General features: G+C 42.5%; 11 protein-coding genes, 1 non-coding gene and 1 pseudogene across 25 annotated transcripts; 8 read left to right on the plus strand and 5 right to left on the minus strand.

The window, feature by feature from the left end:
* The first annotated feature begins 12,022 nt into the window (after window positions 1–12,022).
* Oaz2 (ornithine decarboxylase antizyme 2) lies at window positions 12,023–25,722 on the plus strand. The gene is given in 6 exon segments (XM_057768592.1): window positions 12,023–12,229; window positions 21,855–21,930; window positions 21,932–22,012; window positions 23,238–23,413; window positions 24,219–24,304; window positions 24,513–25,722. Coding segments are annotated over 6 exon segments (570 nt in total). The 5' UTR covers window positions 12,023–12,209; the 3' UTR covers window positions 24,644–25,722.
* A 1,085-nt stretch (window positions 25,723–26,807) lies between these two features.
* Znf609 (zinc finger protein 609) lies at window positions 26,808–174,259 on the minus strand. 4 transcript variants are annotated; one of them, XM_057768589.1, is made up of 10 exons: window positions 174,163–174,259; window positions 136,862–137,738; window positions 70,214–70,439; window positions 42,161–42,248; window positions 38,890–41,236; window positions 37,152–37,518; window positions 32,813–32,988; window positions 32,349–32,430; window positions 31,515–31,593; window positions 26,808–31,073 (listed from the first exon to the last, which is right to left on the minus strand). In XM_057768589.1, the coding sequence occupies exons 2-9, from the start codon at window positions 137,609–137,611 to the stop codon at window positions 31,520–31,522; spliced, it is 4,110 nt and encodes a 1,369-aa protein (XP_057624572.1). In that variant the 5' UTR covers window positions 137,612–137,738; window positions 174,163–174,259; the 3' UTR covers window positions 26,808–31,073; window positions 31,515–31,519. The 4 variants fall into 4 exon arrangements, with proteins under 4 accessions (XP_057624572.1, XP_057624571.1, XP_057624573.1 ...); XM_057768588.1 differs by having other exon boundaries at window positions 32,349–32,565; XM_057768590.1 differs by lacking the exon at window positions 32,349–32,430.
* Window positions 174,260–182,105: 7,846 nt separating this feature from the next.
* Trip4 (thyroid hormone receptor interactor 4) lies at window positions 182,106–247,397 on the minus strand. 3 transcript variants are annotated; one of them, XM_057767520.1, is made up of 13 exons: window positions 247,278–247,397; window positions 243,399–243,568; window positions 241,320–241,453; window positions 237,112–237,324; window positions 235,027–235,105; window positions 229,909–230,038; window positions 226,338–226,553; window positions 219,621–219,747; window positions 217,719–217,903; window positions 211,936–212,060; window positions 210,500–210,591; window positions 186,657–186,759; window positions 182,106–182,402 (listed from the first exon to the last, which is right to left on the minus strand). In XM_057767520.1, the coding sequence occupies exons 1-13, from the start codon at window positions 247,376–247,378 to the stop codon at window positions 182,335–182,337; spliced, it is 1,743 nt and encodes a 580-aa protein (XP_057623503.1). In that variant the 5' UTR covers window positions 247,379–247,397; the 3' UTR covers window positions 182,106–182,334. The 3 variants fall into 3 exon arrangements, with proteins under 3 accessions (XP_057623503.1, XP_057623504.1, XP_057623505.1); XM_057767521.1 differs by lacking the exon at window positions 186,657–186,759; XM_057767522.1 differs by lacking the exon at window positions 243,399–243,568 and having other exon boundaries at window positions 247,278–247,379.
* On the minus strand, window positions 240,670–240,828 carry LOC130874040 (U1 spliceosomal RNA). Its single transcript, XR_009057085.1, has one exon. It is a non-coding gene; the product is annotated as a U1 spliceosomal RNA (small nuclear RNA).
* A 5,230-nt stretch (window positions 247,398–252,627) lies between the features above and the next one.
* Pclaf (PCNA clamp associated factor) lies at window positions 252,628–264,725 on the plus strand. Its single transcript, XM_057767366.1, has 4 exons — window positions 252,628–252,750; window positions 253,016–253,096; window positions 255,665–255,827; window positions 263,096–264,725. The coding sequence occupies exons 1-4, from the start codon at window positions 252,705–252,707 to the stop codon at window positions 263,139–263,141; spliced, it is 336 nt and encodes a 111-aa protein (XP_057623349.1). The 5' UTR covers window positions 252,628–252,704; the 3' UTR covers window positions 263,142–264,725.
* LOC130873528 (peroxiredoxin-5, mitochondrial-like) lies at window positions 264,438–271,971 on the plus strand (annotated as a pseudogene).
* Window positions 271,841–407,834, plus strand: Csnk1g1 (casein kinase 1 gamma 1). 4 transcript variants are annotated; one of them, XM_057766987.1, is made up of 14 exons: window positions 271,841–271,967; window positions 305,500–305,896; window positions 320,585–320,625; window positions 327,550–327,619; window positions 357,111–357,262; window positions 359,521–359,755; window positions 366,137–366,222; window positions 368,851–368,935; window positions 369,198–369,346; window positions 370,678–370,782; window positions 378,447–378,557; window positions 394,592–394,698; window positions 397,742–397,765; window positions 402,300–407,834. In XM_057766987.1, exons 2-14 carry the CDS (start codon window positions 305,716–305,718, stop codon window positions 402,352–402,354), a joined length of 1,401 nt encoding a protein of 466 aa, XP_057622970.1. In that variant the 5' UTR covers window positions 271,841–271,967; window positions 305,500–305,715; the 3' UTR covers window positions 402,355–407,834. The 4 variants fall into 4 exon arrangements, with proteins under 4 accessions (XP_057622970.1, XP_057622971.1, XP_057622972.1 ...); XM_057766988.1 differs by lacking the exon at window positions 397,742–397,765; XM_057766989.1 differs by lacking the exon at window positions 378,447–378,557.
* An 11,218-nt stretch (window positions 407,835–419,052) lies between these two features.
* LOC130872891 (polyubiquitin-B-like) lies at window positions 419,053–441,824 on the plus strand. 4 transcript variants are annotated; one of them, XM_057767247.1, is made up of 6 exons: window positions 419,053–419,283; window positions 422,507–422,737; window positions 425,917–426,147; window positions 429,257–429,487; window positions 437,920–438,150; window positions 441,438–441,824. In XM_057767247.1, the coding sequence occupies exons 1-6, from the start codon at window positions 419,053–419,055 to the stop codon at window positions 441,822–441,824; spliced, it is 1,542 nt and encodes a 513-aa protein (XP_057623230.1). The 4 variants fall into 4 exon arrangements, with proteins under 4 accessions (XP_057623230.1, XP_057623231.1, XP_057623233.1 ...); XM_057767248.1 differs by having other exon boundaries at window positions 419,053–419,280; window positions 422,507–422,734; window positions 425,917–426,144; window positions 429,257–429,484; window positions 437,920–438,147; XM_057767250.1 differs by lacking the exons at window positions 422,507–422,737; window positions 441,438–441,824 and having other exon boundaries at window positions 419,053–419,280; window positions 425,917–426,144; window positions 429,257–429,484; window positions 437,920–438,306.
* Window positions 432,685–433,716, plus strand: LOC130872609 (E3 ubiquitin-protein ligase RING2-like). The gene has a single exon (XM_057766781.1). It carries the CDS (start codon window positions 432,685–432,687, stop codon window positions 433,714–433,716), a length of 1,032 nt encoding a protein of 343 aa, XP_057622764.1.
* An 852-nt stretch (window positions 441,825–442,676) lies between the features above and the next one.
* On the plus strand, window positions 442,677–448,862 carry Ppib (peptidylprolyl isomerase B). The gene is made up of 5 exons (XM_057768469.1): window positions 442,677–442,901; window positions 444,082–444,195; window positions 445,586–445,679; window positions 447,651–447,835; window positions 448,520–448,862. Exons 1-5 carry the CDS (start codon window positions 442,767–442,769, stop codon window positions 448,640–448,642), a joined length of 651 nt encoding a protein of 216 aa, XP_057624452.1. The 5' UTR covers window positions 442,677–442,766; the 3' UTR covers window positions 448,643–448,862.
* Window positions 448,863–448,937: 75 nt separating this feature from the next.
* Window positions 448,938–451,822, minus strand: Snx22 (sorting nexin 22). 2 transcript variants are annotated; one of them, XM_057768472.1, is made up of 7 exons: window positions 451,696–451,822; window positions 451,276–451,359; window positions 450,799–450,903; window positions 450,230–450,324; window positions 449,922–449,954; window positions 449,679–449,746; window positions 448,938–449,436 (listed from the first exon to the last, which is right to left on the minus strand). In XM_057768472.1, exons 1-7 carry the CDS (start codon window positions 451,768–451,770, stop codon window positions 449,360–449,362), a joined length of 537 nt encoding a protein of 178 aa, XP_057624455.1. In that variant the 5' UTR covers window positions 451,771–451,822; the 3' UTR covers window positions 448,938–449,359. The 2 variants fall into 2 exon arrangements, with proteins under 2 accessions (XP_057624455.1, XP_057624454.1); XM_057768471.1 differs by having other exon boundaries at window positions 451,592–451,713.
* A 21,979-nt stretch (window positions 451,823–473,801) lies between these two features.
* Snx1 (sorting nexin 1) lies at window positions 473,802–506,368 on the minus strand. Of its 2 annotated transcripts, XM_057767143.1 has the most exons (15): window positions 506,102–506,368; window positions 493,794–493,905; window positions 490,215–490,342; window positions 489,672–489,738; window positions 486,423–486,466; window positions 485,808–485,949; window positions 484,194–484,272; window positions 483,546–483,621; window positions 480,939–481,052; window positions 480,676–480,769; window positions 478,942–479,147; window positions 476,290–476,433; window positions 475,169–475,249; window positions 474,776–474,847; window positions 473,802–474,239 (listed from the first exon to the last, which is right to left on the minus strand). In XM_057767143.1, the coding sequence occupies exons 1-15, from the start codon at window positions 506,258–506,260 to the stop codon at window positions 474,189–474,191; spliced, it is 1,569 nt and encodes a 522-aa protein (XP_057623126.1). In that variant the 5' UTR covers window positions 506,261–506,368; the 3' UTR covers window positions 473,802–474,188. The 2 variants fall into 2 exon arrangements, with proteins under 2 accessions (XP_057623126.1, XP_057623127.1); XM_057767144.1 differs by lacking the exon at window positions 476,290–476,433.
* A 1,714-nt stretch (window positions 506,369–508,082) lies between these two features.
* Window positions 508,083–520,591, plus strand: Ciao2a (cytosolic iron-sulfur assembly component 2A). Its single transcript, XM_057767781.1, has 5 exons — window positions 508,083–508,367; window positions 513,094–513,258; window positions 515,696–515,745; window positions 517,905–517,950; window positions 519,980–520,591. Exons 1-5 carry the CDS (start codon window positions 508,244–508,246, stop codon window positions 520,075–520,077), a joined length of 483 nt encoding a protein of 160 aa, XP_057623764.1. The 5' UTR covers window positions 508,083–508,243; the 3' UTR covers window positions 520,078–520,591.
* The last annotated feature ends 24,373 nt before the right edge of the window (window positions 520,592–544,964 follow it).

Consider the following 544,964-nt stretch of genomic DNA (forward strand, 5'->3'; position numbering starts at 1 on the left):
TGTTAGGCCCAAAGGTATTCATTCGGCAACCCCAGCTCATGGGTAGAGGAGCTTCAGCCCTAAGGGGTAGAGAGGTGTGTCCAAGTCCAAGATCGTTCAGCTATGTGGAATTCATACAAAACTCAGATGTTCACAGAACAGGTTGGGTGAGGTATGTAGGTTCATGCCTATAATCCCATCACGTTGGATGCAAAGGCAGAGGGATTATTTCATGATTGAGGCTGCGCTGATTGACGTTGTTAGTACCAAGCCATCTGGGTAACAGATTGAGACCCTGATTCAAAACAACTATAAAAATCAAGTCGGTGATCTCTGTTTCATTTTACTGCATGCATTAGGAATGAGTGACCATGTGCCTCCTCTTCCCAGAGCTGATGTTCCCAGAGCTCATATTTCTTTGTCACAGCTGGCAGACTTTGCACCCACCGGAATGACAGTAGACACCCTGGTAGCTGAAATTTGGTTTGTCCCGCTCCAGCCACCCGTCTGTCACCGCGTCCCTAGGTGTTGTTAGTTTCGTCTTTGCAAACCTTCCTGGCCACTGCCTAGGCCAGAACCTCCTTTAGGTGATGTCGCTGTCCCAGTCAGTGGTACTTGGTAGTACCCAACATATGCCAGCTAGTTGGCTACTTCACTTCTGAGACGTTGTTTAGGCAAGTGTCTTCCCGTCTCTGGGCATGTGTCCTAAGGAGCCCAACTTCTATGGGAGTTCCCGTCCAGCAAAAGCAATGGGAACATTCTAAAGGCACAGCGAGAAGCCCTAGGGCAGTAGCGTTCATGTTTCTGAAGTTTCCAGAGTTAAGTTGGCTGATGTTTAGTGAGGCTGTTCTGAGTCAAGGGCTGGATGTCTAGATGTTTCCCAGTTTGGATGTGTTCTCCGTGAAATTCTAGGTGTGGTCAAGAGTTGGACATGCCAGACCTGTAGAGGCCAGAGATGGGTAAGGCTGAAGGAGGCAATGGGGACTGAATGGAGGGATTCACGCTAAGCTGTTCTCAACCCCAGCTGCTCAGCAGGATGGGGACCTCATACATGTGGTGGTTTGGATGAAAATGGCCCATATGCTTGTAGGAACTGGCGCTGTTGGGAGGTGTGGCCTTGTTGGAGGAAGTGTGTCACTGGGGGGGCTCTGAGGTCTCAGAAGCGCATGTCAGGGCTAGTCGCTCACTGTCTCCTCCTGGTGCCTGCGAATCCAGGTGTGGAACTCTCAGCCACCTGTCCAGTGTCACACCTACCTTCATGCCACCATGCTTCCTGCCATGATGATAACAGACCAAATCTCTGAACGGTAAGCCAGCTCCAGTCAGTCGTGTCACGCACATCAGGCAGATGTCTATGAGTTCGAGGCCAGCCTGGTGAATTCCAGGACAGCCAGGTCTATACAGAAACCTGTGGGGGCAGCGTTTTCCCTTGTAAGAGGAGTTGTCGTGGTCGTGGTGTCTCTTCACAGCAGTAGCACCGTAACTATGACACGTGGCTTAATATTTTTTGTATAGAAAGACTCAGAATTTAATGTGCAAATTCCTAATTTTGGTTGTTGGTAACTAAGTAAACAAACAAAAACCAACAAGACAAAAAAAAAAAAAAAACAACCCTGAAAGCCATTGTGTGGGTTGAACCTGTGCTTGTCACTCTGTACCTGCAGTTCAAAGAGCATTCAGTTTGCGCTCTGTGTGGTGAAGTCTATGGACACAAATCTGTCTTCAAGTGCTAAACCGGCCCCGACCTGTGCTCAACCTCCTGTTTTCCCATGGTGACTATAGCTGGCAAAGTGCCTTGCACAAAGACCACGTTATCTAAGCCCCTACCCACATCAGTGTTGATGTCTGAGGAAGAACCAGACCTGGGAGTCTAAGGAATGTTTTTAAATGTCTTCAGGAGGCCTCCAGGGGCCAGAGGTGGGATGCTGAATATTTACAGGTGAGTACATGTTTGTTTTGTTTCCTGTTTTTTAGGGGCTGGGATTGGGGTAGTTGAAACGCGATTTTACAAGGCCCAGGTTGGCCCTGAACTCACTCTGTAACTGAGGATGCCCCTGAACTCCTGATCCTCCTGCTGTCAGATCTCAGTGCTAGGATTAGAGGCATGGACCGCCATGCCCCTTAAAAAACTGTATTAATGCTGGGCGGTGGTGGCGCACGCCTTTAATCCAAGCACTCGGGAGGCAGAGGCAGGCGGATCTCTGTGAGTTCGAGACCAGCCTGGTCTACAAGAGCTAGTTCCAGGACAGGCTCCAAAACCACAGAGAAACCCTGTCTCGAAAAACCAAAAAAAAAAAAAAAAAAAACCAAACTGTATTACTGAACCAGGTCTGGTCATGCACACCTTTAACCTGGCACGTGGAAGGCAGAGGCAGTTAGATTTCTGAGTTTGAGGTCAGCCTGGTCTACATAGTGGGTTGCAGAACAGTCAGGGCTCTCTAGAGACACTGTCTCGGCAGGGGTGAGGTGGGGTGGATTGTATCACTATCATTTTCTTCACAAAGGTTCTCCAGTCATATCCTGTGCTGGTTAGGAACACAGGACAATCTTTCTTTAGCTTCCCAAGTTACAAGTATGAGCCAACATGTGTGGTCTGGATGGGTGTGTGATTCAAAAAAATTAGGATACAGGGGCTGGAGAGATGGTTCAGTGGTTAAGAGCACTGACTGCTTGCTCTTCCAGAGGCCCTGAGTTCAATTCCCAGCACCACATGGTGGCTCACAGCCATCTATAATGAGACCGGGCGCCCCCTTCTGGCTTGCGGGGACACATGGAAGGAATGCTGTACACATAATAAATTTTTTTTTTTTTTTTTAAATTAGGGCCGGGCGGTGGTGGCTCACGCCTTTAATCCCAGCACTCGGGAGGCAGATGCAGGTGGATCTCTGTGAGTTCGAGACCAGCCTGGTCTACAAGAGCTAGTTCCAGGACAGGCTCCAAAACCACAGAGAAACCCTGTCTCGAAAAACCAAAAAAAAAAAAAAAAAAAAAATTAGGATACACATGAAGCAAATGATCAAGAGACTGTAACTGAAGCTGAATATGACTGTATATGCTTGTAATTTAGGTGACTTGGTAAAGGTCAGAGAGTGGACATCTTACACAGAAGGAAGAAATACTGTATGTGTAGGATAAAACAGGGCATGATGGGAAACCTTTCAGTAGACCAGAGCACCAAAGGCAAGAATTTAAGATAAACTGTGGAATATGTTGTCTTACATCTCTAGGACTAGGCTCTGGCATTTTCGCTTTTTTTTTTCTTAAATTTTTTCTTAGATTTATTATATGCATGAATATTTTGCCTGCATGTTTATATGTACATCAGGTACATGCCTAGTTCCCTTTTGCATCATATCCCATGGAACTGATGTAGAGTTAGAGGCTGTTGTAAGCTGTTTTGTGGGTACTGGGAATTGAACCCTGGTTTGCCACAAAAGCAACATGTGCTCTCAACCGCTGAGACACCTTTCCAGCCCTTAGCTTATTACTTAAATATGCAAGTTATGCACGACTATAATCTCATAAAAACGTAAAGCTGTGTGATAGACTGGGGCCCATCACGGCATTCCCAAAGTTGACCTTGGTCTCTGGGGTATAAGCTCAGCTGCATTCCCTGTGTTCCATGCACTGCTGCAGGCCGTTGCTGGGGATAACAGTTCAGCTAAGGAGTTGCAGCTTGGAGTTAGGGGTCACTGTTCGACTCTTACTCCTTTGGGCATTGCAGCTGGGATTCACTGAGAACATGAGAACTGTGCTGGGTGTAAGGGGATGGATTTGGCACAAGGTCTGACATTGCATTGTGAGGGGTGGTGTTAAGCACTTGCCACTGGATGGTGGGAAGGTACCGTGTCACAGCAAGGTCTGTTTATAGATATGCTGTCTCCAAACAGGAGACTCTCTTGATTTCTTTGGTGTTCTGTGTTTTTTTTTTTTTTTTTTTTTTTAATTACACCTATTTTGAGCCAGTAAGATGGTTCATTGGAGTCCCAAATAGGGAAAGAAAAGAACTGACTCTCAAAGGTCAAAGGTTCTCTGACTTCCACTTGAAGAGTGCACATATGTAGGTCCTGGGGTTGAACTCAGATTGTCAGGCTTGGCAACAGGCATGTTTATCTTATGACCTGTCTTGCTGGCCATGTTTGTTTTTGTTTGTTGTTTTGAAGCAGGTCTCATGTGGCCCAGGTGGGCCTGAAAGTCATTCTGTAGCTGAGGATAACTTTGAACTTGTGATCCCCCTGCCTCCACAGCTCAAGTATTGGGATGGAATGTACCACTACAGCTGGTTTTGTGTCCTAACTTTTTCTTAAAAAACTTTATGTGCATTGGTGTGAAGGTGTCAAGTCTCCTGGAACTGGAGTTACAGACAGCAGCGAACTGCCATGTGGGTGCTGGGAATTGAGCCTGGGTCCTCTGGAAGAGCAACCAGTGCTTTTAACTGCTGAGCTATCTCTGCAGCCCCTTGTGTCCTAACTTTTGACCAAGACAGAGTATAATAATCCTGGCAGTGTAATGAGCAGCAGTAGCTCATACTCAGTTTCAGTGCTGGGGACAATGGAGACTTGGTGTAGACTGTGGCAAAATGGACAGATGGGCAGCCCACACACCTCTGAAAGGAGCAGATATTCATTTATGTTTAAAGATTTATTTTTATGATGTGTATTCATGTGGTCTCTGTGGTTTTGTACAAGTGAGTGCAGGTGCCCATGGAGCCCAGAGGTGTTAGATCTCCCTGGACCTGGAGCTGCAGTTGGGAGTTGCTTGACATGGGTGCTGGAAATCAAACTCTGGTCCTCAAGAGAAGTAAATACTCTTAACCACTGAGCCACTTCTCCAGCCTCAAGAGTAGGTATTTACTACTCAGCCAGATCAACTACTATCTCGGGAGGTGGTTTTTGTTTGTTTTGTATTTTAGAAAAGGTTTTTTGTAGCTCAGGTTAGCCTTAAACTTTCTATGAGGCCAAGGATGACCCTGAACGTCTCTGATCTTCCTGCCTCCATCTCCCCAGTGCTGGGACTACAAGCATTTGCTCGTCACTTGTGCTTTGTCTGCTTGTTGGGAATGAATTGTCTTTGAGCAAAGCAATCATCTTGGGGAGTTCAGCTGTGGCCTCTTTCAAGATTAGCCCAGCTGGACTTTATTCATTTATTTTTGAGGTTTTGAGGGTTATTCTGTGTAGACCAGGGGTCCTTGAACTCAGAGATCTGTCTTTGCCTCACAAGTGCTGGGATCAAAGATGTGCACCACCACATCCAACTTTGTTGGCTGTTTATATCCAGCTGTAGAGTGGCAGGGAGGGTAACAGACCCTCGCTTGAGTACCCAGCTGCTCCCAAATGTCTGGAACTCTGCCTTAATTGTGACCTCTGTGAAAGGCTCAAATGCCATTCTCATCCTGTGGGTCAAAAACCCTTTCCAGGCAGCACTCGGGAGGCAGAGGCAGGCGGATCTCTGTGAGTTCGAGACCAGCCTGGTCTACAGAGCTAGTTCCAGGACAGGCTCCAAAGCCACAGAGAAACCCTGTCTTGAAAAACCAAAAAAAAAAAAAGAGTAACAAGTGCTCATAACCTCTGAGCCATCTCTCTAGCCCCAACATTTTAAAAATTAAAAAAAAAAAAACAAAAACAAAAACAAAAAGAACCCTTTCCAGGGGTCACATATCAGATATTTACATTCTGATTTGTGGCAGTAGTAAAATCATAGTTATGAAGTAGTTATGAAGTAGCCAAGAAATAATGTTATGGTTGGGGTCAGCACAACATGAGGAAGTGTATTAAAGGGTCGCAGCGTTAGGAAGGTTGCGAACCACTGGGCTGGAGTGTATAGGCTGGGGAAGACCAGGGAAGGGGCTCTGTGTGGCTACTCTCCTATAAAGCCTTCCTTCCTCCTTAGTGAACTGTGACAGGAGGAGCACCCGCACCTCCGTAAGTAACCCCTCATCTGTGCTGAGGAAGTCCAAGAGACTTGGCAGATTCCCAGAGTGGACTTTGGTGCAGTCGTACCTGTTTGTCATTGGGACTTCAGGAAGAAAGTTGTTGCTTATGTCTCCCTGGGAAGGAATCTGAACAACACTGATGCTGAGGGCCAGGTGCCGAGCTCCGGGAATGTGTGGGAAGTTCTCTACCAACTGTACTATATCCTCGGCTTCTGGTGTGCTGTGCTCAAATGGGAGGTTTGGTCTCCTGAGACCGGGTTTCTCTGTGTGTAGCTTTGGCTGGCCTAGAACTCATAGAGATCTACTTACCTCTGCCCCCTGAGTGCTGGGATTTAAGGCACACAACCCCACTGTTGGTCTTGAAACAGTGTCTTCTCATGTAGTCCAAGCTCAAACTCAGAATCCTCCTGCTTCAGCCTCCTAAATGCTGCGATCACAAGTACCGTGCCTGGTGGGGGGGGCATATTTTAGCTGTATTTTCATTTTTACTTTATTTTGATTTTTGAGACGGGGTCTCACTATGTAGTCCTGTCTATCCTGGAACTCACCATGTCAACCAGGATGGCCTTCAACTCACAGAGATCTACCTGCCTTTGCCTCCTGAGTGCTAGGATTAAAGGTGTGTGTCCATGTTAACCATATTTATTTTCCATTAGGTTATAGATTATTGTGTGAAATCTCTGTTTTGGCTCAAAAAGTCCTTAAACAGTGGCTTGGTCAAACAAGCTAGGACTGGAGTGATCTTTGGCCTGTGTGCTACTCTTTTGTGGTGTCATTTGAGAGCTTTTTGCTTGAAGGGTGAGCATTGGCCCATTCATGGACTTGTGTGTGGCTCTGCTATCTTGTTGGTTATGAAAGGTTCTAGGCTTCCTCATAGATGCTGTGGAAATGGCTGGCTGATTGGCTCCTGGCCCCCATCAGTTCCCATCTGCTTTTCTCTCTCTTTCTTTCTTTCTTTCTTTCTTTCTTTCTTTCTTTCTTTCTTTCTTTCTTTTCTTTTCTTTTCTTTTCTTTCTTTCTTCCCTTCCCCCCTTCCCCTTTTCCCTTCCCCTTTTTCCCTCCCCTCCCCTCCCCTTCCCTTTTTGGTTTTTTGAGACAGGGTTTTCTCTGTAGTTTTGGAGCCTGTCCTAGAACTAACTCTTATAGACCAGGCTGGCTTCAAAGTCACCTGCCTCTGCCTCCTGAGTGCTAGGATTAAAGGCTTGCGCCACCACTGCCCAGCTATCCCATCTGCTTTTCAACATCCACCTAGTAGTAGAGTTCTGCTGGCAAGCTTGCAAGTTCTACAAGCATCCCTGTTAGTCCAGGGACGTCAGGTGATCTGTATTCGCTAGGAGCCAAGAGATTCCTCAGAGAATTGGTCCTGTGGCTTCCAGTGTCTTTCAGGCTTCGGGACGGGTTTCTAATCCTCTGAGGACAGAGCCCTATGGGAACATGCTGGTATCCAGTTCTCATAGGGCAGTGTTCCATGGCTAAAATGGAAAACGTGCCTGATGCACACTTGGGGACACACACACACTCATAGTTACTGTACTTAGCACTTCCAAGACCTTTTCCCACGAAGTCCCAAAGTCCCAAGTAGCCGGAAGGGCAGCCAGTCATGGGAATGAACTGAGGCCCTTTCCCTGTGGAAGCCCCACCCCACTCTGCTCCAGTTACTCTTGGCTGTACAAGCCCTGCTCCCCCACTGCTCCCCCTCTACTTTCAGAGGAGGAAACTGCTGAACAATGTGGCACATCAGAGAATGGGCACAGTGCCTGGAGCCCAAAGCCAGGACAGGTCTTCAGCAGGCCATGGACTCTGACCTCTGGCTGCCCTGCTATTCCTGGGCGGCCTCATGTCCAGGCCTCTTCATTGCTAGGAGACGTCAATGGGGAACACGTCCTCCTCTTCCTTCAGTTTGTCTCTTCCCTAGGGTATCTTCCTTCCCTCCTACCTTTCTTACTATGTCAAGGTCGAATTCCCTTCTGGACCAAGCCAGCCCTCTCAGCTAGACTCATGGAAATTCTCCCAGGCTCTCAGAGGGACAGACGGTAGTAATCACGTCATTTCCAGCTTCCTTGTGCTGGGAGGGTGGTGGGAACCACTACTTATGCTCTTCCTGTTGGTCTAAAATAGTGTTCTGTCTTTGACCACGAACCCTGCTCTCAAGCCTGACTCCTGGATCATTCCCAGTTTCAGGTTCAGTTCCCTAACATCTCAAAATTTCTGGTTCAAGTCTGGTGTGGTGGCACACACCTCTCATCTTGGTACTTAGGTTGCTGAGCAGGAAGATAAATAGAACTCAAGAGTTCCAGGCACCCGGATTTTATAGTGTGAACCCATCTCAAAGTGAAATAGCCTTCATGGTGGTGCACACATGTAATCTCACACTTGAGAAGTGGGGCAGGTTGATCAAGTTCATTGTTGTCTGCATAACAAGTTTAAGGCTTAGACTCGAGTAAAGATTTTAAAAATGGATTTTAGGGCTGGGGGTGGCTCAGTTGGTAGAATGTTTGCCTGCAAGCATGAAGTCCTGGCTTTAATCCCCAGTATTGCAAAGACCAGCTGCACGCCTGGAATCTTAGGCTTAGAAAGTGGAGGGAAGCAGGAGGGCCAAGAGTTCAAGGTCAAAAGATTTGATTCCTTTTTCTTTTTAAGCTCTTCCCAAAGAGCTTTGTAATCAACAAAGAGCTGATTACAGGTGTGGAGTGCTGGCCTGGGCCCTCGCCATGCAGCCAGCCTTGGTAGAGCAGGCAGAGGGAGTTCAGATGCCAAATGAGTGAACACCTTTGGAAGTCCTGGTTTTGTAAAAATACATTTCTTACCCTTTTCTGCCTTATTCTCTTTTGCACCAATAAGCATTCAAGGACATCCTCCCTCTTTTCTTTCCTCAAGAGCAGTAGGGCTGGTTTAACTTTGTGAGGTATCTTCCAGACGCTGAATCAAGTGCTCACTTACTGTCCTGCTGAGCCCTGGACGCCATTCCCCCTGGTTTTCACACAGGACATAGAAGGGCTTCGTAGGCCTGAGGGGTTTCAAACCACACGGGCAAGTCTGGCACCAGGTCAGTTTCTGTAGCTTTGGTGCCCGTCCTGGAACTAGCTCTTGTAGACCAGGCTGGCCTCGAACTCACAGAGATCCGCCTGCCTCTGCCTCCCGAGTGCTGGGATTAAAGGCGTGCGCCACCACCGCCCGGCCAGCAGGTCAGTATCTTGTCTTACCTTACCATGTTGCTCCATCAGGTATTTTGGTTTGGGGAGGAATCCAACCCAGGGTCTCACACATGCTAGGTCGGCCAGCATTTTACCCAGAGCTATACTACAAACCCTATTTTTATTTTAGTGAATTGAAATTTAAATAGATGGGGCAGTTGTACAGGACAATATTTGTGGTTTCACTGACTGGCCTGGATGCATGAAGATGCTCACTTCCTAAACTCCAAGCTGTGACAGATGCTTCTGACTTTTCCCGTGTAAATCTAGACAACCTTGGATGTGAATTCAAACTTCATCTGATAGCTTTGAAGTCAAGCAAGTAAGTTTCTTGCTGTACATAGGTCCTCAATGAATATTAACAGGCATAGTAATTCTCAATATAAAATAAAAATTAAAAATTAAAATTAGTGCTTTAGAAGCTGGGGAGATGGCTTAGCTAGTAAAGTGCTTGCCTTGCAAGTACCGGGACCTGAGTGTGATTCCCAAAACTTAGAAAAAAAAAAAATTTGCAGCTGGGCGGTGGTGGCATATATGCCTTTAATCCCAGCACTTGGGAGGCAGAGACAGGTGGATCTTTGTGAGTTCGAGGCCAGCCTGGTCTACAAAAACTAGTTCCAGGACAGGCTCTAAAGCTACAGAGAAACCCTGTCTCAAAAAAAACAAAACAAAAAACAACAACAACAACAAAATCCCAAAAAAAAAAAAAAAACAGTACTTGTTTGCTCATGCTGGCAATTCCAGCTCTGTGAAGGTGGGGATCCCAGGGCTTTGTGACCCACCAGCTTAGCTTATTGTGAATTCTGGGTCAATAAAAGGCCCTGTCTCAATAAATAAATGTATCAGCAAATAAATAAGGTAGCTGACACCTGAAGAATATCACCTCGGGTTGGCCTCTGGCCTGAACATGTATGTACACATACCTGAGATGGATCTGCACACATAGAATCATGTCCATACACAACATCTACCTCCACACAAACACACACACAAACACTTAGCAAATAAATGGTCTCGTTTGGTATTATTGGCGTTGTGTGCTCTCACTATTTGCCAGCTGATTAATCAGAAAGTGTCCTTCAGACGGCAGGGCACCTTGCTCAGGATGGACTGGCAAAGCTGAGGCTCTTCTGGGTCCATGTGGGTGGAGCTAGGTTTAATAGTAAATTCTGTTATGTACTAATGTAAGAACTAACCTGACTTGAACTTGAAAGAGTAGGTATGGATAAAAGGTAGAGGATTTTTTTTTTTTCAGGGGGTGGACGGGATTTCTTTATATAGCCCTGGTTGTCCGGGAACTCTCTTGTAGACCAAGTTGGTCTTGAACCCACAGAGATCCATTTTCCTCTGCTTCCCAAAAGCTGAGACTAACGGTGTGCACCACCTGGCAAGGTAGAGAGGAAAAGAACGATTCTGTCTGAGTATCTAATGGTAACCACAGTGGTTCTTTTACCACTTCAGTTTTGTTGGAAAAAAACCTTAGTCTGATAGCTCCATCCTTCCTTCTTTACTCTCTTGGTATGCTCATGATATAAAGATTAAAATTTTGTTTGTGCTGTAGAACCATTGGATCCTGTGAGGGCCCTGTCCCACATGTTATTTTCTCTGCAGTGTCCCTCAGACAGTTCTTACCTCATTTATGATGGCCTCTGTCTCTGACCAGATTGTGACATCCAAGGTAGGTAGAGACGCATTGCCTAGCCCATCATGGAGTATTCCTGAACTCCTATCCATGCCAGAAGCACATAGTGAGTAGCTGCGTACTGCACTTGAACTGAATGGGAGATTGGAGGTGACCTCTGCATGTGGTCTGAGAGTGCCCCTCTTCCCCCTCTCCCTCCCTGCCATTTTCTTCTGTCTCTCTCTTTGAGACAGAGCTTCACTATGTTCCCCTGGCTGGCCTGGAACTTGCTGTATACATACATATCAAGCTGGCCTTCAACTTACAGAGATCCATCTGCCCCTGCCTGCTAGGTGGTAAGATTTAAGGCTTACCCAATCTCTATTGATTGCAGTCTTAAGTTGATGGTGCCCGTGATTTTCCTGTGAGTGTGGCTGGGATTTGAGGGGTGTGTATGTTATTGACTGACCTTTTGGTGCTAATTTGTGACTAGAGGACCAGGAGCCTGGCATGATTGATTGAAGTTGCTTGTATTCATTGTGGCTGGAAGCTGCTGTCACAAGTAAGAGAGGAGACTGTGATCATGGCTTCACATGACAGTGTGCTTGGTCAGTAGCTGGGGGAACTGATTTGAGATTGTCTCCAAAATGGAGAGGGTTTTTTTTTTTTTTTTTTTTTTCTCAACTGACAGTGGGAGCCGTCAAGATGGCTGGGGCCCTAAAGGTGCTTGAAGTTATTTGACAGATTAATTTGCATTATGAATTGAAGGAAAAGGTCTAGGGGATTAGATTCCTACTGGAAATGGTGTTAATACATGAGTAGTATTCTTAGATTTCAGATTTTGTTTTGTTGGAGGAAATACACTCTCCGAGTTTACAAATAGTACGGTCTGGTTTTGTCACACAAAAGCATCCAGTGCCCAGTATGGTGGGGCGCACCTGTAAATCCCAGCACCTGGTGGAAGGTTAGTGAAGGCAAGAGGGTCAAGGACTCAAGGTCATCCTCCCGTGAGTTTGAGGCTAGCCTGAGCTACAAGAAACTATCAAAAAGCAAACAAAAAGCAGAAACGAAGACTGACCCTGCGCGGCTGAACGTGAGCTCCAGGCTCCAGACCCCTCTCCACTCCCTCGCCTTGACTCCCGCCCTTCTTCCCAAGACGTTAGCCTGCCTGGTACGCCTGCGCCTAGGCGGGGCGGCGCTCTGCCCTTTGTTGTGGGCCCCAGTTTCCCAGGACACCAAGCGGCACTGGGGTGGGGTTATGCAGATGAGGCACTCGGGGGCGGGGCGGTTGCGCGGCGGCGGCCGGGGAGGGTCAGTTGGAGGCAGGCGCTCGCTGAGGCAAGAGGAGGGCTCTCGGCCCGCGGCCTGACAGGGACTTAGCCAGCAGAGACCGGCCCACGCGCGCGCGACCCCACACCCACTCACTCGTCCACCTACCCACTCCCCGCGCCGCCTCCTCCCACCCTGAGCAGAGCCACCGAGGATGATAAACACCCAGGACAGGTAACGGCCCGGCGCAGGCTCCCCGCCCCCACCCTCTCCGCAGCTCCAGAGGCCTCCTTCTCCCCCTTCCAGCTGCTAGTCCCCGGCCCCCAGGGGCCTCCATCCGCTCCCTCTGGCTCCTTCACCACCTCTGCCACCCGGCCCCAGCCCTGAAATTGGGCCTCCTTCCGTCCTTTAGCCCCCTTCCTCCAGCCCTGCCCATCCCCCTCATCCGGGCTTCCTTCTCGCCCAAAGCCCTCCCCCCAACAAACCTGGACCCAGTCAGTCAGTAGCTCCTTTTTCTTAAATCCAGCGGAACTGCCCCATACTGGGCTTTCTCCCACATATTCGCCGAATTGGTTCTTACCTTCCCTAAATCTTTCTTACTCCTCCACAAGTCACTTAATCGCTTTTAATCCGTTCTTTAGTGAAAACTGCACCCCAGCCAGACTCCTCTCTCCCTGCTTGCCTCTCCCCAAAGGCAAGCTGTGTCCTGCAGTTATCAACTCGACCTCTTACCCCTGTTCCCACCCTTCTTTGGATGCCCAGTCACCCCTTGGTCCCACTTTCCTTCCCCATCCTTCAGTTAGGCCCCATTTTCCTGTCTGGGAACCCCATTCCTTTTATTTATCAAACACTATGCCTCCATTCCTGCCCTCCATCCTGTTTCCTTATAATGTCCCCAACATTCTTCTTACATACGCCAACCCTTCAAACATCATAAAGTCTTACTTGGAACTCATCTTACCTTGGCATCTTAACCCCCATCTTTAAAATCCTTACATCACACAACTTAGCCTGTCCCCTTTGCTGGGAAGATCTTTAAATTTCTCTCCAGTGCCTTCAGAACATGACTCTGGGTCTTTACCTACTTAAAGGCCCAGTCCCAGTCTCCCCCATGGTTTCAAGAAAGGGGCTGCATGCATATCCTTTGGAAATGGAGTGGATCCGTTTTGTTTTTTGGTTTTGGTTTTTCGAGACAGTGTTTCTCTGTAGTTTTGGAGCTTGCCCTGGAACTAGCTCTGGTAACCCAGGCTGGCCTTGAACACACAGAGATCTGCCTGCCTCTGCCTCCCTAGTGCTGGAGTTCTGGGATTAAAGGTGTGCAATCACCACCGCCCGGCTGGAGTGGATCCTTTAACTTTCATCCTCTACCCTTTCGACCAAAGTAGGTAGAACCCATCCCTCCATTTCCCTTGCTCTTTTCCACTTCCCCCAGACATCCCATATTTCTGCCTCAGATTATCTTCTCCAAAATATTTCATTATTTTCCAACTCGTCGAGATGTTTAACCCCACTAGTATTAGGGTGGCTTCCCTTAGCAGTTCAGACCTGATTTGTCACATCCTCTTCCTCCAGAGGGCTTGTTGCTGACCCCTTCAGAACTCTTTTGAAAGTCATTGAGTCCACATACCGAATCTTCTGTCCTCATATTGGACTTTTATGGCCTCTGACCTTCAGCAAGCAGATCCAGTCCTTAAACTGCCACGCTCTCTCCAACACCAGACAGGACTTCTATTACAAGTATCATCTTCATTGTTGCTGTTCTCCACACAGGGCTGCCACCCATAGTTCCTGTCAAAGCCTGAACTCCTCTTACCCCAAATGATGGTTTTTTGGCAGGGAGGGGGTTCGAGACAGGGTTTCTCAGTAGCTATGGAGCCAGTCCTGGAACTCGGATCTGTAGACCAGACTGGCCTCAAACTCCCAGAGATCCCCCTCCTGAGTACTGGGATTAAAGGCATGTGCCATTACTGCCTGGGAACCTGAAATGATCTTGTGACTTTCCCTTTTCTACTTGTTGAGCAATGCTATCTTTTTTCCTCTAGCCTTTCCCCTCACATTTTATTTCCTTAAACCTAGTTGCACATTAAAAATAAACAAATAAATAAATGCCAGTTACCTGTTCACCCCTTCATGCATCATGCCCTTTGGCCTAGGGTAGAGCCTAGTGTGCATTATTAAAGCTCCAGTTAATTCTCATGTGGAGCCTGGGTTGAAAAATACTGTCGCTTTCACCCTTGCTTAGCCTTTCTTATATTTCTGCAGTGTCCCGTCCTCTACTTACAAGGACTTCAGATCTTTAGAGATTTCTTAGTCTTCCTGTTAAAACTCTGAGCCAGTGGTGGTGGTGACACTCAGGAAGCAGAGGCAGGTGGATCTCTGAGTTTGAGACCAGCCTGGTCTATAGTGAGTTCCAGGACAGTCAGGGCTACAAAGAGAAACCCTGTCTTTCAAAAAAGAAAGAAACTCGTTTTACATCATACCTTTATTGCTCCATTTTTATTTTTAGCCATTTTCTTTTCCCAATTCTCAAACTCTTGTCTAGTCTCCTATCCTCATTTCTTCTCTCCATATAGGAGGGAACTTATTCCTTATTTCCTGGCTTGTTATGGTTGTATTTGAGCCATTATAGCCAACTTAACCAAACCCTCTTTCCTACAGTCTGATCCTGCCTTTTCATTTTCCTTTTCAGAGGCTTTGCATATAGGTCCCCCACTACATTCCATTCTTTGATTCCATTTTCATTAACCCAGCCCTTCACAGCTCAGGAGGCGGAGGTGGGTGTATGTATACTTGGATGATTCAGGATGCAAAAGGTGCTGTTGTGGTCTGGAAATATATATGCTGAGGATGGAGGACAAGGTTGGAGGGTATGTGAGGTGGGTTTTTCTCTGGGGGTTGGAAGTGGGCCATTTCAGCAGTCATTCTCAGGAGTCCTTTGGACCGATTGGGTCTAAGATTCAAGTCTTGCAGCTTGAGTAATTGAGACCAACACTTAAGTTGGGGCCTTCACTAACTGAGGCTTAGCTATCTGAGTTCCAGTTGTGCCTCACTTAGCCAGTGTTCTTATGTGTAAAAAGAAAGGGGTTGAGTTAGCTTAAGGTTCTTGCCAGCTGCCCAAGTGGCAAAACAGGCTCACTTGTCTTCAGGGCCTTTGTTTTAGTGTGTTGGTTGGTAATTTGAGGGGCTTGGCTATGTGAGGCAGGTGGAGGGAGGAGTCAGCTGGCCTGCCATGGCCTGGGCAAGCACTGGTCCTTGGATCAGGCTCATCTCCTTTGGCCTGGGGGTGGGGTGGGGTGTACAGGGTGTCTGGTTTCTTTGCTTTATGGTAATCTTGTTTCCATAGTGTGCTTCCTAGCCTCTTCTGCTGGCCGGTAGTTTTCAGAAAGGAATCCAGTTGGGAGTCCTAACTGGGGGGTTCTGATAAGGGCCGGATGTTCTTCCCAGGCAGTGTTGGTGTTTTGAATGTGCAGTGAAGAGAGCTGGCTGAGAGTTTGGTTCCCATTGGGTGGGGGATGGGCTTTCCAACTTCCCTGGCCTCAGTGAAAAATTCAGGAGAGGGAGGCCTACTTTCCTGGAAGAAATTGTTGCAGAAGAGCTGGCAGTGTTTTGAAAACAAATTCTTCCTTTCTAGCATTCAGATTAATATCTCCAACATGTCAGAATTCCTGATGGTGGGGGAGGGCAGAAGAGCAAGTACAAGACCCCTTTATTATATGTTTTGAACAATTGGTTTAAGTTGAAGAGGAAATCAAATTTTGTGACCTTTCTCTGCCTGATTTGTAGGGGCTGCAGACACTGTGCAGAGCCTGCTTGAGACCGTGTGGCATACACATACAGTGAGATACAGTCAACACTGGCTTGGTTAGCCATATTATAGCCAATCTGTGATGGACTTTAGGGAGAAACATTAGGTTCCATAGGTGGTTTGGGGGAGTAGGGAGGGCCCTTCTAGTAGTAGCCCTTCACTGGATGGTTTCCTCTGTAATAGGATTTCTGTCTCTTCCCAAATAATTTGGTTTTGTTAGTTCCCGTTTCTCAGCAGTTTTGCTTGTTGAGTGTGGGGCAGTAGAGACAGCTAGTATAGTCAGAAACACCCCTACATTGGGTGTAGGCTTTAGAATGCAATGGGGACTAATAATAGCAATTCCCCATTCTGCCAAGAAATCCAAATTTAGCCCTAGAGCTGTGCATATATATGAGAGGAGACTGAAGAGTAGGGCAAAGGTATGCTACAAATGAGCATTTCTGGAAAAAGCCATTCATTCTGTTTTGAACCGGTGTACTATGGTAATTCAGGTTGATGCCATGACTTGGAAGGCTTATTCAAAGTGAAAGGGCTGGGCATGGGGAAATACGCCTTTAATACCAGCACTCAGGAGGCATCCCAGACAGATCTCTCTGTGAGTTTCAAGGCAGCCTGGTCTACATAGTGAGTTCAAGACCTGCCAGGGCTACATGATCAATACTTTGCGAACTACAACAATGAAAAACGCCAGGAAGGAAGTTATAGAGTAGGCTGTAATTAATGGCTCAGTTGATGAACGAGAATTTTGTTATTTGAGCAAGATAGTTTCCTGCTAGCAGCAGCAAATGCCTGGCATAAGAAAAGCTTTAAGAAAATTCCTGGCCCAGCACTCGGGAGGCGGAGGCAGGTGGATCTCTGTGAGTTCGAGACCAGCCTGGTCTACAAGAGCTAGTTCCAGGACAAGCTCCAAAATCACAGAGAAACCCTGTCTCGAAAAACAAAAAACAAAAAACAAAAACAAAAACAAAAAAAAAAAAAAGAAAAAGAAAATTCCTGGGCCTTTGATACTACATAAACAATGATGTAATCCTGCCCTCAGGGGCGGTTGGACTGTGTGAAGAGCTATCAGTATAAACTATACTGAAGAATTTAAAATGTAAAAAATCTTACAGTACAGTTGTTTAGCTATTCATCACCCACAGGTGGCAATAGGTGGTGTCTGCCATTGGCAGATGTACCACCCTTAGCTGTGTGATTAGCAAACATCAGGGTTACAGATTTTCTGGCTGCCATCTGATGTATGTTTCTTGTGAAAAATCAACCAAAATCCAATTTTGCTTTCAGCAATTTTGCTTTCAGAGTGGTGATGTCATTTTCTTATAATCGTGCTAAGTAGGCTCCCTTTGGAACATATGACAGCCCTGGTGAAGTGACTTATGCCTGGCACCAATCACAGCATCTCTCTGATACAGAAAGGAATTGACAGTTGGGAATCAGCCTTTATGGTCACCACAGATTGAAGGTGGCTGACACTTCCTATATTTATTTTTATGTCCTTTTTGCTAAGTTGCTTGTAGCTCTGGATTAGTCTTGGTTTACATAAGGATTACTCATCAGAGATATTCCAAGTCTTAGGGTACAAACAGCCTGGGTGTTGTGTGAAGTAGGGCCTGAGACATGAATGGGTCAGGAGAAGTGGAGGGAATGAATACAGAATACTGGGAATGATTTTTGATACTACCAAGGCTCAGCTGATCCTCTCTGACATGCAGTTGGGATGAATGGGTTGAGGATACCACTGGATTGGAGTGAAAAACTATCAGAGAATTTGAGTTCCAAGTATTTGTTAGAATAGGTTGTGCTTTGTGCAAACTAAAAATAAAAAGCGGAGGGGGCTGACAAAGTCAGCTGGAAGGTTTTTTTTTGTTTTGTTTTGTTTTTAGACAGGGTCTCCACCCCCTTAAATCACTGTAGCTTGGGCTAGCATTGAATTCATCACAGTTTCCTGCTTCAGCCTCCAGAGACCTGGGACTATAAATGTGAGTCACTTGTTGAGTTTTTCCTTTTCCTTGTGGTACTGGGACTGAGGCACATCTCCAGCCCTAGAAGTCCTTTGTCATTATATTTAAGGATAGCTCTGGTGTAGTGGGACATGCCTGTAATTTCAGCACTTGGGAGGTAGAGGCAGAAGGATCAGAAGTTCAAGGTCATCCTCCTGTTCATAGTGAGTTTGAGTCAGGAAAGGCTAAATGAGACCCTCTTTCAAGGCACATACACAGGAAAAAAAATAAGGTTAATTCTTTTAATTAGTAAATGCCATCAAGATCTAAAAATCTGGTAAATGATAGAAATTTGATTTAGCATCAACATTTCTCAGGTATACATCTGCTACATACACTGCCTGTTGGTAGTCATATGAATCATGGCTTGCTAAGGACATTGCAGACAACATTCATAGATCATTGATTGCTGGAGAATTGAACCCAGGGCCCTGTTCTTCCTAGGCAGGCACTCACACTTAGCTTCCTGAATTATGGACAGTAAGTGAACTGTATATGGATGGTACTGGATGATCTGAGGTTTGTTTTCAGGACAGCAGGTCCTTTAAAAACGGAGGAACAGGCACAGTAGCAGTCCTAAGCACCGTGTCTTATGAGCTGCCTTGGATGTGCATACCTAACACCTTCATTTTCAGTATAGTCTATTTTCTCTTCTGTAAAACAAGAGTGGGCCTACTGGGTACAGTATAATACATTTGACTTAAATCTTTTCAGCCTCTGGCCTTAAACTTCTTTAAAAATACTTAAGTTCATTCATCTATTATGTGTGCATGTGAATAGTGTATGGAGGTCAGAGCCTTGTTCATTTTTCCATATGAGATCAGAGTCATCAGGCTTAATGGCCAGTCTTTACTTGTTGAGCCATCTCTCATCTCTTGCAAGAATGAATTTAAATTTAAATCTTTTTTTTTTTTTGGACAGGATTGAGCCATTTCTGCCCCCTAGTGGAGTAACTAAGACCTGTGGAAGTCCTGGCAAAAACTGAAAACAAATAGAATATGCAAAACTTTTGTATCTTGTGTCAAAGACTTGTCTTTAGAAAACCACATTTTTGGGCTGGAGAGATGGCTCAGAGGTTGAGAGCATTGACTGCTCTTCCAGAGGACCCGGGTTCAATTTCCAGCAGCCACATGGCAAGGCCACAGCTGTCTGTAACTCAAGATCTGACACTCTCACACAGACACAGGCAGGCAAAACACCAATTCACATAAAATAAAAATAATTAAAAAAGAAAAAAATAAAAAAAAACAAACTACATTTTCTGGATGGTAGTGGCACATACCTTTGGAGGGCAGAGGCAGGCCGATCTCTGTGAGTTCAAGGCCAGCCTAGTCTACAGAGTGAGTTTCAGGACAGCTAGGGCTACACAGAGAAACCTTGTTTTGAAAATCAAAAGAAAATTCAAATTCTTTTAAATTCCATTAATAATGGGACTGGTGGCTGATTTTGGTATATTGTTTGAACATTAAAGTCAGTATCAGAAGAGAAGATTGTTGCTGGGTAGTTTCATGTTCCAATAATTACTGTGTTCATCTTTCATTCCTTCCCTTCAGAAATGACAACTATTTTAAGAGTATAGTAATCTGCCATTCACTTTGAGTAATCAATGCATTATGGAGAGGGAAGATAATTTTTTATCTTCACATGAACTCATGTATACTCAGTTGTTTCTCTTAGGGAACTGAACCTGGATCCCTGTGTACACACACATGCCTTCTGCAGGCTTTTTACAGAGGAATAGCAGAGTTTATATGTGATAAACTTGTGTGTGGAGGGGAGTGATCTGTTACCAAGGTGTGAATTTAACTGCATTTACATGGAGATGTAAGGAAACCAAAGTATCACAGGTTTATGGATTAGTGTAGGAAAGAGGCAGGCTCCAGAGGTTATTTCTAGGACAACAAAAGGACTGTCTCTCCTCCCCCACGTATTGTGTGTGATCCTTTATGGGGTGGCCTCTGGTTTCTGCCATTTTTGAGTGTGAATTAGGTAAGAGTCAGGATGCTGGTTGGAATGTAGGGCTTAAATTCAGTTCAAGTCATGTAAAATGGAATAATCCCTTACAAGCAGAAGTATGGCAGCAGAATTCTAGAATTACAAGGGCCTTGGTGATCTAGTTGTTTTGTGAACCCAAGCAATTCTAGTATACAAGATACCTTCTTACCTGTCACACAGGGTATTTGATTTGCTCCGTCTCAGGGGTAGCTCTGCCAATCACTGCAGGCTAGCCAGCCAGTCAGCTAGCTTTTCCAGTGGCCCAGTCTTCTGGTACCCTACAGAAGAACCTCAACTAAGAGTTGAGAAGGGAAGCCTCTCAGATGAGGTTTGTCTTTCTATGGGACCTGCATTTTGTTGTTGTTGGTTGCCTGGACGATGCTACTGTGCTACTTAACTACTTTAGAAGGGGGAGTTATTATAACCTTGTATAAAGTAGAAAATAGCTCCTTTATACAGTAGCTGTTGGAAAGGCTAAGAGTTGAAGTATTCCCTGATGATTTCCAGGAGTCAGGAGGTGGATGTAGGTAACCACCTGCAGGAGTGAACTGCACCCCAGAAGCTACATTTCTCAAACATTCATGGATACTTTTAGACCCCCAGTTGGAACCCCTTAGAGCTGAGCCATAATGGGCTTGCACTTCTTGTCTGAACTGGAATGCTGATCCAGGTCAGTTAGTGGTTAAGTGACTAGATGTTCAGTTTTGTTAATTTTCATTTGAATGAACTCCAGCCAGTATGTCCATACCATTTCTGGGCGGAAGAAAGCCCCAATTTCCATCCAGCATATGTTGATTTCTGTAGTGCAGATAAACTACACTTGGCTTGTTCAAGTTGCCAGCATATCGCTAAAAAACAGTTCTGTAGTTAGGTGGTGGTGGTACACGCTTTTGATTCCAGCACTCAGGAGGCAGAGGCAGGCGGATCTCTTAAGATTTTGAGGCCTGCCTGGTCTATAAAGTGAGTTCCAGGACAGCCAGAGATACACAGAGAACCCTGTCTCAAAAAAACAAAAACCCACAGTTGAGTAGAGAGCTGCAATTGTCCGTGCTGGCTGTAGCACTTCCTGCTCATGCTTCTGGTTCCCCTGTGGTAGTGTGTTGTGGCTATAGGACAGGCCTGTTGCTGAGCCATGATGCACTGTTTTCCTCTTTCCCTGCCATTAAATCAGAACCAGAGAGGGCAGTAGAGCAGATCTGGAGCCCCTTTGCATCCACCCGAAGATGAAAAGTGGCTGCCAGATACAGGTGGTAGAAACAGGGCCTGGACATCGTTTACTAAACATGCGTAAGCCATTTGAGCCTTGGCAATTCAATTATTTAGAGCGCAGGAGATACCCCTTTTCTTGTAATTGTGCCTGTTTCGACAGTGTCAACATTACCCATGCTCTCATGCTCTGGTCAATGGGCCTGAGAAAGTGGAAGGCCCAGAATTTGGTGGCAGATCAGGGATGGGCTCTATCATGATACTCTGGAGCATAACTGTAGAACAATTTGGAGGGTTTTTTTTGTTTTGTTTTTGTTTTTTTTTGAGACAGGGTTTCTCTGTGGCTTTGGAGCCTGTCCCGGAACTAGCTCTGTAGACCAGGCTGGTCTCGAACTCACAAGAGATCTGCCTGCCTCTGCCTCCCGAGTGCTGTGATTAAAGGCGTGCACCACCATCGCCCGACTTTTTTTTTTTTAATTGCAGTTCTGTTTTAGAGGTGGAGGATGGAAAAGTGAGTGGCCTTGGTAGTTTCCCAGCCCTGTTGTCACTCCTTCTGAAGCTTAGTGATTGTGCCATATAGGTGACTAAGGCACAGATGATGGTTAAGGAAAGAGACTGGTGGGTAGGCATGAGGCTAGACTTCTGTGTCAGAACATCCAGCAGGGACTCCCGTTGCCTTCTGGGATTCTTTATAAATCTTGACTCAAAAAAGTAGCATTTCTGGAAGCTCAAGTAGAAAGAATTTGGGCAGTGGTGTAGCCTTAGAATACTTGCTTAGGCAGAGGGAGGGCTGAAGGGGTGTGGATTTTATAAATGTCTTGGTGTTTACTTTCTGACCTTCTGTCTCTTGCAGTAGTATTTTGCCTTTGAGTAACTGTCCCCAGCTCCAGTGCTGCAGGCACATTGTTCCAGGGCCTCTGTGGTGCTCCTGATGCCCCTCACCCACTGTCGAAGATCCCCGGTGGGCGAGGGGGCGGCAGGGATCCTTCTCTCTCAGCTCTAATATATAAGGTAAGGAGGATTTTGGTATAGACGCTTGGGTGAAGCCTCGTAGATCCCACTGAGCAGCTGCTCAAATGTTGCAATTTTTCCTTAGTTTTCTCTTAGGCAGAGGTAGTAGGGTGACTGAGGGGAAAAAACAGGAACTGATAACCTTTTTCAACTGAAGCTGCTGTTTGCCTTTTCTGGAATCCTAGAGAGAACATCAGTACTATTCGTTGTCTTTTAATCTGCTGTTGACTGAAGGTCAGGACTTGGTCCAGCTTCTTTCTTAGACTGGGAATGGAAAGTTAACAGGACATCTGAGTTCTGTGTGCAAAAACTTGACTTTTAACTCTTGAGTGCTGGGATTACAGGTGTGTACTGCCATGTGTAGCTATTCATATAAATTTTTTATCAAAGGCAAGGTCTTAGACCACAAATGGTAGCATACGCTTTTAATTTCAACACTCAGGAGCAAAGGCAGGTGGCTCTGTAGGCATTCCAGGCCAGCCAGGGCTATAGAGTGAAATCCTGTCTCAAAAACAAAACTAATAGAAAGACCTTGTGTATTCCAGGCTGGTCTTTAACTTATAATCCTCCTGCCTCAGTCCACAGTGCAGCAATGCTGGAACTGCATTTGTTTTTGATGTTTTCTCTTAGAGAGGGAAAGCCCTGACAGGCTTTCAGGTCAAGGAGACCTGGGTTTTAATCTCAACGGGGCCAGTTACTAAAGTGCTCTTGCTGTGTTACCATATTTAAAGTGGAGATACTAATACATGAATAGTACTTTGCACAGTGCTCAGCACTTGGTTGGTTCTTAGTAAAGATTGCTTTTCCCAACCAAGTGCTGCTTTTTATTTTATTTTGCATTTATTTATTTATTTATTTATTTACTTATTTACTTATTTATTTATTTTTGAGACAGGGATTCTCTGTAGCTTTGGTGCCTGCTCTGGATTAGCTCTTGTAGACCGGATTGGGCACAAACTCACAGAGATCCGCCTGCCTCTGCCTCCTGAGTGCTGGGATTAAAGGCGTGCGCCACCACCGCCTGGCTCCAAGTGCTGCTTTTACCAATAGCAGCCATTCATAGAAATGGTTGCAGTTGGCTAACTGAGAGGTTTGCATTTCTAAAATGCTCATGAGCCATGCTATCCCAAGAATGGTTCAAGGGATGCCAGCACCTCTGGTTTAGGGAGCATAGGATGTAGCTTGTACTAATTATCCTGTCCTCTGCCCTAACTTTCCTTTTCAGGACGAGAAGCTCACTGTAACCCAGGACCTCCCTGTGAACGATGGGAAACCTCACATCGTCCATTTCCAGTATGAGGTCACCGAGGTGAAGGTCTCTTCCTGGGATGCAGTCCTGTCCAGCCAGAGCTTGTTTATAGAAATCCCAGATGGATTATTAGCTGATGGGAGCAAAGAAGGGTAAGGAGACAATGAAGAGAATAGTTATTGGGGATAGCAGCTTTATAGGGGAGTCTATACCTTTTCCCTTAGCTCTAGATGTTCCAGGTAGATAATGCATTGTTATAGGTTATAGGTTATTTTTAGCCAGTAAATCAGGCCTGCTCTAGGTTATAATTAAAGGGAATTGTTTACATATTAACCCATCACTCACCAGTTAATCAGTAAATGTCAGTTTCCCTTGATCTACCATACAGAGGTGCAGTTTCAAAGGCCAGGGAATACAGGTAGAATGGGATTTCATTGGACTGAACATTGTTCTTTAAGTAGCCTATCTGTAAAAACCAGTCCCAGGACAATTCTCTTGACTGACCCCAGTTTTTCTTTTGACATAGGTTTTCACTGCTGGGGCCCTGCTGCCCTGGAACTATGTATGTAGATCATACTGGCCTCAAATTCACAGAGATCCACTTGCCTCTGCCTCTGGAGTGCTAGCAGCAAAGGAGTTAGCCACCACACCTGGACCCATTGTAATACCCACAGTGAACTGGGTTCTGTTGAAGGCCCCACACTGTCCTGCACTGGTTAAGACAGTGTTACTTTCAAGTGAAGAACTCAGTTAAGGATAGAGAGACACCCCCAGTTCCATCTGCGACTTATTTTTCTCTTAATATATGGCTCTAGGTTGGGGTCTTCAAATGGGAACCTTTACCTGGAGATTCTGTATTAACTTTGCTGGCTCTTAGACTCCAAAGGCCCTTTTGTGGGTGGTGTGGAGGTCTGGGGAGGTGGCAGTGGGCCTGAGCAGTGCTCTTTGTTTCTGCAGATTGTTAGCACTGCTAGAGTTTGCTGAGGAGAAGATGAAAGTGAACTACGTCTTCATCTGCTTCAGGAAGGGCCGGGAAGACAGAGGTGAGCAGTCAAAACCGTTTGAGACTCACAGCCCAGCTAGTGGGGCCTGGGGTGGAAGCAGAGGGCTGTGCACTATGCATGCTTGCCTTACAAAGTGGGAGTTGTGGCCACAGGGAAGTACTTAAGGACTTAGTACTTTGTTCCATCTTTGGGATCTTCCCTGGATTTGAGCCTCATAAGAGTCCCTTCTGTGCTTCCTTTGCTGCAGCTCCACTCCTGAAGACATTCAGCTTCTTGGGCTTTGAGATTGTACGTCCAGGTCATCCCTGTGTCCCCTCTCGGCCAGATGTGATGTTCATGGTTTACCCCCTGGACCAGAACTTGTCTGATGAGGACTAATGGTCATAGAGGATGCTTTGCCCAAGAGCCACAGTGGGGGAAGAGGGGAAGTTAGGCAGCCCTGGGACAGATGAGAGTGTTTCTGGCTGTCTAAGGAAGGACATTGAGGGGCTCAGGTTGAGGGTTGCCCATTGTGTTCTCGGAGTTGACTCGTTGAAATTGTTTTCCATAAAGAACAGTATAAGCATATTATTCACATGTAATCACCAATAGTAAATGAAGATGTTTATGAACTGGCATTAGAAGCTTTTTAAACTGCGCTGTGATGTGCTCCATCTAGCCTAGGGGAGAAAATTGACTGGAGGGGGAGACTGCCTGGTCCAGGGGCAGGGGCTGGAGGGCAGCACTGTCAGGCTTGGGTTTCCTTGCAGTTGGGCTTTCTTTTTTTGGTTTTTAAGATTTAGGTATTTTCTTTCTTTGCTTCCTGTTACCCAGGGGCTCCTGAGTATAGGCTTTTTAGCTCCTGGGCAGTGTCCTCGGGTTGTTTTTGACACTCCACCTTGGGCTTCTTGGCATTTTGTGTCTGGCCTGGTATAAGCAGGTCTGACCTTGCTTTCTTTACAGCTTAGTGTTATTCTGGCATTTGGTTAAGCTGGCTTAATCTGTTTAATGTTACCAGTGCATTTTAAATAGGGGCATTGAAACTCACCCCCCACCACTAAGGCTTTTTTTGGGGTGCCTGGGCCTTAAGAAACTAGCCAAACGACATCTCAAGTTACCCCCGGAGTTCTTGCCTCTGTGGTCCAGGCCCCAAGATCTCTTTCCTAGCAAGAGCAGAGAGGAAGCCTAGAAAACTCAGGGCTTAGGATTTGTGGGAGAAGTCTATTCTTAGGGACTGGATGCCTCTGGCTGGCCAAGCATAGTATGGACTGCCTCCCCAACAGGTTCCGAGCAGTGCCCGCTCTACAGGGCCTAGGGGTGTAGGCTGGACTGTAGAAGTGGCCTGCCCTTTACTGCTTTCACTAAACAGCTTGTTCTAAAGGGAAAAGAAGAGAGAGAGAGAGATCTACATTGGGTGTGGGGGTGTCAGGGAGGCAAGTGTGTTGTGTTACTGTGTCAATAAAACTGATTTAAAGTTGTGGTTGGTCTATTCTTTATTCTTGTACCAGGACTAACTTCCCTACCACTGCTAGAGCTTAACATAATACAAATGTGGTATATACTTCCCAGGGAAAGGGCTGCTGGTCTCTGGTGCTGTGTTGACACTGAAATGTGGGGTTGCTAGGGACACACTAAGTGCCCTTGGAGAGAGGTACATTAACACTTTACTGTGTGGCAGCAGCTAACCGAGAATTCCAGTTGTTAATAGAAGGCTGGGGTATAAAACTAGGTTTTAGTTTTTTATGGTATGGCCTAACACTTTATCCCTGAAGCCTTTTTTTTCTCTTTTTTTGATTCAAGGTTACTATAGTTCTGGCCTTAACTTGTGGGCTTATCGTCCTGCCTCAGCCTTTGCAGTGGCTCTAAAGAAACAGCACATTCTTTTCCTTTTTAGTTTCCTCCTTTTGGAGTCCAGTGGTTTTTTGTTGTTGTTGGTTTGTTTTTTGTTTGTTTGGTTTTTTTTTTTTTTTTGAGACAGGGTTTCTCTGTGTAACAGTCCTAGCTGCCCTGGAACTAGCTCTGTGGATCAGGCTGGCCTCGAACTCACAGAGATCCACCTGCGTCTGCCTCCCAAGTGCTGGGATTAAAGGCGTGCACCACCACCAGCTGAGCCCTGTGTTATAAGGCATACCTTCTGGTCCCTTTTGACCACTAGCATCCATCCCTCAGTGGGCCTGGGAGCTAAGCACTCCCATCACCTCACTTCTCAGATTTCTCATGGACACTCAGCATGCATGTTATATCCCTTTCCCTCAAGACAATGTTCTCCTTCCTATGGATTTGCAACTGCCCTATAGTTGACCCTTAGTTTCTTCATAGGCTTGTTTTTCATGGAGCTTACCTGTGTTTTATTTAGCCAAGTCACTAAACTTGGGCTCCACTTGCACATGCTATTCCTTCAAAGTGGGCTTAAGTGAGAATTGGCTTGAAAATACCCTCCATCAGACAGATGACTCCTAGAGGTAGCCTAAAGGCAGTAAGGGAGGTCAAGATTCAAATGTAAAATCTGAGAAATCCATTTTCAAATAAACAGGGGTAACAAAGTAACAAGACTCAGTCCTTTACTTTTCAGATCAACCTTGCAAAGCATTCTGCTGCTGTATGTTGTTTTCCTGTTTATAGCCAAGTAAATGTGCTGACCTGGAAACTATATGCCTACCCAGAGAGCTCCCTGTCACACATATACAAAACTGGGCTGTTGAAGACCACCAATACAGTACATTAATCATAGGAAGCAGGCCGCTGCACTTCATTTGTAAAAGCAACTTAGAAGGTAGAAAATTTGGGGGTGGTGAAGAGGAGCATAGGAGAGGGGGAGATATGTGAAAGGCAAACTTTAGTCTAAATGTAAGAACAGGGACATTAAAAACTTTATTCAATAAATACAACAAATAATTTAAAAATATACTTCAATTCCAAAGCCAATTAAGAAAAGGAAGTAGAGACAAAAGGGGAAAGGAGAAAGGTAAGGAAAAGAGAAAGGCTGAACATGTTTTGGCTGGGCTGTTTCAGAAGATACCACTCTGAGAGTCTCATCAAAAGCTCTTATCAATAAATCCTTAGCCCTTGATCTCATAGGGTAAAGCACAGGAGTCCAGGAGTAATTCACGGACCAGCAGACTTCAGAGGCTAGGATGGGTGGGGGGTTTGTGGGGTGGAGTGCTGGGGGTGATTTTCCCATTTGTTCCTAAAAACCTTCCATTCTAACTCCCAGGCAGGTTTAAGTAGTGCAAAATCTCAGGCAGAGAGTTCCCAGCTGCATAGTTTCATAGATGAATGAATGTCCAAAGCCAGGGTCTCTGAGAGGCAGGTCCCAGAGTACCCAAGGGTCCAAAGCCACTTTGGTGAATGGGATCCAAGGGTAAAAAGAAGAGGCCAGCATACAGGATCAGCCAGTGGCCAAGGCAGAAAAAAATGCTGGGCAGGGAAAGGTAGTCTGCACACTGGACTCAACAGCTTGCTGTCAGCCAGGGAAGGTAAAGCTGAGGGTGCACATGGAGCAGGGCTAGAGAGAGGGAAGCTGAGGGAACAGGACAGCTAGGGGAGGAGGCAGCAGCTCAGCAGCAAACTCCAGGAGAAATAACCAGCAGCCCTCACAGATTTGTGATTGTCTCTTAAAAAGATTTATTTTCTCTTCTTGCCTGAATGTACAAAGGCAAAAAGAGTACAGTTTGTATATATATATATATTTATATATATATATAAAAAACAAGGAACTTGGTAATGTACACTTTACAGAAGGGAGGAATCAGGAAGACTGAAATTAAATCCAACAGAGCAACGCCAATGGAACAAAAGCTATGAACAGCAACACTGCCCCTCCAGCCCGGGCCTCCAGCTTGCCCCAACCTGCTCCCAGTGGGAGGGCTGAGCACCAAGGCAAGCAGGTGGGCTGGGGCAGGAGGGGCTGAGGACAAGGCCTGGGAGGGCCATGGTAGGGAATCACTGCAAAGTTTCCTAGGATGCCCTAGTAATAAATGACAAAGGCCCAGAATTAGGGGCCAGCTAGCTGCCCAGCTGAATCTTGGGTGGGGGAGCATCAGTACACAATGGGATAGTGATAGTGTATATGTGGTAGTAAGTGACGAGGAGGCCTCAAACCTATATCCAATTCTCTAGCCCTTCTGCAGTTTTAACTCCTAGCTCCCTTAAACTAAGCCCTCCCCCCATCTTGGAGCCTGGAGATGCATAAAATGATCATTTCAGAGGGTACCCTCTTACCCTTCTGCATGTGTTTCTTTGACCTTGAGGCATGTGGAGAGAGTAGGCTAAGCGGAGACCACATGTACACTACAGGGAAGAGCTGAAGGGAACTGGCACACCATAAATGAGGAGGAAGCAGACATGAATCCTAGACAGCACCGGTCCAACTATGGCTGCCCTCTTTGGGGTGAGGCCCCTACTTCTCGTAGCTTATCCACATGAGTATCAGAGATTATTTAATACCAAGAACACAGGCAGGGGTGGCTCAGTGAGAGGCTTGGCAGCATGGACGAGATCTTGTCTCTCTGACTAGGTGTCACAGGTAGTTCCTTCCCCCTGTGGAGTGTGAGGTGGACACCCAATCTCTCATCAATAGTCAGATCTCCACAGGGAGAAAACTGGACTCAGACTAGAGACCAGGAGGATCAGACAGTGCCATCTTTCTACTGCTAATCTCATTTCAGGGCAGTGCCTGGTCTTTAAGGGGCACTTGGGTAGAGGGATCAAAGAGCTGACTTTTCAAGGGGGGAAGGGAAGAGAGAGAGAGAGTGCGAGCAAGCGAGCTGTTCCCTTCTGCATAATGTAAAGCTGTCTTGCAAATACAGAAATACCTCCTCTGTTATAAAATGAAGTGGAAAAGGTAGGAATATGGACCATGCCTACCCAATGAAAAAGAAAACTGCTTCAATGGTTTCTTTACAATATGTACAAAGAACATCGCAGGCCAGTGCCACAGATACACACAAAACACACAACAATATTTAAAAAACAAACAGGACCAGATGGGCACCTGGCTCTACTTACTGGAGTTCTGGAGGAGGCATAATCAGGCTGAAAGTCAGTCACCCTCTTAGTAAGGGTAATGGGTTAGGTAGGATGCCACAGCATGTGGCACAGGGAACAATGATGGCAAGGGAAGGGGCTGCTTGGGGTCCTCTCAACAGGTCTAAAACAAAAGGATTTTTCAAGTGCCCAGAACCCAACTTAAACAAAAATAAAGACCTGTAAACAGGAAAGGTTTGTAGGTCAGAGGTACTAACAAGCCTAAGCTTGTCTATGTACAGGGAGGGCTCATGGGTCCTTGGGAACCACCTAGTCCTGGGCTTTGTGCTTACTGTCTCCCACCACCTCATTCTCCCAAAGAAGTCAGAGCCATCTACCTTCCTGCTTTCAAACTGTCATTCTTGTCACAAGCTGTTAGCCAAGGCTGGTATTTGTGGATTTTTCTCTCTCTTGCAGTCCAGAGGGTAAAGACAGAAGGGGAGGGTACAAGGGGATGATACTCTGCAATAGCAGAGAGCTAAAATACATCCTACATCTTGGGAAGAAGTGACTCTAATAAAGCTGTTATCACTTTCCCAGCACACAACTTTGCAGCTCAGGAGAACAGAGAAATGTCTGCACCACAAAGCCTCATCCATCGAATCCACTCTGGCTTGGGTGTATAATGCTTCAATATGCTATTTCAGGGTCTAAGGAGCAAATCACTGCCCTTGGCCAGTGGCCCCTAAAACAAAAACGTGTTACAAACACATGCCTCATATTGGCACACATGGAGTTACAGAGTGAACTACACAATCATGTACTTGTAGACAGAGGAACTGGGCTGTATACAATTGTGACCCTAAATGAGAAAGACAGATGACTGAATGTCTCCAAGAACTGCTGAGTGTTCTTACAGCCTGCCTACAGTTCGTGCCCTAAAGTGATGTGGCAGACTCCAAGGTTACCCGTGCTGGGAGGAAGTCTATTCTGCCTGAGTTGTAAAAGCCAAGCAGTAGAAGAGGTGAGGTCAGTATGGGGATTTCCCCCCCTGGGAAAGGCACCAAGGGGTTAAAAAGAAAGAGAAAGGGCAAGGAGTTGAGAGATGAAAAGCAGCAGGAATTTTGGTGAGGAAGCAGGTTCAATTTCACAGCTCCAGCTCCTCCCAGTATCCCCAGGGAACCCTGTGCTGGTGCTAGAACCACTACCTTCTTCCTAACAGGAGCACAAGGCTCTGGTGGGACAATGCCTTACTCTCCCTTTACAGGTTAGGCTCTGAGCGTTTATCTGTGCTCACATTAGAGGGATGTCTCCATGCTTGAAGACCTTGTCTTCACAATTACAGGGAAAACAGCCCCCAACTTCTTCCTGAGATTCTAATTTCTCCACGTGCTGCCAGTTCCCAGGGTCCAAACCACTGAAGAGATGTGGAATCTTGTTGACGGTGGTAATGACAGTGAGAAGGGGTATGGCTGCTGTGCTGTCTTCAGACCTTACCCCGTGCTTGGGGTCCCTCCCAGGTATGCTTTAAGGTACTGCTCTGGCAGTAGACTAGGGGCTAGGTTAACAGAGCAGTAACTTCTCTGGGATGAGGCTGTGTTCCCTCGGTTGCTCCTATGCCTTCATCTCCACAGATGCCACAACAGTCATAGCTGTGGCTGAGAGAATAAATATTTTTGCAAAGTACCAGTTCTTCAGCTCCTGAGGAAGAGGAAGGGTTGGGGAGGTGAGGCCTTCAGTCACGGTAGGAATGGCAAACAGGATGATCAACACCGTGTAACTGATGGTAAAATGGCACCTCCAGCACCACCTCTAATGAGCCAGTTTGGCCCACGAAGCTGACTTCATCTGGGCACTTGGTGTTCTGCAAAGGAAACATGACAGATCACTGTGGCCTGCCGGTGTCACACCCACAAGATGGCACTCTAAGAAAATGGGCTGAGGCTGGTGAGCCGGTTTGGTGAGTAGGATGCTTGCTGCCGAGACACAGTTGAATTCCATCATCCATCTAGTTAGAGAACTCCCTATAAGTTCTTTGACCTCTGCACATATGCACCACCCCCAACAATAAATAAATAAAGCAAAAACAAACAAACAAAAAAACCCAAGAAAAAGAACTGCAGGAAAAGCCAGCTAATGCTGGTACCTCCACAGGCCCTCAGTGCAACAGGTTTGGCCAACAGGCCCCCTTTTCCAGACTACCAACCTCACACAATTACCCCACAGCTGGGAACTACAGGGATTCTGTGATCCAGATAGCTATACCCTATTTATCTGTTACCCCAAATTAACAAAAGCTACTTACCATTCTCACCTCCTGGGGGGTGGGTAGAGTGAGGGAGTTGAGCCTTGCTGGCTGGCAACAATGGCTGTAGAAGAAAGCCCTGGGCAAGCAGAGAACATACTTAATGTAGCACTCAGGAAATCGCCCTTCACACTTCACCAGCTGGCTGGATATAGGGAGGAATTTTGCCTTAGGTTCCCCTAGCACCAGTGAATTTTTGTGATGCTGACAGAAAACCAACCTGAAACCCGACACTTGGCCAGATGTAGTGGGTGAGGCAGAGAGGGTGATTTGCCTTTCTACTGCTTGTTTCTCTTCAGGAGTGGAAGGGGGGGGGGATAGAGAGGGGGAGAAGGAGAGGGAGGGAGAAAGAGGGAGAGGATGTGTGTTGAACATGTGTGTGGAGGTCATAGGACAACCTTGGGTATCATTCCTCATGCGCCATCCACCGTCCGACACAAGGTCTTTCACTGCCCTGGAACATTGCCAAGTAGCTACGCTAGCGCTAGCTGGACAGCAAGCTTCAGGGATCTGCCTGGTTTTCCTCCCACCTCTCAGCATTGTAGTTACAAGCACACACCACCGCATTTGTTTTTTTTTTTTTTTTTTTTTTTTATATGGGTTTTGAAGACTGACTTCAGGTCCCCACACTTGAAAGGCAAGTGCTTTTACTAAGTCACCTCAGCCTCCTTGAATTTATTTTTATGCTCCTGCTCCTCCCAAGTGGTAGGAATCATCTCAAAATGTAAGTTTGAAGGGAGAAAAAAAAAACAACTTTTGGAGGGAAGGGGCCTTGCTAAGGGACTACTACTGAAACGGAAACAAAACTAGAGGTGATGAGGACAAGAGCCTTACCTGCAGCATAGGGTAGGTTGTACTGTGCTGGGAGCAAGGAGTAGCCCAAGTGATGGTGGTGGTGGTGTGTGGACATCAGGCGCTGGGAAGGGGAAGTGCGGGGCCGGTCGACACTCCTGTCACCACCTCCTGTTCCCCCAACACTGCTACAGCTGCCACCACCCCCAACTACCCCACAGCCTCCCCGATCTCTCTCCTGAGAATTTTTATCACTTATCTGGAAAGGAAAGGAGACACATAAAGGTACTATAATGAGATATATAGACACTAGTGATCTAACCAGGGCCCTACATTATGACTCTTAAAAACGCAGGGTAACAAATAAAGGGGGTGCTCCCATGGGGCCAATGTCAAGACAGCCAAGCTGCACCTTGGTTAGAACCTGAACCTGCCCACTTCTCCCATGCTGTGGATCTTGATTTCTTGCTCTTTGGACAAGGACCTGGGCTGCATGCCCCACTTACCGTGGGAGACTTGCTTTTGTAGTGACTGGCATGTTGTTGCAAGATATCCAGGGCTTTGGACTCTGAGCTGGCTTTACAGCTCACGTTGGGGCTGGCACGTGCCTTGTCAGCATCCTCGCCACCTGAGACCTTGCTGCCATAGGGGGAGAAAGAGTAGCTGGAAGGCAAATAGGAACCTGGGGAAGGAGAAATCAAGCAGTCAAAGAGATGAGGATGGCAGAAGAAACTGCTCTGGTAAGTGTGGTCAGGTGGCGTCACTCTCCTAGGCATCATCTGAGACACTTTCTACCACAGCATCTCTGGGATGACACGCTTGGCTTCTTCCTTCATTAACAAACTCTATAGGAAGAACAGGCAAAAGGATAAAGAATATGGTACTCAGTTTCCCACAGCTGACTTCTCAGATCTCCTAGGGCTGCTGACATCATCTCAGAGTCATATGATAAAGTGGAAAGATCAAAGGATTTAAAGTCAGACAGTCTCCGGCTGGATAACCTTGAATAAAGTGACAGTCTGAGTGTCAAGTTTTTTTTTTTTTTTTTTTTTTTTTTTGGTTTTTCGAGACAGGGTTTCTCTGTGGCTTTGGAGCCTGTCCTGGAACTTGCTCTGTCTCGAACTCACAGAGATCCACCTGCCTCTGCCTCCGGAGTGCTAGGATTAAAGGTGTGTGCCACCATCGCCGGACGAGTGGAAGTTTCTTTATCATCAAAATGAATATATCAGCACACATCTGTAATCCCAATAGTGTGGTGGTTGGGGCAGAGTTAACTGTGAGTTAAATGCCAGCCTAGACTACATAAGATCCTGTCCCCCTCCAAAAACAAAACAAGGGCCACTGTGATGGCTCAATGGGTAAAAACACTTGTAGCCAGGCCTGATGAACTAAGTTTGATCCCATCACACATGAGGGCAGAGGCAGGTAGAGCTATGTGATGAAGCCAGTCTGGTCTATATAAAGTTCCAAGCCAGTCAGGGTTACATAGTGCTTCTTCTTCTTTTTTTTTTAAATATTTATTTATCATGTATACAATATTCTGTCTGTGTGTATGTCTGCAGGCCAGTAGAGGGCACTAGACCCCCATTACAGATGGTTGTGAGCCACCATGTGGTTGCTGGGAATTGAACTCAGGACCTTTGGAAGAGCAGGCAATGCTCTTAACCTCTGAACCATCTCTCCAGCTCCCTTCTTCTTCTTTTTTATTTTTATTTTTCTAGACAAGGTTTCTCTGGAGCCTGCCCTGTAACTAGCTCTTGTAGACCAGGCTGGCCTTGAACTCAGACCTCCTTTTTCTTTAGGCCAGGTGTGGTGATGCATGGTTTTAATTCAGCACTCTTGATCAGAGGCAGACAGATCTCTGTGAGTTCAATACCAGCCTGGTCTATAGAGTGAGTTCCAAGATAGTCAATGCTACAAAGACTGACCCTGTCTTGAAGAACAAAACACAAAACAAAACAAAAAGGGGTGGTGGTAGTAGTGGTGGTGCTGGAGAGGTGGCTCAGTGGTTAAGAACATTCATTCTGCCAGAGGGCTTGGGTTCAGATCCCAGCACCCACATCAGGTGGCTGTCTGTAACTCATCTTCTGGTGTCTGCTGACACTGCTTACATGCACGTATTGCACATACACACACACATCTGCACTATCATAGATCCACACATTTGCACTCTTCCCTGAAAAAATAAATAAAAGAAACCAATACAAAAAGGTAACATGAGCCAAGTACTCTACTCCCAGTACTTAGGAGGCAAAGGTAAGAGGATTGTTTTAAGGCAGCTAGCCTGCACTACACAGTAAATTCTAGTTCAGAGTACACAGCAAAGTCCTTTCACAAATAAGCAATGTGAAACTTCTAGCACTGAGAAGGCTAAGGCAGGAAGGTGAGTTCAAGATCAGTCTGGGTTACGTGGCCAGACTGTCCTAAAAAACAAAGGGGGGCTGGAGAGATGGATCAGTCGTTAAGAATATTTTCTGTTATTGCAAAAGACACAGGTTTCATTTCTAGCACCCACATGGCAGCTCACAGCTGTTTGTAACCCTTGTTCCAGGGGACATAGCAGCTTTTCTGGCCTTCTTGAGTATCAGGCATGTATGTGGCAGGCAAACATTCATACACAAATTTTTTTTTTAAATCTTTAAAAAACAAAACAAGACCCACAGAGGGCTCAGTAGGTAAAGGCACCTGCTACCAAAGCTGACAACCTAAATCTGGTCCTTGACACCAACGCAGTAGAAGGAAAGAACTGCCTCTGGCAAGCTGTTCTGACCTTCACAGATTAATGGTGTGGGCAGGGGACACACGTGAAATAAACATCAAAACAAACAAACAAACAAAAATAAAACAACTGGGGTTAGAGGAGACAGTTCAGTCAGTCTGAAGTGCTTCCAATAGTTCAGTTTGAGGACCAAACTTCAGATCACTAGGACCTACATAAAAACCAGGCACATGTACCTATAACTGTAACCCTGTGAAGGTACACAGGAGAATCCCTGGGGCTCACTGGCAAGTCAGTCTACCATAATCAGGAAGTTCCAGGTTCAATGAGAGGTCCTTGTTTCAAAAACTAAGTTTGAGAGCAATTGAAGAAAGTGATATTGACCTCTGACCTTTACACACATGCATATGCATAAGAATATACAAAAGCTGGGGGTGGTGGCACATGCTTGTAATTTCAGTACTTGGGAGTAGAGGCAAGAAGAAAGAGGAAAGTTGGAGGCTAGCCTACACTACATAGTTAATTATAGGCTTGTCAGGGCTACATAACAAGACCCTGTCTCAACAACAAAAACACCAGAATAAGCAAAAATGTGGATAAATAATTCAAGACAAGAAGAAGAAGAAGAAGGAGAAGAAGAAGAAGAAGAAGAAGAAGAAGAAGAAGAAGAAGAAGAAGAAGAAGAAGAAGAAGAAGAAGAAGAAGAAAGAAAGAAAGAAAGAAAGAAAGAAAGAAAGAAAGAAAGAAAGAAAAAAAATTCAAGACAGTGCTTGAATCAGAGCAAGCCTCAACAGATGGAACGCTTTTATTTTATAGAGATGGTAAGGGGTATCACAAGGGTGAGATGATCTGTATCTGTTTGAAAAGCTTACTTGTATTTAGAGTTTATCTTATAATAAAGCCAGCTGAATGTCAAGACTACAGGCTCTGGGAGGATGGGAGCATAAGAAGTGAGTGCTCAGCAGATCTAAATGGAAAACAGCGATAACCAGAAACTCAGGCGAGGCGGGGCAGGGCAGGGCAGGGCAGGGCAGGTTGGATTACAGATGTCCAAACACAGAGGGCATTAACTCTCTTATACGGCAGCACAGTCAAGTGGCTACAATTCATGAAAACCTATTACATATTCCATGAAGTGCTAGAAGAGAAGACGACAAAGGCTCCAAACGTGGGAAATATCATTCACCCTGATTTGATCAGTGAACTCTGAGTGTGTGTACTTAAAGACTACATCATGCCCAGGCATGATGGCACATGCTCTTGCAATCCCAGCACTGACGAGAGAGGCAGGTAGATCTCTATGAGTTAGAGGCCAGTTGTTTTACACAGTGAGTTCCAGGCCAGCCAGGGCTACAGATTGAAATTCTGTCTTAGGAAAATAAAAATAACAACCCCCCTCCCCAACTTCAAAACACCCTACAAACAAAACAACAACAACAACAACAAAATCTGAAGTTCCCTTCCATCCTGGAGGAATCCTACCTAGCTTTCCAGGCAACAGAAATTAGTGAGCAGAGTTGAATACGAGCATTTTTTTTCTAACAAGTTAAAAAAACATTTAAACCTTGACCCACTGAGAACTCAATTTTTCTCAAGCTGAACCTACTAGACATTCCCCCCAACTGACTTCAAAATGCTATCTGCATACCTGACAGCTTTCTGATCTCACAGCTGAGCACAGCCTCAAAGATGAATACCTGCATTGTTCTGGTTGGAATCTTACTTGTCACATGTATTGCTCCTGCTGTATTAAGCTGTGAAGTTCTTAAGTGGAGGAAACTGGTCTCTTCTATTTCTTTAGTATTCCCCACAGTGCCTTGCATACAGCAGAAATCAGAGTGCATGTCGAAAGAAATTCCAGCAGAGAAAAGCTGGCTGTGGTGCACAGTAGTTTTACCACTAAGACTAGAGAAAAGCTGACAGTAGAGACAACCTTAGCTGGAACAAGGGAGGTGTTTTTTTCTGACTATAATCAGGGTCATTTAAGGTTAGAGTGACAATTTCACAGCATGTACACATTGAAAATAAAAGGACTGTCATCCAAGTCAGAGCAACAAAGCCCTGGATTTGAAAATTGCTTCATCTCCCTTCCCCAAGAACAGCACAGCCAGCACTGGGTACTGTACCTGGGTAGTTCTGCATCATCACAGCAGGCATGCCCCGATAGCTGGGGTGGTTGGGATCATACGACTGGCTGTAAGAGTAACCATGCATGTAAGGGATGTAGGACTGGTGCTGGGTGAGCGGAGAGGATACAGGCACATGGACACTTGGCCGGGGCTCCTTGCTCCCAAGGCGGGACTCCTCAGATGCGGGTAGCTTGCAGTCAGTATTTGTGCTTTCTTTCCCATCTTCTTTGGGAACAGAGTCCTTACTCCGACTCCTTTCCTCCTTTAATTTTCGGTCCCGCTCCTCTTTCCACCGATCATCCTCTGACTTGATGTCTGAGTATTTGGCAGGATAAACATATGTCCACATTCGGGGCTCTGTCTCCTGCAAAAACCACAGAATAAGTGTTGAGTCTCAGAGCTACACAGAGAGCAAGTGCTGAGTGGTGTTACACCCAAAAGATCCTTTTCAGACCCAAGGTCCCAGCAGAAACCCTGGAACAGACTATTACAGCACAAGGCAGAGTGAGATCTTGGCTTCTACCAATTTTGTTTAAAAAACAGTTAGCCGGGCGGTGGTGGCGCACGCCTTTAATCCCAGCACTCGGGAGGCAGAGGCAGGCGGATCTCTGTGAGTTCGAGGCCAGCCTGGTCTACAAGAGCTAGTTCCAGGACAGGCACCAAAGCTACAGAGAAACCCTGTCTCGAAAAACCAAAAAAAAAAAAAAAAAAACAGTTCCAACACTGGGGAGGCAGAGGCGGATAGATCTCTGCAAGTTTGAGGCCAGCCTAGTTTACAAAGAGTTCTAAGACAGCAAGGAATACACAGTGAGACCCTGTCACTACAAAACAAAGCAAAACACCTTCTCAATTCAAAGGAAACAAGATTTGGGAGAGAAAAGGTAGAGCTCCTTCCGTGAGTAAGATTTCTGGGGCAAATGACTCCAGGAATAGAACTTCTGTTTTGCAAAGTTATCACTATGGCTCTTATCAGGAAGAGTAGAACTGACAAAGAGGAAAGGGAAGACATTCTAAGTCTCCTGTGTGAATGTCTGCAACAGGTGTGGGTGGGTACCTGCAGAGACCAGAAGAGAGCATCAGATTCCCTGGAGCTGGAGTCACAGGTTGTAAGCCATCTGATGCTGGTATTAGGAAGTAAAATTGGGTCCTCTGAAGAACAGCAAGTACTCTTAGCCATGGAGCCAGCTCTTTAGTCTCATTGGTTTTAATTTTTAAATGTTATTTATTTATTTATTTAGAGAACAGGGTCTTGCTATGTAGTGCAGGCTGACCTTCAACTTACTATGTAGCTCAGTGTGGCTATAAACTCATGACAATCTGCTTTTAGTCTTTCAAGTACTAAGATTATAGACATGTGCATCATAGTTGACACCATAAAGTCCTTTTAAAGAAACCTGTTAGCTGAATACTATATGCTTTCATCCCAAAGGAATCATACAGTAGAACATTGGGCCAGGAATCAAGATGCCCAAGTTCTTGTCCTGGCTCTGCTAGGGAAGGTTCAACTAATTCTAGACAAAATAAACCGTCTTATTAGTCCTTCTTTCCCATTTAGGGGAAAATACCTTTTAAGCAGGAAAAATACCTAAAAAAAAAAAATTAAAATATACAGAATTCCTAAAATTATACAATTCTCCTGCTAGTCTCAATTCTATGGAACCCTACACAAGACAGTGTTGATCTGTGGGGCCAGAAAGTTTATTAGTGTCTCCACTTGCTTACACACAACAGTTACCTGTCGGTACCAGAGTATTGGATCCACCTCTGCCTGTCGGCCACACTCAGTGCCTGTCTTAGCCTCAGAGGACTCCTTGCCTAGGTGGCTGGCCTCACCCAGCTTCCCTTTAAGGCCTTCAGGGGCCTGGCTGGGGAGTTTTGATGAGTCATCTAATTTGGGAATGATGACAGACTTGGCAGGATCAGCCCCTGGCTCCTTGGCCTTGCCTGGCCCTGACTTCACCAGGTCTGTCAGGCTGGGAGCCTTGGCGAGAGTTGGTGGAATCGATGGCTTTTGCTTCCACTCTTCCTTGAGTGATGTGTCCCGCTCTTTCAGGCCCATCTCTGTCTTCTTGTCCAGTCCCCGCTGCTGCTGCTGCTGCTCCAAGCTCTGGCGCTTCTGCTGTTCTTCATACTGCTGTCGATAAGCTGTGCTGGTGCTCAGGAGGTGGGTGTGGTAGCTCTGGTCGCTGTAGCCATATGGAGGCACGTAGGCATATTGGTTATAGTACAGGGACTGCATGTACATGTTGGGTCTTTGCTGGATGACCGAGGGCTGCTGACTGGAACTGCTCAGCTCAGGTTTCTTTTCCTCACAGACATCATTCTTCACTTTCCCTTCTATGCTCTCGGGCTCCTCATCCTTTTTTGTCTTTAGAGCCTGGCCCTCTATTCCTGACTGGCTGCTTGAGTTGAGAGCCCCTGGGCTGGACTGTGCATAACCTGGAGAATAGTAACTTTCAAAGCCTTGATAATATGGTGAGTCTTTGCTCTGTGGCTGAGGGGGGAAAAGTGTTTTCTTAGCCCCTTCTTTAACCAGCTGTTCAGCGTCCTTAGACTTGACACTGTCTACCTTGCCCTCCCCATCCTCCCCAGCATCAGAGATATCAGAGTAGGCAGGACTATTAGTTTTGACTGAACTGGCTTCAGCACCATTCTGGGTGACTACGTGTAGGGGAGTTAGGGGTTGGGTTGGGGTAGTATTATCTAGGCGGCTGCTGCCTCCAATTGAAGGGCTGGGAGCATTGTCTGTAAAACTGTAAATCTTATCAGCTTCAGCCTTGATGCTTGCTAACCGGCTTTGATGGGAGTCTGAGGAACCATTCAGAAGCCCCTCCATTTTTATTCCATCTCCTGATGATTCTCTGAATGGGCTTTTACCTTCTTCTGCTCGGCACACCTTCCCAGGGGTCAGAGGACTTTCAAGTTCCTTTGATGATTCCTTCTTTTTTTTGTCTTTCTTTTTCTTGTCCTTGGCAGGGGTCAAGGCAGGGTTGACTGTGAAAGGTTCTCCCATAACAGTGGGCTTGGGCTGAATGGGCTTGAGTTGGGGACTGTTGGGCATTGCTTGGACCACTGTGGTGGTCAAACCCGAGGAGGAGCCTGGGCTTGCTGCGGTGAAGGTGGCTGTCTGGAAAGTGTAGATCTGTTGTGGGGGTATAGCAGGGGCAATGGGCCGGGCTGATTTTAAGCTCTTGGATGGAATCTTTTCAGGTTTCAAACTGGAGGTCTTTTTACATTTTTCTTTTTCCATACACTTCCTTTCCAAAGAGTCAAAGGCATCGTTGCTTGTTTCATCCATTACTGAGGGTCCATCGTCAGAGCCATCATTGGATAAGGCCCCAAGGTCTGTGTCTCCCTCCCCACTCATTTTTTTCTTACAGAGGCCTTTTGTGCTGAATTTGCTTGAAGGTGAAGGGCTATGAGGCTCAACAAGTCGAACTTTGGGGGTAGCTGAGCGGGCAGGGGACAAGGATCCTTTCTGTGAAACAGTTGCCCCATTGCAGCTGCTGAGGTCTGCATGGAGGGTGGGCTCTTCTCCGTACTCACTGTCTCCATCAGCTTCTGGTTTGCTGTCATCATCCGTGTGGGCATGAGCTTGGTGGTACTTAAGTCCATTAATGTGCTTGTACTTTTTGTTGCAGTTTGGGTGGGGACAGTCAATCAGGACCGGAGAGGGACAATTTCTGTCCATGACATTGGGCTCCACCTTGGTCCCGGGTAGGGGCCCGGTGGCTGAGCCCATGGAATTTGTGCGAACACGCTTGCTCCCTTTGGAGTCCTCTGAGCTAGAATTTAGCTCCATATCTGAAAGAGGTTTGTTTTTCCGCTTATTAGCTGAGGAAGGGCTGGCCTTGACATCCTCAGAGGTGCTACTGGCAGGTGGGCGATGCTCTGAAGAGGTCTGGCTGCCTCGACGGCCTTTGCTGTTGGCTCCTGCTCGCGTTTTGCTGTTGTTGCTGGTTCCTTTGCTGTCAGAGGCTGTGGCTGTCTCATTGACAGGCGTGTTACTGTTGGGACGCATGCGTTTGCCTCTTCCTCGACCATTACGCATTTCCAAGTCACTGGTGGGAGAGTCACAGAACCTTGGCAAAAGACAAATAGGATAGGATATTAGTAAGGGGGAAACGTATTTGTTTGTGTTTCTGTGAGGCAGGGCCTTCCAGCAAGAGCCACTACACTCAGCTTTGTTTTTTTTTTTTTTCAAGCCCTGGTACGGAACTCACTAAGTAGTCAAAGTTGACCTCCAACTTGCACCAATTCTCCTGTCCAGCTTCCATTTTATTGACTATGGTTACTTTTAGGAACGTGTATGGAAACTATATTGAGTGGTGGCCTCCTAGGTGTCATTTGCATAACAGTTCTGGCCCATTCCACCATATTTTAGGCTTCTCAAGCCCTAATACACTGGGTAATAACATTAGGAATAAGGTATAAAAAGGCATTGAAATATTAGTGGTTTTTATTGTGTTTTTATTTGTGATGCTGTCAAGAGTGAATCTCTAAGTCTCACGCAGTATCTCAACCTCAAAATGTTAATCTTATCACATACATTTTGGAAATAAGGCATGTAGCCTAAGTTAACCTCAAACTCCCTACATAGCTGAAACTGGCTTTGAAATCCTGACCTTCTGTATCCACCAAGGGCTGGGATTACAGATACATAGCACCATGGCTGGCTTGAAATTTTAATTTAAAAATCAAACTGCAACTTGAAAATAAGGCCAGGCAAAGCGACTCAGACAAATACCTGTAATCCTAGCACCTAGAAGGATGAGGTAAGATGCTCACCTCAGATTTGAGGCAGTCTGGCCTACAGAGTGAGTTCCAAGAAAGCCTGGGTTACAAAATGAAGTGGGGGAGGGGGACAGGTGGATATACTCTGTGTGGTGGCTCAGGAAGCTTGAGTTCGAGGCCAATAGGGCCAACTCTAATAAGATGAAGATGTAACAATTCATTAATAATATGGGGATCAGACTAATATAAACTAGATATCTGTACGTGCTCACCTTGGGGGTGCCCAATCATGCCTTGTGCAGTCAAGAAGTGTACCGACGTATGTCTTGTTCCTCCATGTCACATTTACCACCAACATCCCTGAAAAAAAGAAGATAGTATGGATGAGACAAATTTGCTGGTCACTGCAAAGACTTCATCTGAGCAGTTCTCTGACTTTTCCTATGAAAGTTTAGTGGTGCTTTGGTACCAATGGGCACATATGACTGGACTAGAATAGTTCCATGGGAATTGCCTACAGATGGGCAATAGTTCAAAAGATTTTGTAGCCTGATCAAGACTCCCCCCCCCCCCCCCAAGACAGGGTTTCTCTGTAGCTTTGGAGCCTGCCCTGGAACTAGCTCTTGTAAACCAGGCTGGCCTCGAACTCACAGAGATCCACCTGCCTCTGCTTCACGAGTGCTAGGATTAAAGGCGAGCGCCACCACCGCCTGGCTCAAGACATTTTTTGTTTTTTTGAAATAGTATTATGGGTCTTAGGCTATCCTTAAATTTGCTATATAACTGAGGGCGACCTTGAGCTCGAGTCTCCTTCCACTACTTCTGAGTGTTGGGATTACAAGAAGGCCCCTACACACCCAGATTTATGTAGTGCTCAGGACTGAACTTGGGTTTTATTCATATTGGACAAACATTCTACTGACTAAGTTACACTGTCAGTTCTCCCCAGTTTTTGTTAAGACAGTATCTTGCTATATAGTCAGAATTAGCCTCAAACTATCTAGCCAAGGATAGCTTTGAACTCCTGATCCTTCTGCCCCTACTTGGGTTTATATGTATGTGCTACCATGCCTGACTTAATACATTTATTACTTTAACTGAGTTCAAGTATTTCAGTGCATGACTAAACCATAATTTAGACCTTTGGGGGGGTGTACAGCTTAGGTTGTTTGGCTATTTTTTTATTATTTTAAATTATGTTTCTATGAGTGTGTCTGTGCATGTGACTGCAGATGCCTGATGAAGCTATGGGTGTTGGGAACTGAACTTAGTCCTCTAGAAGAACAGTATGTATGTTTTTTTCTCTTAACCACTGAGCTTTCTCTCCAGCCTCACTCTTAAGTGATGTTAAAGTAATTATTTAGACACGTTGTTCATTTTATTAAAAGAAGAACTGAAGGATGGGGCTATGGTTCACTTGGCAGAGTGCTTGTCTAGCACACATAAAACCCTAGCTCAATCTCTAGTACTATATAAAGTTGAGTATTGTGGCAGAAACCTGTAACCAAAGCACTTGAAAGGTAGAATTAGGAGCAATGTAAATTCAAAGTAATCCTCAATTATACAGCTAGCTCAAGGCCAGCTGAGGATACAGGACACCCTGGTCGTCCCCCCCCCACACACACACACAAAAGGGGAAAAAAAGCTTTTGGATATGTGACTTGACAATATTTCTAAATTCAAAAAGAGTATTAAAAATCTGAAAAACACTGAAATCTGGGCATGGAAGTACACACCATGGTACTGACATTTGTGGGGTGGAGACAGGATGGTCAGGGGAGTTCAAGACCAATCTGATTTACAGAGTGAGCTCCAGGACAGCCTGGGCAACACAGAGAAATTATCTTGAAAACCAAAACCAGAGATAGATAGATAGACAGACAGACAGACAGAAGCAAGCACATGTGCACAACGAGCTAGGGATGTAGCTCAATGGGACAGTGCTTCCCTGGTACTAACACAGCCCTGGATATAATTCCTAGTTCTTCCGAAAGGAGAATGATCAAAGACAGAAAGAGAGAAAGTGATTCTCCATGTGCTGATCTGAAAATATTATATACATGAGAGACAGCAGTATGAGAAACAGTGTGATATAGTGGTATCATTTAAGGCAGCATATATATTTTTCATTATATATTATCTATTTGTATATATAGTATATATTTGGAGAGATAAGGGTGCACATGGAGTACATGGAGAGGACTGAGGACAATTTGCAGCAATCAGTTCTCTCATTCTATCATGTAGGTCCCGTGGATTGAGCACAGGTCACCAGGCTTGGTTGCAGGCATCTTTACCCACTGAAAAATCTTGCAGGACTATCCTTGAATATTTCTAAGTAGGGAACTTGAAGGCTAATGAACAATGATAGGAGGGATACTTCATTTTAAACCATTTGTTTATTTGTGTGTGTTTGCATGTGCTAGAGTGTGCATTTGGAAGTCACAGAATAAGTCAAATGAGTTAATTCTCTACTAGGTTCTAAGGATCAAACCTACCCACGCTAACCATGAATTCCCTATCCTCATACCTCTGCCATCTGAGTCCTGAAATTACAATATTTCCTCCCAGTGGCTGCATTCAAGCAGACAAAAAGGTTGTTCCATTCTTCTGTTATTACAAATAAAGAGCAAAGGATATCCTTGAATAAATGATTCAGCTTTGTTTAACACAGGTATGTCTGTAAGGGAAGTAAAATTGCTAATCACAGGGCACGTTTATTGGGAGCTTGGAAGAATACCGCCAAATTGCTTCAGAGAGAACGTACTCATTTGTTATCCCTCAGTAAGACATGGCATGTGTGATGTAACACTTAGGAGCAGGTCCTCTGCAAGAGCAGCCAGTGCTCTTAACAGTTGAGCCCCACTATTCTCTTTCTTAATTGTAACTTTTAATATCCTGGAGTACGACTTATTTCCTCAACAGGTCATTTACTGATGGCAGTTAATGATATGTAGGAATTATTTACTTTTGCATTGTTATGTTTCTTAATAGTTTTGTTTTTGAGACAAGGTCTTAAACTCATACTTGTTTAGTATATAGCCAAGAAGTAAAGGATAACCTTGAATTTATACTCTTGCCTCACCTCCAAGTGTAGAAATTACAGGCATGTGTTACTACAATCCAGTGTTGGAAATCAGAATAAATAAAAATGTAATAAAAAAAAAAAAAAAGAGAAAGCTGGGTGTGACAGTGCATACCTTTAATCTCAGCACTTGAGAGACAGAAACAGGAGGAGCTCTGTGAGTTCTAGGACAGTCAGGACTATTCCCAGCCCCAAAAGTCATAGTAGTAGTTTTGGCTGCTGAGTAAAGGCACTTGCTGTCAAACCTGAGACTCACATGGTGGAAGAAGAAAAACCAACTAGTTCAAACTGTGCTCTGACTTCCACGTGTGAGCTGAGGCAGATACGTGTACACAATAAATAAAAATATAATAAATAAGGTCAAGGTCATTCTCCATTAGAGGAAACAATGCCTACAATAAAACAACAGAAATGAAATCAGAAGTCAAAGTCCAGAAAGGGTAAATAATTCCTTTTTCCCAAAACAGTGTTTCTTTGTGTAGCCCTGGCTGTCCTGGAACTCTCTCTGTAGACCAGGTGGTCCTGGAAGTAACAGAGACAATTCTGTCTCTGGCTCCTGAGTGCTGGGATTAAAGGCATGCACCACCACTGCCTGGCCAGAAAGGGTAAATAATTTATTGAAAGATTAGCAGAAGTCAGATCTTTCGGATTCTAGGCTATCCCTAATGGATTCTTATTCTCACACTATTTTCTTAGACTACCCTTTTATCTCTCCTTCACTTACGATCAATGACATGTAAGTCTGCAAACAGGTGTCCAAAGGGAAGGATTCCTACCCTGTTCCAAGACCCGGGCTTCTTAAGGAAATAGATTACTTTCTAAGAAAGTAATTGAGCTATTTTTTTTTTTTTGTATTAGCAGAGTGTTAGTGATAAACTGCTCTGCATAGTTTAAACAAGAATAGTGCCTGAGGTGATGGTGCACACCTTTAGTCCCTACAGAGGCAAAGGCAGTCAGCTCTCTGAGTTCCAGGACAGCTAGGGCTACATAGGGAGACCCAACAACAATGACAACAACAGACCAGAGACGGGACACATTTATAAAGGTGGACGAGCACAGTTACACAGAGAGAACAGACACAGGAGATGGATGCTATTTCTATTTTTGAAACAGCTGGGTGGAACACATGTTTATAAATATGAGTTCTTCCTCTGTCATACTCGGCAAACTTAGCAGTACTGAATGAGCTAAAGGGAGACAAGAGAGCTGGCAATGGAGAGGGGAAGAGGAACACTTCTAACACGGAAAGACAAAACGGAGGCTTGTTGAAATGTCACAGGAAACACATTTGCTGAAGTGTAACAGTCTTCCTACGAGGTTCTGAGTTGAGACAGCTGGAAAGGAAAGGAAGGAAAGGCAAAAAATAACCCTTTGCAGACCCACTTTCTCCAAAAGGCACACACTTTAGGGCAGTAAAAAGCAAGAAAAATGGGTCTCTGTTTTTGAAGGGCTCCTATTTTTCAGTGTTCACAGACAACAATTCTGTGTTTTCTGTCTCTCCATGCAGTCATCATCACCTTGACTGAGTCAGACACACAGAAGGTGCCAAGGCGCTCACTTCTCTTTTTAGGTATTTTTAAAGATTTTATGTCTTTTGCCTGCATGTATGTGCATTACATACATGTCTGGTGCCCACTGGGTCATCTGGAAGTGAAGTTACAGACAGTTGTGAACCACCATGTAGGTACAGGTTCACAGCAAGAGCAGGAAGAGCTCTTAATCACTAAGCTATCTCTCTAGCTCCTATTCATTTATTTTTTGAGATAGTCTCAATGCACAGCCCTACCTAGCTTGGAGCTCACTATGCAGATCTGGTCATATAGAGATCTACCTGCCTCTGCCTCTTACATACCGAGATTAGAGTTGTGTGCCTCCATGAATGACTTATTCTTATTTTAGTGTGTCTGGGTGGTATATGCACATCTGTATCCACTTGCAGAAGCCAGGAGGTGTCATGTGTCCTGTTCTGTCACTTTACATGTTATTCTTTTGGGGAAGGCTCACTTCCTGAACTTGAAATTGGGTATTTTTCAGTTGTGCAGTTTTCCTATTAAAAGAATTAACTCCTTTCTTCACTCTGCCTCCACCATCTCTTCCTCATCTCCTCCCCCACTTCTGGGGGTATATGTGCAAGGCACCAAATTCAGATTTATTCCCATTGAGCAAACACTGTACACTGAGCCACACCCTTAACTGGCCTGTTACAAGTCCAGCTCCTAAAGAGGAGCAACTGATGATCATGTAAGCTAGAAAGCAGGGAATTTGGGGCTTGACACAGTGGAAATACGGGCTGAAAATAAGGAAAAAGAACGGGATTTCTGCGCTATTTGGGTAAGAGCCAGTCACACTGGCCTATCTACTCTGACACTGTAATTTCTCAATAATGTCTTCTATTCCATCTCTATACAACCATTGGGAGTCAAGCCCTCGTTAACGCACCTAATGACTATTTCAACATCTTTGAATTAGACTGCCTTTACTAAAGATTCCAGGTTTCAGTTCTATTAATATAGTTAGTGAGCTATTGTCAGATTCATCTACTTCAAACACTGCTCTCAAGCAACTAGTCAACATAAGTGATTATTTATGTTTCATCATTGTACCAAGTACTACGTGGAGATTCAAAACACAACACAGATACATGATTACTGAATTGAAATTTTCAAGGTAGAGAATGAAGAAACATAAAATCATTGTTAAGACTGACCAACCAACCATAAAACCCACTGGCTAGATGCAATGTCATGCATTAGTCCCACTGTTAGGAGGCTGCAGCAGAAGTATCATGTAAACCCAGCAGTTCAAGGTCTGCCTATAAAACATACAACAGGATGTTGGCCTTTTTATGAGACAGGGTTTCTCTGTGTAACAGTCCTGGCTGTCCTGGAGCTAACTCTTGTAGACCAGGATGGCCTCGAACTCAAAGAGAAACACCATCTCTGACTCCTGAGTGTTGGGATTAAAGGTGTGCACCACCACCGCCCAGCCAAGGAGGCCTTTATCTAAAACAAAAACTAAAATTAAAACAGTCCCTCAAAACATCAACCCCCGCCTACCCAACTCAAATATGCAAAGGAGTTTGGGTCATAGCTGAGAGCAAGGGTTTAGCATGCACAAGGCCCTGGGCTTTTTATCCTTAATATCAAAATCCTCAAACCAAGTCATGTGCCAGTGGCACACGCCTTTAATCTCAGCATTTGGGAGGCAGAGGCAGGTGAATCTGAGAGAAACCCTGTTTCGAAAAACCAAAACCACAACAAAACCCAAACCATATTTTGTGTATTTTTTTTTTTTTCCGAGACAGGGTTTCTCTGTGATTTTGGAGCCTGTCCTGGAACTAGCTCTGTAGACCAGGCTGGTCTCGAACTCACAGAGATCCGCCTGCCTCTGCCTCCAGAGTGCTGGGATTAAAGGCGTGCGCCACCATCGCCCGGCTCTGTGTATTGTGGTAGTCATGGTCTGTGCAGACCAGGGAAAGAGGAGAGGATTTAGAAAATCCCAAAGGGTGTAAGTGAGACAACAGACAAAAAGAGACCATGTTGTGGTGGGCTGGAGCTGTCAACACAGGGAAGAGGCTCTCTCCAGAGTTTCCTCAAGCACTAACTTTAAACAAATTCTTGTTAGTTGCTACAGATTTGGGGCTGCTGCATTCAGATAAGTCACAGAGAATAAAAACTTGTGTTTTGAGGCAAGGTTTCAGTATGTAGCACTGGCTGGCCTGAACCTCATTACAGACCGGGCAGGCCTTGAATTCAGAGATTCAACTGTCTCTCTAATGCTGGGATTAAAGGTATGCACCATCCTGCCAGGTGATTTGTTTTTATTTTATGTTTAGGAGTGTTTTGCCTACATGCATGTATATGTATTGCATAATTGGTGACCATAAAGTCCAGAAGATCATCCCTGGAATTGGAGTTGTGGACAGTTTAAATTGCCCTGTCGGTGCTAGGAATGAGTCCTTGTTCTCTGCAAGGTCAGTGAGTGAGTCATCTCTTTAGCCCCTAAGATAAAGATTTTGACTTTTGTACTGATGGCTCACAAACAGACCCAAACAGCTGATCCTCAGCCATGTTTTTTTTTTATTTAAAACAAAAAAACAAAAAAACTTTTGTTAATGTTTAAAGATACAGGCTACTTTCAGCTTCTATACTGCATACTCACTTAACCCATGTTCTACAGGCCTCAGATCTCTGCTCTGTAGCTAGCCTTGAGCTTGCTATGTAGCCAAGGCTGGCCTCAAAGTTCCAATCCTTCTGCTCTCATATCCCAAGTATTGTGATTATAGGTTTGTACCATAATGCCTGGATTTCGTGTGTGTGTGTCTGTGTGGTCAGGAGTCAGTTCTCTCCTTCTACTACGTGGGTCCTGGGGACTGAACAATCTATAGTGCTAATTTATATACCTAGTTTGTAATTATCTACAGTCATCATTTAATAATCATTAAGTAATGAGTTTCTAGCCATAGTTTGTGGCTATGGAGGTGTGGTTTGAGAGCTGGTTGAGTAAGAGTGCCTGCTGTTAAGCATGAAGACAAGAGTTTGGATTCCAACACCCACATAAGAAGCCAAGCATGACTATAACACATGCCAGCACTAGGAGGAATGCTAGGGCTTGCTGGCTGTCAGCCCTATTCTAGGTTCAGTGAGGAACCTACTCAAGGTCATAAGGTGTAGACTGAGACAGCAGGACAACTTGATGTTCTCCTTAACCTTCATACGTGTGCACAGGCTGTATTTTTAACGTACAAGGTAAAAACATACTTTCTCAGATCGTAAGAGTTCATTATTGCTTGGTGTCAAACACTACATATTCTGGATTACTGCTGACCTAGTCACCCCCCACCCCAATAGGGGTTTCTCTGTGTAGCTTTGGAACCTGTCCTGGAACTTGCTCTGCAGACCATGCTGGTCTTGAACTCACAGAGATCTGCCCTCCTCTGCCTCCCGAGTGCTGGGATTAAAGGCATGTACCACCACGGCTCAACTTGGATTACAGCTGAGAGAATACAGTTGTGGACTAGCTTGAATAACACCTATTAACATAGGTTTATTTTTGGCAGAGAAGCAGGATACTGATTTTATGTTTGACTCTCTACTAGGAAGAAACAAAACAAACAAAGCAAACAAACAACAGCAATAAGACTGCATATAACTGGCAAAGGCAAGGCTACACAGCAGAAGACACAGGAATAAAAAAAGAAATATTCATTAAGCAAAAGCACATAGAACATAGAAAGAGGAAAAAAGAAGTAGAAAACAGAAACTCTGCAAAGGGAAAAGCTGCAGAGTTATTATTATAAAACATATTGTGTGTTTCTTTGTCTGTGGGGTCCCTATTGATGACATAAGGAACAAAATGCATGGCAAGGGATGGAGCTCATAGGGTAGGATGCTTCCTTAGTATGTATGCATCCTTGGGCTTGATATTGATACTCAATACCAGGTAACCTGTTATCCCAGCACAGGAGGTGAAGATCAGCAGCAGTTCAAGGTTGGCCTCAGTTACATACTGAGTTCAAGGCCAACCTGGGCTATATAAGACTCTTTAAATAAATAAATAAAAATGGGAGGAAACATAAAGTTCAAATTTGAAGTGCTAGAAAACTGTAGATGGTATATTAAAAAAGAAAATAATGCAATAATTAAACCAATCATAATAAATCCTTAACACAGAATGCTATGTGGTTACTTAAAATGTTATCAGAGTCTATTTAACCTTATGAGAAAATGCTCATGGTATATACCTCTAAACAAACAAAGACCTCAAAGCATAGAGAAAAGGATTCCAATCTGCTTAAAAGAAAAATGGATGCATATGGAACAGTGATCATCTCTGGGTGATTCTATTTATTTAGGTTTTTTTTTTCAAGATAGGGTTCACTTTGAACTCATGCACTCTTTCTGCTTCAGCCTTATAAAGGATAGGAGAGCAGGTTAGAGCCACTAAACCTGGCTTGTTTTTTTTTTAACCTCCCCCCCCCCCCCGAGCAAAACAAAGGTAGGTACCCTAGAAAGCTCTATTTGCTTAGCTTGGCTAGAGAAACCCAAACCACTATGTCCAATATTAATGTTACATTAACCATGAGCATTAATACTTGTTGCTGACATTTTTACAATGGTGTCAAATTGTCGTTCAGTACACTCTTGTTCTCTTGAGGTTATAAAAGCCACCAGTTTTGCTTTCCTAGTAAGATACACTCTCCTCTTATACTTATAAATGAGATCCTTCCATCTACAACACAATGATCAAAAACAAACTTATGGTGTTTCTGTTGGTTCAATCCCTTAAAAATGTTTTTTTTCTTTTTAATTTTTTATGTGTATAGGAATACAAGTCTGTCTATGTACCACAAGTGTGTCTGGTGCCCTTGGAGACCAGAAGAGTGGGTCAGACTCTCAGGAACTAGATACTGCCTGTTGTGAGCTGCTATATGGTCGCTGGGAAGTGGACCCAGGTCAGCTGGAAACTATGTTCTTAACTGTTGAGGTATCTCTCCAGCCCCCTCCAATTTCTTTCTAAAAAATCGTCTGCCAATATCTGTCTGCCAATGTCGAGAGATGTGGTAAATAAAAGGAAAAGGTTGTCTAACAAAAACCTCTACTCCCAATCAATACTAGTAACAAATGACCCATGTCTTTAGTCTCAGCACTCGAGTGGCAGAGGCAAATGGATCTCTGTGAGTTCTAGGCCAGCCTGTTCTACAGAGTGAGTCCCAGGACAGCCTGGACTACATAGTTTGAAACCCCATCTCAAAACCCCAAAAACAAGCAAGCAAGGAAGCAAGCAAGCAAACAGGTAGAGGGGGAGATCATCCAGTTTCACAGTCTTGCCTTGGCTTGGAGTAAGGAGTTGTGCAAGGAAACTGGCTAGAACTCAGGAGTCAGATATCTGACTCTGGGTACCACTACTGCAATAGCCGGAATGGGGGAATGTAGGAACTGCTTTACTTTCCATAACTATCTCTGGTATGTTTTAATCTAATATTCAACTTTGATATGTGATTAGAGAATACACAGATTTCTGACCTCATTCATTCGCTCTCCCTGTTCTTCCCTTTTGTGATCTGGTCTAACCCTATCACAGGTTGTAGTGTGAACTTACTCTGTTTATTTAGCTGCCTTAGAATATTTGACAGCCTTCCTGCCTCAACATCTTCAATGCTGGCATTAGAGTTGTGAGCCACTGTGATCAGCTTAAGATTGTACAGACTTCTGGGCACTGTTTCCCAAAATAAAAATTCAAAGAAAAGATATAAAGAAGGGGTAAATATAGCCAGAAATTCACGAGAGAGTAGATTTGAAAAACAGTTTTGCACAAAAGTAATTAACATTCATCATTTTGGAACTGCTGACACACTTATCTGAAACCATACATTAAAAAAACCAACCAAGGGCTGGAGAGATGGCTCAGAGGTTAAGAGCATTGCCTGCTCTTCCAAGGGTCCTGAGTTCAATTCCCAGCAACCACATGGTGGCTCACAACCATCTGTAATGGGGTCTGGTGCCCTCTTCTGGCCTGCAGGCATACACAGACAGAATATTGTATACATAATAAATAAATAATTTAAAAAAAAAAACCAACCAACCAAACAAACAAACAAAAAACATGTCTGCTGGAGAGATGGCTCAGTGGTTAAGAGCATTGCCTGCTCTTCCAAAGGTCCTGAGTTCAATTCCCAGCAACCACATGGTGGCCTACAACTATCTGTAATGAGGTCTGGTGCCTTCTTCTGGCTAGCTGTATACATTAAAAAAAAAAGAGAGAGACAGAAACCACTAACTTTTAGGGCAAACTCTAGTTTCAAATTTAGGGATTTTTTTTTATTATGCTATAAATTCTTTATGTGTAAGTACAGCAAGACTTATTAATGTTTCCTGTGTGTATGTTCATGTGTGTACACATGTGAATAGGGGCCAGAGAACAATCTTGGGTGTTGCGGCTCAGGAGCCACCATGCTGGTTTACATGCACTCATGGTGTCACTTTACTGATGGCACTGTACTCCCCAGGCTGCTAGGCTATAAATTCCTAGACTTTCATCTCATTTATTCTGGCAATCTATCCATTTCAACTCATGACGCTAACTGTGAGAATCAAATATATGGGTTTTCCAAACCTAGAAAAATATAAAAGTATAGGTATGGCTGCTATTCCTTTAGAGAAGACAGCTTTCCAAGAGAACTTTCCACAAGTTCTTTACTAATATCATTAAAGGAAGTCTCCAAGGAGATCCTGGAAGGAACTTGGGACAGTCTTTTACAGAAATGTCTCACCTCATGGAGGGGGAATAACAAAGTTTTCCTGAACAGTGGAAGCACGTGAAGATCTTAGAGACAGTAACACCACCTAAGATCACTCTTACAAGTCTGATTTAGGCTAATTGGGTAAAACTTACATCAGTATTTTAAAATTCCTGCCCCTATATTTTATTTATTTATTTATTTATTTATTTTTTAATTTTTTTACCCTATATTTTAATATACAAAAAAATCTGGGAATACTGCTGTACAAAATGGTAAAGATAGTAGACTTTAACATAGTCTACCTTCAAATTTAGAGTTGACAGAAAACAAAGCCCCTTAGTCCCTATTTCTGGAATCTTCTCAAGTTGGAAAAGGTAAAGAAGGCCCTAAAATACCGAACAGCCACCACTATCTTCACTTGAGCATTTTCGGCTGAAGAACTTTAGAAGCAGAAGAGCTGTTATGGGGAGGTCAGAGCACAACAATCTAAAATCTGTGGGGAATGGAGGAAGAGCCTGGAAGAAGGCTCAAGATCTGAGTGTTCTGCCTTTTATCGGAAGCTCTGCAGAAGTCCAATACAGATCAGTTCACATACCCTTAAACTGCATGTCCTCTAGTTTCTCTTACTGAGGGATAAACATACTCTAGTCATGGCTAGAGGCCATCCTATCAGCTAGAATCTTTCTCTGAAAACCCATAGAGTAAGAAATTTTCAGTGCAACTGCTTTGAGGAAATACATGCCTGGGAAGGAGATGGAATCGCATTGTCCACAGTTTTACTGCTTTATGATCTAGCAGGAGGGCCCAGGGTGACTACATGGCTAGGGCTGGCTTACACAAAGTACTACTTCTTTCTATTGATTTTTTTTTTTTTCCCAGCTAAAGGCTGAGAGGAATAGCCAGCTTCTGAAACCTATTTCTCTTTCTGGTAACTTTTGTGTGGCAGGTTCAGGTTTTTGTTGTTGTTTTTCTGCTTTTTGAGACAGGATTTCTCTGTAGCTTTGGAGCCTGTCCTGGAACTAGCTCTTGTAGATCAGGCTGGCCTCGAACTCAAAGAGATCTGCCAGCCTTTGCCTCCCGCGTTCTGGGATTAAAGGCGTGCGCCACCACCGCACGACGTGGTTCAGGTTTGTTAAGTGGCTTTCAGTGCCAAGGAAGGGAAGCAGCAATGTGCCAAGAGAAAGGTAGTCAATGGCTGGGGTCTGAGGACAGACCATCTGGGGCCTCGGCTTCCCATAGCACACACAGAAGGAAGATGCCACAACTGCAAGGCTCCTGTTATGGACTAAATTGTGCTTTCTCCCCCAAAAAATATTCAATCCAAGGTACCTCAAAATAGTATCTTTGTTGTTTGAGACAGCTTATACAGCCCATGTTGGCCTTTAATTCACTATTTAGCTAAGGGTTACTTTAAATATCTACATGCCCTGCTTCCAATAGTCAAATGCTAGAATTTTAGTAGGACACCACCTTCGTATAAAAAGGGACTCTAGACAGACACAGAAGCAAGACAGCGTATGAATGAGTGATGTCTCCATAGGTTAAAGAACATCATGGATCGCCAAACAGTGTTTCTGATTTCTAATTTCCAAAATGGAAAGCACACTTTACTGCTGTTCTGAGTCAGCTGGTTTTTACTGGTTTGTTTCAGGAGTACTAGAAAACTAATATAGCCTCAAAGGCAGATCAAATGTCAATTAAATCAGTCACATTTCACCTTAACTAGGCCTTACTGCCTCATTAAATTGTAGTTCTAGTGTGGAGGGCATCTACACAGTAAACATAGCCATCATCTTCACCTACTGATTCAGAATACTGGGAGTAGTGGGAAAAGCTTGCTTTCTAACACATGCCTTGCTCCAGTGAAGCTGCCCAAACGCTATCAGTGACTTGCTCTGACAATCAGTCTAGCTGTCTCAGTAACTAACACTGGCTTAAGTACTGAAGAATAAAACTTTGAATCATCTCCACTAACCTGTGGGTTCAATGTAATCTCAACCAAAATCACAGCAGTTTTTTTTCCATTAAAAAAAAAAAAAACACAAGATGACCCTAACATTTATGCAGAAATGCCTAATGCCAAGAACAGCCAGGAAGGTCTTAAGGAAGTATAACCCAGATAGAGAGAGGACTTACATACACTACTAGTGTTAAGATTTATAAAAGTGTAGTTAAGCCAAGAAAGAATGAATAATACAAGGAATACAAAGGAGAGGGTCAAGAAATAACTTCTCAATATTTCCCTACTAAAGGCAAACATGACTCCTCTGTGCAGTGGTGGGCATTTTCTACAAGGTGCAGAATCAATTATATACCCACATGATTAAAAACAACAACCTTAACTCTCAATTCAAACCCTAAATAAAAAAGAAAAAAAAATTACAAAAAATCAAGGACCTCAGAGGAAACTTAGGAGAATATTATCTTGGAGCAGGCAAAATTGTTACACAGAACACAAAAAGATTAATAACAAAAGGAAAGGTAAAGACAAACTAGATTTCATAAAAATGAAGTTTATATGCACGAAAAGATTGACATTAAGAAAAGGCAAAACATAAAGGTTTTTATACCACATTTCTGAGAGCAGACTCACAGCCAGTATACACAAACTATACATGAGCACTAAGACAAATCCTAATACCCAAAACGACAAAAGACTTAAGTCAAACTTCACAGAAAATTTACAAAGATCAATAAACACAAGAAAAGATGCTAGATTTTATTATTCTTCAGGGAACTCCAAAGTAACAATTTACTGAGAAGCTACTATATACACCAACTTGAAGGATTCAATATACAAGGGTTATAGAAAAAGGACAAAGAAATGTTGACTAGGATAAACAGCACCATTCTAGCATGTTAAAAAACACTGGAGAGACAAAGAAGCAAAATACATCAAATGGAAAAAAGAAAGCATATTTAACAAGTGCTGCTGGCATAACTGAATATCAACATGTAGAAGAATGAAAATAGACCCATGCACAAACCTCAAGTCCAAATGGATCAAAGATCTCAACATAAAGCCAGCCACACAAGAGAAAGTGGAAAATACACTTGAATGCATTGGCACTGGAGACCACTTCCTAAACATAACCCCAGCAGCACAGACACTGAGAGAAACAACTAATGAATGAGACCTCCTGAAACTGGAAAGCTTCTGTAAAGCAAAGGTCAACAAGACAAAACAAGAGCCTACAGAATGGGAAAAGATCTTCACTAACCCCACATCAGACAGAGGGCTGATTTCCAAAATATACAAAGAACTCAAGAAATTGGACACCAAAAGATCACATAATCCAATAAAAAAAATGGAGTACAGACCTAAACAGAGAACTCTCAACAGAAGAATCTAAAATGGCTGAAAGACAGACACTTAAGGAAATGTTCAACATCCTTAACCATCAGATAAATGCAAATCAAAACAACTCTGAGATTCCATCTTACACCTGTAAGAATGGCCAAGATCAAAAACACTGATTACAACTTATGCCGGAGAGGTTGTGGGGAAAAGGGAACACTTCTGCATTGCTGGTGGGAATGCAAGCTGGTACCCCTTTGGATGTCAGTGTGGTGATTTCTCAGAAAATTAGGAAACAACCTTCCTCGAGACCCAGCAATACCACTTTTGGGTATATATCCAAAGGATGCTCAATCGTGCCACAAGGACATGTGCTCAACTATGTTCACAGTAGCGTTGTTTGTCATAGTCAGAACCTGAAAACAACCCAAATGCCCCTCGATCAAAGAATGGATAAGGCAAATGTGGTACATTTACACAATGGAGTACTACACAGCAGAAAAAAATAACGACAGCTTGAATTTTGCAGGAAAATGGATGGAGCTAAAAAACATTATTTTGAGTGAGGTAACCCAGATACAGAAAGACAATTATCGCATGTACTCACTCATAGGTGGTTTTTAAACATAAAGCAAAGAAAGCCAGCCTACAAACCACAATCCCAGAGAACTTAGACAACAATGAGGACACTAAGAGAGACTTTACATAGATCTAATCTACATGGGAAGTAGAAAGTAGAAAAAGACAAGATCTCCTGAATAAATTGGGAGCATGGGGACCTTGCAGGAGGGTTGAAGGGGGAAGAGGAGAGGCAGGGAAGGGAGCAGAGAAAAATGTAGAGCTCAATAAAAATCAAAAAAAAAAAAAAAAAAAAAAGGATAAAAAAAAAGGATAAAAAAAAAAAGCACTGGGGAGGCAGAGGCAGGCAGATCTCCAAGCTTGAGGTCAGTCTGGTCTATAAAGTGAGGTCCAGGACAGCCAGAGCAAGTTACACTAAGAAACCTTGTCTTGAAAACCAAAAAAATAAAAAGTTAAAAAAAAAAAGGAAATTGAGTGACTATTTTGGGAAACTGGCAATATAGATTATAGTTAGCTATATGTACACCTTCTGACCCAGGAATTCCATTCCTACGTATATGTAGCCAGGAATATGTACATATATTCCCTAAAAGACATGTACGGGAAAAATAATAGCAACTTTTTTTTTTTTTTTTTTTTTAAAGAAATGGTTTCTCTGTGTAGCTTTTTGGAGTCTGTCCTGGAATTCATTCTGTAGACCAAGCTGGCTTTGAACTTATAGAGATACAATTGCCTCTGCCTCCCAAATGCTGGGATTGAAGGCAGGCACCACCACTGCCCAGCACAACATTTTTTTGCAAATTATTATTATTATTATTTTTTTTTTTTGGAGACAATTTCTCTGTAGCTTTGGAGCCTGTCCTGGAACTAACTCTTGTACACCAGGTTGGTCTCAAACTCAGAGATCCACCTACCTCTGCCTTCCAAGTGCTGGGATAAAGGTTTGTGCTGAAAGACTCTAAATGCATTTGTAAGCCCCCTCAACCCCAAGACATTTTTCTTAAACCTTACACTCACTCTCTCTTGGAAACGGGACAGTTGCCCCCCCCCCCCGCCAATGCTGGACTGCTTATCCTCCTGTGTCCTTGTGAATAATCTTCAAACATAACTCCATTCTGGAAATTGAGGCAAAGACAACCCACAGATGTTGACTCAGTTCCTGTTGTATTGATTTAGTCACTAGAACAAGGTCAGGAAGGCCCGATCACTCAGCTATTCTCCTGCCCTGGAATAGACCAATCACTGCTAGTAACCCTTTGAATATGCCAATCCAGTAAGTTGGAAAACAACCTACAGGTCTCCCCCTTGTGTCTGTGGCTTTTTGCTTTAAAAGATGGACTGTAACAGCTATCGGATGTCCTTCATATCCCGAACCTGAAGGGCCCTGTCATGACAGAATAAAAATCCTCTTGCTTTTGCATCAATTGAGGCTGTGTGAATGGTGTCTGGAGCAACTCCTCCCTAGTCCAACAGTGCCACCACTGCCCAGTGCAACATTGTTTTTTTTAAATAACAAATCCAAATCCAAACTAAAAATAACTCAGCTGTTCATCAACAATAGAACAAGTTTAATTCACATACTGGAACACTCAAATAATGAAAATAAAAAAGTTAATTATAGGTCAGATATGGTGGATCATACCTTTAAACCCAGAACTCGATAGGCAAAAGCAGGTGAATTCAAGGCCAGCCAGGACTGCATAATGAGATCCTGTCTTAAAAATTAACTACATGGAATATGGCTGAGAACTGCTATAATGATGAGCAGCTCAACATCAAAAAGTATATACTACCATGGTTTCATGCATGTAAACTCCAAAATGGGCAACACTAACCTATGACATTAGCAGTCAGACTGATGGGAGGAAACATGAGGTATCTAACGAAACCGTGTTTCTTCATCTAGGATCTGATAACACAGGTATGTTCATTTTGCAAGTTCAATGATCTGTATATATATTCTATTCTTTAGGCAACTGGCCCGACCTGCAGGTCAGAAGAACAACAGTCTAGTATCTGATGCAACAGCACATGGAAGGGGGGTTCAATTTTTCATCCATTCTTTATTCATTTTGATAGCTAATTCAAAAGATTTTAAAATGTAATTATAAGGAGATAGCTAAAAACTGAAAAACAAAGGGAAATTTGGTAAATGATAAAATGCACTATTTCAAGTATTTTAACGTTAAATGGTCTGTGATTTCCTGAGAAGTGGGGTATCTGGGCAAGCTATTCATTCTCTCAGTTACTTTAGTGTCAAACATTAATATGACTATGAGCTCAATAGAAGTAAAAAATTATTTCAAAGGCTTTGAAAAGATATCCTTAAAAGAAAACAGAGAACAACTTGGGGAATGGGAACAGAATGGGGGGGGCTGTCTTACTACTAGCCCTTTTGTCCTGTAAATTGTTGCTATGGAGAAGGCCATGAAGGCAACAACTGAAAGAAATAAAGGATCCGGTAGGAGTAAGCACTGGGACAGTGTATTAAACAAAACTCCGTAAGCAATTAGCAAGACCTAAAAATGACACACTTTCCACGCTTTCCTAATCCTGCCCCTATGAAAGTCCATGGGTCTGCTTCCTCATTATAATTTAACTCAGAACAGAGAGGTCTGAGTGGTCCTAACAAAGCCTAAGCCTTGGCAGACATATCGTAAGGCCATTTAGCAATGCTGTCTCATGCCAGGAGGAATAAGCTACTTACCCACCCTATCCTGGGGAAATTATCTCCAGCTGCCTAAATTATAAAGTTGATGCCCTGTGATTTCTTTGTTCTGTAAAGCCTAAGGGAGAAGGGATAATAGGAATCAGAAGGAAGGAGTGGAGAACTGCCTCTTGTTTTAGACAGGGCATAAGGAAAGGGGGGGAGATGAGAGGGAAACACAGGAAGAAAAGGGGGAGGGAGAGGAAGGAAAGTGAAGAGTGAAAATGCCCCCCCTTCTCAAGCAGCAGGAGCAGCCTTAGTAACATGTAGCAGCAGTATGGGCAGTATGGGAGGAACGCTAGGCCTGAACTGGTTTAAAGCTACTGCCCTGAGAAAGAAGCTAGTTGCCAAGTTTGTTGATAGCTTCTTCCCATCATTGCTATAGCGGCTTTATGAGTGGTGCAGTGCCAAGACCTGTTTTTTGTAGTGTAAGCACTAAGACAAAAGGATTCAACATCTAGATCTCATTACAAAAAAACTGACAGCCGGGTGGTGGTGGCGCACGCCTTTAATCCCAGCACTCGGGAGGCAGAGGCAGGTGGATCTCTGTGAGTTCGAGGCCAGCCTGGTCTAGAAGAGCTAGTTCCAGGACAGGAACCAAAAGCTACGGAGAAACCCTGTCTAAAACTGACAAGGACTATCCCCTCTTCTGTCCTACACAAACTATCACAGAAAATTAAATATTAAGAGCTACAAGGAATATAATATAGTCCAACCTTTTCTCTTTATTTGCAAAGGAAAGTAAGCACAGACTAGTAATATGAACTTATCAGCAGGGCAAGAAAATATCAAGGTCTGACTTTCCAGTTAAGTCAGGGCTAGGCTATGACAGGCCATGTGAGAATTCTATTTACAGTCTCGGCATCACTTACTTGAACACTTAAAACTTCAGGAACTAAATGACTTGTAAAGAATCACATTAGTACAAAGTAGGCCTGTGTTCCACATGATCTAAGGAGAATTTTCTTTTCTTTTTCTTTTTTTTTGGTTTTTCAAGACAGGGTTTCTCTGGTTTTGGAGCCTGTCCTGGAACTAGCTCTGTAGACCAGGCTGGTCTCGAACTCACAGAGATCCGCCTGCCTCTGCCTCCCAAGTGCTGGGATTAAAGGCGTGCGCCACCACCGCCCGGCGAGAATTTTATTTTCAAAATAACTTTACCTATTCACAAGTCCACAGTCTGGTCTCCCTGTACTCTGCTGGTGTGTGCTGGTGCATGTTGGGAGAGGGGTTGTGCGTGTTTGAGTGTGTGTGTTTGAGACAGGCAGGATAAAGGAGTATGTCTCTCACCCTTGAAGCTTAGTGGTCTATGTTGCAATTTGCAATGTGAAACTCAAAAGAGCCTATGACTCAAATTTTCCCTTAGGGCTTCAGGATTTAAATATATGATAGTGGACAGATAACACAATCCACTAGGGTATAGAAACACATCATGTCCTAAATCAGCCCCTGGGAGGAAGCTGTTAAATGGGAAGAATGTGTTGGCTGTCAAATTTTTGGTGGGGGAGGGTGGGAGAAAGTAGGTACTGATTTCCCTAATGTTTCCTTTGTGTGGTTGCTGTTGCCATGAAGATTTGTGGTGCCAGACAACGGCTGCTGGGAATCAAGCCAGTATGCAATAGGCTAAGCAGGTGAGTGCTTCCTGAAGCATGGCTGAAGGGAAAAGACCATTAATTATTGCATGTAAGAAAAACCAGTAGCGAAGTGCTACTTTTCCATGATAAATAATGAATATTCAGTATTTCAGTTTGTACACAAACTCTCTTACACTAGAATCACATGTGTAAACAGACACTAAACAGACACACCCCAAAGCTATAAGCCATTAGCAATACATGGCTACTGAAATTAAATTTTACTTATTTATTTAGTTATTATTCTTTGAGACAGGGTCTTGCTAATTCAGCAGCTTAACTGGCATTGGATTTGCAACCCTTCTTAGTCTTCCCAGTGCTGGACCACAGCATATGCACTATCTATTTCTAGATATCATTAGATTTTTTGTTGTTTTGTTTTTCAACACAGGGTTTTTCTATAGCTTTGGAGCCTGTTCTGGAAACTAGCTCACTTAGACCAGAGCTGGCCTTGAACTCAGAGATCCACCTGCCTCTGCCTCCCTAGCGCTGGGATTAAAGGCATGTGGTATAGTACCTAGGACTCTAATTGCATACATACTTAAAACATTGGTTTTTTTTTATGAATTTTTTAAAAATATTTTTCATTGATATTTATTGAGCTCTACATTTTTCTCTGCTCCCCTCCCTGTCTCTCCCCTCCCCACCATCAATCCTCCACCAAGGTCCCCATGCTCCCAATTTACTCAGGAGATCTTGTCTTTTTCTACTTTCTACTTCCCATGTAGATTAGATCTCTGTAAGTCTCTCCTAGTGTCCTCATTGTTGTCTAAGTTCTCTGGGATTGTGGTTTGTAGGCTGGCTTTCTTTGCTTTATGTTTAAAAACCACCTATGAGCCGGGCGGTGGTGGCGCACGCCTTTAATCCCAGCACTTGGGAGGCAGAGGCAGGCAGATCTCTGTGAGTTCGAGACCAGCCTGGTCTACAAGAGCTAGTTCCAGGACAGGCTCCAAAAACCACAGAGAAACCCTGTCTCGAAAAACAAAAAAAAAACAAAAAAAAAAAAACCACCTATGAGTGAGTACTAGATTAGTCATGGAATATCTTGTTTTGTCCTTCTATGGTGATCAACAGTTTTGCTGGGTATAGTAGTCTGGGCTGGCATCCATGGTCTCTTAATGTCTGCAGAATGCTTGACCGTGACCTGGCTTTCATTGTCTCCAATGAGAAGTCAGGTGTAATTCTGATAGGTCTACCTTTATATGTTACTTAGCCTTTTTTCTTTGCAGCTCTTAATATTATTTCTTTACTCTGTATGTTACTGTTTTGTGTTACTGTTTTGATTATTATGTAGTGAGAGTACTTTTTTTTTTTTTTTGGCTTCGGTCTATTTTCTTGTATCTTCATAGGCATATCTTTCTTTAGGTAGGGAAAGTTTTCTTCTATGATTTTGTTAAATAAATTTTCTGTGCCTTTGAGTTGAACTTCTTCTTCTATACCTATTATTCTAAGATTTGGCCTTTTTATTTTGCCCCATATTTCATGGATATTTTGGGTTAAGCTTTTGTTAGATTTTATGTTTTGTTTAACTGATGAGTCTATTTCCTCTATTTTATCTTCAGTGCTTGAGATTCTCTCTTCCATTTCTTGTATTCTGTTGTTCATGCTTACATTTGTGGTCCCTGATCTTTTTCTCATGATTTCTGTTTTTATAATTCCTTCGGCTTGTGTTTTCTTTATTTTTTCTATCTCAGTTTTCAAGTCCTGAATAGTTTCTTTTATATGAATAGTTTTTTTTTGAGTTCTTTTTCTTGGTTTTCTTTAAGTGATTTGCTGATATCTTCCAATTTTTTGTTTGTTTTTTCCTCCATTTCTTTTTTTAAAAATATATTTATTTATTTATTATGTGTACAATATTCTGTATGCTTGAAGGCCAGAAGAGGACATCAGTCCTCATTACAGATGGTTGTGAGCCACCATGTGGTTGCCGGGAATTGAACTCAGGACCTTTGGAAGAGCAGGCAGTGCTCTTAACCGCTGAGCCATCTCTCCAGACCCCCTTTCCTCCATTTCTTTAAGGTAATTTCTCATTTCATCTTTAAGAATTTCAAACATTCTCTTGAGGTTATTTTTTAGATCATTTTCTTCTGGTTCATCCATATTTGTTTGTTCAGGTCTTGCTTTTGTAGGGACTTTAGGTTTTACTTGTATTGTGTTGCTCTTTGGGGTGCAACATGTGATCTTACCTTTTCTACCCATCTTTTCCTCTAATAGGCGTGGTTGGGGCTGTCTGAGAGTCTGTTGAATAATCTTCTAGGTGCCTGTGAATCCAAAGCTCAGATGGTTGTTCCTCATGGTACAGTCATTGTCACAGTTCTAGTTAACCCCTTGACTATTCCTGTTCCTGAAGGTAGCTCAGTGCTCCTGTGCTTTGGTCTGCTCTCTTGAGTTTGCTGTCTCAGGCCTACTTTGGCTTAGGCTGCTGGCTTTGATCTGTTTCTGTAAATCCTGGTCTGGATCTCCTCCTGCAGAAGTCCCTGGCTTGGAGTTGGACCTGTTCTGGTGGAGATAGCTGGCTCTGGATCTGGTCCCTGGTTAAATCCTGATCTGCCATGTCCCAGGACTGGGCTTGCTCCTGGCTTCTGCTCCTGGTGGAGCTTGTTTCCTCATTCATTTCCACTTCAGTGGAATTTGTTGCCCAAGGTACAGCTCCTTGCCTCAGGGCAACTTTGGCTTAGGTTACTGACTTTGACCTGTGTCTGTAAATCCTGGTCTGGATTCCCTCCTGCAGAAGTCCTTGGGTTGGAGTTGGACCTGGAAAGGTTTCTGGTTCCAGTCTAGTGCCTGGGAGGTTCCAGGCTAGGGTACGCCCGAACCTGCAGAGGACCTGCTTAATTCCTCAGTGGTCTCAGACTGGCGCTCGGACCCGCAGGGGTTCTAGGTTCCTGCCTATTCCCTTTGATGACCCAAACCAAACCCTGAACCCACAAAGGACATGGCTCAGGCCTACTCTCTCTGAGGTCCCAGACTCGCTCCTGGCCCCACCGAGATCTCTGGTTCCTGCCTTTTCCCTTGGAGGACCCAGGTTCACTTACGCCCAGGCTGACAGAGGTCCTGGCTCTGGCCTAGTTCCTGGGAGGTCTCAGACCCACAGGGGTATTGGCTTAGGTCTGCTCTCATGAAGGTCCCGGATTCACGTCTGGACCCTCAGCAGTCTCTGGCTCTCCTCTATTGTTATATAAAAGTGCCACCCCTTGCAGACTGAAAACCACCTGTGTCTTTTGTATGAATTTTTAACCTCCTAAGTGCTAGTTTAAGTGTGCCAGTATGCCTGGCTAAATAAAAATTTAAAAAATTCTGTTTATCAGTTCCTTTGCACACTGCAGGTTCTTACATGTGAAAACAGGCTCTCATTTTGGACAGAATATCTCAGCAATAAAAAAAAAAAAAAAAAACCTCTAGGGGATGGAGAGATGGCTCAGAGGTTAAGAGCATTGCTTGCTCTTCCAAAGGTCCTGAGTTCAATTCCCAGCAACCACATGGTGGCTCACAACCATCTGTAACAGGGTCTGGTGCCCTCTTCTGACCTGCGGTCATACACACAGACAGAATGTTGTATACATAATAAATAAATATTAAAAAAAAAACTCTAATAGAGAGTAAAATCATTTAGTCTAAATCCCTTTCTTTGTAATATTAGAAACAGAAACTAATTTACCCAAGATCAAAGAGCTAGCTAAAGGAAGCATGTGTTCTAGAACATGATTTCCTATAACTCTGGTTCAGAAATGTTTGTACTGTACTACAATACAAATAGAAATTGCTGGGCGGTGGTGGCGCATGCCTTTAATCCCAGCTCTCGGGAGGCAGAGGCAGGCAGATCTCTGTGAGTTTGAGGCCAGCCTGGTCTACAAGAGCTAGTTCTAGGACGGGCACCAAAAGCTACAGAGAAACCCTGTCTCAAAAAACAAAACAAAACAAAACAAAAAAAAACAAATGGAAATTGAATAAACATCAGCAAGTGAGTATTCTACTTTGGAAGTCAGATTAGGATGATCATGTAGATTTTCACCCCACTGACATGCAGAAGAGTTGTACCCTGGCTTCAGAAACATGGCCGTAGGTCATTATAACTTATTATTAATTTTTAAACAATATTGTGGTAAATGAAGACCAGCATAATTCCAAAGGTGTTGTAAGAGTAATTTCGACATGGGAGGATTAATCTAGTTACATGATTATCAAAGCAGATTTTTTTTTTCCCCTTTGGTTTTTCGAGACAGGGTTTCTCTGTGGTTTTGGAGCCTGTCGTGAAACTAGCTCTTGTAGACCAGGCTGGTCTCGAACTCACAGAGATCCGCCTGCCTCTGCCTCCCAAGTGCTGGGATTAAAGGCGTGCGCCATCACCGCCCGGCAGCAGGTTTTTTTTCTAACAGCAAAATTTTTAAATAAAGTCTACCTCTGAGGTTTCTTCATACTCATCTTTCTGAGAATACAGGATCTTTGAAGATATCTGGAGGTTTTGTCATGACATATAAATTCACATGGTTCGTACTGCTAACTAAAATGGCCACAGTGGGTGGTGGAGATATGGCTCAAAGTTAAGAGTACTTGTTGCCCTTGCAGAGAAAACCAAGATTCAGGACCCAGTACCACATGGAGCTTACCATCCTCACAATAGGGAATCTAAAACCCTCTTCTAACCTCCACATGGCATCATGCGTGTAATCCACATACATACACATAAGTACATAAGTACAACACTTATTTTCACAGAATAGCAGTAGGAAGGTCTAAAATTAGCAAATTGGTTCTTCAGACAGAAATGAACAGAGGATGGATTCTTGGAATACCAGTCTGGGTAAAGAATACCAATCTGGGTAAACTTAATAAATTATTCGAGGCTATTTATTTATAGCTATCAGCTGGAAGGTAAAAATTTAAGAATGTGTGATATGGATTAACATTAAGGCTAGGAACTGACAACCTTTCCTAAGAAAAGCATGCTGTAGTTGTTGGGTGAAATGACGAACCACTGGCTCATACTCGCAACACTTGGTCCCTAGCTGGTATGGCTACTTTGGAAGGCTGTAGAACTTTCAGGAGATGGAGTCTTGCTAGAGCTTTGGCATTTCACACCTTAACCCCATTTCCTGTCATACGGTGAACAACTGCCTCATGCTCCTGCCATCATGGCTTCCAGGCTATGACTGACTGTATCCCTTTTTAAAATACATCCCTCCCACCCCTGATCCCTCTCACCCCTAGGTTGCTTCTTATTATCTGGTCACAGCTATGAGAAAAAGTAACTGATACAAAATCAGGGGTCACAACAATAGTGGTAGAAGCATGAAAGTCTCTAAAATGTCACTCTAATGCTTGTTTCACTATATCAACAATTCTTGTGCAAAGTACACATGGCAATGTGAGCCACAACACCTCTGGTTTAAGATTGCTGTCCAAGAAAGGACAATCCGTAGCACCATCTGGAATTCTTACACAGTGTCAGCCTGGCTGTTGTGAAAGTACTTCAGGTGCAAAGAAAACATTCTAGATAGCCAGGCGCATGCCGACACATGCCCAGTGCCAACACCTGAGAGGCAGAGGCAGGAGGATTATGAGCTCTTGGCAGAGCCAGACACAGTGATGTGTACCCGTAATCTCTGCACTTAAGATGTAGTGCAAGGGTGCTGGAGAGATAGCTCAGAGGTTAAGAGCACTGGCTGCTTTTTCAGAGGTCCTGAGTTCAGTTCCCAGCAACCACATGGAGGCTCACAACCGTCTGTAATGAGATCTGGTGCCCTCTCCTGGCCTGCAAGCAGAACACTATAAAGATGATAGTGTACTGGGCTGGAGAGATGGCTCAGAGGTTAAGAGCACTGACTGTTCTTCCAGAGGTCCTGAGTTCAATTCCCAGCAACCACATGATGGCTCACAACCACCTGTAATGAGATCTGGTGCCCTCTTCTGGTGTGTATATACATAATAAAAAAGTAACAAAATTTAAAAAAAAAAAAAAGATGATAATATACTGAGGCATAGCTCTCTCCTGAAAATTGCTTAGTGGTCAATTCCAGGGGACCCCATGTCCTTTTCTGGCCTCCAAGGGCACTGTATATATGTGGTATACAGACATACATGCAGGCAGAATACCTATATGCCCAAAATAAAATTAAAATTAAAAATAAAAATTAAAAAGATGCTGCTGTCCAAACACATTTGTCATTCTAACAAAATATGTCTGCTCAGATATTTGGCCACAGACATCTTTTTATAGTTTATTTTATTTATTGGTATTTGTTCATTTATTTATTTATGGTTTTTTGAGATAGGGTTTCGCTGTAGTTTTAGAGCCTGTCCTAGAACTAGCTCTTGTAGATCACCATGGCCTCGAACTCACAGAGATCCGCTTGTCTCTGCCTCCCAAGTATATTTTATTTATTTTTCAAAGTTTATTTTATATGCATAGACATTTTGCCTTCATATATGTCTGTACTATGTGTGTACCTAGAGCCCAAGGAGGCCAAAATGAGACATGGGGTTTCCTGGGACTGGAGATACAGAATGTTGTCAGCTGCCATGTGGCTATTGGGAATTAAACTCAGGTTCTCTGAGAGCAACCACTACTCTTAACTACTGAGTCATTTTCTCGGTCATACATATTAAAAATTAAACACCTAATTTGTTATTTCCAGAATGTATACTGTAAATACATATCCAGAGTATATCTTTTTTGCATCATTTTCTATATCTTTTATCTGAAATACATTAGCACTGCATACAGAACTTTCAATAATTCTGAATGACAACAAAAATATTGATAACAGGCTGCTGGAAGAAAGACCAGAACGAAATGCAGACTAACAAGTTAGTTCTGTAATAGCAGAGATAATTAGCTGTGTTCCTATGGGTCTCGAAGTGCAGAGTGAAGACTAGTCTGGATGCCGGGCGGTGGTGGTGCACGCCTTTAATCCCAGCACTCGGGAGGCAGAGGCAGGCGGATCTCTGGGAGTTCGAGGCCAGCCTGGTCTACAAGAGCTAGTTCCGGGACGGGCACCAAAGCTAGAGAAACCCTGTCTCGAAAAACCAAAAAGACTAGTCTGGGTACTGGTTTGGAGACACGACGGGACTACTGACACCTACGTTCTCCAATCACTGATGCTTTGAGGAGAACTTGATTCTTTATTAAAGAATCTACTGCACTCAAAGTGCCACTAAATGTTTCAAAGGATCTGAATTAACTGGTTAAGTATCTTTGCACTTCCATTCCTTTCTGTTTAGGTTTGAGAAATTCCAAAACAGAAGAGTTTCTGTTCTCCAGGGCAAATGGAACATACGAGAAGTGTGCATGGCAGCCTTGGGCAGCAGCAGCAGTTTACAGCAAGGCAGCTGCTTAATGAAAGACTCAAATAAGACTACATGAACAGTTCCCTACTGACTGGACCTATAAAAACTGCACATACTAGCTGGGCGGTGGTGGCGCACACCTTTAATCCCTGCACTTCAGGAGGCAGAGGCAGAGTGAGTTCAAGGCCAACCTGGTCTACAAGAGCTAGTTCCAGGACAGGCTCCAAAGTCCAAAAGCTAGAGAAACCCTGTCTGGGGAGGGGAGGGAGCGGGACTGTACACACTAAGGGAAAGAAACATCAAGTGTGTAGGTGGCTGGGCAGTGAGGCAGTCAGTGGGAGAAAGGAGTTGGCTCTACCTCCAGATATTAAAAAAAAGGGGGGGGGGAGAGAACTTGAAATTCATGGTGCCAACATTAAGTCAATTTAAGAGAGTCAGATGTGGTGATGTGCTTCTGCAATCCAACTATTACAAACCGGAGGCAGGAAAATCAAGAATTCAAAGTCACCATTTGCTACATATCAAGTTTGAGGTCAGCATAGGCCAAAATCAAGATCAGCCGGGTGGTGGTGGCACACACCTTTAATCCCAGCATTTAGGAGGCAGAAGCAGGAGTTAGAGGTCAGTCTGGTTTACAGAGTGAGTTCCACAACAGCCAGGTTTGTTACACAGGGAAACCCTGCCTCAAAAGAAAAAGGGGGAAAAATTGGGGTGGGGGATGCTTTTAGTTCCAGCAGAAGCAGAGGCAGGTGCACTACTATGTGTTCAAGGCCAGGCTGGTCTAGGGAGTTCCAGGTCAGCCAGGGCTACACAATGAGACCCTGTCTTTGGGAAGGTGAGGGAGGGAGGAGAAGGCTGAAGAGATGGCTCAGTGGTTAAGAGCAATGGCTATTCTTCTGAGGGCCCAGTTTCAATTCCCAGCAACCACTTGGCAGTTCAAAACTGTTTATAACTCCCGTTCCAGGGGACCTTACACCTGCACGTATGTGCAGTAAAACACCAACACACATTTTAAAAACAAAACAAACAAGTTTGTTTGTTGCTTTGATATCCTCAACTGCCCCTTTATCACTGTTTTTTTTTCTTAAAGTCTGACGGAAACCTCCACCTGTAATCTAAATCCCCATGTAAAACATAAGGGAAGGCATAGAAAGTAGATAGTTTAAATGACACAGCAAACATTCAATGACTATTTACCAGCTATAAAAGGGAAATAATCTAAATAAAAAGCTGACACTAGAGCTAAGGAAATACACAGGGCTACACCATTTGCCTACTTGCAACTGCCAGAACTACAATAAACACATCATCTCTAGGAATGGTAATGTGTGCTAAAAAGTATGCTACTACTGTCTGCGTGGATACTGCCAAGAGGATGCAGACACTGAATACTCTTATAAGTGTGTTTGGCAATGTTTCCATTTGTTTGGCAATATTTCCAACAGTAAGCCTCTATTGGTTTCCTTGAAGAAACAATTGAGAAGGGATGGACTTACCATCTTCTGTTTCCTGCCACACGATGCCTTCAAGGTTGACACTGGTTCCAGGTTCACAGGGGCCTAAGCATTCAGGCTCTGTGGCTAGAGCCACATCACAAGTGTTGACTCCCACTGATCGGGTACGGACCATAATCTGCTCACAGGGAGATGAGATGTCATTATTGACCACTGGCACTAAAAGATGCAGTGGCAACACCGCTGGGGTGGAGACGGGGGACTCCATCTGTGAGAAAAGAGAAAGTACTAGCTGAGATACAGGAACATTATTACAGGACATACTGTTTTCTAATTTAACCTAGTCCACATCTTTTGTTGCCAGAGTGCAGGAGCTCTAAATACAAAACTTGTTTCTTCCTCTCAAGTTCTAGCTCATGATACCATTATAAATCTGTGGTTTAGATGACAACATCTTAGGCTAGAAGCTATATTTTCATCTCATTTATTTACTTATTTTTGTGTGTTTGAAAAAGGATCCAAGCTGGGTGGTGGTGGTGCACTGGAGGCAGAGGCAGGTGGATCTCTGTGAGTTCAAGGCCAGCCTGGTCTACAAGAGCTAGTTCCAGGACACGCTCCAAAGATTCAGAGAAACCCTGTCTCAAATACTCCCCCCCCCCCCCCCCCCCCCGCCGCCACAAAAAAAAGAAAAGAAAAAGAAAAAGGGTCCAATGTGACTCAGGTTACTTCAAACTCCCTATGTTGCTAGCAAACTCCTGAACTTTCTGCCTCGACCTCACAAATAACAGATGTTACAATGTGTTATCATGTCTGGCTTTATTTCCTTTTATTTCAGAGTCTCACTCTGTAGACCAGGCTGGCTTTGAATTCACACTTATCTTCCTGTCTGCATGTGGCCCCCACTGCCCCTACCACCTCACCTATGTAGCCTCGGTTGGCATGGAACTCTCTATGTAGACCAGGATCACCTCAAACTACAAAGATTTGCTTTGCTTCTACCTCCGAGGCAGGTAGATCCTGAGTTCCAGACTGTACTATACAAACAAAACCAAAAACAAAACAAAATGACAAACAGACTTCTGTTTTCCCAGCTTCTGAGGTAAATATTACTGACACCATTATACTTTCTACTAGCACTGGACAGGACAACCTATCAGGTTAAAATCAATGATACTAGGCTAGGGATAAAGAGAATCCAGACTTAAGGATGCTATGATTCCTAATAATCCTAGAGGGTTTGATATAACTTTAAGAGAAAAAGTACAAGTTAGAGGAGGGCTGGAAGCAATCTGATGGGGATTTCTGAACCTCACAGTAGCAGTGGTTGGTTAACAAGTATAGCATCTTTGACTAGGATACTAGGGTGCTAACATCAAATGTGTCTGTAGGACACAGAGGTGCTGTTATCATGCAGAAGCCAGGCCATACATGTGAAGATACAAGTGATTATGCACACACAAATCAGTTGAACACTAATAAATCTACTTTGTAGAAGAGGGTCAGATCTCCTGGAACTGGAGTTATAGATGGTCATGAAGCACCACGTGGTTGCTGGGAACCAAGCTCAAGACCCTGTAAGAGCAGTGAGTGCTCTTAACTGCCCAGCATCTCTCTAGCCTCTTACTTTATTTAATATTTTACCCTCAGAGATTCATACCAAACCCAGGGTCTTGTGCTTGCTAACCATGAGCTTTACTAAGTAAATCCCAAATCCCTGCCTTACTTTAAGTATATGTATGAGTTTGTTTGTGGGTGCTCTTGGAGGACAGAAGAAGGTATCAGATTCTCCTGGAGCTAGAGGTATAGGTAGTTGTAAGCTACTCAACCTGTTCTGGGAAACTAACTCTAGCCCTCTACAAGAGCAGCAGGCACTCTTTACTGAGTCATCTGTCCAGGCCCTCCTTACTGTTTGAATACTAATACATATCGAGTTGACAAATTACCAATGGTGAGTCTATAATGCCCAAATCCTAACTCAGTATTTTGCACATAAAATGTACTTAATACACAGCCTGTTAGTGGTGGTACATGCCTTTAATCCCAGCACTCAGGAAGCAGAGGAAGGCGGATCTCCAAGTCAGAGACCTATCTAGTTTACAGAGTGAGTTCCAGGACAGCCAGGGTTACTTAGAGAAACCCTGTCTCGAAAAACAAAACAATAAAAAAGTACTTAGCATACACATAAACTGATTTCCTTTGAACATATGCCTAGCAAGTCTAGAAAATTAATTATGGATTTCGTTTCTTTCCCTTATGAAAGACTTTCAGCTGACTTAAATCTGGTGGTAAATCCTAATTAAGAGATGAGACTAACATGAATGTTGAATATGGTCTTTGAATAGAGACCTTCAGAGAGAGCCATGCACAGCTCACAATCCAAGCTGCCAGACAGCTCTGTGATGAATTCTGGTTTGGGGATGTGCACGACCACCACTCTGCTTATAAGACTTGAAAAAAAAATCAGTCTTAAAGCTGTTTAGATACTGCCTCCATTTTTTCTTCTTTCTTTTTTTTTTTTGGGGGGGTGGGGTTCTGATTTCTTGGTTTAGAAAGTTATCAGTACTGCAGATCAATAATTTCAGAGTTCAAAGAATGTTCATAAATTGGTTTTGTTTATTTGTTTGTTTATTTATTTATTTTGGTTTTTCGAGACAGGGTTTCTCAGTAGCTATAGAGCCTGTCCTGGAACTAGCTCTTGTAGACCAGGCTGGCCTTGAACTCACAGAGATCTACCTGCCTCTGCCTCCCAAATGCTGGAATTAAAGGCGTGTGCCACCAATGCTTGAATGTTCATACATTGATTCTTTGACTAATTCTGGTCCCTTGAGAACTGCCAAAAACAGCTATTCATATCTTTCTATTCACACACATACTCCAACATTCTTTTTCATAAAATGAAATGGAAGTGCAAGTTGTATGATGAGTCTTCTGCTCTTCTGCTCTGCTCTCTTGGAAAAGTAACAAATTTGTAATTTCTTTTTATGATTTGGTAGGTCCTTGAAAGACCCTTTAACCTCTCCATACAAACCCGGCATGATGATGTTTGCCTGTAATTAATTTCAGTATTGTAGAGGTGGAGGCAGGCAGATCTCTGTGTAAGTTAGGCCTTCACAAGGAGACCTTATCTCAATTAAACAACAGCAAACTTCTTACATAGGGTCTGAGAAGATGGCTCAGTGGGTATGGTGCAAACATGAGGACCCAAGTTCAGATCCCCAGCACAGGGTTTCTCTATGTAACAGCACTGGCAGTTCTGGAACTCAATCTGTAGATCAGAATGGCCTCAAATCCACAGAGATCAGCCTGCCTGGCTAATAATTATTATTATTAACTTTTTATTTGATTCTTTGGTCGTATGAGATAAAGTCTCCCTACAGTCCAGGATGTCACAGCCTTTGCTGTGTAATCCAGGTTGGCCTTGAATTTATCATAATCCACCTGACATAAATAAGCCACCACACCCAGCTTCCAAAGATTTTTTTCCTTTGGAAAATTCTAGTCTAGTCTTGAAATTTATGTGTGTTTGAGGATGACCTTGAACTCCTGATCCTCCTGCCTCTACTTCTTAGTGTTGAGACTGCAGGGAGGTGCCACCATGCCTTCTTTTACGCAGTACTCCAAGAAGTTGGACTATGGGCATGCTTTGCTACATAATGTGTATTATATACATTATATAGTCTATAAAATAAAACATCAAAGGTACCTGTACTTCATCATGATTACCTGCTTTGTAGACAGTACCAGTGTACACAATTATTCAGTATTACCCAATAATAATAGTAATAATAGTATCTTTCTAGTGTTCTTGTGGCACTATGAACTCTTTCAGACATTCAGTGTTTGGACAGCATTGTAGTTATGAGGAGCAGCGGGCTGTGTCCCGCCACCCGGCTAGCTTTACCAGAAATAATTACACGGAAACTGTATTCTTTTAAACACTGCCTGGCCCATTAGTTATAACCTCTTATTGGCTAGCTCTTACATATTGATCTAACCCATTTCTAATATCTGTATTGCCACTTGAGTGTGGCTTACCGGGACGAGTATAACGGGCATCCATCTCGGAAAGGAGAGTCATGGCAACTGACTGACTTGGCTTCTTTCTCCCAGCATTCTGCTCTGTTTACTCTGCCTACCTAATTTTCTGTCCTATTAAAGGCCAAGGAGTTTCTTTATTAACCAATAGACATATGACCCTCCTCTATCACAGCATCTGCAGTGTTTACAGTGGTTCGGGTTTAACTTTAGGATTTTTTTTTCCTACCCCTTCTCCAATTTTTTTAAAAAAATTACATTTGTTTCTTGTGTGGAGGAAGGCATGTGCTTATGGAGGTCAGAGACCAACTTGCAGGAGTCAATTCTCTCCTTCCATCATCCAGGGTTTAAATCCAGATTGTCAGGCTTGATAGTAACGCCTTTATCCAGTAAGCCATCTTGCAGGCTCCTAAATTTTCTTTCTTTATTTTAGACACGGTCTAATGAAGCCCAAGTTGACCTTAAATGGATTATCATCAGGCCTCCATCTTCCTGGTGGTAGGATTACAAGTCTTACAAACAAGCCTGGCTCAGGTTTGACTTCCCTTCTTGTAAGAAGTTTCTCTTTTCTGTAGGAAGTGCATTCCCACGACCACACTCTACTATAGGAACAAGCCCAGATCTACCCTAACTATATGGAATAGATTCTTTTTTCCTTTGGTACCTTGAGATATAAAGACTAATTAAATCTCTAGCTTTCTGAGGTCATTTGTCTGGCATATAAAGAAATCTCTCCTAGACTAAAGGGAAAGAGCACTGGTTGCTCTTGCAGAGAGCTCAGGTTCACTTCCCAGAAACCACATGGCTACTAACAACTAACTATCTGTAACTCTATTTCCAGGGTATCTGATGACCTCTTCTAGCCTCCTCGGGAACCAGTCACACACATGATGCAAAAATACACACACAGGCAAAACACCTATACACTTAAAACTAATAAAAAAACCTTATGGAAAAAGAAAGCTTGCCTGAGGACGAAGCTGGCCCAAGTAAAGCTCATCATTTCTTAGAATGTACAAAATCTTGGTAGTTTAAACTAACCTGAGCCAGTTTCTATCAATATGAAAAAGTTTGTACCACTAGATCATCTACAAGTTTATAGTATTTATTTAAAATGTGTATTTATTATGTATTAATATTCTGTCTACATGTATGCCTACAGGCCAGAAGAGGGCACCAGACCCCATTACAGATGGTTGTGGGCCACCATGTGGTTGCTGGGAATTGAACTCAGGACCTTTGGAAGAAGCAGGCAATGCTCTTAACTGCTGAGCCATCTCTCCAGCCCCTGTAGTATTTTTTAGTTACTGACTTACGTTAGAATAAAAATGTGGAACAAGACTGGTCTAAAGGCATTTTTGTGGGACACCACCTCTATCCTAGCTGACAAACATCTAGTACTCTATAAGGCCTCTGCCCCAATACCTTGATAAAAATCAAGGCACACCAATCCACCCACCTAATACTCTATAGGGAGGGGTAAAAAGAGGTGGAAAGATGAAGGCACCTAGCATGCCTTGCTTAGAACCAAATTTGATTCCTCACCATTCTTTTTCTGGATCCTTCTCTTAGCCAACATTAAATATCTACAATGATATAAGCACTACAGTATAGTAAATGGTGAATGTAGTATGATTATTCCTCTAGGTCATGGGTGACAAAACAAATATGAAAATGAAGTCCCTACACAGTGGGCATAATCACTTGTATGTACCTAAAACAGAGGCAGACAACATTTTAGCTGCATCATTTTAATTTTTTCTTTTTACTTTTGCAGTACTGGGTATTAAATCCAGGACACTGTACTTTCTAGGCAAGCCCTTCTGCTCCATCTTAAGGGACGAGTTCAACAAAAAGCTCAGGAAAATTCAGTTACTTTGGTTGGATACAATACCAAATACATGGTCTCGGAGGAAGCAACAGTAATTTTGTCAGGAGAATGAGAGAGAACACTGGGAAATTTCCAGCAGGTAAAGAGTCATTGCAAGATGATAATCAGGAAAATGAAATGATGCATTAAGTTTTTCAACTTTTACTATGCTAGGGCTGAAGATGCAGTTCAGTGGTAGCACATGTACATCACCCTGGGTTTGGCCTCCACCACAGAAACTTGGTTTTTTTCTTTTTTATCGTATTGTCAAGATGAATGCAAAGCAAGGATACCATTAGAAGGCCACTATGACACTCCAAAGAAGAAACGACCACCTGAACTGAGGCAGAGGTAGTTTTAGTGAAAAGTAATGAATTAGAGGCAGAATAAATATCCAGTGGTTAACCAAATATCCAGGAGGTAAGATACATCTGGGCTGGTTTTAAGCTTTCTGGTGTCATTATCACAAACAGGGCATACAAGAAGACAACAGCAGCAGTAGCACCAACAACAAATTCGTTACTTGGACATAAACAGTAAGGGGACACACACGTGGAAGCATGCAAGCACACACATGCACGCTGGGTTTTTTGAGGCAAGGTTTCTCTGTGTATCCTTGGCTATCCTGGAATTCACTCTATAGGCCTCAAACTCGAGATTTGCCTGCTTCGACCTCCCAAGTGCTGGGATTAAAGTTCTCTGCCATTACTGACTGGCTATGGATATTAATTACACACAGAGAGAACAAAAAACAAGGAAGAGAATAGTAATATTTGAAGGAATAAATCCAGAAAGGAAAAACCACAAGGAAGTCTGAAACTGACAATAACCATGGTGACAAAAGCAAAGTTTACTGCTTATTATGTGTGTATGCCAAACACTTGCGAAACCATTTTACATACATTTCATTTATTCCTTGAAGCCTATGGGAGTTACTTTTAGCCGCTTCCTTCCATCCTTTCTCCTTTTTTTTTGGGCGAGGGGTGTTTCAAGACAGGTTTCTCTGTAGCTTTGGAGCTCGTCCTGGAACTAGCTTTTGTACATCAGGCTGGCCTTGAACCTGCCTGTGCCTACCAAGTGCTGGGATTAAAGGCGAGCAACATTACTGCCCAGCTGTGCCTTTCTTTTTTTAAAGGCTTGATCTCATGTAGTCCAGAATGACCTCAAATTCATTATGTAATAGCTGAAGACAACCTCTAACTTTTGATCCTTGTGCCTCCACTCCTTAGTGCCACTGTGTCTTGATGGAGGAAGGTCATTGGTTAAAAAATAAAGAAACTGCTTGGCCCTCATAGGTTAGAACATAGGTGGGTGGAATAAACAGAACAGAATGCTGGGAGGAAGAGGAAGTGAGCTCAGATTGGATAGCTCTCCTCTCTGGGGTAGATGCGATGAAGCTCCGACCCAGGATGGACGTAGGCTAGAATCTTCCTGGTAAGCGCACCTTGGGGTGCTACACACATTATTAGAAATGGGCTAGTCCAGGTGCGAGAGTTAGCCGAGAAGAGGCTAGATATAATGGGCCAAGCAGTGTTTAAAAGAATACAGTTTGTGTGTGTTGTTATTTCGGGGCATAAGCTAGCCAGGCGACCAGGAGCTGGGGCGGCAGGAACACAGCCCGCAGCTCCTACAACAGTGTCTGGTTTATATGGTGCTAGATACTGAACCTAGGGCCATGTGCATGCTAGGCAAGCACTCTACCAAATGAGCTACACCTCTAGTTCCTGCATCTGCTTTTAAACATGAATATATGTTTAGGCCACATGGAAGAGAGAAGTGAACTAAGTTGCCTCCAACCTCCACATAAACACTGCAAATGAGTACATCTGTACACACGCACGCGCTCACACACACACACACACACACAAACACACACACACACAACATGAATATGCTGAGGCTAGGTGGATTAAGTAGCTGCTAAAAGTCTGACTCCATTTGGAACTATTGGAAAGTGTTGGTGCAAACTGTGAAGTAGATCTTAATGGGAGGTCTTCACACACTGGGAATTATGCTTTCAAAGTTTCCTGTTTTTCACTTTAGGATCATTTGAGCAGCAACCCTCTTCTCTACTCTCTCCACTAGGACGCACTATCTCACTACAGGTTCAAAATCAACTAGTCTGAATGGTCATGCACATAAACAGCTAAAGCAATGTGCCAAAGCAAACTTTTCCTAAGGTGTATGTTTTCTTTTACTCAGGTATATGTTACATCAAGAGGAAGCTAACTAACACAGTAAGGAGAATTATCAAACAATCAAGGTGGGATTCAAATTCAGACAATTTGGTTCCAGAACCCTTTCAGTAATTAAAAAGCTGGGCAGTGATGGTGCACGCCTTTAATCCCATCACTCAGGAGGCAGAGGCTGGAGGATCTCTGTGAGTTTGAGGCCAGCCTGGTCTACAAGAGTTAGTTCCCGGACAGTCAGAACTGTTATACAGAGAAACCCTGTCGAGCACTCCCCCCCCCCACACACACACACCAAAAAAACCCAAAAAGTCCAAAGGGGGAGAAGGAAATAAAATGCTTGTAATAATCGAGTTATTAATTGACAAGGCCAGATTATGAGCCAAAGGATACCTTAATTTTGAGCATATTCTCTTTTCCATTATACCACACTATTCCACAGAAGCCTAGATATGTCCAGGAATGAAAATGTAAACAGCTTACAATCTAGGATCCTACTTCTTGTCACTGTTAACTTTATGGCCTAACATCTGAAAATGTGGACAATTGGCTGACTGCGGTTCTCCGGCACTTTTTCATTTAGTACCTTAGAAAAAAGATTTTGGCCGGGCAGTGGTGGCGCATGCCTTAATCCCAGCACTTGGTGGAGCTCTGTGAGTTTGAGGCCAGCCTGGTCTACAGAGTTCCAGGACAAGTTTCAAAGCTACAGAGAAACCCTGTCTCGAAAAACAAACAAACAAACAAAAGATTTTGAGTGCAAATTCTATATTCTCCACTATGATTAATCTGGACTTAAGAGACTTCAGCTCAATCAAAACTTTAGTCTATTCAAGAGGGCACCTGCTATTCATTACTTCCCTAGTAAAGCAAATTAATCTTCTTTAAAAAGAAATTGAAGAGGCCAGGCAGTAGTGGGGCATGCATTTAATCCCAGCACGTGGGAGGCAGAGGCACGCAGATCCCTGGGAGTTTGAGGCCAGCCTGGTCTACTGAGCAAGTTTCAGGACAGTCAAGGCTACAATGAGAAACCCTGTCTCAAAAACTCAAAAACAAAACAAAAACAAAAGCAGGTATGGCAGTACATGATTGTTACTCCAGCACTTGAGAGGCAAAAACAGGACCAAGGTTCAAAGTCATTCTCCACTATGTAGTGAGTTTCAGGCCAGACTCAACTGTTACATGACACCTAGTCTCAAAAATTAAGCCAAAACAAAATGGATAAATAAATCACTACCACTGCCACCAACAAACCACCATAATCAGGCATGATGGGAAAGGCCTGTAAGCTCAGCACTTAGAAGGCAGAGAGAGGAGGGTCCTGGGTTCAGAGAAAATGGAGTACACAGTGAGATTCTGTCTGAACATGCCTCCCCGCCCCAATCTCCTGTGAGATGACAGGACAGGTACACAAAGATTTATGATACACAAATCATTCCAATGCTGCTTCATTTATTTATTTGGAGGTCACATATAGCCCAATCTGGCCTGGAACTTGCTATGCAGACAAGGATGACTTTAAAATCCTCATGATTCTCTTGCCTCTACCTTCCAGGAGCTGCACCTTCCGGCAATTATGTGTTTTACTACAAGAAAAAGGAACTAAATTAATAAGAAATGTGAAGGCGGGAAAAGAGTGAGAAGACGGAACATACTTAAAAGGGCCAGGTGAGGTGGCACCGGTCTTTAATCCCAGCACGCGGAAGACAGAAGTAGGACAGCATGATAGCCTAGTCTACATAGAGAGATCCAGACCAGCCAGGGTTACATAATGAAACTCCTGTTTTAAAAAACTTAGAATGCCGGGCAGTGGCGGTATACACCTTTAATCCCAGCACTCACAAGGCAGAGGCAGGCGGATCTCTATGAGGCCAGCATGGTCTACAAGTGCTAGTTCCAGGATAGGTAGGGCTGTTACACAGAGAAACCCTGTCTCAAAAAAACAAAACACCCTCAGGGTGTATGTATGCATAAAATGCTGATAAGAGGTTGGAAACTCTAATATCTATTGCATGCCTGCTGGGTGACTGGCTCATAACAGTTGGGTGGCAGGACAGTATCTCAGTGGCCTTTTGATCTATTTGCTGAGACACGGTCTCCCTATATTACCCCGGTTGTCCTGGAACTAACTTACCAAGTAGACCAGGTTGGCCCCGAACTCACAGAGATCTGCATGCCTCTGCCTCCCAAGTGTTGAGATTCAAGGCATGAGCCACAGTGGTCTCCAAAAGGAAATACACACCACACCACACCACACCACACACACACACACACACACACACACACACATAACTTATAACCCAAGGACAACCTACCTAAGTCTGATTCTAGTTGTCTTGAACCAATGGGCATGTTTCACAAATATGCAAATATCCAAAATCTTTATTGAGAAATAAACAGCAATTCTAAACTCCTCTGTGGCAAGCAGAATTCTGCCAGGAACAGTGCCAGAAAAAGCTGTGTTTCTAGCACATCTGAGAAAACGTGGCTGCTGTTTATCGAATTAAAATACAAAGCAGCTCATTCCAGTGTCACTAGGAACTGTCAGAAAGGGATTATGGTTCCCACCCCAAGCATGCAGGTCAGCTACACAATACCCATCTTCCAGTACTGAGGAGGAGAAAGATTAGGCCTGCTTCCAAATAGCAGGCCTGCCTGCTTGTTACCGTGGTAACCTCCTTTCCCTGAGCTGCTCTCATTTGTCTCTTTCTGCCTGACCTTCATGTTGCTCTGACAGTATCTGAGGAGGAAAAGGTGCCTGCCTGCCTGCCAGCTAAGCACTCAAACTGAGGGCACTGAGCAAGAACAAGAGACACTCAAAGTCCCTCTCATTCTAGACTTAAACTGTGACCTTGGAGTGATTAGAGTTCTGAAAGAGATTTCTGGTGGCTCTTGTCATTCCATCTTTCCTCCCTGCTCTCAGGGACACCTCCTTCTCTGACACATCCTTTTAGTGTGAAGAATCTGAGTCAGAGTCAAGTGGGAGGGTGACAAGCCACAGAGGAGAGAAAAATCAAAGCATGATCAGCTGAAGACTAGAGATAATACACTATTAACTTAGAGCTGCCTGAGATCCAGCAGCATTTTAGGTAGGTGCCTCCTCTCTTCATTGCTCGTGCTTGTGTATTGTCAGGAGAGATAAGAGGAGCCCAAACCTCAGCGCTTCTTACTGTTTTTCTTTTCTTTTTTTTTTAAAAAATATTTATTTATTTATTATGTATACAATATTCTGTCTGTGTGTATCAGAAGAGGGCACCAGAACTCATTACAGATGGTTGTGAGCCACCATGTGGTTGGTGGGAATTGAACTCAGGACCTTTGGAAGAGCAGGCAACGCTCTTAACCACTGAGCCAACTCTCTAGCCCCCCTTACTGTTTTTCAAGACCTGGAAATAAAGTGTTTGATCACTGATGAAACAATTATTGAGTTCTTTCTCTGGAAAGCTTTTATATTATGCACTAGAAGACACCAGTAAATACATAGAAATTAGAAACTACCAGAGCTAGTTTCTCGCGACTGTGATTCCAGGACTCAAGATGCTGATGCAGAAGAACTTTGAGTTCCAAGTCAGCTGGGATGATATATATTAAATTACCCAATGTTCAGAGAAAGAAAGGAGAGACAGAGAGAGTGAAGGAGCGAGAGAGCGAGCGAGAGAGAGCGCACTAGTGCATACCTCTGAGGAACCTATGGGCGCCATGTAAGACAGCCAGGGATAGTATTTCTGAAGAGGCAGGATTTAAACTGAGATGCAAGATAAGAAAGTGCCAGTCACATGAAGAACCAAAGGGTAGACAATAGGCAGAGAGAACAGCATATACAAACCTCTAAGACAGGAAAGAACTTAGCATGTATGTCCATATTTCACTTGATATTTGACATACCCAGGGGAAAATGTGTCTGCTGACTCTCAGAAGGCATGGAGAATGAGTAACATTAAAATAATTAGCCATAATGGACATGGAGGCTTGCCTCTGTAATTTTAGTGCTTGGGAGACTAAGGAAGGAGGACTACAAACTCTAAGCTAGTTTGAGAAACAGAGAACCATTCTTTGAGTAGTTATCAGACTTCTCTCTACACATGCACCCACACACACATTTACAAACAAATGTGATAAAACAAACCAACAATGCAGCTAATCAAAGTTATTCACTGAATCCAAGTGACTGTTATTATTTTTAAGCTATAAAAATGCTGTGATGGGGCTGGGAGATGGCTCAGCGGTTAAGAGCACTGGCTGTTCTTCCAGAGGTCCTGAGTTCAATTCCCAGTAACCACATGGTGGCTCACAACTATCTCAATGAGATCTGGTACCCTTTTCCTCTTCTGACCTGCAGGCATACATGCAGACAGAACACCGTATACATAATAAATAAATAAATCTCAAAAAAAGATACGAGCACCCAAATAAAATAAAGAAAATAAAGGATGCAAGCCCTTGAATTTACATTTAAAAAAAAATGCTGTGATGTCTTTATAGATGGTTTGTTTATCCAAGTTCTTAGGAAAATTTGAGCTACTACAATACTAGTGTGGTGGTTTGAAATAAAATGGCCCCTAAAGAGAGCGGCACTATTAGGGTGTGTGACAATGGTCTGTATTCTGTCAATTTTATTTTAAATAAATGCTGATTGGCCAGTAGCCAGGCAGGAAGTATAGGCAGGACAACCAGGCAGGAAGTAGAGGTGGGGTGACCAGAACAGAAGAATTCTGGGAAGAAGAAAGTTTGGTCCGCAGTCCTGTCCCAGCCACAGAAGAAGCAAGATGTGACTGCCCAGCCGAATGAGTTACTGAGCCACATGGCTAACACAGATAAAAATAACGGTCTAATATAAGCTGTAAGAGTTAATAAGAAGCCTGAGCTAATGGGCCAATCAGTTTACAACTAGTGTAGACCTCTGTGTGATTTGGGACTAAACGGCTGTGGGACCTGGTGGGGCAGAAAACCTCGGAAAACAGACATACTCTTCCTAAGACTAAGAGTATCCAAAACATAGATGCATACACATGGAGACTGGTTTGTCTAAACTGGCCCCTCCTCTCATATGAATGACCTATATCACTTCATAGATAATATTTAAACAGGTAAGGCCCTAAAACTTGAATATTGAGCAGAGTCAGGGTCCCTGCAAAGTCAGACCAATGAAAGTCTAGAATTCTTTTTTTTTTTTTTTTTTTTTCGAGACAGGGTTTCTCTGTGGTTTTGGAGCCTGTCCTGGAACTAGCTCTTGTAGACCAGGCTAGTCTCGAACTCACAGAGATCCGCCTGCCTCTGTCTCCCAAGTGCTGGGATTAAAGGTGTGCGCCACCACCGCCCGGCTGAAAGTCTAGAATTCTTTGGACACAAGTAGATTGATCCTTTCTCCAAACTTCCTTTTCTGAGGCAGGGTTATGCTAGACAACCCTGGCTGGCCTGACATTCTCAGCAATCCCCCTATTACAGTCTTCTGACTGTTAAGATTATAGCATAAACTATTATGCCTGTACGGAGTGTATTTTTTGTTTGTTTTTTGAGCAATGGTTTCTCTGTATAGCCCTGTCTGTCCTAGAACTCACTCTGTAGACCAGGATGGCTTCTTAGATATCTGTCTGCCTGTGCCTGCTGGGCAGTGCTGGAATTAAAGGTATAAACCACCACCTCCAGTTCAGTTTGGCATTTTGAAACAGCAAGTAGTTGGCAGCTAGGAAGGATTTAAGTTTGTAAGTTAAATGGGGCCATATGCAGTATTTTCTTTCCCTTTCCAACGTCTCCTGAGATCAGCTGAAACTTAACCCTTCCTCCACTTTCTAGCAAACTAGAAACATGCCACAGCTTACCCTGTTTTTATGTTTCTCATTAAAAAAAAAAAGTGTCAAAGGGTCCTGCTAAGTTGCCCAGGCTGGCCTTGAACTTGTGACATTTCTACTTTGGCTTCCAGAATAGCTAGGATAACAGGCTTGCACAATGAAGCCTGACAGACCACACCTAATTTTATACTAGCACCATCAGTCTCAGTTTTCACTGTCACTTGTCTGTGACACGTAACTGTGAATACCATCAAGAACTTTCTTGAAAGGATAGCTTTTCTTGCCAAATCTCTACAATGTATCTGGGTATGAGTCTATTTTCAATATGAACTTTTAAAAATCATTTTATTTATAAATTTAACCCTATAGAGATGAAAACTTCACACAAAACTATGCTCCTAAAATGTAACACTTCAGAAAAGAGCAGAGAAAATAAATCTGATTGATATTAAAAGAAACTGAGCTGGGCATAGTGGCATATGTCTTTAATCCCAGCACTGGGGAGGCAGAGGCAGGTAAATTTGAGGCAAGCCTGGTCTACATAGGGAAAAAGCTTCGCAGTGAGACCTTGCTTTGAAAAACAAAACAAAGCAGGCAGTGGTGGTGCATGCCTTTAACCCCAGCACTTCAAGGCCAGCCTGGGCTATAGAGTGAGTTCCAGGATGGGTTCCAGAGAAACCCAGTCTCAAAAAACAACAAAAACAAACAAACAAAAAACAAACCAAAAATGGGGGCTGGAGAGCTGGCTCAGCGGTTAAGAGCACTGGCTGCTCTGCCAGAGGACTGGGGTTGGATTCTCAGCACCCACAGGGTAGTTCACAACTGTCTGTAACTGCAGTTCCAAGGGATTTGACACCGTCACACAGACACACCAGGCAAAACACCAATGCATGTAAAATAAAATTGAATAAAATAATTTTAAAAACTTAAATGAAATATATAAAAGGCATTCAGAATTGTTGCTTGGCACATGACTCAGATATCAGCACCAAATTCAGGCTAAGAACAGGTTAGGTGTTAAGATTAATTAATTTTTATATTCTTGCTGAATGCCCCTGGCTGACCTGGAACTCATTAGGTAGACTGGGCTAGTATGGAACTCTCGGCAATCCCCTTGCTCAAGTGTTAAGATTAAAGCATGTGCTACCAGAATGAGAAAGAGTTACATATTTAGAGGCCATGAGTGGGTTCAGTGGTAAAGGCATTTGCTGCCAAGTCTGATGACCTAAGATTGCAGACCAGAACCCACATGGAAGAAGAAAAGAGCTGATTCCTGATCTCTTTGCCTTAATGTCTCATCCAGGCCTAATTTTTAATGGCTAAGCCATTTCTTCAGCCCTGTCTTGGTTTCTTTGTGAGATTCCTGGTGATCTGAGTTTATCCCCGGACTTCATGTAAAGGAAGACAGAAAACAAACTTAATAAAGGTGACCTTTGGCCTCCACACTTACTGTGGGGTTCAGGACTGTAGCACTCGTGCACACAAACACACACACACACACACACACACACTAAGTAAAAGTGAAATAGGAAGCATACATCCATTTTTTACTGCTCTAGCTGTCCTGGAACTCTTTCTGTAGACCAGAAAGACCAAAAAAAAAAAAAAAAAAAAAAAAAAAAAACAACAAAAAAAGAAATTGGACACCAAAAGATCACACAATCCAATAAAAAAAGATGGAGTACAGACCTAAACAGAGAACTCTTAACAGAGGAATCTAAAATGGCTAAAAGACACTTAAGGAAATGTTCAACATCCTTAGTCATCAGAGAAATGCAAATCAAAACAACTCTGAGATTCCATCTTATACCTGTAAGAATGGAGAGATGGCTCAGAGGTTAAGAGCACTGACTGCTCTTCCAGAGGTCCTGAGTTCAATTCCCAGCAACCACATGGTGGCTCACAACCATCTGTAATGAGATCTGGTGCCCTCTTCTGGCCTGAGGGCATACATGGAGGCTGAACACTGTGTACACAATAAATAAATAAATCTTTTTTTTTTTTAAAAAGAGAATGGCCAAGATCAAAACCACTGATGACAGCTTATGCTGGAGAGGTTGTTGAGAAAAGGGAATACTTCTGCATTGCTGGTGGGAATGCAAGCTGGTACAACCCCTTTGGAGGTCTGTGTGGTGATTTCTCAGAAAATTAGGAAACAACCTTCCTGAAGACTCAGTAATACCACTTTTGGGTATATATCCAAAAGATGCTCAATCGTGCCACAAGGACATGTGCTCAGTTATGTTCATAGCAGCTTTGTTTGTCATAGCCAGAACCTGGAAACAACCTAAATGCCCCTCGACTGAAGAATGGATAAGGAAAATGTGGTGCATTTACACAATGGAGTACTACACAGCAGAAAAAAATAACGACAGCTTGAATTTTGCAGGAAAATGGATGGAGCTAGAAAATATTATTTTGAATGAGGTAACCCAGACACCAAAAAACAATTATCACTCATAGGTGGTTTTTAAACATAAAGCAAAGAAAGCCAGCCTACAAACCACAATCCCAGAGAACTTAGACAACAATGAGGACACTAAGAGAGACTTTACATAGATCTAATCTACATGGGAAGTAGAAAGTAGAAAAAGACAAGATCTCCTGAGTAAATTGTGAGCATGGGTACCTTGGGGGAGGATTGAAGTGGGGAGGGGAAAGGCAGGGAGGAGAGCAGAGAAAAATGTAGAGCTGAATAAGTATCAATAAAATAATAAAAAAGAGTCTACAAGGTAATGAAAGGACAAACCAAGTATAGTATAGTGATACAGAACATGAATCATGCAATAAAAAAAAACAGCACAGTCACCTTCTCCATGTCTATGGGGGATTGGTTACAGCTATTTCATCTACTATAAAAATACAAAGATGTTTAAGTCTTCATATAAAACAGCTGTGAGTATGTGCGTATACACATATCTTCCCTTGTACCATTTTGTTTTATTTAAGGCATGATTTCACTGAAGTCCTGGCAGGCCCAAAACTCAAATTTGCAGCAATCTTCCTGCGCCTGAGTACTAGGATTACAAGTATGCCACCAAGCCTGGCTCCTCCTGTACTTCAGATCACTAGTATGAACAAATACAATGCTTACACATCACTTCACATGCATGAATTCAGCAGGAGGACCTAGTATACGACAATTCCATTTTTTGTTCGTTTTTAATTTCTGAACTTCCTACCCCAAATATTTTTTAACTTTGGGTGGTTGGATCCACAAATATGGAGGCCTGAATGTACTGATACAGGCTCTCATGCGGATGAACTGTATGACATTAGGTGCCCAAAGTCAGCCATAGTGACACATATGTGAATTTTAGCGCTCTGGAGGCAAGAAAGAAAATTGGGAGTTTCAGACCGGGAGCTGGAGAAAAGTGATTATGAGCATAATGTGGGGCGGAGTACTAAACTCCGGTCCTCTGCAAGAGTTGTGTACATTCTTTACTCCTGAATCATCTGTCTAGTCCCTCAAACAAAGAGAAATTATAGATATAAATTAATAAGAACAGAGAGTTCACTGCTAGTAAACAAGAAATAAGAAAATGTACTCTTCAGGCTTAAATAAGAAGGCACAAGGGAGTTGATGTGAGAGCACATGGGAAGTACATGAAAGATAACTCCATAGTTGCATACATTTCTATTGCCACTCAAACATATTACTGAAGTCCAGTGGCTTAAAGTCACAAACATTTATTAACATATAGTTCTGGGGCTGGAGGGATGGCTCAGCGGTTAAGAGTACTGCCTGCTCTTCCAAAGGTCCTGAGTTCAATTCCCAGCAACCACATGGTTGGTGGCTCACAACCATTGTAATGAAATCTGGTGCCCTCTTCTGGCCTTCAGACATACATGCTGACAGAATACTGAGAATACTGTATACATAATAAATTAAAAAAAAACATATAGTTCTGGAGTATAGAAGTCTGAAAAGGGGCTGGGAATGTGGCTCTCTTGATAATGCTGCAATTCTAGGAAGGCTCTAAAGGAGAATCTCCTTTTTTCTTTCTGTTTAAGATTAATTTTTAGCTGGGCAGTGGTAGTGCACAGGAGTCAGAGGTAGGTGAATCTCTGTGAGCTTGAGGCCAGCCTGGTCTAGCATTCTCAGCTACCTTTCCAGCACCATGTCTGTCTGCACGCCAGCATGTTCCACCATGATGACAATAGACTGAAGTTCTGAACTTGTAAGTGAGCCACCACAATTAAATGTTTTTCATTATAAGAGTTGCCGTGGGGCTGGGGAGGTGGCTCAGTGGTTAAGAGCATTGCCTGCTCTTCCAAAGGTCCTGAGTTCAATTCCCAGAAACCACATGGTGGCTCACAACCATCTGTAATGAGGTCTGGTTCCCTCTTCTGGCCTGCAGGCATACACACAGACAGAATATTGTATACATAATAAATAAATAAAAATTTTAAAAAAAAAGAGTTGCTATGGTCATGGTGTCTCTTCACAGCAACAGAAACCCTAAGACACTGTATAAAAATGAAAAGCACTTTCTATAACACCAACCGCAACAAGTCAAGCAAGACTCATTTCTATATACTGTGCTGCCAAATACAAGCCCCATTAGGGAATGGCACACAGAGCGAAAGGGGTTGGCTTAGTAAAATGATTAGAGAGTCAAGAGAACTCCAACTCTGCAAGCTGCTGCTTTTAGAGAAATTCATTTAACTGCAGCCTAGGTTTCTCCCCTCTCCTTGCTTCAAAATCAGATGTTCATCCATCCCTAGCAGTAAGAGAGAGGGCACTAACAGCAGACCACAGAGGCTGCAGACACAACTCGTTTTAATTGTACCAGCAACTGCTAAGCAATTAGTGGAAGAGAGAAAGACAGCATTAAGGCAAAGATGAAAGGAACATGTAACCATGTGGAAATTTGTCATCTTCAACCCGATGAGAGCAGGTTATTTATGGCAGGTACACCAAGCAGCAAAACCTTGCATCTGAACTCCCAGGCGACTTCCGAGGAGCAGAGTGACACAGTCTGGCTTTCCACTGGCTTAAAGTTTTTATCTCCCATATTCTTCCCTATGGCCACCAATAAGGTGAGGGAGGCCGGGCGGTGGTGGCGCACTCCTTTAATCCCAGCACTCGGGAGGCAGAGGCAGAGGGATCTCTGTGAGTTCGAGGCCAGCCTGGTCTACAAGAGCTAGTGCCAGGACAGGCTCCAAAGCTACAGAGAAACCCTGTCTCGAAAAACTAAAAAAGAAAAAGAAAAGAAAAAAAAGGTGAGGGAGGCCTACAATAGATGAAGTGTGTGATTTAGTTTTTGAGTCCCTTGTGCAGAATCTGTGCTTGCACAATATTGGGATACGAGCATCTATAAATACTAAATACTAAGATCAGTGATTCATCAGAAGCATACATGACTTAGGAAGTGGTAAGACAGGACCTCTATTAATTAACTTCTGCTGGTTCCTTTCCCAAGTTATATCCTTATTGTATCACAGACAAGAAAGGCAATAATATTAAAAACTAACAACAAAAACCCGAGAAAGTCAATTCTCAAATGTGACCATCGGATGCCAAAGAATTAGCATGAAAGAAAAATAAGAACTACAACACTTAAATGTCATCTCCTTAGTCCTCAGGGAATTTAAAACAGTATGAGTAAACATTGGTGTTTTTGTGAGGACAGAGGATAGAAACCAATGAATGGTTTATTTGCAAATCCCTAAGAAAGATAATGTTCAGCTATCCTCATTTCCCCATATTCACCATTAAGTCACATGTCCAGAAAATCCCAGATTTCCTATAATAGCCTTGACTCTGAGAGTCTGACCGGGTGTGATAGTGAACACCTGTAACCCCAGCACCAGGACTCCTGGGAGGTCGAGAACAGCTTGGGTCATATGAGACTATCTCAAAAACTCAATGATAATAAATAAGTCATTTTATGTATGGGTTTCTCTAAAGCTGCAGCACAGTGCTGTCTACAACACAGGGAAGCAACATACACAGGCAAAATTAAATGCCAAGCCTAAAAGAAAAAGGCAGCTAAAAATTGGGCAGGGGCTGAGGGGAAGAAATCTCAGCAAAATATATCAAGTACAAAAGGATGAAGAAGAAGGCCTTGACAGAGTTGCACGCAGAGGTGTTCCCACCTCTGAAAATCTTTTCCCTGAATAATTAAATTACAAATTACATACCCGCCAGGCAGGGGTGACTCACACATTTATTCTCAGCAATCAGAAGGCAGAGGCAGGAGCATCTTTGTGAGTTTGAGGCCAGCCTGGTCTACATAGTAAGTTCCAGGACAGCAGGAAACCCTGTCTCAGAAACAAACAAAAACAAATTACACAACCAGGGTTGGAGAGATATCTCAGCTGGTAAAGGTGAGGCTCACAATCAAAATAAATCACATACCTAAAGCTTTTTATGACTTCACCTCTATTTTACTTTCTCCATAACACTGTCATTGTCTAATATTCCATGTAATTGTTAAAATTTTATTACATATGGGCGGCGGTGGTGCACACCTTTAATCCCAGCACTTGGGAGGCAGAGGCAGGCGGATCTCTGTGAGTTCGAGGCCAGCCTGGTCTACAAGAGCTAGCTCCAGTATAGGCTCCAAAGCTACAGAGAAACCCTGTCTTGAAAAACAAAACAACAACAACAACAAATTATTACATTTATTTATTTAGAGAGTATGTACACATGTCATGGTCACACAGGAAGGCCAGAAGACAACTTGTAGTTGGTTCTTCCTTCCATTATGTCTCTTCTAGGGACTGAACTCAGGTCTTTAGGCTAAGCCTTAAGAGCCTTCATCCACTGACATCTCTCTGGTCCCATCTAATTTATTTTATGCCAAATTACATATTTATTTTTTCACCTTTCACTCCCAAGTGAGATATATAGGATATATGTTCAATGATTCTGTGCTGAAGTCAGGGCTGTCATCACTCCATGAGGCTTCTTTTAGCAAATTAGAAGTCTCCATTGCACAAGGTTGCAACTCAAAAATAAGAGGGCAGTTAATTAGAAAAGCACGACCTGCATCACAGCTTTATCTTGTAGCTCACTACACAAGACATAATTGAGCAACCATTATGTAACAGTCTTGAATGCAATCATAGTACCTACAACAGTGGAACATAAGGCAGGCATTGGTAAATCTTTGTAGAATGAGAGAATGAAGTTAGAGGAAAAGGTGATTATAAGACAAAAGAGTAGTTAGACAACCAGGCCTACTAAAGTCTAAGGAGTTTGGTTTGCTTTTCTTTTGTCTAAACACCAATAATCTAGTGCGAAGTCCATGGAATACTTTTCACCAAGTCTTTTTTCTTTTGAGGGACACAGGCAGACACACACACACACACACCATCTCTCTCTCTCTCGTTTTTTTTTTCTATTTATTTATTTTGGTTTTTCGAGACAGGGTTTCTCTGTGGCTTTGGAGCCTGTCCTGGAACTAGCTCTGTAGACCAGGCTGGTCTTGAACTCACAGAGATCCGCCTGCCTCTGCCTCCCGAGTGCTGGGATTAAAGGCATGCGCCACCATCGCCCGGCTTTTGTTTGTTTTTTTTCGAGGCAGAGTTTCTCTGTAGCTTTGGAGCCTGTCCTGGAACTAGCTCTATGTAGCCCAGACTGGCCTCGAACTCACAGAGGTTCGCCTGCCTCTGGAGTGCTGGGATTAAAGGCGTGCGCCACCACCGCCCAGCTATACACACCATCTCTCTCTATGTGGCTTGGCTGCCCTTGAATTAACAGCAATGTCTCCCGTGTGCTGTTATCAAAGGCATGCACCACCAAACCCAGCTCATCAAATCATTTTAATAAGTGTTGTAAATAATTTTGCAGCACAATAAATCATTATCCAAGCTAGTAATTCAATACTTTGCAATATTTCAATAGTTTTGGAGTATGCCTTCACAGATCTGCCTTCTCCTATTTCATTCTTAGCTAGCCTAAATGTCACTTTCTCAAAGGGACATTTGCAGCAAAAAAGCTAACATCTCTTGGCATTTCTGACCAAATAAAGACTCAACACCACAGATTTGAATCTTGTCCAATTTCCTGGCTTAACCCCTGTCATTCAGCTTTCCCATCTGTAAAAGGGAGAAAGTACCTAACTTAAGGGATTGCTGTGAAATTATTATGGGAATACTAGAACAACAGTAACAGCTATCACGCTTACCCTGTGCCAGATGTAAAATAAATATGGCAGAGCTATTTCTTCAATCTAGGTCTGAGGTAACGAATTTACTTCTCTCAACTTTTCTGTATGTTTAAAACTGTATGTTAAAAGGTAAGAGGAAGAGGAAGAACAAATCTTATCACAATTACCACACAATGTTTGGAAAACTGTCCTGGTAAAGCTTTTAATTGACTATTAGTCTCTTTAAAGGAGATACCAGTCTACAATAGCCCTATTAAAAGAACAGATAATAAAAGCCTGTTTTAAAAAAATCTTTTTTTTTTTTCTTTTGGTTTTTCGAGACAGGGTTTCTCTGCAGCTTTGGAGCCTGTCCTGGAACTAGCTCTTGCTGGTCTGGAACTCACAAAGATCCACCAGCCTCTGCCTCCCCAGTGCTGGGATTAAAGGCGTGCGCCACCCAGCTGTGTTTTTAAAAATCTTTTAGAAGTGGGGAGGGGAGAGGCAGGAAGGAGAGCAGAAAAAATGTAGAGCTCAATAAATATCAACAATAAAAATCTTTTAAAAGGGGCTGGAGAGATTACGCGACCATTCAGAGCACTCACTAGCTGCTATTCCAGGAATTGGGTTTGATTCCAAGCACCCACATGGGGGCTCGCCACTGTCTCCAGCTATAGTTGCACGGGATCCAATGCCCTCTTCTGGCCTTGTACTGCATCCATGTGGTACACAGACAAACATGCAGACAAAACTCATACACATAAAATAAAAGTTAAAGTATGAAGTGTTTAAAAATATTTATTTAAGGGCTGGAGAGATGGCTCAGTGGTTAAGAGCATTGCCTGCTCTTCCAAAGGTCCTGAGTTCAATTCCCAGCAACCACATGGTGGCTCACAACCATCTGAAATGAGATCTGATGCCCTTTTCTGGCCTGCAGGCAGACACACAGAATATTGTATACATAATAAATAAATAACTATTAAAAAAAGAATTATAATAAAAAAATAAATAAAATAAAATATTTATTTAAAATACATTGTTTACAAATATTTTATCTTTGGCTGGAGAGATGGTTCAACAGTTAAGAGATCTGGCTGCTCTTGCAAAGAACCCAGGTTTGATTCCCACCACCCACCACCCATAACTCTAATTCCAGAATGCACATGATACATAGATGCTGCAAGGAAGACTGCTGGTTTGTCCTGGCCACCCGGCTAGCTTAGCCCCAAAATAACCACACAGAAACTGTATTCATTAAAGCACTGCTTAGCCATTAGTTGTAGTTTCTTATTGGCTAATTCTTACATCTTAATTTAACCCATTCCTATGAATCTGTATATCACCATGTGGCTGTGGCTTACTGCCAAGATTCTAACCAGCATCCCTCACAGGAAGAGGATCCATGGCTTCTCCCTCACTCTACTTTCTTCCTCTCAGCATTCAGTTCTGTTTTTCACACCTACCTATGTTCTGCCCTATCAAAAGGTCAAAGCAGTTTCTTTATTCATTAAGCAATGAAAGCAACAGAAGGACCTCCTACACCATTTCCCTCTTTTGCCCCACATTTGGTGCCAGTAGCCAGGCAGGAAGTATAGGTGGGGACAACCAGACAGGAAGTAGAGGTTCTGGAAAGAGGAAAGCTTTGTCTACAGTCGTGACCCGGCCACAGAAGAAGCAAAATGTGATTGCCTTGCTGAAAAAGGTACCAAGACAAGTGGCTAACATAGATAAGAATAACTGGCTAATTGTAAGTTGTAAGAGTAAATAAAAGCCCTGAGCTAATGGGCCAGTCAGTTTATAACTAATGTAGACCTCTGTGTGATTTCTTTGGGATTTAATGATTTCAGGAACCAGGCAGGACAGAAACCTCAGACAACACATAGACATACATGTGATGCATATGATACATAGACATACATGTGAGCAAAACACTTACACATAAAGTAAATGTCTAAAAATAAAGATAAATCTATTTTTCTTACAACACTACTTAATCAGCTCTTTTCCAGTCCTTTATTTCTTACAAATGTGCAGCAGAAGCTAACATGCCCTAGAGAATTCTGCTTTGTCACTCCTTCTAAGAGTCAAATTCCCTGAAGCTGAGCACTGAAGCCTCTGTTCTGTCCGCTGCATTAGGCTGCTTGTCTTTGAGTGTCACTAAGAAATTAATACCTGAACCTGAAGCTGACTGCAGCCTCCAGCAGAATGGAATTCCATAGACCTAAGTTTTATACTCTGTGAGTGTCTCATAACCTCTTTCCACCAGCTCTAAAAAGCAGTTCAGAATTAGTGTGCTGCAATAAGGACTATCCAAGGTAAAACTGGGAAACACCATCCCCTACTTGTCACTAGTGGCTGAATAGCCTCCTCCCCTTTAGTTTGTGTGTGTTTCCTTCATTCACATTTAATTGTAAGATGTCACTCAAGTAAATAAATAAACTCATTCTACTAAAATATGTTTAATGAACTAGACTTTCAAGATGTAACAAGACGCCACGTGTGGTAGTTCACACTTGCAATTCCAGCATCTGGGAGGCTGGAAGTGGAGGTAGGAAGAGCCAGCTTCAAGGCCAGCTTCCACTACATATGGAGTTTGAAGCTAGCCTGGGCCATGTGAGAAACTGCCCCAAAAGAAAAAGGGAGAAAGGTGTAGTAAAAGTGAGAACAAGAGAGATAGAATTTATCTCTTGCAGTTAGTTGTCTCATCATCATAGCTATCTATTCGGAATACATTTGATATGTATTATACCTATTTTCAACTACTACCTACCTACATAACAAAAAAAAATCTTAGGGCTGAAGAGATGACTCAGTGGGTAAAACACTTGATTTTTTTTTTTTGGTTTTTCGAGACAGGGTTTCTCTGTGGTTTTGGAGCCGATCCTGGAACTAGCTCTTGTAGACCAGGCTGGTCTCGAACTCACAGAGATTCACCTGCCTCCGCCTCCCGAGTGCTGGGATTAAAGGCGTGTGCCACCACCACCCGGCAGGTAAAACACTTGAGATGCAGATGTGAAGACCTGTGTCAAGTACAGTAACAGAGTGTCTGTAATCCCATTTGTGTACATATGACAAGATACGAGGTGGAGATGGGAATCCCTGAACTTTGAAGGACAGCTAACCTGTCTGTCATACAGAGTCAAACAATGGAGACCTTGTCTCAAACAAGGTGGAAGGGGAGGACCTCACCAACATGTGAGGTTGTCCTCTGACATCCACACATGCACCATGGCATGTTCAGGTGCACACACACATACACACACCCCACTCGCCTCTCCACCCCCCTTCGCCCCAGTACTGTAGTAAAGTTTATGCCACTATAGGTCAGGGAGTGGTGGAACACACGTTTAATCCCAGAGGCAGAGGGATCTCTATTAGTTCAAGACCACCCTGGGCTACAGGAATATGAATGTCTAAAAGAGAAACAGCTCACACAAAGGTGATCTCATCACTTGGGATCACAAGCCTTTAATCCCAGCACTAGGGAGGTGGAGACAGAAGTGATATGGCTGGATGGAGAGAGAAATAAAAGGCAGGATGAGACAGGAGCCCAGTACACTCTGAGGATGCACTCTGAAGAAGTCAGTCTGAGGATGCAGTCAGAGGGCGCAGTCTGTGGACAGGATCATCCTTTTGGTCTGAGGATTTGGTAGAGGCAAAAGGTCTCTCTAGTGGCTGGTTGCACTGCTTCTCTGATCTTCAGCATTAACCCCTACATCTGATTCTGTTTTTTTGTTTTGTTTTGTTTTTTGAGACCGTGTTTCTCTGTAGCTTTAGAGTCTGTCTTGGAATGAGCTTTTGTAGACCAGGCTAGCCTCGAACTCAGAGATTCACCTGCCACTGCCTCCCAAGTACTGGGATTAAAGGCGTGCGTCACCACTGCCTGGCTTTGATTCTGGGTTTTTATTAAGAACAATCAGAATTAGTGCTACAGTTCCACATGTATTACACATAACACAAAGTGACTTTTGTAATTACCTCGAGCTAATGCATCACACAAGTACCTTCTCTAAGTAAACACTGTCTCTCCTTAGAGTCAGCAGGACATATTATGAGAATATACATTTGTTTCTTATACTAGTTTGGAATTATCTTCATAACCCTTTAAAAAATAGATTGCTACTCTCTTCCTCAAATAACTAGACATCAAAAGTAAGATTGCTGGGCTGGAGAGATGGCTCAGCAGTTAAGCGCATTGCCTGCACTTCCAAAGGTCCTGAGTTCAATTCCCAGAAACCACATGGTGACTCACAACCATCTGTAATGAGGTCTGGTGCCCTCTTCTGGCCTGCAGGAACACACACAGACAGAATATTGTATACATAATAAATAAATATTTAAAAAAAAAGTAAGATTGCTAATAGCACTATAGTGCAATATTCTCTGTCCCTCTGTACACAGATACACAGACACATGCTACCTGCTTGTTTGACTAGGTTCAGCTTATAAATGTGAAACTGAAGTTACAGTTCAATTATACTGTTTCTTAAATTACTGCAAATAATTTTTGGTGGTGCACATCTTTAATCCTAGCACTCAGGAGGCAGAGGCAGGTAAATCCCTAAATTCAAGGCCAGCCTGGTCTACGAAGAGTTCCAGGATGACGAGGGCACACAGAGAAACCGTATCTTGAAACACACACACACACACACACACACACACACACACACTGCAAACAGACGAAGCCTGTTTTTAAAAAAACATACAACAGCCGGGCGTGGTGGCGCACGCCTTTAATCCCAGCACTCGGGAGGCAGAGGCAGGCGGATCTCTGTGAGTTCGAGACCAGCCTGGTCTACAGAGCTAGTTCCAGGACAGGCTCCAAAGCCACAGAGAAACCTTGGCTCGAAAAACCAAAAAAAAAAAAAAAAAAAAAAAAGCACATAAGATAAAAATAAATAAATTTTTAAAAAAACATACAACAACAAAATTCCTACTTGTCTAGCATCTTAGCAAAATTTGTGAATTTAATCTAATTATCTAGACCTCACTCAGCCAGGAACTCCAAAAATGTGTGTAGCTGTATTATAAGTGCTTAGGAGTAAAACTTGAGTCTCCTGTAGGTTTTACATTAATGCTACCATCACATCTAAATCATAGAGGAAGGCAGCAAGGTGGTAAGATGTGCAGCTTTGGAATGACACAAACCTGGGCGATAATCAACGTTTGCCCCTTCTCTTGTTTTATGTTCTTGAAGATGTCAATGTTTCTAAACCAAAGTCTCTACAAATGTAAATGTCAAGGTTGTTATGAAATCCTCAGCACAGGGATTATAAGCACATGAAACCACACCCAGCTTTTTCATTTCTGGAGAAGGACTTGGGTCCTCATGCTTGTGAAGCAAGTAATTTTATCAAATGAGCTTTCTTCCTAGCTCTAAACATTTTCTATGTGTCATTCTCACTTCCAGATGGATGTATCAGTACTAGGGAGGAGAGTCTAGGCTAAGGAACCAATGGAGGCAAGGCTAGAAAAAAAGTCTATATGGATCGTGCCTAAATAGTAACAGCAGAAAAGAACAATTAAATGAACAGTCACACTCAGATATGCAGGACCTGTGACCTTTGATTAAAAATTTTTAATTTAGTGCTAGAGGTGCAGTTCAGCTGGTAGAGTGCTAGCTTACCATGCACAGAACCCTAGCACTTAGGAGGTTAAAAAATAGAATTTTGATTAGTGGGTTATTAGAGGACTTTTAAATAAAAGCGTCAGTGACACTAGGCCTACATTTACTCTAAAAGTGCTATTTTCCTATTTCAGCTCACAGGTTCATATAAAGCCAAGAAACCTGTCAAATTCCATGAAAAAAAAATATATAAAATTTAATACTCAAAACGGACACTCTGTAGACTTCAGTTATCACTGTGCTATTCACTGTTTCTCTAAATTAATTAGTAAATTATAATGCCCTAAACTGGGGGCTGGAGAGATGGCTCAGAAGTTAAGAGCACTGGTTGCTCTTCCATAAGACCTGAGTTAAATTCCCAGCAACCACATGGTGGCTCACAGCCATCCGTATAAGATCTGGTGCGCTCTTCTGATCTGCAGATATACATGCAGGCAGAATACTATACATAATAAATAAATTGGAAAAAAAAGTCCTAAACTGAATATGGTGGTTCATGCTTGTTAAGGGGCTGAGACAGGAGGAATACTTTTTGAGTTTCAGATTGAACTACACAGTGAGATTCTACTTCAAAACAAAAAACATAATTCATTCTTTATAACATTTTTCCTTCTTCATAATCATTTCTCTCACGCTTTTAAAATGAATTCTTTTTTTTTTTTTTTTTGGTTTTTTTCAAGACAGGGTTTCTCTGTGGTTTTGGAGCCTGTCCTGGAACTAGCTCTTGTAGACCAGGCTGGTCTCGAACTCACAGAGATCCGCCTGTCTCTGCCTCCCGAGTGCTGGGATTAAAGGCGTGCGCCACCACCGCCCGGCTCACGCTTTTAAAATGTGTACAGGAGTTTTGCCTATGTGTATGTCTGTGTACCAAGTGCATGTCTGTTACCTGTGAAGGCCAGAAGAGGACACTGGATCCTACCACAGGAAGCTGGGACTTGAACTTGGATCCTCTGAAAGAGCAGATAGTGCCTCTTAACCACTAACCCATACCTCTATCCCTACCATCCATCATCTCATCTATTTATTTCCTGGCATCCACTGCAAAATCTTTTCCATCTCTGTTCTTTTCCTCCTCTCCTCTAAAACCATGCATAATGTACACAGATGGGCAGAAAATTTAAGAGACAACCTGCTGGAAAGAAGGGACTGCATTTTCCATGTTAGGATCTAAATAATGAGTATAGAAGCATAGTCTGATTTTAGAAGTAGAATATAAGGGTTTCCCTATGTAAAAAAGGAACACGAACAAGAAATAACTCTATTTAAATGGAATGGCATCTGATGCTACAGAAAGCCAAATGATCCTCAGCTAAAAACAAAGAAAAACAAAAGACCTGGGAGACAAGAGGATAGCTAAGTTAAAAGTAGATGATTACTGAACTGTAGAACAGTGCTCGAACTGCAGTTTTGTGTAAGATCTGTTCCCAAAGCTTTAAATGCTCAGAGGCATCTCAAGTCCTGAGTGGGCAATGATGCTCTCCTTTCCTGGCATATTCTCTATGGCTCGGCCAATCTTTCTTACCCATTGTTTATTGTCACTAACCACTTTAAAACTTTAAAGTGTTCCCTCACCTCCATTCTTTGTTGGCTAACCTAAAGGTTATTTTTTTATTTTTCATTATTATTATTATTATTATTTATTCATTTTTTTTTTCTTTTTGGTTTTTCGAGACAGGGTTTCTCTGTGGTTTTGGAGCCTGTCCTGGAACTAGCTCTGTAGACCAGGCTGGTCTCGAACTCACAGAGATCCACCTGCCTCTGCCTCCCAAGTGCTGGGATTAAAGGCATGCGCCACCACTGCCCAGCCCTAAAGGTTATTTTTAGTCTACTTTTTATGTTCAGTTCTTAAATATCACTACCATCACCCCCCTCCCCTGCTTTGTTTTTTCAAGACAGGGGTTCACTATTTAGCTCTGGCTGTCCTGAAACTCAATTTTGTAGACCAGGCTGGCCTCTAACTCACAGAGATCCACTTGCTTCTGAATGCTATGATTAAAGGTGTGTGATACCACTGCCCACCCAACCCATCACCTTTTCTTTTCCTTCCTTCCTTCCTTCTTTTTTTTTTTTTTTTTTTTTGAGACAGGGTTTTTCTATAGCTTTGGAGCCTGTCCTGGAACTAGCTCTTGTAAACTGACCTTGAACTCACGGGGATCCGCCTGCTTCCCGAGTGCTAGGATTAAAGGCGTGCGCTGCCGTCACCACCACCACCACCACCGGGCTTTTAAGCACCCCCACCACACTGAGACAGGGTTTCTCTATGTATAGCCTTGGCTGCCCTGAAACTAGTTCTTGTAGACTAGGCTGGCCTCAAATGCTTGGATTAAAGACGTGCGTCATCACCACCCACTTTTACTTAAATTAAGATTTATTTTTAACTATGTATTTGTGTGTGGGTATGTGCATGTGAATGCAGGTACTCAAAAAGGCAAGAGGTGTGGTATCCCCCTAGAGCAGGAGTTAGGCAGCTGAATTCTCTCTCCAGCTCCCTACCATCATCTTTTCAAACCATCTTTAAATCAAAGGATCTTTTCTTTCAAAACATACAGTCCAATTAAGAAGCACTTACTTGGTCTAAAATGAAAATTTGACAAATTTGAAGTCCCACATTAAAACAGTTCACAGTCTCAGGGAATAAAAGTACTTGCTGAGCAATTCCAAGAACCTCAGTTTGATTTCTGGAATGCATGTAAAACACCAGATGTGGTACTGTAACCCCAGTACTCCTACGGTGATATAAGAATAGAGACAGAACTGGCTGTAAACTCACAGGCCAGCTAGTCTCAAGTATGAAGCACAGCAGCAGAAATAAGAGAGACCTTACCTCATGTAAGATAAAATTTATTCATAAGGTTGTCATCCATACAAATAAAATACAAAATAAAAAATACATTCTATATGTACACATACATACATATATATGTGTGTATATGTCTATATCTATATATAATGAAAAAGAAGATAATGAGGAAAAACAGTTTACAAGGTTAGGGTCTATCCTGATAATCATCTATGCTCTGGTCATTTTTTACATTATACCTAAAGATATTATACAACTGTATATATGAAAATGTTCCTTGGGGCAGGGGATGATAGGATGATCCCTCAGCTCAGTTGATATGATACTTGCCTAGCATGCATTAGGTCCTGGATTGGATGACCACCACAACACACAACTAGGCCTAGTGGTGCATGACTGTAACCCCAGCACTTGGGAGGTGGAGAAAAGATGATCAGAAATTCAAGGGTACCCTAGAATATACAGCAAGTTCAGGGTCAGATGGAGCTACATAAAAAGACACTGTCTCGCTGGGTGGTGTTGGCACACACCTGTAATCCCAGCACTTGAGAGATAGAGGCAGGGAGATCTCTGTGAGCTCAAGGCCAGCCTGGTCTACAGAGTGAGTTCCAGGACAGCCAGAACTGTTTGTTACACGGAGAAACCCTGCCAAAAAAGAAAAGAAAAAGAAAAAGACCATCTTAAAAGAGAGAGAAAAGGGTAGCTTAATAATTATCTAGTACAGCATCAGTTCTAACTTATCTCATGCTCTTGTTCAAGTGTCTAAAGCTGAACTACTCAAACTAACACCTTCCCTCTCTCCCCGTTTCCTTCCTTTTTCCCTTAAACACTCTTAGGTGCTGAGCCAGCTCCCGAAAGTAACACCTTTCCTAGTTCCTTGCATCACTATCTCAAACCATGACAGTGGATAGTTCTAAGTCAGACATTACAATAAGCAAGTTTCTAATTTTATATGCTGTTTTCTATTTTGTTTACAGATGTTGAATAAAATTCAAATGGCTCCCTCTTCTGGACTCCTTGAACACCCCCACACATGCAGGAAACATATATACAGATACATATACAAAAATATTAAAACAATCTTTAAACAAAGACTCAAATTCCAAAACTTGTGCAGTGAGATGGGAGCTGGGGATAAAAATGAAGAATCAGTGTCATTTGTTTGAAACCATTTCTTCTGAAAACTCTTCCTTGCAAATGACTACATACCTCAACCTGATATACTCCTGAACAGAGTATCACTATTAAATTAATAATTATAAATTAACGTGTCTCCCTGTTAGATTTTCTAAGTGTTCTACAGTGGCATCTTCCTTTTTTGGCTCCATTTCCCCTCAGAGCCCTTCTTAAAATGAACAAACGAATAAACAAATGAATAATTTTTTCATGGCTTTGTTGTTTTATTTTATCTTTTTTTTTTTTAACAGGCTATCCAAGAACTTTCTGATCCTTTAACTTCACCTTCCATGTCCTGAGATTACAGGCATGTGACATTAGTCAACACTTACGCTTAAATGTATTATGTATTTTCATACTAGGATATTAACAAAATGGAAACTTCTATGTGTTTAAAGGATGGAACCTGACACAGGCTGTCACACACAGGCATCATGGATTCCGACACTAAGTTATCACCATTTTACATAGTTTTTGAAATGTCTTTAAAAGTTTATTTTCTTTTTAGATTAAAAAATTTTACGTTTAAAAAAATTTTATGTTTGTATGGGCATTTTTCCTGCTTGTATGTCTTGCACCACATGTATACAGTGCCCTCAAAGGCCAGTAAAAGGCATTGGATACCCCTGGGATTGGAGTTATAAAATGTTGTGAGTCTCACTATTGGGTGCTAGGAACTTAAAACTGGGTCTTCTTGAAGAGAGGCCAATGTTCCTAACTGCTGAGCCATCCTACAACCTAAAAGTTTTCTCTTTGAACACATTTCTTTGTCAGCTACAAAGTGCTTTTAGGCACCATTAGATACCATTATCTTGGCATTCATATTTATGTGTGTGTATGTGTATAAAACATTCTATAACCCAGTCTGACCTCAAACACATGATGATCCTTCCACCTAAGCATTATGAGCACTGAGATTATGATGTCAGATCCCCCTCTATATGCTGTCAATATGTTTTATTACCATTGGTTAATAAATAAAACTGTTTCAGCCAATGGCTTAGCGGAGCAAAGCTAGGGGGAAAATCCAAAAAGAGATATAGTAAGTAGGCAGAGTCAAGGAGATCCCATGTAGCCGCAGAAGGAGAAGAAAACATACTAGTAGGCCACAGCCTCGTGGCAATACATTGATTGATAAAAATGGGTTAATTTAAGATGTAAGAGCTAACTAGAAATATGGTAGCGTCACTGACCAAACAGGGTCGTAATTAATAAAGTTTCTGTGTGATTTTTCAGGTCTGCATGGCCAGAAAACGAAAGAGAAGTCTCTGCCTACTAGATTAAAGGATGTTCTATAAAAATTGGGTTTTTAAGTCGGGCGGCGGTGGCGCACGCCTTTAATCCCAACACTCGGGAGGCAGAGGCAGGCGGATCTCTGGGAGTTCGAGGCCAGTCTGGTCTACAAGAGCTAGTTCCAGGACAAGCACCAAAGCTACAGAGAGACCCTGTCTCGAAAAACAAAAAACAAACAAACAAAAAAAAAAAAAATTGGGTTTTTAGCCCGGCGGTGGTGGCACAAGCCTTTAATCATTCGGGAGGCAGAGGAAGGTGGATCTCTGTGAGTTTGAGGCCAGCCTGGGATACAAGAGCTAGTTAGTTCCAGGGCAGGCTCCAAAGCTACAGAGAAACCCTGTCTCAAATAAATAAATTAATTAAATTGGCTTTTTAATTGTTTTCTTCATTGATGTACCTCAGTCACCAAAACTATCTGGTCCCTGTCATAACAGTCCATAAACACTTGTTCAAAGAATGTTACACAAATAGAAAATGACCTCACAAATATATTTTCCTAAGTAACAAGCTTTCAGGAAGCTCTCTTTGTGTGTGTGTGTGTGTGTGTGGGAGAGGGGTTGAAACAGGGTTTCTCTGTGTAGCCCTGGTTACCCTGGAACTCTCTCTAGACCAGGCTGGCCTCAAACTCACAGAGAGACACCTGCCTCTGACTTCTGAGTGCTAAAATTAAAGGCATGTACCACCAGTGCCCTACTTAGAAGTTCTTGGGACCAGAGTCAGATTTCTCTAGCATACCAAGTTTACTTTCTAAAAATAATTTTTGTTTGTTTTTCGAGACAGGGTTTCTCTGTGTTGCTTTCGAGCCAGTCCTGGACCTAGCTCTTGTAGACCAGGCTGGTCTCGAACTCACAGAGATCCACCTGCTTCTGCCCACCGAGTAGTGGGATTAAAGGTGTGTGCCACCACCGCCCAGCTAAAAATAAATTGTTTTAGGAGACAGAGATTTACTATGTAGTTCTGGCTGGTTGAGAATTTGCTATGCTGACAAGGCTTGCATTAAATATTTATTTATTATACTATGTGTATAGCATTCCTTCCACGTGTGCCTGCAAGCCAGAAGGGGGCGCCAGATCTCATTATAGATGGCTGTAAACTACCATGTGGTTGCTGGGAATTGAACTCAGGACCTCTGGAAGAGCAGTCAGTGCTCTTAACCTCTGAGCCATCTCTCCAGCCCCAAGGCTTGCATTAAACACACAGAGATCTGCCTGCCTCTGCCTCCCAAGTGCTGGGATAAAAGGCGTGCAGTATAGCACCCAGCGCTCTAGTTATAGACATACTTAAAACATTGGGTTTTTTTGTATGAATTTTGTAACTCAAATTTAAGGTTCTAGAACATGAACCTTGAAGATCACATCCATGCCAAAATATGAAGAGGCTGGACATGCCTGATGGGTCATATGAAACCTATCCTTATTCCTTGAACTAGAATAAGGTAGATTTAACATCAACACTGTGACTGCACATGAAGAAAATCCTGAAAATCTATAAAAACTTCTAGAAGAACTAATACAGGTTGATGAGAAGATCTACAGAAATCAATTGCCTTTATATATAACAGCAACAAATAAATTAAAAAAATCTATCTAGGAAGCACACTTAAAATATGAAAAATTTAAATCATAATGGGCTACTACCAACTAGGACGGCTATAGTTAAAAAGACTAATATCAATGACAAGGTTTTGTAGTAACTGAAGCTGGCTGGCATATATTTCTACTGGTAAAAAGACAAAACAGGGATTCTTTTTTTTTTTTTTTTGAGAATTTCATACTATGTATTTGATTATATTCACCCCCTACTCTTCATTCTAATTCCTCCCAAATCCACCTCCCACTTCTTCCGTGTCTCCCAATTTAGTTCTATTTTTATTTTCTTTCTTTTTTTTTGGGGGGGGGGGTCAGGGGACAGTTATCTTTGTGTAGTCCTAGCTGTCCTGGAATGAGATCTGTAGACCAGGCAGGCTGGTCTTTTTTTCTTTTTCTTTTTGGTTTTTCGAGACAGGGTTTCTCTGAGGTTTTGGAGCCTGTCCTGGAACTAGCTCTTGTAGACCAGGCTGGTCTCGAACTCACAGAGATCCACCTGCCTCTGCCTCCCAAGTGCTGGGATTAAAGGTGTGCGCTACCACCGCCCGGCGTCAGGCAGGCTGGTCTTGAACTCAGAGATCCATCTGCTTCTACCTCCGGAGTGCTGGCATTAAAGGGAGTGTAGTCACTGGCCCAGCATTTTTGATTTTCTTAAAATTGTCCAAATTCCAATTTGTGCTGACCATATACTCTTGGACATATGGTCATCTCCTGGAGTGTGGTCAACCTATCAGGAGTCACACCCTTAAAAATACGGACTGTTTACCCCAGAAGTGGTCAACTGCCAATACTTCCCTGAGGTGAGACTGTCACATATGTAAAGCTAGCCCCAACTTACAATGTAGTTGAGGATGACCTTCCTTCATCTCTTGAGTGCTGGGATTATGGGCACATGACATTACACCCAAGTTTTCTTTTTCTTTTTAATATTGACAGGGTCTTACTAAATTGGCTTTAAACTTGTAATTGACCTGCCTTGTCTTCCCAAGCAGCTAAGATTATAAGTAGTTTAGGCCTGGTTTTAGTGATTTTTGTTTGTTTTTTGAGACAGGGTTTCTCTGTATAGCCTTGGCTGTCCTGGAACTTGCTCTGTAGACCAGGATGGCCTCAAACTCACAGAGATCTGCCTGTTTCTGTCCCCCAAATGCTGGAATTAAAGGCATGTGACACCACCACCCAACTTGGTTCTTTTTATTTGATAAAAAACCAGAAAATTGAGAACTGAAGCCTAGTAATAAAATGTTTGCCTAGAAAGCTCAAAATCCTGGGGATAGTAGGGATGACAGTTGGGGTACAGAAAGAAGCATAGTAAATAAGGATCAACAGGCAGGGGACATGGTAGCATGCACCTATAATCCCAGTAACTGAGAGGTGGAGGAAGGAAAAACAGGAGTTCAAGGCAAGCCTCAGCTACAGAGTTTAAGGATAGTTTGAGCTATATAAGATTTTATCTAGGAACCGGGTGGTAGTGGCACATGCCTTTAATCCCAGAACTCAGGAGGCAGAGGCAGGGGGATCTCTGTGAGTTCGAGGTCAGCCTGGTCTACAAGTGCTAGTTCCAGGACAGGTTCTAAAACTACAGTGAAACCCTATCTCGGGGAAAAAAAAAACCCACAAAAACAAAACCACTTAAAGCCAAACAAAACAAGGGGGCCAGTTGGTAGCACATGCCTTTAATCCTAGCACTTGGGGGGACAGAGGCACAAAGATCTCTGAATTTGGACCTGCTTGGTCTATAGAGTAACTTCCACGGTTCTGCGACAGCAAGAACTACACAGAGAAATCCTGTCTCAAAACAAAACAAAACAAAACAAAACAAACAAACAAACAAAAAAACCCAGGCGGAAAATATCAATATTTATAAAAACCATGACATGCTTGAGTATCTGTCATATTTTGATAGCACTAAAGTAAAAGTGAAATGGCAGAAGAAGTTAGAAAAAAATGCCAGGCGGTGGTGGTGCACGCCTTTAATCCCAGCACTCGGGAGGCAGGAGGATCTCTGTGAATTCGAGGTTAGCCTGGTCTATAAGAGCTAGTTCCAGGGCAGGCCCCAATGCTACAGAAAAATCCTGTCCAAAAAAAAGCAAAACAAAATAAACAAAAACAAAAACAAAAACAAAAAGAGAGCAGAATTCTGAAGTGTTTTTTATATATAGTGTAGTAGCACAAGCCTTTAATCTCAGCACTCAGGAGGCAGAGGCACACAAAAATTCAGTGAGTTCAAGGCCAGCTTTGTCTATAGAGAGAGTTACAGGACAGTCGCAGCTGTATAGAGACCTGCCTAAAAACAAAAACAATGTGGCTCAATCAAATAAGAAATGGGTATAGGTGAAAAGAATACACTTTGGGGTCATTTCTAAAAATTACTTTTATTTAGCCAGGTGGTGGCAGCACATGCCTTTAATCCCAGTACTCAGGAAGCAGAGGTAGGCAGATCTCTGAAAGTTTGAGGCAGCCTGGTCTACAGAGCCAGTTCCAGAACAGGATCCAAAGCTAAACAGAGAAATCCTGTCCTGAAAAACAAAACAAATAAACAAACAAAAATTTACTTTAACTTATTTGTGTGCATGCATATACAATAAACTAAAATATTTTTAAGGTAAAGAATGATGGAAGAAGACACAGGCACTGATTTCTGGCTTCCATCTGCATACATGTACACAAGTGTGCATATACACATGGTGAGGGAGGAGACTGAAAGAGAGGGAGGGAAAGAGAGAAGAGGGAGAGGAAGGGGAGAGAGAATGAGGGAGGAAGGGAAGGAGGGAGAGGTGAAAGAAAGAAGGGGGAGAGAGGGACGGAGGGAGGGGTGGTGGGGAGAAAGAGATGGGTGAGAGAAGTCCAACCTGTGGTGCACCTATATAGAGTATTGCTCAGCAGTCAATAAAGTAGAGAGAACCAACTCCATAAATTTGTTCTCTGACCTCCACATGTGCCACGGCAATGTGTGTATGCCCCCCCACAAATAATAAATTAAAAATGACTTGGATATACCTCCAGAAAATTATACTAAATTTCCAAAAATTAATACTGTATAATTTCACTCAGATAACTTTTGATACAACAGATATTTAAAAATGGATATGGAGGACAGAATAGTGGTTGCCAGGGATTAGTGATGGGGTAGATGTTTATGTATGCAAGTATCTGTGGGTTGGTACAGTATAAAACTCAAACTAAGGATCATTGTGGTGCTTCAGTGTTCAGATTCTTGACAACCAACTTAAAAAAAACCCAAGTTCAGTTTCCAGTTCCCAATAACGTGCATAAAACCATGCACACACAGTGACATTTAATTGAAAATAATTATTAGAAATCTTTCCAAATAAAAGCAAATGCAATGCAAACAAAACCTAAAAACTTAATTCATCTATCCATGTGATAAAATTATACAGACCTAAATATAAGGTAAATTTAAATAAAACTGGTGGAATTTATCCATATTATAATATTACTGCCTCGTTATAGTTAGCAAAGTGTTACTATTGGGCAGAAAGTGGTGGGGCATGCCTTTAGTTCCAGCACTTGGGAGGTAGAGGCAATAGATTTCTGAGTTTGAGGCCAGCCTGTTCCACATTTCAAGTTCTGGGACAGAGCTACACAGCGAAACTTTGTGTCAAACTAAACAATACCCCCTCCCTCTGAGATACTACTGGGGAAAACTTAAGTGTTGAAATAATTCACTCCAGTATTCTTTTTTTGTTTTGTTTTGTTTTTCAAGACAGGGTTTCTCTGTGGCTTTGGAGCCTGTCCTGGAACTAGCTCTGTAGACCAGGCTGGTCTCGAACTCACAGAGATCTGCCTGCCTCTGCCTCCCGAGTGCTGGGATTAAAGGCGTGAGCCACCATCGCCCGGCTCACTCCAGTATTCTTAAAAGCTTCCTACGATTATTATTATCTCAAAAAATTTGTCAACTACGGGCTGGAGAGATGGCTCAGTGGTTAAGAGCATTACCTACTCTTCCAAAGGTCCTGAGTTCAATTCCCGGTAACCACATTGTGGCTCACAACCATCTGTAATGAGGTCTGGTGCTCTCTTCTGGCCTGCAGACATACACACAAACTATTGTATACATAATAAATAAATAAATAAATAAATAAATATTTAAAAAAATTTGTCAACTAAAATTGGGGGTGGTGGTGCTGGGAATGGGAGTTCAGTGGTAGATGTCTTTACCCTGCAATGTGTGAGGCTCTGAGTTCAATTCCCTTGCTTTATCAAGCAAGGAAAAGGAGAGGGGAGAGAGAGGGAGGGAGGGGGAAGGGGAGGGAGAGAGAAGAGAGGAGAAGAGGAGAGGAGAACCCAGAAAACAAAAGACCGGATAAGAGACTAAGCCATCATGAATCACAGACTCTTTCCCGCAGACCTAAGAATTGGTAGCATCTACTAATTCAAGCTCAGAACTGATGATTTAGAATGAATAAAGCTGATTAAAAGTGAGTAAGAAGCAGTTCTATCCTTAATTTTTCTCACTCAGACATATTCCTCCATTCAAGAGATTAGAGGTTTAATTCTCTCAAGTGGCTCACACAGGATCTCTGGACTAGAGTGCTTCAGGCATGGTAGACAATGCAAATATTATACTTAAAGTAAGGAGATTAAATGTGGACAGAGAATGCTGAATACTAAACGCCAAACCTGTATACCTCTCTCACTTGGCTCAGGAAAATCTGATAGTCTTTACCCTCCAGGAGAATGAGAAGAGGCTTTCTGAAAGAAACTGAGAAACCCATAAGGCAAGACCTAAGGATACTGGTATGGGGGGTTCTCCTACTTAAGGGGCCATCTGGCTATCAAGGTCACCATAAACATGTTCTGTAGATACTCAAGAGCTTCTACTGTACCTTTCAGACACAATTTAAAAAGTCATTTAAAACATGAACAGATACACCAGGGCTCCAAACAGCTCTATTAAAAAAAAAAAGCCTTTAATATGAAAAACAGAGATCAAAAACAGCATTTCATAAACGGATCAACAGAGACACATACCAACTAAAAAGGAGGTTATTTACCACAGTGCACAGTTCATTCACATGGCTGACTAATATTTATTAGACCAGGTACTATTACAGATGTTTTTGAAACAGGACATATATAAAACCAAAACAGAAAACAGAAGCCCTGGTAAAACTTTTCTTCTAGCAGGGAGAGTAAGATGATAAACACAATATACTAGATAGATTAGTGCTTTGAGAAAAAAAAACAATGGGATAGAGTAAAAAAAGGGAGGGAGGTGACTGGACATACATCTCAGGTGTACAAAATTCTTGCCCATCATGCATGAAGCCCTTGGTTTGATCCCCAGAACCACAAACACCAGCACAGTGGCATACAACTTGGTGCCTCCTATACTCCCAGTGAGGAGCTGAGAGCAAGAGCTCATACATAAATTTAGGTCATTCTTCAGTTATACAGTGAGCTTTAGCCCAACCTGGGATACATGACAATGGGTCAGGAGAGGAGTACAGAAATGAGTTGCGCCGGGCAGTGGTGGCGCACGCCTTTAATCCCAGCACTCGGGAGGCAGAGGCAGGCGGATCTCTGTGAGTTCGAGACCAGCCTGGTCTACAAGAGCTAGTTCCAGGATAGGCTCCAAAACCACAGAGAAACCCTGTCTTGAAAAACCCAAAAAAAAAAAAAAAAAAAAAAAAATGAGTTGCAAATTTATAACAGGATGACACTGGAGAAAAGGAGGCAGAAAGATGGAAGAGCTGACAGGTGTTACTAATCTGTGAAAAATGAATTATAATAGAACTTTCAGTGTAAGAACTCAAAGGCAACAAACAGGATCTGATGTTCTTCAATAGTGATGTCAAATATGTCTGGAGGGAAAGAAAAGCAGGAGCTAAAGCTTAAGACAAAGGAATGAGTAAGAGTTCACACAGGCCTTATGAAGCCCTCTGCCACATCTGCGAAGGAAATAAGGAGCCAGTGGCCAGTTCTGAGTACAGTAACACTGGACAAGCTTACAAGATTCATAGTGGCTTGGTGGTGGTGGCATGCCTTTAGTCCCAGCACTTGAAAGGCAGAGGGAAGTAGATCTCAGAATTCATGGCCAGCCTGGTCTCCAGAGTGGGTTCCAGGACAACCAAGGCCATACAAGAGAAACCCTGTCTTGAAAAACAAAAACAAACAAATGAACGAACAAAAAAACCAAGACAACAACAGAAAATCCACAGTAGAGAAGCAGGAGAGATGATCAGCATTTAAGAGCAGTGGCTATTTCAGGAGGACCTGAATTCAATTCCCACACCCATGTGGTGGTGGTCCCCAACCACCTCTAAATCCAGATCCAGGAGATCCAATGTCTTCCTTCTTGCCTCCTCAGGAAGCAAGTATGCACAAGATACACAGACAAACCTGAAGGAAAAACACCCTAACATAAAAATTTTAAAAAGAGTCACAATGGGGATGAGACTATGGAAGCAAGAGGCAGAGCATAAGAGAAACAGAAAAAAAAAAAAACAAAAAAATTGGGGGGGGGCAGGGTTTGAGATAGGTTTTCTCTGTGTGGCCCTGTTTGTGCTGGAACTTGCTCTGTAAACAAGGTCGGCCTGCCTCTGCCTCCCAAATGCTGGGATTAAAGGTGTGTACCACCAAAGACAGCAAGTCTCTCCAAATTTTAGGACAAAGAGGCCTGAAAAATTTTTTTTTCAAATCTTTCAGACAAAAGTTTAAAAAACAAGTGCTGGGCTATGGTGGTGCACGCCTTTAATCCTAGCACTCAGAAGGCAGAGGCAGGTGGATCTCTAAGAGTCTGAGGCCAGCCTGGTCTACAAATACAGAGCTAGTTCTAGGACAGCCGGGACTATGCAAAGAACCCCTATCTTGAAAAAACAAAACAATAAAACAACAAAAAACAAAAACAAAAAGCACCCAAACCCCAATGATACAGTCTGAACTCATTATTTAGCCTATGCTCGCCTCAAACTCATCATCCGCCTCAGCCTCTTGAGTGCTAGGTGTGCACCACCATGCCCAACAGATGATTCACTTGTGTGATCTAATCCTATGGCTGCACAGCAGAACCAATATTCCTAAATAGTGCTCTGGTATGCCCAGAGGAGTGATATTCACTACAAATTAAGAAAAAGAATCAGTAAAGCTGGATATGGTGGCTCGCACCTGTTATTACACCATTTGGGAAGCTAAGACACAAGGCAAGTCCCAGCTACATTGTGAAACCCTGTATCTCCCCCAGCCCCCCAAAAGTTCAGAGGCAAATAGAAAATAGCAATATTTGTTGCCATGTTACTGTGCCTCCTTCCTTTCTTTCATACCCAAATCTTAGCCTGCAAGATTTCTCTCAGATTAGAAAGCAGCTGACAAGCCAACTACTTCCCATACGTGGTTGTTGATAATAGCTGTATTATCTCTCCAGTGTGTATGCTTTAACAGGGACTGTGAAACCTTCAAGTCCCAAAGGAATTGCAGTCAAGTTAGCAGGGAATATTATTCTGAAAAATAACTTCTAGCCATTTCCAAGTCACACTAAATAAATTCATACTCAATAGCTATTTACTGATGACTTACTAGACTGCCAGTCACACAGATTAGACTGACTCTTGCCGTTTAAGTGCCAACTAAGAAGCAACTGGGAGACCCAATGGGTTAAGGAGCTTGCCTCTAAGCTTTGACACCAAGACTGAGGGCTTGCCATATTATTTAAGGGGAGAACTGACACCAGAGAGTTGTCCCACTATAGGGGGAGAACCATGGTCTCTCTCAATCTCTCTCCTCTCCCCCTCATCCACTATCCCCATCTTCCATTCCCTCCTTCCCTCCCTCCCTTCCTTTTTTCAAGACAGAGTTTCTCTATACAGCTTTGGAGCCTATTCTGGAACCCATTCTGTTTTGTAGACTAGGCTTGCCTTGAACTCAGAGATCCGCCTGCCTCTGCCTCCCTAGTGTTGGGATTAAAGGCGTGCGCCACCACTGCCTGACTCCCTCTCCACCTCTTAACAATATGTGCACTAGGTATGGTGATGCTGTGGGACAATGGTCTTGTATCCTGTCACTTGTATTATTTTAATAAAACGCTGATTGGCCAGTAGCCAGGCAGGAAGTAGAGGCGGGGTGACAGGAAAATTCTGAGAAGAGGAAATCACAGTCTGCAGTTGTCATCCAGACACAGAAGAAGCAAGATGAGACTGCCTTGCTGATAAAAGGTACTAAGCCACGTGGCTAACACAGACAAGAATTATGGGCTATTATAAGTTATAAGAGTTAATAAGAAGCCTGAGCTAATAGGCCAACCAGTTTATGATTAATGTAGACCTCTGTATGTTTCTTTGGGATGGAACGGTTGCAGGACCAGGAGGGACAGAAACCTCTGTCAACATGGTGGCACATGCCTTTAATTCCAATACTCAGGAATCACAGATAAGTGGATCTCTGTCTGAGGCCAACCTGATCTACAAGGGGTGTTCAAGGCCAGCCAAGGCTATACAGTAAGACCGCATCTCAAAAGAGGGAGAGAGTATGTCTGGGGATGGTACTGGATGGCTTTAATCCAAACACCCAGGAGTCTGAGGCTGCTTGGTATACACAGCAAATTCCAGATCAGTCAAGGCTGCATGGTAAGACCCTGTCTTAGAAAACAAAAGCAAAAAATTTAAAATGGGAAAGTAAAATAGAATTCTGGATAGCAGTAGTAGTCTCAAGGGAGGAAAAATCCTAGGTAACACTCTTATTAATCTACTAAATTATTCTTGTGTGGAGATTTTTAATAGTATATTTTTATTTTTTGTCCAATGGTAGTTTGCCTGTGTGTATATCTATATAAAGGTGTTGGGTCCCCTGGAACTAGAGTTCCAGGCAGTGGTGAGCTGCCATGTGGATGCTGGGATTGAGACCAGATCCTCTGGAAGAGCAGTCAGTGCTCTTAACCACTGAGCCATCTTCCCAGGCCCATATGTGGAGGTTTTGCCTGCACATGTCTGTGTACTATGGGTGAGCCTGGTGCCCCAGGAAGCCAGAAGAGGGTGTCAGAACCCGTGGAATTGGAGCTACAGATGGTTGTGAGCCACTATGTGGGTGCTAGAAATTAAACTCAGACCCTCTGGGAGGGCAGCCAATGCTCTTAACTGCTGAGCCATCCCTCCAGCCCCTCTTGTCTTATTTTAATATCAAAACAGTACAATAAGTCCAAAACATATGCTCTACTTGAACAAAATGTTTTCTTACCACAAACATATTAAAAGTTAAGCATAAATCTAAACATCTAATAAGCAGAAGCTTGAACCTATAAAGTCACACAAAAAATAATACAAAAAACAAGCGAAATAATTTCTGTGGAGCCTCGATAACTGAAATATTACTATAGAGGTTCCTATGGAGCAGTTTGTCATAATACAATAGGAAAGTCTCTATCTTCTACCATCTCATCAACCCTTCCTGCCCCTGTGTTCCCCCTTCCCTCGCAAACAGTTTCACTATGTAGTTCAAGTTGGACTCTAGCCCAAGCTATGCTCCTGCTGCTTCAGCCTCCCTTGTGCTGGGGTTACAATCATGCCCCATGACAACTGGCAGCCCTTTTTATACAAGAGATCTCAAGACTATTTCCTGACCAGCTCCTCAATGAAAGTAAATGACTAAATTACTAGATATCACAGACACATCCTTCCGAGAAGGAAACATTAAGCATTTTAAAAGAACCACTACTCCTATATTTACTTACCATCCCCAGTTGAAAAAAATAAGCACCCAGATTTCTAAACACAGTTTCGATGAAGATAAAAGCTTTGAGACAAATTATAAAAACATAAATAAAGAAAATGAATTTCAGACTTCAGGGTGAGATCTCATCAAATGTAATAAAATCTAGCCAAGCTAGGCCAAACTAGGTCAGTTCTCTAATGGGAAAATTAAAGATGTTTAAAGAAACAGAATTGAGATTCATGGGGTATAAATCATGCCCAAGCCAGCCCTGAACCAATAGTCTCCACCAGTTCTACTAAATTACAGAAATTCCTTCCAAGATTAAAAACACAACTGGACCAAACATGGAAGCCTGCAATCCCAGTGAGGCAGGAGATTAAAATTCAAGGACTGTCTGGGCTATAGAGGGAGTTCTAGGCTAGCCTGGATAACATAGCAGGATCCTGTTTCAAAGTGAAACATAGAGGTCTGAGGTTACAGGTTAGTGGTAGAGCAGCATAATGCTTGCCAGCTCCCCACTCCCAAAATGGCCCTCATCCCAGCATTATGGAAGCCGTGGAAGGAGGATCAGGTCAGTGCCAGGCTTGGCTATATTTGGAGTTTAAGGTCAGCTTGAGCTTGTGAGACCTTGTCTCAAAAACACAAGCAAACAAAATGATCCAATTAAATGTGATTTTTATTTTCTGCACACTGTAAGGCACAAATTCACTATTTTTGCAATCATTTTTTAATATTTATTTTGTGTACATGTGATAGGCAAGTGCTCTCCAGAGCTATGCCTACAAACAACAGCTGTACCCATTTAAAATTTTGTATTATACTTTATGTGTGTGTATGTTGTCCACAGTATGCATGTGTAGGTTAGAGACAACATTCCACCACTTTGGTACGAGGGACTGAACACAGATCATCAAGACTGGTGAAAGTGCCTTCACTTGCTGAGCCTTATCAAAGAAAGCTTAAAGAAACATCATTAATGATAAGTTTTAGAGCCTGAATGTGGAAATTTCTTTAGTAGAAAATATCAAAGAAACAAAAGAACAGGTTGTTGTTAACTCACAAGTTCAAGGCATCCCCTCTTGCCAAATAGACAGTTGGCCCTTAATATTCTCTCTGACAAAACAGGCTTTTGTCCACAGTGACCAAATGCCTCATAGTTATCCCAGGATCTAGATAACACAGCTAGAGCTTGACACTCCGTGACAGGGATTAAGAATGATCTTCAGGCCACAACACTGTGGAGCAAACTCTGGGGGCTGCCAGGACCAGTAACAGGGATGGAAAGTGGGGAGGGGGTAGCCAGAGTCACCAAACCTGGGGATCAGAGGACCCACATAGTGGAAAAAAGCAGGGGATTGTTTCTGACCTCTAACACTTGGGCCTGTGGTGCTCTGCCCTACATACATGAATGTAATTAAAAAATATAAAAACAGTGGCAGCTGTTGGCTGCAGGACTTGCTCATAGAAGAGCACTAGCCTAGCTTGTGAAAGGCTCTGGGTTCAATCCTCAGCACAGGAAAGTAAAACAAACAAAACAGAGGCACTGGGTCCACAGGCACAGGGGCATTTCTTTCCCACATCAGTGCTGTTCTTCCTTTTCCCTCAGATGACTTACCCTGCTGCCAGCTTGAGGTCTTACTGGTCTTTTGGGCTTAGGTCATAGTGGTCTATCCTCTTAAAAACAACAAGAACCAAAAAAGACCCCAAACCTAACAAGAATGGAATTTTAGGAAAACTTAAATACTTGCAAATTCTTGCTTAGGATATTTCAGAATACTAAAAGGCTGTTCTAGAAAAGTTATAAAACAGTGAATAAAAGGGGGTGGGGACAGGGTTTCCCAGCCTCAGAGACCAGTTCCAAACTCTTCCTACCCCATTTCCAGTCTCTACAGCCAAAGCCACAAACAAACCTTTCACTTAGAGAGCCTGCCACACACTTCTCTTTTCAGTTAACTCTGGATCCAGGATAAGAGACTTTGTTGGCACATGCCAGCTCTTGTTTGAGGGGTTACCACCTCAAAAGCTGCTTGGCGCAAGACCTGCCCTCTCTTTATAGAGCTTTCAAGCATCAAAACAGCGCCTTTTCCTGGATTCCTCTCAAGACGCTGAGGTGACTTCATCCATTACTTTTACTTGGGCCCCATCCAAGAACTTCTCTTAGAAATTATATTCTCCCATATTAAAGGGCTTAGTAGCCATACAAACTGAAGACAAACTTGAGGATTTTATGATAAAACAAACCCTTTCAGAAGTAACTTCAGTAGGTATCAGATGAAAGGGTCATTGATGGCTGAGTGACCTCTCTGGTAACAGCAGGTAAATTGGGAAGGAAGCTACTGCTGTGGACAATACATCTTTATATTCAGAGCTTATTTCTGAACCTTCATTTCAATACCCTAGTGACAGAAGTTGGAAGAAAAAGTGTTTGTTTGTTTGTTTGAGACAGGGTTTCTCTGTGTAGCCCTGGCTGTCCTGGAACTCACTCTGTAAATCAGGTTGATCTCAAACTCACAGAGATTTACCTGCCTCTATCTATCTTTTGAGTGCTGGGATTAAAGGCTTGCATCATCCACCACCAGAGGTTTCTGAAAGTGAAATTCTCAGACTTTTTTCCCTCCCTGCCTTTCCATCCTACAATGAATGTCATGTTTTTAGAAGTTTAGGAAGAATAAAAACCTAGACAGAGCCAGGTGGTGGTGGCACACGCCTTTAATCCCAGCACTTGTGAGGCAGAGGTAGGCAGATCTTTGTGAGTTCGAGGCTAGCCTGGTCTACAAGAGCTAGTTCTAATACAGGTTCCAAAGCTATAAAGAAACCCTGTCTCAAAAAACCAAAACCAAACAAACAAACAAAGACCTAGACAGACTTGATACAGTTATAGCTTACCTGGTTCTATACTGAAAGAATTCTACTTTTCTATGGAAACAGAACATTTACAGCAAAAACTACATAAATCATACACATTCATAATCCGGTCACAGCGGTCTATCTCAAGAAACAGAATACTGCAAGGAACAGGATGCTTCAGCAAACAGTTAACAGACATATATTCAGACAAAACACTCACCAATAATTTTTTGTGCGTGTGAGACAGGGTCTCACTATATAGACCAGGCTGGCCTCAAGCTCATAGAGATCCACCTGCCTCTGCCTCACAAGTGCTGGGACTAAATATGTACACCACTATGTCTGGCTAATAAATATTTAAGACACAAACATTTTGCCGGGTGGTGGTGGTTCCGGCCTTTAATTCTAGCCCCTAGGAGGTAGAGGCTGGTGGATCTCTGTGAGTTCCAGACTAGATCTAGAGAAAGAGTTCCAGGACAGTCAAGGCTGCTTACACATAGAGACCCTGTCTCAGAAAAACAAACAAATTCCACCACCAACAACAAAAAGATAAATATTTTAAATTTTATTTTTATTTATGTATATATGTGTTGCCTGCTTCTCTCTGTGTGTACCATGAGTGTTCAGTGCCAGCAAGGAGGCTAGAAAGGGCACTGTATCTCATATTGGAGCTATAGGTGGTTGTGAGCCCTTGATGTGGGTGGCCAGTACTGTTGCATATGGTGGCAAATACCTGTAATTCTAGTGCTCTGGAAGATGAAGGAGAATCACGAGTCTGAGGCTCTTACATAGCAATACTGTTGGGGACAATTAGTACTTCATTTTATTCTAGTACTGTATTTTAGTCACCACTGTTTGCCATCCTTTAGCTGTTCAGTACCACAGTTCTTCCAAATCCCCTCCCTTTATCCATCTTTTGGGGGAGGGGGGGAAGAAAGAGAAAAAGAAACAAAACAAAAAACCTTCTGGTACAGTTCTGTAGCAGTCTTAGCTATAATGTGAATGCCCTGAGTAAAATATGCATTACCCTTCCCATACCCACACAGAAAAGAAAGCATCTTCATCTTATAAAAGATAAGAAGCAACTACCTGGAGCTTTTCAAATGGATACAATTTGCAGTTCTGGAAACTGTGCTCCATCTAGTCAAACTGCTTTTCCAGAAAATGCAAACTCTGCTCTTATTCCCCCATGTGATATGACATTATGCCACACTGAGAGTAATCACTACTTAGTTCTTCATCAGAAAAAATTTCACCCCTCCAGTCCCACAGGACAGTGGCAATGCCTTGTCTAAAAGCTGCCATCAGTACATTAATAAACATGTATAACAGATACCAAGTCTTCTCATAAGACACAGCATACAGAGTGGCCAACAGCTACTTTGTTAGTACAGTGGTTTCCTTGTGCCCAGAACATGGCAAATGCTTAAGGTAGAACATACAAAAGCAACCACCTTTTCTGGTTAATTACTTTCAGTTGAAAAGGAGGTAAGAGTCCTTCCTAAGTCTATGGAACTGTGGTGGTTTGAATGAGAATGGCCTCCATAGGCTCATACGTTTGAATGTTTGATCCAGAGTTGGTAAAACTATTCAAGAAGGATTAGGAAGTGTGGCAGTGACCTTGTGGAGGAAGTTTGTCACTGGGGAGTGGGCACTGAGGTTTAAAAAGCCCAAGACATTCCCAGTTCTCACTGACTCTCTTGCTGTCTGGTGTTTGTGGATCAGATGTTAGCTTTTAGTTATTGTAGTTCCAGCACCAAGTCTGTCATAATCATGGACTAAATCAAATAAATACATTTTAAAAATAAATAAATAAATAAATAAGATTTTTCCCCCTTTGAAACTGCAAGCAAGTCCCCAATAAACCCTTCTATAAGTTGTCTTAATCATGGTGTCTCTTCAAAGTAAGAAAAAAAGGTATCCATTTAAGAAAGGACCAACATCAGAGCTGATGTATCCCTGGTAACTCCATCACTCTGGAGGTGAAGACAGGAGTATCAAGAGTTTGAGGTCAGCCTTAGCTACAAACTGAGTTTTAGATTAGTATCTGATATGTGAGTTCCTGCCTCAGAGAGACAGGGGCACGAGACCCAAGAGCTGAGAATAAAAGTTCAGAAATAAAAGCATGTTTAGATTTAAAGTCAGAAGGATGGCTGAGGAGGACCTAGAAGAAGCCACCCAAGGTGCTGGCTGGCTTAAGGAGTAAAGAGACTCAGGAATCAATGGTTAGCAGAACAGGTCTGCTGGTCACATCTACAGGATGGTTTTAGCTGTGAAACCTGAGATTATCATAGAAATGGTTTGATTTCTGCAGTGATCGAGGAAACCTAAACAGAAGGAATTTAGGTATTATGAGAGATGTTTCAATTTAGAAGTAAATACTTTTAAAGTCAGTAAGTATTTTATATCACACCAGACTCTATGACTGAATGTTAAATTTCAGCTGAAGAGATCATGTGGATTCCAAGATATTTTTGTATGTGACACCAGTAACTGTACATTTTTTACTTCTTTGAGAGGGAGAGAGAATGGGGAGAGGAATGAGATCAGTCTCCCTAGGTAGTCTACTCTCTGGTTGGGTCTAGGATTTACTAGGTTATCAGGCTGGCTCTGAGCATGCTGTAATGCTCCTGTCCCTGCCTCCCAAGTGCCATTTAACATGATAAAAATGAACTAATGTGTACGTGCTGTCCCCTCTCCCCCCCAAAGGAGAAAGAAAAGAGAAAGGAAGGAAAAAGAAAGGGAGAGGAAAACACAAGTCTGTACTTCTAATACTCAGTATCTAGCAGATGAAGTCAGGAGAAAAAGCAGTTCAAGGCCATCCATTCTATGTAGCAATCTTGAAAACTGGATGTGGTGGCACACTTAATCCCAGCACTTGGAAATAGAAAAAGAAAGATGTTCAAGGGCAACTTGGGATGACTGAGACCCTATCACAAAAGCAAAAACATGGGAAGCTTGAGGCCACTCTGAATTATAAGACTTTGTTTCAAAAAAGGCAAAAAAGAGCAAATGAGCAATTTATACAGTTTGTGCCTTATATTCTAGCCAGTAAGTATACACCCTGGACATAGCCATAGGCAGGAGATCTGAACTGGCTGTTAACCTAATCTGGCTTCTATTCCCCTTGTTTTGTTTTTTAACTTGTGTTTATGGTGTGTGAATGTATTTGTAGGTACATGTGGAAGCCAGTGGTCTTTTTTTTTTTTTTTTGGAGATAGCATTCTTATTAGGACCTGGGCTTGCTGCCGACTAGGCTAGTTAGCCAGTCAACTCCAAGCATCCATATATTCTCTGGCTTCTCAGCATTAGGATAACCACACCCAACTTTCTGCATGGGTGCTTGGAAACAGAACACAGGACTCCGTGCTTACCGGACAAGCACTTTACTGACTATCATCCCAATTCCTATGCACCTATTACGTAAGTATTTTGCTTGGTTTAGGATAAAATCTAGACTTTATTAATGCATATTGTCCACCAATACTGTTCTCAAACACAAAGCCAGCTTTACTGAGACTGAAACCGAAGAAATAATGGTTAGTTTAATGCTAAAGAAAGCTGGTTGTGTATTGTACTTATGGAGTCAGCATGCTAAGCTTTAGCTTGTCATTACCCTAAGTAATTCTAAAGGCAAGTTCCAGACTGAATATATCACACTTCGACTTTTACCACCGGGTATTTTTAAGAGGTGGGAAAGGACAAGAAACACTAGAGAAAAAAAAAATGCCAGCCTCTTTCTGAGATTGTTTGATTTCAAATCCCAACATCCTCAATCCAAGCACATATGTATAAGCAAAAGGAGAAATGCCTTATGGCATGTTTTGTCTAAAACAGACATTCCACCAGATGTTTGGGAGTCTGCAGAGGGTGAAACTGATCTGCTCTAACATGGTGTATACAAATGTGTAGTCACTTTGTGTGATGATTCCCCCACCACATAACTGCCAATCTTCTATCCTCCTACTTAGTGGTATATATGTACTTGAGATACTACAAAATTCTTTTTAAGAACTCATAATATATAAAGAGTACAAATAATACACATGCCAGTGCTAAAAGACATTTTGAATTTCATTGTATAAGGATGTTATCATTCCACAATATTCTAAAATAACTTCACAGTATACTTCTCTGTTAATAATAATTAGACTAGAATCATTCTTCCTCAAATAAGACACTTCAAATCTCAGCAGTGAAGTCAGCCTTGATGATGCATATTTGTAATCTTAGCACTTGTGAGGCAGAGGCAAAAGGATTTGAAGTTCAAGGTCATCTTCCTATATAGACTCTGAGGCCAGGCTGTATTATAGGAGACCCCATGTATAAAACATACACACACACATACACACTAACCCCAAAGCAAGTAAACAAACAATACACTAGTAGAAAATAGTTTATAGCTCAAAACATTTAATTATCTTCTGGATTTCAATGAAATTAAGTTTACTAAAGACAAAACAAATTTAAAAACTAAGACATAAGGGATTTCTGCTATTTCTTAGAGGTAATGGTTTGTCTCCCTAAAACAGCATGTTTAATTTAATTATATCCAAAAGTAGACTCAGGCAGGAATAAAGTCTTCATTCACAGCAGCTTTCTTTTATTTTAGAATGTCAAGCTTTCAGGAAACATCGTTGTCCACAATAAACACAAAAATGTAATCACAAGCTCATTGGGAATAAAAAAAACCCAAACCCTTGCTTTTGTATCTGCAATGTATTATTATTATTATTATTATTATTATTATTATTATTATTATTATTATTGGTTTTTTCGAGACAGGGTTTCTCTGTAGCTTTGGTGCCTGTCCTGGAACTAGCTCTTGTAGACCAACTGGTCTCGAACTCACAGAGATCCACCTGCCTCTGCCTCCTGAGTGCTGGGATTAAAGGCGTGCGCCACCACCGCCCGGCTCTGCAATGTATTTTGATTATCCAAATCTTAATCAATTTAACAGCACAAACAACAAAAATCTAAATTTCCAGACTGTGTAAATAAAGTAGATCTAGTCATAAGAACTTTCTTTAGCTATGTTGATGCATACCTATAATCCCAGTATTAAGTTTGAGGCCAGTCTGGACTGAACAGAGGGCCATGACAAACAATAAAACAATGAATTAACTTCAAATTTGTCTATTTTAAAGTTGACTCAGTAATGCTAATATGGACACTAGGCTTTAAAGGCTTTTAAAATAAACTCTCAGAAATCCAGTGTTTCTCCTAATAATGATGAAACTGCAAACTTGGGTTCAGTATAACTGTAATTCTAAAGGACTGGCCCTGTGCTATAGAACAAGTGCTGAAAAAGGACAGTTGGAGGAGAATTTGGAACATGATATGAGACACCCTGAACAGCAAATGGCATCTAAAGTACAGCAGGTAGCCCCATCTAGAAATGGCAAAGACAACTATAGGAGTTCACTGGGAACTATAAAAGCCAGAGGGTCAAGGGTCAGGGACTCTGCTGTGAGATTGTGTCTTCTAGCTACAACAGAAGCAATACCCATAAAGTCTCACCAATATGACTGCCCAAAAATGAGTTGAACAAGGAGAACACCAACAAACATGCCAAACTGAAGAAGGACAACCCCACAAGGATTCAATCCTCTACAAAGGACTACAGGTAACTGAATAAAGCCAGGAGTAGGCGAGATGGTCCTTCGGGCACACCAACTAGCCGTTCATAACCAAATGGACAGCCCCGAAAACTACATTATATGGACTCAACCGGTGTATTTAGGACTATATATGTATGTACAAATACATAAGTGCATGCAATAAAAAATTGATTTTAAAAAAGAGGTTATGGATTTGAAGGAGAGCAGGGAGGGCTACATGGGAGGGTGGAGAGGGAGGAAAAGGAAGTAAGAAACATTGCAATTAAATTACAATCTCAATTAGACAATATGGTTTTTTGAGAGACATTTTCTCTGTGACAGCCCTGGCTGTCCTGGAACTCACTTTTTAGTCCAGACTGACCTCGAATTCACCTGTCCCTGCCTCCCTAGTGCTAGGTTACAGATGTGCACCACCATACCCGGCAATTTCACACTATAGTAAAGAACCTATATAGAATGTTTCCACAAGAATAATGGGTTTTAACAGAGAGTAACATTAGTCCCACAAACTTAAAAGGCACCAGAAGTGATTTTAATATGTGGCCTAAATTGAGAAGTCTAAGCACTAAGAGACCTTTGTAGCTTGAATAATCTGTCCACGGTAAACATGTGCCACGTGTCTCCTTTCTACAGCATTCCGTAGCATCACTGGCATCTGATTCAGAGGACGTTTAAGTCCCTGAATAATGAAGAAACCATCCAGAAATACCAACTCTGAGCTGAGTGAACTGGGTACCAGTCTATGAAAACCTTTTTTAAAGAGGCTATTACCAAACAAAAATAGAACCCAGAGAGGAAAATTCATCAAAGCATAATCCAGTATTTGTCACTAGGGCCAAAACTCAATTCTCTTAAACTTAAAAGCAATTAGAGAGTTTTCCAGGGACACACATGATGTGGGAGACCCCTCTGTGTGTTGCCTGTATTGGTTAATGAATAAAGAAACTGCCTTGACCTGATAGGGCAGAACTTAGATAGGTGGAGAAGACAGAACTGAATTCTGGGAGGAAGAAAGCAGAGTCAGAGGAACACCATGGATCCGCCACTGGAGACAGACATGCTGGACCTTTGCTGGTAGGCCACAACCTTGTGGTGATACACAGATTAATGGAGATGGGTTAAATTAATATGTAAGAGTTAGCCAATAAGAAGTTAGAGCTAATAGGCCAAGCAGTGTTTTATTTAATATACTTTCTGTGTGATTACTTAGGTTCTGGGTGGCCAGGACAAACAAGCAGATCCTCCCATTCCTTGCAACACACACAATCCAACTGTACTCTCCCAATAGACAAAAAAAAAACAAAAAACAAAAAACGCTTCAAACTGAAGAATGACCTGCAGGTGGTGGCACATGCCTTTAATACCAGCACTTGGGAGGCAGAGACAGTCAGATCTCTGTGCGTTCAAGGCCAGCCTGGTCTACAAGAGCTAGTTCCAGGACAGGCTGGATAGCTATGGTGAAACCCTGTCTTGAAAAAACAAAGAAAAAAAGAAAGCTCAAGGCTAAAGGCACTGGGTGTCCAAGCCTGGTGACTTGAATTTGATCCCTGGAACCAATATGAAGGTAGAAGGAAAAAAATCAACTCCATAAAGTGTCCCTCTTCCTTTCACTGTGGCATATGTAAGCATACATGCACACACCCCAAGTAAATAATTTTTTAAAAAGCTCATGCTAAGTTCATTTCAAACTGAAGGAAGAAATTTCAGGAGTTAGACACACACAAAAAATGAAATGAAATGGCTAAACAAGAGCTATAGTTCCTCCAACTGATCTTTATCAAAGAGTTCAAAACACTGATAGGTGAACTAATCGACCAAATAGCAACCTAAATCTCAATAGCTCTAATGTTCTGGATCCATCTTTCTCTCAAGACTTCTTGGAAATCAGTAGGAGTTACAATATTATACTAGCTATCACAAAACGGTATCTGCTATGTATTTCAGGCAATAAATTTTCAAGGTCTCTAAGGATAGCCTTTCTCCTTAATTTCATAACAATCTTCTATCTCTGTAGCTCACAGCTAGGAATAATACATTAGAAACAGGTCTTTTTGAATAAAAGGTCTTGTTGTGTTGCCCAACTTGGTCATTAACTCCTGGAGCTCAAGTGACTTTCTCACCTCAGATGAAACTCCAGGTTATGACTGTGAGGACAATTTTTGGATATTTAACAATATCTAAGTACTTGAATACTGAAGCGTCCTTATCTGTTTAACTGCCACAGTAATTTTAAGAGGTGAGTGCGTACAATTGAGAAAGGGGAAGCTTGAAAAGGTAAATATTTTGAGTTTTTCTTCTGTTCTCAAGGTTCCAAAATTGGTGATAAAAACCAAATAAAATAAAAGTAAAAAATGTTCTAAGTTCCAAACCCTTAGTTAATCCGTCCAAATTTGAGGCACCTCAATTTGTCAACAAAGAGAAAAGATAATCTGTACAGCAAAGGGGGAAAAAAAACAAACTATGGCCCAGGGCTACTTTTTCTGTGTATGTGGGGATTGGGGGAAGGGGTGGTTAGAGTCAGGGTTTCTCTGTAGCCAGAGCTACAAATCTGGCTGTCCTGGAACTCACTCTGTAGACCAGGCTGGCATTGAACTCATAGAGACCCGTCTGCCTCTGTCTCTACCTCCTGAGTGCTGGGATTACAGGTGTGTGCTGCCACACCCGGTTCCAGGGTTTTATTTTACCCTTTAATGTTTTTGGTAAATTTCATTTTCACTTAAAAGATTTTTAATATTTATTTTCATTCATGTATGGGTATTTTTGCCCATATGTAGGTTTGTGTGGTGTGCGCACACAGAGGTCACGGAGGCCAGAAAATGACACCTGATTCTATGGAATTGGAGTTAGAGGTTGTGAGCCATCATGTGGGTGTTGTAAACTGAACCTATGTCCTCTGCAAGAGGAGCAAGTGCTCTTAACAGATAGGGCATCTCTCTGACCCCTCATTTTCACTTTTAAGAAGGAGACACAGTAATAGTGGATCTGAAACTTGAATATCAGTCAATATAAAACAGCTAATGTTTGGGGGTTTTGTTGTTTCTTTTACAAACAGGTTCTACTACAAAACTACTTACCTTGAATTCTCAAGCTCCAGCTCCATCAGAGTCTCAAGTGTTGGGATTACAAATAGGTACCACAACAGCAGGCAGGAGAGCTAATGTTAAAATGCAAATGGTGGGAAACTGATACCAAGGGTTACCCTGATATCCTGGGCTGAAGTTTGACACTGGAGTCTTTAACCAGGCCACAAAGGCTGCTGATACTGAAGGGCATAGGGCAGCTTTCATTTTCACCTTAGTTACCACTTCACATGAAAACACTTGTCAGGAGTTCGTTTTCTTTCTTTCTTTCTTTCTTTCTTTCTTTCTTTCTTTCTTTCTTTCTTTCTTTCTTCCTTCCTTCCTTCCTTCCTTCCTTCCTTCCTTCCTTCCTTTCTTTTTTTTTGGTTTTTTCGAGACAGGGTTTCTCCGTGGTTTTGGAGCATGTCCTGGAACTAGCTCTTGTAGACCAGGCTGGTCTCGAACTCACAGAGATCCACCTGCCTCTGCCTCCCAAGTGCTGGGATTAAAGGCGTGCACCACCACCGTCCAGCCCTTCAGGAGTACTTTCAAAGGAAAGACATGAAGGGCTTAAAAATACCTCCAGGGTCTAAAACTACAGGATTTCCCTCCTTGCCTCCTTTTTCCTTCCCCCCTTCCCTTTCTGTTCTGAAGCCAAAAATGAAAGGTCCCACTGACATTAGGGCTATGAAGATTCAAGACCAAGAAAAAATTACAGACAGATACATAGAGAATGAGCAAGAACCTTTTTACCATCTCAATATTTTTTCTTCATACTGGAAAAAACAAAACAAAACTGTCCTGTTGGTCTCCTATAGCAAAAGAAAATGGTAAAAGAAAAGAGAGGTCACTTTGTAATACCGATCCCCATAATGGAGATACACTGTTTAAGATTTATTGTATCTTATTATTTATATTTATGTGTGGGTGTCTATATAAATGTCAGATGTGTGTGGTGCCAGCAGAGGCCAGAAGAGGGTGTTAGATCTCTTGCAGCTGAACGTAGGTCCTCTGCAAGAGCAGCAAGTGCTCTTAACTGCTAAGCCATAACTCTAGCCCCCTTAAGTGTAATTTTATCCTATGAATAGAAAATTTCAAAATGTTCTAAATTATCCTCCCTAATTCTCTTCCAGCATTCTTATCTCTATCTTTCATGAACTTTACCTCTTACTGAGAAAGATCTAGAGTCTAAGGCAACATAAACACCGACACCACTATCATCCAGGATGAATAACTCCAGGGGACAGCATTTGATACAAACATCTCCTCAGCCAAAGACATTTCTTATGTGGGTGCTCTCATCCGTGAGTAAACTGTATCAAGAGAAATATACTTTAAAATATTAATATGGACTGGCACCTTCCTAATGCTAATTCTTCCAAGCCCACTCCAATGGTACAACGGGGAAATTAACCGAAGAGGAAAGCAATCTTCCCTCTGCTCTCCACTCTCAGACACTCCTCCTCCAGAGCATTGCCGTGCAGAATCATTCTATACAAATACAGAGATAAAGCATGCTCTCACACACAAATAACTCTCAGCAGGATCCAAAAATCAAAGCCTAACCCCATGGTTTTTAAGTGAGCAAGTCCAATTTCTTTCTTTGTAGCTCCTGACACATGCTGGCAAGAAGCCGTCTGGATTTTTTCTGCCTCGTTCCTGCACCAGAAGGCTCTGCACTGCAGGTCAGAGGATGATAAGGAAATGAACAGTGTAATTTCGAAGGCCTTTGAACACAGCCCTGTCAGCAGCTCTGGAGGCAGGTTACTCAAGCATGCTTGAAGAGTGCGAATCACAGAGAGGAGAGCTCGGGCAGTCAGCAGTGGCAGATCTCAGCTGTGTGTGTTATTGCCACCTCTAGCCTGAATGCACAGGCCCTGCTGCCTCCCTGGATAAGCCCTGCTGGTAAAAGCTCTTGTACCCAAATGGCAAAAATACAAATTCACATCAGGGAAGGGAAATTAAGGACTAGGACTTAGATTCTATTTTTTCTTGCACGCGTATGTAGCAACAAAAGCACTGCTCGTCCATGCTCTGCCACGACTGTATATGGTGGCAGACCCACAGCAACATCCATCCAACATACTCCACACCATTCCAGAGATTTGGCCAAAAAGAAATGCAATTCTCAAAAAAATCTGAAATGCAATTAGGCCACTTCAATACCTCAGAAAATCATTTTTGGTTTGTTGAGCCTGTAGAACAAACATAGCATCAGCCCAGGTTTGGAACTTTTTCTGAACATAGTGCTAAAAATCTTAGCCAATGTTTATCTCTTCCTGATAGGTGTCATGCACAGTGGACCACTGCTATATTTCAGACCATTGTTGCCCAGAACAGACTAATACATACTTCAACATAAATTTTTTCTAAGAATTACTGAATGCTGCCTATTTGTTACATATTCTAAGTGTTTTCTTTGAGTTAACTAATGTAATTTTTTGTTTGGTAAACAAGATTTTGCTGTGTAGTTTTAGCTATCCTAGAACTTCCAATGTGGACCAGGCTGACCTTGAACTCACAGAGATCCACCTGCCTCTGCCTCCTGAGTGCTGGGATTAAAGGTGTGTGCCACCACCGCCTGGTGATTTCTGGGTTCTTACCCCAAAAAACTATGCAGTAGATCTGGTATACGATCAACAATTTACACTTAAAAATAAAACAAAATAAACCTGTTGTGTATGTGTACATGTGATATGATATGTACCTATGACTGTGGGCACATGCCATCTCAGAACAAATACAGAGGTAAAAGGATAACTTTCTGGAGCCAGTTTCTTCCACTGTAGGTTCTGAAGCAGGAGGGGTGGGGGTAGGTTGGTGGGCTTGAACTCAGGTAGTGAGGTTCTCCTGATGATAATTTTGTCGTTGTTGTTCGTTGTTTTTGTTTTTTGTTTTTTCTCGTGACAGGGTTTCTCTGTAGCTTTGGAGCCTATACTGGAGCTAGCTCTTGTAGACCAGGCTGGCCTCGAACTCACAGAGATCCACCTGCCTCTGCCTCCTGAGTGCTGGGATTAAAGGCCTGTGCCACCACTGCCCAACTAAATTGTAATTTTTTTATTTTGAGACAAGGTTTCTCTGTAGCTTTGGTGCCTGTCCTGGAACTAGCTCTTGTAGATCAGACTGGCCTTTTATGTGTATGCTGCTAACTCTAAGAAAGGAGGAACCATCTTTGCTTTACTCTCAGTATATATATTCCATCCCAAGTGTGGTACCTAGAATCTAAGTTATAGTTATTGAATTTAGAATATAGTCATTTAATATACGAAGGAGGGAAACAATGGTATCCAACAGCACATCTTCTCTCTATACAACAGTATTCTTGTCAGGCAGTGGTGGTGCAAACCTTTAATCCTAGCACTTTTATTTAACTCTGAGTTAAATAAAATATCTCTGAGTTCAAGGTCAGCCTGGTCTACAGGAAGCTCAAGAACAGCTAGAACTACATTGAGAAACCCCGTATCAAAAAACAACAACAGTACTTTCTGGGCCAGTGAAGATGGTTCAGCAAGTAAGGAAAACTTTCTGATTTTTAAGCCTGATGACCTGAGTTTGATCCTGGGACCCACATAGTAAAAGGAGAGCATTGACTCCTGTAACTTGTTCTCTGACCTCCATATATGTGCATTCCCCTCCCAAATAAGTAAATAAATATGTAAAAACAAACAATTAATACTCATACTGTCGGGGCTGGAGAGATGGCTCAGTGGTTAAGAGCATTGACTGTTCTTCCAGAGGACCTGAGTTCAATTCCCAGCAACCACATGGTGGCTCACAACCATCTATAATGAGATCTGGCACCCTCTTCTGGTGTGCAGGCATACGTGGAGGCAGAATGTTGTATACAAAATAAATAAACATTAAAAAAAAAATACTCATACTGTCTTTGTCTATCAGTGATATGTTCTGGTAAGCAGCCCTGGACAGGGTCATCTGCTGATGTAACTGCTAAACAGGAAAGGAACTAGCATTAAAGGACTGTTTAGTCACATATAACTCCTGTAGTTACACAGGATAAATAAATCCTAAAGTCTACATAATATAAGATGACTATAGTTTAAAGCACCAGAAGAAAAGAATTTGAAGGTTTCAAACACAAAGAAATGATAAATATTTAAGGAGACAGAAATGCTATTTAACCTTACTTGGTTATTATACATTGTATAAATATATCAAATTAAGACTGTACTCCTTAAGATGTGCAATTGATGTATGTCAATTCACAAAAGGGCCTGGCTGTGCCTCGATGACTTCAGTAAAAATTTGGCTGAAAGAAATACTTTGGGGGCTGGAGAGATGGCTCAGTGGTTAAGAGCACTGTCTGCTCTTCCAAAGGTCCTGAGTTCAATTCCCAGCAACCACATGGTGGCTTGCAACCGTCTGTAATGGGGTCTGGTGCCCTCTTCTGGCCTGCAGGCAGAGTACTGAGAATACTGTATACAAAATAAATAAATCAATCTTTTTTTTTAAAAAAAAATACTTTGGGATATACACATCGAAAGGAATCAAGTTCAAAGAAGCAGTTTAAAAGTAATTATCCCTCTCCTACAAAAGACACATAGGTTCTATCTATGAATGATCCTTCCTTTTTTTTTCTTTTTAATTTGTATATCCAGGTATGTGTGTGCGCAAGAGTGTGGGGACCAGAAGACAACCTTGGTTGTTATCCTCAGGACTGCTGTTCACCTCCTTTAAAACAGGGTTTCTCATTGGCTTGGTGTTCACAAATATGTCTAGACCAGATGGCCAATGAGCCCCACAACTCTGCCTGTCTCCACTTCCTGGCACTGGTATTCCAACTGAGCTCTGCTACCACGCTGACTTTTTACATTGGACTTTGGGGATCAAGTTCAGACCCTTGTGCTTTCAAGGTAAGCATACTAAACAATGGCCACTCCTCTACAATTGCTAACATTTTTGTTTGTTTGTTTGTTTTCCAGACAGGGTTTCTCTGTAGTTTTGGAATCTGTCCTGGAATTTGCTCTGTAGACCAGGCTGGCCTAAAACTCACAGAGATCGGCCTGTCTCTGCCTCCCGAGTGCTGGGATTAAAGGTGTGCATGACCACCACCTGGTTAAATGCTAATTCTGTACTACCAACATCATCACTTATTTAAGAATGCTAAACTAGGCCGGGCAGTGGTGGCGCACGCCTTTAATCCCAGCACTTGGGAGGCAGAGGCAGGCGGATCTCTGTGAGTTCGAGACCAGCCTGGTCTACAAGAGCTAGTTCCAGGACAGGCTCCAAAACCACAGTGAAACCCTGTCTCAAAAAACCAAAAACAAAAAAAACAAAAAAAAAAAGAATGCTAAACTAGTCTGGGTGGTGGTGGTGCACACCATTAATCCCAGCACTCAGGAGGCAGAGACAAGCAGATCTCTGTGAGTTCGAGACCAGCCTGTTCTATGAATCGAGTTCCACACAGCCAAGGTTACACAGAGAAACCCTGTCTTGAAAAACCAAAAAGAAATCTAGTGGCAGAAATCTTTAATTAATAAATAAATAAATAAAAAGAAATCTAGAGAAACACAAGCCATACAAATTTGGTTTTCAAGGGGCTGAAAAGATGTTTCAGCGAGTATAAAAGTGCTAGCTGTAAAAGCATGTGGACCTGACTTGGATCCCAACACCCTTGGGGGGCAGGGAAAAAGTCAGGCAATAAATATATCACAATCAACCTCAGAGATACAGAGTCAAGGAGACAGAAGGACTGAAGAATGGGCTTGTTGACTGTCAGTCTACTTCTAGGTTCACCCTGCTCAAGGGAATAAAGAAGAGTACTAGAGCACGCCCCACCTTCAAGTTCCAGCATGTGTACGTACGTGAACACAGACAGGCAGGCAGACAGACAGACAGACACACGCACACTCGCACAGAAAGAACATGGTGTTAACAACAAAAACAACAACAACAACAAAACTGGCTTTAAGCAAGTGTGACATGATAGCTCACACCTGTAATCCCAGCACTCAGGAGACTGAGGAAGGAGGATTGCTATGGATTTGAAAAAAGCGAATTCAAGGCTTACTAGGCACAAAGATCCAGAGTCAAAGCAAATCAAAACAAAAACAAAAAACCCAACAAAACAAAACAAACAAACAACAACAACAAAAAAAACAGGCAAAATCTCCCACATAAGAATAGAAAGAAAGAAAGAAAGAAAGAAAGAAAGAAAGAAAGAAAGAAAGAAAGAAAGAAAGAAAGAAGAATATAGAGAAAAGAGGAGCTTCCATGTCAGGCTTCATCCCAATCTCTGAGCGCCTGGGAAAAGTCACATGACATCTCAACTCTTAGTTTCCTGTCTTCAAAATGGGGAAATTGGACAAGATAATCTTTCTCTGGACTCTCTCTGAATTACAACACCCATAAGGAAAACAAGAGCTGCTGAATAAAAATAAAATATGCTTGTAGTTAGACAATGCAACTTGAACCCATGTAAGAATCAGCTTTTTATTTTTTTGGTGAAGGAAAATGCTTTAGGACATTTGGCTTCAGGAAACAAGGGTGACTGCTATATTGTCAATAAAAGAAAAGAACAGCAAGTCAGGAGGAATGCATTAGGAAAGCCTTGGATCAGAAAGAATAAGAGACGTGACCTAGGTTGGGCAATGAAGGATTGCAACACAAAACAAATGAGCTGGAAGGCATAAACTGGAGTGGGAAAACAAGGGCAAATGCTCTCTGAAGTCATAAAAGATAGAACCCAGAATTTGAAGGCATAAAAGCTAGGAGCACCCTTAACTATTCTTTGTATTCTGGACTAATGAGGAAAGTGGTAAATAAGCAAAGCATTCTGAAAACAGCAGAAGCTGATTCCCAAACACTGCCAAAGCCTGTGTAAAATCAAAAGCAACTGCTAAGGAAAAGGAAGATAGGGATTGCAAAATTCTAGACCCTAGCCACTAGAGCTGACTTGAAATTTTTTTTTTAAATAAATGCCTCATCTGAAACTCCTGAACATACGCCCTGACAGTCAGCACTGATAGATCACTGCTGTCTTGTTTGTGAATTCCCTTTTACTTGCCTGTCAGATGGTGACAAAAACAGTAAGCTCAGGACATTCAGAGAGACACCCTGCCTTCTCCTCCCCTCCTCTCCTTCCATCCTTAACCTAACAATCTATCAATCAAGCCAAAAGCAAAGAAGCAGGCAGGAGCCAGAGGCCCCATGTGTTTATTCCTCAATATCCTCCCCACCCCCATCTCTTCAGGAGTGTTCAACAATTCAGGGCAACAATGGCTGCTAAGAGCCATCTCAATCTCTCCAGTAAACTCTGCCAGGAAGGTGCGGTGGAGCAAACATTGATTCCCTGAGGGGAAGTACACATCCTAGGCTGACAGAAAATTCCTCAGTCACCATGCCAGACACTTACCATCATAGAGAAAGCTCTAAGGTACTGGTTGAATATTCAATCAGATTAGTTAAAGCTCAGCATGGGTCAGTTCTAACTAGTACCACAAACTCCTCTCCTATTTGGAAAAGGGGGGGGGGACGGACTGGTGAGATGGCTCAGTGGTGACAATCTAGTTTCAGTTCCCAGAACCCACGGGGTGGCTAACAAATTTTAATTCCAGTTCCAGAGAATTCAATACTTCTTCTGGCCTCTCTGGGTGCTGAATATATGTACACAGACATACATTTAAGCGAAACACCCATATACATAAAATAAAATAAATCTTGAAGAAGCAAAAAAAAAAAAGAGGCAGCAGAGGATGTGATGCCTTAGTTAAGCCATCTTCCACAATTTGGGTTTCCCTTCTTCATGATGGCTCCCAGCTTGATTACATCATACATGTTTTGCTGTTTGGGTTCTGTCGATTGTTCCTACAAAAAGTAACATTCCAAACCAGTTATATCAGAGGCAAGCCCATATTTCAGGGGGAAAAAAATCTGGAGGTTTCAAAGACTCTGCTTGCAAATTAAACTACAGCACTGATCAGCACTCCCTGAGCAGTCACTGTACGCAACACCCTAGGGTTCCAAGTTCTCAGAAGCTGATGCTCCCTGTAAAGCTCCTATCTTTTCATTCTTTTTTTTTTTTTTTTTTTTCCGAGACAGGGTTTCTCTGTGGTTTTGGAGCCTGTCCTGGAACTAGCTCTTGTAGACCAGGCTGGTCTCGAACTCACAGAGATCCGCCTGCCTCTGCCTCCCAAGTGCTGGGATTAAAGGCGTGCGCCATCACCGCCCGGCCTATCTTTTCATTCTTATCTACCTCTCCTACCTCTGTGTTCTGGAATAAGACCCAGGCCTTGTGCATTCTGGCCAACAACCACTCTTCCACTGAGCTACAACCCCAGACCCTTTCTTTTCTTTCACTTTGCCTCCTCCCCTCTTTCCATTCCAGAAATGCTTTTTCCTTGCAGAGTGTGTTCATCTCCTAGCAACTTCCAAACATTTACTTAAATATTTTATTAACCAAAAACACCTTTGAGCAAGTGTGCCCAAACAGGGTTCCAGAGTCACAGGTAAGGATTCTTAGAAAACAGACCCGGTCGGGTAGGCAGCTTATGCTGGTCATCTCAGCACTACAGAGGCAGGCGGGAAGACAGGGCCTCAAGTTCTAGCAGACGGTGGTGGTGCACGCCTTTAAATCCACCCAGCACTCTGGAGGCAGAGGCAGGTAGATCTCTTTGAGTTTGTGGCCAGCTTGGTTTACAAAGTGAGTTCAAGGACAACCAGGTCAGGTCAACACAGAGAAACTCTGTCTTGAAAACAAACAAATAAACAAAACCAACTACCCAATCAAAAAAGAATAGCTTGTTCTATGTAGTAAGTTCCAGACAAGCCAAGGTTACATAACAAGATCTATATGAAAAGAAAAATACAACAAAAAAGGTAAACTTGTGCTTATGGTAATACTGGACTGCACAACAAATTGTATGTTTCTCAAAATACTTCCAAGAAATTATTTTCTCCCCAAATATGAAGCACTATCACTCTCTCTTTCATCTGTCATTTGACTGCTCCATTCTTTGTGTACCAGTGAGGTAAAGCTTACAAAGTTACATTAAGGGGTAAAACTTGATAGCACCAAGACATAGTAGCTAAAGGTACAGTATTTTCAGGACATTCAGCTTAAAGATGGCAACCTAATCTAAACACCTATAAGAGAAAACAGAGTCCATTTCTTCATTAAAGAAAATCATGAACACAACACAAAGTTAAGCAATATTAATCCTTTCACCCACAGATTGTAACTGAATTTAGAAGACTCCAACACAAGTACTCTACGTGATAAAAAATGAAGATCACCCTCAGAAGTACCTTTCCACACAGGAAGAACAATGATCGTGAACATGGACTTCCTGAAGCCAGATGTAGGAAGCAATCTAATGGGTCTGGAACAGTAGCAAGAACTCCTGGTATTCCCAGGCCTCCTTAAAACAGCATTATCCATCTGCACCCCAGAGAAAATGACAAATCACAGCCAGCACAGGATGAACCATGCCAATAACCAGCTGGAACTTGACTCTACTGAGGTGGACTACAGCATCTGCCACCCAAACACAGGCAGCCTCTCTGGCAGCTGCCACTGGCAAAAGAGAATCAACCATTGTGTTATATAACTGGAAGAAATTACAGCCCTGTTACCAAAGTACCCAGATGTTGCTAAAAGCTACAGATGTGCCAGAGACAAAGACCAAAATCCCTACAGCAAAAAAAAAACAAAAAAAACAAACATAGCAAACAAATAAACAACAACAACAACAAAAGAAAACCAAAACCAAGCTACCATTAAAATCTAGGCAATAAGAGGGCACCACTACCCAAATACATATATCCAGCCTTTATTTATTAACACTTACATATGGAAATAGGTATTCCCTGCTGCAGCTGATGTAATTACAGAGAAATCAATTTGTGCTGCATCTGCTGCGATCAGCTGAATGCATAGGGTGAGCAGAGCAAAGCAGAAAAATCAAGAGCCAAAGAACAGCTCATCAACAGGCCAGCTGCTTTGTAGGAAACTGTAGGCTGCTCAAGTTTGAGGCAGCCTGAGGTGACCCTAACTGGAAACTATTGTACTATAGCCCTACAAGCTTCATTTCCTGAAACACCAACTAAGATCACTTTCCTGGAGGGAGGGACTCAGTCCTAATGCCTCCCAGGGCTGTAGGCACCTATGCTTCCAAGTCAAGCAGCAGAGGAGGTATCATTACACTATTTGGCAGCAATAAAACCACCAGGAGACTTTGATTTCCAATGGTTGCAGGAGATAACTGGCAGACAGGAATACTTTTAGGGGCCAAAGAATCTTTCTAGGTCAAACTTTCAAAGCTACACAGTAACTCATAAGGCCTGATATGTGTTATATAGTATAGTCAGTACCTCCTGCCCCTTGCTTACTGGACTGGTATCTATATTGATTTTTTTTTTTTTTTGGTAGCTACCAATAGAAAACTTAGCAGATATGCCATGACAATTAACTCTTTGTCCTTTCAGAGACCCAGCAGTACCATTTATCCCATTAAGAAGATCATTCTGGGGGTTGGAGAGACAGCTCACTAGTTAAGAGCACTGACTGCTTTTCCAGGAGGTTCATTCCTAGCACCCACATGGGGGCTCACAACTGTTAACTCCAGTTTCAGGGGATCTGACACCAATGCACATAAAGTTAAAAAAACAAAAACAAAAAAACATCATTCATCTTAAACATGTAACCTAGAGTCTACTACATTTATCAACTATTATGATTCTGATAATGAAATTTCAGCCAAGCAGGAAATACGATGAAGATTAAATACCAACCTATAACAAGTGTCTGACATGTGACAATAACAAGGTGTGAGAAAATTCATTCTACCAAGTAGCTGACCCCCAAACAGAAACTGTATTCCAAGAGGTCTAAGCCTGCTGCAAATGACTCTGTAGGGAATCCTTTAATTTGGAACAAAATCACATTATCATTATCAGCTGCTCTGACCTTGTAATTGGTCATTACCCACAAACTAATGAGCTTCCCACAGAGTGCATACAACAGTTGGCAGTTAGTCCAGGGCAGTTCTGACCGGCAATGGGCAGTCAGATCTAGCCACCTCTTACCTTTTCAGACTTGACTTTCTTTAGAGGCCGACACTCATTCTCCCCTTCCTCTGGCTCCGGCTTAGTTCCCAAAGGATTGAGTGCTGCCCCAGGTTCAATAGCTATACTCCCAAGTGGCTCCACGGTTCCTGTATCCATCCCTGCACTTCCGTCATACTGACCACCACCCCGTCCTCCCAAGGGAACTGGCTGGAGGACCCCAGGATCCTTTTCCGAACAAGTCCCCACTCCTTCGCTTCTCTCCTTCTTGCTCTTAGATGAGCTGTTCTCTTTTTCCTTTTTGGAGCCAGCTACACTGCGTGATGCCTTAGCAGCCTTCTCTGAGCCCTTGGGGCCAATAGCAGCAACCAGGCCTCCTGTACTGGTACCATCTCCCGAGCGACCCTGCACTTCTTTCTTGTTTGTTGCTCCCTCACTTGGAGAGAACAAGGAAGTCCCTGGAGTGGGCTTACTAGTGTCTTTGCCACTCTTATTCCTTTTGGATTTTGATTTGCCTTCCTTCCCTTGAGGACCTGGCACTGGGGTCACAAACTTGATGTTGTCTGGTAGTGTGGCCACAGCGTTGGGAGCTGGTATCCCCACCTCCTTTGAGCCTGACATTTCCAGTTTCTGCTGGTCCTTTTCCAGATCGGCGTCCAGGTCAATGATGAGATTCCCTACTCCAATGTCCCATTCATCCCCACTGTCGTACGTCTCAACCGGGTTTGCATCCACTCCTTTCCCACCGGAGGCTCCACTGCTCAAGGACATCTTAGAGTCAACGTCCCACCTCAAGATTCAAGGCTCTTCCTTGCCCCCAGCTTTCCTATTTTCAGCTTCAGCTATGTTCTCAAACCTGCCTCCTTGGCCAGTACATGTCCAGTGGACAACATCATTGCTGGAAAAAGAAAATTTTAAAAATCCGTTAAAGAAAACAATACAGGCAAGGAGATAGAGTGAAATAAACTCCCATACAAAATGGACCTTCCTGTGTGGCTATCATACCTCAATGGACAAGACAAGCTCAGTTGTATTTCCAACCATGTCACGATGGACCTAGAGAAGGTAATTCCCACTCCATCTCCTCAGGGAAGAATACAGTATTTCTAGGTGCCCAAGATTCTGTGGTGTTAACTAGTAGTCCTTTACAATTAGTTCCCCCTTCCTGAAAGACTTCTGCTACTGCGGCCAGCTGGCAATCCTGTTTGAATCAGTACAGGCCAAAGCACATCACAGATTGAAGTTACAACAACTCTGCTCACACCCCCTTTCTGCTAGCTACTTGAATTATCAGTGACTCAGAACATGATCTAGCAAAAGCCTTAACAGCTCTCTGCTAACAGCCAATCCCTACTAAAAATAGTGTACAGATTCCTTGTCATTCTAGCATTTAAGAAAAATGCCTTACTATGGTTAAGGGAAATAAAACAGAAGGCAGACTAGGAAAAATGCAAATTCAGTGTGTAACTGCAACCAGAGGGAATAATTCTCAGAGGGGACTGAACTTATGACTTAAGCCCAGAGAAATTACAAAGTCCTTATCAAACTCTAGGCTGGAAATCACGTCCACAAAGCAGGGTTCAATACAGCCTCTACTAAAAATAGTGTACAGATTCCTTGTCATTCTAGCATTTAAGAAAAATGCCTTACTATGGTTAAGGGAAATAAAACAGAAGGCAGACTAGGAAAAATGCAAATTCAGTGTGTAACTGCAACCAGAGGGAATAATTCTCAGAGGGGACTGAACTTATGACTTAAGCCCAGAGAAATTACAAAGTCCTTATCAAACTCTAGGCTGGAAATCACGTCCACAAAGCAGGGTTCAATACAGCCTTTCACGCTAAAATATCTACGAAGAAAAATATTTTCCTTGACTCTGCTGAAAGCCTATCTCCCGAAAGTAGAGTGATTCTTTCTTTGATATGGTGAAATTTAAAGAACCAACTGGAAAACACCACAACTTTACCCAACTTAAAGCAGAGACTGGCTTTAAAAGGATAATTTATGTCTCTCCACTGTCTTCAGGCTTAGGAGACCTAGAGGGAAACATCATCTAGAAAACCCAGCAATCAATATGTACCATCCAGCAACTACTTTATGATAAAGCCAAAAGTTTGTTCTTACTTATTCCTTTGTGTACTATCTTTCTGTATCTGTTTAGAAATGATTCACAGAGAACAAGGCAAGACTTTCCACCTATTCTGTCATAAGAGTGTCTACAAAATTAGGGTCCTGGGCTGGAGAGATGGGTCAGTGGTTAAGAGCGTTGCCTGCTCTTCCAAAGGTTCTGAGTTCAATTCCCAGCAACCACATGGTGGCTCACAACCATCTGTAATGAGGTCTGGTGCCCTCTTCTGGCCTGTAGACATACACACAGACAGAATATTGTATACATAATAAATAAATAAACAAACAAAATTAGGGTCCTGAGGCAAAAAAAAAAGTCATTCTAGAACAGGACTGTACTAAGTGAACACACGCAAGTAACTGAGATTTTAAGCAAGAAGTAATACACCTTAATCTTCAGTTTAGCTTTAGATTTGAGAAGCACACCCATTAATTAAGTAGAAAGTTGTCAACAGCAATCAATTACTACTTATTAGCAAATATTAAGTCTACACAAACCTTGCTTTCTATAGAATGAGCTAAAGTAAGGGTGGGAGGATAAGATATAACAACTAAGAGAAGAAAAATTACCCCATTAAAGGCAAAGGAAATATAACCCCTGAAAAGTCAGAGAGATGAGGATTTTCAAAGTGACCTAAGAATTCTAAAGAAATGTTTAGTGAACTATCTAGAATTTTTAATACTCAAGAAGACTTGGGCCAGGCGGTGGTGGCGCACGCCTTTAATCCCAGCACTTGGGAGGCAGAGGCAGATGGATCTCTGTGAGTTCGAGACCAGCCTGGTCTACAAGAGCTAGTTCCAGGACAGGCTCCAAAACCACAGAGAAACCCTGTCTCGAAAACAAAAAACAAAAAACAAAAAAAAAGACTTGGGTAGTAGTAGAACAGATATTTGTTCATTCACCTGATATTCTTAAAACTTGCCAGGTAGTGGTAACACACACCTTTAATTCCAGCACTTGGGAGGCAGAGGCAAGCAAATCTCTGGGTTCGAGGCCAGCCTGGTCTGCAAAAGTTAGTTCTAGGACAGCCAGAGTAACACAGAGAAACCCTGTCTCAAAAAACAAAACAAACCAATCAACCAAACAACAAAAGTGCAGAAATAAAACTTATTCCCTAAGATACACCAAACATTAAACAAATGTTAGGAATATAGCAACAAATCACAGTGAACAAAGCAACAGAATGTGGTATTGGAGACAATTCTATAAGGGCGAAGGGCATTTTTAGGAAAGGGAATGCTAAACTGAATTCCCACTGAAGAGGATTATGACAGCACAGATCTTCGGCAGCTGATAATGCATCAAGTCGACACACTCTTTAACTGTGGCTAGGGTTACTATCTACTCCACATTAAGAGTTTACTCCCCATCTCCAGAGCTACATTATTATCGGTGTGTAATTTAGCCACTCACTAATGACTACATGTAGTTTTATCCTTGAAAAACTACTATAACTTTCCTAACATTCAAGAGAATTTTCTCTATAAAATAGGACGGTAATAAAGAGACTGGAGGAGAGAAAAGGAAAGCATAAACATAAAATGAATGGGACTTGCTAAGAGTTCTTTTTTCACTAAACTGGTTGACGTATATAGGAGATAAAGCATGCCAATAAGGAAGAAAAGCTTTAAAAAGGTAACAGTCTGAAATGAAAAGATATAACTTAGTTGAAACGACAAAAGGACATACCACTAGGGAAGAGAAGAGGGAAGCAGAGGGTAGTAAAGTGCTTGCTTATACACAAAGAAAGGAAGATGCAAATTAAAGCTTAGTGTCAATTAAAACCACAACAATCAAAAAAGCGCAAAGATAAATCTATGCAATGAGATCACATAAAGTTATCTTTCCAGAATGCACAGAGAATGAACAATAAAGACAAAATAATAAAGGAAACAGAGAGGTGCCACTAAAGAGATTAGAAGGGGAGAAAAGCAACCTACCAAAGATAAAATACAGGGATAACACATTGAGGAAAACAAAGACCTTGCATGCAAACTGAAAATGGTCACTAAATGTTCAGCAAATTCATTTGTTTAGAGAGACAGAATCTCAAACAGCCCAAGACGGCTTCAAATGTGCTGTGTAACTGAAGATGGCCTTGAACTTTGACCCTCATCCGCTGACTTGGACAGGACAAGCAGGTACCACACACTTAGCCCTTTTTTTAGACTGGATCCTCTTACGTTGCCAAGATTGGTTTCAAGCTCATGAGTTCAAGTGGGCTTTCTGCCTCAGTCTCCTAACACTTGGGATTACAGGCCATGTGTCATCACACCTGGTTTTGTGAAATCAATGGTTTTTAAACAGGAAAAACAGCCAGGCAGTGGTGTTTCACGCTTTTAATGCTAGACCTCAGGAGGCAGTGGGAGGAGTTGGAGGTCAGCCTGGTCTACAGAGGGAGTTCCAGGAAAACCAAGGTTACACAAAGAAACCCTGTCTTGAAACAGCTCCCACCCCCACACCCCCCAAAAATACAAGCATGGGCTACATTAGATATGATCTTAAAAACAAACAACAAAAAATGAGAAGGGAAAGGGAATCTATAGAATTTTGAATAGAAAATTTGTTAGGTAAGAATCTTTTACTAGAAGCTACAGTAAAATAAACAAACCTCTCTCTATTTTGTTTTTTCAAGACAGGGTTTCTCTGTGTAGCCTTGGCTGTCCTAGAATTTACTTTGTAGACCAGGCTAATCTCAAATTCATAGAGATCTGCCCACCTCTGCCTGGAATTAAAGGGATGCACCAGGCTGTAAATAAATAAATCCTTTTAAAGATCTTATATATACTACTAGGTCTGCTGGCAAGGCTACTTGAGAAAATGAGATAGGAGGCTCACAAGTTTGACAACTGCCTGGACTAGAGTTAAGTTCAAGACCAGTTTGTGCATCCCAGGGAGATTCTGTCTCAAGAGTAAAAAACAAAAAACAAACAAACAAACAAAAATAACAGACATTTTTAAGTGGGAAAAGAATGTTTTTTATTTATTTTATACCCTGACTGAAGTTTTCCCTCCCTTCTCTCCTCCCATCAAAAACATTTTTAGCCAGTAAGTGGTGGCACACTCCTTTAATCCCAACACTAGGGAGGCAGAGGCAGGAAGATCTCTGTGAGTTCAAGGCCAGTCTAGCCAACAAAACTAGTTCCTGGACAGCTAAGGCTGTTTCACAGAGAAACCCTAGACAACCTAGGAGGGTGGGGAGAGATCAGTTGAGCCAAAAGTTCCATGTTCTAGCTTCAATCAAAACAAAAATTATATTAAAGGTTTTAGCTGTTTTTAATGTGGTCAAAACAGTATTTTTTCATTTTTGCAAAGTTTTTAAAAGATTTATTTATGTATATGGGTGTTTTGCCTTTGTGTGTGTGTGTGTGCATGCACATACATGTGCCCACAAAGGCCAGAAGAAGGCATTGGATTTTCTGAAACTGGTGTTATCGATGCTTGTGGGGTATTAAGAACTGAAACCACGCTGGGCGGTGGTGGCGCACGCCTGTAATCCCAGCACTCGGGAGGCAGAGGCAGGCGGATCTCTGTGAGTTCGAGGCCAGCCTAGTCTAGAACAGGAACCAAAAGCTACGGAGAAACCCTGTCTCAAAAATCCAAAAAAAAAAGAAAAGAACTGAAACCAGGTCCTCTGCAAGAGTAGCAAATGTTCTTAACCACTGTGCCTTCTCTAGAACTCTGTTTTCAATTATTTAAGAATACATATATCTTGTCAGAAATTTCATAAAACACTAAAACCAGTTCCATAAATGTAAATAATTCTTGTAAAAACAAATACAATTGTGCAATCTTCAGATGCCATAAATATTAAAAGTTATCATTATTAAAAAGTTATTTTTCTTCTAGAAAACTATCTAGAATTTCTGGATGTCAGGAACATAAAAAAGACATTCCAAGGAATGATTTCTAGTGGTCTTGATGTTCTTTTAGAGAGCTCTTGTCCTATTTCTGACAATAAAGAATTGCATGAGCATTACATTACTTGAAGCAGGTGTCTTTTCAGAAACCCAGCTTTCAAAATTCAGCAGGCTTCATAGTAACTTCGGTGGTACATTTCAAAATACACACTGCAAAATTTCCAAGGATTTCTTTAATTAGCCTTGGTCACAGCAGCCAAAACATTTCCCATCTGTTCCCTACAGTATCACTGGCTTTATAAAGCTAATAATCAGCTCTGACAGGTCATCGAAGAGATGTTTAACCTTAGGAAGTAGGATAACTATCAAGCTAGCTGGAAATGAAAAGCAGTGACCTCTTGCTTCCATAGATGAGAAAGTGCAGGATCAAGACAACCAACTGTTTAAAGAGAGAATGTTTCAAAACACTTATAGTATGCAAGAGCTTCTGTAACTGCTCTCCTTGCTTTTCTTCCCTTCTGTCGAATTGTACTCCATTTCCCTATTTAGGACCCCCACACAACAGACTCTGACATCTTTCGTCCACCATAACTTGTCAATGTCACCTGTGCTGTTTCTGCGGATATCACCAAGAAACTCTTTCTGTATGGCTATGGCTAAAGGACCAACAAGGTCATAAGGATTATTCTTCAATCTCTATATCCACACAAAGTAGTCACATCATAACTGAAGTCCAGATCCCAATTTCCTATTGGAACCCAAATATAGCTCTTGATCTGACAGTCCAGGGATAAATTCATAAACCACACACTTTCAGTTATCAACTACATGTTTTGAGGTTATTTGTCATAGACCATACTACCAAAGGAATAAATCAGACCTCTCTACTAGAAGACTAAGACTGAAAAGAGTAGTTTACTACCCTTGTTCAGAAGGCAAATCAATTACTTAAAGCCAAACTTACATATAAGCACAACAGAAGCACTTCCCTTTCTACCCAGATAGAGCTCTGTAGCCCTAGAAGGCTTTAAACAGAGATTTCTTTTTCTTGTTAACTACTCACAGACAATCCAGTTTAGGCAGAAAATAAAGCATAAAGTGCTACCCTCTCCTCTTTTTAGGGCTTTAGGTAAATTTTTTTTTACAGGCTTTGGCCTGAACGAGTGACAGCTGCATTTAAGTGTACATGGTTTGCTTACAAAACTCATGTCACAAATGAGCAGCAGTCAGGACCATCTGGCTAGGCACTCTTCTCCAAAAATAATGCTATAGCCACTTCTGGTTAACATATTATCATAAAAAAAAATTTAAACTTAGAAGATTTGATTTCAAGGGCTGGAGAGATGGCTCAGCATATTACATACTGTTCTACCAGAGGACCGTGGATTCGATACCCAGTATCCACACTGGGAAGCGCATAAGTAGCTGTAACACAGCTCCAAAAGATCCAAAACCTTCTTTTGGTCTGTGCAGGCCCTCCCACACATGTTGCATACACTATACAAGCACATGCACACATAAATAAATAAAAAAATTAGAGAGAAATTATTTCAGAACTTGAATTTCCAGTTACATTAAGCAAGCTTCATCACTAGATATTAATTTTTCTTATATGAAATGGAAGAAAAATCCACCATTTCTAAGCATGTTCTCAGAACATAAAACTAAAACAGACAACTCAAAACTATCAGTGACTGAAATATCATAAAGTTCTGGTGCCAAACATGCAGAGAGCTATTTTAGGGTTAAACTTCGTTGGTCAACTAACTAGACTAAGTAGTCTCCCCCCTCCCATCCATCCTCCTATCTATCTATCTATCTATCTATCTATCTATCTATCTATCTATCTATCTATCTAATTATTTGGTAAAGAGAGACTCATTGTGCAGTTCAGGCTGGCCTAGAATACAGACTAGGTTTACCTCTGCCTCCCCAGTGCTGGGAAACAAAGGCATGTACCACTATGCCCTACCTTTTTTTTTTTTTTTTTTTGGTTTTTCGAGACAGGGTTTCTCTGTGGCTTTGGAGCCTGTCCTGGAACTAGCTCTGTAGACCAGGCTGGTCTCGAACTCACAGAGATCCGCCTGCCTCTGCCTCCCAAGTGCTGGGATTAAAGGCGTGCGCCACCACTGCCCGGCCTGCCCTACCTTTTTTTTGTTTGGTTTGGTTTTTAAGTATAGACTCTCACTGGGTAGCCTAGGCTTGCCTTGAACTCAAGATCCTCCTGCTTCCTGTGTACTGAGACTATAAGAATGTGCTGCCTCAGCTAGCTATAAATCATCTACAGCATTTAAAAAAGTAAAGAACCGCGCAGTGGCACATGAATTTAATCCCAGCACTCAAAAGGCAGTCAGGTGGATCTCTGTGAGTTTGAAGCACGCTGGTCTACAAAGCAAGCACTATACAGAGAAACACTATCTAGAAAAAAACAAAATAAAGTTTAAAAAGTATAAAGAAAATGTTAAAACAAATTAGATTTCAGATTTTACCAATTAGCCATTGGGGTCCTATGAAGGGAAACGACAATCATTTCTTCTTTTACAGACTGATTTAGGTTCTCCTTTTCAAGGATTCCTACCCAGCTGGGATGTAACTGAGTTATTATTACAGTGCTTGCTTTTAAATCTCAGTAACCTAATGGATAAACCACAGACCTCCAAGAACGCTAGCCTAGCAGGCACAGTTCAATCCCGTAGCACCCATAGAAACACACTTGGGAGGTAGAGGCAGGAAGACCAGAAGTTCAAGACCATCCTCAGGAGGTGGAGAAGGACATTTTCTTCAGTGGTATAGCCACTGATAAGCTGTCCATTCCTCCATAAATAACCCCTAGCCCACATTCACATAAGTAACCCTAATTAAATTCCTTGGTTCACAAATCAAAAGAAGAAAAAAAGACATCAAAGTAAAAGGTGAAATAGGAAAGAAATCAGCAGAAGTGGGAGGGTCAAGAGGTAAGTGGATGTAAATACAGACACATTATATATGAAAATATTTAATATATGCTAATAAAATAACATCCCCTACACTATTTCTACTTTCAGATGTGGCTCAGAAAACCTTATTCTATAATGACTGACAGATTCTATCTTGTTTCAAATCTTTCAAGTCCAGGTTAGGGACGCAGCTCAGTGATAGAGTACTTAACTATTATGCATAGATCTCTGGGTTCAATTTCCAGCACCTCAAAACAAACATCTCTCAGGTTCAATGTACAAAGCTCATATTTTCTTTCACCAAGCTCTTCCAACCCACTAGATTGTTGAGCTGACAAGGCACACCTTCAAATAAAAATGGTATGAAGTTCAATATGGGTATGTGCATAGAGAACTGAAAATAAATCAATGGGATACAACAAAGTTGCTGAGAAGAGTATCATATTATATCATGTTCCCTGAATCCCAATGCTGCCCTTAAATCACATCATCTTAGGTACCCTCCGGTGAGGATAGTACAACATGTAAACCATTCTGAGCTTACTCAGACAGAATAGTAACGTATCTCCCTCTCCACCTGCCACATTTCAAGAGAACTCACTAATCAACTGAATTTCCACCCAGGGCTCCATGAGAAATGCAATCAACTTCCCTTTGGGTTTCTTCCTTACATTAAACTAATTTATTGCATTAATTACTGTAACAAAGGAACTGTGTCATCTCCTCAAGTAACAGCTCTCTGCCATGTAACACCAATGAAGTTAGATTAAAAAAAATTCACTAACTGTATCAATTTGAAAAGACAGATCCAATCAACTGGGCTCATCTGACCATGTGTCACATAAGGACAGCAGAGTAGAATTGTAGCATCTCTGTCTCCAAATCTTTTTAAGCTGCAGCTCATGAATAGTTTTATGGTCCTTACAAGCTTCTATTCTCAGACAAAGATTATGAGGCTTGACCTGTTTCATTTCACATAAGCAACTGACATTTCCAGCAGGACAAAGCTATTCAAGAGAGCTCAGGTATAGACAGATCCTTGGTTGTTTGTCAATATCGTTCTGTGTCAGCAGAAGTATCTCACATAAGATGAACAGCATACTAAACTGTAAATAATTCAGTCTCAATTCTCCAGAGATTTAATTGGTGAAACTGACCCATATAGGAAAGGCTTATCAAGACCTGTATGTAGGCCAAAAAGCAGAAGGTGAAGATGATCTGAAGCAACAACAATAACAACAACAAAAACCTCTGCCACTATGCTCCTGTTGCAATTAAAGGGCTACATATCCCTTTATATTTTCCTCAAAGAGAAAAATACTATTATTATTTTTTGGATGTAGGAAGGAGCTAGACTCAGTGGGAGAGTACTTGTCCCATTGTATGGGGCGTGGATAAAGCCCTGAACTCCAGCTCTAATACCAAGGATGGGGGAGGAAGGCATGATAGCACATGCATAAAATCTAGGCACTCAGATAGCTGAGGTCAGAGGCTCACAAACTGGAAGTCAGCCTGGGTTTCATAACAAATGCCAGGGCGACTGGGACACATGGTAAGATTCTGTCACAAAACAAACAAAACCCACAACAACCAGTTAGGGAAAGATTACAAAACAAAGCAGGCTCCATGTTTCTCAAAATATTTAATTGTCCTTTAGTATTTTGTTAACTTACAGCTTAAGCTATGCATAATTCCTTCTAAAACCAGATGCTCTAAACATAACCAACTCATGTGAAACCCCCTCATGTACAGATAGCTCTTTGACCTACAAGAGGTTATCGCCCAATAAAGTCATCCTAAATTTAAAATGTCATTACCAAAATACATTTAGTATGCTTCATCTACAGACTGAATATGAAGGTTTTGAAAACAGTGCACCATCAAGTATGACTGTTTAGCACCATGACTGAGTGGCTACTGGGAACTGCAGTCCTGGCCCACCCCAACCCCAGCACTCCTGAGAGTAGAAAACTACATACTGCTAGTCCAGATACAGATAAACAGCAAAATCAAACTCTGAAGTATAATTTGCTTTGCTTCTGACTTTTCTTTTCTTTTCTTTTTTTTTTTTTCTGTCTTTTGTTTAACTTTTTTCTCTGTATAACAGCCCTGGTTGTCCTGGAACTTGCTTTGTAGACCACGCTGGTCTTTAACTCTGATCGGCCTGCCTCTGCCTTCTAAATGCTGGGACTAAAGGCATGTGCCACCACTGCCCAGCACTTTCTAACTTTTAAAAAGGGGTCTAGGGCCGGGCGGTGGTGGCGCACGCCTTTAATCCCAGCACTTGGGAGGCAGAGGCAGGCGGATCTCTGTGAGTTCGAGACCAGCCTGGTCTACAGAGCTAGTTCCAGGACAGGCTCCAAAACCACAGAGAAACCCTGTCTCGAAAAACCAATAAATAAATAAATAAATAAATAAATAAATAAATAAATAAATAGGGGTCTAGAATATGGCTCCTATTAAACATGTATAATTTTCTCATAATCATAAAGCCAAAAAGTTCTAGCAACCAATTATAAACTGAAGACTGGCTATGCATACTTAAAAAAATGGTGGAACATAACTGTAATCTCAGAAGCAGGTAATCTCTAAATTCTAGACTAACCTAAACTACAGAAACTAGCCGAGGTTACACAGGAGAACCTGTCGAGAGAGAGAGAGAGAGAGAGAGAGAGAGAGAGAGAGAGAGAGAGAGAGAGAGAGAGAGAGAATATGAATATGGAATTAGAGGATGTACGAGAGATGGCTCAGCAACTCCAGCTCTAGGAGATCCAATGCCTTCTTCTAACCTCTGTGGGCTCCTGCATGTACATGGTGCACATAAACTCATAAAAGCAAACACATATACATAAATCTATTTTTTATAAAGGAAAGAAAAATAAATTTTTAGTATACATAAGAATGGGCACATAAAGCAATAAATATATACTTAAATATACAATAAATATAAAAATTCTATCAGACTTAAAGTATGCTTTTGTCAAACTGGTCATGTCTGGAAGGTCAACACTGAGAGGGAGCATGAGCAAACACTGTAGTGTATTGGGAAAATCCTATACAGGGAACTGATTTGTGGCTATCTGGCTAAACAAAAGATGTATATAAGATCTGTGCATTTGGCAGGCATGGTGATGTTTGTCTTTAATCCAAGCTCTCAGAGAAGCAGAACTCTGAATTCAAGACCAGAACTACATAGTCAGGTTTACATAGCAAGTTCAAACCAACCAGAACTACATAGTGGGACTCTGTTTCAAAAGGATGAACAAGTAAAGATAGACAGATTTGTGCATTTACTTTACTTAACTGTATATACAGTATTCTTCTCCAAACAAAATTAAGGGAGTAAATACAAAAATCCCATGTGATGGCTCAGTGGTTAAGAGCACTGGCTGCTCTTCCAGAGGACCAGGTTCAACTCCCAGCTAACAACTCTCTGTAACTCTAAGATCTGAAACCTCACAGAGACATACACACACACACACAAAAACAACAATGCACATAAAATAAAAATAAATATTTTTCTTCAATTGTTTATTTATTCATTTCTTTATTTGATTTTTCGAGACAGGTTTTCTCTGTAGCTTTGGAGCCTATCTTAGAATTAGCTCTGTAGACCAGGCTGACCTTGAACTCACAGAGCTATATCTGCCTGCCTCTGCCTTCCAAGTGCTGAGACTAAAGGTTTGCACCATTAAACCCAGCCAAAATAAATACTTTTTTAAAAAAATCCTGTATTACTAGATCCTAGCCCTAAAGTAGTAATAATTTATTTATATACTTACATTTACAGTGTTGAGGATGGAACTCAGGACTTATGCAATCTAAATATGTGCTCTACCCTGAGTTATATACCTTTATCCTTATTATGCTGTTTTAAATTTATTAATTTTTACATGTATATCTATTATTAGTATGCGTGTGCATGATGTTCGTGCGGGCACAGATGCAATGGTAAACAATTTTGTGAATTCAGTTCTCTCCTTCCACTTTTACATGGGTTCCAGGGATTGAACCCAGGTTGCTACATTTGTATAGCAAGCACCTTTCCCTGCTAAGTCATCCCATCAGTCTTCACTTGAAGCATTTTTTATGCAAAGGGAACCATGTCATCAAACATCACAAGTTAGGATATTTTCAACAGGAAAAAGAGAAGGAAGAAAAAAGTTAACCAAAGTATAGATTAAATAAAATATAATAAAAATACTAAATACTTAGGTTGCTTTCAGAGAGTAAGTCCTGATATTAAGGGGCACATAATAGTCTAAATTGATTTTTTTTCATTAAAAATTAAAGCACTGTTACACGCACACACGCACACACACACACACACACACACACACACACACACACACATCCTGCTGAAGATCCAGCCCAGGCCCTCACTTGTGCTATATGCTATACATGAGCTGTGTCATTGAACTACATTGGCTTCATTATTTTCTTAAGAAAAGTCAAGAAACAACAACCAAGGCAGTGGTGACGCTTGCCTTTAATCCCAGCACTCAGGAGGCAGAGGCAGGTGGATTTCTGTGAGTTCGAGGCCAGCCTGGTCTACAGAGTAAATTCCAGGACAGTCAGAGCTATATACAGAGAAACGCTATCAAAAAAAAAAAAAAGAAAGAAAGAAAGGAAGGAAGGAAGGAAGGAAGGAAGGAAGGAAGGAAGGAAGGAAGGAAGGAAGGAAGGAAAAGGAAAATCAAGAAACAAAACAAAATCCATTTTAATAAATAGAAATTTCTTATTCAGTTAGTTGTATAAAATAGAATCATATATAGGCCAGGATGACCTCAAACTCACTAGTACCTGTATGAACATCTGATCCTCCTTCCTTCACCTTTCAAGAGCCTGTACAATAATACAAACCTAACAATTTTAATAAAATAGTCCCCAAACATTCCTGGGTACTCTTAGAAGACTATACTGAAGTTTATTTGGGGGCCAGAGAAATGGCTTAATGGTTAAGAGCTCTGCTCTTTCAGAGGACCTAAACTTTGTTTCCAGCACCCACATCAGGCAGCTCACAACCACCTGTAACTCCAGCTCTAAGGGATCAGATAGATGCCCCCTTCTGACTTCTGCACTCATATGGACAAACCCACACAGATACACAACTAAAAAAATAAATCTTTAAGTTTGACATAGTGGAAAAGACCTTTAATACCAGCATTGGGCATGCAGGCAGATCTCTGTGAATTTGAGGCAAGCTTGTTTCTTAGGCTAATAAAGCAAGTTCCAAGACAGACAAGGAGAGACCCTACATAGAGAGACCCTATCTTAAAAATACCACGCGCCCATTTAAAAAAAAAACTTATTATAGGAAATCACAAAACATGCCTCAAGTATTCACTAGTTAAAGACCAGCCCAAGCTACATGCTAAGACTCTATTTAAAAATAAACAGTGCTTGCCAAGCATGCACAAGGCATAAACAAACAAACAAACAAACAAAAGAAAGAATGAATAAATAAGTACAAAACCAAAACAAAGCCAAGCCTGGTAGCACACGTCTGTAATCTACTTACTGGGGAGGCAGAAGTAAGAGGACAGCAAGTTCAAAAGCTACCAAGGCTACATAGCAAGTTCAAGGTAATACCAGGCAACTTTATAAGCCCCTATCTTAAAATTTAGAAGTAAAGCTGGCCATGGTAGTACATACCTTTATTCCAGTGCTTGGAAGTCAGAGGGAGGAAGATCTCAATGAGTTTAAGGTTAGCCTGGTCTATGTAAGAAGTTTCAGGCCAACAAAGGCTATAAAGGGAGACTCTGTCTCCAAAACAAAGAAAGAAATGTCAAAAAATTTGGGTGTGGGTGGGCTGGAGAGATGGTTCAGTGGTTAAGAGTATTGGCTGTTCTTCCAAAGGATCAAGGTTCAATTCCCAGCACCCAATGGCAGCTAACAACTGTCTGTAACTCTAATTCCAATGGATTCAACTCCCTCACAAAGACATACATGCAGGCCAAATACCATACGAATTAAATAAATAAGTAAAAAATTTTTTAAAAATCTGGGAACGTAACTCAGTGATAAGAGTGCTTGCCAGTAAATGTGATATGCTAGTGATAGGGTAGGTGGGGCCCCCAGCAAGTGTGAAGCAGTAGTTGGGGCTCAAAAATCCTGGGTGCAAAGTCAACTGGATCTTCCCAGCAGCAAAACCCCTCAGCTTCCAACATAGGCAAACAGAGCTGCAAACCTGACAGCCAGGTGCCTATGCCAGGTGCCCACTCCCTGCAGCTGCATAAAACATCCTGGCTGGAGTAGAACCCACACAGGATTTCCCACCACCAATGCAGCAGGCTATGCTTGATAGTCTGAAACAACAACTGGATTGCTGTGGGTAGAGTGTGACTGTTGCATGCAGTTGGGAATGAAGGCTCTAGTAGCTGAAAACAAGCCCAAACCTCAGGCACAACAAGCTGTTTTTGCCTCAGATCAACTGGAGCCAATGGGAAAACCATGGTGTTTTCTGGACTTTTGCTTTCTACTTTCCCCACGTGTGCTTTGATATTGAGGGCTGGAGATGAGATGTTAGAGCAGTGGTCCTAAATGAGAACATCCTCTGGTTTTAGCAGGTTTTCTCTTTCCGTCTCTAGGGTTTGACAATTCTTTCCTGATTTGTCCCATTTTACACTTCGTACACATTCAGCCAATCAAGGCACATCGGGCTCTATATAACAATTTGCAGGCTCTAGACACTCTCCCAATTGCTCCATCATTAGAGGTAAAAGAAAAGACTTCAGAGACCATCTCTCAGCTGTCTCCAGCCCTTCAGAGAAAGATTGCTCTCCAGGAAGGAAATTTGCTTGAGTTCTCACTGCTCTAGCTCCAAGAGACACTGCACCTGCTTCCTCTAGAGTAGTGGTTCTCAACCTTCCTAATACTGCAACCCTTTAATACAGTTTCTCATGTTATGGTGACCCCAACCATAAAATTATTATTACTGTAATGTAAATATCTGATATGCAGTATATCTGATACTCAACCCCTGTGAAATGATTGTTCGATCCCCTAAGGGGTGCCAGCCAACTCACAGCCTGAGAATGGTTAGAAGTAATCTGTCCCTGCTCAGCCTTCAAGACCTGCTGCTTAGCTGTGTGTGGTGGCAGACACTTTTAATCCCAGCACTCAGAAGCAGAGGCAAGCATATCTGAGTTAAAAGGTCAGCCTGAAGTTTGATTTACAAAGAGAGTTCCAAGATAGCCTGGGCTACATAGAGACACCCTGTCTCAAAACAAAACAAAAGGCCTGCTGTTCTTGTCAGTGGCCCACTTTCTGTTGACTGGCTCTGCAAGCTGCTCTTGGCCAGTGTTCTAAGAACCCAGAGAGTTTTGTGCTATAACATGTGCTGGCACTCTTGGCTAGCGCCTGAAGCCTGCCAGGGCACAGAGCTGCAACACTTGTGAGCTCACACAGTTGGCATTCTGTTTTCTCTGAGATCCTACTTTCCCTTTTGAATTTTTATTTTAGCATGGCAGATAAAGCTCCCCTGATTTTTCTCTAGAAAGTCTGTCCACTCCATGCTTAGAAGAAGGGAAGACAAATAGGAGAAAACACCATCTCATGAGGTTCAGTCTCCAGTGCTAAACAAAACAACGCAGAACATAGAACGAACACACAAACACACAGGCATTTTTTGTGGAAGATGTGAAGTAGGGACAGCAGAAGGATGGTATATACGGTTACAAAAGACACTATGAGTCCGGCGGCTGTGGCGCATGACTTTAATCCCAGCACTTGGGAAACAGAGGCAGGTGATCTCTGTGAGTTCAGGGCCTGCCTGGTCTACAGAGCTAGTTCCAGGACAGCCTCCAAAGCTACAGAGAAACCCGGTCTCAAAAATAAATAAATAAAAATAATTTTTAAAAGACACTATGAGGAACCTTTATGCTATGGTATTGGGTACACTACTACTTTCCCATGATAAAATGACATAAAACCTATCAGGCATGACGACAGTCACTTGTAATTCTACTATTTGGGAGGTAAAGGTAGGAGTTCAAGGCCACCCTTGGCTACTGAGAGAAACTGAAGTCAACCTGGATTTCATGAGATGTCTTAACAAAGAAAATAATGAGCCAGCAAGTTGGCTCAGCAGGTAAAGATACTTGTTGCTAAACCTGACAACCTGAAGTTTAATCCCTGGGAACCATACAGTAGAAGAGAAACAACTATCAAACGTTGTCCTTTGACTTCCATATGCACAACCCCTCTCCACCATTAAAAGTTTTTTTTTGTTTTTTGTTTTTTGGGTTTTTTTTCGAGACAGAGTTTCTCCGTAGCTTTTGGTTCCTGTCCTGGAACTAGCTCTTGTAGACCAGGCTGGCCTTGAACTCAGAGATCCGCCTGCCTCTGCCTCCCAAGTGCTGGGATTAAAGGCGTGCGCCACCACCGCCCGGCTAAAAGTTTTTTTAAAAAATGGATAGAACCAAGTAAACATACACATAAATACACATTTGTGAATGTGAGTAAAACTGGACAATATTACAGTATTGTACTTTATAGTTTGTAAGGTTCAGAAAGACAAACACCACATGTTCTCTCTCATATATAGAAGCTAATTTTTAATTTTTTAATATATACAGTCATTTAAGTCATATGTAGTCTAAGTTGGCTTCAAACTGAGAGATCCACCTGCCTCTACCACCTCGAATTAAAGGTGTGAGGTGTGTACCACCACACATGCCCTCTAATTCTTTTTTTTTTAAAGATTTATTTATTTATTATGTATACAACATTCTTCCTCCACATATGCTGACACACCAGAAGAGAACGATAAGTGTATTTACATGATAGTGAGTGTGGATAGAGACCATAAAACTAGAAAGTGAAACATGAGAAAGGAAGCGAGGTTTTAAGAAAAGTGGCAAGAAATATAAAACATACATACATGTAAAAAGAAGCATGCTGGGGTAGTATAAAAGGTGGAGAGGTGACAGGGAGACGGGGAGGGCATCAATCAAGATGGAGTATGAATCAAGAGTGGAAGGATGCCTTTAATTCCAACACTAGATTGTCAAGGCCAATCTAGTCCATACACTATTCCAGGCTTGTGAGATCCAGTTCAAAAACCAGAAAAAGGAATGTGTATAAAAATGCTATAAAGAAACCTATTAGTTTGTATAAACAACAACAACAAGTAAAAAAAAAAATCTAACCGGGCAGTGGTGGAACACACCTTTAACCCCAGCAGTCAGGAGGTAGAGACAGGCAGATCTCTGTGAGTTTGAGGTCAGCCAGCTCTACAGCATGAGTTCCAGGACAGGCTCCAAAGCTATAGAGAAATCGTCTCAAAAAAAAAAAAAAAAAAAAAAAAAAAAACCTCCATTTTCTAGTTTTCTGCTTTAAACATTCAAAACCTATAATTCCAGCACTTGGGAAATGGAGGCAGGATTAAGTGAGACCCTGTCTTACCTGAAGCTGGGCGGTGGTGGTGAACACCTTTAATCCCAGCACTTAGGAGGAAGAGGTAGGTAGATCTCTGTGAGTTTCAGGCCAGCCTGGGCTACAAGAGCTAGTTCCAGGACAAGCTCCAAAACTATAGAGAAACCCTGTCTTGAAAAACCAAAAACCAAAACAAAACAAAACCCTTACCTGAAAGTGGTTTAGCATGTAAAATCGCTAGATATAACCTGAGTTTGAACCCCAGAACCAATCTTTAAAAGAGAAAAAAAATGCAGATAGTCTCTTCTGCTCCTTCCATTATATGAGGATATGTAAAGAAAGGATCCTTCTGAAGCACAGAGTGGGCCCTCACCAGAAAGGTCCTATGTTTTAACCTCAGACTCATTCCTGAGACGGCCTGCTCATCTTTGTGGAAGCCAATAATTCCTGGAGATCCAGGAATTCTACAGAGAGAGACTCTGCACTTGACTTTGTTCAATTACAGATCTTAGTCAATCTTTCCCAATACCAGGGTCCTTTTCTGGTCTCCCTTGGGGACAGAGCCACCAAGCTTTGTTCTTCTCCAGGTCTATCAGTTATGGCATAAGTTCTGTGTCAGTGTCATAAGTTGTAGTTCAACAGAGCTACCTGTAAGTTATAAAAAGCATTATACTAGGGCTTCGAGGAAGAACTCTAAGACCACTAACTGCTCTTGTAAAGGACCTGTAACTCCACTTCCAGAGGCTCTCTTCTGACCTCCACAGGCACCAGGCAGGCATGTGGTGCAGACGTCCATAGAAACAAAACATCCAAGCATATTAAATAAACATAAAAATTAAAATTGTGCATGAACCACCTTTCCTAGATAAATGCAACTAACCACCCCTCATGAAAGCCTCTCTTTTCAGCAAATGGAGACCATCACAGGAAACCACAACTGGACATAGGCAGAGATCAACAGATTGTGGGGAGCCCAGACCCACTGGATACATCGACTTCACAGCTCCTGTATCTATGGCTCAGAGAACTTTGCACAAGAGTGGGTGCAAAGATATATAAGATTATAAGAGACAGAACACCAGGATACCAGTTGTGAAACAATCTCTCCTAGAAATGGCTGTATAAACAAGACTGGAACAATAGCAATATCAATAGACAAGTCCCAGCACTTGAGAGAAAGAGGCAGGCAAATATCTGTTGGGTAACGAAGCCAGCCTGGTCTATAAAGTGAGTTCCAGGGCAGCCAGAGCTGTTTCACAGAGAAACTCTGTTTCAAAAAAACCAACAATTGAGAAGATTTTTTTGCATGGGCTCACCCCTAGACAAAGAACTTAAAACAACTGACTGCTAGGAGGAAAAGAGCTAGCCTCTCCTACAGAGGAGCCTCCTTACTGGCAGTTCAATGCAGAACAGTCAGCCTTTGATCCATATAAACAACAACAGAAACAGATTCAGCAAGTTATATGTATATATATTTGTGCCTACACATACATATGTAATAATAATAATCAAAAAAGAGGCTACCAACTTAAGAATATAGGGGGAAGCCGGGCGGTGGTGGTGCACGCCTTTAATCCCAGCACTCGGGAGGCAGAGGCAGGCGGATCTCTGTGAGTTCTAAGCCAGCCTGGTCTACAAGAGCTAGATCCAGGACAGGAACCAAAAGCTACGGAGAAACCCTGTCTCGAAAATTAAAAAAAAAAAAAAAAAAAAAAAAAGAATATAGGGGGAAATATGAAAAGAGCTGGAGGGAAGTTAGCTGAGAGGGGATGGAGGTAGGAAAGGAAAGGGAGAAAACACTGTTATCTCTTTCAATTCATATTTTTTAAAATACAGAAAAAAAAAACAACACAAAAACCTGCATGCAAAGGTATGCATCTGTAATTCCAGCACTCCTACACAGAGATGGGAGGTAGAGACAGGAGAATCAGCTGAACACTCATGGGCTGGCTAGGCTGGGGTAAACTGCACTACAGTAGAAACTGGGGAGTGTGGTTCAGTTGGGCAAGTTATTGCCTAGCATACACCAAGTCCTGGGTTGAATCCCCAGCACCACATAACCAAGTTTGGATATCCCAGCACTAAGAAAGTGAAGATAGGGGGCTGGAGAGATGGCTCAATGGTTAAGAGCATTGCCTGCTCTTCCAAAGGTCCTGAGTTCAATTCTCAGCAACCACATGGTGGCTCACAACCATCTACAATGAGATCTGGTGCCCTCTTCTGGTATGCAGGCATACAGACAGAATATTGTATACATAATAAATAAGTAAAAAAAAAAAAAAAAAAAAGGGAAGGTAGGAGAACCAGTGCAGAGTCACTGCTGGCCATATAGTAAGCTTGAGGCCAGTCAGAGCAATGAGAAACCCTGTCTTTGAATGAATGAATTTTTAAAAGCAAGCAAGCTCTGGGCAATATAGGCAATATAGGCAATATGGGCAATATAGGCAAGCAAAGTATCATAGCACACACAGTTTCAATAGTCAGCAAGATGCAGGAGAAAATAACTTTAAAAGCTGCTAGGGGCTTGAGAGGCTACTCAGTGGTTAGAAACACTTGTGGCTCTTGCAGAGGACCCGGGTTCAATTCCCAGCACCCACATGGCAGTTCACACCCATCTCTAAAACTCTTGTTCCAGGGTATTGGGGAACCTCTTCTGACTTCCATGAACACTGGGTACACAAGATGCGCATAAGACACACATCCATACACATAAAATAAAGACCTTTAATAACCCCCCATGTTGTTATTATTCTTCACATTCTTTGGCTACTAATTCTGAGAAGAATTTGCAACCAGAATAAGACAGTAACACATATTAGAAAAGCCTTAGTTTTATGTAGAGGGAATTTTTTTTTTTTTTAGTTCTGATTCTGTTCCTAATGATGCCCAGTATTTCTCTGGCAGGCAGCACATTGACCCAATTTTTCTAGGAATTGCTTACCAGAGTTTCCAGTTTCATTTGGGAGTTACAATTGTTAGCTAGAAATTACTCATCCTGAGAAAGTACTTGAGGCTTTCTGCTTGTTTTTTAATTCAATTTTTGCACACTGAGGTTCACCAATGTTTCAACTCACTCAAAATATGTTTTCCTGAAATAAAATTTCAAAGGACTTAAAGCTCTTGCCCATTTGATGATGAATTTCTATAATTCTAACATTAAGAAAGTAGAAGCAAGAGGATTAAAAATTCAAGGTCATGCTTCCTGGCTTGTTCATCAGCTCACTAACCCACTTCCATTCTTAGGAATACATTTCCCTTCAGTTAATAAGCTATCTCTATTTCTATTCCATGTCTAACTTAAAAGGCAAGACCTCTTCTCTGTCTTTCTTCCTAGTGACTGCAAGGATTTTTACCTACCCTGTAGTGGTTTTCTTTTAAATGCCAATAAAATAGTTCTTGAGCTGAAAAGAGAGTTCAAGGTCATCTCTGGCTACATAGTGAGTTTCCATTAGCATGAACTACACAAGACCCTGTCTCATTAATAAAAGAAAAAAAGATGGCTCAGCAGTTAGAAATGCTTGCTATGTAAGCATGATCCCATATACTCTTATAACTCAAGCTGACTTGTTCACTGAGTGACACAGAGACAGAATAGAATTGCTTAGGCTCACTAGGTGCCAGTCTACATGAAAACCCTTGCTAGATTCTAGGTTCAGAGAGAGACCCTGAATCAAAGGAATAGGACAAAGTACTTGTGCACATACACAACACATATATCAATCTCCCCCCCAAAAGCTTAATGTCACAGAAAAATTATAATATTGAGAATATTGAGCTTTTATGTGTATGTCTGCATATGTGCTTGAGGATGCAAATATCTTCCTCTGTTACTCTCCACTTTACATTGAAACAGGGATCCACCTATCTCTATACACACCCACCACAGTACTAGGGTTACAGATGTGTGCTACTGCCCAACTTTTACACAGGTGTTAAGTCTCTGAACTATGGTCTTTATGTTTACATGGCAAGCACTTTACCAACTGAACCAGATCTCCAGACCTTTAATATTTCTTTTTTTTTTTTGGTTTTTCGAGACAGGGTTTCTCTGTAGCTTTGGTGCCTGTCCCGGAACTAGCTCTTGTAGACCAGGCTGGCCTCGAACTCACAGAGATCCGCCTGCCTCTGCCTCCCGAGTGCTGGGATTAAAGGCGTGCGCCACCATCGCCCGGCTCCTTTAATATTTCTTTATTTTCCTTTTTTCTCTGTGTAGTCCTGGCTGTCCTGGAACTCACTATGTTGATCAGGCTGGCCTTGAACTCAGATTTGCACACCACTGCCTCCCAAGTGCTGGGATTAAAAGCATGCACAACCACAGCCCAGCTATCAGACCCTTGATATTTCAGTTATGAGAAACATTTATTGGGTTGCCAAGATGGCTTAATGGGTAAAATTCTTGAGCCAATTCCTGGGACAAAAGTACAAGTAGAAAAAAACTAACTCCAAAAACTTGTCCTCTGATCACATGCATGTCATGGAACTAGAGCCCACATACAAACAGCATGAGTGCACACATGCACACACCCATTAAAAATAATAAAAGTATTTATTCAAGTGCTAAACAAGATTGGTGCCATTACTTTAAAGTTTCTTTTTTTTTATTTTATTTTATTATTTATTTATTTATTAAAGATTTCTGCCTCCTCCCCGCCACCGCCTCCCATTTCCCTCCCCCTCCCCCAATCAAGTTCCCCTCCCTCGTCAGCCCGAAGAGCAATCAGGGTTCCCTGCCCTGTGGGAAGTCCAAGGACCCCCCCACCTCCATCCAGGTCTATTAAGTACTTTAAAGTTTCTATACAGAACTTATGGGAAACAAGATGATGTTTAGAGGTAATGTTCTAAAAGAAACAGCATGGTACAAAGAGAAAAATTTAAAAACCCAAAAAAACAGTTTGGCAAGATGGCTCAAGGGATATAGATGTTTGCTGCCAAGCCTAACAACCTGAGTTTGAACCCTAGGACACACATGATGGAAGAAGAGACCCAATTCCCACAAACTGTTTCTCTGTCATAGATATACCATGGCAAGTCAAGTCATCTGCTCTTTTTTGTTGTTGTTGTTGCTTATTGAGACAGGATCTTGCTATTATATGGCCCATATGTTGATTAGGCCAGCTTGATCTACAAAGCAAATTGCAGGACAGCAAGGACTATACAGAGAAAACCTCTCTCAATAAAACTAAGTAAGTAAATAAATAAATGAGCAGCAAGCTTTACCTTCAATTATAGGAGAAATGTCAAATTTGTCTTTCTGCTTTTGATTAATTTCTATATGTACCCAATTGTTTTTTCTGTGATTTTTCAAGATTCCTTTTCTCTCCTCACAGCCTCTAAGCCTATCAAATAACTCTCTTTTTTTCTGTTTGTTTGTTTTTTGTTTGTTTTTTTGAAACACGTTTTCTCTATGTAATCTTGACTGTCCTGGTACATGCTCTGTACACCAGGATGGTCTTGAACTCAGGGATCTGCCTGTCTCTGTCTCCTAAGTGCTAGGACTAAAGACACGTAACATCATGCCCCACTAAATACTGCAGCTTTTAAATTTTTCTTTTTTTTTGAAGATTTATTTATTTAATTTATGTATTAGTGCTCTACCTGCACATATGCCTGCAGGACAGAAGAGGGCACTAAATCACATTACAGATGGCTGTGAGCCACCATGTGGTTGCTGGGAATTGAACTCAGGACCTCTGGAAAAACAGCCAGTGTTCTTAACCTCTAAGCCATCTCTCCAGCCCACTTTTAAACTTTTCTATCTCCACTTAGATATTTCTATGTAGTTCTAGATGACCTGGGACTATCACTTATGCATTCTGAAGATGTGCAGCTTCTTTTAGCATCAGATAGAGCATAACCTCAAAAGGGGGGAAGGCAATGTAAAATCAACCTAGAAACTCACCATCAGGGTCTACAAACTGCCTAAAAGTAACAGATTTTTCTTCTTCTTCTTTTTTTTTTTTTTGGTTTTTTTTTCGAGACAGGGTTTCTCCATAGCTTTTGGTTCCTGTCCTGGAACTAGCTCTTGTAGACCAGGCTGGTCTCGAACTCACAGAGATCCGCCTGCCTCTGCCTCCCGAGTGCTGGGATTAAAGGCGTGCGCCACCACCGCCCGGCGTAACAGATTTTTCTTAGCATGGATCTGAGCAAAAAAAAATTAGGGGCTGGGATCAACAACTCATGGGTAAAGTGCTTGCTGACCCTGTATTTGACCTCCAGAGCCCAAAAATAATGTTACATATTATAAATAACCTATTTTGGAAAAATAACTAATAAGTCATCTAGTACACCATAACTGTATTGCCTGGTGATATACAAATTAAAAATAATAGTCCTAATATTATCTTGCACCTCAGCTGTCATGGTGATTTGAATAAAAATGGTCCCCACAGGTTCATATATTTGAATGCTTAGTCACCAGGAAGTGGAACTGTTTTTTTTTTTGTTTGTTTGTTTGTTTTTTGTTTTGGTTTTTTGAGACAGGGTTTCTCTGTGGCTTTGGAGCCTGTCCTGGAACTAGCTCTGTAGACCAGGCTGGTCTCGAACTCACAGAGATCCGCCTGCCTCTGCCTCCCAAGTGCTGGGATTAAAGGCGTGCGCCACCACTGCCCGGCTGTGGAACTGTTTGAAAGGATTAGGAGGTATGGCTTTGTTGAGTACAAGCATATGTCATAGTTTTTTTTGTTTTTTTTTTTTTGTTTTTTTTTCGAGACAGGGTTTCTCTGTAGTTTTGGTTCCTCTCCTGAACTAGCTCTTGTAGACCAGGCTGGCCTCGAACTCCCAGAGATCCACCTGCCTCTGCCTCCCGAGTGCTGGGATTAAAGGCATACGCCACCACCGCCCAGCTGTGTCATAGTTTTTGTGGACAATTTGCAGCAGTTGGTTCTCTCTCTTTTTTTTGGGGGGGGGGGTTTCGAGACAGGGTTTCTCTGTAGCTTTGGTGCCGGTCCCAGGACTAGCCCAGGCTGGCCTCGAACTCCCAGAGATCCACCTGCCTCTGCCTCCTGAGTGCTGGGATTAAAGGCGTGCGCCACCACCGCCCGGCAGTTGGTTCTCTCTTTACACTGTGTAGGTACTGGAGACTAAAAACAGGTCAGTAGGCGTCTTTACCCCCCGAACCAGTGCACCAGTTTTTGATGCAGGGACTCCCTATGTAACTCAGGCTGGCCTAGAACTCATGATATAGCCAAAGCATACCTCTAATTCATGGTCCTCCTGTCTCCACCTCCCAAATGCTATGATTATAGGCACAGGCTACGATGCCAATCCGTATGCATGTTCTTTGAAAGATTGAAAAACTAAGTCAAATTTGCTGAAGCCTCACTAGAAAGAAGGTCAGATTTTTTTACCTTTCCCCCCTGAGAAAGGAAAAAACTCAGAAGCCTACTTCACCGGTAAATTCAGACACCCAAGGCCTACTCAGCAGCTGGGCAAATCCCACTTTCAGGGAACTGCTCTTATCCCTAGTGTCTTCTAGACACAACTGAGTGCAACTGTCACTGTGATTAACTTCCAGGAATGCCAGCCAACAGAAAAGACCTCAGCAGCTATTTCACCTCAGTCAGCTGGACTCTGGAACAACTGCCTCTTTCTCTCTGCTGGGCAGAAAAACAGCTACCAATCTCAGGAGTCTATAACCATCCAGGAAAATACTAGCATCAACCAGTCTTATTTAAAACAGCTAACCTCCCACTTGATCCATCTAACCCTTCTATATTTTCAGCCATTACCCTGTTCCGTTTCCCTACATCATTTCTCAACCTTTTAATACTATATAATTACTTACTATGTTTATTCTTATCTCCTTTTAAAAGATACAACCTACTGGGTCTGGTGCCTCAAGCCTGTAATTTCAGAACTGCAGAAGGGAAGGCAGGAGTGCTTCAAAGCCAGCCTGGACTACAGAACAAAACCTCTTCACTCACAAAGGTAAAGTCCATCGGTGGCTGTTTTTTTGTCTTGGTCTATTTAATTCAATGACAGATTTTTTTTTTTTTTTTGGTTTGTTTGGTTGGTTTTTTGAGACAGGGCTTCTCTGTAGCTTTGAAGCCTGTCCTGGAACTAGCTCTTGTAGACCAGGCTGGTCTCGAACTCACAGAGATCTGCCTGCCTCTGCCTCCTGAGTGCTGGTATTAAAGGCGTGCGCCACCACTGCCCGGCTCAATGACAGATCTTAAGAAGCTATAACACTATTTCACATATAGCAGGAACTCAATAGAAAGGAACAAACAAAACCTTAAAAAGGTCAACAAGACCCAGAATACCCAATACTATTTCTCTAGCAGAAGCAGACTGGTTCTTGTAAGTGGACCACCTTGCATACACTCCTCCACGTTAGGCTGCACACATGGAATAGGCAATGCTGCAGAGAGTAAGGTAACAAAGCCTGCCCTTGAAACAGAAGTGGTTCTTAAGCCATTCATAGCCTGTCTTGTTTCTAGTTTATTCACTTTGGGATAAAATGCGTTAAATGGAATGTTCTAGTATAAAAGGAGCTTAAAAAAATCATACGAAGTTTCTTTCTTCAAAGTCTAAGCTAATTTAGTTCAGAAAACATTAATTATGCATAGTTATATTCAATGTATTGGGCTAGGAATTATGGGAGACAAAAGAACAGAGGCGACATTGCTGTCCTACAGAACTTAGAATGAGGCAAGAAGAAACTACAGCCGGGCGGTGGTGGCGCACGCCTTTAATCCCAGCATTTGGGAGGCAGAGGTAGGCGGATCTCTGTGAGTTCGAGACCAGCCTGGTCTACAAGAGCTAGTTCCAGGACAGGCTCCAAAACCACAGAGAAACCCTGTCTCGAAAAACCAAAAAAAAAAAAAAAAAAAAAAAAGAAGAAGAAACTACAACCACAAATAATTATAATTTAAGGCAGCATATGATAAATTACTCTAATAGAGATTTTTGTTGTTGTTGTTTTTGTTTTTTCGAGACAAGGTTTCTCTGTAGCTTTGGTGCCTGTCCTGGAACTAGCTCTTGTAGACCAGGCTGGCCTGGAACTCACAGAGATCCGCCTGCCCCTGCCTCCCGAGTGCTGGGAATAAAGGCGTGTGCCACCACTGCCCGGCTCTAATAGAGATCTTAGTCACCACCCCCTCAAAAAAATCCTAAAGAGACATAGGGAAAAATGAAATCAGTTCTGGAGATAGGAGAATGAGATGAAATGTGGGTAAAAAAAGCTTCAGGAAAGAGACTAAGCACTGTACTAGTTTGAATGAAGGGACGGACTGGGGATGCAAATGCCTTGGAAGCAGAGAAGGGCATTCCAACAGAAAAGAGAAAAGAAACAAACTAAAAACATACAGAATAAATCACTGGGATGGCTATAAAAAGGATATGAATAGACTGAAATGTGGAATAAAGCTGAGGAAAGTCAGGTTTAATGAAGACAAAATCTGAAATACGCCTAGAAGCCAGTAAGATAGCTTAGTGGGTAAAGACGCTTGCCCCACAGTCTGGCAAACTGGGTTCAACCTTCAGAACCTATGTAAAGGTGGAAAAGAACCAACTCCACAAAGTTGTCCTCTAATCTTCACATGTCCACCACGGTTTCTACCTACCCACAATCCCCCACACACAATAATTTAAAATTATTACACACACACACATGCACAGTAATTTAAAATAGCTTATTTACTTATTTTGGTTTATTGAGACAGGGTTTCTCTATAGTCCTGGTTGTCTTGGAACTCACTCTGTAGACTAGGCTGGCCTCGAACTCACAGAGATCCACCTGCTTCTGCCTCCCAAGCGCTGGGATTAAAGGTGTGCACCACCACCACCTGGCAAGTAGTTTTTTTTTTTTTTTTTTTTGGTTTTTTCGAGACAGGATTTCTCTGTGGTTTTGGAGCCTATCCTGGAACTAGTTCTGTAGACCAGGCTGGTCTCGAACTCACAGAGATCCGCCTGCCTCTGCCTCCCGAGTGCTGGGATTAAAGGCGTGCGCCACCACCGCCCGGCTTGGCAAGTAGTTTTAAATATTGGCCTATGATAGTGGATTAGTTTTGTTTTTTGTTTTTGTTTTTTTTTTTTTTTTTTTTGAGACAGGGTTTCTCTGTAGCTTTGGAGCCTGTCCTGGAACTAGCTCTTGTAGACCAGGCTGGCCTCGAACTCACAGAGATCCGCCTGCCTCTGCCTCCCGAGTGCGGATTAGTTTTTTTTTTTTTCAGCATGGAAAAAATGTGCCAAATTGTACATTTTAAAAATCTATGCAAGGCTATACAGACCTTTATCCAAGTACTCAGCAAGAAGAGGCAGGCAAATCCCTTTGAGTTTGATCAAAGAGTTCCAGGCCAGCCAGTCAAGGATACACAGTAGTACTTGTCTCAAAAGAAAAAAAAAAAAAAAAAAAAGAAAAGAAAAAAGCAAAGAAAAGCCTGGAGGGCTGGAGAGATGGCTCAGTGGTTAAGAACATGGGACCTGCATTTGATTGCCAGCACATGGCTACTCAATCATTTGAAATTCTAGTTGCAGGGGATCTGAACCCTCTTCTGACCTGTGGGCATCAGCATGCATGTAGTGCTCAGATATACATGCAAGTAAAACATTCATACATATAAAATAAAAATACTTAAAATTTAAAAAAGTGAAATAACCCCCTCTCCAAAATCCATGGTGGATTTCTGTGTTACTTATTCTAGAATCAAATGATTTTCTTTTAGAGCATTTTGATTCATAATTATCTGATTTTTTGATTCATTAGTTCACTATTTAACATTTTGATTCATAATTATATATTCATTAATTGACTATCTCCTCCACTACATTACAGGTCTCAGTAGGACATGGAAGGGACCTACCACAAATAAATAAAAATATAAAGCAGCACCATGTACTAGAAAGAACACTGGCATGAGATTACTGCACATATATACAAAGATGAAAACCTGAGCTAGGTAAGGCAAGAAAAAATGAGGTAAATGGGGCTGGAGAGATGGCTCAGTAGTAAAGAGCACTAGCTGTTCTTCTAGAGAATCTGGGTCTGATTCCCTATAACCTGTAAGTCCATTCCCAAGGGATTTAATTACCCCCCCATGACCTCCATGGGCACTCAATACACATTAAAAAAAAAAAAAAGTGAAGTAAATGGAAAACAGATATTCAGTGAGTAATTAGATGAGATGGGATGTCTGAGTTACAGCAATTGGAAAAACAGTAACAAAAGATGCAAGTTTCAGAAATTCTGAATTAGAAGTACATATTAAGTAGATGCCAAGTAGAGAAATACTGTTTTTCCTATTTACCTCACAGATTTATGCACCTCATTGGGTTTCAAAGTTTCGCTTCTCTTCTACTAGTTTTATTTCTGATACCATTCTATAAGACTCTGCTCTAGAAACAAATCTTGTTCTAGAACAAGGGTAAACATTTAAATTTCTTTTTTTTAAAATTTGTGTTTCTTTTTATTTTATGTGCCTGCATGTATGTGTGCGGGTATCAGATCTTGACATTACAGACATTACAGAGCTGTCATGTGGGTGCTAGGAATTGAACTAAGGTCTTTTGAATGAGCAATCAGTGCTCTTAACCACTGAGCCATCGCTCCAGCCCCCAAACATTTGAATTTCACACCAAACTTCAGGATTTGTAACTGAAGTTTACAGGGTTTAGTTTATTCATTAAAGTCCACTTCAGTTCACATGATGGGATTTCCCCAACTAGATACACAGTGTCATCTAGAAATGTTGCTAGGAACGGTGCTGACAACATACCAAAAACCTGTTAGTTGTCTTTTTAACAGGGTAAAGCAAATACCACTGCCATCCTCTACAAATATTAACCAACTTCCTAAGAAATGACAGGTAACAACATGCACTGTGGTACCAGCACCCAGTGTACCCTAACTATAGGGATCTGGATTCCATGCTGTGGTATGATTAGGTTGTGTGGTGCCTACTATCTGACCATTTGCTAATCCAATTCCCCCTATTCCACATGACATTTAAAACAACAATGCAACTACCTATAGGTACTGGAAAGATGGTTTAGCAGATAAAGGTACTTGCTGCCAAAACTGACAATCTGAGTCCCCTCCCTTATATCAATATAGTGGAAGGAGAAAATCCATTCCTGTAGGTTGTCCTGCCATGACATAAGCACCTACAAAATGAATACATAAATAAAAGTAATTAAAAGAATTAAAGGGGGGCTGGAAAGATAGCTAAATGGTTAGGAGCACACACTGTTATTGAGAGGAGTTTGATTCACAGGAGTCATGTCAGACAGCTCACAACCACCTGTAACTCTAGATCCAGGAGAGCCAATGCCTCTGAACTTGTGTGCACACACTCACAAACAGATCCACACTCATACACATATTCCAAATAAAATAAAATCTTTTTTAAGCTATAAAAAGAAAAAATCTATCTATAAAACTAATTATAGCCAGGCGATGGTGGCACACGCCTTTAATCCCAGCACTCAAGAGGTCCAGGTAGGTGGATCTTTGTGAGTTCGAGGCCAGCCTGGTCTACAGAGTGAGCCACACTGGAGAAGAAGAGAACTGACTCTTACAAGTTCACCATGTACACTGTTGTACACACCACATACCACTCTCAATAAACTGCTAAAATGAAATAATAAGCTGGGCGGTGGTGGCGCACGCCTTTAATCCCAGCACTTGGGAGGCAGAGGCAGGCAGATCTCTGTGAGTTCGAGACCAGCCTGGTCTACAGAGCTAGTTCCAGGACAGGCTCCAAAGCCACAGAGAAACCCTGTCTCGAAAAACCAAAAAAAAAAAAAAAAAAAAAAAAAAAAAGAAATAATAAATAAATGTAATTTCAAGTCAATGAAAAGGACTTTAAAAAATAAAAGCAGGGGCTGGAGAGATGGTTTAGTGGCTAAAGTGCTTACTGCTCTTCCTGAGGATCAGGGTTCAGTTCCCATGACCCACATAGTGGTTCACAACAACCCTGTTCCAGGGAATCCAATGCCCTCTCTGACCTTTGTGGGTAATGGATACACATTACATATAAACAGGCAAACAGTCATCATATACATAAAAATAAAATAAACCTAACAAAAAAAATTTAATAAAAATAAAATTTGTCCTGGGCTTGAGTTGTAGCTAAGTAGTACAACACCTGCACTATATACATACTATCCTGGGTTGGAGTCCCAGACAATTAAGTCAAATAAACTGACAAAATTCATCTCTATAAGGAAGACAAAACTGGGCTTGGTGGCTCAAGTCTGTAATTTCAACACCCGAGAGACTGAGGCAGGGAGTGCACATTGATTTTGAGGCTAACCTGAGATACAGTGTGAGGCTCTGTCTTTAAAAAAAAGGAAAGATGGGATAAAGAGATGGCTCATTGGTTAGGAGCATGGGACCCAGATTCTATCTTCACCACCCACATGAAGGCTAACAACTGTCTGTAATTGCAGTTTTGTTCTCAATATTGTTTGTTATATTTATTATTTGTTATTATTGTATATAGTTGTATTTGGTTTAGTTCTATCTTATTTAGACAAAAGGGGGAGATGTAGGGATATAGCCCCACCCATTGGGGGCGTGTTCGCCTCGGGCTAATGTTTACGGATAAATCTGCCGGGCTTGATCCCAGCAGCCCCTTTTTCTTCTTTTGCTCTGCTGTGCTCCGCGGGAACCTGTGGTCCTGTAAGTCTATTTCCTTATTAAAGCTGTATATATTTATATAATCTGTCTGCATTCATTTGCGCCACCACAAAGAAAAAAACCCAAGGTTGCCCTGAGTGCTCCTACCAAAGATCTAATGGGTATTTGCCATTTCTTATTTCTGGGACTCTGATCCAACGGGGAACAGCAAAGTGAATTATGAAAACTCAGCCTTTTTGGATCTAGATGTGCCTCATTCATTGATCTGGCTGCTCACAAGACTGCAGTTCACCTATTATTGCTAGAGCAAGGGGGCTGGGAAGGAAGACAGGTGAGAGGGAAGGCGGTGGAGGATTTGGGCTGTGACTATAATAGAACAGTAATTAGTGTTTCCACACTGCTGAAGAAGTCTTCAGAGCAAAGAACGAGACGAGTGATAAGCGAGGAAGAACAACACAAGGAATCAAAGTGCTGAGAAAGACAGGAGAGGACATGGTGTTTTATGAACAATCCAAATAAAACAAAGCCCATGATAGTGCTTGCCTCTCCAAGTCTACAACCTGAATTCAATCCCAAGATTCCACAGGATTCCTCTGGCCTACACGTCCTTTCTTTCTCCCACTGGGCTTGGAGAAAGACATCTGGACTTTAAAGCACTTAATACAATTTCTTTCCTTTCACTTAACTACTGACCAATATCCTGTGAATTCTGGTAGGCATACCCACTCCTGGGTATGTGTACTTGATAAGTGAAGGCCCATGCAGCCTGTGACCTAACCACAAAATTATTACAAAATACACACCAAGTTACTTGTTCACAATTTTAGTCTGGGCCAAGGGTGGTGGTGTATGCCTGTAATCCCCGTCTTTGGGAGGTTGAAGAAACTTGAGCAAACAAGAGGATCACAAGTTCATGGTCAGTCCAGGTTACAAAGCAAGACACCATCTCACAGTGACATCAGAGAGCAAATAGCTTCAATGAACATGGAAAAGGAAAATCATATTAATGAAAGATGGTAATAATAATCTAAAGGGAAATCTATAAATTTTCTGAAATCCTCAAAATATAAAGTATTATTGCAAGTCATAGGAAATGCAGTAATTGCTTTTATTTTATAGTTTTTAAAGTAAATATTTAATAGATATAGTTTCCTAATATCATTTGACCCTCTGGTGATAATTTGGTTTTAACAAATGAAATTAGAAAGATCAAGAAAAAAGTTATAAAGGTACTGGGGGGGCTAAAAATTAAAGAATGTAAACTGGAGAAATGCAAACTTCATGGAGGAAATGACATTCGTAAAATAAAAGCATGCAAATTTCTTGGGTAAGGAGCTTCAGGTGAACCTAGCACAGCACAGTCAATCATACCCTTTGCATAAAATCAGCTGTGGATCCTCCCAGTGGGCTACAGCTTTTCATCATCAAGAGAGCAAAGAACTTTCTGTTTCCCATTTCCTTCCAATAAACAAGTCCTAGAAGCAGTGAATTACCACCATTTCCTTCCCTTTCATGGGGCATAAAGCCAGAACGTCCAGAAGTACAATGGTGCCATGTAGGGCCAGAAAAGAATCTCTTTTCTCTATCCCATCTCACTCACAAATCAACAATAGACATTAAGAAACATGGAACAAAGTACAGTTTCACACATGCAAGTGGAGCCTAAGCCACACAGGACTGAGTATTTTCTTGTCACTGTGGCATGTGACTCTTCAGCCACCTGCTCAATAATCCCTCTTCAACTGCACAGCTGCTGCCGATGCCACATGCCTTGCTAGGCAGGTGCTTTGGTGAATTACCTGTTCTCTAGTGAAAAGACTCTTTCACTGACACTTAGTGGACCCAGAACCTGCCAATCAGCATCACCTATCTTCATTTTGCCTGTCACAGTCAACTTTTATCAGAGAAGTAACATGAAAGTATTATTGAACACACTGTGGTTTTTGTATTCCATTCATTTTTCATTGTTGCTCTGTTATTTTTAAAAACGAAAAATTTTTTTTTTAAAAGAAAAAGTCAAAAGAATTAAGTTACTGAAAAGAAAACGTGCCACACAACCAAAGGCTACCTTATTTCAGTGTGGCTTCATGTGCCTGGCATTAGTCCCATCCATGCTGGTTTTTCACAACGAAAACAAGAATTGCTTAGCTGTCCTTGGAGCAGTAAGACGTACTAAGATAAGCAGAGTGGCAACTACTGGAGAATATCCCTGCATGTATGTATCCTCCATGCCTGAGCTCAGGCACAAGTGCTGAGAGTCAAATAATTAAGGAGTGGCACTTCCAGTGAACAGAGCAATCAGACACACCCTCAACAAATTATCTTGTTCCAGACATTTAGTTGCTATAGGCTAACTGCAACATATTACTACCAATAGCCAAGATTATACTTCCATAACCACACACAAGCACTAATGTGTCTAGCTATGAAGACCTCACATTTGGAAATACTTCCTACCAAGAGGTTGGAGGGGAAGAATTCTAAGAGACCTCTAAATGACAGTCATTCAAAATGCTGTCTAAGAAGGAGATGGTCCACACTTAAAAGATTCATGTAAGATTCCTAGTTGCAAGAGTTCAATTCTGAAACTACTAAATCTAATCAAGGCAAATTTAATTTGAAGTACTGCCTTCACTTGCACCCAACAACACTCAGGAACACAACACCAACAGCCCAAGATTCAGGTAAGCTGGGACATACTAAGAAGCCAAGGAACATACACTCAGAAAAAGCCTAAGAGCAGACAACACTTTCAGTAAGGCTTAAAGACCATTCTATTATTTAAAAAAAAAATTAAGTGGAGCCAGGAGGTGGTGGCACAGGTCTTTAATCCCAACACTAGGGAGGTAGAGGCAGGTAAATCTGAGTTGGAGGTCAGCCTAGTCTACAAAGCGAGTTGCAGGACAGTCAAGGCTACACAGAAAAACCCTGTCTCAAAAAACCAAAAATAAATTTTAAAAAAAGTGTCAAAACAACTTGTTTTCTCCTATAAAAGTCCCAACATCTAAGTGAGGTCATCATTATTAAATAAAGGGATGAGGGAGGGAGAGACCACTTAGCACTTACAATCTTTGAAAGACCTTTACCAAAACCAAAGGCTAAAAGTCCCTTACTCAATGATAAACTATGGGTAGCTACTGTGTATACTGCATATCGAATACAACCAGCCTTACAAAGAATCTTATTTCTAATATTTTAAAAGTTTTCTTTAGGCCGGGCGGTGGTGGCGCACGCCTTTAATCCCAGCACTTGGGAGGCAGAGGCAGGCGGATCTCTGTGAGTTCGAGACCAGCCTGGTCTACAGAGCTAGTTCCAGGACAGGCTCCAAAACCACAGAGAAACCCTGTCTCGAAAAACCAAAAAAAAAAAAAAAAAAAAAAAAAAAAAAGTTTTCTTTAAGGTCTTTCATGAAAACCTCTTTTATAGCCACAAATAATGATGTGTGTGTGTGTGTGTATACCTCCTCCAATTGTTACACACACACACACATTGTACCAGAATACTGCTTGGAGACTTTCGACACAATCAAAGATATGATTCTTCTGGAGAAGTTTCTTTCCACCCTTTTCTAATGCCCCTAGATCTAAATATTTTTAATTTACCTCTCTGTGGTAAATTTCTCTCCACAACACAATACCTGATTCATCTTTTTTCATTAAGAATTGAATTATAAAGGGAAAGTGTTGTTTTCAAAGTTTGACTTAGGCAAATTGGGTGGGTTTTTGCTATGTAATTATCGACCAGGAAGTCAGCATCTAAAAAGGTGTTTGGAAGCAGGGCATAGGTGCGTGACTGTAATAAGAAGGCTGAGGCAGAAGGATTTTGCGTTGGGGAGCACTTGGTCCTTGACTTCCAATCTTACTCCTATACTGATATTTAGTGGTTTTTCTAAGAGAACAAACAAAAGTCGCTGCATGAGTGTCCCATTTCCATACAGAAAAATTTAAATGCTGTTTTATGTAAGTATAGAACCTTCTCCTTGCAGTCGTTTTCCTTAAAGGTCTGCCACAAAGCAGGAGGGTGGCGTATCCCAGATGCTATTCCTCCACAACTTAGTTACAGGCTAACCAAAGAGGCAGGCACAACATGGCTGGCATCCTCTATTCTTTTGAAAAATGTGTGCCAGTGAGCTCTGTATTGTTCCTCACTCAAAAAGAAGAGCCTTTCTGTCTGGCCTCCTCCAATGGCAAGCCCCAGTCTGGAAAAGGAAGAAAATGGCACTGAGGAGCCTGGGAGATGGAGCATATCCAAAGCTCTCAGACGAGACTTGAACCTATGACCTTCACTGTGTACACAATAGGCGGGAGAGAGGGACCGGTTTATCTCTGCTGCAACAGTTCTCAGCCCTGGGGGAGCACTCCCGATAAAATGACACGACTATTGTGTGGCAGCGCAGTCATCGCCTCACAACAGCCTAAACCAGCACTCCCTCCCCCAAGACAAAGCAGCAGGGGTGAAATTAACTCAGGGCTGCAGAGCAAAGCCTAATACAGAAAAAAGAGGCCTGTGGGGGCTTAGGGACTCTCCTCAACCCCTGGGGCTCTGGACACATGGCTGGAAACAGGCTTTCCCCCCATCTTTCCCACTCTCATTTAGGTAGGAAGCGGTTTCTGAGAGAATTTAATCATCTGTGATTTGTTCAGAAATATTCCCCCTGAAGGGCTCTGCTCTCTCCACCCTGTGTGAGCCTAATTCCTAGAAGCTGAAATGACTGTTTGCCGCTGCCTGTTTCACAAACACACATTAATTGGTCAGATGTGTCTCCTCCTCCTCAACCCCAGAGGGAGGAAGGAGAATCTGAGCAAAGCACAGAGATGATCCAACCGTAATTACACATAAAGGGAAAGAGGGCAGCATGGGTTTTCCAAACAGGACAGGGTCTCAAACCCTCCGGGGGCACAGGGAGGGCAGTTTAAAGTCCAGGCCCAGAGATCCCACCATCTTGAAGCAAAGAACAGGAGTAAATGTGACCTAAGGCTGGGAAGGGACACACACCCACAACCTACTGACTGCACGCTCTCAGCCACCTTGCTCTCCTTCCCGGGCCGCGCACACGTCCTGCTTTCAACCCTCTGCACCCCACGCTCCACTGAGTCCCTGACGAGCACCAGTCGCCCCAGGCCCCCCTCAGCAGAGCCTCAGAAAACTCTGGCCTGCCCCGACCACCTGGCCAGACCAGAGGCTATGCCGGGCACCGTCACCCTCAGCCCGAACCGCCCCGGCCACGCTTTGAACTTCACCTCAGGCCCCCTCCCCCACCCACGCAACGACCCCGCTTCCCCCTGCACACACCTCCTCGCTCCGCCCCGACCCCCCCAACCCCCCACTTCCTCCGCTCGTCGCCGCTGCTCGGGCGCCCTCTGCGCCCCTCGGCGCCGGGCCTTCCTCAGCGTCGCCTCCCCCCCTCCCGGCCCCGGCTCCACACAAAGCTTAGCACTCACCGCGCGGCCGGTCCCGGGAGCCGCCACCTCCGCCCGCCCGGGGCCCCGGGCCGCAGAGCCGCCACTGCTACGCGTCCCGGGCCGCCATCCGGGCCGCGGCCCCTCCCCCTCCCCGCCCCGGCTCTCCGCCCCTCCCCGTGCCGCTCCGCCCCGCCTGGCCCGGGCCGCTGTGTCCGGGGCCGCGGGTCCCTCAGCCACCGCCGCCGCCACCGCCGCCGCCACCGCCGCCGCCGCGATCCGGGACAACCAGGGCATCCCGGAAGACCCGGACACTGGATTCTCGTGCTCTCGGATCCGGATTCCGTGCTCTGTGGAGTCTGGAGCTGGAGAGTACGCAAGGAAACACGGAACCTGGATGCAGGAGCCAAGTCCTGGGTCTCTAAATCCGCGGCTGCTGGGAGTCTTGAGGAGAGAATACTGGAAAACCCGGCGGGCGAGTTGGAACTAAAATAAGCTCAGAAGCCTAGGCTGGACAGGTTGAACCCAATGCGCCCTCCTCGTGCAAAGAACTCTCTCGCTGGATCAGGCTTCACACTGAGAAGTCTCTGAAGAAGCATTAGCACTTAGAAATAGATGTCCTTCAACCGTGGAAAAAGGAAAGACCACGGGCTCTGATCACGAATATCCATAAAAAATAGAAGACAAGTACACAGCTTTTGATGGTTTCATTCATTTTGCCGCTCACTTCGACAAACTAAAGAAAAATTTTATGGGGGGTGGAGGACGTGTCGTAGCGCACGTATGCAGGTCAGAGGACAATTTGCGGGAGTCGATTGTTTCCTTCCACCGATTGGTTTCGGGGATCAAACTTAGGTCACTAGACTTGGCAGCACGAACCTTTACCAACAGAGCCATCTCAATGGCCCAGAATTTTTTTTAGCCATTGTCAGGGTTGTTGGTTTTTTTTTCTCTTTTACTACTATTTGTTTTCCTCCACATAATACCCATTTTTAAATTCTCCTGTGTCCCTTTCCACCATCCAGTATCAGTAAATCTTACTGCTTTTTATCTTGAGTCCTTTCTGCCCTCCAGCCTACCTTTCTATCTCTGTTGTGACTTTATCTGTTACCCGTCTTAGATTGCCCAGTACACCACCTCCAAAACAGGAGATTGTCCCTGTGTAATTGAGCCCTCCCAGTAGAGATTTCCACAGCATACCATAGCAAGCCAGTTTATCTTAATTCTCAAGAACCCCCAACTTAGACGCCATCATGTGCTTGACTATTTTATTCAGCTGTGCAGTTACCTCTCCTTATTCTCTTATTCTAAGACACCCTTCAATTGTGCCATTCAAAATAGCATGTGACTTAGCGACCGAGTGGGTCATAGTCTCTTTACCCTCCATCTCTAGCATCACAAAAAGGAAAGGAGGTTGGGAGGGCTGACAGCTTATAGACAAACACTAACCTGTCTAGCCTAGGAAAAAATTAGTTCCTTGTTGGTCCATCAATATTTACATTGTTCTTGGACAGAACTGACTCAAAGTGACAGAAGAATTTCCAATCTATGATATTACAAATGAGGGCTTACTTAGCACAGAGAGAAAAAGAAGGGTTTGGTGTTTTATAGTATTAACTAGACTAAAACAGTTGGGGCAGGGGAACAGTTCTACTTAAGCTTTTAGTCAGAAGAAGCTCTCAAACCTGAAAGCTAATGAAAACAGAGGCTCTTAAGTTTTGACTTCTTATATCTGTAAAGCAAGTACTAGCAAATGATGTCTCACAGAACAAGTTAGATTCGCCATCACATTTTGATAAATCCTGTGAGCTAAAAATTAGTTTGTATATTTTTAAATGGTTAAGTAATAAACAAAAGATATTTTACAATGCAAAAATTGTATTTATCTGGGTGCGGTGATACAAACTTCAGCACTTGAGAGCTTGAGGCTGGAGATCTAAAATTCAAGACTAGCCTGGGCTTGAACTGGGCTACACAGAGAGACTGTCTTAAAAAAAAAAAGTGTCTCCAAAAAAATTATGAAACGAGTTTACTGGCTGCAGATAATCAAGCTTACTTAGTCACATTATCTACGGATGTATTTGCAGTACATCAACACAGCTGAATGGTTTATAAAAGCTAAGCCCTTTGCTATCTGACCCTAATTTACAGAATGACTTTGCTAACCCCTGCCCCCTGCTGTTCAGTTCAGAAGTCACTACCCACAGGTAGGCTACTTGGACACTAAAGGTACAGGGCTTGAAGAACTGAATCTTTACTTCAAATTTAATTCAAATTTAAACAGCCTGTGACCAGTGGCAACTGTATTAGACAGCACAACCCTAGAGACTCACGGGCTTCTGCTTCCCAGATGCTGGGATTAAAGGCATGCACCACCATGCCTGGCTATACTCTGAAGTCTTATACATTGACTGCTTTTCTCCTCATGATGTACCATTTTCTCCTGACACATCTCTCTATGGGCTTAGGTAACCCTTCTACACCCCCCCACACACACTTCAGTCTAGAACTTTTTTTACTGGGATTTCTTTCTAGGCTATCCAGTCTTCACAACTGAAATTCAACATCTGACCAGTTTACATCTCATCCCCTAAATGAAGGGCGCCACACTGTATTCACACAGGTAAATGGGCATTTATACAAGTTCTTTTGTGACAGAGGATGGCACTGTGACTATGTTCTTTCTTCTCTGCAGGAACAAAGTAGAAAAGCTCTAGGCAGGATGGATCCCTAGTTGCTGTTGGAGCCTGCAACTTGGATCACCTCCTCCCAACACATTCACAGAAGGCGAGAACAGCAGATGTGTGCTTGCTATTTCCTTGAATCTCAAGGAAAAAAAAATCCTTTATCACTGGACAGTGTTTCCTCTTCCAGGCCAGGAAACTTAAGGTAGCTGATTTCTCTAGTTTCATCGATGAGCTGGCCAATTGAACAGCCCCATGCCATCTAATCTTGGCTAGGCCCTCTAAAACATTAAACAAATATACTACATTAAATGACCACCAAAAGAATGGGCTATTCAGTAATTAAAATGGAAAGAGTATCATAACTCATAGATGCCCATAACTAAAAATATTTATATAAACAATCTTCAAAGTTTCTCACATTTTCAGCTATGGAAAAACATGAGTCTCCAATAAAATTCCAGTTTAAAAAGAAAAGTCGGGGGGCTGGAGAGATGGCTCAGTGGTTAAGAGCATTGCCTGCTCTTCCAAAGGTCCTGAGTTCAATTCCCAGCAACCACATGGTGGCTCACAACCATCTGTAAAGAGGTCTGGTGCCCTCTTCTGGCCTTCAGGCATGCACACAGAAGAATATTGTATACATAATAAATAAATAGGGCTGGAGAGATGGCTCAGTGGTTGGGAGCGTTGCCTGCTCTTCCAAAGGTCCTGAGTTCAATTCCCGGCAACCACATGGTGGCTCACAACCATCTGTAATGAGGTCGGGTGCCGCCTTCTGGCCTACAGACATACACACAGACAGAATATTGTATGCATAATGGATGAATATTTAAAAAAAATAAAAATAAAAATAAATATTTAAAAAAGAAAAGTCAGGACACTTTGTTCTTTATGTTAGCTAAATTAGAAGCAAAAGTAGCCAGGCAATGGTGGCGCATGCTTTTAATCCCAGCACTTGGATGGCAGAGGCAGACGTATCTCTGTGAGTTCGAGGCCAGCCTGGTCTACAGAGAGAGTTCCAGGACAGGCTCTAAAGCAACACAGAGAAACCGTGTCTTGAAAACAACAACTAGAGGCAAAAGTAAAAACCCAAATTCTTTTTCTTTTTTCCTGTGGGAAAGGGTCTTACTATGTAGCTCTGGCTGATCTGGAACTCACAGAGATCCACCTGCTTCAACCTCTGGAGTGCTGGGATTAAAGGTGCACACCACCACACCTGACCAGATTCTTAATCTATTCTATATAGATCCCTAACGATAAGGCCTTACCAAATCTGACAAAGTCCCCAATTTCAAACATACCCTACTCATATAAAGGAAGCTGAGTTCTGTCTGAAAAACAAAAAGAAAAACAAATTCCTTTACTATTCAAATTAATAGCAACTGAATTCATTCATTCAAAAAGGAGTACAGATAGAAGCTGTAACAGAAAAGCAATTCAGAAACTCAAAACTTCCTGAGGCCCAACTGCCCTACAGCTCCAGGGTCAGAGCTAAGTGTCATAAAGCACTAACAGGCTATTCTTGGACAAGTTCGCACTCAGGCTACTAAGAATTTCCATTAGACTTTAAATTACACTATTCATCAGTGAGCAACTGAGGGCCATCTACCCGCAAGCTTCTCCCACACTTCCTCCCTGGTGTCTCAGCAAATAGAAGAGAGACATTATAGCACCACTACCATGGGAACTAAAGACAGACTTTCCCAGCCTAACCATGAAAAGGAGAAGTTTCCAAGTAGCTCTGTCACTTATTCATGTGGTTCTGCCACATACTTTAGAAGCAGATGGGGTTCCTGTAAGCCTGCAAAGCACCATGATGGCCTGATCTACTGAAGCTCCTGATTTGTTTAAGGTGTGCACACAAAGTATCCATACAAAAGTCAATAAAGATTCTTCTGTGTGAAAGATGTCTTCAAATAAAGAAGCAGAGAAACTTTTCTCTCTTTCCGCCTGGCCTCCAACGTCGGGCTATTTTGCCCCCGAAACGGCACAGGGGGGGCGCAAGCTCCATCTTTCCCAGCCTTTGCGAGCAAGTTAGTTACCGGAGCTCAAGAAGTGCGATTGGGCGAGCATAGCCTGCTAGCTTTTACAGCGTGCTCCCTGCTCGCTTTCCCTTCCCCCACTCCAGGCCACGATACAGTCGCAGAGCAGCGACCCCCACGGAGCAGTTAATAGCTCCCCATGTTCCCAAATATGGTTTATAAATGTTCTTTTACATTTAAAGGGGGATATGAGCCGGGCGGTGGTGGCGCACGCCTCTAATCCCAGCACTCGGGAGGCAGAGGCAGGCGGATCTCTGTGAGTTCGAGGCCAGCCTGGTCTACAAGAGCTAGTTCCAGGACAGGAACCAAAAGCTACGGAGAAACCCTGTCTCGAAAAAAAAAAAAAGGCGAATAAAGGGGGATATGATATAGATATGAATAATTTGCATTGGTGTAGATTTGAAGGTCAATTTTGTTATATGTATTTCTGATCTTGATTAAGGTTTTGTGATTGTATAGTTCATTTAAAAGTGTAATGTATATAGGTTAATGGATAATCATCAATAATTGTCAAGCTTTTAGTCATGTTAGATTTTCTAGATGTACATATATATATTTCAGCTAGATAGGCATTCTTCATATCTTTCAAAGACTGCAAAATATGGCATTTAATGTTTTAATAACTTAGGGCTTTTCATGACAATGAGACACGTCTGCTCCTGGCAGCACCAATCTACTTCAAGAGGAAGATGGGAACCGAAGAGGCTCCTTAAGGAGTTTGATAGCCATTTGGGCAAGAAACTGCTCTTGCCTGGACTGTTGCATAAACTGGACACAGAGAACCCACAGAAAGAGGACTGCTGAACTTGCCTAAAGGTGAGATGGTTTTTCAGGGTTCCTGACTCATAAAAGAGTCTGCGAGACATTCTGCAGGACACAGCAAAAAGTGACTAAACTGTCTTTGGAATTTCCTGCTTGATGAAAATGTCTGCTGGATACTATGGGCCTAAAGGCTGAAGATGGATGCCCCAACGGTACAAAAGAACTTTGGGTGACTGTCCAGGCAGTGAGATGTCTCTGTCATTTCTAGAGTTTTGGATCTCTTGTTTGCTTAGGTAATATTATATCCTTCTGGAGTCTTTGATGGAGTTAAAAAATAAATAGATAGTTATAGTTTTCCTTAGTTATGATAAAAGATAAAATAGATATAAATATTGTAACTGTAATTCTTGCTTGATAACTGTTTTGCTATATGTAATCTTACTATGTTAAAGTGAAAGCCTTTCTTTTTTGTTTAAACAGAAAAAAGGGGAAGTGATGGAGGTGGGTCTTGTATTAATCTGTTGCTTTCATTGGTTAATTAATAAACAAACTGCCTAGGCCCATTTGATAGGCCAACCCTTAGGTAGGTGGAGTAAACAGAACAGGATGCTGGGAGAAAGAAGCCGAGTCAGGGAGTCGCCATGATTCTCCCACTCCAGACAGACGCAGGTTAAGATCTTTCCTGGTAAGCCAGCTCGTGGTACTACACAGAATATTAGAAACGGGTTAGATCAATATGTAAGAGCTAGCCAATAAGAGGCTGGAACGACTAGGCCAGGCAGTGTTTAAAAGAATACAGTTTCCGTGTAATTATTTCGGGGCATAAGTTAGCCATGTGGGCAGCCGGGTGCCGGGGACGCAGCCCCGCTGCTCATATTACAACATCTGCCTCCTATCTTTTAGCTTTATTTTGATGTTAAGATTGCCAGACAGGCAGCTGGAGAGACGGCTCAGAGGTAAAGAACATTGGCTACTCTTCCAGAGGTCCTGAGTTCAATTCCCAGCAACCACATGGTGGCTCACAACCATCTGTAATAAGATCTGGTGTCCTCTTCTGTACTGTAGGATACATGCAGGAAGAACTCTGTATACATAAAAATAAAAATCTTTAAAAAAAAAAAAAAAAAAAAAAGATAGCCAGACAACTTCAGCAAGAATTCAAGGTACCACTGCTTGGTAAACTATTAATTGCATAGTGAGCACAGTAATGCCTTCAATAATGGTAGGGTTTGCAAGAGACCAAAAAGACACCCCCACCTGAATAAATGCCATTCACTGTCCTCTTCCACTTTCTCCACAGAGGTCCAACAGAACAAGAGAGAAAACACTACATGTGTGCATCATTGGGACAAGAGTCTGTTCGGTTTTCCCTGGGAAGCCAGAGTGATCAGGCTCTGTAGAACCAATGCTGTGCAACAAGCAGAGTTCACAGTTGAGTGAACATCAATGTGTAATGAGTGGAGGCATTTCAATGCAAATAAATGCTGAATATGAAGGATTAAAGAAAGGCAAATTAATCTTTTTCATAACACAGGGTACTTTCCCCCTTCTCACTCACTCTTTCTTTTTTAAGTCAAGCACACAAACTGCTGGAGGGAGTCCAACATCCCCAGTATAGTATTGGTGTTTTACAAAAAGCAGAGCATACACATTTAAGATCATGAGTTTCCTAGGACCCAGCGACTGAGATTCCCATAGCACTTCAGAAGAGTCTCAACAGGAAGTGCTTCCTGAGAAGGGCTAAAGGGACCAGTGAAAAATCTCACTTGAAACCAACTCTTATTTTTCCAGTCATAGCTTTTTAGGATATTGATAGTATAAAAAGGCTTGCTTTCAACACTAGAGGGTCTTAGTTGTTTTTACTGAGAGGATTGTATTTTCCAATTTTCCTCTAATTGTCCCATCTACATGATGCTTTTGCAACACCAGCAAAATAAACAAAGCAGCTTCAGGCTGCCTTAGTAGGTGGCTTGTTGATTCCCGCTTCCTAATCTAATCTTCTTGTCCTGACCTCTCAAACTAAAGAACAAAAAGAAGTGTGTCTTCATGCTATCTTTTCCAAAAAATAGAATCTGCTAATAATGGTAATTCTAGCTTTTCACTCCGAGTGATGTTGGATTAGAAGCTGGGCACGGTGGCTTTGGTCTGTAAACATGGCACTTAAGGGACTTAGGCAGGATGATTGCTATGAGTTCCAAGCAAGCCTGGGTCACAGTGAGACCCAGTCTCAACATGTCAACAGCAGAACATTTAGTAAGAATATTTTACATCACCATGGGCTTATATTAGACAGAAATTCCTCAGACATCCTAGTATTCTCTATTCTATTATTTTGAGAAAAAATTTTAAATTCAAAGAGTCTCTTGTAAAATTGTTAAGCTAGATTAAGATTTCCCTAACCACAAATACAAATTTCACAAAAGAAAACAATTTCCAATTTGTTCCTTTCTCTTTTAAATTTAGTTTCAAGAAAAATATCAAAGACCTAGAATTTTTAAAATGAGATTTTATAAATAATGTATTCAAAGATTTTGACCCACTACATAAAGAATCCCACCTCCTTGTAAGAAAATATACACAGATTTGTAAGAGTTTAAATTCTCAGAGATTGAAGCCTGGTGTCATGTCAAGCCTTTAGCTTTGTACTGCTTCAATCCCAAAGGACCAGCGGATAGCAATTTAGTATACAAGACTTCACTATGCTGTATAGTTCCTTTTTTCCTGGGTCAGACAGCTTTATTCTGCTTCATTAACCCCTTCTTTGCTCCTTGATGGATCTTGGAATCCAGTTTCCCTGTAAGAAAAAAAAGAAGTCTCACTCATTATTTATTTTTATAATTTGCATTGCAAATCTTTCCTGGCCTCCTAGGTCTTCCAGTTACTGTGTTCCTGTCACATTCAATTATCTTGCTTCAGGATGCTGAACACTTCTAACTTTAGAGTTTTATTTTCTAAGAAAAAAGCGGTGGGAATGCTGTACACACACACACACACACACACACACAGAGGAATATTTATCTAAAGAATATTTCTAATTTTGTACTTTAGAATGTCTGATACTAAGAAAGACAATTCTTTTTAAAAGAATACAGACATGTAGATAAACAGAGATGAAAACAAGAGAAGAAAGAATGGGGGCATGCCACAAAGAAATGCACTTCACACAGTGGGAACCCATTCCACTGACCTGTTAACTAGCTGAGTACAAAGAATGACCCTCCCTCACAGTGGGAAAAGCAGTTCAACTCACCCTTTTGCTGCCTCAGTCTTAACAGGGGGAGTGACCTGAGACAGTGGAGTAGAATCACATAAATGCTTCCCTGACAAAGGGTCCCTATCACCAGCTCAGGGGATAAAGATCATAGATTATATGGCTCTTCTGAGTGTTAAACTTAGAAAACAAGGAAAACCAGCCTGGTGTCATGGTTTATGCTATAATCTGTACTCTGGAGACAGAGGCAGGAGAATCCTGTATATTCTATACCAAATTGGTCTATATAGCAAGTTCTTGGCTGGTCAGAGAGAGCTACATAGAATGCCTCTGCTTCAAAAATAAACAAGCCCTCTCATGTCTCAAGTGATCCAAATGAGAATGCCTCGAATGATGTGATCTTTGAATTGACTCCTCGATCTCCCAGAGTACAGCTAGTTCAGTGCTAGCAGCCTTTGAAAGCATCTATTTCATGACAAAAAAAAATTGTTTGTCTGATCCATGAAAAAAGCTTGCAAATTTCTTTTCTCCCACAAAAGCCTCATTGAAGTCAATGATGATGATGATGCTAAGAATAGAAAATACTTCATTTCAGTTTTAGCACTAAAAATATAAAACAAAGAGTCCTGGATACTGTAGGCACGCACCCAGAACACCACTGCCACTCAGATGTAGTTCTTTTCACTTGTTGAGCAATCCGATGTGAAAGAACTCTCACTCACTAGAAGCTAGTTAATAACCTGTATGAACTCGACAAGTCATTCAGCCTCTCTGGACTTCAATGGCCTCATTTGTCCATTTAAGATAAGGATACAAGTTCTGACCACCGCACAAGGATACTGGGAGAAAACAGCCTCAGTCCGACATGTTTTCTTTAGGCCTCTTGCCCTAGTGTTTCAGGGCTGCATCCGCTTCTAGAATAGCAGTACACTTTTTTTCTGTGCTATCCAAATGCTGCCCATAATAATCCCAACACTGCTGATTTTAAGTTGGGTTTTAGAATATGGGCATTCCCAGTGAGTTTGGAGTTCTTTCATCTTATAGGCTGCCTAGCTGGGAATGTGAACGTGACAGCAAGCTGGCAAAGAGCCCTATTTCAAGACAAATTTTCTTTTGTCTCCCTCATAGTACTTAAGTGACTGTCAATTGGTAGGTGGTCAATAAATACTTTAATCAAATAAATTAAACAGGAGGTGGAAACAGACAAACAGTTCAAGGTCAGAATTTTTTTTTTTTTTTTTTTTTTTTTTTTTTTGGTTTTTCGAGACAGGGTTTCTCTGTGGTTTTTTTGGAGCCTGTCTTGGAACTACCTCTTGTAGACCAAGCTGGTCTCGAACTCACAGAGATCCGCCTGCCTCTGCCTCCCAAGTGCTGGGATTAAAGGCGTGCGCCACCAACGCCCGGCTCAAGGTCAGAATTAAAAAACGAACCTGGATCATGTGACACTTTGTCTCAAAAACAAAACAAGCCAAAAAAAAAAAAAGAGGACAAAAAAACAAAGACAAATAATACAAATTTCAAATCCTCAGTATAATAGATTAACTAAGTAATCCAAACCAGCAGATAAAAAGGGTTAGGGCTGAGGTACGAGTAAGTCTTAAGTCTTCTTCAGGCTTTTAGGACAAGCTATGTGAGAATTTAGAATCTATTGAAGACTTTGATATCCAGTTCTTGGTATTGCCATAGGTTTGAAGACTCGTTGGTTGGTTAGGCTTGTTTCTCAGATTTCCTCCTCTAGTTGTGTAATGATGAGGACGTTACCTCATCATTTCTATCTTCAATTTTTATTCAACTAAAAGAAGTACTACCCACTATAAAGTTCCTTTCCAGGCCGGGCGGTGGTGGCGCACGCCTTTAATCCCAGCACTTGGGAGGCAGAGACAGGCGGATCTCTGTGAGTTCGAGACCAGCCTGGTCTACAAGAGCTAGTTCCAGGACAGGCTCCAAAACCACAGAGAAACCCTGTCTCGAAAAACCAAAAAAAAAAAAAAAATAAAGTTCCTTTCCAGTGCCATGATATTGTGTCCTGAAAATGAACTATAAATTGGAAATCTGTTCCTGAGACAATCCGATAAAGTTTAAGGCACAGAAGAACAATCAAAAAGACAAATAAAATACAATCTGTGAGTTGGGTATGCTGTCTCACACCTACAATCCTCTCAGGAAGAGTGAGGCAAGGCAGCCTTGAGTTCAAGGTCAGTCTAGGTTACACAATGCACCTGAGGTCACCCCAGGCTACACAGTAAGACCCAGAGACCCTATCTCAAAAAATCTAAACCCTTTTATGGCCCATACCACCCCGAACATGCCCAACCTTGTCTGATCTTGGAAGTTAAGCAGGGTCAGACCTGGTTATTACTTGGGTGGGAGACCACCTGGGAATACCTAGTGCTGTAGGCTTAAAATAAACAAACAAACAAAAAACAATCCAAACCCTCACAACTTCCCTAAACCTGCTTACTTATCTGTAAAATCAAAAGCAGATGGAAAAAACCTACTATCTGACAGGGTTGTTAAGATTACTGCTAGGGAGAGATGGAGAGATGGCTCAGTGGTTAAGAGCACTGGCTCTTTATCCAGAGGACTAGAGTTCAATTCCCAGTGCTCACATGGCAGTTCACAATTGTCTGTAACTTCAGTTCCAGGGGACCTGACACCCTCATATAGACATACATGTGATAAAACACCAATGTCCATAAAATAAAAATAAGTAATTAAAAAAAGAATATAGCTAATATGTGCTTTCTGTATACTAGGCACCATGCTAAGAATTTTACATATACTGACTCATTTAATCAACTAATTTAATTTGTCTCTGTATTTGTGGGGTTTTGGCTTTAGGATACTCACAAACATCAAACTCCAAAGATGTTATGTGAATCCCTTATATATAAAGTGTCATACTTAATACAATGTAAATGCTTTATGAATAATTTTGTTTTGTTTTGGGGAATAGCTTTCAAGACAGGGTTTCTCTGTATAGTCCTGGCTATCCTGGAACTTGCTGTAAACCAGGCTGTTCTTGAACTCACAGAGATTCAACTGCCTCTGCTGGGATTAAAAGTGTGCACCACCACCACCACCTAGCACTTCCAGTGCTCTTAGCCACTGATTTCTCTTTCCACCTCCTTTCAGTTTAATTTTTTTTCTTCTGGGTTTTTTTCAAGAGAGGGTTTCTATATGTAAAGCCCTGGCTGTCCTGAACTAGCTTTGTAGACCAGACTGGCCTCCGCCTCTGCCTTCCGAGTGTTGGGATTACAGGCGTGTTCCACCATGCCCAGGAATAAATAGTTAATGTAATGGAGTCCTAAATGAAAAGTTTAGAATGGCTCGCTATCATGCCGATAACTGTCCACTCTGGAAAAGCTAACTATAATAAATATGACTTCAATGTTATTGATAAACATAATCATCTTCCAATGCTAAGGATGGCACTGAACACAGAATAGCATGTTGGGATATTTCTTTACACCATGTGAAGATATTTCACTCTGAGCTGAATGGCCAATAGCTAGACACAAAGAGGTTAGATGGAACTTCCGGGGACAAAGAAGACTAGCGGAAGAAAGGTAGAGTTGCCAGCCAGACTCAGAGGAAGCAGATGGGCAGTATGCAGAAGAGGTAAGGTCACATGACAGAACACAGATTAATACAAATGGGTTAATTTAAGTTATATGAGCTAGTGGGACCAGCCTAAGCTAAGCCTTCATAATTAAGAAATCTCTCCGTCATTATTTTTGGGCTGGCAGCCGACAACAAAGCTTACTACAAGTGTTTTTTCAAATGTAGACAAGTAAGTTGCAAGAGAAAATGAGATCCTAAAAGATGATGACTTACAGATTTTAGGATTTCCTTTAATAGGAAACTTCACAACCATTTCCTGAGGGTTTTTGCAGATGAAAACAAATGGAGAATCAGATTCTTGACTGATGTCCGGGAACTGAAAGATAAAAAATTCAGGCTAGTTGGGACGGATTTGTCACTTTAAAGAGATCAAGGAACAGCCCAGATTTTACCTCAATCCTGATGAGAGTGCTCTCTGGTTCACAGACCAAGAGGGCTATGCTCTACAATAACAGAACTCCAGCTTTCTGAAGGTTTGATATGGTATTACACAGTCTATTGCCTGCCATCTCTGGCTTCTTATAGTGGAATCAGCTTCCTAAACAAAGGATGCCTGACATTCCTCCAGAAGGGTGGGAACTGGCCAGTCTTCTAACACAGGCAGCTGTGAGAGTCTCAGGTCTCTGGAATGTTTAGCAACACCCTAGGTTCAGCTTAATGGACGCCCTGGAAGACTTAGGAAATTCTGTCAGAAACAGCACACACAGCCATCTTCTCACTAAGGAGAAGGAAGATGATTCGTTCTGAAAGGTATGATCATGTAAAGGCTGTTCAGCTGGATACACTACAGAACTGCTTAGGGAGAAAGGTAAGCGGCAGACTTTTTTTCTGAAAAAAGTCATATCACAAAACAAATTTACACGAATACTTAAGAGGTTTTTGTCTTTTTGTTTTGTTTTGTTTTTGAAAATGCATACATGGAACCCAAGACCATGCTAGGGACATAACAACAGGTTAGGAAGCCATCATAGATCAGCAGAAATGTTCTTTAGCAATGCCCAAACAATCTGATGTTTCATTGTTTCCTATCTTAGGATGTCTAACCTATAGCATGTTTGATAAATGACTGATAGGCATGTGATCAGACTTAATAACCAGAGAAGTTCTTTTCCCAGTAATAACTATTAGAAATAGAATGTTAATTTTTACTCTTATTCACCCTTTAAGATCTATTCTCGAGCCGGGCGGTGGTGGCGCACGCCTTTAATCCCAGCACTCGGGAGGCAGAGGCAGGCGGATCTCTGTGAGTTCGAGACCAGCCTGGTCTACAAGAGCTAGTTCCAGGACAGGCTCCAAAGCCACAGAGAAACCCTGTCTCGGAAAAAAAAAAAAAGATCTATTCTCTCATAATCTAAAGGTCTAGATCCAAGAGTCTTGCTGGGCATGGTGGTTTGCACCTGTAGTCGCAACACTTGGTTAATGGAGGTAAGAGGAAGAGGTGGTAAAGGCCAGCCTTGGCTACATAGTGAGTTTCAGACCAGTCTGTGCTGCACGAGATGTGTCAAAAAACAATGACAAAAAACAAAGATCAGGGCTGGGGAACGAGGCATTTTGGCACACATCTTTAATCCCAGTACTTAGAAGGCAAAGACAGGCTGATCTCTGTGAGTCTGAAGCCAATGTGGACTACATAGTGAGTTCTAGGCCAGTCAGGGCTACATAATGAGACTCTGTCTAAACAAAACAAAGCAAGATAAACCCTGGCAGTCCAAATTATACAGCAGTTTCAGAGAAAAGAATAATAAAGAGGTAGAAAATTAAAATGTGTCTATAACTGGTGGAAGCATAAATACTTAAATTTCTTTGTTGAGCACACTATCCAAGGCGTAAGTGGGAAAATTAAAAAGAATTTTCTAAATGTTTGGTCCTGCCTATATACAATGGCCTTCAGTGAGGCAGATGGGGCATGTAGCCTGATTAAAGATAAACTTAATATCAAGTATCAGGCACAGAAGTTATAGCCATGAACAAAGTGAAAATACGCATGGTAGAGGAGCTGAGAGGATGGATCAGCGGGCACTCTGAGGTGAGTGGAGGCAAAGATCCATGCAGCTCACCAACCAACCCAGTTAAACCAATGAGCTCCAGGTTCTGAGAGCAACAACCTCTCAAAAAGGTTAAAGAGGAATTGAAGAAGACAGCCAACATGTGTAGGCCAAGGGACAAATTCCTGGGCGCAGGATCCTGCCTTCTTCCTTGTTTCAGGGACAGGGTCTCTCTTGTTTCTGTGGCTGAGCTGTATTCATAGGTTTCTTCACTCTTCTCACCTTAGCAGTGCTGGAGCTGTGACTGTAGATAGGGCTTTTTATGTGGTGATGGAACAAGATTGTGCCACTAGCCTCTACGCATGGACCACCTCCCTGCCTCTCTCTCTCTCTCTCTCTCTCTCTCTCTCTCTCTCTCTCTCTCTCTCTCTCTCTCCTCCCTCCCTCCCTCCCTCCCTCCCTCCCTCCCTCCCTCTCTCTTTTCCTTTCTCCCTCTCTTTCTTTATTTCTGTTTTTTTTTTTCGAGACAAGGCTCTTTACATAGTCCTGGATGTCCTGGAACTCACTCTACAGACCAGGCTGGTCTCCACCTCGAAAGATTGGTCTGCTTCTCTGAGTGCTAGGATCAAAGGTGTGCACTACAATATGTAACTATTCTTTTGTCTTGGCTGTCCTGGAACTCACTCTGTAAGCCAGGCAGGCTTCAAACTCACAGAGATCTGCCTGCCTCTGCTTCCCCAGTGCTGGGATTAAAGGATAAAGGATTAAATTTCAGGACAGCCAAGGCTACACAGAGAAACCCTGACTTAAAAAATCAAAACAGGGCTGGGCAGTGGTGGCGCATGCCTTTAATCCCAGTACTCGGGAGGCAGAGGAAGGCGGATCTCTGTGAGTTTGAGACCAGTCTGGTCTACAGAGCTAGTTCCAGGACAGCCTGATGAAACCCTGTCTTGAAAAAAACCAAAAAAAAAAAAAAAAAAAAAGAAAAAAGAAAGGTAAAAAACAGAGAATTTAAGAAATAATATATATATATGAATATGTATGTACACATATATATTTAAAGCACACACAAACAAAACAAAAAACCCACAATGAGATACCATGTCATACTCACTAAAATGGCTCCATGTGACAGAAACATGAAACACATAGTAGCAAAGGTATGAAGAAGCTGGAACACTTCTACAGTGCTGGTGTAAATAAAAAGTGGTCCAGCAAAAGTGGAAAATAGTTTGGAGGGTTCTCTAAAGGTTCAGCAGAGAATTATCATTATCCCCAGCAACCAGAAAAGAAGTGAAAAGAATCTCAAATAGGTATTTGATGGAGGTGGGTCTTGTATTAATCTGTTGCTTTCATTGGTTAATTAATAAACAAACTGCCTAGGCCCATTTGATAGGCCAACCCTTAGGTGGGTGGAGTAAACAGAACAGAATGCTGGGAGAAAGAAGCCAAGTCAGGAGTTGACATGATTCTCCCACTCCAGACAGACGCAGGTTAAGATCTTTCCTGGTAAGCCAGCTCGTGGTACTACACAGAATATTAGAAACGGGTTAGATCAATATGTAAGAGGTAGCCAATAAGAGGCTGGAACTAATGGGCCAGGCAGTGTTTAAAATAATACAGTTTCTGTGTAATTATTTCGAGGAATAAGCTAGCCGTGCGGGCGGCCAGGTGCCAGGAACGTAGCCCGCCGCTCCTAATACTACAGGTATTTGTAGACTAATGTTCAAAACAACATTATCTAACAACCTAGTAACAGCTGAAAAAATAATATGAAGAGTATTTTTCAGTCTGAAAAAGGAAGGGAATTCTGAAACATTCTACAACCTGGGCAAACCATGGAAACACGATAAATGAAATAAGCAAGACACAAAAAGACAAATTCTGCATGATTCTACTTAAATAATGTACTTAGAATAGAATAGGCAAATTCCCAGGGATAGAAAGTATAACAGGGGCCAGTTAGGAAAACTGAGAAGGTAAAAGCACTTACCAAGCAACACACAAAGGCAGAAGAAGCTGGGTGTAGTGGCATATACCTTTAATCCCAGCACTTGAAGGCAGAGGAAGATGGATCTTTATAAGTTCTAGGCCTGCTGAATTTACATAAAGAATTGCAGGAAAAGAAAGAAAAGAAGGAAGAGAGATAGAGAGAGAGAGAGAGAGAGAGAGAGAGAGAGAGAGAGAGAGAGAGAGAGAGAGAGAGAAAGGAAAAAGAAGATCTGACAGGGACTAGATGGCCTCTGACTTCCACAAAGATGCCTTCTGACCTCCACACACGTACCATGACCTATGTGCTTGTGCATATGCAAGCACACACGGTAAAAAGAAAGGAAGAAAGAAAAGGAAAGGGGAAGGGAAGGGAAGGAAAGGAAAGAGGAGGGGAGGGGTGGAAGTGGCTGGAGAGATTGAACCCAGGTTTGGTTCCCAGCACCCACAAGGCAGCCCACGAATGCCTGCAACTTCAGTTCCAGGGGATCCAACACCCTCTTTTGACCTTTGTGGGCTCCTGTACCTATGCGGTACACATACATACACTCATTGATACACATACATATAAAATTTTAAAAATAATTTTTAAAATTAAAATAAGTAAAATAGAGGTTACCAGGGACTGAGATGTAGGAGGAAAGAGTAATTACTGAATAGGTAGAGTTGGTGGTTAGGACAATAGGAAAGTTTGGAGATGGGTAGTGATGGTGACTATACACTGTTATGAATATAGTTGATGTCGCAGTACTGTAACACTTAAAAGTGCTTAAAATAGAAAGATCTATCTTATACAAGGTTTATCACAATAAAAATAAAACTTTAACAATTCAGGTTAGGAGCGGGGAGCTGGGTTAGGGGCTAAGAGCACTCCTGCTCTTTCAGAGGACTAGAATCCAGTTCCCAGCACCTTCCTCAGGCAGCTGAACTGCCTGTAACTCCAGCTCCAGGGACTCTGATGCCCTCTTCTGACCCTGGGCACCTAGAGGCATAAGCAAACACACATAAATAAATGAAAAAATAAATTAAATAAACCTTTTGAAAACTTGGGGTGAGTTTCTTTTCCAGGCTTGATGATTGTATGCGGTATTTGTTGGTCTGAAGTGAGAGTTTCATAAATTTGAGGTCAATATGGGGTACATAGTGGAAACTCAAGGAAAAAAAAACAAAAGAAGAAAAGGCGATTCCATCTATCTGTCCATTTATCAGGCCAAGTCATTAAAAAACCCTATCAACGATAGCTACAAAATACATCCAGCACCTATTTTGTCTCACTGTGCTATCCTGGCCTTGAATTCACAATTCCTTGTCAAAGCCTTGCCAGTGTTGAGGTTATAGGCATTGGCCACTATGCCTGATTTCTATGTAATGCTAGAAATTCAAACTCAGGTCCACATGCTTGCACAGCAAGTGCTTTAGCCACTTAGCTAACTAACAATTTTTTATAAGGAACTAGGCAGATGGCTCAGTGGCTAAGAGAGTCTGCTGCTCTTCCATAGGACCTGAGATTGGTTCACAGCACCCTCATTGGGCAGCTTACAACTGCATGCAGCTCCAGCTCCAGGGCATCTGATGCCCCTCTTCTGGTCTCTGTAGGCACCTGCACACACATGACATATACTCACACACACACATATACACATACATATAAATTAAAAAGCCAGGCAGCAGTGGTATACATCTTTAATCCCAGTACTCAGAAGGCAGAAGCAGGCAGATCACTGTGAATTCAATGACAGTTTGGTCTAAACAAGAACAGCCAAGGCTACACAGAGAAACTCTGTCTCAAAAAACAAACAAACAAAAAAGAAACATTAATTTCAAAAAAAAAAAAAAAACTTCTCTAAATATTCTAGGAAACTCAAGACAGCAACTCAGACAAGCACTTTTAAGAATTTACATTCTGGGCTAGAGTGATGGTTCCGTGGTTAATAGCACTGGCTGCTCTTCCAAAGGTTCTGAGTTCAATTCTCAGCACCCACATGATGGCTCTCACCATCTGTAACGAGGTCTAGTGCCCTCTTCTGGCCTGTAAGCATACACGCCAGGCAGAATATTGCATACACAATAAATCTTTTTTTTTCTTTTTTTTAAGAATTAACATTCTAACATAATCCATTCCAAAGATATACTAATTTGTTATTTAGGTACTCAGGAATGATGCTAGGAAAAATTGAAAGGTTTTCATTTCCCACAATTAAATTGTTTCTATAACAGAAGAAAACTTTGTATAAAAGTATAAAAATAATGCAATTCACAACAGTTTGGAGTAGGAGTCAAAAAGACTCAGGCAGCATTGGTTAGCCCTGTGTGTTGTAACAAACACAATGCAAAACTGGACCAAGGCTATGAAGTTATTTGATACGGCATGGGTGAGGTCTACCAGAAAGCTCTATTCACTTGACTTTTAATTAAATATTGGTATTTGCATGTTCAGAAGCTGTGGTGGTTCGAAAGAAAATGGCCCCCACAGGGAGAGGCACTATTAGGAAGTATAGCTTTGATAGAGCAGGGGGTGGCAATATTAGGAAGTGTGGCTTTGTTGGAGTAGGTGTGACCTTCTTGGAGGAAATGTGTCACCATGGGGGTGGGCTTTGAGATCTCCTATGCTCAAGCTATGCTGTATGGAAGGTAGTTCACTTCCTGTTGCCTGCTGGTCAAGATGTAAAACTCTCAGCTCCTTCTCAAGCACCATGTATGTAGGAATGCTGCCATGCTTCCTGCCATGCAAATAACATGCCTGATTGCCATGCCAATCAAATGATTTCCTTACCCAGTGGTGGTAGTAGCGCACACCTTTAATCAGGAGGCAGAGGCAGGCAGATCTCCGTGAGTTCGAGGCCAACCTGGTCTACAAGAGCTAGTTCCAGGACAGGCTCCAAAGCTACAGAAAAAACAAAAAACCAAAACAAAGACAAAAAGCAAACAAACAAAATGCTTTCCTTTATAAGAGTTGCCATGGTTATGGTGTCTCTTCACAGCAAAGAAAACCCTAACTAAGAAAGAAGTTTTTACTATTGCTAAATTTTTCTCAATGCCACATTTGCTTTCATAATCCCACAAGGAGGGGTTGTGACCCATAGTGTCAGAAATTGAGTTTGCTGCCATACCTGGCTTTCTAGAATGATTTTAAGTCCTCATTACATGGCTTCATCTTGCTCTTCCTTCAGGCCTTTTTCTTTTCTTTTCTTTTTTTTTCTTTTTTTTTTTTTTTTTTGGTTTTTCAAGACAGGGTTTCTCTGTGGCTTTGGAGCCTGTCCTGGAACTAGCTCTGTAGACCAGGCTGGTCTCGAACTCACAGAGATCCGCCTGCCTCTGCCTCCCGAGTGCTGGGATTAAAGGCGTGCGCCACCATCGCCCGGCCCTTCAGGCCTTTTTCAAATGTCAACTTTGACATAAATCTCTCCTGATCTCACTATTTAAAAGTTTTTTTTTTTTTTTTTTAATGTATACAGTGTTCTGACTGTATGTGTGCCTGCAGGCCAGAAGAGGGCACCAAATCTCATTACAGATGGTTGTGAGCCACCATGTGGTTGCTGGGAATCAAACTCAGGATCTCTGGAAGAACAGTCCGTGCTCTTAACCTCTGAGCCATCTCTCCAGCGTTTTTTCTTCCCCCCAGAGTTGAGGACCAAACCCAGGGCCCTGCACATAGGCAAGAGCTCTACCACTGACCTAAATCCCCAACACCATGACCCCAGTATTTAAAAGTCAGCTTTAGAATACTTGTCAAGTATGCACAAGGCCCTGGTTCTACAATCAACAAAAGTAAATAAAACAAAATGAAATTACAGCACCAATCACCCTATAAACGTAGCACTTTGAACCCTTTTTCCTATCTTATTTTTTCTCCATAGAACTTACCATTTAACATATAAATTATTTATATTTTTGTTTCAATTTACTAAGATGAAAGCTTCAAATGTGCAGACATTTTCTACAACGCCCCACTCCAGGGGCTGAGAGATGGCTCAGTGGCTAAGAGAATTTGCACTGAAAGTAACATGACTTGCCTACTGAAAGTTTCAAGTTCAGTGGGAGACACCAGATGTCCTCTGCCCCTCCTTCTGCTAGGACCAGACACAGCAAACATTAGGTAATCCATGAATATTTGTTTAATATAGTTGGCAACTGCCTGGTAGCTGAGATCATGGGCCCTTTACCACCACTTCCACTGAACTTCAGAGTGTTCACAAGAGACAGAAATGAGAAATAAAGTAGCACAGAGTTACATCATCATATACACTGAAGAGAAGTCCATTTGGATGAGCCTCATATCTGCCCCCCCCCCCAAAAAAAATCCTTGTCCTTGAAAGCTGAATACTAAGAAACACATTACATATTAAGAAGTATTTAGTTGGCTCTGGTTGTATGGGCCTCTAATCCCAGATACTGGGGAGGTTGAGGCAGAAAAGCACAAGTTCAGAGAGAGTTCAGAGAGAGCCTGGGACACTTACAGAGATTGTGTTAAAATAGAAAGTAAAATCAGGGCTGGGGATATTGTTCAAAGGTGGTTGCTTAGCATGCACAATACCCTTACTTTTGCGGGCAGCGCTATAAAAGAAAAAAAAGGGAGGGATTTGTATCTTTGGTCTGAGATTTACAAAGATGAAAATACAGCAGGCTCAGCAAGAATAAATTTTTTTTAAAGAATTATTTATTTGTTTGTTTGTTTGCTTATTATGTATACAACATTCTGCCTCCAGGTATGCCCACACACCAAAAGAGGGCGCCAGATCTCATTACAGATGGTTGTGAGCCACCATGTGGTTGCTGGGAACTGAACTCACGATCTCTGGAAGAGCAGCCAGTGCACTTAACCACTGAGCCATGTCTCCAGCCCTCAGTAAGAATAAATTAAAGGGGAAATGAAGAACACAAATAAGTTCTAATGTCACATCCACTTGAGTGAAGATGCTAGATTAAATGTCACTGATAGAGCATAATAAACAGGTCAGGAAATATGAGCTTTATTTTTTATTTTTATTTATTTAATTTTTTTGGTTTTTCGAGACAGGGTTTCTCTGTGGTTTTGGAGCCTGTCCTGGAACTAGCTCTTGTAGACCAGGCTGGTCTCGAACTCACAGAGATCTGCCTGCCTCTGCCTCCCAAGTGCTGGGATTAAAGGTGTGCGCCACCATCGCCCGGCTGAAATATGAGCTTTAGAAACAATGCAAATTTGGCCAAAGACTCCGGCAGGTGCCTTTGTTTCACTCTATGGAGACTTTTATCACAAATTCCAGCCTGAGGAGCAGTGGAGGTGTGCCTACTTTTCTTTCATGCCTTATAACTTCCTCAGCTGTCCAATATAACAGGTAATTATCTGTCAAACAGCCATTTCATCTCCTCTCAGGGGAAATTGTTCACCAGTCAGTTAGAAAACGTTTCTTTTGTCATTTTCCTAACAGGGAAGAAAAGGTTAGTACTTTTTGGCAACTACTACTGATTTAGAGACAAATAAAAATTTTTGCTCAATTCTGCAAGCCTCACTTAGTCTTTGTATTAAAAATGATCAATAGCCGGGCGGTGGTGGCGCACGCCTTTAATCACAGCACTCTGGAGGCAGATGCAGGCTGATCTCTGTGAGTTCGAGGCAAGCCTGGTTTACAAAAATGATCAATAGGGGGCTGGAGAGATGGCTCAGAGGTTAAGAGCATTGGCTGCTCTTCCAAAGGTCCTGAGTTCAATTCCCAGCAACCACATGGTGGTTCACAACTATCTGTAATGGGGTTTGGTGCCTTCTTCTGGCCTGCAGGCACACACACAGACAGAATATTGTATACATAATAAATAAATAAATATTTCTTAAAAGAAAACAAACATGATCAATAACTCCTTAATTATGCCACTCTTCCCAATAAATCCCCAAGTGAATTTTTTTGGACTTTTTCGAGGCAGGGTTTCTCTGTAGCTTTTGAGAAACTAAACTCTCTTGAACTAGCTCTTGTAGACCAGGCTGGCCTCACCACCTGGTTCCAAGTGAATTTTATATACATTTCTCTCTCTCTCTCTCTCTCTCTCTCTCTCTCTCTCTCTCTCTCTCTCTCTCTCTCTCTCTCTCTCATGTGTGTATGTGTGTGTGTGTGTATGGTGTCTGAAGTAGGGTCTTGTGCATCCTGACCAAGCACTCTACCACTGAGATACAGCTCTAGTCCATGACTTAGAAATCTTTTGCCCGCCTCCTAAGGACAAACAACAAAAGCCAACAGTCAAGAAACAAATTCACTGACAAGAACACATATTTGTTGTAGGTTTTAACTTTGGGGAAAAGTACATAATATATGAAATTAGGCTCTGAAATCCCGTTTGCTGAAAACTGCCTCCAACACTGAGGTGAGGTCAAACAGAAGCTAAAGGCCACAAGCACAGCAGATCTAAAGTAGCAGCACATCCTGAAAGCAACTGTGCTCTCGGATAAACACTGCAGGTGTTGGGAGCGGCTGCATTCAAGATGGATTTTATATGTGTATGAAACTTAAAGAATAAATAAAAGGCAGTTTTAAAAGTAGCTCTCATTTACATTTCCCTTCAAAGCAACGCAAGGAACCAGGGATGGTAGTATGGGAGCTGGGAGCTGGTAATCCCAAAACTTTAGAGGCTAGCACAGAAATAGCCTGAGCAACACAGCAAGGCCAGGCACAGAAGCAAATGCCACAATCCCAATATTTGAAGGTGCACACATAAGGATAAGAAATTCATGGGCAGGGAAGGCTGGAGAGAAGGCAATTAAGAGCGCTGGCTATTCTTCCAGAGGTCCTGAGTTCGATTCCCAGCAACCACATGGTGGCTCACAGGAGTACATACACACAGAGCACTCATATACATAAAATAAATACATAAAATCTTTAAAAAAAAATTCATGGGCAAGGAACTCAGAACCGCGAGGGGTGCACCCACACAGAGACAATGGGGATGTTCTATCAGGAACTCACCAAGGCCAGCTGGCCTGGGTCTGAAAAAGCATGGGATAAAACCGGACTTGCTGAGCATAATGGACAATGAGGACTACTGAGAACTCAAGAACAATGGCAATGGGTTTTTGATCCTACTGCACGTACTGGCTTTGTGGGAGCCTAGGCAGTTTGGATGCTCACCTTACTAGACCTGGATGGAGGTGGGTGGTCCTTGGACTTCCCACAGGGCAGGGAACCCGGATTACTCCTAGGGATGATGAGGGAGGGGAACTTGATGGGGAAGGGGGAGGGAAATGGGAGGTGGTGGCAGGGAGAAGGCAGAAATCTTTAATAAATAAATAAATAAATAAATAAATAAATTAAAAAAAAATTCATGGGCACCATTGGCTAAATAGCAAATTTGAGGCCAACCTGTCCTACATGAAACCATGCACCCCACCACAAAGGAAAAAAAATCCAACCAACCATCAGGCTACCATCCTGATGGAATGGAACATTATCTTAAAACTATGATCCTTAGTCTTCATTCCATTGCCTGTCATATGACAATTAATAGTTAATTCTTTTCTCTTCGTGCTTTATTAATACTCACTAAATGGTTATATAATATTCTGAGTAATAAAATATGGGAAATCTGTCACTTGGATAACAAAGAAGACCGGATGACAAACCAAGATGACAACTTGAATAGGTTATAAGAAAGTGAGGCCACACTAGGTCAAGCAGCTCATGTTCTCTAAGCCTTGGTTTGTTATCACAGGAAATGTTTGATTCTACCAACAGCAGGCCTATTGCTGTTGCCCTAGCCCAAGTCTACTGGCATTGCTATGAACGAGACCTTTATAAGTCCCAACCTGGACAACAGCAGTCTTTCCGGCTTCAGAGCCTTTCCAACCCATCTTCCACATCGCAGCCAATGAGTTTTCCTCAGGCAGGGCTCCTATCACCCTATTGCTTTCTACACACTCTTCCACGTTTCCCAGTTACTAGAGAAATAGATCTTTCTTCTGTGCTCTATTATCCTGGGCTATCTACTATCTGACCGCAACCTACTTTCCGGGCTTGTCTGTTGCTTCCTCTTCACACTGCCCTGCAGATGGGCTTGCCACATTAGCCACACAGACCCCGACTTCCCACCTGTGCCTTTGCTCCCATTATCTTCTCATTTTGGAATATGCTTTTCTGTCAAATAAGGAAGAAGACTTCAACAGCAAAACCTCGTTTTTTTTTTCATCTTTTTTGCCAACATTATGTAAGTTACTTTAAGTGGGTTTTTTTTTGGGGGGGGGGCTGGTTTTGAGACAGAGTTTTTCTGTGTAACAGTCCTGGCTACCTTAAATTTTCTTTGAAAGAAGGGTAATGATACTTTTTTTGGGAATTGTTTTGTTTTTATTTTATTTTAGGTGTTTGGATGTTTTGCCTGCATGTTTTTCTGTGCATCACTGTTTGCAATACCCAAAGAGGCCAAAAGATGCTGGATCCCCTGAATCAGGAGTTACAGACTCTGTGCATTACCATGTGGTTGCTGGGAACTAAATCTATGTCCTCTGGAAGAACAGTCAGTGCTCTTAACCACTGAACCATTTTTCCAGTATCTTGTTTTTTTTTTTTTTTTTTTTTTTTTTTAAATATTTATTTATTATGTATACAATATTCTGTCTGTGTGTATGCCTGAAGGCCAGAAGAGGGCGCCAGACCTCTTTACAGATGGTTGTGAGCCACCATGTGGTTGCTGGGAATTGAACTCAGGACCTTCGGAAGAGTAGGCAATGCTCTTAACCACTGAGCCATCTCTCCAGCCCTCTTGTTTTGTTTTTGACACAGGGTCTCACTGTGTATCCATGGATGGCATAGAATTTGCTTTGTAGACCAGTATGGCCTTGAACTTACTGAGATCCACCTATTTCTGCCTCTCAAGTACGGGGATTAAATTTATGTGCTACTGTGCCTGTCCTATATTTCTGTGAGGTTTAGAAAACAACATACATATACAGAATGAGTATAGCACATATTTAGTGGTTGAGAGTGATAGTTTTTTATTATTCCCCAAAGTGAAGACAAGGATATGGAATCTCTTCTAACTAAAAATTACATTTCCCTCCTCCAAGTTCTGAAAGATAATCTCTCTCACCACCTTGTTCTCTCCTCCTTCCACCCCTCTCATATTCTCAGGTCTCACAATGCAAAGCAGGCTTGAATTTACAATCCTGTAATCCTCTTTTTTTAAAAAAAAAAATTAATTATTATGTATACAATATTCTATCTGTGTGTATGCCTGCAGGCCAGAAGAGGACACCAGACCCCATTACAGATGGTTGTGAGCCACCATGTGGTTGGTGGGAATTGAACTCAGGACCTTTGGAAGAGCAGGCAATGCTCTAAACCTCTGAGCCAACTCTCCAGCCCTTCCTGTAATCCTCTTGCCTCAGCCTCAAGAATGCTGGTGGTATAGTCAGCTTTGGCTTCTTAAAAGTTACCTTGGGCAGGGGATATATGCAGTGGAACAGTGCTTGTAGAGCATGTTTGATGCTCTGGGTTTAATCCTAGCACCACAGAAAACAAATTCACTTTTTGTTTTTTGTTTTTGGTTTTTCGAGACAGGGTTTCTCTTTAGCTTTGAACCCTTCCTGGAACTCGCTCTGTAGACCAGGCTGACCTAGAACTCAGAGATCCACCTGTCTCTGCCTCCTGAGTGATGGAATTAAAGGCGTGCTCCACGACCTCCCAACCTCACTTTTTGATTGTTAATACAACTCTCTAGTAACCTCTCATGTATCCAAGGGCAGAACCTACACCTGATTTATCATCTTATTTCCTTTAATATCTACAATGGTGTCTCACTTATACTAGGACCCAAATATCTACTCATGGACGGATAATTACACAAGAAAATCTTTTTCCTTTCTATTTTGTTTTTTGGGTTGTTTTGTTTGGTTTTGTTTTTATAAGATAGGATCTCACTATATAGCCCTAGCTGGACTGGAACTCACTATATAGACCACTGCCTCCTGAATGCTGGGACTAAAGGATTATCACTCCTGGCACATAAGAAAATCTTAAGAATTATATGTTATCAAGTAAAAAGCTACTGGGCTAACAAGACGGCTCAGTAGAGAGAGGCTTTTGCTATTAAGCCTGAAGACCTGAGTTCAATCCTCAGGACCCAAGAAGTGGAAGAGAGAACTGACTTCTGGACTTGTCCTCTGAGCTCCACACACATGCACCGAGAGCCTCCTTTTGAAATACAGTTATTATCTATATACATATGTGTATGTATGTTTGTCTGTGTTTGGGTATATGTACATGTGAGCACAGGTGTTCATAGAGGCCATGCTGTATTCCCTGGAGCTAGAGCTGGAGTTATAGGCAGGTTTGGTTTGAATGCTGGGAACCAAACTGGGATCCCCTGGAAAAAAGCAGCAAGTGTTCTAAACTGCTAAGTCATCAAACCAATCACCCAAAAAATCATTAAGGTCTGGAGAAATGGCTCCACAGTTAAGACACCTGCTGCTCCTGCAGTGGTGGACTTTCATTCTTAGCCCTCAAAGGGGAGTTCACCATCAACGCTTCTAGTTCCAGGGGAACACAGTCTTCCAGGATCTCTACAGGCACCAGGCATGCAAGTAGCACACATACATACGATTTAGGCAAAATCCTCAAACATGAAATAAATACAAAAAGAGAAACAAAAATAAATATAAAACATCTTTTTAAAAAGGTTACTATTAAAAAACTACAGGATGGTGGCACATGACTTTAATCCTCGCACTCAGGAGACAGGCAGGCAGATCTCTGAGTTCGAGGTCAGCCTGGTCTACAGAGGGAGTTTCAGGACAGTTGGGGCTACACAAAGAAACCCTGTATCCAAAAAATAAAAAATAAAAAAATTATAGAGGCTAGAGATGGCTGTTCTTCCAGAGGACCCAGGTTTGATTCCCAGCATCCATGTGGTAGTTCTCAACCACCTGTAACTCCAGTGCCAGGGGGTTTGCTAGTCTTTTCTGGCCTCACAGGCACCAAGCAGTACATAGATATACATTGTTATTTATTACACAGAACATTAGAAAAAGTGGCACTGCTAGACATGAAGGTACATGTCTTTAATGACAGCACTTGGTGAACACAAGAGGGCAACACTTTGTGAGTTCCAGCCTAGCCTAGTCTATGTAGTGAGTTCCATGCTATCCACAGGTACAAGTGAGAACCTTTCTCAAAACCAAAATCAAAACCAAAATCCAAAATGGTACTATTCCACATCTTTCTTTAGAACATAAAGTGGAATGTTTTCTTGCATTAAAGCACACGTATGTACGCGCGCACATACACACACACATAGTTATAAATGCACACATATAACAAACACACACACTGTTATTCCTTAAACCATTTTTGTTTTTCATCTTTTTAAGACAGGCTCCCTCTGTAGAACAGGCTGGCCTCAAACTCACGGAAAACCACCTGCCTCTGCCTCCTGAGTGTTGGGATTAAAGGTGTACGCCACCACTGCTGGGCATCCTTAAACCATTTCCTTTTTTAAAAAAATTATTTATTTATTTTAGGTTCACTGATGTTTTGCCTGCCTGTGTGTCTATGTGAGGATGCCAGATCTCCCACAAATGGGATTACAGACAATTGTGTGCTGCCATGTGGGTGCTGGGAATTGAACCCAGGTCCTCTGGAAGAGCAGCCAGTACTCTTTTTTTTTTTTTTTTTGGTTTTTCGAGACAGGCTTTGGAGCCTGTCCTGGAACTAGCTCTGTAGACCAGACTGGTCTCGAACTCACAGAGATCTGCCTGCCTCTGCTTCCCGAGTGGCAGCCAGTGCTCTTAACCACTGAGCCATCTCTCCAGCCCTCTCCTTAAACCATTTTCAAGTGAATACTTGATACCCAAACTTCAAGCAACAATAATAACAGTATGTTCTGACCACTATGAACTCTAATAAATGTTCTAATCTTCTTAAACATTCTGATTGTACATCTTCTATCTCTTTCAAGTGAGTCTTGACCTTAAAGAAGTGCTTGAGGTCAGCTGGCTGTTAATGACATAGTGTTTCCTTTCATGTCGTGTCTTAGACAACAGCCTTATGGTCTCTTGAGAATCTTCTGAGGTATATTATGTGCAGGCAAATTCTGTCAGCAGAACTCACAGACAGATAGGACAGTGTTACTGATAGGACCTTGCACTGATTCATACCCCATCCCCTCGGGCTTTATGCACTTATTTTGGTTATTATGAGACTACAGCCCAGGCAAGTGTAGAATTCAGGGCTCTTCTTGCCTCAGACTCTTTGAGCACTACTAGCATGCACCACCACTCCCTGTTTCCCTCATAGATCTAAAAAGAGAACTAGGGATTTGGCATTTTCAAGGCCTGGTTCAAATGTTGAACATTACTTCCTTCATGTTCTAATTTCTCCCTTTTTAGATCCAGAAGACCCAGTGACAGAAGCTGGTGATTTCCATGCAATGGGAGATCTGCAGTCTTCCAGATACCAAGATGCTTAGATTTTGTTTGTTTTTCGAGAGAGAATGGTTTCTCTGTGTAGCCCTGGCTGTTCTCCAAGTCACAGAGCTCCTGCCTCTGCCTCCTGAGTGCTGGGATTAAAGGTACACTACCACCTCCTGGCACTTAGATAATCTTTAAAAAAAAAAAAAAAATGGAAGAAGTCATATTCTTCTCCTAAGAGGACTGAAATTCTACTCTTGGTGTCAGTTGCTAGATAGAGGGACCCAGTGGAATTGTCTCAGCAATTCCTTGAAGGTAGGCTCTGGTCTCTCACAGAAACCTTAACATCAAATAGACTAACAGAAAGCTGGCAGGAGAAGAATGGGTTCTGTTGGGAAGAAACAGAATAATCAATGACCTTGGAGATTTCAGACAAATCTGAATTTCTTTTGAAGACAAAGATAAAAATAGCACAAACAACACAGACGTGTAAAAACAAAGGCCACCAACTCAACTCAACTTGTTAGGTCTGGAGAACTGCTCACAACCACAGCTGCTAATGGTTATGGATTTGGCAATCAAAATGTCTTTGTTAAAAAAAAAAGTTTGAACTGCCTCACTATTGAGGTTACAAACCACAGCCTTGATGCATTGTTGCAGTCAACATCTTCCCCGCTGTTCCCCGCTGTTTTTTGAGAGTTTACATCTGCTGCTGGCAGATAAAATGCTGGCACACAGCAGGGGCTCCTTCCAAGGGAATACAGGAGAAGCTCTGAGGAGATGGCTCTTATCTACCTATCTCTCCCAGTCAGCCTGCAGCCTTTTCTTTACATTCCTTCCCTGTCTAGGTTCATCCCCTGCCATTACTCAGAGGAGAGTTGAGGGTTTAGTGGGAAGTTTTTTCTTCCTGGTACAACTTAGCCATGCTGGCTAAACTTGCCTTAAGAAGATAAAAGGCCGGGCGGTGGTGGTGCACGCCTTTAATCCCAGCAGAGGCAGGCGGATTTCTGTGAGTTCGAGGCCAGCCTGATCTACAAAGGGAGTTCCAGGACAGGCTCCAAAGCTACAGAGAAACCCTGTAAATAATAACAAACCCTGTCTCGAAAAGCCAAAAAAAAAGAAGATAAAAGTAAGTCTGTTCAGCACACAGTCTTTAAAAGGTCGTTTAGAGTATAGTGCACTAGTGGACTTGACTTTAAAAGAAACAAATCTCTTCTTACTCTTTTTAGAAAACTAAATGATCACACTATGCTAAAAATAGGGAGGCTTAGTATATTTTAATTTATCAGGCAGTCCAAGAATGTGAGGTCAGAAATAAATTACTAAGTTTCTTTGGGGAATGAAAATGCTAGCTGAAGAAAAATGTGGTCTAAGTCACATAGGAAGTTAGTTTCAACCGACATAAAATTTGTTAGTGTCACAGTTTCTCAAGGAAAATTCGACTCAGCTGGTTGATAAGAATTCATGTTGAGATGCAAAAGACACAGAGTAGAAACTGTTTCCTGGACGGTTATTGCTCAATAAGTTGGACTTAAGAGGACAAAGAAAAGCCTAACGTGCATTCTAAATTGTGCATGCTAGGACTACAGCTATGTAGTATGCACACAGACACCGAGTGTATTTGAGGAGGACAGGCAGCATCTCAGTGGTAGAGCATTGCCTAGTATGCGCAAGGTCCCAGGTCTGATTACTAACACCACTTCAGAGAGAAAAATGTTTAGGAACATTGTATTCTATCATCTACCTCTCAGAGAGCCTTAATTTGTACTTGTATATAAAAGCCTCTGAGAAACTCTATGGTAAACAAATTTGTTTAGTTCAAAGATGTTTTCCAGATGTACACTGATTTCATGTAGGTGTTACCTACATGAAGTACTTTGTGAAATCCTAGGATAGGTCTGTTTCCCCAAAATACCAACTCATTTACTTAGAAATAAGATTTAGGCTAAGGATGGTGGAGCACTTGGCTAGAATGAACAAGGCCCTGGGTTTAATCCACAGTACCATAAATCTCACACTGTGATGACTCAATGGTCAAGTACTTGCTGCTAAAGCATGAGGACCCGAGTTTGAGTCCCCAGAGTCATGTAAAGGTAAACACAGAAACATCTGTAAACCCAGATCTTCCACTCGGGGACAGCAACCATTTCTAAAGTGACAAGATCCAATGGAGCAAGAGATGCCTCAGAGGTCGAAAGAGCTTCCTGCTCTTCCAGAGAACGTGTTTGACTTCTAGCACCCAAGTTAGTGGCTCACAACTGCCTGTAACTTCAACTCCTAGGAACTGACTCCTCTGGCTTCATAACTTACATGTGCATGCACATGTGCGCATGCACACATACCTAATTAAAAAATAAGGCAGGAGCCGGGCGGTGGTGGCGCATGCCTTTAATCCCAGCACTCGGGAGGCAGAGGCAGGCGGATCTCTGTGAGTTCGAGACCAGCCTGGTCTACAAGAGCTAGTTCCAGGACAGGCTCCAAAACCACAGAGAAACCCTGTCTCGAAAAACCAAAAATAAATAAATAAATAAGGCAGGGAATGGTGGTGTATGTTTGTAATCCCAGCACTCGGGAGGAGGAAAGAGACATTTCAAAGTCACACAGAAAGCAGTTCACACAGTTGTCCAGGTCAGCCAGAGCTACATAGTGAGGCCCTGTCTCAAATAAAAACAAGCAAATAAGGGGAGAGGAGAAGGGGAGAGAAGGAGGAGAAAGGAGTGGGTGAAGGAGACTTAAGAGAACTGAAGGGTCAAGATGGGGGAATGACAGATGGCAGGCTAGGAAAGAGATATTTTGATTGAGGAAGCCATTTTGGGGCTAGGAAGAAACCTGGCACTAAAGAAATTCCCAGGAGCCGGGCGGTGGTGGCGCACGCCTTTAATCCCAGCACTCGGGAGGCAGAGGCAGGCGGATCTCTGTGAGTTCGAGACCAGCCTGGTCTACAAGAGCTAGTTCCAGGACAGGCTCCAAAACCACAGAGAAACCCTGTCTCGAAAAACCAAAAAAAAAAAAAAAAGAAATTCCCAGGAATCCACACGGAAAACCCCAGCTAAGACCCCAAGCAATAGTGGAGAGGGTGCCATAACTGGCCTTGCCCTATAGTCAGATTGGTGACTATCTTAAAAGTCATCATAGAACCTTCATCTAGCAACTGACGGAAGCAGAGGCAGAGATCCATTGTAGAATACTGGGCCAAGCTCCCAAAGTCCAGTCGAAGAGTAGGAGGAATGAGAAAAGGAGCAAAGAGGTCCAGACCATGATGGGGATACCCACTGAAACAGCTTATCTGAGCTAATGAGAGCCCACCAACTCCAGCCTGACAGCAAGGGAACCAGCACAGGAGCAAACTAGGCCCTCTGAATATGGGTGACAGTTGCATGGCTGGGGCAAACTGTGGGCCACTGGCAGTGAGACTAGGATTTATCAGCACGGCTTGTACTGGCTCTTTGAAACTCATTTTCTTTGGAGGGATACCTTTGTCAACCTAGATACAGTGGGGAGGGCCTTAGTTCTGCCTCAAAGTAATATGCTAGACTGGATGGGTGGATGGGAGTGAGGGGAAGGAGGAAGGAGTGGAGGGGAGGAAAGGGTGTGGGAACTGGGATTGGTATATAAAATGAGAAAAGATAAGTTTTTTTAAAAAAATTAATTAATTAATTTAAAAAAAACAAGCAAACAAAATTAGACTATTATCTACTCTGAACAATATTCATATGATATTCTCAAACACAGAAAGTAAAGGAGAAAACCACAGAAAAGCTGATGACCACAAGAAAGGGGTATGAAATTTCAATGTTCAATGAAATCTACCAACTCCTAGCATTTTGGTATAAATTCACAGCATACCCAAGGATAATTCATAAGGAGAGTTGCCAGGATCTCCATCATGGCACATGTGGGAGGATTCTGGCATTCCTACATATGTCCTCAGCAATTCCAGTACATAACACACAATAAATCCAAGCTCAGGGAGCGGCATCTGCTGACCTGAAGAAAGAGTATCCTCGGGAAAACAAAATTTGTTAACTAGATCTCTAATGATAGCAATACCTGACATTTTAAGATGATAGTTTTCAATGTTATGATTTGAATTTTAAAATGTCCCCTCCAGGCTTATGTGCTTGGGCATGTGGTTCCCTGGCTGTGCTGGTACAATTTTGGGAAGTTGTAGGGTCCTGGATGGTAGAGACGGCTCACTAAAGGGTGGCCTTTGAGGGTTATAGCTCTAATTGTGGTCCTTCTCTCTCTGCTTGATGATCTGCCAAGCTGTGAGAAGCAGCAGGTACAAATTTCCATCACCAAGAACTGGACATTACTTGCCATGCCTTTCCCACTGTGTCCTCTGAAACCACGACCCAAAATTCATCTTCTCTCCTTTAGGGTTGCTCCTGTCAGGTATTGTATTATAACAAAGAGAAAAGAAACTAATATATTTATTTTCATAGCAGAAAGGGAGGGGCATGACATTAAAACAAATATAGGTGGAAAAGAAGCAAAAGTACAGGTACCAGAGCATGGAGATGAAAGCCTTCATGGTCCTATGCCTTGTCTGCGTCTAGATTATATACTAGGGGCAGAGCAAAAGAACGGGAGTCAAATATCACACCTGAATGCATGCAGTGGACATAGAAGTAAACAGAAGAGACAAAGTAGGCAACCCTAAGAAAATCATTGGGGTCATGCCTATAACAACATCACCTGGGAGGCTGAGGCAGGAGGATCAGATAATCTACACCTACAAATGGAGTTTGAGGCCAGTTCAGGCTATGGAAGACCCACGTTCAAAAAAAAAAAAGACAGCAGACATAGCAGAGTTTGGTGGTACTCCCAACATATGAGACTCTGTCTAAAGGAGTGAAGAGAGGAGAGAAAAGGAGAGAAGAAAACAAAACAAGCAAATGAAAATGAAAGCCAGGATATGTATGGTGGTGGCCATCAATTAATCCCAGATCTTGAGGGTGCTGGAGAGATGGTTAAGAACACTGGATGATGCTGGGCAGTGGCAGTGCACACATTTAATCCTAGCACTCGGGATTCAGAGCAGGCAGATCTCTGAGTTCGAGGCTGGCCCAGTCTACAGAGCTAGTTAAAGGACAACTAGGGCTGTTACACAGAGAAACCCTGTCTCAAAAAACAAACAAACACACACACAAAAAAAAGAACACTGGATGCACCTGCCTGGCAGCTCAAAACTGTAGCTCCAATTGCAGTTTGGATCTCTGGATCCGGTGCCCTCTTCTGGTTTCTGTGGGCACTGCCTGTACGTGGTGCACAGACATACAGGCAAGATACCCATACACACCAGGCAGTGGTGGCACATGCCTTTAATCCCAGCACTTGGGAGGATAAGGCAGGCAGGTTTCTGTGAGTTTGAGGCCAGCTTGGTCTACAGAGTGAGTTCCAGAACAGCCAGAGCTACATAGTGAGATGCTCTTTTGAAAAAAAAAAAAAAAAGCCGGGCGGTGGTGGCGCACGCCTTTAATCCCAGCACTCGGGAGGCAGAGGCAGGCGGATCTCTGTGAGTTCGAGACCAGCCTGGTCTACAGAGCTAGTTCCAGGACAGGCTCCAAAACCACAGAGAAACCCTGTCTCGAAAAACCAAAAACCAAAAAAAAAAAAAAGAAAGAAAGACAGACAGGAAGGAAGGAAGGAAGGAAGGAAGGAAGGAAGGAAGGAAGGAAGGAAGGAAGGAAGGAAGGAAGAAAACATTTGGGATCTGCGATATAGCTTAATGTTAGAGTAATTGACTAGAATGCATAAAGCCCTGGGTTCATACGGCACAGCCAGAAAAAAAAAAGAAGGCAAGCATTTGGAAAAATAAATTTAGCTGGGTGATGGTGGTGGCACACACGTTTAATCCCAGCACTTGGGAGGCAGAGGCAGGTGGATCTCTATGAGTTTGAGGCCAGCTTGGTCTACAAATTGAGTTCCAAGACAGTCAAGACTGTTGCGCAGAGAAACCCTGTCTCAAAAAAACAAAAAACAAACAAACAAACAAAAAAGGAATTTACTGAGGGAAAGCTAAATTGAAGCACATTTTCTTTTTTGTGGGGGGAGGGAGGCTGAGACAGGGTTTCTCTGTGTAACAGCCCTATCTGCCTCTGCCTCACAAATGCTGGGATTAAAGTTGTGCAGCACCACCACCACCCAGCATGAAGTACACTTTCTTTTTTTTTCTTTTTTTTTTTTTGTTAAAATTATTTATTTAGGGGCTGGAGAGATGGCTTAGTGGTTAAGAGCATTGCCTGCTCTTCCAAAGGTCCTGAGTTCAATTCCCAGCAACCACATGGTGGCTCACAACCATCTGTAATGAGGTCTGGTGCCCTCTTCTGGCCTGCAGGCATATACAGACACAATATATTGTATACGTAATAAATAAATATTTTTTTTAAAAAAAATTATTTATTTATTTATTTACTTATTTATTTATTTATTATGTATACAATATTCTGTCTGTGTGTACGTCTGCAGACCAGAAGAGGGCACCAGACCCCATTACAGATGGTTGTGAACCACCATGTGGTTGCTGGGAATTGAACTCAGAACCTTTGGAAGAGCAGGCAATGCTCTTAACCTCTGAGCCATCTCTCCAGCCCCTGAAGTACATTTTCTTATGCACAGTGTTAGAAGCACAAATGCTTAAATTAACTGCTCAAAGGACAGGAAAACAACACTGTAAGACTTTCTGCTTAGATTTGGTCATCTTGCCAGTCTGAACCCAAACTCTACATTTGAGGAATTTCCCAATGAAGTTACAGTTCTTTGGTGCCCCGTACTGTTCAAATGTGTTTGAATCATGTCAATTTAATGTTTATAGAGATTTTAAAAATTAAACACATATGTATGTTCACTTGTACACACACACCCCAACATGGCACAAACCAAACCACGTTCAAGCACATTTGCCTATCATGAGTTTAATGGTCTGGAAGAAATGCTTCAGGATACGACAAAATACATTAATCCACATCCACCATCCAATCAAATGAAAAGTGGTATTTTAGAGTTTCTTCATTAAAAGAAATTTTAGCTTTGCTTTTTTTTTTTTTTTTTTTTTTTTGACAAACATCCTCACTCACTCTGTAACCTGGGCTGGTCTGGAACTTACTATAGAGACCAGGCTGGCCTCCAGATGCCTCTGCCTCCCAAGTGCTGGGATAAAGGTGTGTGTCATCTGGCCCAACCTAAAAAACGAAGCTTAAAGAAAGGATGAAGACCTTACACTTCCTTCCCTGGACTGTAATGACAACTGTTTTTCAGAAATGTAGGTCTGCTACTTCCCCATACACTGAAAACTAAGCCATCTCTAAGTGCTTCTATTTCTGACCTATTCCTAGTCTCTCTCCAATGTACATTTACAAAAACATTCTCCTGGAGCTGGGAGTGGTGATTGCATGCTTATAATCTCAGGACTCCAGAAGCAGAGGCAAGAGGATAATCACAAGTGCAAGGGCTCTATGTAAGTTCCAGTTCAGTCTGGGATAGGGCACAAAACAAAACAAACCAGGACATGATACAACAGATGCTTTGGAGGCAGAGAAAGTAGGACCATGAATTTGAAGCCAGCCTAAGTTGTGCCACAAGTCTCTCAAGGCGAGAGACCTTTCTTCTTCTGTCTTGATTGCTAGCACCTTACTGCCTTCAGAACAGCCTGTTAAGAGGATCTAGAACTGTCATGACAGTAAGCAAGTGCCTGCCCACAAGAAGAACTCAACACTCACCTGCTCCTGAAATTGTTTCTGGGATAAGCAATCAATTAGGTCCACACAGCCCAGAAGACAACCTGATGGATAATCATTTGGAAATTCCACATCTGAATGGAAGACAACAAAAGGAGAGGATGACTTTCCTCTTTTGTGACCCTGGAACTCAGGAATATGCTTTCAATTCTGAACATAAATTTTTCCATCATCTATTTGTAGAGGCAAAGTCAAACAGTGAAGTTTTTTATATGGCACAACTGCTTATATTTTAGCAAAAGTCCAACGAGTGACTAGCTTTGCTTACTATTCATGTGCTAAAGTTGGAAGCTTTTGTTTTAGAAAAATCTTCTATATACCATCAAGGTTCAAGGACTCTATAGGTTAATACCAATCAAATTAATTATAATGTACTCACAGTTGGATTGGATTAAAATTTGGTGGTGGGATGGCTAGCTTTAAATTTCAACTCCACGCCAGGCGGTGGTGGCGCATGCCTTTAATCCCAGCACTCGGGAGGAAGAGGCAGGCAGATCTCTGTGAGTTCGAGACCAGCCTGGTCTACAAGAGCTAGTTAGTTCCAGGACAGGCTCCAAAACCACAGAGAAACCTTGTCTCGAAAAACCAAAAAATAAAAATAAAATAAAATAAATAAATTTCAACTCCACATAACTGACAATCATGTAGAAAGAGTCTCAATGAGAGACTGTCAGCGTTGGGTAGGAAGACCCAGCCCACTGCCAATAGCATTATTCTCTAAGAAGAGTCCTGAACTATGTGAGCGTGGAGAAGGGTAACTAAGTACAAGCCAGCTGAGATGTGGCTGTCTGTCCTTCATTGTGGCTATGAGGACAGAATCTGCTTCAAGCTCCTGCCACTGTGGCTTCCTACATTAATGGACTGAAATCTGGGATTATGAGCTAAAGCAAAGCAAACCCTTAAACCCTTCCTCCTCTAAGTTGCTTCGGGTTACAGAATTTTATCACAGCCAAAGAAACAAAACTAGAACAGGAGGTACAATATTTTAGAAAGAAAGAAAAGCAGTTATATGTGATGAGGAAAAGAAAACCATAAAAGTATGATAAAACAAACAGAAGAATAAATGTAAATTTTTTTTCTTTTCTTTGAGACAGGGTTTCCCTACATGCTTTGAACAGCCATTTGTGACTTATAACTCAACACACTAATAAGCTGAGTGTGCAGGCTCATCCCTCTTATCCTACTGTTTGGGGGGCTGAGGTAAGCAACTGCCTTGAGTTTGAATTAGCCTAAATATATGATGAGTTCCAGGGCAGCTGGGCTCTGCTGAGATACCCAGTCTACAAATCAAACTAATAGACAAATGTGAGGTCTTAAGTCTCTTTAACACAAGAAAAAGCCAAAGGAAAAAGGATATAGAAGATAAGCATTCAGGACAAAGGAAGACTGAAAACCGAGCATACATATGCAGCTGTTACCTTTTCCACGAAGAAGACGATAGGTAGCCTGGAGTTCTGAGACCTCTTGAGGGGAAGGTCTTTTGCCTGTAGCTGCAATCCAAAGTCTTCCTCTGTGAGGTGTATACCAGGATCTGCCCTCCACCCTTAAATAAATACAAATTTAATGGGAAGGCTCTAATTCTAGTTTTCTTGAAGAGCCCATAATATACAGCAAATACTACAGCAAATTATTCTATTTCACCAAGAGTTCCAAAGAAGGTATCACATCAAGAGAAATTTTTAAAAATTTATTTATTACGTTTACAGTGTTCTGCCTGCATGTACACCTTTATGTCAGAAAAATGCACCAGATCTCAATACAGACAGTTGTGAGCCACCATGTGGGTGCTGGGAATTGAACTCTGGACCTCTGGAAGAGCATCCAGTGCTCTTAACCTCTGAGCTGTCTCTCCAGCCCCAAGAGAGATAATTTTGTGAGCAATATTTCTCCCATAATATCTTTCCCATGAAGTTGAACTGAACTCTGCCAGCTAACCTGTCCTACCATCACCACCAGTCATTTCTCTCAACTCTTACCTGTCACCTGATCTCGGTAATTCAGATCTGGAACTGTTACTTGTTTTGGGATCTTTTGTTTGTTTGTTTTTCAAGACAGAGTTGCTCTGTAGTTTTGGAGCCTGTCCTGGAACTAGCTCTTGTAGACCAGGCTGGCCTCGAACTCACAGAGATAGGCCTGCCTCTGCCTCCCGAGTGCTGGGATTAAAGGCGTGCGCCGCCACCACCACTGGCCTTGTCTTCGAATTTTTATAACACAAAGTTTATAATAATAAGTTATTACATTTATTTATTTGTAGGGAGGGCACATATGAGACATGGCATTTTTATGGAGGCTAGAGGACAACTTGGAGGAGTTAGTTCTCTCCTTCCATTATATGCGTTCTGGGGATCAAACTTATATTGTCAGGGGCCAGGTGTGGTGGCTCACACCATTAATCCTAGCACTCAAGAGACAGAAGCAGATGGAGCTCTGTGAGTATGAGGCCAGCCTGGTCTACATAGTTAATTCCTGGTCAGGCAGATTTCTAGTGAGACCCTAAACACTTATGTGTATGTCCATATGTCTATATGTGTATATGCCACATTATGTCCTCAGAGACCCAAAAAAGATCAGATCCAACAGAGGGTTCTGAGCCATCTGACATTTGTTCTGGGTCCTCTAGAAGTACAGCAGGACTCTTAACCACTGAACCATCTCTACAGCCCTCTTTTTTTTTTAATTTGTAAAGACACTTATCTATCTATCTATCTATCTATCTATCTATCTATCTATCTATCTATCTATCTATCTATGTACATATATGTATGTGTACATGTACAAATGGAGGTCAGAGGACAACTTCTAGAAGCTGGTTTTCTTCTTCTACCATTTGAGTTATGGGGATCAAATTCAGTTAGGCTTGGTAACAAACACCTTTACCCCAATCTCATTCTTTCTTGGGGAGGTAGGGGTTGGTTTTTCAAGATAGGGTTTCTCCGTGTAACAGCTTTGGCTGTCCTGGAACTAGCTCGGTATACCAGACTGGCCTCGGACTCATTGAGATCTACCTGCATCTGCTTCCTGAGTGCTGGGATTAAAGGTGTGCACCACCACCACCTGGTCCCAATATCATTCTTAAAACAGGAAGTAGGGTTATGAATTTTTCATATTCTTAGTTTTCTAATTTATATGAATTACAAGAGTGCCAGACACACTGTGAGTCATCATTACGGGGAATGAACAAATGTATGCTTTCCCACTGGCCAAATAATCTCAATAGTTGCTAGGAAAATGGTCCCACAAGTGTGAAAGAAGCACCCACGGACTCCCAGAGGGTTAGTGGGCCAGTGATTGTGTGAGAGATGCTGTTCATCCTGTTCTGAGCGAGAAAAGATGAACAACACAGAACCAAACGGGGGGAGAAAAGAAAGCATTCTGACTCCCGAAGCTGAGGAGTGTGTGCTGTCCGTCTCCTACTTTGGAAAAGAAAGAAAGCCAACAGGAAGTGAATGAGAATAGACATCTGAGGGCTTGGCTGTCCTAGAAGAGAAGCTGTCATGTTTCTGGGTGCTAACAGCACTGCACACATGGTCTAACTTGTCAAGTAACAAAGCCAAAGCAAGAAGGCACGACTCCCAGTGGAGGAAGGTGCTTTAGGTACCTCAGTAAATAAAGGAGGAGTGACAGCGGCAAAATCTGTACAAATGACTGTTTATAAATATGTAAACAACTGAAGCATCAACAGTAGAGGGCATGAACACTTTGAAAACCTGAAGTTGGGCTGGAGAGATGGCTCAACGGTTAAGAGCATTACCTGCTCTTCCAAAGGTCCTGAGTTCAATTCCCAGCAACCACATGATGGCTCACAACCATCTGTAATAAGGTCTGTTGCCCTCTTCTGGCCTTCAGGCACACATGTAGACAGAATATTGTATATATAATAAATAAATAATTTTTTTTTTTTTTAAAAGAAAACCTACTTTTGTAATTCAGAGAAATCTAGCTTACCTTTGCCTGCAAAGTACTAGCCTGGGTTTCACAGCTACTCCTTTAGAAACTAAAATTCTATTTTAAAAGGTATATACTAATATATATATTATTATATATAATATTATATATAATATATATATGTATGTGTGTATGTATATATCAGTTATATGTATTTGTATATGTATATATATAGAGACATTACCAGCATATAAAATTTTAGAAGATAAAAGGAAAAATGAACATGTAGTATTAATGATAAATGAAATAAAAAAACCCAAATGGGTGGTGGGGGCGCAAACCTTTAATCCCAGCACTCAGGAGGCAGACGCAGGGAGATCACTGTGAGTTTGAGGCCAGCCTGGTCTACAGAGCGAGTTCCAGGACACCTAGGGCTGTTACTCAGAGAAACCCTGTCTTGAAAAATCAACAAACAAACAAAAAACCCCAAGCAAATTATATAATAAGGTCTTACTAAGTCTTGATTCACATAGGAAAACACAATGTAAATAAATATTACAGGCCTGGCATGGTGGCCCATCCCACTAATCCCTTTAATCCCAGCACTCAAGAGGCAGAAGTAGGCCCGGGAATTCAAGTTTGAGGCCAGTCTGGTCTACACAGTAGTAAATTCCAGGACAACAAAGGCTCCATTGAGAAACCACGTCAAAAGAAAGAAAAAGAAAAAAAAAAAAAGAAAAGAAAAAAAAGCATTCAAAGCACTTACAGCAGCTAATAGCTAGTAACTGTTTCTAGGGAGTGAGATATGCATGACCTCTTTCTAGCTATCTTTCTTCATTTAGTCTTATATTTACATGTACACAAATGAAAAAAAGCAAAGTTTAAATATGAATTAAGAAGAAACACAATATACTAGCTGGTGCCAGTACATGCCTTTAATCCTAGCACTTGGGAGGAAGAGGCAGGTGTGGATCTCTGAGTTTGGGTTTTCCAATAGACTTTCTTCTAAAGATGAAAACACTGGTATTCTAGCTTCTCTGTAAGCATCTTTAGCTCTTCTCTTTTCCTCTTCTGCAGTACTAAAGGTTAATCCAGGGCCTTATGCACATTAGCCAGTCATACTATCACTAATATAGACCCCAGGCCCTGGTTCTACTGTTCATTCTGAGATAGGGTATCACTGGGTTGCCCTCCTCAGATTCATCATCCATCTGCCACAGACTCTTGAATGACCGAGATTATAGGCATGGTCCCCACACTTCCATTTGTTATTTTAAAGCCACTCAGCCAAAAATAAATAAATATTAAAAATTTAAAAATTAATTAAAATAACAAAATGAGCCTTAAAAACCAAACAATAAACCGAAAAAAAAAAAAAAAAAAAAACAAAGAGCCTGTAGAACTTTAAGACAATTCTGAAGCCATTTCTGACAACTCTCAGTACTTCCCCTCCTCCCCTGGGAACCAAGGACATAGCAGCTAAGCATGCCCATGTTACTGAGATGTTGGGAACTTTCCATCTCCCTGAATAGGGGCAAGATAACCCTTAGGTGTTGACTCAGTTACTGATGTTTTGACTTAGTCCCTGGGAAGGGGCAAAGTGACCCTCAGAAGAGTCCCTTTACCTCATCTGATCTGGCAACCACTCTCCAGCCAATTATTGGTAATAGCCCTTTTGAATAAGCCAATCATAATAGTTAAAGAACAATCCCCAGACACCCCTTCTTTCTGTGGTTTTTCCCTTTAAAAATAGCCTGTACCAGACATCCAGGGTCTTCTAGCCTCCCGACTGCTGGAAGACCCTGTCATGGCTGGGCGGTGGTGGCGCACGCCTTTAATCCCAGCACTTGGAGGCAGAGGCAGGCGGATCTCTGGGAGTTCAAGGCCAGACTGGACTACAAGAGCTAGTTCCAGGACAGGCTCCAAAGCTGCGGAGAAACCCTGTCTCGGAAAAAAAAAAAAAAAAAAAAAAAAAAAAAAAAAAAAAGACCCCGTCGTGACAGAATTAATAAAATCCTCATGCTTTTACATCAGCTATGATATGAGAGATGGTCTCTTGGGGCGACTCCTCCTCCTCGGTGACTGGGCGCTAGGGTCCAACAAACCTACCACCAACAATTTTTTTTTTTTTTTTTGGTTTTTCGAGACAGGGTTTCTCTGTAGCTTCGGTGCCTGTCCTGGAACTAGCTCTTGTAGAACAGGCTGGCCTCGAACTACCAGAGATCCGCCTGCCTCTGCCCCCCCCGAGTGCTGGGATTAAAGGCGTGCGGCCACCACCGCCCGGCCCACCAACAATTTTTTAAGATATATTTTACTGTATGTGTGTTTTGGCTACATTATGTATATGTGCCTGGTACCTGCAGAGGCCAGAGAGGGCACTGGATCTCCTAATACTAGGAGTTATAGTTGTAAGCCACAATGTGGGTGCTGGGAACTAAACCCAGGTGCTCTACAAGGGCGAGAAGTGCTCTTAACTGCTGAACCACCTCTCTCTAGCCCCAAGCAAGTTTTTATATACGCTTGTGCATTTTTAATTGTATTTTGTTGGGCTGGAGAGATGGCTCAGCAGTTAAAAGCACTGGCTGCTCTTTCAGAGGTCCTGAGTTCAATTCCCAACACCCACATGGCAGCTCACAACTGTCTGTAACCCCAGTTTCAGGGTATCTGACCCTCACACCAGTGAACATAAAATAATAATAATAAAATAAAAAAAGGTTAATTGTATTTTGTTATTATTGTGTTTAATGTGTGTATGCGAGCACAAAGAAACACAGTCATGGCGCAGGGGTGAAGGTTAGAGGACAACTTTTAGGAGTTAGCTCTCGCCTATTGAACACATGCTATCAGGCTTGTATAGCAAGTGCCTTTGCCAACCAAGCCATCTTTCCAGCTCTTTGTTGAACTAAGTCTTGCTAATGCACAATAGGCTAGACTACAACTCATAATCCTCCTGTCTCTGCCTCTCTGTACTTTGATTACAGTTCTGTGTCACCATACTTTTGTTGTTTTGTTTTGTTGTTTGTTTTTGTTTCTCTGCGTAGCCTTGGCTGTCCTAGAACTTGTAGACCAGGCTGGCCTTGAACTCATAGAGATCCTGCTTCTGCCTCCTGAGTTCTGGAATTAAAGGCGTGAGCCACCACTGCTGAGCTGTGTCACCATATGTAGCACTGTTTATATTTACATGCATTGAACAATATTATAAGTCATCAATAGACAGGTACCAAGGAGCATAAATCCATACTTCTAAATCAAATAAATATCACTCAAAGGCTTTGACTTTCAATTTTATGGAAAAGTTATGATTTGTAATTTTTACCTTTTAATCCCTCTGACAAGCAGAGAGGCCCAGGGCTGATGCATAGAGAGGCACCAGCCACCATCAAAGCCTTCCTGGAATTCCTGGTCCTGGATTCGCAGCTGGTGCTGATGTAAACTGTGCTCTAGTCTCATTCCTGCTGAGAGTGAAGTCTTCTGTGGGACTGAGCCAGTGTTGTCTACCCACTGCATAGGAAAGAACACACAAAACAGAAACAGAGTTTTGCTGAGAAGGGAGGAACTTAGGGAAGATGAACCAAAGTGATGAATGCTGGTAAAAAGGAATCATATGAGTATCACTTTTTTTTTCTTTCTTTAGGCTTGCCTTGAACTTGATATGTGGCAAAGAATGACCTTGAATTCCTGATTCTCTTGTTGCCATCTCGCAAATGCTGGGACGACAGGTTTGTGCCATTGCTCACGGAGCTTTTTTTTTTTTTTTTTTTTTGGTTTTTCCAGACAGGGTTTCTCTGTGGTTTTGGAGCCTGTCCTGGAACTAGCTCTTGTAGACCAGGCTGGTCTTGAATTCACAGAGATCCACCTGCCTCTGCCTCCTGAGTGCTGGGATTAAAGGCGTGCACCACCACTGCCCGGCCTTTTTTTGTTTTTTTTAAAGAAAAATTTATCTCATTTCTAAAACAAGAACAAAAAGTATGGAAATGTTCTAAATTCTTAGGTAAACATGGCGACAATGTGGCATCATTTCGTTGTGTTCAAAGTCAGCCTCTCACTATATCACCCCACCTGACCAGGAACATACTATACAGAGCAGGCTGGCCTTGAACACAGAGATCTGCTAGCCCAAGTGCTAAGACTAAAGGAAGAATCACCACACCCAATTATTGCTTCTTTAGGTGTTTTTTTTTTCAAATTACATTTTATTCATGCATTTTGGGGATGGAGTGGGGCATGCATGCCACAGCACCTATGTAGAAGTCATTAAACAACCTATGAAAGTAGGTGTTCTCAAGTCCTCAGGCTTGGAGCCAAGTACCTTTATCTGCTGAACCACTATCTAGTTCACAAGGTCCCAATTTAAAGAATAAATACAATGTTGAAGTCACTACAATTATACCTTCTTCTAGGAAATATATAACAACAAGACAAAAAGTTGTGATTATTTCCACTTAAACTTATTAACAATCTATGTCTAATTCTTGATATTTTTCCAAGGTGGTTTCAACATTTTCATCCATAATTCTTAAGGCTAAGCAGATGCTGTCTGACTAATGAGTGTATGAAAAATTCTATTACTCTGAAATGAACAACTTGTGCCCTAAAAAACAAGGTTCTCACCTTAAAAGGGGGACAGAGAATTACAGATAATTCAATTAGAGGGTTCATGCAAATTGAAGGAGACTAGCAGGCTGTGGCAGTAAAGAAGGATGGTTAATGCTTCTTTCAAAGCAAGAAGATCAATGGCTCCAAAATCCTTTTCCCTTACCCAGGTGCTAGAGATTAAACTCAGGACCTCATGTACAGCTAAGCATTCTATTACTGAGCTATACTGGCTATACTCCCACATTCATTATGTACTGCCTCAAGATGTAGAGTGAGAAGTGACAGAGCAAAGTACCTAATGTCAGCTTCTGACTTCCACATCCATATACACACATGGGATGCATATACACATCAGTCCTACACATGCAAATATACATACACAGTTGAATATACTATACCTAGAAACAAATAAAAATACATCAGACTCCATAAAAACATTTAAATGATAATATTCAGAAGATAATACAGATAATCTTATCAGAAATGTTTTGAGAAAAATTAGAAAAATATTGGACATGTTGAGAGGAAATTGGTATCTAAAGGCCTATGAAACAAATATACTTGAAAGGCAAACTATTGTTCAAAACTGTCTCATTATCAGTTAGAAAAAACATTCACTTACCTGGGGAGGGCTTTGGTACAGGTTGGGATTTACCAACACTCCCAAAGGCTCTTCAGAGGATCTATTCAATGTGATCAGTGGCTGGTTCAAAGTTCCATTGGCAATGGCCTGTATTGTCTCATCTAGTCTGAGGTAATAAACCAAAAGGAGACAATAATTGGTAATCTTTTATGCTAAGAGTGTCTAAAGTTACCACATGCAACCTTTTAGTAGTAATAACTTGGAAATAAAAGTTTTATTTGTAAAAATGCACAATCTTCCCTGCCTCCAACTCTACCTTCTTTCTCTTTGTACCAAGAATTCTAAGGAAAAAGGTAGGGCACATTACTCATTCATCTATTTAACATGATCAACAACATGTCAAAACTAGAAAAGATGCCTAGCAATAACCTGGCCCAGAGAAGGGGATTCTACAATAACTCATCTAGTAACTGAACCGTAGTTATTCTACCTACTGGAGTCCCCTTTCTACTCCTCCATGCTAATCTGAACACTACCCTTGCTTCAAGACACAAAAGGGTCTGTTTCTGTTTTTTTTTTTTTTAAAGATGTATATATTGCTGGATGTGGTGGCTCACACCTTTATTCTCAGAACTTGGGAGGTAGAGGCAGGTGGAGCTCTGTGAGTTTGAGACCAGCCTGGTCTACATAGCAAGTTTCAGGACAGCCAAAACTACATAGAAGAGACTCTGCCTCAAACAAACAAAACAACCCCGAAACAGTGTATATATTTGTGTGTCTCTGTAAATATGTACTGGTGAATGCCATGTGAAACCAAACACATTGGATTTCCTGGAGCTGGAGTTACAGGTGGTTGTGAGCCACCCAAATAGAGTGCTGAAAACTGAACTTGGATCTTCTGCAACAACACAGGCTCTTATTCACTGAGACATTTCTCTATTTCCAATGCTCAGAAGTTTTAAAGAAACCCCTTACATGTCCAACACACTGCTTACTTCTTTTTCTAAAGTTTTATAGCAAAACTTCACATCTACTGTGTGAATAATCACCACACACAGAGAGACAGAATGAGAGGAGAGACAGACAGAGAGAGGTGCAGAGGGACAGAGACTGTGGAATACTCTGGCTCTTAAGACAGCACACCAGGTCGGGCGTGGTGGCGCACGCCTTTAATCCCAGCACTCGGGAGGCAGAGGCAGGCGGATCTCTGTGAGTTCGAGACCAGCTTGGTCTACAGAGCTAGTTCCAGGACAGGCTCCAAAGCCACAGAGAAACCCTGTCTCGAAAAACCAAAAAAAAAAAACCAAAAAAAAAAAAAAAAAAAAAAAAAGACAGCACACCAGCATACCCTTTCCAGGTATAGCGGCTTACTACTTTGATCCCAGTACTCAGTAGGTGGAGGTAGATGGATCTCTTTGAGTCCAGGTACTGCCTATTTTACATAGTGAGTTCCAGGACAGTCAGGACTACATAGTGAGACCCTGTCTCAAAACAAACAAAACAAAAAGATATCATACCTTTGCAGTCCAGTGGCTTAATAGATAATATACCTAACTATATATCAGAAGAGATCAAACCCTGGAAGGAGCAATAACCTGAACCAGAGAAGAGGGTTTTTATTCCATTCCACTGTCATGCCCTACTTATTATTGCTGCATCCCACAGGCCTGCTGAATGCTTAACAAACATTTTTGAGTGACGGTGATAATTTTGAAGCACCACATAATACAAAGCATCAACTAATAGAAAAGAATGAGCTTAATCATGAATTCAAATAAAAATATATTTGCTAGAAAGTTGTTATATGGGGCTGGAGAAATGGCTTAGCAGTTAAGGGGACTGACTGCTCTTCCAAAGAACCCAGGCTCCTTTTCCTGGTGTTAACTATATGTAGTGGCTAACAACTCTCTAGGAGATCTGACCTTCGTCTAATCTTGAAGTTTCAAAAGTCCATGTGAGGCCTTCTCTCTCTCTCTGCCTGTGAATCAGGATGAAGCTCTGAGCTATTGCTCCAGCACCATGCCTAACTACATGTGGTCATGCCCCCCCATGATAATAATGAACTAAACCTCTGAAACTGTAAGCAAGCCCCCAGTTAAATGCTTTCTTTTATGAGAGTTGCCTTGGTCATGGTGCCTCTTCATAGCAATACTGTTGGACTCTAGCGTCCAAACACCGAGGAGTCACCCCCAGAGACCATCTCATACACCACAGCCGATGCAAAAGCATGAGGATTTTATTAATTCTGTCATGACAGGGTCCCCCGGCATTCGGGAAGCCGAGGGACCCCGAATAGATGGCACAGGCTACTTTTTTTTTTTTTTTTTTTTTTGGTTTTTCGAGACAGGGTTTCTCTGTGGTTTTGGAGCCTGTCCTGGAACTAGCTCTGTAGACCAGGCTGGTCTCGAACTCACAGAGATCCGCCTGCCTCTGCCTCCCAAGTGCTGGGATTAAAGGCGTGCGCCACCACCGCCCGGCCACAGGCTACTTTTAAAGGGGCCACAGAAGCAAGGGGGGTTGTTCTTTGACTATTTTGATTGGCTGCTATTACCAATAATTGACTGGAGAGCTGTTGCCAGATCAGGTGACGTAAGAGGTCATTTTGACCCCGTTTCCCAGGCGACCGAATCAAAACACACGTATATGGGTAATTGTTCAGGAACTAAGTGCGTGCGAGTGTAGCTGTTAGGTCCTTGGTTCCCAGGGGAGGAGGGGAAGCACTAAGGCACAGAGGCTGAGAGGATTCAGAATTGTCAAAATGGCTTCAGAATTGTCTTAAAGTCTTACAATACAACAGTAACTAAGACAGAAGTTGGTACCAGCAGTGGGGTGTTGCTGTGATAGGTCTGACTATACTGTTTGCTGTAGGAATATAGAAGACTTTGTGACTTGGGATGAGAAAATTTGAAAGCTGAATGCTTTAAATGAGGCTTACTGGGCCATCCTAGTAGGAGCAAGAAAGAAGGCGGTGCTGAGAATGATGTAGATTACGACAGCCCGGCTCAAGAGGTTTCAAAGGGGAAAGAATATTATTAAGTACCTAGATATCATTCTAGTGATATTTTGGCAAAGAAAGTGGCCTAGACTTCATGAGATTCTATCACAAACAAACGGAACAAAATAAAAAAAAAAACTAACAAAACACCCCAAACCCAACAAAATAAACAACAAAACCAAAACTGGGCATGGTGTTACACATCTGAAATCTTAGGAAGCTGAGCAAAAGAATCAACATCAATTTGAAGCCAGTCAGAGCTACATAGTAAGGTCCAAGTCAGGCTGAGTTACTTTGTAAAACTCAGTCTCAAAACAACAGCAGGGGATTGACAGATGGCACAGAGGTTAGGAGCACTTTCTGCTATTACACATGACCTGAGTTGGTTCCCAACACCTACATGGAGTTGACAACTGTAACCTCAGTTATAGAGGATCAGATGTCCTCTTCTGACCTCTGCAGACACCAAGTGTGCATGCGGTGCACATAATGCATACAACTGAAAAATAAAAATAATTTTTTTTAAAAGTACAAAACTTGAGGATGGAGAGGTTGTTTTTTTTTTTTTTTTTTGTGGTTTTTCAAGACAGGGTTTCTCTGTGGTTTTGGAGCCTGACCTGAAACTAGCTCTTGTAGACCAGGCTGGTCTCGAACTCACAGAGTTCCGCCTGCCTCTGCCTCCCGAGTGCTAGGATTAAAGGCGTGCGCCACCACCGCCCGGCAAGAGGTTTCGTTTTGTTTTTCAAGACAGGTTTTCTCTGTACAGCCCTGGCTGTTCCAAAATTTGCTCTGTAGACCAGATTGGCATTGAACCCAAAGATTCACCTGCTTATGCCTTCCTAGTGCTGGAATTAAAGGCATATGACACCACCACCTGGCAATGGAGAGATTTCTTAAAGAGCTGGAGAAGAACTTTATAACTTTCAAAACCAGTAATTACACTAGGGTTAATATACCATATTTCATTTTTTTTTTCCTGGGTTTTTCGAGACAGGGTTTCTCTGTGGTTTTGGAGCCTGTCCTGGAACTAGCTCTTGTAGACCAGGCTGGTCTCGAACTCACAGAGATCCGCCTGCCTCTGCCTCCCGAGTGCTGGGATTAAAGGCGTGCGCCACCACCGCCCGGCTAATATACCATATTTCAAAGTGGGAGGAAATTCATTTTTCCAATGTATTAATTTCAAAGTTCAAAGAGGAAAAAAAGAGCAAACTGTTGCATTTCATCAAGACCAAATATTTTCAAATTTTATATTTTATTTCTGGGTATGTGTGTGTGTGTGTCTATGATATATATGTGAAAGTGTTGACACGCGTGCCATGGCAACTTGCAGAGGTCAGAGGATAACTTTTGGGACTCAGTTTTCTCCTTTCACTATTGGTTCTGGATTCTGGAGATTGAACTCAGGTTATCACACCTGAGTGACAAGTGCCATTTCTAGTTAAGCCATCTCACTAGCTCTACCAATTCATCTCATTGCCTCTCCCAATTTTTAAAAAAATCAACCAAATTTGTTAAGCCAACACACACACTTATAAAACAGATTGTGTGTGTGTGTGCTTTCTTCTTCTTCTTCTTCAACAAAGGGTCTTTCTGTAACCCTGGTTGTCCTAAACTCAGAGATCCACGTCCTGGGATTAAAGGTATGTGCTATTACCACTCAATCCTTACTTTTTAAATTTATTTTTTTTTTGTTTGTTTGTTTGGCTTTTTAAGACAGGGTTTCTCTGTATAACAGTCCTAAGTGCCCTGGAATTAGTTCTGTAGACCTGGCCGGCCTCAAACTCACAGAGCTCTACCTGCCTCTGCCTCCTGAGTACTGGGATTAAAGGCATGCGCCACCACCACCCAGCTATTTTTACTTTTGGTGACAGGCTTTACTATGTATCCTGGGCTGGCCTGGTGGGATCCTCCTATTCTACATTCTGAGTGCTGAGATTACAAGTGTTTACTATCATGTCCCACTAAATCCGCTGATTCAGTTTAGCTTACTATTACAGTGTAGTTTGGGAGAGATTTAACCTACAATTTTTCCAAAGTGGTATGAATCATCTCTACATTATATATTAAACCCTTACCTTACAGCTTAAAAAATTAAGCTTAGCTTCATTTTCATTTGTTTAAATTAATTTATTTATTATATATACACATACCAGAAGAGGGCACCAGATCTCATTACAGATGGCTATGAGCCACCATGTGGTTGCTGGGAATTGAACTCAGGACCTTTGGAAGAACAGCCCGTGCTCTTAACTTCTGAGTCATCTCTCTAGCCCCATTATCATTTATTTATTATTATTTCTCTGTGTGCATATAGCTAAGGACTAAATGATGGTATGACATATATTAGGCAAGTAATCTATCATTGAGCTACACTCTCGTTCCAAGTCAATGTTAACTTTAGTCATTATTAACTTCACACACATATCTGCATACACTCAAGCACAAATCCACAAAGTAGACATATTAGTTTCTTTCTGGATCATACATTTCACCAAAATATTCTGTGTGTATATATGTGTGTGTGCCCACCTGGTAATGAGGTCAATGTAGGCTGCTGTCCTCAATTACTCTCCACTTTATTTTTTGAGACAGGGTCTCCCAATGAACTTGGAACCTGCCTATTTGACTAGGTTGACTGGCTAGGGAGCTCAAGGTGTCCCTCCTGTCTCTGCCTACACAGCTCTGGGATTACAGGAGTGCCATCATGCCCAGTTTTTTTATGCAGGTTCTAGGGAACAAACTCAGATCCTTTTCTTTATCAAGCACTTTACCAACTAAGTCATCATTTCTGCATGCCTCACTGATTTATTCTACTGCCATAACTGTACTTTTTTGGGGTTGTTGTTGTTGTTTTAGGTCTTCATTTTATCAGAGTAACATATAGCCAACGATAGATTGATATGGAACTCAGTATGCAGACCAGGCTAGCCTCAGACCATGTATCGTATGCCTTTAGTTTCTCAAGTGCCACAATTTCACGCATATGCTGCCATACAGAACTTCATCATTATGAAATTATTTGTGAAAAAAAAAAAAAAGCCGGGTGGTGCTGGCGCACGCCTTTAATCCCAGCACTAGGGAGGTAGAGGCAGGCGGATCTCTGTGAGTTCGAGACCAGCCTGGTCTACAGAGCTAGTTCCAGGACAGGCTCCAAAACCACAGAGAAACCCTGTCTCGAAAAACCGAAAAAAAAAAAAAAAAAAAAAGAAATTATTTGTGTGTGTAGTACCTGGGTTGATCTATGGCCTTGTGCATGCTAGACACATGTTCTATAACTGAGATATATTTCTAGTCCATTATTATTAGCACGATTTTTTAATTTTATTTTGTGTGTGAGAATGTGTATGCATGCATGTGTCACACATGTGTAGAGACGAGAGGACAACTTGCAGAGCTGGCTTCCTCTTTCTACCATATAGGTCCCAGAGAGCAAATTTAGGTTTTCGGGCTTAGCGAGCAGACGCCTTTACAAGCTGAACTAACTTACTGGCCCTCCATTTTTATTTCTTTCTTTGGTTTTTCGAGACAGGGTTTCTCTGTAGTTTTGAAGCCGGAACTAGCTCTTGTAGAGCAGGCTGGACTTGAACTCACAGAGATCCGCCTGCCTGTCTCCCGAGTGCTGGGATCTTTTGAAGGTGTTTCCACCAATACCAGAGCATCATTATTTTTTTAACTAAACAAAACACTACATCCTTTAGAGGGAAACCCTTCATGGTTGGACTGTCCCTGTTCTCAGACGCCACCAGAGGCCTCCCACTTACCTGTTGTGATACTCAGCTAGTGGATTTTCATCTTCTACAATCTTCCGCCCTGCAAAGTCAATGGTGACTTTTTTAGAGAGTCGAGAGGCATGTCGGAGTTCTCTCAGCTCCTCCTCTCGTTTCTTCAGGGTTTCCCGCTCAACTTTGGACAGCCACTGGTTAGAGTCACTGGCAAAGTAATCTGACTCATCATCAATGACTTGGGTTCTTCGGACACTGAGCAAGAAAAACGAGAAAAGAACACCCAGCAGGGAGGTCATGTGTTAACAAATACAGACTAATTACTGCTTAACTATTGTGGAGGTTCCCGTCTTAACTATGAAAGGCCAGAATGTTCTAAAATCAGATTAAGCTCTTCCTGACTTGAAGCTGCAGTGTGTATCTTACGTCTACTGTAAGGTTCAGTTCCACTCCTAGAACTAATCTCAGTCTCAGGCAATGGAAGATATACCACCATAATCCACTGTCCTCCCTTTCTGACAAGTCCAAAAAATTCACCTACCCCTTCCACTGATCCTTCAGTCCTCCAGGCTGTGGATCACAGCTTGCACCTGATAACTGGGATGTACCCTGGATTTGCCAGATACTAATTGTTATTCTAGTAACTTACTCAATATCCTACCCCGTCTACAATTCACTCGAGTCTGGTTTATTACTGATAAACCCGTCTGTCTGCTGGTATTTAAAAACTTGTCCTGTGGCTTAATAATTAACACAAGATATTTTCTTCATCTACTAATATAACAGTTTCCATATCTCTCTTCTTTACTCCCCAGTTCTTCATTAATACAGGGCCTAAGTCCTAAGATCATCATGACAAGAAATTTGATGGCTCGAAGGAATTCTGACAATTTAACCTTCCTGTCATTCTACAGAAAATAAACCTGGGGGGCTGGAGAGATGGCTCAGTGGTTAAGAGGATTGCCTATTCTTCCAAAGGTCCTGAGTTCAAATCCCAGCAACCACATGGTGGCTCACAACCATCTATAATGAGGTCTGGTGCCCTCTTCTGGCCTGCAGACAGAATATTGTATACATAATAAATAAATAAATATTAAAAAAAAAAGAAAAAGAAAATAAACCTGGGGCTCACAGATATTGATTACACCAAAGCCATAAATCTAGTTAAGACAGTGTTTCTCCATAATTATGAGTTAGTGACACTTAAAAGGATATGGAATACATTTATATTACATTCATATTCAAGGTACAAAATGATTTTGTATTAAAAGTCTTGGTATGGGTCTTGACACAGATGGTCTGATGTGTGTCCATCTCCACTCCCTGACTAATAAAATTTTAAAAAATTGTATTTGCCCTGATAGAGGAAATCTTGTACGGTGACTTAAAGGCTGGCAGTGACTGCCTGAGAGCTGGGCAGCCCTTCTTTAGAGAGTGAGCTTATTGGGGCAAAGGTTCTGTCTGTTGGGCTCCTCCCAGAGCTGGAAATATAAGCTTCAATAAATATTTGCTGAATTCATCAATGAAGTCTCCATGGCTAATTTTTCCCTAGAGTGTTTCAGTGCCTTCCCTAGTACAGGATCCAGGTTCAGTGTTCAAAGAGTGTGTAACTGTTGGCATTGAGGATCGTACTGGAAGCTTCAGGAATCGTCATTGTTCATAAATGTGCTTACAACACTCTGGGGCTCTGGGTTCAGTAGAAAGTATGTAGCTCATGCCTGTCAGGATTTTAATAAGAGACCCTATTCCTTATAAAAATCAAACCTCTGCTAACCAGAAAATTTAAAATACTTAATTGTCTAAAATTTTTGATTTTTTTTTTTCTTGAGACAGGGTCTCACTAAGTAGTCCTGGCTGTCCTGGAACTCACTCTGTAAATGCTAGTGTTAACACACAGAGATCCGCCTGCCTACCTCTGTCTCCCAAGTGCCTGGCTTGGTTTTTGCTTAAACTTTCTTTTATTTTGTTTTTAGCACAAAAGTCTGTGTAGTATTTATACTGTTCTGCAGTATAAAGTGGTTCACTCAACACAGCTGCTCTTTGGTTCAAAACGAAAGTCTTCAGAATTTTTTACCCAACAACCAGATAATTTGTTACTAAATAAATGCGACCTATAAGTCCTTTTTTTTTTTTTAAGATTTGTTTATTCATGGGGCTGGAGAGATGGCTCAGAAGAGCACTGCCTGCTCTTCCAAAGGTCCTAAGTTCAATTCCCAGCAACCACATGGTGGCTCACAACCATCTGTAATGGTGTCTGGTGCTCTCTTCTGGCCTGCAGGCATACACGCAGACAGAATATTGTATACATAATAAAGAAATATTTAAAAAAAAAAAAAAGATAGCCGGGCGGTGGTGGCGCACACCTTTAATCCTAGCACTTGGGAGGCAGAGGCAGGCGGATCTCTGTGAGTTCGAGACCAGTCTGGTCTACAGAGCTAGTTCCAGGACAGGCTCCAAAACCACAGAGAAACCCTGTCTCGAAAAACCAAAAAAAAAAAAAAAAAAAAAGCCGGGCGATGGTGGCGCACGCCTTTAATCCCAGCACTTGGAGGCAGAGGCAGGTGGATCTCTGTGAGTTTGAGACCAGCCTGGTCTACAAGAGCTAGTTCCAGGACAGGCTCCAAAGCCACAGAGAAACCCTGTCTCGAAAAAAAAAAAAAAAAAGATTTGTTTATTCATTATGTATAGTGTTCTGTCTGCATACATACCTGAAGAGGGCACCAGATCTCATTATAGATGGTTGTGAGCCACCATGGGGTTGCTGGGAATTGAACTCAGGACCTCTGGAAGAGCAGTTAGTGCTCTTAATCTCTGAGCCATCTCTCCAGCCCTACCTATAAGTTCTTTTTTTATTTTTAATATTTATTTATTTATTATGTATACAATATTCTGTCTGTGTGTATGCCTGCAGGCCAGAAGAGGGCACCAGACCTCATTACAGATGGTTGTGAGCCACCATGTGGTTGCTGGGATTTGAACTCAGGACCTTTGGAAGAACAGGCAATGCTCTTAACCTCTGAGCCATCTCTCTAGCCCAACCTATAAGTTCTTAGTATGGAATGTTTTTAAAAAAATTTAGAAGAGACAGATGTGGTGGTCTATGCTTTAATCCTAGCACTAGAGAGGCAGAAGCAAGCAGATCTTTGAGTTGGATGTAACGCTGGTCTACAGAATGGAGTTCTAGCCCCGCTGGATCCACATAGTGAAACCCTGCCAAATAAAAACAAAAGCAAACCAAGATACAATAAAACCCCAATACATCCAGCTCTTCTTTGTTATGAATCCTTTCACACTCCACCCTAAGAAGGTATCAAGTGTCAAAGCAATATTTGATTTATTTTATTATTTTATGTATAAGTGTTCTGCCTGCATGTATATGTGTGTACTCTATGTGAGTGAGTGCCTGGTGCCTGTAGAGGTCAGAAGAGGAACTGGAGCTACAAATGATTAAGAGCTGCCACACAAGTGCTCGAACCTGAACCTGGGTCTCTGCAAGAGCAGCAAGTGCTCCTTAATTATGAGCCAGCCTCCCAGCCCCCATACAATGTTTAATAGCTAGACTCTCCGGCTGAGCTTCTGTCTTAGCAATGCTGGTCTAAGCCCACACTACCTAGTTCTGTCGAACTCCAGCAGCTTCTCTTTATGCTTGATGGCCTTCTCCAGACCAGACTTAATCCGAGCCTCTTGATGAGGAAGAAGGTCCTTGGTAGAGATGTCCACCTTTCCAGAATTTTCTGCCCCTGAAATAGCAAATGGGATCAGTCCATAGAATAAAGTTGTTGTATTGTTGTGCAGCAAATGAACAAAATATTTGCAGATTTGGTTCCAGCCTGATGATCTGAAACATTCATTAAAATGGAAACATTTAAGGTCAGGCCCAAACAACATCAAGTGGTATTTGACACTAACAGTATCTCAAAACAAAACAACAACAACAACAATAAAAGAAAAAAACTTTTTTTTTTTAATTTAAAGAAATTTACCTAAGTGGTGGTGGCACACACCTTTAACCCCAACACTAGGGAGGCAGGTGGATTTCTGAGTTCAAGGCTAGCTTGGTCTACAGAGTGAGTTCCAGGACAACTAGGGCTACACAGAGACCCTGTCTTGAAAATCTGAAAGGAAAAAAAAAATGTGTCCCAACAAAGTCAAAAGATTTATTGACAAAGGTCCATTTATGTTATTATTTCTAAGTTGGAAAAGATTCAAATATCCAATAACTAGGAGATAAATTGGAATAAACAGTCAATAGACTATTTTAAAAACATTATTGATTTGTGTATGTGTGCATGAAGGTGCACGTGCCTGGAGGCCAGAAGAAGGAATCTACAAGAAGCCCAGCTTGTTACGTAAAAGTTAGGGTCTGAACTCCAGTCCTTGACATTAGCAGCAGGTGCTCTTCACCACTGAGCCATCTCTCCAGCCCAATAGATTGTCTTTTGATCAACCAAAACAAGTCTGTAGAATATAAAAATCTGGGCATGGTGATACGTATCTGTAATCCCAGCTAATGAGGCAGAATGGCTAGAAATTCAGTCAGCACTGAAAGCTAAAAAGCACGACACAGAAACCAATTATAGAAAATTAACTGAAAAACTGGAAAAGCACTTGCTTTTTATAATTGCTACTTTATAATAGCAACATAGATTTTTATATAAAAAGAAAACAACTATGAACTAGGTATAAGCTAAATATTATTTTGATAGAAATTAATAAGCATGTTGTTCTACATCTTAAAAATGGCTTTAGCTACATGGGTGGTAGTGGTGCATGCCTTTAATCCTAGTACTTGTGAGGCAGAGGCAGCTAGATCCCTGTGAGTTCAAGGCCAACCTGGTTTACAGAGCAAGTTCCAGGACAGGCTCCAAAGCTATACAGAAAAACCCTGTCTCCTTCTGGCAGAATACTGTATACTTAATAAAAATAAATTAAAAATCTAAGAAAGAAAGAAAGAAAGAAAGAAAGAAAGAAAGAAAGAAAGAAAGAAAGAAAGAAAGAAAGAAAGGCTGGAGAGATGGCTCAGAGGTTAAGAGAACTGCTGTTCTTCCAGAGGTCCTGAGTTCAGTTTCCAGCAACCACATGGTGGTTCATAACTATCTATAGGGATATGGTGTCCTCTTCTGGAAGAATACTGTATACTTAATAAAAATAAATTAAAATTCTTAATAAAAAAAAGAAAGAAAGAAAAGAAAAACCCTGTCTCGAAATACCAAAAATAAATAAGTAGTTTTAGCCAGGCATGGTGGATGGCACATGCATATAATCCCAATACCTTAGAAAAGACAGAAGATCCAAGGTTCAAAGTTCTCCTCAGCTACACAGCAAGTTTAAGAGGGCTACATACATGAGATCTTATCTCTCAAAAGAAAAAAAAAGGGCTCTCAAAAAGGCAAAAAAAAAAAAAAAACCACCTTTTAAAACCTTTTAAAAAGTCTTAATTTTATGACATTTTAAAAAAAAGTAGTGTCGGTATGCGTAGTGATATTTCATCTGTATTTTAATAAATAAAGCTTGCCTGAAGATCAGAAAGTAAAACAACCACCCTGGTCAGCCTTACAGACCAGGCAGTGGTGACACACACCTTTAATCCTAGTAGCCACACTAGTTTGTCATAGAAACCATGAGGTAGTGGTGCAGGCCTTTAATCCCAGCACTAGAGAGGAATATAAAACAGAAGGAGACAGCTCTCAGGCACAGTCTCATTCTGAGATTCCTGGAGGCCGGATTGGCATTTTGGACTGAGGTAGAGTAAGAACCAATAGTTGACTGTTTTACTTTTCTGACCTTCAGGTTGAACCACAACATCTGTGTCTGGGTTTTTATTTGTTTATTATTTATTTGGGTTTTTTGTTTTTTCTCAAGATCGGGTTTTTCTGTAGCTTTGGGGCCTGTCCTGGAATTAGCTCTTGTAGACCAGGCTGGCCTTGAACTCACAGAGATCCACCTGCCTCTGCCTCCCAAGTGCTGGGATTAAAGGCGTGCACCACCGCCTGGCTGTCTGGGTGTTTATTAATAGTGCTACAGGTATGTATATGTATACAGGTCACAGTATGCATGTGGAAGTGAAGACACAACTTGCAGGTCATCAGGCTTAACAGTGAGCACCTTTACCTTCTGAACATCTTGCCAGCCTTAAACATTTTTGAGACAGAGTCTCACTACACAAAGCAGGACAGCCTATTTTCAGCTATGTATCCCAGGCTGGTTTCAAACATGCCATGCTCCTTCCAGAGACTCCAGAATGCTGTCATTATAAGATTATTTATACCACCATGCCTAGCTGAACTTTTTTCTTTTTATATCCTATTTGTCAGTGTGGGTGTGCACACACACATGCCATGAAGCACATGTGGAGGGCAGAGACAACATGTGGGAGTCTGTTTTCTCAGCAGAGTGCCTTTACAGGCTGGGTCATCTCACCATCCCAACTTATATTTATAGTCTTGCTTTAGTCTTGTTGTATTATCCAGGATAGTTCTAAACTCCCAAACTCCAACAATCCTCCTGCCTCCGCCTCCCAAATATAGTACTTCGTGTATGTAGCACCCTAACAAAAAGGTCCTTAATAACTTTTGTCAGATGTTCTCAAAACATCTCAAAAATATAAAAGGCTGCCGGGCGGTGGTGGAGCACGCCTTAAATCCCAGCACTCGGGAGGCAGAGGCAGGTGGATCTCTGTGAGTTCGAGACCAGCCTGGTCTACAAGAGCTAGTTCCAGGACAGGCTCCAAAACCACAGAGAAACCCTGTCTCGAAAAAGCAAAAAAAATTAAAAAAAAAAAAAAATATATATATATATAAAAGGCTTAATATTTTTGGAAAAAAGAGTACAATTCCTATATATGTTCACCCCTTGATGTCAGCATCTTCATAAGGATTAAAACTAAGAAAGTGGGGCTGAGAGCCTGGCATGGTGGTGCACGCCTTTAGTCCCAGCACCCAGGAAGCAGAGACAGGCTTATCTCTGGGAGTTCGAGGCTAGCCTGGTCTACAAAGCAAGTTCCAGGACAACCGGGCTACACAGAGAAACCCTGTCTTAAAAAACACCAAATAAACAACAACAACAAAAAAATAGCTTCATCATTTTGGGGGCCAAAGTGATTGCTCAGTGGTTAAGAGCACTGATTGCTCTTACAGAGGACCTGTGTTCAGTTCCCAGCATCCACATGGCAGATCACAGCTGTCTGTAATTTCAGTTTCAGGGGATCCAATTTCCTCTTCCGGCCTCTCAGGGGAACAGGCATTCTCATACAGGCATACATGCAATCAAAACAGCAATGCACATAAAATAAATAAATAATTTTAAAAAAGAAAGCAAAAGGCGGTGGTGGTGTAGGCCTTTAATCTCAGCACTCAGGAGGCAAATGCAGACTTTTTTTTTTTTTTTGGTTTTTTGAGACAGGGTTTCTCTGTGTAACAGTCTTGGCTGTCCTGGAACTTGCTCTGTAGCCCAGGCTGGCCTCAAAATCAATGAGATCCACCTGCCTCTGTCTCCTAAGTGCTGGGATTAAAGACAGGCGCCAGCACTGCCTGGCAAGTCTGTTATCTTAAATTACCACTCCATAATTGTAACATCTTGCTTATAGCAGTTTGAATTGTCATTCTTGCTCTGATGGTGATTTTTCTGTCAGTCCATTTTCTTCTATTTTATTATTCAGTATTCTTCTCTAAGAGTTGTTCTTTTTTTCTCCTGAGACAGGTTTCTCTGTGTAGCCCTAGCTATCCTGGAACTTGATATGTAGACCAGGCTGTCCTCGACCTCACAGAGATCCACCTGCCTCTGCCTCCCGAGTGCTGGGATTAAAGGTGTGCGCCACCACTACCACCTGTCGAGTTGTCTCTTCTTTATTGTTTAATTTGTTACAGAATAAATATGGATATGAATTTTTCTTTGTTATAACCTAATATTATTATTGTTTATTTTGTTGTTCAAAGGTATATGAGCAACATATAACATTACTTTAATAATGATTTTAATAGTAAGCATTTAAAAAGTGCTTGTTGAGGGACTGGAGACATAGCTTAGCATGCGTGAGGCCCTGGTTCAATCACCAGACCCCCGCCCAACCCCACCCCCGCCAAAATATTATTGAGCCAGGCAGTGGTGGTGCACACCTTTAACCCCACCACTTGGAAGCAGATGTGCTGCGGGAGGTCCTTCCGCTCCTCCAGCCAATAGCCGCTGAGATACCAGCCCATTGGGGCGTGGTCTCTCTCCCTTTAAAAAAGCGGCCACTTCCCTCCTCACCCTCTCTTACTTCCTGCTCCGCTTCCGGCGACTAGTCTCCCTTCCTGATTGCGCAGAGGGCTGTTGTCTGGGACGGTGATCTGTAAGTTTTTTCCCCTTTAAATAAATAACCATTCTATTAATCATAATTCCAAACTGGTGTGGGATTGCCTGTGATTTACGCCTTCACCTTCATCTGGCGCCCAACGTGGGGCACTTACCCACGACCCTGGGATTAAGAGTCCCATGCTCTACCGACTGAGCTAGCCGGGCGATCGGGAGCTGGGTGACAGGAATGCAGCCCGCAGCTCCCCTTCAACACAGATGCAAGTCGATCTCTAAGTTTGAGGCCAGTCTGGTCCAGAGAGAGTTCCAGGACAGCCAGGGCTATGATGCACACCTTTAATCCTGGCACAAGTGACTTCCAGTCCAGCCAGGGGTACAATGGGAGGCCCTGTCAAAACAATGAAAAAACAAAGCAAGAAAGAAACCAGGGATTTACCTGACATGAGTTTCTTTAGTAGTTTCTGGCTTTTGTTTGAGTCACGCTGTAAAATGTCCTGTTCTTCATTAGTACATACCTATAAAGTAAAAAAAGAGTTATCATTGAGTAGTTGAATGATATTGCCTGTTTGGCATGTCTCAATAGGTGGTTCTCTGAGTTCAAGGCTAGCCTGGTCTACAGAGTGAGTTCTAGGGCAGCCAGGACTACACAGTGAAACCTTGTCTCAAACAAAACAAAACAAACCCCCCCAAAAAGTTCATTGCTGTAATATTTTTCCTGAATAACTAGATGATCATGTATATTTATATTAGAATAATATATGTATACACATATAGATATATATATACATACTTTTAAAGGAAAAATATTCACTTCTGTTGAGAATGCTAAAAATAGCATGGCACTTTTCAAAAGCCTTTGGTTCTAACCATAAACTCCAAATCGACAATAGAAATTATAAGGAGATAACTTTTATTAGAAAAAAACAGAAGCTTGAAGCTAGAGAGATGGCTCAGCAGTTAAGAGCATTGGCTACTCTTCCAGAGGACCTAGGTTTAATTCTCAGCACCCACATGGTAACTCACACGTGTCTGTAACTTCAGTTCCAGGGCATACAATATCCTCTTATGGCCTCAGAGGGGTTAAGGCACAAATGTGGTACACAGACATATATGCAGGCAAAACATATATACACATAAAATAAGAAAGAATCAGAAGGCAAATATGATAGCCTACATCTGTAATCTCAGTACTTAAGTACTTGAGGTAAGGATACTGCCACAAACTTGAGGCTATTCTGGTTTATATAGGGAGTTCAAAGACAGTTAGTAATGAGTCTGGGCTACACAGGGAGCTTGAGGCAGCCTAATTAGATAGTGACTCACTTTTCCGCCTCGGCCTCCAGAGTGCTGGGATTTCATTAGATATTATAGGAAAGAAATCTCCTAAGAGAAATTACAAATTATTTGAATGGCTGTGATTATTAGCTCAAAGGATAGTGTCTTAGGGCTTCTATTGCTGTGATAAAACACCACGATCAAAAGCAATTTTGGTAGGAGGAAAAGGTTCACTTTTTTGTAATCTTAATTCTTTTTATTGTATGAATGCTTGAATGTTTTGCCTGTATGTATGTCTGCTCACCATATGTATGCCCGGTCTTACAAAGGTCAGAAGTAGGCATCAGATTTGCTGGAACTGGAGTTATAGGCAGCTGTGAGACACCATGGGGCTGCTGGAAATTGAACCCACGTCCTCTGCAAGGGCAGTCAGTACTATTAACCACTGAGCCATCTCTAGCTCCCAAAAGATTTATCTCATTTTGTACTTCTAGGTAATAGTTCATCACTAAGGGTAGTAAGGCAGGAACTCAAGGCATGAACTTGAGACAGGAACTGATAGAGGTAAGGTAGGAATGTTGCTTATTGCCTGTCTTCCTCCCTTTCTTTTCTCCCTTTCTTTCTTTTAAAGACAAGGTCTCAACCCTGTCTCGAAAAACCAGAAAAAAAAGAAAAAGACAAGGTCTCATTCTGTATCTCTAGTTGGCCTGGAACTCACTATAAACCAGGCTGGCTTCAAACTCACAGATATTCTCTTGCTTCTGCCTGCCAAGTGCTGGGCTTACAGGCAAACATCATCACACATTAGTCTGTTTTCTTACATAGTCCAGGACCACCTTCCCAGAAGGGACACCATTCACAGTTGCAGGGCCTTCCCACAGTACTCACTAATTAAGAAAATACTCCACAAGATTACCTACAGGCCAATCTTCTTCTTTTTTTTTTTTTTATGTATACAATATTCTGTGTGTATGCCTGCAGGCCAGAAGAGGGCACCAGATCCCATTACAGATGGCTGTGAGCCACCATGTGTTTGCTGGGAATTGAACTCAGGACCTTTGTAAGAGCAGGCAATGCTCCTAACCTCTGAGCCATCTCTCCAGCCCCCTACAGGCCAATCTTATGAAAACGTTTTCTCAACTGATGTTCCCTCTTCTCAGATAACTCAAGTTGACAAAAATCATCATCATCATCATCATCAACAACAACCAGGACACATAGCAAAAACAAAACAGAAGGACTTTACCAAAGAGCCACAGAATAAGCAGGGGCCAGAACCCTCTTGCTCGCAGACGATCCGCCCACAGACCAGACAGTTATTGATGAGTTTGTGCTTCTGTCCTAGGCAATCACATGGATGACGACCAGGAAGCAGGACTGCAAGTTTGTCCTGTCCCTCTCTTGTGTATAAATTGACAAATTTTGTCTTCTTCTTTACCGAGTTATTGCTTTCTTGAGCCTAATTGTATAAAGACATCACAGGAACACTCATCAATGACAACAAAAATACTCTGGGAGGAAAGTCTGAGTTCTGTTCAGTAACAACTTGCACCTTATCCAAGAACCACCAAAGAAACAGAATACAGATTACTTATAATTAGGGGCCTGATAAAAGCAAGGTAATTGCTTTTCTAACAATTGTTTTATTTGTTAGGTGTAGCACGAATTCTAATTGTTCTTAATAAAAACCTGAAGTCAGATATTAGGGGGTGAAAGCTGAGAGATCAGAGAAACAGAGCGGCCAGCCAGTAGTGAGACTTTTTATCTCTACCGATGCTCAGACCAAAGGGGCGATCCTGTCCTCAGACTGCTTCCTCAGACTGCATCCTTTGACTGTATCTTCAGAATGCAACTTAAAACTGCACTGAGTTCTTGTCTCCTCCTGCCTTACATTCCTGGGTCTGCCCAGTCATATCCCTGCCCATCTCCATACACTTAGTGCTGGGGTTAAAGGCGTGGGACTCACAAGGACTGAAACTTAAGGTGTGAGCCACAACTCCCTGGCCTCTAGTAGCTTAGTTCTACACTCCGATCTTCAGGCAAGCTTTATTTGTTAAACACAAACAAAATATCACAACAATTAGTAGCTCTCAATCACCTAATATACTTAGAGCAAGATAATGTAGCAATTAAGGCAGCAGCTTGATGTGTTTTCAAAAGGAATTTTTACATGTGTAAAAACATGTAAGCGGGGGCTGGAGAGATGGCTCAGTGGTTAAGAGTATTGCCTGCTCTTCCAAAGGTCCTGAGTTCAATTCCCAGCAACTACATGGTGGCTCACAACCATCTGTAATGAGGTCTGGTGCTCTCTTCTGGCCTGCAGGCATACACACAGACAGAATATTGTATACATAATAAGTAAATAAATAAGTAAATTAAAAAAAAAACATGTAAGCGTCTGTACATCCCACAGTATACATGTGGAGGTCAGGGAACAACTTTCAGGTATTAGTTTTCTCCTTCCACCATGTGGCTTCAGAGGACTGAACTCAGGTCATCAATTTTGGTGGCAAGCACTTTTACCTACTGAGTCATATTGCTGTCCCTTGAGATATTTAATATTGTACTTATAGATGTTTTATCATTCAAATGTAGTGAGTTGGGTTCTTTTTGTTTTGAGTAACATTTGGCTTGAACTATTATGTTCAAACTAAAAGATGACATTGATCCTCCTAGCTGTACCTCCTGAGTGCTGAGATAGCACATGTATATAACTAGACTCAATTTACAAGCAATACAGGGGCTGAAACTCTGGGCTTCATACATGCCAGGGAAGCACGCTACCAACCAAGTGAGCTACAACCTTTTTTTCTTTTCTTGTGGTGCAGGCTACTGAACCCATGCCTTTTGTACACTAGATATGTGCTCTGTTATACTCCCAACCCTTGATAAATTAAGCCATAGCTAAAAAATGCCTTTGGGGACTAGTTAGATGGTTTAGCAGGTAAAAATGCTTGCCAAGCCTAAATGACCTAAGGTTTGAAACCCAGGACCACATTATAAAAGAGAACAGATACTCACAAATTGTATGCACAGGCGCATGAGCACATGCATGTACACACACACACACACACACACACACACACGCAAAGAATAGAGAGTTTTTTTAAAAAAAATCTCCAAAAATAGATAACATTCATCTATCTCAAAGCATAGGCAATCAATAAAATGAGAAAAATCAGTAATTTAGAAATTAATAAGAAAGAGACAGTGTTACTGGTGGCATAGCATGTGGTTAGCAAGCATGTGGCTCTACATTCAATCCCTATTACTAGGAGGAAAAACAGATATAAGAAAACAATACCATGATAAAAAAAAGATGGTCATAATATAAAAATAGGAATTTCACAGCAGCAGATATTCAAATTATCAATAGAAACAAGAAAAAGTATAGAACATCTTTAGCCACTAAAATAATGCAACACAGCACTTAGGGGTCACTCAGTGGTTAAAATAGTTAGCATATACAAGTCTGTGGGGAATGGGATTCAAAGTAAAGAATACATAGACATTTCTACAGTTCTTGATGCATGCTGCCAAACACTAATTTTATTTTTAATCATTGACAATCTGATAGGCAATATCTCAGTAATTTAATGTGTATTTATCTGATTAGTATAGATATCTTGGTTTGTTCATGCCTTGGGGCAGAGGCACAATGAGAGACTCTAGGTGATAAAATTGAAAAAGTCTCAAGGCAACTAAGAGTATGAAGAATTGGCCACCTTAGTTTCTAATGAGATCAAATACCTTTATATACTTATTGGTTAGATGTTCTTTGTTCACTTGCAATAATTTTTTTAATATTTATTTATTTATTATGTATACAATATTCTGTCTGTGTGTATGCCTGCAGGCCAGAAGAGGGCACCAGACCTCATTACAGATGGTTGTGAGCCACCATGTGGTTGCGGGAATTGAACTCAGGACCTTTGGAAGAGCAGGCAATGCTCTTAACCACTGAGCCATCTCTCCAGCCCACTTGCGATAATTTTTGTAAATTCCATTCTCCTTGTTTTTGCTTTAGTTTTACTTTTTAGTTTTTTCTGAAAAAATTTCATTCTGAAATCTAGGCTGGCCTTGAATGTGAGGGACTTCTTCAGATTACCTGAGCACTGGGATTACAGTTTGAGGTCACCATGTCCACCTCTCACCCATTTTTCTTTTTTGGTATGGTATCATACTCAGACTCTTTTTATTCCTTCTTAATTAATTTCTTCTTTTGGAAAGTTTAGCTTGTTGAGTTGTGCTGACTATAAATGTTTCAGTTATTCAGGTACAGTGTCTATAACCTGAGAACTTGGAGGAGAATTTTGAGTTCGAAGACAGCTTGGGATACACAGAGAATTCTAGGCCAGCCTGGTTATTAGTGAGTTTTGAGGACTAAATAATGATAATAATTTTTTCATTTGTTTGTTTTCGATACAAGGTTTCTCTGTGTTGCTTTGGAGCCTTTCCTGGAACTAGCTCTTGTAGGCCAGGCTAGGCTCAAACTCACAGAGATCTACTTGCCTCTACCTCCCGAGTACTGGGATTAAAGGCATGTGCCACCTCTGCCTGGCTAAGAGAAAACTTTCAAAACAGGAATACTATTTATGTATCTTTCCCTGATTTTTCTGATAAAGTCTCACTATGTATTCTAGGCTAGCCTAGATTGGCCTGGAACTCTCAATTTTCCTGCCCTGGTCTCTCAGATGCCTAGCAGGTTTTTTTTTGTTTTGCTTTTGTTTCTTGTTTGTTTGGTTGATTTGGGGTTTTGTTTTTGTGGGTTTTTTTTTTTTTATTTTTTTTATTTGTTTTGATGCAGGAATGAGTTCAAACACAATCCCCCACTACCACAAATGATGTAGTTGAATTTCCCACATTTGTGGAAATTGCAGGTGTCATTCAGAGTGCAATGCACAAGCCTCGCCCTGGGAAAACCACCTTTGTGATCATGGTATTTACCCTGTTAGGTATGTAGGCCTGGCAGTTTCAGTAAAAGCAAGAACTATATAATCATTTAGCTTTTACTGCCCTCTCAAATGTTGAAGTTGAAAGTAGGGCGCTTTATTGATTATTATTCATTCAAGCTAGGAATGTACGTAGCAGCAGAGTGCATGTCTAATATGCATGCACAAAGTCCTAAGTTTGATCACTAATATGAAATAAAATAAATCTTGTAATTTGTGGTAAGCGAGTGGCAGCACACGCTTGTAATCTAGAACTTGGAAGGCAGAAATGTGAAAATCAGGAGTTTAAGGCTAACAGCAAGTTAGTGGTCAACCCTACATGCTGCCTTATGGTAAAAGAAAAAAGGTCTCCACACCACAGGGACAGAAGTATGTCAGCACTGTCCGCTTCAGTCCCTACAGTCCACCCACTTGTTAGAATATGCCTTGGTATGTCAGCTTCTGCATGTTGTCTCTGAAACATATTAGTCATTTCTTCTTCACACAGTCAGGAAAAGCTTACCTTGGCCAAATCTAAAGGTGTTTTGACCTCTATAGTCAAGTCAGGTTCAGGAAATGCAGGAACTTCCTGTTTGTTTCTTCCTTTCCTCCTACTCCGCTTTAACTGGTCCACAGATCTCTGTCCATCTAAAATTTCTTTAAAGGATAAAATACAAACAAATAAAAAAAGAGAATGGCAAGGTTTATTATTTAGCTTCTACAGGTAAAATCTGAAGGTAATTCTTAATATTTACAATCAAGATACAATGTCAGGCAGAACTACTCTCGACTCAAAATTAAATCACGTTCATGACTGTGGTCAATGACAAATAGTTCTGAACAGGGTTAGTGGTGGAGAGTTCTTGCCTAGCATGCAAACAGTCCTGGGTTGGATCCCCAGTACTGGAGGAAGAAAAAGGAAAAGGAGAAGTCAAATAATGCTGAGTAGAAGTTCATAATGTAACATTTTACACTGTGTAATAATGACATATTATTTAGCTTGGTGTTCATCTTTTGTGCTATATAAATGGAAACCTCTAAAAATTATTCATAATCAGTCAATACGTTCACTCAGGTATACACATCATTAAAAATATTTATAAAAATAGGGCTAGAGGTGCTAGAGAGATGGCTCAGTGGTTAAGAGCAGTGCCGGCTCTTCCAAAGGTCCTGAGTTCAATTCCTAGCAACTACATGGTGGCTCACAACCATCTGTAAAGAGGTCTGGCGCCCTCTTCTGGCCTTCAGACATACAGACAGAATATTGTATACATAATAAATAAATAAATAAATAAATAAATGAATAAATAAATAAATGAATAAATAAATGACTGTCATAACAATAAAGAAAAAAGAAAAAATAGGCCTAGAGTCAGGCATGGTAGTGCATGACTTTAATCCCAACATGAAGAGGAAGGCAGACCTCTAAGTCTGAGGTCAGTCTAGTTTACAAAGTTAGTTCCAGAACAGCCAGGACTAAACAAAGAAACACTGTTTTGGGAAAAGAAAAAACAAGGAAAACTAAACAAAAACAGGGCTGGAAAGATGGCACAGCAGTTAAAATTACTGGCTAGGCATGGCTTAATTCCAAGTAAAATACATGGCAGTTCATACCATCTGAAACCCTAGTTTCAGGGAATCCAGTTCCATCTTCTGGCCTGCAAGGGCACCAGGGAAGCATGTGGCACAGACATACACTCATACACATAAAATAATGGTGTGGACAATTGTCTGTATTCTGTCAATTATGTTTTAAATAAAAACTGATTGGCCAGTAGCCAGGCAGGAAGTATAGGCAGGACAATCAGACAGGAAGTAGAGGCGGGCCAAGAAGAACAGAAGAATTCTGAGAAGAGGGAAGCTCCCTCTGCAGTCTTGTCCAGACAGAGAAGAAGCAAGATGTAACTGTGCTGCTGAAAAAGGTACTGAGCCATGTGGCTAACACAGATAAGAATAATGGGCTAATATAAGTTATAAGAGTTAATAAGAAGCCTGAGCTAATGGGCCAATCAGTTTATGATTAATGTAGACCTTTGTGTGATTTCTTTGGGACTTAACAACTGCGGGAACCGGGCAGAACAAGGACTAGGCAGGACAGAAACCCTGACAACAAAATAAGTAAATAATTTTAAAAAGAAAAAAATCTTCAATTTTTTATAGTGTTGGGGATTGAACACAGGCTCTCACACATGTTAGGCAAGTGCCTTACTAACTGAGTGAGGACTGAGCCCTTGAAAGATATTTCTTTAATTGATTTGTAACTTTTTGAAATTCTAAAGCCACAACTGTGCCTGGAAACAGATTCTTTTGTGATTTGTTTGTTTGTTTGTTTTTGTAAATTTAAAAACAGTGGCTGGTACCCAGTATGGTGGAACATGCCTATAATCCCAGTACTGGAGATGCAGGGGCAGACAGAAGAGCCAACAGGTTAGAGCAACAGTCATTACTAACTGACAAGATCTAAGCTAAAAATATGCACACGTGTGATTCTGTTTACATTAGTTATGACAAGTAATAATACCTCATGGCAGAAAACACAGAAAGAGCTCTAAAGCCAAGCACTTATCAATACTTCTGTTCTCACTCAACCACATTAACTTACCATCTTTTTTCAAGCACTGCTGAAAAGAATCAGGAATCAACTCTGGATCATTCTTTTGCCATTTAGTTATAAGGTCTTCTATGAATTGACCCTTTTTCCCCTCATTTCCCTGGAGAAGATCTGTCACATATTCTCGTAGCTCTTCAGCGCTCTCAATTGACAAAACATACCTCAGGAGGTAAAGATATAAATAGCTTACTGTATGACTTTCAGAAATCATAACAGGGATGAAAGTATTAAACATCATCAGGGAAGAGGGTAGCTTTGTCATACAGAATATGCCTAGCACACATGAGATTTTAGGTTCAATTCCAGCACTATTCAAAAACACAAACAAACAAAGGCATTCATTAATTTATTAAAAGTGTTTACTTTGGGCCAAGTACTATGCTAGGTGCTAAGGATATAATGCTGACAAGGACAAAGACTCAGACTTTCAAATAGGTCATAATCTAACTTTCATATGTATTTACACATTTACTATTTCTCAGTATTTTGAGAAATTTGTGTGGCTAGAGGAATGGCTCAGCACTTAAGAGCACTTGCTGCTCTCACAGAGAACATGAGTTCAGTTCCCAGCACCCATATGGTGGTTCACAACCACCTGTAACTCCAGTTCCAGATGATCCTACACCTTCTAACCCTGAAGGGCATCAGAAACAAACATGGTTCTCATACCTTCATAGGCAAAGTGCAAGCCGGGCAGTGGTGGCGCACACCTTTAATCCCAGCACTCGAGGCAGAGGCAGGTGGATCTTTGTGAATTTGAGGCCAGCCTGGTCTACAAGAGCTAGTTACAAGACAGGCTCCAAAGCTACAGAGAAACCCTGTCTCAAACCCCTCCCCCCCCAAAAAAAAAATAGGCAAAGTGCTCACACACATGAAATAAATCCATCTTTAAAAAGAGAAGGAATTGTCCCATCACTGATAGCACATGCACGAGAAACATGAGTTGAACCTGCAGCCTATGGGTTCCCTGTACTCCAGGACAGCTACGAATGTAGCTTAGCAGAAAACTTTTGCTCCCCCACTTTGGTAACACTATCACACAATTCTAATGGTGAATTTTGTAGGTGACAGTCTCTCAGAAGGTCAGATATGTGATGATGAGACATCTCAGCAAGCATGTCACCAAGCTTAATGACCTGAGTTTGGTGAATCTAGGCGGGAGAAAAAGAGAGCCGACTCCCACAAGTCGTCCTCTGATCTCACATGTGTCCTCAAATGTGTGTACATAATGCATAATAATGTAATTTTAAATCTTTTAACAGGGTGGATATACTTGTTAGATTCTTGCAGTGTGATGGTAGAAGTTCAGTTATAATCTATAAATAGACAAAATTAATTTAAATAATTTTGTTTGGCTAGTTTTTGCTTTCATTGTTGCACTGGGGATGGAACCTGGGGCCTTGCACATATCAGGTAAGTTCTTTACTATGGAGCTACATTGCAGTCATCAGATTTAACCAATAATAAAAATTAGAGGAGCTGGAAAGATGGATCTATGGGTAAGAGCACTGGAAGCTCTTCCAAAGTATCTGGGTTCAATTCTCTCAGCATGCACATAAAGCTCACAGCTGTAATTCCAGTCCCAGGTGACCTGATGTTCTCGTATGGTCTATGAGAGCACTACACACACAATACACAGACATATATGCAGGTAAACAATCATACACATAAAAAATAAAAATAAAAGCTTAAAAAATTAAAAAATTTAAATACACAATGCCTAATGTATACTTTAATCCCAGAATCTGGGAGGCAGAGGCAGGTGGATTTCTGTGAGTTCAAAGCCAGTATGGTCTACAGAGTGAATTCCAGAACAGCCAGGGATACACAGAGAAACCATGTCTTAAAAGAACAAACAAACAAAAATTACATTAAAAAAAACCAGAAAGGAGGGGTCAGAGGCGAGGCTCAGTGGGGGTCAAAGAGCACTGACCACTCTACTAGCGCCACCCAACTTCTGCCACCCCCTCGTGAGCTCACAATTGTCTGTGATTTCAGTTTCACAGGACCCGACATCCATGGCAACACACCAAGGCACAAAAACTAAAGATAGATAACTTTTACAAAAGCTAGAAAGTTATTCTGGGAAGTGATGGTGCATGCCTTTAATCCCAGAATTTAGGAGACAGAAGCAGGTGGATCTTGTGATTTTGAGGCCAGCCTGGTCTACAAAGTGAGTCCCAGGGCAGCCACGGCTACATAGAGAAATCCTGTCTTGAAAAAAAAATTTTTTTTTAATATTTAGGTCACTTATATAAAATTATTAGCATTCTTACAATATTATATCTGTGTTATTCTCAATTAAATGTCAAACAAAACACAGCAACTGCTTTCATCCTGACATAATAGCTTGTTGCCAACTAGTGAACATTTAATAAGTACTTCAAATAACATTATAGCATGCTTAGCTTGGGTGCTTATGATCAGTACACTTCTTGTACCACTTATAATCTTTTTTTAAATGTAAGCAAGTATTAAGCATACTTATAGTTCATTTTTAAAACAGACAGGCTATAATGTGTGGCACACACCTTTAATTCCAGCACTCGGGAGGCAGAGACAGGCGGATCTCTGTGAGTTTGAGACCAGTCTGGTCTACAAGAGCTAATTCTAGGACAGGCTCCAAAGCTACAGAGAAACCCTGTCTCGAAACCCACCCCCCACCAAAAGCCAGGCTATATTAACTCTTGTTTTTTTTTTAATCTCTCAAACTCAGAACCTGACTGTATTTCTTATAATTCTAGAATAGCAATTTTATTTTCAGCAACGAAGAATCAAATTAAGGAAAAGCCTTGGTTTTTACTTTGTTCCAGTTTCATTGTGTAATCTTCCCCTCCACATGAATACTTAGAACCTCAGCTTGTACTGATTTAGTTGTCAGATGAGAGGCATCTTTTCCAGTACATCTTAAGAGTCTTTTTTTTTTATTTTTTTTTTTTATTTTTTTTTATTTTTTTATTTTTTTCGAGACAGGGTTTCTCTGTGGCTTTGGAGCCTGTCCTGGAACTAGCTCTTGTAGACCAGGCTGGTCTCGAACTCACAGAGATCCGCCTGCCTCTGCCTCCCGAGTGTTGGGATTAAAGGCGTGCGCCACCACCACCCGGCAATCTTAAGAGTCTTGAATAATAATTCTTTATTGAATAGTTTATTCAGTATTGAAAATTTTGTTCTGTGCTCCCAGAAGACCCTCAACTTCCTCACAGAGCAGAACTCTCCGAGTCAGCAAACCCAATTTGTCTATATCATTTCGGCTGTCCCAGAGACTGGTATATAGTAACAGTGCAAGAAATTAAGTTAGTCATTTCAAGCAAATAATAAATAATCGTCATATGTTTCGTTAAGAATTATAAAACACTAAAGGCAAGCTCTCGTCATTATTCAGTTTCTAAATAAAGGCGGGAGGGGTCACAAAGGGGTAAATTAATTTGCTTAAGGTCCCAAAACTGATTAAGTGGCAACAGAAAACCGAAGCTGTGACTCTGCAGTCAGGAACTATTTATACTGTAACATGTCATCCCCATGTAAATTCTAGGACCTGCTTGATACAAACTACAGCGTTCAGAGTAAGGAATTTCTAGAAAATCAGCCTTGACTTGTTCATTCTCTCACAAACTGTAAGCCTACCGGTTCCCGGGACAATCTTACAGGTCTAATTATTACGATGTTGCCACTTTCCTAGAGAAGCGCATGGAGTCTGACATACTTATCTAGGGGCTAAAATGAAAAAGTGGAGGCCAAAATTCAAACACGAAAGTCCGTCGTCAGTCCCGCTTATCATATTTCTTATCAACTTTTTAGTCCTCCCGGCTTTCGCCCTACCGGGTCGTTTCACAAAGCAGCTTCCCGCCTCCGCTCTGGAGCCCATCTTACTGTATGATCTCCTCGCTGACATCCAGGGCGAAAGTTTTCCGCAACTGCTGGGTGCACCACTGTACCAGCGGCTCCCGGGACACCACCCCAGCCACCGCCATCTTCCCCAACCGGAACCAGCTGGGCTGCAAAAGCGTCTCGTCCTGCGCCGGACTAGTCCCCTTCGCAACGGAGACCTCGATGACTAGGGTTCCGCAAGCTTGCCCCGCCCCGCTTGGTCGCGCCGCCTTTGAGGCTGATCCCGCCCACTTGCACCGCCTCTGGCTTCTCTCAGCTTCCGGATGGTCTTAACACGTGTGTTGGGCTTTCGCGTTTGAGTGTTTCTTCGACTTAGAGATGTAACTCCAGAAAGGATATTGTTACTTGTACTAAGACAATATACACACCTCCAGAAGAGCTGCAGTAGGAATAAAAGAAAGTGAGACCCCAAAGGATGGGTACGACTTTTAAATTTTAGTCTGGTCCAGTTGTAGAACATTTGAAACAACTCTAGTCAGGAGGCTAACAAATCCAAAGCCTGCCTGTAGTACGACATGAACTCAAAGCCAGTCTTTGTAACTTAGCGAGGTCCTGTCTCAGAATAAGAAAGAGGTAGGGTAGGGAGGCAGAGGCAGGCGGATCTCTGTGAGTTCGAGACCAGCCTGGTCTACAAGAGCTAGTTCCAGGACAGGCTCCAAAACCACAGAGAGGCCGGGCGGTGGTGGCGCACGCCTTTAATCCCAGCACTTGGGAGGCAGAGGCAGGCGGATCTCTGTGAGTTCGAGACCAGCCTGGTCTACAAGAGGTAGTTCCAGGACAGGCTCCAAAAACCACAGGGAAACCCTGTCTCGAAAAACAAAAAAAAAAAAAAAAAAAAAACCCACAGAGAAACCCTGACTCGAACCCCCCCCCCCAAAAAAAGAAAGAAAGAGGTAGGGTGGAGGAAGACTGGGCATAAAGCTCAGTGGTACCCTGCCTACTGAGCATGTGAAAATCTTGGGGTTCAATCCTCAGTCAGAAAAAACAAAACAAAAACTCCAGCCCTCGGAAGTGATTTTTTTTTATTATTTTATTATTTTTTTATTATTAATATTTATTTATTTATTATGTATGCAATATTCTGTCTGTGTATATGCCTGCTGGCCAGAAGAAGGCACCAGATCTCATTACAGATGGTTGTGAGCCACCATGTGGTTGCTGGGAATTGAACTCAGGACCTTTGGAAGAGCAGGCAATGCTCTTAACCTCTGAGCCATCTCTCCAGGTCCCCTCGGAAGTGATTTGTAATCACTGTAGTAGTTCTGTTCTGATGATGGTGGTGCTTATTTTTTAGTGCCATCTGTAATTGAGACTGCTCTGCTGCACCACTTGAAGGCTAACAACCATCAACGGGAAGTCCTGTTCCAGGGACTCCTAAACCCAGTTCTGGCCTCCACAGGCACCAGGCTTCCATGTGGTGCACACACATGCAAGCACTTACTCATACACAAAAATAAATTACATTAGCTGGGCATGGTGGTACATGCTTTTAACCCCAGCACTGTAGGAGGCAAAGATAGGTGGACCTTTGTGAGTTCAAGGCCAGCCTGGTCTGTGTAGTAAGTTCCAGGCTAGCCACGGTTACTAGTGAGACCCTGTCTTAAAAAGTTGTCATATTAACCGGGCGGTGGTGGCGCACGCCTTTAATCCCAGCACTTGGGAGGCAGAGGCAGGCGGATCTCTGTGAGTTCGAGACCAGCCTGGTCTACAAGAGCTAGTTCCAGGACAGGCTCCAAAACCACAGAGAAACCCTGTCTCGAAAAATCAAAAAAAAAAAAAAAAAAAGTTGTCATATTGGCCCGGGTGGTGGTGGCGCACGCCTTTGTTCCAGGACAGGCTCCAAAACCACAGAGAAACCCTGTCTCAAAAAACAAAAAACAACAACAACAAAAAAAAGTTATCATATTGGGGCTGGAGAGATGGCTCAGCAGTTAAGAGCACTGGCTACTCTTTTATAGGTCCTGAGTTAAATTCCCAGAACACATAAGGCAGCTCACAATTTCTACGCCACAGGATCTATGGGATCTGATGCCTTTTTCTGGTCTGCAGATGTACATGTAAATAAAACATCAATATACATAAAATAAATCTTTAAAATATTATCATATTTTGTATTAGTGTGTTTGTCCATGTTTGTATATGCTGTGGGCTACCACAAATGCACACTGTACAAGTGACAGTTGGAGGTCAACTTGTGGGAGTGAGCTCTTCCTTTCTACCATATGGGTCCTAAGAATTGAACTCAGGTGGTCAGGCTTGACAGCAAGAACCTTTACCTTCTAAACCATTTTGCTGACTCACCAGTTTTTCTAAAAAAGCAAAATACAGTCAATGTCATTAATGGTGAGAATAAATTTAATCTTTTCATAAAAATCTGATGCAAGCCGGGCGGTGGTGGCGCACGCCTTTAATCCCAGCACTTGGGAGGCAGAGGCAGGTGGATCTCTGTGAGTTCGAGACTAGCCTGATCTACAAGAGCTAGTTCCAGGACAGGCTCCAAAACCACAGAGAAACCCTGTCTCAAAAAAAAAAAACCAAAAAAAAAAAAAATCTGATGCATTCATTATTCTAGTATATTCAAATCATCTACCTTTTTCTATATTTATTCATTCCCATAGCTTAGTTGCTCAGTGATAAAGACTCTACTTAACATATGTGAGGCCTTGAATCACATCTTCAGTAGCAAGGTATAAGTTTAGACAGAAATTCCATTAATGCATACATACTACAACTTTTCTGTTCCATTTTTCTTTAAAATGTAACTTTTTCCTTAAGACATTTATTTTGTGATTGGGTGGGTGCTAAGAAATCCATGTAGAATCAGAGGACGACTTTCAGGAGTCAGTTCTTTCTTTCTATCCTGTGGCGCCTGGGAATGGAACTCAAGTTGTCTAGTTTGGTGGCAGGAGTGCTCACCTGCTGAGCCATTTCATCAGCCCTACTACAATTTTTCTTAATGTGTTAGGCCTCAGGTTTTGCCCATTTTCATGTTTAAATCACACAATTCTGTTTTATTTAATTGTAAAAAAAGTACTTTTCCAAAGCAATCTGTTTATTTTGCTTTGTCCTGGAACTCCATGTAGACCCAGGTTGGCCTCAACTCACAGAGATCCTCCTCCTTCTGCCTCAGGCCCAATCATCATCTTCCTCCTCCTCCCCTGGCCTTGAATCCACCCTTGAACTTTTTCTTTTCTTTCTTCCTTTTTCTTTTTTTTTGAACAGGGTTTCTCTGTGTAGTTCTAGCTGGCTGCAAAGTCAGATATCCACCTGCCTCTACTTCCCAAATGCTAGGATTACACTCATGCTCCATCATGCCTATCTTTGCATGGTGCTAGGGAGCAAACTAAGGGTTTTATGCATATTAGGCAAGTGCTGTACCAACTGAGTCACATTCCCAGCTCCCAAAGTAGCCATTTTAATGAAAAACATTTGGAAAGTTTATTCTTTTGTGTGTGTGTGTGTTTTTCTCTAACGTGCATCCCTCACCGATATCATTGGTATTAAAAGAACAAACAAAAAAACAATAACAACTACAACAATATGCATATTGTTCTCGTATGAAGAGGTATATTTGACATTCTTTCTAGTCATTTGGTTGAAATGCAAGAGAAAATACACATCTTCTTGGTCCTCTTTCTCTGTTAGAACTCTGGAATGTGAGTTCAACTATGCAATTCAGACCTGAGTAGAAGGCCTTTAACTGAAAAGGAAACAGTGCCACTTAAGAACCAATGTGCAGGCCGGGCGATGGTGGCGCACGCCTTTAATCCCAGCACTCGGGAGGCAGAGGCAGACGGATCTCTGTGAGTTCGAGACCAGCCTGGTCTACAAAGCTAGTTCCAGGACAGGCTCCAAAGTCACAGAGAAACCCTGTCTCGAAAAACAAAAAAAAAAAAAAAAAAAAAAAAAAGAACCAATGTGCATTTTCGTGAGGCTAAATGACAATAAAGGAATGCTTTTTGATTTTTCTGGTGGGAATTTGACTGTAATCTAACACTCCAGGTTTAAGATAAACTACTATTGCTAATATTATGATGTAAATATGATAACTACCTAAACCTTTCATTATTTTCGTTTTTTCCTTTTATTAATGATTTATTTTTATTTTATGTGCATTAGCATTTCGTCTGCATGTATTTTTGTGTGAGGGTATCAGATCGCCCTGGAATTGGAGTTATAGACATTTGTGAGTAGCCTTGTGGGTGCTGGGAATTGAATCTGTGAATTTGGGAACCTCTGGAAGAGCAACCTCTTAATGGCTGAGCCATCTCTCCTCTACTTTTTGTGGTCTTTCTTTCTTCGTTTCTGTTCTTTTTCTCCTCCCCTCCCCTCCCCTCCCCTCCCTTCTCTTTCCTTTCTTTTCCCTCTCTTCCCTTCCTTTCCTCCTCACTATCCACCTGTCTCTGCCTCCTCAGGGCTGAGATTAAAAAGTGCACTAGGCGGGGCTTTGAAATCTGTAGGTTGTATAACACAATGGATTGTTAATTTGGTTAAGGTCCTAAATCGATTTTGTTGCTATTCAAGCCTAATTCACTGGAGAGAAGTAGCTTTGTACTTACACTCTGAAGGTTGTCCTTCAAAAGACATTCTGCAGCAAGCACGAATGGTCTTGTTACATGCATAACATTCGGAACAAACAAATTCTTAGGAATATTGTACTTTTTGAAGCATAGGGCTAGAAAATATTTATGATCTCTTTATTGTAGCATTATTCTCATGTGGGTTGGAACTGTAGCCTTTTTATGTCTGGCAGATTTTGAGCTATGTAGCCATCTTTATATTTTCATATGCATATGGACAATTTGTCCAATTTTTTAGTCTTGTGTGATCTGAAAACATTTTTAAAAAACACTGTAAAAACCTAAGTTGCATTTTCCTTTCTCCCACCTCAGAAAGTTAGTTAAAACATGGCAGAATTCACCCTTAGGATATTAAACTTTAGCTTTGATTTGCATCGAAAAGTCCACTTAATTTTAATTTTCAGGGTTTAATCACCATGGATTTAACTCTGTGATAACTTTTGAAGAAATATTGCAATTCCTATCTTTACTAGGTTTTATTCTAGAAGCCGACTCACTTGGCTAGTTAGTTCACAACCTACCTCCGCACCCACACTTGGCGCACCCCTGGAGCGTCCTGGCTCCGCCCACCAAGAGTGGGTATGAATCACGACCCTGGGGCTGATGGACTGGCCAGCAAAGCCTGGTCTCGAGGCTGTCATTCGCTGGAAGCTGCCAATTGGTTCAGGGTGAAAGCGCGGAACCAATAAGAGTCACGATTCTCAAGAGCTTAGAGCGCGCGGGAAAGAGACCCTTTTAAACTGTGGCGGGAACGTCATTTTCGGGTTCTTGTTCAGTTAAGACATCCGCAGCTGGGGCATTGGTGCGAATTGTCTCTTGCTGTGTGAACATGGTGCGGACCAAAGCAAACTACGTCCCAGGAGCCTACAGAAAAGGTAAAGGGATGCAGCATGGGGGTTATGGGGTTCCCTAGGCCGCCTGTCCCTAGGATGGAGCCGCCGTGACTATCCACCCCACCCCCACCTCGAGCTAGGAAGCAGGCTCCAGGCCCTCACCTCGAGGAAGCTGCGGGGGCCTGGCAAGACCGTTTTGCTTCTGTGCATCACTCTGCTCTCCGCTAGGCTGGGGCTGGTAGAACAAAGGTCGGGGGTCCGAGCTCTACAGCCTCTTCTGAATGCTCCCCTTTACCTCTCTTTGCAGTGGTGGCTTCTCGAGCCCCCAGGAAGGTGCTTGGCTCCTCCACCTTTGTCACCAGTTCTTCATCGTGTTCGTCGAGAAAAGGTAGGAACTGTCCTGGAAGCTTAGGAAGTAAAATAAAACCCCCGAAAGGAGATCAGGCCTGATATAGCAGTCCCGAATTGTGAGGCCCTGACCTCTGTGAATTCATTTTTATTTAATCTTCCTCTGGAATTTGTTTCCCTTGTCATCCTCACTCCTAAATTTCTTCCTTGCCCTCTAAGGGGGCCTTGGTCTTTCAACAGGCTTGGTTAGGAGTATGAGGGGAGGTTTATTTTTAAACCTATTTTACTTTTGAATGGTGTTTTTCTTAATATTAACCGTTACTATTTTCTTGGAGGCCACTTAAGTGCCTCCTCATTAGATTTAGAGTGACGGTTGACAGTACTGCCACATTATTTGTAGGTGTGTGTGTGTGTGTGTGTGTGTACACGTGTGTACGTACTGCTTGTCTATCCAGCCGTCTATGAACTTTCTGGGAACTGAACCCTGGCCCTTGCCCATGTTGGACAAGTGCTCTACCACTGAGCTACATCTTCAACCACACTGTCCCAATACAATTATCCTTTTGCTTCTGTTTGTATTTCTCCCTTCCTCCCCCTCTGTGCCCCTTTTCTTCCCGCCTGTCCTTCTTCTTTTCCACCCTCCTCCCTTCCCTTCTCCCTCCTTCCCTCCCTCTTCCTTCTTCCAAAATCTCATGTAGCCCAATCTGGCCTCAATCTCTAGTACAGAGAATAACCTTGAACTCCAGATCCTTTGGCCCTCTTTCTGATCCTTCTGCCTCTACCTCCCCAATTCTGGGATGCCAGGTTTATTTTGTGCTGGGGATCTAACCCAGGGCTTTGTGCATGCTAGGCAACTCTACTGAGCCACATCCACAACCTGTTCCCCTCTTCTCTCTCTCCTGATTGCTGGTATGTACAGGTATGTACTACCACAACCTGCTTTTTTTTGTTTTGTTTTGAGATGGGATCCTTGGTTTGTTGCCCAGGCTGCTGTTAAAGCCCTCCCGCTTTAGACTTCTGAGTAAGTAGGATTGCAGGAGTTAGCCACCATACCCAACAATTCATGGTTTTTATGCCAACCCAACCCCTATTCCTCCCCACCACACACCATTATTTATTTGAGATAGGACCTTTATGTGTATTTAGCCAGATTGGCTGTAATTCTCTCCTGCCTCGGTCTCTGGAGTGCTAGGATTACGGGCATGTACTACACCATACTCAGCCCTCAATTTCCACCAAATCTAAAGATCTCATTAGGAAATATTTACTATTTCCACCTCTTCAGATAGTAGACAAAATTTTTTTTTTCTTTTTTTTTTTTTTTTTGGTTTTTTCGAGACAAGGTTTCTCTGTGGTTTTGGAGCCTGTCCTGGAACTAGCTCTTGTAGACCAGGCTGGTCTCGAACTCACAGAGATCCGCCTGCCTCTGCCTCCCGAGTGCTGGGATTAAAGGCGTGCGCCACCACCGCCCGGCTAGACAAAATTTTTGAAAGCAGATAAAATTATTCAGAATGTCTTATATTTTGTACAACTAGGGTAAATTCTTTCAAGGCCACCTCTCATTGTCTGGCCTACTGCTTAATCACTAGGGCTAATTAAATAGGTCCTTAATATGTGTTAGCCTAGCAAAGAGGTGCATGACTCTAATTCTAAGTGCTCTGGAAGTGGGGCAGGACTACCGTATATTCAGAGCCAGCCTGGGCTACCAAGTGAGTACCAGGTGTGCCAGGGATCCTAGCAACACAAAAATAATCAACTAAACAAGAAGTGGCTTGGTATAGTGGCACATGCTTATATATGAAATACTGACTCACCCCACCCGCCAATAAGATAAAAATGGTCATAATTTGTATTTTTAATGTCAAAAATATATGAAAATATAGTATTCTCATTCCAGATTATTTTTTTCTTTTTCTTTCTTTCTTTCTTTCTTTCTTTCTTTCTTTCTTTCTTTCTTTTTTTTTTTTTTTCGAGACAGGGTTTCTCTGTGGCTTTGGTTCCTGTCCTGGAACTAGCTCTGTAGACCAGGCTGGTCTCGAACTCACAGAGATCCGCCTGCCTCTGCCTCCCGAGTGCTGGGATTAAAGACGTGCGCCACCACCGCCCATCTCCAGATTACTTTTATTGTTATTATTTATATTGTTTGTGTGTGTGGGTTCATATATGCACGGATTTGTACACTATTACATACATATGGAACTTGAGGATAATTTGTGGAACTCAGTTCTCTCTAGCCCAAACTCTAGTATTCATTTTTAAAAAATATTTATTCATTATGTATACAATATTCTGTCTGCATGTATGCCTAAAGGTCAGAAGAGGGCACCAGACCTTATTACAGATGGTTGTGAGCTACCATGTGGTTGCTGGGAATTGAACTCAAGACCTTTGGAAGAGCAGGCAACACTCTTAACCACTGAGCCATCTCTCCAGCCCCATTCTAGTATTCTTTACTAGAATACTCTAGGGTTCTTTACCACTGAACATCACTCCAACCTTCATTTTCTAATTCAAGACGGATGTTATATTACTTAATACCTCTAGAAATCTGATACTAAAGAAAGACAATTACATCTAATTTTATTTTAAATCTGTTTCTGTTTTATAGCTGAAAATAAGTATGCAGGAGGGAATCCAGTTTGTGTGCGCCCAACTCCAAAGTGGCAAAAAGGCATTGGAGAATTCTTCAGGCTGTCTCCTAAAGATCCTGAAAAAGAGAACCAGGTTCCTGAGGAAGCAGGATGCAGTGGCTTAGGAACATCGAAAAGAAAGTAAGTATGCTCTGGAAGACAGAAAATATCCCCCTAAAAATAAAAACAAAAGGGATCATGAGTAATTTAAAAGTTTCTTTTCAAGCCAATAAGAAAAGGAAAACTATGCTTTAACTTCTAATAATTTTTATGTCGCCCCAAAATTTCAAATGCCTTTCAAAAATTAATTTTTACTTACTCTAAAGAGTAAGTAAATTTATTATTCCTCTACAGTTTTGATTTGTTTATGCTTTTTTTTTTTTTTTTTTTTTTTGTCTTTAAGACAGGGTTTCTTTGTTTAACAGCCCTGGCTGTCTTGAAACTCACTCTGTAGACCAGGCTAGCCTTGAACTCACAGAGATCCACCTGCCTCTGTCTCCCAAGTGGTGGGATTAAAGGTGTGCACCACCATTACCAGGCTTGTTTTGTTTTTTTGAGACAGTCTCTGTGTGTAGCCCAGGATAGACTTGAAGTTCTTGTAATCCTTCTGCCTCAGCCTGCTAAGTGCTGAGAGGCATGTGCTACCACACTTTATAGTCTGCCTGCCTTCCTCCTTCCCTCTCTTCCCTCATTTTTCTTGCTTTTTTTCTACCTGTTTTTCTTTTCTTTCCAAAAAGAAACTTCTATGTCAGTTCATCTAGTGAATTTCATTAAGCCCCTTATACCCCACAACATTACTACGGTGTATAGCCCAGTGTAAGTCTGGTACTCAGCGTGCACGCAGTGCTAGGCTTAGTCTCCAGTACCAGAACAAGTAGTAATACTATATGTTGAACTTTCACAAGAAATATACAATTAACATAGAGAAAGGAATCAGAAATAACTCTCTATAGAAATATATATATTTAGTTACAACCAATAATATATAGTATATATTTATATATTCTCTATAAATCCTTAAGAATTCTTCTAACTGGGACTGGAGTTTTTAAAATTATTTTTTGGTTTTTTTGAGACAGGGCCTCTTATGTGAGATTGATGCTAGTCTGAACTATCTAAGATCCTGCTCAAAAAAACTAAACAAAAAAAAAGCACTTGGGTGTAGAAAGAGAGGGTGTGGCACCATGACACTGCCATTGTGATGTCTTCATGAAAGTAATACCTGGTTTGAAATCTCCACACCAGCCAAAAGCCTAGAGAACTTCCAGCTCAACAAGCAGCAAACTGGACACTCGGCACCCTGACCATCGAGGGTGAGAGGATGGCAGTCAGACTCTGTTTGGGGCTATTGCTCCTTGTAGTCCTCCCCATGCAGGTTGAGTCATTTCTCCCTGTATCCAGCACAGCAGGCCCTACCTACTATGAAACTGATGGCCCTGATGACTCCACCGTGGAATCCTCCAGCAACTCCCTAAAAGCTATAACCAATCTCCTTGGGGTCTTGCTTACGTTTCTGTGTCTTATCCGTTAAGAGCCTCAGACCAGATCACATTCTAATATTGGACCAAGTGGCACCTGCAAATCCAGTGTTGCAAGGAAAACAACCAGGTCTTCACATCTACTCATCCCACTGGTTTTAGTAAAACAGAAAATCCTGAGAAGCTCAAACTGGACTGCCTTGAAGATCATCTCAAGGGTTAATTAGATGGTGAATACTAATCTTAAATCTCCTGGAGTTTCACATATAACAACAGAGAAAGACAATGCTGAACACTGGTTAATGATTTCATTGCATGTGGTTTATGAAATATGATCATTAAAAATCCACCTTGAAAATAATTTCACTTTGCTCTAGAGAAAAAGTATGCAGTGTGGAATGGAGATTCAGTATTCTTTATGGCTCACTAAACCACAGGGCTTGTAAAGTAATTAGGAAATAAGAAAATATTTCAGATTTTACATGTATTTTGGAAAGAAGTATAAGAAAACTACTGTAAATTCTCTTCTCTCCATTGCCATTCTCTCTGTGCTACAAATTGAACTCTGGAACTTGTAAGCATTAGGCAAGCTCTACCTCTGTACTATAGTCATTTAACTCTGTGTCTTCCTCTCTTTTTCTTTGTGTGTGTGTGTGTGGATGTTTTTGTTTTTGTTTTGAGGCAAGGTTTCTCTTTATAGCCTTGGCTGACCGGGAACTTGCTCTGTAGGCCAGGCTGGCCTGGAACTCAGATATCCTTCTGTCTGGAGTGCTGGGATTAAAAGTCTATGCCACCACTACCCAGCTCTCTTTCTTGCTTTTCTATTTTTCTTTTTTCTTTTTTTTTTTTTTTTTTTGAGATGGTTTCACTCTGCAGTCCAGGCCAACCTTGAACAAGTGGCAACCCTTCTACCTTAACCTGGCTGCTCTCTGGTTATGGGTTAGAAGTGTGAGCCACCATACTTGGTTGCATTTAGCTTTTTGTATAGTAACTGACATTAGGGCAAGGATGGGTTTGAATCTACTTCCTGAGTAATCTCCTCTACGTGGTAACCCACTCTTGCTTTGAAATCACTCTGTAGCTAGAGCCTTGTACTCTATCCTCCTGTCTTGGCCTCTATAATGATGAGATTGTAGCTATGCACTGGGCCTGGAGATGTACCTCAGTGACAGAAGGCTTGTCAGCACAAGGCCCTTGGTTCAACCTCTTACTGCTGCAAAAAAGATAATGTATTGATAGGCATTTTATACCATGTTCAGCTAGTAATTTAAAAAAAAAACATATTTTTATTTCTGCATATATGTATGTGCAGGTACTTATGAAGGCTGGAGGGCACAGATCCCCTGGAACTGGAACTACAGGTGTTTGTGAATCACCTGATATAGGTGCTAAGAAAGGAACTATGTCCTCTTTAAGGATGCAGTAAGTGCTCTTGGTTCCTACACCATCTCTCCACAACTCATCATTCTTACATATATACTCAAAAGCTACACAGGTCAGTCTGGGTTACCTGAGACCCTGTCTCTAAACAAATGAAAACCAGACAAAAAATGACTTTCCATCACATGGAGAGAAATTATATAGTTTCATAGGCAAGTTTAATCTATAGTATAATATAAATCAGCAATAGTCAGGCACATGCTTTCATTACATTGAGACAAATCATGAGTTCAAGCTATCCTAGAGTACGTAGTGAGACTGTCTCAAAAACCCAAAACTAGTGATAGTGATATAATTCTGTGGTAGAGTCCTTGTCTAGCACATATCCCTGGGTTTAGTTCAGAGCAGAGCAACTAAACAAGAAAACTCAAAACAACAAAAGCTAGATTCTACAGGTTGACACTATTTTTAAGCCACTTTTGTAGATCTGCTATTGTTTTAGAGAACTGTGATTATGCCTTTATTGAAACAGTAAATGAATATATCAGAAGGAATGTGAACTTAATTCACATTCTGCTATGGTTATTCCTTATAACCTTGTTTTTGCCCCAAAGCTGGGCAAGCTCCTTTTGCACATATAACTATTTGCATGAATGTTTTTCCCCTTTTAGTCATTTTCTTTTTTTTTTTTTAATATTTATTTATTTATTTACTTATTGTGTATGTAATATTCTGTCTGTGTGTATGCCTGCAGGCCAGCAGAGGGCACCAGACCCCCTTACAGATGGTTGTGAGCCATCATGTGGTTGCTGGGAATTGAACTCAGGACCTTTAGAAGCACAGGCAATGCTCTTAACCTCTGAGCCATCTCTCCAGCCCCCTTTTAGTCATTTTCTAAAGGTTACATTTAGTATGGTGTGTGGGTGTGGGTGTGTGTGGGTGTGTGCACATGCATGCAGGCATGTGCCATGGCACATGTATGGCATCCAGAGGACACTCTGCAGGAGTTGATTTGCTTCTGCCATTGAACTGTGGCAAGCACCTTTACCTGCTGAGCCATCTCCTTGGCCTTCTTTTCTAGGCTTTGACTTCAAATTAGTCACAATGGCTTTGCATTTTCTTTTTCTTTCATTTCTCTAAAATATTTTTTTTTCAAATTTATTTATTATGTATATAGTGTTCTGGGCACCAGATCTCATTATAATGGGTTTGAGCCATCATGTAGTTGCTCGGAATTGAACTCAGGACCTTCAGAACAGCAGTCAGTTCTCTGGGTAAAGGCACTTGGCACCTGACAACCCAATGGTGGAAGGAAAGAACCGACTCCTGAAACTTTTCTCTGGCCTTTGGAGAGGCACAAATGCATCACATACACACACACACACACACACTCACACATTTTAAGTGGGGGAGGGATTGATTTTTATTATTTTTGTTTTTTGTTTTTTGTTTTTTTTTTTTTTGGTTTTTTCGAGACAGGGTTTCTCTGTGGCTTTGAAGCCTGTCCTGGAACTAGCTCTTGTAGACCAGGCTGGTCTCGAACTCACAGAGATCCACCTGCCTCTGCCTCCCACGTGCTGGGATTAAAGGCGTGCGCCACCACCGCCTGGCCTGACTTAACCTTTTTGCACATCCCCTTCCTCTTCCTTGCTTTTGAATTTCATCGCATCTATCTAGTTCCTTTCTCCGCTCTTACACTGTGCCCTCATCTCATAGTCCCTTTTCTATTTTGATGTTCTTCCTACACATACATATGTATGTACAAATATATTTAAATTTAAATTCTGTGTATGAAAGAAAATATTCAGTATTTGTCTTTCAAAGTATTGGTTATTGGATGTAACATGATCTCTAGTTTAATCCATTTTCTTGGAAATAATTTTTTCAAAGATTTTATTAAAAATTTTAAATTTTTATTTATGCATATATGTACATGTGTATGGGTGCCCACAGAGACCAGAAGAGGTCATTAGGATACTCTGTCCTATGTGGTGCTGGATATAAACTCCTGTGCTCTGCAAGAGCAGTAAGTGCTCTTAACCACAGAGTCATCTCTCTGGCCTCTTAAATGTAATTTCATTCTTCTTTATAGCTAAATAAAATTCCATTGTGTATATGTGCCAAGTTTTCTTTATTCATTCATCTATGATGCAGCTGTAGTCTAGTTCTTACCTTGACTTGTGATCAGTACAGCAAGCATAGCCTTGAATTCAGAGATCCACCTGCCTTTGTCTTTCAGGTGCTAGGATTAGAAGCATGTGTTCCATCATTTGAGCCTGGCTTCGAATGTCTTTCTCAATCATCTGGTGCATGCTGATTTGACCTGACTAGACTAGCTGACCAATGAGTCTCAAATCCTCCTGTCTCTGCCTCCCCAGCACTGAGATTGCAGGCATATGGCATTGTGCCCAGCTCTTTAATGTAGATTCTAAAGGGATGGAACTCAGGTCTTTATGTTTGTTTTGCAAGCATTTTACCTATCAAGAAGTCTCTTTAGCCTCGTTTACATAAATCTTTTTTTGTTTTTGTTTTTTCGAGACAGGGTTTCTCTGTAGCTTTGGAGCCTGTCCTGGAACTAGCTCTTGTAGACCAGGCTGGTCTCCAACTCACAAAGATCCTCTTGCCTCTGCCTCCCGAGTGCTGGAATTAAAGGCATGTGCCTCCACCGCCCAGAATAAATCTTGAACATAACTATTATGCCTAATGAAATTCAGACCCCTGCAAAATGGATGTTTGGGTCATGATTTGTTAACTTATCTTGATTTCCAGTAAAACACAGTGAAGACCTTTCCATAATCTATTAGTACATGAAGCAGGGGTAATCTCATACCAACGCTGAATACTTTGTTGTTATAGTTTCCTTCTTTTAGTATCTGGTCTATGACCATTCGGGCTCACTGGATCTCATTTGGAAACAAAGGATTTTAGAGTAGATACTACTAAAGTTTCTCAACTCTAAAATAAAATTGTGGTAAAGTTTTTAATTGACTATAAAAAGAATGATAAGTACAGAATGGCTTTGGATTGATATTAATATACCTTTATTCAAATGTTGTGATTATCATAGCTTACCAAATGATTTGGGGGTTATTTTTAAAGAATATGTCCATGTAGTCCAAAGAATATGGCAATTTGCTTGCTATTTTTTTCTCTACTTAAATGGATTTTTTTTACTTTGTATATCATGAACTTTTATGAACAGGTTATATTCTATTTATCAGTGCACTTAACATTAAAATCAATGCTGTGGAAATGAGATATTTTTAATGAATGTTGACAGTTTTATACATGTATGTGATATTTTTTCAAGATTTATTTTTATGTGCATTGATGTTTTGCCTGCATGTGTGTCTATGTGAGGGTGTCAGATCTTTAAAACGAGCTATAGACAGCTGTGAGCTTTCATGTGGGTGCTGGGAATTGAACTCAGGTCCTCTGGAAGAGCAGCCATCTCTCCAGCCCTTAATCATATTTTTATTTTAAAGATTTAAATTATGTGTATGGGTATGTGCATGTTGAGTTCAGGTACATGGGTAGGCCAGAAGACAGCACTGGCTCACTTGGAACTGAAGTTACAGGCAGTTGTGAACTGTCCAATATGGGTTCACAGCACTAGACTTGGGTACTTTATACGAGCAGCAAGTCTCCTTAACTACTAAGCAATCTCTCCAGCCCCCATTTATTTATTTGTAGAATCTTTCTATATAGCCCAAGCTGTCCCAAAACTCACTATACAATCCAAGCGGGACTTGTAATTTGCAGCAGTCTTTGTACTTCAGCCTCCCAGTGTAGGAGTTACACATCGGAATATGTATTTTTATTTTTTATTACTTTGTAATATTTATTTATTTTGTGTGTGTGTGTGTGTGTGTGTGTAAGGCCCAAAGAAGAGCTGGAGTTACAGGAAGTTGTGAGCTGCCTGTTATATGTGCTGGGAACTAAACTGCTCTCCTATTCAAAAATGGATGAGCTGGATGGTGGTGGTGGCGCACACCTTTAATCCCAGCATTTAGAAGGCAGAGGCAGGCAGATCTCAGTTGAGGCCAGCCTGGTCTACAGTGCAAGTTCCAGGACAACCAGGACTGTTACACAGAGAAACCCTGTCTTGAAAAACAAAAACAACAACAAAAAGAATGGATGAGCCATCTCTCTGGTGTTTCTTATTTTGTTGAGACAGAGTCTTATCACATAGTTCTGGCTGACCTGATACTTGGTATGCAAACCAGAATAGCCTCAAACTATTTTTTTCTTTATTGGCAATCCCACTGCCTCAGCTTCCTGAGGTGCTAGGAGTACAGGTATACACTGCCTACCTGGCTCTTTTTAAGTAAAACTCATAACATGTCCTAAATGAAAAATGCTGATTCCATGAAGCAATAAGGAATAGTGTTAGAAGGTTTCGTTGTGCTAGTTCTTGGAACTGTTTACACTTGCTAATTATTAGAGTTTAATTTTCTCTCATTTCTAGTTACTTGAGCCAGACCTTTATTATTAATGTTCTGATTTTATAAACAGTTGATACTTGAGTGATTTAAATTCTCTTCTTCACAGAGCATGTCCTTTGCAACCTGATCACCCAGATGACGAAAATGAATAGAACTTACTCATCTGAATAATGTCTTCAGTTTACTTAGGTATTCTGGGATGTAAATTTGGGTAGATGTGTTTGTTTATTTGACTTGTTGACTACACATTCATGTAGCCATTCAAAACAACTGGCTGTAAAAAGGGAGGATTTTTATAATTTGTAAATTATAATTGCATACTCGAATTTATAATGTAATAAGATGCTTCTTTTACCTGTTAAGTTTCTTGCTAAAATCAACATTGTATGATGTTTAATTACTAATCTACCATCTTTGATATTTGCTTAGATCTATGTACTAATACCATATTATGGACACTTCATTATTGAAATAGTGCCAAATTGTTATGGCTTGTTTGCTTTAAAAACTCAACTTAGTATTTTTCACATTAAAAAATCAGTATTAACTGAATTTAATCTCTTGCCATTTCTTAAAATGGGGGGGCAAAGATAAAATGTCAGCTGGGTATGGTGGTGCACACCTTTGATCCCAGCACTCGGGAGGCAGAGGCAGGTGAATCTCTTTGAATTGGAGGTAATCCTGATCTACAAATGGAGCTACGGGACAGCCAGTGCAGTTGTACAGAGAAACCCTGTCTCAAAAAACAAAAATAATACCAATAGAATCAGGAACAAAGATTTCTTAGATACATTAAAAGAAGAATTTTTCTTGGATATACATTCAGTTCAGTATCATAAAATATTACCTTTTTTGCATATGTATTTTTTCTTTTTCTCCCCCAAGACAGAGTTTCTCTATGTAGTCCTGGCTGTCCTGGAACTTGCTCTATAGATCAGGCTGATCTTGAACTCAGCGATCCACCTGCCTCTGCCTCCTGAATGCTGTGATTAAAGACTTTGCCACCATGCCCGGTTTTTGCCAATATTTTTAAAGTCGGGAGTAAAAAATTTGACAAATCATGCTATAAATCAAGTTTTATGCCTCAAGTCCTTAGAATTTCCCCTTCATTTCTCTCTCCTCCCCCACACCCCTTTGGTTTTTTCAAGACAGAGTTTCTCTGTGTAGCCCTGGCTGTCCTAGAACTCAGTCTAGACCAGGCTGGCCTCTAACTCACAGAGATCCATCTGCCTCTGGAGTACAGGGATTAAAGGCGTGTGCCACTACTGCCCTCTCCTTCATTTCTCAAGATGATTTGATCATTGAAGAGATAGGTATACTAATTATTTTGAGGCAGCATCTCATTATGTAGCCTCTAAGTGGCCTGAACTCAATATGTAGAGCAAGCTAGCTTTGAACTCACAGATCTGTCTGTTTTGTAAATGCTGGGACCAAAAGTATGTGCCACTATGTTAACTGATGTACTTGATTTTCTCCTTGTGTTTTGTTTAATTACAGGCTATCAATTTTCAAAATTATCCATGTTCTTAGTAGCCATGTTTTTGTGTAATGTTTAAAATAAATGCACAGTTTTACAATACAGTATCCATTTGTGTTTCCTACCATCTATACTATTTTATTTCCAAATACAAATAAATGTATTGGTATTATTTTTAAGTCAATTTACAAATCATTTGAGATCAGCTGATTATAGACTTTTTTATGGTTTGTCTTTTACACTTTAGACACTAAGCAGAACCTCTTAATCCAATTACTTTGAAAATTATGTTTTTTATTTCCTTTTTTGTTTGTGGTTTTAGCATTTTAAATAAAGGTTTAAGTGTTTTGCCTAAATGGACATATGTGTATGTGGAGTGTGTGTGTGTGTGTGGTGCCAGAAGAGGGCCTCAGATCTGCTGTACCTGGAATTAGGATACAGTTGTCAGGTAGGGGCTGGGAACTGAACCTGGGTCTTCTACAAGAGCAGCACTTGGGAGGCAGAGGCAGGCGGATCTCTGTGAGTTCGAGACCAGCCTGGTCTACAAGAGCTAGTTCCAGGACAGGCTCCAAAACCACAGAGAAACCCTGTCTCGAAAAACCAAAAAAAAAAAAAAAAAAAAAAAAGAGCAACAAGTGGTCTTAACCACTGAACCATCTCTCTAGCCACGTTTTAGCTTTAAAGAGGGTCTCACCAAATCCCAGGTTGAACTGAAATTCAACCAGGCCGGTCTTAACCCTGAGACAATCACCCTCCTCATCTTTCCAAGTGCTGGGATTACAGGTATCTGCCAACACAAATGGGTAAGTTTTGTTATTGTTTGTATTTTATTTTTTGAGACAGGGTTTCTCTGTGTAGCCCTGGCTGGCCTAGAACTCCTTTTTAGATCAGGCTAGTCTTGAACTTAAAAGATTCACCTGCCTCTGTCTCCTGAGTGCCGGGATTAAAAAAGCATACACCATCGCTGCCTGATTTTGGTTTGATTTTAAGAAGTAGGTTAAAGTTTATTAATATTTTATGTATGAGAGCTCTGCATGTATAACTGCAGGCCAGAAGAGGGCATCAGATCCTATTATAGATGGTTGCGAATAACCATGTGGTTGCTGGGAATTGAACTCAGGACCCCTGGAAGAGCAGTCAGTACTATGAACCGCTGAGCCATCTCATCTCTCCAGCCTCTAAACCAAATCTTTTAAAGTCAGGTTTTAGTAGCTCTGAAATCTGATTTGCTCTTTCTCACTAGTAGAGCAACTTTATGCTGGTGAGCCTAATGAGCCAAATTTTGATGTGTATAATTGTTTCCAAAATGTAGGATATATTGAATTTATTTAGTTACAGTCTGCAGACATATATATGGGTATGGATGTGTTGAATGTGTGTAAAGGTCAGAGGACAACTTGTGAAAGTCAGCATTTTCCAGTAGGATCAAAGATTCAGGTCTTCAGGCAGGAAGCACCTTTATTTATTCAGCCATCTTCCCAGCCCCTTTCTGCGCTATCCCCCACCAGTCCATTTTGAAACAGGTCTTCCTATAAACAGCTTATAAATCCTACTATAGTTATAATCTTCCAGATAAACTCTTCTAGAAAAACTGAAAGTTTAGAAGGGTCTTGTCCAATCAACATTATCATAATTGGTCCTTTTAAAAAAATAAAATCTTTGGAGACCTAGCGACGGGCGGAGGGCTGCCACAACGGGGCGGGCGTGTTGCAGTCAGGGATACACGATCTGGGCAGCAGAGCCGGTTCGGTGCTCCCTGCAGTGCTCCGTGCAGCGGCTAACTGGGCAAAGCAAGCGGGAAGCAATGGGATGGAAACGTAGCAGGGCCCGCAGCTTCAGCAGCGTCGCGGTGGCTATGGCCCTGATCAAGGTGGGAGATGCCATCCCCTCCGTGGAGGTATTTGAAGGGGAGCCTGGGAAGAAGGTGAACCTCGCAGAGCTGTTCAAGGGCAAAAAGGTGTACTGTTCAGAGTTCCTGGGGCGTTCACCCCTGGCTGTTCAAAGACCCATCTGCCTGGGTTTGTGGAGCAACCTGAGGCTCTGAAGGCCAAGGGAGTGCAGGTGTTGGCATGTCTGGCTGTTAAGGACGTCTTTGTGACAGAAGAGTGGGGTCGAGCCCACCAGGCGAAAGGCAAGGTTTGGCTCCTGGCTGACCCAACTGGGGCCTTTGGGAAGGAGACAGATTTATTACTGGGTGATTCTTTGGTGTCTCTCTTTGGGAACCGCCGGCTGAAGAGGTTCTCCATGGTGGTAGACAATGGCGTAGTGAAGGCGCTGAATGTGGAGCCGGATGGCACAGGCCTCACCTGCAGTCTGGCCTCCAGCGTCCTCTCACGGCTCTGCGACCCGGCCAGATGGAGGTCCTCTGTTGCTCCATCTTTCCTGCCCCTTAAATGGAACCTTGACCATATTTCTGCAATAAACAGTCTGATTTTCGTCTTTGCCTTTGGCAAGGAAAAAAAACATCTTTGAGAATAGTATACAGAAATAGAGGAGACTGTCATCAAATCAGATGGAAAGATTGTTAGAAGTCACAGTAACTCCTCAATAAATGGACTGTTCTATCACTCAACAACTGTAATATGAAAGAATGTTGAGTTTGAGTTGTTTTAACTCCCATCTATTTACGGTCCATTTTTTAAAAAAAAAAAAATCTTTTAAGAATAATTTATTTATTATGTTCTGCCTGCATACCAGAAGAGGGCACCAGATTGCATTACAAGATAGTGGTGAGCCACCATGTAGTTGCTGGGAATTGAACTCAGGACCTCTGGAAGAGCAGCTGTAAGTGTTCTTAACCTCTGAGCCATCTCTACAGAACTGCTCGGCCCATTCTTGAAAGAATGTGCTATTCCACATATCAATTTTCAGTTATTTAAAAATGTTGTATCTTTAGTCTTCATTAGGCTTAATGTTTTACTGTTTGTCACATATCCTGAGTTTCTCTGAATAACTTGTGCATCAATTGATTACTGCTTAGGCACAAAAAAGGTAAATCTGACTAAATTTCTTCTTTCTTGCCCTGAGTAGTCATCATAAACTATTCATTTCTAGTTTGGTGTTATTTTTAATTGTTAATTTTTTCTTATGTACATTGCTGTTTTGTCAGTCTGTCTGTCTGTATGAGGCTGTCAGACCCCCGGGAACTGAAACTACTGGCAGTTGTGAGTCACCACGTGGGTGCTGGGAACTGAACCCTGGTCTTCCGAAGAGCAGTCGGTGCTCTCAACTACTGAGCCATCTCTCCGCTCCCAAGTTTTTGTTTTTTTTTGTTTTTTTTTTTTATGTTTAGAGAAACCAAATGAACTCTAACAGTACATATTTTGTTTTATTGTTTATAACTCAGAGTGGTCTTGAACTTGGTCCCCAATCTGTCTTCTGTGTGCTGGTGAGAATACAGGTGTGTGCTACCTAACTAGCACTCTAACATGTTCAGCACTAGTTACTCTAGAGTACTGAGTTTCCCAAAAAACCATCAAATTTGCTTTATTAAAAAAGGCATTTATTTTATGTGTATGAATATTTTGCCTGTGTGCACATATATGTGCACCACATGCATACCTGGCATCATGGATCCCCTGGAACTGAAGTTTCAGGCAGTTGTGAGCTGCCACATGGGTGCTGAGAATTGAACCAAGGTCCTCTAGAGGAACAGCCAGTGCTTCTAGCCACCGAGCCATCTCTCCACTCCCTTTGCTCTTTTTGTTGTTTAGTCCAGACTGGGTTATAATTCATGTCAATCTTCCTAACTCAGTTCTGAAGTGCTAGAATTACAGGCACCATGCTCAACTTAATTCATTAAGTCATTACAAAGAAAATAAAATTAAAAAGTGAATTTAAAGACAGGAGGCTGGAAGTCCCATATTAATCATATGATACAGGTACTGAACTGGCTTTTTGAAGACAACTAAGATCTAGCCTATAAACATAATATTCTACAGTTCATATTAAGAGTATATCCTAGCCCAGCCAAATAACTCAAAGGGAAGGGCAATTGCTGTTAATAACCAAGCCTGGCAACCTGAGCTCAGTCTCTGGGATCAATCTGGTTGAAGGAGCGAAGGACCTTGAGCATATTCTAATTTCCACATTCATACGCCTACACCAAAATAAATATAATAATAAAAGAATATGGATTCCTGTAACATTATTTACAAAATTACAAAAGTGTAGTTAAACTCACACATGTAGCTTTAGATTAGGACTTTGCTACTTATCTTTCAAGGTCTCCAAGCAATGAGTATTTGAAAATGAAAGAATTACAAAAGCTCATTTGATCATTTAGGACACAACCCAGTTTTTCCAGACACATAGAAAAGTGAATTTAAGCCGGGCGATGGTGGCGCACGCCTTTAATCCCAGCACTCGGGAGGCAGAGGCAGGCTGATCTCTGTGAGTTCGAGACCAGCCTGGTCTACAGAGCTAGTTTCAGGACAGGCTCCAAAGCCACAGAGAAACCCTGTCTCGAAAAACCAAAAAAAAGAAAAAAAAAAGAAAAGTGAATTAAAAAAAAAAAAAACCCAGCTGGGTGGTGGTGGTGCACACCTTTAGTCCCACCCAGCACTCGGGAGGCAGAGGCAGGTAGATCTCTGTGAGTTCAAGACCAGCCTGGTCTATAGACCGAGTTCCAGGACAGGCTCTAAGGCTACACAGAGAAACCCTGTCTCGAGAAAACAAACAAAACAAAACCAAAAAAGCCCCAAAGCAGTAAGGGAAGGAGCTAAACGCTGCTTATAAAGCACTCCAGTAGGGGTTGTGTTCTGCAAAGGTGTGTGTATTGCCAGGAGCTTAAGCTTATAGTTGAATATAATTTAATTTTTTTTTTTCGAGACATGGTTTCTCTGTGGCTTTGGAGCCTGTCCTGGAACTAGCTCTGTAGACCAGGCTGGTCTCGAACTCACAGAGATCCGCCTGCCTCTGCCTCCCGAGTGCTGGGATTAAAGGCGTGCGCCACCATCGCCCGGCTATAGGCCTGGAGGGATGGCTCAGCCGTTAAAGGCTAGGCTCACAACCAAAAATAATTTAATTTTTTTAATGAGGCGGTAATTTCTATAGGCCCCGTTTTTGTTTTAAACCATAACCATGTTATCATTCTTTTTTTTTTTTTTTTTTTTGGTTTTTCGAGACAGGGTTTCTCTGTGGCTTTGGAGCCTGTCCTGGAACTAGCTCTGTAGACCAGGCTGGTCTCGAACTCACAGAGATCCGCCTGCCTCTGCCTCCCAAGTGCTGGGATTAAAGGCGTGCGCCACCATCGCCCGGCCCATGTTATCATTCTTTATTTATTTATTTATTTATTTATTTATTTATTTATTTATTTATTTATTATGATACAATATTTTGTCTGTGTGTATGTCTGCAGGCCAGAAGAGGGGACCAGACCTCATTACAGATAGATGGTTGTGAGCCACCATGTGGTTGCCGGGAATTGAACTCAGGACCTTTGGAAGAGCAGGCAATGCTCTTAACCACTGAGCCATCTCTCCAGCCCCCCATGTTATCATTCTTTAGGTACATTATAAGCTGTTGCTCATTGGGCTCAGATTTGTATTTATTTTAGAAGTTGAGTGATCATGTTTACACCCATTGGCAGTTGAAATAGTAAACTCTGGTAGTGCTTTATCACTCATCACTCGGAGCCAGGTGTGTGTGTGTGTGTGTGTGGTATCAGGCACACATGATAATGGCAGAGGTGGGAATATTTTAGGCTTATTAAACAACCTGCTACTGGTACATCAGAAGCTAAAGTGGTTCTCTAAAGGCGTTACTGAATTGATTACCTAGGATGAATCAATTTAATGTCATCCTATGGGTCTAGGAAATGAAAAGAGTCACCAAACCTAGTTTTCTATCCTAGCTGAGGTGAACAACAATCTACCAGTAATTTTGTGACTGATAAAATTGGGGCCTGCAGCTGCAAATGTCTTCATTGACACGGCGGGAAAAAATTCCAAAGCTAAAGGTAGGAAAGCCAGTCCATCCTGGTGATGCATGGTTCAAATTTCAGCATTCAGGACGTAGAGGCAGGTGGATGGACCTCTTGAGTTCAAGGCCAACATGGTCTACACAGTTCAGCTCAGTCCGGGCTTCATAGTGAGGTCCTGACTCAAAATATAAAGTCTCAAAAAAAAAAAAAAATAAAGTCTCATGATGATTCCCCCCACCCAGGTTTCTCTTAAAATGTAATGACTGTAATTATACGGGTCATTTTATAGAGAGGGTTATTTTGTTGGCTTCTGCTCAACCATCGTTTACCGGATTTTTAAATGTCAGATTGAACCTAGTGCCCGAGGCATGCTAAGGAAAATGTTTTAAAACTGGAACTCCCCATATAGAATGGGCTTTGTACTCCCTATGCTCTCTCCCTCTGGAGTCCAAGCATTACAGGCCCGCTTACCATGCCCGCTTTAAATGAGGTTTCGCTCCCCACCCATGCCCCCCGGCTTTCTTCAGTGCCAGGGATTAGAACTAAGGACCTTGCCCATGCCAGGCAAGTGCTGTACCATAGAACTACATCCCCGGCCTTAATGAGGCTTTTTTATGGACAACGTTCTTGTTCATGGAATAGGTATGATGGTTTATTCTGAAGGATTAGTTGTCTTCTTACTTAAGCTTAGTTACCGGCAATCTTTACTCTTGCTTTGTTGTTTTAGGGAATAATTTTTCCCTGGTCAATTTACATGGAACGCCCACCTCCTTTAGATATAGCTACGCTATTTCCAGGTTACATATAAATACGCTAAACCTTTTTTTAATAAAAGAAAACAAGCTAAGACGAAACTTTTCTTACCCTCTATTCGACTTCTGGGGCCGTTTCAGAACGAAATGCCTGCAAACGTCTGGTTGAAACGACAGGAAATCCACCAGAGGGAGAAGCCTGCTAGCCAAGGAGAAACTCCCGCTAGGGCCCTGAGAGAGGAGCTTTGGGAGGAGCCGCCGGGTTGGCCTAGGATTCGAGAAGAGGCGAGGAGGTGTGTGTAGTTTGGCGCTGGTGTTGGAGAATAGCTGAGGGGACCAGACTACCTGCGGCAGCGAGGCGTTTACTTGGTCTAATACTGCAAATTAAAGGTCTAAGGATATTGCCAAAGGAGAACACGAAGTTCCCGACCCACCGCCCAACAGTCTCAGAAGAAATGGGGGGGGTGGGTATCTTTAAAGGCACTTCCGCTTAGCAACCCCACGCTGTTGCTAAGGAGGGGCTGCAGCATGGACGACCCGGAAGTGGTGATCTGAATTTCTCATTGACTGCTGAGGGCTTGTCCTATCAGGAGAGCCAGGATGCGCTGCGGCTCCTGGAGGTGGGTGGGGCCAGCATTAGTACTTCCGGTTTGGCTCCGGCCGCCCCTCAACTCCTCTCCTCCCCCCCTCCCCTCCGCCTCCTGGTCTCCCTCCCGCTCCTGGGAAAGCGAAGCCGTCGCTTTAAGGGTGGCTGTGAGAATCACTCGGCGTCTCGGGGAGGGGACCGCGCCCGCCCCCTTGGAACCTCGGAGTGCGGCCGATACAGGTAGTTGCTCTGGCTTCGACTGGGTCTGGGAGACCAATCTGAGGAGATATGTGTGTGTGCGTGTGTGTGTGCGTGTGTGAGAAAGAGAGAGAGGGGCTTTGGGAGGGGGGACCCTTCTCCGGGGCGGGGCGGGGGACGCCGGGATCCGGGGTGGGGCACGGGCCTGTCTGTGGCGAGTTGCGGGGGCGGGATGGAGGGACCAGGGACCTTGCGAGCGAAGAGTTGTGGGTGGCCGGTTAGACTCGGTCGCAGGAGGCTGCCTTTCTGAGGCAGAGACTTCGGTCAATGCAAACCGGGAGTTTCCCACCTGGAGTGCCCGCTCCCGCTCCGAAAGGGGAGGGAGGGGGAGCATCATTCAAGGCCGAAATCAGGGTGGTACGGACTTTGCTGGATGGCTGTGGTCATCCCATACTTCACACTGTCCGCGTCCCGGACCCTTTCTGCTGGGGCAGAGCCGGGCTTCGAGGACTTGTAGGGATTTCGTGTCTGCTGGGCATCGCGGAGCCGCCCTTGGCAGAGCTAGGGCAGAAGAGTGGGTAATGAGACCTCCCTCCACCCAACTTCCGTGCGCTTCCCCCGCTTCTTCCTTTATCGCTCCCTCGCCCCGGCGCCCTATAGGAGCGGTTGTCCCCCAAGTGGGCACGCATCACATCATAAAAGAAAAGAGTGTGGAACTGGGTTTGTTGCCCCTGGATGGTATTTCGGATATTTGCAAATGGCCAGAATGGCATATTCTAGCAGTCTCCCGGAGCGATATGTGTGTATCTGGTATGAATTTTCTTAGAAAAGTGGAATACTGGAAAGCATCTATTCAAACGTAGCCTTATAAATGTACATGCTTAAAACACACACACACACAAATCTATGTAAATGGAGGTCTAGATGAGACATGTTGAGGCAAGTATTTTCAGCCTTTTTTCATCTGCCAAACCTGTGGTTTAAACGAATCAGAAATACTCTCTTCATTCTGTTTAGCTGACCGAATTGTAGGTAGTTTAGTGATATATGTCTTAGAACAACAAGTGAACATTTGGAGAGAGTCTGTCTCCGCTGTTGAGCTGTCTCTTAATCTTTTAAGGAGATAATTGTACTCAAGTGGAAATGTTGGCTTTGAGAAAGATAATTCTGGGAATGAATCAGCCTGTGCCTCTTGCGAGTTGTTGACCTTGGTCAAGTCATAGACTATAGCAGTTTCAGTCTCTTCACAAATAGGAGTTAAATTTTAATCAGTGTTATAAGAGAGGTGATTGTTTATATAACTCCATTTAAAACAAGCACCTTTGAATTTCAAGATTGTCATTACGTAGTTAGAGTAGCCCAACTTAGTGGAAGAGGATTTTGAAAAGGGAACTGGATGGTAATGTTCAAAGAGAACATTTTGAAGGGTTTCTTTTTCTTTCTTTCTTTCTTTTTTTTTTTTTTTCGAGACAGGCTTTGGAGCCTGTCCTGGAACTAGCTCTTGTAGACCACGCACAGAGATTCGACTGCCTCTTCCTCCTGAGTGCTGGAGTTAAAGGAGAGAGCCACCACTGCCTAGCTTCAATAGTTTCTTTTCTTTTCGTTTCTTTTTTTTTCTTTGGTTTTTCGGGGCAGGGTTTCTCTGTAGCTTTGGTGCCTGTCCCGGAACTAGCTCTTGTAGACCAGGCTGGCTTCGAACTCACAGAGATCCGCCTGCCTCGGCCTCCCGAGTGCTGGAATTAAAGGCGTGCGCCACCACCTAGTTTCTTAAAGCGTGTAGTACATACTGTATGTTTTTTATCTTGAAATGACCAAAGTACATTTGATAGATATTTTTCATATAAACCACAGTTATATATGGATGGAAGTAAAAAAATATATATATTTAAAAATTATATATTTAAATCTTAACATCATGTCTTCTTAAAGGCTGTTAGACTTGGAACATAAAATAGAAAGTAGTTGTAATTTTAAGATTAAGGTCAACATCACTTGCATGAGTCATCTTAGTTAGATTTAGTTTATAGTATTAGGAAAATTTAATTTAATTCTGTTTTGTTTTTTGAGACAGTCTCAGTATATAACTCAGGCTGACCTTGATCTTGAGACACTCATTTCCTTTAAGAGCTGGGATTACAACTATGCCTCACCTAGAGAATTCTTACATATAAACTGTAAAATAAATGAAAATACAATAAATTTTTCCCTTTAAATCATTAGTCATCAGAATGTAGAAATAACTTAGAAAATGAAATCTTGATATATACTTATTTGCCTTGTGGATTTAAAATAACAGTTCTATGTAACTTATTATGTTGGACTTTTCATTTTCCTTTAGAAAGGGTCTCACTATAGCTTTGGTTGGTTTGGAACGTATTTTGTAGACCAGGCTTACCTGGAACTCACAGAGATCCATCTGCCTCTGCTCCCTGAATGCTGGGACTAAAAGCAGGCACCACCACACCCAGCTTATGTCAGATTTTCAACTAACAGGTTTTCTTTGTGGTTAGTAATTTGAAACATTTCGAATGTACTTTGTACTCAAAAGAGGCTGAATATAAATAACTCCCTTTACTATTTTTGCATAAAAAGTAGGTACGACGCCTTTAATCCCAGCACTCGGGAGGCAGAGACAGGCAGATCTCTGTGAGTTCGAGACCAGCCTGGTCTACAAGAGCTAGTTCCAGGACAGACTCCAAAACCACAGAGAAACCCTGTCTTGAAAAACAAAACAAAACAAAAAAAAAAAAAAAAAAAAAAAAAAAAAAGTAGGTACGAGGTTTTCAATCTGGTTTGACCTTTCAGAGAAGTTTGCACATTTTTTGTAAAATTGAGAGAAATTTTCAATATCTCTGTTTTAAGCCGAGTTGGAATTATATTTTGCTATAGTTGAGGATTTTTGGTAAAATGATTCAAAATTTTAAATGGCCCTTTTTAGAGAGCAGTCTTAAATATAAATCTAAGGTTTTGCTATTTTTTTTTAATTTTTTTTTTAAATTTATTTATTATGTACACAGTGTTCTGCCTCCATGTATGCCCACATGCCAGAAGAGGGCACCAGATCTCATTACAGATGGTTCTGAGCCACCATGTGGTTGCTGGGAATTGAACTCAGGATCTCTGGAAGAGCAGTCAGTGCTCTTAACCTCTGAGCCATCTCTCCAGCCCCCATGTTTTTTGAATTCTTATTTTTCATGACTTTTTGAATCTTAAAGTTGAGATCACATTGTCTTTGCTTTTATCAGTGCCCATTTTTTAACCTGCCTTTTAAATAAAATGTTAATAATCACTTATTTTCATATAAGGAATAGGATAATAGCTGTTGATATGAAAATTCTGCCTAAATTATATTCCATACATGCAAAAAATGTTGGAGATACTTTCTTTGGTGATCTTTTCCACATGAAATATGTGACCAATCCAAAGACCTTTGCAGTTGTCAGTTGTGTAATTTGCTTGTGAGGGAATTTTAAAACTACTGACTCTCCTTTGAGCATGTCTTTGATAGTCTTAGAAATTTAGACATGATAGAGGAGGTATATGTAGGGAAACATACACATGCATATATACATTCATACATGCACACCATATAGTAGAATCATAGAATAAGCAAAGTAGTTAATTGTATTGTGCTGCTGTTAAATTATGAATAAAAGAGTTATTGTGGGAATGTTAAAAGTTATTTTAAGGGGCTGGAGAGATAGCTCGGCAGTGAAGAGCATGGACTGCTCTTTAATTCCCAGCACCCGCATGGCGCTCACAACTGTCTGTAATTCCAGGTCCAGGTGATCTGACACCTTCACACTGATGCACTATAAAAAAATTTTTTTTTTTAAAAAAGTCCAGAAAATACTTTGTTTTTTACTTCAGCCACATGACTGTTCTCTCCTGAGCTTGTTTCTAACAGTATTTTTTTTTTTTTTGGTTTTTCGAGACAGGGTTTCTCTGTGGTTTTGGAGCCTGTCCTGGAACTAGCTCTTGTAGACCAGGCTGGTCTCGAACTCACAGAGATCCGCCTGCCTCTGTCTCCCAAGTGCTGGGATTAAAGGCATGCGCCACCACCGCCTGGCTTCTAACAGTATATTTTAATGAAATAATTAGCTTCTTATCAAGTTAAGTGATCTTTATATTAAGAAAAAAGACAATGTAGCTAGAATTTTTATGATTATTTTTATTTTATTTGCCTTGGTATTTTGTCTGCATGTGTATGTGAGGGGACCAGATCTTGGTCTTACAGACCAGACCGTTGTTAGCTGACATGAGTGCTGGGAATTGATTCCGGTCCTCCGGAAGAACTGAGCCATCTCTCCAGCCCCCATAGTTAGATTTCAGTATGACCAATTTTTGATAAAAAAACTTCTTCAGTGTTTTTACATACATAGTAGACTTTCCTGGAAGAACCTTGAATTTGTAAAATGATAGTTTTTCTCTTAATAGCTAACTCTACCCATTCATGCCTAATATAGAATCTCCGAGAAGCTGGGGAAAAAAAAAGAGTGAATTTAGTTGAGAATTACCATTTTAAGTTTTATAGATTACTTATTTAGAAAGCTAAATTGGATTTTGACATTATTGGGATTGTGTTCAAGATGGACTAAGGGAAAAATTAGATACCATCTGTTTCACATTCCTTCTTTCCTCACCCCTTCCATATTTTATGGCTTTGAATTCATCAGATTATTTTTCAAAAATATAAACCTCCAGTAGATTTGAATTATATAATATCAACTCCTCTAAGCGAATGTGTAACTAAATGACTTGGATTGTTATGTTGCTGTATAGGACAATAGGAGGCATTGCTTTAAGATAATTGTTGAATTATTTAATATTTTCTGTGTGTGAGTTAGCTTCTTGTATCTTTTTTATTATCTTGCTAAATGTTTGCTTGTTTATTAGTCCAAGCTGGCTTCAAACTTGCCATGTAGCCCATCTGGCCCTAAGTTTTTGATCCTGCTGCCGATATCTCACAAGTGTTAAGATTACAGGCTGTGCCACCAGGCCCAGCATTGATAAACCATTTTTCTTGTTCCTGCTTACTATAGTCTAATTTTGGTGAAAGCTGTGTTAAAGAAAGGAGAGTATTAGAATAAATGATACTGTTAGACTAAATCTTTATTCACTTGATAGATCACAGCCAGCAAAAGTCTGCTGAGAATTTTTATTTAGTGACAAAGCCACTTTATAGCACCTTGTAGCAATAGTTTTTCCTTACCTATATACTATAGCTTAGTTTTCATCCAAAATGTATGCCCAGTTCAATTTGGATTATTTTGGCAGGCAGGTTCTAGTCACATTTGAATCTAAATAAACCCCAGGGAGGGGCTATTGGACTTCCACAACTGGAAAAAAAGCATGCTGAGGTTATAGTAGTTGGTACTTAGCATGACCTGAGAGAGCCAGGCATCTTGGATAGGCTGTAAAGGAGAACTAATGTGGTATCCCAGAAATGGCCTGAAGAGAGCCATCTGGACGGAAGAGAGTTGCGCGTTTGTCTCCAGCAGGAATGTTCTGGTGAGGTAGGAAGACAGATGGACTATCTACACCACTGTAGTCTGTCCCTCACTTAGAAGCTTCAAGTGGGCAGTGTAGTTATGTGTGGGCTGGGATGCCAGCGATAGCAATTGTTCTTTCTTTGCCTGTCACAATGGAGGTGTGGACATTCTGGGAAAGGATTTTCTCTTGGCTTTTACAGCATGGCCAGAGAAGGTGGGTGGACAAAATAGCTATTGCCTTTTTCACCAGAGAGGATTTGGTACAGTACCTCTTTTAGTGCTTGTGGAAGTCAGAGTACTACAGTTTGATACCTTAATCAAAATGCTGCATAAATTTTCTAGGAGACGGGGCTGGAGAGATGGCTCAGAGGTTAAGAGCATTGCCTGCTCTTTCAAAGGTCCTGAGTTCAATTCCCAGCAACCACATGGTGGCTCACAACCATCTGTAATGGGGTCTGGTGCCCTCTTCTGGCCTGCAGGCATACATGGAAGGAATGCTCTGTATACATAATAAATAAATATTTAAAAAAATTTTTTTTTTCTAGGAGACATAGCATTGGATCTATGTCCGTTTCTCCTACACATACTAACTCCTTATTCAGTAAAAGGACTTCTGGGCCTTCAAATAAAAGTATCAGAGATTTACATCCTCTTTTTTACTGCTCTGGCTGGCCTGGAACTCACTGAAGAGGTCTGCCTGCCTCTTCCTCCTAAGTGCTGGGATTAAAGACATGTGCCACTACCACTCAGTGATTTGAAAAATGAAATTTATGCCCTGGTAATGCTGAAGAGGATGTAAATCAGCTGGGGGACTGGAGAGATGATGGCTCAGCTGTTAAGAGCACTCCTGTTCTTTCTAAGGTCCTGAGTTCAATTCCCAGCAACCACCTGGTGGTTCACAACCATCTGTAATGAGATCTGGTGCCCTCTTGAGGAAGAGACCTGGTCAGTTGTCCTCATCAACTTAGAACATGAAACCCAATATGGACAAGTTCAACAGAACCATCATTTTATGGGCTGCCCATGCATGCTTATATCCTCTTAATAAATCATGAAATACTTGTGATTGGCAATGAGCAAAGGGGTGTGTGCATGCATTCAGTGTGTACTTGAATGTCTGTGATAATCAGATTACATTTCAGATTCCTACTAGTTTTCCAGTTGAATTTTTGGTCCATTTCCCTATGGTCATTCTGATGAAGATGTGAGTGAACAGAGGCATGATCAATGCCAGGGAAAAGGAGCGGGTATTGGCTTTTTGTTTTTACTTTTCTAGAATTTCTGTAGCCTACAATGATACCATTTGCCATGTATGGCTGTGTATGCCTTACTGTGTTTTTCTTTTTTTATTAATATTTTTACTAGCTTTGACTTACAGAATAATTGAGCAGATAGTACAGAAAGTTCTATTTATGTCTCCTTTTAAAAATAGTTTCACCTATTCATTTCATATTTTACATTAGTACGATGCATTTGTTACAATTAATAAATGTGTGGGTACATTGCTAACTGCAGTCCATAATTTCCTTTAGGATATGTTTTGCCTTGTTTGGTTTTGAAGGCTTGTAGAAATAACTACCTTTACAACACCCTCCCTTCACTTGTGAGACAAAGCCGGTTTTGTGCTGTAGCACTGGCTTGGAATTCACTAGATAGGCTAGCCTGGCCTTGCCTCCTGAGTTCTGGGACTGACGGGCAGCGTCACATTATTTGTTTGTTTGTTTGTTTGTTTTTAGATAAACTCTCACCTTGTATAGACCGCCTTGAACTCCTGATCTTCCTGCCTCCCGCCTCTCAAGTGCTAGTTAATGCTATAAAGCAATACCTGAATTTTGCTTTTATATGATAGTGTATTTATAAAACTAGAATGGCATGTTATGTAAAAATTAAAAGTACAGATTAATATGCATCTGGTGAATTCAGGGCTTGAAGGATGCACATCTGTTGAGAAAACAAATTATACAACTATTCGGGGCTTTAGCGTCTTTAAATGTGTGTGCTTTGATTCTTTAATTGTTTTGAAACATTCTTTAATGGATTTAGAAAAGCCATTTGCTCTAAGGAAGCAACTTAGGAAGCCATTTGGAGACTATTAATTATCGATATTAATATTTTCTCTCCAGTTTATCTAGTAGGAAGGAAGGAGTTAACTGACTCAAAATGAGTTCGTTGTATAACTATATTTAAAAAGGAGAGGATATAATTTCCTGAATTGAATATACTAGAAATATTTTCAAGCTTTGAGTTCCTTTTTTTTGGATTTATTTAATTATGTGTATAGTGTTCTGCCTGCTTGTATCCCTGCAAACCAGAAGCGGGGACCAGATGTCTTTACAGATGGTTGTAAGCCACCATGTGGTTGCTGGGAATTGGACTCCGGACCTTTGGAAGACATGGCTCTTAACTTCTGAGCCATCTCTCCAGCCTGTAGCACAAATAATAAAAACCCAGAGATAGATAATGGGTTTCAAGCTGAAAGATCAGAGAAGCAAAGCAGCCAACCACTAGAGAACTTTTACCTCTAGGAAATCTTCAGGGTGAGTTCCTGTCTCATCCCGCCTTGTTTTCCTTTCTACTGCTGGTATTAAAAGCATGTACCACCACTGCCCAGCCCCTATGGCTAACTACTGTGTATGCTGGGATTAAAGGTGTGTGCCACCACTGCTTGGCCTGCATGGCTGACTAGTGTGGCTAGCTTTGCACTCTGATCTTCAGGCAAGCTTTATTTATTAGATCATAAACAAAATATTACTATATTAGTCCCAGGCTCTGAATTCTAAATTGAATCAATACTAAATGAGGAACTAATGTTGCTACCCTGTATCCGTCACTATACTTGTACTATAGTGATAAAAAACTGAAGACTGGTGTGTACTTTTTTTTTTTTTTTTTTTTTTTTTTTTGGTTTTTCGAGACAGGGTTTCTCTGTGGCTATGGAGCCTGTCCTGGAACTAGCTCTTGTAGACCAGGCTGGTCTCGAACTCACAGAGATCCGCCTACCTCTGCCTCCCAAGTGCTGGGATTAAAGGCGTGCGCCACCACCGCCCGGCTCTGGTGTGTACTTTTATTGATTAAGTTGGAGAAAGACTTCAAAGGTAGAGTAGCAAGTGCAAACTTGATACAATCTCTGAGTACTGCAGGAATATAAAGGGGCGATAATTCTGATGGGAAGGAGAGTCAGGCTAGAGAACTTCATTAAATTTACCAGGGGAAGCTTATTCATCCAGGGGGAAAATACATTCATTCATTCATTCATTCTGGAGACAAAATTTTTATATTTCTTCATGTTTTGGTGTAGCTCATGTTGACCTCAAACTCAATTTTTTTTCTGGTAAGATGGCTTTGAGGGTAAAAGTGCTTGCTGATTTCTATTTAGCCACAAACCTGTGTAAGATGAAAGGAAAGACCCAACTCCACAAAATTGTCCTCTGTCTTGCACATGTGCTCCGGCATGTGCACACACACACATGTCCTTGACAGACAGACAGACAGACACGCCAATAAACAAATGTTTAAAAACCAACGCTTTTCAAATGTTTGTAGTTGGGCAGGCAGTATTGAGAGCCATAGGACTCTCAATGATTTGATTTTGTAAGAAAATGGATTAGAGTAACTAAAGATGAGGATTAATAGGGCACATCCCAAGGTACATTTGATAAAAATCAAAACAACAACAAAAAAACCAAAACTATTCCTAATATAAGGAGAAGTAAATATAAGGTGGCAGAATAGGGTCTGGGTTTGTTTTTGTTTTTTGTTTTGTTGCTGTCGGTGGGGTGAGGGTGGTTTGAGATGAGGGTTCTCTCTTTTGTAGCCTTGGCTATCCTGGAACTCTATTGACTAGAGTGGCCTCAAACTCATAGAGATCTTTCTGCCCCTCCCTCCTGAATGCTGGGATTAAGGATGTGTGTCACAATTTGGCCAGGGTCTGGGCTTTTGGTTTGTTTCTTTAAAGTGGTGCTGGTGGCTTTGCACTTTTCCTTTTATTTCAACCTCCCGAGCGATAATTATCTAATTTTTGTCCTGTGATTTATTCTTGGAATTATAGGCTTTTATGTATTTGCCTTCTTTTTTGTTGCAGCTGAACATATTTGTTTGATTTTTGTTTTGTTTTGTTTCAGACTGAGTTTTGCAGTGTAACCCTGTCTGGCCTGGAACTTGCTATGCAGACCAAACTGGCCTCTAACTCATAAGAGATCCACTATCTCTGTCTCCCAACTGCTCGGACTAAAGACATATGACATCATCCTCTGTAGCTATCATATCTTAACTAGCAGCATCAGCATCAACTGAAAATTTACTATAAGTGCACATTTTTGTTTTTGTTTTTGTTTGAGACAGGGTTTCTCTGTGTAGCCCTGCATGTCCTGGAACTAGCTCTGTAGACTAGGCTAACCTCAGACTCACAGAGATGCACCTGCGTTTGCCTCCCAAATGCTAGGATTAAAAGTGTGCACCACCACCACTGAGTGCACAGAATTATTAACCTCTTAGTCATGAAGACATGAACAGTCAACAGAGTCAACAAAATATACTTATTCCATATCTGCATGGATTCATGATTTGTTGATTTTACGTGGATGAGACTTGCTGTCTAACGTTTGGATGCATGTCTTTGAAATGGTTGAGTAGTTGACCTTTAGTACTGTGGATCTGGGACTCTTCACTTGCTTTAAAAACCCAAGGGTTGGGAGCTAGAGAGATGGCTTAGAGGTTAAGAGCACTGACTGCCCTTCCAGAGGTCCTGAGTTCAATTCCCAGCAACCACATGGTGTGGCTCATAACCATCTATAATGAGATCTGGTGCCCTGTTCTGGTGTACAGGTAGAACACTGTATACATAATAAATAAATCTTTAAAAGAAAACTCCAGGGTTAAATGATTTTTGAGAGTTGGTAGGTCTTTGATAACTGATCTATGGGGCTAGTAAGCTTGGAGAGAGATTGAGGTGGTTAAAATGTGTAAGTCCCGAGAAGTCATTCTGTCTTTTTTTTTCTTAAGATGAGGTCTCAAACATGTATCTCTGGCTGTTCTGGAAATTGCTCTGTAGACCAGGCTGGCCTTGAACTCACAGAGTTCTGCCTGTGTTTGCCTCCCCGCAAGTGCTAGGATTAAAGGCATATGACATCATCTTACCTCAGACTCTTGAGTGCTAATTATTTTCTCCTTGTGATTTCTTCTTGGTATTGTTGGTATTGAATGTGCTTTTTGCCTTTTATATGTTTATGAATTCTCTGTTTTTTGTTTGCTAATTGTCTAATTTCATTCCATTGTGATTATAAAGAATATTTTGTATGGTTTGTCTCTTAAAATAAATTTTAAAATATATTGTGCTTTGTGGCCTAATATCACTCATGGGTACATTGCACATACATTTTTAAAAATGTGAGCCAGGTGGTGGTGGCACTCGCCTTTAATTTCAGCACTTGGGAGGCAGAGGCAGGTGGACCTCTGAGTTTCAGGACAGCCACGACTACACAGAGAAACCCTGTCTTTGACAAAAAATCGTGGGTTAGTGGGAGGGCTCAATAGATAAAGGTATTTGCCCCAAGCCTTGCGACCTGAATTCAATTTCTGGGACCCACATAGTGGAAGGAGAGAACTGATTGTTTCAGGTTGTTCTCTGACCTCCACACGTGTGCTGTGGCATGAATGCACCACATGTGTATACACAAATAAGTGAAGTTTTACAAAACTATGGTTTTTTTTTAGGAAGGACTTTGGCTGTTTAGCTTTTATTTTCTCTCTTTTTATCTTTTTTGTTTGTTTCTGTCTCTTTTTGCAACGTTTTTCCCTGCATTTATATTTTCTACTCATCTCTTCTGGACACTCCCTTCTCCCGTATAGTTATTATATAATTGTTTGTAGAATGTGCTTCCAAAGTATATTTCAAAGTCATTTATTGTATGTGACTATTTAAATCTATTCCATTAGCTTAATAAATACTTATTATTTTGAAATTTTTCCCTTAAATACAGAAAAGAAAAATGGAAAAGTCCTCATTTTCAGAGAGAGAGAGAGAGAGAGAGAGAGAGTATCAGGCTTTTTTCTTTTGGGCCACCAACCAGCTCCCAAACCATGATGTGGAGACTCACTATCAGTTATAATGCTCAGCCTTATCTTAACTCTTATTGTAATCTGTTCTTTTTATCTACATTTGCCTCAGGATTTTTTACCTTTCTCCCTTTCTTTTTCCTTCCTTCCTCCCTCCCTCCTTTTCTTTCTCTGTATATCTTTCCGGCTGTCTCTGGCCCCAGGTGTGTCCCTCTCTCCATCATTCTCCTCTTCTCTGGAGCATAGATTTCTCCTCCTTATTCCCTGCCTCCCCACACATCCCTCTCCTGCCTAGCTACTGGTACTGTTCAGCTTTTTATTAGACCAATCAAGTGCCTTAGTCAGGCAAGGTGAAACAAATATCACACATCTTTACATCATTAAATACAGCATAAACAAATATAACACATTTTCACATAGTTAAAGTAATATTCTGCAGCAGAAACAAATGTAATGCATCTCTACCTAGTTCAAATAATATTCCGCAACAGAAGAGAGAAACAGACAGACACAGAGAAAAACTGCTAGGTTTGGCTGTTTTTCTATTAGGATATTCCCACAGTGCTTAGCCTGGCCATTAACAGCTCTGATTAGCCTTATTTGCTAACGTAGGAGCTGAGTATCTACTCTAGAAATGTGAGATTTGCTCAGTGTAACTAGCATTTAATAAAGCATATCTGCTTTTACTGCATTTTATATAGTTAAAAGTTTTCTTTAGATCTTGACATTTTAGCTTTCTCACAAGCAAGGCTGTGCAATACCCTGAAATTTAGCTTCTTGTTAGGACAGCACCGACAGCATAAATGTCTTTACGCATTCAGCTATGATTAAGCTGAGATTAGTCCTTGAAATACTGCCTTGCAGTTACTAAGCATACTTTCAGTTTAAGTTGCCATACTTACCAGTACTGATTTCAGAACCATTGGTATTTGTGTGTGGAGCAGGTTAGGACAATAAATTTTTTTCACTTTACTTTAAAACAACTTTTTAAAGTTTTTCAAGCATTTTATTACTTATATTTGAATAGTCATGCCAGTTTATGATTAAGAGATATTGATTGGGTTAGGGGCTTACCTCTGTTTAGAATTCAGAATTTTTAGTTCTTAGTTCATCAACATTTCATTCATTTTTATAGAATATTCTTTCTATTCAACTTTGGATTTCTTGAATATTTTTCTTTTCATACTGAAGTATATTAGGATATACTAGAGTATTCAGATTCATCAAATACATTTTTATTTGGGAAGAGCCAAACATCAACTCTCCTTAGTCCTTACCACTTAAAGTATATTCCTTACATTTTTAGGAACTCCCACTTTTAGAATTACCAGTCACAAAAGTGGGAGAATTTCATTGTACTTTAACTGGAGTGACCGAAAGAGAGTTCACACCTCTAGTTGAGATAATTCTATTGTGCTCAATAAAAAAATGACATGTTCCATATCAATAATATAGCCATTAATAGTAAAGGGCTAGTCCTAGAAACAGGGTATCATATGGAACTTAATTTTCCAAAAACTATAGCATATATATATATATATGATTTTTTTATAATATTGAATTTGGTGTAATTTAGTTGTAATGTCAGGGGTATAAAAGATATAGTAGTATTACTTTTGACATAATGTATATTTTTCTTATTATATGTATGTAAAAACACTAATTAAATGTGTTTGTGTGTGTATGTGAGTATGCCTGCCTGTGAGTATATGTGTGTGTGGGTTGCATCCATATATGTGGAGGACATAGGAAGACATCAGGTATCTTCCTCTGTCGTTCTCTACCTTCTGCCTTCAGACAGGTTCTCACTAAACTGGAAGCTTGCTCTTCTGGCAAGGCTGTCTGACCAGGAAGTTGTCAGGATCCACCTTTCTCCGCTGCCCAGTGCTGGGTTTCAGGCAAGCACATTCATTCATGCTTGGCTTTTTTTAGGTGGGTGCTTAGGACTTGAACTCAAGTCCTCATATTTTCATAGTAAGCATTTTTTATTAGCTAACTTGTCTCCCAAGCCTTACTTTTTTTCTTTCCTTTTTTTTTTTTCTTTTTGTTGTTTTTGTTTTGTTTCTTGAAAGAGGGTTTCTCTGTGTAGCCATGGCTATCCTAGAACTCCCTCTATAGCCCAGGCTGGCCTCAAACTCAGAGTGCTGGGATTAAAGTTATGAGCCACCACTACCAGACTACTACTATTTTTTTTTAATGGCAGTAATTTTCATTGAACTCTTGGGTTGTTCCTTTGAAAATATAATTTTAATTTAAGCAGTAACATTCAACTATCATAAACAATAATAACTCTTCAAGACTTTCAACTATTATAGGGTTCTACAAAGTTAAAACATGGCCATTCCTGAAAGCTTCAATGTTTTAAAACTTTATAACAAGGTATAAATATTTCTTAATATTACTGTAGGGAAATTTTAAGTTTGGTATTTTAATATTTTGTGGGTTTGTTTTTCTGTGGAATTTTGTTACTGTTGCTGTTATTTTTGAGACAGAGTTTCAGGTAGCCTATACTGTCTTTGATTTCATTTGTCTGTGGGATTTTGTTACTGTTGCTGTTGATGATTTTCAGAGTTTTACATAGCTTGAACTGTCATTGAACTTACCATGTGCTGATTATTCTGCCTCTATCACACAGATGCATGTGGAGGCAGAGGTGAACCTTGGGTGTCTTTTTGCAGCAGCTTTCCACCATATTTTTTATTATTTAAATTATGTATAGGGGTGTTTGTGTGTGTGCACACATGTGGAAGCCAGAGGTGTTGAATCCCCCTAGAGCTGAGTTACAGTTATGAGCCACCTGATATAGGTGCTCAGGTCTTTGGTACTGAACTCATATCCACTGGAAGAGTAGCAAATGGCTAGGTGGTGGTGGCGCACGCCTTTAATCCCAGTACTCGGGAGGCAGAGGCAGGTGGATCTCTGTGAGTTTGAGACCAGCCTGGTCTACAGAGCTAGTTCCAGAACAAGCTCCAAAGCCACAGAGAAACCCTGTCTCGAAAAACCAAAAAAAAAAAAAGAGTAGCAAATGCTTTTAACTGTAACTGGAGGTTTCTCTCCCGCCTGCCAGTTCCCAAATACCCATTCTGAGGCTTAATATTAATTACAAACTGTTTGGCCTATGACTCAGGCTTATTGCTAACTAGCTCTTACATCTTAAATCAACCTAAAATCAACCTATTTATTTTTCTATGTATTGCCTCATGGCTTTGGCATTACCTCACATCTTGTTTCTCTAGTGACTGCTGGCATCTCCCTGACTCTGCCTTTCTTCTCCCTATGTATCTGTTTGGACTGCCTGGCTCTATTCTGCCTGGCTATTGGCCAAATCAGCTTCTCTATTAACTAGTGATAATAAAACATATTCACAGCATATAGAAGGGCATCCCACATCACCTAACCACTGACCCATGTCTCCAGTCCAAGATTTATTTTTATTTATTTGTGTGTCTATGTGCACATTTGCCCTCAGAGTTCAGAAGAGGATGTCAGCTCCCCTGACGCAGGTGGTACAGGTGGTTGTAAGCTGCCCATTGTGGGTGCTGGGAACTAATCTGCAGTCCTCTGCAAGATGAGTATGTTTGCTTTAGTTATTTATACAGGGTTTTGCTATGTAATCTTGGCTGACCTGGATCTAACTTTATAGATCACACTGGCTTTGAATTCATAGAAATCCATCTACCTCTGTCTTCTAAGTGATGGGATTAAAGGTGTGCACCAAAAGGTTGTTTCTCCTTAATTTTTTTAGACTTATTTATTTGATTTTGTATGTATGTGTATCATATGTGCTCCTGATGCCCATGAAGGTTAGAAGAGATAGTCAGAACCTCTGGAAATGAGGGTTGTGAGGTACCATGTGAGTGCTGGGAATTGAACCTGGGTCCTCTGGAAGAGCAGCTAGTCCTTTTAATGTCTCAGTCATCTCTCTAGCCCAAAGGTTTTGTTTCTTCATTTGAGATAGGGTCTCACTATGTAGTGAAGCTCAGAGACAGAAATTGGGGTTCAACCTGAAGGTCAGAAAAACAAAACAGTCAGCCACTGGCTCTTACCTCAATCTCAGTCCAAAAATAGTGATCCTGCTTCCAGGAAACCTCAGAATGAGACTGAGACCTGTCTCTTCCCATTTTATAATCCTCTCTAGTTCTGGGATTAAGGGCGTGCACACTAACACCTGGTTTCTATGGCAGGCTAGTGTGGCTACTGGGATTTAAGGTGTTTGTCATTGCTGCCTGGTCTGTAAGGGTGGTCAGTATGGCTGTTTTACTTTTCTGATCTTCATTTAAGCTTTATTTATTAAAATACAAATGAAATGCTACTACAATGTAGCCCTGTGGGTCTAGAACCCACTTTATACAGTACAGCAAATTGGCATTGAACTCACAGAGATCCACCTGTCTCTGCCTCCAGACATTGGGCTTAAAGACATGAACTACCACATTCAGATTTTTTTATTTTAAATTTCATGTATGTTTGTGGCATTGTGTACCTGAATGCAGGTGTCCTTGTAGGCCAGAGATGTCAGATTCCCTTATAGTTGAAGTTACAGGCATCTGAGCTGCGTGATGTGGGTTGCTGGTAACTGAACTCAGGTTTTCTGCTCTTAACTGATAAGCCATCTTTCCCCTCTCCCACCTTGATTTTATAGACTATATCTTTCTCTAGGACCGGGGACTTATCACTTAATTGAATTTGCTATCCAATCAACCCTAATTTATGATTCATCTTGTCTGCCTCTGTTTCCCCAGCACTTGAATTATTTTTGTGTGTCATTATGCCTGTCTTTTTACTTGGGTTCCTGAGACTAAACTCAGGCCCTCATACTTCATCACTAAGACTTTATAGACTGAGCCATTTCCACAGCTTCCATCATACTATAATTCTTTGATAAAGAAATTTGGTGAGGGTCATGGAACCCAGTACTTGGGAGGCAGAGGCAGGTGTATTTTTGTGAGTTTGAGGCCAACCTGATCTACAAGGTAGGTTCCAGACCATCCAGGGCTGTTATATAGAGAAACCCTGTATCAGAAACAAACAAACAAACAAACAATTCAGTATAGCATCACAGAAAAGAAGGGAAAAGTTTCTGGTCCTATTATAGTTGTAATGAATAAAGGTAAACTAGCTTTTAAGCCAGAGTGAAGCACACTGGAGTTCTTTTCAGGGTTATCAGTTTAATGTGAATGTGTAAGGCCCAACTCCTTCAGCCCTGTGTGTGGTTCTGAGAAGTGGTCTCTTATTAAGTTATTTTGTATCTAGCTACTTTTATTTAATAAGCTCTGCCTTTTCATAAGCTACCTTGAAGCTGTTTTATAGAATGAACAGGGATAAGGGTAAAGAACTCCTGATGGGTAGTTCCACATCTCTGATTAGATTGGTTTTTGTTCTTTAGAGGTCATTCCTATTCTATCAATAAAGAAATTGAGGCATTTATGCCATATATTCCTGGATTTGAGGCCCATTGCTTTACTATTTCAACCCTTCTGTGAGTCAGTATTTTCTCTACTCTTGACCTTTTTTTGTTGTTGTTGTTGGTTTTTATTTTGTTTTGTTTTTTGAGACAGGGTTTCTCTGTGTAACAGCCCTAGTTGTCCTGGAACTCGCTCTGTAGACCAAGCTGGCCTCGAACCCTACCCTTGATCTTGTTAAACCATACTTACTTCTCTATAGCGGAGATATGCTGAAATAATAATCATTTACTTGTTATTGATTGCAGAGCATTTACTTTTATTAGCACATTGCAGTATTGGGTTTGCATTGGTTTGGGCCATAAAATATATTTCTGAGTCATTTTTGATAGGCCACAAAGAATGAGATATATAAAAAAAAAAAAAAAAAGAATGAGATATATGTAGCTTTAAAATTTTTAAGTTTTCTGTACCAGTAGAAATTGACCCACATGCCGGGCAGTGGTGGCGCACGCCTTTAATCCCAGCACTCGGGAGGCAGAGGCAGGCGGATCTCTGTGAGTTCGAGACCAGCCTGGTCTACAGAGCTAGTTCCAGGACAGGCTCCAAAACCACAGAGAAACCCTGTCTCGAAAAACCAAAAAAAAAAAAAAAAAAAAAAAAAAAAAAAAAAAAAAGAAATTGACCCACATCCTGAAACAGTGACAGGAGAGACTGTATTAAGGATGGCGTTAAGTTGCATATTTGTATGAAAAATTTTTTAACCAAGAGTAGAAAAGAAAGATAGCCAGTTTAAAATTGTAGTGTTGCTCATTTTGCTGCATGAATAATATAATAAAAATAATGAGGAAAATGAGAATTTCACTATTCTAAATCACTTTTCTGTTCTTCAGTATTGTCTATATTTATATCAGGTTAGTATTTTATAATAAAAGGTTTTATAATTTCATAATAAAATTTAGATTTTAGCCGGGTGGTGGTGGTGGTACACACCTTTAATCCCAGCACTCGGGAGGCAGAGGCAGGTGGATCTCTGTGAGTTTGAGGCCAGCCTGGTCTACAAAAGCTAGTTCCAGGACAGGCTCCAAAGGCACAGACAAACCATGTCTCAAAAAACCAAAAAATAAAAATAAAATAAAATTTAGATTTTATTATGAAGGCAAATTTATTGTATAGACAAATTTTCAAAAATCGCATATTGGGAAAGTTGAGGGATCTTATTTTTTTTAAAATATTTATTTATTTATTATGTATACAATATTCTGTCTGTGTGTATGTCTGCAGGCCAGAAGAGGGCACCAGACCTCAATCCAGATGGTTGTGAGCCACCATGTGGTTGCCGGGAATTGAACTCAGGACCTTTGGAAGAGCAGGCAATGCTCTTAACCGCTGAGCCATCTCTCCAGCCCCATGTTGAGGGATCTTAGAAAGGGAAATTAACACTTCATAGTAGTTACTTGGTAAATTAAGAAACATCTTTTTTTAAAAAAAATATTTATTTATTATGTATACAATATTCTGTCTGTGTGTATGTCTGCAGGCCAGAAGAGGGCACCAGACCCCATTATAGATGGTTGTGAGCCACCATGTGGTTGCTGGGAATTGAACTCAGGACCTTTGAAAGAGCAGGCAATGCTCTTAACCTCTGTGCTCTCTCTCCAGCCCTAAAAGCACTTCTTTGGAGGCTGGAGAGACCTTAGCCGTTAAGAATGTTACTGCTCTTGCAGAGGACCTAAGTTTGGTTTCTAGCACCCACATGGTAGCTCACAACTGCTTCTACCTCCAATTCCAGAGGAGTCCAATGTTCTTTTCTAAACTCCAAGGGCTCCTGCATGTATGTGCACATGGTACACATTACCTCAGGCGCGCAAAGACATTAACAGACATAAAACATATGTATAAGCTCCTCTTTTAAGTCCATTGAATGTGGTGCTCTTAGAATTTTTTTTTTTTTTTTTTTTTTTTTTGGTTTTTCGAGACAGGGTTTCTCTGTGGTTTTGGAGCCTGTCCTGGAACTAGCTCTTGTAGACCAGGCTGGTCTCGAACTCACAGAGATCCGCCTGCCTCTGCCTCCCAAGTGCTGGGATTAAAGGCGTGCGCCACCACCGCCCGGCGCTCTTAGAATTTTTTAAAGAGATGGAGTCTCACTATATTGTTTAGGCTAGTTCCAAACTCCTCTTTTTTTTTTTTTTTTTTTTTTTTTTTTTTTTTTAGACCAGCTTTTCTCTGTAGCTTTGGAGCCCTCTTGTTGTTTCTGCTTCTCCTCACGTCCTCTTAAAAAAACGTTCTCTACCTGGCACCTCCCTGCCACTTCTGTCGGTTGCTGACTCAGCCTCCCGAACACAGGTTAATTTTATTTCATCAAACGCATCTTTGCATCATTAAAAAAATGTTCTGGAGCATAAACAAAAGTAATTCACCTTAAAATAATGTTCTACAACATTAACAATGCCCTAAGCATTAAAAAGTAAAATAAAAATCCTGAGTACACATACGTGCACTCCTTTCCTTTTGCTGTTATTGTCTTAAACCACAGTAAAAATGTTGGATGTGATGGCCACACTTTTAATCCCAGCACTTAGGAGGCAGAGATAGGTGAATTTCTGTGAGTTTGAGGCCATCCTGGTCTATATAATGAATCTAGGGCAGCCAGGAGTAGGTAAAGAGACCTTGTCTTAAAAAGCTAACATTGATTAATTAAATAAACCACAGTAAGACCAACAGAATTGAGATACAGAGGTTTTCATTCACATGGAAAGGGCTCAAGATAGGATACAGTATGGAATACATGATGTAAGGTAGGCCCTGTAGAATCCAGCATATTTGAGTTTTGAGTTTTTCTCTGTCATTTTTTAGCCATGTCCTATCTGACAACTTAACCTCTAAACTTTCTGTCATGTGTAAAGTAAGAAAAATTGTACTTCTCTAGAATAGTTTAGTCACACTTTATTGTGTAGTGTCTGATATTCAGTAGGCACTGTTTTTATAAACTAAAAGCTGAGCAATGTGGATTAAATGCTAAGTTTTATAGTAGTTGAAGGTGGTTATAATTATGGAGCTTTCAAACCCATTTTAAAGTAGCTGTCAGTTTGGGGGATGGAACTCAATGGTAGTGTGTTTGTTTAACATGTATGAGGCCTTCCCTGGATTCCATCCCCAGAATTGTCCACAAGTAAAATCGATAATAACAGAACAACTGCATAACTTTTAAAGTAGCTGTGAATCCAGTTATCTATAATTTTAATTTGTTGCAGAAATTAAATTTATTTCTTATGATGCTGGGGCTGCAGAGATTTTTTGGTAAGCCAAAAAGTGTGTGAATGTTACACTTTATGCAGTGTTAAGAGATAGAATATTTTGCTTGGCTTTTAGGTTAGAGCTGCCTTTTTATACCTCCTTCAATTGATATAATACAGAGTGATTTTTACTGAAAAGAATGGAAGTTGCTGATCATACGTATCTGTAAAGGAGAGACCGTGTCTGTGACTGCCTTCCAGAAAGGTGAAATGAGATTTCATCATACTCCATTCTTATTGAAATAAACTTTTATTTTGTTCTGTTACTACTTATTTATAAAAGATAATCACAGAAACAATATTCACTGTTCCTAAGTACCAAAAACTTTGAAAGGTCTTAACAGTCCTTCCTTCAGTTCTGCATTAATTCTCATGGTTCAGATATTTTTTGTGTGCAAAAGTTACCCTCCCAGCAGACACTACAACACAGTGTTCTGCCTGCAACAAACTTTATTTCTGTGTTAATTCAACAGCATTTTATTGACCTGAGGTTCATTTATAATCTTAGATCACAAGAGTTTGTGGTCTTAGGACAATCATACACTTCTCTTTTTACAGCTTTTGATAATCAGTAAAGTGTTTTTAAGGCATAGTTGTAAAAGGAGGCTGTTGAAACAGGCTGTCAGATACCCTTTTCCACATTTATTTTACTTTATTTTTTTATTTTTTATTTTTTTAAGATTTTATTTTGTATACAATGTTCTGCCTGCATGTATGCCTGCAGGCCAGAGGAGGGCACCAGGTGTCATGATGAGATGGTTGCTGGGAATTGAACTCAGGACCTCTGGAAGAGCAGCCGGTGCTCTTAACCTCTGAGCCATCTCTCCAGCCCCCATTTTTTTTATTTTAAAGAAGATATATTTGGTCTCATCCTTGATGTTTTTTCTCTTTCTTTCTTTCTTTCTTTCTTTTTTTTTTTTCTTTTCTTTCTTTCTTTTTTTTTTTTGATACAGAATCTCACTGTGTATCCCAGGCCTCAGGCTTTTAAAGTTCCTACAGGTGTGCAGCACATCAGGCTTTCACCCTTGTTTTGGCTTTAAAAACAACATCTTCCTTTTTAAAAATTTTATTATTTGTGGGCTCTTGGTGGCACATGCCTTTAAATCCTAGCACTTGGGAGGCAGAGCCAGGCAGATCTGATGCCCTCTTCTAGCCTCTGCAAGCACCAGGCATACACACAGTGCACATCCATAACACCAAGGCACATCACTTACTCAAAATAAATATTTTTTCCCCTAAATTTTGTGTATATTGGTGTCTTGCCTACATGTATATCTGCATGAGAGTGTCAGAAGCCCTGGAGCTGGAGTAACAGGTATGAGCTGCCATGTGGGTGTCAAAAATTGGACCTTTGGAAAAACAGCCAGTGCTCTCAACCGCTGAGCCGTCTCTCCAGCCTCCAAATATATATATATATATATATATTTTTTTTTTTGATTTTTCGAGACAAGGTTTCTCTGTAGCTTTGGTGCCTGTCCTGGAACTAGCTCTTGTAGACCAGGCTGGCCTCGAACTCACGGAGATCCACCTGCCTCTGCCTCCCGAGTCAAATATTATTTTTTAAAGCCAAGAGAAAGGAAGAGCAATGCCATCAAATTTTTCCCCAGCCTAAACTTAGAAGATGAGTAAACCAACTAGAAAAACTATTTAAACAAGCAAATCAATTGAAGAACTGGGTAAGGAGGTAAACACCTGTATTTTTAGTATTCAGGAGACTGGCAGGAGGATTGCTGTGAGTTTGAGGTCAGCCTGTACTACATAGTAATTTTTTGTCTGAAAAAGGTAAAAAAGTGATGTGTGGTGGCCCCCACCTCTAATCCTAGCATTTGGGAGGCAGACAGCTCTCTGTGAATTCAAGGCCACATATAGTACAAAGAGGGTTTGAAGACAGCCAAGGGTATGTAGAGAATACACTGTCTCAGGGGGAGAAAAAGCTCAGTGGTACAGTGCTTAACTTGCCTGCACAAAAGTTCTTGGTTCAGCCAGCATTCAGTTCCCGGCTCTTTAACGGGCTGATGAAATGGCTCAGCGGGTAACACCACCTGCCACCCAAGCCTGACAGCCTCAGTTCAATACCCAGAAACAATGTTAAAGTAAATGGAAAGGACCAATTTCATGAAGTTGTCCTGTGACCTCCACACACATGCTATGGGATGGTATCCCACACACATAGGGCATGTACATACATACAGTAATAATTTCAAAAGTAATTTCAAAAAAAGCCTTTTGTACTCACTACAAATGAGCTAAGGTATAGCATACTTGAAATCTCCACATTTGAAAGTTACCTCTGTGCTAGGGATGACATTTATTGTTACTTTTGGGGGTGGTGCATTTTAGAGACAGAATCTCATGAATCCTAGCCTGGACTTTCAACTCACTGTCTCGCTGAGGATAACTGAACTGATTTTCCTACTTCCACCTAGCAAGTGCTGGCATTCCAGGTGTCTGCCACCATACCCACTTTTTATTCAGTTTGTGAACTTGAACAGGATCTCATATGTACTAGGAAAACACTCTAGCTATTGAGCTACACCCTCTCCCCTTGTCCTGTATATAGATGGATCATATAGTATGTGAAATGTTTCTCAACAAGTCATTTTTTTAAAGATAGAAATTTAACCCCATAAAGAAATTTTGCCATAAAAGAAGTATATTTTAAACACACTACTCAAATAATGGGGCATGTTTAATGTGGGAAACAGAAAAAACTAAGTTGCTCAAGGAAGAGGATTAGGTTGTCCAGCAAAATTTTGTGAATGTGTTTTTTAAACACTATATTGGTCAGGTGGTGGTGGCGCACGCCTTTAATCCTAGCACTTGGGAGGCAAAGACAGGTGGATCTCTGTGAGTTCGAGGCTAGCCTGGTCTACAGAGCAAGTTCCAGGACAGGCTTTAAAACTACAGAGAAACCCTGTCTCAAAAAAACAGAAAAAAATACAAATAAATAAATAAAATTAAAATAAAAACACTGTATCTGTATTTGGTTGTTGTTGTTTCAGAAGGACAGGTGGTGTGGGAGAATTGTCTGTATTCTGTCAATCATGTTATAAATAAAGCTGATTGGCCAGGCAGGAAATATAGGCAGAAAAACCAGACGGGAAGTAGAAATAATGTAATGAGAACAGGAGAATTCTGGGAAGGAGGAAGTTGATTCCTCCCACTCCTGCCTAGATCACCGAAGCAGCAGGATGTGATCTGCCCCACTGAAAAAGGTACTGAGCCACATGGCTACCATAGATCAGAATAATGGGTTAATATAAACTACCAGAGCTAATAAGAGGCTAGAGCAAATGGGCCAATCAGCTTTATAATTTATGGAGACCTATGTGTGATTTTCTTTGGGGCTAAACAGTTGTGGGGTACCGGGCAGGACAAAAACCCCAACAACAAGCAGGCCCCTGTTCGTGTTACAGACAGGTGTGAGGCCAGTGTACTGTTGGCTCAGTGGGTCTGAATGGGTGAGTAAGTGGTTGGCAAGAATCCTTTGTTAGTGTAGCAGAAGGAAGAGAGCTCAAGCTTTGGGTTCTTCTGGCTATATTGGACTGGCTGATGCAGCAGTTACCATGTCTTCTCTCTTCCCTATGAAAAGCAATAATTACCTTTTTAGATAGTAGGCACATTAAGGTTGAACTTACTCAAGAGGTGAGTACCCAGAGCTAATCATTTTTAAAGAATCTAAATGCCTCTTACAAGTTGATATCCTTTTAAGTCTATATGTCACTTTCTACTTAAATAACCTCTCACTGCTTTCAGTGACCTTTAAAAAATATTGAATAATGGACTCCTGCTACCTCTTCTCCTTTCTTATGATGATGCCCTCTCTACCTTGTTGATCTTCCTTTACCAAAAGCCTTTCATCCATAGGCTGGTAATGACTGTATCTGGATTCTCTGTCTCTAGCTCACTATCAAAAGTGGTAACTTAGTGGGGCTGAACAAAGTTCTTAGCATCACTACCTGATCCCTAGACCTTGTGCTTGGGATCAGACCCAAGGCTTTGTGCATGCTAGGCAGACCCTCCATACCAACCCATAGTAGTTCCAGCATCTTTCTGAAATTTATTATTCAGACTTAAATTATTTCAGCAATTCATTTAATTTACACCTTGATTTCAGTATTTGTTGTTCTTTTGTGTGCTCATTTGTGATGTCCCTTCTGTATTCTAAGCCATAAGAACAGAACAACTGTAAATGTTGAGTTCACTGGTGCACTAACAGTGACTATCCCAGTTTTAGGTACATAAAAGACACTTTGTAAATATTTGTTTAGTTGAAAATGTTTTGAATAGGGCTCGAGAGATGGCTCAGTGGTTAAGGACACAAACTGCTCTTTCAGAGGACCTGAATTTAGTACCCAGCACCCTTGTAAGGTAGCTCACAAGCAGCTGTAATTCCACCTCCAGGAGATCTAACACCTTCTTTGGCCTCTGCAGGCAATTGGATGCACATGGACAAACTCCTACATGGATATATATTCTCTCTTTTTGGTTTTATGTGACAAGGTTTCTCAGTGCCTGTAGATGAAGATGATAAGACATGTTTTCTAGTATGCTTAAGACCTAGGACTTAATTCTCAAACACTCCAAGAAAGCAAATAAGATAAGAAATAGAAAGTATTCTTGGTTTAGTTTCAAATGTATGTGACTTACTGTGACAGGAGAAAGTTAGTTCGTTTGAGATGAAATGAAAACTGTAGTTATTGAGTGTTGAAGACTGGAATAGAAACAGAGCACTTTGTGTGTGTAGGGCTTGTGGGAAAGAGGACGGTAGATAGGAAATGATGACCAGGAGATGAGTGTTACAGCATGTCTTGTAATGGAAAAGTTCTGAGGAGAGGAAGAAGTTAGTTACAGTGAGAAGGAGTTCAGTAAAGCTTATTAAGTAGTTTGCCTTAGGCTCCTCATTGAGATGAGAAGGTGAATAGTTTTATAGACCTGTTTTACTAGTTTGGTAGTAGAAAATTGGGGAATTTTCATCTTAGAATTAAAAAATGTCTCTGTGTGTGGTGTATGTCCAGGTGGGGCACATGTGTATGTTTGCACTTGTTCCCATGTGTTTGGAGGCATGAGCCTGACATCATGAATCTCCCTTGATTGCTGTCCTCTGAATTCATTGAGACAGGATATCTGAATTGAACCTAGATCTCTCCTTTCTGGCTAGTCTAGGTTATCCAGTTTACACTAAGGTTCCCCATCTTCAGGCTTTCCAAGCATTGGAATTAAAGTGAGCTGCTTATGCACACTTGGCATTTGCGTGTGTGCTGAGAACCAGACTCCTATCTCCATTCTTTCAGGGCAAGCACTTTATCCACTGACCTATCTTCACAGCCTCTTCATCTTAGAATTTGTATTTTATTAACAGATAATTTTTTTTCTTAGCATTCCAGCACTGGGGAGACAGAGGCAGGCAGATCTCTGAATTCAGGACCAGCCTGGTCTACGGAATGAGTACCAGGACAGCCAGGGCTATTACATGGAGAAACCCAGTCTCAAAAAAAAAAAAAAAAAAAAAAAAAAAAAATCAAATTTTTTTTTCTTAAAAATATTTGTGTGTATGCATGCTACACACCAAACATATACGTATGCACACACATATGAGCAGGTGTATGTGGAGGCCAGAAAAGTTTGTTGTATTCCCTAGAACTGGAGTGTTAATTAGTGTGGATGCTGTGAATGAAACTCAGGTCTGTTTAACAGCTGCAAGAGCCCTCAGCCCTGAGCTGTCTCTCCAGCCCAGGACAGACGTTTTCATTGCTGACAGGTCCACCAGGTCCAAGTGGCCCAGGCAGGTGGGTGGGTAGGTAGGTGATGAACAAGTTTTTGGTGGAGAAATGTAAGAGAAGGAGAAGCGAGAGCAATCGTGCACTGTGGGGAGAAGCAGAACTGAATATGCAATGGCAGTGACAAACAGGCTGAGAAGGTTGGCTACGCTGCCACTTGGGGTCATGTCTGGGTCCCTGGCTCTACTACAACCGGGGTCTGTGTTGATGTCCATGGCCCATGTTATCACAGAGGGCCATACAGATGCCCAAGGTCTGGGCCGCCACTTGAGGCCATGCCTGAGGACCATGCCACCACCATCGGAAGACATATAGATCTGAGTGGCCTGCACTGCCACCAAGCACCATGGTGATGTCCAGGCCTGAGCTGTGGCCAAGGGCCATATCGAGGTCCACAGCCCTACTACAGCCAGGGTCAGGGTCCCCAGCGGCTTCAGCACTGGAAAGCTGGTCTGGCGCCTTGTCAGATACCTCAGCAAGAGAGCTGCCACCCCCAGCTGGCCCCAGTGTTGTGGACCTGGGAGAGCTGTCCCCAACTCTTAATGGTTCTGGGAAAACTGAGGCCCAACACCACTGCAGAAGGTAATGCTGGCTCTACACCTCACCATATGTTGGGGAGAGCTGGCCCTTATGGCCTGGGCACAGAAGAGATGGCCCTGACCCTCACCTTGGGGGAGGAGTAGTCCCAGCGGAGGCCTGGACTGGCCAACTCAGCTACTACCCAGGCCCACATTTAGTGCTTTGAATGGGCCCAACCCAACTTCTAACCATCTGTGACCTGCTGGAAATTCTGAAGGAACTGCTCCTGTGGAACCATAGCCCTTGGCTCTCCATGACTAGAGCAACAGCAGGACATCTTCAGTGAGGCAGAGGCCAGAGGCCTCGAACCAGACTCACAGCTCATTGCAATCAGCTTTTGCCAGTCAAGCTGTCTGGGCAAAAGAGTGCACTGCAGGATACTCTGCAGCTCCCAAAGCCACTACAGATAAATATATGATGGAGAGGCAGGAAAGACAGAGGAGTGAAGTGTTGTTATTGTTTTACTTATTTTTTATTTTATTATTCTTGTTTTCTTTTCGGGGAGGGGCTACAGAGGTGGAGGGTGGACATGGAAGGACTAGGAAATGAGTGGGATTGAGGTGCATGATGTGAAATTCCCAAAGAATCAATAAAAAATTATGTTTTCAAAATTATTGCTGAAGTAGTACTGCATGCTTAAGATTATTTATAATGAAGCTAGGGCATGATGACTCACCCTTGTAATCCTAGTACTTGAGAGGCTGAGGGCAGCAGAGTTGCTGTGGGTCCCTGGCCAACCTGTACTATACAGTGAGTTCTAGAGCAGTCTGGGCTACTAATGAGACCTGGTGTCAAAAAATTAAATTTTTTAATTAAAAATTTAACATATTTTAGGTGTATGAGTATTTTGAGTGTATTCATGCCTGGAGACCAGAAGAGGGAGTCTTAGAGAGTTAAGATTTGCAGGAATTGGAGTTACAAATGATTGTGAGCTGCCATATGGGTACTGGGAACTGAACCTGGGCCCTCTGGAAAAATTGTCAATGTCTTAACCATTGAGTCATCTCTCCAGTTCCTATTTTTTTTAATGAAATAAAGCAATTTTTTTTTTTAAATTATAGGAGTGGTGGCACACACCTTTAATCCTAACACTTGGGAGGCAGAGGCAGATCTGAGTTTGAGACCAGTTTGGTCTGCATAATGAGTTCCAAAATAGCTAGAGCTACATAGACCTATCTCAGAAAGAAAACCAATTGTATGCGGGATATTCATGTTTGCACATGTGTAGAGTGTGCATGTGGAGGACAGAGGACAGCGTTAGGTATCCAGTTTGTCACTGAACCTGGAGCTTACATTTTGGCATGCAGGTACTCAGGGTCCTCCTGTCACTGCCCTGCTTTTGCCATGGTTGGGGATCTTACTTCAGGTTCCCATGTTTGCACAACAGGAACTCTACCATGGAGGCAGCTTCCCAGTTGCAAATAGAAAAATTTAGATTCATTCTTTTTCTTGTAACTCTGTTCTTTTACAATCAATTGTTCGTTTTCTGATGTATTCTCTTGAACTTTTTTTTTTTTTTTTTTTTTTGTTTTTCGAGACAGGGTTTCTCTGTGGCTTTGGAGCCTGTCCTGGAACTAGCTCTGTAGACCAGGCTGGTCTCGAACTCACAGAGATCCGCCTGCCTCTGCCTCCCGAGTGCTGGGATTAAAGGCGTGCGCCACCATCGCCCGGCTTCTCTTGAACTTTTAAGAACATGAAGACATTTCCACAGAATGGTGTTTGTAAAAGGATTCAATATTTTTTTGGTTTTGCTTTTTAGTAGGATCATAACTACATTTTACACTTCAGTTTCCAGCACCCACATCAGGTGGCTCAAAACTATCTATAACCCCAGGGGTCTGACAGCCTTTCTGGCCTCTCAGTACATCTACATACAAGGCATTCACTCACACAGACACACGTGTACACATGCAGCTATGTCTGTGATCCATTTTGAGCTGGACTTTTAGGTGTTTTGCTTGGTTGTTTTTGGTATTTTTGACACACAGTGTCTTGCTATGTAGACCCAAGCATGTCTCAAACTCATAGAGATCTACCTACCTCTGCCTCCCAAGTGCTAGGACTAAAAGTATGCAACCCTACCCTTAGCTTGAGTTAAATTTTGAGAAAAGTATATGTCTACATTTAGAATGTGTGTGCCTGTGTGTTTGTATGTGTATATGTGCCTGTGTGAGCATACTCATAGACACATTCATGAATGTGTATGGTTTTCCTAGAATTTCCTTTGCTCTTTTGTGAAAAACCAGTGTGTCCATATTGATATCAGTCTATTTCCAGGCATCTATTTCTTTGATTTGTTTATCTCACCAGTACTATAGTGTCTTGAATACTAAAATTTCAAAATAACCTGTGAAATCTCTGTTTGCTTGAATTCAGGGCCTTGTGCATGTTAGTCAAGCTTTCTACCACTGAGCAACATGCATAGGCCTAGCTGAGTTTGTTTTTTTAATGAAAGGAATTTTTTAAAGGCTTAATTTATTTTTGTGTGGATATGTCTTCGTGAGTGAGTATGCTTGTGCAAAGGCAGAGGCCAGAAGATCCTTTAAAAAAAAAAAAAGAGCTGGGCGGTGGTGGTGCACATCTTTAATCCCTGTACTTGGGAGGCAGAGGCAGGTGAATCTCTGTGTTTGAAACCAGCCTGGTCTACAGAGCACCTCAGAACTAAGTTGCAGACATTTGCAGGATACTGGCTTTTTATGTGGGTGCTGGGAACTGCTCTCTAGTCAGGGTTACACATCAAGCACTCTCTACCTCTGAGCTATCTCCCTAGCTCTGAAAAATGAAGAAATGTGGGAAAATGTAAGAACTGGAAACTAGTATTGTAACAGACTGGTAAGATTTAAGGAGTGAAGATAATGAAAATGGTGACATCAGTTGGAATTTGTGGAAAAGAAAAACAGTAGCACCAGATCCTGTAACATTTCTGTAGAGGCCAGAAGAGGTGGTTGTAAGCCAGCTGCCATGGGCACTGAGAACCAAAGTTGTCCTTAGAAGAGCAATATGTGCTCTTAACTGCTGAGCCATCTCTCTAGTCCCATTTTCTTAGATAGACCTCTTATAAATACATTTTGACTAAAATCAAGCTTGATAACTTCTTAGGTTTATTATGTTCTTACTATATGATTTTCTTTTAGCTGAACTGAGTTATAAGCCTTTTGTTTGTAGTTAAATTGCTATGGAGTATGTTTGTTTGTTTAGATTTTGAGACACCATCTTATGTCACCCAAACAGGCTTCAGACTTTCTGTGTATCAAGACTGGTCTTGATCTACTGATCTTCCACCTCTATCCCCCAAGTACTGGGATTACATATGTGCACCACCAAGCTTGGTTTTAGAATTGGAGTTTCTTAACTAACTTGCTGATGTGACTGTAAAGGTTTAAATAAATGAGTTCACTATAATGTGTAATAAGTTTTATTGAATAATAAATGACTGATGATTTGTTCACTAGGAAAATAGACACCTATTTAATGCATTTATATATTTTCTCTCTCCTCCCTTTTCTTCTGGCAAGAATAAAAGAGTGCAAGTGATACAATAGTAGAAGCATGTGGTTTGTCTTTTTCTGCTTTTCATGGAAGCCTTAAAAAAAAAGAGCTGGGCGGTGGTGGGACACATCTTTAATCTCAGCACTTGGGAAGCAGAGGCAGGTGGATCTCTGTGTTTGAAACCAGCCTGGTCTACAGAGCGAGTTCCAGGACAGCTAGGGCTACACAGAGAAACCCTGTCTCAACACCTCCAACAAAACAAAAAGAAAAACCAAAAGCCCTTGAAATTGAAATTAAGTGTAGGCTCTTGCCCTTTCTAGGTAAGCATTCTATGATTGATTTGTAATCCCCATTCCTGTAGCTCCCTCCCCCTTTAGAAGATTAAAATGTAAAATTTAATGTTCACTTTGTATGTTATCCTCAACCTGATTGTTTTTATATTATCTACTAGTAACCGTGCACAAACCCTTCAAAAACATACTAGTGATGATAATCTGAAGGTAGAGGCATTAGCTGGATGTAGATATGGGCCTTACATTCTATTAGTATCCTGAAACAATGTAATAAAAGGAAAGAAAGTGGAGTTACCAGTCTCTAACGTACACATGCCTTCAACAGTTAAGACATATCTATAGAAATAACATCTTCAATTTTATTTTCCTTTTCTTTCTGCATTGCTGTTTGAGAGATTTGGATAAAAGGCAACTAGAGGACATTGGAAATGAACAGAAATAGGAAGTTGTTTCATATAGGAAATTGACTTATTGATGATTAGTATTCTCATGTTATTTTACAGTTTTAACACAAAACAAATAGAAAACATAATAATATAAAATAAGCTTCTTTTAGGTAATGTTGTGCTATAAGCATGTATCCTTGAATTGTCTATTGTGTATCTATGGTCAGCCTGCAGCTTTGTACCTGTGATTATATTGCTAGGGAATTAGAAATAGAAATCTTCTTTGGAAGCTCATGGTCTAGAAACCTTTGCTCTGTGATATACCAGTGATAACTGTTGTAAGCTGGTAGTTGCCAGTGCATGATGTCACACAACTTTAGTTCCAGCACCGGGGAGGCAGAGGCAAGTGAATCTTTAAGGCCCTGCCTAAAGGGGGAATAGCACATTTTCTTTTTAAAAGCATATTAACAGTTGTTACACCATAATTGTCATACAGAAGACTCTGTCACCCAAAAAGGAATGGAGATTCTCCCACCAACAAGTAAGCAATTCTTTAGAGACAGACATGGCCTTAGTGGGCCTGACACTGTCAATCTTCAGACTGCATCAGATCCTACAGGTTGAGCGCAAGTCCTTAAAATTGTCCTTCCCCGGAGATGAGGTTCCCCTTCTAAATCTGGTTTTGAGCAAAGTGAGCTTCCTTCTCCTTCGCTTCTGGATTTATTTGTTTTGAATATCTCTCATGGAAACATTTTCTGGTTATCAAGGATGTTGTTACAAAGAGTGCAGGCGAAGCGGTACATAGGGGGTGTGTTGTAGGACTACCATGACTTCTCTGAGGAACCTCAGTGTCTACAGGGATCTGGCCCTTTGGTTATTATGGAGACTTTATTGCATAGTCATGATTGAAGGATGTAGAAATATGATTGGACCCAAAGGAGTATGATCTAATGCCAATGGTAAGAAAGCCCCCATGAAGCTTCTTGTTCATTTCCTCTGGACCTCTCTACGGCCTTCAATCTTTCTGGGTAGGAGGCTGCTGTGGTGAATGTGGTATGAAGGGTGGTGGTCTTCTGATCTACCTGAATTTCTTTATGATCATTTTCAAGCCTGGGAAGATAAGAGTATATTTTGATTTGTGTGTCTTAAATTGGGTAGGAGAAATTGTAGTTTTATGGTCTGTTTTGGGGAGGAAAGGGGGAAGATAACAGAATAAAGATAAGATAGAGGCTCTGTTTTTTGTTGTTGTTGTTGTTTGTTTATTTGGGTTTTTTTTTGGTTTGGGGGTTTGTTTTGTTTTTTGTTTTTTTATTTTTGTTTTTTTTTTTTTGAAGCTTATTCTGGTCATTTAGGAAGGAACTATAACTGTGTGAGTAATGAGCCAGGACATTAGACAAGACCCAAAACATTTCATAATATCACAAGTGTATTTACGTGTATTATCAAATACAGCAATAAAATTACCTTATTGACAACTTTTGTGTTATGCTCAGTTTTCACATGAGACACTAGAGAATGTCTAAAAGGGATGCAGGTTAAGATGTTAGTTTTGTGACTTTATTTTTAGTTTGAGCTTCTACTCAAAATAAAAACAAATCTTTTTTTAAATGCAGCATATCAGTCTTTGCCTCTTTCTTTTTTTTCTAGACAAGGTTTCACTATGTAGCTCTGGCTGTCCTGGAACTTGCCTTGTAAACCAGATTGGCCTCAAGCTTATAGAGATCCTCCTGGCTCTGCTTTCTGAGGGCTGGAATTAAAGGTGTGCACAACCACTTACAGCTCACTTCCCTCTATAAAGCCGAGTTGGGGTTTTATGAGATACATTTTAATATCTGCTTAAGTTTAAGAGTTAAGAGAGGCACTTGGGGTGGACAGTGGAGGCGCATGCCTTTAATCCCAGCACTTGTGAGTTCGAGGCCAGCCTAGCCTGGTCTACAGAGCATCAAAACTACACAGAGAAACCCTGTCTCTAAAAACCAAAGCAGGTGGGAGGGAAGAAGGGAAGGAGGTAGGTACTTGGAGAGAAACAGTACCAGAAAGTGTGGGGTTCTCTGAGAGACTGTTGCCAGTTTGTACATTTTGAATTGCGTGACTGCCATTGCTTGGTAAGTGGTGAGTGGAGGAAGGAACAACACTGACTAGCATCATTTTAGTACGTTCTAAACTAATTTTAAGAGGAGAGCTTTGAATTAAATTGTCTATGGTCTGTTTAACTTAGCTTTAACTTCCTGATAAATACCCTGTGACACAGTGATTTAAGAAAACAATTTGAAAAAATATTTTTCTTTTTGGTTATGTGGGCATCATTAAAAGAGATGAGTTTTTTTTTGTTTGTTTGTTTGTTTGTTTTTCGAGACAGGGTTTTTCTGTAGCTTTGGAGCCTGTCCTGGAACTCCCTTTGTAGTAAAAGAGATGTTTAATGTTAAATACTTTTGTGTTTCCTTGACTTTCTGGTTTGCAGTTTCCTTAGCTTGTGTTAACTCATAAGTAACTAATCTAGCTGGCTAACATGTTAAAAGATATAAAACCAAAATTATTTTAGGGAGCTTTGACGATCACTGTGCTTTACTCTGAATAGAGTCCATTCTAATGAATGAGTTTCTCAGTTTACTTTAAAATGTAGTTGGTTGTTTTTGTTTTTATTTTCTGGGCACATGCCTTTAGGCTTAGCACCCAAGAGACAGAGGCAGGCAGATATCTGCAAGTTTAAGGCTAGGACAGTCAGGGCTACACAGAGAAATTTTTGTCTCAAGCTCCCTCTCCCAACTAGTTTTTTAACTGTATTTTTCTGTATTTTATACAGGTTACAAAATGCCCTCCTATGCTTAAAATCTACAGACTAAATGTTCTTCAAGAACTAAGCCGTGGTTTTTCATCTTCTGGAAGTACACATAAGCATAAATATGATGCCAAAACTCATTTTCATCCTCTGAGTGCAGTTGATTCGGACATACTTCTGTGTTGAAGAGAAGTATACACACTCAGGACATTCATTGTTCAGAGACTGTCGTGTAGGATCATGGACCATTCTAACAGGGAGAAAGATGACAGACAACGGACAGCTAAAACCATGGCACAAAGGAATACACACTGTTCCCGACCATCTGGCACCTCAGCATCCTCTGGAGTTCTCATGGTGGGACCCAACTTCAGGGTTGGCAAGAAGATAGGGTGTGGGAACTTCGGAGAGCTCAGATTAGGTGAGATTTTGGTTATTTCTGTCACTTCTAGTAACAACAGCAACAATTGCTACACTCTCTGTTGTGTTTCAAGATAAGCAGGTGATGCTTTAGTGGGAACTTTCTCTTAAGTAGGACTTACTAGCATAAGAAATAAGAATTTTGCAAAGGGAATTATAGTTATTATTAGTCATGGTGCTATTATCCAAGGCTTCCTTTTCTTTATATGTGATAGGATTTTTAATTTTCCATTAAGTTAGACTATGTCTTCATTAATGTTTAAAATGTTTTTAAAGTTTATTTTATGATTATTATTATTATTATAGGTTTTTCAAGACAGGGTTTCCCTGTGTAGCTCTGGCTGTCCTGGAACTCCCTCTTTAAACCCGGCTGTCCTGGAACTCAGAACTTCTGCCTCCCGAGTGCTGGATTAAAGGTGTACACCACCACTGCCTCAGCTTAAATCTTCAAAACAAACAAACAAACAAAAAACTTTAGTTTTATGTATGTGCATTTGTCTATGTGAGTATAGTCTGTGTGCGTGCAGGTACCCAAAGAGGCCAGAAGAGCGCATTAGATCCCATGGAGCTAGAGTTACAGGTAGTTGTGAGCCACCTTATGTGAATGCTGACAAGTAAACTAGCATCCTCTGGAACAGCGTAAGCACTCTTAACTGTTGAGCCATTTCTCCAGCCCCTAAATAATTGTCAAAGCTCTGGATTATTACAAAAATCCATCGTAAGAAGTTTTGACTTTTGGGCCACTATGAGAGTAGGAACATGGGATAATTTTTTTAAACCTCTGCTACTTTTGATGATTCTACAAAAGAAAACAGTTTTTTATGATGATGATTATCTTTTTCTTTTTTAAATAATTTAATTTATTTTATGTACATTGGTGTTTTGCCTGCGTGGATATCAGTGGGAGGGTATTGGGTTCCATAGAACTGGAGTTACAGACAGTTGTGAGCTCCCATGTGGGTGCTGAGAATTGAACCTGAGTCCTCTGGAAGAGGAGCCAATACTCTTAACCACTGAGCCATCTCTCCAGTTCCTGATTATCAATCCTTAGAGAAACATTACTATCCTAGCTGTATATCTCCAGGTACAGAATTGAATCAGAAGAAGCTAGGAATGAATTTATTCTTAATTATAGAAGGCTGGCAACCTGGAATTGAACCGTACCAGGATATAAAAAGGCCTTCATATTTAGAGATATGTTCATGTTTGGGCTAGCTAAGCCACTTGCTGAGAGTAGATGTGTAATTTCACATTATATGCCTTTCTAGCAACTACTCAGTTGCTTCAACAACTAGTGTTGCAAATATCCATTCATTTGGTGACTTAACTGCTTTTGTTAGATATGTTATGGATTAAGCGTCTACAAAATTACCTCTGAAAGGCAGTTTCTAAAGCACAAACTTGTGAATTCTCAGAGCCAGAATGGCTCGATTTCTATGAAGACCAAGAAGTTAGTGTAGTTAGTGGAAGTTTGTCAATGCCCTCTCTGACCTCCTCAGGCACATGTATGCATGTGGTATACATAAACTCACATCTGCACATATGAGTGTGCAGACACATAAGCACATTTTTTTAAAATCTCTGTGCAGGATATGTAGAAATGGCTCAGTTTAGGTAGTAGTTACTGCACTCCTCCTCATTCATACTGGTGCTTTGGTTGGCTTGATCTTATGTAGCTCATAGCGTTCACAGCTGTGTAAGCTGGTGATTGCTTTTCTTCCCCAGCAATGTGTACATAGGTGGGAGGACAGAGTAGAGGAGAGATCGCTAATACTATCTCTTTATATAACAATACTAAAGACCTTTGATAAAGCTATATGAAAACTTAACTACTGTAGAAGCCTCTCTCTCTCTCTCTCTCTCTCTCTCTCTCTCTCTCTCTCTCTCTCTCTCTCTCTCTCTGTGTGTGTGTGTGGTTTAAAACGGTTCTACCCTATAACAATGGACAGTGCCTGTCTCTCCTAGACACCATTGGCTGTCAGTTTTTATAATACCCAGTGCCAGGTATGGGTTACCACTTTTTTTTTTTTTTTTTTTTTTTGAATTTTTGAGACAGGATTTCTCTGAAACTTTGGTTCCTGTCCTGGAACTAGCTCTTGTAGACCAGGCTGGCCTCGAACTCACAGAGATCTGCCTGCCTCTGTCTCCCAAGTGCTGGGATTAAATGCGTGTGCCACCACCGCCCGGCTGGGTTACCACTTTTTAAGTTGTTGGTCAGTGGAACTCCATATTCCAGCCCCCCTCTCCCATTTCCAGAAATTGCCATTGTTCTTGGTTACCCTCTAAAACTTGATAATAAGACCCTATTGCTTGGGGCTGGAGATATGGCTCATCAGTAAGAGCATCTACTCTTCTTGTAGAGAACCTGATTCATTTCCCAGCACCCATGTAATGGCTCACAACTGTCCATAACTCCAGATTCAGGGAATCTAATGCCGTCTTCAGCCCTCCAAGGGCATCAGGACTGCATGTGGTACATAAATATGAGTAAAGCACACATACACAAATCTTTAAAGAGAGACAGACACAAACTGACTGAGACTCTGTTGCTAAAGATACTATCTACTTAGTCATAGGATGTGGAGAAATCAAGTTGTTACCAACCTGGAAGTTTCCTCACTACTGGCTAACTTTCATAGTGCAGGAAAGATTATTTATATAAAAACTTATTTTTTAAAATATTTATTTATTTATTATATATACAATATTCTGTCTGTGTGTCTGCCTGCAGGCCAGAAGAGGGTACCAGACCCCATTACAGATGGTTGTGAGTCACCATGTGGTTGCTGGGAATTGAACTCAGGACCTTTGGAAGAGCAGACAATGCTCTTAACCTCTGAGCCATCTCTCCAGCCCCTAAAAACTTATTTTTATATACCGTTTCCTTAGATAGGGCAAATTTGAAGACTTAGGAGAGAAAGTATCAGTTGGGATGGTTGGTGTTAAATTGTCAGCTTGACAGAAGTTATAATCACCTGGGAGATGAGCTCCTAGGTATATCTCTAGGGGACTATCCTGATAGTGTTAATTTTGGTGAGATCTCCCACCTGCTGGTGGCACCATTCTCTAAGCAGGAAATCCTAGATAGTTTAAAAAAAAAAAAAGTACAGAAAAAAAGCTAGATACTAGGGAACATGCATTACATTTGTTTCTTTTTTATTAAGTTTCTCTCTCTCTCTCTCTCTCTCTCTCTCTCTCTCTCTCTCTCTCTCTCTCTCTCTCTTTCTCTCTCTCTCTCTCTCTCTCTGTGTGTGTGTGTGTAAGTCATAGGACAACTTGTCAGGGTAGTTTCCAGGGATTGAACTCAGATTGTCATGGCAAGTGCCTCACACACCACGAAGTCTGGAAGCCCTGTTTTCTTTACTGCAGATGCAGGTAACTAGCTCCTCAAGGCAAATTCCTGCTGCTGTGATCTCCCCACTGTAATGGATTGTAGCCTGGAACTGTGAGCTCAATAAACCATTTCTCCCTTAAATTAATTTTGTCAAATTGGGTCGTGGTTGCGTACGCATTTAATCCCAGCACTCAAAAGGCAGAGCCAGCCAGGCCTTCTCTGTAAATTTGAGGCCAGTCTGGTGTACAAAAGCTCGTTCCAGGACAGGCTCCAAAGTACAGAGAAATCCTGTCTCGGAAAAATAATAATAATTTTGTCAAGGTATTTTATCACAACAGGAAAAGAAACAAGGATATTAATAAATCAATATTTATTGACAGTCATTGAGATTATTTTGAAGATGTTTTATATTATTTAATGAAATTTTTTCCAAAATAGTAGTGAGAAAGTGAAATAGCCATATTCAGAAATCTAAACATTGAATTCTTAAATAGAAAAATTAGCACAGTAGACTAAAGGATTAAATACAAAACCAAAACTATACAGCTCTTAGAAGAAAACTAAGACAAAGCTAGGCATAATAGTGCACACCTTTAATTCCAGTGCTCAGTTGGCAGAGACCGGTGGATCTCTGGATTTATGCCGAGGTTGGTGTCTGTGTGAAGTTCCAGGCTAGCTAAATTATACAGTCAGACCCTGTCTCAGAAAACAAACAGAAACCCCAAAAACTTAGCAGTAAATTTTACTATTCTTAACCAGGTGATAGGGCTCATACCTTGCCCAGCACTTGGAGGCAGAAGCAGAGTCAGGTGGATCTCTTCTTGAGTTCAAAGAAGTCAGCCTGGTCTACAGAGTGAGTTCCAGGACAGCCAGGGTTACACAGAGAAACCCTGTCTCAAACAAGCAAAAATTTTACTCTTCTTATGTCTGTTTCATGATAGTAATTTTTAAAATGTGATTCCAAAGGCCTAGTAAGTAGAAGAAAATAGATACAGTAGACTTCATAAATATTGAAAAATTTAAAGACAGGATCTCACCATATCACCCTGAATGGCCTGAAACTTGCTATGTAGACCAGGCTGGTCTTGAATTCACAAAGTTCTGCCTGTCTTTGCCTCCTGAGTGCTGCCATGCCTGGCAACAAATAAAACCTTTTGTATTACCTAAACAGAATCGTCAAGGAAGAACAGTATGGCTTGGTCAGTAAAAAGTGTTGTTGCTCGTGCCCGAGTTCAGTCCTTGGGACACATGGTGGAAGAAGAGAACTATTGAGGTTTATTTTGGGGCTAAGCCCATTAAACCTCGGGATCCAGAAAGATTCACTATGGCAGACGAAAACTGGCTGGAGAAAGGGATCTTGGAGTAGAACAAACTGACTGACTCAAGCACAATTCTCCTACAGGTTTCTTTATTTCTTGGGGAAGGGAAGAAGTACATGGCGGAGGGGGGGGCAAGGGGGGATGGGGGGTCATTCTCCACAAAGCTTTCAGTTTATGTAGGCATACCAACAAGTTAGCAATTTCATAGGCGCTAACAGTAGTATCAAGCATGCATTTTCAGAGTAAGAAAAAACAAAACAAAACAAAAAAAATCCGATGGATCTGACAAAGAGGTTGCCTTATATCTCAGAGGGGGTGTGGCTGTGAAGCTCCCTACCAGCAGGGAACACAGCTGTTGGTACCCTTAGTGAACCAAGGGCTTGATTTGCATTAGCGTCTAGCTGTTTGAGTTAAAGGGAATCTCTTTTGAGAACTTTGCTTTTGACTCCAGCAGGGTGCCCAAGTGAGAATTTTCCTCTCTGAAGCTAGTTTTAGCGACTAAGGCATTTTTCCTGTATAAGCAGTTAATTTCCTAGGCTATGAGCTTATGTTAGTTGAAACCATGGTGAAGGGTAAATACAGAATATTAGTAGTTTGTTAAGTTAGAGCAGAAAGGGCCTGGAGAGATGGCTCAGAGGTTAAGAGCATTGCCTGCTCTTCCAAAGGTCCTGAGTTCAATTCCCAGCAACCACATGGTGGCTCACAACCATCTGTAATGGGGTCTGGTGCCCTCTTCTGGCCTGCAGGCATACACATAGACAGAATATTGTATACATAATAAATAAATAAATATTTAAAAAAAGTTAGAGCAAAGATCAGTAGATTCCACCTTCCTGCGTCTGCTGTTAGAGCAGACATGTTGCCTCCTGTTTAGGGCTCTTTTCTTATCAATGAGTTCTGTCAATAAAGAAGGTTGTGGGGGACTAGTTTTATGTAGATTATGGCTATGAGAACAAAGGTTTGACCTAGTGAATGCTTTCACAATAGAACTTCTCTGTGTAGGGAAGGTATCCAGTTGCCCTATAGGAAAAGTCAGGTTTATACAATACTGGGATATTATGGAAGGGAGAAATGCCATGATTTCACAAGATTTCTACAGAATGGACAGTGGCTTGTCCAAAAGACAGGTGTTCCCGCAGCTCTGTTGAAATGGGTTTCTCCTGTGGATTAGTCCAATAGATCTATCAGCTGTGCGTTTACTCTGTAATACTTGTGGGCTCACCACAGAGAACCAGTTCCTGAAAGTTGTTTCTGACTGTCACACAGCACCATGATATGCTTTCTTATTGTTACTATTATTTTAAAAAGAGGAAAGTAAAAAGGCAACTCAAGTAATAGGACAAGAAAAATACTGGCAAATTGAATATTCAGTAAAGGGATTTTTCAGAAACATATAAAGAGCTCTTCTCAAACTCAGCAATAAATAAAAAGATGACCCAGACTAAAAAATAGCAAAGCCAATTGAGCAGCACTTCAGAGCACACCTCCTCCTGTGGACTCGAGTTTCCTGTACCCATTTTGGGTAGCTCATAGCCCCCTGTAACTTCAGCTTCAGGGATCCAATGCCTCTGGTGCTAGCATATGTACATTCACACACACACACACACACACACACACACATAATTAAAAATAAATCTTTTTAAAAGATGAACAAAGAATTTGAATATACTTTTCTCCAGAGAGATTAGAGGATAAGCACACGAAAACTGTTCAGTTTCTTTAGTCATTGGGAAATACAGATGAAAACTGTTTCTTCATACCCACCAACTGTAGTAAGAATTACTGTTTGCTGGGAAGAATATGTAGAAATTGGACCACTTATACAATGATATTGAGAGAGTAAAATGGCACAGCTACTTTGGAAGACAGTCTGATAGTTTCTTAAGAAGTTAAAATAATTCAAGTATCTGACACCTGGTGAGCTATATTAGTTAGATTTCTATTACTATGACAAAATACCTGATATGGATATTTGTGGAAGGAAAGGGAAAAAGGAAAAAAAAAAGACCTTCATTTAGGTCACAGTTTCAGAGACTAAAAGTATAAATAGCATAGTAGAGGTTCGATGCCTCGACCCCCCAACTGCCTCCCGTATGGCAGTGGCTAGAGTTGATGAAGAAGCTAACAGTTTTATGTAACCATCCTTATGAGAACTTCAAGACTCTTGTGTAAACTACTTTCCACAGTTATTCCCTCAATGATCTAAAGATCTCAATAAGTCCTACCTCAGAGATTCTACAACTTCCTCATTAGACACTGGAGGGACAGGGTTAAAGCATATCATAGCATAGGTCAGCAGTTCTCAACCCGTGGATCTCTACCACTTTGGTGAGCTTCTCCCTCCAAAAATATTTACATTACAGTTCATAACAGTAGCAAAATTACAGTTATGATGTAGCAATGAACAAAAATACTTTATGGTTGGGATTACCAGAACACAAGGAACTGTATTAAAGAGTCGTGGCATTAGGAAGGTTGAGAACCTCTAAAATAGGTAAACAAAATTTTGTATTATTTAGCCATTAAACAGAATGAAGAGAAGCTGGGTTTGTAACTCAGTTTTTAGAGTGCTTGCCTTGCATGCCCAGGGCCCCCAGGTTTGAAGCCCCAACATGGGCATGATTGCATACCCCTGTAATCCCAGCACTCTAGGAAAGTCATAGAAACTAGGCTAATCCCCAAGCTGTTTATCTCAAAATGAAGTAATTGTTTTGTTTTTTCAATTTCTTTTTTTAATTGATTTTATTGAGCTATATGTTTTTCTCTGCTCCCCTTCCCTTTAACCCTCTCCCATGATCCTCACACTCCCAATTTACTCAGGAGATTTTGTCTTTTTCTACATCCCGTGTAGATTATATCAATGTATGTCTCTTTTAGGGTCCTCATTGTTGTCTAGGTTCTCTGGGATTGTGAATCGTAGGCTGGTTTTCTTTGCTTTATGTCTAAAAGCCACTTATGAGTGAGTATATATGATATTTGTCTTTCTGGATCTGGGTTACCTAATTCAATATCATGTTTTCTAGATCCATTTATTTGCCTATAATTTTCAAGATGTTATTATTTTTTTTTCTGCTGTGTAGTACTCCATTGTGTAAATGTACACATTTTCCTTATCCATTCTTTGGTCAAGGGACATTTAGGTTGTTTCCAGGTTCTGGCTATTACAAACAATGCTGCTAAGAACATAGTTGAGCACATATTCCTTGTGGTACAATTGAGCATCCTTTGGGTATATACCCCAAAGTGGTATTTCTGGGTCTTGAGGTAGGTTGTTTACTAATTTTCTGAGAAATTGCCATAATGACATCCAAAGGGACTGTACCAGTTTGCACTCCCACCAGCAATGCAGGAGTGTTCACTTTACCCCACATCTCTCCAGCATAAGTTGTCATCAAGTTTTTGATCTTGGCCATTCTTACAGGTGTAAGATGGAATCTCAGAGTTGTTTTGATTTGCATTTCTCTGATGGCTAAGGATATTGAGCATTTCCTTAAGTGTCTTTCAGCCATTTTAGATTCCTCTGTTGAGAGTTCTCTATTTAGTCTGTACCTCATTTTTTTTTATTGGATTATTTGTTCTTTTGATGACCAATTTCTTAAGTTTTTTGTATATTTTGGAGATAAGACCTCTGTCTGATGTGGGGTTAGTGAAGATCTTTTCCCATTCTGTAGGCTGTTGTTTTGTCTTGTCTTCTGTGTCCTTTGCTTTACAGAAGCTTTTCAGTTTCAGGAGGCTACTGATTTTTGAGTTAATCTTTTTTTTTTTTGCTATATTACTGAAAGTGTTTATGAGTTGTAGAAGTTCCTTGGTAGAATTTTTGGGGTTGCTTATGTAAACTATCATATCATCAGCAAACAGTGAGAGTTTGACTTCTTTTCTAATTTGTATCCCCTTGATCTCTTTTTCTAGGTTCTATCATTAATGGCAGAAAAACTGCATTACACAGAGGTCTGGGAGCATTTTTATATCTAAACTCAGCTTTCCAAAGGAGCAGCTTGGATATGATGCTGCCATCAAACATCTGAAGGAAGACTTCCTGTTTCAGTTTAATGATAGAACCTAGAAGAAAAATTAAACCTGTGGAATTTATGTAGCGAATAGTAAATCCTTGATTGAGTGTTAGGGATCATGCCAGCTGATGAGTAGATTTTCAGTCCATCAAACTACTTGTTTTTCTCATAGTTATACATATAGTTTTATGTATATTTTTAGCTGAAGTAGTTATTCATTTTAAATGGACAGGATTTTGACCTTGAGTCTTTGTCATTAAATTCTTCCAGTACAGAATTTCTGACTACCGTATATTTGACTGAGTGACTGAGTTTCTAAATAACTGTGTTTCATATTAGCTTGTACAGGTTTTTTTAAAAATTCCTTTTTTTTTTTTGCCTGTAGGGTAGGGCAGGTTAGGCAGTACCATCTTGTATATATGAAGCTTAAGGGTTTTCATTTTCTCCTTCCACCACATGGTCTCCAGCTATCTAACTCAAATCATCCGGCTTAGCCTTTACCTGATGAACCATCTCACCAGCCCCTGTTCCATTTTTGGTGATGGCTTTGCCCCCGGCAAAGGAATTTATTTGAACAGTGCTTAACCCAGAATAATTACCACATCACCTCCAGTGTACCTTAGCTGTTAGATCAGAGAATGACATTATTCAGTTCTTTTGGTGTTCTTAGAGAAAGTAAAGAAACACAACCCAGTTGGCATTCTGTAATTTCAGCCACCATGCCTGGTGTTAAGCTTATGCTTGTTACATTCTGTCCAAGACGTAAAGAACCATCTGTTCTCCCCAGGTAGGGCACCGAGAGACACAAGACACCTCTTTTAAGGACAGTCTGCTGAATTTATTGAGATTTTTTACAAAAGCATGGATAACTAGAAATTAGCTGAATCTCCAGAAGACCCCACCCTTTTGCAGAGGAGGGCCCGCTTGTTCATCCTGGCCACCGGGCTAGCTTATCCCCGAAATGACCACACAGAAACTGTATTCATTAAATCACTGCTTGGCCCATTAGCTCTAGTTTCTTATTGGCTCATTCTTACATCTTAATTTAACCAATTTCTGTTAATCTGTGTATTGTCACATGGCAGGAGCTTACTGGATAAAATTCCCAACGTCTGTCTCCTGCAGATCCATGGCGTCTCTCTGACTCTGCTTTCTTCCTCCCAGAATTCAGTTCCGTCTTCCCTGCCTACCTAAATTCTGCCCTATCAGGCCAAGGTAGATTCTTTATTCATTAACCAATGAAGGCAAGGCAACACATTGACCGAAGGACTTCCCACATCACCATCCCAGCATGGGGATTATTCACGAGAGCTGTATCTTTGTAGTCTTAACCCCTAGTTAACCTTCTCCCTTTTATATACTTCATCACACACTGTGCCCAAGACCAAACACAGCTGAAGGGAATGAGGAGACTGAGTGGTGACTAGGATCTCAATAGTACCAACTCTGCCCTTCTGCCCAGAAGTGTTAACAGCCCTATTACTGTTGCCATGTATGTAGCTGTCACTGTATTGCTTGCTTTTCTTGTTGTGATGACTGAGGACCAAGGTGTTTTGTAGGTCACACAGTCATCTTCATGATCACAGATGGTCTTGTCATGCCTGCAGAAAATACCTCACTTCAGTACTTAGTATATCTTTTATATAGAAATTTGAAGCTCATGGAGAAAAGCACATTAATTGCTCTTTGCCTTTCTGGTCTCCTCTCACTAAAAACATCTCTCTCCCTCTCCTCCCCCTCTTCCTCTCCTGCTCTCCAGCTCTCTCTCTTCCTTGTCCTTCTTCCCCCCTCTCTTGTTGATTCTTGTTCACCCTCTTTTTCAAGACAAGATCTTATGTAGCCCTTAAACAAATGATCCTCTTGCCTCTACCTTTCAAGCACTAGATGAAAGGGGTGGACTGCCATACCATAGTTGGCATGAGGACATAATTTTTGACCCTTATTTTCTTATCTCCTATTAAATGCAGTATGTAAAGATAGTTTTTCCCCTCTTCAAAATATCTGGCATATAAATTTTATATGTTTTAGTTTTTTTTAAAAGACTCATACTTAAAATAATAATTAAAATAGGATTTATTTAGTACTTCCCAGTTTACAAAGTACTTTCAATGCTCTGTCTCATGTAATCTTTCTAACTACTCTGTGCCACAAATGTGGTTCTTTAAATGCCCTGCTGTGAAAATGTCCTGTTTTTCTCCTAGTTAATCTCTTCTGTTTTATACAGTAAGGCGAAGAAAATACTTTTAAAATACCACTTGATTTTTTTTTCCCCCTGGAATTAGAGTATTGGTGATTCTCAGCAAGCTGAAGAATGGAGCAAAAACTAACCCATATGTCAGTTTCCTATAAAGAGCACACAGGAGAGTTTATCTAGTTCATGGTTCCAGATGCTTCAGTTCTTGATTCCCTGGGTTTGTTGCTATAGGCTGGTGGTGAGGCAAAACATATGAGTAAATGGTATAGTACAGCAGAGCTGTGCACCATTGGGTCTGGAAGAAAGAGAGAGAGAAAAATGATTCCACAAACTAGATAGACCTTTCAAAACTATGTCCTGGTGACTGACTTCCTTTTATCAGGCCCCATATGCTAGTTTTTATTATCTGTCAATAGTGCCATCAAATTATGAATCCACCAGTGAACTAATCTATAGACTGACTACTTTAAGTCAGCCTTTCCTGATCCAATCTCCTCATAGTCATTGGACCCACAAGCTAGGACCAAGTCAATTTGCTTCACTTAAGCAAGCATCTGTTACTCTATGTCAGATACTGCATTAGTTGCTGGGGATATAAGAAGCATTTATGGTTAGGAACGTAGCTTAATGATAGAACATTTACCAAGCCTAACAGATAAGACTCTGAATTTAATCCTCAGTGTGAACACACATGCTTATCTCTCCCTCCCTCTCTCTCCACACACACACACACACAGAGAGAGAGAGAGAGAGAGAGAGAGAGAGAGAGAGAGAGAGAGAGAGAGAGAGAGACTCTAAATATTCTTGTCCTTAGGAAACACACCACTTCCCTAAGATAAAAAGAAATATATATAGCAAACCTGGCATATACCTGTCTCTTTGCTCTTCAGAGACTGAGGCAGGAAGATTGTTATGAATTCAAGCCTGGACTACATTTTGAGAGCCTGTTTCCAAACATGGATGGATGGATGGATGGATGGATGGATGGATGGATGGATGGATGGGATAGATAGATAGATACAGAGGGGTGTGATTGTATATGCCTTTAATCCTACCACTGTTGGGAGGCTAAGACCTATGGATCTTGAGTTGAAGGCCACCCTGGTCTAGATGGCCAGGAAGACTGACAAGGGCTATATAGTGAGATACTGTCTTTAAAAAAAAAAAGAAGAAATGACATTTCACTTTTCTAGAAACTAGATGTTCATTTGTTATTAAACTTCTTGAACCTCATATAAAAAACCAGCTCCAGGCTGCTCAATGCTACATAATGAGACCCTGTGCCTCCCTAAAAAAAATTCTGAAGGAAAAATACATATATTTTTTTCAGGCTGGGGATGTTCAGTACTAGCACAGGGCATGCCCAGCATGTGGAAGACCCTGAATTCTATCCCCAGTATCACAAAATACAGACACACTAAAAACAAGAGGAAATGCCCCTAAATGCAGTCTGGTATTCTGGTTTATTTGTTGATTGTTTGTTTTGTTTTTCAAGACAGGGTTTCTCTGTGACTTTGGAGCCTGTCCTGGAACTAGCTCTTGTAGACCAGGCTGGTCTCGAACTCACAGAGATCCGCCTACCTCTGCCTCCCGAGTGCTGGGATTAAAGGCGTGCACTACCACCGCCCAGCTCAGTCTGGTATTCTGGACTCAAACAACTAGAGAATATGATGCATGAGAAGAAGTGGTAAAAAGCCAGAAAGGTTCATTAGAAACAACCTGTGTGTGTGTGGGGGGGGGGGGGGCTGGAGAGATGGCTCAGTGGTTAAGAGCACCACCTGCTCTTCCAAAGGTTCTGAGTTCAATTCCCAGCAACCACATGGTGGCTCACAACCATCTGTAATGAGATCTGGTGCCCTCTTCTGGCCTGCAGGCAGAGTACTAAGACTACTGTATACATAATAAATAAATAAATCTTTAAAAAAAAAAAGAAAGAAAGAAAAAAGAAACAACCTGTGGATAGCCTTGCATGTGTATTCCTTTTCTGCAGTGCACACACCCAAGAGTATATCATCATAGATCAAGGCCTCTGTTTACTAAGCTGCAGAACAAATAAGACACATTGTTCTTGAAAACTTTTTTTACTTGTAGAGTTAAAGAAATATATTTATATTAAAACAAGTTTATAATATTAAAAACTTTTTAAAAAAAATGTGGGCTTTTTTTTAATGCTTGTGATCAAATGAATTAAAAGTTTTCTTTTTTTTTTTTTGAGATAGGATAGGGTCTTATATAGTTCTACTTGGCCTGGAACTGCTAATATAGACCAAACTGACCTTGAACTCACAGAGATCCACCTGCCTACTGCCTACCCCACTCCTGGGGTTAATGGTTTGTCACCCTATCCAACCTGGATTTTTTTTTTTTTTTTTTTTTTTTTACTTAAATAAAAAAAGTGACCTTTATTCTTCAGGCCACTTTTTGACTCGAAATACTGTTTGTACCCAAATGTACTTTCTCTATTATCCAGACTCTTCTATGTACTCACTCATATTTTTGTCTTAACATCATCGCATTTTATAATTTATTGGCTGAGGTTTTTTTTTTTGTTTGTTTTTTTTTTTTTTTTTTTTTTTTGGTTTTTTGAGACAGGGTTTCTCTGTAGCTTTGGTGCCCATCCCGGAACTAGCTCTTGTAGACCAGGCTGGCCTCGAACTCCCAGAGATCCGCCTGCCTCTGCCTCCCGAGTGCTGGGATTAAAGGCGTGCGCCACCACCGCCCGGCTATTGGCTGAGGTTTTAATCAGAGCTAGGTTATGTTCTCTGAAGTTCAAGAACTGAGTGTGACTTAGTTGAACTGATGATGTCAGTGTATGCTAGCTATTAAGACATTCAGATGCATTCCCTTACTTCTCTCTTGCTTTTCTAGTTAATGTTTATGCCGCTCCATATATAGTCATTCAGAGTCATAGATCTGTTGATGAGATTACTTCCAAATTGTCTCTTTTAAACCTAGAATGGTATTAAACTTTTTCTAATACAGCCAGCCATAGCTTTTCCCAGTTTTTGCTTTCACCGCTCCTTGTCAGTCTTCACCCCTTTCCAATATTCATTAAATAACTTACAGCCCCACACTCTGTACCACTCTCTGCCTTTAGTATCTCCTGCTTTATTTTTGTTTACTTTTGCAGTTTCTTCTTCCTGAAATGATCTTACCCATTCTCCAGCAGCTTGTTCTTTGTGTCTTTTTGGAAGAGGGAGGGCAAAGGGAGAAAATTCAACTCCTGAAACTTCCTTGATTCTTCTGTCATCTACAGTAATTATTTTCTCTTCGTGTTTACAGCTGTATCCAGGTTCATTCCTTGGTTGCACATGATCACCACCTTGGTTCACCCTAAACATTAAATCTTTCATTTCGTCCTACCTCTTAACTATTGATAGAGAGGTCAGGGGAGATTTGAGACGAAAGATCGTGCAGCCCAAACTGGCCTTAAACTCAGTGTGTGGCCAAGGATGACCTTGAATTCCTGATTCTTCTGCCTCCAGCCTCCAAGTTTAAATTTCTATCTTTGAAACTGTGGCGTTTCTTCGTAGCTCACTTTATGCCATAATAACTGAGAAGTAATAAGGTTGCATGTATGTGGGGTGCATAAGGGAGAGAAGAGGAGGTAGATTTGGTTGGTTTTCTCCATTTTAAAACAAACAGTCTCTTGTGTAGCTTACATATTTAGATTCTCAAGCTTTTTTTGTCCTAGTCCTGCTGGTTCTCATTATCTGTTTAGCTTTTCACTTAGCTCTGTCTTCAAATACTGGAGCCCTGTTAGAAAAATCTATCTTTCTCATAACCTTGTAAGCTAATGTCACTAAATGTATACATTCTCTTTTTCCCTTAGGTAAAAATCTCTACACCAATGAATATGTAGCCATTAAACTGGTGAGTAGGATGTGTGTGCTTGTGGTCTTTGTGTATTGATGCTAATATCTTACAGAAAACCATTGTCGGCATTCACATTAATGCTCATGCTATTTTTACTTTGTATATGATGCCAAGTAGTCATTTTTCCTCCATCAGGATGTTATGATGATAAAGCACTATATATTGTTTAATGTCATATAAATGATACTAACTGTAGTGGTAGCAAAGATGAGTCAAATTTAATTGATTGTATTGTGCACACTGTTTGTATACCTGGTGCCATGGAGGCCAGAAGAGAGTGTTCCAGTCCCCTGAAACTGGAACTGGATGCTTGTGTACTAATTTGATGATTCTGGGAATTGAACCTGGGTCATCTTTAAGAACAAGTGCTCTAAACCAGTCAGCATTTCTCTGGAGCCCCTTGACATCTTTTTTTCTTAACTGATTATTTATTTATTGGTCTTTTGAGGCAGGGTTTCTCTGTGTAGCTCTGACTGTCCTGGAACTAGCTCTGTGGACCAGGCTGGCCTTGAACTCACAGAGATTTGCCTGCCTCTGCCTCCTGAGTGCTAGGATTAAAGGCATGCCATTCCACCATTCGGTGACATCTATTTTTTAAATGTATGGCATTTATTGGTCTATTTACCAACAGAAAACCAAGTCTGACCATCTCATTGATGCTTTAAAACAGTGGTTCTCACCCTTCCTAACACTACAACCCTTTAATACAGTTCTCATACTATAGTTACCCCAAGCATAAAATTACTTCCATTACTAATTCATAACTGTAATTTCTCTACTGTTATGAATCATAAATATTTTTTGAAAGGGAGGTTTGCCAAAGGGGTCATGACCCACAGGTTGAGAACCATTGCTTTAAAAACCTATTAAGCCAGGTATGATTCCACATGCTTTTCAGCACATGCTTTTAATTCCACCACTTAAAGCAGGAGGCAAAAGGATCAGGAGGTCAGTGTCATCCTTGGGTTTATATTGAGTTTGAGTTTAAGGCAAAAGCATGTAGATCATTGTAAGTTCAAGGCCAGACTGATCTTCATAGTGAGTTCCAGGTCAGCCAGGGCTACACAGTGAGACCCTGCCTCAACAAAACAAAACAAAACGTTGTCAAACTATTTATAATGCTGCATGCCTGTAATCCCAATAATTTGGGGAGGAGGGGTTGTTGTAGGAGGCCACTTGTTTGTTCCCTGCTCTTCAGCCCTGAAATCATGACACAGAAACCCTATTATTTGCAATACTGTTTGGCCAATAGCTTAAGCATATTTCTGGCTAACTCATATCTTAAATTAACACATCTCTATTAATCAGTGTATTGGCATTAGGCTGTGGCTTACCTTGTAAAATTCCAGTGTCTGTCTCTGTCAGGGCTACTTTGCTTCCTCTGACTCTGCCTTCTTTCTCTCAGCATTCAGTTTAGTTTTCCCCACCTACTTCTTTCTACTAAGCCATTGGCTAAAACAGCTTTTTTATTCACATCATTCAGAGGGGAATCCCACATCAAGGGGTGGCTAAGATATACACCTACTTAGAGGCTATTCTGTGCCTTGAGACCCTATTTCAAGAAACAAACAAAACTCCCACAAAACATTCCCTATAGCCTTACTTAGTCTTTTTATCTTCTTTAGCTTGTCAATTTGTGGGGTTGTTAGCATTCTTTTCTGAAAGAGTAGCAGTTGCCATATTAGTTTTTCTACAAAGGAGAGGACGAGTATCAGGACTTAGGACAAGCGGTGCCTTTGAAACTCTCTGGGCTCTGTTCCCCTTTTTGAGGAGTTTCCTGTAACTCATGCTGGCCTTAAACTCAAACTCAATGTATACCTGAGGTATCCTTTCAAGTGCTGAGACTTCATGTTTGTGCCACTATGTTAGGGTTTGGGGTTATTTTTGTTGTAATAGAGCTTGAACCTAGGACTTCATGTATGCTAGACAAGCACTCTACCACCAACCTATGTCACCAGCACATACATGCCTTTCTTTTTCCTGCTTGATTTTTTTGTTTTGTTCTCAATGGGTAGCCAGACTGATTGTAAATTTTTGGCACCTCTTGTGTTTCAGCACCCTCGGTGCTGGGATTATTTTTTTTTTAAATATTTATTTATTTATTATGTATACTGTGTGTATGCCTGAAGGCCAGAAGAGGGCGCCAGACCTCTTTACAGATGGTTGTGACCCACCATGTGGTTGCTGGGAATTGAACTCAGGACCTTTGGAAGAGCAGGCAATGCTCTTAACCTCTGAGCCATCTCTCCAGCCCCTCGGTGCTGGGATTATTGTGCAACTATACTGGTTTCTTTTTGTCTTTGACTTAGAATTCTTGAAGAAATAGAGCAGGTAATGAATAAAGTAGAATGACCAGGTGGTGGTGGCGCACACCTCTAATCCCAGCACTCGGGAGGCAGAGACAGGTGAATCTCTGTGAGTTCGAGGCCAGCCTGGTCTACAGAGCAAGTTCAAGGACAAGCTGCAAAGCAACAGAAAAACCCTGTCTCAAAAAAACAAAACAAAACAAAACAAAAAAAAAAAAGAAAAGAGAAAGAAAGAAAGAAAGAAAAAAAGAAAGAAAGAAAGAAAGAAAGAACACATGTAGTGATGCAGGTCAAATATCTTTTAAAGATGATCAAGTAAGGGTTTATCTACTTGTTTTTTGTAAAGAAATTTAGTTCTGGGAAGGTATACTCTAGTACATTTGTGGTTTTACTTCTTTTTCACACAGAATAATCTTTAATTATCTGAGGCTACTTGTAGTAAGGAGAGCGGCGGGCTGTGTCCCACCGTCCGGCTAGCTTAACCCCGAAATAATTACACAGAAACTGTATTCATTTAAACACTGCCTGGCCCCTTTAGCACTAGCCTCTTATTGGCTAACTCTTACATCTTGATTAACCCATTTCTATTAATCTGTGTTCACCATGAGGTCATGGCTTACCGGCATGAGTCTAACTAACGTCTGTCTTGGGCAGGAGATGCATGGCGTCCGCCACACTTCCCTTCTTCCCCACATTCTGTTGTGTCTACTCCACCTACCTAAGAGCTGCCCTATTAAAAGGCTAAGGCAATTTCTTTATTTAACCAGTGAAATCAACACAAATACAGAAGGACCTCCTACACCAGCTACTGAACAAGAAGAAGTACTCCTTAAAACACTTAAATTGAAGTGTGTTAGTGGCCCCTGGTAATTCCAGCACTGTCGAAGCGGAGGTAGGAGTATTTTAAGTTTGAGGCCTGCCTGAGCTATATAGTAAGTACAGTGAGACCCTGTTTCAATAAGCTAAAAACAAACAAAATAACATTTGGGGAAAAAAAACCACCCCAAAATAATGTAAAAACTTGCACCTTTAAATTTCTGTTTTACTACTATATTTTTGACATTATTTTTCAAGGCTTCTTTTGAGGCTTTCTGTCTAGATTTCTTCTATCACATTCTTACCACTTTGGTCTATATAGATATGTTTCTATAACATTAGTAATACCATTGACAGACATTTCACTTTTTCTTCAGTTGCCTTTATTAGGCTTTATTCCGCCTTGTGTGGGCAATATAAAAAATAGAATTTGGGATTGGGGTTATATCTCAGTTATAGAGTGCCACAATAATATAGGTGGGGTCCTGGGATCAAAGGAAGGATAGAAGATGGAGGAAGGCAGGAAGGAAAGGCTGAAATGAGAATTCCGGTTTAGAGTATAGCAGTTCTAGCTGTGGGTTTCATCCCTTGCTGTTGATCTTATTCAAGGGACATAGAGCAATAGTAACTGATCTCCTTTCATTGTATAAGACAGCCATCTGCCATTGATCTAGGATTTCAGGCAGGCGTGCATGTTCCAGAATAACTGTGATTCTGGCAGATGGCCAGCTCTCTGTTCATAGGCAATCAACATCTACTACAGAATTGAAGGAAACTTGGTACTGCTGTTTGTTTTTTGTTGTTTGAGACAGGGTCTCTGTGTAGCTCTGGCTGTTCTGGAATTGACTCTGTAGACTGGCCTCAAACCCAGAGATCTGCCTGCTCGTGCCTCCTATGTGCAGGGATTAAAGGCTTGTGCTAACACCTCAATTCTACTTCGTTTGGGTCTTCATTGTAGCTCTTGTTTCTTTAGTTTTTAAGAGCATTTAAAAATTCATAAAGTAAAGCTGTATGCGTATGTATATATGCTTGCCATGAAGTCCTGATAACCTGTGTTCAATACTCAGAAGCTGCATAAATGTGGAAGGTTCCCCAAAGTGTCCTCCAACCTACACACACACACACACACACACACACACACACACACACACACACACTGTGGCACATGTACTCCTGCCCTGTACACACATCATCATCATCATAAATAACTGAAGACTACTTAAAATATGCAAAGTAGGGAGTGCAGATGTTGCTGAACAAACAGTAAAGTTCTTGGAGAGAACTGTAGTTTAGTTTCTAGTACCCATGTCAGGTAACTCACAACTACTTGGAACTCCAGTCTGGGGGGATCCAGCTCCCTCTTCTAACCTTATGTACATGTACATACATACATACGTACAGAGATCAAAACACATACACATAAGTAAAAATAAATCTTAAATATATATACAAAGTAACCAGATGTGATGGTTCCCATTTGTAATTTCAGCCCTTGGGAGGTTATGCAAAAGGATCACTGAAAGTTCTAGGCTAGCTTGGGTTGTAGAATGAGAGATCAAGCTGCCCCCCCCCCAAAAAAAAACAGCAATAACAAAAACCAGTAAGGTGTCTGTCTGTTTCACAGCTGCAGTCCCAGTACTCAGGAGGTATTGGAGGTAGAGAAAGATCTGGAATTCAGGATCATTCTCAGCTACTTAGCAAGTTATTCATCTTGCTGCTTTTCTCTAAACTGCTGTTTGTATGTTTGGCAGACTTTCTGTTCTTCATGCTTCCAGAACAGGTCCTGAAGCCATATTTGCTTGAACAGTTTTCAATCATGTGCTAAGAGACTAGCTGAAGGATTTATCTCTCTGGAGCTGGGCAGTAATTTTCTTGCTCTAATTTCATCTCATTTTGTCCCCTCTGTTTCTCACGAAGTTATTGCTGGTGATTTTGCTATTAAACACATTCTGTAACTGGCTACTTTGTTGGTGATAAAGTAGATGACGTAATCAAATGAAGAGTGGTTCTTCTATCTGAAGAGAGCAGTCAAGTGACTATCAGGTGTTGTGTGCATTTCTCTTAATTAACTATGATAATCATGGGAAACACAAAGCTCAGTAATAGTGATTGTGGAACCCTGTGAGTTTGTCTTTTGTGGAGTTCCTTGAAGATATAAAATACTCAATGTCTGAATTTATTTAGCTTAAACTTTCCTAAAAGCAAAGGGTGGATGAATTAGGTAATTTGAAAGAAGCTTCTGAGTTCTGTGATTTATAGAATCTGTGTCCTAAGAAAAATGTAGACCGGTTGGTTGGTTTGTTTGTTTGTTTGGTTTTTCTTTTTTTTTTTAAAATATGTATTTATTTATTATGTATATAATATTCTGTCTGTGTGTATGTTTGCAGGCCAGAAGAGGGCACCAGACCTCATTACAGATGGTTGTGAGCCGCCATGTGATTGCTGGGAATTGAACTTGGGACATTTGGAAGAGCAGGCAATGCTCTTAACCACTGAGCTATCTCTCCAGCCTGGTTGGTTGGTTTTTCAAGACAGAGTTTCTCTGTATCTTTGGAGCCTGTCCTGGAACTAGCTCTTGTAGACAAGGCTGGCCTCCAACTCACAGAGATCTGCCTGCCTCTGCCTCGTGAGTGCTGGGTTTAAAGGTGTGCACCACCCAGCAATAGACTGTTTGTTTTTGTTTTTTTTTTTTTAGATAACAATAATTTATTGTGTATTCTGAAATAGAAGTTTTCAAATGTTGCTATTACAAAAATATGATAAATGTTTGAAGAGCCGGTGATGGAGGAAGGTCATTGGTTAATTAAAAAAGAAACTGCTTGGCCCTCATAGGTTAGAACATAGGTGGGTGGAGTAAACAGAACAGAATGCTGGGAGGAAGAGGAAGTGAGCTCAGATGCAGGGCAGCTCCTCTCAGAGACAGATGCAATGCAGCTCATCGCCAGGGCAGACGCGATGAAGCTCCGACCCAGGATGGATGTAGGCTAGAATCTTCCCGGTAAGCGCACCTTGGGGTGCTACACACATTATTAGAAATGGGCTAGTCCAGGTGCGAGAGTTAGCCGAGAAGAGGCTAGATATAATGGGCCAAGCAGTGTTTAAAAGAATACAATTTGTGTGTTGTTATTTCGGGGCATAAGCTAGCCAGGCGACCAGGAGCTGGGGCGGCAGGAGCACAGCCCGCAGCTCCCCACAACAAGCTGGGCTGTAACTCAGTTGGTAGAATGCTTACCTAGCATGCATGAAATCCTGACTTTGTTTCTCCTCACCACATAAAACCGTTTGTGGTGGCACATGCTTATGAGCTGTACCCAGAAGTAGAATTGATTGACTACATTTTCTATTGCACCATTCTATTCATTCATCCGTTCATTCATTTTGTTCTCTGAGGTGGGCTGTCATGTAATTTAAACTTTCTTTGAACTTGATATGTAGCCAAGGATAACCTTGCACACCTCACCTTCCTGACTTCATTTCTCCTGTGCTGGAAAAGTGGACATACTGGCAGCTGCACCATTTTCAGTTAAGGCTAGCAACACAGAACGGTTCTAGTTTCTCCATAGTACTAACACTACCCTTCTGCTTTGATAGTAGGCATCCTAGTTGAGTGTACAAGTTCAATGAGTTTTAGTTGTGGTGGTTGTTGTAGTTTGTTTTTTATTAAGGGCCTTATTCTGTCATGTGCAGATCATCTCAGAAACACGAAAGGATCTTAGCCCTGTTCATTCTGAAAAATCTAAGATTGGAAAAAAAGCCCATTTCTTGAAATTTGACCACAGTTTTTCTGTTTGGGTTTCAGGAACCAATAAAATCACGTGCTCCACAACTTCATTTAGAGTACAGGTTTTATAAACAGCTTGGCAGTGCAGGTAAGTCCCTTTATTTCTTCCCATTATTTAACATACTACTTACTTGGATACCTTAATTAAGTTTGTCTGGTTTGCCTCCTTTCCTAGACCATTTATCTCCCTAGTTTTTGGATAGGTGATCTGTGTGACCCACCAAACGTTGCTTGTTCTCTGGTCCTGGAGGTGCAGTTAAGAGGGGATTGTTAGTGTTGTGACCCTGCCACAGGTCAACCTTTAGATGTTTTCACCTGCTTAAAACACACATGCTTTGAGGATTTGAAATTTGTCCCTTTATATACCAGAGGGAAAAGGATTGGTCATTTGCATGTTGTGCTTTAGAGCTTTGATTGAAATAAATCCTAAAATGCAATGCTGGGATTTTACTCATTGTTTTGTTCATTTACAAGAGTCATGTATGGGCTGGAGAGATGGCTCAGCAATAAGAGCACTGGCTGCTCTTCCAGGGGATTTACCCCATTTTGATTTCCAGTACCCACGTGGTGGCTTACAACGATTTGTAACTGCAGTTCCAGGGGATTCCATATCCTCTTCTGGCTTCCTCACGCACCAGGCTCACATATGGTGCACAGACATATGTACCACCCACACACATAAAAATAATAAAGTAGAATTTTTTAAATTCTAACTGGAAACTAAGTTCTCACAATATGTGTTTAACTTAAGACTTGTTTCTCTAGCCTGAGAATAAAGTTGATGGGATTTTGTTGTTTGTTTATAAATAAATATCTGCATATACTATTTTTCCATATATAGCTAGACTATATTCATTGAGAAACATTGTATGTTCACAATAACACTCAAAATTGTAAGTCAGGGCTTCCAAATCATTTCTAGTTATTCCATTGTTTTTCTCCATATGAAATAGTTCTTCCATATGATGACTTATTTGCCAAAAGTGCTTATCTTTAGCTCTTCTCTCTAACTTGAACTATTTCTTCCTGTACTTGATCCTTCTCTGACATTTCTGTATTATTTTGTAATAGAATTACTACATGTGTAACCTCTATAATTGTATGGTTTAAGACTTCATAGAATTTGATGCATACATTGTAAAAAATGAATTATCCTTTGGAATCCATTATAGATTCTCAAAGAACGCTAAGGCTATGTTGGCCGATTGAGACAGGGATTCAAAGCCCAAGCTAGCCAAGATTCCTTCTCCTCCAGTTATCACCTCCTAAGTGCTGGATTATAGGGGTGCACCCCCACACCTGCTTCTCAGTTTTTGCTTTTGGTGTTCTTCCTAGTGTGATAATATTTATCTGGTCTAGTTTGATTTGGTTTGATTGAAATAGGGTTTTACTTTGTCACCACAGCTGACTTGAAACTTACTATGTAGCCCATTTCGGGCTTGAACTCATGGTAGTCCTGCTCTAGCCTCCCAAGTACTAGGATTGCAGGTGGGAGCCTTAATACCTGGCTCATAATATTGTAAGTTTCAAAATTTTCAGGGTGATAACTGTCTTACCCTAGTTATGAAAAAAAAAAACATTTAAACACATCTTACAAATAGCAGACATAGGTTAAAACATGCGTGGTCCAACTTAGCCGATATTTGAGTGGGCATGGGGAAGTGACCAGGCCAATTTCCACTATTTCTTCTATAATTCCTTCCAGACAGAGCCACCACAGCAGGCCAATCTTCTCTTTTTATTATAAAGCTAAGTGATTCACATCTGTAATCCTAGCAGTATTGGAGACTGAGGTAAAAGGGTCACTTGAACCCAACAGTTTGAGACCACATCATCTGAAAATGCAAAAACAGGGCTAGCATATAGGTCAGTGGTGGAGCACCTGATAGGTGCAAGACTCTCTGTTCAACTGTGGAAAAGGTTGTTTACATGAGAATAAAATCTGTGCTGTTGGAGTTACACTCTTTCTAAATAAACACAGAACACTCTAGTCTTGAGGTTTGGACATTCCCTGTAAAGAAACATTACACAAAGAACATTAGAAAAGAGGGGGGGTGCTACAAAAATTGCCTTACAAAATTACAGCAACAACAAAAGAAAGCAGCAAAGAAAAACTAGAAGCCCTGCTTTTGCTATGTCTGTTTGCTGCTAATGGGAATAGGAGGGCTCTGTTCCCTTCAGGCCACTTCTCACTGTCTGGAAGACTCTTGGTTTTTATTCCTGTGTCTTTTCTGGGCAATCATCTAAAAGTTACATCTTCTGCATTTTATTATTATTTGTTTAGCTTTGGTGTATGTAAGCTAGAGTTGATGTTGTGTGTCTTCCTTTATTGCCCTTCACCTATGTAATGAAACTATCTCTCAGTAAACCTCACCATTTTGGTTAGACTAGCTGGCCAGTGAGTTCCCTATCACTAGATTATACACAAGTACTTCACCCACTGAGCCATCTCTGCAGCATCTTCTACGTTTTTTGTGAAATTCAATAGTGTTTTCTGTCTTCTTTTTTTTTTTCACTTTTGAGCTTGCACACTAATTTTTTCTTTTTTTCCTATTCTATTCTTTTTATTTATGTATTTATTTATTGATTGATTTTTCAAGACAGGGTTTCTCTGTGTTATAGTCCTGACTGTCCTAAAACTAACTTTCTAGACCAGGCTGGCCTCTGCCTCCTGAGTGTTAGGATTAAAGGTGTGCACCACCACTGCTCAACAGCTTTTTTCTTTTCAAACATTTATGTCTATGGGTGTTTTGCTTGCATGTATGTTTTATACCTTGTGCGTGCCTGGTACGAGAAGAGGGTGTCAGGTTTACTAGAAGTGAGGTTACTGGCAGTTTGTCAACTGCCCAGTGAGTGCTGGGAATCTAACATGGGTCCTCTGAAAGAGCAGCCAGTACTCTTTACTGCTGAGCCATCTCTCCAGCCCCTTTCTTTCTGTTGTTGTTGGTTGGTTTTGACAGTACCCTAAGCTGACCTTGAGTTTTTCTGTGTACCTCAGGCTATTCTTGAACTTAAAGTCATCTTTGTCTACTTCCTGTGTGTTAGGGTTACAGGTATACAACTCTACTCAGTTTTACCCAGTGCTCTTAAAGTAACTGGAGTTTGTGTTGTTCTCTGCAAATAACAAGTGGCCAGGCTTTTACATGATGAGGAAAACTTTGGGAATGTTTACAATTTACCCTAGTGCAGTGGCTTTCAGCCTTTTTAATGCTGTGACCCTTCCCTCCCTTCTACCCAGACCCATCCCACACATGCATATGGACAAACACAAACATACACAAGGAAGAATTGAGGGGGGACAGTGATTTGGTTGGATCACTAAGACGTAACTAAGGAACTATAGTCACCAGAAATTCCCTTGCCAGCCAACAACAAGCTGCTCTAAGAGAACTGAGGAATGAGATAAACAAACATGGGCTAAGCAGGGACAGAAGAATATAAAGGAGAAAGTCAAGCTAACCCTACTCCCAGCATCCTCCCAACATGACTTCTGACTGGAAGAATAAAGGAAGGTAATCCACAAAGACATAGCCCTTAATTAAAATACTGAAAAACTGAAAGCAAGGATAATAATGCTGGACAGTAAGTTTCCCACCTGTGGGTTGCTTCATCAAGTTCTCTATACCAAGGGTCTACCACTGTAGGGCTTTGGTAGCAAGCCGGCCTGGGATAGCACCCAGATAATATCTTCAGATAACTAAACCAGGCAATAGTTGTCACAAATCACATCAGTTTATAGGTATCTCTTTTAGAACATTAGGATTTCAAGGGTGACAGTTCTTTATAAAGAAACCTATTGAGAAACATTAAGAGTCATGTGTGAGGTTAGGATCTAAATTAGCATAAAAGGTGAAAAGTACAGATAATCTTGAAATTAGTCTTGGAAATCTTAAATTTTTTTAAAGTATGTTCTAAGTGGGTTGTTGCGGGAGGTCCTTCCGCTCCTCCAGCCAATAGCCGCTGAGATACCAGCCCATTGGGGCATGGTCTCTCTCCCTTTAAAAAAGCGGCTACTTCCCTCCTCGCTCTCTCTTTACTTCCTGCTCCGGTTCTGGCGACTAGACTTCTTCCTGATTGTGCAGAGGGCTGTTGTCTGGGACGGTGATCTGTAAGTTTTTACCCCTTTAAATAAATACCACCCTATTAATCATAATTCCAAACTGGTGTGGGATTGTTTATGACTTACGCCTTCATCTGGCACCCAACTTTTGGTTTTAGGACCCCTCCTTACCCCGCTCGGCTGCCTGCCGCCAGTTCGGCGGCGGCCTGTGCCTTGCAGCCTGTGCCTTGTGCGTGGAGCCAGCAGTTTAACATAAATCATCACGCAGTGGGTTTTCTTGCTGCAGTTCTTTATATTTTCCCTTTAGACACCTCAGATTGACTTCAAGTCCCCACGCAGCCTATCGTTTGCCTCCCTACGTGGATTTAAACTCCACAGGCCCGTGTAGTCTCTGCCCACGTGGTCTCTGCCCACGTGGTTTGCTCTTTTCTGAGTCGTTTTCTTTCTTTTTTTTTTTTTTTTTTTGGTTTTTCAAGACAGGGTTTTTCTGTGGTTTTGGAGCCTGTCCTGGAACTAGCTCTTGTAGACCAGGCTGGTCTCGAACTCACAGAGATCCGCCTGCCTCTGCCTCCCGAGTGCTGGGATTAAAGGCGTGTGCCACCACCGCCCGGCATTCTGAGTCGTTTTCAAATCTCCCTTTCAAGCGCAGCTCTTAAGCGGCGCGAACCAGAGCTTGCGGTTACCGGTTGCCGAAAGCTGCAGCCCCTTGGGACAACTCTGTCACGTGGAGGTATACACGGCTTCCGGGTTACTCTTCTCTACCCCTGGATTCTGGGTTTATGGTTCCGTGTACGGAATTGATTTAATTACATTTACTTTGTTGAGCAACTTGCATTTCCCAGTTTTTAACAAATACTAGGCGGACACTGAAACAGGACCCCGTTTTCGTCGTGACTTGGCAACAGCGCCACCTCCTGGAAAATAGGTAATATGGCAGTTTTCGTTTCCAACACGAATTTTACTGTTTTGGTTACCAAAACAATGGGTTATATCATGCAAGGTTTATATGACTATGGGGATAACTTAATTTACTGGTTACTAAGTTTCAGTATTCTTTTGAATATTCTATCATTTAGGAAGAATATGGCACTCCTAAGAACCATACATCTTTACTAGAAACTCAAGCAGGTCAGGAGATTCAGGATTCAAAAGAGACAATAATAAAAAGACTTGAAATGATTGAAGAAATTATTGGAGCTGGTGAACAGAATAAGAAGGCACAAGGACAGAATACAATGCCACCACCAGCTATTAGAACTGGCTTACCCAGGGTTTTAGCGACATACCCTGTAATTTATTCTGACAAAGCGTCAACTTCTAAAGGCTCAAAGGGAGTCAGAGAAGCTAGATGGATGCCAATAGTAATGAATGATCTAAAAGAAATTAAGCAAGCTATTGTTACCTTTGGCTTGCACTCTGCATATGTTAAGGAAATGATAAGGACTTGGGCTTCTAATGCTAGAGCTACCCCCCACGATTTCCATCAGTTAATATCTGCAGTTTTAGATAATGGGCCTTCCTTGATGTTTGGAATCTATTTCAGAGAAGAATCCAAACATATGGAACAGCAAGGAAGAGCAAAAGGTGTGGAGGTTTCCCAAGATCAAATTCTTGGTGCAGGAGAATATGCTGACCCACAGGTCCAAGCTCTTTATGATGATGAAGTACTGTGTCTATGTCACCAAGCAGCTTTAAATGCTTGGAATAGGCTACAAGATCCAGCAAAAAGGGTTGAATCATATACCAGAATTAGGCAGGGACAGAGAGAACCCTTTATTGACTTTTTGCAAAGATTAATTAAGGCTCTTGACATAGGGGTAACAGACCCAGAAGCTAGAAGACTACTTCTTGAATCTCTAGCTTTTGAGAATGCAAACATAGAATGCAAAAAGATAATTGGGCCTTTAAAGTTTAGATCAGCACCTATGGATGAATGGATTCAGCATACAATGAATGTTGAGACATTTAGCTATAATGATGAATCTTGGGTAGGAGAAGCGATTTCCAAAGCAATGAGGAGACATCAAACTGCCAGGTGTTTTAATTGTGGTAAATTAGGACATCTGAAAAGGGATTGCAGGCAAAGGATTTCTAGGAATAATATCCCTTCTGGGAATGACAAAAATAGGAGACCTCGGCCTTCAGGTATATGTAGGAGATGTGGTAAAGGCCGACATTGGTCCAATGAATGTAGGTCAACAACAGACAGACAAGGCAACCCGATACCGTCGGGAAACTCCTTGAGGGGCCTCTCGCAGGCCCCCAAGCCAACAGTGGCCCAGTCATTCCCAGTCACAATGGAGAATGTGCCTCACCAAGAAAATTAAAAGCTCCGATTTCTGCTGTAAAAAATATTACTGGTCTAAATGATGAATTACGCATGGAGGATGAGTCGAAAAACCCAGTAGGACAAAGTAAACGTATATTTTGGCAGACTTCTATTAACGATCAAAGGCCAAAGCTAAGAGTCTGTATAAGTGGCACTTTTATTGAAGGCTTATTAGACACAGGTGCGGATGTAAGTATCATTACTCCAGAATCTTGGCATCCAAATTGGCCTCTTCAAGAGGTAGATGTTCAGTTCCTGGGAATTGGAACCCTATCTCGTGTAAAACAAAGCACAAGATGGGTTGAATGCATAGGGCCTGAAGGGCAAATAGGAAGACTAAGGCCATATAGTGCCAATATTGCAATAAATTTATGGGGCCGTGACCTGCTACAGCAATGGAATACCCAGATTAACATTCCTGTAGTTCCAGGAACTCATAATTCTGGGAAGGATATGATGAGGTATTATGGGAAAAGGTCACCAGCCATTCAGGCTGTACAAGAACATACAGCAAATACCAAACCTTTAAAGGTACCAACAGCCTTACCTTTAAAATGGCTAACTGAGAAGCCAATATGGATCAAACAGTGGCCTCTAGCTGAAGATAAATTACAGGCATTGGAACAGCTGGTGCAAGAGCAACTAGATGCTCACCATATTGAAGAATCAACCAGCCCTTGGAATTCTCCTGTGTTTGTTGTAAAAAAGAAATCCAGTAAATGGAGAATGGTGACAGATTTAAGAGCTGTCAACAAGGTAATTCAACCTATGGGCCCACTACAATCTGGAATTCCTTTGCCTTCTCTATTACCAAAAGGATGGCCTCTTATAGTTATTGATTTGAAAGATTGTTTTTTCACTATACCGTTACAAGAAAAGGATAGAGAAAAATTTGCCTTCACAGTGCCTACTTATAATAATTCTCAGCTTAATAGGAGATATCAATGGACTGTCCTCCCACAGGGTATGCTCAATAGTCCTACATTGTGCCAATATTTTGTAAGTAAGCCATTAGAAATAATTCGTAAACAATTCCCCAAGTCCATAATTTATCATTACATGGATGACATCTTGTTATCTGATTCAAATAAAGATACTTTAGAAAGGATGTTTGAAGAAGTAAAGAAAGTCTTGCCTAGGTGGGGATTACAAATTGCCCCTGAAAAGATTCAAAGAGGAAATTCTATTAATTACCTAGGTTACAGAATAGGGTTAGAGAAAATTAAAACGCAAAAGGCACAAATTAGGAGAGACCGGTTAAAGACTCTTAATGACTTCCAAAGATTGTTAGGAGACATTTCCAGTCTATGACCAGCTGTTGGGATAACACCTGATCTAATAGTTCATTTAAACAAAACCTTAGATGGTGATAAAGATTTGAATAGTCCAAGAAAACTGACAGCTGAAGCAGAAAAGGAACGGACAATGATTGAGGAAAAATTACAGGAGGCACATGTGGATAGGGTGAACCCAAATCTTAGCTGCATCCTAGTCATATTGCCTTCCAGAATTTCTCCTACAGGGATTCTAATGCAGAGGGAAGATATTATTTTAGAGTGTATATTTATACCTAATAAACCAAGTAAAAAATTAAAAACTTATGTGGAAAAAGTCTCTGAATTAATTATAAAAGGTAAGCTGAGACTTCGTCAACTAGCAGGTATAGACCCAGCAGAAATTATAGTGCCTTTTACTACTGAAGAAATTAAAAAGGTATGGGAAGACAATGAACCATGGCAAAGAGCTTGTGCTAATTTTTTGGGAGAAATTAATAGCAACTATCCCAAAAGTGGTAGACTTAACCTCATAAAGAGAACTTCTTGGATTCTTCCTAGAATTGTACGTGATGCTCCAATAACTGGAGCCCGTACGTTCTATACTGATGCAAATAAATCAAGGAAAGCAGGTTATAAGTCAGATGAATTGAGTAAGGTAGAACAAAGCCCTTATAATTCTGTCCAGAAGGCAGAATTATATGCCATTCTTATGGTGCTAAGGGATTTTAAAGAACCTCTTAATATAGTTACAGATTCACAATATGCAGAAAGAGTTATCTTGCATATTGAAACCACTGAATTTATACCAGATGACACAGAGTTGACTTCATTGTTTATCCAGGTACAAGACATAATCAGGAACAGGCTTTGTCCGATGTACATAACACACATCCAGTCCCATACAGGTCTGCCTGGTCCTCTAGTACAAGGCAACGCTGAGATTGATCAATTATTGATTGGAAGCGTGTTGCAGGCCTCAGAATTTCATAAGAAGCATCATGTCAATAGTAAAGGCCTAAAGAAAGAATTTTCCATTACATGGCAACAAGCTAAGGACATTATAAAGAGATGTCCTACTTGTTCTTTCTATAATCAAACACCGTTGCCTGCAGGGAGTAACCCAAAGGGTACTAAGAGAAATGAAATCTGGCAGATGGATGTGTTCCACTTTATGGAATTTGGTAAATTAAAATATGTACACCACACCATAGACACGTATTCAGGTTTTCAATGGCCTACTGCCCTGAGCTCAGAAAAGGCTGATTCAGTAATCACACATCTATTGGAAGTTATGGCCATCATGGGAATACCTGCACAAATAAAGACAGACAATGGTCCAGCATATGTATCTAAGAAAATGAAATGGTTTTTTGCTTATTATAATATAAAACACATTACAGGTATACCACATAATCCCACAGGTCAGGCAGTTATAGAAAGATCAAATCGTACTATAAAGGATATGCTGAACAAACAGAAAGGGACCGAAAATATCCCCAGAAATAGATTACATAATGCTTTATTCACCTTGAATTTTCTTAACGCTAATGAGAAAGGAACGACAGCAGCAGAAAGACATTGGATAATGGAAAAGTCTGCTGAACTAAATCAACCAATTTATTTCAAAGATGTGCTGACCTCTCAATGGAAGCCAGGAGATGTGCTACGTTGGGGAAGGGGTTTTGCTCTTGTTTCCACAGGAGAAGAAAAATTGTGGATACCATCAAAATTAATAAAGGTTCAATTTGAAGAGGAGAAACCTCTTGGAAAGGAGAAATGACAACTCATCCATAATGATGATATTCATACAGGTGGTAAGAATAACATATAGAATGGGAGCAAGGTTCTGTTTTTATCTCCACAGGAAAACACTCATCTTTGAAAAATTCAAGGGACCCTGGATGTTTGGATACTAACAGATGGAAAAATACCTGCCCAATAGGAACTATCAAGAAAACTGAATAAGTTGTATAAGTAAAATATACTAAACCATATTTCTAAATTTATAGAGCTGGTTTTGAAGTTGGACTCTGGCTCAGTCCCTCTCCAATTCCAAGCCTGTTGGTAAGAGAAAAACCCAGAGTTTCTGGAGTTTCTGTCTCATGTCAAGAGCCATGATAGGGGACAGAAAGAAATATGAATTTAGAAAACATCTTTGCTTTTCTTCATATCTATCATACTTTTCATTGAATATATCTATCGTGCCTTTCATTAAATATATATATATATATATATATATATATATGTCTATATGATTAATGTTTAAGTTTTTCACAGTGAACAATGAGTTTTTCCTGAAGTGACATTTGAAGTTTCCAGGAAGAAGATGGGGCCCCATAACAACTCCACCTGGTTGATATGATGTCATGATACTGATAGCACTACTACAAGACCTGTTTGGGTACCAGCTGCACAAGACAGTTCCAACTTGGTTAGCTGAAATGGTACACATCTTATACAACATTCTGGCCAGACCTGCACAAAATACTCAGAGACTATTTGCAATTTTAAAAGACATTGATCTTGAAATTTAACCATCATTTTACTTTCACAGGATCCCCCAGAAAGAACGTCACCCCCATGACAGCTGGAAGTAACTCTAGAGGACGACGTCCCCTCTCCCAGTAAAGTTTGCCCTTGGGTTTAGGGACATCATTTAGGGGTTGATTATAATTGGTATATGGTTGAGGGTTGGGGAAGGAATTTTATAAGCTCAGGGATCATTTAAAAAAAAAAGAGGGATAATGGGATGATGGGATAATAGATTGGTACTTGTTGGTACTTGTGAGTTATTGTTTTGAGACAAATATATTGGTATCGATTCTTATATATTGATACAAAGTGAAATTATATTGACTATTGTATGCATGCATGTTTCTACCTCTGTTTAAAAACGTTTTTTATGTATTGACATATATTGTATTGATATATATACTGTATATATTTACCATATTGCAGTGTACATTTCTACCTTTGATTAAGATACTTACATATTAAAAAAAAAGATACTTACATATTGTTTGTGTATTGATATATATTTACCATACTGCATTGTATATTTGTACATTGTTTATATTTGGAGGTCATTGTCCTCATTTGTTTCACAGTCGTTTATTGTCTTAGTCTTTAAGTTAGATAGGTATTGAGAATTATATAGATCAATAGTATTCTAAGTTTGTCATTTATAATTAGACTAATCAGGTTCTTTAGATACATAGAGATTATACTCAGTATAGATAGATAATCTTCAACCTTTTCAAAGAGCTGTAGAAAATGGCCTTTAATCTAACTCAGAGTTTTGTGATAGTGAGACACAATTGCTCCTGGCAACACTGCTCTGTTCCTGAGAGAATGTTGAGCACCAAAGACACTCCACCTGGAGCCTTTTTCTTGGCTGAACTGGCCTTTGGGCAAAGAAATGCCCATACCTCAACCACTGACAGAAATACAGAGTATCTGTGAATGGAAAAAACAGGACTGTCATATCCTGCCAAGACAGGGTAAGATTGTTTTGACAAGTTTCTTGCCTTTGAAAATGGTATGTCAGTTATGTTAGGCCTTAGCTGAAGTTGGTTGCTTCAACACTGCAAACGTGACCTTGGGTGATTGCCCAGGTACCTAGTTGTCTTTGTGATTTGTTGCATGTTTTGGAAGTTGTTTGATTGCACTTCCTAATTACTCAGGTAACATTATTTCCCTTCTCAGATCTTCGATGGGGTTGAAGACTATATAAATGTAGTTACTTTCCACTCATGACTTGACCAAGCTATTTATTATACAAGATCTAAGCTAGTTAGAATAGGATATTTGTACTTATTGTATATAATTTCATAGTAAGTTTAGAACTCTCTTACTTAAACAAAAGGGAGAGGTGTTGCAGGAGGTCCTTCCGCTCCTCCAGCCAATAGCCGCTGAGATACCAGCCCATTGGGGCATGGTCTCTCTCCCTTTAAAAAAGCGGCTACTTCCCTCCTCGCTCTCTCTTTACTTCCTACTCTGGTTCCAGCGACTAGACTTCTTCCTGATTGCGCAGAGGGCTGTTGTCTGGGACGGTGACCTGTAAGTTTTTTCCCCTTTAAATAAATACCACCCTATTAATCATAATTCCAAACTGGTGTGGGATTGTTTATGACTTACGCCTTCAGTGGGTTTGTATATGTGCTCTTGCTCAATGGATATGTTTAATATGTATATATAATACATCAATATGCAGCTATATTCGCTGTGTATTTTGTGCAGTAGTGCAAAGTTTATATAACAGCCACACTTGCAAAATAACTTGTAGTAGCATTATTTTTGTAAACTTTGCCCAAGCATGCATAATTAAATTTGTTCTTGTTCCTTTCTACATCATGTGTGCCCTTTATTTTGCTAACTCCTCTTCTTTCCTTCCTTCCTTCCTTCCTTCCTTCCTTCCTTCCTTCCTTCCTTCCTTCCTTCCTTCCTTCCTTCCTTCCTTCCTTCCTTCCTTCCTTCCAGTACTGGCAGACTCTGGTGTGTCTTTCCTTCATTTTTTTTCTCTCTCACTCTGTAGGAAAAAGAGCTAGTATAGTGCCTGTCATTCAATGACCTCTTAAGAAACCTTGGGTAAAGAGGAGGCAGATGAGCAGTATATGTGTGGGGTCATCATCATTGTTTTGAGTGCAAGTAATTTAACTATTTAAGTTATGTTAGCCTTACTAGAGGACTGTAGGGACATGTCAGAAAACTAAGAAAGGAAAAATAGCCATATCATAAGGGATTGGAGCATAGAACTCGGAAACCTCTGGAGATAAAAAGAACTACTTTGTCTCTGGCTTTCTATCTAACTCTTCTTGTCACTTGAAGGCGGAGGCGTAAGTCACAAACAATCCCACGCTAGTTTGGAATTATGATTAATATAATGGTTATTTATTTAAAGGGGAAAAAACTTACAGATCACCGTCCCAGACAACAGCCCTCCGTGCAATCAGGAAGGGAGTCCAGTCGCCGGAAGCGGAGCAGGAAGTAAGAGAGAGCGAGGAGGGAAGTAGCCGCTTTTTTAAAGGGAGAGAGACCACACCCCAATGGGCTGGTATCTCAGCGGCTATTGGCTGGAGGAGCGGAAGGACCTCCCGCAACAGGAGTTGGTGGGGAGGGAGCAGAGAGGAGATATTCCAAATTTACCTGTGTTGTGTAGAAAGACAGACGTTCACTCTATCATTCTATTTCTACCCAACCTGAACTTAGTATGTGCCCCAGACTGGCCTCAGACTTCCTATTCCAGTCTCAAGAGTGCTAAGATTATAGCGTATCAACCCAGGAAGAACTGTAAACCGATGTTTAAAGAACATTGATGTGTTTAAGTCCAATCAGTGACTCATGCCCAATGCTGGGTGGGAGTACAGGGAAGAGGGTTGTTTTATTTACTGAGCTTGAAAAGTTATAAATCACTTATTTGGTACTAATTATTTGTTTTTAATGTAATTATTTTTCATGTATATGCCTTTGAGTGTATGTATATGCAGCACGTACATGCAGAAACCTTTTGAGGTTAGGTGAGGTGTCAGATCCTTTAGAACTGAAGTTACAGAAAGCTTAATTGAGGTTATTTCTAAATTAAATACCAGAAAGCTTGCAAGTTGGTTTTGTTGGGTTAAAATAGCCTAAAATGGGACTTGAGAAATGGCTCATTATAGTCTGTTCTTCCAGAGGACCTAAGTTCAGTTCCCAGCACCCATGTCAGGTGACTCCAAACCTTTAATTCCAATCCCAGGAGATCCAATGCCCTTTTCCTGCCTCTAAGGGTACTGCATTATATGATGCACAGGCATGCATGCCAGCAAAACAGCTATCTATGGAAAATCAAATGAGAGAAATTAAAGATGAAAAATGAATTTGGCCATGTGTTGTGGGCACACATCTCGACTCCTAGCTTTGAGGAGTCAGAGACCAGCAGATTTCTATGAGTTAAGGATAAAGTGGTATGTATACATTGTAAACTTCAGACAAACTGAGGATATGTAGTTAAGGTCCTGTCTCATAACAAATAAAATTAATAAAATAAAAATTCATAAGATGGCTATTTCTTGTCAAAAGCTAAGACCTATAGATTTAAAAAAAATGTGGTTCTATGAATTCCCACCTGTCATTCCAGGAATGAAACAACATGACATTACCCTTTATTAACTATCTTAGTTGGCCAAGAAAAGAACTGATATCTGAGACCCAACCCTGTAGGATAAGAATGAATTCTTTGATTGTATATGCCATGCGAGTTGTCAGTCTGGATGCACAGAATAGCTGTAAATGTGGACTAGTTTAAAAATTATAAACTTATTTAAAATATTATGAGGCTGTGGGGAGGATGTAACTAAATTAAGCATCTGTCTGGTATGAGCTGTGTAGGTAACTGTAGGTAACTTTATCATGTCAAAACATGACAAATAGTAGGCACACTGAGAAATTGCTTTCACACTAGGATCTTACTCATTAAGTCTACTATGTAGTCGGATAAAAGCCCAAACAGTTACATATAATGCTGTAAGAGACTTGCTCCTCATTTAGATCCAACCCCAGATGACCCTTCTCTGCACTTTAGTACTCAGACCTGATGACACAGGTCTACGATACCAGGACTCAGGAGGCTACATATTGAAATCCTGTCTCAAAGGAGATAAAATGGGCCAGGAGTGAGGAGCAGAGAGGTCTCAGCAGGTAAAAATTGCTTCCTGTGCAAACCTGACCCCTGAGTTCAGTCTCCATTCTCTAAAGTTGTCCTCTGTCCTCCGTACAAGTATCATTGCAGACACAGATAGATGGATGGATGGATGGATGGATGGATGGATGGATGGATGGATGGATGGATGGATGGATGGATAGACGGATAGATAGATGGATAGATAGAAGATTAAATTTAAAAGGTTTTAAATTGTTTATAAAAAAGGAAGTCATAAAAAGCCACTCATAGTTTTGTAATTTCCAGTACTTGTAAAAGTTGGGAAAAGCTCTCTTGCAAGAGAAAAAAAACACTTATATTTTACACATTTTAGATTGTTAGTTTTTTCAGTTACAATACAATGTTGTGAAATTGTGGCCTGTACATACCTCACAGTGACACAGAGTTTTGACACCCTTGTAGTGTGTTGTTTTTGCAAAGTTCAGATCAGCTGGAGGCATTTGCTCAGTGTGAGGACAGCATTTATTACTTGGAATTTGTGTTTTACATTAAAAACAAGGTAAAATTCTGGAAATAAACCCAATTAGGAAGCCAGTGGTGGCGCATGCTTTAATCCTAGCACTCGGGGAGGGAAGCAGAGGCTAGAGGATCTCTGTGAGTTCAAGGCCAGCCTGGTCTACCAGAGCTAGTTCCAGGACAGGCTCCAAAGCTAAAGAGAAACCCTGTCTTGATGAACAAACAAATAAAAGCTCAATTAGCTTATGCGTAGGTGACTGTATGGAGAATTATGGTCCTAGGCAAAGATTTAGAAGAGTGAGTGGATCACCAGAGCCTGTCAGTGAGGCTCATTTTTCAGATAAGCAAAATGGTTAATGTTACAGTGCCTATTTTTTTTCCCTTTAACACTAAGGTTTACGCTTTGTGTTGTTTTTTCTTAATATTATCTTTCTTAACTGCTGGCCTGTTTTCCTTATTATCAAAGCCAATTTTTGGACATTGAATAGGACATAGTAATTACTTTTAGAGCAGTGTTCTCTACATTTCTAATGCTATGACACTTTGTACAGTTCCTCAATGCTGTGGTGACCCCAGCCATAAAATTATTTTTCTTGCTACTTCATAATTGTAATTTTGCTACTGTTGTTAATTGTAATGTAAGTATCTGTGTTTTCAATGGTCTTAGGTGACCCCTGTGAAAGGGCCATTCAACCCACAAAGCAGTTATCACCCACAGGTTGAGAACCACTGCTTTAGAGGATGCTTGTTTGAAATTGAGACTAGGGAAAGTTTTATTCCAATCTAAAGACTAGAGTAAACTCAGTGATTGTCATAAGTTTCACACAGCCTTCAGACACTCCCCATCCTTATCTTAGTACATCAAGGTTAATCCTTTAGAGGTGGTCAAATATTTAATATCTTAAAAACTATCAAATACGATAGAACAAAAGTCTGTATAATTGGTGAAACAAAATTTTCTTTCCATTCTAGTTAAAGACTATATAAATCAGACATGGTTGTGCACACCTTTAATCCCAACACTCAGGAGGCAAAGGGAGGCAGATCTCTGTGTGTTTGAGACCAGCTTGGTCTTCATAGAGTTCCAGGCCCACCAAAGGAATAGAATGAATCTGTTTGCTTGTTTGTTTTAAAAGATTGAGAAAGATACATATTCCTTGTAACCACTACTCAAATAGCAATTTACTTCCTAAAACCCTCATATATTTTTTAAATTTTTTTATGATTTATTTAACTTTATTTTCTGTGTATTGGTGTGAAGGTGTCAGATCCCCTGCAACTGGATCTTCAGACAGTTGTGAGCTGCCATGTGGGTGCTGAGAATTGAACCTGGGTCCTCTGGAAGAGCAGTCAGTGCTCTCAACCACTGAGCCATCTCTCCAACCCCCCCCCCCCTTATATTTTTAGAATGAAAATTGATAAGCATGCTTTAGAGAAAACAATAGCAGATATATTTTGTTTTTGTTTTTCAAGACAGGGTTTCTCTGTATAACATCACTGACTGCCCCAGAACTCACTCTGTAGACCAGACTGGTCTTGAACTCACAGAGATCCACCTACCTCGGCCTCTGAGATGCTAGACTTAAAGGTGTGGGCCACCACTACCCAGCTCAACAATTTTTTTTTAACGTTGGCAATCAGTTATAGTGTCATTTTCCTTCTGTAATTCTTAAGTAATTTATAGTCCATCCACTAAAATTGTTTGTCAACTCTATGCCTCTGCATTCTTGAACTTTGAACAGCCTAACGTGTTTAACTTTCCATTGCATTTTCCTCTTACTTTTTAGTTCATAATGCTTTAATTCATCATCCCTGACTGAACTATAAAATATGTTTTACCATTTTAGTGAAAAGCCAAGGAAAGTTGGGTTTGGGGGGACTTGCTTGTTTTTTTGTTTTTTGAGACAGGGACTCTCAATGTAGCTCTGGCTGTTCTGGAACTCACGTTGTTGACCAGGCTGGCCTTGAACTCACAGAGATTTGCCTGCCTCTGGCTTCTGAGTGCTGGAATTAAAGGCGTGTATCACCACCACCCAGCTCAAAAGTAATGTTTTCACTAACAAAAATCTACTACTATTTTAACAAATATGTTAAAATAAAAGTATAAGAAAAGGGTTCCAGATACAAAATAAATCAAGGTCCAGAGTCAGATATGGGTCTGTACATTTATTATTTGTTTTTGGTTCTTGAGACTTGATCTCAAAACCCAGGCTGGTCTTAAACCATGGATCCTCCTGTCTTCATCTCCCACATACTGGGCACTAAGATTACACACCTCTACTACCACACCCTGAATGTGTCTACATTTACCGAAGTGGTTTTCACTTAGTATCCTTAAGTGTTGCTCTAGGCTAACTCCTGGGCATGCCATGATATGAAAGGTGGGCACTGCACCAAGTTCTTATAAAGGAGAAACATCCTGTGACTAGCTCCACAGAAGCAGACTTAGGTTTTGAGAGTTGAGAGGAAGGAGAGAGTTATGGGTGCTTGGGCCAAGCTAAATGCTAAGAATAGAACTTCCTTCCTACTCCTTCTCCAGCCTCACTTCTGTCTGTCAGAGCTGAAGTCCTTTAATCTATATGTTAAGTGTAAACTACACAATGAATTTCAAAGATTTTGCCCCCTCCAAGTTTATAATTTAAAAATTGGTTCCATCTTTTGGATTGAATAGCTAGTTCAGAGGTTCAGAGCCCTGGTTGCTCTTTCAAAGGACCCAGGTTCAATCCCCAACATCCACATGGCAGCTCCCAACTATATCTAGCTCTAGTCTCAGCAGGTCTGACTTGCTCTTCTGGCCTGCTCTGGCACTCCATGCATGTAATATACAGATATACATGTAGGCAGAACACCATACATAGAGACTAAAAAATAAAGGTTATGAAATATTAAAAATAAATGGCATGTTAAAACTTTATTTTGGATATTAGATAAGCATAATATATTAATACATTTAATTTCACATATTTTTACTTTTAAAATGTGGCTCCTAGAAAAATCTAAAAGAAAATTCATGGCTCTCATCTGGGTGTGGTGGTTCACATCTGTTATCACAGCTCTTGAGAGGAAGAGGCAGGAGGATCAGAAGTCATGGTTATCCTCAGCTTGTAGGTGAGTTCAAGACCAGTCTGGGCTACATGAAACCCTTGTCTCAAAAAATATTTTTAAAAAATCATGACTGAACAGTTAAGCACTTTATCACAGAGGTGCAGTCCTAACCCTTGAGAATATTCTTTTTTTTTTTAATTTTCTTTTTTTTCTTTTAAGACTAGTCAAGTGCAATAGTGAGAGTGGGGGAAAGTGTAGAACAGGAGTTCAGTCTGTAACCGACTGAACAGTCAGTTGAGGTAACTCACTTACCTTCAGACCAGCCGAGAATATTCTTGATGTAGAAAAGACTGTTTCCTGTGAAAATAGTCTAATGATGTGCTGAGGCAACGTGGGTATGGGGCATTCAGATAAAATCCTGAATCTTCTTATCTTTCTATTTGTTTAGATACTGCTTACCATTTATCAGTTACTACAACCATAACATTTTTCTTTTTTCTTTTTTTTTTTATTTTTGTTTCTTTGTGGGTTTTTTATTTTGTTTTTATTTTGTTTTGTTTGAGATACAATCTCACTATATAGCCTTGACTGGCCCAGAAATCTCTTTGTAGGCCAAACTGTCCTCTAACTCATTGATAACAACCTGCCTCTGCCTCCTCACTGCTGAGGAGTATCCACTAAAGTCATGGTTCACTACACCCAGCTTAAATTATTCTTGTTTCATTTTATGTGTCTGGGTACTTCATATGTAAGTCTTTGTACCACATGCGTGCCTAGTGCCCATGGAGACCAGAAAAGGGCATTAGATCCATTGAAACTATTACAGACAGTTGTGACCCACTGTGTGGGGTCTGGGAAGAGATCCTGGATTCTTTAGAGGAACAACAAGTAGTCTTAACTATTAAGCGATCTCTCCATCCCCAATCTACCATTGTCTTTAAAGAAATTGTTTAATAGGTACTTCAAGGTTAAAGAAAACTCTGAGAGGGGCTGGAGAAGTGGCTCGTTGGTTAAGAGTACTTGTTCCTTTTATAGAGGGTCTGAGTTCAGTTTCCAAAACTACCAGTTTCTGTGAATCCAACACTGTCTTTTGACCTTTAAAGGCACCAGGCACACATGATACACATACATACATGCAGGTGAAACACTCATACATATAATGTTAAAGAAAGAAAAGAAAACTCTAAAAGCAAAACGCTGTGATATTTTCTAGTTTCACCCTGCTTTCAAAGTGAAAACTACCTCAAAAAGAACGGTAGGGAAAAGGAGGGTTGTAAAGAACTAAGAAAGCAGGAAAGTAAATGTATAACCTTTAAAGTGCATACTAACTTTACAAAAACAGTGTACTGGCACAAAGATAAAGGCATAGTGTGTGTGTGTTTAAAAGGGACAGGATTCCTTTGGTTGTGAAAAACTGGTCTTTATTATGAATCTGTTTCACATATAAATTGACTAGAAATGCTGGCTTTAATAAGGAAAACAGTTGACGGAGAACCAAGGAATTAGGACTGTTCTGTTCTTACTGTAATAAAGTGTTTTATAATCACCTTGTTCACGGGTCTCTTGAGAGCTAGAGTACTCAACACCAGCTCAAACTTGTTTGGTGGAGGAAGAAGTAAGGAAAGGCATGAGATGAGTAATAATCCTTAATTTTTAAATCTTAAAAATGGAACTTTTATAGCTTTTCTTTTACATAAACATGCTCACCAAGCCCATTAACTGTTGGACTCTAGCATCCAAACACCGAGGAGGAGTCGCCCCCAGAGACCACCTCACACACCACAGCCGATGCAAAAGCATGAGGATTTTATTAATTCTGTCATGACAGGGTCCCCCAGCATTCGGGAAGCCGAGGGACCCCAAATAGCTGGTACAGTCTACTTTTAAAGGGGCCACAGAAGCAAGGGGGGTTGTTCTTTGACTGTTTTGATTGGCTTATTCAAAAGGACTATTACCAATAATTGATTGGAGAGCTGTTGCCAGATCAGGTGACGTAAGAGGTCATTTTGACCCCGTTTCCCAGGGGACTGAACCAAAACATACGTATATGGGTAATTGTTCAGGAACTGAGTACGTGCGAGTGTAGCTGTTAGGTCCTTGGTTCCCAGGGGAGGAGGGGAAGCACTATGGCACGGAGGCTGAGAGGATTCAGAATTGTCAAAAATGGCTTCAGGATTGTCTTAAAGTCTTACAGAACCTTTGAGCAAGTTTAAATTTTTATTTAAATAAAGGAATCAAAAAAGAAGGCCTGTGATAATAAAACATTTTTTTTTTCAGTAGTAGCTAACACCAAAAACAAACAAACAAAACCTTTTTTGGGGGTGAATGGGAAGTTTGAGACAGGGTCTCCCTATGTAGCCCTGGCTTTCCTGGGAACTCGCTGTGTAGATTAGGCTAGCCTTGAACTCACAGAGATCCACCAGCCTTCATCTCCTTAGCACTGGGATTAAAGGTTTGTACCACCATGCCCAGAAATAATTACATGGAAACTGTATTCTTTTAAACACTGCCTGGGGGCGGTGGTGGCGCATGCCTTTAATCCCAGCACTAGGGAGGCAGAGGCAGGTGGAACTCTGTGAGTTCGAGGCCAGCCTGGTCTACAAGAGCTAGTTCCAGGACAGGAACCAAAAAGCTACGGAGAAACCCTGTCTCGAAAAATCAAAAAAAAAAAAAAAAAAAAATCTGTCCCATCTGTCTGCAAAGATTATCTGAGTGTCTAATATAAAAAAGAAATCTGATTACACCCATCTCTCTCTGCCTTGCCTCTATTCATTTATAGATAAGTACATTCCTTTGCTTCTCTCTATCTTGGTCTTCCATAACTCAAGAAGCTCTTTCCTGTCTCACTGGAATCTCACTCATCCTATGAAGGAAAAAAAAAGCAATTTATTGACAATCCCATTTTACAGATGAGACAGACTCCCCAAGGGACTCTGAAATAATATGACCATGTAATAACGTCAGCAGAACTCATGGAGAGGCTGGAGAGATGGCTCAGTGGTTAAGAGCACCGTCTGCTCTTCCAGAGGTCCTGAGTTCAATTCCCAGCAACCACATGGTGGTTCCAAACCATCTGTAATGAGATCTGGCGCCCTCCTCTGGTGTGTGGGTATACATGGAGGCAGAAAGTTGTATACATAATTAATAAAGAAATCTTTAAAAAAAAAAAAAGAACTCATGGAGATGTTTACAAAAGGACAAAAAGTACAAGTACATATAGCATAGATAAGCTGGACAAAGGAATAGTTCATATGCAGGGCAAGAAAGCCCACAATTTCATCATCCCATTCAAAACAGTATGTAATTTAAAACTGAAGAATTCACTGGGCGGTGGTGGCACACGCCTTTAATCCCAGTACTTGGGAGGCAGAGGCAGGTGGATCTTTGTGAGTTCGAGGCCAACCTGGTTTACAAGAACTAATTCCAGGAGAAGCTCCAAAGCTACAGAGAAATCCTGTCTCGAAAAACAAAAAACAAACAAACAAAAACCTGAAGAATTCACTTCTGGAATTTTTCATGTAATATTTTCAAATAATGGGTACCTGGAAAACTGAGCATTATACTTCTGACTTCTCACTCTTGTGAGAGTCTGATCTGAGTGTGAAACGGGGCTTCTAGCCTTCACAAATGAAAGGTTTCAAACAACATTATACAGTACTGAAAAATTAAAATCCTTACTTTTACTTTTTTTAATTTAATTTTTATTTATGAAGTGCTGGAGAATCAAACCCAGGCCTTTGGTATGCAAGGCTCTGAGCTACAGACCCAGGACTAATTTTGGGGGCATTTATATAAACAAGTCTTGAATGTAAATTCTTGGGAGATTAAAGACAAGTTGAGGAATATACATACTTTAACATTTTACACATGTGTCAGACAGCTTCAAGTCACTGTTGGGAAATGTCTGACAAAAATAACTTAAAAGGGGAAAAGGCTTACTTTGTTTAGAGGTTTTGCTTCAATATTTTTGGGGGTTTTGGCAAGGCAGAAGCATGTTGCTTGTCATGACAACCAGTAAGTGATGACAGGGAAAAGGTAAGTGTCCCAATATCACCTTCAAAATGTGCTGTCTCAAAAGGTTCTGCCACCTCCCCAAACCACCACAAGCTTTTGAAACATAAGCTTTGGTAGAACACTTCAGACCAAATCAACAGAATATAAAGCAAAACTGCTGGACTTCTAAACCCTGTTCTGTCTCTACTCCTGGGCCTACGTTCAACAGTTACTGCTGTGGTCCCGTTACGTGGGGATCTAAGCTGAGGGGTACTTACTGTCCACACACTGGAGTCATCACCTTAAACTCAGTCATGAGTGTTTGAAGGGGTCTTTTCTGCCTTTTATTCAATATATCACTGGTAATTCAAAACCAGGAGAATCTTTCTTGCACAATTTGTTTAATGTCACACTCAGAGAATCTCACTCATAGTATTATATAAGTCTTCTATAAATAATATTTTTAAAGATTTATTTATTAATATATTTCATGTATATGAGTGCTCTATATTCATACACACCAAGGGGAATCTGATCTTAATACAGATGACTGTGAACCACCATGTGGTTGCTGGAAATTGAACTCAGGACTTCTGGAAGAGTAGTCAGTGCTCTTAACCACTGAGCCATCTATCTCTTCAGCCCCTATAAATGTTTTATAGTTTAGATAGGCAAGAGTATTTTTACTCCCTTTTTTTAAAATAGGTAATTGACTTGCTCAGGGTGAGTAGAACCATCAAACTCTTAAAATCCTGAATTCTACCATCCTAGTCTTGGTCTCAAACTTTTTCTGCTACATCACATCTATTTAATCTGTGATCTAAATTTATAGACTTTAAGAGTGGTGGCATGATCTCTGGGTCACATTATCTTGTCAGAACAAAACCTATTTTTTTCACTACCATATAAGTATACAAGCCCCAATGACAGTCAGAAACACTGATGATTAGCTTGATAGATTATTAATGCAAATGACTACAAAAAATATTTTTGTTACAGAAGCACAGCTAAGGTTACAATGCTATAAATACTGTTTTAAAAGTAACACTTTTCAGCTGGATGTAGTGGTTCATGCCTGTAATCTCAGCATACAAATTTCTGTAAATTTTAGGCTAGGCTGGTCTATATGGCAAGTTAAAGGCCAGCCAGGGCTATACAGTGACATCCTGTCTTAAAATCAACCAACCAACCATCCAAATACACAAACAAGTCCTACCAAGAAATCAATTTTCAAATTAAGCCTAAAGGTTAAATACATCATGTAGGACTTAAGAAAACAACTTGGTACATATTTAGAATAATACAGAAAATATAACGGGCGGATAAGAATGTTTCTATTACCTATGAGCCCATATTACAAATTGTTATGAGAAGTGTCCCAACTGGAAAAACAAAACAAGCCTATACTGTAAAGATGTGGCTGTGTCACCAAAGCACATGGTAAAATTTGGGTACAATCAAAAATCACAGTAAAATTTGGTTGTCAGGGCGGCAGTGTTGGAAGTTGGGCTTTTGAGAGAAACTGATGACTGTTTGTATAGAATGTGCGGGGATGAAATATAGTTCCCACAAGAGCTATTTGTTATAAGTATCTGGGTTGAAGAAGTAGCTCAGTAGTAGTGTGCTTACCTAGTCTTTCTGTTTGATGCTCAGGACCACAGAAACAAATACACAGACCTATGATGTACCTTGCTTCCCTGGCCCCTCCTCTCTTTTATAAGCACTTATTTGTCCTGTGCCATGAGTTGTAAGATATCTTCACCAGAAGATGAACAAAAGCTTGTACCCATGCTCTTCTTGAACATCCAGAAATAGGATTTAAACTTTTTTTTTTGGTGTGTGTGGGGGGGTAGTCCAGACAGGGTTTCTCTATGTAACAGCCCTAGTTGTCCTGGAACTAGCTCTTGTAGCCCAGGTTGGCCTCGAACTCAGAGAGATCCACCTGTCTCTGCCTCCCAAGTGCTGGAATTAAAGGTGTGCGCCACCACCACCCGGCTATATTGAAGTTTTAATATAAATTCTAGTTTTATATCTGAATTTTATTATAGATAGAATTTGCTTCACAATTAAACAATATAGTTTTGTTTTGTTTTTAAAGAATTGGCTGGGCAATAGTGGCACACTCCTTTAATCCCAGCAGTTGGGAGGCAGAGGCAGGTGGATCTTTGTGAGTCTGAGGTACGCCTGGTCTACAAAGCGAGTTCCAGGACAACCAAAGCTGTTAGACAGAGAAACCCTGTTTTTTTGGAGGGGGAGGGAATTGGAGTCTTATTATTAGGTAATAATATAAGCAAATTACCAAAAGTTTCAGGTGCTTCTATTTTAGTTTTCATCCTTATATACATTTAAAATATCTCTGCTTAGAATAGTTACTCTTCATAATGCATTATGGGATACTTTTAGATAGCAGCAACTTGAATAGCTTGGATAGTAACTAAGCAATTAATGTTGGTATGGTAGGTTTAACCCAAATTAAATTTGTGATACACTGATAATTAACTGTGGTGTTGTAACCTTACTTCCTGTGCTATACAATTTGATATATTCTTGAGACATATGGCTTACAGGCTTTATAAGAAAATGTTTGCTCAATTTATAGGTTATTTCTGGAAAAATACTCAGTATGATGTGATATATAATCTTGCACTTTGGGTTTGTTGAGGATTTAACCTATGATTAAACTGTTCTTAAACTTTTGACTGATTTAATGAGAGACCTCACTTAAGAATGCACTGTTTCCAGAGCAGATAAAAGATTATAAAATTAGCCTGATGCGATAGTTTTAAACCTGATATCCCACTTCTCAAGAGACAGGAGGATTATTTCAAGTTCAAGGCCAACCTCAACCAGTTTTTTTTAGCCTAGATGACAATGAAACCCTGCACCCCTCCAAGAAAGACAGTGACAGAGAGATTTTAAAACTACCTTAGTTTCTGATATGTTGTGATCAAAGAATCCAGTGCATATTTGCTTTGTTCAACTTTCCTTTCCCATTTCTCTTATAATTTTTCACAGGAATTGCCTTAATTACCATGTATACAGCTTGTATTGCATTGATACTGTCCTTATTCCAGGTCTTATTAAAGAATTTCACAACATAATGTTCTTTTGTTTGTTGGTTTTTTTGTTTTTTCGAGACAAGGTTTCTCTGTGTAGCCCTGGCTGCTCTAGAACTCACTCTGTAGAACAGGCTGACCTTGAACTCTTGAATGCTGGGCTTCATAATGTTAATTTGAATTTAATTAAGCAGTGAATTGTAGATGAGTATACAAAAGAGTGAAAGATTCAGGATTTTCGCTTGTTTCCAACCCAGGGGTGGGTAAGACATTATTGTATGGTAATCTTTAACCAAGAGTAGTGGAGGTCTGTTACTACTCTATGGGTAGCCATGCAAAATACATAGGCACAGAATAGCACTAATACAGGCAACTCTTTGTACAGACAGTTCTTTAAATTATGACTGCATCTCCTGAAGAGAATTTCCTGCTTAGTAGTCCATTTTTTCTAATAACCTATGAAACTTGGCATAGAAAGCTGTCCTCACCTCCAGGAAGTCTTTTAAATAAATAATCTGAAGATTATTTCCTTTGGGAGGTATTGTGTCCAAGCTGAATATGGTGACTCACACCTGCAGCGCCAACAGTCAGGAGGTTACGTCAGGAAGATAGTAAGTTTGAGGCCAATCTGGACTGTATATAGCAAAACACAGTCTCAAATGAATAGACAAGTAAATAAGTTCAGTTGTTCCAATCTGAAAGAACTGTGTAGAAACTGGTTTGGCTGGTTACTACGTTGAGTGCTAGTAACGTATAAGTCATAAAACAATACTCTTTGTTTCTCCGCTCCAGGTGCAGCTTCTAGTTGGGGCTGCCCACCACTTCTAGTTCATCTCCACTCCTAGAAATGCTAGTTCAGAATGTGTGAAGAGAAATCACTTCATCTTTTTTTGTTGTTGTTTTAAGTTTTAGCGATGTTTCAGGCAAATCTTTTTCTAGTTATGTGCCACTGATAGGTTACATTTTAATTGCTACTCCACATGGAATCTAAGTTTAATTCATACTGATTTTGTGACCTTACAAAGATGAACCCAGGAGGTAGCTAGAAGAAAATTATAGTCATAATTTGGATTTAAAAAGGAACTAGTTTAAATTCTTCTGTATTGCAAAGATGAAAAAGCCAGTCTGCAGAAGGAAGCAAAGGAATTTGCTAGAAGTAGTAGCAGAAGCAAATACTAGATACAAAACTCTTTTTTAATTTGTTTATTTTATGTGCATTTGTGTTTTGTTTGCATATATGTCTGTGTGAGGGTGTTGGGTCCCCTGGATCTGGAGTTACAGGCAGTTGTGAGCTGCCATGTTGTTGCTGGGAATTGAACTTAGAACCTGTGGAAGAACAACCAGTGCTCTTAACCGCTGAGCCATCTCTCCAGCCTCAAGATAGACACAAAACTCTTAACTTGAACTCTTTGTGTTCTAGTGTTTTAGAGCTAGTACCTCCCTAGCAATGCTGTGAAGCCACGCAATGGTCTGTATATGGTCTCAGACATCCCAGAGTTCACTAAGGCCTTCTGAAGTTTTAAATGCAACAAACAGGAAGTGCTCATTCTTTTAAGTTTCTTGGCAGATTTTATTATTGGCATTATTGTTAGAAATTATAGACATTACCCCAAAATGCTTTTGTTGAGGTTTTAGTAAATATGGACAAAGGGCTATCTAGGTTTATCCTGAAGGGTGTTGAAAGCAAGCAACTTATTCATCCCATTTTTAAATAAGTAAACCTGACTTGGAACTTTGTTTAAAAAGAGGATAGTGTGCCTAGACTTGGAATTCAGCCAAGTAAAGGAACAATGTATTTAAGAAGGATGATCTTTGGTTTTTCTTTTTTAAATAAAGCATGTAACTGTTGCTCAGTTAGATTAAGAAAAATCTAGAGCCGGGCGGTGGTGGCGCACGCCTTTAATCCCAGCACTTGGGAGGCAGAGGCAGGCGGATCTCTGTGAGTTCGAGACCAGCCTGGTCTACAAGAGCTAGTTCCAGGACAGGCTCCAAAACCACAGAGAAACCCTGTCTCGAAAAACCAAAAAAAAAAAAGAAAGAAAAATCTAGAAACAACTCTAGAGATCTACTTTAGTGATACAATCCCCAGCATCTCAAAACAAAACAGAAAGGATGTGGGTGGATGTAAAGTCCAACTTGGGTGTGACTATTGAACAGACATCAGATCATCGGCTCTCAAGCTCTTTTGGTTGCTACATCTACTCCTGTTATTCTATTATATCTTTAAGGTACTTTGTGATTATCCTTGGCTTCTGGAGTTCCATAAGGTGACCTTCCTATTTATTTATTTATTTATTTATTTATTTATTTATTTATTTATTTATTTATTTTTTGGTTTTTCATGACAGGGTTTCTCTGTAGCTTTGGTGCCTGGCCTGGAACTAGCTCTTGTAGACCAGGCTGGCCTCGAACTCACAGAGATCCACCTGCCTCTGCCTCCCAAGTGCTGGGATTAAAGGCATGCGCCACCACTGCCCGGCCACCTGTCCTCTTTAATCAGCTCTCTTGAAAGGGCTTTTCTAGATAGAACCACCCTGTTCAGAAATTTCTGCTTTCATCTCATTGACCATTCCTATAATAAGTTGCAACTGTGCAGGTTGCTTTTTGCAATGGATGGAAGTTCTGGAGACTGGAGAGATGGCTCAGTCAGTAAATTTAAAACCAAAAGTTGAACACCCCACCTAGGTAAAAAGCCAGGCCCAGTGGTGCACACTTGTATTCTCAGTGCTGGGGAGGCAAAGACAGGAACACCACCTGAGGTTGACTTTAGCATACACACAAATGTATACACACATACAAACACCTCTGCATTGTACACATAAATACACACACACACACACACACACACAAAGTTCTTTTAGTAAGTAGGAAAAAAGAAACAATGAATGTTGGCCAGACAACTAACAGACCCTGCTGCAACTATCTCCGAGGAATATAATACTAATGTTAGGGAAATAAGCTTTTAGAAATATTTTTAAAAATCTATTAAATTGAGGATAAATTTAAAATATCCCCAAACTATCTATCATGTGTTTGATAGATAAAAGCAACTAACCTCTTTGGTAGAATGTTCTGCATTGAATTTCTCAGCAAGACTCCTTGGAAACAGCTGTTACATTTTGTGTGTTTAAAATCTTGAAAAATGACTTTGGAACAACAGGGGGAGAGGGAAAAAGACAATTCAGTTCAAATCCTGTTTCTGTTTGGAGACAGAATAAAAATAACTCGAGAATTGGTAGGCGCAAGAGTACCTTAGTAGACAATATAGACTAGGCATGAACATATTAAAATACTCAAGTTGTTTAGTATACTCAAGAGGAACAAGATATATTAATGCAGTTTATGAAATGCATTGTAGCAGTGAATCACAGTAGCTCCAGATATATAAGGACTTCCCTGGGGAAAAGGATGGTTAGATGTGCATTGCTTCTGCCTGTATTTCATTCATATAAATTAAAAAGAATGACGGCTGGAGAGAGAGCCATGAAGAACTCTTCCTGTATTTCCAGAGGGCTGAAGTTCATTTCCCAACACCCACATCTTTGAACCACCTGCTACTCCAGCTCCATTGGATCAGATGCCCTCTTATAGCCTCCATGGGCACCTATGCATAAATAAAAACCTTTAATTTTTGGTTTTGAGCCTAGCCTTTAACATTGAGCCGTCTCTCAGCCCCCAAAATAATTCTTTTAAAAATAAAAAGATGAAACTAGGCAGCTCACATCTTTAGTCCCTGGCTTGGGAGGCAGAGGCAAGCGTTTCTCTGTGAGTTTGAATAGATTAATATATACATGTGTAGGGTGGAAATGTTGTTGCTAGGTGAGATAATTTTTTGAATGTTTTCAGCTTTCTAAGTATTTACTGTTCTCATGTGGTATCATTTACTGAATATATTGTTTTTATAATCCACTGTAAAGAGGAATTCATTCACAAGTTGCTATTTAGGTGAGAAAATCCAAATTTTTTTAGCTTCACATATCTATAAATTTCAAATTTGGAGATAATGGAGGTTTTGAGATTTTTTTCCCTTTTCCTTTCATAATACTTAACAGCAACCAAATGTTAAGTGTCTGCTGGTTCCTAGCTGAGAGAAAACAAAGCCCTACTGAGATTCTGTGTGAAAATAAAGTCAGTTGTGCTGGCCTAGGGCCAGATGGCACCTCTTTGACCTAGCCTCTTCAATCTGAATTCTCCAGGGGGCAGCAGTTGCAAACAACTCCCTTTGGCTTTAGCTGTAAGCACTGGCCCAGCTAATGAAACCAGCTAATGTAACAAAGTCTGTTAGCCTGGCTTTGAGCTCAGTGAGGCTTCCCTTGAACCTTTTATGATACTGCACTTTCAGTCATCCTTTGGGAAGAATAGTTTACACTCTGAACCAATAATGGAAAGGAACCATTTTCTTTTATATAGTAGTGGAAATGCCCTTGGCACTCTGGTATTAAATAACTGCTTATTTGAACATACAGTGCAGTGACTTAGCCTTTTCCACCAGTAATGGTTCCCATTGAAGCTATTATACTCAGTTTAACTTTTCCAAGAGGAACTGTGAAAGGAAATTGAAATCTCACAGATTACACTTCGTATTATAGTCATTGCTAATGCAGTTGTCTTACATTTTGGTTTTTGTGTCTCCCACTCTATACCCCATTTCCCCCTCTGCTTTCAGGTGAAGGCCTCCCACAGGTATATTACTTTGGACCATGTGGGAAGTACAATGCCATGGTGCTGGAGCTCCTTGGTCCTAGCTTGGAGGACTTATTTGACCTCTGTGACCGAACGTTTACTTTGAAGACGGTGTTAATGATAGCCATCCAGTTGGTGAGTTGATGTGCTATTCCAGAAGATAAATAGATTCCTTGTTCACATCCTTATGGGCCTTTTGCTGATGCATTAGCTATAGTGACATCTTAATTAGTTTTTACAGGCTTGATAGCATTTTAGGAGAATCTGGCAGACTTCTGAAGGGAACTATTAAAACCACTGCTTTAGCTGGTTCCCTTGTATAATTTGGTCACAAAGACTCTTGACCAGTATGTAACATGCAAAACAACTAAGGTAAGTTCTTAATCACACGACTTAGAGGGTTACAAAAGGGCTGAGCAGAGTCACAATGCATCTGCAGTTTACTCTATTTTAAGAATTTGCACCTTGAAGCAGAACCTTTTCTGTAACTGAAGTGGAGGAATATAATTTACATTAGGGAGAAAGGGAGCAAATAGGTGGAGTTGTACACATTCAAGTAATTACTTCAGAATTTTATTTATAGGTCTTAGGCACATAACTGTAAGGTTTTATCATGCCCTCCTTCTCTCACTGTTGAAATCTAGAAAAGATTAAAGGTACTATCCCCTGCACTAATCTTTATTCAAGATCTCGTGATTGAGATGTTTAATTCATTGATGTATTATGTACTTTAGGGCCGGCCAAGAAGCTTTGCAGCCAAATTACATACTAGTTCCAGCTTAAGCACTTAGAATAGTCTCTTTGAGAAGTTCTTTAGACCTTCAAGAGAGAAATTCAAATGTTGGGTTTTGTTTTGTTTTGTTGAGATCCTCTTGCTTTAGCCTCCTGAGCGCTAAAGTGAATGTGTGCCACTGTCAGGTACATCGTCGTTCATTTGAGGTAGTGACGGTCTCACCACACCGTCATCTAATAGCAATTTGGAAACACTTGAAAATTGACCAAACTCTAAATATTTAAGCCTCCCTTTCTACACTAAGTAGAAATGCTTTATAGATATAATTATTTAATGAAATTTGAGACAGTGTTACAGTTGCTTATTTCAAGCTGTGGTCACTATAGCTTAAACGCTGCGTGTCCTCCTTCGGCTGCCAGCCAGCTATCTGATGTTAGGTTAGCATTAATTTCACTCAGCCTCTGTTTTCTTACTTCTGCAATACCAAAATTGGGGTTAGAGAATCCTGAGCAACTGAAGACAGAAAGTGTAGACAAGTCTCAGCACCTTTGCAAGTTACAATATATAAAGTAGTATCATTTTAGCCAAATTTACTGTCTCATTTTTATCTCCTAATCTTAATAGTTGTGATATATTTGTAACTAAAGGTACTAGGGGTGGGGTGTTCTGGAGATAGCAGTTAAGAGCAGTTACTACTCTTGCAGAAAACCTGAATTCAGTTCCTAGCACCCACATCAGACAACTAACATTGGTTATAACTCCAGTTCTAAGCCTCTGGCCTTGTGGGCACACATAAACAACTGGTACATGTAAACTCATGCATACAAATAAATAAAATGACAAACAAACCTTAAAATGCAGTTTCAGTTTATAAATCAGTAAAGTGGGAGATAAATAAGAGACAAATGAATTTTGTTGTTGTTCTTTTATTTTTTGGAGACAGGGTCTTACTATATACCCCTGGCTGACCTCGAACTCTCTTATGTAGACCAAGCTGGCCTTGAACTAATGGAGATCCATCTGGGATTAAAGGCATGCACTACTACACCCAGCCAAGAGATGAGTTTTATTTTAATTTTAGTTTCTGAAACCTTATGCTGAGTCAGGGACAGTGGCATATCTACAGTGCCAGCTACTTAAGAAACGCAGATAGGAAGATTGCTTAAGTTCAAAACTCAAGGGCTAGCTAGACAACAAGTAATACAGAAATCAATGAGAAGGAAAAAGTAAAACTGAAAGAAAATTGGGGGGCCAGTGAAATGGCTCAGCAGGTAAAGGTGCTCGGCACCAAGCCTGACAACCTAAATTCAGTCCCCAGATCCACATGGTAGAAAGAACTGACTTCTTTCTAGAAGTTATCCTCTAACTGCCATAGCATGCCCATGAATGAATGAATGAATGAATGAATGAATGAATGAATAGATAAATCATCATAACTTTAAAAAGAAATATTTTGGGTCAGGCATAGTAGCACATGCCTTTGATCCCAGCCTTGGGAGGCAGAGACAGGCAGAGTTCTGTGGTTCCAGGACAGCCAGAGCTACATAGTGAGAACTTGTCTCAAAAAATAAAAAAATAAAAATAAAAAAGGAGGGCCCAACCCCCCCACCCCTGCGTGCTTATTTCAAGGTATTTCCATTATTTTCTTTCTTTCTTTTAGCTTTCTCGAATGGAGTATGTCCACTCAAAGAATCTCATTTACCGAGATGTGAAACCAGAGAACTTCTTGATTGGCCGACAAGGCAATAAGAAAGAACATGTAATACACATAATAGATTTTGGACTGGCCAAGGAATACATTGATCCTGAAACCAAAAAACACATACCTTACAGAGAGCACAAAAGCTTAACTGGAACTGCACGATACATGTCTATCAACACGCATCTCGGCAAAGGTGTGTTTACAGGGGCAGGTCATATGAACAACTTTGTTTTCCAGTAGCACTTTATTGTGCATTACATTGTGCGTTACAACTTGTACTGTTTGTTGCATCATAAGGTAAGTGACTTTTTTGTACTTAGATTGAGATGGTAAGTTAGTAATGTTTCCAAATACCTTCATACTGATGGATTCTTAATTCTTTCAACTGTTTTCTGATGCTTTGTTCCTCAGCAGTTTAAAAACTTCAGTTATTGCATCAAGGTAGTAGTATTTGAGAGGGTTTGATAATGACACTTGTATTTACACGTTTGACTCTGTATAGGAGCAGACAAAAGGAGAATATCCGGCTTGTGCCTGTGTTAGTGAAGAGGTTTCACTAAAGCATGGATTAGGGGACTGAAGAAGTGGCTCACCAATTAAGAACACTGACTACTCTTATAGAAGACTAGGTTCAGTTCCCAGTACCCACATGGCAGTTCACAAATGTCTGTAACTCCTGTTTCAGGGAATCTGATACTCTGTTCTGACCTCTTTGGCACCAGGAACACACATGGTACACAGACATACATTCAGGCAAAATGTGACTTGAATAAAATGTTTAACCCAGTAGGTCATTCCATGTGGTAGTTATCTTTATTATTCTACAAGGTATGTTTTGAACATCTACCCTCTGTGATAGTAAAGTACTTCATCATCTTGATGTGCTGCCATTGCCACTAGAATTATCTCCAGAAGGGGGTTTCATGAGGTCCAACTGTTCTTCAGGTCAAATCTTAACATGTCGTAACATTTTGTTTATTCTCTCCATTTTGGAAAAGAAAAGAAAACTCTGTGTGTGTGTTTGTATGTATGTGTGTGTGTTTTTTCTTTGGTTTTTTTGTTTGTGTTTGTTTTGTTTTGTTTTGTTTTTGAGACAGAATTTCTTTGTGTAGCCCTGGCTGTTCTGGAACTTGGTTTTAGACCAGACAGACTTGCCTCAAACTCAGAGATCTGCCTGCCTCTGTCTTTAGGGCAGACTTTTCTTTCCTTCCCACCAGTTCCCAAATAACCAACACAGAGACTCAATATTAATTATAAATGCTCAACCAATAGCTCAAGCTTGTTACTAGCTAACTCTTACGTTTTAAATTAACCCATATTTCTTATCTACACTTTGCCATGTGTATTGTGCCTTTTCTCACTTTGGCATGCCCATCTTACTTCTCTCTGCATCTGCTCAAAACTCCAGACTCTGCCCTTCTTCCTCCCAGCATTCTCACTTTGGCTCTCCTGCCTAACCTTATCCTGTCCAGGTTCTGGCCATTCAGCTTCTTCATGCAACCAGTCTCAGCGACATACATTCACACAGTGTAAAGGAACAGTCCACATCTGCCTCTCAAGTTTTTGGGATTAAAAGCATGTAACACCATGCTTGGCAGACATGCTTGTAATTGGGTATGGTAGTGCACTTCTTTAATCTCAACACTCTAGAGGCAAAGGCAGATGGCTCTCTATGAGTTCGAGACCAGCCTCATCTGCAAAGCGAGTTCCGCTTCATAGGAGCTACATAGTAAGACCCTGTCTCAAACAAAACTCACAAACTCTGTCTCAGGTGTCACATCAGAGAAGTTTCCATAGGAGCTCTAATGTTGCTGGTTTTGAAATGTATTATATTTTGTAAGTCGTAATGGGGGAGAAAGACCATGGGAAATGTTTTGTCAAATAACTCAGAGAATTGCTTTTTATTTTGTGGTGGAAATGAGCAAAGCCAAAGGCCTCCTAGCTGACATTACATCACATGAGCCACCTCCCACTGATTAAGAACTGATTGACACAATCCAGTTTGTGCAGTTAGAATTAGAGTGAGAACATTGGGGGCTACATTGTTCTTTTTCTTTGAACGTTTAGTTTAAAATTGGGGTGTTGTGCATTGAAAGCAAGTATATCTTATAAGCTGCACCATGTCGAAGATGTTTGTTTCTTTTTGTTTTGTTTTGTTTTTTGTTATTGTCTTTCAAGACAAGGTTTCTGTATAGCTCTGCCCATCCTGCAACTCAGAAATTGGCCTGTCTCTACCTTACAGGTGCTGGGGTTAAAGGTGTCTGCCATCGCACTACCAAGGCCAGGCTTCTTTTTTGTTTGTTTTTTGTTTTTCTACACAGGGTTTCTTAAAAATTTTAAGACCTAACCAGGTGGGGTGGGTGGTGCATGTCTTTAATCCCAGCACTCAGGAGGCAGAGGCAAGTGAACTTCTGTGAGTTCGAGACCAGCCTAGTCTACAGAGAAAGTTTCAGGACAGTCAGGGATACACAGAGAAACTCTGTCTTAGGGAAAAATAAAAGTAAGACCTAATGATTTAGCGTTGATTATTTTAAAATTTTAGAACTCAAAAATAATTTTTCAAATTATCTAAATGACTACTTTATTTTCATATAGGAAACTGAGGCCCAAAGTAGGTGTCTTGGCTGTGTTTTCCTTTCATTGGACTGAATTAATAGAAATGGTGAGCCCAGACCTAGGTTTCACACCTGACTTAGATTTGTTTTTCTGTTCTTGTTCCATAGCTGTGTTTTTATCCTTCTCTGGACTTAAAAAAAAAAATGAGGGGTTTTCGTGTGTGTGTGTGTGTGTGTGTGTGTGTGTGTGTTTGAAAATCTTTAAGTCTGTGAAGAGCTCGCCCTCTAGTGCTCACTTAACTACAATTCAAGCACTTGCCTAGTGAATTTTCTTTATTATCAAGATGCTTCCTGTAACATACAGGAAACTGATATAAAAATGGAGAGGTGTGATTGAATGGTGGTGCACGCCTCTAATTCCATCACTTGGGAGGTAGAGGCAGGCGGATCTCTGAGTTCGAGGCCACCCTAGTCTACAAAGTGAGTTCCAAGACAGCCAGGCCTGTTACATGGAGAAACCCTGTCTCAAAAACCATACAGCGTGAGAAACTCTCCAGATGTGTTTTCCCTTTCTGCTCTGTTCACATTACAGACTGTTTGAATACTTATTTCTTTTGCCCTGTTAACAAACGTTCATCTGACTCCTTGTTTTCAGTCATGTGTAATATTTTATTGCAAATTTCAGACAGCCTGTGTAAACAAAAGTGTTTGGAAATCTTGCTGTTTTATTTCATTCTTTTAAAAAGGATTCCCCCCCCACACACACACACCCCTTATTCTTTTTGTTCTAGAGATTTTGAATCTAGGCACAGAATTATGTTCCAGTCATGGGTGTCTTCTTTTTCTATGAGTAACTGACTTTCAGAACCCTTCTTGTCAGACTCAGTGGCCCATTCCTGTAATCTCAGTAGTTTATAAGCAAGAGGCAGGAGGATCACCAAAACAAAGTTGCCTTTTCCAGGGAGGTACTCTGAGTTGAAGATGACCTGGGAGGTGCTGGGGGTAGGAAGAGTGTTTGGAAGGCAGATACAAGGTAGTAACAAGGTGCAATGAAATGTACATGTGAAAGAGTATTACTCATTTTTTGTTAAAATATTTCTTATTTATCCAAGTGTGTGTGTGTGTGTGTGTGTGTGTGTGTGTGTATAAAATCTGTCCTTGTCATATTATTCACTCCCAACTCCTCCTGGACCTCCTCCAGCACATGTTGTTCTCACCTTCATCTCCTCCTCCTCTTTTAAGTGACCCTTCGTGAGCATGAGCCATATCCCAGAGATAAAATGACTTCTCTCCTCCTCTAGCAGCCATCAGTTGCCAGTCGCTCCTCGGCTAAGAGTGGAGCCTCCCACGTGTTGGAGTTACTGACTGGCTTGATCCTGTGCAGTTGACTAGCTGCTGGAAATTCATGAGTGCAGTGGCCATTTCATAGCCAAAAGACAGCATTTTCCCCATCCTCCAATCTTTACGTTCTTTCCTCGCCGTCTTCCTTTGTGGCCCTAGAGTCGTACTGGAGGATAGAGATGTCCCAATCAGGGGAAAGCACTCACCAGTCACCTATTCTCAGAACTTTGAAAATTATAAGTCTCTTAGAAACTTCTCTGGCGAAAATTAGGAGCAGCACTTATCTATGGGTGTAGACAAATAATTTAGAAGACAGTTTAGGAGGCTGGAGAGATGGCTCAGAGGTTAAGAGCACTGGCTGCTCTTCCAGAGTTACTGAGTTTAATTACCAGCAACCACATGGTGACTCACAGCCATCTACAGTGAGATCTGGTGCCCTCTTCTGGCCTGCAGGTGTACATGCAGACAGAACACTGTATATATAATAAATAAATTGGAAAGGAAAAAGAAGGCAGTTTGCACTATTCGTTCCTTTTTGCGCAAGTGTCACAGTTACGCATGTTGTGCTGCACTTTTAGCCTAGATGATAATCTTGGGTATTACTTTCGCTCAAAAAATCAGAATCAAGTTGAAGGCAGTACTTAGCAAAGTGGTGTTATGCATTCCTGTAATCCTAACACTCGGGAGGCTGAGGTATAAGGACCATGTATTTTAGGCCAGCCTATCTTAAAAATAAAACAAGTGGGCTCGAGAAATGGCTCAGAGGTTAAGAACACTGGCTGTTCTTCTCAGACGTCCTGAGTTCAATTCCCAGAAACCACATGGTGACTCATAACCATCTATAATGAGATCTGGTACCCTTTTCTGGCATATTATACACAATAAATAAATAAAACAAGTTAAAGGTAGTCTTTTAGTTCTCTTATGTACTTTTCTCTCCTTTTTGAGTCAGGTTCTCACGTAGCCCAAGCTGGCCTTAAACTCAAAGAGATCATCTGCCTCTGCCTCTGTCTCTGTCTCTGTCTCTCCGCCTTTTGAGTAATAGGGTAAAGGTATGCACCATCAAGCCCAACTGTAATCTCTTTTGGTGATGCTCTAAACTCAGCTAAAACAAAAAGTAAACACAAATCCTGCCTGTAATTTTAGTACTTAAGAAGTGGAGGTAGAAGGATCATCCCGAGCTACATAGCCACCTTTTGCTACATGAAACCCAAGTTCTGTAAAACAAGAACAGTAAATAATAAATAAGATGCCTATGATTAGCCATGGGAAATTCAATGTAGATGCATGTACTAGTATTCATTTGACATCCAACATATTTCTGTGAACTTTTCTGTAGTTAGTAGTTTATCTTCCCATTTCAAAGGAGAGAAAAAACTAGCAACTTGTTTTAGTCAAGTTCCAAGAATAGCAACTTGTTTTGTATATCTATAGAAGACACTTTAGTACTAAACTTACTGAGTTGTCCTGGAACTCGCTCTGTAGACTATGCTGGCCTCTAACTCACAAAGATCCACCTGCCTCTGCCTCTACCTCCCAAGTACTGGGATTAAAGGCGTGCGCCACCACTGCCTGGCTTACTTGCTGAGTTTTTTTTTTTTTAATTTATTTTTTATATATACAATATTCTGTCTGTGTGTATGCCTGAAAGCCAGAAGAGGGCACCAGACCTCATTACAGATGGTTGTGAGCCACCATGTGGTGGCTGGGAATTGAACTCAGGACCTTTGGAAGAGCAGGCAATGCTCTTAACCTCTGAGCCATCTCTCCAGCCCCACTTACTGAGTTTTTAAGGTGGTTATGGAATACATGGAGCAAGTGGGAACCAAGAAGTGATTCTTCTCTGCTGACTTGAAACTGAACTGTTAATTTTTTTTTTTTTGGGGTTTTTCGAGACAGGGTTTCTCTGTGGTTTTGGAGCCTGTCCTGGAACTAGCTCTTGTAGACCAGGCTGGTCTCGAACTCACAGAGATCCGCCTGCCTCTGCCTCTTGAGTGCTGGGGTTAAAGGTGTGCGCCACCACCGCCCGGCTTGAACTGTTTATTTTTGTGATGAATTAAAATTGTTAAACTTCTGGAGTAGTGGGGCTATGGTGGCATACACCAGCACTTGGGTGGCAGAGGCAGGTAAATCTCTGTGATTTCAAGGCCAACCTGATCTACAGAATGACAGCAAGGGCTACACAGAGAAACCCTGTCTGGGGTAGAGGCCGGGGATGATAAACATGTGGTTTAGGCATTCTACAGCTTATATCTTTGCAGGCCTAGCCAGTGGGGAACTATTTGAAATTAGCTTCAGCTGCTCGGTCTGCTGCTCACTTTCCCTTATGGTAGCCAAAGGGTAACTGCAGCTCATACGCTACAAGTCCTCATTCATGTATGTATTATTTCATGTTCAGACAGGTAGCAGTGCTGAGTAAGGAGTGGTTTGACTGCCGTCTAGCATCAAGCCTTGATCTTAATTTAGAATTTGCTCTTCACTTACTGTTTACTTGTTTGCAACAAAGGAAGGCCACCCATTGCTTTTCAGTTTTGATCTAAAATATTTCTACTTTGGGTATAACAAAGATTAGTAAGCAGAGCCTTTCAGAGCAGAATGGCTTGGGGGATTACTCAGTTTTAAAGCTCTTTGTGCTTTAATAGCTGCAGACATAATATGTGATCTGTCTTCCCTCTTAGAGCAAAGCCGGCGAGATGATTTGGAAGCCCTAGGCCATATGTTCATGTACTTCCTCCGCGGCAGCCTACCCTGGCAAGGACTCAAGGTATCCTTGAAAGTGCTTTGTCTCTCTCTCTCAGATAACGAAATGGCTGCTGGCTTGGTGTCTCAAAAAGCACAAAGGGGAAGGTTGATTTCAGAGGTGAGAGGTGGGGATTAGTGACATTAGTCACATTTAAGTGTTCACCTGGGCTTCAGGAGCTCCAGTTTGTTCACATTTCTCTTCCTCACCTTCTTACCTTAATCCTACCTCTTTGTATTTGGGTGTTTCATAATCCGTCCCCCCATTCCCTCCCAGCCTTGGCATTGCTGCTTTTCTCTGCATATTGGTGTCCCTCCTCCACTATCATTATATAGCAAGAGTATTCCCAGGGAAATTCTAGAAAAAATTTATAACAGCAGCTGCTACAGTTAACCAAAAAAGCCAGCAAGATTTTTCCAGCTCCTAAGATAAACTGGAAAATATTTATTCATCTTACATAGGCAAAGGTCTCACCTTAACTAAAATAGCAGGAAAAAAAAAATCAGGTTTAACATTGCTGTTCATATACATTATTGAATAAGTAGCTTTTCAAATAATAGCCTTACACACATATAGTTTTAGTCACTTTCTTTAGGTAGATGTTGTACAGTGCCTTTGAGTAAACTATTAATTAACACAATTGATACAGTTATAAGCACTATAATTACTCTGTGACTGTTAACTGGGAAACATAATTTTTTTTTTTTTCCCCTCAAGACAGGGTTTCTCTGTATAGCTCTGGCTGTCCTGGAACTAGCTCTATAGACCAGGCTGGCCTCAAACTCACAGAGATCTGCCTCCCAAATGCTGGGATTAAAGCCATACACCACCACTGCCTGGGTGAAAATTTAAGCTTCTAACTCTCTCCAAGGTCCTTTACATAGTTAGATATAAGGTATATTTTTAGTTGTAATTTATTTCAACATGTTAGTATGAAAGAACCTTAATCTGTAATTTGAGGTATTCCTACACCTTCCTTCATGTAGGCAGATAATTAATTTTCCTGTGTTTTCTAGGATGATTGATCACAGGGCCTTGTACATGCTAAGCAACTGTTCTTTTTCTGAGCTACAGCGAGAACTCCATTCTCTAAAAAATTCTTAAATTATTCTCCTGATACCTCTCATCCATAATCATCCAGTCATGTATGCCTTCCCATTGATAGTGACTTGTTACAGATAGCTACACATCCTACTTGCTGCTCACGTATACAAATAAGTTCATTAGTATGCAGACTTGTTACTTGCTTGGAACTTTTGTGGGCCATGCAACCCCATTTTAGTAGTATTGATGAATTTAGAATCTTTCCAATTTACTTTTGCTCGCTGTTACTTAAATCTGGATGAAGTCGGCTGGCTAGAGCCTAATGAAGAGTCCAGGGTCTGAAGCTTCCTGTGCAGTCCTGAGTATGCCATATTTGAACTGCTTGGACACACTGACACCCACTTCTTTGTTAACAATACCTATTTTTTTTTCCCAAGACAGGTTTTCTCTGTGTAGCTTTGAAACCTGTCCTGGCACTCGCTCTGTAGACCAGTCTGGCGGCAAACTTACAGAGATCCCCTGCCTCAGCCTCCCAAATGCTGGGATTTAAGCTGTGCACCACCAATACCCAGTTTAGCAATGCCTATTCTACAGATAACTTTCATTATGTCTGGAAAAGTTTTGTTTGTTGATTGGTTTCCCCTGTCTCTAAGCTATATCCTCAACCCTGGAAACCTTTAGACGGTTTTTTCACTTCTTGTGCCTCTGTTCTTTTCAGTTTGACTATATATATATAATTTTTCTTTCCTTTGCAGTAGGAAAATAAATTACTAGCTGCAGAAAAGTTCACAAAACTGTATGACTTCATCTGAGAAAATATATTCTTTGGATGTCAACTGGATACTAGTATACACATCTAGTAGAAACTGGAATTGAACATAGAAGGAGAAGGCTGAGCCTGACAGTGGTTGGCACATGCCTTTAATCCCAGCACTAAGGAGGCAGAGGCAGGGGATTTCTGTGAGTTCGAGGCCAGCCTGGTCTACAAGAGCTAGTTCCAGGAAAGGCACCAAAAGCTACAGAGAAACCCTGTCTTGAAAAAAACCCGGATCTAAATGGCCATGGGAGTTTTCTAAGCTGCTATGATTTTTAAAATTCTGCTTCATAATGTTATTGCTTTGTTATCCTCTCTATCCTTCTCATCTGAGATTACTAAACATATTTCAAATGCGACCTTCTTGAACACAGCAGGGGTTTACATATATCTAGACACAGCATGTTTTATTCTTATTCGTTAAAGGGGAATAATATTGAGATCTGCTAACAAATCCTGCCAGTTTGAATGAAAACAACTATTGTGATGGCTAGAGAAATGCCTTAGTGGTTTAAGAGCATGCATTTGCTTTTGTGGAGCACCCAAGTTTCTTCTCTAGCACCCACATCAGCTTACAGCCACCTGTAACCCCAGCTGCAGGGAACTGGTGTTGTTTTCTGGCCTCTTTGGGCACATATTCAACATACACACATACACATAAAATACACGGATATATACACACATAATTGAAAGTAAAATCTTAAAAAGAATATAACTCTAGTATCTGAGAACATATTTGAACTCACTTTCTTAGTATATTTTTCCAGATAATTTTCTTACTTTACTTTCTACAGGCTGATACATTAAAAGAGAGATATCAAAAAATTGGTGATACCAAAAGGAATACTCCCATCGAAGCTCTCTGTGAGAACTTTCCAGGTAGGATGCTAAAAGGATAATACAGCCAGTGTGACTGGTACTTTGAAGTAGGCAATGTCACAGTATCTATAAATACCAAATAGGTATCATTTACATTTCTTTTTATTATTATTCAGTCCACGGAAGGTATCACTTTTATTTGGTCCCTAAAGAAAACATTAGTGTCAAGTAATCTGTAGAGATATCTCTTGTGTGGCCCAGGGCTTAACCTCTGGGGAGACATTCAGCTAACAGGCATGGCTTTTTACCTTTTTTTTAACAGAGGAGATGGCAACCTACCTTCGGTATGTCAGGCGGTTAGATTTCTTTGAAAAACCTGATTATGAGTATTTACGGACCCTCTTCACAGATCTGTTTGAACGGAAAGGCTACACCTTTGACTATGCCTATGATTGGGTTGGAAGGCCTATTGTAAGTATCCTTTAAAAAAATTCTTGCTGGGTGGTGGTGGCTGCAAACTTCTTTAATTCTAACATTAAGGAGGCTGAGGCAAGGCAGAGAGTTCAAGGCCAGCCTGTTCTACAACCGTGTTCCAGGACAGCCTGGGCTGTTACACAGAGAAACCTTGTCTTGGAACCAAACCAAACAAAAAAATCCCAGACCAGTACTGCCCCGTCGTTTTACTTGACAGTCCTTCTACTTAAATCTCTGGGGGGAAATTGCTTGCATTTACCAACCTTTTTCAAGTAACACTATAGGTTCCTGTCGTTAGACCAATGAGTTGTATGTTTTTTGGATTATTGCTTATGGGGGCCAAAGAGATGACTCAGCAGGTAAGAGCACTTGCTGTCCTTACAGAGGACCCAGGTTCAGTTCCCTGAAATTCCAATCTGTAACTCCAGTTCAAGGGGATCCAGTACCCTGCCTTCTTCTGCTCTGTGGGCACCAGGCACATGTAGGGTGTTCCTAGACATATCTAGGCAAACTCTTAACACACATAAAATAAAACAAATCCTCAAAGATTATTATATATATATCCCAAGATACCAAAATTTAAGCCAGTTTTTTATACATTTTTTAAAAACTGATTCACAATTTAGTTCTGTCTGTGCTATTGAGGAACTTGACTTCTGTAGGAATAGAATTCCATAGTCCACAGCATCAGAGACTGTGCTAACAGATAATGTAGTAGAACAGGCGTTCTTTCTAAGGTAGCCTGCCCCCAAATGGATTGTTGAGGACCAGACTACCTTCCCTTCAGCAAATGACCAAATGCAGGAGAGCAAGATAATTTAAAAGAAAAACAGCAGGGTACTGGAAAAATGCCTTAGCAGTTGAGAGCACTGGCTACTCTTCCAGATGACCTGGGTTCAATTCCCAGCACCCACCTGGTACCTCACAACTATTTGTAACTTCAGTTCCAGGAAATCCATCACCCTCTTGTGGCATCCTTGGGCCTGCAAGCACGTAGTGCAGAGACATACATGCAAGGTGAACACCTATCCACATAAAAGTAAATTTAATTTTTTTAAGAAAAGGAAAAGATTGATTCATAAGAATTAACATGCTGCTTCCCTTTGCAGAGCTATTGCATTAAATTTGTTTTCTCCATTTGACCTTTTTGGGTAGCAGTTTTTGAGAAAGGGTCTTATTGTGTAGCTTTGACTATCCTGGAACTCACTCTGTAGACCAAGCTAGCCCCAGACTCACAAAGATCCACCTTACTCTGCCTCTCGAGTGCTGGGATTAAAGGTTTGCACCATCACACCAGTTACTATTTGATGTACCTTTCATTTTTCTAGCCTACTCCAGTAGGATCAGTTCATGTAGATTCTGGTGCATCTGCAATAACTCGAGAAAGTCACACACACAGGGATCGGCCATCACAACAGCCTCTTCGAAATCAGGTATGTGTTAGGTTTTAGTTGTTTTAGTCATTCCCCTTCTTTATGGCTGCTGTTAAACCCAGATTCTTCCCCTTCTATCTGTTAGTGTGTGTGTGGAGTTAAAAACAGCTGGTTTAGGATGACATTGGAGGAACTGTCAGAGCATGTGTAAATGCACTGAAATGAAGCATGCAGCAAAAGAATCTGGGCCTGACCCACCAGCTATGGTGTCTCAGAGTTGGTCTCAGCCTTGGGTCAGGAGCAGACAGAGCTCTTAGTTAGAGGCCAGCTTGATCTACATAGGGCCAGACTGGATAATGAGGCTGTTTCCAAAAAAAAGAAAAAAGAATCTGTGCCTGAGGGAGTACTCCGGTTTTCAGGAGATCTGATCGCTGGCTGTGAGTTAGGATCTAAGGTCCAAAGGACTGTTGGACCTGCAGATGTACCACATGGTATACTTAGGGTCCTATCTGCAATTGAATCTGGAGCTTATACCAGTTATACTCTTCATTTGCTGATAAGACTGGTGATTTGGCTTTTCAACTGACCTAGTATAAACTGCAACCTGTACAGTTGCAATCATATCCAAGTCGATTTGAAAGTTGTGTAAGATGCCCTAAAGATATAGTTCAGGGATATAATATTTGCCTGGCACATATAAGCCATGGGTTCAGGGTCTGGCGGAGCCACAAAAAAAGGAAGAAACATTCATTTATATTTAGAGCTCAGTGTGATGGGGCATATCTTTTAATTACAGTTCTTTTAAGTTGGAAACAGTTAAGATTGCTATGAGTAGAGGCCAGGGTGGGCCACATTGTAGTATTCTTATCTTAAAAAGTAAGTATGGACTGGAGAGATGGCTCAGAGGTTAAGAGCACTGACTGCTCTTCCAGAGGTCCTGAGTTCAATTCCCAGCAACCACATGGTGGCTCACAGCCATCTGTAATGAGATTTGGTGCCCTCTTCTGGCCAGCAAGGATACAGACAGAACACTATATACATAATAAATAAATCTTTTTTTAAAAAAGTAAGTATATAAACAAATCTTCATAATTTCTTATCAAAGGAAGGGAAAGTGAGCAAAGTCATTGAGAAGCGATAGTACAATGAGTCTGTGTGTATGTGTGTGTTTGATTTTGATTTTTTTTTTTTTTTTTTTTTTTTTTGGTTTTTCAAGACAGGGTTTCTCTGTAGCTTTGGAGCTTATTCTGGAACTAGCTCTTGTAGACCAGGCTGGCCTCTAACTCACAGAGATCCCCTGCCTCTGCCTCCCTCCCAAGTGCTGGGATTAAAGGTGTATGCCACTACCACCTGGCTGATAGTACAAAATATTAACAGAAGTAATGTTGTAAATAGAACTCTAAGTGATGTTTTCCTAAAACATTTTCTAATGAAGTTCCAGTTTTATAATAAAAAGATACTTTAAAAGAATATATAAGCCGGGCGGTGGTGGTGCACGCCTTTAATCCCAGCACTCGGGAGGCAGAGGCAGGCGGATCTCTGTGAGTTGGAGGCCAGCCTGGTCTACAAGAGCTAGTTCCAGGACAGGAACCAAAAAGCTACGGAGAAACCCTGTCTCGGAAAATTTAAAAAAAAAAAAAAAAAAGAATGTATAAAGCCAGGCAGTAATGGCGCACACCTTTAGTCCCAGCACTCAGGATGCAGAGGCAGATAGATCTCTGTGAGTTCAAGGCCAACCTAGTCTACAGAGTGAGTTCCAACCAGGGTTCCCCAGAGAAATCCTGTCTGAACAAAAACAAAAGCAAAAAAGAAGAAGAATGTTTAGGAAGAGAAAGGGATAAAAGTGAAACTATACTCATTATAGTTCTGCCCTTGTTTGGGAGTTGGGTGGGTTTCAAGACAAGTTATTTCTGTGTAATCTTGGCTGTCCTAGAACTTGCTCTGTAGAGATGCACCTGCTTCTGCCAAGTGCTGGGATTAGAGACATGAGCCTCCACTGCCCAGCTTTCATAAACACAGGCACACACACACACACACACACACACACACACTTTTAAAAAAAATCGAGATTGTCCATATGAAAGAAAATGAGACAATTTGTCTCCTGCCTCCATTGCCCTATCTTGTCCTCCCTTTGGTAGTCTCATTACTCTTCCCTGCTTTCATATTGCATACTGTCTGTACTAGATATTGACAGGTATAGGCACTTGCTAGCAAACCCAATAACCTCAGTTCAATGCCCAGGACTCACATGATGGAAGGAGAGAGGAATAAATAGGGAGCTCTTATTTCCAAAGATCTGGCAAATAGTCCATGAAACTAGGTAACTATAGCACAAGGTAGAACAGATAAACATTAAAAAGTATTACCACTTGGAATTAGTTTTTGTTTTTGTTTGAAACAAGGTCTCTGTAGACCAGACTGGCCTCTCAAATACACAGATATCCACTGAGTGCTGGGATTAAAGGTGCAGGCCACCATGCCCAGACTCATTTGAAATTCAAAGGAAATGTTTCCCCTAGCCAGAGCATGGCAAATTATTTTATGAGGAGGAAAAACAAATGCTGCATTTGAAATAGTTGCTTTTGAAAGAAGTAGAGATGGACATGACAGTTCAAGCAGAAAGAGTGTGTATGTGCAACAACAATTATGTATCGAATAAAGGAGTCCTCAGAATTAGGTCTAAAAAAGTTAGGAAGCTAGGCTGAAGAATTGTTGGTCCTTAACTTCAATAGGTACTTGAACTAAAAAGCAGAAGACTGATAATGAAGAAATTTGCTTTAAACTTTTTATTTTAAATGTGGCAACTAGTGTGGGGAAAAAGTAAGAATAAATTAAAATATGAGGACCTGAGTTCAGTCCCCAAACTTGATTTTGATCCAGAGCTATTCTTGGTGGCATGCGTTTATAGTCCCAATGCAGGGAAGGTAGAGACAAGGGGATCTCTGTGCTCACTGACTAGCCAGCCTGGTGAATATTGTCAAGCCCCAGGTCCCAATGAGAGACCATGTCTCAAAAAACAAGGTGGCTGGCTCCTGAGGAACATGACCTCAAAGGTTGTTCTTTGATCTCCATGTACACACGTGTACTTGCACTCACATAGGCGTATACCTCTAAACATAAACAGTGCACACAAAGCATTCCTGCACTGATCCATACTTCTGCATCAGTCAGGAGCTTAGGTTCCATCATCCACACAAATGTGAGTGTAAATGAATGTACATTTCAGCCCCTTTCTTTCTTTCTTTCTTTCTTTCTTTCTTTCTTTCTTTCTTTCTTTCTTTCGTTCTTTCGTTCTTTCGTTTTTCTTTTTTTTTTGTGGGGGGGGCGTTCTAGACAGGGTTTCTCTGTGTATCCCTTGCTCTGTAGACCGGACTGGCCTTGAACTCAGAGATCCACCCGCCTCTGCATACCTCTGTATACCTAATGCTGGCATATATTACCACCACCCATCACTTGGCTCTCCTTCATTTTAAATTATTATTTTTTATTTATTTTTGTTCTGGAGATCAGACCATATACAAGTATGCATCTGGTGAGCTACATTCTTAGTTCAAGCCTTTCCCTCCTCCCCCAATTTATGTGACTCAAAACAAATGCAAAAACAACTTTTAGCTGGGCGGTGGTGGCGCACGCCTTTAATCCCAGCACTTGGGAGGCAGAGGCAGGCGGATCTCTGTGAGTTCGAGACCAGCTTGGTCTACAGAGCTAGTTCCAGGACAGGCTCCAAAACCACAGAGAAACCCTGTCTCGAAAAAACAAACAAAAAACTTTTATGGAATGGGGTGGAAGCTCAGTTGGCAAAGTGCTTGCCTTGCAAGCATGAAAACTCGAGTGATATCTGAAGAACATATGTGAAAAAAAGCTGGGTGGGGCCTGGAAAGTTAACTCAGCAGTTAGGAGCACTTGCTACTCTTCAGAAGACCGTAGTTAGTTTCTTAGCACAAAATGTTCCTTAAAAAAAAAAAAAAAAAAAAAAAAAGCTGGGAATGGTGGCAGGTACACACCTATAATTCCAGTAGTATGGAGACTGAGACGGGCTGTTCTCTGGGACTCACTAGCCAGCCAGTCTATTTTACATGATGAGTTCCAGGCCCATGAGAGACCTTCTCTCATAAAATAAATAAATAATAATAATAATAAATGTGGGTGGTTACTGGGAGCAACACTAAGGTTGATCTCTGGCCACATGTGCATATATACACAAATGCTTACACATACACACACCAAAACAAAGAAAAATAAAGGAGAGCAAAACCACCATATATGGGAGAAGTGATTGTTTTATGTACGTACCATAAAACTCTAAAGAATTCTAACTGGTCAGTAAAATGGACTTTTTAATGTTTTATTGGCATATATTGGTTATGTGTGATGATGGGTTCCATTGTGACATCTTCTTGTCACCCTGTCCTTTTCCCTTTTGCTCTCACTAATCCTTTATTCTTCCTAGCTAGTTTCTCTTCTACTTTTTTTTTTTTTTTTGGTTTTTCGAGACAGGGTTTCTTTGTGGTTTTGGAGCCTGTCCTGGAACTAGCTCTTGTAGACCAGGCTGGTCTCGAACTCACAGAGATCCGCCTGCCTCTGCCTCCCAAGTGCTGGGATTAAAGGCGTGCGCCGCCACCGCCCGGCTCTCTTCTACTTTTGTACCTTTTCTTTTTTTAAAGATTTGGTAGCCTTGTCTGTAACTCCTGTTCCAGAGGATCTGACACCCTTACATAGACATACATGTAGGCAAAACACCAGTGTGCATAAAATACAAATAAATTATTTTAAAAAAAATAAAAGCCAGGCAGTGATGGCTCATGCCTTTTATCCTAACACTCGAGAGGCAGAGGCAGGCAGAGCTCTGTGAATTTGAAGCCAGCCTGGTCTACAAAGCTAGTTCCAGGATAGCTAGGGCTATTACACAGAGAAACCCTGTCTTCAAACAAACAAAGATTTACTTACCTTATGTATTCATATATGTGTGTGCTCAAGTATACATAATATATACATATACCATGTATATGTGGATCCCTGAAGAGGTTAGAAGAGGGTGTTAGATCTCCTTGAACTGGAGTTATAGGCAGTTGTAAGTTCCCTAGTGTGAGTTCTAAGACTGAACCCTGTGGTTCCTCTGGAAGAGTCAGCAAGTGCTCTTAACTGCCAAGCCATCCCTCTAATTTCCATATCGTCTTCTGTTTTTTGTGACCATTGAATTTAATTGGTGTTACTTACAGGGGAATGGGCAATTTACCAGTGGCTATGGGGCTGAAGAAAATGTCCCCCAGCAACTATTAACTACCTATAGATCCTCAAATAGGGGCAGGTCTTTGAGAAACCCTTGTCTTACATTTGTTTGTTTGGTCGGTTGGTTGGTGGTTGGTTGGTTGGTGGTTGGTTGGTTGGTTGGTTGGTTGGTTGGTTGGTTGGTTCGTTCGTTCGTTCGTTTTTGGTTTTTCGAAACAGGTTTCTCGGTGTTGCAGCTCTGACTGTCCTGGAACTCATTTGTAGACAAGGCTGACCTCAAACTCTGAGAGATCCACTCTGCCTCCTGAGTGCTGGGTTAAAGGCATACACCACCACTGCTTGACACATTTTTACTTTTTTTAATTTATGTGTATGAGTGTTTTTGTTGGCATGTATGTCTTTGTGTGTTGTGTGTGGCTGATATCCACAGAGGTTAGAAGAGGGCATTGGATCCCCTGGAACTGGAGTTAGGAATGGTTGTGAGCCACCATGTGGACACTGGGGACTGATCTCAGGTTCTCTGCAAAAGCACCAAGTGTTTTATCTGCTGAGCCATCTCTCCAGTCCTTTTAATTCCTTAAGTCTTAGGAGGATGGGCACTGTTATGGCACACACCTGAAGCAGGGGATCATGTGTTTGAATCCAACCTGGGGCTGCATAATGAGATCCTATCTCAAAAAGTAAACAGTTTTATAGTACAGATACTACATAATAGTTTTAGACCTTAAATATTATGCTTAAGTTTTACTAAATTGGTTGTGTATATTCTAACATTAGAAAAACAGATTTAGTCTATTATCTCTAGGCGTCAGACAATGTCCCTAAGTTTATAACATGGTATAATTATGCTGTATAGCATTGGAAAACTTAACATCTGAATATCTTCAACAGAAATTATTGGAAGGGAAGCATCAGGGTAGTTTGTACTCTAATACGAGCTACACAGGTTACTAGTGGGATGATGGTTTGCCAGTTCAAGACTAGTCTGAACAACTTAGCAAAGTTCGATGAGTCTGAGAAGGAAGGAATGTTTATAATAATTTGAACTCTCTTGTGTTGTCCACAAAAAACCCTACCCCACTTTGTAGAAATTACATAGTAAACAAGCTAATACAACTACCTACTCATCTCCACAGGAAACAACAGCAAATATGGCCAGGATCTCTTACAATGCTATTATTATCCATGTAACCTCATTCATAGTCTATTAATAATGATGAGTAAATTGTAGCTTTATAGAAAATATCTTTTAGGTGACTTGCCAGTAAGCTTTAAGCAGTTCCTATCAATGAAATCCTCAGCAGGACATAGCCAATGTGGAGCTTTAAGCTATTACCTTCTCATGCTTCATTTTTCTTATTAATTTTTCAACTTAACATACAAAGTAATAGCCATTATCATAGAAGTTTTATATATATGTGTGTGTGTGTTGTATACATTGTTCTAATTAATTCTCCTTTCCCTGCTCCATTTTTTTCATAAAATACACATTTATAGCTACCAGCATTTCTGAGATTTATAGGTTCCTTACCTAGTGTTCATGTAGAGCAACAGTATTGCACCCCATCCCCTGCTGCTGCTGATTATCAACAGCAATTAAAATTTGATTTACTAATTCCTCATTACTGCCTCGCACACTCCTCATTTTTTAGTTCTTAGAGTCTTAGGACTGTTAGAGCTGTGCAGCATGATTTTAGTACCTCCTCAGCCATCTGGACAGGGCAAGGGGCACCTAGTACAGATTCTTCAGTACGAAAAGTCACACATAAGTGAGATCAGAAGAGTATGATATCTTAAAGAACAGAACAGACAGATAAAGAAGGTATGAAGGCAGCCTAAATGGCAGCAAAAATAGAAACAGAAGGAGGTTTTTTGTTTTTTATTTATTTAGTTTTTCGAGACAGGGTTTCTCTGTAGCTTTGGAGCCTGTCCTGGAACTAGTTCTTGTAGTTCAGACTGGCATCGAACTCACAGAAATCCGCCTGCCTCTGCCTCCTGAGTGCTGGGATTAAAGGTGTGCGCCACCACCGCCTGGCATGGGCATTAATCTTGAATAGGTAGTAGGCTCATTGGCTCAGTTCCTCATGTAAAAAGTTTGATCTGCTCAGTGAAATCATTTATAAGTGTGAAATTTATAATAATGAAATTATTTATGACTGTTTATTTGCTCAACACTCTTAACTTTCTGAATTTAATCCGCTTAGTAGTTGCTGAAACTACACGAATGTGAAAGTCAAAGCGTGATGTCCAGCTTTTGGTTGGCTCCCTCCTTTCCTTTGTTCAGTACAGGTTTTCTTTCAACTGATATGTTGGTTCATTAGTGAAAATAAATACGGTCACAGTACTATTTCTCAGTGCTTTGCAGCAGTTGTTAGTGTCGGTCTCCAAACAGAACCCTGCAGGAGCACTAATGTACTGGATTTTGTTGTTGCTTTCTGTTGCTTTACCTCTCCTTCCATATCTTGCTGTCATGCTTCCTAATGTCTAAGCAGACTGCATCATCAGAGCGCCGAGGAGAGTGGGAAATCCAGCCCAGCCGGCAGACCAATACCTCATACCTGACGTCTCACTTGGCCGCAGACCGCCATGGGGGTTCAGTACAGGTACCTACTGTCTTCCCTGGCCTTCTCAGCCTGTCTAGTAGAATGTTGGTTTGCTCTTGCAGTTTGGGTTCCTTTCAGATGGTTACTTACAGTAGGGGTGAGTTGCTTCTTTTTAACTGTTTATCTCTGTGCTAATTTTCTATGTGGACTGTGGTAAAAGTAATTTTTTGAGGTAATTACTGCCTTTTATCATTGACTTAGAAACATCTGCGTGATTTCTGTTTTGAGTTAATCCAACCTATAATCTTGATCTACTCGTGATCTACAAAATATCATCAAGGTAGAAATGCATTGGTATCTGAATTGTAACTTAAAATTGGAGCCTTGCAGTACTGAAGGTATGCATGTGTAGCTCACCCTGTGATGATAGAGGGTTTAGCACCTGATAGCCTGGGAGTATTGACTGATTAATTTCCTGAGCAGCTATCTAAGAAGTGGAGGTATATTCTGTTTACTTTGGAATAAATTTGGTCTTGAAATTATTTGTTTTTATTTGAGCTAGCCTAAGGTTTTCTTCTCTGTTTGGTACCAGGATATCTTCTATCTCTTCACTTTTCTTGTGTGTAACTTTATTTTTAAATATTTATTTATTATGTATACAATATTTTGTCTGCGTGTATGCCTGAAGGCCAGAAGAAGACACCAGACCTCATTACAGGTGGTTGTGAGCCACCATGTGGTTGCTGGGAATTGAACTCCGGACCTTTGGAAGAGCAGGCAATGCTCTTAACCACTGAACCATCTCTCCAGCCCCGTGTGTAACTTTTAAAATCCTAAAGAAAAGTCAACTGAACATTTTTCTCATACTGATGACTCACTAGTTGAGGTATAAAAATGAACTCCCTGCATGTAAATAAATCTTAATAGACCTGATCTTCTAGAATATGCTTTAATAAGAAATTACTTACTGGAAAGATCTTTTTATTTGTAGGAAGTTGAGACACCTTTAGCCCTATAAAGTACTTCATAGAAACATGAAGTAAAATGATGAGTTGAACACACAGATTTGCTTTTATCTTCTGAAGCAGTGGTAAAGAAATCTTTTTAAACTTCGCATGGTGGTACAGGCCTTTAGTTCCATCATTCAAGGGGCAGAGGTGGATGGATTTCTATGTGTTTAAAGCCATCCTGGTCTACACAGTGTGAATGAACCAGCCAAAGTTACATAGAGAGACCTTGTCTCAAAAAAAAGAAAAGAAAAATAAAAAGAATTGTTTAGAGGTATAGGTCTATAAAAGGTGGAAAAAACAAGTGCAACAAAATGTTGGAAGCTGAATACAACTTAAATAACAAGAGTCCCAGAAAACTGGATCTTAGTTTGTTCACCCTGGAATTTCCAAAAAGGCTCAAGACTTGGTCTTCTTTTAAGTTGAGGAGTGTTAACAGGGCATATAGAAGAGTGGTTGACAGTCTAAGACAACAAAGAACCTTCATGTTCTCTTCTTTCTTCACCAGAGACCACATCCTTATTTGGAGAGGGGAGGTGGGCATCAGTCCTTCCCATCTGATTCTGTGTCCTCCTACATCCCCTACCCCCAGCACAGGCCTCACCTTGTTTCAGGACCTAGACAGCTGTGGGTGAAGACCGCACAGTCAGTGACATACAGCTGGCTGATTTCTTGTTCAACCTGGAAATGCTGAGTAGCTAATACTGAAATGAAAAACGCAGGGACAAAACTGGAGAGATGGCTCAGCAGTTACTTGCACTTGTTCTTGCAAAGGACCCAGGTTTGGTTCCCAGTACCCACATTGAAGCTCACAATCATCTGTAACTCCAGTTTCAGAGGATCTAACACCCTCTTCTGCTTCCATGGGTACCAGGTTTACATGTGTACACCAACATACATGCAAGCAAAATGCCAATACATATAAAAAATTTTAAGGAAGAAATACAAAGGAAAAATTTTGCTGGTAGAACAACATGACAAAATAACATCAAATTAAAGAGAAAACACACATATACACAACAAGTCGAGCAGAATTTTGAGGTGTAGGCAAGTGGATTTCTCTGTGAGTTTGAGGTCTGGCTTACAGAGTGAATTCCAGGATAGCCAGTACTACACAGAGAAACCCTATCTCAAAAAACAAACCAAACAAACAAAACAGAGAAAGCAGTGAAACAGCAACACAACACAAAATGAATTATCCAAAAGTGCACAGATCTCTTATTGTAGAAAAGTAGATGTTCTTTCCTCTTTAGATTTAAAATGAACAGTCGGGCGGTGGTGGCGCACTCCTTTAATCCCAGCACTCGGGAGGCAGAGTTAGGCGGATCTCTGTGAGTTCGAGACCAGCCTGGTCTACAAGAGCTAGTTCCAGGACAGGCTCCAAAACCACAGAGAAACCCTGTCTCGAAAAAACCAAAAAAAAAAAAAAAAAAAAGAATTAAAATGAACAGTGTGCTAACAGTTTATGTATCAATCAGTGTGTGGAGAAATTCCTTGGGGGAGTTATACAACTTCTTTCCTGAAAGTTGAGGATATTTACATATCATATTCAAAATTAAACTAACATATCTGCCGTAAAAAAACAAAGAAACTAAGGTTTGTCTGTTTTTGTTTTAAAGTGGGTCTCTAGACTTAGGAATTGAGGTACACACCAGCCAGAAGGAAAATTGAAAGGTACTAATAGCATTACTCTCCCTAATGAAATGGCATAGCCAAGTCATCCTGAAGTATAATCCAGAGTCGTCAAGACCCAGCTATTCTCATGGTGTCAATTGATATGCACCCTCATATTTTAAACAGTTTTTATTAGGGCCTTGGAGAGATGGCTCACAGTTAAAAGCACATGCTGCTCTTGCAGAGGATCTAAGTTCATTCAGTTCTCAGGACATCAGGCAGCTAACTCCAACTCCAGGGGACCTCACACCTTCTTCTGGTTGCCCTGGGCACCTGCACTCAAATACGCATACCCATTGTCCTAAACTTGCTTTCTTTGATAAGCACCATGACCTGAAACTTGGGGAGGAAAGGCTTTATTTCTTCTTTCCGTTTCAAGTCACTGAGGAAAGGCAGAAACTAAAGTTGAGACCATTAAGAAACATTATATACTGACTGGCTTGCTCAGTCTGTTTTTTCTTTTTTCTTTTCTTTTTTTAAAAGTTTTATTTATTTATTATGTATTCAGTGTTCTGCCTGCATGTGTATGCCTGTAGGCCAGAAGAGGGCACCAGATCTCATTACAGATGGTTGTGAGCCACAATGTGGTTGCTGGGAATTGAACTCAGGACCTTTAGAAGAGCATCCAGTGCTCTTAACTGCTGAGCCATCTCTCCAGCCCCAAACCTGCTTTTTTATATAGCCCAGGGCCACCTGCATTCTATGACCTGGGCCTTCCCACAGCAACCAACAATCAAATTGAAGCTCCCTTCCCAGCTGACCCTTGATTGTGTCAGGTTGACAAAAAATTAATTGGCACACTATACTGGACATACACAAATATAATTAAAAATAAGTCGTTTAGAAACTTATTAGTGCCAGGCGGTGGTGGCGCACGCCTTTAATCCCAGCACTCGGGAGGTAGAAACAGACATATCTTTGTGAGTTCGAGGCCAGCCTGGTCTACAAAAGTTAGTTCCAGGACAGGCTCCAAAGCTACAGAGAAACCCTGTCTCATATCCCAAAAAAAAAAAAAAAAAAAAAAAAAAAAAAAGATTTTATTAGCGTAAGTTATATAGAATTGGCTTCATTATGACATTTTCATACATTATTTAATGTATTTACCACCCATTACCCTCTTTTTCCCTCTCACTCTGCAGACCCCTTCTTTACAGCTACTCTAATGCTGTGTGTGTGTGTATGTGTGTGTGTATACAAACACATGCCAGTAAGTTTAATTCCAACTGTTTACAGGAGCATACTGGTGCCTACAATAGTGAAAGAAATGTCTCTTCCTTCCCACAGTAATCACTGGCTGCCTACTAAACCTCAAGGAGGGGTGGAGACTTCAGCATCCACCACTTCTAATATGAGCAGATAACCCTTGGTTATCAGGCTTCTGAGGGAAACTTTACTACAAAAAAGAAACAAAGCAAACAAACTACAACAGCCGTGTTTTCTTTCTTTCTTTCTTCTTTTTTTTTTTCTTTCGTTTTTTGGTTTTTTGAGACAAGGTTTCTCTATGTAATAGCCCTGGCTGTCCTGGAACTCACTCTGTAGACCAGGATGGCCTCAAACTCACAGAGATCCACCTACCTCTGCCTCCTGAGGACTGGGATTAAAGATGTGCGCCACCGCTGCCTGGCTAAGAGCAGTGTTTTCAAAAGGGCAATCTTTGCCAGGTAGTAGTGGTACCCTTTAATGTCAGCACTCGAGAAACAGAAGTAGGAGGATCTCTGGGAGTTCGAGGTTAGCCTGTTCTACAGAGTGAATTCCAGGACAAGCCTCAAAGTTACAGCGGAAACCCTGTATTGAAAAAACAAAAAAAAGTTAGGAGATTCCCTGGGTGACCCCAACTGCTAGTATAGAAGGGCAGCTTTCACCAAACTGGTAGTCAGGAGTTTGGGGAGCTATTTCAACAAAACGATGAAAATCTAGGATACTCTGATAGTCTTAATATCACTGAATAAACTATTTTGTCATTATAATATCTCAATAAGCTATTTAAGTAAATGATTGCTTGTAGTAGAAGCTGCGGACTGTGTTCCTGCCACCCCAGCTCCTGGTCGCCTGGCTAGCTTATGCCCCGAAATAACAACACACAAACTGTATTCTTTTAAACACTGCTTGGCCCATTATATCTAGCCTCTTCTCGGCTAACTCTCGCACCTGGACTAGCCCATTTCTAATAATGTGTGTAGCACCCCAAGGTGCGCTTACCGGGAAGATTCTAGCCTACATCCATCCTGGGTCGGAGCTTCATCGCATGTGCCCCAGAGAGGAGAGCTATCGAGTCTGAGCTCACTTCCTCTTCCTCCCAGCATTCTCTTCTGTTTACTCTACCCACGTATGTTCTAACCTATGAGGGCCAAACAGTTTCTTTATTTTTTAACCAATGACCTTCCTCCATCATTTCCCCTTTTTCTGTTTAAATAAAAAAAGGAAGGCTTTAACTTTAACATAGCAAAATTACATATAACAAAACAGTTATCAAGTAAAAATTACAATATTTACATCTATTTTATCTTTATCATAACTAAGGAAAACTATAACTATAACTGACTATTCTTCAACTCCATCAAAGACTCCAGAAAGATACAATATTACCTAAGCAAACAAGAAATAAGCAACTTTCAAACTCTAGAAATGACAGAGACATCTCACTGCCTTGACAGTCACCCAAAGTTTCTCTGTACCATTGGGGCATCCATCTTCGGCCTACAGGCCCACAGTATCCAGAGACATTTCCATGAAGCAGGAAATGTCAAAGGCAGTTCAGTCACTATCTGCTGTGTCCTGCAGAATGTCTCACAGACTCTTTCATGAATCAGGAACCCCAAAGAATCATCTCACCTTTAGGCAAGTTCAGCAGTCCTCTCTCTGCGGGTTCTTTGTGTCCAGTTTATGCAACAGTCCAGGCAAGAGCAGTTTCTTGCCCTAATGGCTATCAAACTCCATAAGGATCCTCTTCAATGCCCATCTTCTTCTTGAAGTAGATTGGTGCTGCCAGGAGCAGAGTGTCTCATTGTCATGAAAAGTCCTAAGTTATTAAAACATTAAATAGCATATTCCGTAGTCTTTGAAAGATATGAAGAATGTCTATCTAAAATATATCTATGTACATCTAGAAAATCTAACATGACTACAAACTTGACTATTATAGATAACTATTCATTAACAACTTATATACATAACATTTTTACATGAGCTACACAATCACAATACCTTAATCAATATCAGAAATACATATACATATAACAACAAAATTGACCTTAAATTTAAATCACTAAAGCAAAATCCATATCAATGCAAATTATTCATACCTATATAATATCCCCCTTTAAATGTAAAAGAACATTTATAAACAATATTTGGGAATATGGATGTAGTTATTTCTATCCAAACTGCTTCCTGCTGAATGGGGGCACTGTTAATCAGATATTCAGGGTATAACCTGTGTGCTAGGTTCATCTCAGTCGTCAATTGAGTGAAGTAATTTTTTGAAGGTGTTCACAGCAACCTTTCAGGAGGGTGTGGTCTATCATACCAAATTGGGATGGAAGCAATCTGCAGGGTGTCATCGTCTGTGAAAACAAAAGAATCTCTTTTCCAAAGTATCCTTAGATCCAAATGCTGAAGTCAAGGTATTTTCAAAATATCTATGTTGGATTAGTTCAGCAGCATTTATAAACAAGTATCTTTTAGCAGCTGTTGCTCCTTCCTCAGCACTCAAACAATTCAAACAGAGCATAATAGCATACAGTATCAAAATTCTCTGTATTTTCCATCTTTGTGCACTTTATTTTAACCTCTATTTTGTTTATTTTTACTTTTATTTTTTGCTTTTTGAGACAGGTTCTCTGTATCTTTGACCTGGAATAACTCTGTAGACCAGGCTGTCCTTGACCTCTCAGAGATCCATCTGTCTCTGCCTCCCAGGCATTGGAATTCAAGGTGTGTGCTACCACACCTTGAAGTCACAGAGTTCAACTCCGAGGTCAATCTACCTCTGCCTCCCAAGTGTTGGGATTAAAGGTGTGTACTACCACACCCAACTACTCTCTTTCTTCCTTTTTTTTTTTTGTTTTTTACTTTAAAAACTTTAACTTTTAGTCTGCATATAGTTTTAACGCACTGTAAATCATTTAAAGGTTTTCTTTGTCTTTGAATCTCTCTTTACTGTATATTTCTCTTTTTCTGACCACACGCGCCTTGAAATTACTGAGCAATATGGGTAGGTTTAAAGCTGTGGCTTTGATGGCTGGATCCAGCCCATTCCTTAGCTTTCCAGTCTCATGGCTGAGGTACCGGCTGTAGCCATGTTTATTGCCACAAGTGTATGGCGTTTCAAGGTCCCTGCCAGCAAGCAAGCTGCAGCAGCGTGTGCTTGCAAACCAAAGGAACCACTTGCGTGAAAGCGTCAGAGTTTGCCCTGGCAGGACAGACCAGAACGCCAGAATTTTAAAACAGCACAGCTTTTTTCCTACTACGGCCGAAAACAAACAAGCATGCAGCCAGTTTTTATCAATACCATTTAAGTGTTTTGTGGCAGGACCTCTTAATGAGCTGCAGGGTTTTGTAGCTAGAGCTGAGTCAGGAAGCCTCTCTTAGATGAGAGCACTTTCTTGCCTCTAGCAAGCAGAGCAGACCCAAGAAATTGCTGCTACCAAGAAAACATGCTTTACTCTATTCTTTCCCAAGCTTTCTCAGGCTTTCTGTGGATATAGTTGTCCACACGTTGGGGGCCATTCTGTAATAGGAGCTGCGGACTGTGTTCCTGCCGCCCCAGCTCCTGGTCGCCTGGCTAGCTTATGCCCCGAAATAATAACACACACAAACTGTATTCTTTTAAACACTGCTTGGCCCATTATATCTAGCCTCTTCTCGGCTAACTCTCGCACCTGGACTAGCCCATTTCTAATAATGTGTGTAGCACCCCAAGGTGCGCTTACCGGGAAGATTCTAGCCTACGTCCATCCTGGGTCGGAGCTTCATCGCATGTGCCCCAGAGAGGAGAGCTATCGAATCTGAGCTCACTTCCTCTTCCTCCCAGCATTCTCTTCTGTTTACTCCACCCACGTATGTTCTAATCTATGAGGGCCAAACAGTTTCTTTATTTTTTAACCAATGACCTTCCTCCAACAATTGCTCAGTAAATTCTGCTTGTCTAGCATATACACATCGTTGGGTTCATTCCCTAATACTGTAGTAAATAATAAATAAATAAATACATATACACACACACACACATAAGACTTTGGATAGAACTAATGTTTTACCGTTAGTATATGAAAATTAATATAAAATAATTCTGTTTTAAAATTATTTTTTAAAGTTTGTTTGCATGTATATGTATCACACGTTCAGGTGCTTTGAGAACACAGAAAAGAGCACAAGATTCCCCGGAACCAGAGTTAAATGCAGTTGCAAGCTACTTTATGGGTGAGCGCTGGGAACTGAAATTGGGTCCTCGTGGGGAGCAGCAAGTGCTCTTAACCACTGAGTTATCTCTCCAGACAAACTTTTGGGTTTTTGTGACAAAGGGTCACATAGTCCTGACTGGCCTTGAAATTATTATGCAGCCAAGACTAACTGTGAACTCCTAATCTTCCTGCTTCTGTGACATGAATGGCACAATTATACACTACCACACTTGGCCAAAACTATGCTTTTTGCAAATCAGTACTATTTCTAAAGCAACAGATATCCCTGTGTTTTTTTTTTGTTGTTGTTGTTGTGTTTTGTTTTACTTTTGTTGTTGTTATTACTTGTCTTCCCTTTTTAAAATTTTGTTTGTTTTTTATTCATTTATTTATTTTTAAGGTTTATTTGTTGTATATGCCTGTATGCCAGAAGAGTGTACCAGATCTCATTATAGATGGCTGTGAACCACAATGTGGTTGCTGGGAACTGAACTCAGGACCTCTTAGAATAGCGGTCAATGCTCTTAACCTCTGAGCCATCTCTCTAGCCCCTTTTTTTCTTTCTGTTTTTGAGACAGGGTCTCACTATGTAGACCAGACTATCCTGGAACTCAGAATTCCACCATCTCTCCTATCCGTTACCTCTGCCTTCCAAGTGCTAGGAATAAAGACATTCACCACGAGGCCTGGCTTGGTTTCCCTTTGTTTTCAAAGCAGGATCTCTCTGTGTATTCCTCACTAGCCTCAGATTGCAGTCATCCAGCCTCTCCTGAGCTGAGATTACAGACATGCACTGCCATGTCAGGATATGTGTCTGCATTCTTTCACTTTGCAGAGGCACTTGGTGAAGTCTTCTGAGCCTAACCGGGAGAACCTACAGCCTTATCTCTCTTGGGTAGAGTGCAAATTGCCAACCTGAAGACCATGTTTTCTGATAAAGTATGGACATTTTGGTTTTAGCCTATTTAACTGTCAAGGCATCCTGGTTTCCATTTTTTAGTATTTCTCCAGATCTTCTGCCTTAAAGACCTAAATTCAAGAAGACAAAATACTTTTTGAAGACAAAACACTAACGGTATGGTGGCACCTTTAGTCCCAGCACTCAGGAGACAGAGGCAGGTTCATCTCTTTGAGTTTGAAGTCGGCCTGGTCTACATAGTGCGTTCCAGGACAACCAGAGCTGTGCAGTAAGAACCTATCTTGAACTGCTCCCTTCCCCCCAGGAAGCAGTTCGAGAACCACCTGTAGTCTCAGCTAGTCAGGCAGAAGGCAGGAGAAACAGTTGAGCTCAGGAATTTGAGGCCAGCTGGAACATTCTAACAAGACCCCATCTCAGAAAACAAAAAGGTGGCAGTTCCTCATACCTGTACAGTTCTTTATGATGCTTCAGATCTCTAGTGCACATCATACTTAACTGCCATATAATATTTGGTAGAGAATATGAACTTATTGGCCCTATACACACTTACAGAGAATGTGTATAGAGGTACGTGGAGGTAGACTTCAGCCCTGTCACAACAGTGCTGTTCTGTTGCACAGCTTGGTAGGAGTATTTATATATATACTGCAAACTTGAAGTAGGTTCATGTAATATCTGATAATCCCCAGATTTTTATTTTTTTTAATTTTTTTAAAGATTTATTTATGTATTTATTATATATACAGTGTTTTGTCTATCTGTATGCTTGCTGGCCAAAAGAGGACACCAGATCTCATTACAGATGGCTGTGAGCCACCATGTGGTTGCTGGGAATTGAACCCAGGACCTCTGGAAGAGCAGTCAGTGCTCTTAACCTCTGAGCCATCTCTCTAGCCCCAGATTTTTATTTTTTGAGACAGGGTCAGTCTGGCCTCAAACTTGCTATGTAACTGATGATGACCTTGAACTTCAGAGTCTTCTACCTCTGTCTCCTGAATGCCAGAATTATAGGCATGTGCCTCCATACCTAGTTTTATGTGGTACTTGGAGTCAAACCCAGGACTTTGTAACTGCTACACGAGTTTTCTACTAGCTAAGCAAAGGCCAATACATGTTATTTAAGATTTTCTTTGAGGTTGTTTTATTTTAATTTTTGGTTTTATTTCTCTGAAACAGGGTTTTACTATGAAGCCCATGGTAGCCTCTTTCTCTAGAGTGCCAGGGTTACAGAGAACTACCATGTGTTTCAGACATGTTTTAGATAAGTGTAAGGGTAGAGAGAGTAATGTTCCTTTTGTGCCTGATTTGTTTGAAATTATGTGTTTTTTGATTCAGGTAAAAATGTTGATTATAGGGGCTGGAGAGATGGCTCAGTGGTTAAGAGCACTAACTGCTCTTCCAGAGGTCTTGAGTTCAATTCCCAGCAACCACACAGTGGCTCACAACCATCTGTAATGAAATCTGGTGCCCTCTTCTGGCCTGCAGGGATACACGCCGATAAACACTGTTTACATAATAAATAAATATCAAAAAACTGTTTAAAAAATGTTGATTATAAAGTGAGAATAACCTCTTTCTTAGATTGCCTAAGGTCACTACTTGTAGGCCAAGTAGCAATTCATAGGGGGGAGAAATTATCAAGTATAAGACTTTATCATGACCTAGAGTCACAGGTAATTTTCCGTAGTGACTCTTACTAGGAATTCTTTCGTGTTAGTAGAATTGAAGAGATAGGTAGATAAGTATGCTAGGGTAACCTCGAATTCCCTCTGTAGCTGGCTGCACACCTCTAATCCTCCTGCCTGAGACACTTAAATGCTAACATTAGCCAAGACATCTTAAATGACACTTTGTCTAGTTTCTTAATTGTTAATAAGAATCAGTTATTCAGAGGCTGGAGAGATGACTCAGTAGTTAAGAGCACTGACTGTTCTTCCAGAGGACCCCAGTTCAATTCCCAGCTCAGAGCTGCCTGGAACTCTAGTTCCAGGGATCTGACACTCACACATAGGCAAACACCAATGCAAACACCCCTTCTCCCCCAAAAAAGAATCAGTGATTCAGGGCTGGAGATATGGTTCAGTTATGGTGCTTTCCTAGAACACACACAGCCTTTGATTTACTCCCCAGTGCTGCAAAAACGAATGAATGAATGAATGAATGAATATTTCAGGTGATTGCTTTCATGTGTATCCATTGTGCTCATAGAATAAGCTACTTACCAGTATTAACAGTTAAGTATGCTAGAAAATACATCCACATGTCAGGCATTGGTGGTATGCACCTTTAATCCCAACTCTTGGAGGTGAAGCAGAGGCAGAGGAATCTGAGTTGAAGGCCAGCCTGGTCTACAGAGTGAGTTCCAGGATGGTCAGGACTGTTACACAGAGAGACCCTATCATGAAGAAACAAAACAAAAAAGGAGGGAAGGAGGGAGAGAGAGGGGGAGGGAGGGAAGGAGAGAGGGGGAGGGAGGGAAGGAGAGAGGAAGAGGGAGAGGGAGAGGGAGAGGGAGGGAGGGAGGGAGGGAGAGAGAGAGAGAGAGAGAGAGAGAGAGAGAGAGAGAGAGAGAGAGAGAGAGAGAGAGAGAGAGAGAGAGAGAGGAGAGAAAGCTATGGCTCACAGTCACTTAACCTTCTCAGCCTTTTTTATACATTGGGCTTCCCCCGTCTTCTATTTTTAAATTTTTGAATCTACAGAAAGTTGGGACTATCCTTAGACTCCATTAAGAAGAAATTGTTAAGATTCTGCCATATTTACTTTAATTTTGTGTGCTTGCATGTGTATGTGCCTGTGTGTATGTGTGTTTGCTTTCCAGACTGTTTGGAAGTTCAAGCAGTACATCTTAGTCCTGCATACTTCTACCTACATCTCCTAAGAACAAATACATTCTTTCATATAAGCAGTAAGTCCATTGCCTTCTTCCAAGAAAATTAATACTTTCATAAACAATATCTAACAGCCCAAATTCCAGTTGTCCTTAAATTTTTATAGTGTAAAGAATCTAACAAAGATTCCTGCATTCCGTTGATTGTTTTGCCTCTTCTGTCTCTTTCAGTCCTTTAATCTCTCTCTGCTTTGTTTGTTTATTTTGGTTTGTTTTAAGACCGTCTTACCTTGTAGTCTATGCTAACCCACATCTCACTGTATAGCTGAGTCTAGCCTCCAGCTCATGGTGGTCCTTTGTTTCTGCCTCCTGAGACGTGGAATTTGAGGTGATTACCACCATGCCTAATTCCTTAGTCTCTTTTAAACCGACCTCTTTTTCCCCCCTGCATGAATAAGTGTGCCTAGTGTGCCTGGGACTCTGTGAGGTCAGAAGAGGGCAACAGATCCCTTGAAACTGGAGTTATAGGTTATTGTGAGCCACAGTGTAGGCATAGAAAATAAACCCAGGTCCTTAATAGTTAACAGCAACAGATACTTCAGTTGAGTCATCTACACTTTAGTCCCCTTTGATCAGTGTCAGTATTAAACCAGTGGGTTTTTTTTAAGGGTTTTTATAACATGGTCCTTTTCGAAGAGTCCAAGTCAGCTGTCTTATACAATATTTCATGTCCTGGATTTGTCTAATTTTTGAAATTGTGATTACATTCAGAAGAAACCTGTTTGAGAGGTGAAAACACTGTGTTGTGATAGCACAATGTTAGACTAACGTGTCCACTAATCACAGATACTAAATTTGGTCACTAGCAGAAATTTGAGTCTTCCTCAGGTAAGTCCAGATTTAATGTTTTATTATAATTTTCTCACTCATGTCTTATTAACAAGAAAAAGGCCAGGCATGATATTCTTTTTTTTTTTTTTTTTTCGAGACAGGGTTTCTCTGTGGCTTTGGAGCCTGTCCTGGAACTAGCTCTGTAGACCAGGCTGGTCTCAAACTCACAGAGATCCGCCTGCCTCTGCCTCCCAAGTGCTGGGATTAAAGGCGTGCGCCACCGTCGCCCGGCTCCCCAGGCATGATATTCTATACCTCTCATAATCCTACCTCTGTGAAGGCTGAGGCAGGAGCAGTGCTGTGAATTTATATAATGCCATGAGTTTATGTAGCATAGGCTATATAGTGGCTGCCAGAGCAGGCCTATAGCACCTTGTGTCCCTCATGCAAAGAAAAAAGAAAAGAAGGGGGGAAAAGCCCAGTAATTTTTTTTCTTATAGAAATAATGGTGGTTATACATTACAAGTAGGTAGAAGGTAGCATTCACTCTGCCTGCCCCAAAGATAGTTAACATTTCCTCCTGCTTTCCTTTTTATGATTTTATGATTTAGGAAATTTTGGCAAATTAGCTGCTAGTAAGTACCCCATAGTTTAGGAAAATAAGAGTATCAGTAAGATGAATCGTTTTTTATTTTGCTTTGTTTTATTTTGTTTTGTCTTTTGAGACATGGTTTCTCTGTGTAGCCATGGCCATCCTGTAACTCATTCTGGAGACCAGGTTGACCTCGAATTCCCAGAGATCTGCCTGCCTCTGTCACCCAGGTACTGGGATTAAAAGCATGTACCAACACTCCCAGCTTAGATGAATATTTTTTGAGCCATTACTGTGTTTCATGGCTCTGGACCAAACACTTACTGTGGCGTATCTGCATGGTGACCCCATCAGGATAAACAACACCGTTTCCCCATTTTACAGAGTAGGAAACTGGGGTACAGAAAGAGTGATTTAAGATTTATTGGTTTATTTTATGTGCATTGGTGTTTTGCCTGTATGTATGTCTGTGTGAGGGTGTCAGATTCCCTGGAACTGGAGTGACAGACAACAGCTGTGAGCTGCTATGTGGGTTCTGGGAATTGAACCTGGGTCCTCTGGAAGAACAACCAGTGCTACTAACTGCTGAGCCATCTCTCCAGTTCCTGCTGCCTTATTTTAGAATGCAGTTCTTACTATTTCCTATTTCCTCTCTCTCTCTCTCTCTCTCTCTCTCTCTCTCTCTCTCTCTCTCTTTCTATATATATATATAGATAGATAGATAGATAGATAGATAGATAGATAGATAGATATAGATATAGATATAGATATAGATATATAGATATACAAGATATCTCCTATCCATTCCATATGTGATCCTCACATCAGTCTGTAAGAACAGTCTCAAATAGATGAAGTTATTACCCAATAGCATAAACTATCTGAACCATTTATCCTATTTTGTGGTTCTCTCCCATGTTTCAGCCAAGATCTTTAACAGCAGAGTGGTTTGTGCAAGGTCCCTTTTCCCACTCCCCAGCACCCACATAAACAGGAATCATGTGCTGAAAATGAAACCAGGTTCCAGAAGCAACTGCACAAGCAAGAGAAGCCTGATCAGGTCCACATGAACCAGATGACAGGAATGAGAGCCATCACTTACAGTTCGGGGACCATCAGTGAGAAGTGGGATGACAGTGAACCTGAAATAAAAGCCATTGAAATAAGACTGGTTTTCCAAGGAAATTTTTCCTTACCATCTTCCTTCTCAACAGAGAGGAATGTAGCAGTCTTTTTGATTGGATAACTTCAAACCAGTGACCAAAGCCATGAAGAAATTTCTGAAGGAAAGTGTGATTATTTATGGTTTATTTTTGAGAATTTATTTTAAGTCATCATCACCTAAAGTACATAATTATGTAGTACAATAAACTGAGAGTAGTGGTCCACCATGGTCAGGGGAGCAAATGAGTCAGTTAGCCTTTAGAAGTCAACTGTGTAGGGTTTGGGAGGGGTTGCTGTTGTTGTTTGCTTGTTTGTTTTTCAAGATAGCCCTAGCTGTCCTGGAACTCACTCTGTAGACCATGCCTGCCCCAAACTCATAAAGATTTGCCTTCTGCCTCCCAAGTGATGAGATTAGAGGCATGTGCCACCGCCACCACTGCCTGACTCTATTATTTTTTTTTAATACAGAACTATATACATTTTTGGAAAATGAAAGAATCTGTGGACAGACACAAGTAAAAGCCATAAAAGCCCACAGACCCTAACTTAACCCTTGGTTAAGTCATTTTGTAGTGTTCCCATCCATTAAAAGAGAATAATTGGGATTGGGGTTGGGGTCAGCAAGCTGGCATAATAGGTAAATGCACCTGATACCAAACCTGATAACCTAAGCTCAGTAGCCAGTAAACACATAATAGAAGGAGAGAGCCACTAGGAGGTTATCTCCAGCCTCCACATACACACTGTGGCACTTGGGACTGCCCCTTTAACACATACATACACATAAGTATAATTTGTTTCATTTTGTTTTAAGTAATTGAGCCAGGGAGATAAGTCAGTTGGAAAGTACTTAGTGCCAGCATGGGCACCTGAGTTGGAACACTAGAATTTATTGTTTGTTTGTTGGGTGTTTTGTTTGTGTGTTTGTTTGTTTCAAGTCAGGGTTTTCCTGTGTAGCCTTGGCTGTCCTGGAATTTGCTCTGTAGACCAGGCTGGCCTCGAACTCAGAGATCTACCTGCCTCTGCCTCCCTAGTGCTGGAATTAAAGTTGTGTGCCACCACCTCCCAGCTTGTTTGTTGGTTTTTGTTTTTGTTTTGTATTTTTCAAGGCAGCTAGTGATAGCCTGTCTCTGGTAATCCCAGCCCTGGAGAAGTGGAGGTTTAGGAATTTCTGGGTTTCACTGGCCAGCCAGTCTAACCTAATCAGCAAGCTGCTTGTCTCAGTGAGAGACCCTTTCCCAAAGTAAGGTGGGAAATTCCCGAAGAATGACACCAATGTTCAACCTTTGACCTGCATGGTTGTATGTATACACATGTACCCTCACACACACATGCACACATGAATACATACAAATACTTGTGACATATTAAGTAAGGAAATTGTAAGGATTATATTCATGTACATACATACAGTATAATAGAGTGCTAAGCACAAAGGCACTCAATATGAAACTAATTATCATTTTGTATGATCATATCGTTAAGTGTTCTGACATGATATACGTCTAAGAACCCTTCCTAAATCAGGAGTGTTCCCTTAACCCAAGTAAGCATACATTCCTCACTTACTCTGCCTGGCTAATACCTATGTGTGAGACCTAATCTCTCTTAATCTACTCTGGTGGAGGCAGGAACTTCATACAACCATGATACTTATCTCAGACTGTCTCTGTTTCAGGTGGTTAGCTCAACCAATGGAGAGCTGAATGTTGATGACCCCACTGGAGCTCACTCAAATGCACCAATCACAGCTCATGCCGAGGTGGAGGTAGTGGAGGAAGCTAAGTACGTTCATCTTCCAAAGGGTTTGTCTCATAATGGGTTGGAAACTTTATTCTATCTCCTATGTGCTGCCCATCACAGACTGGATTCTCCATGCTTGTGTCCATATCCACAGCTTTCTTCTTCCGAGGTGGTTTTTGTTGTTGTTATTTTGTTTTGTTTTTTGTTTTTGCATGGTGCATTAAGGCTGCTGCCACCCTTAGCACTGATTTCTGGGCAGATAGTTATATTTTTCTAGGCTGCATTGGGCAAAAGACATCGTGAACTAAAAACCTGATGTGAAAGCTACCATAGATAGTAGCCATGATCTTCTTGGAGGCTTAGAGCTTCTTGCTCCCTATGGGTAACAGACCAGGAGTGTTAAATCGTGGGCCCTGGAGTATAGCATCACATTTCTGTTGTCACCTAACCACTCCAGACGGGTGGTCCTGAGTAACAGGGCTTGGGATACATTTTGCTGTACAATCTGGGCTCAGAAAAACTAAGTAATTTTCAGGCAAGATAATTGTGTTTGTAAATATAAAAATCTTGGGATAGCAAAGTGACCCTAATCCCAAGAAAGCAAGGCAGTTCCTCACTTCCTCTTCTGCTTCTCCTGCATGTTTATGTCTTGCTGTGCTCTCCCACTAGCCCATTGGTGCTTTCTGCATGGTCTGTGTTTAAACTCTGAGATTTTGGGGCTGGAAGGTGATGCTGATGCTGCTGTACAAATAGCATTTCTACCACTTCTTTTCCTTTTCCCCCATCCCAAACTCAGATCCAGGTTTAAACTTCAAGAAGACATCAGGTAGGGAAAGCTAGAGAAACATGAGTCACTAACTATAGCTAGCCCTGACAGGGATGACCTTTCTTTTAAGCTCTTTGAGAACATTCACTATCCCATTAATGTGTTCTCTCGGGCAAACAACATATTTTTAGTACAAGCCAAGACATAATTACACCTCTGGGCATCAGTCAGGGTCGCCAAGCTGAACTTCAGTCTTTTTCCAGATGGTTGTACTCCTGCCCATCTATTTAGTAAGCTCACTTGACCTTTAGGAAGTCTTTCCTACTTAACAGATAGAAAAGTTAATGAGCATGACTTTAGCTCTATCTTGTTGATACCTGTAGACAAGGGAGGTGGTGCCAGGAGGAGACTGTTTTAGGAATTAAACACACTTCTCCTCAAGAGCTTGGGAGATTTTAATTATATGCTTATTTTTTTCATTCTCAATAAATTATATAATAGTCCCACTTTCTGAACTCTCACTTTGGAATCTCCTAGAATATGTTAGAAAATACTGATGCTTCTGTATGGACCCAGAAATTTGAGGTTAATTTATTAGTATCTGGCCTGATAATAAAAATATTTAAAAGTTTGGGGAATTCTAACATGCAGCCAAAACTGGGAACTACCACACTCTGCATGCTCTGATCTTGAAAGAGGGCTTTACCTTTTCCCACCCCACCCCAACTTACTCCCCATTTCACATTTGTACCTATTCTTTTTAGAATTCAGATATGGATCTAATACTATATTTTGAGCACCATGCTCGTAGGAACTTTAGTCTTAGGCCCTAAACAGATTTATATTTTGGACCTATTCATTTCATTCTGGTAAATGTATACACTGTGTGTGAGTGTGGTGTTTGTGTTCAATGTGAAAGATAAAAAAGATTTCTTTCATACAAAAAGAGTTCAGTCAGTGTGTTCTGTCTGTCGTATTCTAAATACTAGAATATAAAGAGAGGTTAAAGTCTTCCCATTTAGCAGAAAGGACCATTATACCTCTTGCCTCCAGCTCCAGGTTTAGGCCCTCTGAAAAGTGTAGAAACTAAAAGAGAGCAGTTGTCTTGACCAAATGTCACTCAATTCCTTGCTTGAGCATTTTGTATACTGGTTCTGGTAGTGATTTCATGAGCTACCAATCTGTCTTGCCTAGGTAACTATCGGCTCAGCCTTGTGCATATGGTGTGTATATATAGGGGATAAGGACACAGTTGTCATATATCCACTAGATCACTTCCATGGAAAAGTCAAAGCTAAAGAGATGAGGTGTCCCAAACAATCCCTCATTACACACAGCTATGATGCCATTTGTTCATGTAGCTTGTCGATGGGATGAGGAGGGCTGTTGCTTATATTGTAGTTACCTCAAGTACAGGGAAAGTCTGAAATCTTTACCTCCAAGCTTTTGGTTTTAGGTTCCCTTTCACATCTTGTTAAAACAAAAAAATTACAACAAAATCACAGGATGACGGTTTTGATCAGTGTAAAAAAGTGGACACTTGATTTCCCTTTTCTTCTAAGTACAAGACACTTTTGTTAAAGTGTGGTTGGAGAATGGTGAGGGCAGATGACTTTTAGGTCAAATTTTGTGATAGTAAAAGTATAAGAATTTTTATTATCTATACTTTGGTGGTATCTTGATGATTGTGGACTCAGTTTCACCTGAGAATTAGTATGATCAGAATTTAGGTCCTTCTTTAGTATAGTAGTTATTTCCAAACAGTGAACTCCCTCTGTTTCATCTTCTAATACGATAGAGTATCTCTTAAACTTTTCCTGTCTCTAAGAAGAGCTAAGTGCTAGCTGCTGCTTTTTGAATTGGTATATGAAAGTTAGCTAAGCGTTGTCTAAGACCTTGTATGGGAACCAGATGATGGTTCAGCCTTGATACTTGAGTTCTTACAGGCCAGGTCACTTGCTCCTTCCCCTACTGCCTTCCTGGAAGTTGCCCTGGAAAGCCTACCCTGAGGCTTCCACCAGCTCTTTCTGTTTTGCATCCTCTGAGATGCAGCTCCCACACTGATATTCCTGTCAGGCTTCTGCCTCCTGTTAAACGTGAAGATCGATCAAATGGCCTGCTCAGCCTCCCTCAGCAGGAGGAAACTAAACACAGACACATACTGCATGTTTGCATGCATGTTCACGGGGAGTCTCTTCCATCTCATCCGTGGACTAATCTCTCTCTCTCTCTCTCTCTCTCTCTCTCTCTCTCTCTCTCTCTCTCTCTCTCTCTCTCTCTCTCTCTCTCTCTATGTTTTTCTCTTTGTATATTCTGTAGCTGCCTGAAAATGCTCAACCTGTGGTGAGTCCCTCTCTCCAGTCCACATGCAAGGGGAGTGGACCTGACTAGACTGGGATTGGCAAAGCGTTAGAAATACTGAATGAATTCCTTATGTCTTAGCCACCCAGACTGGGGAAATTAGGTCTACAAGGCGGGGTGGGTTAGGCCTGTACCCCAAAATCAATCTTTTCCTTCTTTTCTTTCAATCCCACCTCATTTATCGCTGCACCCTTCTATCAGAAATGATCTCACAATATCCAAACTTACCTATTTTTTTTAAGATGAGTAAACTTCTTCTTCTAATTTTTTTTCTCCCAAGTTATGAATAGTACTATCAGAAAGAGAGGGCCCAAGATTAGAAAGATAAGGTTTTAGATGTTTCAATAACCACAAAACAGTATTATCACCAGATAATCAGTCTCACCTTTGGCAACTTGGTTTGTAATAGGAATAGTCTGTTTGGAGGTAGTAAGTGCCTTGTTGATTTCATTAGTTTTTCATCTATAGCAAGAGTCTCTAAAAAAGGAGAACTCCTTGAAGGAAAGATCAACACTTTGGTGTTGATTGAACATTGCTGGGTTTTTTGTTTGTTTGTTTGTTTGTTCCCTTTATTCTTTGATGAAAGAATAGTAGGCTAAGTAAGAGTTGACTTGGTTGACAGGGATATGGGAGCCTGTCTTTTCTTCCAGAAAAGGCTTCTTTAATACAGATGTGGACATACGGGAATGCGGAAGGAAAATCCCTGAAAGATTCATGTTGGTGGCAGTTTGTAACCCTCCCACACTGTACACATTAGGTTATATTCTATGCTATGATAATAGCCTGCTGGATTCTGATTACTTCATTTTGAAAAATTCTCTTCAGTAATTGGATTGGACCTTGATTTCTGGTTATCTAAGCCAAATTGTCCAGGGGGTTTGCCTAGGAATAGATATGTTTTGAAGATAACAGTGGGTTTTATGGCAATAGAATAGGGTTTCAAAGAGGAAATTTGGCCTATTCATGTGTCTGTGTAATCTAATGTTGTCATGGTCTCTTTTTTTTCCTGTGAGGTGTCAGTCACATGATCCCAATTGCAACTACTTTAGGTCTTACTATACTCACTCAACCTTGTGCCTAGAACTCAGGGACCTGGGGTGACCGAGAGGAGCAGGGCAAGTGAAGGGAAGGCCCTGCCTGAGACTAGGAAGCATGTGCATGTGGAAGGACAAGGACAAAGCAAGGACGTCTACAGATTCCTCACGCTACTCCCAAAAGGCTGAGAGGGGAGGCATCACTGTGAATTCTCAAGGAAGACTTTAGACACAGCAGGACTTGGGCCAGTTTAGTGCAGAGGAGGAGAAAAGAATGTGGTAAAGAAGGGAAACAGAAGAGTGCCAAGATGACATGGTACAGGATGATAGGAAGGAGTGATGGGTCAGGTGGGGAGAATCCTGGATCAGCTTGGGCTCTAATTTGTGAAGGATTTCTGGTCACTTAAAGGAGCAACTGAAAGGGAACCTAAAACACAAAGGGAGTACTCTGTTCTGAGAGGAACATATCTGTATAGAGTTAGTCAGTGGACTTGGCCTCAAGTCCAGATCCTTTTGCTGGTGGTCACCATAAAAATCAAAGCCTTTAAGAACAGATTGTAAGGCTTCCTTCTTTGTTGGTGGAATTAAAAGCGTCTACTCCTGCTGAAGCCATATAGGGCTCTAAATGCAAAATATGGCCGCCGTTCCTCTGAATGGCAGCTGCTACTCATATGCTCTAGTGATTCAGCAGGAGCACATGCTAGTTCCTGTGAACTGTCCAAGAGAATCCATTGGGCATTCAGGAATGGGCCCAGTGTTTCAGATTTGGTTTTGGAGTTTGGTTTTGTTTTTTGTTTTAGGTTTTTTTTTGTTTTTTTTTTTTTTTTTTTTTTGAGTGCTTTTCTTTGAAAACAAAAATCATCATCTTAGGGTCCTCCACACAGAAAGTAAGAATAGAGGTTAATTTTAGAGTTAGTAGAACACTTAAAATCGTAGTTGAAAGGAAATAGGTAAGTAGGTAAGACTGATGAGCTGGTGAGATGGCTTGGCAGTTAAGAGCACTGACTGCTCTTCCAGAGGTCCTGAGTTCAGTTCCCAAACCCACATGGAGGCTCACAACCATCTATATGGGATCTGGTGCCCTCTTCTGGAATAGAGGTGTACGTGCAGATAGAGCACTCACATAAAATAAATAAGTCTTTTTTTAAAAAGACTTTTGAAATACTAGTTCTTCATAAGATTTGACTTGTCTACTTAAATACTAAGTTCTGGGCCTTCAACCTGGCAAATGTCTGTTTCAGGGGCTGGAGAGATGGCTCAGTGGTTAAGGTACTGGCTCCCTTTCCAGAGAAGCAGTTTCATTTCCCAGCACCCACATGGAATGCACCACTATCTGTAACTCCAGTCCTAAGGATCCAATGCCATATTATGACCAGGCACCCACATGATACATAGACATACATGTAGACAAAATGCCCATATACCTAAAATGAATAAAAAATTTTAAGAACAAATGTCCATTTCTAATACATGTATATAGATTTTTTAAAATTCTTTCCCAATGTTTCCTCTAAGGACTATTAAAGCTATCAATCACTTTTATTTAAAATAATTTATTCAGTTTCCAGATGTATATAACACTTTGGTTCACATCTATTAATAGTAATTATAAATATTATTGATACACCCAGGGCTGATTGGGACACACACACACACAAATATTTATGTATCTGTTTAAACAAGGTCTCTTGCAGACCAGGTTGACTTCAAACTTGATATGTAGCCAAGAATAACTCTGAACTCTTGACCCTTCTTCCAGCCGTCAAACATTGGAATTACAGGCATATATTGCCATGGCCAGATTTTGAAGAAAATATTTTAAAACTCTCTTAAGAAGCCCGAAATCCCAAAGGCAGGCAGATATCAGAGTTTGAGGTCAGCCTGGTCTACAAAGTGAGTTCCAAGACAGCCAAGACTATTACACAGAGAGACCCTACCTCGAAAAAGAAAAGAAAGAAACTCCCGTCTCAAAATTCCACATTTCATTCATGACTTTCAGTTCTTGGAAAGCTCACATCATTATCTGTGTAAGGTTTATTTCTACATTCTAAGAAACTTTCTCAGTCTAGATGTGGTAGTATATACCTATAAATTCTAGAACTCTGGGAAACTGTGTAAGGTTTATTTCTACATTCTAAGAAACTTTCTCAGTCTAGATGTGGTAGTATATACCTATAAATTCTAGAACTCTGGGAAACTGTGTAAGGTTTATTTCTACATTCTAAGAAACTTTCTCAGTCTAGATGTGGTAGTATATACCCATAAATTCTAGAACTCTGGGAAACTGAGGCCAGAGGATGGCACATTTGAAGCCAACCTTGGCTACATAATAATGAATCACTGTCTCAAAAGAGAAAAGAAATAAACAATAATAAAGGTTATTTTAAAGAACCCTGAAAGGGTTAGGTAAGAGACTTAAGATAGTTTTCTCAGAAAAAATTTTCTTTTAAGGACCAAGCATCTGAGCTATACTTACAACTTTATTCTCCTCCGTCATCTGGCATCTTTGACCTGTCCACTGCCTTCTGCCCACCCTTCTCATTTTCCATTTTTCATTTCTGGAAAGAGCATACCTTTTGCATCAACCTTGCCATAGCCCTCAATATGCCCTCTCCAGTGCCTACACAACAGCCTTGCTTCCTAGTCTAAAACTGGACTAAGGAGGGCATCTTCAGGGCCAGAGTGCCACTCTTGTACAGGCTATTTCCCCAAGAGATGGCACTTTGAGGGCCTCAGCCTCTCTACCTTAAATAAACCAGTTGCTAACCCTGTCTGGAACAGTGGCAGTCTTGGGGAATTCCCTGTGACCAGAGTTTCCCAAGGATTAGTTCCTGGGTTTCGGGCATTGGTCCCCTTGGGGTGATTGGCACCTGTGCTGGCTTTAGGAGATAAAGATTCACCCTTTTTATGAGCTTAGAGCTTCTGCTTACTCCAGGCATCATGTTGGGGACAAGAACAAAGTAGAAAGAATCTTAGTCATTTGTTGACATCATGTGACTGCCAGGTTTCTAGATTTCATACTTTGTGTGAGATTTATTTGCCTCAGTTTAGCCTCCTTGCTTACTGGCCAGTGAGTTGCATTGAGCTGCTGCTGGTATCAAGGGAGCATACACTGAAGGCTATTTTTCTGTTACCTTGAGCACTCTCCTTCTTGGTTCTAGACAAAGATGGAGTAGCTGGGTTTGATGTTAGTCTAGTAACAAAGCCTTTTTCATCCTTCTTCCAGAAATGCCTGTGGCAGCCATGTCTAGTGGACAGCATTTTGATAATCAGGTGGAGTGGCTGCAAATCAAATCAGCTGTTGCCTTTAACTTTCTCATAGACACTGCCTGTTACTTCCAGTGTATGTGTGCCGTAAATGGTGGGCAGCCATGTGGGTGGGCACCAGAAGAAAACCCTATCCCCTGCAGTAAGCAGAAGCAGGCAGAGATCTGCTGGGAGCTGGAGATTTCTAGACTGACTTAAATGTTCTTGTGCTCCAGGTGCTGCTGTTTCTTTAAGAGGAAAAGGAAGAAGACTGCTCAGCGACACAAGTGACCAGTGCCTCCCAGGAGTCCTCAAGTCCTGGGGACTCTGGCTCCAATTGCACCTGTAGCTCCTGCCATTTCTCATTGGAAGGGACTCCTCTGTGGGGGAGGGTGGAGATCCAAACCAAAAAGAAGAAAACAGATGCCCCCAGAAGGAGCCAGTGCAGGCAGCCAGGGCCCAGTGGGCCAGTGGCAATCCCTCTGTCTGAGCTCTGAGCAGGTCCAGAGCTGCTGCTTTTCCACTGCTTGCCCTTGGGCTATCTGGTTGACTCTCTTCCCATTGTTTACAGTGAAGGTGTCATTCACAAAAACTCAAGGACTACTATTCTCCTCCCTCCACTTCCTTTACTCCTGGCTCTTACACCACCCTCACCCCTTTCCAGCATAAAAACTACTAAGCTAAAGGCTCTTTCAAGTAGCTGGTGGTGTGGCCAAGAAGGTAGGAGGAAGATGACAACCCTGGGCTGGAGGACTTCTCCACTTCCCAGGTGTGTCTAGTAGGATGACTTCCTTTCCCTCTGTGCCTGGGTGACTCCAGCCCAGCTGGCCACAGGGTTCAGGTCCTTCCCTCTGCCCTCTCTTCCTCCCCTGCTCCTGTGCAGTTACACTGTAGGACACAAGCTGTGAGAAATCTGCAGTCTACTGTCCCTGTGTGTTGACATTCTTAGCTTTTTTGATAAGCAACTCCATTGCTCCGACTGTAGCAAAACACACCTGTGGTTCTGAGCAAAGGAAAGGAAACTGACTTTATTGCACTTTTAGTTTTGGGGGGTTTTGTTTTTGTTTTATAAACAACATGGCAGATGCATATTGTGTCTGGTTATATTGGTTGGGGGGTGCTTTTTTCTGTTTCAAGGGGGATGGGCCAGCCAAGCCATTCAGAGAAAACGTGGGTCCAGAGGACATTCTCGATGGAGTGATTTGCAGCTCTTGGAAGAGAAGAAGCCAAACTTTGTGTCACCCTGAGTGAATTCTCAGGTTGGCAAGGAAATATACTTGAATTTTCATTCATCTTCTCCGCTGCAGAGAAAAGTCCCCACCAGAGCCCCTTGACCTAATCAGCCTAGAGCTTGAAAGCCCTGCTCCTGAGCACTTGGGATGAGCACCAAGCCGGACTGTGACCAACCAGGAAGGCACCTCATCTCAGAGAGGAGATACTTAACAACAAAGCAAAATTTCTGTTTCCTCCACTACCAGGGACTTCCTACTAGATAGCCATGTGACTTTCTGTTGACTTGGGGGACAACATTAGTGACTAAACAGCCACCACCGTATTGCCAGTAGTGGACGAAAGAGGGTAGCAAATCTGCCTTCCAACTGCCAGAGGAGCCTCAGGATGCAGCATCCTGAGGCCAGGAAAAGACATCAGTGTGTCATGTCTGCCCCAAGACTGAGTTAGAGCATCTAGACTGGTCTGCCTTAGAAATCAAGCCTGTGGTGATCTTGGAGCAGGTCCACAGCAGCAGGCTTAGAACTTGGTACATGGGGCTGCAGTAAGCAGGGAAGGTAAGTTTGGTTGGTGCTGGGAAATTCCAGGGAAAATGAATCTGTAATGAAAGGTCTAAAATTCTGTCTTAGCAATTGAACAGAGACTCTTTCCAGATAATATGACCGTATATTAGCATGTGTTCCCCAGTACACTTTGTACCTGCCACAATGGCATCTTCACTGGACATGCCACCGTGCCGCATCACTGGTCGCATAAATAGTGTGGGTGGGAGGGTACTCTTCTCATGTTCTGTTTTCATTTTGGTGACATTTCCAAGGATTACTCACGTGATCAAAGAGGTCTTATATCTGGGTATAAAGAAGCTGCCTGCATAGGGCAGCGACTAGTGACTTAGTGCAGCGCAGAACTCTGCTTGTATATGTAAAAGACTGGAGGATGTCAGGACTCTTTGTGGTCATGTATCAGAAATAGTATCAAACAGAGCAGAGTTTATGCGCCTTGTGTGTTCTGTTGGACCTTGGCTAGGGAACCTCTTTCTTTACTGGCTTCAGACCTGCTCAGCCTTTGTAAAGATTGCTACTCAGTCATTTATTTACAAAAAAAAAAAAATGTTTTTCTCCATGAAACAGAGTAGCAGGGAGAAGTCGGGTCAAACCCCTTCCTCATAAGGAATCTGAGTGTTAGGATTTGCTTCCTTCTTATTATTTAGTAGTTAAAGCTCATCACTAAAATTTACATAGTCCCTCGTTTGGCCTGTGGACAACTCTGACTTCCCCTACAGAAACTTAAAAATCCTCATACCAGGAAATGGTGGCAAGGCCTAGAGCATCCTGGCACTCTCTGTCCCACTAAGTGCCTCCCCAACCCTGCCTCCACAGTAAAGCAAAAGGCAGTGATGAGTTTGGCTGCAGGATAGAATGCCCTGTAGCTGGGCCTAACACTTCTTTTTTGTCTTAACATATTTTTATAGGCTAGCTCTTGAGAGGTTGGACCTGAGTGGTTTGTGGGAATGGGGAAGGGTCCTCCCTAATGCACTGTTGGCACCCTCCAGCCCCACAAATCCCTTCCTTTCTAGATATTTGGGTTTTGTAACATAGGTCCCTTTAACTTGCAGGGCAGCAGTGATCCTTTCAAGGCCATTGACACTCCAAGGTGGTCCCAAAGCTGGCAATTCTCTTATTATCTTCCTTAAATTTTTAATTCTGAATTTTCTAGAAAAACTGCTCATCTGTTACAACCCCACCAGTACATCAGACTCCTTACACATCCCTGTTTCTGTCAGTTGCCTGGCTGCAAGCTCAGCCAGATCCTAGGGCACAGGTGCTCCCCTCATCTTCCTTCATCAAAGTCCACTGTTCCAGTTCAGTGGTGAGACCTAAGGATGGTTTATGTTAGGACTGATGCATTTGCTTCCTCTTAAGACGGGCATTTGATGCTGTACTATTTGGACTTCCTCCAGCTTTGCTGTCCTTGAGGCATTGCAACCTGAGCAGACTTGGGTACAAGAAGGCCAGCGGTTACACCAAGGTGTCTTTGCAGTGTCTAATCATACAAGTGGATCTTGAGAGTTCTCACTCCAGACTGCCCACAAGGCTGCGCTGAATGTGCCAGCACCTAGTGAGCACTCATGACTGCCTTAATTAACAGTTTTCTATTGTGGGTCTGTCTAAGAGCAAACAGGGTCTGTAAAGGAATGTGTACATCAGGTGACTACGTATGTCTCCAGTTAAAAGTCCCATTTCAATTGAAACGAACTATGTGAGACAGCAAGGATCCTAAGGTTCCTGAAAGTGTTAGTTTCATTTTCATTTTTAGTGAATGACAAGAACTCAGAAACAGCCCATGTCCATTAGCCAGATGGTGTCCATCTTCTGTAAAGTAACTTCCAGTTTAGTTCAGAGGAAAAGTATACTCCAGTGCTTATTCAGTGTTGATATCCATTGTTAGCGACCACTTGTAATGCCAGCAATGGTAATGTTATGTTAAAGTGGTTACTAAGGATCATAGCCTTAATTTTAAAAATAATGTAAAAGATAATTCATTCCCCTCCATATTGAGCAAGCGTGACTGCATTTCTCGGTAACTTCCTCAGAAGCCTAGGAAGCATTTCCTCAAAGGAACTTGTTCTCTATCTTCCAGTGCATCCCTTTCAAGCCCACATGACTTCTATGTCCCAGTCGCCTCTTCCAAGTTTCATACTGAAACCAGTTTTCCATTCCTGTTTAGTTGCCCTGATAATGATTTGTCCAGTGTCATTCATGCCAGGGCTTGAGTTTTTAAGACCAGGAGTTTGCATGGTCATACAACCAACATTGCCTTTGCCAAGCCACTACCACCATCTGCTCCATTGCCCCAAGTGGGTAGGTTGATTCCAGAGACCCTCAGGGAACCAGAATAATTAGGTACCCATCTGGATTGGCCATGTGGGTAAAAAGCACTTATCTCTGGGTTTCTTGGTTTTGCAGACTTCAAAGAAGTCCCATGTCGATGTTGATGGCCAATGATTTCAGCCTTCCCCATAATGGGTTGGTAGGAATCAAATAAGAATTCCTTTGTTGGGGGAATTTGTTTTAAGGGGGTTAGTTTTTAAGTATGGAAAAGAAGAGGCCACGATGGTCCTTCTGTGAGTGTGAAGTTTTGAGCAGTGTTTTCATCCCCAGCCGTGGGAGTTTCTGAGGGAGTCTTAAGGTGTTTGTCCTACTCCTTTTGCAGGTAACTAAGTACAGAAGAGTAGAGTTCTTATTGTATCAAAATAGTAAGTAGATCCCTGAATATAGGCAATAGTAGTTGACATAGTTTCTCAATAAAACAACCAGGAAACCCACTCCAGTATTTACAGATCAGCTTATCAAGGGGGAAAAAAGTGAACATGTACTCCATATATCTCTAGTTCAGTTACCAAACTTGATGTTATAAAGAAGCCTCAGTTGTGTGGACAGGTTCTCTCCCCTACCTTCCTTCCCTCCTATACTCTCCCTTTGCCCCTACCATCACAATCATTTTTCTGGTGCCATCACCACCTTTAAGGTCTCAGAGCAGAAGATTATCTTTGGTAATAAGCCAGAGTGCATTGCCGTCATCCTAGCCACACACAGACAACTGCCATCCTGACTAACCCAAACCCACCTTTCAGGGTAGGTGAAGCTTTTTGGTACTCCTCTTCAGGAGCTCCAGACCAAATCCCAGGCTAGCCCGTGCACCAAAGCCTTTTAGAAGGCTTACCAATCTGTTAGGAATGTCTCAGGAAACATGAGCCATTTCTTGGGGGATATGTGTATTTACAGATGATATGTGTGCCCGGCTGTGTGTTTTACTCTCATAGACAGCACGGGCTCCTGGGAACTGTTCCTCAGTGTTCTCAGAGACAGTGTGATCTGTGAGCAAGCTAGCTCTGGGAAGGAGCTCTGTTTATCAAGCAGAGAACAGCAGAAAAGATGAAACCAAAAATCCTATAACCCTCCAATGGAAAATAATGTTGATGCAGCAATTCCCATTGGATATACTACACTCTCTAATTTATTATTTGTCTTTTTTTAAGTTTTACCCACTGTACTCTTTAAAAGATGTTGGGATGTTGGTTGCCATTTTTTTTTAAAGTTGAGGATGTATAAATCAGCTGTGGAAATCAGTTTTAATTCATGTGTGGATATGTCTAGTTATTGTTAAATGTCTTTTTTCTACTTTTTTTTTAAGATATGTAATGTTTCATAAACCCTGGCACTGGTCAAAAAAAAAAAAAAAACGCAGCTGTGAAAGAATGAAACTTGTAGTATTTTTTAAGTGAATGTCGATTTCAAGTGTATTTGAAATGTTTCCTCCAATAGAGAGATTTGGACACCATTGGGGGAAAGTCCTCTGCAGAGGAAATCGCCTTTGGAGAAAATGGGATGTGGGTCTGGATGTGTTATCTCAGAGTAGCCCGTTTCAGAGGGCACCATGGACAACACAAATGTGATCTTTAAGTATATCTCTTCCCCAGTTTGGGGAGGAAAGTATTCAGTCTGCACCCTTTTTGTATGTAAAATAAAATGTCCTACCTTTCTTGGCTACATTTATTTCCTTGGTTCATTAGTTGGTTTTAATCTCCCCTGGTTTATTTCTAAGAATCTGGCAAGAACTGACTGGTGAGAATCAAAATGTCTTTAAACAAAAATAATGTCTGGTACTTTGGCATTCTGCCTTTATCCCTTTAGCTGAGTATTGCATCTCCTCTGAGTCTCTTTGAAAATAAATGCCCTAGGACCAGCAAAATGCCCCAGAGGGTAAAAGGTACTTGCTGCACAGGTCTGGCAGCCTGAGTTTAATCCCTGAATTCCATGTTAAAAAAAAAAAAAGTGAAAGGAGAAAGCTGGATCAGCAGTTGTCTTCTGACATCCACATATGTGTCACGGCATGCACCACACACAATTAAAAAAAAAAACAACACAAATTTCAGGGCTGAGAAGATTGGTTAGTAAAGTACATGCCACATTAGTTTAAGAACCCAAATTTGGTCCCCGGCACCATGTGAAAAATTGGGGATGGTGGTACACTTGTAATCCAGTGCTGGAAAGGAAGAGACCGGCTGGAGCCAGTTCAGCCCTAAGGCAAACTCAAGCCCCCATTAAAAGACTGACTCAAAAAAGAAGAGGAGGGGCTGAAAAGATGACTCAGCAGTTAAGAACTGGGTATACTGTTCTTATAGAGGACCTAACTTCAGGTCCCAGTACCCATATTGGACAGCTCACATTGCCTATAACTCTAGCTTCAGTGTATCTGGTACTGTCTTCTGGCCATGGTGAGCACCTACATACATCCACAGACACAAATACACAAATAAAAATAGCAAACAAAGGGCACAGGCACTTGAAAAGCAACACCTGAGGTTGTCCTCTGCCCTCTACACATGCAAACACAGACATGCAAATGTTCCAAACTAGGAATGGTGATAACACCTATAATTCTAGCACTTGGGAAGTGGAGGCAGGAGGGTCAGTTTAAGGCCACCACAGACACCTACCAAGTTCAAGGACATCACTCACAGGCTGTAGTTTGTAGGTGGGAGTACTCCAAGGGTTATGCTAGTTGAACAACTTATTTTTCTTTCACTTTTCTTTAAAAGGGTATGAAACTGGCTCTGGAAAGTAGTTTTTTTGGCTCCAGGTGACAGACAGAAACTAGCTCTTATAATTTTCTTTTTTCTGGAGGAAACCAGCCTGTAATAAAGAGCCAGCACTTCCCATTATGGAGAAGCTGAAGGCTGCTCCTGCAAGGTGAGTTTTTGTTTGGTTGGTTTTTTTTTTTTTTGCTTTTTGTTTTGTTTTTCAAGACAGGGTTTCTTGTGTAACAGTTATGGCTGTCCTGGAACTCACTCTGTAGACGAGGCTGGCCTCGAACTCATAGAAATCCACCTGCCTCTGCCTTCCGAGTGCTGGGATGAAAGGCGTGCACCACCACTCCTGCAAGTTTTAACTGTTTCCTACTGTGAAAGGAAAGGGGAAATGGATGCTTCATCCCAGGTTTTCTGTGTGGTAGGGAGACAGCTTGGAAGAAGTGCTGGAGAAACTCAGAACAAGGCAGAGGCACAGGGAAACTGTACAGTTACTCAGAATACATGCCTGGGCCTGGGTCAGACAGCAGCAAAGGAGGAAAGGGACAGTGCACACCATTAATCCCGGCACTCGGAAGGCAGGGGGAGCTGGATCTCTGTGAGACCATCTCAGAAGCAAGAAGAAATAGGAAAGGCATTCTTTTATAGGCTGTTGTGTTGAGGGGGCAAAAGAGGACAGTATGGAAATTCTGAGTTGAAGATTAGTATCAGGAGAAGCAAAGGGTAGTTTTGGTTTTTTTTAAGGTTTTTATTTTTGTGTCTGTATGTGTGGGTGCCTGACCACAGAAGCCAAGAAATGCCATACCCCCTGGAACTGGAGTTAAAGGCAGCTGTGAGTTGCCCAATGCTGGGGAACCAAACTTTAGGAGAGGAGTGTGTGCTCCCCCACTGAACCATCCCTCCAGCCTAGTGCAGATGAGTGTGACAAGTGGATAGATTGCACTGAGGGGCCTTTTGTACTCTGGTCTTCTGAAACCACAGGACAAGAGAGCCACCCTTTGAAACAGGCTAGTGTTGATCACAAAAGGGATGTGAAACAAAAACTAGGGTTTTTGTGTGAGAAACACTCAAGTTCTGTGTCCAAAACGTAATGATGGTAGAATTTTATAAAAATTTGTCAAAGAACATTTAAGATTCTTCGGCCTAGGCCTCTATATAGTGTCCAGTTTTTTTTGAGGGGAAGGTTGGTTTGCTTTGAAACAGGGTCTTCTCACTCTGTAATCATAGCTGGCCTCAAACTCAGAAATTTTCCTAACTCTGCCTCCTGATTAAAAGCATGTGCCGGGCTGGAGAGATTGCTCAGTGGTTAAGAGCACTGCCTGCTCTTCCAAAGGGTCCTGAGTTCAATTCCCAGCAACCACATGGTGGCTCACAACCATCTGTAAAGAGGTCTGGCGCCCTCTTCTGGCCTTCAGGCATACATGCAGACAGAATATTGTATACATAATAAATATTTTTAAAAAATAAAAAAATAAAAGCATGTGCCACTGTGCCCAGTTTAACTCCCAGTTTTTAGAGACATTTGTTGGACTAGGGGAGTGGCTCATCAGATAAAAAAAAACACTGCACAAGCCTGAGGAAACATGAGTTCCGATCCTCAGAACCCACGTAAAAGACTGGTGAGCTACATATGATTGAAGCACTTGGAAGGCAGAGAGGAACCCCAGGTCAAGCTTGCTAGTCAGACCAGAAGCGTTGCTGAACTCTGGGTTCAATTAAGAGATCCTTTCTCATTGATTAAGTAGACAGCTATAGAGGAAGACCCCAATGTCAGCCTCAATGCTTCTACATGCATGTAGACACATGCCTACACAAGTGAACACACATGCTGACTGGTTTTATAAAAACCTCAATTGGGCTGTAGGCAAGCCTATAAGACATTTTTTAAACTAATGATTGGTGTGGAAGGGCCCAGCCCATCCTGAGTGGGGCCGCCCCTGGGCTGTTGGTCCTAGGACCTGTAAGAGCAGGCTAAGCAAGCGAAAGCCAATAAGCCGCATTCCTCTATGGCCTCTGCTTCAGTTTTGTGGAAGTTTAAGCCAAATAAACTCCAGTTGACATTTTTTTTTACAGTTTTACACATGTATTTAATGTGTTTTTTGTTTGTTTGTTTGTTTGGTTTTGGTTTTTCAAGACAGGGTTTCTCTGTGGCTTTGGAGCCTGTCCTGGAACTAGCTCTTGTAGACCAGACTGGTCTCGAACTCACAGAGATTCACCTGCCTCTGCCTCCCAAGTGCTGGGATTAAAGGCGTGTGCCACCACTGCCCGGCTTATTTAATGTATTTTGATCATTTTTCATACTCTTACCCACAGCCCTGTCTCATCCCCCTCCCACCAAACCCTTTTTTCCAACTAGTACCATCTCGTGGAACAGATGGAATTCTCGTGGAATTTTTCAAAAAGTTTTAGGTTTTTTTAAAAATTTTGTGTATGAATATAAACTTCTAAAAGATTTTAAATTTTGTTTTATTTATATGGGTGTTTTACTTGCATGTCTGTGCCACTTGCGTGCCTAGTACCCAGAGAAACCTGAAGAGGGTGTCAAATCCCTTAAAACTGTATTTATCAATAGTGAGCCACCATGTGGGTGCTGGGAATCTATCTTCTGGAATAGCAGCCTCCACCAGTGATCATAACTACTGAACCATCTCTCCAGCCCCAAGGAACAACCTTTGTGACTGTAATTCTGATGAGGAATTACATCATCACATACACAGACTGGAGATACAACCGTGTGGTACACTGTAAACCACCGAAACCACTCCCTATCTGGGCATAATTGCTGTCTGGTTCCTACTTTATTACTACCAGCCAGTTCAGAGGCTGAGACAGAATTGCAAGTTCAAGGCCAGTCTAGGCTACACAGAAAGACCCTATCTGAAAATAAGATCATGATAAAAGTTTTATATAAAAGGTATTTTCAGCCAGGCAGTGGTGGTGCACAACTAATCCTAGTATGGAAGGCACAGGCAGGCATTCTCTGAGTTTGAGGCCAGCCAAGGCTACATAATGAGAAGGCCGTGTTTCAGAACAAACCAACAACACCCCCCCCCCAAAAAAAACTCTGGACATTATATACAAGCCTAGGTCAAAGAATCTTAAATGCTCATTCATTGATTTTGTTGCTGGTGTTTGTGTAATCCAAAGGGTAACTGACTCCGAGATTCTGCTAGGTTTTCCAGATTCTGCCACCAGGTGGCACCCTCTGCATGCTGTTGTTCTTTCTGTCGCTGGAGTGTCCCGTCCCCCCCCCCCCCCCCAGATTCTGCCATAGGCTGGCACCCTCTAAATGCCAGTTTATTTGTCCATTTGTCTGCAAAACAAAACCAAGAAGGTCTCTTGTCCTCTTCAGAATGGAAAATTTCCAGTCATAGTGATCCCACTCCTGGAGTCTCCTCTCCAGGCCCTGTGTTCTCACTAGCTCCCTCAAGGGAGATGTGGCAGGTCTTACGTGGGGTTGTCCTCTTTTCATTCCCAGAGCTGCTAGATTGGTCGTATTAATCTTTTACTTCCTCAAGTCACCTAAATTGACTCCTAAAGTGGGTGAAATTACCTGGCGCAAGTGAGAACGAAGCACTCAACGAACCGCTTTGGAGTTTATTAGAGGAGACATGTACAGACCTGGGAAGACAGTGTGCAGAAAGAGAGGGCTGGAGGTGGTGTGTCCAGCTTTTAAAGGCTGCCTAGTATATGCACATAGGGGGTTGACAAGGGCGAATGTAGCTGCGTCATACATAGGTGATGCAACCATGCTGCACGTAGGCCACTCGGCCCCCCTCCCCCCCCCGAGACAGGGTTTCTCTGTAGCTTTGGAGCCTGTCCTGGAACTAGCTCTTGTAGACCAGGCTGGCCTCTAACTCACAGAGATCCGCCTGCCTCTGCCTACTGAGTGCTGGGATTAAAGACGTGCACCACCATCGCCCGACTCAGATGATCTTCTAAAGGTCCCTAGGCGGCTAAATATTTTGCCTGAGCGCTTGTCTGCACATGTGTGGCCCTGGAATCTAGAAGTGCCATCCACGCTGTGTAGCTGGAATCATAACAGTGGGGACCAACAAGTCTAAACTATCACTTCTTCGATGTATTCTAAAAAATTTCTCCCAAGGGTTTGTGGAGGAATACAAGGTCATACTCAAAATTAATTAATAGGTAGGTAGATGGGTGTATGGTTGGATAGATACATAGATAGACATAAAAATGACTAAAGTCTATACATTTACTGTGAGATTGACTGGCCCTCTTATAAAATGGAATGACCATACACTGGCTTCCTGAACCCAGCTATGAAGACAATTTGACTCACGGTCACAGGGATCACTGATACTTTATACTGATCAATACTTTATACCTTTATACTGATCAATGAATGGCTCTCGTTCAAAACCTACCTGCTTGGCTTAAGGATTGTGCCTCTGGGGATTATTCTGCTGTTTTGGTCTCTTAAAAAGCTTCCTCGCTGGCAGGATGTCAAACTGACCTGCTACCTCTACCGGGCTGGCTCCCTTACCCCTGTCTACAACCCATCTTCGCCATCTCCCCCACCTCCTCCAGACTCATCCTCCTGCTCCCCAACCACAGGCCCCTCCTTCATGTCCCACCCTACTCTATCCACCTCCACACCCTGTCCCCATCTCTACTTCCCCCACTTCCCCTTCTGGATCTACACCCCTTGTATAGGGAGTAGGCGGAGCTTGTCTCTTAAAGGGACCTTTTGCACCATTGTATATAGGTAGTGATGTATCTGCCATAGGACCCTGGCCTGGCTAGGGCACTGCCTGAGAGCGTCCTGCCAGGTGACAAAGGCCAGCATAATGTCTGAATCCTAACAACAGTAACCAAGGGCTCTTGGAAGCTTAAGAGGGTAGAACCCAGCCCCCTTTATTCTGATTTATTATCCACCTCTCTTGTTTTTTTTTTTTGTTTTTTGTTTTTTTTTTTGTTTTTTTTTTTTTTTTGTTTTCCGAGACAGGGTTTGGAGCCTGTCCTGGAACTAGCTCTTGTAGACCAGGCTGATCTCGAACTCACAGAGATCCGCCTGCCTCTGCCTCCCAAGTGTTGGGATTAAAGGCGTGCGCCACCACCGCCCGGCTATCCACCTCTCTTGTGATCAGAAGGGTTACAGTTTTTCTGAGTTTGGGATAGTTTGGACTTTGTGTGTGTGCATTTTTTATATGTGCTGAATGGAAAAATATAAGAAATAAAAAAGAAAAGAAAGGCCATGACTGCTTCTAGGTATGGTGGAGGAGAAAGTTTATTGTAGATAAAAGGGAGGGAGTAGGTAAGGCAGAGACATCTGGGAGTGTCCAGAGTGGACAAGACCAGGCTGAACTGGGCTACAGGATGGGGAGGGAGAGAGAAAAGAGGAGAGAAGGGAATGAGGTACAGCAGCCAGAAGGCCAAAGGTACAAAGGGAAGGTAACCAAAATGTCTGGATTATATAGGCAAGAGCCTCTGGGGGAAGCGCAGCCCAGCCCCTGGGCTGGAGAGTTCAGGGTAGAGGGCAGGGTATGCCAGCCACACCCAATAACAGGGACTGAGGGATGCTGGGAGAACCTGGAGGCCAGGTTTGCTTTAATATGTTAAATAGGAACCCCAGCCTTTATCTCAGTTTGAAACAGAACATGTACTTTGCTCCCTTTTCAGTGGGCCTGTGTTCCACTTTTTGATTTGAGGATCTCGCTCTTAAACACAAGCAGTCAGACTCAGATGACTGGAAGACAGCCAGCATAACTGTGTGGCTAGGCTAGCAGCCGAGGCTGCTTGCCTCTGCCTTTTAGTGTCTTGGTTACTGTAAACTCTTGGGCTACTTGGATGAGCTAGAATGTATTTATTCCTGTTAAGCCCTCTAGCTTTTGGAATTTTTTTGCACATGTCTGGAGTTTATGGAGGGACAAAAGCCAGATATAATGCCCCTTTGTTTTTGTGAGCCAGTCGATTAAAAGGGGTACAAAATTTGAAAGCTTTGTTGTAATTACTCAAGAAATGCCCTGGATTTGAGCTCTGAAGAGCCTCAGTAGTCTTCAACAAATTAGTGGGGTTTTGGAGCTGTACCCCAAATTTCATTCATAAGGTATCAGTGTTATAATTTTCGTCTCTTTAAGAGACAAGCCACACCCACTCCCTGTGGTCCCTGCCCTCCTCTCGCCATCTTGGTTTCTGTGTGTCTTTTTTGACACATGTGCTCCCCTTCTCCCACTCCCTGCTCTTGCTATCTCTGTCCTCTTCTCTTTTCCCTTTCTCCCCCTCTCTCTCTCCTTTATCCCCCCTCCTCTAAGTAATAAATATCTAATTCTGTTCTATACGATATGTCTGTTCACATGTCTCCCAGCTGCTTGCCTGCCCAGCCGCTCACTGCTGGGAAACTGCACCTTCGGGAGACTCACTGTTGTCTGCCCAGCTGCTCGCAGCATGGCTGGGCCCTGCCTGGGACTAGTGGCTCTCCCAGTCAGGGACCCGCTGCTCAGGACCAGGCACTGGGACCACCACGAACTGCTCGGTACCCGCAGACAAAATTCTAACAATCAGTGAAGTGTCCAGGGCCTGGGAACCTGCATGTGTACCAACCAGGGAATTGGGATAGACAAGCTGCCTCAAAAGACAGTAGATTTCAACATCCATACTCGTAGCTGAGACCAAAAAGCCTTCCTCGCCTCTGCCCCAATATGTTCCCTTTCCTCTGAAGTAAATAGAGTCAGGTGTTGCTTGAAGTCATCTCAGGTAGGGTGATGTGTGAATGACAGATTCTTGAAGGGCAGTTAGGGTTTACGGGTTCATCAGGAAAAAAGGGAAAGGGGCCTGAGTCTTCCAGTTATACAGGGCTAGATTAAAGAAATGAACATAGATCAGGAAAAGGGCAACACCCTACCTCTAAGTCATTGACCCTTGTCCCAGGAAGAAGTGGGAATGGGCAGCAGGCACAAGACCATGGTGGGCCACCAAGGCAGCTAGCCCCAGGCAGGGAGCTTCGTGGCAGGTGAGAGACTGAGTCAGATAGGCATGCCATGCAGAATGAGGTTGTATATTTATTTAGTGGGTTATAGAAAGAAAGGAGAAAGGGGAGCAGGAGGGAGAAGGGGGATGAGGAGAAAGAGGCAGAGAGAGGGAGAGGAGCCAAGGCAGCAGCTACCTCTTTGGAAGAGAGATGGAAAGGAAAAGGGCTCAGGCTGGAAGCAGAAGGAAGATCTGCTTACCTCAGCAGATCAGGGGAGGGAGTGGGTGGGGCTTGTCTCTTGAAGGAACAGGACAGACCATTGCAAAGGTCACCCAATTAAGTTTTTGGTAGACACTGGGGCAGATATCTCTGTTTTAAATAAACCCATTGGGACAGAGGTTTTTCTTTTTAAAAACCCAGTTACCAATAAAAAGGTACAAGTACAAGGAGTAATGGAAACAATTAAGGACAATCTCTTTTTATTTTTAAAGATTTATTTATTATGTATACACCCACCAGAAGAGACCACCAGATCTCATTATAGATGGTTGTGAGCCACCATGGGGTTGCCGGAAATTGAATTTAGGACCTTTGGGAGAACAGCCATCTCTCCAGCCCCAAGGACAGTCTCTTTACACCTTAAAAGCAGTATGGACCAGAAACAGGAACTCCCTTCTTTGTGGTGGGACTTCCCTTTCCCCATTCTAAACAAAGATCATCTTTGAAAATTTAGTGCCACCATCACTTTTATTCCTCAGGAAACTGAAATTTCTTTACACCAGCCTGCCAACTCAGTTTAACTGTCCATCTGTCAAAAATACCTTCTAACACTCCTAGATGCCACAACAAAAATACATTCATACCTAGTAACTCTGGTTCAGCTGTGTCTGTTGGTTACAGCCACACTGATAATGGTCTGAAAATGTCTCTTCAATCAGTGCTTCTCAACCTTCCTAATGCTGTGACCCTTATGTTGTGGTGACCCCAACTATAAAATTATTTTTTTTCACAAATATTTTTCTTTCTTTACTTTTTTAAAAATGTATGTTGGTGTTTTGCCATGGGTGTGAGGTACTCTAGAACTGGAGTTACAGACAGTTGGAAACTGTAATATGGGTGCTGGGATTGAACCCAGGTCCTCGGGAGGAATAGCCAGTGTTCTTAACCTCTGAGCCATCTCTTCAGCCCCACAATCCTAAAGCTTAAGGTTTCTCTGTTCCCATGACACCAATTAGACAGCTCATATTTGCCTTTAAGTGGACTGATTCAAAGTCCAAGGAGAAGAGACAGCTAACCTGAACTCCAAGAGTTCAAAAATTCCCCTACACTCTTTGGAGAGACATTACAAAAAGACTTAATAGGATTCAGGGTGTCACACCCTAATTCATCTCTGCTCCAGCATTCAGATGATCATCTTCTTTTTTTGTTTGTTTGTTTGTTTGTTTCTGTCTTTCTTTTTCGAGACAGGGTTTCTCTGTGACTTTGGTGCCTGTCCAGGAACTAGCTCTTATACACCAGGGTGGCCACGAATGCACAGAGATCCGCCTGCCTCTGCCTACTGAGTGCTGGATTTAAAGTGTGCACCACCACTGCCCGGCTCAGATGATCTTCTATTGGGAACAGTTGACATAGCAATCTGTTTGAAAGATACCAAAGGTTTACTACAGGTGCCCTACAGCAAACAATCCCCTAATTATATTTGGGTTGTGGATCCACCTGGAGAACAAGATTATATTCAACTGGGCATGATTGGGGTACTCTGTTTATCATCCGGAGAAGATTGTACGACCCCTCCACCCTATTGGCCCCAGAATGCAGTTGTATAAACCTCTGGTTGCCAAGCCATTCCCCTTTATCTCCAGGAAAGGGAGCCAAAATCTCCAGTGGCCAGTGCCCCTGTTAGATTTATAACTGCAGGGGTTGTGTTAATTGACTCCATTCCTAAAGAAGTATTTCACTTGCCTGATCTTTACACCCACCCTGAGCTGACACAAATTTGCTGCATCTGCTTATAAGCCTCCACACCCACACCCCCACCCCCACACCACCCACGCTTCACCATGTCATGGCCCTATTCCCCAGGCAGGTATATTCCTCTGGTAGAGTCTGTGAGAAAGCACGAAGACCGAAGCAGGTTACAGAAGGAAGTTGATTTGGGCTGATGGGTTCAGAGGGCTGAGTTCATCATGGCAGGGAGCTGATGCAGCACGGAGAAGGAAGAGCTGAGAGCTCACATCCAGAATCTGGAGCAGGGGGAAAGAGCTCTAATGGCAAACAGGGCAGAACTTTGAAACCTCCAGTCCCACCCAGTGATGTGCCTCCTCCCAGCAAGGTCACACCTAAATCTGCCCAGGGTCACACACCTGGATATCAAAGACTCAAACGCCTATATCTAATGGGTAAATCTCACTGAAATTAGCACACTGTGTAAGGCTCCCAAATACCAAAACACGTGTGTTGTAAAAAGTAACAACACCAAGTGTGGGTCACAACCTGAAACAACCCGTGGGAACATCTGAGGACTATGAAAAGAACACTTAATGTTGCCCAGTGGTGGAGGCGACACTTGTAATCCCAGCACTGGAGAGGCAGAGACAGGTGGATCTCTGTGAGTTCAAGGCCAACCTGGTCTACAATGCTAGTGCCAAAACAGGCTTCAGGGCAAAGCAGAGAAAAAAAAGGAAGGAAAGAAAGAAAGAAAGAAAGAAACCAAAAAGTAACTTGAGCCTCAGGCCTTTACTGTAGTGATATTTTATTTGCATTATAATAAATAAAGCATGCCTGAAGACCAGAATGCAAAGCTAATTAATCCATGAGAGACCAGGCAGTGGTGACAAACACCTTTAATACTAAACTTGGGAGACAGGGGCAGACAGAGCTCTGTGAGTTCAAGACTACCCGGAGATACACAATATTGATCCAGAAACAGATCTAGGTGGTGGTGGCTCAAACCTTTAATCGCAGTGTTTGGGATTCACACACCTTTAATCCCAGCACTAGGGAGGTAGAGCCAGGAGTCATCTGGCTGGGTGGAGAGAGGAATATAAAGAGAAAGAGACAGGAATTCACTGCTGTGTGGAGTCTGAGCTTTGCTGGAGGAAAGGTCTCTCCAGTGTCTAACTGCTCTGCTCCTCTGATCTTCAGCATAACCCCTATAACTATCCCAAAAGGATTTTGTTTTGTTCTTTAAAGACTTATTATTCTTTTCAACCCGGAGACGGAGCAGGTTGACGCCAACATGCAGATCTTTGTGAAGACCCTGACGGACAAGACCATCACTCTTGAGGTCGAGCCCAGTGACACCATCGAGAATGTCAAGGCCAAGATCCAAGACAAGGAAGGTATCCCACCTGACCTGCAGAGGCTGCTATTTGCCGGCAAGCAGCTGGAGGATGGCCGGACCCTGACCGACTACAACATCCAGAAAGCGTCCACTTTGCACCTGGTGCTTCGTCTGCCTGGTGGCATCATCGAGCCGTCCCTTCGTCAGCTTGCCCAGAAGTACAACTGTGACAAGATGATCTGCCGCAAGTGCTATGCACGCCTGCATCCCCGTGCAGTCAACTGCCGCAAGAAGAAGTGCGGCCACAGCAACAACCTGCGCCCCAAGAAGAAGCTCCAATAAAGCTGGGGCCATGACTGGGCCAAGACCCTGGGACCAAATAAAGTCCCCTTCCATCGACTGGGAAAAAAAAAAAAGACTTCCTTATTGCTATACTGTGCGGGGACACCGGAGGTAGATCCTCGAGTCTCGCTCTCAGAGCTTCGGGATGGACCAGAAGCAGCAATGTCTAGGGCTGTGCAGTCAAATGGAACTCAACCTTAAGCAAAACATGTGAACTCAGTTTATATGTATCACAACAAACCCCCAGGAGGCAATAACAGTTGGCTTGAAAATTGCGGTCTCACCTAGATATCTACACAGTGAATTAATGTGCCCAATTTGTTTGGATACTATGAAGAAGACCATGACTACAAAGGAGTGTTTGCATCGGTTCAGTGAAGATTGCATTATCACAGCCCTCAGACGCGGCACCAAAGAATGCCCAACCAGTCGGAAAAAATTAGTTTCTAAAAGATCACTAAGGCCAGGCCCAAATTTTGACTTGAGTCTTAGTTTTCACCTCTGTCTTGAGTCTCTATATGTCTCCAAGTTTCTATTCTCACAGTTTTTACAGAAGACACATTTGCACTGAAAAATTTAACCCTTAAGAAAGGGTTTTGATAGAAGGAAGTAGAACTCCAAGTACCATTGTAACTCAGTCTGTCCAGTCATTATAAATATTTATCTGTCTGTTGTGACAGATTGGGGCCAGCTTGATGCTTTAACTTGAGCCATGTATGAAAAGTTCTATCGATTATTAATGCATGTTTTCTGTGTATAATCCTTGTTTTGTGATGTAATTGCTGTGATTTTGTTGTTAACATATTAGATTGATGGTTGTATTTAATAAATTCTCAATGTGGTTACTCATTGAAAAAAAGATTTATTTATTTATCATGTATACAGTGTTCGAACCGCGTGTATGCCTGCATGACATTACAGGGCAACAGGTCTCATTATATATGATTGTGAGCCTCCATGTGTTTGCTGGGAGTTGAACTCAGGAACTCTGAAAGAACAGCCAGTGCTCCTATCCTCGGAACAATCTCTCCAGCACCATAATTGTTTTTTCTTTGTTTGTTTTTTGTTTGTTTGTATGTTTTTTGTGGTTTTTCGTGACAGGGTTTCTCTGTAGCTTTGGAGCCTGTCCTGGAACTCCCTTTGTAGACCAGGCTGCCCTCGAACTCACAGAGATCCACCTGCCTCTGCCTCCCGAGTGCTGGGATTAAAGGCATGCACCACCACCGCCCAGCATAGCACCATAATTGTTAAACACGAGGGTTACATAAAGCACCGGAGAAGCCAGAACTGTTAAACAAACATAAGACTTTTTTTTTCCAACACAAGAAATAACCTGGTGATATTTGGTACCCTATGAAGCCAGCCCTTACCCAGGATCCCTCAGATTACTGAGCATAGTTTTCAGTCAGTAGAACCCATCCCTATGCTTATCAGAAACCCTTCCTCCCTAGGCTCTTATTCTGAGCATTGTTCCTCAGTCAACAGAACCCTCTTGTGGAAGAGGTCACCTGTGCTCAGCAAAAGACACACACTACATAAGGGAGTTCAGTGTAGCCATGCCTTAAGCTCTGTGGTAATAATTGTCATGATTTCCCCAAAGTTTTACTATTTATATATGTAAAGTAACTAGATACATGGGAGATGGATGGACGGAAGGATGGATCGATGGATGGATGGAAAGATTGACAGCCGGCTTAGTGTCAGACTCCAGAAGTTTGACCAGGTCTGGTAAGTCATGTTGAACCGAGGTTTATTTCTGCCCCTCTGCAGATCATTTCACTGCCACTGTGCCCCGTGCAGGGACCCCCACAGGAATGAGCTGTGCGCACAATCTGGCTGGTAACAAATTGAAATTCCTACACAGCTACCCTCTAATCACCAGGTCTTTTAGAACACGTGTGCCCCTATTCCCCAGGCAGGTATATTCCTCTGGTAGAGTCTGTGAGAAAGCACGAAGACCGAAGCAGGTTACAGAAGGAAGTTGATTTGGGCTGATGGGTGCAGAGGGCTGAGTTCATAATGGCAGGGAGCTGATGCAGCATGGAGGAGGAAGAGCTCAGAGCTCATATCCAGATCCTGCAGCAGGGGGCAGAGCTCTAATGGTGAACAGGGCAGAACTTTGAAACCTCCAGTCCCACGCAGTGACATGCCTTCTCCCAGCAAGGTCACACCTAAATCTGCCCAGGGTCATACAACTGGAGATCAAAGATTCAAACGCACAACTCTAAGGGGTAAATCTCACTAAACTCAGCACAGTGTGTAAGGCTCTCAAAGACCAAAACACGTGTGTTGTAAAAAGCAGCAACACCAAGTGTGGGTCACAACCTGAAACAGCCCATAGGAATAATCGAGGACTATGACATGTAAAAGTAATGTTGCCCGGTGGTAGAGGTACACGCTTATAATCTCAGTACTGCAGGGGCAGAGGTAGGTGTATCTCTGTGAGTTCAGGGCCAACCTGGTCTACAGAGCTAGTACCAAGGCAGGCTTCAGAGCTGCACAGAGAAACCCTGTCTCAAGAAAAGAAAAGAGGAAAAAACAAAAAAGTAACATGAGCCTGAGGCCTTTACTGTAGTGATACTTTATTTATAATTAAATAAATAAAGCTTGCCTGAAGACCAGAATGCAAGCTAATTAATCTATGAGAGACCAGGCAGTGGTGGCAAACACCTTTAATCCTAGGACTCGGGAGACAGGGGCAGACAGAGCTCTGTGAGTTCAAGGCTACCCTGAGCTACACAATATTGATCCAGAAACAGATCCAGGTGGTGGTGGCTCAAGCCTTTAATCCCAGCGTTTGGGATCCACACACCTTTAATCCCAGCACTAGGGAGGTGGAGCCAGGAGCCATCTGGCTGGGTGGAGAGAGGAATATAAAGGGAAGAGACAGGAATTCACTGCTGTGTGGAGTCTGAGCTTTGCTGGAGGAAAGGTCTCTCCAGTGTCTTACTGCTCTGCTCCTCTGATCTTCAGCATAACCCCTATAACTATCCCAAAACGATTTTGTTTTGTTCTTTAAAGACTTATTATTCTTTTCAACCTGGAGACGGAGTGGGTTGACGCCAACATGCAGATCTTTGTGAAGACCCTGACGGACAAGACCATCACTCTTGAGGTCGAGCCCAGTGAAACCATCGAGAATGTCAAGGCCAAGATCCAAGACAAGGAAGGTATCCCACCTGACCTGCAGAGGCTGCTATTTGCCTGCAAGCAGCTGGAGGATGGCCGGACCCTGACCGACTACAACATCCAGAAAGCGTCCACTTTGCACCTGGTGCTTCGTCTGCCTGGTGGCATCATCGAGCCGTCCCTTCGTCAGCTTGCCCAGAAGTACAACTGTGACAAGATGATCTGCCGCAAGTGCTATGCACGCCTGCACCCCCGTGCAGTCAACTGCCGCAAGAAGAAGTGCGGCCACAGCAACAACCTGCGCCCCAAGAAGAAGCTCCAATAAAGCTGGGGCCATGACTGGGCCAAGACCCTGGGACCAAATAAAGTCCCCTTCCATCGACTGGGAAAAAAGAAAAAAGACTTCCTTATTGCTATACTGTGTGGGGACACCGGAGGTAGATCCTCGAGTCTCGCTCTCAGAGCTTCGGGATGGACCAGAAGCAGCAATGTCTAGGGCTGTGCAGTCAAATGGAACTCAACCTTAAGCAAAACATGTGAACTCAGTTTATATGTATCACAACGAACCCCCAGGAGGCAATAACAGATGGCTTGAAAATTGCGGTCTCACCTAGAAATCTACACAGTGAATTAATGTGCCCAATTTGTTTGGATACTATGAAGAAGACCATGACTACAAAGGAGTGTTTGCATCGGTTCAGTGAAGAATGCATTATAACAGCCCTTAGATGCGGTAACAAAAAATGTCCTACCTGTCGGAAAAAAATAGTTTCTAAAAGATCACTAAGGCCAGACCCAAATTTTGACTTGAGTCTTAGTTTTCACCTCTGTCTTGAGTCTCTATATGTCTCCAAGTTTCTATTCTCACAGTTTTTACAGAAGACACATTTGCACTGAAAAATTTAACCCTTAAGAAAGGGTTTTGATAGAAGGAAGTTGAACTCTAAGTACCATTGTAACTCAGTCTGTCCAGTCATTATAAATATTTATCTGTCTGTTGTGACAGATTGGGGCCAGCTTGATGCTTTAACTTGAGCCATGTATGAAAAGTAGTATAGATTATTAATGCATGTTTTCTTTGTATAATCCTTGTTTTGTGATGTAATTGCTTTGATTTTGTTGTTAACATATTAGATTGGTGGTTGTATTAAATAAATTCTCAATGTGGTTACTCATTGAAAAAAGATTTATTTCTTTATCATGTACAAAGTGTTCTATCCGCATGTATGCCTGCATAACATTAGAGGGCACCAGAACTCATTATATATGATTGTGAGCCTCCATGTCTTTGCCGGGAGTTGAACTCAGGAACTCTGAAAGAGCAGCCGGTGCTCCTATCCTCGGAACAATCTCTCCAGCACCATAATTGTTTTTTCTTTGTTTGTTTCTTGTTTGTTTGTATGTTTTTTCTGGTTTTTCGAGACAGGGTTTCTCTGTAGCTTTGGAGCCTGTCCTGGAACTCCTTTTGTAGACCAGGCTGCCCTCGAACTCACAGAGATCCACCTGCCTCTGCCTTCCGAGTGCTGGGATTAAAGGCATGAACCACCACCGGCCAGCCTAGCACCATAATTGTTAAACACGAGGGTTACATAAAGCACCGGAGAAGCCAGCCCTTACACAGGATCCCTCAGATTACTGAGCATAGTTTTCAGTCAATAGAACCCATCCCTATGCTTATCAGATACCCTTCCTCCCTAGGCTCTTATTCTGAGCATTGTACCTCAGTCAACAGAACCCTCTTGTGGAAGAGGTCACCTGTGCTCAGCAAAAGACACACACTACATAAGGGAGTTCAGTGTAGCCATGCCTTAAGCTCTGTGGTAATAATTGTCATGAGGAAACTTTCCCCAAAGTTTTACTATTTATATATGTAAAGTAACTGGATACATGGGAGATGGATGGACGGAAGGAAGGATGGATGGATGGATGGATGGATGGATGGATGGATGGATGGATGGATGGAAAGATTGACAGCAGGCTTAGTGTCAGAAGATTGACCAGGTCTGGTAAGCCATGTTGAACCGAGGTTTATTTCTGCCCCTCTGCAGATCATTTCACTGCCACTGTGCCCCGTGCAGGGACACCCACAGGAATGAGCTGTGCGCACAATCTGGCTGGTAATAAACTGATATTCCTACACAGCTACCCTCTAATCAACAGGTCTTTTAGAACACGTGTGCCCCTATTCCCCAGGCAGGTATATTCCTCTGGTAGAGTCTGTGAGAAAGCACGAAGACCGAAGCAGATTACAGAAGGAAGTTGATTTGGGCTGATGGGTGCAGAGGGCTGAGTTCATCATGGCAGGGAGCTGATGCAGCATGGAGGAGGAAGAGCTGAGAACTCACATCCAGATCCTGCAGCTGGGGGCAGAGCTCTAATGGCGAACAGGGCAGAGCTTTGAAACCTCCAGTCCCACCCAGTGATGCGCTTCCTCCCAGCAAAGTCACACCTAAATCTGCCCAGGGTCACACACCTGGAGATCAAAGATTCAAACACCAAAATCTATAGGGTAAATCTCACTGAAATCAGCACACTGTGTAAGGCTCACAAAGACCAAAACACGTGTGTTGTAAAAAGCAGCAACACCAAGTGTGGGTCACAACCTGAAACAGCCCATGCAACATCTGAGGACTATGAAAAGAAAAACTAAGGTTTCCAGGTGGTGGAGGCGCACACTTCTAATCCCAGCACTGGAGTGGCAAGGGCTGCTGGATCTCTGTGAAGGCATGGCCAACTTGGTCTACAGAGCTAGTACAAAGGCAGGCTTCAGAGCTACACGGAGAAACACTGTCTCAAAAAAGTAATAAAGAAAAAGAAAAGAAAAGAAAGGACAATATCAGACTCAGGCCTTTACTGTAGTGATACTTTATTTGTATTTAATAAATAAAGTTTGCCTGAAGATAAGAATGCAAAGCTAATCCATGAGACGCCAGGCAGTGGTGGCAAACACCTTTAATCCTAGGACTTGGGAAACAGGGGCAGACAGAGCTCTGTGAGTTCAAGGCTACGCTGACCTACACAATGGGGATCCAGGAACAGATCCACATGGTGGTGGCTCAAGCCTTTAATCCCAGCGTTTGGGATTCACACACCTTTAATCCCAGCACTAGGGAGGTGGAGCCAGGAGCCATCTGGCTGGGTGTAGAGAGGAATATAAAGGGGAAGAGACAGGAATTCACTTCTGTGTGGAGTCTGAGCTTTGCTGGAGGAAAGGTCTCTCCAGTGTCTAACTGCTCTGCTCCTCTGATCTTCAGCATAACCCCTACAACTATCCCAAAAGGATTTTGTTTTGTTCTTTAAAGACTTATTATTCTTTTCAACCCGGAGACGGAGCGGGTTGACGCCAACATGCAGATCTTTGTGAAGACCCTGACGGACAAGACCATCACTCTTGAGGTCGAGCCCAGTGACACCATCGAGAATGTCAAGGCCAAGATCCAAGACAAGGAAGGTATCCCACCTGACCTGCAGAGGCTGCTATTTGCCGGCAAGCAGCTGGAGGATGGCCGGACCCTGACCGACTACAACATCCAGAAAGCGTCCACTTTGCACCTGGTGCTTCGTCTGCCTGGTGGCATCATCGAGCCGTCCCTTCGTCAGCTTGCCCAGAAGTACAACTGTGACAAGATGATCTGCCGCAAGTGCTATGCACGCCTGCACCCCCGTGCAGTCAACTGCCGCAAGAAGAAGTGCGGCCACAGCAACAACCTGCGCCCCAAGAAGAAGCTCCAATAAAGCTGGGGCCGTGACTGGGCCAAGACCCTGGGACCAAATAAAGTCCCCTTCCATCGACTGGGAAAAAAAAAAAAGGCTTCCTTATTGCTATACTGTGTGGGGACACCGGAGGTAGATCCTCGAGTCTCGCTCTCAGAGCTTCGGGATGGACCAGAAGCAGCAATGTCTAGGGCTGTGCAGTCAAATGGAACTCAACGTTAGGCAAAACATGTGAACTCAGATTATATGTATCACAAGGAACCCCCAGGAGGCAATAACAGATGGCTTGAAAATTGCGGTCTCACCTAGAAATCTACACAGTGAATTAATGTGCCCAATTTGTTTGGATACTATGAAGAAGACCATGACTACAAAGGAGTGTTTGCATCGGTTCAGTGAAGATTGCATTATCACAGCCCTTAGATGCGGTAACAAAAAATGTCCTACCTCTCGGAAAAAATTAGTTTCTAAAAGATCACTAAGGCCAGGCCCAAATTTTGACTTGAGTCTTAGTTTTCACCTCTGTCTTGAGTCTCTATATGTCTCCAAGTTTCTATTCTCACAGTTTTTACAGAAGACACATTTGCACTGAAAAATTTAACCCTTAAGAAAGGGTTTTGATAGAAGGAAGTAGAACTCCAAGTACCATTGTAACTCAGTCTGTCCAGTCATTATAAATATTTATCTGTCTGTTGTGACAGATAGGGGCCAGCTTGATGTTTTAACTTGAGCCATGTATGAAAAGTTCTATCGATTATTAATGCATGTTTTCTGTGTATACTCCTTGTTTTGTGATGTAATTGTTTTGATTTTGTTTTTAACATATTAGATTGATGGTTGTATTAAATAAATTCTCAATGTGGTTACTCATTGAAAAAAGATTTATTTCTTTATCATGTATACAGTGTTCTACCCACCTGTATGCCTGCATGATATTAGAGGGCAACAGGTATCATTATATATGATTGTGAGCCTCCATGTGTTTGCTGGGAGTTGAACTCAGGAACTCTGAAAGAGCAGCCAGTGCTCCTATCCTCGGAACAATCTCTCCAGCACCATAATTGTTAAACACGAGGGTTACAGATAACAACAGACAAGCCAAAACTATTAAACAAACATAAGACTTTTTTTCCAGCTCATGAAATAACCTGGTGAACTTTTGGTACCCTATGAAGCCAGCCCTTACCCAGGATCCCTCAGACTACCGAGCATAGTTTTCAGTCAGTAGACACCATCCCTATGCTTATCAGAAGCCCTTCCTCCCTAGGCTCTTAATCTGAGCATTGTTCCTCAGTCAACAGAACCCTCTTGTTGAAGAGGTCAGGTACTCAGCAAAAGACACACACTACATAAGGGAGTTCAGTGTAGCCATGCCTTAAGTTCTGTGGTAATAATTGTCATGAGGAAACTTTCCCCAAGGTTTTACTATTTATATATGTAAAACAACTAGACTCTTGGATGGACGGAAGAATGGGTAGATAGAAAGATAGATAGATAGATAGATAGATAGATAGATAGATAGATAGATAGATAGACAGACAGATAGATAGAGACGTAGATAGAGACAAAAACCATTAAGAGATAGACATACAGACAAAATGCTTAGTGTCAGGCTCTAGAAGTTTGAACCAGTCTGGCTAAGTCATGTTGAACCGAAGTTTATTTCTGTCCCTGTGCAGATCATTTCACTGCCACTGTGCCCCGTGCAGGGACCCCCACAGGAATGAGCTGTGCGCACAATCTGGCTGGTAATAAACTGAAATTCCTACACAGCTACCCTCTAATCACCAGGTCTTTTAGAACACGTGTGCCCATATTCCCCAGGCAGGTATATTCCTCTGGTAGAGTCTGAAGAAAGCACGAAGACCGAAGCAGGTTACAGAAGGAAGTTGATTTGGGCTGATGGGTGCAGAGGGCTGAGTTAACCATGGCAGGGAGCTGATGCAGCATGGAGGAGGAAGAGCTGAGAGCTCACATCCAGATCCTGCAGCAGGGGGCAGAGCTCTAATGGTGAACAGGGCAGACCTTTGAAACCTGCAGTCCCACCCAGCGACGTGCCTTCTCCCAGCAAGGTCACACCTAAATCTGCCCAGGGTCACACAACTGGAGATCAAAGATTCAAACGCACAACTCTAAGGGGTAAATCTCACTAAACTCAGCACAGTGTGTAAGGCTCTCAAAGACCAAAACACGTGTGTTGTAAAAAGCAGCAACACCAAGTGTGGGTCACAACCTGAAACAGCTCATAGGAATAATCGAGGATTATGACATGTAAAAGTAATGTTGCCCGGTGGTAGAGGCACACGCTTATAATCTCAGTACTGCAGGGGCAGAGGTAGGTGTATCTCTGTGAGTTCAGGGCCAACCTGGTCTACAGAGCTAGCACCAAGGCAGGCTTCAGAGCTGCACAGAGAAACCCTGTCTCAAAAAAGGAAAAGAGGAAAAAAAAAAAAGTAACGTGAGCCTGAGGCCTTTACTGTAGTGATACTTTATTTATAATTAAATAAATAAAGCTTGCCTGAAGACCAGTATGCGAAGCTAATTAATCTATGAGAGACCAGGCAGTGGTGGCAAACACCTTTAATCCAAGACTCGGGAGACATGGGCAGACAGAGCTCTGTGAGTTCAAGGCTACCCTGAGTTACACAATATTGATCCAGAAACAGATCCAGGTGGTGGTGGCTCAAACCTTTAATCGCAGTGTTTGGGATTCACACACCTTTAATCCCAGCACTAGGGAGGTGGAGCCAGGAGCCATCTGGCTGGGTGGAGAGAGGAATATAAAGGGAAGAGACAGGAATTCACTGCTGTGTGGAGTCTGAGCTTTGCTGGAGGAAAGGTCTCTCCAGTGTCTTACTGCTCTGCTCCTCTGATCTTCAGCATAACCCCTACAACTATCCCAAAAGGATTTTGTTTTGTTCTTTAAAGACTTATTATTCTTTTCAACCCGGAGACGGAGCGGGTTGACGCCAACATGCAGATCTTTGTGAAGACCCTGACGGACAAGACCATCACTCTTGAGGTCGAGCCCAGTGACACCATCGAGAATGTCAAGGCCAAGATCCAAGACAAGGAAGGTATCCCACCTGACCTGCAGAGGCTGCTATTTGCCGGCAAGCAGCTGGAGGATGGCCGGACCCTGACCGACTACAACATCCAGAAAGCGTCCACTTTGCACCTGGTGCTTCGTCTGCCTGGTGGCATCATCGAGCCGTCCCTTCGTCAGCTTGCCCAGAAGTACAACTGTGACAAGATGATCTGCCGCAAGTGCTATGCACGCCTGCACCCCCGTGCAGTCAACTGCCGCAAGAAGAAGTGCGGCCACAGCAACAACCTGCGCCCCAAGAAGAAGCTCCAATAAAGCTGGGGCCGTGACTGGGCCAAGACCCTGGGACCAAATAAAGTCCCCTTCCATCGACTGGGAAAAAAAAAAGACTTCCTTATTGCTATACTGTGCGGGGACACCGGAGGTAGATCCTCGAGTCTCGCTCTCAGAGCTTCGGGATGGACCAGAAGCAGCAATGTCTAGGGCTGTGCAGTCAAATGGAACTCAACTTTAAGCAAAACATGTGAACTCAGTTTATATGTATCACAACGAACCGCCAGGAGGCAATAACAGATGGCTTGAAAATTGCGGTCTCACCTAGAAATCTACACAGTGAATTAATGTGCCCAATTTGTTTGGATACTATGAAGAAGACCATGACTACAAAGGAGTGTTTGCATCGGTTCAGTGAAGATTGCATTATCACAGCCCTTAGATGCGGTAACAAAAAATGTCCTACCTCTCGGAAAAAATTAGTTTCTAAAAGATCACTAAGGCCAGGCCCAAATTTTGACTTGAGTCTTAGTTTTCACCTCTGTCTTGAGTCTCTATATGTCTCCAAGTTTCTATTCTCACAGTTTTTACAGAAGACACATTTGCACTGAAAAATTTAACCCTTAAGAAAGGGTTTTGATAGAAGGAAGTAGAACTCCAAGTACCATTGTAACTCAGTCTGTCCAGTCATTATAAATATTTATCTGTCTGTTGTGACAGATTGGGCGCAGCTTGATGCTTTAGCTTGAGCCATGTATGAAAAGTTCTATCGATTATTAATGCATGTTTTCTGTGTATAATCCTTGTTTTGTGATGTAATTGCTGTGATTTTGTTGTTAACATATTAGATTGATGGTTGTATTTAATAAATTCTCAATGTGGTTACTCATTGAAAAAAAGATTTATTTATTTATCATGTATACAGTGTTCGAACCGCGTGTATGCCTGCATGACATTACAGGGCAACAGGTCTCATTATATATGATTGTGAGCCTCCATGTGTTTGCTGGGAGTTGAACTCAGGAACTCTGAAAGAGCAGCTGGTGCTCCTATCCTCGGAACAATCTCTCCAGCACCATAATTGTTTTTTCTTTGTTTGTTTTTTGTTTGTTTGTATGTTTTTTGTGGTTTTTCGTGACAGGGTTTCTCTGTAGCTTTGGAGCCTGTCCGGGAACTCCTTTTGTAGACCAGGCTGCCCTCGAACTCACAGAGATCCACCTGCCTCTGCCTTCCGAGTGCTGGGATTAAAGGCATGAACCACCACCGGCCAGCCTAGCACCATAATTGTTAAACATGAGGGTTACATAAAGCACTGGAGAAGCCAGCCCTTACCCAGGATCCCTCAGATTACTGAGCATAGTTTTCAGTCAATAGAACCCATCCCTATGCTTATCAGATACCCTTCCTCCCTAGGCTCTTATTCTGAGCATTGTTCCTCAGTCAACAGAACCCTCTTGTGGAAGAGGTCACCTGTGCTCAGCAAAAGACACACACTACCTAAGGGAGTTCAGTGTAGCCATGCCTTAAGCTCTGTGGTAATAATTGTCATGATTTCCCCAAAGTTTTACTATTTATATATGTAAAGTAACTAGATACATGGGAGATGGATGGACGGAAGGAAGGATGGATGGATGGATGGATGGATGGATGGATGGATGGAAAGATTGACAGCAGGCTTAGTGTCAGAAGTTTGACCAGGTCTTGTAAGCCATGTTGAACCGAGGTTTATTTCTGCCCCTCTGCAGATCATTTCACTGCCACTGTGCCCCGTGCAGGGACCCCCACAGGAATGAGCTGTGCGCACAATCTGGCTGGTAATAAACTCAAATTCCTACACAGCTACCCTCTAATCAACAGGTCTTTTAGAACACGTGTGCCCCTATTCCCCAGGCAGGTATATTCCTCTGGTAGAGTCTGCAGAAAGCACGAAGACCGAAGCAGGTTACAGAAGGAAGTTGATTTGGGCTGATGGGTGCAGAGGGCTGAGTTCATCATGGCAGGGAGCTGATGCAGCATGGAGGAGGAAGAGCTGAGAACTCAAATCCAGATCCTGCAGCAGGGGGCAGAGCTCTAATGGCGAACAGGGCAGAGCTTTGAAACCTCCAGTCCCACCAGTGATGCGCTTCCTCCCAGCAAGGTCACACCTAAATCTGCCCAGGGTCACACACCTGGAGATCAAAGATTCAAACACCAAAATCTATAGGGTAAATCTCACTGAAATCAGCACACTGTGTAAGGCTCACAAAGACCAAAACACGTGTGTTGTAAAAAGCAGCAACACCAAGTGTGGGTCACAACCTGAAACAGCCCATGCAACATCTGAGGACTATGAAAAGAAAAACTAAGGTTTCAGGTGATGGAGGCGCACACTTCTAATCCCAGCACTGGAGTGGCAGAGGCTGCTGGATCTCTGTGAAGGCATGGCCAGCTTGGTCTACAGAGCTAGTACAAAGGCAGGCTTCAGAGCTACACGGAGAAACACTGTCTCAAAAAAGTAATAAAGAAAAAGAAAAGAAAAGAAAGGACAATATCAGACTCAGGCCTTTACTGTAGTGATACTTTATTTGTATTTAATAAATAAAGTTTGCCTGAAGATAAGAATGCAAAGCTAATCCATGAGACGCCAGGCAGTGGTGGCAAACACCTTTAATCCTAGGACTTGGGAAACAGGGGCAGACAGAGCTCTGTGAGTTCAAGGCTACGCTGACCTACACAATGGGGATCCAGAAACAGATCCACATGGTGGTGGCTCAAGCCTTTAATCCCAGCGTTTGGGATTCACACACCTTTAATCCCAGCACTAGGGAGGTGGAGCCAGGAGCCATCTGGCTGGGTGGAGAGAGGAATATAAAGGGGAAGAGACAGGAATTCACTGCTGTGTGGAGTCTGAGCTTTGCTGGAGGAAAGTTTTCTCCAGTGTCTTACTGCTCTGCTCCTCTGATCTTCAGCTTTAACCCCTATAATATCCCAAAACTATTTTGTTTTTTTCTCTAAAGACTTATTTATTTCTATATTGTGCAGGGACAGAGGCGTTTGATCCCCGAGTCTAGCTCTCAGAGACTCAGGCTGGGCCAGAACCAGCAATGTCTCGGGCTGTGCAGACAAACGAAACTCAACCATTAAGCAAAACATGGGAACTCAGTTTATACGAATCACAACGAACACCCCAGGAGGCAATAACCGATGGCTTGGAAATTGCGGTCTCACCTAGAAGTCTACACAGTGAATTAATGTGCCCAATTTGTTTGGATATTATGAAGAAGACCATGACTACAAAGGAGTGTTTGCATCGGTTCTGTGCTGATTGCATTATCACAGCCCTCAGACGCGGCAACAAAGAATGCCCTACCTGCCGGAAAAAATTAGTTTCTAAAAGATCACTAAGGCCAGACCCAAATTTTGATGCACTCATCAGCATAATTTATCCAAGTCGTGAGGAGTATGAAGCTCATCAAGAGAGAGTATTAGCCAGGATCAACAGCAACAAGAACCAGCAGGCACTCAGCCTCAGCACTGAGGGAGGGCCGAAGACACAGGCCGCGAAGAGATTGCAGAGATGCAAGAAGCCACGCATTGAAGACGCCAGTGCAGCAGAAGATAATGTTGACAGTTCATGCTGCAGAAATGCATCCACACATAGCGATCAGGAAGCAGGACCTAGGAACAAACGGGCCAAAACATCTGAGGACTCTGGGCTTGAACTTGATAATAACAACACGACAGTGGCAACTGATCCAGGAATGGATGGTGCTAGTGATATTGAACTAGTATTCAGGCCCCACCCAACACTTGTGGACAAGGATGGCCGTGCACAGACAAGGTACATAAAGACTTCAGGGAATGCTACTGTTGCTCACTTATCCAAGTATCTGGCTGTGAGTTCAGCTTTGGAAGAACGTGGAAGCAAAGGAGAATCAAGCCAGATGAACCTGGATTCAGCCAGTGAGAAGCAGTACACCGTTTACATAGTGACGGCCCGCGGCCAGTTCACTGCATTAAATGGCTCCTTTTCTTTGGAATTGGTTGCTGAGAAGTACTGGAAGGTGAATAAACCCATGGAACTTTATTATGCACCCACCAAGGAGCAAAAAGAAGCTCTGAAAAATCAATTCTGAGACTGAGCTCTTCATAGCCTATTTCTTTCATGTTAAGGTCGACCATCATTACTTTCTCGGACAGATCTGGGATATGTTCAGTTTTCCTTCTGAGCCAGTCTTGTTCACACTATGATCTTGGTTTTCCCTTATTTAAGACTCTAGTAATTCAGTGCCCTATTCCCTGTAGAATAAATAAATTATATTCCACAGAAGGTTTGTTTTGAGCTTTTTGTGGGTCTGTATTCCTTTCCTTTGTTTCCCCTTCCAGATTTTGATCTTTTGAGACAAGGCCCTGCCTGGCCTGAAACTTGCTGAGGCGTCCAGGGCGGCCTGAATTTTGAGTGACACTCCTGCCCAGTTACTTGAATTATACGCCCGATGACCACGCCTGGCTTAAGATTCAGCTGGCATCAGCCATCCCTCCCTTTCAAAAGTTCTGTAGCCTGCTAAATTTTAGACAATATGTGCTCTAACTTTTGCCCTTGGAGTCTTGTATATTTATACTTTTCTATATAAACTAGTATCTTCATGAAGACCGAGGCCCAAATGTACTGTGCTTAAACAATTCTCAAAGGATTACTATTTTCATGGTATTTTCTTACTTAGTATCTCATTTAAAAAGAAGTTCTTTATGAACTTGGTGTCCACTGTCATGCAGTTTTCTTGTTGACTCCCGCCCCATGCTGTGTATTTTGCTATAAGTTTAGAATTTCTGGCCATTAGAAGATCATCAAAAGAGTTCTTTGAGAACACGGTCCTTTTACAGATTTCCCCGAAGAAAGAAATTTTAAATTGGTCATGAAAAGTATTCCTCAGTTGTACATTTAAGAGTTCTTTTCCTCTATATTAGTTTTACTGTTCAGTTTCTTTATTATAAATGTTTGATGCTTTTCCCTATTAAAATACCAGAGATATGGAGATATTTTGCATTTTTGCCTTGATGAAAAGTACAAGATGTGTTCAAAGCGTCCTCCATTTCTTTTTTTTTTTTTTTTTTTTTTTGGTTTTGGTTTTTTGAGACAGGGTTTCTCTGTGGTTTTGGAACCTGTCCTGGAACTAGCTCTTGTAGACCAGGCTGGACTTGAACTCACAGAGATTCGCCTGCCTCTGCCTCCCGAGTGCTGGGATTAAAGGCGTGTCCATTTCTTTTCTTATTACTTCAAGAATAACATCACACATAGAGCTAAAAGTCAAGAAGAAAGGTTGCTGCTGTTTGAAGAATTCTTCTTATTTCGAGCTGCCCTGTGTTTATACACTTAGCACTCTGCTGATTCCACTCTGAAGAATCAGGCTAACAGAGCGTGGTCATTGCTTCCATACGAGACAGTTCTGTGGAACGTCAGGCAACTATAGTCATTCTCATATTCTTAGTTTTGTATTGAGACAGTGTTGAGAGTTTGGGAGCCACAAGGCTTTACGCTGACCAGTCAGAAATCATATTGACTTCAGTCTTAGTTTTCACTTCTGTCTTGAGTCTCTAAATGTCTCCAGTTTCTATTCTCCCAGTATTCAGAGAAGACATGGATGCATTGAAAAAATTACCCCTTAAGAAAGGTTTTTTTGTGTGTTTGTTTGTTTGTTTTTGGTTTTTCGAGACAGGGTTTCTCTGTAGTTTGGGAGGCTGTCCTGGAACTAGCTCTTGTAGACCAGGCTGGTCGCGAACTCACAGAGATTCGCCTCCTCTGCCTCCCGAGTGCTGGGATTAAAGGCGTGCGCCACCACCGCCCGATTAGAAAGGGTTTTGAAAGAAGGAAATAGATCTCCAAGATCATTGTAACTAAGTGTGTCCATAATTATAAATATTATCTGTCTGTTTTGACAGATTGGGGCGAGCTTGATGTTTTAACTTGAGCCAAGTATGAAAAGTTCTATTGATTATTAATGCATGTTTTCTGTGTATACTCCTTGTTTTGTGATGTAATTGTTTTGATTTTGTTGTTAACATATTAGATTGATGGTTGTATTAAATAAATTCTCAATGTGGTTACTCATTGAAAAAAAAGATTTATTTATTTATCATGTATACAGTGTTCTACCCACCTGTATGCCTGCATGATATTAGAGGACAACAGGTCTCATTATATATGATTGTGAGCCTCCACGTGTTTGCTGGGAGTTGAACTCAGGAACTCTGAAAGAGCAGCCGGTGCTCCTATCCTCGGAACAATCTCTCCAGCACCATAATTGTTTTTTCTTTGTTTGTTACTTGTTTGTTTGTATGTTTTTTCTGGTTTTTCGTGACAGGGTTTCTCTGTAGCTTTGGAGCCTGTCCTGGAACTCCCTTTGTAGACCAGGCTGCCCTCGAACTCACAGAGATCCACCTGCCTCTGCCTTCCGAGTGCTGGGATTAAAGGCATGAACCACCACCGGCCAGCCTAGCACCATAATTGTTAAACACGAGGGTTACATAAAGCACCGGAAAAGCTAGAACTGTTAAACAAACATAAGACTTTTTTTTTCCAACACAAGAAATAACCTGGTGATATTTGGTACCCTATGAAGCCAGCCCTTACCCAGGATCCCTCAGATTACTGAGCATAGTTTTCAGTCAATAGAACCCATCCCTATGCTTATCAGAAACCCTTCCCCCCTAGGCTGTTATTCTGAGCATTGTTCCTCAGTCAACAGAACCCTCTTGTGGAAGAGGTCACCTGTGCTCAGCAAAAGACACACACTACAAGGGAGTTCAGTGTAGCCATGCCTTAAGCTCTGTGGTAATAATTGTCATGAGGAAACTTTCCCCAAAGTTTTACTATTTATATATGTAAAGTAACTAGATACATGGGAGATGGATGGACGGAAGGATGGATGGATGGATGGATGAATGGATGGAAAGATTGACAGCCGGCTTAGTGTCAGACTCCAGAAGTTTGACCAGGTCTGGTAAGTCATGTTGAACCGAGGTTTATTTCTGCCCCTCTGCAGATCATTTCACTGCCACTGTGCCCCGTGCAGGGACCCCCACAGGAATGAGCTGTGCGCACAATCTGGCTGGTAACAAACTGGAATTCCTACACAGCTACCTCTAATCAACAGGTCTTTTAGAACACATGTGCCCCTATTCCCCAGGCAGGTTTATTCCTCTGGTAGAGTCTGATGAAAGCACGAAGACCGAAGCAGGTTACAGAAGGAGGTTGATTTGGGCTGATGGGTGCAGAGGGCTGTGTTCATCATGGCAGGGAGCTGATGCAGCATGGAGGAGGAAGAGCTGAGAACTCAAATCCAGATCCTGCAGCAGGGGGCAGAGCTCTAATGGTGAACAGGGCAGACCTTTGAAACCTCCAGTCCTACCAAGTGACGTGCCTTCTCCCAGCAAGGTCACACCTAAATCTGCCCAGGGTCACACAACTGGAGATCAAAGATTCAAACGCACAACTCTAAGGGGTATATCTCACTAAACTCAGCACAGTGTGTAAGGCTCTCAAAGACCAAAACACGTGTGTTGTAAAAAGCAGCAACACCAAGTGTGGGTCACAACCTGAAACAGCTCATAGGAATAATCAAGGATTATGACATGTAAAAGTAATGTTGCCCGGTGGTAGAGGCACATGCTTATAATCTCAGTAGTGCAGGGGCAGAGGTAGGTGGATCTCTGTGAGTTCAGGGCCAACCTGGTCTACAGAGCTAGTACCAAGGCAGGCTTCAGAGCTGCACAGAGAAACCCTGTCTCAAAAAAGGAAAAGAGGAAAAAAAAAAAAGTAACGTGAGCCTGAGGCCTTTACTGTAGTGATACTTTATTTATAATTAAATAAATAAAGCTTGCCTGAAGACCAGTATGCGAAGCTAATTAATCTATGAGAGACCAGGCAGTGGTGGCAAACACCTTTAATCCTAGGACTCGGGAGACAGGGGCAGACAGAGCTCTGGGAGTTCAAGGCTACCCTGATCTACACAATATTGATCCAGAAACAGATCCAGGTGGTGGTGGCTCAAACCTTTAATCGCAGTGTTTGGGATTCACACACCTTTAATCCCAGCACTAGGGAGGTGGAGCCAGGAGCCATCTGGCTGGGTGGAGAGAGGAATATAAAGAGAAAGAGACAGGAATTCACTGCTGTGTGGAGTCTGAGCTTTGCTGGAGGAAAGGTCTCTCCAGTGTCTAACTGCTCTGCTCCTCTGATCTTCAGCATAACCCCTACAACTATCCCAAAAGGATTTTGTTTTGTTCTTTAAAGACTTATTATTCTTTTCAACCCGGAGACGGAGCGGGTTGACGCCAACATGCAGATCTTTGTGAAGACCCTGACGGACAAGACCATCACTCTTGAGGTCGAGCCCAGTGACACCATCGAGAATGTCAAGGCCAAGATCCAAGACAAGGAAGGTATCCCACCTGACCTGCAGAGGCTGCTATTTGCCGGCAAGCAGCTGGAGGATGGCCGGACCCTGACCGACTACAACATCCAGAAAGCGTCCACTTTGCACCTGGTGCTTCGTCTGCCTGGTGGCATCATCGAGCCGTCCCTTCGTCAGCTTGCCCAGAAGTACAACTGTGACAAGATGATCTGCCGCAAGTGCTATGCACGCCTGCACCCCCGTGCAGTCAACTGCCGCAAGAAGAAGTGCGGCCACAGCAACAACCTGCGCCCCAAGAAGAAGCTCCAATAAAGATGGGGCCATGACTGGGCCAAGACCCTGGGACCAAATAAAGTCCCCTTCCATCGACTGGGGAAAAAAAAAGACTTCCTTATTGCTATACTGTGCGGGGACACCGGAGGTAGATCCTTGAGTCTCGCTCTCAGAGCTTCGGGATGGACCAGAAGCAGCAATGTCTAGGGCTGTGCAGTCAAATGGAACTCAACCTTAAGCAAAACATGTGAACTCAGTTTATATGTATCACAACGAACCGCCAGGAGGCAATAACAGATGGCTTGAAAATTGCGGTCTCACCTAGAAATCTACACAGTGAATTAATGTGCCCAATTTGTTTGGATACTATGAAGAAGACCATGACTACAAAGGAGTGTTTGCATCGGTTCAGTGCGATTGCATTATCACAGCCCTTAGATGCGGTAACAAAAAATGTCCTACCTGTCGGAAAAAATTAGTTTCTATTTTTATTTTTTATTTTTTTATTTTTTTTTTGGTTTTTCGAGACAGGGTTTCCCTGTGGCTTTGGAGCCTGTCCTGGAACTAGCTCTGTAGACCAGGCTGGTCTCGAACTCACAGATATCCGCCTGCCTCTGCCTCCCGAGTGCTGGGATTAAAGGCGTGCGCCACCATCACCCGGCTAAAAATTAGTTTCTAAAAGATCACTAAGGCCAGACCCAAATTTTGACTTGAGTCTTAGTTTTCACCTCTGTCTTGAGTCTCTATATGTCTCCAAGTTTCTATTCTCACAGTTTTTACAGAAGACACATTTGCACTGAAAAATTTAACCCTTAAGAAAGGGTTTTGATAGAAGGAAGTAGAACTCCAAGTACCATTGTAACTCAGTCTGTCCAGTCATTATAAATATTTATCTGTCTGTTGTGACAGATAGGGGCCAGCTTGATGTTTTAACTTGAGCCATGTATGAAAAGTTCTATCGATTATTAATGCATGTTTTCTGTGTATAATCCTTGTTTTGTGATGTAATTGTTTTGATTTTGTTGTTAACATATTAGATTGATGGTTGTATTAAATAAATTCTCAATATGGTTACTCACTGAAAAAAAGATTTATTAATTTATCATGTATACAGTGTTTACCCACGTGTATGCCTGCATGACATTAGAGGGCAACAGGTCTCGTTATATATGATTGTGAGCCTCCATGTGTTTGCTGGAGGTTGAACTCAGGGACTCTGAAAGAGCAGCCGGTGCTACTATCCTCGGAACAATCTCTCCAGCACCATAATTGTTAAACACGAGGGTTACAGATAGCAACAGAGAAGCCAAAACTGTTAAACAAACATAAGACTTTTTTTCCAGCTCATGAAATAACCTGGTCATCTTTTGGTACCCTATGAAGCCAGGCCTTACCCAGGATCCCTCAGACTACTGAGCATAGTTTTCAGTCAGTAGAAGCCATCCTTATGCTTATCAGAAGCCCTTCCTCCCTAGGCTCTTATTCTGAGCATTGTTCCTCAATCAACAGAACCCTCTTGTTGAAGAGGTCAGGTACTCAGAAAAAGACACACACTACATAAGAGAGTTCAGTGTAGCCATGCCTTAAGCTCTGTGGTAATAATTGTCATGAGGAAACTTTCCCCATTGTTTTACTATTTATATATGTAAAACAACTAGACTCTTGGATGGACGGAAGAATGGGTAGATAGAAAGATAGATAGATAGATAGATAGATAGATAGATAGATAGATAGATAGATAGATAGATAGATACGTAGATAGAGACATAAACCATAAAGAGATAGACATACAGACAGAATGCTTGGTGTCAGGCTCTAGAAGTTTGACCAGTTTGGCTAAGTCATGTTGAACCGAAGTTTATTTCTGTCCCTCTGTAGATCATTTCACTGCCACTGTGCCCCGTGCAGGGACCCCCACAGGAATGAGCTGTGCGCACAATCTGGCTAGTAATAAACTGAAATTCCTACACAGCTACCCTCTAATCACCAGGTCTTTTAGAACACGTGTGCCCATATTCCCCGGCAGGTATATTCCTCTGGTAGAGTCTGAAGAAAGCACGAAGACCGAAGCAGGTTACAGAAGGAAGTTGATTTGGGCTGATGGGTGCAGAGGGCTGAGTTAACTATGGCAGGGAGCTTATGCAGCATGGAGGAGGAAGAGCTGAGAGCTCACATCCAGATCCTGCAGCAGGGGGCAGAGCTCTAATGGTGAACAGGGCAGAACTTTGAAACCTCCAGTCCCACCAAGTGACGTGCCTTCTCCCAGCAAGGTCACTCCTAAATCTGCCCAGGGTCACACAACTGGAGATCAAAGATTCAAACGCACAACTCTAAGGGGTATATCTCACTAAACTCAGCACAGTGTGTAAGGCTCTCAAAGACCAAAACACGTGTGTTGTAAAAAGCAGCAACACCAAGTGTGGATCACAACCTGAAACAGCCCATAGGAATAATCGAGGACCATGACATGTAAAAGTAATGTTGCCCAGTGGTAGAGGCACGTGCTTATAATCTCAGTACTGAGGAGCAGAGGTAGGTGTATCTCTGTGAGTTCAGGGCCAACCTGGTCTACAGAGCTAGCACCAAGGCAGGCTTCAGAGCTGCACAGAGAAACCCTGTCTCAAAAAAGGAAAAGAGGAAAAAAAAAAGTAACGTGAGCCTGAGGCCTTTACTGTAGTGATACTTTATTTATAATTAAATAAATAAAGCTTGCCTGAAGACCAGTATGCGAAGCTAATTAATCTATGAGAGACCAGGCAGTGGTGGCAAACACCTTTAATCCAAGACTCGGGAGACATGGGCAGACAGAGCTCTGGGAGTTCAAGGCTACCCTGATCTACACAATATTGATCCAGAAACAGATCCAGGTGGTGGTGGCTCAAACCTTTAATCGCAGTGTTTGGGATTCACACACCTTTAATCCCAGCACTAGGGAGGTGGAGCCAGGAGCCATCTGGCTGGGTGGAGAGAGGAATATAAAGGGGAAGAGACAGGAATTCACTGCTGTGTGGAGTCTGAGCTTTGCTGGAGGAAAGGTCTCTCCAGTGTCTTACTGCTCTGCTCCTCTGATCTTCAGCATAACCCCTATAACTATCCCAAAAGGATTTTGTTTTGTTCTTTAAAGACTTATTATTCTTTCCAACCCGGAGACGGAGCGGGTTGACGCCAACATGCAGATCTTTGTGAAGACCCTGACGGACAAGACCATCACTCTTGAGGTCGAGCCCAGTGACACCATCGAGAATGTCAAGGCCAAGATCCAAGACAAGGAAGGTATCCCACCTGACCTGCAGAGGCTGCTATTTGCCGGCAAGCAGCTGGAGGATGGCCGGACCCTGACCGACTACAACATCCAGAAAGCGTCCACTTTGCACCTGGTGCTTCGTCTGCCTGGTGGCATCATCGAGCCGTCCCTTCGTCAGCTTGCCCAGAAGTACAACTGTGACAAGATGATCTGCCGCAAGTGCTATGCACGCCTGCACCCCCGTGCAGTCAACTGCCGCAAGAAGAAGTGCGGCCACAGCAACAACTTGCGCCCCAAGAAGAAGCTCCAATAAAGCTGGGGCCATGACTGGCCCGTGACTCTGGGACCAAATAAAGTCACCTCCATGGACTGGTTAAAAAAAAAAGACTTCCTTATTGCTTACTGTACGGGGACAAAGGGTGGGTTTCTTTCACACTGGATTTGTTTTCAGAACTAGGGTCGTTTTCTTTGGCTGGCCCTTTTACCCTACACTGCTTCTTCATCCCCCTATCTCTTCTTTTGAGGCATAGTTGTTTCCAAGTAGTTCTTGCTAGCACTGAACTCACTACGTAGAAGTTGGCCTCAAATACACAGAAATACCTCTGCGTCTTCCTCGCAGGCACTGGGATTGAAGACTCGCGCTATGACGCCCGGTCATGTTTGTTTTGAGGCAAGGTCTCACTCTTGCCTAAAAGGATCTGGGACTCACTTTCTTAGCTCAGGCTGATTTAGGTTCCTAGTTAACCGTGCCCAATGCTGGGATCAAAGGTGCGAGCCTCTACTCTCGATCCCCAGGCAAGATAAATATTATAGAAGATGTAGAAGGCTATGCTGTAAAACTCAGTCGCTATATTCAGCCCTTAACATTTCAGTTAAATATATCCAGTTTTTGAAGATCACCCCCAAACTGGGTAGTGACTGAGCTTTACACACCCTGACAGGCCGCAAGGTATGTTGGGCTTCGTAGTCTTTTTTTCTACGACCAATCTCAACGCCGCCTTCCGCACATGGCCTTGACGCAGCCGAAGGCAAATCCAATGGGAGGGTTGTAACGTGGCGGACACCCGCAGCCCCGCCCGCGGCGGCTCCTACCACTCTGCGTGGCGGCGCAGGGGGATCGTGGCCCGCTCCTCACGAAGCGAGGCTTCCGGAGGCCCAGGTTCACCCCCGCGCCCGGGCGGCAACGCGCGCACACCGCGAGTCCGCACCCTTTTCCGGTCCGGGCTCCCGCGACCGCTCTTGCTGCTGCCGGTGGATGCTGCGCCTTTCGGAGCGCAACATGAAGGTACTCTTCGCCGCCGCTCTCATCGTGGGCTCCGTCGTCTTCCTTTTGCTGCCTGGACCCTCCGTGGCCAACGATAAGAAGAAGGGACCCAAAGTCACAGTCCAGGTCTGGGCTCTTCTCACCCGGCGAGGCCTGCCTTCCTCGATCCGGTCCCGGCCTAATCGGGTCTGGCTCAGTAGTTCCTACCTGAGCGCCCTTGTCCTAGTCCAGCCCATCCTTGGGTCGGATATGACCTCTTGGAACCAGCCTCGCCGTACCCACTCAAACTAAAGAATGACCCTGACTCTCCCAGCCTCCGCTCTAATCCTGGATGCTCAGCTGCGGACAGCCTCAAGGAGGCCCTTTTGCACATACCCTGTCGTACCTTTCTTTTACTGTGGCCACATCCAGTTTACCGTGCTTTGTAGCAAGCAGTGCAGATATAGTTAAGCTTGCAAGCATTGTGATCTCTGTATTTTTTCTTTTTAATGTCAGTTTCTATAATCTGGAGTCATTGTAAGAGCACAGATTGCTATTCTGTAGTCTGAGAACGTAAACTTCCTTAAAAATGTTACAGTATTTACTTGCTGGGAAGAGGCATTCATACGTGATTGCTATTCTGTAGTCTGAGAACGTAAAGTTCCTTTAAAATGTTACGTTACATTGTTTACTTGCTGGGGAGAGGGACTCATACGTGCCACAGTGCAACTGTTAAGGTCAGAAGACAACTTGCAGGAGTCGATTCTCTATTTTCATCATTTGGGTCTCAGGACTTCAAGCTTGGCTGCAACCATATTTACCCATTAAGCCACCTGGCCAGCCTGTGGTCATTTCTTTCGGGGTAGGGTGATTAATGCAACAGACCAAGTGTTGTGGCGTATGTCTGTAATCCCAGACACTTGGGAGGAATACAGTTTAGCAAGACCCTGTCTCAGAGTATTTATTACTGGGGTTACTTGCTCAGTGGTCGAGCACTTGTCTGCCTGTCATGGACAAGGCCATTTTGTCAGTCCCTAGTGTAGGTTTGGGGAAGTCTAGAGCTTTTATTATTGTGAGCCATCATCTGGGTGCTGAGACACGAAGCTGTGTCCTATGGAAAAGCAGCGGATGCTCTTAATAACTGAGCCTTTTGTCCAGCCTACACATTTGATTTGTACAGAGGTTTGCCACTGCCAAAATCAGACTTAGCTCAGCTTTAGGGCTTTATCCACAGCTCTCTCTCACACATCAGGGTAATTTGGTGGGCCCTTCCTTCTCTACCAAGGCCCCTTTAAAAGGCTAAGCGTGGCTTGTTCATTTTCTTTAGGTATACTTTGATCTCCAAATTGGAGATGAGCCTGTAGGCCGAGTGGTCTTTGGACTCTTTGGAAAGACTGTTCCGAAAACGGTGGATAATTTTGTAGCCTTAGCTACAGGAGAGGTAAGTGACTGGTCCAAAGGTAAGCAGCTCCACGTCGTAGGGGTGAAGCAGGTGGGACTGCAGAATGGCCCATCTTCTGCAGGAACTGACATCAGCTTCACTAGCTGGCTTCCCCGAGGACCAGGTTGTGTGTGTTGAGAATAAAGGGGTCCAGCCAAGCGGTGATGGTGCCCACCTTTAATCCCAGCACTTGGGAGACATGGGCAGGAGGATCTCTCTGAGTTCAAGGCCAGCCTGGTCTACAGAGTGAGTTCCAGGACACCCAGAGCTGTTACACAGAGAAAGAAATCTGTCTCAAAAAAGAATAAAGGGTCCAGTTTGTTTGTTCTTAACTTTTGCAGAAGGCCCTGATTGTGCTGGCTGAATTACTCAAAGCCTCAGTGCCCGCATTTGGGAACTACACAAAGATCCAGTTGGTTCTTCCAGCCCCTGCTGCTTTGCGCAACTGCTCACAGCACAAAACATAATCCAAGGCGCTAAAGCTGGCAGTCTCGCAGTTAAGGGAGCTGTGAGGACATAGATAAACGTGGCATTATTTGACTGTGATGTTTGAAGACTAATCTTTTTTTTTTTTTTTTTTTCTTTTTGGTTTTTCGAGACAGGGTTTCTCTGTGGTTTTGGAGCCTGTCCTGGAACTAGCTCTGTAGACCAGGCTGGTCTCGAACTCACAGAGATCCGCCTGCCTCTGCCTCCCAAGTGCTGGGATTAAAGGCGTGCGCCACCACCGCCCGGCTGAAGACTAATCTTTAACATTTGAACTTACTGGAATGTTCTTAGACCACTTGATACAACTGCTATTGGGATAAAATAAGCTATTAAATTTTTAAAATGAAAAAAGGGTCCAAGGGACTTGACCCTAGAACATGGCACAGAATTTTAAGAAAGTGTATGTTCTATTTCATGAGATTTGTATTTTAAGGTCTTCACCCGTTTTGTTTTGTTTTTCCTGTGTAGCCCCTGGCTGACCTTGAACCTGATGTGTAGCTAGGGGTGACCTTGAGCTTCTGATCCTCCTGCTCCTACCTCCTGAGTGCTAGGATCCCAGGCACGCAGACCATGTTCAGTGTATATAGTGCCCAGGGTAGAGCCCAGGAGGGTATTCATGCTAGGGCAAATACTTTGCCTGCTGAGATGTATCCCCAGACCTTGCACTTGTTCTCAGGATGAGAAGAACAGAAGGAAAAGGCATAGCATGACCATGGGGCACGTCGTTCAGGAATTGCATAAGGGCAGAGGCTAGGGCTGATCTTTTCCAGATGTGCATGCTTTGACCTGCATTAGCTAAACACACCAAATGCCGAATATATAAGAACTGTAGGTGAATTTCTACAGGGCCTGTTTGACATCTGCTTAATGCCTCGTGCAACCTCCTTCTCATTCCTTTTTCCAGAAAGGATTTGGTTACAAAAACAGCAAATTCCATCGTGTCATCAAGGACTTCATGATCCAGGGTGGAGACTTCACCAGGGGAGATGGCACAGGAGGTAACTTCAGATCCTCTGAACAGAGGCATTTAATTGGGCATTTCCTGTTCCGACCACACAGTCCCAAAGAACTGACTCAGAGGCTATTACTTATAGTGCTCAACTGGTAGCTCAGGCTTGTTACTAGATAACTCTTAAATCTAAATTAACCCATATTTCTGTTTATGCTTTGTCGTGTGGCTAAGGAAACATCCTGCTTGCTCGATGGCTGGCTGGTATCTCTCCCGACTCCTCCCTCCTTCCTGTCATTCTCAGTCTGATCACCCCGCCTCTACTTTTTGCCTGGCTATTTTTTTTTTTTTTTATTCCTGGGTCTCAAACATTGGAAGAAGAGAACGGACTTCTGCAGTGTACCCTCTGACTGCACATGCACCGTGACATGAGTGCGTGTACCCGTACACATGCACAGACTAAAAATCCAGGGGCTGGAGAGAAGACTCACTGGTTAAGATGGCTCTTGCATGGGACCTGGGTTCCCTTGTGAGTTGGTGACTCACAACTGTTCATAGTTCCAGCTCTAGGCAATCCAACAGCCTTTCTTGTCTCCTCAGGCACACGCACAGTGCAAAGATGTGCATGTAGGCAAAGCACCTGTACACTCAAAAACTGAATGTGATGATGCGTGCTTTAAATCTCAGCACTCGGAAGGAAGGCAGAGACTGCTTGGTCTACAGAGTGAGTTCCAGGATAGCCAGGGCTACACAGAGAAACTCTACTCAGGGAAAACAAAAGTTGATGGGCGTGGAATGTAACCATTTGTAAGGTAGCTGGATGGAAGTTCTGGAATAGAAGATTGTCATAAAGACTAAAATACAAATTTCTTCAAAATTTATTTCTTGTGACTTGGGAGCTCCCCATGTCTTGAGGAAGTGAATGAAACTAGATTAGTGTTTTGGTTTTTGTTTTAAATACAAGCAATTGAAATCCCGTGGTTAGTTAAGGTCTCTAAGGAAATTTCTCAAATAGGAAGTCTTAGCAGTATACAGGCCAGAGTCATTGCAGGAAGCAGGCCACCTCACTCCTGCCTTGATATCTAGTCTAATCTTGCTTTTCTGCCTTCTCGGCTCCTACAGTCACCCGCCTCTCCCTTGTCGGTCTCTGGCCAGGGCAGGTCCTAACCTGGGGCGTCCTGAGGAGCTGTGGGGTGAGCACAGGTGTGCTGAGAGCAAAGGATCCCATGCGAGTGACGTGAACAGAATGGCATTAAGCCAAAGAAAGTGACTATGTCATGGCTGGCCCGGGATGGGAGATCTGCCTTCTAAGTGCGGAGTTAATGTCATTCTCTATCACACTTGGCCTTTATGTGCACGTGTTAAAGTCAGGACAACTCACAGGAGTTGGTTTTCTTCCACCCTTCCATACCAAGCTGTCTCTCTGGCCTGAGAAGACGCTGCTTCGGTGCTGGTTTTCTCGGGCCCTTCAGTCCATCAGTGGGAAAACAAACTTTGTTCCGTGCTTACTGTTATGGCCCCGGACCCATACCCCACACAGACATGACACACATTCATAAGCATTTTTTATTTTATGTTCCAGACTTGATAAGAGGCTCTTGGCTCTTAAACCAAGTAACAGCCCTGTGTCCCATTTTTCCTCCCCTGGCCAACCCCCACCTGCTCTTCTGCTCCATAGCTGCTCCTGCCTTGTGATCCTAGAAAGGCCATCCGGTTGGCTATAGCAGTTCTTCTGAAGGTTTCCACACCCCAGCATCACCAAGGCGCTACAGGCCTCAGGACATAACCAAGATAGCTGGTAACATGTACCTCGACAGTCATAAAACTCCTCGTAATAGTTCGCCCAAGTCAGCCTGGCCTCATACCCCAGATGGCTTGAGTAGAAGACGTGAAGGCCATTTTTATGTCCTTGTTGGCCAGTCAAGCCTGACCTGAGCCCTGAAGATCCTCACCCAAGCACCTGCCTATTTTGGTCCAACCCACTTTGTTTCAACACCGTGACCTCTGATTCTCTTCCCAGGAAAGAGCATCTATGGTGAGCGCTTCCCAGATGAGAACTTCAAGCTGAAGCACTATGGGCCTGGATGGGTGAGCATGGCCAATGCAGGCAAAGACACCAATGGCTCCCAGTTCTTCATAACTACCGTCAAGACGTCCTGGCTAGATGGCAAACATGTCGTTTTTGGCAAAGTTCTAGAGGGCATGGTAAGTTTAAAAGTGAGGGCTAAACCTTGGTGGTCCTTACCAAGGATCCAGCTTGAATAGGCAGGGGCTTCAAGTAGGAAATCTTTTCCCCAAAGGCACCTAAGCCACAGATAAAGACCAGCTGTGCTTCCTCCTAATCTGGTGTAGGGATGGGTAGTGTCAAGAACAAACATCCCGACTGAGTGACTCGCACATGCCCATGGTCCTAGCTATTGGGGAGGCTGAAGCAAGAGGCTAGGCTGGACAGCAACATGAGACCACATTTCAGTGCATCCATGGGGCTTTGGCTGCATGAAAGAGTGTTTAACCCAGCATGCATCAAGTTGTAAGTTCAGTCCCCAGCACCACAGTCAGGAAAAACGAAAATAAGTGCACGATATCCAACCTATATTTCCATGCCCCTCAAGGTTCTGAGTCTTCCCAAACCCCAGACAACCTGTCCAGAAGACCTTGTTGGGTTTGTCCTGCTGTGAGGTCCTCTGTTCGGTCACTCACACCTGAGCGGTATTGAATCAGCTAAGCATCTGTGCTCCGCATTCACCCTGGCCATCAGTTCCTGAGCTCTTGGTTCCCTGGGTTTCCGTGTTGGTCCCATGTGGGTCTCAACCCTCCTAGGCCACTCCCTGGGGCTGTCCCAGCAGTATGCCTCTTGACTTCTACCCCTCCCCCTGCTTTCTTTCCTAGGACGTAGTGAGGAAGGTGGAGAGCACCAAGACCGACAGTCGGGACAAGCCCCTGAAGGATGTGATCATCGCAGACTGCGGCAAGATCGAAGTGGAGAAGCCCTTTGCCATAGCCAAGGAGTAGTCTCAGGGACCTCACCCCTCTAAGCTGCGTGTGCGCAGGTCCTGTCACTACCCTCACAGGGGTGAGGTAGCCAGTCACAAGGTTTCGTGCCACTTGGCCCCAGGGCTTCCATCTGAGGGAGTGGACCCATGCCCTCTCACATTCCACAGGCCTGTTTTTATACCAAACTCGTAACAGTGCTGATCAATAAAAAAAGTGGGTTTTCTTTTTTTATAACTTAGGTGTGGGCTTTGAGGGTGTATATAAAGCACCTGTCCTGAGTGTGCATCCCAGCATGTCCAGGACTCTTATGTGGAGATAGATGCACCCCTTTCCTTGGGCTCCTTTCTAAGCCTGTGCCTAGGTGGTACCCACTAGTCATCAGGCAGAGGCTACCCAGCTACTGTGCCCAGCTTCTGCCACCTGCCAGGCTGGGCTAGGAAATCCACCTGAATCTTCTCAGCCTATGCCTGAAATTACTTAATGCTCTTTTCTTTATCTTGACTTTGCCGCGGCCCCTGGGCAAATCTGCTAACTGCAGCTGTCAGTGCACACCAAGTTCAGAGCCTTGAGTGTGGCTGGGCACAGCTGAGCCTCGGCTAGTTACACCCTGAGGCTAGTCCAAGGGTCGACCCAGCTTCTTATATGGAACTCCTAGGACTGAGGCACATTAACTGTCCTGACAGGTGACCTGAAGCCTGGGCTAGCCAGGGCATTGGTGATGGAGCAGGATGACGGTTAGCCTTTGGCCGGGCTAGTGCTGAAGCCATAGAGACCCTGGAGGACACCATCCACCACCACTTCTGGGAGAGGTTCTGTGGGAGAAAAGGTGAAGGAGAGGGAGCTAGCATATGATGGGCCTGGCCTAGGGCTTTAGTACTCTGAGCTGCCCACAAGCTCAGCTGTCTACCCACTGTGTGCTTTCCCCAGCCCACATTCTGTTCATATTTGCTTTGGAGGACAGGCCACAGGGGAGCAGAGACCAGGTGAACCAACTGGATCACACTAGCTTCTATGAAGTAAGTTACAGAGCAGGTTACAGGGGCTGGTGTCTCACCTGGGGGAGGGGTGTAAATGTAGGGGTCCATACAGAAGCCAATGACGGGCCGGTGGTGCAGCTGTGAGCTGTGAGGAGGGAGGAAGAGAGTTGTGAGTCATGAGAGTGGAGGTGTGGCAGTGCAAGACTCTAAGGACCAAAATAAGCAGGGAAAGGAAGGAACTAGGAGACAGGTTACTGGCCTGCCTCCTAGCATGTGGCCACCAGGGGGCAGCAGGCACTTAGAGCAGGACTTGGACTTGCCTGTTGTCACTAGGCAGGAATTCCCTCAGGGTGCTGAAAAGAAGAGAAACACTGTAAGTTGCTTGAGGATACCCAGGGGACTGTTGCTTCTATTTTGTAACAAGCCCGATTCCGGAGATGGACGCAGCTGGGGTAATCAAAGCTGTCCAAAACCCAGCTCCTCCATCCGGGTCAAGAAAGTTGGTAGGGGAGGCTGCATATCAGACCAGAGCCCAGTATTTGAATGAAGAAAGCTTGTTCTTCAGGACCCTTTCACAGCCACTTGCTGCTGAGAGCCCTTGCCACACCCTGGCAGGGGCCGTCCTTGCCTCCAGCTGCTGGCCTTGGAGTCTGTGGGGAAGTGGCGAAGCCTCAGGAATTCCAATAACTCCTTGGGCACGTCCTGATTCAGGTACAGGATGCCCTACAGAGGAAGACGGGAAGCCTGTAATCAGACACAGCTACTAATTACATAACTCATTGCAAACAAACATTTGAGGACCTTTGTTCCAAAATAAGAATTTCAAGGCAGTGGAAGCAAGTATTACTCCAAGCTCAGGGCCATTCTGGGGAATGGCTGGACTGCAAAGGCTAGCCTTGTAAAGTGGGCAGGTTAGTTCAATGCCTGTCACTGCTGGACGAATGTGTCCACACACACACACACACACACACCTCATGAAGATAACAGAGTCTTACTCTAGGGCTGACACATCTTGAAGGATCCACCTGTTGGTTATTCAAAACTTGCAATAATCCAGATAGAAACGTGTACTCACTATTGCTTAGAAAAATGGAGCTTGGGGTGGTAAATAGCAATCTCAAGTTGTGGCCCCCCACATCACTATCTGGGTCACCCCTGGTCCCTGAGGCTAGGAGCAACCAAGTGTCCTGTGCACACCTGGATATAGGTCTCCAAGCCCTGCCGGCGCTGTTCCAATCCTCTGGTCCTCCAGTTGGGCAGGCGTTTTGAGGGAAAGTCAGGCACTTTGTACCGTTTCTTGATCTGTCATCAGTTACAGAGGTGAGATCCCAGCAAAGCCCTCAAGCCCATTCCACCTAGATGATGCGTCTCCAGTCCTCCCTCTATGCCTTTAAGCTCTAACCTGGGACTGCTGGTGAGAGGTGGTTGGGACAGAAGTGACGTGCCCAAAAGTAGAAAGGACATACACAGACAAGGTCAGTCTGAGCTGTGATCTAGCCACTGCGCCCTCCCCGCAAGGGGCCCTGCAGCCCTTGGGTAGTTGCCCATGATCTGCACCCTCCCGGGACTGGGACAGTGATGGGGGTGAGCAACCAGAAGCTGGGACCGGATCCCTTTCGCCTGCACCCAGGGGATTGGCCTGGAGCCGGATTGGTGAGGTGGGTGCCACCTCACCCGCTTGTGTAGAGCATGGAACTCGCTGTATCGCCTCGGCACCGTGTGTCTGCGTCCGCTGTACAGCACCTCGACTTGGAACACCTAGCGGGCGGAGGAGTGCGGGCGGCTGGCCTAAATGTTGCGGCAGGACCCGCGCCCACTTTCTGGCGTTCGAAAGGGACAAAGACGACTTGGTGTGCGGCCGCTCAGGGAAATCCCTCCCGCACCCCACATACACCTGAAAGAGGCTGACGGGCCCGCCCCTCTGCTCCACAGGATCCCACTAGAGCCCAGATCATCATCCGAGGGACTGGCAAAGCCAGTAACCCCGAACCTTTGCGATGAACGTCCTAGCCCGGTATCCTGGTTCCCTGTTGCGCTCGTCGAGGGGATGGATATTCGGTGGATCCCCACGCTCACCCTCCATCCATTGCTCACCATGTGGCCTTTCTCTGGGCTCTGCCTGGACTCTTCGGCCTCGGGCCCCACCGAGGGGATGTGAACTTCCAGCATCCGCGCCCTGACCCCGCCGCAGCCTCTCCTTGATTGCGCGCTAAGGCACCCGAACTCCCTAGAACAGCCAGGCAGCCCTACGAGGCCACCCCGCCCTTGGACTCCAGGCCCTGCCCCCGGGCTGTAGGTCCCGCCCCATTTTCCGGTCCTTCGGGCTTAGGCTCCACCCTCTGGTCCAGGACCACGCCCTCAAATCAGTAGGCCACGCCCTTCCCTCGAGTCCCTGGCTCGCCCCTCCCGAGGCGTTCCCTGTCACACTAAAGCTGAGGCGAAAAGATAACACCTTGGTCTAGAGAGGTCGCTAGCAGTGCCAGGAGGAACCCTTCTCAGAGTCAACCGTTTGTCAAATATTTCCCTAGCGTGTACTGCCTGCCAGGTACGCAGCCAAACTAAAATTTCACCTGATCTTTGTTGAGTGCCCTGGATTCTGAAGTGGCAGATGAGGGCACAGGCAGGGTTCCCTTCCCGTCTGGGCGTCCACCCCAGGACTATCCTTGCTCTCAGGGAACCTGACCACCCAGTCCTTCCCCTTTCAGGTGGTCCCTGGTAGCGCTACGTAGAGACTCCAACTGAGTTTCTGGGCGAGGCTAGGATCCTTTCTAGCTTTGATGGGCACCCACAGACCCTTCATTTGCTCCATTCATTCATCCACCCATCCATCCTACCTTAGCATCCCTAACTTGCTTCAAGTTTGCGTGTTGGGAAGAGGCGATTTAAAAACCCAGGTTCAATTGAGGCCAACCTGGTCTAGAGAGCGAGTTCCAGGACAGCCAGGGCCATGCAGAAAAACTGTCTCAAACCAAACCCAAACCAAACAAACAAAAATTCTACTACATTCCAAGAAAGACCAGCAGGGTAGATAAGAGCAACCTGGAGCCACCTCCAGGACCCTCACAGTTCCTCTTCCTCACATCCTGCCCTATACCCACCTACCTTTCTTATCTACCCATCACTGCCCACCCATCTCAATGGAACAATCCCCTAAAGAAGCCCTTTTAAAAAAAAATTCTTATTTATTTTAGACAAAGTGGGCTGAGCTCCTCATGCTGATTTTGAACTTCTGGTATCAAACAATTCTCTTAATTCTCTTGCCTCAGCCTCACAATTACCCGGACACAGACCCACTCCTGTTTTGCAGACATGTAAAAAGTCCACACAGTTCCTGATATCCAGGTTGTGTAACTTTCTTTTTGTTTTTTGTTTTTGTTTTTCTAGACAGGGTTTCTCTGTAACTTTGGAGCCTGTCCTGGAACTAGCTCTTGTAGACCAGGCTGGCCTAGAACTCACAGAGATCCGCCTGCCTCTGCCTCCCGAGTGTTGGGATTAAAGGCGTGCACCACCACCGCCTGGCCCAGCAAGGTTTTGTAACTTTCAAAGCTGAGCCTGGTTTCTATTGTTGTTTGTTTGTTTGTTTGTTTGTTTGTTTTTGTTTTGTTTTTTTTGAGACAGGGTTTCTCTTTGTGGCCTTGGCTGTCTTGGAACTCACTTCCTAGACCATACTGGCCTTGAACTCCCAGAGGTCTGCCTGTAAAAGTCAGGCACCACCACCACCCTGGCTATAGCAGGATTTTAATACGGAACTCTCACTTCATGTGCCAGAAATAGAAATGACCTCCACTTCTACCTCAACCCCATAGCCCTCACTCAGCAATTCAGGAACACAATGGCACGTGCTCTGTTTTTAAGCTGGGTTGTGAGTGGCTATTCTTAGCTGCCAACATGGCTACAGGTGGGATGAACTAAACCTAAGCTGCTGGACACACTTGTGAGGGATTTTAATTAACAGGACCATTTGAGGTATGGTCCACTTGTCCGAAATCTGGCTACACTTTCTCATGGCCGCCGATGTAAAGGACATGGGAGAAGGAAGCTTTGGCTTTCTGCTTGCGTGTCCCCGTTCTCCTGGACCCTGCTGCACAGGCAAGTCTTCACAGGCATTGGAGCCGACTTTGGGATCCCAACGTTGCCTGAAGACCAACCGAGACATCCAGCATCAGGGACTGAATAACTCCTGGATTCTTGGACTTTGTCAGCAGACAGCCATTGTTGGACTAGATGGGCCACAGCCACTCTAATCACACACGTGTATGGGGGGGGCGTGTGCTTGCGTGCGTGCGTGCGTGTGTGTGTGTGTGTGTGTGTGTGTGTGATCCATCCTATTGGCTCTTGATGGAGGAGTTACTTTCATTGGTTAATAAAGAAAAGGCCAACCCTTAGGTGGGTGGAGTAAACAGACAGAATGCTGGGAGAAAGAAGCCGAGTCAGGCGGTCGCCATGATTCTCACACTCCAGACAGACGCAGGTTAAGATCTTTCCTGGTAAGCCAGCTCGTGGTGCTACACAGAATATTAGAAATGGGTTAGATCAATATGTAAGAGCTAGCCAATAAGAGGCTGGAACTAATGGGCCAGGCAGTGTTTATTTTTTTTATATATTTATTTATTATGTATACAATATTCTGCCTTCATGTATGCCAGCACGCCAGAAGAGGGCGCCAGATCTCATTACAGATGGTTGTGAACCACCATGTGGTTGCTGGGAATTGAACTCAGGACCTCTGGAAGACCAGGCAGTGCTCTTTTTTTTTTTTTTTTTTTTTTTTTTTTTTGGTTTTTCGAGACAGGGTTTCTCTGTGGTTTTGGAGCCTGTCCTGGAACTAGCTCTTGTAGACCAGGCTGGTCTCGAACTCACAGAGATCCGCCTACCTCTGCCTCCCGAGTGCTGGGATTAAAGGAGTGCGCCACCACCGCCCGGCTCCAGGCAGTGCTCTTAACCACTGAGCCATCTCTCCAGCCCCCAAGGAAACTTTTTTTTTTAATTTTTCGAGACAGGGTTTCTCCATAGCTTTTGGAGCCTGTCCTGGAACTAGCTCTTGTAGACCAGGCTGTCCTCGAATTTACAGAGATCTGCCTTTCTCTGCCTCCTGAGTGCCGGGATTAAAGGCGTGCGCCACCACCGCCTCCAGGCAGTGTTTAAAAGAATACAGTTTCCGTGTAATTATTTCTGGTAAAGCTAGCCGGTGGCCGGGAGCTGAGTGGTGGGAAGCGGCCCGCAGCTCCCTACGACAGGGTCTGGTTCTCTAGAGAACCCTGACTAATACATTTCTCTATGGGGGTGTCTTGAAAAATTGGCAACAATAGAAAGTTTCTGAATATGCAACAACTAAAAACTAATTCAAACTCCAGCAAACCCAAGGTCTGTCTGGCAGCCCTTGCCCATGTTACGCCCTGGGATGTCACTTCGGGCTTGGCCGTGAGCACACGACATGCAGACATGCATACTTTGCCCTGTGCATGCTGCATGCTGCCACACCATGCACTGCCAGTGAACCTTACCTGAAACGCTTCTGTTGTAATTTAAAATTATTATTAATATTCATGAATTGCTGTGCTTTTAATGTACAAACTTTTCTACTCTTAAAAAAAACATAGTGATTTGATTAAAAATCCAGAGACTTGACATTTTCCTCTGCCCTTCTTACACGGCAGCATGTATGTGCCCTGTTTGTTCTTTGCCAGCTTGGCACAAACTAGTCATCCTGGAAGAGGAACCTTAGTTGAGACAAGGCTGCCCTCAGAGTGCCTGTAGACATGTTTGCATTTTCTTGATTCATGATTGACGTAGGAGGGCCCAGCCCACTTTGGATTGAGCTACCCCTGGACAGTGGTCAGGGGTGTAAGAAACCTGACTGGCTGGATGGTAGCAGCACAAGTCTTAATCCTATCACTCAGGAGGCGGAAGCAGGCCGATCTCAGAGTTCAAGGCCAGTCTAGTCTACAGATCTAGTTCCAGGACAGCCAGGGCTACACAGCAAAATCCTGTCTTGAAAACACCAAACAAAAAAACAAGACAGCAGACTGATAGCCAGATGTAGTGGCCCATACCTTTAACCCCAGCACTTGGGAGGCAGATGCATCCCATTCAATATAGTGAATTCTAGGACAGCCAAAGCTACATAGACCCTGTCTCAAAACAAAAGCAAGAAAAGAAAGCTTGAGGCCAGCCTTGTCTACAGAGTGAGTTCCAGAGCAGCCAGGGCTACACAGAGAAACCCTGTCTTGGGGGAAACAAAGAAACGTGTGGCGGGGGGGGGGGGGGGGGGGCGGAGGAAGAAATGAGGATTACAGGGAAGAAGGAAAGAAAACAATAAAAAGGAAGGCCAGGCAGTAGTGGCGCACACCTTTAATCCCAGCACTCCGGAGGTAGAGGCAGGCGGATCTCTGTGACCTCGGAGCCAGCCTGGTCTACAGAGCTTCTTCCAGGACAGGCTCCAAAGCTACAGAGAAACCCTGTCTCAAAAAACCAAAAGAAAAAAAAAGAATAAAAAGGGGACAAGCCGCCGGGCGGTGGTGGCGCACGCCTTTAATCCCAACACTTGGGAGGCAGAGGCAGGCAGATCTCTGTGAGTTCGAGACCAGCCTGGTCTACAAGAGCTAGTTCCAGGACAGGCTCCAAAACCACAGAGAAACTCTGTCTTGAAAAACCCAAAAAAAAAAAAAAAAAAAAAAAAGCTGTTCCTTCATGCCTCTGCATCAGCTCCTGCCTCCAGAAGCAGGGGCAAGTGAATGTCTGAGTACAAGGCCAGCCTGGTCTACATGAGAAATTCTAGGACAGCCAGGGTTACATAGAGGAAGCCTTTTTCAAAAATCAAACAAAAGATTTGCATAAAAGTTTTACAAAGTTGGGAATATTTATAGAATATCTGTACTCAGCATGCTTGGCTACATTTGATGGAAGAAAATTTTTCTCACATAGGTCAACCTGGTCTACACATGGTCAGTTAGGGTTACTTAATAAGGCCCTGTCTCAAAATGAAAACATTAATCAATTTCGTCTTGGGATTAGGACAGAATTTCTAAGAATTTCTGAAATGGCCCTACAGATACTTCCGCCACTTTTTCTATGCATTCACACCACTGATGATTTTATTTTATTTTATTTTTATTTTTTTGTGGCTGGAGAGACAGCTGTGAGTGCTGGGAACCGAACTCTTATATTTTTGGTTGTGAGCCTAGCCTTTAACGGCTGAGCCATCTCTCCAACTCCCACTGATGATTTTAAACTCAGAATACTCATCAACTCTGATAAGCATTGATGATGTCCTGTGTCCTACAGCATCAAATATCCAGCAAGATGTCATCTTTTTTTGCCGTAGAAATAAACAAGTACATCCATCCCATTGCTGTGCAAGCTTACTTTCCTCTTCAGGAAGCAGTAAAGTTACTGTGTGTACAAAGGGATTCTTCTGTGCAGACCTCACACAACACGGCCCTGTGAAGGTAAGAAACCCTGCCTTTCAAGGCTCATACCTGGGAGGAGGTGTTGGGGTAGGGCCAAGGTCGGACTGTCTGTCTTAAGGACTGAGGTTAGGAGCCACCTTTCTCTTTCTCGGGCTAATACAGAAATGCTGCACTGAGCGTGACCTCACCAGTACTGGGTCCAACATTCTCTTTCTCCAATTTTAGTGCACCAGGGTCCAGGAATCAGGAAGCTGACACTTCCCAGGTAGAGGTGGAGGTGTGGTCTCTGGAAGGGAAATGACCCACTCAGAGGAGAAGTGCTGTGGTTTCATTTCCTCTTTAGGATCTTGGTATCTGAACTGAGGGGCACTGAGTCTCTTTTACCTACAGGGCCACCCCAGGGTTCAGAGTCATCCTGATGGCCTCTGTCTCTTGGCCTCGTTTTCTTGTCTCTCTCCTGGGAGGGAGACCCGTTCTCTACTTCAGAATACAAACTGCTCTCTCTGAGAACCTGCGTCCCCATAGCACCTCACTTGGAGCTGAGACCCTCACTCCCTGCCACAGTCTAGGGGTCCAAACCTCACCACCCAGATCAAGGTCACTCCTTCCTGGCTCTGGCCGCGGAAATCTCCCAGTTCTTCAAACTTCCGCATTCTTTCCTACCTGGAAGACATTTCTCTTGATTGTTGGTGGATCTATGGCTTCCTTCCACATCGTTATGAATGTAGTTAGTCCAGGCTGTCATTGCTGTGTGTCAGTAGCAGAGAACAGGGAAAAGGGTCAGACACTTTTCCTTCACCGTGGTCTTGGCTAGATTTTTGCTTGTTTTGTTTTTCTGTTTGTTTGTTTGGTTGGTTCGTTTTTCAAGACATGGTTTCTCATGTAACAGCTCTGGTTGTCCTGGAACTCCCTCTTTAGACCAGGCTGGTCTCGAATTCACAGAGACCCACGTGTCTCTGCCTCCTGAATGCTGGGATTAAAGGACCGTTGGCTAATTTTTAGGTCAACTTGACACAGGAGTCATAAGCGGGGCGTGAGCATAAATTAAGAAGATGCCTCCAACCAGGGTGGTGGTGGTGCACTACACAACAGGCTGTCTACAATCAGATGGTCCTGGGTTCTATAAGAAAACAGGCATAAACCTTTAATCCCAAAAAAAGAGGCAGGCAGATCTCTAAGTGACAAGCCTGGTCTACAACGTGAGTTCCATGACAGCCAAGGCTACATAAGGAAAAAATCCTGTCTCTAAAAACAAAAGGAAAAGAAAAAGAAAGCAAGCAGGTAGAGCAGGCCGTAAGAGCAAGTTCAGAAGCTGCAGCTCCCCTCCTTCCCTCTCCTTCCCTCTCAATCAGCTCCTGCCTCCAGGTCTTGCCACTTGAGTTCTCGCCTTGAGTGGTGTGGAAATGCTTTGTGGGCTATCTCATCACAGCAGTAAAACCCTGCAAGAGCCATGTTAATAATTCCTGCAACAAAAGGTAGGTTTGAGCTGCAATGATGGCTTAGTAATCGATCATGCTGATCTCTGGGGGACCCAGTTTGGTTCTCAGCATCCACACAGCGGCTCACAACTGTCTGTAACTCCAGCTCTGGGGAAGGGGATGACCTCTTTTGGCTTCCTCAGGTACTCACAGGAGCACAGGTGGACACATACACAAAAATAAATACTTTTTTTCTTTTAAAATCCTCCCAACAGCCAAATTAAAGTTTTATGTGACATGGAATGCTTTAGAAGCAAAAGTCCAAAGGTCCTGGGAAAACTTTGGGGGTGGGAAGGCCTTGACTGTAGCTCAGTGGTATGGAGACCCTGGATTCAGTCTGCAGCACAACCAAGCAAAGAAAAGCCACTTGGTTTTATGCTTAGGTTTCATGAGGAAGGGACAGCTATATGGAAATGAGATTTGACCAGAGGGTGTGATACATCACAGGAGCGATAAAGGGAGAAATGCAGCGGGGCCTGTCTGCTGAGATTCTTCTCCTGTGTGCACGACCTCCCTCCTTTCCTGGGCGTGGAACAGGCCACTCTGGAATGAGGGCTTCCAGACCATAACTGAGGACACAGTAAAGGGACCACCGAAATGGCTGGGTTTTCTTGCAGATAAGAGAGAAAGAACATCCAGAGGCCTCTGGAAAAGTCCAGGGCAAAGAGGAAAAGGAGCAAGTGTGTGGCCAGTGCAGTCTGCCAGAGAAGCAAGAACAGCAGAGAAAACAGGGAGGGGGAGAATATTAGGGCTGTGGAAACCATGCCATTCTCTAGAGAATGAACAGGTGTGGGTGTCTGGGAAAGCCTGTGAGCTGCAACAGCCTGGAGCTAGTGTGATGGAGGAGTGGGGAGGTGAGAAGGCCCAGGAGCCTAGCACTGACTTTAAAATGCCTGATAAGTACACGCGGTAGGGCTGAGGAGTCTAGCGTGGATTTGGATATGTAACTACAGGTACAGACCGAGGGAAGTGGCCCTTTCTGGCAGGCAGAAACCTATTTTCTCAGGTGCCTGGGAAACGCTGACCTAGGATTTTAGCAATTCAGCTTGAGCTGAATCAAGGCTGTCATTTCTGGACATATGCACCGCCTTTTGGAGTTTGGGGGAACTGGAGTTTCCTTTGGACCTGATGAGAATGACCTTTCTGGATTTGATGACTAGCTGTAGGGGCGAGGAGCCTAGGCTGGCCTTGAACTCCCTAATACAGACGTCTGCCCCCACATATCGGCTGGGTTGTCTGTGTCGTTGCTTAGTTTTCGTGTGTGTGTGTGATGTGTGTGGGTGCTAACTGTGCTGTGTGGAAGACAGAGGACAAAGCATACAGTCTGTCCTCCTCGTTCATATTTTACTTGGGTTCAGGAGACTGAGCTCAGGTCGCCAGGTTGGTGCCACTTTCACCCACTGAGTCACCTCACTGGCCATGGGTTCCGATGTTATAAATAACTCAGGAGAAGAGAAATTCTAGTTTCCGTGGCTCACTTCGGGGGAGTAAGTAGGGCAAAGATGAGGGGGACCTTACTTTTTTTTTTTTTAATTTATTTATTATGTATACAATATTCTGTCTGTGTGTATGTCTGCAGGCCAGAAGAGGGCACCAGACCCCATTACAGATGGTTGTGAGCCACCATGTGGTTGCTGGGAATTGAACTCAGGACCTTTGGAAGAGCAGGCAATGCTCTTAACCTCTGAGCCATCTCTCCAGCCCCGGGACCTTACTTCTAAGGCCCTTCCAGTACCCCTACCCCCACCCAGTTGAGTTCAGGACCACGCTAAACACAAATCCTGCCACTGAGTTCCACCCACTGTCCAGTCTCCTTAGCTGGGTGTGCTAAGGCACCGTGGTTGGGTATTCTGTACTGGCAGGATCCCTAACACACAGAAATAAGTATCTGTTCCCTGAAAGGCTGTGTGATGAACAGGTGGATGGGGCTGTTGGATGAAGGCTGTGGGGGTCAGGGGAGAAGGCCCGAGAGAGAGGACACACTGACGAGGGATTGTTGGAGACTGAAGAAGCCTACTGCAGGCAGGCAGAGAACAAAGTGTGTTTTCCTCCCTTCACTTCAGAGCTTCTCTTGCTCTCTCTGTAGTCTTGGGCATTTTATCCTTACTCAATTTTCAAGTATTCTTTCTCCTTTTAAAAATTGTATTGGTTTACTGTGGGAGAGAGGTGCACAAGACACACAGGCATTCAGAGGACTGTTTCAGGGAACCCTCCACCATGTGGGACCCAGGGATTGAACTTAGATCGCTAGGTTTGGCAGCAAGCACCTTTACGGAACCAATTCAGGAGGTATTTTCAAATCCGTGCCTTTTCCTCACCAATTATAGAAAGAAGATCAAACTGCAGCTGAGGTGTAAACACATCTGTAGTGACATTTCTGCTCCTAGGTCCCAGGATTCCACAGAACAAGAGTGCAGAGTCAAACGGAAAGCATAGAAGCTTATGGTCAGTGTGGTGGCATAAGTCTGAAATCCCAGCACTTGGCGGGTAGAGGCAGGAGTTACTCTTGGTTTCATAGTGAGTTTCTAGCCAGCCCTTGGCTATGTGAGACCCTGTCTCAACCAACAGCAGCACCCCTACACACACACACACACACACACACACACACACACACACCTCTTTGACCCAGAGGAACCACAGTATCTTTGAGGAGACACTGCAAATTACGAGGATTCTTCTCCTACAAAGAACAATGCACGCCATAACGTCAACCCCAGAGCCATTCCTGCAAAGGACGTCGGCTGTGGTGGCGTGTGAACGATTCCTCCGACCCAGACTTAGGTGATGCAAACCCTAAAGTGACTGCTGTCAAAACAGTCTGTTTGAAGGGCAGATCTTGTCTTTCTCCATCCCTATCTAGAACGTGAAGCTCATTTCCAAGCTGTGGAATGGCCGTCACTTAAAAGCACTCAACTACTTTTTAACGTTTTGTGGCACTTTTATTTCTTTGTATACACAACTCGAGTGGTGAGGTCAGAGGACAACTTGCAATAGTTCTGGGCTCTCCTTCCACCATGCAGGTCCCTGGGAATTAGGCTTAGTGGTGAGTGCCTTTGCTGCTCAGCCATCTCACAGACTCCTTTTCCTGGTTACATTAGAATCTTGTACTCCCTTATCATAGAGCAACACTTCACCCCCAGATTTTCTGACTGCTTAGAGCTTGAAGGAACCTGACAGTGGCATTTTCAATGAGTTCCAGATGATCTTCTGATCCTCAACATACTTTAAAAAAAAATCGGCGGTTGGGACCCAAATGGCAGGCACCTATCCATCCCTGGACTCCCACACCAGCTCTCCTGGGACCACTTCACACTGGTTACACCATGCAGACATGGATGCAGCCCACAGCTTTCAGCTGGAAGGCAGGACCAAGGACTAAGCAGCAGATAGGAGACACTGGAAGTGATGGTGTGTCCCCAGTGCAAGCCTGCTCCTGCAGCGGCCCTGTGCTGAGGGGAAGTGGGGGGCACCACGAGCTGTTGCTTGCATTGGCTTTCCTCCCGCCTTGGCTGGGGCTCTCACCCTTCCCTTCGTTGCCATCACACAAAACCCCTTTTCACCGGCAGGGTTTCTGCAGCTGAGAGGCGCTCAGGACGCTTAGTTAACCCCGTTAAGAAAACAAATAGCTCCTGGGCCGCAGCCGGCAGGCGCCACTGGGCACAGAGACTGCCTTCTTTTCTGGGGCGGATAGGCATGCTGGCCCAGAGAGCTTCAACAGGATTGCCTGAGTCCGGGTGAGTCTAACCTGCTCCAGCAGATCCCAGCTTTGCTTGTCTGTGTAATCTTTGCCCCCATTCCCAACCCGAATCCTAATCTGCAGATCTGTACTTGGGTTAAAAGGCATGCTTCTGAAGTGTTTAGCATGGGGCCTGGCACACAGTGAATAAACATTAGCATTTTTTTATTTATACGAAATTACTATTTTTGTACTCCATAAGCCAGTGGGATACTGGTAACTACATAGGATTCATCTTAATATATTATTACTGACTGATTTATTTCTTTCAATACATTGAGGTTCAAAGTTTGAGATACAGCTATTTCAAGAGCTAAATGCTGCTGTCATGGGTTCCTCGTTTTCTCCATGGGGACAAGAGGTGCTGGGAACAAAGACTGACGTGAACTAGCATGTCTTGTTCATCAGGTGAACTTTGTTCCTACTGACTGACTTTAAAAGGTTTTAAAATAGATATGCGATTATAAATATATACTATATATTATTTTACAAATATACACATACATACATATTACACACACATATATGGAAGAGTATATATATATGTATATATACATACATATATATATGTATATATATATATACTTTTTTTTCTTTTCACTATGTAGTCCTAATTGTTCCAGAACTCACTATGTTGACCAGCTGGCCTCCAACTCATAGAGATCGACCTACCTCTGCCTCCTGAGTGCTGGGATTAAAGGCATGCACCACCATGCCTGGCTAAAAGAAATGTTATAATTTTTAGCTTAATTTCTTAGCAACAGGCCCTCTTGTCTGGCCTCCAACCAGCTGTGTAGCCAACCCTGGACTCCTAATCCCCCGACTGCACTTCCTGGGAGACGCTGGGTTTCAGGTGAACACCACCTTGTCTGGGTTCAGGCAGTGCGAGGCAGCAAACCCAGGCCTGTGTGTGCCCAGCAAGCACTCTACCAGCTGAACTGCAGCCCGAGCTTGATAACTTACTCCTGCATGTGCGTGTGCAAGCATGTGGGTGTGCAAGCATGCGCTAGTTTCTCAGCAGGTAGAACATGATCTCTCTTGTTTCTGCTGCTGGCCATACCCTGGAGGCTAGTTGGACCCCAGGCCTCTGGGCGGTTCTCCTTTCTCAGACTGCCATTTTGCTACAGGAATGCTGGGATTACGGATGCATATCACTGCATCTGGATATATATATATATATATATATATATATATATATATATATTTACTGCCAGGCGTTGGTGGCGCACGCCTTTAATCCCAGCACTTGGGAGGCAGAAGCAGGCGGATCTCTGCGAGTTCGAGACCAGCCTGGTCTACAAGAGCTAGTTCCAGGACAGGCTCCAAAACCACAGAGAAACCCTGTCTCGAAAAACCAAAAAAAAATATATATATATTTAGAATTATATATAATTCTAAATATATATAATATATTTAAATATATATATAATTTATTTTTATTTTCACTGGTGTTTTTCCTTCAGATCTGTCTGTGTCTGTGGGAGGGTGGTGTCAGAAGCCCTGGAACTGGAGTAATAAATAGGCGTGAGCTGCCATGTGGTGCTGGGAATTGAATCCAGAACCTCTAGTAGAACAGTCTTCTTAACCACTGAGCCATCTTTCCAGCCCCCTGGATTTTTGTTTTTCTGGGGAGTTTGGCAATCAACTCAGGTTGTCAGTTTGTGGCTCTTTTGCTCACTTGACTATTTCCTTTTCATTCCCCACCTTTCAAGAGAAGATTTCACTATGTAGCCCTGGCTGGTCTTGAACTCACTATGGATAGCCCCAGGCTGGCTTCAAACTCACAGAAATCCTCCTGCCTCAGTCTCCTAAGTGTTAGGATTACAGTTATGTACCAGACAACACCCACACATTCTACATTTTTAAATAATAAAAATTTTAGGGGCTGGAGAGATGGCTCAGTGGTTAAGAGCATTAACTGCTCTTCCAGAGGTCCTGAGTACAATTCCCAGCAACCATATGGTGGCTCACAACCACCTGTAATAAGATCTGGTGCCAACTTCTGTCTGCAGGGACACATGCAGGCAGACCATTGATACATAATAAATAAATAAATCTTGAAAAAAATAATAAAAATTTAAAAGTATTTTTATGTATGAGTGTTGACTTTTAAAAAGGAAACCTTTTTAAGTTTTACTAAAATTTGAACTACAGAGTTAGTCTAAACTCTCCATTTTTACAAAGTGGGAACAAGGCTTGAGGAAGGAAGAGAGCGGGTTTTAGACAGGGCTGTGGAACCTTTGGTGAGCATATCCTGTGTTACCCAAAAGCAAATCTAGGACAGCAGCCAGCAGTATTCCTCCTGGGGGCCACTTGTCTGCCCAGGTATGACAGAGGGGGCGTGGCTCAAGGGTGCTTGCGGCATTTTCCCTGGCATAGATTTTATTTATTTATTTATTTATTTATTTATTTATTTATTTATTTATTTGGTGAAGCAATTCAAGTCCCCCCAGTGTGCTCACCATGGGGTTCACAGAACAAACACACTCATGTAATTGTACTTCCTGAAGATGGCTATCGAGTGAGAACGGAGGACAACAGGCGGAATCCAGGAAGGGCCGTGGCTGCTGCAGATCTTCAGGTCACTCCCAGCATTCCACCAGGTGTTGTCTGGGGCTAAGCAACAAGGATCTTATGGATGCCAGTCATGGGTTCTACCCCTAAAGTAGATCCTCAGCCCCACTCATGTCCCCTTTGAGACACCTGGGTTGCCCAAGCTGACCTCTCTTAGGCTCAAATGATCCTCCTGCCTCGGGATCCCTCCACGTAGCTTAGACCCACACAAGGCCCAACAAGAGTAGTTTTTAAAATCTGTAGTTAGTGTTCCCAGTTACTCAAAGTTGCCCTGTTATGGCTCCCCCTAATACCGGCAGGACAAGGCAAGCTTGTAAGAGTTCCAGGGAGACTGTCTCAGGTGCTCAAATAGAAGGACAAGTTGGTACCAAAGTGAGACTTATTCGTAATTTCCTATTGAGTGGGTTTATTTAGGTCTTTAAGAAAACAATTTATTTAGCACTTTAATCCCAGAGCACTTGGGAGGCAGAGGCAGGTGGAACTCTGTGAGTTCAAGGCCAGCCTAGTTTACAGAATAAGTTTCAGGATAACCAGGGCTGTACAGAGAAACCCTGTCTTTTTTTTTTTTTAAAAAAAAAAAAAAAAACCAACAAAACAAAACAAAAGGAAGGTAGGAAAGAAAGAAGGAAGGAAGGAACCTAGCCGGGCATGGTGGCCCACATTTCCCAGTACTTGGGAGGTCAGAGATCAGGTGTTCAAGGCAAGCCTTTGATAAGTAGTACATTTGGGGCCAGCCTGAGTTTTATGAAACCATCTCAAAAGACAAACTAATAAAACAGATTAGTAGTTCACTATGTGGGTTTGTCCCGACCATCCCTGTCTACCCCATGTGGAGCGTAAAGGAGCAGGCAAGCAGAGTCAGAAAATCTAGGTTTAAGAATTAATTCTGGGGTGTTTCCTTGGGCAAACTACTTGGCACAGCTCTTACTGGCAGAGTGCCATCTTACAGCCTGAGCACAGTGCCTGGCATGTAGTGTTCAGATGACTCTTCTTACTGCAGTTAATTATTAGACTCAACAACTGGCAGGGGCTGTCAGGGGCACCATGCTCCTCGTCCTGCACATATCCCTGGCTGTCTTGTACCTCGTCATGGTTCTGGTGATGTTATCCAGAAGACAGACAGGCTGGTTGGGCCCCTGTGGTCTTCATGGCAGCCACTCATATCGCAAGGGGAAGCTGAGGGCTTTGAAGCTCAGAGGCTAATAGTCATTTGGAAACAGTTGTCAGATCTCTTTAGGGAAAGGTCCTGTCTCAGACTGAACAAGGTTTTTCTGTGGCTTTTTTTCTGGACCCACATACCTGTCGGGTGCCTCTGAGCCGCCTGAGGCCTGTGGAACGTTCTGTCCAGGTCTGGTCATCACAACCACAGGGACATTTACAGAGCAAACAGGAACAGAGGGATAAGACTTGTAGCAGGCGAACCTCATGGGACAGGTAGCTACAATGAAGTAACCTGAAGGCTCAACCTAAGTTGCCAAACACCAGTCTTACCAACCATGGTGAAGCCAATTAAACCTTAAATTAGCACAGATTTCTGGATCCCTTGTAAAGAGGCCCTGGTGAATGCACATGCAGGCCATGGACTTCAGGTGACACTGAAGAGGTCACCTCGGGGATAACAGGACATAAGGCGGAAAAGCCCACAGCCCAAGAGGACACATGTACAGCACGGCCAGTAAGAGGTGTGCCGGAGATTGGCCCCTTTCCTATCAGAAAGTTTACCTTTGTGGACGATGTCTCAACTCCTCCACAGTGAAAATCACTTTATTTTTCTGCTTACAAATACAGAGATTTTAAGCAATATAAAATTACATAAAAAGTGAAAGAAAATTTCCATTCCGAGAGGTAAACTATACCTAAAAGTTCAATCAATGCCCTTCCAATTATAATTTTATTAAATATGGATCATATTGTTCATGTAATTCTATTTCCTGATTTTTTTTTTTTTTTAAGTTTTTCGAGACAGGGTTTCTCTGTGGTTTTGGAGCCTGTCCTGGAACTAGCTCTTGTAGACCAGGCTGGTCTCGAACTCACAGAGATCCACCTGCCTCTGCCTCCCAAGTGCTGGGATTAAAGGCGTGCGCCACCATCGCCCGGCCCTATTTCCTGATTTTTTCACTCAAAAATGTTTTCTTTGTCAATGAATACAACCAGTCTATGTAAAGTCTATGTAATATCTAATTGCATGATTGTACCATACTTCATTTGATACCTTTCTGATGGCCATTTAGATTGGTTTCAGTTTTTTTTATATATTTTAAAATTTATTATGTATATAATATTCTGTCTGCATGTGTGCCTACGGGCCAGAAGAGGGCACCAGACCTTATTACAGATGGTTGTGAGCCACCATGTGGTTGCTGGGACTTGAACTCAGGACCTTTGGAAGAGCAGGCAGTGCTCTTAACCGCTGAGCCATCTCTCCAGCCCCTGGTTTCAGTTTTTGCAACTGTCCACAATGGCGTGACAGATAATTGTCTCTAGCACTTAGTGTCTAGAAATGTCCATGAAGACCTTTAGTGAAGGACTCTTACACAACCCATCCATGTCTGTCCACACCCGTCCACAACCGTCCACACCCAACCACACCTGTCCACACCCGTTCACAACCAACCACACCTGTCCACACCTGTCCACACCCAACCATACCTGTCCACACCCGTCCACACTCATCTATACCCGTCCATGTCTGTCCACACCCGTCCACACCCAACCATACCTGTCCATACCCATCCACACTCATCCATACCCGTCCACACCTGTCCACACCCATCCACACTCATCCACACCTGTCCATACTCGTCCACACTCGTCCACACCTGTCCACACTGTTGGGAATGACTGTTTCAGGAAGGTGCAATTCTGAGACAGAAGGCAAGCATGGGAGGTGAGGGGCTGGAGGGGGGCTAAGCAGTTAAAAGCACTTATTGCTCTTGCAGAGGACTTGGGTTCAACTCCTAGCATCCCCATGGTAGCATACAACCATCTGTAACTCCATTTCCAGGGGACCTCCATGGGCCCTGCACATACCTGGTTCATTTTTGTACACTTAAGAACACATGCATATTAACAACAACAACAACAACAAAAAGAATGGGGGGTAGAAAGCAGGCTGCAGGCACAAAGCCCAGAGCTAAGAGAAATGAGGAAGGAAAGGAAGAAGGGCAGACATGCAATCACCTTCCACCAGATGCTAACACCACTGGGAAGGACTAGGGGATAAACAGGGTGGGGTGGGCCAGGGTCCTCACAGTCAGTATGGGCACCAGTGGTAGAGCCTGAGTGTTTGGCACCTGTTTTGAGTCTGAACTGTCTTTGAGCCAGCGACCATGGAGTTGCAAAGGCCCATGAGTTTATAGTTTGGTGGACAGTACCAACATAAATTCACACAGCTGATAAGATAGGACATTGACAGGTGACATCCCAACGTTTGGAGGATGGACTAACTGTTCTCATCCATATCTAGCACTCAGCTCAGGCCTGACCTGCCTAAGTATTCGAGAGGCTTAGCCAGCGTCTCCAGAGACAAAGTTCCCAAGAATGCAAACTGTAGCAAAGACATGCACACCCTTCTCTGCTCCAGAAGGTCCACTCACTATCTCCCCTCACCTTCCCTCCCAGTGCTAGAGGGAGAAATCTCAGCACCGTGGGGCCACAGTCCCCTCAATGTCCACAGGTTTCACCTCCTGTGCACCCTGAGCTTGCTTGGCAGGGAACAATCCATTACCTTGCTCCGCTCTGCCAGATCCTGACTCCATCCTGAGCACATCTCCATCTGCACATCCTTTCTAAAATGCATTCATCTTCAGAATGAAATTCTTTTAGGAAGAGCCCAGAGCCGGGTGGCAGAGGTAGACAGATCTCTATGAGTTCGAGGCCAGCCTGGTCTGCAATAGCTAGTTCCAGGACAGGCACCAAAGCTAAAGAGAAGCCTTGTCTCGAAACAAACAAACAAAAACAAGAAGAAGAAGAAGAAGAAGAAGAAGAAGAAGAAGAAGAAGAAGAAGAAGAAGAAGAAGAAGAAGAAGAAGAAGAAGAAGAAGAAGAAGAAGAAGAAGAAGAGCCCAAAATTACTGGGATTTATGTGTGTCACTTTCAAACTATTTTATCTCTGACTTTGTCACCAAACACTTAAACTAAAAATCAGAATCTCTCATCTTCAGACGATGTCAAGAGATTTGGTGAGTGGTGAGTGAGTGTGTGTGTGTATGTATGGAGAGAGAGAGAGAGAGAGAGAGAGAGAGAGAGAGAGAGAGAGAGAGAGAGAACTCAAGGACCATGCAGGCTTTTCTCCTATCTTTTATCTAGGCTCAAATGTGCCCAGCTAGCTCATTCAGTAGAACATGAAACTTAAAGGCTCAAAAAGGAAGATCCTCCCTGAGAGAAGCATGGAACACTTCTTTTCTAAGGTTTCTCTCTCAGTGCTTCCACAGTGAACATAATGGCCCCACCCAGTATTTTTTTGAGACAGGGCTTCATTACACTGCCCTGCCTGGTCTGGAACTTGGTATGTAGACCAGGGAGAGCAGCGTGGAGCCCACTGAGATCTTCTGGCCTCTGCCTCCTGTGTGCTGGAATTAAAGGCTTGTGCCACCAAGCCTGGATGCTTTACCTAAAAAAAAATTACATATGTGTGTCCAGAGGTCAGAAGAGGGCATCAGCTCCCCTGGATTGGGAACCACAGTTGTGGGCCACCATGTGAGCATTTCTAAGTCAAACCTCTGGAACAGCAGCCAGCCCCAAACCACTGAGTCATCTCTCCAGCAACCCGACTCTCCAGCATTCCCATCTCCTGAGAAAAGACACATTTGTGCCTCTTATTCTCTGAGGGACTTGTGATCAAGACCCCCACTTTCCTGGTACTGGCCTTCACTTCTTGTCTGCATGATCCCTGGACAACTGGCCCTGCTAATGTTGGGACATAGCAGGCCGGGCATGAAGCCGGGAAGCCAAAGAAGCCTCCATCCCCGCAAATGAGGCGACATCGGGATGATCGTTGGATAGGACAGAGTTAATGTGTAGGAAAACAAGACCACGACAAACGTGAAAAGAGGAGGCAGACTAGAGGAAGCCATCGGGCTGAACCTGAGCTACTGATGTGGGTTCTTTATTTCAGGCTGTGATAGGACACAGGGATGAGCCCATGTCGTGCTGGAAAGCCTCTGTCGCTAAGCTACACACTGAATTCCTTGGTTCTAAAAACCTACTTAAGTCATGGATCTCCACCTTTCTTGATGTTTCTTTACACTTGTGTGTTGTCTTTATTTGTGTGTGGCACACAAGTGGAGGTCAGAGGACAACTTGCAGGAGACATTGTCAGGTCTGTCTTTCTACCATGTGGGTCCTAAGGATGGAACTCAGGTTGTCAGACCTGGTGGCTATCACCATTACCCACTGAGCCATCTTGTCAGCCCTTCTTCAGTTCAGGTATTTTTAATCTCATGTACGTGCGTGCGTGTGTGTGTGTGTGTGTGTATGTGTTACTCTTGTCTATGGAGAACGATAGAAACATGCCATTCCAAGAAGCAATGAGCATATGCAGCTTAGGTTTTTTTATTCTTTCCTTTTGTTTCTTTGAGACAGGGTTTCTATGTAGCTCTGGCTGTTCTGGAACTTGCTCTATAGACCAGGCTGGCCTTGAACTCAGAGAGCCATCTTCAGCTTAGTCTCCAACACCATTCTACATTTAAAGAATCAAGACTCCTTAGAGAAGTGTTTATTCTAGGCCTAGGCCGGGGAAGATAGAAAATAAGCCTGGCTGCCAAGGCATGGTGGAGCACGCCTTTAATCCCAGGTGGATCTGTGTGAATTCCAGGCATGGTGGAGCACGCCTTTAATCCCAGGTGGATCTGTGTGGATTCCAGGCATGGTGGAGCACGCCTTTAATCCCAGGTGGATCTGTGTGAATTCCAGGCATGGTGGAGCATGCCTTTAATCCCAGGTGGATCTGTGTGAGTTCCAGGCATGGTGGAGCATGCCTTTAATCCCAGGTGGATCTGTGTGAATTCCGGGCATGGTGGAGCACGCCTTTAATCCCAGGTGGATCTGTGTGAGTTCCAGGCATGGTGGAGCACTCCTTTAATCCCAGGTGGATCTGTGTGAATTCCGGGCATGGTGGAGCACGCCTTTAATCCCAGGTGGATCTGTGTGAGTTCCAGGCATGGTGGAGCACGCCTTTAATTCCAGGTGGATCTGTGTGAGTTCCAGGCATGGTGGAGCACGCCTTTAATTCCAGTGCCCATAGGGACAGGCAGATCTCTGTCATCTACACAGTGAGTGCCAAGCCAGCCAGGCTACATAGTGAGACCCTGTCTTGCCTGGGCTCTCTTGTTATGCTAGAAGGTAAAAAATCAACAGGTTAAAGACACAAGCCAGATGGGTAGGGCACGCCTTTAATCCCAGCACCTGGGAGGCAGAGGCAGGCGGATCTCTGGGAGTTCAAGGCCAACCTGGTCTACAAAGCAAATTCCATGACAGCCAGGATTGTTACACAGAGAAACCCTGTCTTGAAAAACAAACAAAAAAACCTGGATAAATATAAGACAGTTTGGGAATCAAAGTCAAAGCCAGAACTTAGCCGACAACAGTAGAAATCACAATCTGCACTGATTGCCATGCGGTTACACACGGGGAAGGCGGACGCCAGAGCACAGAAGGCAGAATGCTGCTCAGTTGCCGTGGTGACTCAGGAGGACTGACCACCAGCTATGCTGTAACAGTTGATGGCAATGGTTACAGGCTCTCCCAGTACCTTCCCACACTCCCATGGCATTCTCGCCCAGCACCCCAGGCTGGTCGGGTGGAACCGTCAGAAAAGTCCAAGCCAGCCTAGAAAACAACTGGCCTTCGTCCTTCAAGAATGCCATGGTAATGAGAGCTAAAGGCAGGATGAGGAATTCCGTCTAACATACATGTAGTCACCCAGCATGTAATCACGTGGCAGTTAGTGTAGCTCCTGATCCTTCACAAGGAAAAGGATTGCTACAAGGACACTGGAAACAATAGACAAATCTAAGTACAAGCCATGCATTAAATAGTATTGGATTTTAGACCTGTGTGTGTGCATGTGTGTGTATATGTATGTATGTGTGTGTGTGTACGCGTGTGTGTGGGGGGTATGCATGTGAGTGCAGGTACCTGGAGGTCACTGAAGAGTTGGATCCCTAGAGCTGGAATTACTGGCAGTTATGAGCTGCTCAACATAGGGGCTTGGAACTGAACTTGAGGCTTCTGTAAAAGCCATTCTCCAGCCCCCAACTTCTTGGTTTTGAAACTTTTTTTTTTTTTTTTTTTTTTTTTTTTTGGTTTTTCGAGACAGGGTTTCTATGTGTAGCTGTGGATGTCCTGGAACTCACTCTGTAAAGCAGGCTGGCCTCCAACTCACAGAAATCCACCTAGGTTTACCTCCAAAGTGCTGGGATTAAAGGCTTGTATCACCATTGCCTGGCTGACTTTGATAACTTTATTTAAATTATGATGGGACATTCTTGTTCTCATGGAACCACATACTGAAATTTGGGGATAACTGGTTATGGCAGCAACTCTCAAATGACTCAGAAAACACATGTAAATACTCCAGATTAAACGGGTCAGATATGTTGGTGCACATGTGTCCTAGCACGTGGGAGGCTCAGGGAAGAGAATCAGGTGTCTAAGAGCAAGTTTGGCTACCCAACAAATTCAAAACCAGCGTGGGCTGCAGGAGAGTCTGACTCAAACAAAAACACACAAACCAGCAAGTGGGGTAAAATGTTAACAATGGGAATTTTCATAAAGAATATACAAGTTATTTTTGAAATTATATTAACAGTTACCCAATATTTCCTTCCTCAACCAAGATCCAGCAGTAAGTGTCGAATCTGAATTGCAGTGCTCCATGGAAGTCTGTTTGCTTTGTTTGTTTCGGCGTCTCAACTCACTGTGTAGAGTAGGCTGGTTTTGAACTCAGAGTGTTAGGATTAAAGCTAGCTTTACCACACCCAGTCTCCATGGAAGCTATATAAAGAGGTGGAGGGAAAATGCTTGTGACATCCATGATGTTGAATGGTAAAGGCAGGATACAAAATACTTGGTGCACAGTCATCGGCTGCAGCACTAGCACCTCCCTTGGTGCCAGTGCTAAAGCAAACAGGAAGCAGTGTTCCCGAGCCTTAGCCACCCACCTTGTCCCAGCAGCAAGTCCAGGAGCCTCAGGGAAGGAGGACATCTGTGGAGGTTGGGAGGCTGGATAGTAGGATTCCCACAGCAGCCATTCTGCTCTTTTTTTCTCACTGAGGGGCCTCCAACTCCTTTCTAGCTGGTGCCACTGAGGCAGCTGCAGGAGGGCCCCCGACAATGACTGATCTGAGACCCGAGCAAGCGAGCACCCTCACACACGAGGGTCGGGGGCGGCTCTCTCCCAGGTAAATGGAGAAAGCTTCTCTGATCCCAGGTACATAGGGAAAGCTTCTCTGAACTTTGAAAGGCTTGGGTGCTCTGGGATCACTCTGTCTCAGGGTTAAAGCAGCCAGCCCTTATCACCTTATTCAGCCTGAGGGTGGCGCAGCTTTCTTTTCGGCAGTGCTGGGGACTGGACCCACACCCTTCACAAGCTGACAAGCACTGGCTGCGCAGCTGCTGAACACACCCCTCCCCCCAGCATGAGGACATGTTTAGATAGGATTGGAACATAGGACAGGCTCCAGAGAGCTTCAGGCCTAGGGAGGCAGGGTTAGAAGACCAAGGGCCTCCTTCATAGAACAGACTTTAGCTTCTTAAGACACACGTGTCTTAAAGCTCCCTCCTACAGAAATAGGAAAAGACTCAAGTGGACTAAGACACTCCAAGTTGGGAGTTGAGGCCGGTAGGCAAGAAACTCCAGTCCCACAGGAAGGCAGCAGAAGGCCATGTGAGTATCTGTGAGTGAACCTACTACCCAGCCACGCTGGGTTAGGAGTGCTCTAGACCTCCTTCTGACTGCTTCCCAGCAGAAAGGAAAAAGTGCAACCACGCTGAGTCCTGTGACCTCATTTTCAAATATTTTATTACATAATCTTTCATGGCACCATCAGGAGTAACAGAAAACGTTATTCCCAGTTCCTAAACCACAGCCTGAAAAATATACATTTGTATTTATATATTTATATCAACACTCCACCCCTAACCTATAATTCCACCACCTATTGTAGGTCTTTTGCTTAAAGCAGGAAACTATTCTCTTAGGTAAGAAAATATATGTGGAAGCTAAGTGAAATAATGGTTAGAGTAACTGGGAAGAGTTCGTTTGTGGGGCAGAGTGGAAGAGTTAAGTCCAGCCAAGGCAGGGTGCATCAGTTGGGGTCCATGGAGGGGGAGGAGGACAGAGTATAAAAAGGCAGCGTCACACAGGTGGGCTCTGGTATCCGTGGTCCCTCAGGAGATGGCCTTCGCCTCAGGAAGGAAGGCTTCCCAGTATTTTGCCAGCTGCAAAGAAGTGGGGAGAGAGTAAGCAAGTTCCCCCATCTAGTGGCAGAACCTGAGCTAGCCTAGGAGGAAAACCAGTTCAGAGCAATGGCATGGCCCTTGCACAAGCCGCCCAGAAGGAAGGCCTGTGGGGCAGACACAGCTACACTGTGTCTCCTCCCTCTAGACTTAAGAAGGCATCAGTTTCTGTCCCAAGTCCAAAGGCAATCTCTGAAGACCGCAGCTCTGTTTGCACCTCACGATGGTACCATTGTTCCACAGATGGATTAGTCTCAGAACCAGAGTGGTAGATAGTACCACAGGGTGGGCATAAGGAGCTATAGTCGCAGTGAGAGAAGAGATGGCCTAGTGGGATGGAGATGTATCGTCATGCTTAGCAAAGGGCCCTGACTGGGAAAGGGCCTGTTTTCAAATATCAACTGCAGCAGAGCGCCCCCCCGAAGCATGACCCCACATCTAGTCACCAAAGCCGTGCGGAGACAGCTGTCATTGGGGGCAGGCAATGGGGGAGGCTGTGCACAATCACAAACACATACCTGCTGCTGGGAATGCAGGAGTGTCTCCAGGTACTTGATCACGTGGTTTTTGAAGTCCTTGGATTTCTCTTTCTATAGGAAACAGGATTCTACACTGACCTCCCAGACAGGTGTTCCTTCCCATTTTGGTGGGGTGGTGGGGTTTACTGCTGGCCAAGGTCAAGCACAGCCTTGGAAAGTACAGCTGGGGTTTCCAGCCAAATGGCCTCTGCCACAGCTCTGCAAGCTTTCTTAGAGGGCAGGGAGAGGGCAGTTGGAGGGAAAGAACACCCAGCAGCTACTGGCTTTGCTCTGGTCCAGCAGCAGATGTTAAGACAGCCACCATGCCTTAGGAACTAGCACACAAGTACAGACACAACAGACACGGAGACGGCCGCTCAGATTCTATCTCACCTCAAATCGAATCACTTCTTTCCGGACAACTGTTGAGATCCTTTCAAAGTCCCTTTCATACTGAGTCACCCGAGACTCCCACTGGCAAGAGGAAAGAAAGGTTTGCTTACGGCCTGGGACACAGCTGCAGGAGCAGAATTCTTGGCTAGTATGTATGAGAGAGAGAGACTGGTTCGAGATCCATTACCACAAGTAAAGATGATAGGGCGGGGCGGTGGTGGCACAAGCCTTTAACACCAGAACTTGGGAGGCAGAGGCAAGCTGATCTGAGTTTGAAGCCAGCCTGGTCTATAGAGTGGGTTCCAGGACAGCCAAGGCTACACAGAGAAATCCTGTCTTGAAAACAAAGCAAAACAAAACAAAAAAACCTGAAATTGGTGGTGCAGAATCATTTAATATCAGGTGCAATTCTACGGGAGACCTTAGTGGATCCTTCCGTCTGTCTGTCCCTTTGGGAAGGGTGAGATAGACATACAAGAGATTGTGCACTGCATAGCACAGTCCAGGAGGCCACTGTGGGATGGTTGGAAAGACAGCCATGTGCCTCAGCCAAGCCTGGTCTGTGGAAAGCTCTAGTACCACAGCAGCCTCTGACTTAGGAACTCAAAAGCAGAGCCAAGAAAACATAATTTAGTTCTTGCCTGGTGTGTGGGGCATATCTGAGTCACCTTATGTGTGGGGCCTTTCAAAGATTCATGCAAGGAGCTAGGGCTACCTCAGGGTTTAAGAGCACTGGCTACTCTCCCAGAGGATCCAGGTTCAAATCCCAACACCCACATGGTGGCTCACAAGTCCCTAGGTATCCAACACTCTCTTCTGTCCTTTTCAGGTACTAGGCAGGTAAACTGTGCATAGACACACATGTAGGAAAACACCCAGAAACATGCAAATTAAAAAAGATAGATAGATAGGGAGAGAGAGACACAGAGAGATAGACAATGGGCGGGTAGCAGAGTGGTGGAGAGCCAGGCCTCAAGGCTGCTCTGAAGTTGTCAGAGACCTGCCCAGGAGCCCTGGCTCTTTAATTATCTCTCTTGCCTGTTGTGGGCTCCCAAGCATCTGGTCAGGATGGGAGCAGTGTTCACTGAGGCACCCTGGGGTAACTCAGATGGGGAGCTCACCTCTGTAATCTCATCCTTAGCTTGCTGCAGTTTGTCAGGCTTGTTGGCCCACAGCAGCCGCGCCTCAGACTCCCGCTTCTTCTGCAGCGTGGCTTGTGCATCCTGCCAGCGCTGCCATGTCTTCATGCGCTGGTCGAAGGCAGCCTATGGGGGAGGGCAGTTGGGAGGAGCACGGCCAGCTCTCTGGTAGCCCTGGCTGACTCTGCCTTAGAGGGAAGCTCTCCTGGCAGTTGTGCCAGGGAAGCACTGGCAAGGGCAGGTTCTGCAGCCACTGTTAGTGCCCAGCTGGGGCATTTAATGTCTAAAAGCACAAGCTTGGATCAGGCCCTTTTCAAGTTTCCAGTGAGCCAGTGCCATGCTACTCAGGGCTGGATGGCTGAGGGCACAGTGGGCAGCCTGATGTCTATGCCTGACCTAATGAAGCTCTAGACTGCCTATCTCAACCAAGTCAGACCATGAGTCTATACACTTTCTCCACGTCTGCCACATGCGAGGATAAGAGTACAGCGGGAGCTGAAACACACAGTCTTGCTCTCAAGGAACATTTCTTCTAGAAAAGCCATCACTGTATTAGGATTACAGCAGATGTTTAAACAAACGCAGAGTACTGGGGAGACAAGCAGGTGCTGAAACCTGAAGCTAGGACCTTGCACAGCTCTGGAGCTGTGAGTCAAGAAGCCGCCTTTCAACTGACACCAATGGCACACTTGGTAACAGAAGGACTTTTTCCTTTTGAGACAAGGTCTCAGGTAGCAGGGCAGGCCCGGTCTCATTACATAGCTGAAGAAGACACTGATCTCCTGAGCCTTGTGCCTCAGTCTCAAGTGCTGGCATGAGTCACCATGCTGGCAGCTTAAGGATTTTTTACATAAACACTTAAAATGGTCACATGACCTACTTACTGCCTTCCTCTCACCCACATGTGTCACTTGCCTGCTCTAGGCTATCAAGGCCTGCGAGAAGCTCTCCAAAAGTCATTATTGGCTTCCTGTTTCTAGTCTTTTAAACAGAATTAGCATTTTCAGAGAAGCTCAGTTGTTGGCCTAACCATCTCCCATCCCACCTATATGCTATGGGCTTCCAAAGGAACACATCAAAGAGTATGCCAGGGCCGGTCTCCTAGCCCTGTTTATACGCTCCCCATTCCCTACAAAGATTCCCTGCATGTCTCCTAGGCTTCCTCAGCTCACACCTGGGCCAAAACATCAGCCCTAGTGAATGTAGAGTGCAGTGTCGCCAAATTCACCTTCCCCAGCCCTGCTGCGACTGTAGTTTCTTTTGTTTCTCAAGACAAGCTTCACTCTGTATCCAGTGAACTCACTATGTAGCAAAGGCTGGCCTGGAATTTACCATGATCTTCTTGCCTCAGCCTCCCAACTGCTGGGATTACAGGCATGTGTTCCCACATCTGGCTTGTGAAATCAATGTTGAAAGTTCAGGTAAACGGTGACTCCATATCTGAGAAAGGCTTTAAGCCTATCCCACGGCTCTAAGAGGGGTTCAGGGAAGGACACAAAAGAAACCTTTGCTCATTTCTCCATTCTCACCATTAGCTCACAACAGGAGGGGGGTGCACAGGTTCTCTGAGAAAAGACCTGCTCATAGTTCTACATTCTCAAGTTCTGCCCCAGCCCATGGAGAACCAGGCTTGGCTTCTCTGCCCTGTTCACACCGGCTTACCCTGCCTGGAGTCATATCCAAAAGCTGTGCTCTCTTGGGAATCCCTGGCCCCCAAAACAATGCTCCTCATAGAAAGCTTTCCTCAGACAGCCCTTCCCCAGGATGGCTCTCCAGCCCGAGTAGTCTAACCGGTTCTAAGAATCCCACAGCGGGTCCTTCTTATCTCTCTGGAGTTAGCAGCAACCAAGGAGCAGGACAAGGAGCAGGTCACAGGCTTCTACATTTGGCAGCTGTGACCGCAAGGAAGTGAAAACCCAGTGGGCAGCTCCACAGTGGGAGATGTGCTGAGGACGAGGAGTGGGCTGCGGCTCGTGCGCCCTGATACCGTGCAGAATCAGGTCCTAACAGTGCAGGGCCAGGCTCCTCTAGGTTTTTCCTCCATCGGGGAGGCCATGCAAAGAGCTAAGACTGCCCAGTCAAGCTTCCTTAACTGATCTGAGAGCTCTGGAAACAGACGCCCTGGTCATCAAGAGAAGTGAGGTGTTTGACCCAAAGGGCAGCGTGCAGTGTTGCCACCAGTGAGGTCAGCACAGCACAAGGAGGGCTCTGGTGGCAAGCTCTCTCGGCACCTGGGCCACACTCCTCCATGCAACTCCAAGCCAGTTCTGTGTCATTACCTGACTGGTCACACTGGAAGGACAAGTGGAAGCCAGCAAGAGCTCTTATCAGGGCAAAGACCAAAGGATTGAAGAGTCACTCACTGCTCCAGGGGCCAAGCAGCAGTCTGTAATAAGCCTTGCTTGGAGAAAGGTGCGCGGAGAATACTGCCTGTCCTCAACATTAAGGGAGATTTAAGAGTGGGCTGCTATGGGCCTCAGAATAACAGGAAGTAACTGACTAGTTTAAGTGATTGCGGGGTCTACAGGGTCCTTTCAGAAGTACAAGTTACAATCACTGCTAAGCCAAAGTGAGATAAACTGTCCTCAGGAAGTGGAGAACAGGTGACACCTGGGGCAAGGAAGTGAGGCTTACTCGGACAATGGCCAGGAGGCGAATGTAGTCACTTAGGAGTTCAGCAAGGAGGAAGAAGTCGTTGTTGGCTTGTTCCTGGTGGAGCTGCTCGATCTTCTCTTCCACCTCAGCCAGCTGGGAGAGAGCTCGTGACAGGGCCGTGTTGTCCTCAGAGCTCCCGAGCATGGCAAGACTCTTGGCAAACTGGGCTGTGTTCAGAGCTAGCTCTGGAAGGAAGCAAAGACAGCAGAGGCCTCTGATCTTTCAGGAAAGAGACAAGAGGACCCTGTGAAGCATGTCCTGGCAATTCTGGCCCCTGTGTGTGTCTGACAGCTGAGCGCCCTGCGCCCAGTCACCCAACTCAGTGAAGGAAAAGTGGCCTGAGTTGGTCACAGGACTGGGAGGGAAAGCTCCTGCTGTCCACATGTGACTAGGTCTGGCCACCTGAAGGCTGCAGCTCCAGCATTCCTGGAGAGCCAGCTATCAGTTCATGAAAGAGGTCAGGGGAAGGAGTGGCTCTGGGGTTTAAGCTCATGAACTGCCTATATGCACCACACAGTCACACAGCCACACACATACACACATACACATAGCCACACAGACATACATACACAGACACACACATACACACAGCCACACATACACACAGACATACATACACAGACACACATATATACACAGACACACACACACATAGCCACACATACACACAGACATACATACACAGACATACAGACACACACACAGTCACACGCATACACACAGATATACATACACACACATATATACACACAGATATACATACAGACACACAAACACACACACCCAGACCCTTTCACTTTTTTTTTTCAAGACAGGGTTTCTCTGTTGTGTAACAGCCCTAGCTGTCCTGGAACTCGTTCTTGTAAACCAGGCTGACCTCCACCTGCCTCTGCCTCCCAAGTGCTGGGATTAAAGGTGTGCACCACCACCACCCGGCGACTCTCACTTTTTAGAGCAGAACAAACTTTCTGTACAGGGTCAGTCAATACCTCAGGCTCTGCAGGTCTCACAGTCCCTGTAGCCATACCTATTTTCTTTCTATTCTTCTCATGGTGGGAGGATCCAAATCTGTCCTCTCAGCCACATCATGGCTTGTCAGCCCTTACGCTGCCTTCATGCTAATGGTCTTTTAGATTTCTTGTTACCAGTACGTTTAGGACACAGAAAGAAAGTAGTGGCCGGGTGGTGGTGGCGCATGCCTTTAATCCCAGCACTTGGGAGGCAGAAGCAGGCGGATCTCTGCGAGTTCGAGACCAGCCTGGTCTACAAGAGCTAGTTCCAGGACAGGCTCCAAAACCACAGAGAAACCCTGTCTCGAAAAACCAAAAAAAAAAAAGAAAGAAAGTAGTTCCCAGTGAAGCAAAGCTCACTAAAGGAAGGGGAGAAAGAAGACACAGATGGCTTCCCTGTGTTTACACCTTGCTAGCATGACCATGTAACAAAAGCACTATTATTTCAGACGCAAGTCACCAACTCCCATCAACAAGAGTAGATGTCTCTAGGCAGGCTCCCTCCACCCACCGCCCATAGTGCTTTGAGTCATGTTCCTTGCCAGGAGATCAGGGCAGAGCGTGTTTACCAGAATATCAAGCAACAGGTGGGCTGAGAATTTCGCCTTGGACGGCTGAGCATTGGGAACACGATGCCTCTCATCTCCAGCCCACTACAGACACTGCTGTCCCCCGTCCAGGGGGTTTCCGAGCCAGCGGTTACCTTTCCTGTGGTTGACTAGAGTCTCTACCACAGCATGCAGCTTCCGTAGGCGCTGCTCCTCACATTCCACCTCCTGGAGCTTCTCCTCGAACCACTGAAAACACACAAGCCCAGAGCTGGGTTGAAAATGTTTCACAAAGCGCAGGGAGCAGCTTTTCTTCAGGGGCTGTTCTTGTTGTTTGTTTTTGTTCTTTCAATGGAAAGGAAAACTATCTCAGAAATATCAGGACTTCTCAGGGCATCTGAGGGGCATAGCTACTCACAATGTCCGACTCATTCATCTTGATGGTCATCTTGCTGACTGCGTCTGTAGCTTTGTTGAACATCTTAAGGAGACCAGCACCACTCAAAGCCTGTGTGCCCACGGCACGTGGCAGCTACAAGACCAAGAAGGCGGGGATGGCAAGTTATCTGCTGCCCCTATTTTAGGTTCAGAAGAATTAGTATCCATCAGATGGCATGCCCAAAACTTGTCAAATAAGTTATTCTGTTGCGGGAGGTCCTTCCGCTCCTCCAGCCAATAGCCGCCAAGATACCTTGGTGGCTATTGGCTGGAGGAGCGGAAGGACCTCCCGCAACATTATTCGAACTGTAGATTCTTGTATTCTAAAGAAGTTATAGCAATCTAATGTGCAGAAACAAAAATCAAAGCCCCATGGCAGAAAAATCAATAAGAATTTCAGCTTTTGATGTTATTCATAGAAAGAAAGCAGACGGAGAGTGTTGCATGGCTAGGCAACCTCACAGCAGGACTGTCTGCCCATCCAGGTGTGAGCTACTTAAATACTAAGCATTACTTTATTTTATTATTATTACTTTGCTTTGTTTTGTCTTTTGTTTTTGAGACAGGGTTTCTCTGTGTATCCCTGGCTGTCCTGGAACTTGCTCTGTAGACCAGGCTGACCTCAAACACACAGAGATCCACCTGTGTCTGCTTCCTGAGTGCTGGGATTAAAGGCGTGCGCCACCACTGCCTGGCCCTTTATTTTGTAACATTTTAAAATGATTTTGTGAGCCGGGCGATGGTGGCGCACGCCTTTAATCCCAGCACTCGGGAGGCAGAGGCAGGCGGATCTCTGTGAGTTCGAGGCCAGTCTGGTCTACAGAGCTAGTTCCAGGACAGGCTCCAAAGCCACAGAGAAACCCTGTCTCGAAAAAAAAAAAAAAGATTTTGTGTGTGTATGCATGTGCAAGAGCACACCTACAGAGGTCAAAGGACAACTCTGTGGAGTCAGTTTTCTTCTCCTTTCACCTCTGCATAGACCTAACTCCTGGTGGAGCACTGAATTCCTTTGTTAAAGTAAAAGGCTCCTCCTGCAGGGTGTGGTGACATATGCTCATGCAGAGAAACCTTTAGATTAGCACACTCTGCAAGAAGGGGACTCACAACTTTGAGAGTTTCCACAGTGAAGCAAAGTACAAGATAGGGGCATATTCTTTTTTTGTTTTCTTGAAACAAGGTTTCTCTCTGTAACAGCCCAGGCTGTCCTGGAACTCCTTTGGTAGACCAGACTGGCCTCAAACTCACTGAGATCTGATGCCTCTGCCTCCCCAGTGCTGGGATTAAAGGTGTGTACCACACCGCCTGCCTGGTGGGCATATTCTGCATGGAGCCACTTTTACACAGTAAAACTGTGTTACAAAATCAGTTTCTTAAGTGGCTTAGGTGTTCAGGATGTCATTCAGTACTTCTTAAATTGAGGCTCTCTGCTCCAGAGCACATTTGACAGTATCTGAAAGAGAGTGTGGTTGTTTCAGATGGGGAGAGAGTGCTGCTGGCATTTAGCGGGCAGATGTGTTCCTCATTGTAATAAACATTTTGCAGCACAGGACAGCTCAAAGGTCTTCAAAGACAGACGCTGCTCTGGGATTATCAAGTGAGCAAGAATAGATTAGAAATATCCTGAGGGGGGCTGGAGAGATGGCTCAGTGGTTAAGAGCACAGGCTGCCCTCTCAGAGGTCCTGAGTTCAATTCCCAGCAACCACATGGTGGCTCACAACCATCTGTGATGAGACTTGGTGCCCTCTTCTGGCTTGCAGGCATACATGCAGGTACAACACTATATATAGTAAATAAATAAATAAATAAATAAATAAATAAATAAATAAATAAATAAATAAAATCTTTAAAAAAAGGAACTATCCAGAGGTAGAATTAAAGGACTTCAGGCTTTGACATTATTTTCAACAACAACAAAAAAGTCATTTTGAAGGGGAAAAATCTCATTACAATAATCCCACTTTATTATAGTAACATTTTTTTTAATTAAAAACAAAACATAATGACAGTCTCATCATCTTAGTTTTCTAAGATCATGTTATTTTCCTCTGGTCATGTGACTTCTGCTTTAGAGTGTGCTTGCTATTTGATGTTTCCATATACTCATCTTTCTTTACACTTTCTGTTTGTGGTCAAAAGAGTTTGCTGTGTGGATATATTTTATGTAGTTCTTCAGTTATTTGTGACTGCAGTGTCTCCAATTTTTCACAATCATGAATAGCCAATGCATAGCCTATAAAAAACAAACCAACCCTGTCTACTTCAATCAACCCTTTCGCTATACGGCAGCTCTGTATCTGTGGTGGCGGGATTCTAACTAATGCCTCTCAGTTTCCTAGCACAGACACATTCAGTGTGAACCCATCAGTGACCTGTGCAAGCCAAGGCCCTGCCACACAGCACTGTTTTCTACAAGACTCAGATCACCGTTTGACACCAGTAGAGCTGTTTTCTTTTGGAACAGTGGAAATCCTTGTCCCTTTTGGCAGACAAACTCACTGGCTACAGCGTTTTCTTTGTCAAATGAACCTGTTTCATTTCACTAAGGATAGACAGGGACGATGAAGTTGAACTTTGTATAATACGAACCTCTTCCTTTTCCAAAAACTCCCTGACGTCTGGGTCTTGTAACATGGTAGGATGATTCACAATTCTTTGAAGGTACCTGAGGGGTAAAAATCACCAGCAGGTTAGGTTTGGGGTGTCACACAGTGCTGGTCTGGACCTGTGTCTTTTACTATTTAAAATGTCCTCAGATAAGGCATGTAACTATTCAAAACTTCATTTTGGGGCTGGAGAGATAGTTCAGTAATTAAGAGCACTGACTTTTTTTCCAGAGGACCCCAGTTCAATTCCCAGCACCCACTTGGTGGCTCATACCTGGCTGTAACTACAGATCCAGGGGACTGGATACCCTTATACAAGCATACACATAGGCAAAACACCAGTGCACATAAAAATTATAAATACTAAAAACAAACAAAACACTTCACGTTCTTCACATTTCCAAAAGTAGCCGACTGACTCATCAGAAAGACTCCGGAACCATCCCTGGCTGATGCCAGAAGGAAATGTGATTGTCTGTCAGGAGGGAGAGGAAAGAGACATCTTATGACTGAGGTGGGAAAAGCCATGAGGAACAGGAAGGAGAGGCTGTAATTCACCTCAGCTATGTCCACTGATGCAGCGAACCTCACCACTCTACAGTGACCCACCATAGGGTTGGCAGGCACTTACCTTTCCAAAGCAGCCCTCCTTTTTTCAAGAAATTCTGCAGAGGAAGAATCTTCCTTCCCAACTTTCACTTTTGTCATTCCTAGAATGGAATTTAAGAAACAAAATAACCAGAAACAGTAAAAAGGACAAATCTATGTCTTTTTTTTTTTTTTTTTTTTTTTTTTTTTTGGTTTTTCGAGACAGGGTTTCTCTGTGGCTTTGGCATCGCCCGGCCAAATCTATGTCTTATAATGAGTCATTTGAGCTAGGCAGTGGGGGCGCACGCCTTTAATCCCAGCACTCGGGAGGCAGAAGCAGGAGAATTTCTGGGAGTGTGAGACCAGCCTGGTCTACTGAGCTAGTTCCAGGACAGGCTCCATTTGAAGGAAGGCAGCAAAGACAACTCAACACACCACCATCTAAGGATATTTCTAGGTTAAAAGCAGGTGTGGAGGAAAAGTTCTTTACTAATTAAGTTTTGCACATGCTAGAGGCTATAACTATGGGATTTAGATTGTATATTGTCTTTTTTATTGTTGTTTTTCGAGACAGGGTTTCTCTGTGGTTTTGGAGCCTATCCTGGAACTAGCTCTTGTAGACCAGGTTGGTCTCGAACTCACAGAGATCCGCCTGCCTCTGCCTCCCGAGTGCTGGGATTAAAGGCCTGCGCTATCACCGCCCAGCTATTGTCTTTTTTTTTCTCTCTGTGTATTGGGGTGAAGGTGTCAGATCCCCTGGAATTGGATCTTCAGACAGTTGTGAGCTGCCATGTGGGTGCTGGGAATTGAACCTGGGTCCTCTGGAAGAGCAGTCAGTGCTCTTAACTGCTCAACCATCTATCCAGCCCTCACCCCCCCCTTTTTTTTAAGAAAAAAAAAAGGCACGTGTGGTGTCACATACAAGGAGACCTCTGTGAGTTCTAGGCCAGCCTGTTCTACACACTGAGTTCCAGGCCATCTAGGGCCACATAGTGAGACCCTTTTTCAAAAAAAGTGGGGGAAGGTCTGGAGTGATGGCTCAGTGGTTATGAGTACTGTCTGTTCTTCCAAAGCATGCAGGTCTAAGTTCTAGCACCCACAGAATGGCTCACAACTCCAGTTCCAAGGGATCTGACAGCCTCTTCTGTCCTACTCAGGCACTCACATACTTGGTACATATACATACATGTATGCAAACAAAACCCCATATATATAAAATTAAAAATAAAATAATAAAACCCTGACTCAAAAATAAAACAAAAAATAATAGAAAAAAATGTTCTGAGATTCTGAGTATAGATCAACAATCACTTGATGGCAGTAAGAAGGCTCCTCCCCTAGTCCACAAAGCAATTTCAATCTGGAGAGAAGAACAATTGTTAACAGTCCTGATGTAACTCAGTGGTAGAGTGTTTACCTAATGCATGCCTGCAATTCTAGCACTCACACGAGTCTGAGGCAGAAAGATCAAGGGATGGATGAAGACCTCCCGGGTCTATACAGTGAGTTTGAGGCCTGCCTGGGGGATAATAAAACTGTTTCAAAAGGGAACAAAGTGCTACAAAGCTGAAGGCTTGACACTAGAGGACATGTAAAAATAACTGCCCATTTCTCTATTCCCCAAAATACTCAAGTGGATTCAAAACCACAGGCTTACCTATGAGGCTCTTCTCAGGTGGAGGTGGGACGATGAACCCATTCTGAGAGTGTTTCTCTGAAAGCTTCTCATAGAGACCCAGAAAGTCACTGAATCTTCTTTTTACTGCAAATTGCTTACTTCTGAACATTGGTAAGCTCGTCTTGGGAGATGGGAAAAAAAAATCACAAGGCAATCTCATTCCAAATCCAGGAGTGAATATCTATCCCGCTAACATCAAAGGTAACAGATTTCCCAGATCCCTGACTTTTAGACACCTAGAGAATAACTATGTCCAAGACAGGCTCTTAAACACCGAGCTATAGTCTTTCTTTCTTTTTTTTTTTTTTTTTTTTTTTGGCAGTCTGAGAATCTAAGAAACCCTACTTAGGTCAGGCAGTGGTGGTGCAGGCCTTTAATTCCCGCACTCAAGAGGCAGAGGCAGACGGATCTCTGAGTTAAAGGCCAGTATGTGAGTTCCAGGACAGGCTCCAAAGATACAGAGAAATCCCATCTCGAGAAAAAGAAAAAGAAAAGAAACCCTACTTAGAGTAATGATTTGAAGTGAATAAAATAAGAAAATATAGGATTGAGACTTGGTGGGGGTGGCTCAATGGATAAGCACAGGAAACTCACCTGTGTAGTAACTTTGTAGGCTACATAGGCATTCATACCGTCCCCTGTGGGAGAACAAGAAAGGAGAGAATTATTCTTTTAACTAAAGAAAGGAAAGCTGATCCAGTAACATTTAACTAGACCACAGCTACAGAGCCTCTATTAGACCACAGCTACAGAGCCTCTATTAGACCATAGCTACAGAGCCTCTATTATTAGATAGGCTTGTTTCATTTCCAGGCTTTATATGTAATCCTAAAATCCAGTTTTTCCTGTGTCTTGGGGGTTGTGTGGCACACATGCCCCCACAGATGCTGGCTGGGCCCCAGTATGAGTTAGACAAGAGAGTCAGTCCCCTGTTCCAAAGCTAGGCTCCATTTATACCCTCCATAAAGCAGCACCGGCTACCGACAATTCATCAGTTGTTACCATGCCAGTATTTGGACTGGTTATACACATCTGTCCAAAACCAAACAATTCTCTTGCTGTATAAAGCAGGAGAAAGAAACAACTGCTGTAAAAGGAAACAAGCAGTTCTACCCTAAGCTAGCTCCAGGCTTGCTCTGCTCTTTCAGAGACCCTACCACTGCTGCCGGAGACACTGACCTCTCTGATCCAGCGTGTTCACTCAGAGCAAAGAGCCTGCCAGGAAGACACTTGGGCTGCCTGATGTCACAAAAATCTTCCTTTCCTGGAGGAATTATTTTTATGAAAAGGCCTTTGACTGTTAAATAATCTGGGATTCAAGCAACTGTTTTCCTCTGTGGCAGTGTCCTGACCTAGACTACTTAGGGAGATAAAGGCACTATTGACTTCCTAAGCCCCAAAAAGACATATATTGGAATCCAGATAAAACCCCAGCACTGGACCATGGGGTTTAGGGGTTTTTGTTTTGTTTTTTCTTTTTCCTTTTCTCTGATTCCTCCTCTTATGAACCAGGAAAGCCTTGGTCAATAATTCCCGTTGCCTTTGCTTCTTATCTGATTCTGGAGTGAGGGCCAGGAAGAAGAGGTACAAGTGGATCAGCGGAGTTCACATACTGCAACATCATTTCACTGTGTTGGGTGCAAATTATAGAAGCTGGAAAGTATATAGAGATAGGAGACATACATGTCTTATCTCGCCAATACCTACCAAAAAGGGTGTTGCAAAACAGGGTTTAGAAGCTAAACTAAAGGAATTACCTTACATTGATGACCACCATTACAATACATGGCCTGATACTCAGACTGTTTACCACTCAAAAAAAAAAAATTCTTGCACTGGGCGTGGGGGAATACACCTTTAATCCCAGAACTCAGCAGATCTCTGTGATGTGGAGACACTCAGAATGACTCGGGAGAATGAAGATAATGTAATGACGCATCTTCAAGCCAAAGCACACCTCAAACTACTCGAAAGCAGAGCACAGGCAAGGGCCTACCTTCCCTTCCAGTTTCAGAGAAGCATGGCCATGCCCACAGCATGATGTCAGAGGAGCATGGCCATACCCATAGCATGATGTCAGAAGAGCGTGGCCATGCCCACACCATGATTTTGGGGTCTTCTTGCCTCAGAACTGTGTGAAAATCTCGTTTTTGTTTTTGAGATAGGTTTTCTTTTCCTTTTCTCTGTGTAGCCCTGGTTGTCCTGGAACTCATTCTGTAGACCATGCTGGCCTCAAACTCAGAGATTCGCCTGCTTCTGCCTCCTGAGTGTTGGGATTAAAGACATGCACCACTACTGATAAGTTTTGAGACAGGTTTTCTTTTTCTTTCTTTTTTTTTTTTTTGCTTTTTCGAGACAGGGTTTCTCTGTGGTTTTTTGGAGCCTGTCCTGGAACTAGCTCTTGTAGACCAGGCTGGTCTCGAACTCACAGAGATCCGCCTGCCTCTGCCTCCCAAGTGCTGGGATTAAAGGCGTGCGCCACCACCGCCCGGCTATTGAGACAGGTTTTCACTCTGTAGCCCAGGTTAGTCTCAAACTCCCGCCTAGGCACTTGAGTGTGGTTGATACTGTTGTGATCCACCATCCTTAGTTTACTTCTATTGTTTTAAGCCTTTAAGTTCTTTACTACAGCAGATCTAGGTAACTAATACATTTGCTCTCCTGGTTTGAAATCATAGCAGTAATTGTTCAAACAATTAGTACCATTTGTAATTTTTTTTTCCCTGCTTTTCAAGACAGGGTTTCTCTGAAGCTTTGGAGCGTGTCCTGGGACTAGCTCTATGTAGACCAGGTTGGCCTCGAACTCAGAAAGATCCACCTGCCTCTGCCTCCCGAGTGCTGGGATTAAAGGCGTGCGCCACCGCCGCCCAGCCCCATTTGTAATTTCTATTAAGGATTTTAGCAACTAAGCTTAAAATTAATGTGTTACGCAATATTCGTAGCTCTAGACTATCAGGCAAGAGATTCCTAGATATGTACCCAAAGCCCTGGTCCTTCTTTTACCTATACCACACTGTGCCTTAACAGGAACACTACTTTCTTTTTGGTCTTCTCTTCCCTTTTCTGGTAGGTGAAGGAACTGAACAAGATGCCCATAAACACCCTGCTGGTGAAGCTGGCAGTTGTGAGTCACCCACTTTAGGCACTGGGTCCTCTACAAAAGCACTCTTAACTGGGTGCTCTTAACTACTGAGCCATCTCTCCAGCCCCTATTTGAGGTTTCTTATTTTTTATTATTAATTAATTTTGTGTTTATAGGCATGAATGTGGGCATGGTTACACCATGATACATATGTAGAGGTCAGAAACAACTCTCAGAGTGGGTTCTCTCCTACATGTGCGCCCTGGGGAATCAAACTCAGGTGCCAGACTTGGCTGCAGGTGTCCTTAGACCTTCTGTCATCTTCTGGACCTCTGTTTTAACTGTTTGTTTTTCTAAGATTTATTTACTTATGAATGTGAGTGCTCTGTCTTCACATACACCAGAAACCAAAGGAAGAGATCTATCTGGTCCCATTACAGATGGTTGTGAGCCACCATGTGGTTGCTGAGAATTGAAAACAGGACCTCTGGAAGAGCTGTCAAGTGCTCGTAATGTTGAGCCATCTCTCTATCCACCTCTCCCCATCTGAGTTTTTAAAAATTATAACTATATTTTATGTCTCTATTTCTTTTTCTTCCTAAAGATAAGAAAAAAAATTCCAAGTAACGTGATCAAAAAGCTTAGTTCCAGGAAAGACACTGATGAAGCACTTCACTGTTGCTGGTTCAGCTCTGGAGAGAGCCACTCCCAAACCAGCTAGTTAGGATCCTTATAGCATCACAAGAGTCCAAGGACCTTACCGATCTTCTCAGGATCAGTAATACCGACTGTCAGATCAAACTGGTCCTCCTGTTCTTCTTCCTCTAGCTTTTAAAGAAAAATGAAGAGTTGACACAAAGAAGGCTAGACATTACACAGCATTCAACACCTGCCAGTATAACAAAGTCAAGATGTACTTTTCAGTGTTCAATCTGTCCATTTCCAGGAGCTCCAGTGAACCAATACTCACAGTTTAAGATGTGAACCAGTTCACAGGTCACTTTCACATCGATTCCTTAAAATCTTACTTTCATGATAATAGGATTTTGGCAGATTTGGCCTTTTTTGGGCAAAGAGGGAATAGAGCAAGGTTTATGGGAGCTTCTGACAGTAAATAGCACCAGTGACAGCAAAGCCTTTATGCTGTCTAAGAAAGAGTTCCTATTTGGATTCTGGCTGTGTATCGAGCAGAGGTTGTCAGGAGCTGTAAATCTTTACTCAGGTTCAAATCCAAATGAACTCCAGACTGGCAGCACACAGTCCTAAGACACAAAAGCAAGATGACCAACAGTGCATAGTCTCACCTCCTCATAGCTTGGCTGCGGTTTCGGAGAATTTGTGGCTCCTTGCAGAGAATGAGAACTAAGGGTTTTGGCTGGCATCATTTTCTGGTTATTCTGTGTACTATCCAGAGAGAGCTCCACTGTGGCATCTGAAAACAGTTGATATTTTAAAATGAGTGTCAATAATGGGTTTTCCACAAGAAAAATGGCAAGCACCAACACAACAAAAACAAGAGTCACGGAATTTTGACATGACTCAAAAGAGACAACACTGAGGGACTGTTATTATCACGGGTTTGGTAGAGCAAGCTCTCCCTGTTCTGCCCAGACACAACTGTCTGGCTACCTTATGTCAAAGAAACAATGATCTAGCAAAAAGACTCCACAGCCAAAATAAATGCTTAAATAATTTTATTCTTGGAAGTGGTCACTTAAAACCTTACCTGAAACTCATTTATTCTTGTTTTTAGTTGTTTGTACAAGACAGCACCTTTGGTTATCTGCTTTATAAACAGCATGACAGAACCGGCAATCACACATCAGAGGAAGCCTCAGGAAAAGTATCAATTAGAAAATACACAGTAACACTTGGGGAAGGGTAGTTTGGTACACATGAGTTACACTGACAGTTCAAGAACTAGTCACAGCCTGCACCGGTGGCCCATGCCTTTAATCCCAGCACTTGACAGGCAGAGGCAGGGGAATCTCTGTGAGTTCAAGGCTAGCCTTAACCACAGAGCAAGCTCCAGGTCACTCAGGGCTGCACAGAGAAACCCTGTCATGAAAAACCAAACCAAAACACCAAAACAAAAAACAAACAAAAAGAACTCATCACAAGACAGTTTAGCTATATCCCAACAGATTAAGCTATAGTTTGTAAATGCCGTTAGAATGGGGAGGGGTGTAGCAGCCCCTCAAAACACTTCTGATCAGAACAGTTTTCAGAATGAAGATCTGATTTTATATATTTATTTATTTTTGGTTTTTTGAGACAAGGTTTCTCTGTAGTTTTGGAGCCTGTCCTGGAACTCGCTCTGTAGACCAGGCTGGCCTCAAACTCACAGAGATCCACCTGCCTCTGCCTCCCGAGTGCTGGGATTAAAGGCGTGCACCACCAGATCTGCTCTGTAAGAACAGAAGATTTGCTCTTTAAGAGCCACCTCTCTGAAAATTCAGGTGAGCAGAACAACTCGTTCTCTAAGTGTTCCGGAGAAATGACTTCTAAAATAGCATTCTGTACCATTTTTAGACATTAAAATTTCTTATGCAAATGCACTTCCAATGTGGAGCAACAAAGCTAGAAGTTCTAACCCCAACCAGTTCATTGCTTTTCTTTTTAGTAAAGAAAAACACAAATATCCACTTGTGGGTCTGACTATTACGTGTTCAGTTTAGTTTTGGGGACTACAGAGAAGGCTGCTTCCTTTTCTTTCTAGACTTGAAAGGGGAGCTAGGCAGAACCATAGGAGTTTAGATTACTGTGCTGACAACTGAAAGCGAGTCATTTCCGCAAAAGACCGTGCCATGGGGACATAAAAGAGGAAGCAGCACACGGAACGAGTGAGTGTGTTAGGGTCTGAGGTCTTTGGAACAAGCAGCCAGCTCAAACTTGTATTGGAGGTTCACCGCCTGAGATCCCACACAACAGATGAAGTTAGTAAGTGAAGAGTGTACTGTTCACTGAAAACCTTTGGGTGAAACTGGGTGTCATAGGTTTTACCTGTGACCCCAGCACTCCAGCCAGGCCTAGAGCACAGACCTAAAATCTAGCTACTCATGAGGCTGAGGCAGGAGGACTGATAATTCAAGGTCCACCTGAGCAATTTAGTGAGCCCTTTTCTCAACCAAACAAGCAAACAAAAACTGACTGGTGTCCTGTCTAGCTTTTATGCTGACTTGACATGAGCAAGGTCATCCACGGGAAGGGAGCCTCAGTTGAATAATGCTTCTGTAAGATTGGGGTGTAGACACCCTGTAGGGTATCTTAATTAGTATTTGATGTGGGCCCAATCCATTGTGGATGGGGTTATTCCTGGGCTGGTCCTAGATTCTGTAAGAAAGCAGGCTGAGCAAGCCATGAGAAGGAAGTCAGGAAGCAGCACTCTCCACGGCCTCTGCATCAGCTCCTGCCTCCAGGTTCTGCCCTCTGTGATTATGGACTGTGGGATGGAAGTGTCATCAAAATAAACCCTTCCCTTCCCAGTTGATTTTGGTTGTGCTGTCTCACCATAGTAACAGGAACCCTAACTAAGATAGCTAAGGACCTAATTCAGCAAAAGGACACTTGCCTAATATATGTGAGGACTAGGATCAATTCCCAGTACCATGAAAGAAAAAATTCCTAAGAAGTTGAAGTAGGAAAACAGAATGATAGGGAGTTTGAGGCCATCTTGAGCTACATAAAAGGATGCTGCATCATATGGGCACGATGTAATCTAAGCTTCATGCTTATAACCTCAGACTTGGGATGCTGAGGCAGAAGGAATGCCATGAGTTTGAAGCTAGCTTGGGTCACAGAGTGACGAAGGAAAGGGAGAAGAGAGAGAAAAGGGAGAGAAATCTTTTTTTAATTTGCTTTTTGATTTTTCAAGACAGGATTTTTCTGTAGCTTTGGAGACTGTCCTGGAACTCACTCTGTAGACAGGCTGGGCTTGAACTCTGATGTGGAAGTGATTTCTTTCTAATCTGTTGCTTTCATTGGTTAATTAATAAAGAAGCTGCCTAGGCCCATTTGATAGGCCAACCCTTAGGTGGGTGGAATAGACAGAACAGAATGCTGGGAGAAAGAAGCCGAGTCAGGCAGTCGCCATGATTCTCTCACTCCAGACAGACGCAGGTTAAGATCTTTCCTGGTAAGCCAGCTCATGGTGCTACACAGAATATTAGAAATGGGTTAGATCAATATGTAAGAGCTAGCCAATAAGAGGCTGGAACTAATGGGCCAGGTAGTGTTTAAAAGAATACAGTTTCTGTGTTATTATTTTGGGTAAAGCTAAAGCTAGCCGGGTGGCAGGAAGCAGCCCCGCTGCTCCTATTACAACAGAACTCAAAGAGACCCACCTGCCTCTGCCTCCCAAGCACGGAGATTAAAGGTGTGTGCCACTACTGCCCAGCTGATATAGTATTTCTATAATTCCCCTGACCACATTTCTAACATTTAATAATTTAGCTCATGTTCTTTCTTTTCTTTTTTATTTATTTTTTTTGGTTTTTCAAGACAGGGTTTCTCTATGTAATAGTCCTGGCTATCCTGGAACATGCTCTGTAGACTAGGCTGGCCTTGAACTCACTGAGAACCACCTAACTTTGCCTCCCAAGTGCTGACATTAAATGTGCACACTACCACTGCCTGGCTTTTTTTTTTTTTAAAGGATTTGTTTTGTTTGTTTAGGGATTTTGTTGTAGTTTTTTGGATGACCTCGGACTCCTGATTTTCCTGCCTTCAGTTTCCAAGAGTTGGGATCACAGACATAGACCTCCATTATACTGGGCTGGGCTGAAGTTTTTCAACTTATGCATATATATGGTGGTTTTGACTTTAATAATTTATAATTTAATAAAGGTGACTAGAAGGTACTTAAACTCTGAGTCTCTACTTGCCTGCAAAGAGATCCTGTGGCTCTTGGTCTTGTTCCTCATGGATCCCATTTTCTTTGGAACCATTTTTGATAGGAAAAAGGGATGTGGTTTTCTTTGGAGACTGGGGCTGACTCTGAAAACAAAGAGATACTCCGAATAAGATAGAACCATTAAAAATCAACTCAGCCTACCTAGAAAGTGACTGTAGTGTCCCTCTGCTCCCTCTGGTGTTAAGAAGACAGGCTGGCTAGTTAGCCAGCTCAGTAAGCGGCAAATCATTGCTAGAGTTGACTGCTGCTGCTCAGGTGGCCTCAGGGCTAAGTTCACACGGTTTAGGATGAATTTTTATAGCTGGAATATAATATCCAAACCACAAGATCCCAACATAGATATGGATACACACAGATAATTTTTAAAATCTGCCCCAATGCATTTCTGTTTCTCAGCTGATGACCTTTTTTACTTCAAATGCTGACAGGGTATATTCTAGTGACCAGCACACCACATTGCAATTCCAAATTCAAGCTCTGGTTCTAGGCTTCCTTTGAGGTATTGGCTAAATTGTTAACTGAAGCTTAGACATTCCAAACCCACCTGACAGACACAGGAAGACATAACACTTTCTATCTAATGCTGCTCAGAAATACAATTCAGGTTTTGTTGTTGTTTAAATCTGGAACTCACATGGACAGAAATTTTAGCCATATTCCATGGTAGGTTGAAAAATAAGACCAGTCATGCTTGGCCTAATGGTCACACAGTGAAAACAGTTGGTCGGTGCAGAGTCACAAACAAGGGTAGGGAGGATCCCCAGGCCGGTACCAGCAGGAACAAAGCTGGATTGTACAGCACAGAAGCACACAGCTTGTGCTACTGCAGGGCTTTGAAGTCAGGCCCTAAGGCCAAGTCAGTTAAAAGACCTGACGAAAGGAACTTTCCCTAAAGCATTCCCTTAACGAATCTGAGGGAGTCTGTCCCTTGGACAGGCCTTTTTTAGACCCACAGAACAAAGTAAAATGACAGCTCTTTTGGGATACTCCCTGAGTTTGTCATGCAAACAGCTTCCTCTTTATACTGAGCATTTTCCTTTCCAGAACAGAAAATTTTAGTTGCATTTGATTTGTATTAGCTAATAATGCTTTTATGGGGGCTGCTGTGTTAATGAGGTTCAGTGGTAGATGCTCAGATAGTATCCTCATCTGTCAGAGACAGTGGTCCCTCCTCTAGCTGCTCCCAAATCTAGTGAACAAAACTGAATTACTTCTGAGAAGACAAAGAAACAAAATGAAAACAAAATTAGCACTTCCTGCCTCAAACACAGCTTGGCCACCCTCCCTATACAACCACTTCCTTCCTGCACTTTCACTGCCCATGATCTCAGAAGCCACCTGATTCCACTTCTTTCCCACTGGAACCAGCCTCTTCAGATAGAAAACCCGGAGAGCCGGGCAGTGGTGGCACACATCTTTAATCCCAGTATTCAGGAGGTAGAGGCAGGCAGACCTCTATGATTTCGAGGCCAGCCTGGTTTACAGAGCTAGTTCCAGGACAGCCTCCAAAGCTACAGCGAAACCCTGTATTGAAAAACCAAAAGAAAAGAAAAAAAAAAGGTTTTTTGCATGTTTTAAGAAAGCTAGTTTTGGGGCTGGAGAGATGGCTCAATGGTTAAGAGCACTGACTGCTCTTCCAGAAGACCCCGGTTCAATTCCCAGCACTCACATGGCAGCTCACAACTGTCTGAAGATCCAGTTGCAGGGGATCTGACACCTTCACACCAATGCACATAAAATAAAGTTAAATAAACCATAAAAAAAAAAGAAAGCTAGTTTTGAACAAGCAAAATTCCAATATAAATTCATTTTTGGAGAATGAAGAAACATACACAGTACACTGAATGCAGAGCCAATTCTAATGCTTTATAAAGCATACTTGTAAGACTTTTTAGTAAGCAGTCATGGTAATGCAGGGCAGCAAGTTCAAGCCCACACTGTTTCAAAAACACTCTAGCTCCTTGGTAACACGTTATAGCTACCTATCAGTTCGAAATAGGAAGCATTTCTAGGCAGCCAATGAAAATAGTGTCTTGTAGTAAATAGAGTCAAGAAACTATCCTGCTATCTCCTCTTGTCCTTTTTACATGAAAGCAGCATTCTCTTTTGTTAGCAGAGAGGGCTCCTAGCTCAGATAGCCACACCTGCTGACTCCTTTTGGCTGTTAATTATAGCAGGTGTCTCCACTGATAAGTGTGTCCGAAAGCTTCTGCTTATTGCAGTAAGAGCACGGTGGGCTAACGCTATCTAAGCTGTGCTAGAAAGATTGTGCAGGAAGAGAGCATGCTTGTTAAGACCAATGGGTAATCTCTAACAATTATCCACCTCAAACTCGTAGACACAGGCCATTAGTGTGATTTTCTTTTCTTTATAAACTTTAATTTTCAGTGAGTAAACTTTATTATTTCTGTTTCTCTTTTTATAAAACTTTTATATACATTTGTGTTTGAGGGAGTTGGATCCACTGGAATTAGAGTTACAGGCAGTTGTGAGCTGCCTTGTGGGTGCTGGGAAGTGAACTCAGGTCCTCTGGAAGATCAGCTAGTGCTCTTAACTGTGCAGCCATCTCTCCAGTCCCAAGTGTGATTTTCTTACTATAGGAAGGCAGGTGTGGGCTCCTCAGAGCTGACGCCACCAGTCCACACCGAAACCACTGCCGGGATTCTGGGCAACTTCCCTTGAGGTTAGCAGTTGTGATTCTTCCCCTTGTTGCCTAACTGCTCTTTGCTCCACATAGGACAAAAATTACATTTAAGAGATCCCAATAGGGTCTGTCAAAACTCTCAACTGGGGCTGGAAAGAGGCTCAGCAGGTAAAGGTGCTGCCACTAAGCCGACGACATGAGTTCAATCCCTGAGACTTACATGGTGGAAGGAGGTGGAAGGAGACACTTGATTCCTGAAAGTTGCCCTATGACCTCCATAGGCTGGCAGTGGTATGAATACACATGTGTCGCATACACATAAATAAATATTATAAGTAACTGCATTAAAAAAAACAGAATTAAGCCGGGCGGTGGTGGCGCACGCCTTTAATCCCAGCACTTGGGAGGCAGAAGCAGGCGGATCTCTGTGAGTTCCAGACCAGCCTGGTCTACAAGAGCTAGTTCCAGGACAGGCTCCAAAACCACAGAAAAACCCTGTCTCGAAAAACCAAAAAAATAAAACAAACAAACAAAAAACCAAAAAACAAAAAACAAACCAGAATTGTACTAAAAGGCCCACTTCAAAGTAAATGCTACGGTAACATGGCTTGCCCTGACTGTCCTGGAATTCACTTTGTGGATCAGATTGACCTCGAACTCACAGAGATCCTTCTGTCTCTGCCTCCTGAGATTTAAGACATGCACTATCATGCTGGCTGAGTATTTTTTAAAGAGAAAACAAGTATAATTGAGTAAGGCTAAGGAGTTAAGGAAACCGCAACCACGCTGCTTTAATAAGGCAAACGAAGGGAAGAGTCAGTTCCAGGAGCCACACCCACACAGCAGGTAGGGGAGTCTTTACAAGCTACTCTAGAAGTCCCTGGCATGAAATAATACTGCCCCCTTTGCCACCTCTACTAAGGAGAAACAAATGCGGCAGTGTTAGTATATTAGCTGCTCGCTAGGAGTAAACTATCACAAATCCAACAGTGTAACGGTGCAATCTCTTCATTCTCTAGTCCTACCAAAGTCCACACATCATACGTCAGGCAAAAATCAAGATGTCAGTGGGACTGCTTCCCTTTCTGAAGGTATTAGGGGACAATCTTAGAAGGTAAATACCTGTAGATGACTCTTCTCCCAGAATCATGTTCAACAGTTTAATATTTGTACTTGGGAAAATGAACATTCTGCATCGGTTGGATTCTGTGTGCATCTTACTCTACAAACTGGGTAAATAAATGGTTAATTTAAATATTTCACAGTATTACCTTCTCTCATAGCTTTGGCAACCCCCCCTCCCCCATACACCTTGAACCTCATGAGCCACAGAATTCAAGGGCTGGTCTCTGAATTTGGAGAGGAAAATTACAATTTCATTTTCCCTTACCTCTGGCCAAAAATCACCGTTTTCTTTGTTCATAAAGGAAAGCATATTGTACAGCACTTGAGACAATAACCAATAGACATTAGGTATTTATGCTCTGTTTTGAAGTGCTAGAAATAGAACTCAGAATCTTACCTGTGCTGGGCAAGCACGTCACCAGTGAATCACAACCCAACAGTAGGTATCTGTTTGATGTAACCGCTACAAATACCGACGTATCACTTGTTCTTATCTTTATTTAAAAATTGTGATAGTTATATATATTTCTAGATTTTATTATCAAAAATGATATGCTTGCTTTTAATCCTAGCACTCATGAGGCATAGGCACTTGGATCTCTGTGAGTTCAAGGCCAGCCTGGTCTACAAGAGCTAGTTTCAGGACAGGTTCCAAAGCTACAGAAAAACCCTGTCTCGAAAAACAGACAAAGAAACAAAAGGTAACCCTGTCTCAACACCCCCATCACTTGAAAAAGGATAGTCTAAGCTAGGTATGGTGTTTCATGATTACACACTCAGCATTTGAGGGGCTGAGGCAGGAGGACTGCCTTGAGTTCAAGACCAGTGTGAGCTGTTTAGTGAGATCCTGTTTCAAAAACAAAGCAGTGCATGCTACTAATACAAGTGGTTTCCTTTGTAAGCTTACGTATTTTATTTTATGTATTAAAATATTTTGTTTTGAGAGCGGGTCTACACAATGAGTCCATACCACACAGAAAAGCGAAGGACTTCTGAGGTAGAGGGAAGATCAAATGAAAGGGAAAGGTATTCTGGAGGGGTAGAGAAAAGGAGCCCAAAGCTGACCATTTTGCTATTCAAGGAAGAGCACCAACAAGGCCGTTGGCCATCTCGGAGTAAAAAGGCACACTGTCTGTTGTCAGCTCAAACAGAGCTCAAGACATGGCTCCACTCCTGCTCTAACTCCTTTTCCTCACTTTTGGGTGGGGAAATCTCCAGGAGGACAGAAGGCCAAAGAGTGGATTAGCTCCGTCATGGAAAAGGCAAACCCAGATTAATCTGTCCTGAAGCCAATGAAGATGTCCAGCTGGTCGACTGACTCAGCACAGCCTGAGGCAGAAAACAGTTGAGCAACAGGATTTTTCTGGCGATGAGGTGCTTGTGGCTACTCTCTGCAGCAACTACTCACGATCTACTCATGCCACAAGTTACGTGAAAGTGCTCAGAGGTTCTGAGGACCAAGCTCTGAGGGAAATTAAAGAGTTCTTCTTCTTTCTTTTCTCCACTCATAACCCTTACCAACTGCCAATAGCCGAGTCATTAGAGCCAGCCTGACACCATGTAAGGAGACAGGCAGGCTCTTTCAGAAACCAGAAGTCTGGTGGCAATTTTAGATAAAATTTAGGTTGGGTTCTCCACCGCCCCCTCCACCCCCAAGCATGGTTTACTCTATGGAGCCCTGGTTTGTCCTGGAATTTGCTCTGTAGACCAGGCTGGCCTTGAACTCAGAGATCTGCCTGATTCTGCATCCCCCAATGCTGGAGTTTAAGGCACATGTCACCACCTCCCAGCATAGGTTGGGTTCTTGTTATTTTGAGAAATCTTCTCTCTTCCCCCTCAAGTACTTTCTACTTCCTCTACAATGTTGAAAATTAGGTAAACTGCCAGAACAATCCAATGACATATACTTTTTTTTTTTCAAGACAGGGTTTCACTGTGTAGCCCTGGTTGTCCTGACTCTGTAGATCAGGCTGGCCTCAAAATCTGCCTGCCTCTGCCTCCCAAGTGTTAAGACTAAAGACACGGGCCACCATGCCTGACCTTCAACTTCTGAACTTCAAACCAGATCTAACCATATAGTTTGAAGCAATGTGTCTGTACAAGATTCTACTCCCTAAAAAAAACTTTTCTTTTGGTTTCTGAGACACGGTCTCACACAGACCTGCTGGCCTTGAAGTTTTTATCCTCCTATCTCTAACCCCTGAGTAAGCAAGCCAGCACGTCCACCTTTAACTATTTACTATTAAGAGTTCCACTTGACTAAACTGTTAACTAAACAAAACAATACACCTTTGTTTAAAAGTACTTATTTCAGGGTGCGGTGCTAGTCTTTAGTCTCAGCCTTAGGGAGGCAGGCATGTGGACCTCCATGAGTTAGAAGCTAGCCTGGTTCACATAGCAGTGGCAGGGTCAGGATCCTGCCTAAAAAATACAAGGACTCACAATCAGAGATCTTGTTAAAACTAGCAAAGAGGGGTGGGGGTACGGCTCAGTGAGTAAAAGCACTAGTCACACAAATCTCACAAACCCAAGTCTGATCCTCTGAACCCACATGGTGCAAGAAGGGAATTAACTAGAAAGCTGCCATCTGAGCCCCCCATTACAACCATTTTAAAGAAAAACCAGAGTAGGGTTTGTGTCAAGAAATCTACTGAAGAGCTGAGGAGGTGACTCAGTTGTTAAAGTGTCTATCACTGAAACAGGAGAACCTGTTTCAATTGCCACACCCATGTAAAAGTCAGGCATGTCATGAATCTCCTACCACACACATGCACACTCACTGAGACATATATACACACAGAAAGTAAGTAACTCCTTTAAAAATAAAAGAAATTTACTGAAGGGACTAAGGAGATAAGTTAGTCAGTAACTTACTGTAGTTACAGTAGGTAGTAACTAAGGAGATAAGTTAGTTAGTTACTAACAGATAAGCATAGTCTTATGCCGTCCCCCCAAGAGCTGGGCATGGTGGCAGGATGGTATTCCCAGTGTTGTGCAGGTGGAGGCAGGTCGATCCCTAGGATCACTAGTCTAACCAGCAAATCCCATGTCCCAGTGAGAAACTGTTTTTCTTTCTAAGATTTGTTTACTTTTTAAGTATATTGGGATTTTGCCTGCATGTATGTCTGTGTGAGGGTGCCAGATCCCCTGGAACTGGAGTTACAGACAGTTGTGAAGTGCCAAGTGGGTGCTGGGAATTGAACAGGGGTCCTTTGGAAGAGCAGCCAGCGCTCTTAACTGTTGAACCATCTCTCCAGCCCTGAGAAACTCTGTTTCAAAATACAAGACGGATGACTCCTGAGGATCAATGCATGATTTTGACCTCTGGCCTCACACACACAGCACACATGTGCATGCATACACATGCATCTCTCCACCACATGAACTCACTCATACATACTCAAAATTTATTGAATCTTATTGAAGACAGGCTAAACCTTTGGGAACAACCATTATGCATGTTTCATAGAATATAGCATTAAAACACTGACCAGGTAAATCATCACTCTTCTCATTTTTTAAAAAATAAAATTACCAAATTCTGTCCAGACAGAATGAAGTTATTCTACATGCACTCAAGGTTGAAAAAGAGATGAGATGGGATTGTTAAATGGTATAAGTACAGAGGTTCTTAAAAAAAAAAAATTAAAAATAGAGTCATCATATGATCTAGCAAATCCCACTACTAGGAATAGATCTAAAGGAACTAAGAGAGGAGCTTTATGTTTGCACACTCTTGTTCAGAAGTACATTTCACAATAGCCGAAATGTAAAAGTAAGCCAGTGGCTAATGGCATACGAATGAGTGGAAAGAAAAGATATACAATGGAATATTATTTACCCTTAAGATGAAGTCCTGATATAGGCCACAGCACGGGTAAACCTTGAGGATATTCTACTTAGCAAAATGAGCCTGCACAAAAAGACACATACTGTTGAGCACAGTGGTGCACGCCTGTAATCCCAGAACTAGGAGGTCACAGCAGGCAGATGTGAGTGAGGACACCCTGGATGTCATAGACCCTGTCCCCCAAACCAAACAAACTTCTAGGATTATACTCATATGAGGTATCCACAACAGTCAGAGGTGGAGACAGAAGGATCAGAAGTTCCAGGTTATCCTCAACTACAAGAGGTCAGTCTGGGATACTACATGAGACCTTTCTCAAAAATAAAAAAAGTAGCCACCAAGTTCATAAAAACTGTGCTAGTCATAGTAACGCATGCCTGCAGTCCCAGTTCCTTAAGAGGCTGAAGCACAGGATCAGCCTGGTCAGATGAGCCTACCGGTCTGGACTAGCCTGAGTAGTACAGTGAGACCCTGGTTCAACCAGGGATAGCCTTACATAGTTAGAATGATGCTCATAGAAACAAGACAAGAAAAGAAAGGGGAGTGGGTATTGTTGGATGGCTACGGATTTGCCCAATGAAAACATGAAGATCTGTTTGGCAGCTAAGTGAATATACTTAAACCAAATTAAAAATATGATAAACTGCCAGGTGGTGGTGGCACATGCCTTTAATCCCGGCACTTGGAAGAGACTATAGGCATGTAGCATTTTCACACGGCTCTGTAAGTATTATTAGACTAATCAAAGACAAATTATTTAGCATATGACTTTTCTGGTCCCTTGTATTCCTTCTTTATCCATGTTATTTTCTCATACCTTTCTCTAATTGAAAGGGTTTAGTTCACAAATGAGAGCAAAGAGGAAAAAATTCCCAGTTTGTCTTGACATATCACAAAATAAGACAGTTGCCAGCTTTGGCCGAAATCGGAGGCAGTGATTTCATGTCTCTTTATTTTCTTCCTTCCTCTCAGCATAAGAAAAACCACCACAGTTCTCCCCTTTATGCTTGGAGTAATCCACTGTGGCCCTGACATGCTGCTGAGGACACAAGCAGATAGGACTTGGGAGGACAAAGGGGTCTGGTTCTGTGGGACCTTTACTTACAGTGTGCAGTGAGTCACGTGAGGCATTGTAAAAACCTGTGTGCACTTTACATCTTTTGAACACAGTGTCAAGAACTTAGAAATGCCAACAACTCTAATTCAGTCCTTTGCTTTACTGAGATAGAAACCCTATTCTAGAAGAGAACTTCAACTAAATAATTATTCTGATTCAATTCCACATCAAAGATTTGGATATAATTTCAGGCTTTTAATTAATGACTTTAGATTTGTTTCCATGATTTTTTTTTTTTTATTTTCGAGACAGGGTTTCTCTGTAGTTTTTTGGTTCCTGTCCTGGAACTAGCTCTTGTAGACCAGGCTGGCCTCGAACTCACAGAGATCTGCCTGCCTCTGCCTCCCGAGTGCTGGAATTAAAGGAGTGCGCCACCACTGCCCGGCTCCATGATTCTTTTGATTTCAGGCTTTCCTACTCAAATGAATGGCTTTTATATATTTTGAGATGTACCTCGTGGACATATCTTTTGATTAAAAATCCCATTTTTATTACTGTAGTGACATGACTTCCTAGCTGTAACAGAGAGCAGATGGGATGATTAGCAACTACAGTTGTCCAGAAAATTACATGCATACCATGAATGAGTTTTAACTGTTACATCCTCAGCTTCCCAATTATTTAATGCCTATTCTTTGCCTCTAAAATGTTAACAAATCACAATAGGGAGATTAACTTGGGCTGGGGGCTGGAGAATGTAACTAGATGGCAGAATGCTTAAGTAGAATGCTTAAGACCCTAGGTTCAAGCAAGCCTCCTCTCTTTTCTCTCTCTCTCTCTCTCTCTCTCTCTCTCTCTCTCTCTTTCATACACACACACACACACACACACACACACACACAGATTAACTTAAAACACTAGGAAGCAACTGCAGACATCAAGGGCCTATGCTGATGACTTTTAACTGATCAAATCAATCTTATTAGTTAGCTTTGATTCTGATAAACTGCTAACCATTTTAAGATTAACTTTTGCGGGGCGGTGGTGGCGCACGCCTTTAATCCCCCCAGCACTCGGGAGGCAGAGGCAGGCGGATCTCTGTGAGTTCGAGACCAGCCTGGTCTACAAGAGCTAGTTCCAGGACAGGCTCCAAAACCACAGAGAAACCCTGTCTCGAAAAACAAAAAACAAACAAACAAACAAAAAAGATTAACTTTTCTAATTTATTATTAGTTTTGTGGGCATTTTGATTCAGAAATGGTCATCAACTAATACAGCCCAAGCTCCCTAAAATAGTTAAGGTTCTTTAAATATTTATTGTGTAGAAACAACTGTTCCGGGCACTTCACATCATAACACTACTAGTAACTACAGCACCTTCCTGTTGACGTGTGTGTGTGTGTGTGTGTGAGATTCTACTACATCCCTCTTACCCTGTCCATTCATTAGGATGCTCAGGCTCCTATGTATTTATTTAGTCTCCTGAGACAATGTCCCATAAAGTACAAGGTGGCCTCTTGGTCTTCCTACGTTAGTTTCCCAAGTGTTGCAATTTCACCATACCCAGACACTTACGTTTCCTTTTTGTTAGCAATTGAAGAAATGTAGTTTACAGCACACTTTGTCCAACGTTAAGCTAGCAACACTGAGCTTGGTGGAGCATGCCTATCATATCATTCAGAGGTGGAGGCAAGAGGTTTGATTGGGAGTTCACAACAGCCTTGGCTGCATAAGAACCTGCCTCAAATAACAAATGAAAACCAAAGTTAAAACAGTAAGAAGTACAGCCTAGATTAACGTCAGACTTCAAAGCCTTTTTATCTTCTCTGTACCCAGGCTGACCTTGAATTTGTGACAGGCCCCTGCGTTAGCTCCAGAGTAGCTGAGATTATTGGCTTGTGTCAATAGGTCCAACTTAATTTCCTTATTTTTCAGTGTTTTTCCTTAACTATAACTGTGCAGAAGTGCTGCGATGTCTACATCCTTTGGCTCACAACTAAAGCATTTATTAAAATATAATTTATAATAAATGGCTGCTTAATAAAATAGTTTAGTGAAGCCTTAGTTTACTGAAGATTAGTATTCTGGGTCAAATCTAAAGATAATGAGGACATAGTTCAGAGGTAGAATGTTTGTCCAGCCTTTGAAAGACTTAGGGTTGACCCCAGCACCTGCTTTCAGTGGTAGAGCAAAGTCAATCTGACCTTCCTTCTCCCATTTTTTTTTGGGGGGGGGGCAAGAGATTTCTAGTCTTAAGAAAAGAGGTATTACACCTCTATCAACTACCTGGATGAGCTCATTGAAACCACAGTCTCCTGAACTTCACTTGAGAGCTCTAGAAAACTCTAGAAAATAGCTGCTTAGTGCCTGTTTCAGTTTCAGCCCAGTACTTGTTCTCCAAGATTCATGAGAGATTAACTATGTAAAGATACTAAAAACAGAAACAAAGACTACATTAGAAGCAAGTTATTCTTCCTCAGAGTATCAGGCATCATTAGACAGTTTGCTGTTATGTTAGCACTAGAAAGCACTTTATGAGTCGGGATTAAGGCCCTCAATTTCTCAACACAGTAAAATTCTAGCTATGGTCATGGAAGAAATGCCTCCAAAATCTAAACTTTCTGACACAAGGAGCACCTCAAAGTTTTCAGATACAGGCTGTAAACAGAATTTAAAGTTGTTTAACTCAGTCAGATACTGAGAAACAAAAACCAAAACAGAAAGATAAATGCATAGACTCAGTACTGAAGACGTTTATAAGCTGGAACTAACTGTACCAAGTGGTATGAGTCAGTGTTCTCATAAAATAGCCCAAAACATCTCTCCCAATACTGTTAACTCATGACATTCCACATAGAAAGATTAGGGAGTTTTGTTTGTTTTGCCAGTAGCTAGCTCCCATTTGAGACCTGGATATTTATTATGGGAGACGTTCTCCCCCTTCACATGCACAGATCTGTTTCAAGGCACTTTAACGCATCCTTTTTTACCAGAAACAAAGATTTCTGGTCCGCGCAGAGAAATTTATCTGGCAGTCTCAACCGGCGTTTGGCCCGATTCTTCGATTCTTCGAGAGATCAAAGGAGTCACAACCTAATTTTCCTAAACTAGGATCCAAAATGGGCTTTTGGTAATGACCAGGAAGTGCTGAGTACAAGAAGATCAGTGGGCGGGTCATGATCCTAGACTACCCTACATCAGGTTTCCACTTTCGGAGCAGTAAGGCCGGGGGAACTAATGGTCTGCACCCCCATTCTCTTGTCTGTCATATTAAGTCAGTCTGCCCAGGGCAAAACCAGCAGAGCTGCCAGGTGGATCCATGAAGTAACCACATCACGGGGCCAGGGGACGGCCTAGGTTGCTCTTGGCTATTAAGGATCCGCCGGGAAGTCACCACACCCCTCATCCTCTCTTCCCGCCCCTGCATGGACAGCCCGGCTCTAGGGTCCGTTTCTCTTTTAGGGCCCTGGAGTCCTGACCGCTGACGCCGGACGAGGACTGCCCACCAGGCCCACCATCCTCAGAGCCCTCGAACCCGTGATGAGCTTTGCTTCTCTTTTGAGGGGAGCTTTCCTGTTTGCTGCCCCAAGGGTGGGAACTCACAGCTGCTGCAGCGCCAGTGAAAATATCCTCCCCCTCGGTGTCGCTGTCCCCAGCCTCGGGTTCTGACCCCCCGGCAGCCCCTTCGGACTCCGGATCCATGCCAGGGAAGGGCGGAGGGAGTCGCTCCGAAGCGCTACAGCCACCACCTCCCGACGCCATCTTCCTCCACCGGTGGCGGAAGCAGCAACAACAACTTTATAGACAGTGCCGCGAGCAAAGCGCTCCAGCTGTGAGAGGTGCGCGAGGGCCGTTACGGACCCCGAGGGACCAGAGGGGCGGGGCTTCGGGGGGCAGGCACTTGGGGCGGGGCCTGGGCTGTTGCCCAGCCAATCCGAGCCCCGAACCGCAACGCCGCGCTCGGGCGGGCCAAAGCAACAGAGGAGGAGCTAGAGGCTGCATGGTTCCTCAAGGCCTTTGTGCCCTGCGTAGCTTTATCTGTCACGCTTCTAAGGTTTTGTTGTAATAAAAAAAGTCTGTGACTAAAAAACGTTTGAAAGCCTCTGCAGGCCACCTGCTCATGCCGAGCACAGCGCTCTCACAGAAATTCAATATTTTTAATTGAGGTCTGAAAAGACTGCGGGAAGTTTTGCTATTTTTTGGACATTAATTCATTCAATATATACTGAGCATTCACTGTGAGCTTGGCACCTTACGTTGCGTTTCAAACACAAATACAAAAGCTTCTGGCTCACTAAGTGTTTACACTTTAATGCGGGAGGCAGTCTTGAAAATCAGCAATTTAAACACACTTAGTGTTACAGTGTGCAACAATAAAAGAGGTTATTGATTCTTTTGGGAGAAATCGGGCTTCAAACAAAGGGGAGAGCTTAGTGTATTAAACTCGTTAGGAATTTGGGGTTATCTCTTCAATGACTATGAAGTGAAACGGAAGACATGTCAGAAGTAGAAGAGATGACATGGACTGAACCAGAATTTCATGGGATCTAACCATCGGCTGGTGAGCCGAAGCCAAGTAGAGTTTAAGGACAACGTAGTATGTTATCATGGATTAATTCTGCACGATGATTCTTTCTTTTCAAAGAGACGAAACTTGTCAAGTAACATCAATAAAGGTGACTTGCTCTTCTGGTTGAAACAAGGTCTCACTTCGACAGGCCTGAAATACTGTAACCAAAGTTGGCCACAAACTCATGGCAATGCTCGTTACTCAGCCTCCCAAGTGCTGGAATTACAGGCGCAAAGCCACCATGCCCGGCAAAGTTGGATGTCTTTAACTGCAAACTCCACGTCAGCGGGGATTCCTTCACGGACGGTAAGCTGCTTGAGGGTTGGCAGAGTGCCTTAGCTTGTAACCTTTATTCCTGCAAATTAAGTGTCTAATAAATATTTGAGGCTGGAAACACAATCAACCATGTAACCGGCACCCATCACAGCCACGAACACGAGAAAGCTTAAGGGATGCTTTTTCAGAACGATGACCTCCATTATCATCACTACGCACAGTGAACAGAGAAAGTCTGTCGCTGTAAGGTGGTTGGTAGAAATACTCCCCTTGGAGGGAAGTTGAGCTGGAATCAATCTCTAGGAGACAAGAAAACCAAGTTTTCCCTGGCCCTTCGTCACGCCTATCAACGCTTGGTCTCCCCCAATATTCCTTTCCGTAGCAAGGAAATCCATTTCCGGCCTGATCAGGAAGTAAGATTTGATAGAAAGGAGCTTCCTCCGAGAAATAGCTGTGAAGAGTCTCCGTTCGAGGACTTCATCCAACAGTAGTAACCTTGATCTCCTTTTCCCTACCTCCTCACGATTCATCTTTAGTTATTCCTAGGAGCTGAGTGGGGCACTTGGTGACTCGTAACAGTCCGGTACATGATCCTCTGGATGAGACTACAAGTCACAGAATGCAGTTTGCCGCCACTCAACTAAACCCAGACATCCCAGCATGCAACGCTCCTAACGGGCATCGAAACCGAGCAAAGCATGCTGGGACATGTAGTCTTTGCCGTTTATTTCCCGAGGTCCTTCGCGTTACTGTTTTGAGTCCCGCCTATTCTCTGCTCTCCTAAACCTTTATATATATCTTGGTTTATTTGAAGACCAGGAAGTTGATAGCTCCTGAGGCCGGCTGCGGAAAGACGGTGGCTCGGTTGGGACAGTCGCCAGGGATGGCGGAACGTGAGGATGGAGCGAGTGTCCGGGCTGGTCTCCTGGACGCTGAGCAGGGTCCTATGGCTCTCAGGCTTTTCTGAGCAGGGAGCTGCCCGGCAGCCCCGGACCATGGAAGAGAAAGCGCTAGAGGTTTATGGTAATTAACTTTACCCAGAGCAGCATTTGGTGTTGTTTGGAGAGGCGGCAGAGGAGAGAGGGTGGAGGAGGGGCTCACCTTTGAGCTGTAGTGGACACTTGGGCTTTTGCCAGACCTAGAAGGAAGCGTGTTCTTCCGGGTCCCAAGTCACGCAGAATTTCGGTCATTCTAGGACCCGGGCTATTCTTAAACCTGGTGCGAAATTGAGTCTGGAACTCATAAACGCTTCATTCCCCTGCTCTGCCCACTGCTCTAGGCACCATGTCAAGACGTGTGGGCAGAATGAGTTTTCAGCGATCAGGGAGCAAAGCTGGACTGATTGCACGACTGGAGAGTCTTTCTTTAGTTACTGGACACGCGCTCCTCCCGCCAGAGCTGGGTACAGGCGAGTTGGGGACTGGCCCAAGGTCACAACCACTCTCTTCTGTGATTGTCAGTAGGAAGTGAAGAGGTTGAAATAGACACCTCAGAGTGAGGCTTCAAATTTACAATTCTCTTGCACAGTCAAGATATATATGTTCCACTTTGAGTGACTGTCTTGTTGTACAGAAAAAAACCACCAGGAGGTGTGGTTTAACTAGTACCCCGAGGTCACATAGTCAATCAGGACCAGAGAAAACTAAACATGTGAATCCAAATGTAGTGCTTGCTCTCTCTCCACTTCCTCCTCTGTCCTTGACCCTCTCACCCCAACCCCTCCCTATTCCTCTCCCCACAAACTTATAGTATTCTTTTTCTGGATCCAGAAAATCCAGGGTCTCATGCAAGCTAGGTGTGCTCCACCCCTAGCCTAGAAGTAGCTCTAAGAGATTTGATCCTACAAATACAATTCTTGGCAGGAAGAATGATTCCAAGGATGGAAAGAGCCCCGGAGCCAATCAGGTTTACTTCTCGTTGTAGAGGTGAGGCTGACAACCCCAGGCTGAAGATAATTATGAGTGTGCTATCTCCACAAAACATTCTTGTCCTACCTCCCCTCTATCTATAGCGTCTGGAGACTGCAACTTAGCAAGAGAGATGATTCTAGTCCTTGAGTTTATAGTGAATGAAACCCACATAGGCAAAAATAGAGTATGCAGTAGAAGGTCATGTGCTTAAGTAGGAGGTATGGACATCGGGAAAGAGAGTAAACTGACTAGAAACATCTGGAAAGGTATAAGAGACTTACTTGAGTTGGGCCTTGAGGAGCAGTCTGGACCTGGATTTGTCAGAGGCTGTATACGCTTGAAGGAGCTAGAGAACAATGTGGAGGTGAGAAGACATAGGGAATTCGTAGTCCAGGAGGAGGTACCGGAATTTGCATGTGGAAGTGTGATTAGCTGCTGCTTTAGATCCTAGATTGGAATTGAATACTGAAGTTTTCAGTTACTTTTGTTATGATTATTTACTATGTGCATGTTTGCACATATGCACACATGTCACAGTTCAAATTCAGAGGTCAGAGGACAACTTGCTGGAGTCAGTTTTTTTTTTTTTTTTTTTTTTTTACATCCACCAAGTGGGTCTTGGGAATGGAACCTGGAAGGTTAGGCTTATTTGGTGACAGGCACCTTTACCTGATGAGCCATCTCAGCAAGACCCTCCCCCATTGAAACTTTTAAATTTAAATGAGGAATTTTCTCCTTAAATATAACTATTTTTTTTTATTTTGTTCGAAACAGGGTTTCTCTGTGTAACAGCTCTGGCTGTCCTGGAACTCTTTGTAGACCAGGCTGACCTCAAACTCACTGAGACCTGCCTGCCTCTGCCTCCCAAGTGCTGCGATTAAAGGTGTGTGCCACCACTACCCGGCTGATTTAAATATTAATTTTTAAAAATTTCCATGTGTTCGTGTCCACGAAGGCCGGAAGTGTTGACCCTCCCTGAAGTTACAGGAGGTTCTGTACTGTCAGATGTGGGTGCTGAGACCTGAATTAGGTCCTCTGCGAGAGCAGGCCTTCATGTCAGCACAGAGCAGCAAAACTGTTAGTGGGGATGGGGGGAGAATGGGAGAGGAGTGGGAGAACAAGCTTGACACCTTTGTAAAGAAATCAGAGTTCTCAGATCACTAGAAAGCTGGATAAAGATGTTGAGTAAGGGGTTAAGGTTTAACTTCAGGATTTATAGAACAGAATACAGCTTTTTACAAATCAAGCTTACAAGAAGAAACCTAGGATAGGCGAAGGAAAGCTCTACCTTCCCAAGTCCCACAATAACCTGCTCGCTGCAGGGAAATTTTATCCTCTTTCCTGCCTGTTCAATCTTATTGGTAAGGCCAGAAGCTAGCCTGGGGGAAGGGAAGTTGAATTTTCCGGCTGCTCATGTGGTCACTGGTCATATGTGTGTAATAAGACAGACCCAGGCTCCTGAGAGCATCAAGCCCATCTCAACTAAAATCCTGCTTCCCTCCTTGGCCCTCACTTTGTCTTTGTCAGTCTTCTCTTTAATTTTCTGTAGCCTCAAGGTCAGATGGAGTGTCCTGGCCCTGGTCAGTGCAGGGTCTAGCCTTCTTCCTCCTCTCTGCTCCCCTTCCCTGCTCCTTTCTTTTCTTAGTCTCCCAGAATAGTGTCCATCTCATTTTTTTCATCCTTCCCTTTGAGCTAAAAACTTACTCAAATTTTTCAGGATTCTAGCCTCCATGTAAAGCTGCCCTACCCTTCCGCCAAGGCCTTAGGAAGGCATTTTCAGTTCTTTTGGCCTTTGTACCCTACTTTTCTACCAAACTGCTTTCTTGCTAGTGACTTGTTGAATAACAAATCAAAGACTGCTTTAGCCCAAGTTTTCCTGTAGTGTTTAATGTTGACAACTCTGTCTTCTCTTCTCTGATTCTTTTTGCTTTTTCTTTTATTCTGGTCCTTTTTTCTTTTTGAAAGTGTCACTGTAGCCCAGGATGGCCTTGAATTTGAATTCTCCCACCTTACCTTTTTCTGTAGCATTTGATGTTAAACACTTCTCTCTGTTCTTTACTCTTCCTTTTGGTTCCTTTTCTTTTTGAGACAGGGTCTCGTGTAGCCTGGGAGGTCCTAGGATTTAAGGTCGTCTGACTTCAGCCTCAACAGTGCCAGGATTATAGGCATGTGCCACAGCCACCTTTTCAAGCCTCTGTCTGTGAGTTTATTAGAAACATATAAGAAAGTCTGGAGAGGGCTGGAGAGCTGGCTCAGTGGTTAAGAGCACTTGCTGCTCTTGCAGAGGACCCACTTGGTGGCTCACAACTGTCCTAACTTCCTGGACATCCAAAGCCTTCCTCAGGCGCCTGCGAGCACCAGGTATTCTCCCGTGCACACCTGTACCTGTGGGAAAAACATTCATAAAAGCAACAACACAAAATTTTAAGAAAATAATCTGAGAAATTTAAAAAACTCTAGGTGTTCAGGCCATGCTTTAAGCCAGTTAAATCAGAATTCCGAGGGGTCGGGCCCAGACAACAGTTTTTTGTTTCGTTCCTGGTAAGTGCAATATTCAGCCGAAATGCTTCTCATTCTTGATGGATTCCGTTCAACAACCGCTCTAGCCTTGGTGTGCACTTAGCACTATACCACAGTCTTTGCTGGAACATTTATTTCATTGACCTGTGCCTGAAGCACCTCCAAAATCACTGCATATGAAATTATTGAACGAGTTTACTGTCAGTCTTTCCCCATGCTGGTCTGAGAGCTCGAATTCAGGGCGTCAGGCTAGGCTGCAAACGCTATATTTTCCCCAGATAACCCCTGATGACCAATTTTTTTTTTTTAACCTTAACATTCTCCCAAATACTTTAACTTAAAATCTGAGTAATCTCCTCTTTTTCCAGCTGTAACAAGTCTTCACACATCGGTTCCTCTGAAATGACATCGTGGCATGTCCCATCTCTGTCCCTGTTGTTGTGTGCTGTGTGCTGATTTCTGGCCTAGCTCTGCTTTTTGGTTCTGGGTCTTGCAGCTGGTGTGAGTGAATTCGCTGCTGAGGGTGCAACACTGTCCTTTCCACTTCCTTGTTCTGAGTCCCTGGAGGAATCCCTGTTGCCTGTGGCTAGTTGTGAAAGACCCTGGTGAGCGTCCCCACCCTTTTCTTTTTCCTTACAGCAAGTTACAAACTAAGGAAATGCCTGGTGGTTCTGGCCTTTCAGTTTAAGTGTGAAATACTGAAAGACTTGATCCCACCGTCTCTTCAGCCAGAGTCCCTCTGTGCTTCCTTGACATTTTCCCCTTTCGTATTCCCTATGGTTTTTTTTTTTTTTTTGGTTTTTCGAGACAGGGTTTCTCTGTGGTTTTGGAGCCTGTCCTGGAACTAGCTCTTGTAGACCAGGCTGGTCTCGAACTCACAGAGATCCACCTGCCTCTGCCTCCCAAGTGCTGGGATTAAAGGCGTGCGCCACCACCGCCCGGCTTTCCCTATGGTTTTGAATTAAGAAACTGGATATGGACTAATAATGATCCAAGAAAATAGTTTTCTCAAAAGTAGTGGAAATTCCTGTCAGAAAATTGGGACTTGCTCAACTGTTTGTTTAAAAGAAAGTTAGGGTGGGGTGGTGGGGCTGGAGAGATGATGGCTCAGCAGTTCAGAACACGGGCTACTCTTGTGGAGGACCTGGTTCTGTTCCCAGCACCCATTCTGCGGGTCTGAGGCCCTCTTCTGGCTTCTGTGAGCACAGACGTTTATAGAGGTAAAACGTGCACAGAAAATCAGTCTTTGAGGTGAGAAGAATTGTCCTCACTTAGGATACTCATATTTTAATTTAATACCTTGTCTCTGATGCCCCTAGATTTGATTCGAACTATCCGGGACCCAGAAAAGCCCAATACTCTAGAAGAACTGGAAGTGGTGACCGAGAGTTGTGTGGAGGTTCAGGAAATAAATGAAGAAGACTGTTTGGTTATTATCAAGTTCACACCAACAGCACCTCATTGCTCTTTGGCAACTCTTATTGGTAAGTGTGTGTGTGTGTGTGTGTGTGTGTATACATGAATTTTTTTTTTAATATTTATTTTTATGTGTATGGGTGTTTTATCTGTGTATATGTCTGTGCGTGCAGTGTCCACAGAGACCAGAAGAGGGTATTAGATCCCCTGGACTGGAGTCATAGACCGTTGTGAGCTGCCATGTGGGTGCTGGGAATCTAATCCAGGTCCTCTGTAAGATCCTCCAGTGCTTTTAATCTCTGGGCCATCTCATGTGAATTATATTTCCTTCCTTCCTTCCCTCCCTTCCTCCCTTTCCCTCCCTCCTTTTTTCCTTTCTTTCCTTCCTTCCTCTCTCTCTCTCTCTCTCTCTCTCTCTCTCTCTCTCTCTCTCTCTCTCTCTCTCTCTCTCTCTCTCTTTGTGACAGGGTCTTGCTGAAGCCCTGGCTGTCCTGGAACTTGCTATGTGCTGTTCTCAAACTCAGGGATCTTCCTGCCTCTGCTTTCCAGGAGCTGGGATTAAAAATGTACATCAACTATATCCAGCATATATGAATTCTTTTTTTAAAATGTAATATATCTATTAAATATATATTGTTTTTTCAAAGTAGGGTTTCTCTGTATAGCCATGGCTGTCTTAGAACTCACTCTGTAGACCAGGCTTACCTTATATCCCGACCAGCGGGATGTGGCTGTGGTCCTGATAAACCTAGAGGAGAGGAATGAAGGGGCAAGAGACACGAGAAATGACGTCAAGACAGGATTTCTAATCAAGCCGTCTCGTTTATTCTTTCTCAGAGGCTGTTATATAGCAAACAGACAAAGGGGGGGAAGGGAGAGATGTCAGGGGGAAGGGAAGGGTGTCAGGAAACTCCCGTCTGCTGGAATTCAGGACCGGAGACGTCCCTAGCCGATAAGTAAATACTGAGGGTCTGTGATTGTTGACTAACCAAGGAAAATGCTAACTGATTCCGGAGCCTGGTGCCTGCAGGTCTCTGCTAGGATAAAAGATGCCAGGTTGATTTCCTAGACCCTGCAGAGAGGATAGAGGTAAATATTTTTCTTAACTTGTCAGCTTAAGATGGCTGTAACCAAAATGAAGATCTCAAAATACAGGTCTTTGCTTCCGGCAACCTTGAACTCAGAGTTTCTGCTGGGATTAAAAGTTTTCACCACTACCTCCCAGCCAATTAACAATTAATTATTATATATTTTAGGAAGTTTTTAATTTTATTTTATATGTATGAGAGTGTTTAGCCTATATATAACATATAGAAATATATATTTAGCATATTGGTTTTTCAAGACAGGGTTTCTCTGTAGCTTTGGAGCCTGTCCTGGAACTAGCTCTTGTAGATCAGGCTGGTCTCAAACTCACAGAGATCCGCCTGCCTTTGCCACCCAAGTGCTGGGATTAAGGGTGTGTGCCACCACGGCTCGGCTTTAACCTGTATATATGTATAAGTACATGGGCACACCTGGTGCCTGAGGAGACCAGAAGAGGACACTTGATCTCCTGGAATCGGAGTTACAGATGGTTGTGAGCCATCATGTAGGCGCTGGGACCCAACGCAAGTCCTCTGCTAGAGCAGCAAGTGCCCTTAACCACTGGGCCAACTCTTGAGCTTGTAATTTACTGATTATTTAGGTGTGTGTATGTGTGGGCATGCCTGTGCCATGACTCCTGTGTGGAAGTCAGGGTTCAGCTTGCAAGAGTCAGATCTCCATTTGCCTTTGAGGGTTCTAGGGACTGAACTCAAGTCTCTACCTCACTGGCAATTGCCTTTACTTGCTAAGCCATCAGTAGCTGTTAAATGCTCTTAAATATACTTGGTTTTATATTTTTGCTTATCTTGGCCTCCCAGTGGCATTTAGTAAAGTCTAATGACTTAATATTATTATTTTCCTCGAGTGACAGTACAGCAGAAAAGGTCTGGGTTGTGTGGTCAGTTCCAGCTCTGCCATGTTACTGCCTCCAGCTCTCTTGGGTAGATTACACTGTGACCTTGGTTCACCATGTCTAGACTGGACCCTGCTTCCTTATTTTGCTGAGGGAAACATGAAACTCTATTTTCAGTTTCCTGACATAGTACCAGGCAATGGGAGACCCACACTAGAATGAGCAGAACTGTTTCCAGCTGTCATATAGTGTGCAGACGAGTCTGAGCTGTCACACAGTATGTGGATGCAGTCTGAGCTTTGTGCTTTTTCTAGAACCAGTAAGAAGAGATAAAGAGGCCAGGTGGTGGTAGTTTACACCTTGAAGCCCAACACTGAGGAGGCAGAGGCAGGTGGATCTCTGAGTTCAAGACCAGTCTGTTCTACAGAGTGAGTTAGTGAGTTCCAGGACAGCCAAGGCTGCAGAGAGAAACCCTGTCTTGAAAAAACAGAGAGAGAGAGAGAGAGAGAGAGAGAGAGAGAGAGAGAGAGAGAGAGAGATAATGAAAATTTTTTTCTCCATCACAGGACTGTGCTTAAGAGTAAAACTTCAGCGGTGCCTGCCGTTCAAACACAAGGTAAGAAAGCTTGTTGCTATCTTAATCCCAAAGTCTCACATGAGCTAGGCCAATGCCCTGCCTCTGAACCATGTCCCTACTCCAGATTGTCTTTTATGACACTTGTCAAGTTATAATTCACACATCATACAAGCCACGGGCAGTGGGTAGTTTACTGATAACTCCTACAGAGCTCTGCAGCAGCCTCTGGGCCACTTTTAGGACATTTGCATCACCTGCAAAGGAAATCCTTTATCCAGTCTAGTATGGGTGTGTGTAAATGTTGGGATCCTGTATCAAAAATGGAAAGGAAAGGAGGGAGGGAGGAAGGCAGGGAGGAAGGCAGGGAGGAAGGGAGGGAGGAAGGCAGGGAGGAAGGCGGGGAGGAAGGCGGGGAGGAAGGCGGGAGTCAGCCGGTCAGTCGGCCTATACTTACTAGCGGTCACTCTACTCTCACACCATGCTTTCTCCGTACCGGAACGAGAATCTGTTTCCTGTCTCCATGATTTGCCTTTGGACATTAATGAAGTTATACATTATGTGGATTCTTTGACTTAGTATGCTTTCAGTGTTTATGAACTACATCTCCCCTCCCATCACTACCCTCCTCTCTCCTCACTGTGCCTCCCCTCTCTCACTACCCCTCCCCGGCCCTCACTATCTCTCCCCTCCCCTCCCCTCACACATTCTCATTAGTTAGATCCGTTTCAGCAGCTTCCCAAGGGCTCGGATGAAGTGCCATTAGCACATCCAGTGATCTTGGCACTGAAGAGTGCAGAGTAGACATTTCATAGCTTGTCTCTCACAGTGAATTTTCAGATATGTCAGGATTAGATTGTTATTCATTTCTGGTAAGAAAGCAATAAGCATGCTCTCATTGCATGACATCAGAAGGCTATAGCTTTAGTTTGTCCCGTAATTGATGGTAATTGCCTCAGTGACTATTTGGTTGCACTGAGGTATATTAATAATTCACATAGGAATAGGGAGGAGAACATTTGACTTTTCAACTGTTTGTCGGCCTATTTTTGAGACAGGGTCTCACTATGTAGCTCTAGCTGTCCTGGAACTCACTTTGTAGACCAGTCTGACCTCAAACTCACAGGGATCCACCTGCTGCTGTCTCTCAAAGACTGGGATTAAAGGCGTCTGCCGCTATACTCAACCTATGGCTATTTCAGAATAATGAGTCATGTGCGATTTTTAACCCAAGTGAAGGAGCGGAGAGTGATGCTCATGGGTTGAGTAAGTGTGCTGTGCCACGGGGGAGCTGGATGGGGTCTTTCTAGTGTGTGTGTGTGTGTGTGTGTGTGTGAGCGATGGTGCGTGTGTTCCCTGGCACATGTATGGAGATCAGAGATGACTTTCAGGACTTGTTTCCCCCCATTGTGGCTTCCGGGTGTTGAATTCAGGCTATCGGGAGTCTATGGCAAGCACTTCTCCATACTGAGCCATCTCACCAGCCCGAGTTGTGTGTTTTTAAGAGACTGAACTCGATGGTCTCTAAGGTCCCTCTTAACTGTAATGTGTTCTGAGTGGTTTCCACTCACAAAGCGTTGATCCCATGGTGAGGCTGCCTCTGGGCACTGCACGGGCTTGCCTCGGCCCCAGGATTTGTAGCAGTTTTGTGGTTGTATCAAAAGCTCATGTGCTTAGGAGCTGACTAATTTGTGGGGCTAGCAGTCTAGGTGGGATAGATTTACTGCTATTACACTTGAGAATAAACTAGCAGAATAACAGCAGGTGAGGAGGGTGTGAGAGAATTGATCTGTCTCAGTTCTGTGAAACAGTGACTGTGTGCGGATAAAGTATGCGCGACAGAAAGTGTAAGAGAGTGTAGAGAGGAGGAAGGAGAAGGCGGCACTAGGGTGCTGGCGTGACACCCCTGTGAGGAGGGACAAAGGGCGAGTTAGATACAGGTTTGGGAAGAGGATGAGGGTAGGGCAAGGATATTGTGAGATCTCTTTGTACAAAACTGTGTGTATTCATACGGAAATCTGTGTGCACGCCCCCTGCAGGTCGGTTGGTGGAAACACCACTTCCGGTTCCATCCTATTTAGGTCTCTGATATTAGAAAGAAGCTTTGGGCTTTCATTTCTAGGTTCTGCCCTACACACCCCTCATCCTGAGCTTGTAGAATGCTCTGATGTTTTGTGTCTGTCTGTCTCCTTTCTTTCCAGCTGGAAATCTACATTTCTGAAGGAACTCACTCTACAGAAGACGACAGTAAGTGATGCTACTTCAAACAGCAGCGGCTCATCCTTTGTCCTGGGTACTAGGTTATCTATTATTGGGGTGCCTGCAAAGAGAGGGGACAGCATCAGTTATGCTTTTCCTTCACAGGTGGGAAGCACAGACATTCAAAGGAAGTCATTTTCCGCTGGGTTTCTGATAAAGTAAAGCCAGTGAATAGCAGCTCGTTCAGGCCGTAGGCTGCAAACAGATCTGTGAACACATCCAGCCCTAGGGACCTTGAGCTCCAAAGGTTTGGTTCCGCGCTGACATTCCCTTAGCTGTATGGAAAGTTGAAACCAGGGTCTCACAAGTCAAGCATTTGGGAATCTCAGGGCTGTCTGTTAGAGTTCATGCGCTAGGATGGTAGTGGGGTGACTGTTTATCGAAGACTCCTGGTCTGTAGAGAGGAGTCAACCACTGGTCATTTGAAAACTGTAGAGGTGGGACTGAAAACAGCGGAAGAGAAAATGTTCCCTATTATCATCTGGCACACGGGAAGCAGAATTTTATACAGAAGATGAGACCAAGTAGGAAGAAGAGCATTGGAAATGCTTGTTTTCTGCCAGATGTGGTGGTGTGCGCCTCCAGTCTCAGCACTTGGGATGTAGAGGCAGGCAGATCTGAGTTTGAAGCCAGCATGGTTTACATAGTGAGTTCCAGGCCAGTCAGGACTACATAGTAAGACTCTGTCTCAAGTACATAGTACAGATTCTTGTTTGTTTAGCTGTCATCACTAGATAGCTTGATGGATAGTGTAAAGAAGAGAAGATGGAGAACAGGCTGGTGGTGGGTAAGACTGAGATGGAAGATCTTGAGCAAAGGTCCACTCAGGGCTGCTTCAGAGGACAGCCCTCCTGCCTGTCCTGGAACCCGTTAGGTACTGTTAGGTACTGTCGGGAGAACAATAAAAACCATGGCCTAGTTTGACAGTTCCCTGGGGATAAATGCACCAAACCCCATAAACTCAGGAGTTTTGTCTGACTTTATTTATTTTTATTTTATATGGGGAGATATTTTTACCTGTATGCATGTTTGTGTCTCCAGTGCCTGCAGAGGCCAGAAGGGGCATCAGACTCCCTGGAACTGGACTTACAGACAGTTATTAGCTACCATATGGGTTCTGGGAATCAAAGCCAGGTCCTCTGGAAAAGCAGCCAGTACTCTTATTATCTGAGCCGTCTCTTCAGTCCTCGCTTTATTTATTTTAATTATTTATTCTTTGTAGTGCTGGGGATTGAACCCAGGCCTTACATACGCAGCGGAAGTGCTATACAGTTGAGCTGTATTCTCAGTCCATCGTATTTATTTGTTCATTTATTCATTTATTAGACTTGGACTCACTTCGTGGACCAAGCTGGCCTCAAATTCACAGAGATCCTCCTGCCTCTGCCCCCTGAGTGCTGAGGTAGGCATCACCATGCCTACTTGGCCAAAACACTTAGAGCTTTTGCCTTGTAAACAGAACTGTAGTTTAAAAACCAGGCTTAAGTGGGGAAAGCAGCAGCTGAGAATTTCACTCTGAATATAGAAATATGTATTTGGATGAGGCCGAGAAAGAAAGAAGGAAGAATAGCAGTTGGTTGTAGAGCAGTAGACAGTGTTTTCTCATGGGACTGCATCCCGACCTTAGACATGACATTAGGAGGGGCTAGGGAGCCTGCTCCGTGCTTGAGAGTGCTTGTTGCTCTCTTCCAGAGGACTGGGCTTCACTTTCTAGTGCTTACACCAGGCAGTTCACACACACTTAGAGCTTCAGCCCCAGGGGATGCAGTGCCCCATTCTGGCTTCCATCAGCATTTGTGAGCATTGCTCATGCGTGTGTGTGTGTGTGTGCACGCATGCGCGTGTGTGCACACAAAAGGAAAAAAATCTTTTAAAAACTGAATTATAAGTAATTAAAATTCTTAGTAACTAGTTGCAAGTTCTCAAAGTGTTAAATTCTTTGTTTTGGCAGCTAGTGCAAATGCTGCCTGGTCTCTGTTGACACCGTTCTGTTAACTTTTGTCCACGTGTTTTGCAGTCAACAAGCAGATAAATGACAAAGAGCGCGTGGCAGCTGCCATGGAGAACCCCAACCTGCGGGAAATCGTGGAACAGTGCGTCCTTGAGCCTGACTGAGACGTCTCAAGAGCCAGTGACCTATAACTGTTTGAGCTGTTTGTTTAAATCTTTGTTGAGTATATAGGTGATTTGTACCTCAAAGCATTTTTTAAAGTCTTTTTTTTTTTTTTTTGGTTATTTTGAGACAGAGTTTCTCTGTGCAAAAGCCTTGGCTGTCCTGGAACTCACTCTGTAGACCAGGCTGTCCTGGAACTCACAGAGATCTGCCAGCCTCTGCCTCCTGAGTGCTGGGATTAAAGGCATGCGCCACAACCGGGCTTTTTTCAAGGATTCTTTCCAGTAGGCTTCAGTTACCAGGTAGAACCTAATTGTTCAGAGAGTAACATTCTCAGGATTTCTAACCTAAGTGATCAGACAGAAAAATATTTTCTAGTTACTATGTGTAAAATTGTTACTATTTTTCTGATAACCATTCTGATACAACTGCTTTTCATGTTAAATATCTACTGTGCCCAAATTACTTGATTTAAATCATCATCCTAAATAAATATAACAGATGATTCTTATAATAACTCACCTTGGGTTTCTACTGAACTGTGAATTCTTTTTTTGTTTGTCTTGTTTTCAAGACAGGGTTTTTCTGTGTAACCCTGACTGTCCTAGAACTAACTCTGTAAACAGGCTGGCCTCAAACTCACAGAGATTCACTTGCCTCTGCCTCCCGAGTGCTGGGTTTAAAAGCATGTGCCAGAATTGTAAATTCTAATGTCAGCGTGAACTTCTAATAGACATCTCCAAAGCTGTGCTCACTGATTATTATGCAGAGTGAAGTCTGAAAATGAATAGGAATCCTTAAAGAATCCTGCCTTCCGCTGTGGGGAGCCCTAGATCCATTTAGAGCTGAGGAGCATAATGTGGTCGGTTTTATACAATTTAAAATATTTTATTTTATGTGTATGATGGTTTTACTTGCATGTATATATGTTCACCACATGCTTGCTTGGTGTCTAAGGAGTCCAGGAGAAGGAGTCAAAACCCCTGGAACTGGAGTTGTAGACAGTTATTAGCTGCCTTGTGGGTATAGGGATTGAACCTAGGTCCTCTGGAAGAGCAATGCAGGTGGGTGCCCTTAAACACTGAACCCCCCTCCAGCCCGGTGTCTCCCTAAGAAGAACTGGGGATGTAGCGCAGTGAAAGTATTATACTTTACAAGTTCAGGTACCTGGATTCAGTGCCCCTCCAAAAAATGTACAGTGAAGTAGTTGTCCCAAAGGTTTTGTTTTTACTGAATCAATCTGAATGCTTGTTCTGTTCTCTCTTTATGTTTGGTTCAGGTTGATATGGGGGAGGAGATGATTTGAAGTGTAAAAGGGTGTGGCAGGCAGCTGGCAGCAGCCCTTAGTGTTCCCCACTACCTGGATTAGTGCTCACGTACAGTTCCTCCACACTGAGTCAGAGCTGGTGGGCAGACCTGGTTAGAAATGGTGGAGGAGCTGCTTTTACCTTCCTCTGCCGGGCTCTGAGAATGTTCAGGCATCCCAGTGGAGATTTTCACAGGTAGAGGCCACCCCAGGATCTCCTAAAATCACCGAGCACTGATTTGCAGCCTGAGTGAACCTCATCCTCATCACTGTGGGAAGTGGATAAGAGCCTCCTGAGAGACCTGAGCTAGGACTGCCCAGATAAGCCACCTTACCGGTTTCTGACCCGGAAGGCCTGTGCTAGAGACTGCATGTTTATTGCTTATTTCACAAAGATTTCTTTCATGGGGAGGGGAGGCTTAGTTTGCTTTGAAACACTAAGTCACAGAGTGCTGGGTGCCAGTACCCATTTTGGCAGAAGGCTAGGGTGTGACACTTGGAACTCTGTTGAGGGGAATTTTAAGAAGCTAACTCGGAGTTTGTGCTGTCCGCCGGTGAGAGAGTCATCAGTTCCTGTGGCAGGCCTAAGGGACAAAGTGGAAGAGGCCTAGAGGTTGGGACCAATTCCAGCCTTGGAAATTTAGATATACTTTTTTTTTTTTTTTTTTTTTTTTTGGTTTTTTTTCGAAACAGGGTTTCTCTGTGGTTTTGGAGTCTGGAGTCTGTCCTGGAACTAGCTCTTGTAGACCAGGCTGGTCTCGAACTCACAGAGATCCGCCTGCCTCTGCCTCCCGAGTGCTGGGATTAAAGGCGTGTGCCCACACAGATACACACACAAAGACAATAAAATGTAAGAAATAAAAGTGGCAGGAAGGAGCTTAGGAAGTGGCTCGGCGATACAGCGAGCCCTAGCACAGGTAAGGGCCAGTCCCCAGCACCACTAGCAAAAAAAAAACAGACGATCCGACAAGTCATGTGTGTTTGAAATCAACTGTGGACAGATCAACGCTCTCCCAACAGAGCTTCAGGATAGTGGGAGATGGGAAAGGTCAAACCTGCAACTGATTCCTGCACAGCACACGGGTTGTAGAAACTTCTTTAAACCCCCCCCTGGCTTCCTCTGAGATGCTGCCTTAGCACACAACTCTCCCTGTGTCCCTCCTTCCTCTTGAGACCATTGGATCATTAGCTTTGTGGGAACACTGTGGTTTCTTCCCTGTCATTTGCTGTAAGTTTCCATTGACTTCTCTTTCTCTTCCAGTTCTTGAAACATGTATTATTACCAGAACCAGGAGTGGTGAGCATGCCTGTAACCCAGTTCTCAGGAGGTAGAGGTAGGAGGATCCAGAGTTCAAGGTCAGCCTTAGCTACAGAGGGGGTTTAAGACTGGCCTGGGCTATGAGACATGGTCCCAAAAAACCCCAACCAAACAAAAATCTGTTACCTAGCATATGTAAATAGTGAAGTATTTCTGGGTTGTTTTTTTTTTTTTTTTTTTTTTTTTGACATAAAATTTTGTTTGTTTGTTTTGTTTTTTGAGACAAGGTTTCTGTCTAACACTCTGGCTATCCTGGAACTCACTCTGTAGACCAGGCTGGCCTTGAACTCTGAACTCACAGAGATCTGCCTGTCTCTGCCTCCCACGTGCTGGGAATAAAGGTGTGCGCCACTGCTGTCTAGTGACATTAAATTTTTTTTTAAAGATTTACTTTATATATATGTGAGTTTCTTGCCTTACATGTATGTATATGTACTGTGTGCATACTGGGTGCACACAGAGGCCAGAAGCGGGTTCCTGGAACTGGAGTCATGGACCATTGTTAAACTGCTGTATGTGTGCTGGGAACTGAACTTGGGTTCCTTGCAAGAGCAGCAAGTGCTCTTAACTGCTGAGAGCCATCTTTCCAACACTTTGACTTTTTTTTTTTTAAAGAAATGCTCCTAATATTTTGTTAGGCTATGGCTTATTTTATTACATGTTTATTTTGAGATATAGTCTCACTATTTAGCCCAGGTTGGCCTCAGACTGGACTCAAGAGATCCTCCTGTCCCAACCTCCTATGAAGCCTGGGACTTCCAGTGTCTGCTGTCGTACCCAGCACATGTCCCCTTTTCTCAGTCATCACTAAACATCTGTGGTGATTTGAAAGAAAATGCCCCCCAAAGGGAGTGGTGCTGTTGGGAGGTGTGGCTTTGCTGCAGGAAGTGTGTCATTGTGGGGGCTTTGCTGGAGGAAGTGTGTCACTGTGGGGGCAGGCTTTAAGCTCTCTTGCTTAAGCTTTCCTCAGCATCTCAGTTCACTTCCTGTTGCCTGCAAGATGCAGGACTCTCAGCTGCTTCTCCAGCACCACATCTGCCTGCATGGCACCATGTCCCACTGTGATGATAATGGACTGAACCTCTAAATCGTGAGTTACCCCAATTAAATGATTTGCTTTATGACTGTTGTCATGGACATGGTGTCCCTTCACAGCAACAGAAACCCCAAGACAATACCTCTTCCTAAATTACAATTCACTACAAAGTGGTGTTTGGAACCAAGAGTAAATGTCTTCCTGTGGAGCAAGGCCGGGGTAGGTGTACCTGATATCTGCCCTGTTCTGTTTCTCCCACCTAATGCACACGTGTGTGTACACACATGCCACGTAACCATTGCTTATGTCTAGAACAATGGTTCTCAGCCTGTGGGTCACAACCCCTTGCTGGGGGTCAAATGACCCTATCCTAGGGGTCATCTATGACCATCAGAAAACACAAATATTTATATTGTGATTCATCACCATAGTAATATTACAATCATGAAATAACAGCCAAAATAATTTTATGGTTGGGGGATCACCACATCATGAGGAACTGTATTAAAGGGCCATGGCATTAGGAAGGCTGAGAACCACTGTGTCTGAGAGGGTTTCTGGGATTGTGATGTTGGGACTCAGGAAACCACCCCTCAAATGTGTTCAGTCATCTTAGGATACGTCTTAAGTTTGAGATCTTGTTTCAAAACAAAACAAAACCAAACAAAAGTTTATTCATGAACATAACCCAAATCATCATCATTATTAATTATTACAATTATTATGATGTTAGGCAGGGTCACGCTATATATCTCTGGCTGGCCTCGAACTCAGCACTTTACCTATCTATCTTTGCCTTCTAAGTGCACAAGCCACCGTACCTAGTGTAGAATTTAATTTCATGTTATTTTTCTTTGTCCTGAACTCTCTCCTCCCCTAGTCTCAACCAGTTAAGAATATTGAAACCCACTTTAGCTTGAAGATTGTATAAAAGCAAGCACTGGACAACATTTGACCCATTGGAAGGTCTCAAGTCAATCTGAGAATGAATCGAAATGTATAAAATTTCCCCTCTCCCTAAGGGATAAAAGGGCACTCACAGAAACAGTATCTGCCTCTGGGCTGTAAATAACTGGACTGAAGCTGGGAGTGGGGACTCACATCTGCAATGTAAGCACTCAGGAGGCTGAGGCAGGAGGAACCCCCACCCAAGCTTGAGCCCGGGCTACGGAGTAAGCCATTGGCTCACAAAACCAAAATAGCAACCAAATTAGACAAATAACTGGAGCTGAGCATTGCTTGCTGGTCCCTTCACAGCCTTCCAGACTGGCACCTTGTTAGACGCCTTCTCAACCCCGTGGGAAGCAAGTTTAAGTGCTTTGTTACCCAAACGGTGGATGTTTCCAGCAGGAGACAGTGGAGTGTCGTGGGGGCTTGCTACAAAAGTCCCAGGGTTTCCACAGCCAGCCCAACTGGTGTCCTCCTGTACTAATAAGATGGTAGAAAACAAACTAGGGAACTCTAGGGCTTCGAATTCATCCCTGACGTGCCATTGCTGCTGAAGACACTTGCCATGCCTTGTATGTTTTTGTGCAAGTCAGACCATCCGCAGGACAAGGACCTTGGTCCTAGCGTGATCTTATTTGGGATAGTTGTGCTGGGGGTGGGCATGTTGCTGTGTAAGGCTTTCTCCAAGTGCTGTATCGTCTACAAAGACCCTTGACTCAGCTCATGTGACCAAGATCGCAGACTTCAGGATAAAGTGCACCTTGTTCTAATCCTGGACTCTGAGCTAGCTATGTATGGGCGAGTTACCTAACTTCTCTGTACTTTTCCATCCCCTCGACTGCACATGTCTAAAACATTACCTATGTTATAAGGATGATGTGAGGATTAAAAGAAAGAAAGCTGAGTGCTATGCCGGAAACCTAGCTTTGTTAAAAATAGCAGAGAGAGGTGCTGGGTGGTGGTTGTGCACACCTTTAATCCCAGCACTTGGGAGGCAGAAGCAGGCGGATCTCTGAGTGAGTTCGAGCCAGCCTGGTCTACAGAGTGAGTTCCAGGAAGGCCAAGCTATCCAGAGAAACCTTGCAAAACAAAACAAACAAATAGAAGAGATAGATGTTCATTGGCGCTAACTGGGTTCTCTTGGCTAGGCGCGATTACTTGAAGAGAACACTAGATGGCAGCAAAGCGCAACTTTGACAGCATTGCGCTTCGAGGCGAAGGCTGCTTCAATGCAGGCAGGAGTCATCAGATTGGACCCCACTGCCGTGAGCTCTGCACTTTTGCTCCTTTGTTCTGATTGTGATGATTATAACTGGAAATTTTCTTAGGCGTGGAATTTCTTTGGCAAAGGTCTGATTCTTTTTATCTATCATCTATTTTATTTTTTGCATTTAGGTGTTGTGCCTGCATATATTGTCTGCACACCGTGTGGGTGCTGGGATTCGAACCCAAGTCCTTGAGAACAGTAGCCACTGCTTTTAACTGTTGAGCCGTCCCTCGAGCCAGATCATGGTTCTTCTGAGGCAATGATACGTTGCTGAAAATCATTCTGAAGAAGCTATACACACAGATACAAAGAATGTGGTTGGTGTGTCCCTGCCCTGCATTAACACTGGAGGTTATTACATTTTTCAAAAAATTGACCAACATAAAGGATGAAAACAAACGTCTTTTTCTATTTGCATTTGTTTGCTAAGGTAAAATGTCATGAAAGTCCCACTGGAGGATATATCGATCTCAAAGGATATGTGATATTGTCTACTTTTCTATTGATATTTCAGTTTTCAAACTTAACTGTAGGGACTGGAGAGATGACTCAGTGAATAAAATGCTTGCTAGGCCCGCATGAGGACCTGAGTTCCAGCACCCATGGAAAAGCTGGCATGGTGGCCTGGCACTTGTCATTTCAGTACTGGACAGTGGAGGCAGGAGGATCCCTGGGGCTTGCTAACCAGCCAGCCTGGCCAAAATGGTGACTTTCAAGTTCATAGACAGATCTTATCTTAAAACCACACCTATTACAATTCAGAGAATGAGAGTTCATGCAGAGTCCAGTCTGGTGCCTCCATCTATAACACAATCCCTGCACCTAAGGCTCATTGCCGTGGGGGGGTGGGCAGAAAGATGGTAAGAACTAGAGGACCAGGACATGTGCTGTGAGATTATGTGTCCTAAAAATGTCCGTGAGACCACACTCATGAAGTCTCATTAACATGGACACTTCAAAGGCTTGAATGACTCCAGACAAAGAACTCTGGGCAGCTGGAGCCTGCTGAGAGTGGGAGGAACGGTCTTCCCTGGGAAAGAGTCCCCCAGTTTGTTGTCCAGTACCAAGTAGTTAGCCTTGAGATGATATACACAGAGGAAACGTGTGGACTGAGCAGGCTGCATGTGTGTGTGTGTGTGTGAGAGAGAGAGACAGACAGACAGAGACAGAATAACTAAAAAGTCATGAATTTGAGAGAGCAAGGGGAGGGCATGGGGGATTGGAGAGAGGAAAGGAAGGGAAAATGATATATTATCATTTTTAAAAATAAAATAAATGTTGGAGAGCAATAGAGGAAGACACGTGATGTCAACCTATGGCCTCATGTGTACACCTTACCCCAGTGCACACATCCATACACACACAAAACCCTTGAACCAGGTATATGCTTGTTTGTAATCCTGGCACCTGGAAGAAGGGTTGTATGAGTCTAAGGCCAATCTGGACTACATAGGGAGACATGTCTCACAAAACAAAAACAAACAAACAACTAAAAAGCAGGGTCTGGGGAAATGGATCAGTGGGTAAAGTGCTTGCTATGTAAACATGAAGACCAGGAGGTCAGACCCCCAGAAAAATGTAAATAGATGCAGAGTGGAGGTGGTAGCAGCCTGTCTGTCACCCTAGCTTTTGGTAGCCGAAGACAGGGGAGCCTAGAACAAGCTGGCTGGCTGCCTTAGTCAGACTGGCATGCTCTAGGCTTAAGAGAGATAGCCTGTTCCAATACTGAGAGAGATTGAGGAAAACATCTGGCATCAGCATCGGGTTTTCACACACATGTGCACACACATGCATGAGCACTTGAACAAACTGGCGTCCACCCACCTGTGAGCAGACACACACACACACACACACACACACACTGTGGAATATTCATTTACACTGTGTGAATACAAACTGCTATGATTAGTTTAATTAACAAGCTGACTGACCAGTAACTGGGCAGGAAGAGGTTAGGCAGGACAGCCAGTCTAGGAGGATGCTGAGAAGGAGGGCAGAGTCAGTAGTTACCAGCAGACCAGGAGAAGCAAGATGGGCATTCATGCTGTGAGAAGGTACCAAACCATGTAGCTGAACATAGATTAGAATATGGGTTAATTTAATTCAAGAATTAGGTAATAATAAGCCTGAACTATTGGTCAAGCATTTATAATTAATACTAAGCCTGTGTGCCTGTTATTTGGGAAGTGGCTGCTGAAACACAGAAAAGCTCTGCCTACAAATGGTACCCACATGTGAGCATAGATCCGCATAAAATCTGGAAAAGCTTTAAAAAATGGTCCTAAACACACAAATATGGAATTAATTTCAGCTTCTTAGTCTAGTGTCTCTTATACTGGCCACAGTACAGAGATGCATCTCCTGGCAGCTGCCAATACGCCATGAGCTAAGGCACATGACAGGTTCCCACGGTCTCTCACACAGTACAGAGAGACATCTCTCAGCCACTGCTTGCAGGCCTAAGCTGTCAATGCAAGCTCTGCCAACATGCCGCATGGTGGGTTTGGGAGTTTGCTCATACAGACAGAAAAGGTTACAGATATGCAGTAAAGACAGATTCAGGGGAAAAAAAATCTAAGTGGTTTATGGTTTTTAAAAAATATACATAGGCTTGGGAGAAAAAAAATGGTAGAAAATGTTCTTTAAAAGGAATAAAGTAATAAAATTATAAAAAGCCACATAAAGACGAAGAATGCACACAGAGTTTGGATCCTGCATGTTATTGTGTTGTCTTTGAACTTTTCGGCTGCTAAGAGACACTGGATTATAAAAACTGCTAGAATCAACCAACCTATCTAGAACAAAAAAAATCATCTTTGACCGACATGTGTACAATGCAGTCTATTCTTGTATTAATATAGATATGCATATTACCTTTAAAAGTTTTTCAGAACAAGGAGACCAAATACTAATAAAAACCAGTGGCCCAAGTGGTCCAGTATTTCAAAATGCCTCTGTTACAGTCTCCTCAGAACTGTGCATCCAGAGCAGTTTCAGGGCTGTTGGCTGAGATGATCCAGCCTCATAGAATCTCCAACTAGGACTTGACCATAATCCTAAATTTTCTCAGGTTCCCACAAAGATTACCAGCACCCCCAGTAAAATAGGAAGTAGTCTAGAGAACTATGTCCACATTTCAAAAAAATTATGTATGTTTATTATCATTTAAGGGGGTTCATTACAAGTTGTTATTGGTAATGATCAAGAAAAAAGCTGAACAAAGGAGATTAGATTCAGGGATCTCGTCCTAAAAAGAAAAAGGGGATATAGAAATGATAGGATAAAAAGGTAGATTATTGAATCTACTTTAATCCAAAAACAACTATTAATCTTAAATATTTTATATTGGAATGGATTTTGGTTTATTGATACAAATGTAAAGTTAATTTTGTTATGCTGTATGTATATTTCTACTCTTGTTTAAGGTATTGTGTTTATGCAGCTCATTTAAAATGTAATGTATAATTAAGAAATATGAATTAATAGTCCTCTATAATGGTCAAACTTAACAGTCATGTTAGGTATGTTTTCAAGGTCATACACTGATATGTTTAGATAGATGGTCTTCAAATACTTCAAAGACCTATAGAATATGGCATTTAATATGCTTAATAACCTAAGGTTTTCATCACAGTGGGACATGTCTGCTCCTGGCAGCACCAATGTACTCCAGAGAAGATGATGGGCATCAAAGAAACTCTGTGTGGTGTTTGTTCTCTTTATGGCAAAAGCTAGCCACGTGAGCAAAGAAACTCTTCTTGCTTCGATTGCTGACAGATACTGTCCGAACTGGACCAGCAGGATGCAAGAAAGGTGACTGCCCAACTTTGCCAAGACCTTGTAGGACAGTCCTTCAAAATTCCCTCTTCATAGGAAATTCTATCAGATATGTTAGGCCTGTAGACCAGAGCTGGATACCCCAACATTACAGAGGAACTTTAGGTGACTGTCTAGGCAGTCTGATGTCCCTGTCATTTGGTAATATTTCATCCTTCTGGGGTTTTGATGGAATTAAAGACTAAATAGTTAAACTTATAATTTTACTTAGTTATGATATAAAACAAATTAGCTATGAAACATTAGACTCACCAAGATAGACAGATAATATTTTCTCTAATTTTTTTTTTTTTTCGAGACAGGGTTTCTCTGTAGCTTTGGAGCCTGTCCTGGAACTAGCTCTTGTAGACCAGGCTGGCCTCAAACTCACAGAGATCCGCCTGCCTCTGCCTCCCGAGTGCTGGGATTAAAGGGATTAAAGGCGTGCGCCACCACCGCCCGGCTCTATTTTCTCTAATTTTGTCAAATACAAATGGACTGGATATTGTAACTATAATTCTTACTTGATAACTTTTTTGTTGTATCTAATTTTACTATGCTAAATTTAAACTTTCCTTTTTAATTAGACAAATGCGGGAAATGCTGGAGATTAATCCTTCTGTACACTGTGAATATATGTTACTATGATTGGTTTAATAAACAAGCTGATTGACCAATAGCTGAACAGGATAAAATTAGGTGAGAAAGTCAAACTGAGAATGATGGGATGAGGAAGGCTGGTGTCAGAGGAGTCACCAGCCGACCAGAGAAAAAAATCAGACACACAAAATTGGATAGAGGTAAAGGCCACAAACCTCATGACAGCATATAGATTAATAGAAACGAGTTAAGTTGTAAGAGCTAATTATTAATAAACCTGAGCTATTGACCAAACATTTATAATTTATATTAAGTCTCCAAGTCAGTTATTTGGAAAGCAGCTGCAGGTTACTTGGGCAGTCAGAATAGGAAAACTCTGTCTACACACACGGGGGGTGGGCTTAAAAATCAAATGAAGTCCAGTGACAGTGTATTCAGAGGCAGGCAGAGCTCTGTGAGTTTGAGGGCATCCTGGTATATAAAGTGAGTTTCAGGTCAGCCAGAGCTACATAGTAAGACATTTTCCTGAGTAAAAAATAAACACACAAGATTGCTCAGTGAAGGAGATGTATACCTGTTTTCTACCTGGAAAGATAGGAATGGGTGTAGTTAGTAGCCTGGTGTTTGTGATGTCTGTAGGGTCAGGCCACACCAGAATGTCCCAGAATATTATGTTTGTTTATTCCAGACTCTTCCTCACTAGACCTTTATCTTGAGCGTCATTTCCCAGTCAATAAAACACATCCTTAGGGGAGATGTCACTTGTACTTTACAACAGCCTAGGTGATCTCTGAGCTACCTGAAGGGTCAGGCCACTCCTGGCTCCCTAACCTTTTATGTTTATGTCAGTCCTGGCTCCCTTGACCCTTATCTTGGACACTGTTTCTGAGTCAACAGTACCCATCTTTGTGGAAGAGGCCAGATGTACTTTGTAAAGTTTCAATGTAAATGTGTCTTAAGCTTTGTTGTACACACAGGATTGAGTTAATTGCCATCAGGAAACTTTTCCCCCCAAAATTATGCTGTGCTTAAATATGCTTAAAATAAACCTCTCGGGGGCAGACTCCAGAAATTTAAACCAGCACCAGCCACTGAGTTGTGCTGAACTGGTTCCTTCCTCCTAACAAGGATTGCTAGTCTGCTAACCCTGGTGTTTGCAAAGACCCCCACAGATATTTACATTTTCTATCATATACTGTAAATTTGCTTTTCAATTTTTTGTTCATTTTCCATGGTTGGGCTTAAGTGATGCTCAGTGGTTAAGTAACTTGTGTAACTCCAGCTTCAGATCTGATGCCCTTTTCTGGCCTCTGTAGTCACCTTGCATGCATGTGTCACAAACTCATGAAGGCACATACAGCTAAATAATAAATCCTAAAAAACAAACAAACAAGTAAACCTCTTTAACATTGCTTACTCCCAGTTTGGATGAGCAGCGCCTCACCATGATGCAACAGCAAAGTGCACAGACTGTGTAGGTGAGAAGCCCTCGTCCCAAACCAGCTCTCTTCCTCTCTGGTTAATCATTTCTTACTTATTCTTGAGTGCTTTTTCTTTGGTAAACACCAATTCCAGTATGCATGCCTCTTTAGCATAGGTCATGCAGGGCCATTCTGCTCTGTGCTTTCCTTTATTCTTTTACATTGACAATGTATCTTTTGTATACCCCCTATCAGTTTACAAAGCACTTCCTCATAGAGTTTCATTGTATGTAACCTACTGATGGGCATTTAGGTTATTCCCATCATGTTACCGCTATAAACAAAATGATAGTAGGCAACCATAGACACTTCTCATATTTGTCATGTATAAGTGATCTCTAAGGGAAATGTCTGGAAATGGGATTATTAGGTAAAGACTGTACAGTTATTATTTAGGGAGACAATGGCAGATTGTCCTCTACAGAAATTGTACCAGTTCATACTGCTACCATCGGTGTTTGAATATGCTCACATAGGTAGGACATTATCAGACTTAGATTTTGTTAGCGATAGGCGAAGAGACCTACATTGGTAAAGTTCTGGTATTTCTCTTAAGGCTTATATTGAGCATCTTTTATATACGAATTAGAGGAATTTGTGTTTTTTTCCCATGAACTATCTGGGTTTTTTTTATGTTTTTAAAAGTTTTTGATTGATTGATTGACTGATTGATTTCTATGTATGCCTGTGGAAGTCAGGACAATTTTTAGGGATCGGGTGTCTCCATTCCATCTTGTGGGTCTCAGGGATTAAACTCAGGTCTTTAGGCTTGGCAGCAAGTGAGTTTACATTCTGGGCCATTTTGCCAGCCCCCCTTTTAAATTTTGAAGAACGTTTTGTTTCTTGGGGCTTTGTTGCTGCTGCTGCTGTTATGGTCGGGCTCGCTAAGCTGTCGTGGGTCATAGCCGCAGAGTGTCCTCGTTGCTGGAGCCCAAGGGTTTTCCATCGGTATTCTCTGGCTACTTTGAGACAAAGACTCTCAGGTGAGTAAGTGCCCATGAGAATGTGTGCAGGGCTCTAGGCCGCCTTGCTGGGAGACCTTAGGAGATCACCGTTTTGTTAGACCTCCACAAGGAAATCTAAGCCTGGACACCAACCTAATCCCACTGTCCATTTTTTTAAGTTTATTTTTATTCTATGCATGTGAATGTTTGTCTCCATGTACATATGTGCATCATGTATGTGCCAGAACAGAGTATTGGAAAGCCAGAAGAGGGTATTGGATCTTCTGGAACTAGAGTTGCCATCCGCTGTAAGTTGCCATGTGGGTTTTGGAATTGACCCAGGGTCCTCTGTGAGAGCAAGAATTTTTAGTCACCAAGCCAGCTCTCCAGGTCCCTACTACCCAGTTTATAAGTAAACAAACTAAGTCAAGAGATGGTGAATGAGCTGTCAACACCACATACCACTGAGAGTCAGACTGTGGAGCTAAGCTATATGGAAAGTTCCCAGTTGCATATTTGAGAATCATCAGCATGAGTTAGGCAAGTCATATCTCTCTATTACTAAAATGAAATCAAAGGTAGAATAGGGGCTGGGGAGATGACTTGGTGGGTAAAGTGCTTGCTGATTAAATGTAAGGGCCTGAGTTTGAATCCTCAGAACATACATAATAGTCTAGTGCTGTGGTGTAATCTATAATCCCAACACTTCTGTGGGGATCCTGGGCGGCATAGACAGGAGAATCTCCTGGAAGCTAGCCTGCCCAATGCACCAGAAAATAACCAAGAAAAGAGACACTACACACACACACACACACACGAGAGAGAGAGAGAGAGAGAGAGAGAGAGAGAGAGAGAGAGAGAGAGAGAGAGAGAGAGGGAGGGAGGGAGGGAGGGAGGGAGGGAGGAGAGGAGAGATTAACAGGGTGGGGTTAGGATACATATGTTCCTTGTAATCCCTGGATTCTTCTATCTCAAGCACCAGAAACATGTAAATAAGAAAATATGTATGACTTTTTATGTCCTTTATTTATTTATTTTTTATTGAAAACAGGGACTAGGTTGTAGAAGGAGGTTGCTTGTTCATTTCCTGGCCATCCAGACCCAAAATAACCACACAGAAACTATATTAATTGTAATACTGTTTGACCAATAGCTTAAGCGTATTTCCAGCAAGCTCTTAACATCTTATATTAACCCATTCCTATTATTTTGTATTTTACTGCAAGATTTGTGGTTTACTGGTAAGGTTCCTGCTGGCAACTCATGTCTTTCTCCCAAGGCGTCTCTCTGACTCCTCTCTCTCTCTCTCTCTCTCTCTCTCTCTCTCTCTCTCTCTCTTCCAGCCTGGCTATATTCTACCCATCTATAGGCTAAAGCAGCTTCTTTTATTAAGCAATGGTAATAAAACATATTCATCGTATACAGAGGGGAATCCCACATTACTAGGTAGATTGGCAGGCACAGAATATCTGGATACAAATAAGGTGCAGTTGGGCGGGAAGGTGAAGGTTTGGTGGGTTCTGTTCACTTTGTTTGTGACCATTTCTGAAGGACATTTGCAGCATATGCGTCCACACATTGGTGAATTTTATGTTCTTGATTATTTTTCTCTTAGAAATATTTAGAAAAAAAAAATACTGGGCCTGGAGAGGACTCTCAGTGGTTAAGAGTACTTGCTGCTGTTGCAGAAGACCCGGTCTGGTTCCCAGAACCCACATGGTGGCTCACAACTACCTGAAAGTCCAGTTCCAAGGGTTCTGATGCTCTTTTCTGACCTCCTTGGGCAACAAACACTCATGTGACATCCATACCTACATTTGGGTAAAACGCTTATAAAACAAATCCACACGAAAGAAATACATCTAGAAAAAGAATGCAATGTCCTGAACTAAGCCTAGTCATCAGCCCAGCTACTAGAAATTCCAGGGCATAGAGATCAGGAGTTCAAGACCCTCCTGGTCTACCAGCAGAGCCAAGCGGATGTAGTAACTTAGTGAAACTAGGTCTCAAAATAATAATAATAATAATAATAATTAACACAGGGTTGGGTTGAAAAGTAGTTTAGTGGTTGAGCACTGTCTACATGAGTGAGACCCCAGATTCCACCCCCAGTACTCTAAAAGTAAATGAACAGAATGTAACACAGTTGTAAAAGCTGTATGAGAGAGTGTTAAAGCAAACAAACTGTCCCCATTCATTAATGCAGCTAAAACTTAATGATTTTATGGGGAGATCAGAGGGCAACCGTGTTTGCTGAATTCAGATCCCCACACCCTATAAAGCTAGGTGTGTAGGCTGGGCACAATGGTGCACATCTTTAATCCTGGCACTCAGGAGGCAAAGGCAAACAAATCTCTGAGTTCACAGTCAGCTGGTCTACGTAGCGGGTTCTAGGCCAGCTAGGACAACATAGTGAGACCCTGTCTCAAAAGAAAAGAAAAAAATCTAGATATAGCAGCATATGCTTGTAACTGTAGAGCCAGGTTGAGGGCAGAGACAGGGAGATCCTAGAGCTCAGTGGTTAGCTAAAATGATGAACACCAGGTTCGGGGAGAGACCATGCCTCAAAAAAGTAAGAGAGAGCATCATAGAGGAAGATCCCTGAAGCTGACACACACACACACATAACACACACAACACACACAACACACCACACTCACACAAACACACACACACAACATACACACACACGCCACACAAACACACACTCACAACACACACAAACATACCACACACACACCACACACACACACACACACACACGATCACTATAGGCATCAAGCGCATTATTTCATAGTTATTTTCTGGAATGAGGAGGTCTCCATGAGTATAAGCTTACTCTTTGTAGCCCAGCCTTAATGTGAATATTTTGTTTGGTTGATTAACCTTGTTTTCTTTAGTTATAGGTGTAACATGGAAACATGGGAAAAAATGAAAAGCTTCCACAATAGGAAATGCAAACTGGAAGACGTCTTCCCTTGTGCCCATGCTTGTATTATTCACTGATGTGGCCAGACTGTTTGCTTCTCTCACAAGCTGAACCCCCAAAGTGACAGTGAGCAGGGGGACTGTAGGAGATAAATAGGTCATGAAGGCAGAGCATGTCCTTATAAAAGATTAGTGCTCTCATTTCAGAAGGCTCCAGAAGGAGTGGGATTCCACAAGGCATCACCCCTAGTTGAGGGTCTGTGGCAGGTGATGGCTGCTGGGAAGAGGGGAGACCAGTAGGTTACCCATGTCCAGTGGATGCCCCACACTCATGTACATGCAGACAACACCAAGAGGTCTCATTATAATCAAAGAAGAGGAGAAGGAGGAGGAGAGAGGGGGATTCGTTGTGGGATATCCAGGGGAGAGGGAAGGGAGAGTAGAGGATAGATAAAATCAAATGTATGCACAAATATAATGTATACATTCTATGCATTTATGAAATTGAAAAGGACAGGCTGGAGAGATGGCTCAGTGTAGGGGTCACTGACTGTCCTTCCAGGGAACCTGGGCTTGATTCCCGGCATCCACATGGTGGCCCACAAATGCTTGACTCAATCTCAAAAAATTGTATGACATTTGGACCTGTGCCTATAGTTAAACCATTTAATAATTTGTCCATAGGGTAATTCTAAGGATTAAATGTTAGCTGGTGGTCTAGTTTGTATTTTTAAGATGAAATATTCTTCCCTTCTTTATTCATTTAAAATGTTTCCGCTATCCTTAGGGTTCTAATATTTCACAGTGATGTCACTCGACAGTATTTTTAAAGTTTTATTCTACTTGTCACTTGGGGTGCGCCTCCTCACATCCCTCTGTCCTAGCTGGCCTGTGAAACCCCCACACAGGAAGGGGGGTTGGCAACTGGACAGCTCCAAGACATGCGAATATTTGCTACGTTCTTCAATTCTCTATTTCCCCGCTATATAATAAAAAAGCATAAGAATTTTGCCCTGAAAAGTATTCAGCATGGGGTCAAAGGAGATAATTCGAAGCTGGTTCCGTGAACTCTCCGTCTGTTGGTATGATCCCGGTTAAAGGATGAGAATGCCCTGTGGAGATGAGAGGCCAGGCAGCTCCCACAGAGAAAAGGGCTGGGGAGCCGGGGTCCCTTAGCCTTGAGAGCAGGTCTGAAGGGAGGAGAGCAGAGGCCCACTCCTGTTTGGGACAGAGGCCACTGCAAATGGGTGGACATCATTTTCCAGGATGCAGCTGTACTGAATGGGGTCAGCACAGGGATTGGGTTGAGACGGTGTCACCATGCAGACTCAGGAGGGCAGAACAGGGGCTCTGAGAGGGAGGGTCAGGACACAGAGGGATCAAGAGTCAGCCAAGGGTGTGGAAGGAGCCATCCTAAAGCCATTAGCCCTGATCAGGTAAGGACAGCATTTCCTTCCCATGTGGATCTGGAAAAGGCCTTGGGTGGACCCCACAGTGTGTGGAGAGGTGACAGGAGTCAAGGACCTGTCAGCAAATACAGGAAGGTGAAGCTGTCTCTTCAGCTTTGCAGATATGACTGAACTCAGGGAAGAGTTCCTGTCCTTGGAGGAGGGGGGAGCGTCCCTACTGTTCCCTCCCAGGTGCTCAGCGCCCTTCTCTCTGATCTCCGAGTTCCTGCTGGACTCTGCCCAGACCCTGGCCTAGCATGCAGGCTCAGAATACAGAATTCCTGCATCTTTTCCTAGGCTATCCCCTCTGCTTGTCTCCAAGACCCCATATTAGTACCTCATTTCTCTATGGGAACAGCTCAGGCTACCGGGGTGGGCACCAAGAAAGGTCTGAATACATGAGGTGGACTCAGATCTCAGCTGAGACCTGGATAGATGAAGGTGAAAATAAATATTTCTGAGGTGGGGGAAGGAGCATGGCTGGAGACAGATGCACAGGCTCAGACTGTTAAGGTGGGGGACCTTGGGTCAGGGAAGGGAAGCTGACATCTGTGTTACTGCTGAAAGCCCTGAAAGTGTAGTTATTCTCATTTCACAGCTGAGGCAACCAAGTCTTAAATGGGGGAAGCAGCAGGATACAAAGAGGTCTGTGGTATCCCAGCCTAAACCCATTGGTGGGTAGTCATAGGTTAGGGCCTTGGCCGAGTACCATATCACCAGACTCTGCCCTAGGTAGAAGGCAAATACGTGGGTCAAGATCCCTCACTGGGGCCCCTCTGCTGGTCAGGAAACCCAGTCAGGCCATGACGGGCGGCTTCATACCCACAGCCCTTTACTCAGACACAGAGGTTCCCGTTTTCCACACCCCTTTGTTCTCTTCTGGTCCTCCCTACCAACACAGCTCCTTTTTCAAGCTGGTCTCCAGGTTTCTCTTTCTCTCCAGGCCCCTCAGGGCACAGACCTGATCCTTGCTGGCACTGGGCCTCTGCCCCTCCCCCAGTCAGTACCCTGCAAGTACAGTACAATGCAGGTAAGGTGAATCTCCATCCTTCAAGCCGCCCAGCGGCCAGCTCCTTCCCCTCCTCTCTCTTGCCCTTCCCGCGGTGGGCTCCAGACCTTGCTGAGTCCAGCAAAGTTGTAGTTACAGAAGCCACTGGATCTCCCCACCAAGGAAGCAGGAAGAACTCTGTCAAAGTTTGCTCCACGCGCGAGTTCTGTGTGGTTGGGTGTAGAAGAGCAGAGGGCATGGGGCTGGGCGGGCAGGGCTAGAAAGCTAGGTCACTAGGCCACCTTTGGGAAGAGGAGGCTTCCTGTCTCTGGCACCCAGGCAGTGGACCAGCTGTGGAGAGTCACCTGATCTGACCATAGGAGAGGTGTCGTCCCTGGATCCATTGCCAAGACGTCTACACCGCAGACTTTATTGGGTACTTCCTTAGAATCTGCTCTGGGAAGGGTTGGGGCGGAGTGGGGGCAAAGGTGATTAAGATGTACCTTCTCCCCAAGGGAGCTCACACCCATAGTGGAGGGCCAGGCACTGACCTCAGACTTTCAAAGGTGTTGAAAACTAACCGAATATGCTATTTTTAGCTCTATTTGACTTCCGGGAGTGAGACCCAGGGCAGTCAAGTCACGGTCTGAGGTCACAGCAAGAAAACGTCAAACTTGTATCTACACTTAGACAGCCCTTCTTAGTCCTCACGCCTTGCGTCATAGAAGCCAACCCCAGTGTCATCTGGCATGGCCAACCCATACACCAGCTTCATTCCTACATTGTCTCTTTGTCCGGAGTTCATTAGGTCCTGTCAACTCATCGGGCACCGGGTGTGCTTTGGCACAGCCCCATGTTGCCTGCCCTTTGCGGCCTGCCCCTGGGACCTCTTTACCCATGGGCTTGTGTTGTCATCCTACAGCAACTTCGAGTTCTTCCAACACTCTCATTTGAGCCCCCCCCCGAGCATCTGGCACAAAGCAAGCACTCGGTTGTGTTTGCAGTTTGGTAGATGGTGGAAGATGCATTCATTTCCCCAGGTCTCTGAAACACAGGTGCAGTGGGCCTCAGCCTGTGCTGTGGAATCACCTGAGGGTTCAACAACGCCTGATGTGCAGAACCTATCAGATATCTTAATGTAAATGAAGCAGGATGTATGGGGACTTTTGAGCACGTGGCCCGAAGTAACCACATTTTAGAGATGTTGGGCAAAGCATGGTGGTGCACACCTTTAATCCCAGCACTCAGGAGGCAGAGGTAGGTGGACCTCTGAATTCAAGGCCAGCCTGGTCTACAAAGAGTGTTCCAGGAGGGCCAGGGCTACAAACAAAATAATCTTGTCTTGAACAATAATGTTAAACTAAAACAAAACAACCCCCCAAGCCCCCAAATTTAAATAAATAAAAAGAAATGTGGGGTTAGGTGTTGTGGTGCACATATTCAATCCCAGCACTTTGGAGGCAGAGGCAGGTGAATCTCAGTGTTTGAGGATAGTTAGGTCTACAGAATGAGTACCAGGACAGACAGAGAAACCCTGTCTCAAAAACAACAGCAAAGAAGTGTGGATGTTTCAGTTGAAGTCAGACATTTGGAGAAACAAGAAAAGCTTGTGCTGTGGAGGTGGGCAGGCAAGATTCACACCACAGCTGAGTCCTCATGTTGTGTGATTCTAGGAAAAATTAACTTTCACATGCCTCAGTTACCTTAGCTGTAAGATGGGAGAATAACAACCACCTTGAAGTAGAGTACTCCAAGTAAAGGCCTGAGAAGGTACATGTTAGAAGATGTGTAATGTGTAGTGGTTGTTAAAATTCATTATGTATTTGTCTATTCAATGCTTATTTTTTAAAAGTTTTATTTTATTTTAATTATGTGTATATGTATATGTCTGTGTTGGCATGCGCACATGTGAGTGCAGATGCCCGAGCCCCTAGAGCTGAAGTACAAACTTGTGGGCTGTCCAACATGGGTACCAGGGACTGAGCTCTAAACCTCTGCAGTAACTTTATGGGCTTAGTTGCTGAGTCAGCTTTCTAGCCCCTCTGGCTTGTTTGTTTGTTTTTGACACTAGGTTTCTCTGTGTAGTCCTGGCTGTCCTGGAAATCTATCTGTAGACCAGACTGGCCTTGAACTCACAACTCACAGAGATGCACCTGCCTCTGTCTCCTGAGTACTGGGATTAAAATCATACGCCAACATCACCCGACTTCTCTCTCTCTCTCTCTCTCTCTCTCTCTCTCTCTCTCTCTCTCTCTCCCTCCCTCCCTCCCTTCCTTCCTCCCTCCTCCTCCTTTCTTCCCTCCCTTCCTTCCTTTCTTTTGTTTTAAAGATGGTCTCCTGCTCTGTTGCCTAGGATGGTCTTCAACTACTTTGATCAGACAACCCTTCTATGTGGGTCTTTTGAGTGCTGGGATTATAGGTGCATGTCACCTTGCAGGTTATCAGCATCTTATTATCCAGCATCTTCTCCTGGGCGTGATGCTAATATCCATTGTCTTTTGGCAAGACAGAGTCATCTAGGACACACACCTCTGGGCATGTCCAAGAGAGAGTTTCTAGGTTGAGTTAACTGCAGGGGAAGACCCACTCCATATGTGAGTGGCTCTAGTCCATGGGTCGGGCTTTGGACTGAATAAAAAGGAGAAGGAGAGCTGAGCAAGCATTCGGCTCTCTCTGCTTCCTGACTGGGGATACAACGTGATCAGCTGCCTCACATTCCTGCAGCCACGGTGGACTGCCTCACGCTCCTGTATGCCCTTGAACTGTGAGCTGAAAACAAACCTTTCCTGTAGTTGGTTGTTTTACACTTTGGCTCTTTGGGGGCTTGCCACCCAGCTCCCAAATGAATACACATGGAGTCTTATTATAACATGAATGCCTGACCTTAACTGACTTGTTTCTTGCCAGTTTTCCTTAGCTTAAAATATTCTGTATATCTTCTGCCTCAGGGCTTTTATCTTCTCTATTTTTTTCTCTTTTTTTTAAAATATTTATTTATTATGTATACAATATTCTGTCTGTGTGTATGCCTGAAGGCCAGAAGAGGGCACCAGACCTCTTTACAGATGGTTGTGAGCCACCATGTGGTTGCTGGGAATTGAACTCAGGACCTTTGGAAGAGCAGGCAATGTTCCTAACCACTGAGCCATCTCTCCAGTCCCTATCTTCTCTATTTCTATATAACTTTCTTTACTTCTTACTCCATGACTTGTTGTGTAGCTGGGTGGCTGACCCTTGGAGTCCTCTTCTTTTTCTTGCTTCTTTTTCCCCAGGTTTCTCTTTCTATTTATTCTCTCTGCCTGCCAGCCCTGCCTGTTTTTCTCTCTTGTGTATCGAAAATTCTAGTTGGTCTTTTTTTAAAAATTGTTTTTATTGAGCTATATATTTTTCTCTGCTCCCCTCCCTTCTAGTTGGTCTTAATAATAAAAATCCAGAGTCAGATATCAGGGTAAATGCTGAAAGAACAGAGAGACAAAGGAGCAAGCCACAGCCAACTTTTACTTTGCTAACTCCTCTGCTAAAAAAGGCCAAGCTCCTATCTTCATCCTGTCTTATCACTTCCTCTCTCTGTCCAGCCATATCGCTTCCTCTTTCCTCCTCCTAAGTGCTGAGATTAAAGGTGTGTGCCACCACTTCCTGGACTCTATGGTTAACTAGTGGCTGGCTCTGATCTCCAGGCAAGCTTTATTTTTAGATCACAAACAAAGTATTTCCACATTTCTCCTATTTTGTCTAAAATAAAACTTAAAAAGGTTATAACTAATATAATAAAAACTATATATCATAAGTACAATAACTATATGCAATATATACCAACAATAAATACATCAACAACATCTAGTCCATTATCAACTGACAAATTTTGAGAAAATATTTCATATCCTATCTTGGTGAGTTCAAAAGATTGTACCTAATTCCCTCTATCCCAACTTATATTACCAAGCCAAAGCTATCTTCTTGTGTCTTTGAACCATATACACTTTACATTTCTTTAGTGAATTTCTCTTTTTTCTTTCTCTCTCTGTCTCTATCTCTCCGTCTCTGTCTGTCTGTCTCCATCTCTGTCTCTGTCTCTCTCTCAAGACAGGGTTTCTCTGTGTGACTTTGGAGCCTGTTTTGGTACTTACTCTATAGCTCAGGCTGGCCTTGAATTCACAGAGATCCACCTGCCTCTGTCTCCTAGTACTGGCATTTAAAGCGTGTGTCACCACTGCCTGACTTAAAGATAAATATATTTTCTTTCTTTCTTTCTTTCTTTCTTTCTTTCTTTCTTTCTTTCTTTCTTTCTTTCTTTCTTTCTTTCTTTCTTTCTTCTTCTTCTTCTTCTTCTTCTTCTTCTTCTTCTTCTTCTTCTTCTTCTTCTTCTTCTTCTTCTTCCTCTTGATACAGGGTTTCTCTGTTAGCTTTGGCTGTCCTGGAACTTGTTTTGTAGACTAGGCTGGCCTCAAATTCACAAAGATCCACCTGCCTCTACCACCAAGTGCTGGGATTAAAGAAGTGTGCCACCACCACCCAGTGAATTTCTTTTCTGAACCTGATAACAAGGACAATTTCAACTCTTTCAGAGACCTGAGAAGGAAATAATATTACCTGAGTAAGCAGGAAGTACAGGCAAACAACTTCCAAAAAATGTGAGAAATGACAGAAACAATTGACTTCCTGGATAGTCACCCAAGTTTCCTCTGTAATTTTGGGGCATCCATCTTTGACCTACAGGCCTAGACTATATGACAGACTTTTCTGTGAAGCAGGATACTCTGAAGGACTGTCCTACCTTGTCTTGGCAAAGTTAAGCAGTCACTTTTTTGTGTCCTGCTTGTCCAAATTGGACTGTATACTATCTGCAGTTGAGGCAAGGGCACTTTCTTGCCAAGTGGCTTACTTTTGCCACAAAGAAAGTAAACTTGATATGGAGTTTCTTAGATGCCCATCATCTTCTCTGAAGTAGATTGGTGATGCCAGGGGCAAACATGTCTCATTGCCATAAAAAGGCTGTTATTAAAACATCTTAAATGCCATATTCTGCAGATCTCTGAAGTGTTTGAATATGACCTGTCTATCTAAAATCTGTTTGACCTTGAAGACATACCTAATATGACTACAAGTTCAATTGTAATAGGTGACTAACTACTAACCTGCATTTCTCTATTATTCTAAATAGCTTGTAATAATAACTTTCAAGGACCAGGAATTTGTATTACATTGTTAGATGACCTGTATAGGTATGATACCTTGAACAAGAGTAGAAATGTATGTATAGTATGTTCTAACCAAAATAACCTGAAATTTGTATCAATATAAAAAATCTGTATCAAGGGGGCTGGAGAGATGGCTCAGCGGTTAAGAGCATTGCCTGCTCTTCCAAAGGTCCTGAGTTCAATTCCCAGCAACCACATGGTGGCTCACAACCATCTGTAATGAGGTCTGGTGCCCTCTTCTGGCCTGCAGGCATACACACAAAACATTGTATACATAATAAATAAATAAATATTTAAAAAAAATCTGTATCAAAATTAAATATTTTAAACTAGTAGTTCCTTTTTTTTTGGTTTAAAAGTAGATTCAATAATCTACTTGGCCTGTAATACATCTTAAAATAATATCCCACGCCAGGTGGTGGTGGCGCACGCCTTTAATCCCAGCACTCGGGAGGCAGAGGCAGGCGGATCTCTGTGAGTTCAAGGCCAGCCTGGTCTACAAGAGCTAGTTCCAGGACAGGAACCAAAAGCTACGGAGAAACCCTGTCTCGAAAAATCCAAAATAAAATAAAATAAAATAATATCCCACAACACTCTCCTTTCTTAAGTTGCTTTTGCCATATTTTGTTTCCAAAAAGTCACTACTGCAGGGAGTAAGAGAGAATGAGGCAGCTGTGATTTCTTTCATGGATTACATTAGTGTTCAACGTGACATGCTTTTACTAGGTTTGAATAGCATGCAATCTGCTAGTTCAAGATGGACAAAACATTGTTTTTGCTCTGGTTGAAAGTGAATATTAGTCATAAGGAAAACATGGGCAGGGAAATGGCAAGAAAGAACTAAGAGTGGCAGGGTTCACATGTGAGTGACTTTTAGGAGTGCAGGAGCATAATGAGAGACTTGGTTTGTGTCAGCAAGGCTAGGATGGTTTGTTACACAGCAACAGAACTAAGCACAGGAAGGGAGGTATTTGGAACTGGTTGGAGGATGAGGGGCCTCCCTAGTGTGGTGACAATCTCACCACCAGGGCATGTCCTTCTCTCTGCCCACTGACAGCAGAAACCCCCAGATGATAGGCAGCTATTCCTCTGAGAACCCCGGAAGCTGCAATCCTGTCTGGTAAAATGTGAAGGTCTGGGATCTGTCCTGAGACTGAGTTGGGTGGGGCCAACTGTCAGGGTCCCAGTATTGAAAAGGCTGAGGGACAATGTGCTCCTATGGTGCATTTTACCTGTTTCCATTCTCCAATCACTCATGACCACACTGGAAGCCACTAATAGAATTCATGCCAGGGTTGGAAAGATGTCTCAGAGGTTCAAAGCACTGATTGCTCTTCCAGAGGTCCTGAGTTCAATTCCCAGCAACCACATGCTGACTCACAACCATCTACTAAAAAAAAAAAAAATGTTTCTACTTTCTGGTGACCTCACAAAGAATGGCAGACCAGGACTTTGGAACATGCCCATGACTCAGAACCTAACATCTTCAGCTCTCAGAAGGATCCCTATGGGTAACTGTGTTACTTTGCTTGTTACTATGAGAAGATATACAAGGGTGGGGGGGGGGTGAGTCATCAAGAGAGGGGTTATTTTGGCTCACAGTTCTAGGAT

Source organism: Chionomys nivalis, chromosome 4, assembly GCF_950005125.1.
Source record: "Chionomys nivalis chromosome 4, mChiNiv1.1, whole genome shotgun sequence".
NCBI lineage: Eukaryota > Metazoa > Chordata > Mammalia > Rodentia > Cricetidae > Chionomys > Chionomys nivalis.

Coding starts and splice junctions, on each gene's coding strand:
- Csnk1g1 (XM_057766987.1), top strand. CDS start 305,716: ATGGACCATTCTAACAGGGAGAAAGATGACAGACAACGGACAGCTAAA. Junction 327,620..357,110: donor TAAACAGCTTGGCAGTGCAG/GTAAGTCCCTTT, acceptor CTCTGCTTTCAG/GTGAAGGCCTCCCACAGGTA. Junction 359,756..366,136: donor CAACACGCATCTCGGCAAAG/GTGTGTTTACAG, acceptor CTTCCCTCTTAG/AGCAAAGCCGGCGAGATGAT.
- LOC130872891 (XM_057767247.1), top strand. CDS start 419,053: ATGCAGATCTTTGTGAAGACCCTGACGGACAAGACCATCACTCTTGAG. Junction 419,284..422,506: donor TTCGTCTGCCTGGTGGCATC/ATCGAGCCGTCC, acceptor GTTGACGCCAAC/ATGCAGATCTTTGTGAAGAC. Junction 426,148..429,256: donor TTCGTCTGCCTGGTGGCATC/ATCGAGCCGTCC, acceptor GTTGACGCCAAC/ATGCAGATCTTTGTGAAGAC.
- LOC130872609 (XM_057766781.1), top strand. CDS start 432,685: ATGTCTCGGGCTGTGCAGACAAACGAAACTCAACCATTAAGCAAAACA.
- Ciao2a (XM_057767781.1), top strand. CDS start 508,244: ATGGAGCGAGTGTCCGGGCTGGTCTCCTGGACGCTGAGCAGGGTCCTA. Junction 508,368..513,093: donor GAAAGCGCTAGAGGTTTATG/GTAATTAACTTT, acceptor TGATGCCCCTAG/ATTTGATTCGAACTATCCGG. Junction 517,951..519,979: donor TCACTCTACAGAAGACGACA/GTAAGTGATGCT, acceptor CGTGTTTTGCAG/TCAACAAGCAGATAAATGAC.
- Znf609 (XM_057768588.1), bottom strand. CDS start 137,611: ATGTCCTTGAGCAGTGGAGCCTCCGGTGGGAAAGGAGTGGATGCAAAC. Junction 70,440..136,861: donor AGAAAGTCAAGTCTGAAAAG/GTAAGAGGTGGC, acceptor CTTTTCTCACAG/ATGGAGTCCCCCGTCTCCAC. Junction 42,249..70,213: donor GTGGCAGGAAACAGAAGATG/GTAAGTCCATCC, acceptor TCTTTTTTTCAG/GGATGTTGGTGGTAAATGTG.
- Snx22 (XM_057768471.1), bottom strand. CDS start 451,684: ATGGAGGGTGAGCGTGGGGATCCACCGAATATCCATCCCCTCGACGAG. Junction 450,904..451,275: donor TCCATGCTCTACACAAGCGG/GTGAGGTGGCAC, acceptor AACTGATGACAG/ATCAAGAAACGGTACAAAGT. Junction 450,325..450,798: donor GCTTGGAGACCTATATCCAG/GTGTGCACAGGA, acceptor CTTCCTCTGTAG/GGCATCCTGTACCTGAATCA.
- Pclaf (XM_057767366.1), top strand. CDS start 252,705: ATGGTGCGGACCAAAGCAAACTACGTCCCAGGAGCCTACAGAAAAG. Junction 252,751..253,015: donor CCCAGGAGCCTACAGAAAAG/GTAAAGGGATGC, acceptor CTCTCTTTGCAG/TGGTGGCTTCTCGAGCCCCC. Junction 255,828..263,095: donor TTAGGAACATCGAAAAGAAA/GTAAGTATGCTC, acceptor TCTTCTTCACAG/AGCATGTCCTTTGCAACCTG.
- Snx1 (XM_057767143.1), bottom strand. CDS start 506,260: ATGGCGTCGGGAGGTGGTGGCTGTAGCGCTTCGGAGCGACTCCCTCCG. Junction 489,739..490,214: donor CGCAGCCAAGCTATGAGGAG/GTGAGACTATGC, acceptor TTTCTTTAAAAG/CTAGAGGAAGAAGAACAGGA. Junction 480,770..480,938: donor AGATGAATGAGTCGGACATT/GTGAGTAGCTAT, acceptor GTGTGTTTTCAG/TGGTTCGAGGAGAAGCTCCA.
- Ppib (XM_057768469.1), top strand. CDS start 442,767: ATGCTGCGCCTTTCGGAGCGCAACATGAAGGTACTCTTCGCCGCCGCT. Junction 444,196..445,585: donor TAGCCTTAGCTACAGGAGAG/GTAAGTGACTGG, acceptor TCCTTTTTCCAG/AAAGGATTTGGTTACAAAAA. Junction 447,836..448,519: donor GCAAAGTTCTAGAGGGCATG/GTAAGTTTAAAA, acceptor TTTCTTTCCTAG/GACGTAGTGAGGAAGGTGGA.
- Trip4 (XM_057767520.1), bottom strand. CDS start 247,378: ATGGCGGTGGCTGGGGTGGTGTCCCGGGAGCCGCTGGTACAGTGGTGC. Junction 243,569..247,277: donor GTCAGCGAGGAGATCATACA/GTAAGATGGGCT, acceptor TTACCTCCTGAG/GTATGTTTTGTCAATTGAGA. Junction 226,554..229,908: donor CTGGAGTTCGACAGAACTAG/GTAGTGTGGGCT, acceptor TTTCTTGCTCAG/TGTCCGAAGAACCCAAGTCA.